Consider the following 484,813-nt stretch of genomic DNA (forward strand, 5'->3'; position numbering starts at 1 on the left):
CGACATTCTGTCGATTGCCTGCTACTTTTTTGACACCGCAACAATGAGAATACATGCTGTTTTTACGTTCGAAACGTTTCAATGTTTCACCACCTCTTTTGTTGTGTACCTTATTTCACGGGAAAAGACATAAGTTTGTCAGGCTCTCGCGAATGTCCTTGGTTATACAACTACCAATTCTTTTACCATTCCTTTTTGTATAATCTTCTGAAGCGTTAAACGTTTCCTCTCTTGTCACACATGCGTCATACGTACGGTAGTCTTTCAACTTTACCAGGAAAATATGCATACAAATATAGAGGTCTGATATAACAGTAAGAAACGTGTTCAATAAATTGCAATATTCACACGAGAGGATTGTAGGTATATGTTCATTAACATTGAAAGCCTCATTAATCTCGAGCGTGCTCGTTCGCGCGTATCCTTCCTTCATTATTTAAACAACCCTGCGCGTTACACTTATATCAACGCTTGCTCCAGTGAAATTGAAGGTGTTACAAAGTCGTTGTGAAACCTTGACATTCCTCGTCACAATTCGCCTGATACGAATATGTTTCTCGAAAATGTTCCACGCTTAACACGCTGGTGCCCTCGATGATTAACTGAAAAGACATCAATTTCTTTTGAAAAGAAATATAAAATTGCAAGAACCGGTTGAAATATCTTCAATCTGCAACGTCCACAAACTTTCTCAATCCCGAGAAACAAAGAGAAAAGCATGGAATATTCGTTAAAGGAAAAAGAACGTCGCCCTTTGAAAGAAACTCTGCATCAGAAGTGGCTTCGTTTCGAAGTCGGTTTCGATGCGAAAGCGTTCGATGGAAAAACTTGCCGTCGGGTGTTTTTCACAAGCTCCGCGAGAATGAACGAGCAACGAGAGAAAAGGGAACGCAACGATTACATATTAATAAGCCGCAGGAACCTTGCCGATCTCCGTTCACCGAATGAATTCGATTCGCGCAGGTCCGCAAGCACCGGAAACCTCTTTTTCTCATGCAAACGAGCAATTAGTCGTACGTGCCTTCGCGATTGAGTCACGATCGTGAGGGGACGCCTGTGCGGCCGCTGGAACGAGGATGACGAGCGCGCTCGGCACAACGACAACTTGCGCTCCCGATTTGCCCACCTACGTGCACCTATCTCTATATGAACTTATGGAAGTTTGCGTGTATAGAGCCGCATATACGCACGGCGATTGCGCAACCGGCAGTGGCGCGCATAGCATCCGGTGAGTAATTTTAGATGCGTCGGTATGCGCGCGTGGTCAGCCGACGCACTGCGCCGCGTCGTTCCGAGCAGAACCAGGAAAATGGTAGCGGTGCTTTCCCGGAAAGGGAAAGCGATTCTTCGTTATCCTGCTGATACTGAAAGATCTCTGCAGATTTATTGTCACGATTTTGTGCGTGACGAAATGGAACGCTGACAATTCGCTTCCCGTTCGTTTGCTCGTCGCTCGAAAGACGCTTCCAACCCGTTTTTAGTCTGCTCCTTATCTACTTGCTGTCTGCTCGCCGTCCGGTCCGTCCGGTTACAAACCGTTCAATTCCCTTAAATTGTTCCATAATTCGCTTTGCTGTCCATCTGTATCCGCTCCTCATTTGCTCACAATTTCGTCAGGGTGCAGCTGAGAAAGTAACACCCACTGCAATTATGTTGAAAAATGTATAAACGTTGAATTCAATAATGCAAACAGGTAAAAATAATCGCGAACTGGCGAGACCGCTCCGTTTGATCGGTCGTAAATCGAGTAACGCCTTTCACGTCGACCTACTAACGAAACTTTTGGCGCAATTGTTTCAAGCCCGTTCGATAACAGAGCGGTGCTTCAATATTTACTCCAAAAGAGAAACCAATTAACGAATGAGCGGTGAGAAAGGGTGAAAAACAGAGAACGGCCGTACGTTCATTGCCAACGGACGGCACAAAAAGGAAACAGAGCACGCGGAATACGAGCCAATAGAGCGGAAGACGGAATTTCCACTTCACCGTGGAAAAAAGTGAAACTCGTTCCCACGCGAGCGACGATCAAATATTAATGCTGTCCGTACGAATCGACCAAAAAGCTTCCGTTTTTTTTCTTCTCTCTTCTGTCGACGAGTGTCGTACGCGATTCAAATTTATCATTGACTGTGATAAGGAACGAGGATGCGGTCTGGTGACGATTGCATTCAATGCACACACAATCACAAACACTGAAGGACCAAAAATAAATTTATGATTCACACGTTGCTAATTATTTCCTCTGCGCTCTTTTACTCTGACAGCTCGTATGTTCGAAAAAATGATTTCAAAGTACAGTTTCACGCTTTCCATGGTCAAGCGATCGATTAATTAATCGTTCGATTGTGGGAATCGAAGGAAATTGGAACGTATGCGAGAGGTTCTTATGCTTGTTTCAATGGAATTCACTCACGGTCAATATTCATTACTTTTTTACAACAATTTTATTTGATCAACGAAGGAATAGACGATGGAAATATACGTTTCTTCCGCTTGTTTTTTCTTTTTATAAACGTTATAATCGATGACAACCGATGTCATGCTCTCTTGTGAATCACGGCTTAACGGCTGAACGAATAACCGAGTCGACTGGAACGTATGTTTTGAAAGATAATCGCAGCGAGGAGGCATTGAAATTCCTAATACGTGCCATCGGGTAGCATCCGGTGCATACGAAGCTTCAATAAGTGGACGGCAAAACAGCGACCCTCGAAACTGCATAGAAAACTCCGTTCGCGTATCTAGGATGCTTGAACCTCGCTGAAATTTACGTTGCGAATGGTCGATCGCGAGTAAATGCTGGTAACATACTAAAATACACGTGTACGATTATAAATAAACCAACAGTGTACAAAACGATGTAAACTTGAAATACTTTTCTCGAATAATTTACTCTCGATTGGAAATTCTATATTTTGTTTGCATTGACCGCGTATGTGCCTTCGAGAAAGATAAACGAAACACGCGTACGAAGATTTAGCATCGATTACACGATAGATTTCGAATCTAGGTTAACATCGGCAACCAGTTCGAGGAAAACTGCATAATAAGGAGCTCGTATAATCTTGAGTGTTTTCGAGCTCGAGGTAACAACTTTTAGCGAGCAATTCAATCTTCACGGTACGTGACAACTACCGAGCGATAAGACACGAAACATTACGATAATCGAACGCACAATTGTTTCCACCGATATGTGCGCGAAAACATGATTACCAATTGCCGTTTCGCGTTAGTCAGTCGAGGTTACTTTAACGCTTTGAATGGCATTAGTACCATTTTCATGTATTTAATAATTAGTGTTTTGACGCGTTAAAGGACCTAACGTCGACGTAGAATAATCAGTGAATTCCATTTCCAAACAATCGGCTTCTCTTTTTCTCTACCCTGTACAAACTCGCGAAAAGAATGCGAAGGGTGTTGCGGCGCAACGCGCGACTCCGCGTCGCACCGCTCGTTCCAGAAACGATACAACGCGGCGTGCAACGAGCGAGAGAATGGAAAAACAGGTCGGAACTGTTACACGACGATTGTGTGCACGCGTTGTAAAGATAACGACGTCTCTCGTGGCAATACCTGGCCGGTTATCATTAACACCAGCTTCGGTTGAAAGCGTTCCTAGATCTGTGCCCGTTCGCAACTCGACAGAAAGGTAGTAGAAAAATAGAGGAGGAAGAATACGAAGGGCAAAAACGCCACAACGTTTGAATCTCGCGGAATTCGAGGATCGTAAACGGTTGACATTTGCCAAGATTTATGCGACTATGAATGGCTGACATTTGAATACTACGCAGATCTCTTCGACGAAACGTAGTCACGGTTTTGGTATGTTATTATGGTCAGGTATCCCGAGGAATTCCTTCGTTCTACCGTTACAAGGAATTCGTCTAATTTTTATAAATGAACGATAATAACAGAGCTGTCTAATTATTCTTATTACACGGAAACGGTCTACCCGAGTTTCGTGCTCGTTCTCCTCCAGACGCAGACAATTAATTCGAAAAATCGTGCTGTTAATTGCGTGCTTATTAAATCGCGATTTAAAAAAGAAACTGGAAAGGTTTCACGCTGTAGAACCGGTTGTGTAATGTTTACGCTATGTAGTAAAGATGATTCACGTTGAGGAGGCACGCATTTTCTGAATGACCTATAGAAACCTGTATCGTGCATGTAAGTGTGTGCTCAGAATTACTCAACCACGAATAGCCTTATATCACGGAGGATTTTATTTTTCTATGACTCGTTCGTATCCTGTTTTTATTGTAGATTCCACTGATGATGTCACGTTTTTTAAAATTGATTCTCCCAGATGTTGGCTTTCTTTTAAAATTCAACGACTTTGATGATCCTTCAAGGTGACTATCCTTTATCTAGAATCTTTATGAATGGATTTAACCCTATAACTCTTTCGTTACGAGCAATGCAGATATGCGTCATCGAAAACAAACTATTCATTGCAACATCTGTGTCTTAATTCACTTATTTGCGAAGGCTGTTTAAAAACGTTATTTTAAGAAACACTTGGTACTCATTCTCCAAAGACACTCTCAATCGCCCTACGCGATCGCTAATGACGACACACGAAATGATATCATCGATAACGAGTGTTGTTATTCAAACACACACACATGCACAATTATCGTTCGTCTCATTGACTGATTCATGCTCCGTGTCGAATAACATCACCGTACCTTTCTACGTCGAAGCAAGCTCGATCCTATCACAGTGATCAGAAGAAAAATTACGTTGAATGAATTGTTTTTTCCTGGACGACGTGGCGATTGCGATAATTGATGAGTCTCTAAGAGATGACTCACGATTCATGGAATATTGACACTGATATTTCCGTCCACGAACAGAGAACGCGACAGTCCGATCGCGTCTCGAAGCTAGAGTATTTTCATCCATCCATCGATGCAGGTCACGTTTCTGCGAGGACACTTTTTCCCACTGTCGAGATCCGCATTGTTGACCTTTTCTACTTAGATGATACATATATGTTATATTAATATAACATCGTTGTTATGTAATAACAGTAGATAATGAAAATAAAACAACCGTGGATCACGATATACTCAAAATATTACGGTGCGTTGTGGGTTCAAGGAATTACGAATGCAATAAGGGCATCGGACTTCCTTAGAACTTCCGACAACCTTGGAATTCTTGAGGGTTCCGTGAAGTCCCGTGATATTTTCAAGGGACTGTGAAATTTAAGGACGTCCAGACCCGAGGGATCCTTGGGGTCCGAAGGTACCAAAAGTTTAGACGATTCTTGGAAACCTAGGGAGTCTTGGAATTCTAGATGTCGTCCCGAGGAATTGAGGGATAGCATCGGGGAGGGATCTCTGCGATCTGACAGTCTCGACATTCTCGATAAGTTCAGATTATTGATGAGCAACATCGACATTGCAATTAGCATATTTCCTTCTGTGTAACCAACAATGGCATCATTATTTATTATCCTGTCCACTGTTTTCGTCATTCTTTCCGAACGCTCGTTCAAATCATGGATAGCACGCGGATGGAACATCACTCCACGATGAAAGTTGCCTTCAAATGCGATGCTGACGTCTCTGAAAGCATCGTCACGGTAGGAAATAATTCTCACGTTACTGGACGCCAGAGAGGGTGAGGAATCGCGCGACCTCGCTGGCCTTGCTCTTCCTGGTCCCGCGATCTCGCAGTTTCAATCAGGCAAACGCATCGCGTTTCTACCCCAAACGCGTCCACGTTTATCGGCGGGTCAACCGGTCGAGGGAAAAGCAATTTGCAAATAGATCCGACAGCGTAGGCACGTAGGGGTTGACCGGCGTCGTATCGGATTCACGTTTACCCTGACGCGCGGTCCATCGCGCAATACGCGAGATTCATTCCGCGTGTCCACGTCAAAATACTAATTAGTCGTCGGGCACCGGACTCCCGTCTGTGTCGGGGTTCTCGTCTGCTCGCGGTCGCGTTCAAGTATTCACCCCTTTCGCGATGACGCATCGATCATTGATTTCGGATCTGATTTTCCGACCGATTCGATCAGAAATTGGATTTTCTAGTTTCCTGGGGATCATTGTGTCTAGCTACCGGTTTACGAGGGTTCACGGCAAAGGGGTGCAACTGATATTTCCGTGAAATATTCACCACCGTCCTCGGAAACATCGCGGACGTACGGTTTCTGTAATCAACCACTGTAATTTCTGCTCGTGCAGCTGTAATTTTCCATCGAAATGTAACAATACCAAACAAAAGGATTCAAGTATAATTTTGTACTTTGTTTGCAACAATTTTTCCTCGAACAATCCGTACCCCGTGCACGAAGGTATCGAGGCAAACCATCCAGCCGCGTATTGCATAATCGCAAAGTATGCTGCAACAAAGAATCATTACCGAAATAAGTGCACGCGTCGGTGCGCTTACGTTAATCCAATAAGGTCGGAAGCGAATCCAACGGCATCGGTAGCCCCGTCCTTTACACAGATTTCCAGCAATAATACCTCGGTCTCTTAAGCGATCGCCTAGGAGATTATCCGTAATTGCTAATAGCCGGAATAGTCGGTCGTGATATTAGGTAAGTACCTACGTTTACATTGCCGTCGACAGTAATAGGATGGAAATTCGAGGTAACGATACCGGGACACGGTTTCGTTTCGAGTTTCATCGAATCCCCGCGAATACGATAAATTTCAACTAGCAACGATTACGTTTCACTATTCCTTTCTTCGATGAATTTTCAATTTGAACAATTTCATTCGCGCGTTATTCGAATGACACGGTTGAAGGATACGCTTTATCGCGATACCGTGACTGGGTAATTACACTCCGTAACAGTAATTATTCTTAACAAAATATTCACCGGAGGTAGATAACTTCGCAGCCGGAAGTTTACATGAAGCCCAGACACGATCTCGACGTAATTTGCACGAAAATTTCCGCCCTCCGAGCGTTAAGAAATTGCCAAAGATTAAGGCAACGTTGATCCTCGTGATTCTAGCCGCGAGAGATCTGGAAGACGAATCGCTTGTTCGAAAACTCGAATTGGGACGCGGGAGTTTCCGGTGGTACGTAATCCATGATCCACGGAAGTTACGCTCGCGAGTGTCCTTGTGAACGATAATCGCTCGAGAAAATGCTCGAACGCGATTATGCAACCGTAACTCGTGTACAAGATCGTTGTTTCCTAAGATCGTGATCGTTGGATCTCGTTTTCACTTTTTATTGCATTTCCAAGAACAATGTATAATTGTAATGAAAATCGACAACATTATGCTTCTGAGAATTAAATTTTTCCTTGAACGAAGCTTATTTTAATACCATCGTTATCAGGAAATTCATACAATCGTTGACTACCATTCATGTCTTACCTTTCAATCAATGAATGAAGCATTCGATATCAATTTTAAAACAAGGTTATTGTTCTCGTTCGGTTTTAAATTTTACTCCTCTTCTCAAGTATTTGCACACACGTCGAATGATTATTGCATAATTATTGTGTATGTTTGAAATAGTTAACAATTTTTATTCGGCAAAGGATTACTTTTAGGACAGTTTTCATCTCCATTCATCTTTCGTCGCTGTACCTACAAAAATAAACATTTATCCACATCATTAGTAGCATGTTTTCAAGAGAGTCGATAGCGAAGTGAATTAAAGCGCGTTTTTTATATCCCGTTTATCGTGGTTCTCATGCCCTCGCTGCCTTATCCGTCGCTTTCAGCTAGAGGTGATTTCTTTTAAAGTCAACCGACAAACGCGAGCTCTCCTCGCTAACTACTGCGGCGCCCCTTAATTGCACGGCTCGACACACTTTTTACGAGTTAATTGCACAACGTGCTATGTCACGGCCGCGTGGCTCGCGTTTACGTAACCACGCTTTCATTCATACTTCTCGAGCTGCCACCCTCTAAACAGACGCCACCCACCCACTCACGCTTCCCTTAAGAATGCACTTTTATTCCTCCCTCTACTCGAGCACCGATGCACTCCTCGTCAGGAATCACCATGAATCTCATCTCGCCTCTCTTTTCCTATGCAACAGCCGGGAAACGTGGTTTCCTTTTTTGCTAAAAATCATGTCACTCGAGAGGTTGATCGCTTACGTGTCGATAGTTACCTGACGATAGTTGGAATTAAATGATTTTCAAGTATAAACAATATCAAGGTTCCTCTTTTTTATCTGCGATCATTCAAGAAACGTGCAATTTTGCTCGGTAGTAAATTCGTGCGATTCGTTGTGTAAGAGGATTTAGAAGAGAGGCAAAGTCGAAGGATCGGGCGAGCAAGCGTGCAACCAGTTTCCTCATCGGCGTGATATAACCGTTGCGAATCAATTACGCTCTGGAAGCCCGTCGAAATCGCTTCTAGCATATTCCGCTTGAATCGACCGGCGACATACGCTGTTCTGACGCCGAAAGCCGATCACGAGCACACATTTACGCGGCTAGCTGGCCCGTGAACGTCTATACACGATATCCTTGAGCAGGCAAGCCTCGGTATGGTCACCAAATATTTACCGGCATATTTCGGTGATCGTTAATATTGGCTCTCGCCGATGCCCCTTGTATTGATCTCGCACGAGAACCAGCCTTATGCAATCCAAAGGCCGTATCACTTTGCGAGATTATCGCCGGTTCTCGCACTCCTCTGCACCTTCCAACGATCGCTTTACACCCATCCACGCGTTTCTCCATCCAGTTTGTTGTTTTCATTTGTAGCCGACGGAGACTTTTGATGATTAACTCTTTCGACACCTCGCACATCGTAGATTTCGCGCTCGGTTTGAGTATTTCGTCAATCAAATGTCTTATATGCTGGTTTGTTTCTTCATTTAATTAAAATTGAGCCCTGTACTTTCGCGATGGCAACTAGAAAAAACCATTGATAATCCTTCCTATGGAAAATATATAGTTATCAATGTTTTAACGTAACAATGCGTTTATATATCAAGAAGAGATCCGTAACTGTGGAAAACAGGTGAGTAAGCCGAGAGATTTTAATTAATTTAGAAGTTTGCACGTTCTGTTCGCGATACCGCGGTGCTAACATCCATTCTGTCCATTACGATTAATTAGCTTTCATGCAGACGTGCCCATTCACGTGTTCCGCTTAGATTCAAAGAATGCTCAGTGGGGGATCCTCGGCTTCGTTATGCCGCGCAGTGTGTACAACAATAATTCACCTTGCGAAACACACCCCCGCGGTGATCCCGGGATAATGTACCACGGAACGTAAGAGAGAAAAAAAAAAAACAAGGGATAACTGGTAAATACCCTGGGTCTCATTAAACATGGTTTCGTTCCTCTCTCGTTTAATACGTTTTAATAACCGCCGCCGCAGCCGCGGCGAAATATGCTAATCGACGCTAGAAATTTGCAATTACATTCCCTGCTAATTACCAGCACCGTTCAGCCTTTGCTCGAGAGTCCAGCCAAACTTGACGATATTAAAAGAGGAACTTTATGCTCGCTGGACCTGGAGCAGCTATAGTAAACTGTGTTTTTAAATGTTTCTAATATGTATAGTTGTCGAATCTCTCTGCGCTTTACTGCGATAAATGATCTAAGTTTATCATTGCACGCATCGGTGTACGTTGCGGAGAGTGTAAAAACAAATGGCGGAATGTTGCGTAGGCGGAGCAACCTATACCCTGGTTTCCGGAACCAGTCACGTGAAAAGGAATTTCGTTTGCCGGCATGTCACCTCTGTCAGTGACTACAGATACAGAAAGACTGGGACAGGTCTTTGTTCTCGTGGGGTCATGATTTTGGAGGTCCCAAACACCCCCAGGTGAGGTTAGATCTGCATGTGCAGAGCACAGCCAGTATGATAATCATGCCTGTTTTACCAATCCCTCTTCACAATTTTGATTCTATTTTTTTTTTAAATTAGTGTTGATTATACTTCGCAAAGTAACGGCATGTATTTTTATTAACGTGGGGAAAATCTTGCATAAGACCCCTCAGCAACCCTTGGAGAAGTGTCAGATTCCTACTAAAACAATACTGGCGCTAAAGAACTCCGGGACTCTTTACGATTTATACAGGTACCCATCTCGGGGGAGGTTCAAACTGAGAACTCCTCTTGGTTCCCACCCTGTGGTCGACACCGGGGGTCGCACCCGATGCCGGCCTCTCCTGCGGCCCTAACGGCCCTGTCAGTTTTGATGATAGAGTCGCCATATCTAGTGTTAAGGAGAGGGCTGGATTACCCTCCCCTAGCTGCTTCTCTTCGTTTTGTCCCGGTTGGAGGTGGAGGTTCTGGGATGTAACATTTTCACGGACCGCGATGATTACAGATCTAACAATAGCGTGAAGTGTTTCACATTTTTATACTGATCGTGAGATAAAGCACATGGTGTTCGTTCTCGAAGCATAAATTCGACACCCCTCGAAAACAAAGGCATGTTCAGTCTTGTTGGATCTGTAGTCACTGTCTCTGCGTAACGTGTCATTACTCGTTTCGTTCATGTCCGGGAATTATTATTATACACAGTTCCATTACCGTGCGTCGAATGTCGTACATTATGCTTTCCTGAATTCGAGTCCTTTGTTTCTGTAAATACAGAGTCCTTTGTTCGAACAACATGGTCAAAAGGAAGGAAAACGGAAGTATGCTATTATACTAGCTGCTCGTCGATTGTTCTCTGTTAAACTAATTATCTTTGGCTACCTTTCATCGAGAAGATTTTCAACATTTCCACCTGTACGCAATAATTTCTACCTTTCGTATAAAAAATAATTGCTTCCCTTTCAGCTTCGATCAAAAATTCTTGCAGTAATTTTGCTAGACTTGAAATTCACGGAATTCTCGAACGAGGGGATGGTATTCGTAGAGCGTAACGTGGCGCGAAATAAAATCTGAATTTAGCGTCGAGGAGGGTGGAAAAACGAAGATAATGGTTACAACGTTCAGTGATTTCTAATTGCCAGCAGGGACGACGTTTCCGTGGCGAGGCGCGGCGTGGCGCGGCGGTTAAGATAAAATGGTGGTCGCGTCGCTGGAAACGGCGGGTGCTCCATTTAAATTCAATTATACAGGTGTTGTGCCGGCCGGCTACGTAAAAATCCACATTAAACGCGGCATAAATTACGAAATGGAAGCGTGCGCGGAAATATAGAGAAAAAGATGAATAACGAGGAACGCTAAGTTCGCGGCACGTTGAACAACGAGTGCTCGCCACGCTTTACGGCCAGTAACTAACTCGTGACATTTATTTCAACGGACTGTACAGCGAGCTTTATCCCTCTTTTACGGGGCACTCGTTGCCCCTTTCTGTTTTTCCTATTCCCATGGGAGAACGATGTCCTGTTCCATACGACTACCGCATAAATATTGACAAAAATATATCTTCCTCCAGCTGTCCCGAAGAATGCGCGCCTATGATCGACTGACTTAGACACTTTGTCCATTATGTTGCTTCTTTGTTCGAAGTGTCATTTGAGGGCGGTGTAATTCGGTTGTCAGCGAGCGATTCCAAAAGTGAAACAGGTCAAAAGCAGTTGAAATGCTCGATCGAATTAGGATTCGTCACCACGGCATTCGACTTGGTGTTCGATAGCTGGCGCGTTGGAAAGCTTGGCCAGTCTTTGTTAATTTCACCAATCAAGATCGGACAATGGATCGACCGCGTGCGATGGTACAAATACGTACAATAGGTTGTCTCAACAGGCGGCCTGTTTGTCGACGAAAGTCCGTGTTACGTTGTTCGACTATCGGCCTTTTGAATAGCACGTGAGTGAGAGCAACGATTAACGCAATCGATGGTACGCGAATGGGAACGCGAGATTATCCATCGGCTGAGAAATCGGTGCGAACAGGAACAAACTACTTGTTTATTTTTACCTACATAGGGATTATAAATGGAATCTCTTTAAGTTTCTCTGGTTATCGACGGGCACTCAGCGGTGAACAAAACACGAAGTATCCCCATGGGATTCTTACGATGGGTGTCTCTTTATGATCGAAGAATGAAACAGGTGTATGAATCACCGTTCTCGTGACGAAGCGGCCTTCCCATGCTTCGAGTTCTTTATCCTGCCGCCCTTTCTTCGTCCTGATAATTTTACGTTACTGATATTAAAGCGTACAACCACTTCCCGACTTTCCCTTAAGGTCGATACATGTTCAAAATCTAACAGGATCTCTTTTATTTGAAAATTCCAAGCAATTAAGAAGGAATTATCTTTACTAGCATTGCGTGTCGTTAAAAAAATATGATGGTTGTTGCTCGTTAATCGCATTTACGATGGTTAGAGTTTGTTACTGTTATAAAACTGGAGCACCATCATCGCGAGAGAGGAAATTTCGATTGTTTCCCGGGAATTTATACTTATCCACGGTACGGTCGTCGCTTTGCTAAATAGACCAGCCCGCACGAAACCGTGTGCACGTAATTAATTACCGACTATAATGTGTAAGTGTCCTGTGTGTGCACGCGAACGTTTTGCAACTTGTCCTGCACAGAAATTTGTGTATCTGCTTCGTTTCCTCGACGAGTCCCGGCAACTTTACTCTTTCGAGCGATACGTATTTTGGAAAGCTCGGAAGCTGGACGATTCTGCTGGCTAGTTAGCAACGTAATGCATTGTTCCTTCGTGATGCTATCCCCCGTGGAAATCCTCTTCGTTGCTCCTGTGCCTATTATGTCGTTAATTAGTGCAGCGTGCGTTCTTTAAGATGCGTTTTGCAAGTAGGAAGTATGGTTGAAAGGAAGCTGGTTAAGTAGCCGGATTTACAAGGAATGTATTCGACTCGGGATTTCTAAGGAGCACGAGAACTTTGTGTATATTAACTAGCACCGCAACTGGATTTGTTTGAATACCATTCCGATGCATGAATTCTCCACAGCAAGTAATTATTTCTGCCAAAAAATTATTCGTATTCAATATTTAAATAAAATCCCATTATTCATTTCCTTTCCCTAATATATTAAACTCGTTGACAAATATCTTTTCCCTAGATTTTTCAGACATCAATAGCCTGTTACTACGCCAAAGTTATCTCTTATGAATCAAATGAAATTGTGTCATAAATCGTATGTTTGCAATAAAAGGGAAAAACGAGTCAGCGGTGAAAATAGCAAATCTTCCTGTACGAAGTGACGCATACATCAGCGGAACGCATACTAGCCGGTTAATGCAGTCCCCGAATAGAAGACGGTCTTGCGCGATCGATTATGCATAACGATGAAATGCCAGTTGCATTCTAATCGCGACTGAGTATCGACCGTCGCCGATTGTCGTCTGCAAACCGGTCCGGGTTGATTCTTCGAATCATCCCGTCGGATCGGGAGGAAAATTCATGGAAAGAACAGAAAATGGATTCAAAGAGTATCGCGTCCGAGCACGATGCACACCTTTGACCACGAAAATTTATAAATCTCTATTACGAAGCGTAGAGGACACGGTTTAAGCAGCTTCGTGGCTAATGCTACTCTACTGCCGGCGTTAGAGTTATAAATCCGTTGTCGGCCACAAAAGGCAGTGTAGTCTAAGTGGGATAATCCCGCAATCACGCGATACGAATGAATTTAAGGCTGAAATCTGAATAAGCGCTCATTATAATACCGTCTTTTCGCGATTCCGTGCTGAACACGAGCTCTGTAAAACGGAAGTCGTCGACTGTTGCGCGGTCGATGAGTTTTCCCGTTAGAAAATGAATTTTAAGTAACGCAAGTCGTTGATCTACGAAAGTACGGATTTACCTGCGAGGAGGTAAAGCACCCTTTCCTTTTACTGTTCTTCATCGAGGTTGCTCGGCGGCGCCTTTACGATCCGAGTCGAGCACGGTTCGTTACAGTGGCGCGGACCGATCCGGAATAATAATGTAAAAATGCAGAGCACGGATTCCTGTGGCGGTCGCTCGCGGCTCGTCGATGCTGCACAAGCCTCGGGTAAACGAGCAACGACGATAATTGCTTTGATTCATGCAACTATGCGGTCGTTTCCGATGCGTTTCCAACAGAACACGAGCGTACCGCGCTAAACTCCCTTAGACCACCTGTGATGAAATCATTTCGTAGCCATCTACAACGCGGTGAAAGGTATTCGCTGAAAGTTCGACGCGGCTAATTAAACGAGGAAATTCTAACACTGCGATACTCGTTTGCAAAAATTATTTATCAGATCGTATCGAATGGAATTTGATTAACATCAACATCTTCAATTACATTTTACGAGTTTCATCCTTACGGAAGAAAATTTCAAGTCCTGCGCGTACCGTAATGAAAGAACTCCCTCGTAAAACAGGTCTGAAACGTTTCCTTCGCAAAGGCACATTTAATTCAAGTTAAGCTCGAATCACCAAGCTGTTCCAAGACTTTTTTCACGGTACCACGGTAGCACGGTGCTGCGGAACAGACGGCGCTCACCCAGACGCGATATTAACTGCATTCCCTTCCGCTTATAATGTCGTCCTTCGCTCGACGTGGACATTTTTGCATCGAGGATTATAGCATACGTCGTGCGACGAGAATGCAGACTGAATTTTCCTATTCCCTTCTTCGTTCGTCTTTTCTCTTCGCCTACTCTTTGCTTGCCTTCTTCTCTCTCCAGCAATTCCACCGACCCTTCGCGAAACGAATCCATTCGAGCCTATGCGATCCGAGCCGATCGTTAACAGAAACGGCAGGATAATCGCTACAGATAACCATATTCCGGTTTTGCGGCTAATTGAACCGCTGATTGATGTATTATCTTCCGGACGAATCGTTGCCAGGCTCGATTACCACTGGATCGGTTTCGTTCGAGGGACGAACGAGCGTTCGGCAACTGGGTAAAAACATTTTCAACCATTCCACCGGTATCGGTTAACTTTTCCGGATCGTAATTCGGTAGCTGAAAGTAAAGTAACAGATAACTGCAAAAATGTTGCAAAATTCAATGGCAAACAAATCAACCTCTCGAATTATCATTCTATTCAAGAAACCGAAGGAATCGATTCCCTTCTCACCTACCTTACTACGAAAACCATTAAATTCAATCTCATGGAACAAGCTCTTCGTTAAACGAGAGCTCAGTGGGCTGAGGAACGAAGTCCATACAGATATTCCCCACGACCTTAGCCTTCTCTTCCGCGCGAGATTCCCAAGCGGGAAAAAAACTACGTGCAGCATTGTCGTTCCACTCGTGATGCTTATTTCGCAGCCACTCTCGCGAAGCGTCTCTCGAGCAGGCTCCTCGCGCGAGTGGAGCCACGCGTATTCAATCTGAACAGGGCTCGTCGTCTCACCCCCCACGGGAAGAAAAGGGTGTACACGAACGTCGACAACACGCGTGTCGAAGCGACACAGCTCGCGCGAGTGTCTTCCTACAGCTTCGAAGAGGGCTGGTACTTTGCATTTTTATTGGCACATTACGTTGCTCGCATCGTTCTGCTCGCAGTGCCACTGTAAGCAAGCGTCAAAACTGCCTTCCGCTGGCGCGAACAGCAGACTGTCGTACGTGATAGTGGAACCGAGGGGATGATTCCACAGCCACGGCAGCCCAGTGACTACAGATATACATAGAAGACTGGACGTGCCTTTGTTTTCGAGGGGTCATGATTTAAGGGGTCCCAGACACCCCCAGATGAGATTAGAGTCAGTACGATAATCGTGCCTGTTTTACCAGTCACTCTTTTACCGCATCTCAAACTGACATCTGAAAAGACCAAATTTTCACTCCCTTTGATTCTATTTCTTTTTGAAATCAGTCAAAAGCTGCACAAAACTGAACAATCATTATTGTAATTGTTTAACAACTGGCGCTAAAGGAGGGCTCTGGGACCTTATGTATGTACATCACTCCGGAGCCCTCCACGCCTGCCACATTGGTACCCATCTGGGGTGCCTAGCATGTGGCCGACATCGGGGGTCGCACCCTGTACCGGCTTTTACTTGAGCCGCGTGTTAAGGCTTCTGGAGCCCCCACTCCCGACACCAGGGGCCCACTTTTGGTGGTGAAGCCGTCATATCTAGTGTTGAGAGAAGGGCTGTATCAATCTCTTCTTGCTGCTGCTCTTGTTGCTGTAATACGGCAAGGCTGAGCTCGAGACACTGACTGGCAATGAGTAATGATTTTTATACTAGGATAAAGCAGATGGCGTTCGTTCTCAAGGCACAAATTCACTGGGCAGCCCGAGTTTTATTGGAAATTTAAGCGATAACCGGTGTTCCATTAAGGACCAGCCGCGCGGGTTCCTGCATTCGATTCACGAATTAATGGATCGACGTGCTTCCTCCAGTCTGATGGATCCTCTTACCTGTAGACCGTCGAATGCTCGTGATAAGACAGACAATGACTATCACCATTTCTATTCTAACCATTATTCCTTACATCGTTCCAGAAAGCGTGTCTGTGATTAGCGATCGGCACGATATCGGATAATGTAAGTACTAAATTGCCAAGGTAAAATGTAAACGTCAGATGTAATACAGAAATACTTATACGGAAAATATAATATACGGAGATACCATTTGATAGACAATCATCGAAATTGCTCATAGATTCGTTCTTTTGAAAGCGACCGCTCGAGAATATTACTTCCGACGACCGGCGGCAGGCTCCTATGATTAAAAGCTTGACCTGATTTAAATAACGAACGGTATCGGAGAGTGAAAAGACCTTCCCCTTTCCGCTAGTGTTTGCTTTGCTTATCCGTCATATCCCTGTGCTGTCCCTTTTTCCATTTCATAATTGAATACTGCAGCATGCAGCAAGGGTCACGGTAATCCACGTTAAACGTAGCAATCTTAACTACCGTCCGACAGGGTTGACATTTTATTAAACCGGGTATCGTTCGTTCGCCAAGAAAATACGATGCTCGAGTTCCGTTTCATAATGTCGCGGATACAAGTAATTTTGATTCGTCGGGAGAAAACGTTGGCTCCGCGGCACAAGAGAGAAATGTTTGCTCTTCCCGAGACCTGACGAGTAATTTACTGTCACAACTTACCGTGGCGCAACACAATAACGCGTGCTTTGTTCGCGAAAGGATTAATTATACCAGGATGGTAATCACGTCCAGATGGACGTCCGACGAGTCTGTAAACGACAGCCATCGTATTTTCATTTTGCGAACCTAACGACGCGACCGCAGGAACAACGCGGTTCACCCGTTGCAAATATACGGAATATCGTTCGCGTTTAATTCGAGCCCGCGATTATCAGGATTCGAGGATCGAACGATCGTTATTCTCTTTCTCCCGGCCTCGATGGCGCTCGTTGAAAATGCTTTCCGCGGTGGCGGGATTGGCCGGGACCAAATGAAAACTCGATTCGTCCATTAGAGTTCAACGAATAAATGGATTAAAGAAAAATTAAACAAAGTTTTAATTTTCCGGCCGAGTTATTCCGTGGAAACGAGAGAGATCGAAGTGTACCGCGGTATATGTAGCGTAATCGACAGCCTCCTGTACTTTAACCTCTTATCGCAAATCAAATTTTAATAAACACGCGATTTAAAAAGTACTTTTTTTAATTCCTGTCTGATAAAACGTGTATCCTTTTACAAAAATTAAAGAAAATGATGTAACAAGAGATTAAAACAGTAGATGGAAACAAGAATGGAAACGTTTCGCGACTTATTTACGACGGATTTCAACATGATCGCTGGAGGAGCCGCGAAGACAAGCAAAGATCCTCAGGAGTATATATTGTGCTGCAAATCTTACTGGCTTCAGAACTCTAAAGAGCTAAGAGACTCTACGTAGAATAGAGTCTCGCTATTCAAACCTCTTGTGTTTCCCCGAAACGTTAACAAATCATCGCTTCGAGTACACGACAATCACCGAGACGTTACTCAAGATTACGTTACAAGAACGAGAGGATAAAGAGAAGGCAATTGAAAACGACGAGCTCTTCGGTTGCTTGTCGAGGTTCGTTCAGTTCGAATAATCCACGCGACGCGTTCTGCTCGTCCAGCGACGCGTCCGCTCGTGGGATAAGCGGGTGCACGCGGGCGGAAAGACGTGTAACTGTCTATCGCGCGACATGTGCGTCAAAGGTAGCGAAGCGAGAAGTCGCGAGGGAGGAACGAGGGGATGAAGAAGAGCCAGGAACTTTCCGAATGCAATGCGATGCCTATCGATCGGTCGCCATGTGTGAAATAACTCAAATAACACACACGCCGATCTGCGTACACCCACGTACGATGCCACCCTACGGAAATGTTCTTTCTTTCTACCTCAAATACAGGCTGCCTCATGCAAACGGGACAAGCAGTATCTTCAAAACTAATAAACGTGAAAATAAAATTTATTGCATGCACTTTTGTGCATCGGTGCATAAGAAAATGCTATTGCATTTCCCTTTTTTAAAAGCAATTCTCCACTTTTGGTGTAGAAGACTGTTAAAGTGAGAAACTGCATCGAAGAGTATGGAGTTCCATTAGAGAAAGAAGGTGGTAGTGCACTATTCTGATTCACCGTTGCACAAAAATGCATAACTCTGTATTCCGGCGTGACAAAGGGGGACCAAGAGCCAGGGTTGGAAAGGAAGACGAGGGGTGAAGTTACACGTTCGATAACGGCACGCTCGACGTTCGATTTTTATCGAAGAAGCAACGATCATCTCATTGATGAATACGCAGTTTCCATGAATACCATATGAGATTTGTCAGGGCGTGTATCTTCAACGAGGAGACACTCGATACGATCTCGGGGATCTCTAACGTCGAGCCGTTTCGTCTTTCGCGAAGGGATTTGCAGTCGACCAGCCAACGGCCTCGATACCGCTTGTGCGGCGAAAACTTGATCGTCGCGTATTATTTATGACTTATGAGAACGAAACGAGAGAATAATGGTCGCCTTTAAGGGGAAGGCGACCCTGTTCGACTCGTTTCTCGCGATGTACGCCACGCCACGTTACAGCTGGTCCCTTTTGTTCGGTTATCGGCCCCTATCTCCTCTGCTTCGAAAGAGAAATTAATGTCTCTCGGTGCTGCGTAACGCTTTCTTGCTTCTCGTGGGCGATTTAAATGTCACCGAATGGAAATTGGGTCGTTCGTATCATTTTCATTTTGACAGGTGTTCTTTTGATTTTTCAACTTTTCATTCCTACCTTATAACTACCCTTAATTTTTCCTAGAAGGTAAACAAAACGCGATTTGGTCAAAGAACAGTTCGTACAAAGTCTCGTTGGAGAACATCGTAAACGATACGACTTCGCGTGGCTGGTAATCTGGCTGGACAAGCGAACGACTGCTGTCGTATTTCTCGCCAGATAAAAGATATCATAAATAACGAGGCTGATATCGAATGAGAGAAAAGTGGGAACCGGTTAGAATATTTTCAGTGGATCGGCAGGGCTGGGCTGGTTGGTGGCGCGAGTCGATCAGTCTGGTCCAGGGAAGGGCAGAGAGAGGTAAACGTCGAGCTACAACATTTCGAGTATAAGTTAGCTGGATATTGTTCGGTTCGGGCGAATGGTAAGGGGCTTAGCAGCTCTGGAGCAGCGACCAATATGGTGGTTACACGAGGATGAAACGATATAAATCCCGAAACGCTTACAGTTATTGCAGATCCAACGTAATATCCACTCGAACGCCGCTCGGCCGGTCGGTTTACGCGGTAATTCGCCGATGACAGGGTCCAGATAAAATGAAATCGGTTTCACCGCTTTTGCAACGGCTACCATGCGCCAAGCTCCCTCAAAAAGTTGACGCAATCAAAAATAAATACAAAGCTATGTGTTTTTTGGAAGCAACGAAGTTTAGTAAAAAAAAAAGGAGGGAGGAGGATGCTCTAGATGAAGTTGAAGTAATGGCTATGGTTTCCATTCTAAGGTTAACGTACCTGATTCAGAGACATTCTGAACTTATTTTCAGTAGTCTACCAAAGCGTTTCCCCGTTCGCTGCCTTCCTCTTCCCTTTCCTCGTTCACATTTTCCTACATCCATTCGTGCAACTCTCCCTCCTGTTCATCCTCCAACCGCGGCTTCATCCCTTTCGTCGCTTCTGTCCGCCTCCTCGCGAAACGATAAATTTTCCCGGCTTTAAATCCCCGGTCGCAGCACGACCACGACCGTGGCCACCGAACGCTTCTACGATACATCGCGTGTATATACGACACGAAAACGGACGAATCGTTTGTACAGACTTCGCGTGCCCTTGTTTACCGGTCTGACGATATATTTATGAGACTCGGCCAACATCACCCTCCCCGATCCAATCTCGATATTCGCGTCACCTCCCTGTATCACGTTCACCACCCACTTCTTCTGCGCCCCTCTAGTTTCCGGTTGTACGTACTTTTCTTCGTGGGATTTCTGGTTACTTTCTTCCTCGAGACTGACCTCGTTTCTGTGCTAGGATTCTTGCGTTTCCTGTTGGAAATGCGATGTTTTTAGTGAATATTGGCTGATCCAATTGCTATTGATTCTACAATTATTCGTGGAGGTTTCGGTGCTTGCGAATTGCTTTGAACGATGTCTGTGTTCTGGTTGTTGAAGAAAGGATAAGCAAATTAACACGTCACATCCTGCCTGGCACCACCTCGGGCTAAATTTATCGGACTCCGACTGGTAGCTCCTCCTCGGCGACGCTGGATCAGGATAGGGCGGATCTCCTCTGTACGTACTGCCGGTCGTGTCCCGTTTTCGATAAGAAGACAGGTAGTTTAATTAATTTGCATCGGTGCAATCGATGTGCAGTTATCTCGAACAAAGATCATTCGACGTTTGCAAAAGAATAATCGTGTCTCACAAAGAAAACACGGAAGGACGCGCGACATTTCATTCGCCCGGCGTTTCTGTTCACGGCTATCGATCATACACGCAGGGAAAACCGACGGAAAGTTTATTATGGGGCCATAAATGGGATAGACGGTATCGTTGCATCCCTTTGTGCCCGCCATTCCAACGACGGAGTAGCGAAACGATTCGAAATTCTGGTCACGAACGAATCGTCGCGGATGGGAATCGACGCGTCGCGTCGCGCGAAATTTACGAATCGCTCCGATCGATCTTTCCTATCGCCATTGTAATTGCTCGATGATCGAAACAACTAGAGAGAAATCGCGTCGGGGCTGTAGGATCGCTGAGAGTTGGCAAACGATACGAGAAGTCTCTCGGAAACCATCCAGATTACGTCTTTCCTGAAACGGAGACTCGTGTTCACGTTCTCTTGAGTTATGTCACGCTACAGTTTCACCTTAATACACGTTTTCCAAGGAAAAGCAAGCTTTGCTTCCAAGTTTCGTTCTCAACCAATAGAGATAAAACAAGAAAAAGAATTCATTAATATAAATTTGACACAGTTAACAATTTTTAAGCTTAAGCCGTCGATTTTTGCATCGTCACGAAGTACAAAGCACCGAGGGGCTCGTAAAGGTCACAGCCTCCGACTTCCAGTCTTTCGCGTCGGGAAAGTGGAACAAGAATCCATAAATCAATTTCTTTTCCACGTCATCAGTGTCGGTCGTCAATATTTCAGACAATTTTGAAAGCACAAGAACGCCATCATCGTAAAGGAAGAAAGACAACAGGGGGTACATTAACATTAACCCCGCTATAACATATTGTAGAAAATATCATCCGCTCGACAAAGAGTAACTTCCTCCGAATCACGCCTTGTACATTCAAGAACGTCTGCGTACTTTTATACATATAATCCTACAATTTAAGGTAGTCGTGCCTTTGATAGTAAAATATGGACACACTGAGCTTGAGACATTGATTGCGAGCGTAGTGATAGTATATAGTCGTTATTTGATATTGAAAAAAAATCTGCTTACCGCGAATCGTTTCAGAATTTTATACCAGGATAGAGGAGACAGCGCTCGATCTCGAGGCACAAATTCAAGAGCCTTCGAAAACAAAGGCATGTCCAGCCTTGTTGGATCTATAGTCAGTGATTGAATCCAGGAAGACAATAGACGAGACGCGAAGCGAAGCTACGCGACGATCGAAACAGTCGAGCCACAAGACTCGTTGTCTCCAGCTTTCCATCTCGGCTTTTCGAAATTTTTCTCAGGTCCACCATGGCGGCACCGGCAGTTGGCATCGACTTGGGCACAACTTACTCCTGTGTAGGTGTATTCAAGAGCGGAAAGGTTGAGATCATCGCGAACGACCAAGGAAACCGTACGACACCCAGTTACGTGGCGTTCACCGATACAGAGAGGTTAATCGGCGACGCAGCAAAGAATCAAGTAGCCATGAACCCGACGAATACAATTTTTGGTATGTGTCGAACTGATTAAGTGAAAATATGGACTTTAATTTCTGTAAACGAAGCATATTTTCACGATCTTCGAACATTTCCAACTACGAATGCCGTAATTCGAGGGGAATCGAGAAGATAACCCCGGCCGATTCGCTATCGTTAGGTGTATGTACGTGTACGAGCGCGAAGTAGAAACCGAGCGAGCGTTCCTCGAATTGAATTCTCGATAATCGTGCCGGCGAGTTGGCAGCGTAGCTAGGATTACAAGAATCACCGTCGTTTCCGGGCTTCTGGCCCGGCTTCCTGTGCAGTTGCCGGTCTGCGAAAAGAAACGCGACCGGAAGCCGCTGTAAAGTCGAGGATGCTCTCGTTTCGCTCGCTGCCAAATCGACTTACCGTTTCGTTTCGGAATCCGTAGTCCGTTCGTGGACGAGGCTAGAATTCGTTTCGTTGGCCAACGATAAGCTCGCTCTCGTTTTACGATGTTAAGAGCGTAGACGCGATCTTTCTTCCTGTCTACGTTCGATCAAGCTCGCGTTTCCGGCCAATTACGCGAACCGTGCCAGCTTTACGTACGCTTGCCTGCAACCGTAGGCTTACTTTAGCTAAAGGTAAGAATAAAGGGACGAGCCTTCCACCATTTCGATTTTGCGAGATTTTCGGAAAAATTTAGAGGGAAGCCTAGGTTGCACGCGATTGTACAGAAATCCGTATCGACAGTGAAAAGAAAGCGTAAAATGAAATCTTTTGATAGACGCTAAGAGGTTGATTGGCAGACGCTTTGACGATTCATCGGTCCAAGCTGACTTGAAACACTGGCCGTTCGCTGTTATTAACGACGGGGGAAAGCCGAAAATTAAAGTTCACTACAAGGTGAGTTCGAGCTGATTAACGCGGCTCGATGTTTGCACTCGCGTGAGAACATTGACGTTTTGACGGGAAATTTAATTAGAACTACTTCACCCGAGTCTCTACTGTTTCGTTCGACTTTCATCGTTTACAGTATCAGAGTTGTTGCTGATAGAAAGTACTGCTTTGTTTTGTAAATGTAATTTTGTTAACCCTTTGTGCACTAAACGCTTGAAAGTTCGATACTGTGTACTTATAGAATGTTCTTCGTTTAAGCTGAATTGAAATTTCGTTCGATACATGTATACCTCTGGCTTTTCGAAAGCTGATAGCTATAGATTGAACTTTGACGAGATGAAATTTAACCGAAAAGATGGATAAATGATTTGGGTAAGAGTCTTTTCGATCAATTCTCCGCGGTGTATTACTTCTAGAGCGAAACGAAAACCTTCTTTCCCGAGGAGATCTCGTCGATGGTTTTGACGAAAATGAAGGAAACTGCGGAAGCTTATTTGGGAAAGGCCATCACGAACGCCGTGATTACGGTACCAGCGTATTTCAACGATTCTCAGCGTCAGGCTACCAAGGACGCCGGCACTATCTCCGGCTTGAATGTCCTGAGGATCATTAACGAGCCGACTGCCGCCGCTATTGCTTACGGCCTCGACAAAAAGGGACGCAGTGAAAGGAACGTTCTGATCTTCGATCTCGGCGGCGGTACCTTCGACGTATCGATACTGACTATCAACGATGGCATATTCGAGGTGAGTCCGTGTAAGATCACCGGCCGACTGTTCGCCTGTCTACCTTCGTTCGTCGTTGGTATAGCTGGTGGAAACGATATAGCGTACTCGTGAAAGGAGAAGCTTGAACCTATATCGTTTCCACCAACTATACACTGGTCGTTTTTCTTCTTCAAGATGGAATTACGTACTTTTCTTCAAGAAACGTTGCTCTCCGCGAACAAGTCGAGTCGCGGAAAGTTTTTAAATAAAACCTTAATGTTAGGAGATAACGCGAAAGTTACACAGTACGGAATATTTCATTTATATATGCAGCGGCAGTGGCTGCCTTTGCATTCTTCGCCAGATAATTTCCTTCGCAAAGAAAACGGAAGATTTTTCGTTTTCTTTACACCTTCGTTTCGCTGATTCGCTTTATCTTTTCCATCGAATCGAAAGAATGTTGAAACTTACGCACACTGGTTGCGGTCTCAGGTTAAAGCAACAGCCGGCGACACACACCTGGGCGGAGAGGACTTCGACAACCGTATGGTGACACACTTCGCGCAAGAGTTCTCGAGGAAGTTCAAAAAGGACCTGACGAAGAACAAGCGAGCGATCCGTCGGCTGCAAACGGCTTGCGAACGCGCCAAAAGGACCCTGTCGTCGTCGACCCAAGCCAACATCGAGATCGACTCGTTGCTCGACGGAATCGACTTTTACACGTCGATCACGCGAGCCCGTTTCGAGGAGCTCAACCAAGATCTCTTCAGGGGTACATTACAACCCGTCGAGGAATCTCTGCGCGACGCGAAGATGGATAAATCGCAGATTCACGACATCGTTCTCGTCGGTGGATCAACCAGAATTCCACGGATCCAAAGACTCCTCCAGGTGACATTATTCGACCGGAAACGAGAAGGGCTCTCCCTTGCTCTTTCGGTTCGCGCGGATATTTGTCCAATTTTTTATCCGACTCTCTGATCGTGAGCTAACAAAAGTGGCACCGTGTGTCGCTTCGTTAAAACGAAGCTCGGGATGATATAGAGCAGGTTCGAGGATAAAACGCATTAAAATTCGATTACGTCTCTTAGCAGACCGCCACCCTAGCGTTTTAAGTGGGGTTCGAAAAGCTGGACGGGGGTACGGTCACGAACAACACCGAAGGGGGTTCCCCTTGCTGCGACACCGTTACAGAATTAATGAGCTCGATGACAAAGTCAACACTCGCGTTTTTCGACCCCACGCCCAGTCATCGTTGTACCGGTACCATTAAGTATCCTGTCCGCCCGGATATATTTATGGTTCTTAACGGGACCAAGGGTTTCGACTTTTATCGTCGGGATACCAATAATAGTAATTGAATTCGAGTCTGACGAATGGCGCGATCGACGCGATAAATTTTAATTAATTCCCTTGAAATTACTTACCCTGCAATTCTGTCTGCTTTTATGAAATTATACTTTAAAATTTCACAGAATGATTCATGTTCTTCGAGCAGATGTAATTGCATTTCTACCTCGTTCATTTTCTACAGGATTTCTTTAACGGAAAAGACTTAAACAAATCGATAAACGCGGACGAGGCCGTAGCTTACGGAGCTGCAGTGCAGGCGGCCATTTTGCAAGGCGACAAGTCCGAGACGGTTCAAGACCTACTGCTCCTGGATGTTACCCCTCTCTCCTTAGGGATAGAAACCGCTGGCGGTGTGATGACCGCCCTAATCAAACGCAATTCCACCATCCCGACCAAACAGACACAGACTTTCACTACTTATTCGGACAATCAGCCGAGCGTTCTCATCCAGGTTTACGAGGGCGAGAGGGCAATGACCAAGGACAACAATCTTCTGGGAAAATTTGAACTATCCGGGATACCGCCGGCACCACGTGGAATGCCTCAAATCGAAGTAAGACGTTTTGACAAACTGCTCCCTAATCTATTTAATCCTCATAAAAGACTAAAAAGGGTGAACCGTGGATATATTACGTTACATTAATATAATAAATTAAGAAAAGAAAGATCAGTCGCGTGTCCCGATAGCTACCGTTCACTAATAAACGTTCCCTGGAAGTCGAGCCAGAGATAAGAAAACAATTCCGTCGGGCAGAAGGCAGTTGTTGCGAGGAGAAAGGAAATCCTTGGCAAGGCTATACACAGACCCGTCGAAAGGGCGAGGGTAAGGGCTGCGAGTGGACAGGGGTGGAAAGATCCTTTCCAGACGATCCCGCGTTTCGTGATTTCTTTTCTGCCTGTTGCCGCCAGTGTGCACGGGTCAGACGGGCCTCTATTGGAATTGTCAGCTTGTCCGGATAAGCATCGGGACGGAAAGCAAACGCGGAAGCGAAACGGGCCGACGAAATGTCGTCTTGGCTGCGCACAGTCGTACGAACAAAGGAGAAAGTGCTTGCTTTCCTTTAATTTTCTACCCCTAGGTGACCTTCGACATCGACGCGAACGGCATCCTGAACGTATCCGCCGTGGAGAAATCGACGAACAAGGAGAATAAGATAACGATAACGAACGACAAGGGTCGGCTCAGCAAGGAGGACATCGACCGAATGATTCGCGAAGCGGAAAGATACCAAACCGAAGATCAATCGCAAAAGGACAAGGTCGCGGCGAAGAATAACCTCGAATCGTATTGTTTCAACATGAAAAATGCCGTCGAGGACGAAAAGATCAAGGATAAGATCGCGGAAGGTGACCGGAAACGCATTGCCGATAAATGCAACGAAATAATCAAGTGGTTGGACAGTAACGTTTCTGCTTCGAAGGAGGAGTTCGAGGGAAAACTAAAAGACGTCGAAAAGGTGTGTTTCCTTTTTCAAAGGGCTGTAACTTTCAAATTTCTTTAAAATATCTTTCTCCATCTATGAAATGAGATTATAATTTGATTGAACATTTTGTTATTACCTTTAAGAGGTTTCTTCTTTTCTTACCGATGGTAACACGATGGTACAGCTTTCTTTATCGACCGATGATACGGTCAACATTATCGTTCGATGGTAGTTAACTGTTGTATCAGCAAATGAAAATGAAGATTTTATGCTTTTTGTAGATATGTAAACCAATTATGACAAAATTCTACGAAGGTGGTGCATCTAATTATGGACAAGCCGGGGCGGACGGTCCAACGATAGAGGAAGTGGATTGAATATCCTTGGTCGATAATGTTACGTGCCGCCGGTGCCTGGACCTAAAATTTGGCGCAAAATTTTCAGTTTCCATCGCGAAATCTCAGTTTCCTCGGTTTAGCAAAATTTATGTAATTTAGGATCTTACCATGAAATAAACGGCACTTCGTAATTTCCAACGTGTTATTTATTGCAAGCGAGTTTGGGAAAGGTAGTTACTGTAATGATTTCGCAATACATTCGAAATATGCAATAATATTGTCAGACTAACACGATGACCTAGCGTCGTCGTTTACATGTGTGTGTGTGTGTTCCTGTGTGACGCGCGTATGAGTGTATATGCAGCTTGTAAACTGTTTAAACGGGTCCTTCTCGCATCACATTAACACTAAAATTGTATGCTTTTAAAGAGTATGTACACAGTGGGGGGACACTATTAAATATTTAATGACCTTAGCGTACAGTAAATATAGACTACGCGTTAATGGAACGTTTCTTCTCGTAAAAAATAGATTATGCAGAGCACCATGATTTCTTCTTTTCTTCTTTTCTTCTTCATCTTCTTCTTTTCTTCTTCTACTTCTATTTCGGATCAAGCTTTTTTCTTTTCTCTTTTTTTTTTATGTACATTTTTGCACTTTTCCTGGCGCGAGCCACCGCGATGACTCGCGACGCTGTAACGCTGCTTGCAAGCACATTACGAAATGTAGCTGGTTTCCGGTCAGGCAGGCGATGAGATTACAGTATCACCGCCCGTATCGGTACGATATCTTGCGAACAAATCGAGAAACAAACGAGGAACAGAAACTGACTATAATGTTGCTGCAAAATTTTATGCCCTGTACTCAGTCTTTCACAATACGCTACAATTTACATTTTTTACCCTCCTTCCTTGCGAAACGGTTCGAACTTGACAGATCTCTTTTCAAATTTACTTCGCTTCAAGATGTTTTCCCAGTAAGACATTCTACGGAGAATTCGAATTATTTCAATTTTCGCGTTCACGTTGCGAACCGTTCGCTCGAGCGAGCCAGAAAACGGATTCCGTCTCGGTATCTTTGAGTCTGCTAGTAAATATCTCATTACCGAGCTCAAAAAACCGGAGGATCCTCCACATCGAATTTCGTCTTCTTCGTAGCGTCCTCTCCGTCCTCGGGTTTCATCGTCGCGATCGACCGTCGAGCTCGTCGCGAGACGATCGTCAACGAAGAAGACAGGAAGTATTCGCGAGAAAATGTGTGATTAGAGAGAAACAAGAAGAAAACAGTTTGGACAACGAACGAGGCATAAAATTTTTCGTAGAACCACCATGGAGGCTCGAAATTTCTCCGATTTCCCTGGCTTGTTCGGCTTTCGAGAGTCCTTGGTAGGTTCGTACGGATGTAAGTAAGATCACAAGCGTCATAGAGGCTCACTGGAGCCTCTGGGGTTAGAACAAAAACGTAAAAAATAGTAATCGTTGTATAAGTGAGCATGTACGTGTAAATGATGGTTCTTGATGCGTGTCTCACGCGCTCGCGTCATGGTTGTTGGCGGGCGCGTATGTGTGTGTATGTATGAGTGTTTCCTACAACGTATCATCGCTTAAAGACTATCTTCTTCTTTTTTTATATTATATACATGTTACAACGTCGCTTGGTTGCCTGTATCGTTTCGGATATATATGTATATGTATAACTCACGACCACGTAACTCCTTACCCTTTATATCACATATCGTATATAAGAAGGCACCAGAAGTAATTCTAGGTCAAGAATCTTCGCTCGCGGCATGCGTCACCGCGTGCGAACATTATGCTAACCAGGTAATGGAAACATCCGTATGCTGTACGCGTGTTTGCTTTCAGCGGTGAACCGTCCACGCTCCGCCGCGAACAGAACACGCGCCACGCACGAGTGTTCCGCGATTTGTAGGCTGGAAAATTTCATTCCGGCGAATACATTAGAATTTTGATTCTTTCTATTCGTATCTATCAACCTACGAACAGTAACAGTTCAAGAGCTTCGACGAACGCCCTCTCTCTCGATGATATTTTAACGTACCACTCGTTGCGTTTCGCGATTTATCCGTTCGCGGATCGCGCGAAACACGGTACAGTCGATTCGAGCTCAGCAAGGACTAGGCACTTGAGGCTGTCTCGTGATCACGATAGGATCCAGAAGATCTCGAGGTGATTCTATTTTCCGCGGGAAAGCACGATGCCGTGTTGCGTACCAATATGAAATCTCGATAAAGACACATCGAAAGTTCGTCCGTCTAGGACACGAAGAATGTATATACAAAGACGCGTGTTCTAATACAATTTCAAGCTACCAGTACGCTTATTCGTTAAGGATATATCACGTTCCACTCACCGATTCCTGCAAAATCGTAATTATATGAAAGTCAACGAGTCGCAAATATCATTCGGACCCCTTCTTGTCGTCGAATCACGATCAAAAGGACTTGAACGACACGCGTGTCTGTCCGCGTGCAGTTCAGATATTCTATCAGCGTGGACACACGCTTTTCTTATGCGATCAGTTCGTTGTTACGACTAGTCGATCGCTTCTTTCAGAGCAGCCAGTTGCTCTTCTCCGAGCTTCACCTTGTCCTGAATCTCACGACCGTCCACGATTAGCTTTGCCTTCATGTTGATGAAGTGCTGATAGTCCGCGAACTCTTCTTCGTTCAGGTACTTCGACAGAATCGTGGACACGTTCACGCTACGTTTGTCGATGTTGCTTTTCAGAACCTTCGCTTCCTCCAGCTGATCCATCAACTTGTCCCTCTTGCTTTCTAAGATTTTCTGTAAACATCAAGCACAGTGGAAATTAACTTTTTATTAATTTCATTAATTTTCTACTCGTTTTTTGTTCTCTATTCAATTGTTTCGAGTTGAAGATGTACAAGTGTAAGATGTTAAGTTTTCTTCAAGGTTTCTATGACGATTACTGTTTAATCATTACGCAAGACTTTCTGTCAGCTAGGTGAATAATTGTCTTCCTGTTCAACGGCTATAGATCATTACGCCCGAAGGCGCGTCACCGGAGTACGAAGAACACCCAAGGACTCGCAATAAATTTTTAGCAAATCTCGAGTTTCGTTACTTACCCTTTCAGCGTGATCAGCCGGCATTCCGTAGAGGGCGTTTTCCGCTCGAGCCAGCCTGCCGCTCAGCCCGAGAAGAAGACTCGTGATCTTGCCGACTTCCTCCACGTGAAGACGGTACTTTGACGCTTCCGCGGGTCGAGCGACCGCAGATATCCGCGTAGAGACTCGCGCCCCTAGGGCTTCGTTCACCTCACCCTCTTCCCTCACCGCCTCTTGTTCGGCCCTGAGGACTACCAGTTTCTTGTCCAGCCTCATCATCAGCTCCTCCTGCGAAGAAAATCGATTTCAGTCCCGCTCGCACGAGGCTCGACTCGTTGAACCGTCATTTTAAGAAACTCCTGCTTCTTTTTTCATTCTTAGACCAGCCGCTTCCTAATGGAGGCTCGCGAAGCAGGAATTCGTGAAACCTTTACCTTTCATCGTTCAGAAGAACAATCGTACCTTTTTCTGTCTGAGATCAAGGCTGTCGGTCGGAATGACCGGCGGCTCATCCTCTTGACGAGTCAAACTTTCGACCGTCGAGTCACGCGAGTATCTCGCCAGGAACCTTGCTTTCCCTTCGGACGTGGTAAAGTACGCCGAGGTCGGAGACAAAGGACTGGTGGAGTCTGTCGACAACGGAGTCACCGGTGCGGATGGTATCGTCTCTGGCCTGCAACAAATCGTTTTCCATCTTTTAAATCGACTTCCTTCGAGTTTCATCTCGACGCAATCCCAAGGATCTTGGTAGAAAAATATTCGCGAGCATCTCGTGATCACGGAAGACAAGGATTACATCAGCGACATGACTCACGAGCGAATCGATCGACACGTTTTATAGAATGGTTAGGATGATTTACAGTTTGGATTAACTGTGTGGTGAACGCAACTTGTCTCTTGCAAATCGTGTGTCTGTGTTGACTGTGACCAGAGGAGATTAAGAAGTCGAATCTAAACGGGTACAAGTATTTAACGAAGAGATTAGAACGCATCTGTTCGAATAACACCATTTCGTTTATTGTATAACAGTTACAAATTACTTAAAAGTTTCCAAACTTCTCCAAGGCTACTAATTGTGACATCGGTTCGAGATTACGCTTATCGGCGAAGCGTGTACACGCGAGAGCCGTCGTCGACCAGGGGACTCTATAAAAGCGGAGAAAGTGATAAAGAAAGGAAAGCGGAGTAGAGCGAGCGCATAGGAGTTTGTTCGAAAAGCAACCATGCCGGTTGTCCGTTTATTATCCAGGGGCTTAGAACGCGTAATTAATGAAAAGCGGAAGTGGATGCCGGAGTAAATGCACGATTACCCAGCGTTTTATCACCGTTTAAGAGCACATCTGAAACACATCGGCTCGCCTAACAGAGGCTATCCGCTTTCGAAAGCGCGCGGTTCCTCCGCGGACGCGGTAAGGAAACCGTTTAACCGAGTTTCATTGCGATCAACGAAGAAACTTTATTAACTTCTATTACCGTTTCCAGTTACACGTTACGTGGTTTAAGCAAAACGAATCTGGAACGAGAAGTTAGATCTGGCTAAGTGCGAATTATCGTAACCGAAGGATCGTAAAGCGGCTGAATTACGAAGGAAACGGATCTCTTAATGTACTTGTTCGAACGCCTGTTCTCCATGTCCGGTTACTTTACTGGATGAGATTCGATGCAACGCGAATATCGAGGATCGAGGATCGATCGAGACGATAGTGGCGGTTGTTCGTCGTAGACTGGCGAACACGATGATGCGTAGACCACCGAGTTGCTGATCCGACAATATCATTTATGGTCGGTTATGCAACCATCTTGCGCCTCTGGTACTTTCTCTCGTCGCGTGCCGGTGGAAATATTGTCCTATGCATTAGAATAACTACACCCGTCGGACCGACGAATTTCAGATCTCTTATTTTATACGACAGAAATTATTTAGGCGCTTTCTTTGAAACGTAATCATTGCACAGGCAGATTTATTTTCTATTCGTTGCAACGAAAGATTCGTGTTTTCGCTCCTTCATTTTTTACTTTTTTCCAACTAGTTACCTCAGGGATAATTTATATTTCTTAGCTTTTTTAGTCAGAATTAACCGCTAACGGGTAATCATCCATTAGTCAGAAATAAGTGGAAAATTACGGATGTTACGTACAACTGGTCGAACCACAGCTACACCGTGTCATCGATTCATCACAGAGCTGATCGTCGCTCGAAAACGACAATTAAATCCCGTCGCTAATGGAGTCCCATCAAATGATGCCTGCTTAGGAATTCCGCGGTCACGCCTACGTGGATGTTACTCATTGGTCAATTAAGGATCTGCTCGTGCACTTTAGCCACGCGACGAGGATGTTCGTACCGTGGAAAAAGGGAAAATTCCTTGGCATAGTTTCAATGGCGATCGAGACTGGCAATTTTCTACGATCGCGGGGTAATTAATTGGAACCGGTTAACTAGATAATCGACGTCTAAGCGCGAACATCTACAGGCACGAGAAAATCGCGATCGACGATCGAGTGTCCTATGCTTATAGAGCTATGTTAGGTGAAAGTACCAGTCGTAGCAACCTGTATGAAATATCGACGCCCGCCTATCATCCGGCACGATCGGTTAACATTTATAACGACAGGACACGGTGCGGATAGGCAAAGTATGCCCGCAATCACTGTTGCAATCGTTTATTCAAAATAGCCTCTTCCTTCTTGCTGGAAAACGGTATCTAATTGCAAAATAAAATCATTTTCAATAAGTGTAACCAGTGTCAGAGATTCTTGATAAAAACTCCAGTCGGTTTACGATCGCAACGGTTTATAAATAAAAGATTGTTAAACCTTGGTGATAATTGTTACGGTATGTAATCATATCGATGCTTACTTTTTCTCCTCGTCAGACCCGTTTTCCGAACACGGGGTCGTCGGCTCCTCCAGAGAGAGTCGGCGCCTTGGTCTCGGCTGCAAGGTCGCCTCCAACCTGAACAGACCGGAAACGTAGTCGGTGGGCTTCTTGTGCTCCGGTGCTGGAACTGATAAGAACAAATGGTTACACACGTTGATTCCTCTCTGTCCATCGCTCTCCTGCGCTCCAGGAATCCTCGTGCCTCGGGGAAGCCGTAACGAGCGTGTTCAATATCGCGACAGAACGAGGAAGAGAAAGAGAGAAATAGAACGACGACGAGTAATTGAATAACGCGGTCGACTGGTCGATTGGGTTAACGCTTATTAAAATAAAAGGTCGTCGTCCGAGTTGCAGCAGCCTCCACCTCGTCGTATGGACTCGCGTTTGATACGCGTGCAACAAAATACAAATAGAGCTGTACCTTATCTTGATTCATGCGCGTAATAAAGATAAATTTACTCCGCAGGTAGATGACGACATTTCGCCACGGTAAATCTCTGGGATTACAATAAGCCGTCGAAGAACGAGCAGCAGGAGTCCGTTTAATACCGGTGTTTGCGTATCTTTTGTTAGACGTAATCGACGCAGACGCGAGTAATCCCGAGATTAGTCTACGTCGGGAATTAAAATCGGAACAGAGACAGCGCGGAACGTGAATGATTAACAGCGTGTACAGGACGCTTCCGAAAGGGGATGATTTCGCGTGAAGAGATAAATCAAAATTATAGAAAAGACTTACCTAGAAGAGGCACCAGCTTGTCATTAGGACTAAGTTGGCTCGCCAAATCCCGGCCAAGTTCCTCGCACTCGATTTCCTCGGGTAGTTTCTTCCTGCAGAGAGGAATCTCTTGGCCCTTGGCGATACTTTCAGGTTGTTCGACTGGCTCCAAGATGTCGGTCTGCGACGCGGCGTCGCTGGTGGTCGCGTTAACTCGAAGAACCACTTCGGTTCGTTGCACCAGGGTGAGTCCTTCTATTCCCGGCTGCGGCGACACGCATGGAGACGCTGCTGACGACTTGTCCTCTTCCACCGGTGAGTTCCTCGCTGACGACGAGGAGGAAGCTTTCGAAATGCTAGAGATCGATGACGACGAAGACCTGCCCCCAGCTCGGGACTTTTGAGTCGACGAGGATGACCTGTCGACTCTTAACTCGATCTCGTTCGAGGAACCGGTATTGTCCGTTTGAGTCGGACTACAGACCTTCCTGTTATTGGAGGAGCTTTCGATTTTCGACAAGCTGTTGGACAAATTTCGCGGTGAAACGCGAGGATCCGACGATCTACCGGACGAAGAGGAACTGGAACAACTTCCGGATCGTCTGGGAACCGCGCCCCTTGGACTGTCCGCTTCCACCTGATCTGACGGTGACCTGGGGGGTGAGCTGACAGGTGGTGGTGGTTTGTCCGAAAAGGGTAACGCCTCTTGTCCACGCGACCAACAATTATCCGTCGCGATCGTCATCGTCGTGGACGTGGACGATGTGGTGATACAAGTGGTGATCGTGGCGGTAGACGTCGAAGTAACGTTCGTTCTTTTCTCGTTACGACGGTTCAGAAGTTCAATATTCTGCGAGGTCATTTCGATGGTGGCGCTTCGTTCACGGAAAAAGTCCTCTTCGACGACCGACGATGGTGCATCCATGCTTCGGGACTGTTTCTAAACACAACAGGATATTAACGTTAACGTCTTCTTCAACTTGTTATTAAGGGTTCTTTATCTTCGAGAAGAAGACGAAGAAAATGAAGAAGAAAGGAAGAAATTACGCAATTTGTAGGTTCTTAGGCGAAAAATTGGTCTGTATGTTAGAACTAGGAAGGAACTTCTAATCATCCCTTGGAGTTACAAGAAAGACGAAAGAATCGGACAGATACGAATGATCGGGGCAAAAGATTAAACGCGTAGGTAGGCGAAGGTGTATCAAAAGAAATATTACCTCTCTGTTGTGAGGTAGGGGCTCGCAACTGGCCGCCAGCTTCCTGCGTTCACGCTCCAGCTGTCGGTTCCTGTCGTTAAGGACCTCGACGCTCTGGGGCGACAGCCGTTCCCTACGTTGCTCATAATCGTGCCTCTTCTCTTGATGTTGCTGATGATGATGATGATGGTGGTGATGCTGATGTCGATCCTCCAGGTTATCGTTATTATTATTCTCGCTGGTTCGCGATCTAGCCTCGCTAGCTTGAAGTTTCTTGTTCAAATCGTGCGACAACTTTCCGATCACCTCGGCCGTGTGTTGTTGCTGTTGTTGTTGCTGTTGTTGTTGGTTAGACCGTTCTTCCAGACGATGATGAAGAGCGTCCACGCTGTGCGACTTCGATAGCTCGGCCTGTTGCGAATGGTGATTGTTGTGATGGTGATGGTGATGGTGCTGCAACGGATGATGAGGCGTGACGCGTAAAAGAACCGGATCGTCGTGGTCCCGCGGCGGTGGCCAGTCCTCTAACCGAGACGTAGGTGACATCGTTCGCTTGTAACTACCCTCGCTGTCTGGAGCTCCTCGTTCCCGTCGGTAAGCCAAGTAAGAGGCTTTCGATTGGCTCCTGAAACGAGAAAATTGCGTGCTGTCGTTAGAAGACCTTTAGAAGACATCTTATCTTATAGAAGGTAAACGATCGCTAATGCCCTGTGACCTCTCTATTTTCCTATAGGTAATTTTTACCTCTGTAACATGGAATCATAAAAAATATAAAAGAAACTAAACGAGTAGAACGGATGTCCTTTGATTATCATCGTCTATTTCTCGCACATCGTCACACCCGAAACCGTGCGATGCTCGTCAGCTATCAAAAATAAGCGGATGAAAATAGAGCAGAAAACGCGCAGACATGCGGTAGGTTAACCATCTTCACGGTCCATGCATAAATAGTCACATCTGCCCGTTTCAAACACGCGATTTGACGCACGTCCACTAGCTGGCACTTGAATTTCCAGCCGGCGCCCGGTCGACAGGCAAGATCGTTCGAATTTTGATGAGATTCATTTGTATGGACACCGAACCTGGCTCCAGCGGTCGGCTTCTCTCTTATTTGATCGTTATCCAAAATGTCGCGGTAGTAATATTTCGTTTCATACACGATTCTAATGCCGGGCCATGTAACATTCCTACGTACACAGGATGTGCGACCATAAACCCGTGAACTATCCAAGATGCTTAGAAAAAGAACTGTCGGGAATACTGAATTCTCTGTTATTTTTTCAAACAACCTCCGTGTTTTCGTTCAACGAACCGCGTGAAAGTTAGTAGAGTACTATGTTCGTGTATGTACTCAGTTAGGTACATAACTGTAAATCATTTATACGAAAAGTTCGTATTCGAACGCGCTAACAGAATCACCTTATTAAATTATGCATATTGTATTGGTGCAAGCAATTGCTTTGCAGTGATCAACATCGTGACGCCCATACACAGAGAGTGCATAAATAAACGAGCACCAGTTGGTAGAATGGGAATTCTTAAGTTGACTGTTCCCCGCTCATACTTAATATAGTTTATTGCGATATTTACATTTCCGTGCATAATCGACATGCAATTATAGCGGCGGAATTCTAACAAAGTCAATGGAACAGAGTGTTTACGACGATCCCAGTCGCCTCGTTATCGTACCCCATGTCGTCCACCACAATTTATTTTCATAATTTTCAATCGTGTTTGGGATCGGTTTGTCGAACGCATCGCGATCTCTCGAACGGAATGAACTGATCTCTCGCGAGAATAATAAGCGAACCATTGTTTGGGACCTCTTGCGAAATTCAGCTCGACACATGGTGGATGATTAATCGTAAGATGCGATTGATTAATCGCTGGACGAATCAGTTATCATCTACCCGAACGAACATCCACGGTTCTCTTTCAATTTCTTTTTTAATAGCCCTCATTTATTTTCTAAATTTTTAATCACTCCTCCGGATATTAACGAACGATGATGATATCTCAGTTGAAATATCTCCAAGGTACGTTCTCTTAATTCGTCCAGAATTAGATTACGTAAACGCGTGTTTCGCGTTCCGTGCGAAAGTCATCGTGAATGAGCAAACCGGCAGGAAAGTGTAACGTCTCTTGCCTCGTCGAGCATGTGAAACGTTTGTTAGGAGTACTTTTTCTCTTATTAGAGGGAACAGAAGAAACGTTGCGGTAGTTGGGTGACTGATTTACGGCAGCTTCTTTGAATATTCAAGTAAACGAGCGGTTAAAAGTCAACGTTCTGTGTGAGAGACACCTAGCTCCATTTTAGGCACAATATTTAATTTATTCATCTTCAACTTCCCGTTACAATCGTTCGCGATAATTGGTATTTCGAACGACTTAATACTTTCAATTCAATTTGGGATGCGCGATTAACCTTGTTATACACATATCAGAATTTGTGTCAGATTTGCTCGTTCCAATCGAATCTGGGCTGATATTGTTATGCCGCGTCTGTCATCGATAGTCGGATTTACGAGTACACTTCGAAATGCACACGCGAATTCTACTTAAACGTACTTGTCGAATCACTTTCTTGAATTAATCGACGGGGAACACCTCGTCTGATGGATCACGATTTCGACCCGGTTTATAGGAAAACTTCTGTCACCTCTGTTCTTTTGTATATTTTTTTTTTGTCAGATGATTTCCTTCGCGTACGGCGTATAAATTTCTAAGCTAGGAAAACCGGTAGAAAATTGTTTAGAGAGCGAGTTGTTCGCGCGGAATCTCTTTGGTCGGAGTTCACACGGCTGCTTCGCACCGGAATTCTCCGCTCGAGCCGCGATTTCTGTCCCGTTCTGGTTAGGATTGTGCGTGCCTGCCGGCGGAAAAGAAAGTTTTTGCCGTAACGAGGTGGCCCGAGCGAAGGACGAAAGTAAAATTCGCGTCTCGATTCTAATCACGCGGACGACTCGGCACAATTTCGCGACCGCCGAACATCCTCTCGTCGACCTGTCATAATTTTGTCAACGCCAGCCATGAATATCTCTTCTCGTACTTTCGATTCGATTAAATTTTCTCTGAACTTTTTATTTCTTTAATCGTCGACGTCTACGTTAAATTCATATCGAGAACGCAAAACCCCAGTATGCGATTTCTGCTCGATATTCTATAAGAGGATGAAAATTCCGTAACACCAGGATCGAGAGTCGATCGAGGGAAAAAAAAGATCTCACGACGGCCACGAAGAGAGCATCGTGTTGGCGCAGCCTCGTTGCTCCATCGTTTCCGAAGGGAACGATGCTTCGGCGTGAGAAAGAGCAGAGAATAAAAATCAACCGTCCCGGATCTTCGAGCACGCGAATCACTTCCGCGAGCGTTGCGCGTGCTCGCCTATCTTCCGTGCGCATCTTCCACGTCGCTCTTTCACGCTTCACGATCCAAACCCGAAACTAATCGCAAGCCAATTTTCTATTAGACGTATCCTTAACGTTTCTATTTATCTATTTCATCGAACACCCTATAGTTGTCATTTTACCAGAATCGTGTACAATTATGTAAGCGAACACCAGATACAAGAGACCGCGATTTCCTGTTGCACTCGACCACGGGTCCTAACGGCCGCTACATCGAATTCTTCCGTAATTATTAACGCGAGCTAATTTCCAGCGTAATCTAGAGGCTGGGAGCTTGATTTCTGCTGGACGTTTTTCATCTGGAAAAGCTGGAACCCGGAAAGATGGATCCGAGGGAAAGTGCTTTACAAATTGCTTGCAGCTCGTGATATATGCTCGGACGGTGGTTTTAAACGAGCCCTGGTAATAAGGCTCGTTCGTAAAATAAGTAACGAGCGAGTAGCGAGGTTGGACCAACCGGTAGTAGCCTGTTGGCGAGCGTCACGCTTAAAAGTTACTTCGAATAACGACCATACGTAAAACTACGTACACGCACGATGCCCCTTTCACGACACGCGTGTTCTCCTCTTTCCTCCGTTGCCTCCCGCGAGGGCAGATAATTATCAGCCACGGGATAATGCACGCGCGAGGAAGAAGAGGCAAACACGCGTCGATTCGTTCGGTTTTTTGGAAGAAGGGATCGAGGGCTTAATTAAACGCGCGCAAAAGAAATTACCGAAGCGTTAAGCGTCCCTTCGGAAGAATTCTTGAATGTACGCAAAAGTAACGATTTATCGATTCTTACGTCGGGATTAATGGTACGATCAATTAGGAAGTCGCTTAGCGAACCCGGGGTAATTCTGAAACTTTTATTCGTCCAGCTCTGTTCGGTTAATACCGTGATATTACTGTCAATTATCTATTTCAAATTCCTCGCAGTAAATTCTTCGACTGCGTAATAAAAACCATAGGCGTTATCGAATTCCTCTGTTTCTTTTTCTCTCGAGTTCAATCACGTTCGATATTGTTCAATACGCGAGGTGGTTTTTAGCGAGCGAGGAAAATAGCGTGACCGATAAAAAGCCTAAAATGCCTTGTTACGTAAAATTGCGCGGTTTGCTGGAAACGTTTGGACCAGAAACGGCCGATAAATTTCCGTCACAGCCGCGGCGCAGCGATAGGGTTTCACCGCAAAAATTGCCCGAACAAACGAGAAAAGTGTAACGAATGTGGATACGTAAGAACACGGTGAGAGCCGACGAATCGAACGAATTATCGACAGGATGGACCTTCTTTCTACCGGTAGTCCTGGAAAGAAGCCAGTATATCACGGTAATCGATGCTTGCTGCGGTATTTCACGGTCGATCGCGTTCGCTTCGTGAGCTGGTTAAGTAGTCGATATTTATCTATATGGTCGTTATCAATTCCTGGGGGAAAGGTGATAACAGCCGTGCAAACATATCGAGCTGTCTTTTTTGTGGAATCGTTCTCGAGTGCACGATACACGATGAGATCAATAACACTTTGTACTTTGAACATTTTTACGTTCAAGGTGGATAAATATTTCAACATTCTCTAAGTTCCAGATAATTCCTATCGGCGAGTGCAATAAAAAAATCACATCTCGAAATTATATTAACAGATTGTTGACCTGGGTTTCGAAAATTAAAGTAGTCAATGCAAGTGCAAACATGAGTTAACTCGTGACCGGTCAACAATGTGTTAAGACTGAAATGTAAGATGTATTAGAGATTTCAGTTCCATTTGCTGGTAACTTGTTTTAAGATCAATAATATAATACGTGACATAATACGAAAGCTTTCCGTTGCTCGAACCAACTGGTACACCGCGATACGACATTTACAAGGCAGCGTAAATCATGCTTACTACGAAGGAATATATATTGTAAACGTTTCCCTGGTGAATCGACCGGTCGATGGATATTAAGGAATAATTTACGAACGCGATACACGCTGCTGTCGCGTTTTTACCCGCGATCGAACGATGTCGGAAGATAGGCGTGGTGCGAAGTGGCTGCTTTTTCCGCTGGCAAACATACCGATATGTAATCCGCTATCGATTACGTTCATTTTGTGTACAAGATTTTTCCTAAAAGATACGTTCTCCAGCCTAGTATCGGTTATCCTTCCTGCTCTTTCATTGCTTATCACATCGCTCCACCGCAATTAGCCGTGCTGATAATACTTTTTCATCGATGATAGATTTCTCACGAGAACGGAAATCGATTCCTTTTAACGTCCGCTTGGTTTACCCGACGATCGATTCTCGAGGAACATTAAATTCCAACGAAATGCAAACACGCTTGATCGAAGGCGGTTCGACTGTTCGAACGTAAATTGAACGCGCGTTCGGCCAATTAAACGCGCGCGGAATGAAGAAGGTTTTCGTATTTGGAAGGCTGCTTCTTCTTGACCTCGATATAGCATGGGTGTGGCTTATAGTACATAAATTTCTGGATAAGTAGCCGGTCGCTCGGAGAAATATGGTTATTGAGGATAGAATCGAAGATTGTCGGATATGCTCACCAAGACCTTGGTGACGTCTCTTTGAAAGCGGCAAGCAATAATGCGATTTAAACTGCAAATTGGAACTGACCCTTCCGAGCGATAAGAAATATTGTAGAATATAAATGAACCGAATATTTAACATTTCTGAATTGGTAAAATGAAGGATTTCATAAAATACAAATAGATACCTCGATTCGTTGTACAGCAGAAATAATCAATATTCCAAGGATATTAAAAATACGAGAAGAAAATTACTAATCATTCATTAGGAGAGTTCGCTAATTAACCGAAGGCAAGCTCGATCAGGCGTTACTTTGCGCTGCGTGGCAGACACGCAGGCTGGCAACACGCGAGAAAGGGACACGAGGGGACAACAAGACGGAAGTGCAATGATTTAATATTTATGAGAGCGTCAAACCAACAGATCGGTCGTTCGTGGCGATTCTCATATCCGGCGACACGAAAGGATAGCGATTCAAGCGAATCATCTGGAACGCGAGTTTACGTGTCATAAAGATCGACGCGTCCGTGGAATGATGAACTGATACTACTTAAAAGGTTTTCCAAAGCCGCGTCCAAGTGGAAACGTAACTGTATCGACAGCCTATTAATGTAACTGTTTATTTAACGAACCGCATTATGTCCTGGAAACAGACAATAGACAATTCTTTCTCTACATAAATTACACTCGGAATGGATTTACGACAGTATTCAAGGCAATCTATTCAAATTTTTATGCCTTCATTTTACTGTCATTAACCCCTTGCCTTATATGTAATACCGAGTTATATTCGCATTATGCATAATGGTCTACTGTTTTCATGCTACATTTTTTCGTTTCTTAATTTCTATTTTACATCTTGAATTCCTGTACGACACGCAAGGTGAAAGGATTTTTTGTATAAACATGACTTGGCCTAACACCTTGTCAGCGCTATAATCCATTCCTGGAAGCCTTTAATATGCGTTATTACGTCGAACCGGGCACAAATTCCCAGAGTTTAACTTTTCTAACAACTAAAGCTAGGAATTATCTTCGTACGAGGGCTTCGATAAAAACGTCCACCACGGAAACCTTAAAACTATCCAGGGAATTTAAACCGCGACGATAAAGCCCCATCAATTCGCTTTCAAAACATCGATCCCGACGTCGCGTCGGTTCACTTTCTATGTCGAAAAATTAATTCTAAAATTGTTTAGCTCTGTATAACGCAATCGAGAGCTAACCTCACCTTCGTATCACCTATTGTTTTCACGAGATCATTATTCGAACGCGAGCCTCAGGTGTTAACGAAAGGTAAACCGATGGCCCGTAATCGGTTCTTTCAAAATCGACACACCATAACTATTGTACGAATGTAAATCACGTAAATTTCTCGTATTGTCAACCGTGTACGCGTTTCCATGCTGATTTCGACCGCGCTGGGAACCAGGTGTTCGTTCGGATACACGAAAAGCTAATTAGAACCTGTCTCGAACTATTGTTCTTTGATTACCATGTACGGCCAACTAAATGGAAATCGTGGACCATAGAGAGCGAAAACGAAAGCTATGTTCTCTTTTCCGGACTACAACATCCTACGAAATGGTTTTTGATGTGTCCGGGAAACGAAATCCACCTTCAACACGTATAGTTTATCCTTTTACGTACTGTTATATAAAGAAAAGTTCGCTTTCGTCAGAAAATATTTCCTTTCGCACCAGACTCAGCGAGAACATCCTGCACGTGCATGTTTTTTAAATTAAGTAGTATAAGTCGATCAATCAGCCGTTCGAAGTAACGGACACCAATAATTTTGATCGTATCGCAACAATCTTCTCGAAATAATCTCAGACAGATTCGATCCTAGTCAAAAACGTGTTCCGAACGAAATTGGGCATCGCAGCTTCGATTTCGTGGCTTTGTATTCTTTCGGCGCAAACACGGGACCGAGTGAAATCTCGTGCGGTTCGCGCGGCTCGAAAAGTAGGGTAACCTTGCCATCTCGAAAAAATGCGTTTCGACTTGAGGACATCGAACGAAAGTGCACGGTGAAGCAAGAGCGACTACACCGCATCGTCGAGGCACAATGTCCTGTTTCCTGCGATTTTTTTTTTTTTTTCTCCCGAATCGTCGAACAGGAACGGGTGAAAATTTATTGCCGCTTCGTCCGACCGGGTATCGATTTTATTTTTTAAGAGAAACCTATAACGAACCACGTTTATATTTTATTCGCGTGTTCACCTCGTCGAGGGGGAACAATTCCGTCCGCCCACCGCGATGCATCACGGTGACAATTGAACAATTGCACGCGACACGTTTTAATTTCCATGGTTCGTCCTTGGTCTCGCGTCGCGAACCACGGTTTTCGACCTCGGCTTCGTGGAAGCGGTTTTCTGCGGGCAATGTACGTTGTCTTTTCACTCGCCTCCTACTCGGTTCGGAGCACCGAGGAGGAGTACTGTTATGAGTGGCAGTAGCTGAACAACGGGCCCACCATCGGCGAACAGGTATTTCACCATTTTCCCATGCCACTTGGCATGCAGCTATCGTAAATGAATCATAGCTAGCTACCATACGAATTCTCGCCGTATGGTTCCTCTTCGATGCGTCTCACGAACCCGTATTTTCATCGATCTAACGATCTCGTCGGCGAGACGAGACGGGGATGATTCGCGCTTCGTTTCGAATGCCAAATTGAAAGTCTTAACCGCAAGTTGAAAGGTCCGTGCCGTGCTGAAAACAGAAGCGAGAAGAAGAGGAAGCTTTGCAACAACAGAGTTCTCACTAGCTCGCTTTCCATCGCATCGCCACGCTTTCATCCTATTTCGTCTACTCTATCAGCAGCTGAGATCTCGCTAGAACATCTGAAATTAAATATAGGAAATGGAAATGTCTTACGTAAAAGCTTTCCTTTTTCCTCGTATGGGATCGAAATTTATTTCCAAACGGAAATCATTCTCTTCTTCGTCTCGGCTCGAAGAAAGTAGAACGTGAACAATGGATCTGTTTTATTACCATCTTTTTTTGTTTTTAATCCTCTCATTGAAATAAAGAAATGTTGAAAAACCAGAGTTCACTTGACAAATGGAACGTGAAACGCACCTCGGACCAATGATTTGCTTATCGCCAAACGCTCGAACGAAGGACAAAGCTGTTCGAATAAGTACCTGACACTTTGAACGATAAATTCGAAGGCCGAGAGAAGGCCAAAGTACACGGAATGAATTTTATAACCAAAGTAAAGAGACGAGGGGATCTTTACCGGTGAAACGGATGTCGGAAACGATCGATCCGAAGGTCGTGTCTGATCCAAACAATACAATACCGGTCTCTTAGGTAATCCAAAAGATTCTTTAAAAAAATTAAAACATTTCTCGATTCTGATCCATAAAACATCGATACTTAAAATTTTTCTCGATTCATTAACGCGTCGATAAATTGCGTCACTCCGTCTAATCGTTTGCTCGAAGCGAGTGAAATTCAACGATTCAATCGGTGTTTATCGCGATTGTTTCTGCTACTTTGAAATCTAATCCGGAATTCCTTGGCGCGTAATTTGAAAAGCCAACACAGCCGTTCTCCGGTTTATAAACACGGTAAGAAATAGAGGAGGATTCGCGTATCAGCTGTCGCTTATTTTCATCCAAGGTCGTCGTGATTCATAAGCGTTTATGAAACAGAATATGCATACTCGACCGATAAACGTTCAACGACGCGTTGCATTCATAATACATGACAAGCTGTACGATTGATCGTTCGAGACAGCAGAGGCGTTAGTATTCTTGTAACCAGGCGAAATTCCGATCGATCGATACGTTTGAAAAGTACAGTTGGTATTTCTAATAATTAGAGTTCCATTATGTTTCACTGTGCCATTCAACGTGTTAATATCTTTAATAATCCATATTATCACGAGGCACGCCACGCATGCCTGTTTCTACCGTGGTCATCGACGTGTTAAATTAGCGCTATTTCGTTTAATTATTTGAGTAATTATCGCGCGTTACAAGTAAAACAGTAAAAAGGCGAGGAAAATGGCATTGGAGGAACGTCGAGATTTCACCTTGGTAGTTGATAATTCGAAGATCAAGACAAACGTGTTTCAATGCACGATCGCCTTTGTTTCGGTGAAAAACATTAAAAAGATAAGCATCTTTTAAAGCAATCACTCGTGGGAAAAGAGGGTCTGTTATCACCTTGTCGGGCCCGCATGACAGCGTTAACCTGTATCGTTATCGCAGCTGCTCGTAACAAATGTACATGTATTAGCTTTGTATCAGTTGCGTACAGTTCCACTCCTCTTTCCTCGTGTAACCTTAGTAAAAATTGAAAACAGAGGTTGTGTACACTGGCCTCGATTAATTAACTCGCATCCTTGATGCCTTGATGCAGCACCTCCTCCACCACTTGCTCGCAGTTCCGGAAGAAACGAGAGACTTAGCGTACACGTATTTGGAATTTGATCTTGAAGCGACTTAAATGAAATACTTAAAATTCACCACAAAATCGAGCGATCAATCAAATTAGTTCGATGAAAGGACGATCGCTTTTTCAGCTAACGCATTTGAAACACCAATAACAATAAACACCATGCACTTGACACATATTCTAAAACCAGTCGTCGCAGCTTTTACGAACAATCAACATTTTCGCCATTACATCACGAAACGTAGCGTGACGTAGCCGGTGAACAAATTCGCGATGGTCTTTACGTAAGTCGACGATGGCCGCTGCAACAAGCGACGGGACACGTTTCTCTGGCGCAAAAATAAATGTGTTTACGAGCGAGAAAATGAGTACACGATGCTAGGAACACGTGGCTAAGACTTTCACGAGACTTGCAACCAACGTTCGCCGCGCCGGTTTAAAAGCGTACGAATCGAACCGATTAAATTCAAGCCGCTTCGATTTGCTCGCGGTTTATTCGGTTCAGCGATTCTTCGAGCCACTCGCTCCTGCGGTGCTAATTTCGCGGTCGACGTGCAATAATGCACACCCAGACGAAGTTTAAACCGACGATATTTCGAAATTCAAACAAGCTTCGAAGCACGTCAGGTTCGAAGTCGAATTTCGCGTAACAACAGTGTGAGCGTAATTTAAAACCTGACGGGGGCTAATGGATTCGTCGGAAACTGCAAATTTCTTAGCGTTTGTTCGAGCTGAGTAAACAGAATGGTCGATGATCGATTTCGTGTCCTTGGCAAAGATGCGAACAACCATGGAGAACCATGGCTCTTAGCCAGCTACCAACTCGTCTTACGTATTCCCTCCGTCGAACGACGTTCCGTGATTCATGCTTGACCCCGGGACTATCGTCCTTCCGCCATAACGGTCTCAACGTCGATTAATACGTAATGGATTTCTTAATTGGTGGACGACACGTAACGCGTGTCTAAGTTGCGGAAGTGGCGACAGAAAAAGAATTATACCTGTTTTTCTCACGCCACGAAATTGGTCGTTCGTCAATGGACACACGGTAAAGCTTTTCACCTCTTACAGTGTTGTTCATTCTGACACGTCTCGATTCTGCGTGCGGTCTCGACGCGTCGACAGGCGCGAGCACACGTCAACGATGTCGCGAATTGAGAAATGTTTGATCGCTCGAAATTCGAGCCGTGCTAAACTGGTTTCATCGATCCGGATCGATCGCGTGGTCATTCGAGTAATGCTCGAACGGGTTGATTACCGAAGCAAGTCCAACAGAATTTGAGCCGAGCCGTTTAATGTCAACGAACTCGAATTTCCTCCGACACGTCGCTCTGTTTGTTGTTAAACGAACGACTAGCCAGTTATAATATTAATTAGACGAATATCTAACAAGTGTCTTCAGTGTTTTTGTTACAATAATTCTCAATCGCGCGTTTAATTTCTCGCAAGTCGTTGTAAATGTATGGCGAAAACAGTGAAGAGAGACAGTATCGAGCGTCTCAGGCAGAATAATAAAGCCGAGTGACGCGTATCCGCCTGGAAGCGTGCTTGACGAATCACCCACGCTGCCAGAGGTGAAACAGCAGGAAGCCAAATGCAACGGAATGGTTGTCAAAACGGGACGTATTCTCTCGTTCAACGTCGACACCCACGCCGTACTCTGGTTAAACCTTCTGATCCGAGCGCGATTGCGACTCGAACGAGATCTCTTGAATGGGATAATTTTGGCAGTGCCCCCGTTTACCATCTGTCCGACTTAAATATCTCGCAACAATGACTACGCGTCTCGTCTCTTCGACGAGACTTTTGTTTACGGTGCTATTTCTCTTTAAAATTATTCAGGGACAAATTTTGAATAAACGAGTACCTTCTTAGGTGCTATAAACTTTGGACTTAAAAAAAAAGATTCAAGATAATCAGAAGAGTGTTGTTTCTTGCAAGAAACGACCTACTTAGCCTTTAATTTAAAACACTGTGGCAGTGAATTTCAGATGAAACGCTACCAGTATGAGATACGAAGAAACAGGGTCAGTAGCGCTAAGATCTTCTGTAATTTCACATATGATCGCTTGGCAAGATTTATCATCTTACATGACAGTGCTTGATTTTCATATGTTCTGAATCGTTTAAAACAAAAAATCAAAATTAGAATATAATATGTAAAATCGAAGGGTGTGACCCTTTCTAGCGTGACGTTGACGAGGAACGTATTAATAAATGTCATGAATTGTATTCGGAATTGTATTCATCTCGCATAAATAAACGAATAATAAGAATAAAAACGATCTGATCGAATCGAGTCAGTCGGTTAAACGACGTGCCTCGGCGTCGAGATCAGTGTCAGCAGATCAACCTCGTTTCCGAACCGAGGAAACAGCTAACGCGAAGGAACGAACCGTAAAGGAACACGTAGAAAGCATTTGTCACGAGGCACGGATCTGACGGTGGCATGTTAAAAAGCGGGGAAACAAACCGCCACGAGTGCTCGGCAAGAAGTACTCTCATTTTCCATGGTCCGCTGAACGGAGACAAGGTCTCCGAAAGGTTCGAGCCAGCCGAAGATGCATGCTAACGATACGGGACGAACGAAGATGAAGAGACAGTTCGTGATTCGGCTTACCAGAATGCGATACCTCGTAAATGGCTAATTGGCCAGAAGAATACTGCACAGGTTAACTCGACTGTGACTGACAAATTTGACTACCTGACGAAGAAAACGTTTAAACACACCTGGTAACTTGAATTCGAGGATATTTCATTTTTGAATTTATGAAACCTTTTACTTTCGAGTTGGTCAACGTCAAACATGTTTCAGTTGACTTTCTAGTTTTATATGTCCTTTCATAAATACAAGTAATTTCACGTTACACGTATATTAATTACATTTAACGCTACCAAATCCCAATTACATAATATCCTCTACGCGGTATTTTTATTCTCGTAATGACAATGTCTTGAAAAAAGGACACATCTTTCCTTAAAATTGTCGGAGGAACAAAGGCAAATGTCACAAGGATCAGCACTAAAAGCCTGCAAACACCATTACCCGGATTCGAGTGACGGAACGTTTATTTCTACAGCCATGGCGAGAGGAGAGAAGTTCACAGGTCGAGGTTGTCGCGCTTCTTTCGCGGTTTGAAAATCGACGTATCCAATGGCGGAATGGCAAGCAATCCTGAGACCTCGCGTGCCAAGCGTTCCAATTTTACTTTTCTCAAGACTCGCGTTCCGCACTTGCCGTCCAGAAACAACGCGACGGCTCAGGTGAGAGTGTACTCGTCGCTAAAATAATCGCGTAATCTTTCATGGTGCTCAAGGTATCTACCGAGCACAGCTGCGACGACAGATGTTCAAGATCTTGGCAGACAATAAGATCGATCAACTGCTAGACGTAGGCGTAACAATGTCATTCATTCTTCTTCGCGAATTCTTTCCAAATGACGTATTTCTCAGCTTTATTAAAGAGTGTAGCGTATTAAAGTGTGAATGCAGTTGTAACCGACCCGAATAAATACTGCAAAATATGAATGTGAAGCGAATAACTGAGTTAAAAGTAACGAACAAAACGATAATACTCTTGCTTCATAATATCATGTCACATTCGTGATGTAATTTACAATTTAAATTTAACAAAGCGTGGTCGTATTCTTGTGCTGATAAATGACATTTCATGAGAGCTAATTCCTGATTAATGGTACGTGCATCGCGAAATCCTTCGATTAATCGTGAGCCGTCAAATCAACACTTCGAAGCGTTAAATATAGAAACTTAAACACCTCGTCGGACACCTTCGTAGACGACTCAATTATCCCGATTAAAGAACGACCAAAAATTGAATCGATCGAACCGGCGGAACAACTTTTACCACCAACGCGAGCAATAACTTTCAATCTTAATCACGAGACTAGGGCTCGCGGGATTAATCGATCACGCGACATCGGGCACCGTGCGAACGCTCGGGCACCGCGAATTAATAATATAAAGAGGTAGCTGGATAACACGGAAATAATTCTCGAGATAAAAGGGCCGTGTTCTGGTGTCGAGGCGAGAAATTGTAGCGTGTCCGGGTCGCGGTGACAGGCATGAAATTCACGACGCGACGGAGCATCGTTCCGCGCACTCACGGAGTGAGAGCTAGAGCGGTGCTCGTTCCAGAAATTAATGCCGAACCGGATGACGAAGACTAATTGTAAATGGTGCTGCCAATCGTGGGAATCCGCGCTGATTAAATCGCAGCCCAGCTGCCATGCCGCCGCGCCGGGACGTAAATGATGAACTCGTGTCCCGACTGAGCTGGCCTCGCCGCATTAACCATTTCCTCGAAACGAATTAGGAAACGTCGATTTGATAGACCGTTCGAAGAACGTGACACGTTTCGCGCTTCGTCGTGTCGTGCCCTCCCGTGGAAAATCTTGGATAATTAACGATCTACCAGCCTAGCCGTGTCGATCCCAATATCAATAACGCTTTTGTGCTTTCATGAAATATCGTTCAATTTCCTTCGCACCGTTCCGTTCTAGTACTCCTCAGCGAGTGTGAATGACTATTTGCGTAATAATACAATAGCAAAGATTACGTGGTTTCGTTGGGTACTCGCTAATTTTGATAATTCACTGATAAAGAGCATTGTTCGCTTTGTTCTTATCAAGAGGTGTGTACCGAGTGTCGATCATTGTTGATACACCGCGTGTAATACATTCCGAGGTAAGTACTGTTAGCTCAATGTCTGCAATTCAACGCAATGCTTAGCTAAGATACCGTGCTGATATAATTAACGATACGCGAAGAATTCTTGAATCAGTTAGGTTACTGAACTGGTTAAACGATAAATTCACCGAGTATAATATTATTTCGCAATTCCGAGTACAAATGCAAAATTCATGGTGAACGAGATGATTAGATATATGGAAAAAACAGAGCGTAACAACAAGGAGGAGAGAAAAAGAGAAGGCCGAGGTGGGCGGAGTATAAGTGAACCATCCGAGATGAAAAAGTAATGAAGCAAAATGAAGAAAGACGAACGCTGGGAACTAAATAGTCATTTGAAGGCGTTGGAAGACAAAGGATAACGGAAAAGCAGGATTTTTAAGGCAGAGTTTAACGGAGGCGATGGAGCGGTTACGAAGAAGCGGACTCGAGAGAACAGCATCGGGCGTGAAAAAGAATCCGATGCAGTTAACGGTTGCAATACGAAAGGGCATACTGTTAAACGCCTTAAAAGTCGCGACTGACGGTGTTAAAGGTCTGTTTGGACTGGTCCTGCAGTGTGACGAAGAAAGCATACTACAGTGACTACAGTTCCAACAAAATTGGATTTGCTTTTGTTTTCTAGGGGTCTTGAATTTGTGTCTTGAAAACGGGCGCCATCTATTCTAATATGTTCTATTCTAGTATGAAAATGTGAAACACTTCGCACTGCGCAGAGAAGTAGAATAGGACAGTCACCCTTAGTGGTCAGGCAAGTAGAATAAGACAAGTCACCTCTGTGTGGTCGGACAAGTAGAATAGAGCTAGTAGCTACTCAGCTTCAGCGACTGACATGTAACCAAGAGTTAAATCGAACAATATCTAGAATCCAGAATAGAATAATCCCAAAATCCACCAAGGGAACGAGACAAACGGATTCGTTTTAGAGTTGTTTTCGACGAATAGTCGGGCACGAAGAACGAAATGCGAACGGGTTTAAAAGAAGCGTTGCTACTTGGCTGTCGGCGACTCGTCTTCGATTAATTCCGTCCCGCCGTCCGAGAACTCAATTTCGCCGGAGCAATTACCACGCCGTAAACAGTACCCAGCTGACATTCCATCGTAATGACAAAAGAAGCAAACGGGGGTAGCATGGTTGGCCGATTTCTCAGAAACCGTTGCAGAGGCGCCCAAACAAAGGGGCTCCTTGTTCTTCCGCCTACGAGTCCGGCTGCAGTGTGCACGCGGAGCTCGTTCAAGGTAAAATACCTTTGAATTCCGATAGATTCAGTAGCTGCGGTACAGATCGTGACGGGAATATTGATATCTATCTGATCGTGTGTCCTTCGCGTGGTATCCTTTATGATAAGTGACTTATGTTCGCATTCGAAGTGTCGTAGTTAAATCTTTGAGGTCCTTTCATTTTGCATATTAAGTCAAACCTATCTCGTTTCATATTCGACCTTGCGTTTAACAAGTCTAATTCTCAAAGAAAGTTCAACGTCGAAGAAAGATAAACTGCACGAAATTCTCTAATTAAAAGTTGTCGCAATTAATCATCGTATAGGGGAATTCGCTTGAAGCGTTAGTCGTTTCGCGAGGATTTCGCTTTCTCTTCGAAGGGCTTCGGCTTTTCCGGCACGATCTATCCGGCACTGAATCGATTACCTCTCTGGGGATCGAGGATCGCCGGCCCCTGGAGCTCCCATAAATCAAGCGGAAAGTCATAGGACGCTCCGGTGGGGCTCTGGGCCGTAAATCGCGAGACGTCTCTATTGCACGCTTCGCGTCCGCTCGCAGATACGCGCGTCACATTCTGCCCTCGGCTCTCGCGGTTTTATTTCGCGAATCAACATCCCTACGCAAACCGAACGAAATTTTTTAACCTCATTTTAATTTACTTCGATGAATTGCAGTTAAAATAAACGGCCATGAAATTGAAAAATAGTAAAGGGAATCGGTCCTGAATCGGTCCGCATGTGAACACGATGCAAGGGATACTTTATAAAGCTACATATGATGCTATAAATTCTAAACGATGTCTATAAATTACTGGATAAGCAAATATCAAGGCGGACAATCGAAGGAAATCAGATTAAGCGTATGCCGCTCTGGATTCCTGCTAGTCCAGAGGGAAGAGAAGCTTCGACGATCGAAGAACGATCGATAAAATAGTCGGAGGCATTTACATTGCCCATCGGCGACGATCTCGTTCCCGCGTGTCCGTGTCGGTGAACCCGTGTCACTGGCTGTCAATATTAGCCGAGGGTTCGAGACGCGCGATCGATTCCTCGGGACAGCCGTGACAGGATATCGGGCTCGATAAGATCGCGGCGCAGCGTTACTGCTCGCACGATCATCCGCTCGATTTTCTCGACGTAATTGGAGAAACGGTTGCCAAAGCTAGACAGAATTAAGAGGTCGAAAAAAAAGGGGTCTCGCGTTCGCGGGACTGAAGCCAATTAATTAGCTGGCGATCATTGAATGGCAATCGAGAGAAACGATTGCGAAATCGAGCAAAGTTTTGCGATGGAAAAACGAGCAGAGAGATTGAAACAAAAATCGCGACGAAGAAATCGACCAGATCGAATAGGGAAATAATTATTTAATCGACGCATTTATCGAACAGAAGAATACTAAACCAGGACGTTCGACTTACTGTCAGCTCGATTCCAGCGTGAAATGTAACGAGCCGGTGTAACTATTTCCCTAGAAAACGAGCGTCTGCCTGTTACATTGCTTCCTCGTCACATGCATTGTTTGCGATGTTAACGACGCCTCGTATCCGATTCGATACACTTAAAAAAACAAAGTTCCCTCGTTCCTTTTGTTCCATCTCGCTGAAAACTTAGTACACTGTTTTTCCTCGCATCAATTTCACGCATGGTTTTCAATCAACAGAAAATTCTCGCGAAATACACACGTTACGAAGAAGTGCATGACTATGTACTCTCGTCGAGGAGGCTGCTGAAGTCTATCGTTGAGAGGCAGTTAGCAACGCGCACACTGATGGATTTATTTTCCAAGAAGAGGATCGATTTAACTGGCCAGCCTATTAAGCTCCGGTTAATGCGAGGTTCTGAAGCATTTTGATTGAAAGCTGGCGAACGATGGGTGTAGTTCCACGGAGAAACGAACCGAGACAGGCAAGGCTTATCTGATGACATATTGGTCTGTACCGTTCAGAGGAAGCAGACCTGATAAATGCATAATTGTTTGCGTTTAATACTGATAGACGATATTACGGTGCTTCGAATCGTTGGAATTTAATGTTTTCCTTTCGCTTCCTGGAATCGACGCGTCATTATATTAACGAGCCTCTTAATATCAATGCTTGCCTCTGTAGCTCTATAAACGTTGGTAATCGCTTGTATCGAAACGCCAGAAACGTTTCTTCCTTTCCGTGATTTCGTTTGCCCGAGATAGTTTCGTGAAATTTACGCGTTTACGTAATGAAAATTAATTACACCACAAATCCTTGACGGGAATGCAATTTGTATGGAGTGAAAGAACGAACGTTACGGTATCTTACCGCTCCATAATGCTCACCCCCAATTTGAAACGTTTGCTTCCTTGGCAATATATCCAGATTATACAGTAAGTTTGATAAGTTTCTTACCGTTAGGTTATCTGGAATGTCATTAATAATGGCACAAAATGAGTTTTATGAAAGCAGGAAAGTATAATATTGAAATATTGGGAGCTCATGATAGAGCAACAAGGTAATAGAGTCGATTTATCTACGAAGGTTGGTGTTGGTACCAACAGGATCGTTCGCGAGAGAACAAGGGTCCATTATGTCAGGCACAACGGACCGTGTCGTAAGAAGAGGACCGGAAAAGCCGGCTGCCAAGCTTCGAGACGCTCCCAAGGGAGATAGAGAGGATACGTTTCCGGCCCTCTTTAATTGTTATTAATTGAACCGATCGAAGCCGCCTGTCGGTGAGTTTGATTGAGCTCGACCAGATCGAGAGGTGGATATACGTATCGAGCTTGAGTAAGGTGAGCGCAATTAGAGCTCCGGGACACGGTAATTGAGCTTCGATAATGTTGCCAGCTCGAGGAAAGCGATCGTTGATATCAACGTCGTAGAGACGACGAGAACTCTCTGATTGAGAGATACGGGAGACAGACTTGAATTCGAAAGGGCAGTCATTTTTATATGCTTTCGGTTCGTGCAAGTGGAACGTGCGAAAGAAGGATAACCGAGATTACGTAAAGTGTAGAGAATATTAACCCTTGTAAGTCACCAATTTTCATATACCTACTTATTACAAAATAAGTATTGTTTCGTTTAAATTTATCTCTTCTGCTTAACGCTACGGCAATTACATTAATTGCGGACGATTACTTGGAACAAAAAGACCGATTGTTCGTTATCGAGCGAGTTTGTTTAATATTCGCAGCTGCGCTTCCTTTCCAAACAGGGGGTGAACCCGCAGCTATTGCCACAGAAGGAGAAAGAGAGAAGGTGCAATTTGAACGATGGGACACGACATCGACGTTTCACCTCTACCGTAGTATCTCAGACTGTAACGCGAATCCCACGTCTCGATCAAACGAAAACGTGCTATAAAGTTTTCTTAATTGCCTCTTCCTCCCTTTCCCCGTGTACGAATCAAACGAGGAACGAGCGTAAAAACGAGGCAATGAAATTGAAAGAAAAATGAAGAGAGGAAGGTGAACCAGCGGCGTTTGAGTTACACGTTTAACGTACTGCAACACGTAAATACGCGAGCAGCGTGCCAACGCGGCGGCAAGAAGCGGAAATAAATACGGCTGTCTCGTCGTAACGTGTAAACGTTAAATTAACCGGTTAAATATCAGTTTGATCCGGCAGTTAAATAACAACCTACCACACCACCGTGTTCCTACAATGTGTAGTTGAGAGATTGGGAGAAAGAGTGCGCGCGTTCGCCGAGAGGAACAGGTGAACAGAGAAGCGACAAGTATGATAGAGAGGAAAGAAACGAAGAAAATATACAGGATGCATCATAATATGTGGGCGCAAGTTTAGTGGCGCGAAAGAGAGATCAGTGATCGTGCTTGCCATAGGTCAGACCGATCGACCAATGCAGCTACTAACTACTTACGATCTTGGACAATCGGGATTAACCATAAGTATTAGGTGCAATATAAAGCGATATACTTTTCTTTGTCACACTCTTAAATTATATACTTAAAATTTTGAAATTTAAATTTTTTAAAATAAAAATTTAATTCAAACGTTCCTTATAAAATATCTTAATTAATAAATACATAGACTTGTTCTCGAATATAAAATGGTCACTTGGAGCAATTTCTCTCGCTAATATGGTATACATTGAGTTGCGTTGATTCTGACGCGGCGTGTAACATTAACACATGCACACGCCGGAGAACCGATTGGCAAGGGACATGCGTAGGAGGAACTGCAGCCAATCAGTTTCCGGCGTGAATATGTGTTAAAGTCACACGTCGCGACAGAATCAACGCAACTAAATGTACTCAAAGGAAATGCCGCCACACCAGTATGTGTGGGTCCAAGCCCTTTTCTTGATATCTCGTCGGGGGTGCATACTGCAGCTGTGTGCGTAAAAATGTGTGCAACAAGAAGGAAGGTCCCATTAAAATTTTCACGCACACAGCTGCAGTATTCACCCCCGTCGAGGTATCGATGACAAAAAAGGGTTCTTTTTCTTTTGAGTACACTAGCGAGAGAATCAACCTGTAATTTCGAAACGAGGTGAGATAGACCAAACGTTGTGCCCACTTATTATGATACGTCCTGTATATGTACGTTCACGGATCGACCGCGAACCGTCAATAAACTCGGCGACGAATCTCGATGATCGAGCTCGATAAATAAAGCGGCCTTGCGACGCTACGAGGCTCACGAAGCACGACAAATAGAGGAACGAACGAAGGAACGGGAGAGCAAGCGAAGGGAGAGACACGCTGGTTCGCTTTGCTGTTCTTTCTGCTTCTTGCGGCCGTATCGAGCGGATAGTTCCCAGGCTTCGGTCGCTCGGTTACTTCTTAAGCTACGTAAGCCGATTCCCCCCCATGAAACTAGCCGACCTATACCTATCTACGAACCGTATCGAGTGTATGTCGCTCCGATGGATGGGTTAATTAAAACGAGCACACGCGGACACAGCCAGACACACCAGTTCTGCTCGCGTTTTTCCACGCGAACCGTCCTCGTTGCTGAAGCAGAATTCGAACGGCACGAAACTACACCGTCGTCGGGTGCCACTGCTCTTGGCTAATTTTCCTTGTCTCGCTAACTGATGGACGTTGTCCGGTTGAAAAAAAAAAAAATGGTTTTCGACGTTGCTCGAACCGCAACGTCGTACTTTTCAATTCTCGTGACCGAGAAATTGACGAACTCTTTGTTAATCTTTATATTAAATGTTTTTCAGTGGATGCAATCACGCCAATTACGGAAAGATGTTAAGAAAACGGATAATCGATTATTCGAATAGAAATATTTTCTCGATGACCACAACTTCGTTGATTACGGATCGTTAATAGCTTAACTGAGAAATAAAAAAAATCAAGTAACAGCAAGTTCGCAATTTCTTTCACGGTCGATTTGCCTTCACGGCGAATGCCAAGACACGTCGAAAATCAGGAATTAATTCGTACCGATTCGGTTTCTTAGCGAGCGCGCTTCTCTGGATCCGTATAACCTAGGTATACCTACGGGTTTGCGACAAGAAAACCATCCACGCACGTTCATCCATCACTGTCAAACGAAAAGCTGGCTCGTCGATAAACTTTCTACTTATCGTACAACGTATGTAGACAAAATAAACCGATGAAGTGTCCACTAGACGTGGTTTATCTCCTTATCTAGCAGGTGAAAACGGACAATACGAGTTTTCCTTAGGACAACGTGCACGACACGTTCGTGACATAATTCCTCGACGATTTAGCCACGCGAGGTCGCGTCCTCTTTCGATGATTCTTCAATAAGCGTTATGCTTTCGTAGAGAACGAAGACTAGCCGTCAATTGCGCTTCAATGAACCGGAAACTCACTTCCAACGCGTACCCTCGCGATCTTTTCCTCGCTCTTCGAACCGTATCGGCGAAATTTCGTTGCGCAACGCGCGCGCTTTTCGAAATCCCCGCGCGCAGGAAAGTGAGTGTAAAATCTTTGATTATCACGGTACGGCCCAACGTCACGGGCTGCTTTAACATTACCGATTAGCCCGTTCGATGCAGAGATACCCTGGCGAGGCTGAATAACCTGTCGACATACGGAGCCATGGAAAATCGTTAGATATAAAGAGCAACGAGTATCTCGGATACTTCGTATTTACTAGCTGTGTAATCCAAAGATTCTCGATCCCTGTTTACCGCTAATATTCCTGCGGTAAGGTTAAATTCAGTGTCCCGTGTCCGGATCACCAGGCAAGGAGATCGAATCGAAATTCAACGACCGGTAAATTTGTAACGAGAGAAAATCGAAAAAAAATCCGTTGCTTCGAGAAACGTCAGCACGTACCTTCGTATTCGAAATTTATTGCTGCCAAAGACCATGGTGCCAATGCTGCCCAGGACGTTGTATATATTCAAATTCAACATCTGTCCATCAGTCGTTCGGTCGATTAGGTCGCGTGCAAACACCTCAGGTCATCGTATCTCTCCGCGAAAATGTCACTTGCGCTTCTGCTTCGCGTGTCCCGGCACCATGCAATCGATCACACATTTGTCAACAAGCCTGTCTAATTCACTTCTATCTATCCCCGTCACAGTTGAACGAGCGAAAAAACCGGGTTCCCAAGGAACTGAACACTGTTCGCGAACAAACCAACCGACCGCGTTCAACGTTGAACGATCAATGTTGACAGCTGTCATCGACTCTCACGGCTAGATCCACGCGATCCGAACTCCACGAACGCTGTCAACGGAATGACTGGGGAGCACGGCTCGCGATCGTCGGTGCTCGTTCGAAGGTGGGGAGAAACGAGCGAGAGAGAGGTGAATAGAAAGGTGATAACGAGTGGGACAAGGACGGAACGGACGAAAACGGTCGAAGAGACACGAACGTCACCGACGGGCCCCGATCGAGGGATCGAGGGATCGATCGCGGCGACAGGTCAATGTGTCTCATTATCTTCCCTTGTGATCTGAACCGGCAAACAGTACGCATGTAAGTAGTGCGGGATACGCTGATGCTCGCACCCTTGAATCACATTAATGCTGTTGACAAGTCAGCCTGACACTACCATGCTACGATAAAAACACCGACAGATGTATCTACCCTGAAATCGGTTTAAGTTGCTAATAAACTTTGAAATATGTAAATCGCTCGTTTTTGTATCGCCTTTCATTTCGCGACAGCTGCGTTATCGGCTCGAATATCGGAGCTCTCTTGCAACACAGACAAGATGGATGTTTTCGAAATACGAAGAAAGATTACACAGATTAGTTATTTACAAAGCGACGACGTTTTTATCGATCAACTTACGACAGACATTACGAATTAATTCCTAAATTACGGGTTGTTGGTTCGCGCCAACTTGTGATTCGCAGACTGCAACGTCTGCAGTCGTAACTCGTTTCTCTAGGACAACGTCCGTAACTTACGACCACGGTGGGCAAAGCCATAGCCGCGAATACTGTAATTTATACGTTACAACTGCCGAAGTTACGAAGCGAGAGTTTATAGCTCAAAGGACGTTTGCCTCGTTTTGGCGCCGTCCTCCCAAGGGCCTCGAAGACGCTGTAAACGTCACACGCGTCGATCTCTACCGACTGCAACTGCGTGATTATCCTTTTCACGTAATAAACATGACCGAGGTATTCATTCGGGGTGCGATTAAATCTCCGTATAGGTGCACGCTCCTGTCGACACACGTCTCGTAATTTATATTATACGTGTATATACGCCCGTTCCCTTCCGTAATCTCCGATCTTCGACAATGCTTTCGTACGATAAAAGATCTCGAGCGATGACAAGAGTAGTCCAGGTGTCTTTTTCAACCGACAGAGCTAATATTTTCAACAGCTTTCGGTCAGTTAATTTCATAAGAATGTTTAGACGTTTGGTTTCCAGCCATTTTTGTTTGGTTTCATCCCGAGGATAAGAGGATTAAACGAACCCTTACACGTGCTTCCCCGATGTTCAGGGTGCTCCGTTCTTTTATACATACATACTTCTAGGAAATCATAGTGGCTCGTAAAATCGACTATTTCTGAACGGTTCGAATCTTTTCTATATACCCGGCACGTCTAGTCTTCCTCGGTACGTTAGCCACGTTTATTAGAGGCGAAGGGCGGTCAGGCGTGTTCAGCTACGGTCATACATTTTTAACAGTTTCCTCGATCCGCGAAGGTCCGGTCCTCCTTTTTCGCATTCCCGTGTAATAACAGGTCTGCGAGGCAGGATCGGAGCGGACCCGGTGCTCGTCCCAAGACAGAAAACCGGCACAGCCTGCGGCGATTGTCGTAGGTAAGTGAGTTTGACGCACAAGCGTGGCTGAATGCTCGACCAAGACCTGTCTCACCCCTCTACTCTTCCACGTCGTATCGATTCGTTCCTTTCCATCGATCGATCCGTCGATCGATTGAAATTACCGGCGTCCTTCTCGTCGCGCAATCTCAATCTCCATCTCGAGGTATGTATTTGGCTACTCGTACGACAACGAGCAGAAGATGACACGGTCCCTCGGAGTGTTTCCCGTTTGATTGATCGTATGAAATCGTTCGGAGTCGTACCAGTCAAAATAAGTACTTCGCTCGATGACGAATGGAATTCGCGTGGACGGTATGTTCGATAAAATCGTGGATCGAGGAGGAAGAAAATGAAAAAGAAAGGAGGAACAGGAAGAAGGAGGAACGGTAGAGAAAGAAGCGTGTCCAAGCGGCCCGGTTTCACCTGATTTTTATGGTCACTCTTGGGCAAAAGGTGCATATGTTGCTCAGGATGAGTAATACCGACGAGGCGCATGTACCGGCACCGTTACTTTTTTATCCCGGGCTCTTCCTTTCTCTCGGCAACGATTCGGGAACGAAACGATGAGATACGATTTCGATCGACGAACAAACGAAAACGCACCCTTTCTGCATACATCTCGAACCGCCCGCCTTTGGATTTCTATTCTGATGCCACGGCTCCGCGATTCAACGAATTCGTGACGGAAGAAGGTTTAACCGGGCAGCTTTCCAAAAGCCAGTTCCTCGTTTTTCACCTTCACCGTCTCTAACACTCCAGCTAACCAAAGAAGATGTCTCGCCGAGAGAAACGCGTTATTATACTGGCATTCAGCGCTTAAATATCGCACAACGGGTTGTTATAAATAGTTGTTACTACACGTATAATTCGACGAAGGGATTTGGTAGACAGGATTCTTGAACATCCGCCAAACATAAAATAAAAAAGAAAAGAAATACTTTCTGTTCGTTGGAATACTTTCCTAATAGCTGATTTTCATGTAAAGATTTTACACGAAAGGCATTTAATATTATTCACCGAGGTTGGAAGAATACAATGTAAAAACCGTGTCGTTCTTGAACTGCGTAACTTCACCGCAACAACCGCGACTGTTGTCCCCATTTATCAATGAAGCGGTTATCGGTGAACTTCCGTGGACAGTTGGAAAAACTCGGCGGTAGAAAGTGCGTTTACACTTCGCTCTCGTTCCGCCGCGCCGGGCGGAATGACAGATTGCGAAAACGAGGACGATGGGGCCACTTCTCTTATCGTAATAGTCGAAGGCGGAGGCACCACCGCGGCGAAAGTTTGCTTCTCGAATCGACCGCAAACTATTCTTACTCGAAAAATACGACTGCATCTATAGCTGAAGAAAATTGCACGGATACTAGATCCTAGTGCTAAGATAGAACTCGTAATTCCAACGATGACGATTTACGTCTGCTAGTTACACGTTTCTAAAATACATCCCTGACCGTCTTGTCCGAGAATACCTTAAGAATTATTTCACGCACGCCGAGTGTGTAACATCTCGCGAAACAAAACTGCACGAACATTGTAGATACGACGTTACTTTACGGAAAGATTTGAACGAAAAGGGTTAATGAGATCATCAAACGAGCAATCAACGACGTTGGTGCCCGCATAGGTGAACCATCCAACTTCTGCCGCGGTTGATGTCATTTGCTATTCCGGACGGTCGTAACGCTTTCGATGTATAAATGCCGCGTTATATAGCGGTCGCTATTCCGGTCGGCTCGCGACCCTGGATCGCCTACGAACGCGGTTTCAACGCGGCTCCAAACTCGCGTCGAGGAGGATAAAGAAAATCGTGAAACGCGAGCTGGCTGTCTCTCGTCCATTAATCAAATCCGCGTCCTTTTATTTGTCGGCGCGACTTAATAAATTCGCCGGCGACGATCGTGTAATTTCGCGCGACGCTGTCGATTAAATATCGAGAACCGTACCGATTTTTAACGAACGTTACGATTACACATCCACGTCGATTTGCTACGCCGCGATCCACGGAGGTTCTTGCTTTTACTGCCCCGAGCTGTGTCTCGTAAAACAGATCCCTCTTGATCTTCCTCTATTTTTCATTTCGAGTCGACTACGTGCTTTGAATTCTTTTAGAAAGTCTTTCTTCTCTTTTTTTCTTTTAGTCATCGTCCAGTGATCAGAAGTAGAAAATAGGAGATACCGTAGGTTTATGGCCTTAGCAGCAATTGCTCGCCAGATGACCAGTCCTTACCATCTGTTTCCCAAATTTTCAGCTTGGAAAATTCCTTCGAATTAGGCAGTGTCTTTTCTGCAAACTCTAACAGCTTTGCAGCAGATGAGCACGTCACGTTCGATTCTGTGGAATGCGCATTCACAGCTGATACTTACAATTAGTGTAACATTTCAAAATGATACACTACACGATTCTAGAACGCGTACGTATTGCTGTGGTGTATTATGAAAGTAAAATTGAAAGTGAAACTGCGCGGACAATTCAATGTTTAATTACGAAATTCAAAAGGAACAGACTCTTTGTGCGATGTGCCAACATTTATACGCGTATGAAAGACATCTTCTTTCTTTTTTCTTTATCGTTTCTCGAGCTGTTACAAATTCAAATCATTACTGCGCGCTGTTTCATTCAGAACTCTGAAATCATCGGCCACGCCAAACAGAAATCCTTATCTCGCGTTATCTTGACTGGCACCAATCGCGGTTATTCATCATCCGATTAGTCAATAACTACGCCGATACTCGCTGGATCACACGCTCCGAAGTGCTGGAAAGCCGTGACGACTAGTCGTCCTTGTTCCAAAGAGTCCGACACGCGTTCGTTTCTCGCTATTCTCTGGCAAAACATTATTCCCAGGAATGCGAGCGTCTGTGAGACGCGTTTTCATAGCACGCCTCCCTATTTATATCGCGTTGTCGCGGTCGCCCGAGCGTGCTCGTTCTCCGCGTTCTGTCTCGCACGGAAGACGAACGTCCACGCTCTCGAAAGATGGCCAACGTAGTCGCGATCTGCGGTTTAACGTCGCCTCTTCCTGCAGGTGCAACAGTAACCGTGGTTAGCACGCTGGATGTCACTGACCCCCGGCAATTTTCCCGAGAGCGGCGGTCAACGATTTCCTCGGCCGCGTCGTGACGGGGTCGTGAAACGGTCGTCCGCGTCCGTCGCGTTTCAACGCAACCTGTTTATGCGGTCGTTCGTCGTCGGATCGGTCGTTGCTTGCCGCTCGCGGCTCAAACTGCGAACACGCCGGAAACTTTACGAGCCGAGAGCCTTTATTGCACGCCAGTTGGGCCGCACGTGGCCCGGAACAATCGTCCCGCAAGCTTCAGAAGCACGCGTTTTTCCTTCTCCCAGTTCTCTACGACCACCCATCGTAATAATAAAGCCGTATCGTGCCACGTGGCATCGCGAGAATACTTTCGCTCCCTCGATCATCCATCCTGCCTTTCCTTCGCCTTGAAATTTTACAAAGAAATAAATAAATCGTGAATCCATGTTAGCGGGATCCAATTAAATGGAATGCGAATGAAACCAGGCTCCGGCTCGTCGAAACGAATCGTTCGAACGGAAAAGATATGCTTCGTCGATGAAAGGTGCGTAGGTGGCACACGTGTTTATCCAGGTGCAAGCAAGACGAGGCCCCGTTTTTCACGGCGGAGCCAGCCATCGATCGATGCTGTCTTACCGCAGGAAAAATCGATCGATCGATCGAAGTTATCGCGGTGTGCTCGATGATCGTTCTGTCAAACGATCTCTTGCCACGCGTACTAACGGTAAATTACTTTGTTAATAATGCCGAGCAATTTAATCATTTGTTCATAAGATAGAGAGTGTCGCCGCGGAGATCCCGTTCCTCGAGACGCTCCCGTGAGCCCGTGTCCGGTGTCCACTGGTCTCGACTCGTTGCCCATTGTCTTCGTGGTTGTTCATCGTATACTACATTGTCGTTTCGTTCTTACTCGTCTCTTCCGTGACGAGAAAATGGCGACGTTTCGTTTCGAGCCAAGTCAAACTCGAAGCATTGAAGCAAGTGTGTTAGACACGACCAGATTCCTTCGTAAAATGTGAAAGGTTTGCTGAGAAAATTCAGCTTCGACTAACGATAAGTCGCTGTGAAAGGGCATCTTATTGCTGCACTCTTTTCTTTTTTAATAAATTAGATAATTGTGGAAAATAAAGTTTATAAAACGAAACGAACTTAATAAACTTCAGTGATTATTACCGAGACGAAATAATTAAGATAAAATACAAATTTATAGAAGAAGAATCTTTGAAGATAACAGTGAAGAAGAGTTCGTTGCACGAATCCGTAGATATACGTAAATACGCGTCAAAGTAATTTATAAGATGGCGTGCAGGGGAAAGCTGTAATTATTGCGTTATAACGAGCGATTAATTAAGCGTGTATATCGGTCCCAGTAACGGGTTATCTAGAGAATACCGAGCAGACTCGCGGTAGGCGTTTCCGTCCATCGTAAAAATACATATATCGTTCGTTGGATAATATTAATTATCGATTTATTACCGTCGAAAGGATTTCGAGAAATATCTCGGCAGTATTATTACCTCATCTAAACCGCGCAAATAAACGAAACGAAACGAAACGGTGCAATATATACGTTAGCTCGAGCTGGTTGTTACGAAATTCGGAAACACTTTCTTCTCTAGTCGGATGTTAAGCGGCCGGTTAACGAAGGGGAATAAGCTACCAGCGTTACTACTATCGCTTCTAAACCCGCCTAGAATTAGTCAGGATTGCATGCAATTGACCTGGTTCCTTAGCGAGTCGTCAAACGAGTCTCTCGCCATGTTGCACGAAGGGAGGACGTTACCGTGTCGCGTGGAAGGTGCTGGCTTGAATTAGTACACCATACTCGAGTTTCCCAGCTACGATAATATACTTCTGCTGAGACGAATAACTCCGCGTTGTGTTCTCTTTTTAATTGCAATTTATAATTAGCAGACGCGCTAAGCCGCTACGCTCTGTTGCGCCATGCTTCTTGCTGCGAATACTCGAGCCTCGAACCGTGTGACGTGCATTTCGATTCGCTTGGAATATCGTTTGCAATTAGATTTCTTTCAAGTGTTTCATATCATTGAATCGTCATGGCAATCAACGGGTTAAAATTCTTGGATTACTTAGCGTCTTCGAACAATATCCGTCACGATTAGATGTTTTTTCTTCAGATTCCAAAGACGACCTAGGTGCGGATTAATTTTCAAAACGCACATCCGCAGAGATAAAGAATACGATTGCACTGGTCGGTGTGCCTTCGCGTTTCCTTTCACGAGATCGAACATCGATAAATATAACCACGTTCAATAAGTATATATATTTCTAAGATAATCTATCGATTCCGCGATCAAACAGCTGATTTTTTTTCTTCGGAGCGTGCCGTCTCGTGGAACGCAAATAAAATTCTCAGTTTCGAAAGCGATTATCAGCCACGCAACGACCGACAGAATCAACAAACGAGGATAAACAAGGAATAAATTTTTCTTTCCCTATCATCGATCGCGATGTTGAACTATTTCATCGATAGTGAAAATTATCAATAATCAAATACCGTTTGCTAACACCTGACATTCCCTTCGGATCCAAGGTACTCGGTCCCGAGTGTGCGCGATAACGAAATTCGAATAATACGATACTTGGTGATTATTTGAAATAGGTATCCTTTCAGCTGTTCGACGACAAAATCGGAATAATACGATACACCATAGCCCGGCTTTTTCTTCTTCAAGCTATACCTTTACGCGGTGTCATCCGACGTGGCGAAGGAGAGAAGGAACGACGACGGGTAACCGGTGTTAAGCGATACCTGACAACGTAGTCCCTGGCTACCCTGTCGAGGTCGCGGTCTTGCCTTCGTACAGCCGCAAGGTGTCAACATACAGCGAAACGAGTTTTACTGGCTCGTCCAGCAGCGAAAAGAAGGCAACGGATCGAGAAAAGGGCGAAACGTGAAACAAAAGGCAAGCGAAAGAAGACGAGACCTAGGCTGATCAATGCAATCACCATGACACTGTACAGAGATGATCCCTTTTTAGCTGCAGCTACGCGAGCATGCCGCTTGTTAAAACAACTTGAGCTTCAAACGAAACCAGTCGTGCACGTCAATCATGAAACTGATGAAATGTTTCGAAAAGGAACATCGTCTAATTTCAACAACTCAGTTTCTCAGAAACCCTTGTATAATTTCAATCTTTTGAGTAAACCGAGCCACGTGGATGTGGATTTTATAAGTTTTTCGTTTGTTTTTATTTTTCACAGTTTGTCTAGAGAGTATCTTTAACGATGAATCCACGAGGCAATTACAGCATCGTATTCGAAGCGAGGAAAAGCGAAAAACATTGGCGAGAGCAGCAAGAATCAGCGATAAAACCGCGGGTAGCCGCGTAATTCCTCGTTCCGAAGGCGGTTTCTGTACTTTTAAGCGCATTTTTGCGGATTATTTCGATTTATGGTAGATTATTCTCTTATCGAACCGATCGTTGGCTAGTTGAATCTCCTCGCGGGCTTTTTAATTGCACCGATCGAGCCGAGAGACACTTCCTGTGAAAACATATTTCTGCTCGAGGCCGAAGAGTAATCGTACGGCAATTGCGCGATTAGATTACCCCTGGTCTCGAATAGAATCTCTGATCTGAATCGTTGCACTTTTCTCGAGTGCTAAGCAGATGTTATCGAAGAAAAAGTAAATCGCGAGATTTCTCGCGCACGCTGTCGATCCAGCTCTCTAATTCATTATCCAAGAATTACGGGAGTCACGGACGGCTGATGCAAGGAATTGAATTTTATCATAAAACTAGAAATAACGCAAACACGATTAAGTAGCTTCAGTTGAATCATAGGAATTATGTTCTACTTTAGATAAGAGGGTTCAAAAGTTTCTGGCCTTAGGCTGATTTAGCAGAGAGAGATTAGAATACTCTTGTTGATTTTTCAATATATATATATATGTAGTCACTCTGACGATGAGTCAATAGGACAACAACGCATTCTAAAAAGCGATATTTTTAGTCTGAAAGATATATTTTGCTTCTACGTTCAACATAAGCATAGTTCTAGCTAGGTTCTCTAACCATAATATAGAAAGATCTTTTATTAGTCGAATAGTCGAGGAATTCTCACGCGTTCAACTGTTTCATCGCAGAGGAGAGCAGTGCCAGGTTGAGCATAATCGAGCACCGAAGAACAGGCAAACACGCCCGTGGTGGCACACGGTAACCTTTTTTCTGACATTTCTACCTCGCGGGGCTCGGTTTAGCCGAAAGGTTAAGAAGGCTGCGCTTAGGCTCGAATGCCCTGAACAAAGAAGAAACGCGAGCAAGAAAGAAAGGAAGATATGAGCCACCAGTGGTTCTGTTACTCCTCAGGAGATCTCTTGTCTCTTCCTGTCGAAGGTCGTAGCGAATCGAAACGTTTGCTCCGCGAACCGTGTCGCGAGGTCGGAACCTCGTCTACGAACACTTGAACGACCGCTCGACCGTCACAGAAGACCCAGCTGGTCACCCAATCAGAGCGAGAACGAAACAAAAGAAAGGTGAAAAGACTTATCGCCCCGTGAGATCGAGCCAACATCCTGTATCCACGTTGACCTGGCCGGGGAATCCTTGCAATTATTATTTATTTATCGATAATTTCCTCTTTCCTCTCTTTCCATTTGCTACCAAACTAACCGGACAATGTTTTTCGTGACCCAAAAAATCACGGACCGATAGACAAAGAATCACAGAGCGGATCTACGTTCTTCGAAGAAGGTGTCTCTCGTGTGTCTGACCGTCCTTGTCCGAGTTCTTGCTTTGCAATCATGAATCGTACCGTTTTCATTTTAATAATACTAATCTCGTCAACGAATAATTTCAAAGAAACCGTTTTAAATGCAGGGAACGCTGAATTTTGCAAGGAATTTAAAAGAAATTCATAAACTAAACGATTAAAACAGATCATACACGTTTTTCGAGAAGCAAGTTTGTATCTCGGCGAATAATGTCACGATTCAGGGAAAGTCACAGGCTCGTAAATCAACGCGGTAATGGGCACCGTTAGATTTGCAATGATAATCTCATGGTAATGCATGCGATTCGGTCGAACGACCAAACGAGAAAATAATTAACGATCTACCAAGTGAACCAAACCTCGCCGAACAATCGGCATCGACGTCCCGATCCCTCGAGAATTACGGATTTAAGCGGCTAAGACGAGTTAACTTGTCGTTCGACCGATCAACTTCCAGTAAGTAATTGTACATTTAATGAAAAATCTTTACCCTTAAATTGATTTCTATATTTCCTATTAACAGGGGCTGAAGATTAAAAATGTCATTAGCTAATCTAGTTCGACTGTTAAATTGTCTGGACTAGAATTGCACATCGGAGAGATGCTCGCGGATTTTCACGTCTGCTCGGTTTCCCAGAGTGATTTATCGATCTTCGCGGGTCGTTAATAAGCGGCCCGTTGACAACGCAGGGGAAGGTGTACTCGCGGTTACCTCTAATTCAACTGATCGATCGTAGGATAAGAAGAACTTACGATGGGTCCCGGTGTATGCGTATAATGAACGATACTGTGACCACCGCGGCAGCCATTTACCATTCAATTACGTCGCAATTACAGAAAACTGCTCGACGATCGCATATCGTTTGCCTCGCTGATAGACGTTTCGACCCTCGAGACCTCTAATTGACGACCGTAATGCGAACGGTCGACGAGATCCCAGCGATTATAAAACGCGGCTCGTAAAGGGTGCCGAAAAGCAGCAACATATTCGCGCCGATGCGGTGTCTTCCATGAGCAAGCGAAGGACGTTGAAATTTATTTGTACGAGCAGTCGTATCGCGCATTGACGCGAAACGCAATGAAATTAATTAAAAGCTTGTATAAGACTTACCCTTGAAGTGGGTGAGGAGGAGCCGGTCGAGGCGGGGGTGGCAACGATTTTCTTCCTGGCGTATTTTGTCGCGGCGCCAAAGGGGGAGGTGGAGAACTGGGCGATCCGGAACCACCGTATCTATCCGTAGGACACTGGGGTTGAGGCTTTTGTTTCGGTGCATCGATGTACTTCGGTGGCAACGCGTAATAATTCCTTTGTGTCGCGTCTCCGTGACGTTGGTGATGATTCGGCACGTACTTCGGTGGCTCGTGATACTTCTGCGGACTCGATTCGGCTGGGAACATCTTTGAATTGGCTTCGTAGCCGGTCTTCACCGGACTACCGATCGTGAATCCGTGATTTCCACCCTCCAAATATTTGGTGGCGCACTTTGAATTCTCTGTTACGGGCAGATAATTCGGTCTGGTCGACGGATTCGACTGATTATTCGTGGCACTCTTATCGATACTTTTAGGCACTTGTGGTTGCGGTCTTTGACCAGAGGACGATTCTAATCTCTGAGCAGAGTCGTTTCTAATCAAGCCAGAGACATCTATCCGCGTACCGTCCACTCTCATGGATTCCTGACGGATGATTCTTGGCTCGACAGGGACCTGAGGAGCGGGTCTCTGATTCCCCGAATCGCTGTATCGTTGCGAGATCAGATCAGGTAGCTGAGCGGGTGGTCTGTTCGGGAAATTTCGTTCTTCCGAGATTCTTCTCGCTGGCGTTACTCTACCGTTTACCATCAGCTTTTGCGTCGACGGGTATCTTAAACTAGATCGACCGGTAGCTACCATTCTATGAGTAGCGAATCCGGCAGATACACCGTTCTCCAGCACCATTTCAGAGTCTACGTGTTTCAGTGCTATGGCAGACCTTACGAACTGATGCTGTTCCTGTTCCTGGGACACGGTTTTCGTGGGTGAATTGGGCGACGATTTCCCAGAGGATTTCTCGTGCTCTCTCTTAGCACCGTGCTTCGATCTTCTCATAGAGTGTCGCTCCAGCTTGTGTCTGTCGCAGGATCGTTCACGGACCTTCGACTCGTCCGGCTGATGGTGCGCGTTACCAGGTTTGCGTTGGTTTTCCGCGAAGCAATCGTCGCTTAGTTCCGGTGGCGGAGGTGGCAGTGGGTCGTCGCAGTCGTGAACCTCGTTTTCCGTCACCGTTGGGGGAGAAGGTGGAGGCAGATCGGGGCTAGGTACGCGATCGTTGTAAACGTTTCTAAGGTGAGGTTTCTTGGGCGGTCTCTCGGGCACCCAATCGTCGATGGATATAGCTGGTCCGACTATCACTGGGCCCAATAAATCCGTGGACAAACTTCCGCAACTGTTGCTGTGCTGATGCTTGGGACTCGAAAGTTCGCCGTTGCCTTGATTCTGATTTCTGTTACCGTTTTCCCTCCAGGTACCACTGGCGTAATCGGAAGCAGAGCTGGCTCGTCTCGAAGACGGTGGTCTAGGTCGAGGGGGTGGCTGCGGGGGCGGGCTTTGAGGCGCGGGAGCTGCTCCTTGGGCCAACTGTGGCTCGGAACGCCAGGATGCTTGATGGTGTCTTTCGTAGAAAGAGAGCAACGCTTTCTTCTGTATGGCCTTTAGAGTAGGATCGGAAACTCTGTGACGCTTTTCTGGATCCAAATATGTGTAGCGCATTTGTTGCTGTTGTTGCTGCTGCTGCTGTTGCTTCTCTAGTTCGTTTATACGCTCTGCTACCGACATTTGTGGTTGCTGGGGCAATGCTGACGCCATTCTGAAAAGAAAAGATGCAAGTTTTATATAATATACGGTTGTTAATAAAACGGAGGGATGACAATAAAATTAAATAAATACCTTGAAGACTGCGTAGACTCCTGAGGTTGCGTCGTGCTGACCGGATACAACTTGCGTTGATTCCTTTCTCGATCCAAATAAAGCACACTTTCCGAATGATGTCTCTGCGGGGTCTGTACTCTGGCGCTATGGGCGATCAGCTGTTTGCTACACGGAAGTCCGTTCGCTTGGCTAACATCCGACATCGATCCATGAATCGGATTCCAATTCTCGGGACTCTGAGGCGTCGTTGGGCCAATCTGTTGACGTATCGGACTTTGCGGCATCGGCTGAGCCAGAGATCCATATTTATCAGCCTCGATCCTCGCCGAATTATCCCACTGAGAATTGCTCTGCGTTTTATCCACCAACGATTCCTCGTCGATACTCGACTCCTGCCATTTGCTTTCTCGTACCGACGACGAAACATCGGTCACGTTGGTCGATGCGTTGCAATGATTGATCACAGCCGGTAAGCTAGGTCTGCCCTGGCTTTGTTTATTGCGATCGTTCATCGAAACTTGCCACTTGTCCGGCCATTTCTCGTTGTGTCTGCCCTTAGTGGTTGGCGAAAGACCGTTGCTGCTGACGTCGCTCATGGAACCTTGCCATTTATCGTGACACCCGTTGTTCGCCTTCTGTGACAAAATTCCACCGTTCACGCTGCTAACGTCCGACATCGAACCGTGGTGCCATCGATCCGACGCCCCCTGTCTCGCTGGTAAACCGCTCGATACGCTGACGTCCGACATGGAACCGTGCCATTTCAGGGTCTCGCTGCTGGAGGCACTTCCGCTCGATGTGGTCACCACGCTGTCTCTTCCTTCCCTCGAGGTATCCTCCCAGGTTGAGGTTGGTCTCTGGGCCACAGCCTCGCTGTCTCTTCTCAATCTAAACAAACGATTTCGAGCGTAAATACTTTGAAATAAAATGGGTAGAAAATCTACGTACCTATCGAGGAACGGTGTGTTTGTCGTGGAGTCTACACTGGACACGTAGCTGTGATAACCTTCGGATTGTGCGTAGCTGGCCTGCTGAGAATGTTGCACCCTCGTGTACTCTTCGAGGCCTGCTTGCGTTAGGGTTCCTTCCCTGTAAATGTCCACCTGCCAAACCAAAATTCGATCGGTAAAACAATTTGTCTATTAAACGCGTCATCGAACCAATCGTTGAGAATTTACCTGGGACACTTGCGGATCTTGGTAACTCCTAACGTAGGCCTCCAGATCGGCATGGCTGAGGGTCTGAGCGGTTTGTTGCTCGCGTTCAGGAGGCGATGGTACCACGTATTCCGCGTCACCTAGAGCTTTACCCTCGCGATCCACGCGAGGCCACAATCTCGGTTCCTCTTCCACGTTGCTTCTGTTGCGCGACTCGAACGTCTCCGCCGGGATCTTCTCGCATCGCTCCATCACCGTCTTCAGCTGTAACGCGATAATCGTTGTTCTTTCTAAGTGCTTTACCATGCGTTTCCCCCATCTACATCCTTGCATCTACAAGGGAACTGGGTAACGAGTTGCATAATTGCAGTGCAAGTTTGTGTTACAAGTGCGAACGTAAATCGACTTGAATCGCATTCTTCCTTTCGCCGCACGAGCCTCTCCTGCTGGTGGTGTATCAGTTTAAGCCGCGTTTCGACGAGTTTCAATCGCGTTCCAAGGGGTAACGAGCTAATTAGACGGGTCTGTCGAAAGGCGAGGCCAGCTAATAAGGGAATTCTAAATCGAATCGCGGCGAAGTCGAATGAATTACGACGCGTTAACACGTTCGCTTAACGGTGGCGTTCTTCTGGATGGAAAGGCTGGAATTCGTTGGCATACACGCGTCAGGATTAAAAGGCGGAGACACGGGTCGGCCGGGTGAAACAACTCGTCTCGAAATTGCTGGCCTACTTTTCAGGAAGTCGGCGCGGCGCAACAACGCGATTATGTCACCGAGAGAAAGGAGAGTGCGGGTGTGGGAGATTAATTATAGTGGCCGTTTTAGGGCGCAGCACGACTTTAGCCAAGGTTCTGACCTACCCGTCGTTCCCCGTGTTTAACGCGACACGTTCGACCAATTAAACTTCCTTTGCTCGTTGGACGTCGCCGTCGACACCGTGAAACTGAACACCGAGATGCCAGAGTGCTGGCTGAAAATGGTACGATAAGCTCTCTCGTGACTCGTTAACACGCTCGAAAGCGACGTTTCGCCCGGTTGCAAATGACTTTTCCGTTTCGTAACCGTCCCCGGACGCGAGGGAATGTTCGCCAAGATGGTTTCGTTGACACGATGACGCATCGTTTCCGTGCAGCACGGGGAAAAACTGGAATTCTCGTCGACTGGCGAGCGTGAACGAACATCAAGAGGTTACAACAAAGACCGCGACGGGATACGAAGATACATCACCTGCTGCGTGAACGTGGGATTGGGCCTCTTCGTGTGCGGTCTGGTGTATTGAGCAGGCTTTTCCTTCGGGTAATTGGTGTGATCGGTCCAGGACTTGGAACGATGGGATCCGCTGTGCCCGGAACCGTGAACGTCCTCGTCGGGGTGTCTCTCCGGCGCGCTCGGCCACGACGGATACTTCTCGTGTCCGGGTCCATAGCAGACCCCTTTGAGGCTGGACGCGTCTCTGACCGGTGGCGTTGGTGGTGGCGACGCTTCGTCTCTTTCATTGAGAGGAAGCGTGTAGCTGTCGAATCCGAGGCTCTCGCTGTACCTGTCCCGACAAACAAGGAAACGTATCCTTTAACGGCACGCTTCAACCGGCCAGCCTGGTCGTTGCAACCGATCGTTTATGGAAAGCCCTGCTCTCGTCCCGACCCATCCCTAACCGTCCCTGCTCGCGTACCAGCAATTATACGCCAGGCGAATCGCCTTGGTTATTAGCACTCGACGCGCGATGAATCACTCGCAGGACTATTCCCTGGTAATCCCGGTATCCGCTCGCGAGTTATCATTGAACCACTTTATTAGCAGGATGCGAGAACGTGCTGATGCGGTAGCCGTAATTTATGGAATGGCGAACAAGTTCAACGTAACTGGAAACGCGTATAATCAGGCCATAATTGCGACGTCGTTCTCGGACGTGGTCCCCATGGCGACGGAACGCCATCGTGGAACGCTACGTTCCATCTATCGTGAAATCTAAGTGTGTCGGGACTAATACAGCGAACCTCTAATTGGCTGCCGAACGGTATCTCTTATCTCGCGTGTAAAAAGCCGCTCGATAAACAGCAACACGCCAACAACTCGAGAAAACTCGTCTCTCCCTTTTCCTCAACGAACTGGAGGCAACAATTAATTTCCACGATAACGTTGATGAGTTCTTGAATGAATCATTTTTTTCCTTCTAACCGGCTAAACTGGGATGTACTCGTGTTGCGTAATTAGTAGAGCGGAATAATTAGAATCGCTTTACTTTCAACTTTAATGACCGTTCGAGATCAGTGCTTTAAACGCAGTCACTTTTCAAACTGCACATAAATTGCAAGGAAGAGTGAGTGCGGTAAGTGATAAGCCAAGGGATAGATCCTCGATGGAATTTCACTTTTTATCACGAGATAAATTGCTTTCAAAAGAAAGAAATTCAAGATCAACGCTTCGAGCTCGCGGTTAGTCACCTTTGAAGCTATGAACCTATACAGAACTTTCTTCTTAATCTTCCTACTAAAATACATTGTATTCGAAAGAAAATGAAAAAGGAAAAAAAAAATGTCGTACCCGCTGTCGTTCTTATAACCCGCAGTATTCTTCTTGTGACTTTCGTTGTAACCGGCAACCGTGGCTTTCTTGGCCGCGTTGCCAGCCTCGTGCTCGTTCTCCGCGGACCTCCTGCCGTCGTTTCTGCGCCGATAGTACTCGTTAGAAGGCACCGTCCGAGACGGACTCTGCTTAAGGCCATAGCCTTCCTGAGGATACGACGAGGCACTCTTGAAATTGGCAGGCTCGCTGCCGTGGCCGTGACTCGCGTACTTGTAAGGGCCCGGAGGACAGGAAGGTGGGCCCGGGGCCTCATCCTGGACTCGATATCCCGGCGGCGACGGTTGCAGTTCCGTCATCGTGTAACCAACGTCCCCGCCATCCGGGATACACCTGCGGAATCGAGCAAAAACGGATCGGTTAGCTTTCATCTTGCCTCTACACAACTTCCAACGAATACTGCTAAGCATCTGGCTCCGAGTTCCACCACTTCACTGACTACAATAGTCTTAGTACGAGGATTAAAGGTGTCGAACACCACAGGGGATAAGCTCTTAGCTCGTATACTCCGTAGAGATTTAGAAAGGCCTCGCCCGTACCAAAGAGGATTCCTGGAGTACGGATTCCCGGGTCGATTTCGAAGTTCCGATCGAGCGTATCTCAATCTCGTGTCTCCGAAGCACTCGAGGCAGGTACGAGCAGGTACGTAAATTCTCCATCGCAATATCCCCCGTACTATTCTCGCAACGTTCATCAAGATGTAAAGCTTGAAGTGTCTTACGCCAGTCTCGTTATCTGACACCGTCTCCGTATGGAAACTAGGCATCATTCATTCACGGACGTTCGATATCTCAGCATCGATCGGTGAATCGAACGATCGCGACTAACGTTTTCCCTTTTTTCCCGAGCGTGGAAATCAATCGCGTCGCTACCTCTAATCGATCCTGGTGAAAGGTTAATTAAGATAACCATTGAACGGCTCTGAATACCGGGATATCGAGGAGCGGTACCGTGTAAATTAAAATCACCAATCGAGAACGTATTTACGAGCGTTTCGCTATTAGTCTCGGCTGCGGTTCCGCCGGTATCGCGGCTGATCGACGACGGTCGTGCGTAAATTACGACCGCTGTTGCTTTCACCCGAAGCACGTGTTCTCGGGAATCTAGATCCCCGGAGATCTTTGTTGAATCTCCGCGCACACGCCCGTACGAGCTGCGACCTACTGATCAATTTGTTCTCGCGAGGAAGTACATTGTTCAGCAGTAGGTGCGAGTCGAATCGAACGCTAGGCGTGTCAGAGCCGCGATAAAATCCCCGACGGCCTCTCGCTTAACCTTTCGCTCGCGTTCGATGAGTCGCGCAAACAGCGCGTCCCTTATCGTTGAAATCGATGGATCTGATAAATCCCATGGTCAAATTACCACCTAACAAAGTCCACGAAAGAAGGCGTGTCCTACTAACGCTGATGAAACAAACGCGTTGCTAATGAAGAAAGCTGAGGGAACAAGGGCTGGCAAGATTTCGGCTTGATAGTGTCCATTTTAATCAACAGCCACATTGTGCATTCGTGAAATGGGTGTGTAAGAGATGAGAAAGGAATATTGTTTAAATGCGTTCCGGAAACATGGAGGCCGTACCTTTTCACGATGAAAAGCTATCGCATCGAAGCACAAAGAAAACATCTGCCACTCCCTAACCATATAAAAAATTACCTTCATTTGTCCTCGAAGAAAAATTGCTTCCCACGCGTAACCTCTCCGAATGATTTTCGTCGAAACGAGAACGGTAACGCGTGTCACAGTTGACCAACGCGCCATCGTCATCGTCATCTCGTGACCGAGATGTGGGTCAACCAAATGATTCGCAGTCGAACGAACAATCGGCTATACATCATCGGTTATCGCGACTTGTCCCGCGATCGCCAGAGATACGGATAGTCCGTCCCAGATTCTTCCGCGTTTGTTCAGAGGCATCGCGCGTACGCCAGCACAATCGGCGCATCGCGTCGTTACGCTCGGAACGATCAAGATCGATGACGCTACCACCAACAGGTAGAAGCGAACATCCGTTGCGATTCTTCTGCCCTGTCCTCTCGCCACGCCGCGCCGTGAACGTTTCTATGGACACCGTTGTCTCGAACGGCGAGACGTCCAACGAAAACCCGAGAGGAATAAGGGATTCGCGTGAAATCGAGAAGGGGACAGGCTCGGTGCTGTCTCGCGTCCGGTACGAACATCCTCGTGACGATGTATATTTATGTGCACGCGCCTCTGCAACCGGCGCATCTGCAAGTTTACCAGCTAGAATAAAAAGGAAGAAACTCAACTGGACTGCCATTTTTACATCCTCGGCTTGATGTAGAACCGCACACGATCGTAGCTTCCCCGCGGACTGTACGCTGCGTTCCGCCGTTTCAACGATTGCAAAACGCGGCTGAAAACGATTTTGTAATAAGCGAAAGTATGCGCCCGATCCGTATGCAAGTCGGAATTGAAACGCGAAAAACGATTGATCGACCGTCTTACAAGGTATCGTGGCCCGATCTCCGTCGATCGGCTAATGAAATGAATGCCCCGTGTAAGCTAATAAATGCTTCGGCGTACATTGACAAGTGGCAATAAGCTAACGGATATTTAATAACTCCTCGCGAATGGATGGAAGGAGGATTGGAAACGTAAGCACTTCGAAACATGACCCTCGAATTTCACAGAGTGCACCGACGACGATCGTAAACACGGTCGGAGCTAGGTAGTCGTTTTCACGACTAATAAATTGAATATAAAAGCACGCTATCATGCCTCGTATACACTAGGAACTCACGATCTTTAGCGTGCGTTAAATTGGATTCGTTATGGTGGGCGTGTCGGCGCCCGTAGTTTCGCATAATAAGAACGAGGCCTGAATAGACGAGCCGGGACAGACTTACGATCCTCTGGCGATTGAAATACGCGACGCTTAATAACTCCACGGAGAAATTCCGACGATTCTTCGTTTCCTAAACGCACCTCTCTATTCTCCTGTCGCGATCAATTGTGGATTAGTACAGTATTGCCTCGTAATAAGCAAGTGGTCTCGACTTCGAAATAAGCAAGTCGCTATCCCCTCTTCTTTGTTTGAAGTCGCCCGCAAAGTGAGAGGTACGAGAAATGAGTGAGAGGTCCATGAAAGCGCGAAGCCGATGTTTAGGGTAATAAATTTCACGCTTGACTGAGCAGTGACATCGGTTAGTAGAAGAAGGATGGAATATATGTATATAATGCTTTCTATCCTTGTTCAAAAAATAACATCGCTGCTCGGCCGATCACTTTATGATTTGCCGCTACCTCGCGTTCTCTATCGTCCCGTTTCGAGAACAAAGTCAAGCCGAATAGCTACCTCCCTCGAAATAAGCAACGGTTCGGTCCCGAGCCACTTGCTTATTTCGAGGCAATACTGTAGGTCGGTGCGATGCGTGAACGCGCTTTTCTCATGTAAATTCACTCGCACGAGATACCTGCCACCGATTATCCTGGTTCCTTTCGCGCAAGGAATCACTTGCATCGATGCTGACAACAAAATTTCCGCTTCGCTGGGTGCCGCTCCTTCGGGTAATTGTTTAACAATGATCCTGGTAATCGCGCCCGACGAACACGCGAAGCCCCGATGAAACGTATAATTTTCTCTGTCGGAACTGTCAAAATTTTAAACGAGAGAATCATGCGAACGGCGGACATTAGAAATAGCATGCTGTCCTGCAATTCGAGTGAAACAACCGAACTATTGTGCCAAGAAGTTACGCAGTCTTTGGCAGCATTTCTTTGTGAGCTATTGAAGGTTGTTTAAATTGCGAAGGAACGTGTGAATGGGTGTTTGGGTCCTTTCAACGATGAATCACTGGAGAGTGAAAGAATTTCGAATGAAAAGGGGAATCGTCTTTGATAGCTCGACGTGCAGGATCATAAGAATCTCTGCAAGTAGCTGCTGCGTGTTTGTTGAAATGGAAATGAAGTACTCGAACATTTTCATTTCGCGAATTTCGCGAAGGCAAATGGAACGCGGAACAAAATTTGCGCGAGACAAGACTAAATTATCAGATCGTTACCAGGCGAGCAGCGAGCCGCGTCTGAATGGAATGGAATCGCGCGTACGACAGAACGAATCTGAATGGAACGTAACGAGACGTAACGAAGCGGGAAAGAACGGAATGCAGTCGAACGGAAGAAAATACGAGACACGGGCGAATTAAGCGTACGTGGATTAAAGAATTTCAGGCGTATGAGAAGCGGAATCATCGAACCGGAACGAAACTTCGGTGCTCGAAATGAAGACGAACGAAAGAGGCGAGGTGAATCGCGGATGGCCGCGAGAATACACGCGTGTGAAAGAGAGTCAAAGAAGGGAAAGACGTTGAAAGGTGGCCCGTATACGCTTAAATCACCGGCGTTAATTGCCGAGCGAGGCCGGATGGCGGGATCGTCGCCTCGAGTTTCGCCGTGATAAATTCCCGCCGATTCATTCGCGACCAGCACGCGCGTTTCTCTAAGAGGGTTGTTTCCCCTGTTCGCCAGCCTTTCCTCGCCTTCTTTCCAGCGGGTTTATCGCGCCGCTCGGATTGCAAGGTCGCGAACCAAGCGACAGAGGAATGACTGTCAGCGAATTTGTTAGGAAGACGTGTAATAAGTTCGTGGAATCGGTGGCAGCGCGAGAAGTATCGCGTTTCGCAAGCGTAAAGGTAGAAGAGGAGTTTGTGAACTCGTGTACCTACGTGACGAGAAAATTGCTGAAATTTGTCGCGAGCGAAGATGTGCGATGCTTCGATCTATTTTCAATGAAATTCTACGTCTTCTCTTCGTCTAGATTAACTAGACTCCTTCGACTTTCGCACGGAAGAAGAATCGACTGATTGCGAGCAGACTAGACATCGGAGAGAAAAAAAGGATAGTATGAAAGAACGGCTGGAGAACGTGATTCGCGTTACATCACGTAATTAATGCGCTCCGTGTCTCGTCGGCTGGTTACCACCACCGGCACACGTGCAATTCATAGGAACGATCGAGAGCGAGCGTTCCAGCCGGATTTTAATTCGACCGTAATCCGCGCGCTATTTTCATCGAGCGCCGCGTGGAATTAACGGCGGCGAGGTAGCATCTATCAAGCTGCCGCGAGATAAAGACGTTTCGATGATGCCGAGACTGCGATATAAATTTCGCTATTAAACCGGTGAAAGTATCCACGGAAGAGAATTGCTATTCTCTATGGATTACTTCGTGATCCAGCAATGAAACTATCGAAGAGAATTTTTTACGAACTTTTCTTCCCATAGTACAATTCTATTAGTTATTTTTGTAAAAAGAAAAACACTGTGCGTTGCCGCAATTCCCGTCAGTATTCATCGATGCATCATGAAAGGAGGCAAAAGATCCTCCCCATGGAAAAACAAAGAAGGTCAATGCGCAAGGGGTCGCGTTCCTCGCGTCGAACGCGGGCCTGGAAGAAAAGAAATTGACAAGGAATGCGGGAGGAGGTTAAACGGGCCGGCCGTATAGAATGCCATACAGACGTACGGGAGTGCTTATCGTCTATTTCTCGATCACTTCGAGCGGTAAATTCAACGCGAGCCCACTGTCCTCGGCCTCGAGCGAGCAAAACGACAGGATGGAAGGCAATTACCGCGGCAAGAACAGCGGAAAAGGTAGATCGATTGACGATAACGGGCTTTCGTTATGAAGAACGTAACAGGCATAACGAACGCGCAACCACTCGAAAGCGAGTTAGAGAATCTCGAGACAGCTGCCGATTGATCGATAATTAAGCACTCTATTACGGAAGCTTCGAGTTAACAGGGGGTAAGTAACGTTCTCGGGTTCACCGGCATCCTAGATAACCCATTAAAGTATCAAACGTTTTATTTCATTCTATTTTAAAATATAGGTATCAATGTCATTGAACGTAATCTTGATCGAACCGAATAGACATACTTTCCCAAGTACTTAAATTCTTAAGTAGGTCTTGTGGTAAAAAAAATTAGTTGAATTATCGACCTTATTAAGGTTTCATGTGTCGTGCCGATCTGTGCTAGTAGTGGCGTGGTTAGAATGCCGAGTCGAGTACTTAAGAGCGCATAAATCCCACTTGGAAAACGTTACAACGCCTGCAGTCCAGCGTCGTTAATTCTTTTTGAGTTGAAGAAGCGGCAATCGCGGCCATTCGTTACCGTAAATCGAGATTAGACGGCATATTAACGTTTGACGCGATATAGTAGGAGAGATCGGCAATGCCAGAAATTACAAGGAATAAACGCTCGCCATTTGCTCTGCACTCGCGGAGAGCGGTCATTAAGCTGGAGATAAGGTGTCTCTTAAAAGGGCTATTAATTCAGCGAGCATTAACGCTCGGCATTCGTCATGGGTGTCGTTCGAGGCTCGAATTATAAATATTCAGGCCAACGAGCCAGCTAATGGAACAGGACCTGGATGGAAGCGTTTCACGGGAATCCGTGGGCCGCGGAATGGAAATCCGGCCGCGATTCGATTTTTTTTTTTCTCTTCTTCCCCGGCCAGAATTACGATCCAGCCTGTGGATCGAGCGTTGGCGTCAGGGCTGTGCCACGAAACTGCGTGGGCCCTCGCCAAGATTGCTGTCACCACGGTAGCCGTGACCGTACAGGGTGTCTCTCTTAGAAAATGCACCAGTCGCTTAAGTTTTGCCTGTATCCCTCGAAAGCCTTTAGAAATTGGGCACACCCATCAGCGTAGGAAGCTTCGACGATCAATCGATCGGCACTCGTTTCCTTCGATCGAAACGCTTTGTATCGGTATCGGTTTATGAGTCTATTATTAGGTCAGGCCACGAATAATGTACGATAACGTGGGTGAGGTTATCGGAGGTTGTAAATAACATTCAATTCGAAACTTCAATGGCAACAACAATTTTAAAACGTCATCCTGCAGGAATTCAGAGTGTTTCCACGTAACGTGATACGCGACTTTTCTCGCGATTATCATCGAATCGTTGATCGAGTGTATTTAACTCATTGCGTGTGTTAGACGACAGGCTAACAGGTGCTCGTAAGACAAGTAGGTACTGCACTGTACGAGGATGATGTTACGACGACAGAGTATCTATAATTAATTCTACACACCTTGCTACAACTGTAATCGCTCGAGGAAGAGTTATCAAGTTTCTGCTTCTTCTCAAATTTAAAGGGATGCCAGGTGAAGTCTATTGATCAGGGTATCGTAATTCTTCGGTTAATAGACGCGATAACGATTAATTAAGGAACTCTGTGTGTGTTCGCCGCGCGTCGATAACATAAGAATTCGAGAACTCGTGAGAGCAGGATAACTGTGCTCTCTCCCACACTGTTCTCTACGGCGAGAAGATAAAACGAATTTTTCAGCAGTCGAACACGCATATTTGCACGTGAGAACGACGGGCTTGTCGAACGCGTTGAAACGCTCAAAGATTTTTGCGCTAGACCGCTGATCGACAAGCTATGTCGATTTTTATCGCGTTGATCCGTATCGGTAAACCCGTGAACGTCATACGATAAACACTTGTCGGTCGTGGAAACGCGGCCGATGATGCAAGCCGGTATTTTCAAGTATGATTTTACTTTCCTATCGAAAGATACGATAACTATTCTATTTTAATCGTTTCGTTGCGGGTGACGCATACGCTCGTTCTCAAGAATTGACTGTTGATTTAATGCCAAGCTAAATAGGATACAAATTTTTCTTCGCTTATGATTATTTCTCAAGTTTTGCCGCAGGAGGAAATGCATAAATAGAAGAAACAAACATAAAAATCATGGAAAGTAGCTCAAAGGTCGCTACAACCAGAAGAGATACTTCAACATCCTTCCAAGTGTTTTCTCTTCGAAAATCCCGTTCGAAAAATTGTGTCGAGCCTCCCGAGGTCTTCATAAAACTCCCTCAGGGACGCGTGAAACATCTAGAATTTATCAGAGGCCGATTTTACGGGCCGAAAAAGTGTTACAAGCGGCCGGGAATTATCATTCGTACAGCGCGTAAATACTCTTTTATTCTTGATCACGGTACCGGCGAAACTTATTGTCCTTATTAACGCGATCGTCCGCGGAGAGGGCGAGGACGAACGATCGCGGAAGTCGGGACACGGCTACCAGTGAAATACGACGAAACGCGGAAAGAGAAACGGATCGTAATTTTCTCCGTTTTGGTCACCGAGCTGGCGATCGAGGGCTCGTGTTCCCTTTCGAAAGTCAGGACCATAACTCGACCGTTCTGCTGGACCCCCGGTTCGTTGGTTATTCGCATTAAGCCCGTATTGCATCGGCTGATTAACGCGTACTTTCACGCGCTCGAACGGATCAACGATGACACGGTTCGCCAATTCGAAATAATAAATAAATAATTTGTATTTCGACGCGTTTCGAGGGTTTCCGTTGCAAATATCGAAACTAGGTAAACACGAAGCTCGGCTTTCAGAAGCGATCGTTGTCACCAGGATCGTGCAAGGGGCCGATCTTATCGATCGGCTTCGCCGCGAGGAGGAACAACGTGAATTGCGAGCGACGTCGATCGCGATCGATCCCGCGAGTATTCTTAACCATTCGATAACCGAGCATCGAGAACAAGTGGAGAGAGCAAACGAGAGCCAGGCAGATGGTTAGATAGACGGTCGATGGTGGAATGAGAAAAATCGAGCCCTCGCAATTTGTTATTTACCATTCTCCGTGTTCGGTAGCAATTATTCCGTGGCGATGCGGCTCGATAACACCACGGGAGGAGGATGTACTTTCATACGACTGTTCTCAGCTTTACGACGCGTCGAATCGCGCGTCCATTTGTTGTCGCGCAGATTATCTATCTGCATATTTCTTCGTCCCGCGAGATCCAGCTGATACTTCAAACGATCGCTGGGATCATATATCTCCGATGCGAGAAAAAAATTAGACACACTCGCTCCTTCGATCGATCTATCGATCGACCGTTTTGATAGACCATTGTGTTTCTCTAATTTGCTCCTTAGAGCGATGGTCGGGTTCGATCGCGATCTCCTTGCCACGAAGGTGAATTGTAACGGTCCTGATTCGATTTTTCTGCACGCTCTCTAAATTTGTTGAATTTTATAGTTCTTAGAGATTTTATAATATGCAGATTTTCTCGAAGCAAAGCGTGCATCCGGAAGAAGGAACGCGATCGAGGCATCGTGGGGCGATCGAATAAATTCGTCGCGCGGAATAGGCCACGGTTGGAAACGAGGAAAGGCTCTCAAAGCCGAGGAGGAATCCGATCGGTTCGTTCCTCCCACGGTCGCATCGCGGCCCTTATCTGCCGTGTACGTGCAAATGCGTCGAAAAGAAGCTGCGCTGGTACGCACGCAACAAGTTGCTCGCGCTCGTGTTGCAAATGCGTACACGCCGCGCGCGATTTCCTGGAGTAACGGCCCGAGAGCTGTTCCATCCTAGCAACGTTCGACTTCTTCCTGCTCTTGTAGCCTGATAATCGCGAAGAGGAACGAGATGATTATCGAGCCGACGAATCGGTATCAAAGCGATATCTGACCATCTTAAACGAGCGTAAACGCGCGTTTGAAATAGCCAAGAAGGATGGATGGTACCTGGAACTTTATCGATCGTCTTAGCATAAGCGAAACGATAATTAACCGGCTGGACAAATCGATCCAGCTTTCGAATAGGCGTGAACCGATGCAATAGTTTTATGCTTCGACTAGTATCGTGCTTCGCGAACGCGTGTACCTCGAATTACACCGTTGGCGGCCATCGCGGAGTACCAGCGAGCTGAACTGATTAATTAACGCGGAAAGAGGTGGTGTCAGGAAAGTCGTACGCTAATAGCTACTCGACCTTGCCGTCATTTTCTCCGACAAGAACGCATGCTTAGAATGATATTACGCCTAGGGGACAGGGCAGTGTTCAAAGGATTTTTCATCCCCATCTCTCGAGACACAGGGATATGAATATACTGTTTTATATATGTGCATCCGTACCTGCTATATTAACATTCCATGCAACGTTATTAATCGTTTGGGCAAACACGGGATGCGGTGCTCGAGAAACGAACTTAATCGAGTTTATCAGCGTGAGACTTCCGTGCACGGGAGCAGAAGGGCCAAGAATGAGAAGAAGAAAAAGGGTGAAGGGAGATGAAGGAGGAGAAGAAGACGTGAAATTACGCAGTGACGCGTGTCTACAGTAATATTGCTATTACCGCGTGTCCGGCGTTGCGGTGCAACTTAAATTACGCGGCGCACAGAGAGAAATAAATTGAACGGGAACGTGAACGCGGGGTGAATTTATTAATTGCTGGAACGCGGCGAGTTCGCCTCGAGCATGGCCTGGCCTTGCCGTGCCGGTGCTTCCTTATCGAGGGAAGGAGTTATCAGGAATGACGTATCGACCGATCGGTATCGTCCCGCTGCGTAACTATGGAGCCGCGAGTTATCGAGCCACTTGCGTGCTTCATCGCGTCAAGTCTAAAGCAACGGAAAGACCACGAGATCTTACCTCCTACGGCGGCCGCGTTTCTATACACGGCCACAATCGAAGAAAGTTGATTCGCTCGTTCATCCAGCTGCAACGAGACGTTCGTTACTTCGCCAAACTTACACACCTGGATGGACCGAGATACAAACGCCTTCCGAAAAGAAAAAAGAAGCATATGAAAAAAAAGCTGAGTTACATTCCGTATACGACGAGCGTTACGATCACAGTCCAAAGTAAGGATGCTCTCATTCGTATGAATCAGCAGATCATGCAAGCCCTGATGATTCGCATGATTTCTCTATGATGAAACCTACCTATAGAAATTCAAAAAATGAGCGTCCAAATACTCGTTGGGCAACGATATGTGCGTAATTTGTAACTGTACAAAAGTCGATTCTCGCTCGAGGTCAGCTTTTCAGTAGTTAAACATCGAGTTGCGAATTTCGTGAGGACCAACTGTGACATAGCTGGTCACGTTCCCTATTCAAAATTCGAGAAATCTTATTTAGACATAATTCAAGTGTAAAAATATGTGAGACGAAGGACGTACAATACATTGTAGTATAAGGGAAAAAATGAGCCTGTTTTTGCTTCCATTTACTATTTGCTAATAGAGTTTGCGAAGAAACAACTTAGCAAATTGTGTTTTCGACACTGGAGCATTCAATAGACAATTCTTTGTTCAACCTGATTGATTGCTTGACGCACTTTTTAGAAAAGAAAGGCTTCAAGAAATGTCGCATCTCGATTTTCGCAATAGCATCTGTATATACTTTGCGCCATATTTGGTAATTCTCATTACTATTATTATCAATAACTTCGAAATTCGTCCGGAATAAATTCTTGGAAAGCGACGGAATGAAATGTATCGATCGTAGAAAGAGACAGAGCGAGCGCTAGACTGGGGATAGCGCGTTCCACGCGTTGAAATCACCGGCTCGGCGCGGCGAGTTGGCTCGCTGCTGAGCCAAGCGTTGAAGTCTCCGGAGACACGAACGCGCGGCAGGCGAGTTATTTCAGCTTCGGAGTTGAGCGGTCCGGCTCGCGAGGGACGCGGTAATGAGCGGGCCGCAGCGGTTATTCGCAGAGAAGCTGTTCCGAGTCCAAAGTTAGTGCGCTGGCTGGAGAGGACCGGCCGAACAAGACGATGCAACGTGGGGTCCAGAGGGCCAGCTAAGGCCCCGCGGACTGTGCCTACGGGCTAGCAGAAGGAACCTCGCACGACCGGAGAAAGAACCGGTCCTTCCTCGGCCCCGACTCCTCGCTCCACTCGGGCTTCGAGCATTGGCGTAGGACTGCGAGCGTGGGTGCTAACCCAAGTCGCGTACTTTTTCCCATGATCGCGAGGATCTTCTAATGCGACCTACGTTCCTCGTTAGCGCCTGTTCACTGTAGATGACCATAGAGAAAAAAATTAAGTTTCACTAGACTCGTCGTTTCTTGTTTGAATTTTCGTGGGTGTACGAATAGAACAAGCAATAGTTAGAACATTCTTTCAACATGATTTTCGTTTATCTTCATCTTTCGAGCGGATAAGCGAAACGATGCAGAAAGTTCGAGTCGGTGTTCGTTCGATTAACATTCGCGAAGATGGTATCCTGGAAACGTAGGTATATTACACGAGTGCACGAAACCTTTTTTCGACGATGACCTCCCTTCGTGCTCCTTCTCTCCATTTCGGTCATTAACCCGAAGCCCTTTCGCGTGATACGTACACCCACGAAAAGGCCCAAAGCGAGCGTATGCGATTACATAAGCGTATGATGAATGCACAAGTAACTGTAATGCCCGTGGCCCTGCCTCTCCGATACTATCTCCGTGACCAGGTAAAAAAACGAAACACTTGGCAATCGGTGAACAACTATAAGATTCATCGTATTCAATTACGTAACAGAAAGCTATTGGGTTCTCGCTTGAAACGCAACGATCAGACGAATTCGCAAGGAAAACGGATTCTTGGATCATCGTACAAACCTGGACGAATCGTCAGCGAGATCAAAGTTTCATTCGAACCGTTGGTCACGGTAATTGAAGCCACCTACGCGAGACGATCGTCGAGAAGAGATCGGTGCTTCCGAAGCGGACGAACGTCCGTATACCGTGTGCCGTTAGACCACCACCCTCTTGTCAATGGCTGTCAAGCAAAGGAGGACTGCCTTCGCTCGTATATAGCCGCTTAGTCCTGCGCGACTGACAAGTAACCCGCGTAAGAGGCCGTTTACGTACACCCACCTGCAGCATACGACGACAGAGAGGTGAATCACGCGTTGCGAGCATATAATTCACACGAAGTGGGGGCCAGATACTGTTAACCGCTGTCACTCGTTGACAGTTGAGACACTATGAGGTCCCGATCTCTGTTTCTCCCTCTTTCTCTCTCGTCTAACTTTTTATCACGATCGCCTAGATTTCAGATCAAACGACAACGATCGCCTAGGTCAACGAAGAGTAATCTCGTGCTGATCGATCGGCATTTGCATCTCTTGGAAGTGCTTTTCATTGCTCCTCTTTCTTCCGAGAAGATCCATTACGCGCGCGCGACCAACGCGTTGCCTCGGGCCTTTACAGAGGAATCTGTTTTCTATGCCTGTCGTACAGTCATGGGTGAGCACCTTCGCAAAGAACTACTACTGACCTCGAGCATCGCTATCAATGGAAATTTCAAGATATCATCGGAACAACAGAGTAAACGCGTTTCGTATGATCTATTCGCGATTTTAGGTCACTTTCAAAGTGGCTATACCATTTGCTAGACAGACTTAACCCTGTCCCCGTGGCACAATCGAATACTCTCGGCGACCGGTACGTTGTTCACCGGTTCGCCGCGTTTTACTCGCCTCTCGGCTACCTCCTATTTACAGTAAAACGGATAAACAGCGGCTCCTTTCGCGCCTGTTTACGGTACTCGCGGTACAGATTAAAATCAGCCAAAGAAGTACGTGTCCGCAAGCTCCGCGAAGGGAAGAAACGTGTCCGTTCCTCTTCAAGATATTCTGCTTGCGCCACAATGCGAGTACGTGAAGCAGGATCAAGTTTCCACTGGTTGGAACAGTGATCGCTGTCGAGCTGGCCGAAAATCAAGCCGGCCCACCCGGTCGATACGGTGTCGAGCAAGAGCTGGATGCGAGCGTGTACGCTCGACGACACATGGGACACAATAAATATCGACGACAAATTAGCGTGCCGAGGGAGGAGCGAGGAGAAGACGAGCGTTGGCGAACGAGCAGTCGTCGGGTAAACGTGCAATTACTAATTACAGATAGCCAGTGATCCCAAGTAACGGGAACGCGAGACGGGCTGCCTACCGTGCGCGGGTTAATTTAATTAACGGCAATTACATCGCCAACGGGCTGATTTATGCGTCCCGATGGGATCTCGCGACGTCCGTAACGCGACACGGATCCTTCTTCTTCTTCCTCGTCGTCTTCCTTGTTCGCTCGACGCCTGCGTACCAACACTTTCACCATCTCCGTAACGCACCATTATGCACCGCTTTAAATCTCCACACACGGAACGTGGCCGTTAATTGGCGTTATCCGCGCGAAACGTGCCACGAAAAAACGTGAACAGAAATGCGAACCCCGTTCCCGCGATCCAACCCTTTCCTTTCGTTCCTCTTCGAACGGACAGATAAACGACGTTCGACCAGACACTTCCTTCGTACTTGGAACCACGGTACCGATACCGTACCCTGCACTGCCAATCAAAATGTCAACGTTATCTGGAGTACGTTTCGAGGTAGTTCTCGCCTGGTTCGAGGCAGCCACGGCGTCGACAGGAGTCATCGGTAAAACGGTATTACCGGTGGACAGCGTCGGACGTTAATTGAATAATTTGCATCCCACCTCTTTCTGAAAATTGCCACGGACACAGGTGTGACGGTAGGAGGTCACTAGGAAGCTAGTTTTTCATCTTTCCCATCTTATGACCTGAAATGGTTTCGTGCTCCTCCTACAGCGAACTCGACGAGCAGGGAATCAGGAAGCATTAGGGCGAGGAAATTGTACGGTTTTAAATTTCCTGCGGTAAGCTGCGCGTTTTGTTGGGCAAAGACGTTTAATTGTAGGAAACGATACCCGGACGAGTCGGGTGAAACGCGTTGCTTTAAAAACGAGTAAAATATTAAAGGAATAAAAAATGTTGTTATTAACCGTTACAGAGAAGAATGAGCGAGTTCCGAGCGATCGTTCCAGGGTTCAAGTTACGATAAATTGCAGCTTACCAACGGTACGATAAGACTCATTCGTCTCTGCGCACAACCACGACCCCGTCATTGTTATTTAAATGCACGTTAAGCGCGTTGCGACCCGCGTTCGGACCCACGCCACGTTCTCGTACGTTTCGAGGCTACCGAAGGCGAGTCGAAGTTTGCACGAGTTTTGCTGCAAGCTCCCGCTCGCACGAGCGCACTCGTTGTTCAGGAATTTCACCTAGGCAGAAATACACCCTGCGAGTATCGAGAGACCGGTTATTGCTCGGCATTCCTGACCGTCGGCCAGATGTCATCGGCCAAGGCAACCTCGCGGAAAAAGGCAACCGGAGGACATCGACTTTAATGCGACGGTATCGGTTTCAGTCTCCGAATACCACGACGACCAGCCACCTGCCTCTGACAGACCTCGTGGACGTTTACAGGAACGTTCTTCGTGCTATTCATTCAGCAACAGGACAAGCAACATGTTCTCTTGTACGATTTGCAATTAAAGTCACTGGATCAGTTCGAACAGTTCTTACTTGCGTTTTATTAACACCCTCGATGCTATGATATGTCCATAAAAATGTTGACGAACAATTGAAAGAATAGAAATCTTGATCCGGACGTTTTGTTCTATTCTGTTACGAGTAGAATGGTCGCAACCCGTTAACCCATAGGTCAAGTGGGTTAGGGGGTTATGGGCAGGCGCGATTTCAAAAACTGGCCGACACGTCGCAAGGCTAAGAATGCAATCGGTGCGGCGGCGTATGTCTCTTTCTCGATTCGTTTCCAGGCCTTTCGGCCCTTGTACGGCCGCTAACCGAACAAGAAGCGGTCTTTCGAGCAACGAGCACGCCAACTTGAGCCGTATCAGGCGGCGACGCCACCTCCATCGTCGGCTTAGTGCCTCGACACGTGCTGCTGCTCCAGAAATCAAGAGCATCGCGGGAAAAACGGCGGTCCGCGTTTGTCGATTAAAATAAAAACGCGTACCGAGTCCGCTGATCCTCCGGCACCGGCCCGACGACCGATCTTCGTGAGTTTGCAAAAACCTCGCGCGACAAGCCGCGTACGGGGGGGAAAAAAACAAGTAATTGCAACGTATCGCGATTTCGATCAAAATTCCTCGCTGCCACTTCGCGAGCTATTCTTGAAGAGCTGTCAGCCTGGAGATCTAACGCGGCTACGTGGCCGATTTCGGTGTTCGACTCCGGTGATCGATGCCCGATCGCTCGGTTTCGTTATCCGCTACCTGTTCGACAGCTCGGGAAAACAAAAAAAAAAGAGAAGGTCGAAAAAAAGAGAGGGAAGTCGATGCACCGATCGCAAGCAGAACGGGTTCAACACGCCAAACTAGGCACTCTGTACGCGAGTTTTTTCGCCCTTGTCGCGAATGAAAGATCGACAGCAGGGAGGAACGATCGAGCGGTGAACTCGATAAGCCGGGCATAATTGATAGCGGGAGGAATCGATGCCCGACTCGAGCGACGTCGGTTCGATTAATCGCTTCGCTTCGACGTCTCTCCGCGTACGGTCGATCGGCTTTTTCGAAGGATCTTGTTCAGAAAACGATGATTTCGAACGCGGTAACGTTGAACAAATTTTCAACGCAAGTTTTTGATTCGAAGAAATAAATTGGCAATTTAGCGATGGTTCATCATGTTTGGAATGTAGTGTATGCACTCGATCTAGTTCTTATTTGCACCACTCGATCCAATTAATCTGATCGCATTGCAACACGATCCACCCTTGAGATCACGTTCAGAGCGTGCGAAAAGCAATCTTGTTGGTGGAAAAAAATGCAAGATAATCGAAAGCAATGAAACAACGATTAATATCAATAATAAGCAGGGTGTTATCAAAGCACGGCTCCAAAGCACGGTTCTATTAAGAATCGCCGCAAAGACTCTGTTGCCGTAATTTCACGTCGTTTCCCGCGGCTATCGTCGGATCTGCCGAGCGGTACGCGCCGCTACTTCAAGGTCCGCGCCGCGTAAACCTGGCTCCTCAGCTCCTTTACGACGCTCGCAAGCGCCATACGCTAATAACTCACGCTCCAACTATCAGATAGGTGTATAACAGAAGGGTTCGTTCAGAGCGGTTGTTTCATTGTTGTTGCTGGAGGTGCGCGCGCGCGCGAGAATGAACGTCGATTTATCGCCAGGTTGCAACCGAGCCCGCAGGACCTTCTTTTTCACGGCAGGACGCCGCGATCCAAAGGGAGAGCCCGAAGCAAGGAAGGGATACCTTTGCCCACAGATAAATACTTGCTCCGGCGACTTTATCACTGACTCGTACCCTATAGGCCGCCGCGCCGGTGCATGGTTCGGCGAGCGAGCGCCGGATACTTGGACTATCACGGTGTCAGCCAACAGGTGATTTAATACAAGAGCTTCGATGATGAGTAGCGAGAAGAAGAACAGATTTAGTTTGACGAATGACTACCTCGGGTAATTGAGATATCAACGATGTCGGATGCCTGTTTTCACGGATGTAATATATAGCTTTCGAGCGCTTACAAATGTTCGCAACAAGGCAATATGTATTTGTTATCATAAGAATAAATACTGATTCTTTAGAAGAAATATAAAATTGTTAAGTATATGTGGGTAGAGTCCGGCGAAGAATTTTATTTTTGTTCGAACCGAGATTCTAGAGATCTATAAATAATTGCACTTTTTTATTTATTTATTATAAACGGGCGGGTACCCTTTACAATTTACTAAGGTGTGACAAAGACCTCGAGAGACCTCACAATTTTTACAAAATGAGCTTTTTTAGTTTTGCGTCAACATTTACATACCAACAGCATTGTCGTTTTCTTTTTGCACGCCTACTTCTGATCCGTTCCAATTTGTTTCGCTTTAATTCCCCGCAACGCGATACGCCAGTCACGTTACTAATGATGTTATGAGCATTCTGTCATTGCGCGGATTCCCGCGATCGATTCGATACGCGTTCGAACAGGTCGTTTTAGGGCAGCTACCGGTGGCGTCCTCGCATGCCACGAATCCGCGCGCGCATGCCAGCGCCGAGTTTTTCAAGCGTCTCTTGCGCTCTCCGCTTTCGTCCTCGACGAAAGAAACTCCGCTTCGTCGTTTAATTTCGACGAGGAGTCGACGACGTACAGGTACGTCGAGGACGAGCGAGGTATCGATCGTAATTACCGGCGGCGAGAAGCGAGCCACGGACAAAACGACCCGAGACGAGACGAGACGAACGAAGCCGAGCCGTCCGTAGGTTCCTTCACGGCGAGAACGCGGAACAGTCGAGAACAGATGTCGTTCCATGGAATGCCAACCGTGCTGATCCTACGGGCTTCGTTCTTCCTCGTTTCTTCCCGTTCTGGAACCGACGACGAGACTCGCGACGTTCTTGGAACGGAGTCGACTGATATCCTGTCGACGGATGACCATATTTTTCCCTTCGCTCGAACGGTAGCCAGGGCCCTTTTTTCACCCGATTCCTCGAACCCGTGCCTGTCAAAAGCTACCTGCATCTTTCCAACGATCAACGGATCCAACTTGTATCAAAGCGATTTGAAAGAATCGCGACGATAACGAAGAATACCTATCGCCGCGGATTGATCCTTGGAATTAATAGAATTAATGATTATCGAAGTAGTTAAAGATAGTATTCATAGGTATTTAGATACAAACTTCGTTCTATCCATTTCAATATCATTTTTAAATGATAATTTATCGAGCAGACTTAACAAGCTTTCATAAAATCTAACGATCGAAATGGCTGACTGCATACCTAGAAATACCAGCAGAGTTTCTCTTGATAAGAGCACATTGGCATCCCGAAGAAACAACTCGAAACCCGTCTACTCGAACACGCCCCATCACTTTCGATACATTCAACATTTTCAAGTGAATTAATTAACAGGCGTAAAAAGAAAGAGAAGAAGGTAGGAATCGAGGCGAGCCAGCGAGACGAACACCCCAATAAACGTGCCATCCAATTACACCCGAATTTATTCGCCACGACGTCGATTAGCCATACCGGGATGGACCGTGTGTCCCGTGTTTCCGTGCACATCGTAATTTCTGACGAACTTCACGGCGATACATCAGCGATGGTAATGGAGAGAAAGCGCGACGTTCTCTCGCACCTTATTGCCAAGCCCGGTTACGGGGCGTACGTGGGTGGAGGAGTTCAAACGATCGATCCACGGCTACAACGAGCGGGCCACGCGAATAAATTCGAACTCGATCGTCCAACCTTTTGTCGACGATCCCTCGATAATCCACGGACGCGAGAAGCGTGAAGCGTCTCGACACGAGAGAAAGAAAAAGAAGGTGTCCTCGTGGCGTAACGCTTAAACGACTTGGACAAGTCAATGTACAAATTGTCGTAAATCGGCAAGCAAGCGAAATTGTCGGGCTGCTTCATTTGTCATTCGGTCGTGGAAAGCTGTTTCGATCGAGAGAAACGGTTTCACAGATAATCCGTGCACTTAAGGTGGCTCGCTTTCGGCTCGAAACACGGGCGCGATACCGCAAGCCGATGGTTAAATGGAACGGCGTATTTATTAAATGGAATAGTGTCGCCTGGCGGTAGAACGTTTCTCGTGAAGAGCGTGAAGTTCAACGAAGGAATGCCTGTCTCGTGAAAACGTTTCGCATGACAGACGTCCGTTGGACGACGATAAATCTCGCGGTGTACCCGGGTCTGCTAGTCCGCTTAGACGGCTCGTTCTTCCTTAATCACCTTTTTCAATTTATTCGCTTGCAAAACAACCACACCGCCACGCTCAGGTCCCTACTGGACGCGCTTTTTACGCTTTCGCGCGAATATACCGCTCGAATACCGTTCTCCCCGATTCTTTCAAAGAAAAAAGTATCTCCTATGGGTTCGCGGAAACACTTGCGGATGGAACAATGAATCTTGATTGAAAATGATTGTTTATCGACTCGACAAATATTTGAAAAAATCTACGCGCTGACGTTAAATAATTAAATAAATAAATCTCATCCATGGAGTAAAGCTAAGATGAAAATAAATCCCAGAGACCCCGCTGCGCGGCTACCAATTACTATACTGGAAATAATTCCGTCACGCAGTACTCTTTAATCGACGATAAATGAAAAAAGAAAACGAAGAAAGAAAGGAAAAGAGACGGAAATTCTTCCCACACAAAGTTAAGGGGCTTGCCGCGGAACTACCGCGGCATTGACCCTTGACACCGCGCCTCGCGTTAATCCTACTCCCCCACCTTTTCACCTGGACGGCTGATGCAGCGATGAATGAAACGATCCCGGCCATTAATCGTCGCGCCGCGCCGTTTCCACGAAGGAACGCTGGCCGCGGCGCCGAGCTATGCTGATTTCAATTAATTCCACGACATTCCGGCTTTTTCTCACGAGCGCCGAGTGCCGAGAATCAGCCGGGACGATTGTAAGCAGCGCAAATTCTCCGAGGGTTGCGGAAAGAAAAGTCCTCCGGTGTCCGCCGCGTCCACGGACAGGGGAAAGAAACGCATTACCAGAGGTTCGAGGGCACCCGGCTCGTCCGATTCCAGACTCTCACCCTCGAACGAGCAACTCGAGTTCCTACGTTATAAAACACTTTATAATTGCGTTTCCTCAGGGACTCTGGAATAACGATAATTTTCGAAAAGAAATCGTCACGCCAGATTGCAGGAAACTGTAATTTCATTTTTTCCTTTACTTTCATTCGTAATTAAAGAATTTTTCCTCGCTTAATGAAAATCGCAATAAAGACTGTGAGCTCTCGGGTGGGCCGCAGAACGTTATACGAAAGAAAGGAACGATCGTTTCACGCGAAAGGGGCTGCTAGCCTTGACTCGTCACACTTTTATCAAAAATCACGTTTCGTCAACTCGTCTACGCCCGTTTGATGATCAAACGACTCATTTTACGAGTGACTCGCGAAGATCTCCGTGACAGAGATTACGAGGGGAATAAAATAGCCGAGTCGATGGTGGTCATGAAATCCCTCGTTCGCGCACTGCCCTTTAATTAACGAAATGTTCCTCGTTTTAGCGGTGGTCCGTTCGTTTACGGCTCGTTGAATATTACATGCTCAAAGTACGAATTAACCGAAAGAAAAAACAAAAAACTCTCGTCGATAGGACGCAATGAATGAAAATGGATTATCACTGTCCTCTTTGATGATCATTTACACATCCGTCCACGTAGGTTGGTACTTGCAAGTCGACATACTTCTTCGAAGATTATCCATAGAAATTACCTCGCCGACTTCGAGCGACAATGAAGTGCGTCCGACACTCTCTCGAGTAGTTGAATCGATCGACCCGTGTACACAATGCGTTGCCACGGGGTATTATTAGACTTGCGGGGGAGCTTTAATCTTAGTACTCGAGTACTGTTCTCAACAGATTCTAGGTTATTCTATTTTTGCCCTTTCGAGCCAACCGAACCTCTATTGGATACAAAAACTATGGTTGTAGCCTCAATTAACCCCTTTACCTAATTTTTGCAGCAAGAAAACATCATAAGAAGGTTCATCATTTTTTAATGGCATTGGTCGATCAATACGTTTTGTATCCACGGTCGATGTATGTATGTACTTGGAATTTCCCTTTTGTTCCGGTTGCTCGCTTAAACCAGTTCGACCCCACAAAGTGTAGGCGGACACGCGTTTACGCGTCTCCATAATAAAGCACAATGTACCGAGAGGTTTATTCGTTGGCCTACGTCCAGATCCGCCATTCAAGGTTCCCACTGGAACGTTCGTGCAATCGTAAAGCAACGACAAAGGAAGCGTGACTCTTGAAACGTTTATGTCCGAGTTTCTGGTCGACGGGCAACCACAAAATCCTGTGGTGCAATAACGGCGCAAGGACGACTTCTGACCGCTTGCCGAATAAAAAGTTCAGCGACTAGTGTTTCTCTCGCAGTGGCACAAGAAAAGAAGGTGCTGGTAAACACCCTTTGTCTAAGGAACACGGCTTCCTACCCGATTTTCATTTTCGATTTTAATTAATTCGACTACGGAACAATTGTTGAGCAGTGCTCGAAAGGAAGAATTTATTTCTCTGAAGCTAACACGAGCAAGATAACAAGAAACAACGCTTGATTCATGAAGTCATGCATTAGAGAGCACCATAAACCCTGATATTCTATCACCGCGACAGGGTACAACTTCCATAAGAGATATCGAAAATATATTTTTACAATTACACCTACAATGCACGAGGTATTTCTGATTACTTAACAAGGAAAAGCCCAGTCGATCGTTAATAACACCGTGAATATAATTACGCAATCAATTTCCCAGTAGTATTTTAGCGTTAGACTGGCCCGACAGCAGTCACGGAAATCGTTGAGACTGTATCTACCGTGGTTAATAAGACGATCGAAGCTGATCGACGTAACAAACCTATTGCCGTATTTCCAAGTTTGCTCGTAAGTGTCAGCAAAACTGAGTTTATCAATTCGTTTCATCCTAGAATCGATTCCTTTACGTGGCACACGGCAGTGACATGCGCTAACCGAACGCTTGAAATCGATAAGCAGGATCGTAAGCCACACCTGCAATCGATATGCAGCAGAAAACCGCACGCGTTGCATTTCCTGACAATGAAGTGCTCCTTTTACGAGGACGTAAGAAAGGAGCAGAAAGGAAGGTTAACGATGTCGGAATCGCGATGAAAGTTGAAAGTAAAATAATTGAATAAAATCAATCGGTCTGAAATGTAATGTAACTGCTCGCACAGGTGTGAAAACTGATAAATTATTAATATTTTAATTTTTTCTGCATTATTCAACCCCTGTTGCAAAAAATCTTATCGGTTCAACAGCTTTTTAAACGTTGCACATGGTGCATATTCGATAGTTACACGATGCATACGCGTGTCTCGAATATCTTAATCTATGCAGGAACCATATGGTGATTTTCTCAGTCTGATGCTTGCATTGAAATGATCCCGCCTACGTAAAAGCGAACAGATTGACGTTTAGGATTACTTGCGCAAGAAGTATGCAAATAGAACCTGATAGCTGCTCAGAGATATAGGTACAAGCCGAATAGTTGTTATTGCAATGGCACATTTGTCGCGAACAAGAGGAACATGGTGCGATGAAAAATAAACGTTCACGGAAATACAGACCGAAGGATAACTTCATTCCTTTAGATAGAATTCCATACTTTTCGCTTAAAATGGACCTGCGGAATTCTGTGTCAAACATGAATCGAATCAAAGAGAAGCAGTTCCGATAAAGAAAACAGAATCTGAAATTCTATGGTACGCTACTATTCTGAATTCAATTTGAAAATCGTCGAATTTTACATGTTTCACCTTTACAATGAGAAGAGAAGGTGAAATATAGCAAGTTGAGCCAGGATAAATGAGCTTCGTGGCTAGTTCCATAGAGATAACGTTCACGGTGACGTTCTTCCGTTTCGGACGGTAATGACGTTGAAATATTAAAACGGTCCAGCCTCGACCTTGCCGAGCATCCTTTTCACTGCCGGTTCATCTCGAGCTTCGTGCTCGAGGCTCAACCGAACACAATGAGAGGCTACCTTTGTTACCCAATGACACAGACACAGTGCTTCTGAATTCGAACGTACATCATTAATTTAAGAGCTCCTCAATTAAGCTAAATAATTTGCACCATAAAATAAATCTTTTTACTCGTCCAGAGATGTTGAAATTGATAAGAAGATCCTTGGATCCGTGTAGAATCGCAAGGTTTAAAATCAGGAGGAAAGGATTCGATAACTTTCTTGTTAGTACAAGAATATCCTCTGGAAGGAAGATTCTTCTGACTGGTATCTTTTACACTTCGAAACAAGAGGATTTCGCGTCACGAGTTATTCCGTCGAGTCGTCGATAAACAACAAAGCCGCAATCGAGATGGCTGGCCATACGTTCAGGACCCGTATGCCCGTCAGAAGACAACGTATCCCGTACGTCTGACCGTTTAGCGAATTCCTTCGGGTCCGAGGAACGACGCGGCCATCCTTCTCTCACACGGAAGCGGGGAATGTGGAACGTGGCCGGTAAATCGACACGTACAGCCGAGGACGAGCCGTTGTCTCTTCTTTCCGCGAGGTCAGCAAAGAAGCCGGAAATGCGGGTCTCCGACCGAGTATCACACGGACGTGTACTTATGCCCCCTCCCGACGGTTAAGCCGTGTCTCGAAGGTCAGATCGTCCGCGAGATCGGCAACCGCGATCGATCGCGAGCCCGAGTCGAGACGTTCGATCGATTAAGGGACTAAGCATTGGCGCGTACGAGTACTCGCCACACGGCTGACGTTCATTGCTCCTCGAGATCGTTCTTCGCGTCTAGTCTTCCTCGCGCTGCTCCACCGAATAAGAGCAGCTTATCCACCTTGAAGACACACACAGAGCGAGACGTCAGCCGCATTCCAACCCTCTATTCGCTGTCTTACGTGGGCAGTTAACGACACCGCGTTCGAAGCGTTGCTGTTTAGCTTTACGACCGCGTTGTTTCGATTAGATCTAGCTACGTTTGCGAACCAACCGGCGGCGATGATGGGTGCGCCGATTTTTAGTAGCCCAGACGTGACGAGATCGAACAGGAAACGAGTTTCATACTGATAACACCCGAAAGACGGTTCCCGAATTGCAACAGCCTCGCAAACCGTTTTCCTCATCACTCAAGAATATAAATTCTTTGCTTCGCCGTGTTTCATTCCTTTAGTTAGAAAATCCTTCGGAGACTGGTCGTTGGATGCTGCAGGCAATCGGAATCGAGCGTATCGAATCCGTATTCAAATGAAGATCGTTGCCCGTGAAACGAGGAATCCGCGAAGACGTCGGCAGCCGTAGGAATCCGCGAGTACACGTACTGGCTTCGTAATTGCCATAAACAACCGCGTGCTGTCGGGCGTCTTTTACGTTTCAGGAATGCCGTGTGCCCGGCGCGAGCAGATAACTGAATAGCGCAGGCGAGTAAATTAGCTCCCCTATAATAGACTCAACAGAGGAATCGGTAAATAATGTCGCCGCGGATCGTCTTCCTATTTGGCGCTCCGCCTTTCACGGTAAACGCATCCCGCGAGACCGGCCAGGAAATCTCTCTCGCTAATTGGTCCGGCGTTAATTTCACGGAGATTGCACCGGCACGATAACCATTCTTACCGAAGACTAACCACGTTGCGTTTCCGTCGCCACTGCAGCGGAACCTTTCGTTTCTCACGCACCATCAGACAATGTTCTATCCCGTGCATCGCCGACTTTCCGGACGGATTCTTGGTATCTATAGAGGTACATGCTTCGAGAAGTACCTTGAAATAGAGCGAATAATTCCTAAGCTCCAGACTTCTTACCTCGAAGACGGAAGGAAAAATTTCTGCAAGTATCTTTATTTCATCAGCTCATTGAGACAAAGCATTAGGAACCTAAGTAGAATCGCGGGTCTAAAAGCGAGGCGAAAAACTTCCAACCTAAGTACCGTGCGTTATGGACTTTCTGAATGAATTCTTGGTATCCACAAGAAAACCTGGTATGAGGAACAAATCAGTAGCGAAACAAGAAGCTCCAGGTTCCCGTCATGTTAAATAATACAGTTCGACTTGTTACATGGTTGCACGGTAGAAGGTAGTTGTTTACCGCGCGCAAAACAATTACCCGGTCGTACCGCAAGGATGACACAAGTAGCGCTAATTTCACGCTAACGTGTTCACCAATTAAGCAGGCAAGAGCGGGTAGAAAAAGGCGTCCGCTCGCACGTGAAAAATGTATCGCAATCCACAAAGGCCTGGGAAATCTTGGAAATCATTACGACACAGTGTCTCGTTGGGGCGTAGAACAAGGAAACATTAGATGCGGCTGTGAATAACCGAGCCAGTCTCGTGTCTAAATGTTCCCACGTGTTACTGGGTCAGTATACTTTTTAAAAGCGAGTACCGTACGGTCACCTTAACCCGTAGATAATCTACAAACCTTCAGCTCTTCGACGCTATAAGGACATCCAAGTTACGCAACGAACTGGATAAACACGAAATCTGACGGACACCTATAAAAATGTAATACGTCCTGTCTCGCAACTTAATTAGGTACCGAGCTACGTTCAACTCCGTTACACGACCAATTAACGTTCGCTTCTATCGACGTATTATTACCAAGTTTGCTGGCTAAAACAGCTCGATACTTGACGTTCCCGCGATTTCCACGAAACGCATCGCGCTGAAGTTGCCACGGTGGATTAACGCTCGTAAATCCAACCGCTTACAATTACCGTTACCACGGCTCCGAGGATACGAGAAAAGGAAAAGAACGGTAAGGAAACGGAAGAAAGAGGATGTCGAACGATCATTCGTTTCGCCCTTGAAGCAAACAACTAATGTTGCTCTGCATCCGTGTGAACCTGGCGCCCAACGCGATCCAGAACAACCGATGCTCTTCGTCCATTACGACGAAACAGAGATTCAAGAGCGTCAAGTTGTTGGGTTTGGTTCGATTTAAACGATACACGAGTTCGCCGGAGCTCTCGACCACGAAAACACCCACGAACCAGTCGAAGAGCTGACCTCGACGTCACCTTTGTGGCGCCACGGACACCTAGTCGGACACAAGTTATTTTCGCAATCGTCTGGGCTAACGTTGGAAACGAACGACAAGATAGCAAAGCGGCAAGCTTCTCTATTGTGGGACAGATTTAATCCTAAGAGGTTGAAAGCGTGGGTGGTGGCTACACGGAACGTTGAATCTAAGAAGAAGGGAATCCACGATGATCTCTATAGATCAGCATGTTGTTGTAGCAGTCAGACCGATCCGGCACACGATGGATCCGGGTTTAAACGCTAGAAGAGTGCTTCCTAGTAAAAAGTTAGTATTGTTGGTGATATGCGGTAACAAGGAACGCTATTATAAGCCTTTGCATCCTGGCAGTTGAAACGAAACGGTAGTGTACGATGTGGTAAGTTGGATTACTTACGAGAACGATACAAAGACGAGATACAGTTATATAAACGGTCATAAATGGAAGATAGGGATAGAAACGGAGGTAAAGCGGTAATAAAGTCAAATGATATCGCGGTGAGTTTAGAAGAAATGGGATGGGTTTAATGCGAGAACAATAACGATAAGGAACGTCTTCGTTTCGTGCCAACTAACTGCTCATAATACAAACCGAGGATTAATTTGTTTTATTAGGAAAAATTGCAGATAGTACATGACTGAGCTGTTCCGGTTCAATAGGATACGTGTGTTTAATTATCTGGACGTTTATCAAAAAGGCGTGCCGGTACGAAATTTGATCGATCACATTTCTAATAACTGGAACGATAATGGGGAACGGAAATTAGATTGGCGTGGCACGAATCGGCGGAAACAATGTTTCCAGAGGATCGTGCCGGCGATTCGAAGGAAGTTATGACTGGAAATAGTAAACACGGGTTTGCTTCCTTCCACAATTTGCCGGTCGGCCCTGGCCCGTGCAAGGTACGAGCGAATCGATTCGCAGATACGCTCCGACACGATCCTGCTCTTCGTGAATTACGAGCTCGAGGCTCGCAAGGTTGCATTTAACTTTCCTCCCGCGGAATTTCCTCGATCGTAATCAAGAATATTAAAACTCGCAGCTGGGTAGCGTTCGATAAACGCTTTCAATTGAAGGATCTTATCTCTTTCTATGCTCAAAGTTTCGAAGCAACCGTTTCGCAATTTTCCTCTGTGTTTCTCTTTCAGGGGGGCACGGTTGTTCCAGCACGGCTAATTTAAAAGCGGTAGCCGTGTCACGGACGGATAAAAGTTGTACCCGTCAATTGAGATGCCAAGAAGATCGATCGGAGCGCAACTATGCATTAATTATATTATTCTAGAGACTGGCTGCGTGTTGTGCAAACCTGTCCCACCGTCTTATTGTCCTCCGGACACTACGTCTATCGAATCAGACACTTTTGCTTCTGAAACGTCATCGACCAGATTATATTCAGGGATCATAATCATTGTATAATCCAAACGATGTTGCGCAAGTGGCAAAGGTTATCGTTCTAGGTACTGTGGGCGTTTAGTGGAGGAGGAGAGGATCTCGTCTCCCCGAACACCTTTGGTTCGGGTCGGGGACCGCTAGGTGGCGACGAGATGATCGGTGACAGCGTTCTCGCTGGCGGTCGCTCGGCATGCAGTTCGAATGTATAGGAGTTCCGAATTGCGGTATGATAGGTGTCTGTTGTCAACCCCACTGACAAGTCTGACAGACGATCCCGAGACAAAACGCCTTTTTCTCCCCTCTCCTACAGTACTGAGACGATCGATACCGTTTCCTTCTACACTTTTACTACCGTTTGGTCGATACTTAGAGCTTCCTGAATGCAAGAAACCTTCCAAGGAATAAATAAAGTCTTGCATCGAGTTCCTAAAGCTTAAGAGCTAAGATGTTCGAAAGTAAGCTGAAGAATCGACTAGTCAGCATCAGCTATCGCGAACAAGGATATACCAAATAATAGGCTCGCATTATCAGATAAATCTACACGCGGCTATCCTGACTACGCTGGCCCAGTACGGGGTATGTACCGTGACCTCATCGAGACGATAACGCTCGATCACAATGATGGCCACTTCACGAACCCGTTCACGGTAGATGCTTCCAACCGCTTGAACCCTCGATCGAGGTTCAAGGTGAACGATGGAAGCTTCATCGTGGAACGATGCGGATGCCGAACCTCTCGACAGACGATCCTCGCTTCTATCGAACGAAAAAGACGCGTGCGTGGCCGGAGACGAACCGAACGTCCCGATGCTGGAGGTTAGGTAACGGTGCAGCAGCCAAGTAGCAAACACGAAGCCGACCCAACTCCGGAGAAAGAGGAAGAAAGTCGAGGTAGAGTTCGTGCACGACTTTGCACAGAAACTTAGCGTGACTATGCGTGCGCAGGATAGATAGAAAAAGTCGTGGAATGAAAATTTCGCTCCCCCGGCTGCATCGTCTCTAGCCCAGATCTCGTATCCTTTTCCGGTCAGGTCGACTACGACACTGTTCGTGACCGACCTCTTCGAGTCAGAGCTCTGCTTTGTATCAAGCTACGATTATCGGCGACAGAAGAATTCTTGAACGAGAAACTAGGAGAAACCCTACGAGTATGATGCTTGCCAGAGGTTGGGACTCGAACAGAGAGAAAGCGAAAGCTCGTGATGAATCCGGAAGTTTCTCTTCAAGGGAGAATTCCAGAGTGGCAGATGGAACCGTGGCGATAACCTGGTGAGAAGATTTCCTCTCGAAATGAACAGATTTCTTCTCGCAAGAAAATCGATGGTCTCTCGGATCGAAAAAACTGTTTCTTTTTTTCATAATACTTGAGGAAGAGCGCAGAGACCACCTGTACAAAATTTTGTCGAAATTCGACACCCCGTTTTACACATGACTTAACGAGCTCCGACAGTCAGCCATGTCAGACATCGAGGTCTTTTTTTGAACTTCCACATTTTTCGATCAAACATCGCGGAGCCTGTGCAGAGAGGTAGCCAGATGTATAGGTGGTAAGCTGAGACGCGGTAAGGTCGGACCTGGCTGGATCCTTCGAACGTAAGGCCAACACATCAGTCCTGGGACCACCTAGTAACCAAGAATTATATACATATATTTCTTCTCCTCGAAATTCCTATGACCTGAAGCAGAACGATCCATTGTATCGTTGAAAGAAAAACGAACGGTTAACCCCTTACCCTGTGCAGATTGTTTTTCTTTTTCGTTTTGGGACTGACCGTGTCCGATATGAAAAAATCTTAAGACAAAAATTTCTCCTTGACAATATCGCAGTGTCCATCATTCACAAACTCAAACACACTTCAGCTTTGGAGAAGCTCATCGAAGGAAGATACAGTTGCAGCAACGGTGAACGATGAATAAATTTACTTAACTAATGCGCCAAGTTACGTACCCTGGCCGGGAGCGCTTAATGATCGAATGATTGCGATTAAAAACGTGCGGATCCAAAATTAGCGTCGAATCGAGAGTCTGGAAGCCGGTCTGTCGATCCTTGGCTCGCAGAAGGATCGCGTTTTCGCGTCGATCGGCGGCCGCGTTGCCACACCGCCACGGCGACCGGCAATAAATTACGAAGATTGATGTTTCGCAAATCAAAGGCGATCTCCTGGAGCCGCAGCTCAGTGAAGAAGCAGAAGAAGAAGAAGAAGAAGAAGAAGAAGGAACGCCGCTTGGCGGAGGAAGAAGGCTTAAACGGCCACGAAGCGGTCGGAAGAGCTCACAAAGAAATCGTCTCGCCACCTACGACGACCTCACGGCTCTCTTCTTCTTCTTCTCTTTCTTCTTCATCTCCTTCTGTCTTTTTCTACCTCTCTCCGAGTATTAGGATTTACGGTCTGCGCGGGATTGGAGCCGCTCTCGTGGTCGGCACAGCGTTCACGCTGCTTGAACGAGTTTTACGAGTCGTGTCGATTTGCAGATCGGAAAGGTTGACCCGCTCGCTCGTTTCTTCGTCAGTCGGCCAGGCACGACGTCTTTAAGCTGCTCGAAAAGCAGTTTTACTTTACGTCCGTATCAGAGTTTACGGTTCGCACGACCCCGATGCCGCGGATCTTAGAGGCCATCACGACGATTTGCATGGTTCGAATGCCGTTTTCAAGGCGTGCCGCCCCCTTCGTTCGCTTTTCAACACAGACTCTCTGTTGTTTGTCCTTTCGAAGACGAAGAAACGCCGTGTAATAAGACCGACAGCGAAGGGACGTTAACGATCCTCTTAACAATACGATTTTACTTCGATCGTGCGCGAAACGCGAGCGTTTCGTTGCACCTTGAAATCCTGCGCCTTTTTGCGATCGACTTAACATTATTATCCGAAGAAGTCCTTGTTTTTTGCAATGTTACGCATGGATTTATAGACATCTAAATAAGATAACTTCTTCGAACTAAAATATTCTTCGATATTATCCTAGCCGTCTCGTAAATCAAATTAATAAAATTATCGACGTCAATTACTTGCAATTATCGCTCCGAGATACACGAGTCTTTTGCCCCGTCAGCTTCTTTATCGAGCTGGCAAAAACGGCGTGGCACGTTTTTACGGTCTAATTACAATCAAGCCTTCTTCTAATCATCTTCTTTGATGGTCGCGATCGGGGAGAGTAATCGATGAGTCGCGACGAGCATTGCGATTCCCCGAGGAAGCGTGCGGGCGCGAGCAAAAATAACGGTCAGCGAAATCGTTAACGGGAAAGAAAAGGCAAAGGATGAAACGGCATAAAGCGAGTCGATCACGAGCGCGATTATCCTGGTAACGGCATTTCTTACGATAATTGAGGGATCGTGCTGCGTTTCGGCTGGCAAAGAAAAGAAACTGCCAGCTGTAATGGGCTATCGCGAGTTACACCCCACCCGTGGATCGCGCAAGGATTCATCGTTTCTTAATCTCGCAACCGTACGCGTCTTAATTTGGATCAAGGACAGACAGAAGACAGACAGACAGACAGATAGACAGCAGTGCTGTTGTTGTTGCGGATCCCTTTTCGTTTCTGTCGTGTACCGACACGGCTGGCAATAAACTACACCGATAGACCGTAACCACGAAACAATAAGAGGCGAACAACGATTTCGCAATTGAACAGAAATGTCAGCCGACGAACGCGCGCCGATACAATTGTCCTCTGACAAAGTATTCGAATTGTACGCTCCAATCGAATCGCGTGTACACAGCCAAATATGGAGGCTAAGTCATCGATTCGTTCGTCCTTTTATCCTGTTACTATCAAAGAGAATGTATCGAAAGCATCAAGCTCTCGTATACCCTGATCCTTCTTAATCTGAATCTATAAATTGCCTCCAAGATATCGTCGCTGGCAACCCGACGAAATTACTATCAGCCAATAAAAAGGCAATATTCCAATATTCTTAATCCAATATTCTTAATAATGAGCAGACCGTCGTTAAATTATCGTCTGATCGATAAAGGAATAACGATCCGTAATAAACGATGCTTCGAGGCATCGATTGGCCGGAGCCGCCAAGGATTACGCAACGATCCAAGTGGAAAAGTAAAAGAAACATCATTCGTCGCTTTCTCCGTTGAATTCCATTACGATAGGGAAGGAACGTCTCAGAAGTGATCTGAATTTGAAATGTCGCCAGGATTTTTCGTCGAAGGCCGGTAAAACGAGCCGACCCGGAGTAGTAAACGAAAGTGACTCGAGTCAACGACGGTCGAGCCAGCTCCGTATTTGGAGTTGACACGACGCGACGACGCCGCGCCGGGCCGGGCGTAGCTCACGATCGCGTCCTTAAAACGTGATGCCGCCAGGATATCGTGCGCTTCGGTTTTCCCACAAAAATCCACCGCCTAACTGTAAAACGGTTGCCTCTCTAGGCGAACACGCGTGCGATAGCTCGCGGCCACAGCCGCAAACACACCCACTGCCGCGCTCCGCTAATGGAATTACCTGTTCGAGTTTACAGAAACCCATAACTGGGGTTTGTTCTAGGAACGCGGGCCGTGCGAACGCACACCGTTCTGTGTGCGTGCCCGCCAGTGCGTGTGAGCTGCACGCGGATGGAAATTATCCCCGAAGGCAAACGACGACCTTCGATCCACGATCCTCGATCCTCCTCGATGCTTTCCATCCTTTCGAGTTGAAATCGCGCTCGATACGCCATCGCAATCAATTGCAAATTTTTCAACTCGCTCTATTATTCGTCACTCCTTCGTTCAGATAAAAAATTGTCCGCGTCGTGAGACACGGTATTTGCATATTTCAGATGAACTAGGTAAAGCAGGTAATTAACCGGCTGACCTGGAAATTTATGAATGTTGGTCCATGACCAACTACTTCGTAGGTAATTTTACAGACGAAAGCATAGAAAAGTAGTTCAATGGCATTTTTGTAATATGATGTATCATTCTTTCTTGTGGAACGACAAATTTTGAGAGAAACTGGAAAACAGACGTGGGACGATTGACCTACTATGCACATTTCCAGTTCTAATCTCCGCCCCTTTCGTCCAAATAATGTTAATTTATTATCTGAATATTACATGTCTCTATGACAAAGCTAGTGACAAGGTCGGCAAAGATACCGTAAGTCATTCTTGGATTAATTACGAGTCTAAAATTCAATCACCAGCACAGAATGAATTCAATAAACATCGAAAAGATCAATTTCTAAAGATCACCTAGAACTATTCTTCGAACGTTGCGACACGTGTATCTGAAATAATTAAACAACCTACTGCCTGGGTCGTTGGCTTCTGCTTTAAATGGCAAATAGCAGGTAGCTCGCGGCTACGTCCGTACAGATACAACGAAATGAACCGTGAACACTCGACGAAGTCTAATCCTTCGGATACAAACGATTAGCTAAACGCGAACGTTTAATAAATTTCTTATGCCTCAGCCAGTTTCCTAATTAGCTCACGTGCATGAAGAAACGATATTGAAAGCTCGGATGTTTCGGGAACGTACCGGATCAATTATTAATTTCTTAATCATTTCCGCGTTAATTGAACGAAAGGATAACGATGACGTGGAATCGATGAAATAATTAACGACATCCGCGCACACGCTCTTCCTGCGTTATCCACCACGGGCAGAGATCTTCCAAGCTTTATTCATCCGACGTAGCGGTACATTGAGCGGAAATAACCAAGGCACAGTAGCCAAGAACGTTGTTATACGACTTTCAGAATACGATTAGATATTTCCTTTCTACGTTTTAATTTCTCGAGCCACCTTGTAATCGTGCTTTATTAGAGATCCATAGTGAAAACAATTTCCCGCGGATGTTTTAGCAAAAACTTCCACGCGATTGAAAATAACAAACAGCGAGGGTAGAAAGATTACCGCATTCGCTTGCTGTACACGTTACGTTAAAAATGTTCTTTCAAGCAAGAAACGAATTCAGCGTGGAACGTGTTAAGCAAACAACGGGAACTCGTTTCCTCGCAACTGCAACGGTGCGCTTCCACGCCCACGCGGACTCCTCGTCATTCGTGCAAGGTAAGTTACACGCGTTCGATACGAAAGATTCGAGCGGGTCGAACGCGTGCAACAATCAGCCTCTGGTTGCTTTCCGTGTACACACCCCGGCCGGGCCGTTGCATCGCTTCTAACTGTTCACTGTTCGGCCGACGAGGTAGAAAATCGAAGAGAAGGAAAACGAGTAAGGGAACCACCACGTAACACCGTGGGAGCCAACGACCTCGTTTCACGGTTTCTTCTCCGAGAAAGTGATCCGGCATTACGGGAGAGACCGTGGCGCCATTAACCCTCCGACAACGGAATGCACGCTCGAAATCCGCTCGATGGGATCGCGGCCTTATAGATCGCGGTCATTTGTACGGAACGACTGCTCGAGTTGCAGTGCCAGCTCGTAGCTAAAATTAGTGGGAGTGTTGGTCCAGAAAATTTTTAGCCTTTGTTTTAAAAAACCGGCACAATCAAACATCACGCCGCTGGAACTGCGAAGCGCACAGTTCCATACAAAGATTTTTGGTATTTATTTCATAAACTGGGGGATGGCTACTGAGATTAAGCTTAAGGATTATTTATTGGACAAGTATAAAGAAAGAATTAAAGAAAAAAGGACTCATTATATTAAATGTTATCGATAATATCAAGTGGAAATAGGGGATGCTGCAGTTCCATAGTGCCTATACGCCAGCCGCCACTGTCGAGTTGTCTCAACTTTTCTCGATCGTTCCTCAATCCCTTCGTTACTGACCCGCTGGCCATCCCTCCTCCTAATTCATATTTCACAAAATTCCATTTACACCCAGCGATCTACTTGTACGAATTCGATTGCACAAGTTACTTTTGTACAAATTGCACGAGCATGTAAAGTCAGCTTTAGGCCCGTTACGTAAGGATAAACCTCGTGGACGGGCTTGTAACGCGTGCTCTAACCTACGTATAGGCAATAGATTATCCTACGCCTAACGTAATAGCGTTATCCTTTCCGCTGGCGCGATCGTAAGAGGAAAATCGAACACGATGTTTCGCCCGGGGCGAGTGAAAAAGACGAATCAACGTTCGATCGTACATCGAATAGCCGGTCGCAGCGTGCATTTACCGTTAAATCGCCCAAGCGGTTTCCACAATTTCGCTGTAATAATCCGATCGTTCCGCCCGCGAAACGCTTCGACGGATAACGTTAAACCGGCGATCGTACCGAATGACCGAGCCAACGAACGAACTTGTAGAGGCAACGATCGCCTGCAGCCGATCTCTGCTTCGTGGCAATGAATCATCCGGTTAACGCAGCTTGTCTCGTCATTACTTTCCACGCCGACCGTTCCAGGACCAGTCTCCGACGAGCTGGTATGCGCGAACGCGAGTGAGCATCGCGTTCCTCCGCGACTTTTCACAGCATCGAAGCGTCGATGGAAAATCTATCCGTTGAACGCGATGCGCGGCTCAACTGGCGAAGAATTTCAAAAGCTGTCGTTCTTCCGCTCCACGCTCGTCGCGTCTCCTTTCCTACCGCTCGAGACGTCGATCGAACCGTGTGTTCGCGAACCAACGGACACGGTGCGTGTCGTGCACGCTGAGCGACAACCGAACGGATATTTCGCTCGCGACCACACACGTACTCTCCCTTTCCATCGAACGAACGAAACGCGGAATTCCTCCGGCTGTCTAGCCAGCTAGCGCGATCAGGTAACAAGCGTCACGATGCTCATCGACGAGATTCCAACGAGTTCTCGAGAACGAGCCACGCTTGCCAGGCATGCACCGATGCGTGTGCTACGCGTCGGGTTTTATTAAACTCGACGAGAAGTTAGCGAACCGGGCGAAGCTTCTGCCATTTTCGGCCATGCCTGCCGGCCCCTGCAATTAGGATGCCTCGAATAGCGAGGAAACATTGAACCAACTTCTAGGCCAGTTTGTGCCTTTCTCCCTCCCGGTTCGCTTAATTATCTACGATCTTATGGAATTCTCGTGGGAAGGAATTCAGAACTGTTTTGAGTTTCAGCGGATTCCTTCGCGAGTCCGCCATCATCTTGTTGCTTCTGATGCTCTAAATACCTCGAGATCCATGCACGAGAATAAATTTCTCGTACGTTTCGCGATGAAAGAAAGAATGATCGTAGAGTCCTTTTTACTAGATTCTTTGACATGCAGATCGTTCAAGGTTCGGACAAAGGAGACGATCGCGTTTCTAAAGCTTGTCACCGGTAGTAAAACGATACCTATTTTGCAACTGAACGTTCAAATGGTAGAATAGCAGCGGAAAGCCTTGAAAACAAGACTCGCTGGCAAAAGTACCGACTTTACCTTCTTACAGAACATTTAAAAGCGAACAAGGACTTAGGTCCCATTCGTTCGATTGCACGGCAACGGATGAAGGTAGAAAATTTCTGCAATTCCACGGTAAATTCAGAAGTCTTCGAGTTCGAGTTACACGGTGATTAGCCTCGGAGAAGTTCCCATCGGATAGAGAAAATGGACGGAAAGAAAAGTAAAAGAAGTTTCGCAACGCTCCCCGTAAATACTCGGATGGACGTTCGTTTCGCCCAGCGAGGGGTCGAATAAAATCTCTCGCATCTTCGCCGGAGGGAAATTTAATACCGTGTAGAGGCTGTTCGTTTTGGTCGTAACGCTCTGTCGCGGTTAATGATGTCACAGCTCCGGGCAACACGTAGGGCACGCGACTTGCGCGGGCATTCGAAGGATCCCTGCCAAGGTCGGCTACCGGCCAGGATTATCCCGTGCAATCCTTGCTACTCTTCGAGCACACGCTCTCTGTCGAGCGAAACATCTCCTCTACCTCTTTCTTTCTCTTTAGCTGCAGCTGCATCGAGGTCGACCAGACGAGGGAGCGAATGACTTCGGGGGAATTTACGGTGGTTAATCCGTATCTAGACTCGTACACTGTCCTCGAGTGGTAAGCCTCTGCTGCATATGCATAATTCACGTTTGCATAAAACGCGAGACTCCACGAGCGACCACCATACTACCTACGTACTCTACGTTTTCATTTAGCCGGACCTTGCTTTTGAACGCTCCTAGCGTTCTGGACGACGCTATTCCAACCATCAATCTCACTCGGCATTCTCGCCGTTCTTTTGCCCGGCGATTAATGCCGATACGTGAACGCCTTTTAGCGTCCGAGAATATGGATTTATAGAAGAAAATGACGGTGATCGATATTGCCTTACAGATTTCGTTTGGAAAACATATATCTTTGAAATTCCTTGTTTTCTTCTTTTGTTGCATTGATACCAAGAGACGGCTAGACTGACCCGACACCTTTGATCATTTCTCAAAATTCTCCATCAGAATAATTTTTTCGAACTATTCGAAAGGAGGTCGAAATTCAGGCGTGCAATTTCAAGGCGAACGTCGATCGATGCATTGAAATCCGAGCCTCGACTGGAAACCCCACAAACATTTCCGGTCTATCGCGTCCGTCTCTTCCACGACATGGTTCGAGCTGTTCGGAGGAGGACACACGGAGGCCAAGAGGTTCGCAAGATTTTCAAGATACTCTCGAGTATCATCGCGATGACTCATAATTCGCGATCCTTGGGTCGGAAGTCGCGAATGTGCCTCAGGAATAACAAACAGCAAGCAATGTACACGGTCCAACGAGAGAAACACCGAGAATAGAGCGTGTATGGCTTTCCGTGGAAACAAAAGAAAACGATGAGGAGGGCAATGTTAGCTGTTAACAGTAACCTCACGTACGAAACCTCAGGCTCAACGTTATGTACTTCTGTTAATCCCTCTTTTCTTATTCCCTATTCTCGTTTGTTCCTTACTCAGACGAAACCAACTCTTGCCCTGTCGTGTCTCGAATATATCTTTATAACGATTTTTTAATTTATTATCTAACGTTCTGAGTGCTATTCAGAGTATCTTCCTTTCATTAATTCTGATGTCATCCCGTCACCGGTGACCCCTATACCGTGACTAGCAAGTCGAGCGTCAGCTACCAATGATTCCCACGGCATGTCAACCTGTTAATTGTGTCAAAATTCTATCTAATGTTTCTAAAGAAATAATAATTAGTTCCCAGATTATTCGTCTTCCCGGTTCCTCATTAAAGATAAGCTAAAACCGTATTATTCAAAAGCAAACGAGCGCAATGGACACGCTCCTCTCGTTAGCTCCTTGCTTTTCTCGATCGCAACGAGCTTCTCGTTTCCTTATTTAGTTTTATGACTCGTTCACGGTTTATCGTCACGTACGAAGGAACGACACCGACCGTTTTGGTCGATCGTATTCAATGCCAATAGTTGATCGAGCCAAAGGAAGCGTCGCGTTGCTATTGAAATTCATCGTTGGCGTCGCGTCGCTTCGGAACGCGCTCGCGACTCCTACGTGGGAACGCGTTTCGCTAATAACCAAATAGTAAAAAGCGATAATTGTAAGTCGGTGGATGCAACAAAAAAGAAGGAAAAAATACAGTCGCGGATACTAACGAGCAAGCTTTGTGCAAACGTTTTCCTCGACAAGGTAATAGGGCCCGATCGATTGGTGGGCAAGAACGCGAGTGCGATTTCAATGAACACTAAAGATCGAGACTTCGTTTTCTTACCGCTCGCGATACGAACGAGGAAAACTCGCGTCTATCGAGGGCGGTCTGTCATTACGTCGTTGCTCTAATGGAGCTTTCGCTTTGAAATGATAGACCTTAATGCCAGCATTCACCAACGCGGCTAACTAGTTTGGACAGCTTGTTAAAGCGGCGGGAAAAACACGCGGAAGAAACACAAATCAAATGGAATCGAATCGGCCGATGACGTTAATTCTTTGCCTAGTGATTCCTTGGCAAAATGGACGAATAAAAACTGATTTACACCGGGTATTACATTCATATAATGACATTTACTGTTTATATCATCAATTTGTGTTAGAACGATGCGGTAGTGAATAGTTTCGAGTTTATCTCCTGAAAATTTATTACGCTTCGATCATCGCGCTAAATTCGCTGTAAATTCCTTCGAATAGTTATTTTATTTTCTATAAATTTTTATCATTTTTATGATACTTGTTTCTCTTTATTACACATTGATAGCGGTATAAATACTAAAAAATTGTTTCTAATTGCATTATAATTATAAGACTCCATAATTCTGTACTATTTTGAATTTCGAAGTTCAATTACCCCAGTTGAAACTTCATTGATTCGGACCGTGGGAGCCGGAGGCGAAAAAATGTCCCATTAGCGATCGCGATCTCGGATGATGAACAAAAACCTTCACGGATGCTTCGCGTTTCTACCGTCATTACATTCGCCAGTGGGCTAATGATCGACCGTGTGATGAAATCGTTACGGTCGAAAAGACCGATTCGTAAACGATATCTCTCGTAATCCATCGCGGTATCGTCCCCGTTGTTACCATCTCATGCTTCGTTTCGGCCGTCGAAACGAACGGTAGCCATTTAATCCGCCGCTATCAAACGAGACAATGGAGCCGTTCTAAATACCGGTTGCCGATCCCGTTGACCAATCCAACGACTTCGATTCGTCGTTGCACTCGAGGATCTCGCTGCCCGTGCACGGTTGAGAATGATTTGCTCTCGGTAGACACGTCACCAGACACAAAATGTTGCTTGTGCAACGTTCTAACCCAGATACCTAACCAGGTACGTTGCACGCGTATCTTTAGAGAGCTCCTACCGTGGAATGCCATTCAAATCTCTAATTCGAGATAATTATCTACCTCGATGATTTCGAGTGACACTAGAAGGTGAAAATAAAAGTCGTTGGAATATTTTCTCCGACTGGTGTGAAGGGTATATAGTAAATTCTTGAATCAAAAGAGGAAAGTAGGAAACCAGTGGGTAATTTCAAGCGAGTTAAAAGGAAGAAACTTTCGACAGCCTAATTTCAGCAATAATGATCATCAAAAAGCAGTAAGCAATTTTGGAAAATGAAATCTTTATACGGAATATACCTATAAATATAAAAATTCTTTCGGGAGAGTCGTTGAAAATCCGGGACAAGCTGTGTCGATGTCACAATTTCTCGAGAACAACTCAAGAGGCAAGTTTACGAAATCGAAACGGAGGGAGAAAATGTGTCCACCTTGTAAAGCGACAATTAACCGAGAGAACTGTGCACGGTAATCTCGGATCCGAGGAATAAAAGTGGTTCGTGGAACGAGGTTCCGGAGGTTAAGGTCACCGTGTGACATCCTCGAGGTAGCAAAAGGGGATCGAGGAGAGTAGATCTGATTTTGAGGGAACTGGTTTCCGTTCTCAAAGTCACAAAACACGTCCACCTTTCTGTGCATCTCTTTCTCTTTCGAAGCAAACTGTAGTTACACGCTCCGAGGCACGCGAGGATAATTAAAGTCCAGCTCGTCGCGCACCTTATGATGAACGTAAACGCGTACTTTCACCGATCTCGAAGCACGTGGCTCGTATTTGACCGACACCACGTAGGTAGCTATCGAAGCGATCGCGAGTTGCACAACCGATTCCAATCGCCATGAAATCAGGGCCACCAGCATGCACCAGGTGCAATACCGCCGGAGCCATTAGGCTACGGTTACAGTAGAAGCGTTCCGACTTGTATAACGCTTCGTTTATCTTCCTAAAAATGCCATTTTTGGGAATCAAAGGTTGCGAAATCCTGCGTTTATCTCGAAGGGAGGACCAAGGTAACGATGACGCTGATGCAAGAACGAGTTTCGCATAAGAGCGATAATAACGATAGGGGACGATCGGAGCACTCGAGTCGTTTCGGAGCGAAGAACCTAATGTACGTATATGCATACACGTGTGGCACTCTGCGGACCGATAAGGGCCCTGAACCTTCGCCACGACGAAGGGAACGATCCGAGGACACGAATCGAAACGGTGAACGATGACATTCCGGGTACAATAAAGTTCGAAGGAACACGAGCGTACGCTATCGGTACCGGGTAATCTCCTCTGACCGCAAACCGTAGCCGATCGAACGCATTGCCTTCGGGTCGAACGATTTCCAAGGACCTTCGACTCGGTTCGCCGTTAAATATTCTCGAGCGGTGGACGGTGGCTCGAAACGACGTACTTGCACGCGACTCTCCTCGGCAAATGTCCGCGAAAAGTGTGCGGAAAAAGGAAACGAACGATCGGTCGCGTCGGTTGGTGAACGATACGGTATCTAGATAGGCCTGTTCCTTGGAAGCGAGACGAGTCTCTCACGCACGTGACGACACCGAGCGTGGCTTAGAAAGCGAGAGGGAGCGAGTTCTTTTTCCTGGCGGAACGTGGACAACCGAAGAATCTGCCGTTACAGATTATGGCTGATGAAGTACGCCTTCGTTTCCCCTTCGAATGCAACGTGCCGGCCAGTTTCCTTCTAGTTTCTCTAGGTGAAACCAATCTACGCGTGACGTTCGTCTCGTTCTTTGAATGGAAGAAAGACGAGGAATTTGTCTTAATTTTCGGTTGAATTTACAAATTACCAGGTGTGAAATATGAAGAGAACAAACTTAGTTCTGTACAAACAGAACCCAAACTCGAAGTTTCTCACGTTAGCAAGTTCTTCCTCGCTAATGACTCTAACTAATTTACAAAAGGAAACGACACTATATCGAATGGTAATAGAAACAAAAGCTACGTGAGAAATTCTGTTGGTATCGTTGCATTTGTCACTACCTAAAGTCGAAAAGAATTGATCGGTAGTAAAGAGCAATCGGAAAAGAGGCATAAAATCGCGATTTTCTCGTTCTCACGAAGCTTCTCGGCAAGAATCGCACCGACGGAATTCAGATACGAATCGAACGGCATTTCTTCATCGCATAAATTCCATTTCCATTAATTGCATTATTCATAACCGCGGAACGAGCGGAGAGGCAACGAACTGACAATAATTACGTTTCGACCGGCTCGATTAAATGCAACTCGAATCTGCATGCATTCGCACGAAAGCGTAAAACGCGATGCTGCTGCTGGCTTCTGGAACGTCGATAGAAAAGGGAAAAACTAAATCGATGGGAAGTTGAAGCAAACGATGAACGAGAGAAAAAGAAAGGAGTCAGCGGTGGCTGCGATCGTGCGTGGAGAGACCACTGCTCGCTCGCGTGTCTGCGGGTTTCACGCGAGGAGGTGACAGTGAAAGTCCTGAATCGCATTCCAATTCCAATAGACAACTATTAATAGCTGTGCCCGACCGATCGGAGTGATCTCGATAAGGATAATCGATTGTTTCTACCGGGAAACTTTTAATTATCTATCTACTTTTTTCTATTTCCATGGATATGGAGGTAGTTTACGCATCCATGCTACGTTACCTGCTCGATCAACCTGTTAATCTAAACGCATAGCCGTCCGGAACGAGCTCTCAACATACCTGAAACAGAAATAGAATAATCGAGGTTAATCTCCATTCCATCGAGAATTTTAAGGCTATCAAATGGAGCCCGTTTATGTTATGATTACCATTCTATTCATACGTACAGTCTGTTTCACAAGAGAGTGCTAGAACAAAGGATGTTAAAATATTATTATTATTATTATTATTATTATTATATGGGATCAGCATGCCCATATGAATATTAAGTTTGCTTTTTAAATTGGATACCATATTAATTGGAACATTCTGTGCAAAAAAGTATACAAGTAAATTTTACGAAAATATCACGGATGCATCTTAGTAAGACAGTCTCGACTCGAAGAGGAAAAGAAAGAAAAACCGTTTCGCGCCATAAAAGATGCCATAAACACGCGTGCGTCAATTACTTCATCCAATCAAAGCACGAACGCGATCCATCCCGCTGGAAAGAGGATATAAAACGAGGCACACGAACGACCAGGAATGAGATCAAACTCTTTCACGCGATCGGTAACGATCCTGGCCGTTCGAAACGAAACGAAACAGGGCAAAAAGGCGGCGAAGAGGAAAGTTAAGGTGGTAAAATAATTTCCGATTCCGAGAAGAAGCATGACGCTTTTTACATGACTCGGCCTTCGTGCGAGCGTTACAATAGCGTCACTCGAAGGAAATAAAAAGAAACTGTAACGCTTCTTCGAACCTGGATCAACGAACTCGAACGGTGGCGAGACTAGGTTGCTCCTCGAGGACGCGGCCAAGAATGTCAAGAAACGACCTTCGCCACCTCCTCGACCAGTTGTATCACATCAGCTTCTACTCGTCTCTGCTCTGACCGTGAGATCTCGATGCTTATCGAGGAGCTGTCAACCTAAGCGTGAACGTACGACGAACGCACTTGCAATCAATCCTCGTAAGAGCGTGAATCATTTTGACTTTGTTGCGTAATAATTGCCAGCACGCATTTTCTACAGGGACAATTATTATTGCATATTCTTGCACACACGACACGACGAGCTTAATCAAGCGACCGTTCGGTAATGACAAAGCGCGTTCGCGAAATGTCTGATCGTGGACTCGCATGGAAGGAGACGCGGTGTAAATGTTGCGCTTCGCCGATACTCGAGGAACGTCGAAAAACTAGCGTGCCAAACTGGCCAGGCAAATTTGGTGAAATTATACGTGTTGCACACCTGACAAGAATCTCTGTACATGCAAATTTTCTCGTAATGTATATTTAATGCGCCCTCGTGGACGAAAATGTTGCAGTTTCGATAAAAAGTTGCACGTTAGGTGATTGCATACGAAATTTTGGATCCTGTATGATGACATAAACTTTATAAAGGGTACAGTAGAAATCGTGGTACAAATGAAAAGGAGGTTATTCTTTGTGTAAAAGTAAGCCGAAAATGTAGAGAGAAAGTTTCTTTGTTTCCAAGGAAAGCGACGAGTTTTTAGTGTTCCCTTTTAGATCTTCTGTAGTAGCAACTCTTTGAAATAATAAAAATCACGTTCAATTGATCTTTGTATTTTGCACTTGGCGCAATAAGAGTTCGATGAAAATATGTGTTGGAAAAACGAAGACACGAGGGCGGTATAAACAAACGTACGTATGAATTACGGGCGATAAAACGGCCATCGATAGGTTGACGACTAGGACGTGACGTTGCTCTGTCGTTGACATTCAACGGCGGTAGCGGTGCACGGTAAACGCGTTCGTGACATCGTGAAAAGCGCGCATCCTCGTGAGAACAATGAAGGTTCCGCGCGACGCGGAACACGCGGTATGCGTCTGTTGATCGGGACAATAAATGCAGCTGCAAGGTCAGCACGGGGGATCGGAGGATGACTAAAACACTCCTACCATCTTAAATCACCGGGCTCGAAGAGCGGCAAATGATTCAGCACGCAAGCATCCCAATGAACCGGAAGCTTCGGTTCGTAAGGCCATAGAACCGGGCCAGAGCGACCCTTTCTCGTCTTGGATTCAATTTATAAAAGATCGAGCTACGTGACTCAGAATCTTGGATTTCGAATCGGTCGCGTTAGGTCAGTTTTGAGTCATCATTGGGAACTCGTGTCGAACAGACACACTATCGAATGGATGATACATCGGTGTAATTGCGTTGTAAGACGCGAACGGTCGTTCGTTTCGCGAGATTAGAATGCTAATTATACGTCCCGGCTGTGAGATCGAGAGTGAAGACTTAGATATGCAGACGGCGAGGTGGTCGCTTTTAGTGACACGAATATTCGTCGAAGGATTCTCGATGATCTAGATTAGAATGGTCGGAACGACGGCTTACCGCAACATGCTCATTCTAGCACCCGTTTGTTATCCGCCTGCTATAATCCGTTTACTCTTCAACACGTTTTAACCCATTTCGTGGCAATTTAGCGTCGCGAGGACGCAGGAAGGTAAGGCTTCTCGTCGAAGTGATCTCGGTGCCGGTCACAAGCCTTACAATCGACTAACTTCGAAACCATTTATTCGATTGATCGTGCCTCCTTCCTAAATCGTGCCTTTCCCTTACAAGAGCTGAGCAACTCTGTAATTCTCGTCGAAACGCTTACGTAACCCAGGAGAACGCCAAAACAGAGTCGACCCTGTTCGATTCGGTGTTGGTGTTCGACTGGAAAGCGAGTGGATCGCACTAGCGTGGGTCGTGAAGCGAGTTCAGTGTCAGATCCGAGACGAGTACTCTCATCTGGCATGCATAAAATACTTCGGTGGCGCCAACGTGTCGGCCAGCTCTTATACTCGATACCCGCAAGCCTGTACATACTTTGTTCCCTTCGTTCACTTCTCTTTTCATCCCGTTTCTTGCCTATTCTCCGTCCCTCTTCCACGATCTTTCTCACCGATCCGAAGGCAGGCGAACGAGCTGCCAGGTATGTGCATTTTTATGCGCTCATTTATGCCCACGCGTTCACTAAAAATAATCCCGTATCGAAGACCATGCATAATGAACGAACGTTCAGCCACACGAATTCTTCCCTGATTGATCCCTTTTCACGCACCGAAACTTCGCTCCTTCCTTTTTCACGTACGGATTATTTCGTTTTGCTCTTAATCTGGTTATTGAAAACATCGACGATCAAAGGGGTCACTTATTATTGACCTGAATCACTTATCATTCTTTGCTGTCTACCCGGAACTTTGAATAAAAATGTTAAATCGCAGATCACTCGTGTTTTCATAAACTGCGCCAACTCGTATGCCTTTCATTTTAGAAGCAAATAGTCTGACTGAACCTGTTTGAACATTCAAACCATAAATTCACGAAACCGAAACCTTGAACCGTCAATATATTCCTTATTTGCATTCTGAACTTCTTTTCAGTCTCCAGTGACTTCATCGTTTAAATCGTTCCATCCCGTCTCTTCTTATATTGCATCTTGCAAACGGTTGTAAAATCCAACTTCTTTCGAGGGATTGTATCATCTGTTCGCTGTTACAATAGCATAATAATAGTAGTGATTAATAAGAGCATTCTTGGAAACACCTTCGCAACGCCGACGCATATTTCCGACATAAGACGCGGATTGCTCGATTCTAATGACGGTATGAAACACTTGAATTGATGTCAATTACTCGTCCGCGGTTTAATTAATAGCTGTAAATAATTCGGAATAGATTTCTGCTCTCTGTTGCATTGACTCGAAATCCGTGGGTCGAAACGCGTACAGGCTCGCGAGGTTCGCGGTAATGATCGACGCGCGATACCAGGTCCGAGACTTACTCGCTCGCGTGTACATGCACACAGTCGTAAATAAATGGCGCATCGTGCCCTCCCGACTCTCCTCTCTCCATATATGAAGAGGATCTCTGGAGGATCGCCCACGCATCGTGGTAAATTCATCGTGGTCGATCCGGCGCGGCGTTCGTCGAGCCTCGACGTCCTTCGTAGACGCTGCCTCACAGGCTACGAAAAGGTTCAAGGGTCGTCGCGACCCGACCTCCTCGTCGGTTACATAATAATCGCTCGTGAAAGTAAATTACTTGTCGGGATTGCTCGGTGAAAAATTTCCTACGTTTGCGACAAGTCGTCGAAACATCATCGGTGGAAGAAGGAACGCGAATGATTCTTATTGTTAGATGTTTTGTTTTGTGAAACTTTGACCAATGATTTTGCTGTGTGAATGAAAGTCAGCGATATTGTTTAGAACGTTTGCAAAGATATATGTAACGCGAACGTTTAACCTCCCGGGTCTGCGATTATGTGGAACTGGTCCGTCGTTTTGTTCTTAGCTCGGAAGGTAAATTATTCTGAGAATGATTTTACAAATCGTTCCACTTAATGCCAACTTGTACACGTGGTACACGTCGATCGTTCAAGATGAAAGGAAACCCTTGCGCTGCACCGATTACCCTTTCGCAATCTGAATTTACGTAGCAAGGAATCCGACGTCGTTTTGATTTCGATTTAAATTGAACACGAGGTCATTGTCTTGACTTCGAATCGAAGATTGGACAAGCCGCCACTCGCTCCGCTGCTAAATGCTTGACGAAACCACTCGATACAGCGAAACTGGTTGCTATGCACGGCTTACCATTTGCACAAAGTACCTACGCGGACACGTGTCTCGTTGCGTACCTGTTTCAACGATGCTTAGGGTGTTTCATACAAACTCTTCACGCGTGGCGAGAAACTTGAAGCCATGGTTCATACTTCAATCAGCTTATTACAAATCAAATGACGAACTTCAAAAGTAACGTCTAACGAACTCAGAAATTTAATAATCTTTTATTTGTTTAAAGAGAGAGAAAAAGAAAAATGAACAACAATCTCCATCGAAATGTCTTCTTTGTTCGTTTATCAGTCTTCGATTTCGATCAAGGATCATGAGAAATAGCGTTCGCCTTTTAAGGAACGCAGTAATTTATGAATTATAATGACGTGTTTCATTTAAAACGCTATAATCATGGGAATAATCCGTGGCTTTTTTCTCGCGTTGTAATAAAGTCTGTGTAACAGGCCACCCTGTAGAAGCATTATTAAGCTTCGATCGCATCGAATTGTCCGGTTGTGCCTGCGCGATCACGTGTCCTGACTGTTTCGTCGTGGAGCATTGTCTTCGCTGGACGATGTACAATTTATAGTAATCGTTCGGAACGCGTACAACGTTTGTCCGTCGTATTTCAATGAACGGAACACGGTTCGCGTGCGATTACGGGCACGCGAAATGAACACTTGATAATCGACCGTCCGCCGCTGCCAGTCCCTCCGTTTCTCCAATTACGATGCAATTTTCGTTAAAAACGCGTCGCAGCCAAACAAAGTCATCTAATGATGATTGTCTTTCGAAGTCAGCTGCGCCTCGGGCGCTCACCTCGCGTCTTTCATACGATTGAGCAAATCTCATATCTCGTCTTCTGTGCACGTATTACGTATAAATCATCGGCACCTCGGTCTGAAATAAGCTGACCAATTAACTACTTTAAAGCCCACAAATGAGTCTATGAATGTTACACGGTGTAAACGCGCATTTCTGACCTTCTGCTTTCTCTTTTCAATAATACGCACGCGATCTCCATCTTAACGAGAAACCTTTCCCTCTCTTCGCGAAGAAACTTGAAACACGGTACGCGAGATTATCAGCTTTGCGAAATTCCTAACGAGGCTCGGAAAGGAGGGGAAGCAAGAATTGCAGCGATGACCAAAAGCACCGCGTCGTCGTCAGCGATGAGATAACTCTGTCGCAAGATTAGAGATCCTCCTTTGCTCGGCGAATTTATCGTCCTCGTCGGTACGTGGAAAAATGTGCTCTTGGTCGGCGCTACGAGCGAAGCATCGTTCGCGAAACCGCGAGCCAACGAGAAGTGGTCGATTTATCGATCGTTAATCAATTCAACCAAAAAGGCGGGCTAACGAAAACCGGTGGGTTTCTTGCGAGTCACGAATAGCTGAGAAATTCGGCCGAAAGAATTCGTCAAAAGGGAGCCGCTCTTGTTCGTTTCGAAAATTATCGATTCGTTAATGGGCAGAGATTGGCAAGAAATCGTGAGAAATCGAATGAACCGGTCTATGCTTCTTGCATTTCTTACAGTTATTTCTTTCGGCACCATGATTCATGACGTTTGAAGGAATCAGAAGAATTTCTGACCGGAAGAGTTCGTGCAAGAATGAAAATTGAATGCGCTCATTCATCGAGCATTCTCACGACGATAGCCGAGAGCTTGGTCGCGTATTAACTTTCGTTCGAAGCACCGCAGGATCAGAGGCCAGCTGAACGGGCTGCCACACAAAATACCACCTTCGAAGGTTTAACGATCGTGTTTCTCCTGTTCTCGGCCTTGGAAGCTGTTTCATTCGTATTCGCGATTCTTACGTAATCGTCTAACGATCGCAACGCCTTTTCGTTCTTAGAAAAAAAGAACCTAAGGTGCTTGGAATCAAGGCAATCTTGAAATGTCACTAACCCATTAAAGAATTAATGCTTCTTCCTCGCTCAAGTTCCGACTTTGACATCAATTAGTGGTCGTTTTAAACACCAATTTGCTAAAAGCTTGTTTCGGCCGTAAGGTAAACAGTGAGACCACAAGGAACTCAAACCTTCTACGATTTTTCTCGAAATACCTTAAATTCGAAACGATTAAAAAGTTACAAAAATCAAGGGATGGCTGGGTCACCATGTCGAACCGAAGGATCTCCCAGCGGGAGAACGTCGCAACGTGACATCGTTATTCGAAAAAGGTTATCCGCGAAGTCCAGCGGTTCATCGTACCGGAACCGTGCTGCTTCAACGGCGCATTCCTTGCTGCCATATTTATTTACGCCACTGTGTCACACAGTCGTCAGCTGTAAGCGTGTGTCGGCCGAGAAACGGGGGTGACATCGTGAGATCGATCCAACTCGTGACCCAAGGGGACCAATAATCGATCCTTCAGCGTTTCGAGCGTGTGGCCCGAACTAAACGGGGCGAGAAGCGACACGAGAAGCTCGTGTTCTACAATCCAGATGGATAGGACCGATACACATACTACCGTAGCCTTCTGACAAGCGTTCGTAGCTGCCGGTGATTCTGCTCGATGTATCGTCGCTTCGAGACGCTTTCAGGATCGTTCCGTATAATGTTAAATAACGGTACGAACACCGATTGTGCCGGAGGAGCAGCGACGAGCGTGTACAAATGACGATGATACGCTGATACGAGGATCGTCGAGAAACTCGTGTCCCTTCTGTCTGCATACGATTTGCATGAACAGCTGTCTTCGAAACCATTTTCTAAGCGACATGGACATGATATAGAACAGGTTCGATGGTTGTTGGTTCTTTAGGAATCGAGATATTGTTACGAAAGTAGCCCATTTGTTCGCACATTTGCGAGGATCGCAGCGATTTCTGCGTAGATTCTAAACAGTTCAAATACGAAGCAAACAAACGTTGGAAAAGATTAACGGAACTTCTCGAAGAGAGAGAAAGATTGAACAGAAACGTGTTCCGTGTCCTGTGTATGTACACGGAAGAAATTCCACGGTACAGAAGGTGCGAAGAAGCAGATTTAATCCTTCAATTATGAGTCAGATTCGTCGAAAAGCGTGGATCTTGGGGCAATTTGCATTAATTTAAATCCCTGTCGAACGTGAGCCGGTACGGCCGCGACGGGATGGAGCAAGCGTGCTCGTAGTGTTAATGTCACATTCGCACCTTTATCTTAAGCACACCGGTATCGTCGTTTTTTTTCGTCACGAGTTTACGAACGTAGCAGGGGGACATTGACCCGTTGCCGATTTACTCTCGACAAGACGAGGCTTTCGCACCGGTCGACGTTACGAGGACTCACGTAATTGCTGACGGCTGCTAATACGTCCTGCTGCGAGAGAAGAAAAACCAGATTCGCAACTTTCAAAGCGCGTCCGGCCGTCCATCCGGATCCTTGGCTACCTGCCATCCGGGGGACATCGGCTAATTTCAAGAAAAATCGAATTTCCGATCCGCCACGATCGACCACCATCTTTCCACCTTCTCCCTTTCTTCCTTTCTTCCTTCATCAATGAATGGAAAGGGTTGTTATATATATACATATATGTCGAGGGAAACGTGTTATCGAATTCAACGTGGGTGTCCGTGAACTCGCAACACAGCCGACTATTAATCGAACGTAAACGATCGACGCGAATATATCTTCCCGCGGGATGACGTCAGGCAAGCACCGATCGGTCGAGACGGCAGCCGATACTCGGCAGTCGATCGGCAAGAAACATTTGTTTTTGCAAAGATCGAGAGAGGGATAATTTTAGCGGCGCTCGACCGACCATTACGACACGATACAGGTTTTAACGCGTATAATTTATTCCGCGCTGGCTCGAGAGCGCGTGTCTCGTGCACGCTCGGATTGCCGTGGCAACGATTGAAAAAAAGAAAAAATTTTAAAAATTAAAAAAAAATACGCACACCGCCCGTCTGTGATCGAGTCGCGTAATTTATTCATCGTGCCTCTATTATGGCTACGGGATTGGGTTAGGTGTCGCGCCCTTTTCGCGGGCCGAGCTTGTCGCGTTCCAGAACGGCTAAGCCCCTCCAAAGACTCGCTAACTAGATCCAAAGAGTGGTGAACGGTGTTCTGCATGGCTTCGTTCGACCGGTCCCCCGTCTAAGGGGGTTGCAAGTGCGCTGATACCGTACTAGTTGCAGGAATGCGTCGACCGACCATGTGTTTTATTTGCCATCGATACTCGACACGCGTCTACCCTCGTCCGATCCAAACAACGAGGTCACTGTCAGCAACAAGACGAGCCAAAGATTTCCATTTAAAATTTTTATCATTGATCATAGATTAGTCTCGCTGTTACGCGACTCTATTCGTCGTGTGATAAAGCGACGCGATATGAACCGACCCGAGGTCGATGCGTTCGGAAGCTGATAACACGCGACGACGTTTTGTCTAACTAAGATAGTACAACATTAGTAACGTCTCTGGAATGCGATAAGAATTTGTTCCTTTATAACGAACAAGTTCTCTTCGCGAGATCGAAGCTAGGCGTTTCGAATTTCGAACGATATCCATCATTTAATCGGAGATATTCGAAAGATTTCGTTAAGAATCAGTGATGTGTAGATGGCACGGTACACTGTGTTCGATGAAAACGATCGACAGAAGCAAAAGGTAGAAGAAGCAGATACAAAGAATCGGATGAATGTATTCTTTCAAGCCTGACCGGTCGATAACACTAAACCTGTGTCACTCTTGATTTAACGCAACCTTGATGAGATCTAGATTAAGACGAGCAATTTAATTGTGGCGATGACAACGGAAGACCTTCGGACACGTACATCATCTAGAGTACTTATCGAAGTTATCTCTTTCTTTTTTTTCGCTCGCAAACGAGAGAGCTTCTTAAGAATCGAAGCGTATGAATAAACACGCGAGTCATTGAACCTTCAAACAACTGCACGCCCGTAGCATCGAGTTTCCCATCGACAGGCAACCAGCATCGTGGCTCATTTCCAACCACAAATTCCTCGATATTTCCCTCTATTGGCGTGTCCAAGCCGGCGTGAAATATCGACGCAATAACACACTAGCCGTCCGATAAGACTCGCTAACGGTGCAAAATCTTTCCGGCCGTGTAGCGACGGGTCGCGGAAGAAGCGCGAAATGATCAGTGGCCACAAAACGGTGATGCACGATCAACGAGGGGAACTATCTCGCGAGCATTTCTCACGTTACCACACCGCAACACCGTATTTTCCGTGGCGGCCCGATGTGTTCTCGTTTCCTTGACCGCTCGACGACGCCAACGATGCATCTCGCTCGATCCTACCGCCGAGTAAGGATCTTTTATGGCGATTTATCGCTACATAAGTAGCAGAGAAGAGAAGAAGCAGGAGGGATAAAAGGTGTGCAGGAAACGATTGCGTTTACGAGCGGAGCCCGGCGTAATCTCGCGTCCGCGTAAACACGCGTAAGCGTACTTACACCAGCGTTTTCATCCGTATAACCCGGTAACCTGTCCGATAGTTCCGTTCCATCGACGTGTTACCCGCGAGTATACTCGCGCGTTTGCACATCCGTAAGCCTCGACTACACGCGAGCATTCTAACGCGATACGCGCGTGTCTTCCTGCGATCGAGCATCGGTTCCCGTTGCTGTGAACATTTGCAGCTGCATACGTACGAGAGTCGCCGAAAGGTTCCTTGAACTTTGTTGCCAGGGATAAGATTATTCTGTCGTTTTCTTCTTGAAATCGTCAACTATTAAAAAACCTTTCTCCTTTTCCGTACCGGCAATGAGAAATACAAGCGCGAAATGAAAGAGAATTTCAAGGTATTCCTTTGTGCAGCAGAAAGAGTATCATCAGAAAGCGAACAGCCCGTAATAACTGTCCACCGCGTTGCTTACAATTTTACGACAACGTTCACCGAGCGTATCCCTTTTCTTTCCTTTCGATTTTCTCTACCCGGAGCAACAACAACGGATTCAACTGTTACATTCGAAATAACATCAAGGACGTTCGAGTTTTCGCATAATGCTAAAATACGATTACAACCCTGTGCGCCTCTGGGGTGCATTAAGAAATGACATACGAGAAAGACCTTGATAACCAGTTTTAACTCGAGCCTGCTCACTAATTTTCCCACTTATCGATTCGTATCGCAACGCTGCCTCCCTAATAAACTGTCTCGCGTGGTAATAATACGATCAATCAGAGCAGTTCGGACAAACGGTGCTGGTCGATGGAGAAACAAAATAAAAAAGAAAAAAAATGATCGTTTCAATTAGTTCTCTAACGAGACGCCCGAAGGTTCCGAATAAATGTTACCCTCTCTAGAACAATGCCCCATTATATCAGATCGGGACGCAATATATTAGTTACGGGCTGGCATAAAGAGTGGATTAGAATCGCACTCCCTCTCGTATTATTACAACATTACAAAACTATGTTTGTATGTGCACGTTTGTGTAGAACCCTCGGGGCCCAGGTATCAAACGTGCCTACGTTTTCCGGTTACAAATTAATTTCGTGGCTGGCTCGGCGTCAAGGCCCTCCAGTGTTATGACACCAAAGGCGGGAAACGTAAATCCCATTAACACACGTAACGTGTAGGTGTTGTACAATATTAACCCTCCGCGGTCGTACGTCTATTCTCAGTTGCCGCGAGTTAGTTATTATATTTTCGTCGGCTCCTTTCGAAAGATCGGATAATTTTAGCAGATACTATACGTGCGAAAATTGATGACAGGATTTTGTGAAACGTTCGAAGATTAACCTTCCATTGAGAATGAAATAACGAAACACTCGGGATGATTAACAAGAATCAAATGATATTTTCCAATCGAACCGGCCGATTTATCATCCGAGTAACCATTTCAGAATGATTTTATTCGAATAACTCAACAGGTCTGCAATCAAGTGCGTGGGTACTCGAGAGGCATAGAAGTCGTACCCCCGCCGCACGAGGCCCTCGATGCTTATCGATTCCGCTAATCGACATTAGCATTCCAAATGTCGGAGTCTTGGTATAAACGAAGTAAGTAAGTATATATGTATACGCTGGCGGTAGCGCACACACATGCGTAAGGAGTGCGGTTGATCGAGGGTAAATCGCGATCGGGAGAAAGTTACGATTGAGCGTCGTACAGGCGAATAGGAATAAGGTACTACTCTCGAGCCACCGGCATGACAGTGCTAAATGGTTCTAACCGCGTTAACGACACACCGGCTCGATTTTACCACTCACCGCTCGCCGATCGCCGATCGAGAGCACACTACTCTCCGGAGAGACAGATCGGCTCGAAGCCGCACGGGGGAGCGTATTACATCGATTACGATATGAACTGGAAACTTCAAAGCAACGGCGAAATTTATCGCTGCACAATGAGACATTAATTCGAACGTTTGCGATCATTTGCATAACACAACTGACAATGAGTGACGGACCACCACCGCGCGATCCATTTGCTAATTAAAACCGCTATGGACATCGATCACCATCCTTTTTTTCCTGTTTTTAACGCAGCGTATTATTAAAAGTACAACAAATACCAGGACTGAAAGTTACGCGTTCAGTTTCGACTGCGACTGTACAATTTAAAGACTTCGTCTACCAGTATTCAAGTAGCTAATTCAAAGCCAATTGAAAGACTCCGTCTACCAGTATCCGCGCAGCTAATTTATCGCTTGAAACAAGAGAAAAAAGTTCGAAACTGGCTCGAAACAGGCTGATCGACTTTCAATCGGTACCATCAGCGAGCCGCTCGAACGCGTCCAGTTGACGTACGGAAAGCTCTCTATAGCTTCGGCATACTCGATGAGAACACGTAAAATATTACGGGAAGAACGATCCAGGTGGTCGTATTTCTAAATGTATCCGGCAACTTGGCCCATTACATCCGTCCGCGTCTATACGAATTTCCCGTTTACGACGGCGTAAAATAAAACCGAAAAGTCGCATCGCGTCGGTTCGCCTCTCTCGCCTGGTTGCATACGTATGCAGCGAGGAATGCAGTCGTATCTCCGCGGTCGGGGTCTCCGGAGCACGATGCGTGTACCGCGAACTCGGATAAAGCGTTTCTCGTCTCGCGTATCGACCAGCTCGAGCGTGTTTTGCTCGCGTAACGCGACCTGACGGCGCGATACCATTTCACGCGAAGGCGAAAAAATGGCGAGTCGCGACGAGCAGGACACGCTCGCGATATCTCGTCTTCGAACACGTGATATCCGGGAATCGTTCCTCGGCTAGACGACCCGATTGTGTCAACTTGGGACGAGCACGCTTCTAAGCGAACCGTTAAGTAACACCGCTGAAATAATGAGATCGCGAGCGAATCTGTTCGAGGCCGACATCAACACTCTGTGGAATTTGCTCTACTTGCACGCGTTTCTGTTGACAACAGGAGGCTGATGCTTACAAAAACCATGGAATAATCGCGGCCTCGCGTCGATCTTGATTATACCGTGACGTTGGATAGAAATATTATTGTACGTGTTATAAGACAATGGAAACTAATATTGTTAACAAGAGCCTGTATAAGCAAAGGAGGAAAAGCACAGAGAGCCTCGTCATCGTTCTAGAAATCTTCGCGCAACTGTCCGAGACTCTTTAGCAATCGCGACACGTTCGATTGCCAAATTTGTAGCGACCGCTGGATTCTCTTCCTTTCCGGTCGTTCTTCCCCTCTCTTTCGCACTGTTCGAATATTCCTCGCTCTTCTGTAAGATTCACGGTGTACACGGTATGTATATCGTGTGATTTCCATCGATGTGGCCTGGTTCACGCACGAAAAAGTATCGACAACCGCCTCCTCGTAAACGTCGCGAATTATTGCAACGATAAATCCCGTTTTGAACCGTGCAAACTCGCTGTAACGACCGAGCCTCGTATCGAAATCACGCACAAGAGAGGAGAGAGCAACCGGCTCTCGATTTTACCACTGCTTTTATTTACACTGCCTCGAGTCCTAAGTCAACAATCGGTCCGAGTATGTACCTGCGAGGTTGCAACAATGCGTGTCCTACCTAGGTACCCGGACCTCGTGATTCATTGAAACATTTCTCATAGACGTTTCGTCACTTCCCGGCCCATAGAAAATTCGGCTAAGCCGGCATCGTCGTACGCTTTCTTTTATAACCAGCACAATGAGGGACGAGATCTAACGCAAACAAGCGTGACCGAAAATTAGTGCCGTCCTTCGCTGGTCTGTCCTAATCCGTTATTGTGGATTCGAGACAGGGCTAACTCGTGTCTAGTTTAATTGGGATCGAACATCGGACGTGAACTGGTAACTTTCGAAGAAAATAATTAGGAAGAAATGTTAATAACCGGATAACGATTCGTTAAGCGCGCTTATAAACTTTCTAGATAACGTAACAATTGAATCAAAAAAACGAGTGAATTGCGGTTAACGAGATAGACTTTTTGCATGAAAATCAAACGTGAAAATTGCGGTTTTTAATTCGAGAACAGCTAACCTAAGAGAAGTGGTATCCTGATGGCGTTGCAATAAACCGGCTAACAAAGCAGTTAAATTTGTCGCGGATTTCTTATCCCGTGGTGTTCTCAGATTATTACACGAGCTATTCCAATCGTGCGGCGTTTAACCTGACATTCAAGGAATTGTCTGTCGCAAGTGAGCTTGGCTTGCACAATTCCTCGGGATACAGACAGGAAATATTATCCTTGGATTTTCAGAACATTACCGATCGCTCCTTAAATGAAGTAAACGTGTACTATTCCGTTAATTTAATCTACGCTATAAAAATAAAGATTAAAAAGGATAATTTGTAGAATCAAATAGTAGTTCTTACTCAGTCTCATTACATTTAATATTTCAATTAAATTGTAAATGCATCATTTAATATTAGAACTGCATTAACCGGTTCTTCACTCGATAAAATCTAGCATCAAAAACTCTGAAATATTAGCTTTGGTGGCTTAAGAAGCCTCGCGATCCGACAAGTATATCGGAAAAACAGCGAAATTAGATGTTTCTGTAACGATTCTTGTTAAAATCGTATCGAAGATCTCGGAATTGCTGTCAGCTCGAAAGAAATTGATATCGGAACAAACTCGTACCTCTCGCTTCGATGGCTGCAACGAATTCCAATCGCGCGTAAACGATCATCGAAGTGCGATAGAGCGTGACAAAGATTTTCACGAAGAAACCATCGAACGGGTTTCATACGTTTCGTCTAATGAATTTCTACAAGCTTTCTCGCGAATTCCAACGTTCTTTTGCCGATAAAACGAGACGAACCTCGGGCGTGCCAATGTAACGAAGTCTCTTTTGTGATTCTTCGAATCTTTTGTAAAAATTCATGTACCATAAGCTGGCCAAGCATTATCGTTAGATTGCGAATATCAGTTATTGCTAACGTCCAGCTGCATCCTCTCTGCTCGCATAGCCGTTAATCATTAATTAGCGTAATAATGTCATTGTATTCGCGCATGGGGATCAACATAGCGGCATCCACGCATCGTTGCTCACCTATCGAAACTACGAACCGATGGAAAACGAGGGAAACGAGAGGAAAACGAGTATAATCCAGCGTGCTACGTAAAAATTGCAACAAACTGCAATCTACCATCTAAAATGATCGCGTATCGATTGACGTGATTTCGTTTGATAGCAGCAGAAAGTACAGGTATCGCTCGATAATGGGCTGCGTCGCGAATAAATAATGATTTTCGATCGTCAGACTGGCCGACCGTTATCTCGATGAGAAGGAGAGAATTCTCTCGTTACGCAAGAGGCGGTGTAACAGGGTGACGATGAATAAAGCGACGCGTTCGATGCAGTCACCCGTCAAGCATCCCGATGCTCCGGTACTTGAGAAAAATTCGACGACACGAGAAAACAAAGTTGCAACGCTAACGGTACAACATTAGCGCGTCCTAGGAACGTCTCACTGGCAAACGATGCACGCTTCAAGAATGCCGAAGAATGGATGAAGACACGACGCGTTATTATCATTCGACGCTCGACTATCTGGAATTTCCACACACAACTTACCATATCTCTGGCTGAATTATTAGCCGATTAAGTATTATGGTACAACCGAACTGGCCTGGAAATTACTCCATATCAATATCGTATTTCTTATTCTTTGTCGGCACATTAGGGTTGGGAAGTGCATTAAATTAATAGGCGTGCGAGATATTCGGAATATCGCGTTCGTTTCGATACAAAATAAAGAAGAGTATCCAAAGAATGAAAGAACATGACGATATTGCGTTAGATCGACATCGGTATTTCGTAAGAGGCCACACATGACCCTATTTCAACTTCAAGGACTGCGCTGACTTTTCGAGATCATCGGCTTCGATAAAGTTTGATTTTCTGCCGAGCGACATACACTAGGGTCGGGTTTGCTCGAGCGCGAAACAAACGCGAGAAGAAAGGAACCGGACCCGATCTCTGCTCGGGTTCCATAGTGAACGTTCTGAAACGTTATCATTGACCTATCATATGGAAATGAGCAGATAACATATTGACTATGGAAAGGACAATATTTAACATGGCCGAGGGAAAAAATCTTGCCATTGTTACCACGAATGAACTCCTTTGTCCGCGTTCTGTTCGAGATAAGTTATCTTCCTTGCATTTGCACGAGTCTGTGTACCTTTCTAGCCCTCCCTCTGTCTCTTTGGACACTTGACTCGTGTCGTTCGGGTTTAATCGATATTTCAGCTTGTCGTGGACGGAATGACAGAAAGGTGGACCAATGTAACAGAGGATAGTTGCGCTGCTACGTATTACTCGAGGCTCGTCCATGGTACGAGGAGAAACATTTGTCGCAATTGACTCGAGCAAAGAAGCAATATTGTGTATAACCACGAATATGTAAACCGTGGGATTTGAGCGAGCGCAAGTGAATTTACATAAGCCGATAGCGCGTGTATCCGATCGATTAACATTATGTTCAAATTGCAAGACAAATCGATCGCGAATACCAGTCCATTTAGTTCGGAGAACGATTTCAAATTAGCCGGTTTGCTTGGTAAGCCCTAAGTGGGTTACGATGTCTCGACGAAGGTACGAAAGAATGTCTTGCCACTTAAATTGGCAATAGCAGTGAAACATTAACGCATTCCCAACATTTATCGAACCGTTTATCATGAATCCTGTTGACTCGCTACGCGATCGAGTCTGTAATACCGAAAGAGACGAGCAATTTATTCGAAAGGAGACTTCCTTTCCTCTTTATCCACCAATTTCGTCGAGATTACGATTCAATCGTCGATTATACGTACTGGTACCCTGAAAAGTCGCTACTTCAACGGCTATTGCCTGCCAACAAGAATATTAATGCGAAAGTTATTGCTCGAGTCGCTTCTTTTCCTTCGTTCGCAAGGGTGTATTCACTGCTCGACCCTCTTCCTACGTTATCCTACATTATTTCTCGTTTAATCTCTCTTTTTCTCAAAGCGAAGGACATCCGGTTTTCGTCGTCCGGCGAACATCCGCTGAGCTGGCATACAACAACCGGGCGAGAGGCGCGCGAAACGGTAGGAGGGCTGACCGGATAGAGAAACGAGCAGAGAAATGCTCAAGATGCTTCGAGATACGCAGGCTAGACCGTCGTCGACCGGGTAAATCGCAAGATCGCCGGTACAGATATCATCATTCAACGGTTTCGCATCGTGGAATCTTCAAGCGTGCCTCGCAAACGATACTTTTCGACTCGAGGGAAACTCACTTTGCAAATCGTTCGAATTAAGTTTGGCGCGGCAACGGGGGGAGCGGTGTATGTACAGGATACAAAATTCGTGGTAGCATTTACTATACTCGATGCGTCTTTCGTGAGAAACATTAAGGACGAAAGTTCATTCTCCTACGAGCGTCTAAAACATAGAATCCAAGCCTCGGAGCAGGCTGGTCCAATTTGTACGAGATCTGTTCGAAAGGCCTAAGGGCAAATGAAGTCCAATTACTATAAGAGCGTGTATAAGCAATTTGCCGCGTAACTGTAACACAGAAAATGCAGATCTACTTAGAGGTAAAGCGTGCGTGGTAACTCTTAACCGTCGTGTTTTGTTCGAATCACAAAACTTCGTGCCCTCGTATGGTAGTTCCTAGATTAGCAAGTCACTAATGACCCAGTCATTCGTCATGCCGTGTATAATAATTCTCCTGTTGCGTTTGATACTAACGCGTATACCGAGCAGATTGTTTGCTCCTCCACGAATCCCTTGATCACCCATAACACGTATAACGTGTTCGAGTCGATTTAAAGCTAACGTTCAAAATATTGCTCAATTTCGTGCGAGTAACCCAGATAGCGTTAACCTAACCTCGCGAGAAAACTAGAACGCGTTCCAGTCAAACTGGATACTCCGTTTCAGCGGTTATCGACGAGAAAAGGTGCTAGAAAACGGAGCCAGGAGCGTGTATTTGCCGCAATAAAACTACCGTGGGTTCGCATGATCCACGAGAAATACCTCCCGCGCAACTCTCTTGAGCAACGTGTGCTCTTTTCGAGCATACGCTAATGGCGTTTCCACCTATCCACCATGTGAACACCTTTCTTCTTAACAGACTACGTTACGTTATCTTTAAACATTTTATTAAAAGAAAATTAACAGGATAGATTTGTACGTAGAAGGCTATTACAATAATATTTAGAAATTCCACCGCTAGGTATCAAAGTCACAAATACGTCACACCCGTCATTAAAGTGTTGAAATGGTACTTTAATTCGTCTAAATAAGGTATCAATGAAAGGTTCGCGGGAACGTCCTTGCACTGGTTGAATGATGGCGTACGACAGCATTTCCCAGAAAACCAGACTCTGCTCGCTTCATTGAAGAATCTCGAGCGACTGAAACCCGATATCCCGAAAAAAAAGCTACTCTCGCTCGTTACACAAACATTTCTACGATAAGGTCTTCATTCGGAAGTACGAACTGAATGCCCTTGTCTTGTTTACATTCTAGCACGCTTCTTCTTTCATAAACAAAACATCCAGCCTTTCATGGTGCGTTTACAAACGAATTAGAATTCGCGCAACATAATGAATAGTACACGTTGTACGATACGACGTGCCTGGACGTATAATATCAAACAAATTATTTACCAAGCAGCGCGAGGTAAACGAGATGATTCGCGTGAAAACGCGTGTTTGAATTACTAATTATCGACGTACGCTCGTCAAAAGGCCAATTGAAGCGTTTCACGAGTATTTAACATTCCGATTTTATCCGAACGCTTGTGTAAACCATGGCGGGGAGATTGGTTTCGTTAGCCTACTTTCGTTGCTTTTCACCGTTTTCGTAATTGCCGCAACAGCCCGCATCGATACTTCGATCGAACTAAACCTGGCGCGTCAATCTATTAACGCTAAAGATGCGATAACGAGCAGTTTTTTTCAAAAGGGATAGTGGTGATTTTTCTTGTATCCTACGGTTGCCAAGCTAATAATTAATGGTATTTTATAACAAGTATGGTTGTCGAAGCCGCGGCCACCTAACGCAAGGTACGCGGCATGGAAGTTGCTTCCGAGCACCGTAATTAACAAGTGCAGGTAGCTGTATCGATGGCCAATGGTGGCACGTGAGGTTCTTCATACGGCAGAGGATCCTCTCTGTGTTTCTTAAAGGTGGTCATGATTCATTCATGAGCATGTAAGGGAACGACGGAGGGAAACGAGCACAATCGTAGGCAAGTTTTACGATCTTCGATACCTGCGGGCTTGCGGTAGCAATTTTGCATTCTGTTCTCAGACATGGAGCAACACAGGCTTCAAGGTCGACGGAACTACGCGACATTTGCCATTCAGACCCACCGACCGATCCTTTTCTATTTCTGTCATTAGCTCACAATGCCGTATTGAATCGACTTAATTATTCGACCCTTGGATCGGAAGAAAAACAGCGGCAACTCTGTTCGGTTCGGTTCTAAACGAAACAGCTTGCTGTTATTTCGATTCGTCGGTTCGTTCTTGTTGCTCCGGGCGATTCGTTCGAAAAATCATCGCAATGAAAGGATTGTGAAGGAAGCAACGACGACCTTCGACGACGCGAAGAAGAAGCTACCCACGGATTTATCGGCAAAAGGTCAAGGCACTCGAGGCAATATATCGAGTCGGTGTCAAGGTCGACACTGAAGTCGACAAATCGATTTCGACTCCAAAAAGAAGAATAATTAAAATTTATTCCAAAAGACAATATAACTCATAGGTTCGTTAACCTTTTCATAATTTTCATATTTTTCCTCGACACACGTTATCTAACCATTTCAACTAGCTCGTTTACAAGCAAAGTAAATTCTTCGAACGTTTCACCGAGTGCCTTAAAAGCGTTAATAACAACAGGCGAAACGAGGTATAGTCAAGGAGCGTGCATTCCTTCTCGAAGGAAAACAAACGCGGAGAAATAATGTACCGGTCGGAAAATGGTCGAGGTCCGTGTGTGAGAAAAATTTTCTTGAGAATGTTTAGCGTGCTGTTAATGGCGAAGTACATACAATCGGGGTTGCGCGCACCTCGTGCCACGATATCCCGTTGTGAGCTCGTTCTTGGTATTTCTACGGCTTGGTGAATCGTGTTTGCACAGAACGCACACGATCCGGTATGGATCTTTATCTTGGTCCTGTTCGCGCGAACGAAACTCGCGACCCGTTAAAATTCACCGGAACACGTTTCTACGCGTGCGTATAAACATTGCGTCGACGTTAGGACGATTCTTCAGCGACAGGACGCACCTGCTATACGAATATCCATGGAATTCTAGAGAGTCTCGTAACACGGCGCATTTAATTTGTGTAAAAGTAAGCGATCGAGGCGAGGATTACGCTAGCGTTATATAACGGGTCGTATAATTTTCATTCGCACGTGGGGCGAGTTCGGTTTGACGCTTTCGAAAGGAAGGAGAAGTCGGCACACATGTGGAACGAGGGCCAGCCAGGTGCAAGAATAATGCGTAACGCAGGCCACTGTTCTCGTCGCAAGAAACAACTACGGCAATGGAGTAACCTCGAACGTTTACGATTCGCGAACTCGAGGAATACCGAAGGATTCGGAGCGTCCTACGCCAGCTGGCACCGAGCTGACAGCTGGTGGAGACCGGTGGAAAATAAAAATAGAAACAAATAAATACCTGTAAGTTCGCAGATTCCCACCTGTTGACGCAGCGTCGAGCAGCACCGGCTTCTCTTGCGGTTGCTACGCGAACCTCCGATCCAAGCGGACGATCTTTATCCAGAATAATTTTCGAACCGGTGAACGAGTGGTTCGTAAAAGGCACATGCAGCAACGATATTGACGATCCGACAAGACGGAGCACATCCACTGTTACACGGCACAGCACGTTAACGCGCCGGCTGAATTCTAACCCCGCTTTTAACCACGTGTAACTTTGTTGATCGATAACGAGCGGGTTCACGATGACATCGAGACGGAGGTAAACGAAACGTCAGTACGCGGACAAGCGTCTTTTTCAGCGTCTCGTCACGACGACAGAAAGAAGAACACCGTCATTCCATCGTCGAGTTTAGAACGAGGCGCGATCCGCGATCCACTCCGCGCGAACGCTGATACACGACTGTAGCCGAAGTTGCACGACGGCATGGCCGAGCAGCAGTGCCGAGCGGGAGCGAACGTTGCCGATTAGACTCGAGGCTCGCCGAACCCTACTGAACGTACAAGTTGGAATGCACGCGGCGGAAATCAGGCGGGATCGGAATCGGGATCGGGCTTGGGTTCGCGCTCGGCCTCTCGGGATTGGGCTCGGGCTCTGCTTCGAAGGCGATCCAAGGCAAACGACCGCTCTACCCCGCTTCTTTCCTTCCTCCACACTCTGCATCCCCCACCGCACCGCTCGCTATAATCTACGTCTATTATCCTCCTCTCTTGTCTTTCTTTATTCCTTATATATTCCTCGCTCTTTGTTTCTCTTCTTCCTTTCTTGTTCGACACGTTGCTTTTACTCGTTTGTTTGCGATAGCTTCGACGCGAAATTTGCAGACGCGATACAAGATATGCAATTAACGCTTTGCTACGTCTAAACGACGCTCCGTTTTACACTCGGCGCGGCAAAACATCGATCCTCTTCAAATCGAGATGTCAACTTTTCTCGATCGTAATATCGATGCCGTTTCGATTAATCGAAACCAAAGTCGACCCGAGAGCGAAAGCAATTTATCGTCGACGGAGCGGCGTTTCGAATCGCGATGTAGGTGTTCGTTAAAAGCGCGTACGAGAAGACGGCGGAGAATTTCTTTTCGTGTAGCGTTTGTTTCAACGCGTGACCCGTGTCTCATTTGCATATCCCGGAATGTGAAATTGAAGATGATAAATAAGAGCAAAAACCAGCTTAATGGCAAAATCCGGTACCTACGGACATCGAGAGAAACGTATAAAAATTCCTCGCGTATCGCGCACCGCTTCACCGATACATTTCTTCTTCCGTCAAATCGAATGTTATCGTTAATCACATCGGATTCACCGGGATGAAGATAAAGTGGCACCATGCCGAATTTACGTTAGCACCAACTTCTCCGAGAGATTCTACCTTGCAATTAGAACGTTCAATCTTAAAACCTACACCACGATATTCGAATTAACTTTGCGATAAAAGTATTGCTATCTCGAGAATTAAACGCATCGTTGGTCTCGTTCCAACGAATGCAGCAGTGGAAGATGACGTTTCTGTTTCAAAATTATCCCACGCAAACAACGTTTCTCAAGTGTTCATTAACGAGATTTATTTACATCTAATCGTACCATCGAATCGTAAAAAGCGTCCCTCTGAGATTTCAGCTTTTTCGACGGTATTCGAGGTGGACGATGATCATAAAACGGAACTCAATGATAACGGATTACCATGGCAGCAGATACACACGAATGTTTATCACGGACATCGGTGCCACGCCACAAAACAGATGTACATTCTCGATACCATAAAAATTGTAGAGAGTTCTCTCTGCTTCCTTCACCCACGCGCGACTTCTTGTCCCATAAAATGTGACTAAAACGCGGCATTCCCTCTCGTTTATTACACATTTACGACTATACTTACATAATGTCAGCCGTGTATCCTACGTTTCGGTATATCGTTGTAATTTTACGCCTGGCCACGTGTCGCTCAGACAGAGTGTAACGCGAAAATTCCTTCCGAAACGCGATTCGGAACTTTCGAAAATACATATGGATTGAAATATCTTCTCGCTCGGTAATGGATTTTCGATATCCCTCGGCTTAAAAGCGATTCCTGATGTTTCCTTTCAACCGAACCTAGGCTCGAACAATGATCGATTCATTTTCGATTAACTTTTTATAGAAAGTTTCTTTCGAACGTTTCGCCTTCTACTCCCCCGCGTTCCGTCTTCTTCTCGTTTCTGGATCAGTTCACGAGGAACAACGAGTTGTATCGTGAAACGTTCTACATCGTCGTTTTGCCGGCCATCTGTCGTGCCTTTTGTCAAGGCCATCTCTGCCGCCGGTTCGAGGACGATTCAATGATCGATGCCATTAAACCGTTTCTAAATACTTAAGAGCGGCGAATTACTCGCGGTTTCTCGACGATCGGATCGTCCGGCTGAACGTGTCACGCTTTTGCTAGTTATGAAACAAGGTACTCTCGACGCGTGCGAATGCGTGTCGACGCGGGTAATTGTATTTAAATCGTTGCCCTGCATATCGATCCGCGCACATTGTCCGTTTGTCACAATACCAGGCATGCACGTGGCTGCTGGTCTCCGATCGTCTACGTGCTGCTCCGACTCACCGGAGACATAGTTTTCTCGTTAATCACCGTGATTACGCTATTTTTGTGTGGCGCAACCGGCACGAAAAGGCGCCTTTGTGTTCCGGTGACCGCATCGAGACCCCCGGGACCGACGCTACGGACGAGCTATTGCTAAATTCCAGATCTCCCTAACTCGATTGTACAATAGGATTCATTTTAAATTGATCTCCAAGTTTCGTCATTCAGGAGGTCGAAATTCCGTGCAATTCTTAATTTCAATACAATAGCTTGAGTATAGGAATTTTCTCATACTAGACGTCATAGAAATTTGAAATATTGATAGTCCATTTACATGTTTATGGATGTTATATATTAGAATAACGGTTTTCGACTAGTATAATGTTATTGTGGGCGATTTCGTAGAATATTGGACGATTTCCGTGAACCGGTACCATTTAGATAGCACTAAAAGCAAAGAGAAACTGTAATTCGTATCGGGCACGCGAAGAGACTACGTATTCGTATCGTTTTGACTAATAGCCTCACGATGAAATAGTCAAAAATAGAAGCGCTGTATCGATATGATTTATCGTTCGTTTCATATGACCCGGATTATCGTTTCCTCGCGTCAAGTCCTCGTTCGCTAGACGCGCGCTGTCTAATCTCGACGTGGCGCGTATTGTTATTTTGACACCCATTACACGTCAATCTTGTTCGCGCAATTTGCCAACCGCGACAGCCAGCTATGATCCGTAATTTTTCGCAAACCCCGACGCGACATTCGATCGAACCTACCCTTGCAACATCGATCGTTCGATAGGTAATCTCTGTAAATGAAATCGCATAAGCGTAGCACGGTGTAATTTAAATGATCGTAAATCTCAAACACTCGCCTTTACCCGATATTTCTTCATGGAACCTACTATTTCGCTACCACTTTTCTCTAACGATCACCGGTATCCAGCGAGCGATTTAATGCTAGACCACTTCGGAAATCGAAGTTTCGAAAACCGAGGGCGGTAGGGCGGACAAAGCGAAAGGCGATGGAGAAAAGAGGAGAAAGAGAAAGCACGCGCGCTGCTTGTGGCGCTGATTGCGAGGGACACGCAACAATCGCTGCAATTGACCGCGTAATAGAAACGCGTTATGCAGTGTACGGTAAGCAGCTGGGTAGGATACCGGTCGACCTTGAGAATGGACATGATTCCTTAACGTGCGTTTTCCCTTTTACGGAAGGGTTCCGCGTTCGCGTAATTGTCGCGTTCGATCGATCGATTTGTAAAATTTAAGTAAACCTTCTTCTTCGACCCTTTCTTGCATCAAAAATTCCTACACTCTGCAAGCGACGTAAACTAGGCTTTAACAGCGGAAACTCGTACGACACAGGGGTGAAATGGCGTGAGATAGATCGACGAGACGTACGAAATGAAGGGCGAGGTGGCGTGAGACCGTCAACGGGATCCATCGGGATCCGATACCGTTGACGTTTTTATGGTAAATAGATGAAAGTCCATAGCACGGTGCCGAGTGTGCAACGAGTCTCGTGTATGCTAACTAAATGCAAATACGTCAGATCTGCATAATTCGCCGGTGGATTTCTCTCTGTTTTCGCATACACGGTTGTCTTTGACCAACCAGCAGCTTTTACGCGCTCTTTCGATCCGACGATGTCGCTGTTTATTATCGAACTACGACCTCGACACTTGCACGAGCCAAGTTTCTGTACCGTCGCGGAAACAACCGCGAAAAAATCACAGCAGATCGCAGAGATACCGGCGTGAAACGGAAAGAAAGTTCCACCAGGGAACCTGGCTGCTGTTGTCGTTGAACGTGCTTCGAGGAAAAATGGAAGAGTTTCTGGGAAGATACGAGCGGTTCCCGGCAGTCAGGTATACGAAAGGACCCGAAAGAAAGACGGAGACACGGGAAGGAATTTCCTTGGCGTATCGTAGGATCGCGACAGGTCGACAGGTAGCAAGAGGACACTGAATACGAATTCTTCTAACGGTCCGCAGGGTAAAGTCAGCCTTTTCACGCGTAAAATTAAGAAACGCGTCATGAAAGTTGACGCTAGCTTCGACACCTAGGTGGTCGGTTGCGATCGCTGTCGAATAAAACGAGCGTAAATCTGTAGAAGAGTTATCCGTTGGCAGATAACGGCACAAGACGCGTCGATTCGTGAATGACGGATATGAATAATTGTACGGATCGAGCAGGATCGAAGAAAGATTCAGCGTGATTTATCTTTCCACGTATCATGGTCCCTCGCGTATAATCTTCCGGCGGATTGTAGGGTAGCTTAATTGACACGTCATCTCTTTTCGTGTTACACGAGGAACCATTCGTCTTACCCTCGGTCCACGCGTCGCTCTTAAATCAATTCCGGCCACGAACAAATTACCAAAAAGAATTAATGGCTTCGACGCCGCTCCTAATTGGCCCGAAATCATGCGAACAGGCCCAGGGAGGGGAAGCGGTCCGTCGATCGATGCCGTGCCCTTTGCGATACGAACAGCGGGAGATCCACCCTTGGCTGATTTTATCTGCCCCGGTCAAAGCACGTTCAAACTCCCACGTGAAATTAATAGACAATTCTTTTCCGGGATTTACGCTGCTGAACGGGCTGGTGTTTGCGAGTTTGCTGCCCGATCGAACGCGTGAGCGTGCGGATAACCTTTGAAATCTTTTAAATAACGCCGTTCCCACGTGGGTGGACGAATGAATGAAACTACCCACGTGGCTGACAATGAAGCGCTTTTGCTAATCGAACGCTAACTCATCGTCCGGCTCTGATGGCGATTATGAAACATCGGGGAAGTTGTTTCGCGAACTTAGACGCTCGAAGAAATATGGCCGGTGATGTCGTGGAAATCCGAGAGCTTCGAGAATTACTGGCTGAGGATGTTTCAAGATGAACAACAACTTACTTGGCGAAGGCGGAATTTACATTATATTTTTCTTCTGAACGCGAAAGATACACGCGAGACGTCAAGGCGGCGAACACGCGCTACGATTCGAGGATTATCGTTTAATTAACGAAGCGAACTGAATCGCTTACAAGCAGCGAATTAATATTCCTACGCGCAATCCAATTTATAACGCATTTCCTACCTTCGTTCCGTATGCGTGGAAAGGGAAGTATGAATTTTAAAATCGCTTACGCCATGTACGATGTTGCTCGTTTTTGAACCACGATATGACCGAGTTAACAGATGAACGACAGTCGCTGATCACGACCAAGTTCATGGAACAGATTTCGTTTCTTCCGATTCGATCTCGTAATTAATTCATCGACAGAGAAGCTTGTTACATCGTTGATTAAAAGCACAAAAGAAAAAATTGTTAACGATGCGCCAAGATATCCGCCGGTCGATTCGATTAATATGTACCCCTCGGTCGTGTCGACGGATCGGTCTTGAAACACCAGTGGGCGGCCTGACACGACCAATCAAATTAATACCATTTCAGAGAGAACTGCGAATCACAACGAGCTGCACGGTGAGCTTGATAAATTGCTTGCCAGTTAAGCGAGACAGTTACACGGGCATACATTGTAACAAATTACACGACCGGATTGAATTTTATAATAAATATCGTGACTTTTCCCCCGGCGCGGATAGTCCGCGTTCACATCAATTTGTTCAACCCGTTGCTTCGCAATATCGTGTCACAGGATCCTCACGGCATAGATTTCATCAGTGCTGCCGCGATGCCCCGATTTCTTCCTGCAGTTTATGCCTGGCCACCTCGTATCGTTGAACTTCTCTGTGCAACTCGTTGATTTTTTCCTTCAATAAGCCTCTCAGTTTCATCATTTTCTCCATCTCGAGCAGTTCTTGCCTGACGAAAAATTCAATGACATTAAACGAGCAACGATCTGTTATCGAATATTTGCAAGCCTTACTTAGCAACTAGCAAGCCCGCTTCGAGTTTCTTCTCGTTTAAAGTGGATCGTACATCGTTTAACGCCAATCGAGCTCCGTTCACTCGTTCTCGAATATTGGTGCTAGCTTCGCGACACATATTCAGATTTTGTTCGCCGTATTCAATGTCTTCGACGATGCATATCTCCTTTTCTTTGTACTGAGCCACTCCGTTCACCGTCTCGGCGATTCTGTCAACGATCAAGCACCGGATAATCACCGGAGAGGTAAGGAAAACACATGGACGTACTTGATACGTAGTTTTTCTAATTCGTGATCTCGTTCGTCCAGCCTGTTCTTGTAGCCCATATTGGCCACGTGAAGCGCCTCGTAGTCCATCGTGGTCATTCCTTCTCCGAGAGTTTCCGCCACTCTAAGCCGTACCTTCAGATCTTCCAGACGATGCTGAAGAAACACATACCTCATACGATCCCGTGCCAATACTATACGACGCGCTGTCTGGCATGAAAATCGAAAAGTTCGAAGTGAAATTTAGTGATAACATCGAAGTGAAACGAAATTTTCCAAATAACCGGATAATTGATACGATAAACACCTGACGACGCATCAGACCGTTCATCATCTTCTCCGTGATCTTCTTGCCTGTTTTCTCGAAAACCAAATCGATCGCCACCTCCTTTTCACGGTTCAAAAACGCGTCGAAGGCTTGCTGTTCCTCCCACCTGATTGTTTGCATCCTCTTCACGTAATCCTCGAACTCTGACTTGAGCTCAGCCTGCTGCGTTGATATTTCGTCGATTTGCATTTTGTACGCTCGCAATGCTTCCTTGTACACTTCTTCCATCTGCTCGATGGTTTTATTCAGATCCGACGGTGTTATTCTTTCTTGGGCCTACTTGAAGGAAATGCAAATTGGAGAACGAAAGAAAGAAACGAAGGATCGAACATTTTTTTTTTCCTTTTATCTGACCTTCTTCATCTGTCGAAAGATCCATAGCTCCAGCATCTTGTTTTTCCTTCGCAATTCACTCAGCTCGTCTTGTAACTCTTTCAACCTGTTGATAATCGCTTCGCGATCAGCCGAAACCTTGCGGGGAAAAGGAGGACGATGAAACGTTACACCAGAAACCTCTTTATTATTTACATCTTCTCCATTTAGAATAAGAAGTTATCGGACTGGCATTATGTGCAAATACACGGATCAAAGTACAGATAGGGGGTGGGGATAAAAGAAGAGAGATCAGAAAGCATAGTGGCTTAGAATCTTAATGTATCACGAAGGTCGTGAGGAATAGCAACACCACGAAGAGAACGAGACCGAATGACAGGTTTATGCGCACCTCTGCGGGTATCACCGAGTCCTCTATTGGCCTTTCCCCTTCCAACTTTTCCGAGCTAGAAATCGTCGAGGAAAATAACTCTTCTGCTTCACCTACTTCCTCCCCCTCGTGGTAACTCTCACCCTCGTCGCTCCATTTTGCGACCACATTCCACTCGGTAGAATCTTCGTCCGTAGATTTTCCTCTTTCCTCTCTTTCTTCTCCATCTTCCTCTTCTTCCTCTCCTTCCGCCCAATTCACCAATTCGTACTTACTGAAATTCTGATAGGCAGGGGAAAGTAATCGGTCATCTAAGGAACACCGTTGTGTTCGTGTTACGAGGATCACTTTCACAGTTAATAACGCTTCTGGTAGGAAGAAATGTTAAAAGTTATTTACCTCGAAATCAATCGGTTCCTGTTCATCTACCGCGTCGAAGGGGAAACTACGGCCGGTCGACATGTCTTGGAAATCGGCGATTCAACGCGTCGTACGAACGAAGAGGATTGGAAGAGGTGTAGTTTGAAGGTAGGAGAATACGAAAGGGGAACAGCTGCAGGACGAAGAAAACAGTCGAACGAATTCGCCGCCACGGTTGGATCGACGCCTGCTCGAGAAGGTCTCGAGCCGCATGCAGTCGACCTTGAAGATCGAAGATGATCTTCCCTTCCCGAGCGAGTGTATACAACGCGTTGCGCTCGTTTAACCACTCGCCGGAGATGCAAGGAGGAAAAGTTCCTCGCGGAACGTCGATTAAACCGCTGCGAGCTACCGGACACCGTCGGTGCGGATGCCCGGTGTATCCTGCGGCGCGCAGCCTATGATTTCATCTCTCTATGTGCTTTATCCCGCGCCCGTCCGGTCTCCAAGCTGATGTATGAAAAGTTTATTTATGGGGGACGTGGCTCGTTCGATCACGCGAGAGCCGCATGACGGCGGAACACGGCGAGCTGAAACTCGAGTACCTTTCTTTCGCCGGACGTTAAACGGCGAGGAATTAATAACCAGACGCGGCCGTGTGCCGCGAAAAATTGTTGCTTCGCTTTTGTCGTTATTTCATTTTTTTTTCCTTTCGCCTTTACACTTCCCTGTGTAAACCCTTGAACCGAAAGGAAAACGGAGAAGAAACGTCGGTGGTGTAGGAGGAAGCTTCGAGAGTGGAAAGACGCGCCACCCAGTGCAATCTCGGATTTGGTTTCCCTTGATTTACCGGAGCCCGCTTGGATTTCTGCGCAACGTACGATTTATCGTATAGGATCTTTTTCCCATTTTAATCGAGGAATCTGTGACCGACCGGCTGATAAATTGCCGCGTTTGATTTCCCAAGTTCAGATTTCACGATACCGGGGATAACGGTGGTAACGACAATTTGTCTTGGTCATCGTCGACCGAGCCACCACCGATTACCATCTTCTTTCCACCCTTTTGTGCTGGAAAGTTTTACCGGACCCGCAACAGAGGCGAGTGTGTAAGTTTTTCTTCGCCTCTAGTTTCGTCCATTGGTTATGAAACGAAAGGAAACGAAAGGAAACGAGACGGAACAACGTCGAGGCACGTGCATTGGAACGGTGCCACTCTTTGCTTTACGAAGTCGGCCCTACGGGGATTAGATCCGGTGAAAACGAAGAAAGAAAGAGGAACGAGACGACTGGAAAAGGGAACGACGAAGAGAGACGCAGAGCGAGGTACTTGAAGCCGCGTGGGCCGCCAAGACTGCATTCCTGTAGGATCAAGGATCCCTGCTCGAGTCGCGCGTGTGTACCTTCTGTACATGTCTTCTCGCGGTGTCTGTGCCCGTGTAACCGTGTACTCGTGGTTCGTTGCCAACCTGTATAAGCGAGCATACGTTTACGCGCGTGCACTCCCCCTCAGGAACGCGCACGCATACGTAGACGCGTGTCTATGTGCTGGTACCACGAGTGCTCGAAGAGTGGCCGAGGTTGGATTGTCAGTATCGAATCCCCGCGGCTCTTTTCCCCGATATGCGTGCCACGACGCGGCGCGGCGCGGCCTGCAGTAGGCAAGAAACAAGTTTTTACATCCCGATGACACTGACGTACCAATTTCCTGAGTTCCAGTTCCCGAATCTTTACGGTCGGCGAGACGACAGCCAACGACAAAATTTATTGCCCGCTCGGACGAAACGTTCCGTGTCGTTGGTGGTACGCGTGCACGCGAGACCGGCAGCTGTCCTATGCACGATAGAGAATCGACATCGAAAGAAAAATGGATCGATCTCGTTCTAATAAGAAAATCGTACGATCGCTAGTAAAAATACCACGAAAGCTATGAATAGCCTCGTCGTCGAGCGTTGGAATTCAGAAAATGTTACGGAGAGTACGGTGGTTCGAATTAGAGGCTACGTCTACGAAAGGAATCGGTGATGGCCGAGGGGAAAAAAGTGGCTCGGAACGGCGAACAGGGTCGTTGACGAGCCAACGAGTAGTTCACGGGAACCCTCTGGGAAGCCATCGAGGACGAAGCTTGCTTTTCCATTTGGCGTCATCGAAATGGAGCGTAGGTAGTCAGTCGGTCGTGGAAAAGAGTAGCAGAGGTCGCGGAGCGCATCCCAGGCCGTTCGTTGGCCTTTCCTCGGATTTGATTTCCTTTCGAATCCACCTCGTGTATTCCCGGCTCGTCCCGTGCAGGCTGCCGCGATGGAAACTGGACTGACTGGCTTTAACGGCTTGTTTTAAGCTCGTGTCGGTGCCGGTGCCGGTGCCGGTGCCGGTGGTACCCGGGTAGTGCGTGCACGCGTGGAATCGAGTCGAGAATGCAAGCGCGTCGAATCGTTGTGCGTCAAATAGAACGCGACGAGACAGAGACGCTGCCTGCAGATACCATTGTGGCCGGTTGCATAAACCCGCCATCTTGGTATCCTCAAGGACGCGCGTCGAATCCTAAGGTCAACGCACTTGACTCGCATCGGGTGCCCTCCACCTCCACCGCTTCGTCGTCGACTTCTTCTTCTTCTTCTTCTTCTTCTTCTACTTCTTCCTCCACCCTTTCTCCGCTTCTCTTCGACTTCGTCTCCCTACGTTGCCGCTTTCCTTCTCGTTTCTCTCCTTTCTCTTCTACTCTCGCGATCGAGCCGGAGAATCTCATCTGGCCACGAGCGGGATGTCATTGCCATTAATCCCGCCGATACGGCCCTGGCAAGGTTCGAATGGAGTTTCGAGCCTCCTTCCTCATTTTCTTCTTCTTCTTCTTCTCCTCCTTCCTACGACCTCCGCCTCTCGTATAGAATGATAAACGCATGATATATTCCACGAGCCGCGTCTCCGTATAAAGCGCTAGATCGTTTCAGAGGAGGCATTTAATCTGGGCCGATTAGAGTGAAACGGTCTTCGAGACGACCGCGACATCGTGGCTCCTCGAGCGTAAACGTTGAAGAGAACGTTGGTCTAGTCGAGTTTAAAAAAAGCGAAAACAGAGTAACCGATCCTCTCGCTTTCCTTTCAGCGTTCCATTCCGTTTCGTCATCGTCCTACGCCTCGTTCGCTATGAAATGTTCTCCAAACATTTGTATTTTCAATAAAAATCTATATTTCTACGATTTCGAAGTCAGGGATACTGGCAAAAGTTGCGGGCACTTATTTTACGTAAGACGGTGAAGCGGTAAAACGCAGCAGTAACATGCGAACGACCGAAAGAGGTTCCTTCGAGGGCAGCACACCGAGACGAGGCGAGGGCCAGAGTCGGTGACCTCTTATCGAGGGAACCGACCTCACCGGCGTAAGGTCGGCCCGTGGAATTGGCCGGGGTGGGCAAGAAGGTGTTAAAGCCGTGCGAACGCGTGGGGACAGGTAAATCCTGGTACCCAGGGAGCCAAGGTGTGCAAAAGAAAGGAGGAGAGAAATCAGAAGCCAAGATGGAGAGGAAGAAGAAGAGGGAGAAGAAGGACGTGAAATCGACGAGGCAAGAGCTGACCCCGGCCATCTTGGCCCGCGGGGTTATTCTATTTATAACCGGGCCCTAGCTATATTTAGCTCTCAAGAGCCTTCAGGAAAGCGAACGACGGAGAGAGTTTAAGGGCGAGGTGAGGAGAAAGAGAGTAGAGAGAAAGGCCCAGAGTTAGTTGGAGCAGAGGGAAGGGAAAGCTGGCCCCAAGAGGATCCGAAGAGCAGCAAAGAGGAGCAAGTCGTCCGCCGCGAATGTATCGGTAGCCCGCCGGACGAATACATTAACGCTTCGAATCCGGCTATCTCGCGACCGGTACACGCTTTTATCCGCGTCTTGTATACTTGTGCTCGCACCTGTGCGCATAAGTAGGCACACTAGGCTCGTATCCACGAGCGTAGATCGTGGCTAGAGAATAAACGCGTGAGAATACGTCGTTACTTGAATGATTTTTTCAGATCGCCGAGCAGGATAGACGGACAGCGAGCGAGAACGACTACGACAGGTATAACACCTTCCAGTGTCGTAGGTTGTATTTGACGCGGATACATACCGAGACGTCCGCCTTCGATCGCGCGATATTCATTCTAGATATTGCTTTGTGGAGCAGCGCACGCGAGACTTTTCTCTCGAGTCAGCTGCAACGGCTCCAGTCATTGTTTATGCATCGACCATTAGTAAACCACTGTACGGAGATACGAAGGAGCGCGATATATTGCAAGTTGAATGACGCTCTCGGAGCGACAGAGCGAGCCATTAATTGTCGTCCTCCTCCTGGCATCCACTCGAAAGAGAAACGTCCCCGAAATTCCAGGATGCACGAGCGAAAAGTGAGCGGAGCAGCAAACGGGGAACGGCGATAGACAGCTGACCGTCTTCAGGGCGGCAATATACCCGTGTCGGGCTATCGAGGTTATCGCGGTCTTCGTCGTAAATTCAGAGCCCAACAAGCCTACTGCTCGCCTCTCTCCCTTTCTTCCTCTGTTTCGCGCTTTCTCTGACACGTTCGCGCTCGCTGACGAACTCCGAGTACATCGGTATTTCGCGGACCGCGAACTCCGATTCTACCTACAACACGAGCAGGCTTTTATACGAAGGGCCAGCAGGAGGACAAGCATACATCCCGGACGTACATACTGGTCGCATACCAGTCATGGACACGTACAACCGGCGTCTTACTATACTCGCGATGACCGGACGTTCGAGAGGGCAACGTCGAACTACCCACGTTAAATCATCCTAGTCGAGAGTGCTTTCATCTCGGACGCGCGTCGAAGGCAGAGACCGAAAAATCGGGGTTACACCCCGCGGTGTCTAAGAAAATTGTACAATGCACCGCGATCGCAAGCACTTCCATCGGAGGAATAAAATCGAGTCGGCGCGGCGCGGCGTTCGCCACGTGTTTCATAATTTCATCGAATGAATTGGCATCAAACTCTGTCGTAACGCGTGCGCGCTTGCATCGGCATTTGCGCGCCCAATGACTCGGCGCAAAGTCTCGCGCCGACGAGAAACAATCTGTCTGACCGATGTTCAACGTAAGTACCTCGGTTTGTAATACAACGAGGCTTCATCCTTTCTTTCTTCAAACATGGTGTCTTTCACAACGTGGAAAACGTTGTACAACAAAATCTCGCCTATGTCGTCCATTCGATTAACCAGACGGAACGTTGTCTTCGTTCAGAGCTTAGCACGCTTCCGCTACGATGCATTGTACCGTAATTTTCTGTTTGACGATTCAATGTGTACGAGGACAAGCGGCCAACGACACTGTCCGTTTTTACCAATGGCGTATTACGAGGAAGAGTGCTAAGCGTGCCGCGGGGCTAGTCTTAGCAATTCCCTTTTTAGATTCCCTCTTCGTAGCCGGGAAGCGACTTCCGCGAACTTCTCGCGACATCGTGGATGTATGCTGGACAAAAAGGACCGATCGTCTAACCGTGCCTCGGGCGTCGATTTCCTGGCGCAGGAAAACCTGCAGGAAAGCAGAGACTGCTTCGGGTAGAAATTGTTCCGTGAAATTAGTTGTCCGTGGACGAGTCGCGTGTTACACGGAGTAGATGACACGAAAATGAAGGATCGTTGAATGACTAGGTATTTACTTTGTATCAGCCGGTTTTTCACAAGATTTTCCATCTTATACAAATAATTGTATACCCTTAGTCATCCGAAGAAGACGTCAGTGTGACACGTCGTTAGCGTCGCGTCTTCCTTTCTTTATTATATACGCGCATACCAGAGAGACATTACGGTGTCCCCATCGTATTGACTTATTTAATTATAGAATTTATTTTCACTCACCTTCTGCGTCGTTGGCGGCTGTGCTCGTGAGTCTCGTTCAAGGAATGCCTTCGTCGATCGCGATTTCGTTTCTTCGGTGTCTTCCCCTCGCTGCCGTAGATCGGCCCGCCTCTCGTCAGGGTACCAAGGTCGCTCAAGGTGGTCTTCTCGTGATGGTTCACGCTGGCGCATCGTTGTCGATCGTAACCTTGAGGCTTCACAGAATTCTCGTGGCCGGTCTTCCGAGCGGCATTGTAAGCATGATGGCGGCCGTGTTCCCTCGGCAGGCTGCAGTAAAGGTTTTGCGACGTGTACACGGTCCTGCCGCAGGGTTTCTCGTTTCCAGAATTGCCAACGATGCTGCCGGTGTTCGTTTTCAGCGGAGAGGACGCATCCTGGCCTTGGCCCTTCGAGCCACCGCCCAAATGTTCGCGGAGCCATTTGCCCAATCCTCCGCCGCTGTTACCGTTCCCAGCCTCCTGGACCATCGGGTTGTCGCCGTTTTTACTTCTGAAACGAGAAAAAAAGAAAACCAAGTTCAAAACATCGGAAATGATATAATTATTGGAACCAGCTGGGGGTCGCTTTCTTTGGTAAGAATCTTGGTGTCGTTTTGATGCATCAGAGCGAAAACAACTATTCAAAATGGTTGAAAAGAGGGCGGAAAAAAGGGAAATTGAGCTTGTAGAATCGCGAGCACGCAGCTTGAAATAGAGAGACGCACAATAGGGACGCAATAATGGCCTCGGTCCAGCGGTTTCGATTTCAGCGTCGAAGCCGACGAAGAATGGTCGTGTGCATGTAACGAGACAAAAAAGCAAGGCGAGGAAAAAGGAGCGAGGAGGGCCAGAAAAGACGAACGAGAGGCGAATGAATGGCACACGGCCTCGGGGGAATCAGGGCAACTGCTTTATAATAATAAGGACCATGCAGCAATAAAGAGGGACGGAGAAAGAACGAGGGAAGGGTCTCTCTGTAGTTAGGACGCTGTGACCTTGGCAAGGTCATCATTACCTCTGGCCATCGCCGCTAGGAGTCGCCACCGCTTGGCTTCCTCTCCTCTTACCATTGTCCGACCACTCTTCCTTATCGATCATCCTCTTTGTCTTCCATACTCTATTATTCTACCGCACAATAACTAATTTTTTAAACGTTCTACCTTGACTAATACAACACGCTTTCAGTAAAACACAATGGAAGTAAATTTTTAGAAAAACATGTTTACCTGCCGCTTCGCGATTACAATTACCTGTACGCAGAAGGCAAGGATTGGCAAGGTTTTCTTGTAAAAAATGGACAACGATTCAAGACTCTCGGAGTCTCGCGTATGTATATTCGTGTAATTAAAGGTTAATTACCACAGAAATTAATTAACCGTGCGTATCGGGGGTTATTTAATTGACCAGCAGCGAACGAATCTTAGGCATTCGTGATAAGAGGACAGTCCAGCTCGTCGAAAGACTAATCGAACCACGAAATCTCGAGTCCAGCCAGATGGTAGAAAAGAAAGGAAAGGGGAAGGTAGAGATTCAGCGTTCGAAAGAGAGAGAAACAGGAAGAAAAAAAGAAGAAAACGAAAGAAGACAGAGTGTAAGAGGTAAGAGTGGTAGCATCGACCAGGAGTTTCGTGATTCTCCGCGTATTATCCAGTGTGTTACGCCACTGTATAAAATTCCGGTTCTGCAGCCCCCTTCTGCACCACGATCATGTATATTCCTTCACCCCCCACGCCGTTATCTCTTCGAGTTTTTTCCTATCTCTCGTTTTTGTCGTGGGCCCAACGCGAGTCGTTCCTCGGTCCCAAAAGCGAGCACATTATCAGACAGCGGCCCCGAAATTTCGCCTCGGCCAATCAGCGAGCTCGTCAGGTGTACGGGCATTCGGTCGTTGTATCGACAACGAACAACCGAAACTCCCTATCTGACCCGCCTAACGAGGAGGAAAGTGATAACGCGTTGAGCAATATCGTGACAGCCAATGAGAGAAAAGTGTCGAAGCGGAAGTGGAATGTTTTTATATCGACCGAGAGTTTTCAGGAACAAACAACGCTTCGATACTCCATTTATTCTGCGCTAATGTACAATTTTTTGCTATTTTTCAATTTCAACTTACACAATCCGATTGCATTAAATTTATGGTATCGAGCACCAGTGATCTTTGCAACGTTAAGCTTTCCACTTGATGTCTGGTGTAAATAATATAATATTAACATGTTACACAGATAATTGGAGTTTTCGAATCGACGACGCTAATGCAGACTGCAACCCGAAAACGACTTGCTTACTCCGAAGAGTTCGTTTCTCTTTTTGTTGCGTTTCGTTCCGTATATTTCGTTCTAGTTTATTTGGAGATACGCTGAACCCTCTCGCGGACCAAACTGGTCGAATCCTGCGATGAGAATCATTGTTCTAAAGTAGCACCCCCAATTCTCAATATTATTCTTCAGTCTAGCATTTAGTATTTCGAAGCAACAGTTCAATTAATTCTAAAACAAGGTGCAACGAGGGAAGCAAAGATAAATTGGAGTAGGAGTATTTTACGGTACACCTTGTATATGTTTGCCCTACACCTTTTCGTGGCTGGATGGCCTGGACTTGGGCTGGTTCTCGTCCCTCTTCGTCTCGCTCGCCAGCTCTTCGGGTTTTGTGTGGCTCGCTTCGCGAGATCCTCCGTTTCTTCTTGTTTTCTTCGTCCACCGTACTCGCTCTTCTTCGTCTCTCCCGTGTCTCGTTGCCGTTTCTTTCTCCTTTGTACGTGCCATCTCCTCTTCCCTCTTTCCACGAGTCGAAGCGAACGCTTACCTTTCCTCGACCGTGTTCCTGTCCCAACTGTCGCTTTGCATCCTTCTCCGCGTCGCATCGATTCGCGTTCATCCCGATTCCCAGATCGGGCTTCGAATCTCCGGAAAGAATCGGATCCGCTCGATTCTCTTTATTAGTATACGGCAGGCGTAAAACGTTAGTTAGCGGATCGGTTCGGGACGTACAATCGGCATAGGACTACGTTCCGCACGATTCGACCGATCGAACTGACCAGAAGAACTGAAAAATCAATAGCGTGAAATCATCGACGGCACGAAGATAAGGAAATTCCGATTCACCGGGGTTATTTTTGTCACCACGGTGATTGTCACGGTTTATCGATGGAGAAGCTCTTTATTAATATCCGCCTCAGGCTTCTGGAATAACGAAGATTTATGAGCAATTATTGAAGAAAATTGAAAGACTTCTGTAGCTTTATGATTTTCTTCAAATTTTTCAAATTTCCAAGCGATCACCTTAATTTTAAGAAAGATGACGAATTCGGAACAAACACTGTCCCTCTCGCGTTTCGGCTGGTACCGGACGCAAACGAATAAGTGAAAGTTCCTCGAACCGATACCGTCCGAAAGACAAAAGATCGAGCGTGAGCAAGCGGGGGTGGAATGGAGGCACGGTTTGTTGGCGTTCCGTCCGAGGAAGAAAGGCAAAGACACGCGAGACCGTGTTCAAACACGAGCCGATTCTCAACTGCTGAATATAATGCGCACATTATATGTGACCGCGTACCTATTTGGCGAAATTCAGCATCGCCGTGACGGTGGTCGGCGCCTTTGAACCCCGCGCCTTCTCCAGGGTACTACCACGGAAGGGCAGAAACCAGGACAATGCACCCGCTGTCTCTCCGTTTCTGAGTACAGACTCCAGCATGCCACTCGGTGTCCTCTCTTGTCGGCTTATCGATCGTGATCGACGAGAACGTTCATGGACAGTGCGCTTTCGCGCAACGGGCATTGCTGCGTGCCACGAATTCATGCTACGTGTAGTTCGTCGTACACTTACATCGGTCCACGAGATGCTCTGATAGTTTAAGATGCCACGGTTGGGCCATAATGATGTTTTGCTTAAAAATTAATAATGTCGCGACATAGAATCCAATGCCACGATACCGCAACGTGAAAAGATTCGATACCGTGACATTGAAGTCTGGAGGAATAGGGAAGGGTCGAGGCCGGAGGTTGGAACGCCGCCAGATCCTTTATCTCCGGAGGGACGATTCTCCGTTCCACGTTACTAATGTCGTGGCTGTTGTGACAGCCACCGATCGCAAGGATTTTAGGCGCGCCGGAATGTCGGACGGCAATAAACCGCTCTGGAGGTTCGTAATTACGGTCAGAACAGGTCACGATCTGTCACCGGTGTCGTGAACGATTCCGATGTTTCGCTCGGTTGGGTTATCTAGCGAGCCAGCGGGAAACCGTCCCATCCTGGCCATGATATTGTTTATCCCGGTTTCACGGAAGCGTTCGATTCAGCGTTCAGCCGACGTTAACTTGAACGCGTCTGCCTAATGGGAGAGCTCACACGCGGAAAGAGCGAGGGTTATTAACCCATTACCGTCCGCCGGTCTTCGCGTCAGGATACGTAATTCACCGGGTCTAGGACACGTTGCAGTGGATTCAGGTACGCTAATAGGTTTAAATCGTCGCGCACGACAAACTGTTATTAGCTGGTCGAGCGATTAATCAAGTTGCAATATTTTTCAGGTAAATTCAACAGATTTCTACGCTTCTTTTGGGCACACGAGGTTTCTTTCAAAGAGTTACGACGCGTTCATCGGGACGATGATTAACGATACGCGAGCGTATATCGTACGTGGACAACGCAACGGTTCGTTGCGTTTTTCAGATCGAAGATAGCAATTAAGTATCCGATGACCGTCATTTTTGCCTGTCGACGAAACGAACGTTATCGGTTCTATCTATGCTGGTGGACGCTTTTGCGATCCATGAATTATTTTTCAGCTTTGAATAAAGGCAGATGTCGCGATCTATATTACTCTTTTTACTCGCAGCCATTCTATTGATCGTCGAAAACAGGGAAAAACAGGGCGATTCCATTCGATAAGATCGTCCTCGTTATCGGTAAAGTCCACGGCGACCCTGTAGGCCAAGGGTCACCGGGTAAGGTTTTGTTTAACGGTATCGTCCGGCCGTCCACCATGCTAATACCTCTCGGTACACGATCATTACTCGGACGGTTCGGACACTGATTGGCTGGTTACGTCACACGATCTCAAGCTAATGATCCCAACAAGGCACCGGATATCTCCGATCGGCTGGATTGTTTCGGAGGAATGTGAACGGGTTGCGCTTCACGTTCGCGAGAGAATAGATCTAATTTCCTTGAATCTAGGTTACCCTTTGAGGGGGATATCAAACTGCAAGTTTGTTTCCAATTATTAGGACTGTGGTTTTCAGTACATTTCTTTTCTATACGTAATATTAACATAAATCAGATCCACTCCGTGTAATGTAGCTTTTAACTGGGAATTTAACGTGGAGGAGCACGTGGCACGTTAAGTAGGCGCATACGTACGTACGTATTACGAGAAGGGTTCGTGTAATGAATCAAGGGAAAGAGTAAGGGGAGGCGAACAGAAGTCGAAGAAACAGAATCAAAGGGATAAGTAAAAGAAGAAGAAGAAGGAAGGCAGACAATACTTGCCAAGGACAGGCGGTATTCAAATGCATTCGTCGTTGTTGCTTCTGCCATTGCTGCTGTTGCTGCTGTTGTTGCCTGTACGGCGAAACATTTTTACAGACTACCATAGCTGCAGGACAACCGTGATTTCTTTTTCTTTGCTGGTAGGCTAGCTTCTTCTCTTTTTGCTCTCATCGTTGCTCTCCTCCTCTCTTCTTTCTACCTCGGAGATCGCTTCCTCCATCTCTGGTCTCTCTTCTAACGTATCCGTGCGCCGCCAGAAAGAACCGCCACTCTCGTCCCTTTTCGCGTATATCACTGAGCTTTACTACTCATTGTCGGGAAATATAGCGACACGGTGACGCGAGGCGAATTCCTCGAGCGGCAAGCCGCAATTCTGAAACGGTCGGCAAGTTTCCAAGCTCCCTGCCGCCGACCCGCAAGAACACCGACCGCGTCGTTAGCGAAACATAATTTCCGTTCGCGTGATTATCGGCGAATACTTCGCACCGTGACGGCCACCGCGAGTTCCCGACACTTTCTGGAACTCGTGAACACCGTGACACCTGGTAATGGATCGTAGGAAGGCAAACTTACGTACGATCATTATCACCTTTGTTGATTGTCCCTTCCTTTTTCGGTATTTGTTACGCTGCGACGCGCGAATTCCATCGCGTGTCATTTTAACGGATACCCCCGTCCGTGAATGTAAAGAACGATCTCGTTTAAAACTACGTATATGAACATCCTAGCTCGGTGTTAAACGAAAATGTAAGCAACTGGTCGTATCGAGGAGTACGTTTATCTAGAAGCGTTTAACTGCCAGTCCTAATTGGTCAGCGATTCTGCAGATACTCCGAGGCACAATTAAATAACAATTTTGCGACGGTGAACACCTGATCAGTATACTGGCGCAAAAACGAGCAGTCCCGGTTTCGATTTGTAAAAGAGTCCAGCACCGTAGGAGACAAAGTCGCGCGCGAACGCGTTTAGTGTCGGAGCAACGTGCAATTAACGGGAATGTAAATAAGGAAATTATAATTTAGAAGCGGATGATCATGGATACGATCGGCATAGGCGCTGCTCCACCTCCTTAACGAGTTGCCGTGTGCGACCTTTTTGCACCGCTCCGAACGGATCGCGTTTTCATCTAACGCGGCTGCCCGCCTTCGGGAAGGAGGAGCACCAGTGGGCGTGCATATATTTACTGTCAAACTATGAATCTGAGAGTTCTTTTATCGATGTGGAACGTCTTATAATTACGCGGACCAGGTCAAGCTGCGTTCTCGCTGTTTATAGATCTCACAATTTAAAGCACCTTCCTTTACCACTCTTTTTATTTCTGAAGTAAAACACCCTGGATCCATTAATCCTAACTAACTGCAGCAATTCCGAACATACTTTGCGTACTATCCTATCACGATCAAGGTCGTACATTGAACGCACCCCAGCGTCCTAGCAGGAGAAAGTCAGGATTCGATTTCATGCAGTTTAATCCTGCGCCGATGCAGCCGTCCGTGCCTAGCTGGATGACTCTTAAACTGTACGGTTCAGTGTTTTCCTAGACGGCAGAAAGCAAAGTTAAGGCTCCTGTATTACGAACACCCGCTATCTCGTAGCTGGTAGCCCGAGACAGGTCCGAGAGCAAAAGAGCGAGAGGGAGATCGCTAAGTCGACGGGCGGTCGTGAAAGCGTCAGACGACCGATAAAGCCGCGATAATCGTCTCTGCGAGCGGTCGTAAGCCTCGGGCGTTCTTATAGAACTCTCGTTGGTACAGAGCCGCGAAATGGAAGCATAATCGTGGAACAATATGCACGAGCGAAGCGTGTATTCGCCGATCGGGAAGGGGAGCCCCTAGCCACCGGCTCAAGTAGGCAGTTACAACGATACTCTATGTAACTACGAACACGTAGCTGATGTACATACGTTTCCGCGAACGTTACACGCGCCATGGGTGCACAACCGTGAGCGGCACGATATAAACATACGTGTCTTATGGTCCCGCGGTTCACCGGCGGCCCATGACGTCGTACACGTGTGTACACGTACGTGCACACGCGTCCACGATCCTCGTTGCTGGCCTACTCGGCCCCAGGCTGATCGTATGCAACTCGCTACGTGGGCTCGTTTCGGTTTCTCCCGCTCGATAATGTCCGATTGCGAATGATCCTGCCGTGAAATACGTAGCAATCACGTCGCGCGCGACTGCTCCTAACCGGCGCGGCGACACCGTGCGACATCCGGGGATTGAGACTTCAGAAGGGAGAGAATTATTTAGGATCAGTGAAATTTATTCGATAAGTTGATCAGTATACTAGGAAGCCGCGCGTGATCCAAGAAGGTTGACTCTCTAGTCTAATAAAATATTCATTACTCTCTCGTACTTTCAGGTCATCGGGGCTACACCTGGAATCGCGGCTCTCTCACGGAATTCGATCTGACGCTACGTCGATTAAGTAAATGACAAGTGGCTGCAGGAGTGACTCTCGCTTCGAGCTGTATTTCTGGAATAACTCTAATCCGTTCGTGATCGAGGAACACCAGGAACAAGCACGATTTCAAGAAACTCTAGTAAAACTTCTCTTCGGGGATTCAGCGAATTTCTGCGTCGTGTTCCTCGCTGTTGGAAATACCTGGCGAAGGTGAAAATACCTGATACTTTCCTTTCGTGTACCGAAAGCGACGGACGAGTATGGTAAGATTGATCAGGAAACTGAATTTTCCCGCAGCATCTTACTTCGACATAGTTTAACTTGGAATTCACGCAGATCGTGACGAATGCTAATCCATAAATTACGCAGCCGTGGAAGAAGCTCGCATCGAAGGGCATCGTAACGATTCAAAACGATCGTTTATCGCAGGCGAAGTTGGTTCTTGCGTCAAGTTCGAACGAGGAAGTGGAAGTCGATGATCGAGCGCGCCGACTGGACCGATCGTTCGGCTTAATGCATCGTGTAAATAGCGCGTGCACGAACCGTCCGTGAACGGTTGTGTTCGTGAAAATGATACGTGAGCTACGAAAAAGGGAGGAGCACGAAACGATGAAGGGCTGATCCTCGACCGCGAAACAGCGATTTGTTTAGGTAGAATTACGCGATGACCCCGACCCTGGGTCGAACCGGAAACACGTTGCTATAGTTTCCTCGTGTCCGCCAACGAACGATCGAAGCAAAGACTAATGACGCTTATTCGCCTCTGCGTACCTTATCCGTTTCACTGGATTACACAATGTTACATCGACGGTGTATCGTTACATACTCGTGCTCCACGATTACTCGGCTAAAAGGATATATTAATAAACGAACGATCTAACTAACGCCCGGTTAGCCGATCAACGATGGATAATCGACGTCGAACAAGCCGGTTGAATCGCTTAATAGCGACAAGAAACGGCGGAACACGGTAATTCAAACGATTTCCCCGTAATACGTCCTAAATTGCCGCAACGTTGTACTCTTGTGTATCGCGTTCATCCGACTGGTCGAATAATCGCAGCCGGTTATAATTTTTAATTGAATTCAGGTACACGGGCATCGCAGCCGCTTCCAGGTTGGATAACAGTGGCCGCAAAAGGCGTACCGTGACGCAACACCGCTCGAGGATCGCTCGAGTTAAGCCTCGACCTCGCTGCAATATAATCGACCGGTGTGCTCCATTTCCCGCGAGAGATCGCGCCGATGGGACCGTACGGGAAGGGCAACTCTCCGCTGGAGAGTAGCTGGTATCCTTTTACACGAGTCGACTTGCACGAGTTCTAGCGGAGCTATGGGTGGAGCGAGGTTCACGAGGTCGGGTCAAACAGGCGACTCTAATGCAACCATTGTCGGACGGGTCTTTGAAACGCTCGCTAAGAGAACGAGAAGATCGAATGGAAGGGGGGTCAGAAATTCTTCAGAGATTCGAAAGATTTGGAAAATTTTTCTGAAAAGTTCCGAAGACTAATTGAGCGCACTTGCTTAGGTGATTGTTCGTGACTCATGAATGTCTAATCGTGTATCGGATACAGCATCGGGATTCGTCTGTCAAAGCATTAACGCATGAAAAATCCTATTAACCATCGTAATGGGGTTCTCGTTAAGCCGATTGCAGCGGTGATTAGACGCCGGTATAAAATGACACAGTGGAGTAATTAGGACTGGTATAAAGTGACGTATCGCGAGTTTTTCCCCTTGGAAGAGATCTTAGGTTCTTCGTTACCCAATTGTAGATACGATTTCGCCTCGTAAGAGCGTCGTAACGAGGGACATCTGGTGTATCATTAACGGCTGAACGCTGCAAATGCGTCTTTTCAACCAGGCTTTTGTTAACTTACACACCAGTTAAGTATTTTATGTTGAAAATTTTACTATACACACAATCGTATGCTATCAACGTGATAAGAAAAAGAAAGAAGAAATACATTTCTCAACGAAGCCTCGGAGTTTCGCTCGCATACATCACTCGAAGCAACCCGAGTATAAATAATTCAGCCGCAATTACCGTAGGAAACGAAGAGTACCGAAGAACCATCGGCAATTATGAAGTCGAAGGGTAATTCGAAGTTAGTCGAGCGTCGACCAGGAAATTAATAGAACGGTCAACGAGCCAGGATACAGAGCCTCGGAGCAGTCCCCTCGGAAATTGGCGTTGCCAGAGTTCGCCAGATTTATAACATCCACTTAGCTTTTCCAAGAGCACGAGATCAAGACGAATCGCGCGCGATCTTTACGCTCGACGCGGCTCGCAGGGTCCCCGGAGCCGCGGTTAATAGTTTCCAGTTCGAGGGAGCCTTTGACCCGCGGCTAGGCAATAAATCGCATCGCGGGACTTATCAGAGTGGAATATTCGTGTTCGAAGTGGCGAGTCGACAAACGGTGGCGCGGGGAAAGGGAAAAGGAAGGAAAGTAAAGGAAGGGAAAGGAACTGAAAGGGAGGAAGAAGAGGTAAAGCTTTGGATCGAGAGAATTCAGAGCCGGGTTTGCCGACCGGAGCGCTCACTGACCCCTGACGGCTCCAGCCAAAGCGGACGTCACGAGAAACCTTTACCTTCGTTACCTTGCCAGTATTTAAGGATCTTCCTTGGCGTGCCATGCCGTACGTACAGCTATGCAGGCATTTAGATCTTTATCCGATCCTCCCCGTCAGCAGCGAGTACTCTAGTGAACCTGAAACCTCCTCGGGAACCATTATCGGTTCCCGTGATACTCGCCGCCCGCTGAATCGCCTGTGAATTTCTCTGATCCTTCCAAGTGTGCCGTAATAGGGAAAGAAACTAGCAGGATAGAAGAGGCCGTTAAAATATTCAACCATGGCAGATGTTGCCCTTCCTCGCTTCGTTGCCCTTCGAACCTCTCTTTCAAACGATCCCCACCGTATTGCTACACGGTGGGTCGTTAACGTTCAAAAGGTTTCCCGCGAAAACTACTCGCTGTAATTACTCGAACCGGCGTGGCGCAGCGCGTAATTCTTGACTCGGCGAACGTCAACGTGCTGGAACGCCGCGCCGCACCGCGCCGAGTGGACACGCTGTTCGAACACGCGTCGCTCGTTCACCGAGCGTTTGTTGCACCTTTAATCGAACCAGCTCGCTGGTTCCGAGCCAGTTTCTCCGTTATCTCGACTCATCACTTTCCTTTGAAGACCACCGAAACGACGCGACTCGGTTGAACGGGAACGAGGAGGAGACTCTTACACGTTCTTATTTATCAACGCTCTCCACGATGTTTCTCGCGATCGGAGCATCCTTGATAACGGTACACAGTCGCGTTATTTCACGTGAAATAATACGCGTATCCTTGCTTCAGTTACGTCCTGAACTCGATCGTTCGATAGACGTTGATCGGGCTGTTACACATTCGATTTTTTTCTTCTCTCTCGACTCTCGAGGGATAAGCGTTACTTGACGCAACGAGTAATGACAGTAAATTACAGGAACGAGAGTGTAACGTTTCCAGCTGAAATGTCAAGGATATACTTTTGAATTTGTTACTGCACGGGCTCGTGTCACGGCATTGGAAAAATCAGTCCTTTTAAAGCTCTCGCGGTCGGCTACGATTGCGACAGCCTGTCTTTCGCCATTCGAAGCGGACTTTCTGACTGCTCGATTTCGCATTGTCGAGGAAACAGCGTGCGGTAACGCGAAGCGTGGGCGTTCGATATAGTAAATAATCCGTTCTTAGTTAATAGACCGCTTGATCTCGAGCGGTTCTCCAAGAATATCCCGTGAATACCTGGCAACTTTGTATAATATTATCGGCATGACAAAACCTGTACGACAATCTCGTTTTCGCTCCCAGTAAATCCGATTATACGACGCGAATTGCTGTCCGAGGACGCAGCAGACAGCGATAATCCCTCAACGCGAAACCGTGTAAACGACCATCGATTGTATCGTTCGTTCCCTCACATTTTCATCGCAGATCAAGTGTAACTAGTTTCCGCGACATCTCTCGAGATACGGTTAATGTTGAACGATAAATAACGAGCAACATTGTGCATCGCTTATTCAAAGAACGAAGAGAAGTTGACATTGCAAGTAGCTACATGTTACTCTGAAGGACTAATCCTTGGAATCAAGAATTCACTATCACCCTTCTTCCTCAGAAACAAGAAACAACCGCGCGAATTTAATTTATAACGCGATGAAACAGCCTGTCCCTTCGAATTAGATGATAATGTATCAAGAACTGGAGCACGCTTCCGGATGAACGATCCGAACGCTCGATCAACGTCGGAATCGAATCCATGCAGATCTGTAACTCGATTATATAAACTAATGATAGACAGCACTGTAACATTTATGGATTATTTCGAAGGGAACGGCTGGCCGGAAGATTCTAGCCACGGATAGCGAGGTGGCAAGTTTCATAACCACGTCCTTGCTTATCGGTTATCAGGATCGGTCTGTAACCATGCGCGTCCTTCTATACGCCGTGTACACAGAGTGTATAGGAGTCCAGAGGGATCGTTGGTCTAGTAGAGAGTACAATGAAGCACGGAACGGCACGCTGGAAAGCGTCTAAACGGCTTATCAGGCTTCATCGGATAATATCGGTGCCCGAACCCGAACGTAATGGTTATGAGTAATAGCCGGAGATCGTGGTGGCGAGGTCGGATCCGGTGAACCGTACACGGAATACGAGATTCAGACACAGGTACCGAACTTGCCGCAACTTGCCGTTACGCATTATTCAGCTCGGAGGCCCGTTTTCTGCCACCTATTTGTCTATTGTGCCCGGTGACACCAGACGCGACTCCTTTCCAATTTGTTCCGGACTAAATGCAAAATCACGGAACAATGGCTTGTAAATATATAATAGTTGGACACCGGTTTACGTAAGGAAGCATCGGTTCGTTTGGCATGGGTTCTTTTATAAATATATGTATTAGATCGTACCGAAAGTTCGTCTATTCACGATTTTTGCATTACCATTTCTACGCTACATTCGAATCAACCATGGACGACTCGAGTGTGCGAAACGGAATAAGAGTAGACTTCTCTAGGCAATCTGCACGGAGTACTTTCGCATTTCACGGTTTCGTTTCTCCAGAAATTACAGGTTAGTCGAGCAACGTTTCAAGCATTCTTTTTTTCAGTCCTGATCAAGTGAACGCTGAGATCGAGCCGACTACTCGTCTTTATCGATCCTCTAATTCAATGCTCGTTAACATGATTTACATGGACGGAAGTTCCATTAACGATCGATCGGAGCAATCTTACTTTTCCCTAATCGCGGCTCGTCAGAGCCGATCGAGCGCCATTCTCAAGCTGCGTGTCCGATTTCTCACGTTCACGTCGATAAGGCCACGATAAAATACGTACATACTCGCACGGCTTGGAACAAGTGTACTCGTTGACTCGTGTGACCTCATGTTCGATAAATAAAATTCTCGTGGCTGTGCGAAAGAAAGGGCGAAGGAAAATTCATCCAGTGTAAAACTGCGCTTATCGTCGCTGTGCGAGCATTCGGCGCGTCTTAAATCCCGTGTTTTGAGTTCAACCGGGTTGTAGCGAGTTTCTATCGAGCTCAGGAATATCTATTCGAACGGACAACTGAATTAAGTCGGAATTAACTGGAAGCGCAAGTGAAACTGTGGGATGATCGGTACGCGATGGATTTAATCCTCGAAGCTCGTTTGCGATAATTCTGATTTTTGTCCTATTTCTGGTATAGCTCAGAATTTATCGACGATAATACGTATAACACAGTAATTCTCGTGAGTTTTCGCAAGGTTTAGAAAAATACGAAATTATAATGACAATTTATTCCCATGAACGTGTCGTTGCTGAGCAAACATCGAGGAGGTCAAGCGTTCGAAGCATTGTCGAAAATTCTCTGGCGAGATGCAGATAATGTCGGACTTTATCGGGCGGGCATCGGTACGACCAATAAATATGCTCGTATGAGGTTGATTGGAGGAAGCACGATCACGATCGTCCAAAGCGATGACCAGACGAACGCGAGCGAAGGGGAAAAGAGGCCGTGAGGAGGGTGGAAGGGTTTCGAGAGAGAAGGCGATTCATTAGTCGTACAACACGGAAGTGTTCGAACCGAGCACGGTTTCGCTACGTGTATCGAGTCCCGGCCAGCCTGTGTGAGGCCGTTTCTGTGTACGTACCACGAACAGGCTGCAGGGCCAAAGTTGGCTGTTGGTGGACCTCGCGGAGGGTCTTATTATGCGCGACGGGGGCCCAGCAACCAGCCAACCCGACGTTTCGGTCGATCCGGCTCAACATTAAAACACGGAATATATTGCGGTAATTCTTTCTGTTCGATTATCCGGCCTGAACCACCTTGCCACGCCGCCATTTTCTTCCTCTTTCTTTAAGAGAGTCAGGAAGTTTTGAGATTTTTCAAGAGAAAAAAATATAGAAATAGTAGATATTGATCTATATTGAAATTTCAAAGAAAGACTCGAGATTAATTATAATAAATGATTTATATTTCGAGAAGTCAGGTCCTTTTTTCTTCAATCCCGTAGCTTCTCGAATACAATGTTTAAAGATTATTCCCGAAGAGCCACCCACGCGTTACCATGAACAGAGAGCTTGAAATTTCTAAATGATTTAGAAGAGATATTTTTTTTTGGTCGCGCCAATCGAATTAAAAGGTGTAGCTCAGTGATTTACGGCGACACTAAGGGGAGACTATTCCAGCGAATTAATGAATACACCAAAGAAGAGAGTGAAATAGGAACATCGTAAATTGGTACAACACGATAACGAGCCAGATCGAAGAACAACAAAGATCCTTCCACGGAACGGTGAGAATTAATAACGCAAGCCGGCTTCGAAATAAATTCAGTGCTCGTGTTCGGGAAGGTGTTTCTAATGTTCTTATTAATCTTGACTTGGCAATCGCTGTTGCGACCGAAAATTCTGCTTCGTAATAAAACGCGTCTCGATAAATTATAGATGGCATAGATTCAATCCGGATACCACGGGGGGTAAACCAACGAGAGTCTTGATTCATAGCTTGATTATAATCCACCCCATCCTTTTTTGTAATCGCTTAAATTCTTAAATAATAAGACGAAACCATATTCTGTATTTTCTGTATTTTTCGAGATACCATGAATGTTTTGTTTTTAAATTGTTGTTACGATGTTGCCTCGATACGGAATTTTACATGATGCGATATCACGCCCGGAGCGAAGAGATACGCTGCTAAAACGTGTATTCTCACGTGTGTTATGAAGCGTTCAATTACAACAGATAGAATCTGGAATGGGGCCGCACAAGCACAACCGGATCACGGTACCTAATATTGGCCGCCTCTAACGAGGAGAACAGAAACACGCGATTACAAATTTATTGCCACCGCTACTGGCTTATTTTCTTACGTGAAAGGACAGTAAAGTGTCGGGTATTTTATGCAATACCGAATGAAACACAGTCTTTATTGTTAAATGTCTCGGAAGTTATTGGTTATACAAGGTGTTTCATAATAACCGAAGTGATTGATGAAGGATACAAGAATAATGAGATTGATTTCTGATATAACGGTGATTGATTAGGGAAATGATTAGCGTATAAAATTCTACCTTCCACCGAATGAGATTTGGAACAGTTTTTATCAGAAACGAAAGACCGCCTACGCACTCGGGAATCGAGTTAATATCGCTCGGTCGTTTCTCGAATTACAAACGATAATTACTTTTCCAGCGTTATCGCCCGGAGGGATCACGAAGTCGTAAGACAACCGACTGTCTCGGATTCCACGGTCGGCTATTAGTAATCCTGGCTCTTCTCACGCACCGCAAGGACCGCGAATTCTGCAGATTGCTTCTGCTTCCTGCTTCGTCGCGGCTCATTCTCCGGCTGCCGATCAACCGGTATCCCGTTGCTCTAATCCAAGGAATCTTGTGACCCGATGGACGCGCAGCCAACAGATTAGGCGAGCAAGCTGTGCAATGCTCGGTTACGATCCTACGGATGGGTGACATTTACCGATTTACAGATGAGCGCGAGCAACAGTTCCAGAGAACGGAGATCGGATCGCGGACCTAGACATTGACCCTGTACCGTTGCTTTCGACTGTTTCGTCGACTCGCGAATACTTCCACCAGCTACTTGACGTTTCAATTTGCGAATTGAGATATACTGTTATTTAATCGTTCGATTTGTTGCGATACTGAGCTCGCGAAAAAAAAAAAATATCAACCCATCGTGGTCGAAAACGAGTAAAGTAGAGCAAATTGCGTTTTGTTAACGAATGATCCAACCGTACCCATCGTGTTAATTAATTTGTGTACCATGAGCTCGTAAAGATTCGTCGAAGCATCGAGCGTGACTGTTTCTAACATAGTTTCCTTAAAACCGAGCGTGATCCATCCGCGCTGTCACCCATCCCGGATTCGTGCTAACGTTTCCGTCACGGCTCGCGGAACTTTTAATAAGCCACATAACGGTCTTTCGATTTTAATTTCATACGTTTAGCCTGTTTCACGCATTCCACGCGTTTCTTACCCGGTGTACTTTAGAAACTGCGATTCATCGAGCGTGCATATGTCTCAGTGCACATTTAACAAATATCATAATTAATAAATAGACTGTGAAATAAAACTACATTCTAGTTTTAGGAGGTAAATAAAAAAGAAAAAGTACAGAGATACTTTTCAACGAGATAAATCTTAATTACGATTGATTTTACGTATCTTGGTCAACATTTACGGAGACTAATCCGTGAAAGCCATAATTTTACGGGCGGTGGATCATTCGGACGATATAGTCTGCTTTCTTACCTGTTGCACTGCCTCTTCAGTTCCCGCCGGATACTACTACGCGTGCGGATGAACCTGAACGCTCCGCTGCCCAGCGTGTTCGCTCTCTTTTCTCCCTTCTCGAACATTGGGCGCCACTGGTCGGCCTGCAGGCCGTTCCTCGGGTTGTCATCCATATCTGTCTCACCCCCTCGGCCTGGAAATCGTCGGCCGAGATTGTCCTGTCGTTGTCTGCCGCGTTCCTCCGGAGTCACTTCACCGCACCCTCGTTCGGCGCGCGTACAACGATCGGAAAGGAACCATGATCGGTCGTGGTCCCATGGCAGTGTGCAGCAGCCTTTAACTTCTAACGGATCGGTCAAGTTTCTCTCGACACGGTTGATCTTCTCTCTTGATTAAGCGAGTATCGAAATAAGGAAAGCTTCTTTGATCCTTTGGATCTATTTCTTCCTGCGTTTTTTTTTTTCTTTTTTATTTGGCAGCGATAGAGAAGGAGTTATTTTTCATCGATCCGCTCGAAGATGCTTAGATGTTTTCATCTTACGTAAACGAAAAAATTGGTGCGGCCGTTAAATCGGTGCCGATCGCTATTCGCGTGGATCACTTATGCGGCTGGCGTAGGCCGAAGCGGATTACATAACGGCCATCCTCGTACACACGCATGGATGCCCGCGTGCACGCACGAGTCCGGCTCGTGACGGTGTGCTCGGCCGTTCCGGCGACCGGTCTTCTTGTCCTACCGGTCGACTTTGTCCAAACGATCGGTCGATGCCACCCTGCGCCTTACCTCCAGCCCGTTGCCTCGATCCTCTTCCAGGAAATGAATTTGTTCCTGGCTAACGGTGCGTCTCGTTGCTCCTTCTCGTCCATCCAGCACACTCGAAAGCTGCACGATTTTATCCGCGCACCGGCGGCCGACGATTTTCGTTCGTTTGCCAACGTGCTCAGTCTCTCTTTCTCTTTTTCCTATTAGCTAAACTGTTACTACTGTACCCAGGACGTGTACAACCGAGAAACACGATCCACCGAGATATCCAAGCTCGTTGCCGGTAACTCGCGATCTCGTATTTCGTGGGCCGACCCGGAAGCTTTCGCGCGGACAGTCACGAACGGACGCCATCACGACGCCGAATACCGGTGATTTTCGTACCTCGCCAGATACATGAGTATCTTGTTGTTTGTTGCTCACGATCTCCAGCTGAGAGCTTTTCGGTCGACCGGCCGGCAACCGATTGCAACACCACTTGGCATACTGACTTGGCTTTCTGACAATTCGATTTCCCGCGCGTTCACCGGCCTACCGACGCTTTCGACCAGCTGAAACTAAGCTTTCCCGCGTCCGCGACGTGTTCGCCGCGTGACGACGCTCGATCGTTGCTCGCCGACGCGACGATACGAAGTGGAGGTTGAACGCACGCTCGACGTGGAGTACCGGCGTCGGTACATCGGTTCACCGTTCGTTCGCGTTCACGGTACCAGCAGCAAATGTGGCCTCGAGTGGTAGCGCTCTGAAGCGACACCTGTGAGGAGGACGCTACCCTCTTCCTCTTCTTCTTCTTCAGCCTTCTTCCACGCCGCTCTGTTCGGCCTCTCTTCGTTCCATCGGTCCCCCTTCTTCCTTCGCGTTTATCTCGATAACGACGGGACCCTCCGTGAACACCCTCGCCGACTGCTTCCAGATCGTTAAGAGGAGGCCATCGTGAAACGTCAGTGAAAGGAAGATGCGATCGCTCGAGAAATTGGCACCGCTCTTCGAGATGAATTTTATACTCTTCGTACGTAACCGTACATGCAAAATAATTTCTCTAATAATTTTCCAATTTTCTCGTTCTATCTCTCCATCTTTCGATTGTTCGAAAACATATTTATTAGTTTGTTCGATCGCTCTCAGTTTTTCAGATACGCTCGTCAATTAACCGGGCAAAAAGGCCTCGCCGTCTCTATCAAAGACGATTATTAACGTTTATTACGAAGGAATAAAAGTATACGCGGCGATCGACGTGATCGAGCAACATCCTCCGCAATAAAAGCACCGTATAGGCTGGCCGGTGTACCAACAGCAACTGTCCAGAGATTCCCTTTTCTCTGCCTAACCCTTCGCCCGTTCGACTTCTTCGACTCTTCGAGTTCCTTCGCGTTGGCTTTCTTGCGCTCCGATCCTTCTGACCGTCGTCGAGCTTGTCGAATGCTTGCTCTACCGCTTTCTGTGTACGTGTACGTGTGTTACCCGTGTGGCCAAGTTGCCTCCACAATAACAGCGACGACAGTAACGAGCTGAGATCGCCAGCGATGCTCGCCAATAAGGCTCGAACTTAATTGCTCCCTGCTCGACTTCCGTTCTTTTTCTCAAACTTCGAACCTTTTCGGCTAACAAGGGATGTACTCTCCACCTTGGAAATCCCGATCAGGTCCAAATTTCGAGAAAATATAAATAGAGACAAAAATTTGAACAACTGATTACCACGAAAATTGTCGCAATCGTCGTGTTCACCGTTGCCTTCGAGTGGGATCGGCTTCGCAGGTGCATCGGCAACGAAGAAAAAAAGCGAGCGAGCCGAGTGGAATGAACTGTATCAGCTTATCCGGCCGACGAATTATTGTTTCCGCTTTCTCAGTTGATATTATCGTGACGCAACTCGATTATAATGCAGCCGTGCCTCGCCTCCTTCGTTCCTTCTTCGTTTCTTAACCGTAGTATCAAGTAATGTCTGCTTATAGCGGTGGAATAATAATGCAGTGTCGCTTCCATGTTGCAACACTCGCGGCTACCATAAATTCGCGGTAACCGTGCCAAAAATGGTACGGATCGTTCTTTCTGCGTTCTCACGATCAATTTTCTCATCTCCCTCTAGTCCAATCGATTTCTATCGCTTTCCCTCTTTGTTGCTAAATTTTTGCAAATTTCGCATAATTTGTAATATCTACCCAATTATGTCTTTAAATAGTTAAACGTAAACGCATCAGTGGTAAAAGATACCTAATTACAAAGAAAATTTGACGAACGTAATTACTTCTCTTAGGAGAAACGGTTGAGCAAGTTGTTGCTAAACGGTGAGTTCATTCCACGCACAATGAAACCAAAACGTGGAAACAGATTTCTGCGAAGGTTTTTATGTTTTCTTCATATTTTACACGCGGAATAACGAAGGAGGTCGTTAAAAACAGAGGGGACTGGGTAGCAGGCATCGCATCGCTGCATTCGATGAAAGAATCGTATCGTACAAAGATAGTCCTCGTTAAACCGTGCAATTTCGCTCAAAGAGGATTCATAGCCCCTTCCAATTTCTGTATCCTCTATCCTCCGTGTGTAATAATAATAATAACAACACGTCTTTATTGCATACGAAAGCGAGCAAGGAAAGGAGAGGTTAAACGTAGCTCGTACCTAGCAAATACTTCAACCTTGAACATCGACCATCCACGAGCAAATCGAATCCAAAGTGTGTTTGTAATTCGAAAGAAAAAAAGATTGCAATATCGTGAATATATACATCGATAAACCTATTAACGGCTAGCGATTGTCCGTGCAGAGAACGAAAATTTCAATCGAGCTGCTAGTATTAAAAGTCACGATTCGCCATCAGGTGAAAAGGTACGTTTAACGTTGGTCGTTGTATCGGGGCAGTGTGCACGATGCTTAATAGCTTCTTGGCAGCGTAGGAAAATCGAGAAGCAAGAAGCAAGAAGCGACCGAAGGGAGAGCAAGCAAAGCGCGTTCGACGGTGAAAACAGGTGAGTAACGGCCGACAGCCCCCGAGACTTGGAGCACGTTGCAAGTCGATCTCAGGGCCGTCGAGTGTGGCGAAGCACGGCTTGCACGGATGCTTCTCTCGTACGAGGAGAGGGTCACGGTCACGAGCAAGGTCGTAGCCGCGATTGTGTGCACGGTGCTTAATGCACGCTGCCTGTGAAAGAGGATAATGGCCCTACGAATTTCACGATATAGCTTCGCGCGACCATTTGCCACGACCAGCATCTATACACGCGAATCGTACAGGCTCTCGCAATTACGGCTGCACAACGAAACCCCGGCCGATCGACGTGGATAAATGGGAAGGAAACATCGTTATCTAGCGTTATTTTCAACCACCCTTCTGCTTTTCCCTTCGGTCCGTCGGATGTTTCTCTGAAAAAATCTTATTCTCAGCTGCGTTTGCTTTGCCGTTGCCGAAAGCTTCGAACAACGCGAGCTAAATGCTTCTGAAACGACGCGGATCGTACGCGTTTTAGGCAAAAGGAGTCCTTGAAACGTTGCATTCCACCACGACACCCGCGCGTTCCCCGCAAATCCTGACGATCCGAAGAGCAAGGGTGAAGCACGATGAAACAACCGAGAGGCAAATTTTCTTACGAAGCCCACGCGATACGAAGACGATAATTACCGCGTGGTTCGCTGTCAACGTGCATCGCAGTCGGCTGGATTTTCTTTTGCTTTCATTGGCAGCGCACGACAAGTGCGCTTTCTCGGGAACGCGCGCGGGTTAAAAAGGGTCGAGCCGATGCTTTTGTCCGGACCGGAGTGAATCGTTGGTGTAGAAGCGAGCCGAGCCAGCTTCGGTTCTAGACCCGACGTTCCATTCGATCGCAGGGTGTAATTATACGGAGTCGAGCGGGGCCGGGCATCGATCTACTCGAGAGGCGTCGCTGACAATGGACCTGGTTCGCTGGTTCGTTAACCGGTCGATTAAAATAGAATGGACGCTGTCCACGTATCCATCGAACGGACGAGCGGACGTCATCGCGAGCCTCGCTTCATCCGGACCACATCCAGCCACTTACCTTCGCCCTTAACAAGCAACCATTATTTTCCTATTGTTGACTTTACACTCGTGATACGGCTGCGTGAAAAATGTCGAAACGAAATGGGGAGGAATGTCGTAATAGCCGGTGATAGTTCTATCCTTGAGAGGAATCATCGAAGAAAGTTTCATTCTTTTCCATGTTGCTGCGTGTTGCTCTTTTAATATCGCCGGGGTTGCTCTTCAGTAATCAGGCTTAATTTTCTCGTTGATATCTTTTACAACTCTCCAGAAATTATCAGATGTAAGCTCACTTTCAGTTTAATTATACGTCTCACCTTATCGTCTTCTATTATATTATCTTATCTTATATTGCATTAGTTTCACGCTAAACTGTAATGGCGTATCGCATAGTTCGTTATAGGCTACGTGTTATGTAAAGTGATCGAACAGCCAGACTCTATCATGTATCCTCTGATATAAAAGGCTATGCTCATTCATACTAATATATACATAAATAAATAAATATCTGAGAGTAAATTTTCAAGTGGCATTGAAAAACATAGCTGTTGTGACCAAAAATGATATGATATTAATAAAATCTTGCTTCACGGAGGTGGACTCTAACATAACAGCATATATAATTATGCGAGCTGCTTACCAGCAGAAAAATACCCATTGTGAAACGTGCACAAGATATAACCTCGGACCAACTGGTATAATTGAAACACCAGGTTCGTTCACGAGCAGCGAACGCTTAAAAAATATCGTTCCGTTGGTAATAAAACAATATTCGAACGTGCTCGAGTATACTTTCACAAACATTTCGTTTCGCCTTCCCATCGTATATTTCATACGAAATGCACCGGTCGCGAAACACGTTTGAAACAAAAGCGTAGAATAGACCACTTAGTTTCCCGCGAATCTTATCTCGCGTTGTCTCGGTATTACCTCGAGCGTTTTGTCCCTTGTAACGCGACCGAGCTTAAGAGGCCGTGACACTGCCGTGATTTACACGCATATCTCGTGCTCTTGCAACAAATATCCTCGATTCGATCGTCAGATGAGAACTCAATCGATACTCATCGATAGTATTCGATGATAATTTTCATGGATTTAAGATGAGACTTGAATATTTCAAATGTACTTTCATTTTCGTGTGGCAACCAGCGAAGTTCCGAGCAAAGGGGAAAAGGGACTTTCTGACTTTTCATAGCGTATCCGGGTTGGTAAAACGGTACAAATCATTGCTTTATTACACCATAACCCGACGGCTCGAACGCCCAAAAAATCCTCATGGCCTTTTGCATCATTCGCATCTGCTGACTTTCAGTTTCGTTGAAAATCAACTTGAAACACGCTAACACGCCTGACGGCTCTTCGACGCGTCGGTTGTGCGTAAAAATTTAGGTCAGCTTAGGTCAAAGAGGCATCTTTGCGCGGTAATTGCACGCTTTCCGCCTCTTTAGACGTCTACCATCCACCGAGATCACTTTTCATGGGAAACGATGCGAAAGTGTTAGAAACGTGTGAAAAAGAATGAAAGTTGCCCGAGAAGAAGAAAGAGCACGACAAAACTACGGTGTTTACGATACGGTCTGACGCGCGCCGATCCGCGGTAGCTTCCTCTGGAACTGTTTTCGCGATATCCGGTTTCTTCGCTCGACCATGCGCGAAGCGGTACCCGCATCTGGGTTAGAAGGTTCCCTTTGAAACGGGCAATTGGTATCTATTAAAATTCACCGCGTGGGTGTAGCGTAATTTCCAACGATGCCGGCAATTTGTTCATCGTGGTATAGTAACCGCGGAAGAATCGAATCGCGTGCAGGATCCGGCTTAGAAGCGATAAATAACCGATAATAGAGCCAGCGACGTTGAATTAAGCGTTTCTGTGACACACTCTCACCGGTCCCAGCCTCCTCCGGTCGCGAGATCATATTTGCAAACCCGTTCAGTTACTCTATTTGCATCCACCAGCAGAGCACGTTGCGAACTGGCAACGGGTCTTGCGGAAAAAAGGTCATCCAGGAACTTGATATCGGACACGACACCGGATAGTCCATTAATGCCACCGCTTAACCCTTGCCCAGCCAATATCCGATCAATTTTGACCCAACAGATCGTTCAAGGTTCTCTCTAATTACGTATCCTGCTTGTTCCGCCTTGGCCAGGATCTTCCCACATAAATAGCGGGACCACGGAACGTGTCCGAACGCGAGCACATCGCGACGCGACGCGACGCTGCAGACGAACACACGAGACACCATCAGAGGGACATTTTATTCGAAAACCCACGATCTCGAGAAATTATTAACATCTGTCCGAGGGAACTGACGTGAGCGACCATGAAAAATGATTAATGGCAAGCCGCGACGAATCGGTTGTTCGTATGCTAATCTATGTGAAAGTCATTACGGCGAAGTCTTAATTAGTTCCATCACAATGACGCGGCGACATTTCGAGCTACTTTCACCGGACAAAGAGCAATTCGAGCAACGATAGTAGGCGTTCGACTTCCTATCCGCGTCCTTATCGAGAACGATCGATTTTCCGTCGTCGATTTTAGACACCGATCTTCCGTGGGACGAGAACATCGTCCACCATCATCGACGCGCTTCTTATTCGGCTAAATATCAAGCTGCTACCAAGCGGAATACGTCTTAATGTATCCACTGTTGGTTTATTTTTAATTACGCTCGCCGCCCTCGTTCCTCCTTCACGTCCGTCGGTCGGTGCAGATTTATCGTCGACATTGAATTATTGCTAGCCGTATATTTTTAGAAAGTCCCTGAAGCTCCTTTCCCGTGAAACGATAGATCATCGAGACCGATTTCTTGCCGCGAGATCGTAACGCGAAATCGTACACTGTGCTTGCTTATTTTGCGCGGATATTCGTCTGAAGCCTCGATTCGCTGAGAAATTACTGTGACTCGCTTCGATACGAGGTATCTCCGTTTTTTACGTATCGATCCCTCTGTCGTCGCTGCGCCCGCGATTAATCCGTTACAAGTATTGTTCCCCGGTTTTTACACCTTCTTCTCTCGAATCGAGATGACCGGCGCATTATCGAGCCGCGTTACAGTTATACCTAGCTCGCGGACAGTCAAAACGGTGAAGCTTCCTTCTTCGACGATCGAACAGTGATTTATCTCGGGTCCGAATAATCTTGAGAATCGGAGCAAACGTGACCGGACGATTCGAGCAGCGTGTTGGTCGTGCAGGATCGAGGTCCATGTACGTGCGATGGAAACCGCTCGGCATCGTGGAATCGGTGGGTTCGTTCGAAAAGCCTCGCCTATTTGGTCCCAGATAAACCATGCATTATGCAGCCTGTCGATGCTGGATGAAACGGAAACATTACATACATTTCGGTGCCTTAATTTTCGAATCCTTGCACACCGAGGAGGTATCCTCATCCTAAATACCAGAGATTCTCTTCACTCGTGAGTTCCTCAATGGAGCCCCGTTATCAAACGATATTTCTTCTCGCTCGTATTAATTCGACGACGAGGTTCATCGTGTCAGATGGTCGACAGACTTAAGAGAACCGTGAAACGGACGCGGAGGTGTCGAGAGACAAAACAACGTCAAACGCTTGGCACGGGGGAATAACTCGACGTGTCGTAATCGTTGAATCGAGACAATGCCAGAGGATTAAAGAACTCGACCATCACGAACGGATGATATAATTACGTTTGAAAGGGATCTTGATCCTCTCGAGAGGTTAACGGATTACTGTGCATGATCTCGAGGATGACAGGCGAGTGACATCCGACGTGGCTTCGTTTCGAAAGCAACGTTAACAGAGACCAGTCACCGTCAGAATAGCAGCCTGACGATGTCTTTCAGGCCCCGGATCTGTACTTACCAACCGTCCGTCTCACTATTTACGCGCGTATCGTCTTCTCTTGGTGCTCTCGCTTTTGAAGATGACACGACGACGTACACCGTCGTTATGCTAATTAAATGTCTAATCAATTGGTCGTTTGTTCGTGCCGTTAAAAACTAGCTGGTACCATTCGTAATTGGCTCGTAGCGTCTGGATAGCGAAATTGAAATGGAACGGTGGTCAAGGTTCCTGGAAAACGAGCGGGATGATAATTTCTTAACAAGATCCGTACGGTAGCTGTTACGGGCAGCTTTCGCGAGCCTCGCTTCACTGGTCACCGAGGCAATAATATTCGTAATCTGTTGCGCGCTCGTTCGCTCGTTTAGACGCGTTTAAATTATTCCCGAGCAAATCTAATCACGGCCTCTGTCACGGATCGTTCACTCGGCCGACGTGAATCATCGGCGAGTCGAATCGTGGCACGTAACAAACCGACCAGCCTGCGTTCTTCAGTGCCGTTCACGCGGACGTGTGCGATCTCGAGCTGATTTTCTCGCGACCACCGAGCTTATCGAGAGCGTTGCGCGAGATTTCTTTCCTTTTTCCTGCCTAACAACGCCTGACCGCTGATGACTTTTACCCGGAATGCATCCGCCAGGATATGGAATTTCTACGAAAACCGATTCCACCGGTTAAGCTAAATGGTTAAATAAAAAGAATTTTCTTATTTAATTTGGAGGTTCAAGAAGACAAGATGGCTCCCGTTGAAAATTTGATGATACAAAATGGCGTTGGGTAGAAAAATGCGAACAGAGCTTCCTGTCGCAACAGGTCTCCGGTTTGTCCGCGTACGCAAAAGCTGTCGTTTGCGAGGCAGGCCGAAGGTACGTGCAATCGCAAAAGGTTCCATGCAGGTTCGCCCTCGCGTGTGCACGATACGTTCGTGTATGTGCCGTGCTGGTAAGGTTAGGTTAATAAACGTAATGCGACGCCAGCAGAGTGCAGCGTTGCCGATGCAACCACCCCCAACGTTGCATCGTGCCGCAACGGCGGGGGCGGAAGGATGGGAGAGAAATATACGGGGTGTACCGAGAGTTTTTACTCCAACAATTTGTTATTTTAAAAACACTCGAACACTTGAAATAATGTAATTGTAATTCATGCAGCGTCGGGCTGCTTGAATTGCTCTATAAGTTGGGGTACGTCATCTTAAAGTCCAACTTAATCCTTAAATTCCTGTCATGATCCTCTTCCCCAGGAGTTCTGCAATGTTCTTCGAGACGTCTAAGAACACCAGGGCGTAATCCAAATTACTGCGGAATAACAATTAAAACTGCAATAAACTTGAAGAGTCTTTAGAACGTCTTACCTATAGTTAGTGTGGGCAGCGGTTTCCCACTGCGATTCTCTCGCACATGGAAAGCTTTTAATCGGTGCATCGCGCTAGGACCATTAACCAAACCGTAGGTGAAAGAAGGTGAGAAAATCTCGCTTGGTCTCGGTGGCTGCTCCCGGATAATAATATTCGCGATGTGGCCCTTTCGTAGCCGCAGGTGGTGGAATGTACGAAAGGGCCGGCCCTGCCGACATGCCTGGTCTCTTGCTCGCTCTGCCGGCCGGTTCTGTTGAACACCTTGAAAAGAAAAGCTCGGCGCACCTCGGTTGCATAATGCAAGGCGGGTCCGTGGCTTCGTCAGCCAGTTTATCGGCCTGTCAGGTATATATAGCCGGTTGACAGATGTTGCCACAGGGACCAAAGAGATTCTGGTACTCGGCGACACACGTTCATGGTCCCTTCCTCTTCCTTTCCTCATTTTTCCATCCACCTTCCCATCCTTCGTCTCGTTAGCCCAACCTCGCCTCTTCCTGACCGTGCATATCCGTACGTACTCGAATATACGCGATGATCTTTACGAACGCGAATTCTAACGACATTCGCATTCGCAAAACGCATCGATATCTCTGAAGTAAATCTGAAACGTGCGTAAGTTTCAATTTTTCGAATACATAATCGAGACTGTTACCGAGCGGCCAATGGGCAGCCAAGTCGACCGCGAAGATTCTTGTGCAAAGTGTACGATTATTGTAGTTCTGTGAATGGAGGCGATAAGGAGCGCGTAGTTTCTTGGCCTGATAGCCAGCCTCCCCGTCGATATCGCCAACCGTTCTGTGCGGTTGTTTGGCGCAACGATTTCCGGTCTGCAGTTTGCGTGGACGATTTCGTCGATGTGTATCTGTTCCGCTTTAAAGGCAGCCGTAAATTGGAGGCGTTATCTGCACAGTAATACAGATTACGCGATTATCCGGGTGGAAAGTAGAGTTTTAAATACAGGGCAGCTGCGCGCTTTGTATCGCAACGTTAACCGTATGATTGCGGTTTTTGCGTCGAGCCATAGATACAGCGAGGATGATGCATCGTTCGTTGGAAACTAGCAAACTCTCTCGCGTACAACGCATTAGCGAGAAACGCCGCGGGTGTAAATTACGCGCCAATCTTACCCCGCTTTGCTGGTAACAATTTCAAATTATCACGTTACGGGTTTTTCTCGTCGCGCGCGAAAATTGCGCGAAATTGCGGCGACGTTTTTTCCCATCTCGCAACCGCTTGACACGAATCGCGCGGCGATCAGAAGCTCCACGATGCTGGAAAGGTTTCCGCTCCGACCAAATACGATCGGATCGTTTCGCCACGCCAGCACCGCGCTGCGCCGCATCGAGATTGCTGCAGCGCAGCGTCGCGAAAGGCGAAGGTTGAAGGTTCGCGACGAGACGGTATGATCCTTGACACGCGGAACGATATTCCGGGAGGACAACGTGGCGGAAAAGTGGCGAGGGTAGCCTTTAATGCTCGAACAGTCGCTTTGTTGTCAGTGATTTATGGGGTCTTATAGGAGGCACCGAGATGCCGACTGTCTAGCGTCATGGCATTTCGTATCGCAGTCACCTCGCTTCCGGGGTGTCGTGAATCAAGCGAACACGTCGCGAACACCGCGATTATACGAGCTCGCACGCAGGACACGTAGGGCCGTAGGTACTCTGTCCGGGCTTTATAGTAGGTCTATACATCTGTAAAAGATCGGTACATTCGTCCAGTCCATTTATTGTTCATAGCCCGCGATCTCTGAACGGCACAAGATTTACGAAGCGACTCCTCGCCAGATCAAATATCCACCGCGAAGATTTTTCCTCTTCGAGCAACCCTTTCTTTCCTTTTCCGACACGTTTTATGCAATCGTTTTAGCATTTAGCATTAATTCGTATGCAAGTTGAAATACTGAAAATCGTATTGTTACATGATACACCGCAAAGGGTAACCGCCAAGATGTAATCTTCAAAGAGAAGAATCGTATAAAGAGCTTTCAATCTTGACGAGTACCGACCAAAAGATATTCGAAGCGCTTTTGGTAGTTTTAAACGGTACAGGATACTTAAAACTGCGCGTGTAATGAAACGAATACAAAGAGTCCGGCTGCAATTTTCACCGCTCCATTCCGGTCATAATTGCGGCAATAACTTTTCGGGGAAACATCTTAAGTTGGCGAACCGCGTGCGTGGCGGAGATACGTGTCTGCCGACCGAAAGAATCGGCCAGACGATGCATATGTCTCCAACCGGGCATCCGGATACTTTATGGGCAACCATAAATGCGCGTTAAACGCCCAAACGTGTTCATTGTTCGCGGTTACGAAACGAATTCATTCTGGTTGCCCACCTGCCAGACTCGCGATGATTTCTACCGTCTGTTAATAGCATCGCGTCGAGACGTCCCCTAAAATGGCAGCGAACGAAATCGCGTGAATTCTGAATATATACATTTAAATTTGAACAAAGTCTGGTGCTAATTTTCAGATTTAATCGTCGTCTTCCAAATTGTTCGAAGCTGAATGGAAGATGGTTAAATCGCATCGCTTAGATGGTACCGCAACGAGGTTGAACGATCGCTCGAATGGCTGCTAACGATCCATGACTCGTCGAAGCTAGTCAGTGTAGGCGTCAATCGTAGGCCAGCCGATCTTCGGATTAAACTATAGGACGGCGAGGAAAAAATCAGCTTGAACATGAGAAACTATCAGCACGGAGCCTCCAAGAGAACGGTGCTGCTCGGATGCTGCGTTTCTAAGATACGCTTTTATGGTTCGAGTCTCCAATTTCGAGTGTGCTTAGTTACCTGTGTACCGTAAACGTTTGGACGAGGATGGTCAAACGGAGAATCAGCTTGGCGAAATGGGTGCCATCGCTCGTTCAAAGATTTCTAGATCACGATGAATCGTCAAATAGAATCGAAAGAGGAGGTGGAATACGGTGAAGCGTGCCCTGGCTGTTTCTACGATTCCCACGCCCACCACCGACAGCCACGAGACCGCAAAAGAGCACTCCAACCTCTAACCACTGATATTACGAAGGAAAAAGCTGGCCATGGGCCGATTTTATCGTCATCGTGGTCGTGGAATCGTTTTGCCAGCAATGGACCCTTTCATTTTCCTACTCACCCCCTTAAACGATCCATCCGATTCTCTTTTCATCGCACGCATTTCTTCTCGCCACGTATAAGCGGATAAACAGAAACTATGTACATCTTTTCAAGTGTTAAATCATTTCCGGATTGTACAAGATGTCCACAGAAGTTTGCTTAATGGTTTCCAGTCCAATACATTTGTAGGTGTATCTCCGAGGATCTTTATTTCATTTCTGGACTTCGCGCAAACATGAAACTGTACAGTAAAGTGCGATATAAGCGGCGTTGCATAAATGTCACTGTTACAAGCGCGAGATTGTCTTTATCGTCTAGTAGCTTAATCGCGTAGCTCGTCCATTCGCTTCGGCGACTACGTCGTCGAAAATTTGCCGGATTTACGAGACGATCCGTAGGGTGGTTAAAGTCGCGTTATTCCGCTTTCTACGTTCCACCCACTCGCGGCTGCGAGTCGCGACGTCCGTGAAATCCTTGCTGCACTCTCCGCCAGTTCGTAGCTCGTTGCTCGTTGCTGGAAATCGTTAAGTCGCGGGACCAACGACTTGCAATCGTCGACCCACGCATCGTGGACGTGGCGACACGTCGCTGCCACGGAGAGACCACCGTTTCGAGCCTGGACATCCCGCCAATTGCAAGCTTGTACCGATATTTTTCCACAATGAACCAGTTGAACGTGAAACATTGATGGACCTCGAGTGGTTTTCACTGTTTACGAGGAATTGAAAGATCAATGTAATTGTGGATATTCGCGTTACTTTCAACATTGATCAAAGTACACTTTCATCATAGGTGGTTACGAACTGAAAGAACGAAAAGAAAGGAACACTTTTCATTTGTATTTCTTTAAGAAACTCAACTTTCATCACCCGCCAGACCTCTCTATAAAACGGAAAGACAATTTGAATAATAAATCATAATCTTTATGATGTTCGAGCTATAAAGCGCGGTCATGTGATAACGACGCGCCCAGCTAAATGTCATAACGCGTTTCGCAACAGATCCGTTTTTATCTCGAAACGAATAGCAATAAACATATCTGTCCAATTTGTTCCCGTTATCAGCCTTGTTCTCGATCACACTTTACTGCGTCGACTTTTTCCTCCTGTCAGTTTAACGTCGAATCTGTTCAATTTTATGTTTAATTTATATAACAACAAGAAAGGTAACAGCGATAAAATCCTTAAAAACGGAAAGATATATATTTGAAAGCGCATGCATGTATTTTCGTGTAAAATTAAAGGATATAACGATAGAAACAGCATCGATTAAACTTTCTTTTGTAGATGGTGATATTTATGTATCATTCGTTCCAAGTGGTCGTATATTTACAAAACGGTAGTGCAGGTCATTATCGAAGGATACTGCGATCCGGCAGCATCATCCTTGTCCTCGTTACCGTTATCAGCAGCGTCGATCTTCATTAACGTTCTCCAATATCACGCGTTCGACAAAAGAAACCGGATTTCGCATTCGCGTTGCTGACTCGGCGCGGACGTTTCTCGGCCAGAAAACGCGAGCCGACGTTCTCGTGTGATCTGTGCTAGAGGTGTCAGCAGGGAAACAGAAGCAATCGAGCCCGGTAGGAGTGGAGAAAAGGAGGAGTAGCGAGGATATATGAAGGAAGGATGACGGTTCCATAAAAGAAAATACTTGCCAGCATAGCTGAGTGCAAACACATGCTGTCGCTGATAAGGAGCCGTCCGCCACCCATCACGCCACCCATCACTGACCGCGCTCCGATAATCCGCGAGACGGTTAATGATTTATTATTACTCCGTACGACGACGGGAATCGCGAAGATACGAACGCCATGATCCTTCCAGTTCCGAAAGCAATTTTGTGAGATAAACAGGGCGGCACTCGCTTGTTTCTGAGGAATAAACGATTCCTCGAGTGATTGAGATTAAGTTATGGTGCAATTGCCACCCGAGGGACGTGTGGCAACACCTACGCTTATTTTCTCGCAAGTCATTAATTAAATATTCATTCAGATTCGTAAAATTTATAAATTTCGAAAGGATGCGCGCTGCGATTTGACGAAAGTTGATATCGCGTGATACCGAGTTAGCTCGAGATCAGCTAACAGTGGCAGTGCCTAATAAATATTTAACGCGTGCATTTGAAGATATCGCGTGGATAACTATTCGAGGAGAAGGCAAATTATGAACGTTCACCTTCTTGCAGGACAGTGTTTTCTTGCTGGAAGCGATTCAAGAAATTGCCTGACGACGAATATCTGTCGTCGAGGCGAACAACCTGGGCGTGGTCTTCAAACAGGCAAATATAATTCCAGTGGCATAGTTTGCTCGGTTGAATTCAGCCCTTTCAAGGAAATATCATCTTCTTTGTAAATGTAAGAACAGTTTAACACCTTTGAGAACGTTTATTTTTATTGCAGAATATAGATAATAAGAATAATGTACTACTATTCTTACACGTGATCCTCTTATATCACGCTGACGCGAATCGAACACTGAAACGATTCTTCTTCTACGATCGAAAGAGAAGTTTCAGGTCGTACGCATTGTTATAAGAGCGAGAATGTAATTTATATACAAATACTGTGTGTTAAGTATCTACAAACTCGATACGTCTTTTCAATTTGAGATTCATCAACGTATCGTTTGAGTGATAACAAATAATCGTCGACTCCTTGAAAAAATGTCTTTGCGAAATCAATGACATTAGGTGATATATTTAACAGAATAAACGTCGATTGCCTGCGAACACGTGGTGCAATCGTTGTTCGAAATTTCAGCAAGAACAAATTGCACTACCATTCATCCACGAAACTCAGCGCGTTTTCCATTAAGTTAATATATATATATATGTATACTTTTTTTGTCGCGGGTGGCTTGCATCGAATAAAGCCAGGAACCGATCCTTTCGCTTAAACTAATAGCGTCGCGAGAAGAGCGAGTTAAGAAATCGATTGAAAACAAAAAATACGTCCGTATTTACACGTTTCGCAATTCAGACTACAGTCCTTAACGACTAAGGGAGAATGTCCTTAAGTTAATTACTCATCGATTCAACGAGGAACTTGCTCATCCGCGACGCGGGCAAATTCGGACGCGTATCGCGCGTTACTCGTCGTCCATTGGCATTGAGCATATTCCATAATCTCATACACCAAGTACTCCTTAAATTAATTGCTCTACTATGTACACGTGCGTCGGATAACAATGGTCGATTTAATAGAAAAGACTTGAGCTGCTGCGCGTTTCAACAAATTGCACAGTTTCAATACTCGAGTTTAGTTTACCTTAAGAAAACAAAAGAGAAAACAAACAAAAGGAAATATAATTAGTTTTTCTCGTTCAGTCGAATTTGTTCGTCGAACACCACTTGCTCTTCATGCTCACAGACTCGTGTATGTACGTCTCTCGTATCGATAACAAAGAACAAAAAAAGAAAAGAAGAAACTATGTAACAATTGCGAGTAATTATGAAATAACATGGTAAAGATCGCGTGTTGGATCGTTGCACATCTTCTCGCTCGTTCTCCGACGAGGAATCGCAATTCCAGTTGGCCGCAATTTGACGCAAAGTGTATCATCGAGTATGGCAAATATGGCAAACGTTGCGTACAGCATTCCAATGCGAGCGACGAAGGCTGACACGACGCGTTTCGTGTAATTCGCGAGCAGGCTTGAAAACGTTGAGTCTACGGACTTGTGTCGCATCGAATAAATATACAGTTGACGCTGGCAAGCGAGAAAATCTTCCACCCGGACCGCAAGAAGCGCGAAAACGACGAGTCATGTCGCGTCTCGCGACGATCAGATTTATTTACAAACGTAGCTCATCCATTCGATTTTCTCCTACTTCTAAAACGTTCGATGCACTCGATAACTCGGCGGAGAAGAAAAGATACAGGAAACGCCTCGGAATTCAATATCACAATATCACATGATACGCGAAAGCGAAGCACACGCAACGAGAACACATCCCTGTTCCCTTTCGATCTGTCATCAGAACGGTACAATTTCTAATAACGTAATCATCGTTTCGCGACGCTTTTCGTAACGTCGCTTACAAACCTCTCTTGCTACCGCGTTATTGCACGATGAGATAACGAGCGTCTTCGACGATTTCGATCCTCTGTCCCTAGTAATTACACCACGAACGTTTCTAACCCAGGTCATGGAGCGACTAACGAGCAAACTTCTTTGATCGAAATTCTCGTACGCATAATTTACGGATCGTATTTACAGCACAATCGTTCGAAGGTCCGCGAGAGAACGCATCAGGACGAGCCGGAACTGATCGATGAAAGAGTCCCATTATCGTTTCACGGGATTTCGCGTGAAAATTACTTCCTACTCTCACCGTGCGCGGGAACGCACCAAGTCATCACAGCAATGGACGGAGTCGGATTTCAGGCAAGCGCGACGATCGAGTCGTGCGCACGACAGCAAGTTTACGACATCGTTCCCTTGGAAAATAGTTTCTTCGGTCAAACGTACACCTCGCCGCGTTTGCTTCCGGCGACAGGTGCCTGTGCCGGTGCGACGGTGGTCGCCGCGGTGGGCGTCGTACCCAGACCGCCTGCTAGCGTCGCGTTCGTACACGACACGCTGCTGATCTTCCTCGAGGTGTCCTGTATTCGATTAATGGGTCTACAAAGGTCGTGGCCGATGCTGTTAGTCCTTGGTCGAACGTCCTGATTCGCGTGCACTAGCAGCCTGTCTATGTTGGGAGGTTCGTGACCGTTCGATACCGAAGCTGCACGATTCTCCCTCGGTTGAAGACCCGGCGAGTGCGGGAGAGACATGCTTCTGTCCTCCCTCGATGGTAAAAGCGGTGGACCAGGCAAAGAAGCGGATCGTCTGCCTCGTGGGTCGTTCACCGTTTTGGTGTCTTGCGCGATGGGTACCGTGGTGACCATGTAACTTAATTTTTCAGGACTCATCAGGATCGGAGAACGATCGCTATAGCTGTCGAAAGTAGGCGAGCTACCACTGCTGCCTAGACGACTGGCTGTCTCTCCGATCAATGGAGTGCTCCTATCTTGGTTTATCAATGGCGTGGAACGTTCTTCCTGGCCGGTGATGCTTCCGCTCCTGCTACTAGAACTACCAGAACCCTCCTCTTCGCTGCTGTTCACCTCGGTCAATGTGGCTTGAACGTTGCTGGCTGTGTTGCTCGGCTTGATCATCGGCGCGGAGGTCGTCGTCACTAGACCCAGCTGCGTCAACTGACTCATCGTGACTGGGGTCAATGTGACTGGACCTACTAAACCAGCGCTGGTCAATGTCGGCGAGAGAACAGCCTGCGCCAAAGCGGCTGCACCCGATTTTCCTGTCGCCGGTGTGCCCTCGGCTTCTTGAATCGTCGACAGCATCACCTGCACCACTGGTAGGTCCGTCTGATAATGTCCATTAGCTGGTATCACTCCGACGACACCGGCGCCTATGTTAACCGCGTTGGTCGCCGACAAAGCCAATCTCTGTTCACGGTCGACCACCTCTTTCGTCACATCCGGAGTTGGTATACGGGGTCTGTTCTTCAGGGATACCGGTACCGAGTTCAGCTTAGTCATGGTACCTGCAAACGAAGGAGACGAATTAGCCTGGCTCGTTAAGAGGATTAAGATTATTCTCGTCATCGACAGGAAATAACTTTAGCTTCGAGGCTGAAGATGGTTACCCATAACGTGATGGAACGAGGAAACGAATCTTTCTATTATCATCCATGGATCAAAGGACAGGTCGAATGAAACTCGCGACTCAATCGTAAAATTGCTCGATGATTTTCTTAAATCGGTTTCTTTTTTATTCGATAGCTAGTGAGAGGAACGGGTGGAGAAAGAAGCACAAGGTCTTTGGAAAAGGTTTTTTCTATTTTTTCTCGAGACGCGCGGTTCGCAATCGCGGAAATTGTTCAGGTTACACAAGGTTACGCGTTGCATAATACTGATGCGTCTGCGAACGAAGGTGGGGAAAGCGTTCGAACGTTCGCGAGACTTTCATTGAAAGTTCTTCTCCTGTCGCGTTGGAATGCGTGACAGTGAAGATCGCGGAGAAGCGTTCGGACATGTGCAGTGAAGAATACTTGGCATAGCGTGTTTTTCTTCGCTCCTTTTTCCACTGTCCCGATCTTGTACCACTATTGATGGAACATACTTCGTTTGCTAGGAATGATTTCGCGAAAAATTGCCTGCATCAATTTATGTACTGAAGAAATACGGTTACTCGCGTGGGGGTATTACGTAAGATTGCATAATTATCGTTCAAAAGACTTCGGAATTAACGTCATTTCCCTGAACGCGTTTTGAGAACCTCCATCGTTCACGCCTAGACGGTCGCGCATTTCATGGAATTTATGACTCTTGCGATTTTTATTTCTTGTTACGAGTAACAGAAGATTATTAATAGAATTTGAATAAAGAATTCTGATTAAAGTAAGGAAATGAATAATGGCGTGAAAAATTAACGTTATCGCGTTTACATTTCTTAAATGCATTTTCAAAAGAATTTGAAAAGAATATAGTCAGGCTTAGTCGTATCGAGGTACTTGCCTTGCCTACCCATTCTTTGACTGCGAATGCTTTTCCGCCCGACTAATCGGTCGTACAAAGACATTTTAAGGTTCGGATTGTTCGTCTGTGGGAGACCTCCAGTCTCAGGGCTGCTGTAAACGCTGTTGTGACGATTTCTCGAGAAAAAACCACCACCGCTGCTGTAAGTGGTCGAAGAACTTCGGACAGAGCCCATTCTGGTGATCTGTCGTTGTAGCCAATTTTTCCTTCGTTCCACTAACGGAGTGTCGACGCTTTCCTATAATAAATATCGGGAAATAACGTGAAGTTTTTGTCGAGAATCGATGTGAATAATAATTGAATAGAGTAGCGAAATCTAAATGGTCATTTGAATATCGAATTATTCAAGTTCATCTCGTGACGTGCAGATACTTACGTAATCGGCGTACATGTCATCCTGGTGAGTCTTGCGATGCTGAACGTGATTGTGAATCTGCGTACCAAGCATCACGTTCGCATAAAGAGCATCGCTTTCTTTCACCTTATAATGCTCCGCCGATCCCTTCGGTTCCTCGCGTCGATATTGTTCGCTGGCTACCGTGTAAGGTAAATCCTTCGGCACCACCTCGTCCCAGTATTGATCCTTCAACAATTCTGGGTGCTCTTCGTGCATTTCGTCGACGATCATGTATCCTGCCTGTTAAACGCATCAGTAACGATTATATCGATTATTCGAATTGCTTTGTAATTTTTACGTTAGATTGCTGCACAAACAAGCAGTTAATTTTCCGGGAAATTTTACTTGGAATATTGAATTACCTGTTTCTTATCGTCACCTATAACGTAGCTTTCTAGTTAAGCAAAATTTTTCAATTTTTCCTTCGAATAAATTATATGCTGTGGGTGTTTAAATGGAAGATAAGGAAGCAATTTCCAGTGTTGTTTTTTCCTACCTTTATGTGTCGATCGATCAGCCAATTCAACTCGATATCGTCGTCGTCTTCGCCGAATGGATTGATCAACACCTCGGCGACTTTCAGCCAGCCGACGTAAAAGCAGAACTGTAACGAACGCGTCGAATTGATCGATATGCCGCAAATTGAACGGTTTTACAAGATAATTTATGGTACAGTCCTTTGCTCACCTGTAGCGCGGTGAAAAATGGGAAATACATGTCTGGCTCCTCGTATTTCCCGCCTCCGGCGTCGGTCCGCTCGATGAATTGCCTGCCGAGCAAAGCCGAGAAGAAGTACGCGTACAAAGACAGCGTGACAACCTGTGAAACACGAGTAAACAAACGTTGAAACCCGTGATGAGAAACGTGCACGCGTTAATTTTACGATAGTCGTCGTTAATTTCACGAAGCGCCGTAAAAAAGAAGCAAAACAAACATCGCGATTACGCGATTGTTAATCAAAGAGCTGTCGGTAACTGTCGGCGGGGAACGGGCGGATAAATTAAACGACAGAAATTCGCAGATACACGTCGATTGCATCGTCTTACTCGATTCTCGGAATAATCGTTCCGAATAATTTTTGCGTATGAAGAAACGCTTCTGCGTTTGTATTTAAACGCATCAAAGGGTTACAATGCAATCGAGGGTTAACGAGAGGACACGTGTTCACGTAACAGCGTGACGTTCACCGAAAAATTGAGGACACGATGAAACTGTACACGCAGGTAAAAAGGGTGTGCAGTTTCAAACGGGATCGCTAACTTGGAGGATGCTTTTTCTCCTGGTTTCACCCTTTCGTCACACTTTACGCGAGCGAACGAACAGGTTTGAATGAAATAATATCAAGGTTATCGAGAGCAGCGCCTTTCCTCGTCGAAGGCCATCAGGAAACGATATTTTATGCAAAATCTTGTCGAGAATAATGCAACGAGTCATCGATGTTTTGCCTTTCGACTTTGATCGTCGCCTCCGCGGATATTTGAGGAACGCGCTCCGCCGAGTGGCTGCGAAATTATTTCCGCTGCAATTCGCGCGACGCAGGATTGCAGCTCCGCTCGTTTACCGTCCTTGACCATGCAGTTTGCATCGCGTTTGCGATTTCTGCACTATCAGCAACATATTACTAGACGATAAAAGTTAAACAGGCACCTTAAAAAGATTGAAGAGTTCTTGCCGATACCACTGACGTTTAGAAGATATCGTCTAAAAATTATTGACTACTTGCGGTTTCAGAATGATCGGGTTTACAACGAGGAACTCATTCATCGACAAACATTGAGTCATCGATTACGAGTTAATAACCACAGAACGGAAAATTCAAAGACGCTGAACAGTTAGAAGAGAAAAATCGTTCGAAGGATCTATTGATTTTCCTCTGACACGAAGCAATACGTCTGTCGTCGAGAATCTGATTATCGCTTATATTTAGATTGATCGTGAACGATGGGGGAAACCGTGCTCTTAGTTAGTCAGCGCATAAAACGAGGCTGATTTTCATTCGCTCGTGCGGTGAACATAAATTAAGCGAGTAACAGAATCGCGTTTGCTTATCAATCTACGCGGAAATGCTTGGAATTCTTCGCTTGGAAATAGAGCAAATTCGAAAGGCGGGAAAACGCGTTGCTTTAGATAAGCGAGATTCACGCTGAAAGTGTTCATCGCGAGATTTCGACAGATAAATTAACCAAGTGAATTAAGGGGGAAAATAGAAGGTGTTTAGTAATTTTCACTGTGGTACTTTCGTGTTGAAACAGCAACGCGACGAGGCTTACTAACTTCTTCCATCATATAAATCGTAACACCTTTCTGGATTTCTCAAAATTAGAAAATTTTGTTAAGGTGCTTTTGTTTCTACCCTTTATTTAACTATTTTTCAACCCGTCCGACCACGCGTATCCATTTTCCCAGCGGCGGTGGAAATGTTAATCTCGCGAAAATGATGGCGTCTATGGTCGACAATTAGGAAACGTAGGTTGATGAGCAATTAACGTTGCACAAGGGATACGTGCCAGTTAATTGCGAATGCGAAACGTCTTTCCGAGAAGAGGTCCGTTTCACTGCAACGAATCGAGTCCTTCGAACAAGATAAAGAAGTTGGATCGCGGATTTGCGTTAACACCGATCATGGACGTTGGTTAGAGCGTTTCTCCGGGATTAAACGAATGATTTGTTGTCGAAGAACGGCCTCCACAATTGCTCGTCCAGTCTTTTAACCACAATATTATGTTGCAACCAGGTGACGTACTTTCTAACGATCCTTAATTACTTTGAAGCTCGTCAATCCGTTGAAATGATTTAATCGAGCTAATAAAACCGGATCGTTTAAAAGAACGTTCGTTCTTCTGACGCGTCCTTCCGATCGTTGAAAGTTTCGCAAAGTTTCAGGTGAAATACGGTTGGAAAGCGAAGGCCTTTGGTTATTTTTACTTTTTCGAGAATCTATATGGACTAGTAAAGAGTGAGGAGAAATAAGGATTACGTATCAGTACGGTAGACGGTTCTCAACGATAACAAAAGCGACGATGTGGCATTGATGAGAATCAGCTCAGGATGAAGATGTTCTTTCAAAGAACTCGGTATTTCTCAATGACCGTAAACGTCCTCGCAATTATCCGACTTGTCGGTGATTTCTGAATGAGATTGAAAAGAGAACGATGCGTGTCGTTGTTCCCTGACTGAATCTCTTAATCGTTTGAAACGCTTGCCGGGATAAAGAAATCAAATGTCTCGAGATGGTATCTTCAAACCATCTATTTTAACAACGTTTCAACGCTAAATTACCCGTCATTCCACAAACAGCAACCTGTAATCTCACTCTAGATTCGCCTTTTAATTTATTTTCCAGCCAACCCGTCCGTTCGGACTGTTTAATTTCGTCGCAATTCCTCTAATTATCGTAAAGAAAATTAACGCGTTTTCTCGATTAAACGAATAAATTGCGAGATCACAATTAAACTATCTTGCATAATTAATATAATTTCGATGCTAGTTTTTATTCAAAATTCCTATTTACTATCTTGCAGAATATCTTCTAAACGAAATAAGGGTCATGGTTCGATAAAAATGAAGGACCCACCTGGGTATAAACGAGAGGAACACAAACGGTGTCGTAACCAATGAGTGCGCCAAGCCTCTTCCGGATGTCGCTCAACTCGACAAGGAGGGTTTGCACTACTTGGTCGCTGGTGATCAAAGCTTCCCTCCTGGCTCTGTTGATGATGTTCGTCGCCCAAACCAACGGCATCCAGTACTTGGACATGGCCGCTTTCTTGTTCATCATCTCGAAGATTTTCTTCTCCGACTCCATCATCAGACCTGCAAAACAGCAACGATACGGATCACTCGTTATTTTCGCTCGATCGAAACTTTCGATCGGGAAGATGAAACGATAACCGAGAACTTTCTCCGAACCAAAGTATTACCATTAAAGACAAACCGATGTTCGATTGAAAGATTCAATAGAATTGATTGGCAGATGTTTATCGATACGAAGAAAGAAAGAATTGTTTATTAGTCGATGATGCGATGATTATGCAATTGCCTGCAGCTACTCACGTGACACTCTCGTAAACAGAAAACACGTGGATAACGATGCACATTGCACGTAGAGAAGAGGACAAACGAGATTACGCTATTAGTCAATCGACGATCGTCCTCTTTTTTAAATCACCGCGCGAGAATCGTTTGCGAGCCATAACTTTGCAAAATTTTTTCGAAATAAAATCGAACGTTCGCGGAACGAATGCTAAGTTGTCGGTTTCCGCACGGAATTCTCGTTACGTGTCTATTATATAACATTTTAACCGATACCTCCAACAGTGAACTAGCGTTGCACATACAATTAACTACATCACAGAAAGTGCAGCAAACTTCAGTGAAACTCTGCGAATAATTGAGGGTCCGTGTTCTATAATGAGGTACGCGTGAATTTCGGCGCATAAGTATTGTCCAACGTCGAAATTTTAGAAATGTCTCCGATTTTTATTTTGAAAGTTCGTATTTGTAGAGAATTTCATTGCGCGTCTTTCTCTACTTGCACTAAATTTGTAGCCTTTTTACATTTTTGAGTTATTGACATGAAACATAATTTATGAAACGATAAAATTTTATTAACTTTTTATCTTCGTGTCGCCATAAATTGGTCAGATATTGATATTTTTTGTTGAAACTTGAATACAACATTCTTTAACATATTTTACGAAATATGGAGCATCTATAAAAGTTTCAAAACGTTCCAAAATTAATTACGGAATTTTTAAAAATATTGTTTTTAAAACCTTGAATGTCGTTCAATTGTAAAAGTTGTGTTACGGACTTTCAAATCTTGATGGGTTGCTGTTACAAATATTATATCTTTAGTATGAGTCAAGAAAGTTTTTTGAAAAGCTTCAATGTATAAGCGAGTTGAATACTGGGATATTTCCCAGTTCGGCCCTCAATTTCGTTCGAGAAAGTTTGGCAAACATTGTGAAACCTAGTCCACAAAATCTATACACTCAATTTTCCAACATATCCTTATCGATATCAATTTTTCTTCCTTCCCAGCAATTCCATCAGCCAATTAACTCTGTTATCTATCTCGAGTTTGTATCCTATCGCAGCTGGGACACCTTCTTGCTCGTCTCGTGATACGAGATCGAAGCGTTACGCGACGTTTCGTGTTTTATGGATGCAACAGGTACGCTGTATCGTGTAGGGACAGTTTAACGATCCTCGCGATGGCAAAAACGACGTTAAAAGTCGCTTCGAACCACGATCGATTGGTATCCGATCGAGTAACGGGAACTCGGTAATTTCTCTCCAGAGGGGTATTCTTTTTATTGTTAGAACAGAAACGGGCGCGTATCCGTAACGAAGCTAGAACACGACGGCGCGGCGGCCGAAAAAATGGCGACGCCTTCCTCGGTACGGCCTATCGAAATAACTCGTGGCGTCGCGTCGCTCGGACAAGTAGCCGCCACGAAGAAACCGTCTGCACGATCAAAGAAACGCAAGTGACGACGTCCAGTTATTAATGGTGGCACACATGTTACCTGGTGTAACGTTCGAGCAGGTTCAGGTAATGACCTTAATAGCAAAAACCAACGCGCTTAAACTGCCGTTGAAACCAATATGGTTCGCGGTATGAGTTCCCATAGTAGCGTACACGTTTCGGTGATGATCGATTTTTTCTTCATTTACCTTCGTTACAGCCAAGAAACTCGGAAATTTACGTCTTCTCCTACTTAACTGATAACTTGCATCGAATTAAAAACAAATTACTATAATTGCAATCAGTTGGAATAGAATTGTTTTACTTAGAATTCCCATCGCAGTAATTTTTATTATTACCCTCTTAGCGCGAAACGATTGTTTCTTAACGAGTTATTCGATGGAAGAACGGAGGTAAACGGTAGTCGTCAGCCGAGCATTTTATGCCGATGGATCGGTTCGCCATGATATCGATTCAATCGATATGCAATCGGCTCTTTATTCGGCGTGCACGGCCTTGATGCAATCGCATGGTCACATGGTTTTTATACAATGAGTTCGAGAATTTGCAACGATAACTCATCGCATGACTCACGTCAGAGTCGCGAATGCAACACGCGAACGTACCGAAAGTATGGCGAGTCAATGTTACGCTTAACGTTCAGTCGATTACACGGACGAAAGAAGCGAATGATTAGGCACGAACACTTGTTGAACTAATGTTTAATGAGAATTTTTTTATGTGCCATGAAGCATGTTTATCACCCCCTGTTGCGTAGATCCGCGTCACGCTGGTTGATGTCACGAGGACGAAAATATCTTTTCGAGAAGAATAAATGTGTCTCGGGAACAGCAGCCGGTTAATTTCAGGTTTTCCCCGGTTAGAGGAAATATTTGACTCTCCTGAAACGTAATCACTTTCACGGCTTTCGTACGAACAAGATATTCGGGACGAAAGAACGCGGAGATGGTCGTTCGAAATTAATTTATATCCACTTTTACGACAGATTCGAATTAACAACAATATCCATTTCGTTCGAAAAATGGTGTTTTGAATCGACGCGATTCTCGAGAGGAGTTAGTCGACGGATTTCGAAAGAGGTGGCAGTGATTTCTTGGCGATAAACAGTCGCTAACGAAACCGAATCAACGTTAATTATGAAAGCACTCGCGTGTATGCGGATTGGTCCTTGACGCAAGTCATTTGCACCTAACGTATGTAAGTCGGCAACATGAGTCGTATGCAGTTATTGCGAGTTGAATGTACACTGGATCGAGCAGTACGCTAATCGTTATTAATGACACGATCGGACGGCAACAAAGGCGGTAAAATCCTACAATGACGCGAGACTCCATTATCATTTTAATTGGCCAGCAAGCACGCGTGTGATGGATAACAGTCTCGTGCATGATGAAAACAAAAGCCGTTTGATTACCAGTTCACTGGGGTAGATACAAGCGTACATTTAATAACAACACTCCTATCTATTCATATTCTCATTCAATTTATTTGTTTTTTATTAATTTCCATGTTCGTAATGGTAGAAAATTGCATCGGTGTGCAACATGTATCGGCGAGTTGAGCGAGTGTAACGACTCGAACGGCGAAGAAAAGATTGTACTCGTTTATGGAGGATGTTTACCTCTCGAAAGAGCATCAGCTGAAGACGAAGATAAGCGCGAGAGCAAGCGGGAGCAAGGTACGGAGCAGTTGGATGCACAAGTTGGGCTCAAAGAGGAGAATGCTTGCCGGGGTCAATAAACGCGAGGATCCTTGCTTGGCTGGCAAGGTCGCGACGAAGGTAAAAAATCAACCGTCTTCCCTCCTTCCTCTCATCCTTGCCTGCTCGATCGGACCGGCGCTGAAAAGCATCCTTCGGAGAAAACCAGTCCCTCGTCCAGTTCGTACGTATGCCTTTAAGCGTGCTCCACAACGCGAGCGCCATTCGACCATCGTGTTCCGTATATTCGTTTTAACTCGACGATTTGTCGAGACTGTAAATGTTCGTTACGCAGGTGAAACCAACGTCGTCGATCGATCGATCGTCGAACTCTGAGAGACTCGTCCGAACGATCAGAATCGCGATCGGACACGTAGCCAAGCACGTTGCCGATCGATCGGACGCTTGGCGCCGGGTGAAACTGGACTGATTAGGAAATATCCGCGCGTAATTAGAAGCGGGCAAGTTTAAATAATTGCGGGCACACGCGACCATGAATGCGCGTTGGGTGTCAAATAGATCAGCTGGCAAAGAGAAAATCGTAGCTTGTCCACGCCCGAACCCGAAGGCGTGTACGCTCGACTATTCGCGCACGTGTACCGACGATAGTCACGACAAGCGACGCGTCATTAACGATTTCACTATCAACCCGATCGACGAAAGAAGGTTCGGCCTGGAGAAATTCGTTGGAACCTTTCACGGTCCGACGACGCCCTGAGAAAACATCATAGAGAATAATCTAAATCTGCAAGCATCGATTTAGATAAATCGCATCTATCGAAACGACCTATTAACCGTTTCATCTGAAAATTTTCAGATTATATTAAATATCATTGTTGTATTTGAGAACGAAACAGATGTTGCGAGTTGCAACACTTGAAATACATTACTTCCAATTGCTCCAACACGAAAGACGTCGGGTTTCATCCGGAACCTCGCCTCCTCTCTGACGCACGCGAGGTTCGCGAAACAATAAACGGGGAATAATGAAAGTAATAAAGAAAAAAGTACGATTGATTTACACAGATGCGAGAGGTATGTGTTGTTCGTCATCGACGTGTTAATCAATAACGTTTGCATCCCGTGATCACGTGAAACGAGGACTTTGGATACAGGTAGTAAAGTAACGTACAAAGGGAAGAAAGTTTCCTTTCGTTTCTTCATTCTTCTTCGCGTTCAGTTGCATACAGACAGAATCTAACCTTCCTCAAGGCCGACCTCGATCGCGTGAACCTTGAAACGAACGCGTTTTCCAGGTGTTTCGAAAGCTCAAGAGCACCTATAACTGTTCGCGTAAAGGTCAAGGAAGCAGAACCGGTGGGCTAGGGTGTTCCGTTAATTTCAGCCTCGATCGTTTCACGCTGTCGAACAGACGCTTTTTCTCTCTTCTTGTTTCGAAGAAGAAGAAGAAGAAGAAAACTTTACAGCGGGTTTGATCGTGTGTTCAATCAGCGTTGAATTTACGCGTTACCACCTTGTAATTCAACGGCAGCTTCCGTTCCCAGCTGTAACCTCGGTTTCGCGGTATTGTGCTCGTCGATTTACCACGCGCGTCGACACCTCTTAAGTCCGACGATCGTAATCCGCTCGAACATACTGCGGCGTAATTATTTTCTTGCTGGTCGATCGCTCGATATACTAATAGCGGTGAAACTCTGCTCGGAACAATAATTTTCAGCTAAATATAGGCAGCGCGTGCGACGTATTACGGTCGACCGAGGGACGATGGATGACCAGGACCTGCGTGTACACGAAGACGGTGCTAAGAAGAAGTGGAAGAAGAGGAAACGGGTTCTCGAGTTTCTTGCTGTTGGTCGTGGTGCCCGTTCAGGAGGACAATGACGACCACGGCGACGACGACGATCTTGAGGATAATGATGATGATGGCTCGTTCCAGCAGCGGCCACTCTCGCGAGCCGGAGCAGTATCTATCGCGAGCGTGATACCCGCTAGTCTAGCCAATTACTACCTGTAGCCAGAGATAGATTATAGCTTTCATTATGTCTGGCTATATTTAACGTCGTCTACATTCGTGTCCTATAACCTGGCGACCGATAGAGTCGGGCAAGTTACAAGCAAAACAACATCGGAACGGTATTTTAATCACGTAGCAAAGGGTATAGCCGGATAAGATGGTCAAAAGTGTCCCCAAACGAAATTCGACTTGCAATGGCTCATTCGATAGCTTATCAAGAAAAAAGAGTCCGTGCCAAGTTTCAGCCCTGTATCTCATCTGGGAAGCATGGGGGTAGTAATGGGCAAAAATGTAAAACACACGTTTTGGTCAATTTCTCCTATATATTTGTGTATGGAAAATTCTAAAAAAAATCAAAGATATTTCTATTCACGCGGCACATAGGTCGATTCTTCAGAGAACTTCAGAGAACTCGAAGAGTCTCCGAAAACGAACTGATAGCGGATTCACAGCGAACCAATACACCCTTCTCCCCTTTTCTAATTGATCGGTTGTCCAATTAAAATTCCTCGACCGATCGATGAACAGGATGCATACCAGTTTCGGTATGTCCTCAAACCCTTGATGAACATAGTTGCGATGTCGACGAAACGTTAGAAGCGCATTCCTGCCGGACCTGGAAACCTCGAACTGTAAGTATCACAGTGAGTATCATAATAACTTGTATCGTGAAAGGCTGAGAACTCTTATTCGGTACAGTCGCATGGCACCGTGTGTAGATGACTACGGAATCGTTTGCTCTTGAAACCTTAATCCGTTCGTTTTCGATGAAATGAACCAGATCAAAGGAACGAAGAGTTCGCTTAATTATCACGAGTTACACGACGATCATGGGAAAGGCAAGGTCGTTAAGTGGTAGGATCAACGTGGTACAGTATACTTAGCGAGCAAATGTCTGCGACTAATAACGTACGGACCGATAAATCGAGAAACATTCGAGAAGATTGTAGCCGAGCAGATGTAACGGTGAAAATCAATGGCAACGAGGAGAGGTCGTGACGTTTGATGAAATCGGCGTGGCGCCTGAACGAAACGGAATCGAGACAAACGAAACTCGTCGAGGAAATCAAAGTCGGTGATTATCTTATCAAATGGCACAGTATCGGTGCACCGTTGATGTTCCGTAATTACCCCGGGCTATTTCTCTACTCGCACGAACAGGAAGAAAATAGAAAGAAAGAGATCGGCTCGGCGAGGAAAGAAAAAGCAACGAGCACAAGGAGCAAGCCAGTCAGAAGAAGCTTGTAACGTCCACTCGCTTCGGCTCCAGGAATAAATGGTAAACTACATGGCGCTGATCCGGCCAGCGAGTACACCGAGCAAAACGAGCAACACGCAAAGAAGGAAAAGGAAAAGGATGAGGAACTGGCGCCGGCGCTCCGCGTTTCTAAGCGGTCTCGGCTCGCTTCTTGAAAATTACCCGGACGCACGTGAAAATTGCCTGGCGGCGCGAGTCGAGTCGTTCGATTTACGCGCGCCGTAGCGACCCAGCTCTCGAGATTCCTTCGAGCCTCTTCGTAATTTCCAGCTCGCGATCCTCGCGAAATTGGTACACTTCGTTCATTCTAATTACTTCGGAAATCTCTCCCGGTGCCTGTCGCGTCCTGACATTCGAAAGCTTGCCAATGATATTCCCGAAGGTGTATTTTAATAATCATCTACCCCTATTTGTTCGTTTACCTGCAATTACCTATATCCACCTTCGTTTGCATACGCTTTCATTCGTCACGCGTAACGTAACGTTCTAAAATTAAAATCGATGAAACGACTACCTCCGTTATCAAATGATTAACACGTTACGTGTTTCGGGAGCTTACGAGGCCGCTAACAAGGATCCGCGGTTCTTTGAACGTATTTTTCAACTAGCCAATACAAGGTTTCGCGTCAGCAACGATTTGCATCCGCGTGTTTCGCAAGGTCTCGCGAAAGTCAACGACCATAACGGTTACGTCGCAATGCGACCCGTAAATAGAATCGTTTGCAATTTGAACGTTCTAAAATTTACTCTACGCGCGTTGTAAAATTTACTGTCAACCGTAAGTTGACTTTGATTCGAAATACTTTAGCGAACGTGACGAAGAAAGAGTTATAAATAGAGTGGTCGGTTTGCGTAGATCCTATCAAATTTTTCGCGTATTCATATTCTTGGACCGACGGTCAATCTACCAAAAAATAGAAACTTTTTCAAAACACATTATTTATCTCGGCAGCTTGATAAAAAGAGCGACTCGGGCGTCTCGACGTCACAGAGACATTACCATTTTATTAAAGAAACAATAAACAGTGCTCCTTGGAACGCCTGTCCTCCAGTTTCCTTGTTTCTCAAGATCATGGCTAGTTATCTTGTGTCTCGTTTAACGCTAATCATAAATATCGGTATAATCCATAGAAAAAACGTAACCGCAAAAATTTAATTACGTCTGGGTGTTAGCGACCGACATGATCGATGTCGCGCACCTTCGGCGACTTCCTTTGCCATTCCAAATGCTGTTTCCCGCTTTTTTTCTTCGCCTTCCATTCCTATTGCATGAATTATTGATGAAGATCTCACGCAGAAACTCACGGTTTTGTCGGGGTTCGTTTCAAGAGTGGTCGCAGAACGGATTTGAATTGTCTTCGTTGGCTTTTCTTTCACCGTTGCCAACGACGACCGACCGTGTCTCTTTCGCGATTCTTGTGCGTGATGCTAACGTGTTCGTGGAGATAATTCCACGGAAAGACCGTTTCTTGCCGTCGTTCTCTTCACTTATTTCCTTGGCCACTGGACAGCCGATGGAACGCTCATGTTCATGGAAGATTCGCGGAACTGGTGTTTGAAAAATGCGTGCTATTTCTAGTCGACATCTAGCGCATCCTCGGCGCCGTCGATTCGACAAAAAACCTAGAGATTCGTATGTTTTCTTTTACACCCCGAGAAACGGTTTCTTTCTATTCCATCAAAAGTACCGTAAGAATGAATGGTATTCAACTTTTCAGTGAAATTCTTCATTAAAATTAGAGTATATTTACTTAATAGTCTTAGTAATTAACAACAAACAAACTAGACGTTCAAATACTCGCTTTAAATACGAATTTAAAAATGCTGCTCCTGCGCATATTATTCCAGCTGCGCGCGCATACAGTTCGCGCAGTAAACAAACATGGCGGCCGGGAGGTTGTTACGAATACCGCTTCCGATTGTTTTTTGCATTCTGTCACGATTTCTGTTGTTCGTAGAACTCGTGTCTGTTGTGATTTCATTGTTAAACGCGTGCGCTTACCGAGGAATGTATTATTTTCTGGTGTGTCATAGTTTATCGGTGAAATTGGTGAGAATCGTGATACACGTAAATAAATTGGCGGGAAGATATCACATCGTTTATTGCTTGTAACGTGTGTCCCGTTAGTCGGTATACGTTTATTTTACATAAAATTGACGTTAAAATATACGACTCGATAATCGTGGCGATGTCAGTATTAATTCGTAACGTATCACGGTGACGCGTAGTGTCACTGTAGCGAAGGTTCTGCCCGAAACATGAACAGGTGTCCATTTTGACACGCGTAGTGGCTCGGAGCATAAGTGTCTCATTTAGTTGCAAGTACATAGCTCCGACGTTTGGTTTAGCATGAGGAATATCATTCTCTCGTACCTTTTATCTTTCATACCACATCTAAGCTTGGACAGTGAATGAGAGAAATCGTGACAAAGTAGCAAATGTGCAAAAGGTTGCTACGATGTACGTGTAGTGTTCGTAGTGTGATTGAACTTTCTGTTCTACTTCGTGGGATGGCCACGAGCAGCCGAACTTCGCATAGAGGGACCTCTACAGAAGTTGGTGAAAATCAACGTAAGTACCTTATGAAATTTTTAAACAAATTGCATGGGTAGATTTGAATGCATGTCTCTGATTACTCTGTCAATGTTTTCAAGAAATGTACATTGAAGTACCACGTAACGACATTAACGATTGAAGACCAGATGTATAAATAATGTTTCTATCAGAAACATATTACAAATCTTCGTGAAACGTTTCAAGGTTACATGACGCACCGTTCAATTTCGATTAAATAACGAATCCGTCGTGCAAACCCCCATGCCTATTTACCACACAATACATTCATACAAATTACTTATTAAGGACTAATTGTAATTCCACGGTGAATGCCAAAAATCTCTCCGCGTGTCTCGTTTTGGATGGAATTCACTCACCTCTGGGTCGTTAAAACGTCCTTGCTACCGTAAGAGGAGGTTAATTGTATAGGAACTACCGTGTTAATTGGCGGTACATCCTTGAGGTAGCAATAATCGATGAGGAAGCACATCGAACAAATTGAATCATACATCCCCTTCCAAATTATAGTTTTTGTCCGAATTTTAATTGCACGGATGTACCATAAGAGTATACTAATGACTTGACGTAACACTTAATAGGATTAAAGTAAGATCTAATAAAGTCTAGGTAGGAATTCATTTCGACGAGCTAAAAAAAAATACAGTTATAGTCCTCTGTGGCTTTTAACACGTCCGCAATTTGGCTCCGTAGATAGCTCGAAGAACCGAACGGCAAACGAGAGTGTGGTCGCGAGACAACGTTAACCATTCTCTTTGTTAGTCGTACAAGAAAGTAAATCGTTTGGGATAAAATAAATATAACTCACTAACCAACGTCTACGATGTGCTGAAGCGTCGGAAATCGTCTCTTCACGCGTAATGAAATCCTCTGCAAAGTGATGACGTACGCGAGCACCGCGTACCTCACGATGTTCCTCCTCATCAGTCTGCCTCTCTCATCCTGCAAATGTGAAAACATTTCAAAATTATTACCATCGAACACTTGCTTCGGCCAATCAACATTCGCAGACAAAATAACGATGAACGTTTCTTTGCTAATGAGCATAGAACAATAATTTGACGCGTGATTCCATAAATCATCGTAATGTTTTCTTGCTGAAAGTCAAAATCGTTTCGATACGCTTCGTGAATACTTAAGAGAGTCTATACGTCCCAAGGATTTCTTTGTTTATGGAATAAAAATTAACAAATTTTCAGACTGAATAAATATGTTGCCTTTATTCTTAAATAAATGAGTGAAGGATCCGTACGAAATTGAGATCGACGAGGCTCGTTTGCTTGAAAATTCGTTTCCGAGGCCGCACAAATGCGGAACACGTTTCCCGTGTCTTCTACACACTTTCCCTTGTTTCTGTTGGCCCGTGATCGCAAATCGTCGCCGGTTTCGAGTCGATTTCAATATTAATCGTAGAAGAACTCACGGTGGCGCCTGCCGGCTATTTTTCCTTTCGTTTCTGGCCAACGACGCGCATTTTGTAACCGTGTGAACGTTTTGTAACCAACGCTCACACTCGCACCACGGAATGTCAATTTGGTCGGAAATCATTTCGATTGTTGGATCGAAGGAACGAGAGTTTTCGCAGGTGTACATCATCGTTTTTCCGCGTGATAATTGATTAATTGTTAACATGTTTGATGTTGGTTCAAATGATACCACGTTCCGTTTGTTTGGTTTCATTATCAATGTAACATTCTAAGCTATTGTCATGTTTATTAATGTATTATGTAGCTGAAACGCTCAATGTTGTGTACACGAACAAAAGGTTTATGCAGTCGTTTTTATCAAACTCCAAGCTTCATACTGATATAAGTTCTATTTTTCAATACTTTTCTGTTATGAAATCGTATTAGACTTTTCACGTTTCGAAATCAGTCACTTGATATGCAACAGGCTAATAAATATCGTTATCGATTGTGAGGTACTAATATGAATAAGTGAAATTCATGAAAAAAATGGTTTGAAATAGTATTTGAAATCTAATATTTGATACATATCTCGTTACATAATCCTAAGTAGACGGTGTAGTCCGCGAATGTGTTAATTGAACAGCGGCTCGCGTCGAATCGTTACGTATGTGGATCACGATAGATCTAGATGAAGTATTTTGTGGATCGAGGCACGTCTCGTCAGCTCGATACAATGCATGCGATTCGAGCGAAGAAAGTTTTGTCGAAACTAACATTTTTCGTCCAGCTAATAACACGTCGCCGTTGCGCCACGTACCGATTTCAGAACGGTCCGTTTGGATCTAAAGAAGAAAGTCAGTTGGCGCGAAACGAGCGGAGGAAACACGATTATTCCTAATTAATTACACCTATTTGCGCCGGTATGTTCCGTGAGCATTTCTACATCGTTGCTCGTTTACGCTTCTAACGATTGAATTACGCTTTCTACAGCTTTACGTTAATTACGAAATATGAATGACTCGTACGAGTTATGAACAGGTTGATTGACTTATATATATATATTTACAATAAATTAAGAATATTTCTTGCTCGAAATATCTTTCTTTAGTTTCGTTAGAAAAACAAAATGGGGTTATCTGGATTCCATAAGGAGGCTTTTTTAAACGTTTCACGATCATCAACTAATTAGTTTCACCTTGGCGTAGGTTCTTCGCATTCATCGCCCCAAGCAATGCCAAGCTATTGATCTCTTCGGGTATTCGAAGCTCGCATAGCAATTTGTTTCAAAGGTTACTCCGAGCATAGGTGGGATCTAATATTCGAATACAGCATAACTCTTCGGTTTCGTACTGGCAAAAGAGAGACTTGGATTCTGACTATACTTCCTACAGATACTAAGAATCCGTCCGGAAGGTCGGCGACGCACGGTACTTAACATGGTATTCCTCACGTTCGTATTTCTTTCGCGATCAATCAAGCCTCTTTTCCTACCGTTTCGTCCGTTCTAAAGACAGACGTTCCTTCTTCCTTGGAACACGCCGCGACTTAACGTGGCGCGTGTAAAAATGCACGGCTTGGCAGCTTGAAAAGGATCCTGCTCACGGTGGGGACGGTGGGAGTCAGTCCTTCTCACCTCGGGGCCTGAATTCCAATTAGATTTCAATGAAAGGCACAGCCCCAGAAGAAGCTCGTGCTGCCCACTCGACGTTCCCTGCTCATTCACAAATCGGACACTTTGCGTTGCATGACCACACGAGCACCGCTCTTCCACGTACGCGTAACATCACAGTACCGTTTCGTGGTCCGAGAGACCTTGTTCCTCGACTCGCAGAAATTCCTCGAGGTTGCAATTCCGAGAGGACGCTTAGCTGGTATTCTTCGCGTTCGAGCGACAAGTGCAACTTTCTCGAGAGGGTTCGAATAACGCGCGCCTATGTAACCGTTTCACCGTCGAAACTGCTAACGTGGCGAGCGTGTAACGAGCTCGAGCGTTTTACGAGAGTATTGTTAAGAGAATGGCTGTAAAACATGTTACACAAGGAAACGATTAAATTTTCCAGCGTTCACTTCGTCTAAAGTTTCAAAGAATGTCGATGAACCGTGATTATCCACGAAGTGTGTAAGAGAAGTAGCAGAAACTCTAATACCGTATAAAATGAAGGATTTATCGAAATAGTTCCGCCGCATTGTATCCAAGTGTGTACTTGACTTTATGCATTTATCAGCTTCTATTTTACGGTTAGATGTGGTAATCCGATGGAACAACGTAGACGGATCGGACGTTCTTCGTCGTGCACAAAGCGTGTAGAACGCGTAGGTTCATCCTTGTTTCTCGCCACGATACACGTTGCACTTTCACTTCGACATTGTGTCGTTGACCAGGTAGTCGAAGATCGTTCTTTCAGTCGAATTCGACGATGTCCTAAACAGGTGGCACGATTCACTTACGCCGTGAGAGATTCTTCTGTTTTACTTCTTCGAGTAATTTGCCCTCGTAATCGCGGCGTGTAAGGGGATCGTTAGATAACGATTAAGTAATTCAAAGTTCGCGAATAGCTTTTGAAGCGTTTTAAGATTCACAGCCAGCCACCGAGGAAGAAGGTAGGGAACGAACTTTCGTTATCGGCTGATTCGTCGCGATCAGAGAAAGTAACGACAAAGTGCGACAATTTCTCGTTGCCGATCGTGCTGGAGGTGTCGCGTGAACACGCGTGCGAGCGTGTCTCGAATCGCGTGCCAAGGGTCGCGGCGAATACCGCACCGTTCCTCTCTATCGTTCGACTTATCCGTTAGCTCGTTCTCCAAGAGGAACAAGAAGATTTGTTCCCTTGCCAATTATAGGATGATCGTTCCGCGTATTTCTTCTTTCTTCTTCTTTTCTCGTCGATGTTGGGCGTGGCGTGACTTCGAGCTGGCACCTAACTTAGGTTAACGACACCGAAACGTGTCACGGCAATTCATTAGCGTAATGAGACAAACGCGCCGCGTACGAGCAAGGCTAAGTTCGACGTTTCACGCCCCATTCGGACTCGATAAACTCTATTCTTTTTCTTCGACGATTTGTTTTTCTTACAATGAAAAATGAATTTTTTATTTCATATGGTACTTACGTTGCCTGGAATAGCCGCGCTGATGAACAGGGCTAAATTGTCCGGCCATGGTAATAGTTTGTACTGTTCCCACCATCGCTTCACGACCAGACTCACGTAAAATCCCAGAACGAACGACATCGGTATCGATTCGCTCGAATTGCCGAAGTAGTACCTGATTTTTTCGAATATCCTGCAACAAACAATCGTTTAATTAATAAAAAATTTTGGAATGGTAGTTATAGCATTGCAAACTTAAATTGAAATGTTTGCGCAAAATGGTGTACAATTAAATATTTGTGTTAGATGTTGGTATATCACACATAGTAGAATTCTTGTAATACAAGTGGAGCAAGGTTGAGGTGATACCGCCATTTAATGAGACCGCTACCGATCTTACGTGCCGATAACTATTGCTAAATGGGAATTTCCATTAAGATTTCGCGGTTGCACGCGAAAATTTCCTGATACCGTTTCTTATTTGTTGTGGTATAATATAATGTACTAATAGACATACAGCTGGATCGATATCGTTGAATACATGTGCTTAAAATTCTTAGCACTGATTAGTAACGTTTCATGCTTTTCATCTACTGTTTGTACAGTTGTATTTGTCTTACAACGATCTTATATCTTTTCTGATACTAAATACAAAATTATCCCACAAAAGTCGTACCCATAAAGAAACCGATAATCTTTTCGCTTGGAATAGAGTATCAAAAGTATAATAATACAGTATCGAATGATTTTACGATCGAAAAAATCTTGTTAGAAGAATGAAATTTACCGCTCGAAATCTTTTAAATATACGATCGAGAGAGGGTTTGTATGGCGAATCCCATATATGATTGTTCAGTTTGTTCGGGCCCTAAACCAACCTCGAACCGGCCCTTTGGTTCTAAATTTAAACCAAGCGAATCGAAGCTGCTCAAAGGAGATACCTTTCTGCATCCACGGTCTTTGGCTCGCGCTTCTTCGTCCCTCTGCACTTTTTTTTTTATTTTTGCATAAATAACAGGTTGCGTTTTTATGCGTTTTTTAATACCGTTCCCAGACGAGCCCGAGGCACATTCCAGCCCTGTATTGTGTAAAACGGTCCAGCTTTTGTATACCGTCAGAAGTAATAATTTTATTTACGATATCCGCAATTTAAGTAGCTACGATATATCTGAGATGCAAGCGTGAAATATCATATTGTTGGCATTTCCTAGTACATGTAACCCTTTTGCAACACGAAAATCCGTATCGTAAAAATTTTTACACGAAGTTTCACTCGTACGAGGGTTTCAGTAATTTTTAATATATTACTTTAACTTCATTAATTACAAGTTGCACATTCGTACATTCATTGCTTCCTGTAAACCGTGGCTCTTTCTTTCTCTACTTCTGAAATTTAATCGGTCGCACGAGTCGTAATTACGTAAATTGACATATATTTCACTCGTTAACGGCCGGTTCGAATCGCGAGCAAGTTATCACGAGCATCGTAAAGAGTCGGGTGCCGCGTGGAAACGCGGTAGTAAAGAAGAAAAGGTCCAATCTCAGCGGGTTGTACGTTCACGTGCAACGGTATTCATGCTAATAAAACGTTATTCGATGAAATGTAATCTCGATCAAAAGTACCGGAGGCTTTGGCTTCGTTGCTCGATCAAGGTTGGTGTCGCGTGGATTTATCTGCGCTCGTAAAACTCGCGGTTACGACAACTTGTAATTCACGTATCAACTTTGCGTTTTACCCGTATGAGAAACGAGGGTGGCTAATGTTTATGTCTCGTTGACAAAAGTACTTTGTCGTTGTCGCAAGGATGGAACCGAAGGCTACGAAAGGATGTTTCGTTTATTGGTACGTCTTAATTTCAAGGAGATGAGCCACGTTTTTGTTCGACGCGTTATTCCTGACCGGTTAAGGCTTCAGCCTTCGGGTCGCCGAAGGAAACTTGGCGCGGGAAAGGTATTCAAATGAACGTATTCATGTACTCACACCCGCTGGTGCTCGTTGAGCGCATATCTGTACGTAAGATTGATGAGGTAGTAGACGAAAAGGTAGACCAGTAATTCTCGCCAGATTAACTTGTAAACAGAGCCTCGCCATCTGCAAAATAAGAAGAAAAGAATATTATTTATTATTTATATTAGGATCGCGTGCTAATTAGAGTGGTTCTCAAGAAACATCCGTCATGAAATACAAAAACAAAAGCTCGAAATTGTTTTCCCTTTCAGTGATCGGCAATTATGACGAAACTCCTAACGACCGACGCCTGTTGCCTACACGTTTAGAAATTAGGCAGTAGAATGCTAGTTGCGCAATCACCTTTTAGCGATAACGATAGGATTGATTAAAGATAGACGGAGTATTTAAGGAACTTAAATCCCAAATCAATTTGTGTCAGGGTTGAACCGATTTTACGAGCTTCGAGTACACTGAATTCGCAATAATTTCGTGACGAAACGTTTCCTTACATTCGCCAAGTTACACGTGTCCGGATTCATTGTTATTCCTGTATTTTATAGCATCATTAAACATCGTTTGCCGATATAATTGCGGCGTGTATCTACGTTCAATATCATCGAAGGACGATAATACCAGCCGAAGGTTTCGTCAATACCAATCACGAAACGGCAATGACTTTACATTCAAATCCCGCAGCCTGTAGATAGCACCGACGAAACGTAGTGCAAACGAGGTCAAAGTGAAAAGCCGTATTGCTATACATATCTATATTATTTGACCATAGGTCTGTGACACTCGAGTAAACAGCTTGTGAAAAACAAAAAGTCTAAATAAACTTTCATAATTTATCAGGAAAATAAGTGAAAAAATTACACCGTTCAATACAGGAATACACCTGTATATTTCGACAGCATTGAAATTCCCATGGAAATAGAGAGGTATGAAAAGCGCGTCGGATATCCGGTTGTATTCAGCTCTCTTCACCCTAATGTATTCACAAGACCGTAACGATACATGTTGAAGATTCTCGGTTCGGTGAAATTGTTATTAATGGAACGTTCGATCATTGATCGTGCTAAAAAGTTATGTAAATGATACCCTGAAATATCATCTGCGGGTTTGATACACAGATTCCTCGAAGACGTTTCTAACGATGACGGAAATTCCGAAGAACCGAGCCCCCAGTTGGTCATTTTTTGACGTCGTCGCCGAAAAAAATATCTCCTGGAAATGAGTGAAAGTATAGCGGTACATTTTTACCATCCTTCCAAGTACGAATACGGTGAATTCCGTTTCTCAAAACACGTTTCGAAACTTCGTAAACAACGCGAGATTGTTTATCGAACGGCCGCGTATTTTTGACGATTTTCGCGTTTCAAAATCGACCCCAAATGTTACACAATCCCGTGTGAACAATTCCTCGGTGTTAGATGAGAAAAGAAAAGTCTGCTATGAGCTACACGAATATCAAGTTATTCCTTTGTTTGTGTGTCAGTGGGTCATGGTAGGAAGTATTGTCCCACACCATTCATACGACGCGTGATCCGCGACCACACGCTCGTAAAACCCCCGCGTGTTGCACGCGTTACGCGACATTTCTGCGTACACTAACCATTACGTTGCCACTTTAGATAGAGACGCGTCATAATTAACCTCTCCGCACTCTCCTCGTACAAACTTACGATAATTATGTCTCGGGTTGTAATGAAACTCGGTAATGAAAGCTACTTGCACGTGGACATCTCGGTGGATTTAATCAATTTTCGATTTATGTGCAAATATTTTAACCGAGAATGTGAAATATTCGCACGCTCATTGGAATTTGCATATGACGTTAACGATGCATAAAACTTACGAATGACATGTTCATTAAAGTCCTCCTCAATCGATCGGTTCGACGAATACGCGTCAGGACGATAAATCTGCTCGTTCGCGTGGCTAGGCTCGATTAATTTGCCTCGTAATCACTTGAAAAACTTTCCATTGTTGCGATTTAATGGACGAGTTATCCGCATTGTTACAAAATCCATTCGTAATCCTCATCATTGAATAATCTACCGTCGAAAATCCTAACATACGCGATCTATCTATAAATCCTGTCCACCCTCGTTGAATTGGTAAACCGAGGTTCGTGTAAACCGAGAAAACTTGCCGGTTGATTTATGAAGTATTTAGTACGTAATAATGCAGGAGGATGAGCGTAATTAAACGGACGACCCGATGGCGCTGCATACTTAATCACGCCGCTAAAGATGTTTCGTTTATTGCGTCATTGTCGAGCTAGCATTTACATGAATTTGTACATCGAATCGCGAGGATCTCGTTGTTCATTCGTCCAGGAACGAGATGTTAACGCGATGAATTGCCAGAAGATGTTTTCTCACTCACCGGGATTCGCACGATTCTTTGCAAACTAAACAATGACATCACGTGATCGCGAAACACACCGGCGCGGCGCTACGGGGAATCATCCGTTAAAATAACTTCACGTTGCACAATTTTACACGAAACTCGAAAATTGATCTATGACTAATTCGGAATAATGTTAGTGGAAATAAATTTCAACCGTAACAAATTCGTATTCTCCGGAGAACTTGGATCGTTCCTTTATAATCGTCCAGAGGATACGTTGACGCAGATCGTAAAGATCGACGTGCATACATTGTGAACGAGTAATGACGTATACGAGTGAATGGGCGAGACGCGAGGAGACCGTATATAAAGAGACCAGGTGTCGAGCATTTATGCAAGATCGTTATAACATAATACTAGAGCGGTCGTGTTGCTTGGCGCAGAAGCGTTTCCTTTTTAGTCCTTTCTCTACTTTCTGGCTCGTGGTTTCCTCACGAAGTCACACCTTACTATCAAGCACTCGTAACAGTTCCACGCTTTAGATTTTGATATCAATTATTTCTAATATTAATGAGAGTACGAACTACCAAGTCGGAAAGCATTTTTCAGGGTGTTTAATATTAAGTTTCTTTAAGACGGGCAGAGACGCGTAGGAAGTGACTGGAAACGGTATAACTGCATTGGTATCACTACGGAATGCTAAATATTGTTGAAACGTGAGTCACAAGTCGCGTTGCTCTGGCTAACTGGCCAACAATGCTCTCTACCTTTGCTAAGTCGATTATTTATCGTCGTTTCGCCACGTTCCTAGTCTTTGCCGCGACAATGTTTCAGCAAACGATCTGAGATCGAGATCTCCCTGGCCTGCGTGCCGCGCGATACCTTTATCTCTGTTCGACACACCGACGTAATAAACTTTCGATAATTTACATGAACCACGCAACAGTGACATTTACCTAGCGCCGACTTAAACGTTGCAAAATATGTAATTACGGACGATAGGAGAAATGTCCTCTTCGCGCAGAAATACGAATAAAGAAACACGCTTTTCCTCGAAAAATGATCAATTTTTACGTCGCTCGATTTGTTTACTAATCGTAGTTCAATGTTTGCCGTGTTTAATCGCAACGACCCTCGAGCGATACCGTGATTTTTATCGCGCGACTCGAAGACCATCGACGGCGTTCGTGCGTAGAAATGGCCGCCCGGAAAACGTTCGATTCGAGGAAAGGCGCGACAATAAGAGCAACATTCCGCCCTGTGGTAACAGGGAAATAAGGAGCTTGATCCACGTTGGACAGCGTAAAGTAACGGTCCACCGGTCAAGGCTCGTCAAGGCCTTTTATCGCTCTTGTCGACCACCTTTATATCTTGCTGTGTTACACAATTTCCTTCTTTCAATTGTTTCTCCTCCTTAATCCCATGTTTGTACGCTAGTTTTAACTCTTTCTCTACGACCCGTGCGTTCTCATTTATATATCGACGCAAAAATGAATAATTATCAAGCTCCCAACGAGCAAGTATATTTCTTCAGGGTATAAAAACGAACAATGGCTAAATCATTTATCAAACTTGAACCATTGCCTCGATCGCCGATACACCATAGACTACTTTCAGTTGAAACGTTCCATAGCTAAAAGGTTACATCACGCTGTTTTACCGAGACAGTCTGTTCGCTCGATACGAAAGCGGAAGTGAAATTATAATCACGACGCGGATGTTTGAACCCAGTCGAATCTGCCGTTCCATCGGTTACCTGTGTGCGCTTTAAGACCGAACGGACACCGGTGAATTATTTATGAAAGCTGGAAGGAACCAGTCTTCTATCCTTTCTTAGAAGAGGTCTAGAAAAGGAAGCTATTAGATTCCCTCCTAACTTTTCGCGTGACATAATCGATCCTCTTCGACCTGTTCAACCAGACGAGAAGAAAATACTTCTCCGGACTAGACAATTCAGAGGAGTCCAGTTCGGGTGAAAGGTAGTCGCAAAAAGTGCTTTCAAAAATTTCACGCTGTTCCTCTGTCTCATTCAGATTTCACGTATCCTGTTTTACTTTTTCCAATTAATTTTTGTTATCGTCAAGTTAATCAAGGTAGCCACGATCGGATACCGTCGTAGCTGCTGGCGTAATTCCTCGAGTCATCGTCGAGAAGTATCCGTTTCCTCTTGCCTTCTTTTATGGTCACGGTCATTGAACCTGGATGTATTTTCGATAAACCTTTGTAATCCATACAAGTACTCAAATTTACTATAAAAATTTACGTGTAAAGAAAGAACACGTTTTATACTGAGCAACGCGAAATCAACGAGTCAAGGTTCCATCGAGTTAGATCCGATCAAAGTGTATTTACGACAGTTCCTTGCCTCACGTACCGACCATCTGACATTGAAGGATAGTTCCCAGTTGAATTATACTAACGTTCGTCCCGCTAAAACGACCACTGGGAACGGATCCTCTTTTCCTACACCGCGGTACTTTAAGTGTTCCTATAAACGCGTCGTTCGCAAGAAGCTCGAATCTTCTCAGTGAAACAAGAAAGAAGAGGACTCAGAAGAGGAAACGACCCTCTCGGGATGTAGAAGACGAGCCATCTACGGTTTCAAGAGGCGGAATGCGATAACTAGTCGTCCTCCTCGCCGTCTCTCTATGGCTTTTTATTTATTCGTCCGCCGAAGACAATAGACGTGAGAGGGTGGATTTCCAGGGGAGTAGATTAACTTTTTGACATCGATCTTAGACATAGTCGTGCGAAGCTAACTCGAAGAACAGCGAATGATTCAATACAGCGATCTCGAAGCAGGAAGAGAACTCATCCGCCTACGAACGTCGGCTGGTAACGAGAACGAATCCCGATAAGCATCGAGAGTTGCGAAAGCGAACTCTAAACAGGTGTTCGAAGAGATACCGATGCAACACGTTAAACTATAGGATAGGTCTCGCGGCGTGGGTGCTTTTCTTCGTGCAACCTTACGAGGAGTCCGCCTTTATACATAACGCTTGTCGGAAACGAGCTTACACCTAGGGACACGTGTGTTTGCCGATCGATCGGTGTTGTTTTTTCTCGAATATGTCGCGACAAACTCGGAAAAATAAATAGCGAGCGCGATTCTCAAACACGTCCCCCGGTTTCGTACGCGTTCAACCGTGTATCGTAACAGCTGATTCGACAAATTTTCGAATACTCTTCTTTTTTTTATTTCGATGATGAGGAAATTAAACAGGTTGGCGCGCAAACCTGTTTCCAACACAGACGATCTTTTTTGATACACTTTTTATGGACTGTCATTTTTTATGATCGGTTTACGATAAAAAAGAATCGGCCAATTTGTAAGAGATTATTAATGTTTGAATGCAAATACTTGATAGCTTGTTCTTGTTTGTTTGGCAATTTCGTTACAATTTATTCAGTTAAATCCTCTGCAATCGCAGTGATTCTGCTTCTGTGTTCTGTACTTCAATCAACAGCCACCGATTTACATTAATTTTCATGTTTTCCTAATTAAGAAGAACAAGGAGAAGAAAAAAAAACACATTTAATTACGAATCAAGTGTTTCTCGTTGCGCAGCTGCAAAACAAGCATCTTCGTGTTCGCATAGTACGCACGATATCTTGAAATCATTCTCGTGGATGTTATCATTACGTGTTACAGAGAGAGAGAGAGAGAAGGGAATTCTGAAGAAAGAAAAAAGATTCATCGATTCAACGTAATTTCCTTTAGAACCGCTGTGTTGAGTCCTATGAAAGCGATTACGGAAGTACGCGGTACAGAGTTGTTTACATAAGCCCGGCTGGATGATTAGCATCGACTGTTCGGTTGCCAACTAATTAATTGTATTGTTAAAAAGGAACGCCGATTCGACTGTTGAAAATTACTCTCGGCTCGGACTGCTACAATCGCGTGGAAAACTGAGTAACATCCGATCGGTTAAATTGCTAATGAACTTGTGCCACGTAATGAACGTTCCTCAATTAACGCCAGAAATGTAAATAACTATTGCTGCTGGTCGAAGGAAACGATAACGTCGTCGTACAGTAGAATTGCAAACTTCTGAAGCAACGGTATGAAAGTTTTTTTCAAAATTCATCGAATTTACTTGGAAATATTGGCTGATTACATATGGACGTTTTTACTGCGACAGTCTAGTCGGCGAGATAAAAATTCACAGAAAACCAGCTTAAAAGGTTCAAAGGATACTAAATAAGTTGATACAGGTAAAAAAAGATTCGCTTTTATCATGAAATATCATTGACTACCAGGTACACTCAAGTACCTTTTCGGAAGTAATTTATCGTGCACTCGAATCACTCGAGTGGCTGTCGAATTGAGCAAATAGTCACCGATCAAGTGCTATCTAAAAGGTTTATTAGTACATAGTTCCTAGTAACAGAGTCTTCAACATTTGACAGTTTTTTAGCTGAGTAAAATAAGGAATTACTAAATGAAGCAGTCGACGTCCACTATGGATCAGCGCACCAGTTCTTTCCCTACGTTCGCCAACGTGAATCTAACTACTCCCTTCTATGCTTCGGACCATGAAAATAATTAAACCGTCTGGCATATAGACTAGCGTTTAGATGAGCGTTATACATACCGATGAGTTCGATTGACAGTGACACAATTACGAGCAACCTTGTATCTCGAAGCGAGGTGCGAGAAGTACGTCTATTTATGCGTGCAAGGTACTCGAGAGAGTGTTCGCCGTCTCAATGTTCGGCCAGGTGCCAAAGATTCATCGATGATCGATCGGAAAGGGTCGATCATTCCATCGCGGCTATGATTTACGAAGTTTCTAGGCTCCGACGTGCAAGGAATTTTGAACATCGAGCAAAATTGCTTAACTCGTTTAGCAAAACACGGAGGAATTCGTGCCGGAGTTCGTCTCGGCTTGATATGCTTATTTTCCGTCGTTTTTCGAGGATCTTCCTGTTTATTTTTACGCAAGACGACGGAGGCAAGGTCGATCGAACAGTTCGTCGATATTCATAGAGTGACTCACGAATTGATCGCTTCCATTTGACTTTCTAATTCCAACGAGGTTCATCGACGCGGTGAGGTCGATCGGAAATCTTTCAGCGAGTTTGTTAGGTATTCTTAACTCTCGAGTGTCCGAGTAGTTTCTTTAAGAGTTAATCAACGCGAATTAAGAGAATATCAATGAAACTCCGCGGTACCATCCGCGCAGTCGTTGAACGGGCTGTTCTTTTTCGGGGAGCAACGAAACGCAACCAGCATACAAAAACACGCTCGACGGTGCGCGAGATTTATAATTCTCTATTACAGTATTATATCACAGCTCGATGCTGTTTCGCAAGGAATACATGTTTTGCAAGTGCTTTAGTTTCTTCAAAACCAAGCTGTCTCTTGGTCTTTACGAGGATGGACGGAGGTTTCTTACCAAGTGACTTGGCGATTTTTCTAACGACCTCGTTTTGCATCTGTCGATCACATGAAAATCGCTCAGGTCTTTTCGAAAAAAACTCAGCCAGCATATTGATCGATGACCGGCTAAAGTCTCCTTCAGCTTTCGACAAGATACCATCGTCAAGGCAACAAATTGTAATTGATTCCTCGCTCTAAGCAAGATAATACCAATGCGGGCAACAAGGACGCGAGGCAACAAAACGTTGCATAACTAACGCCGGTCACGCTTCACGGAGTGATGCTCCCCGTTCGTCCTCTCTTTGGCAAACTTCTCGGTCGCTTCCTTGATAACCGTCGCTTCCGCGGACGAGAAATTGGCAGCACGTCAAACGCCATTCGATTTTTCCTCCAATACCATGTATTTGAGAATCGTCCAGTTTCTTAGAAAGCACCAACAAATCCCTGTTTCTTAGCTTAACTTGTTTCTTTCATCGGTAATGAAAAATATCGAAAAAGGAAATTCTTGTGTTTGCGAAGATCCGGTAGATAAGCGGTTCCAGAAAGCGGTGGATGCAAGAGCGGATGCTGGCCGGTGGTTTTCAATGCCGAGGGAGGAGAAAAACCGCGGGAGAGCCCGGTCACGCTATCCGCGCGGCAATGACTCCACATTTTAATTAGTAAACGAGCAAAGCGGAATGCCTGTCACACGTTTGACGGCAATGCGATTATTTCGCCATAGCTTCTTGCGAAGGAGCACCGATCGTCCCTGTGCCGTGTCGTTTAACCCAGCATTCGATCAAGGACCAACGGAAACTTTTCAAACAGTGTCTTCGCGGAAGAGAAAACGAGTTTCCGTCCTCTTGCTACATCTAATTGAAAAAGTCACCTTTCTCCATTGATATGCAAATCCGAGATAAGGTCTCGAGAAGGAGAATATGGAATAATTTCTCAAGCAGTTTGACTATTCTTTTTTATCGAACGATGGGAAGGGGGTAAGAATTGCCTTTAGGTATACGCCTTTTAACACGTTGACCGTCACTGTAATTAGAGTCAAGTTCGAGCTAGTATTGTTAGGCAAACAACATCGGTAGTTCACGAACCGCTACTTTAAATTGCTGCTTACGATTTCTACGTAAGTTCCAGCGATACCTGACAGAACACGTACTGCGCGCACGGTGCTCATTAGAGAGCTCAAAGGAACGGCCACGAATAGCGGCATGTCAGAACAATTAAACGGTTTTTCACGAGTGAACCTTTAGAATACTTTTGCTTATTTTGCACGCTTTTTCCTCGAATACCGTTTATCGTACTTCTGGCAAACGATTGGCATTATTCAAGGACTTGAGGTGCAATCATTAGAACGAATACGATCGGCTTTTAATTGAAGCATTTTTTCTATATTAAAAATAAATATAATAGAGAAATTAATTACGATACATCTGGTATCGAAAGAAGGTATGTATCAATAGGGCAAGGGTTAAATTGATGAAGTTTCTAAGTTGAAAAGATCAGCCAGACGAAGAAGGCACTGGGTCAAACGAGGTTTCGAGGCGTTTCGATAGCGATATCGCGATATCGCATCGTGCGTTTGCACGGATACGCTCGAAACTGCTCGTACACGTACGCGAGCGTACAGCAACGCGCTTGATATACACCCGCGGAACACAAGAGAGGTGAACGAAATGTGTGTCATACGCTTTGCGGTGTGTGCAGCAGGCTGCGTCTCATTGTCATTCGTCGTGGTGTCGAACAGCAGCTACGTTCGTGCAGTCGTGCGTGCATGCAAGCTCGTAAAATAAACGGAGACGAAGGCAAATTCGCGATAGGCACGATGCCTCGTCGCGACACACGACTTCGAACGTGACCAATCGGTTAGCGTCGTCGTTTCGCCGCTTCGTTGCAATACGGACACGACCGATCCCCGGCTTTTTGCATTCTCATGAGACGCTCCTGATCGTTCAATTTCAGAGACAATGGCCTAGTTCTCGAAACGCTGCTCACGGTCACACATCGAAGAAAGTTGACGCGTTTGGCTCGCTTGCAGTCTTTTGCTTATTACTCGTTCGCTTCTGTAAATCATCGATGAATCGAAGCGCATACATTTCTAACAAGTTCGAGGATCGAACCTTAGCAAATTATGATTTGCCAACAAATTTATCCATGGTTCAAAAATGATCGTAACTTCGCAAGCGAGCATATGCGCGTTCCTCTGCCCGGTTCATTTTCCCGAAATGATTTCACTTCGATAGAAATTCAATGAACGAAGAGTCGAGAATCATCGAGAAACGTGTCGAGTCATTTGAAACCAGCCAGGATTCCTGGATTTCACTTTTTCGCGAGCTTGCAGACGAGGAACATCATCCTGACGCCTTTATCTTGGCCAGTCTTCCGTACACCGCGATGCAGTTCTTGCTTTCACGCGTGCGATTTGCTGCCATAGTTCTTCCGTTCACGCGCCGGTCCTATTTAGCGCGCGTGATCGGTGCAGCTCGCGCTCGCGCGTCCACAGCTACTCACGTTCGTTTCTATCGATGTTCGCTTCTAAAGCGGAAAACAGTGGAAAAAGAACGTTCAGAGAGGCATAGTGGCAACTGTGATGCTTTTTATCCGCTTCTTCGAGCATGTTTTACACGCGAGCAGCTTGTTTCCGACCGTCAATCAACGATCGACTTAATGATCAGGCTTACCGATAGATTTGTACCCCGCTCGCGAATGCATACGGTCGATAATTATCATCAGGTTGAAAAATTAACCGGGATTTTCTATTCCTGGATAACCGATAAGTATTTATAGATCGTTCTGGACTCTCCCGGCTATTTATAAACGGTCGATCGTGTTCTTCTCTTTGGCCATTGGCTCCGGTAGGCGAATAGGAAAGCTGGTATGGACCGCTCCGGAAGCCTTGCACGAGAAAAAGGAAAGGTCTTGCATGAATCGTGCTATCTCCAGGAGCACAACGCTTCTGTAACGAGGAACGCATAAGCAAACTGGAAAATCTTCTTCTGTATTCTTTTCGAACTTTTCATCGCGAACGAGCTTGCAAAGTTAGCAAACGGAACAAAAGGCAATATGGTGTAGCCTTGATGTTCCGATCATCGATTCGCCTTCAACACGCTCCGCGTGATCTATTGCGAAAATCATGTAGCCGTTTGCTATGTAAATTAGTAGCCGACCACGCTCGGGTGCATCCTCACGCGAATATCTTACGGCGACGACGATGAATGATCATTAAGAAGAAAAGAAGCAAGAAAAAAAACTTGCGATGCTACGGTGATTTTAAAGAAATTCTCAAGAAAATGCTTCCACTCGCGACAGTTGGAAAGTTACAATCGTGATATCATTAGGAATGCGACAAAATCGTTACGATAGTGGTATCGCGAATGATTTTCTATTTCTGGAGATTCCTCGGGTATTTATAGACAAGTCGAGTGTCCATTAGACCGCGCGCTGTAACGAGCAATAGGAAAGCGAGATCTTACGTGAAAGCCGTTAAGGCCGTTTTCAAGCTGGCGCCCGCAGATCGGAGAGAAAACTAAGTCTTACGACTAGGTTCCACCGACGCGTCTTGTTAAAGGTCGTGGAAATGTCAACAAACGAGCTTCGGCAAGGACGTCGCCAATTGCGAATTGAACGCCACGATCCTCGATGATTACGCATTTTCAGGAACAACCGAGCGGCCAGATAGGCCGATGTCTCGGTGATGCTATGTCAGACTTTTTATTAATGCCTTCAATTAATGTCAGGTTATTAATATTATCCGATGACGGGTGTACTTCTTTTTTTTTCCCTCTGAATTACTCGTATTTGTGGATATGAGTAATTCGAATTTTTCCTCTTATCGATGGATGAATTTTCCTCGCATGCAAAAATGCTTTTGAATAACACGAACGAACGTGGGTGAGATTCCCAAACGTGGAAAATGGAAATCTGGAGCTATTCTATATTTCTATGTTTTCGAAATGTGTTGTGCTGCTCGAGTGATCGGGAACATCGACGTACCGATACCGTTGAACGGATACTATTTAATCAAGTGATTCTGACCGTGTTCTGCCACGTTCTCGGAACTTCAACCTGCTCCGATCTTTAGACTCGCTAGGTTGGCAAACTCGTACTTAACTGTACAGATGATCCGTGCCTCGTCATCGAAGATTTACATAACAATCATTGTATAACGTTCGGTTTAACGCGTGCTCTACGCGGGCATTGATGTCACCCCGTTTCAGAGGAAAGTTGTGTAATAAATTCATGGTTTTTCCGTACGGGAAATCTGTTTGTTTACGATGAATACATGAAATTTCATACGTCCAAATAGTAACGGGAAAACGAGAACTTTGTTTAAATTATTCAAAAAAAAATATGGTCTTCCCCTTGTTCATGGTTTGTGGTTATTATGCAGGTAATGTTAGATCTTGGTTTTTCTTGCACTTATTTTAATCTTATACGATCGATATCATGTAAGATGTTTATAAAAAAAAAGAAAATTAACCGCTTAGTTTTATCTCAATTATACTGGATAAACAAGGTCGGAGGATCTTATTATTATTTCAAAGAGTACTGTTTCGTTTCGACATAAACGACAACTGGAACGAAAATCTCGTGGCGGTCGAGGACAGAACAGCATGGCGATGTTCCACGTAACGTGCTTGTCGTTACGGCTAAAATCAATGTATCGACGACCTTATTTCCTTAAAACGTACAGGCAAGCGTTGACCGAGCACCATTTCTGTGCTAGCGGGTTTTACGTGCTCCGCTACTGTGATTCATATAACCGTACGCACAAAGGAGAACAAAATCAGGACAATTTCTGTTTTTTGTCCAAATCGTGATCTAACGTATCACTGGTACAAAGATTACCAAAAAGGGTGCATTTGCATACTGTGCAAAAGAATTAAGCTGAAAATTTAGAATATCACAATTTATCATATTAATTTCAGCTCAATTGTGTTCGAAGAATCATCTTATTTCCGCTAGTACCATTTTTTATACTTGGCGTGCTCCAGAAAAGAAAGATCGATACCTTATCGGTTCACCTTTAGTTCTCTCACGTGCATTCACAGAATCCTTGCCCAAGGACTCGCGGCCTTCTCCTCCTTCTATGCAGCTGGGCTCTAAATCGAGAACACGGCACATCGAGTCGAAAGTTGAACGTTGCACAACGATCCACCGGTCGCAATATCGCAATATCTTCGTCTTACACGGCACGCCGACTATGTAAACTGTCTAGAAGCGTGCTCCAATATCTCAAAACGCTGAACTCGCTCGTACGCGTGTCGAAAGTCTATATTTTTCTTCTTTTTCTTTTCCTTTTCTACGTTCGACCATACTTTGACGTGATTCTCCTCGAAATCGTAAACACGAATGTTGTATGTTTCGCAAACGAATGATACACGAATGGAAGTCGAATTTTGACCAGCGACTAATCAAGAATACCTGTCTCTCCAACGAGCGTAGAATTAATTCAGCAGCAAGGAAAGTGAGAGCACCTCCTTTCCGATCTTTCGAGCATGGAGAACGCTTCGTATGTTCCCTACCGTTTCGAGCGACGAGACGATAATGTCGTGACAAAGAATGGCGATCCGATGAAGGGACAAAGTGCAGATAGCACGAGCAGTGGTGTTTTAACGAGCGAGTTAATGTGAAGAGAGTAGAAAGAAAATCGCTAAAGACAGCGCCCGTTGTAGTTGTTGCTAAGGCCACATAGCGCGAGCACTGAGATCGGTTTCGAGCTGTCGCTAATGTCACGAGGCGTCATTCACCGATCGAACGAATGGTTGGAATGATAGAGAAATAAATGTATCATGAACTCACTTGATCAGGATCCTCCAGAAGCAGCCGAAGCTGGAGCCGTTTGGCACTTCACTCGCGTACGATATAGTCATTTCCTACTTAACCATGCATACGTTGTCTCAATGAAATATTGTCTTGTTTCACGATTAGAATTAATCTTGTCACTTACTTATTCTCGGTTTCTTTAATTTTTCTTCGATTGTACGTGTTGGATAAGTGAGGACACTCGCGCACACGCGGCTCACTGGCCACCGATCTTTAAATTCTCTACTTCTTCCTCGATCGTTGATGATCGAGTCTCGATTACCGGCCACTATCAGATGGTCCGCGTTCGATTTACAGTCAGGAAGATCTCTTTCACGATTAGGCGGAACCAGCTGACCGGACGGACCGACTGTCTGCTAACTGAGCTCCACTGACAGACGACAGGGCTAACAGAGAACGGGGCCCGGCTGCCCCCTCTACCTGAGCCCCAGTGCCGTTCTCACCTGTACGATAACCCTGCTCTCTTTTACCTCTTCCTTACGTTCTCTGTACACCAGCTAACAGAGGCTGTTTTACGGATACTCCCCCTTCCGTTTGCTCGATCGTTCTTTCGATCGAAAGCGTTCAGTTTGCTCAATACTCTCATCGATGGTATTAGAAGATTTAGTGTTTGCTATCGCAACGTATGTTTAATTTTAGATCTTATAGTTATTTCAAAATGAGAGATGGGCAAGGTTTATGTGTTTAACTAGATTGATCCTGTTTCTACCGTTCAAGGATTAATTTGCTAGGTGCGCTAATTGTTCGTCGAGAGGTGTTTCCGTTTGATAATTACGATTCCCAAAGACACATCGATACCCCACGACATCAGTCCATTTCGAATGACAGAATTTACATTCATCGACGAAAGGATTCGAGCGCGTTACGACACGATCCACAAAGAATTCTTGAAAAATCAATGACACGCCTCGCCTTTCAAATGGATCTGCTTTCGAACCAAGTAAAAGGAGAGCGTTTCTGGCATAGTGTTTGCGTCTTCGCTCAATATCAACACTATTGGTACTTGTTAAACTACGCTCTTAAACTACCTGTTCCAATCTGTTTAATCACTCTTAGACACTGAGCTGTGGCCACCGATCTCTGCTGCTTTTATAGCGATCTTACCATCAAACTTTTCTATGACTATGAAATATTTATGAGGCTAAGGTGAAGATTTTATAACTGTACGTTTGATTTCCGAGAAGAGGACATCTCCGGAGGGCCGTTCTCGGAAACAGTGTTGTTCTTACGGCACTGTGGCTGTTCGAATGCCGTAACAATCGCGGGCTATCACATTACCTGAGCATTTGAACGCGACAACCTCGTGGTGCATTCCTACACTCTTCATTCACCTTGCGGTGGCCTAGCCTGAGGCGAAAATACGACCTTCTGGTACCATCCACCGGTCACCCAGTGCCTTTTTTTCCAAATACATAATTTGAGCGAATAGTGTTCTTGAGTACCGTCCTAAATATGAAAAACACATGGAAACACCAATTGAACCATTCGAACTTTCTACCAATGCCTGTAATTGGTCATTCCATTATGGCGTCCTCCTATTTCGACCAATCAGATTGATCGTTGAAGGGTGCGTTGCGCGGAGTGTGATGGAGTGCAACAATCCTCTTCGAAGCTTTCATTCCGTTTGGCACGTGTCTGCAACAGGTAATTTCCCTTTAGATTTTATATAGGCAGGTTGTAAGTTAATAATTAGGAAGGACAATCATATCTTAAGGATCCTAAAGTTAAGTAATGAATAAGTATATAATTAAGTTTGAACACTGCAGTGTTTAATTAGGAAATTTTAGATTTAAGCGAATTTTTTGTTGTTATACGAGCGCTCGTAGTCTTAGTACTTAGGTGTAAGACAAATATGCAATTGCATGCTACTAATTACAGATTTGTAATCAAAATGAAAAAATTGTAAGGTAGGATTAGAGAAAGAAAATATAAGTAGACAGGTAGTGAATAAAGATAATGCTCCTTTTGTTATTCGTTTGCACAACAGTCGAAACGTTTTGCAAATGTGCATCAAAAGGATGATGGTAGTTGAATTAAAAATAAAAATTTGCGTAAATGGAAGGTGCATGGGATGAGGTAGGGCGGGTCTTCACCCGCAGCAACCTCCTCGTGGTGAGACCTGGGCAATCGTTATTATTTGATGACTAATTAATAACTGTAGCATTATTTCTATGGTACATTTATTAATTATGCAGCAATAATACGAGTGAATTGGCTGCGAAAATGCTTTTTTTTTTCTATTTATTCGCTGTTATATTGTTTTCAAGAACTATGCCTTTGGAAATTCTGAAGTGTATCACATTGCAAATACCATTTTACAAGAGAAAGAAATTTACTACGGAAAGAAAATTGGCTAATAATGAATACATGGTCAGTATTGTTTAATTATGTACTATAATATACTATAGCTATCGTAGCATACATATATCATTTACTAGGTGTATTGAAAGGTGACGTAGTATAGCATGCCGTTAGTTGGATGCAATAACTGAGGTGGCGCTTGAATCAGTTTCTGTCCTGGGCTGTTTTACCGATGCGGAATTCGGACTTCGTCCCTAGAAAAATCCCTAGACGCGAGTTCTCAAATTACGTCGTCATTTTAAACGAATGCAAAAAAATTTGAAGACGTTTCCAGGAAGCCCTAAGAATGGTAGTCTGGTTCCTTATATTATCCAAATCGTTCAAAAAATATAAAATATTGAAATTTATGTGTATCAACCGTCAAGAAAATGGCGCGGATCGGACTCACCCTGCATCAATTTATTCGTAATATAAACATTTCTGTCAATAAATTTGTCCAAATCGGTACCAGACTACCATTCTTTGGGGTCGGATAGAATAAAACGAGCACCCAAGGGATGATGTATAAGTCTCCAGGAAGAAGTAATTTGAGAACTACGATTTCGTTGATTGTTCATTCGCGAAAGACGTCAAAAAAGTCAAAACAGACCGAAATTTAGTTCCTCGTTTTTTCTGTAGGGCGCAGTTCGTTCGTTGATTAATAACCAATTGTAAAATTAAAATAATAATTAAATAATTTTTTAATAGAAATAATTAAATAAATTTGCAATATACCCACGCGGAAATGTAAAGAAATAAACAATTAAATAGATATAACAATAATTTGATTAATAAACATTGTAAAATATAAAATAATAATTAAACAAATATAACAAATATCAGATAGAAATAATTAAATCTGCGGAACCGGTGAAGCGGAACGTCATGCTTGATTGCGCGCGCCGCGCGCCGGTACACACGCGACCCGTACGGAGGTCAAATCTAATCAGTCTTATCGCGGACCGCCGGAGGATACGGATCGAGCTCTCAAAGATATACCGGTACGGGTTGACACTATGGATATTCGTGCATGGATTTATCAGTGTGGTACCAACAAGTGTGCCTAGGTGTTTCTATAGTGTTTCCCATGTGTTTTGGAATATTTATTACTGATATATTAGTGGTTTTATGGTGTGGTCACCCATGTGGTTTGACATTTTTATACAAGTGCATTAGTGTGCGGTGTGGTGTGGTTACCCATGTACCTGCATGTGTCTTTATTGTGTTTTTATGGTGTGGTTTCCTATGTGCTTTGGCTATACTTACGGATTTATTAGTGGGTTTTATGGAGTGGTACCCCTATGTGTTTTGGCATATTTTGTACGGATTTATTAATGGGTTTACGGAGTAGTACCCTATGTGTTTTGGCATATTTAAACGGATTTATTAGTAGGTTTTTATGGAGTGGTACCCTAGTGTTTGTGCTATAATTTTGCAATATTTTATGGTGTTCTATGGTTTTGATCTCATGTATTTTGGGGATGTATTTGCATGTGTTTTTACCGTGTTTTATGGTGTAGTTATTCCTATATAGTTTTGCATGCATATTTTTGAATGCTCCTATGTATTAGCATATTAACTACAACAAATTGAGAGAAAACATATATCGTCAATAATCGTGATTTTTATGCTTTCAGATGAGTGCTTTGGCCAGTGGGGGTACCGTTACTTTGACGAGCCAACACGAGCTATGAGTCAATCAAACAATAAGATGCGTGGCGAGTGCAGTGGTGCAAGTTCAACGATCGGTGAGTCGCATGCTTTAAAGTTCCTCCGGTTCCCATCATGTCGGTAGGACGAATGGTCCGTAGCGACACGGGAATTGGTTGTAATTTTTATTTTTTGAGCGAGCATAGTGACCCCCGAATATCACTGTATTATTTTATACAATGATAATCGTGCAAATTGCTTTTTTCGTGTATTTTATGCCTTAGCTCAGGATAGGGTTTTCTTGTATATTACATATATAGATTTCGAGTTTAATAAAATGTAGAGAAGTCGGATGACCCTCCGGACTTCACAATACACTTTCTTTTTTTATATGTAACAAGAATTTATTTCGCGATGAGCGGATTTCAATATCAAAGTAATAAGCTATGAATAATACGTATTAATTATTATAACTACTTACTTTGATAACGAAATCGCTCTTGAAATTGAAACGTTTTCCCGATTTTACTCGTGAAATTGGCATCAGTTTAATATATGGGCTGGCCCCCAGAGGAGTCGGTATTTGCTCTTCAAGCATTGTATAAAGTTCCCCTTTCGAACTTGAAATTCATTCTGTCACGTTCACGGTTCTCGACCCTAAACACTCATCATTCGCACTTCAGCCTCACAAACTCTATCACATAATCATTTATCCACCTGCATACCTTTGTGTAGTGAAATATTACCCCGTTAGATGTTACTGTACCAGTCATGTTTCTAGATTAGGATTTTCTATTTTAATTAGTGTTGCGAAAAATTTCCAACGCGAGAGTAAATATGACTATACACTGACTAGTATTCGGTGGGAATCCTTTTGGTTTTAATTACCGATTATTTGATAAAATTAGTTACAAGGATTCCGCGGCATAAGACCGTGAAACACCATCTCATGGGAGATAAACCCATGCATTACTAGGCCTTTGCAGGCGCAGCTTTAGAATACGGAACATATGAAAATATGTTACCATATTCTAAACTGTAGTCCTTTTGTCTATACTATGGGCGTCCGTCAATCTGACACCGTTGGATGCAACGTGTTGGACGGGCGGGTAGCGCTCTTAGCGAAGGGGTGCATCCTGTCCTGGCGTTACGACGTCCAGGCGGGGTGGGTGGTATGTAGCGTCGAGCGCAAGTTCAGGGGGCCTAAGAACCTCCGTTGCCAGCTGATATTAGCAGTGGACGCATGTTTGAGTCATATTTGCTCAATTTTGCTTTTCAATATTTGCTCTTCAAGCATAATTTAAAGCTCCCCTTTAGTCATGTTGCTAGATCAGGATTTTCTATTTTAATTAGTGTTGCGAAAAATTTCCAGCGCGAGAGTAACTATGACGATGCACTTACTAGTATTCGGTGGGAATCCTTTTGCTTTTTAAACTCAATGTTTTATTTAATTAATCAAATTAGCTACAAGGATTCCGCGGCATAAGACCGTGAACACCATCTCATGGGAGATAAAACCATGCATTACTAGGCCTTTGCAGGCGCAGCTTTAGAATGTGGCGGAGTACCAAATCTTCCATTTGATAAACTGCTGCCTTTTGTCTATACTATGGGCGTCCGTCAATCTGACACCGTTGGATGCAACGTGTTGGACGGGCGGGTAGCGCTCTTAGCGAAGGGGTGCACCCTGTTCTAGGCGGGGTGGGTGGTATGTAGCGTCGAGCGTAAGTTCAGGGGGCCTAAGAACCTCCGTTGCCAGCTGATATTAGAAGTGCACCATTTTTGCGTCATAGTTGCTCTATTTTGCTTTTCAGTATTAGCTCTTTTTTCGTACTTGAAATTCATTCTGTCACGTTCACGGTTCTCGACCATAAACACTCATCATTCACACTTCAGCCTCACGTACACTATCACATAATCATTTATTCACCCGCATATCCTAGTGTAGTGAAATATTACCCCGTTAGATGTTTATGTACTAGTCATGTTTTTAGATCGGGATTTTCTATTTTAATTAGTGTTGCGAAAAATTTCCAACGCGAGAGTAAATATGACAATGCACTGACTAGTATTCGGTGGGAATCCTTTTGGTTTTTAAACTCAATCCAATATTTTATTTATTTAATCAAATTAGTTACAAGGATTCCGCGGCATAAGACCGTGAAACACCATCTCATGGGAGACAAACCCATGCATTACTAGGCCTTTGCAGGCGCAGCTTTAGAATACGGAACATATGAAAATATGTTACCATATTCTAAACTGTAGTCCTTTTGTCTATACTATGGGCGTCCGTCAATCTGACACCGTTGGATGCAACGTGTTGGACGGGCGGGTAGCGCTCTTAGCGAAGGGGTGCATCCTGTCCTGGCGTTACGACGTCCAGGCGGGGTGGGTGGTATGTAGCGTCGAGCGCAAGTTCAGGGGGCCTAAGAACCTCCGTTGCCAGCTGATATTAGCAGTGCACCATGTTTGTGTCATAGTTGCTCAATTTTGCTTTTCAGTATTTGCTCTTCAAGCATGTTAAAGTTCCCCTTCGAACTTGAAATTCATTCTGTCAGGTTCCGGTTCTCGACCTCACGAACTCCTATTACCATAATCCTTTATCGAACCTGCATACCTTTGTGTAGTGAATATTACCCCGTTAGATATTAATGTTCCAGACATGTTTCTAGATCAGGATTTTTTATTTTAATTAGTGTTGCGAAAAATTTCCAACGCGAGAGTAAATATGACTATACGCTGACTAGTATTCGGTGGGAATCCTTTTGGTTTTAGTGATAAAAGTAGTTACAAGGATTCCGCGGCATAGACCGTGAACACCACCTCATGGGAGATAAAAACCATGCATACTAGGCCTTTTGCAGGCACCGCCATAGAGTACGGGACATTTAAGTATGTCGCACTCCATACGCTAAGCTGTCTTAAAGTCCTTTTGCCTATACTATTAGCGTCCACCACTCGAACACGTTGGATGCAACGTGTTCGATGGGTGGGTAGCGCTATAGCCGAAGGGTTGCATCCTGCTTAATGGCCAGTGCCATTGCGGCCAGGTGCCTTAAACAGGCGGGATGGGTGGTATGTAGCGTCGGCGTATGAACTAGGGTGGCCTAAGAACCTTCGTTGCCAGCTGCTATTAGCAGTGGACGCATGTGGAGTCATATTTGCTTAATTTTTCTTTTCATATTGCTCTTCAAGCATAATTTAAGCTCCCTTTAGTCATGTTGCTAGATCAGTATTTTCTATTTTAAATTAGTGTTGCGAAAGATAACGCGAGAGGTAATATGACGAGGCACTTTCGAGTATAGGGTGGGAATCCTTTTGGTTTTGAAAGTCAATGCATAGTTAATCAAATTAGTTACAAGGATTCCGCGGCATAAGACCGTGAAACCATTTCATGGGAGATAAAACCATGCATTACTAGGCCTTTGCAGGCGCAGCTTTAGGAATGTGGCGCACGACCATATGTTACATATTGTAAACTGCAGCCTTTGTGTCTATACTTCGGGCGTCCGTCAATCTGACACGTTGGATGCAAACGTGTTGGACGGGCGGGTAGCGCTCCTTAGCGAAGGGGGTGCATCCTATCCTAGGCGGGGTGGATGGTGGTAGCGTCGAACGCAAGTTCAGGGGGCCTAAGAACCTCCCTTGCCAGCCCTATATTAGAAGTGCACCATGTAGCGTCATAACTGCTCTATTTTGCTTTCCAGTATTTGCTCTTCAAGCATTGTAGAAAGCTCTTCGTTCATACTTCAACTTTCATTCTGTCACGTTCACGATTCTCGACTCGAAACATTCATCATTCACACTTCAGCCTCACGAACTCTATCACATAATCATTTATCCACCCGCATACCCCAGTATAGTGAAATATTAGCCGTTCGATGTTTATGTACTAGTCATGTTTTTAGATCAGGATTTCTATTTAATTAGTGTTGCGAAAAATTTCCAACGCGTGAGTAAATATGACAATGCACTGACTAGTATTCGGTGGGAATCCTTTTGGTTTTTAAACTCAATCCAATATTTTATTTATTAATGAAATTAGTTACAAGGGATTCCGCGGCATAAGACCGTGAAACACCATCTCATGGGGAGATAACCCATGCATTACTAGGCCTTTGCAGGCGCAGCTTTAGAATACGGAACATATGAAAATATGTTACCATATTCTAAAACTGTAGTCCTTTTGTCTATACTAGGGGTGTCCGTCAATCTGACACCGTTGGATGCAACGTGTTGGACGGGCGGGTAGCGCTCTCTAGCGAAGGGGTGCATCCTGTCCTGGCGTTACGACGTCCAGGCGGGGTGGGTGGTATGTAGCGTCGAGCGCAAGTTCAGGGGGCCCTAAGAACCTCCGTTGCCAGCTGATATTAGCAGTGCACCGTGTTTTATGTCATAGTTGCTCAATTTTGCTTTTCTGTATTTGCTCTTCAAGCTTTATATTTGCAAAGTCGAGTCACTTTTATTAAAATAGTCTAGTAAAAACGTTTATTTCATCGCTATCTTCTCCATTCGCTCTCGTCTTCGACTGACCTCACACCGCGTTACGCATATCCTTTTACCCACAATGACTCTGTCTTTCTTTCGCGGTCATCCTCCAAGCAATCCGACTATATACTCCACCCCCCTGGGGGAGCCAGCCCATATACTAAATCAGAGCCGTGAAATTTCGCCGATATTCTTACTTTTAATAAAGTGAGAATATCATCTTTAGTTTTTGCTAATCATACGTTTTAGCTTAGGCATTTTCAGCACACATGAAGAAAACTGGTAGGTGAAAATACCTTTGGCCTTGTTCATTTTTATGCCCAAAGCTCATTCGGGTACTTAGATGTACTCGCGTGGGTGGAGGGCGGTGGACAAGGTTTAGTTTTAAGTGTAATACATTTTGGCGACTGACAAAAGTAGTGAACCAATAGTGAACCCACGATACAAGTTCCACATGTGTGTGTGTGGTTAGGATGTGGGATTTGTATCGTTTATTAACAATCTTAACTTACTATAACATTAGAAAATACTTATCAAGAATAAATTGAAAAAATTTTTACATTAAATAAATTCAATAGAATACGAAAATGAAATGTATTACTTTAGCATAATGTTCACTACTTTCGTCAGTCGATTTCAGCAAAAAGGTATGATTTTATTAGAGTGTGAAAGTTGAATTGAACTCGGGTGTCGGAGGCGTCCCGGGACGTTCTCCCTAGGTGTAGGCATTTTTGCACCCGGGTGGTTGTATGAGAACCGTGGAGTGAATTTTTGTGAGAATGATTTTTGCCCTTTTTTAAATATAGCGATAGGCAGGCAGGTAGTTTACTTCTGGTGTGATTGAGTTTAGTTTATAAGTAGGCAGGGCCAGAGCAAGCTTTCATGTTTCTCTTCGTATTCTCCTCTAATACGTGAGAAGCTTGTATCTGGGGTTGGGAAACCAAAAATCAAGAGAAAAGATGAAAATGCAATTTAATTAATTTATCAATTAATTAATTTAGCATTCTCTCTTGATTTTTTCAAGGCCAAGCCTTATTAGTTTGTAAGTCGTAGTCGTGGTACTAGACCCGATTACAAAATGAAGTATCAAAGTGAAAGTGCAGTGAAGTGAAGTGAAGTGAAGTGAAATTAAAAAGTGTTTTGTGCTTGGACATTTGCAAAAATTGTGCAGGTATGCGGATAGCGATTCAAGGGATCGTTGCTCGTTTACGTGTTACGTTTTTACAAATGTCTGAGCAAACGTAAAATTTTCGCGAGTGATTTTTGTGAGGCTATTGCCGAAGAAGAAGAGGCTATACGCTGAAGAGCCCCGGCAAATTTGCCCAGAAGAGGGGAACTACTAATGGCTCTCCATCTTCGGATGGGCAGTCATTCTGTCACTATGCTCGCTAATTTGTTTTTTTCATTTTTAGTTTTTTTTTGTATGATCCTTTTGCACATATCGTCGAGAACATATTAAATTCGAAATTTACGAGTTCAACAGCCAGCTCGTTGAATGGTCAACTCGCGTTTTATTTCCCCTATTTCCTTTTTCTTTATTACTTTATTGAAATAAATTATTCTTTTCTTATTGATTTGCCCATCTATTATATTTCATGTTCTCATTTTAAATAGGTTCAATTTATTTAAAACATAGCCTGGGTGAGTTCTCATTTTATTAAATACCTCTGAGATTGTAATGGTAATTATATTTCTGTTCTCTGCATTTTTCATTTCAATTGTAATCGAAATATGATGTTAATTATATTTTCTATTTCAGCATTTTGTTGTTCAATTGTTATTTTGTTAATTGTTACTGAAATTATGATGTTAATTATATTTTCTATTTCAGCATTTTATTGTTGAATGTTATTTTTGTTGTTTTGGGGGGTTTTGTGATTTTAGGGGAGGTCACTATTTTATTTCAGGAAATTATTCTCCTCGTGTATATAATATCATCTTTTCTATTACAGCATTTTGTTGTTCAAATGTTATTTTGTTAATTGTTACTGAAATTATGATGTTAATTATATTTTCTATTTCATTGTTGAAAGTTTTATGTTGTTTGTTTTGAGGGGTTTTGTGATTTTAGGGAGGTCACTATTTTATTTCAGGAAATTATTCTCCTCATGTATATATATATCATCTTTTCTATTACAGCATTTTGTTGTTCAATGTTATTTTGTTAATTGTTACTGAAATTATGATGTGAATTATATTTTCTATTTCAGCATTTTATTGTTGAAAGTTTTATGTTGTTTGTTTTGAGGGGTTTGTAATTTTAGGGAGGTCACTATTTTATTTCAGGAAATTATTCTCCTCATGTATATAATAATCATCTTTTCTATTACAGCATTTGTTGTTCAATTGTTATTTTGTTAATTGTTACTGAAATTATGATGTGAATTATATTTTCTATTTCAGCATTTTATTGTTGAAAGTTTTATGTTGGTTTGGTTTGAGGGGTTTTGTGATTTTAGGGAGGTCACTATTTATTTCAGGAAATTATTAATCATCTTTTCTATTACAGCATTTTGTTTTTCATTTGTTATTTTGTTAATTGTTACTGAAATTATGATGTTAATTATATTTTCTATTTCAGCATTTTATTGTTAAATTATTATTATTTTCTCAATAGTTTCTGATATTAGGATGTTAATTTTATTTGCTATTTCAAAATTGTATTGTTTAAATTTTATTTTATGTTGTATGTTTTGAATGGTTTTCACGTTTCTTATGATTTTAGGGTGGGTTCACTAAAGTAGCCACCTCCATGTGGTGTGACCTGGTAATTGATATCGTTTTCTAAAGATAACATTAGAAAGCGATATCAAGCTAAGAGCTACGATAAAAAAGATTTATATATTTTTTAATTGGGAATAATAGTTTAAATTCAGGAACAGTATTTTCGTGATTGCAATATTACCATATAGAACGTATAACTATAGTAATTTTATAGTTCCTGAAAAAGGAACTTGTATGATTTTTGACTAATTACAAATAACTAATTACCTCCTTCTTTTCGAAGTCGGTTAAAAATAAAATAAAAAGAAAATCACAAAATATGGAATTTAGAAAGAACGAAGTTGTTTGATACTCAATGGTAGAAAGAAATCAACCCTGGCGAAGATATTTCAAGTAGAGGACTTGTACATTGGAAAGGCCATGACTTATCCATGACTGGTCAGACGCCAGATCTCGCTCTTGTCCACAGAACATATTATTTCTGCTTTTCATTTGATAGAAATTCGCTACGCAATAATTGAAGTGGCGCTTAAATCAGTTTCTGTTCGGTCTAATTTTCGATGAAACGTTGACTGTTTTATCGACGCGGAATTCGAAGTTCGGCCTCGACGCTCGCATCACCTTAAACTATGCTGGTATTTCAAAACGTGCGACACGAAGTCTCATATGATGATAAATCTGTTCACAATTTGGAATTGAAATGCTCCTTTATTCTTACAGAGACCTCTGTAGGAAAAGTATTGTATCAGAGGTGGTAAACGATGAGGATCATCCGGTACTTAGCTTATCCATGTGGCGTGTAGTTCCAGTGTTTATTGTTTATAAAAACATAACTTTCCAAATGATATCAATTATTTACTGTTCAGTCATAAATAATAATTGATAAGTTTTGTGATTGTTATACAGATTATCTACGTTGAAACACCATTATTAAGAACACAGCTGTTAAAAAAATATGGTGGAAATATAACCCTTCACAAATCAACGATGGTACTTACTTTTTTATTTTTACTACAAATATTAAATAACTATAGGTATAATATTACTCACTTGTAATAGGTTTTATTAGAATTAATTTCTCTCATCCTTAATTTGTAAATTTTACTTATTTCTTGTCTTTGGTCGTATAATATGTATTTTACAAAACTATACAATAATAATAAACTGCAAATTAGGATTAAATTTTTAAATTAATGTATGTACCGTTTCATTGCAATATGTTTATTAATTATAATAAAAAATCGAACATTTCTAATTATGTATGCATTATATATATTTTGGGTAAAACATATGCTGTGCCATTTATCAAGTGGCATTTTTAGTATTTAACAATGGATGGTAACTAAGTAATGGGGGAAAAAACGATAAAACTGGTTATAAATATATTCTTATAGTGAATGTCAAATTGAGACATTACCTTATAAACTTTTGTCACATGAAATCTAAGAACGTTATCTTTAAACTTTTATATAAATAAATGTATCTATCAAGGATTATATCTAACTGTTATACCTACATTCTTATACAGAAATGTATTACATTATCTCATATTATACATAATACAAATATTTTTCGTTTTTTGCAATATTCAGGTAATTGTAATTAATAACTTATGTTAATCTATATTGATGCTGTTTTTAATAATAGTTCTATGTCTCTATCTTTTTCTTTTAATATTGTAAAACATAAAATATAAAAATAATACATAGTATAGTATTTATATTTGTCCCAAGTTGTTACTGATACATATAACTGTTTTCTACTTAATTATTCATTTTTTCAAAGGAGCATAAGTTTAATCTTCGTGAAACAAATCAAAAAGATAAAATACCATGAAGAATTTAACAACAAAACAATTACAAAGAATAGAGAAAAAGAAAAAAAAGATGGCTGCACTTTTAGAAATTACCAAATTAAATGATAAAGACAGAGAAGCAAAAATACTTGCTCTTAAAACAGCAGTTAGTATAATTAATAAAATCGTAGTATTTATGATAAACTTTATCTGACAAATGTTATTTCAGTCTACAGAGACAGATCTCTCTAATGATATAGATAACAATGAAATTTCTATGGAAGAAAGCTGCAATCGTAAACGACCTTGTGATGAAGATTTAAAAGGGACTTGTTCCGGAGATTCTACTGAAAAAGAAGACGGAGAAATTACGGAAGAATTAGATCCACTTGCCAATAAAAAACCTAGGTTTATATATAATAGGTTCTTTTTATTTTTTAAGAATATATACTAATTTTTTATATTGCAGATTAAGTGGAGAAGAGTACCTAAAACTGAAACAAGAATTAAGAGAACGTAAAAGAGACTTAAATCAATTCCTAGGTTTCATCTGAAGGCAGTTGGCGAGAACGCTAGTATAAGTATTAATGTTAAAAGTGAAGATAGGATTCCTATTTTCCTTAGCGTATACAACATTTATTATTGTATTCGTTACATGGTCATCATTCACCTTATTTACCGACAAGATGGTGTCACCTCGAAAAATATAATAGGGTAATTAAAAAGACTGAAAATGCATATAGCTAAAAACAGTGGAAATTCTATTGCTTATTGATAATTTTTTTTGGGGGGGGTGAAGGTTTCACATACGGTGGCTCTAGTTATAGAAGGTCTTTCTATATACCATTTTATGGCTTACGAAAGTATGTTTCCATCTATCACATCAAATTTGGAACACCGTGTCGAAGTGGTAACACCTATGATATATGGGGGATCAGTAGTAGAAGATCTTGCAGCAGTTCCTATAACTGGGGTTCATTGCGATAAATTAATTGAACGTGCGCATATTTTGTAATTGTACATTATTTATTAGTATACTGCAGTGCTTAAAAAAGTAACTATAGACATTCTTTCCAGAGTATGGGTCATTACAGAGTGCATTAAATAGTACTGGAGATGTAATAAAATTGTTAAAAACTGTCTTTCCGATGTATCAAACAGAACCAACAGATATCAAAAGAATACTTGAACTACCTTATACTGATAAATTTCCTAGAACACAATTACTTTTATCTTTATGTCAAATGGTGGAAGAAAATTATCCTATTCCTCTAAGTGGTGAACTAGCAAAGAAGTTAGTATTAACGATAAAAGCACTTTTAATTATATTGTTATTAGATTAATAAATGTTTGCTTGTTAGATACGGAAATTACATAATGACAAAAGATGTATATCTAGAAGCTACTGCAAGATCTCCGATGATCGGTTTAGATTGTGAAATGTGTAAAACAACTATGGGAGAGTTGGAATTAACAAGAATAACGTTGGTTGATGAAAAAATGAATGTAAGTTTAAACTTAAATTTATTTCGATAAAAAGCATATAAATTTTACCTAATTCTTATCACAGGTTATTTATGATAGTCTAGTGAAACCGGATAATCCTATTACGGATTACCTCACTCGATTCAGTGGTATAACAAAAGAAATGTTGGAAGATGTTACTACTACATTATCTGATATTCAACAAGTTTTACGAAAGTTACTTCCTCCGGATGCTATTCTTGTCGGACAGAGCTTGAACTCTGATCTTCACACATTAAAAATGATGCACCCATACATTATTGATACATCTGTGATTTTTAATATTACCGGTGACAGGTAATTGTATTAGTTATGTATCTTATAATATTGAAATTTTTATGTTAAATAAATTATAATAAATATATTTGGTATAGATATAGAAAAACAAAATTACAAACACTAGTAAGGGAATTTCTTGGCGAAAAAATACAAAATAGCACCGATGGTCATTGTTCGGCCGAAGATTCAAGAGCTTGTATGAAATTAGTCCAATTAAAATTAGCAAACAGCGTGGATTATGGGACGCTGTGTTACTTGGTAGATGTGATATCGAAATATTAAAGATGGAAACAGCAAAACGTAGTCCTACTGAACGATCGCTCAAAACTGAAATACGGAAATATGCTACTTCAATTTTTAATCATGTAACTAAAGATCAAAAAACTGCTGCTGTTGTGGGAGATGAGGAAGTTATGAATGAATATTCCACATTTTTAACACCGTCCATTAAGATTATGGATGACGAAAATTTTAATAAAAACGATCAAGTACGTGGTTTATAGTTAAAGTATAGTTTCAACTCGTAATTTGTATCTTTTAATTTTGATTGCAGGTTAGACTTGTAGTAGCAGATAATAATAAGCAAGCCGTAACTCGAGCTTCCCAAATAGCAATGGAACATGCTTTTACTTTGTGTCACATTAGAATAAAGAAGGAAAAATTAGAGGATGATCGAATAGAGAAAACGTTCAATATTGTAAATAAATGGGTATATAAATTATGGCAACATATGGCTATAAACGGACTAGCCTGTGTTATATTCGCGGGTGAAAATAATGCAGGAAATGGCGTGTGTTTCTTGAATATAAAAAGAGAAGTACCTGAAAACTGCGTAATACGCGCTTGAACAGAAAAGAATTTATCATTTTGTACATTAATTTCAAAGCAAATTATAAGAATCATAATTCTGATAACGTTAAAACAAATTGTAGAATAAAATACGGAAAACTAAGAAAACAATCATGTCACGATTAATTTTTATTTCGATGTTTACTAGAAATGTATAGATATTGTGTTATTAATAAACTTTTGTAATCTGTGAATTTCAATTTAATAGGATTGTTTGCAGTAGCTCTGTAGCAGAGGGCAGATAAAAATCGAATTGAAAAGAATATTATTCTTAATTAGACTGACTTTACTCATTTTTAACTATTTTTAATATGTTTTTATTACAAGGAGAAAAGTTACACATTACTGGTACAGATAAAATAATGTAAGAATTTGTCGTGTGAACGACAACATAAAAAGTAGTGATACATATTCTGTTATATTTTAACATCCCGGTTTTTAATGAAGATTTGGTAACATATCGCTAAAATATAGTAACTATTTATATTTAAAAATTGATATTACTTTACAATTATTATCACAGTGATTACAATTAAGTTAAAATACTAACTTATAATTTATTCTTCAAATTTAAAAATAAAAATAAATGCGTTAACGATAAAATAAAGATTAGTAATTTAATAAAAAGCACACAATTACATTAAACAGGAAACTGGACCAGAAAAGGAGGGTGACGGATACTTAGAGCATTTATACTTATTTCATAATACAAACAATATTCGTTTTCACATATAATATTTAAAGTTATGTTTTTTAAACCTGCAGATTATATTACAAAAAAGAAGTACATAAATTGATACTTCAGTATGGCTTATTACAAAATGTGTCTTTACCTGCTATCTTTTGTTTCTCTAAATACATTAAATAAGCAGATACAGGTTGCCTTGAATTTCTAGCGATCATTTTTTGCTTAAACGAAACTACGCCTGGAATTTTCTTTTTTTTCTTCATTTTTTGAATGTTTTCAACAGCAAACTGAGTTGTACCTCCATAGGAACTTACCGTATCGAAATCTTCTTCCACATATACATTTTCTACTTTGTTAGCCCTTGAATCAAACATTGAACGAGATGGTAATGTTTGATTTTTTATCTCTGATAACTTCTTCTTTTTCAGTGGTTTCGATGGAACGTCAGAAAGGTTTTCAAGAAATTCATCAGACAGTCGTTTAATACCCTTTGTGCTTGTTGTTTTGTTATCTATAATCTTTTGCTTTTTGGATTTTGGTTTTTCATTTTCAAGTTCTACTTCTTGCATTCTTTCCTTTTGTTTTTTGTTTTTCTTTTCCTTAGTAACTTTTATACCATCAGTAATACGTTTTACCGCTTTTAATGCTTCCTCCCGTACTTCAGAAAATTTAACGATTGTTGGTCCTTCATTTGAATCCGACACCGATTGTTGTAATTTAATAGATTTTTTAACAGGTTTTACTTCACTATTTGCAACTTTTTCCACTAATTTATTCTGTTTCTTTGATAATTTTTCAGCTGAAATATTTTTATTTTGTGAAGTATCATTAGATGATAAATTTTGTTTCTTATCTAACGTTTTAGCTAGAACTTTTTCTTGTGAAGAAGCATCTTTCGACAATAATTTTTTCTTTTTTTTAGGCAATTGTTCAACTGCTGTTTCATCATCCTGCAGTACAATGTCTTTTGATAATTTTGGTGTTTTCTTAGATATCCTAGTAGTTGTAATTTCTTCATTTAGCAAAGGTTCCGAAATTTTCTTCTTCTTCTTCCCTAATACTTGATTTCCTGAACAAATATCTGGAACATTTTCAGTTATTTCTTTTTCTTGTTTCTTCTTTATTTTTTTAGGCTTTTTAGTAATTTTTGTCTTCGTATCAGTGATTTCTTCATGTAATACTTCTTCTTCAACATCTTTATTAATATCAGTATGTGTTATTTTCTGTCTCTTCTTCTTTTCATTTAAAAATACCTTTTCAACCTTTTTATTTTTATCAGCATCAATGGTAGAAACAACATTTTTATCTTTACTTACGATTTGCGAATCTATATCTTCAAGAAAACTGTCTTCAATTAATATAGTAGTATTATTTTTCTCCGCTGATTGTTTTCTTTTTTTACGCTTTTTCTGACGGTCGACCTCTAAAATATTGTCAGCTACACTGAGTACTTTCTGTTTTAACGACAAATCAGATAAGTTGTTCTCTTTTTCACTTTTTTCACTTTGAGATGTATCTACTTTTTTAAGCTTTTTCTTCCTATTAGTTTGAGACCTGCTTAAACGGTCAGATATCTCTAATTTGCTTTTTTGTTTGCTAGAGGTATTTATTAATTTATCTACATCTTCAATATTTTCTTGTTCGTTCTCATTTTGTAATTCTTCTTCAGTTATACCTTCTTTTATCTTGTCCTCAATAACATCTGGTTCTTGCACTTGCATTGCTTCGTCTTGTTCTTTTATTTCTTTTTCCTGATTTTCTCGAGTGTTTTCATCAGTATGTAATTCTTCAATTTCAATTTTCTCGTTGGCTTTCTCTCCTTCTTCTTCACTTTCTTCATCTTCTTCAACATCATCAACAATAAAATCTTCAAGATCTGATCCATTATCTTCTGGATCCGATGATTCTGTTTCTGATGCTCTGCATTCATCTCCTCGGACATCATCATCAGAAAACTTCGAAGTATCTTTACCACCAAGATTGTATTCTTTTTCAATATCAGAGTCCATACTTTTATCAGATTCGTTACTGCCAGTATTAGATGCTTCATCTAACATAAATTTAGGTAACTCTATATTTGCAGAATCACCAGATTCACTGTTATTATCATCAGAATTAGATTGAATGGTCCTTATTGTCGAACGCTTTCTACTGAATTTCTTTTTAGCATTACTTTTCTTTTCAGAAATGCTGGAGTCTTTAGCTTCAGTATCAGATTCTTCTATACAGCTTCTTTGTTTTTTTGAAGAAATATTTAAGGATTGTTTCTCTTTACTTTTTTTAGCTGATGTACTTTCACTTTCCATTTCTTTTTGAATAGATTTATTCAAAGATTTTCTGCTTACATCTGCTTTAGAGGTTGACTTGTTAAGCGGTTTTTGTTTTTTTGTAATACTTTCGGACAAATTCTCCTCCGCTTCCGTTATTTTATGAGATTCGTTTGAACGTTTTCTCTCACGTAATTTCCGACTCGAAGCAGAATGTTCAGTTCGTTGTTCTGTTATTGATGTATCCTGATTTTTATTTTCTATTTCATCCAAATCTTTTGTATTTGTCGTTTCATTGTCTATGTCATTTTCATTTGAAGTTGCGTCTTTACTATCATTCATTTTGTCTACTGATTTATTCATTTTCGTTTTTTCATTCTTCTGTGCTATTACAGAATCCAATCGTAATTTTAACACAACACTCTCATCCGAGTCATAATCAGAGGCTTCTTTCTCCCTTGCTGCTTTCATATTTTCAGATGCTTCTTTGTCAATTAAAACGAGATCGCATTCAGCTTCCATTTCATTTTCAAGTTGCTCTGTTGACACTAAATGTATCGAATTCTTATCAACATCAGTATTCTTTTCGTTCCATTCAGCAGCTGGAATATCTTGAAATAAATCTGTTGCAGTTGTATCAGAATCATTGCTTTCAACAGCTTCACTACCTTTATTCTTGTTACATGTTTCTTGAATGGACTCGGATTTTTGTTCATCTGATCCTGATTTTTCTGTAGGTTTATTTTTTAACGTTGATGAATCATTTGCAAATTCTTTTTCTTTTAGTTCTTCTTTTTTTGTTACTTCTTCATCAAGCTCAGTTGGCGTCTCTGTAACAGTGAAAGGTGCACTACTTTTAACCACATCAGTTACGCTATCCCCATCTGTGTTAGTAGATTTAGCACTATTCTTTTCTTTCCATTCAACATCTGGAATATCTTGAAATAAATTTGTTGCAATTTTGTCAGAATCATTACTTTCAACAGCTTCACTTTCTTGATTCTTGTTACATGTTTCTTGAATGGACTCGGATTTTTGTTCATCTGATCCAGATTTTTCTGTAAGTTTTTTTTTTAACGTTGATAAATCATTTGTAGATTCTTCTTCTTTCAGTCCTTTTTTTGGTACTTTTTCATCATGCTCAGTTGGCGTAACAGCCGGCTCTGTAACAGTGACGGGTGGACTACTTTTAACTACGTCGGTTACGCTATCTTGATCTGCGTTAGAAGATTTACCACTATTCGTATTAGGGAACGATGTATTTGTTTTATTTATACTTTTAAGTTCAGATGTCTCTTTATTCTTTAAAATAGGAGAGCATTCAGGATTTGCGGTCGACGATTTATCCGGCGAAGTTAATGGCACTGTATTTGTTGAATTAGGAGACGAACAAGTGTTTGTACAACTCATTCCATAATCATTCTGCACATTTCCTAAAGTATCCGGTTTATGAACTTCTTTCTTGATATCATCCTTATCATTCATACTTGTATTTGATTTGATATTATCTTTTCCAGATTCTTCATTTGCACTAATAGTTTTCTCTATATTTGAAATAGTAGAATCATTTACAATTTCATTAGATTCTTCATTATGTACTTTTGTGGTTTCCTTATTCAATGTAAGACTAGTTTCTGTAAGTTTCTCATCATCTGTTGTCATTACATCATCCATACATTGTACAAGTTCAATACTCTCACAAGAACTTAAATCTGAAGATATTTTTAAAGGAACATTCTTATCTGAACTTGCATTAAGCATAGGTTCACTTAATGAATGTATTTCTACAGCTAATTCTGACGTGTAATCAAAAGCATCCTTCTTCTGTATTTTCATATCTTCTGTATTTCGTATTTCAAACACTGAATCATTAGCTACATTCTTTTCTTTCCATTCAGTAGCTGGAATATCTTGTAATGAATTTGTTGCAGTTATGTCAGAATCATTGCCTTCAATAACTTCACTTCTTTGATTCTTGTTACATGTTTCTTGAATGGACTCGAAGTTTTGTTCATCTGATCCTGATTTTTCTGTAGGTTTGCTTTTTAACGTTGATGAATCATTCGCTGATTCTTCTTCTTTTATTGGTACTTCTTTAAGCTCAGTTGGCGTCTCTGTAACAGTGAAAGGTGGACTACTTTTAACCACGTCAGTTACGCTATCTCCATTTGCGTTAGTAGATTTAGCACTATTTTTTTCTTTCCATTCCAAATCTAGAATATCTTGAAATAAATTTGTTGCAGTTATGTCAGAATCATTACCTTCAACAGGTTCACTTCCTTGATCCTTGTTACATGTTTCTTGAATGGACTCGGATTTTTGTTCATTTGATTCTGATTCTTTTGTAGGTTTGTTTTTTAATGTTGATGAATCATTTGCTGATTCTTCTTCTTTTAGTTTTTCCGCGATATTATTAGGTAGTTCCTTAACTGTTGTGAAGTTATGTAGATATATACAAGTTATTATGACTTCCGGTTTGGATGCGAAAGCATGTGCACGTGAATTTGAGGGAAGGAGAGGAAGGATAAGGAAGTGAGTAGAGAGTGGAGTGATAATAGTGAGATGGATTAGTAAAAATTGGTGGTGAGAAAAAGGTGAAAGTGGAGATGTTGAAGTTACTTGTAAGGTCGGAAAAATTAGAAGGGGCAAGACGAGGAATGAGAAGGAAACAAAAACCAAAGAGAAAAGAACAATACTATTAAAATAGATAGATATAAGTGTTTAGAATGTATGACTATATATAATAAATAAATAAAAAAATATACAAGTTATAACGAATAAATCAAACTTACCACTACTATTTTCTATGCTTTTTTCATTTAGAGACTGGCAACTTGAATTAAGATTATCTTCTGCACTTGACATTGGATCATGTTTCTGGGCTGATTTAAGGGGATCATTTAAATCTGAAATTGAATAAATACATGAATGGCAAATAAAATTTTTTTCAAATATATACATCAAATCATTAGCAACATTAAATGAAAAAGAAGAAGTAATGTACCCATTTCTTTAACTTCGCTAACATTAGGTAATGTACGATCTAATTTCACCACTACAACTTTCATATTCTCTTCTTTCTCCTCTACAACAGTAGCTTCTGAAGGTACTACTAATGTTCGTCTTCTCATCCTACTGGATGTATGTACACATTCACTTTCATTTTTGTCCATATACTTATTTACTGCAACGCTTTCAGGTTCCATGGAAGTGGATCTGGTATTACGTGTAACTCTTATTGGTGATGTTTTTGACTCTGAACCAGCTCTTGTAAATTGTGTACTATAAAAATAAAGTAATACAAAATTATTTCAATGGTAAGAATTATGTTATGATGATAAATAAATACTAGTCATACCTTCTTCGATTATTAGTTTTGTTAAGCACATCACCCGTAATACTATTTCTATTTCTTTTAGTTGGTGTCATAGTATTAGTGCCATTTTCTGTGACTTCACTAACATCTAAAGATCCAGAATTCATTCTAGAACGTAAGGACCTTTGTTTTTCAGTTGTAGTAGTATTATCCATTATACCCGTTCGTCTCCTTGTTACTTTCGTCTGGGTATTACTAACGTTACTAGTATCACTTGAAAGTGATTCGGGTGAGGATTCATTTTGCTTAACTGATTTAATTCGAGAACTGCGACGAAGCGGTGAATCGACTGATACTACATCAGTTAAACGAGTTTTGCGACCTAATATTTTAAAATAAATAGAAAAAAATAAAAACAAACATCGTATAAAATGTAAGATATTTACTTCATAGCAGTATAAAAGAAAAATTGTTATTGTTTATCAAATTGAAAGAACTTTAAGGGTGAGACCGAATTGACCGTTACAATCAATGATCTAGTGAGCCGCATGGGTGTAAAACTAAAAAACGAAAGATACGAACCGGGCTTTGGATCTACTTCTTCTTCTGAATCTCTTGTAGAACGTGGCATTTTCTTTATGAATTAAATCAAGTATCAGACAGTAATAAATATAAAAAATAAATAGTACTTGATATGAAACGAATTACAAACACGTGCTATGCCTGAATTTAAACTACTAGTAACAACTACTAGATAATCTTCTCAATACACTGTGTGCAGAACATTTTTCGTTGAAAAAGCATGCAGAGACCTCAAGTGACGGGATATTAAAATATTTCGATTTCTGTGATAAAATTCGTTACAAAGTTTTATTTAAAAATGACTTAAATAACGAAACATCAATTAAAAACATTATCTACATGAAAAATCGCAAAAATCATGATGTATTATAAAAGTAGTAGGTCTTATAATTTTATAACAGTTACAAAATGAGAACTGTAACGGTTATATTAACCATTTGAATCACATGCCACACAATCGCGCTGTTTTGATTTCATGTTGGAAAGATCCACTACATTTCCCCTTGATGTGTAAATATTAATACATTTGGATTTTGTCCAAGTCAGCGCACTTAACTTCTGGTATTTGTTCGTAATATCAGTATCTTTCTTTATGGGCGCAAACAATCACCTACTCAACAAAAAATATACCCTGAATAAGGGATGTTGTATATATTCATTTAATTTCTACTATTATTAACTTAGAATCATAAATAATTAAAACTGTATATATTTATTAAGTACGAATATTAATAATGTGAGTAACATGTTTACCAAATTGAAAAATTAGTATTTAACATTAGAACTACCAGAGGGATCGAAATGATTGGTTTCCAGTTTCTTATTTTAAATTATAAATTTTATCGAGGTATAACGTATATTGGCTGTTATCGAGCTAAATAATGAATGTATTTATATATCAAATCATGTTTCACCCTTTATCCATTCAGTAATCTAACGATAAGTACATTATTTACAACTTAAAAATAACTGTGCATCCATATAAATACTTCGAGTCTGAGACAGCGTACACCATGCCCGGCTAGCTCAGTCGGTAGAGCATGAGACTCTTAATCTCAGGGTCGTGGGTTCGAGCCCCACGTTGGGCGATTAATTTTTATCTACATTTACCCTTTTTTTATTTATTAATATGATTTTATTTATACTATTTAGTTATATTAACTTTCATAATAAAATTAAAGTTATAGGGGATTGTTTATACGCATCAGCCAACTTCGTCAATTTTTAATATTTTTAAAATCCGTCTTTTCCGTGTGATTCAGAATGGTTTGTACTTGTTTGTAGTGATTTCTCTTTCATTTGTAGTTGAATAGTTTAAAAGTTATAGGCGATTGTTTATACTCCTAAGAGGCAACTTCGTCAAATTTTAATATTTTTAAAATACGTCTTTTCCATGTGAGAGGGAATCGTTTGTAGTTGATTGTAGTGATTTCCGATTCGTTTGTAGTTGAATAGTTTAATATGAAATACCGGCTATAGTTATTAGACACGTACCTCCAAAGATCATTAAAACTTACACAATTTTGTTCAGGATGGTAAAAATGAGCTATCTAGGTAGCTATAGATTTCTGAGGTATAAATTTACTTATTGTTTCGTGGAGAGCAGTATTGATCGCTTGGAATTGCTTATTGGTCCAGGATACATCTCAACATTTTATTCCTGTATACATACAAAAAACGTAATTTCCACGCAACTTTCTTACTCTATAACACTCTATTCTTTTGCCATGTTTCTTAAACTTATTATTTATTCCATTCAACAATTTAAAAAGGTTTAAAATTAAATTTCAATTATGGATGCTACAGTTGCCAGTCGAAGATTAACGTAAGCTAAAATAATATTGAAATAGATTTCTAGGTACTTAATTGATTTCGCTTATTCCGAATGTCGCATTTAGGTCAAAGGTTCAAGAGTTCAAGGAAGAGTCCTTCGTTTTGTATACAGAATAGCACAGAAAAGCAGGTTGAAGGATATTTACGTTAGAGCATTTATACTTTTATACTTTTGTTTCTCGCTGGTACCTTTTGTTTCGCTAAATACATTAAATATACAGAACAGGTTGCCTTGAATTTCTAGCGATCATTTTTTTTTTAAACGAAACTATCCCTGGAATTTTCTTTTTCTTCTTTATTTTGTGAATGTTTATAACAGCGAACTGAGTTGTACTTCCACAGGAACTTACCGTATCGAATTCCTTTTCCACATATATATTATCTACTTCATAAGTATTTAAATCAAACGGTGAACAGGATGGTAATATTTGTTCTTTTATCTCTAAAAATTTCCGCTTTTTCAATGGTTTTGATGGAACATCAGAAAGATTTTCAAGAAATTCATCGCTTCGTCGTTTAATACCTTTTGTGCCTTCTGTTTTATTATCTTTAATCTTTTGCTTTTTGAATTTTGGTTTTTCATTCTCAAGTTCTACTTCTTGCATTCTTCCCTTTTGTTTTTTCTTTTCCCTTTCTTTACTATCTTTTATACTATCAGTAATACTTTTTACCGCTTTTAATGCTTCCTCTTGTGCTTCAGAAAATTTAACGACTGTTGGTCCTTCATTTGAATCCGACACTATGTCCGCCGATTGTTGTAATTTATTAGATTTTTTAACGGGTTTTACTCCACTTCTTGTGTCTTTTTCCACTAATTTAATTTGTTTCTTTGACAATTTTTCAGTTGAAATATTTTTATCTTGTGTAGTATCATTAGATGATAAATTTTGTTTCTTGGGTAACTTTTTAGCTAGAACTTTTTCTTGTGAAGAAGCATCTTTCGACACTAATCTTTTCTTTTTCTTGGGCAGTTTTTCAACTGCTGTTTCGATATACTGTACAACAATGTTTTTTGATAATTTTGGCGTTTTCTTAGATATCCTAGTAGTTGTAATTTCTTCATTTAACAAGGCTTCGGAAATTTTCTTCTTTTTCTTCCCTGATACTTGATTTTCTGAACAAATATCTGGAAGATTTTCAGTTATTTCTTTTTCTTGTTTCTTCTTTATTTTTTTAGGCTTTTTAGTAATTTCTGTTTTCGTATCAGTGATTTCTTCATGTAATACTTCTTCAACATCTTTATTAATATTAATATGTGTTATTTTCTGTTTCTTCTTCTTTTCATTTAAAAATACCTCTTCAACCTTTTTATTTTTATCAGCATCAATGGTAGAAATAACATTTTTATCTTTACTTACGATTTGCGAATCTATATCTTCAAGAAAACTGTCTTCAATTAATATAGTAGTATTATTTTTCTCCGCTGATTGTTTTCTTTTTTTACGCTTTTTCTGACGGTCGACCTCTAAGATATTGTCAGCTATACTGAGTACTTTCTGTTTTAATAACAAATCAGATAAGCTGTTCTCTTTTTTACTTTTTTCACTTTGAGATGTATCTACTTTTTCAAGCTTTTTCTTCCTATTAGTTTGAGACCTGCTTAAACGGTCAGATATCTCTAATCTGCTTTTTTGTTTGCTAGAGGTATCTATTAATTTATCTACATTTTCAATATTTTCTTGTTCATTTTCATTTTGTGATTCCTCTTCAGTCGTACCTTCTTTTATTTTGTCCTCAATTACATCTGGTTCCTGCACTTGCATTGCTTCGTCTTGTTCTTTTATTTCTCTTTCCTGATTTTCTTGAGTGTTTTCATCAGTATGTAATTCTTCAATTTCAATTTTCTCATTGGCTTTCTCTCCTTCATCTTCACTTTCTTCATCTTCTTCAACATCATTAACAATAAAATCTTGAAGATCTGGTCCATTATCTTCTAGATCCGATGATTCTGTTTCTGATGCTCTGCATTCATCTCCTCGTACATCATCATCGGAAAACTTCGAAGTATCTTTACCACCAAGATTGTATTCTCTTTCAATAGCAGAGTCTATACGTTTATGAGATTCTGATTTTTCTGTAGGTTTGTTTTTTAACGTTGATGATTTATTCGCAGATTCTTCTTTTTTTGATACTTTTTCAGCAAGCTTACTTGGCGTCTCAGTAACAGTGGAAGGTGGACTACTTTTAACCACGTCAGTTACGCTATCTTGATTCGCGTTAGTAGATTTAGCACTCGTATTCGTTTTAACTATACTTGTAAGTCCAGATGTCTCTTTATTCTTTAAAATAGGAGCGCATTCAGGATTTGCGGTCGATGATTTATCCGGTGAAGTTAATGGCACTGTATTTATTAAATTCGGAGACGAATAAATGTTTGTACAACTCATTCCATAATCATTCTGCACATTTCCTAAAGTATCCGGTTTATGAACTTCTTCCTTAATATCATCCTTATCATTCATACTTGTATTTGATTTGATATTATCTTTTCCAGATTCTTCATTTGCACTAATAGTTTTCTCTATATTTGAAATAGTAGAATCATTTACAATTTCATTAGATTCTTCATTATGTACTTCTATGGGTTCCTTATTCAATGTAATTCTAGTTTCCATAAGTTTCTCATCATCTGTTGTCATTACATCATCCATACATTGTACAAGTTCAAGGCTCTCACAAGAACTTAAATCTGAAGATATTTTTAAAGAAATATTCTTATTTGAACTTATATTAAGTATAGGTTCACTTAATGAGTCTGTTTCTACAACCAATTTTGACTTGTTATCAGAATTCAGTATTTCAAACATTGAGTCATTAGCTACATCACGGTCGACGTTAACAATAGTATCATCCATTAATTCTGTTGATCTTGATAATAAGTTACAAGAAGATATACATTTCTCTTTCACTAATTTGTTTGAATTACGTATAGATGAAGACTTTGAACTTTGTACTAGTGCATTGGAATGTGTATTTTTGATATTTGGTTCATCCCTAATAACATTCGCCGCTAGATTCTCTTTATTACTAAAATTTTCATGTTTTTCCATTGAGTTGTTTAATAAATTTTCGATTTTCAGTCCTAATTCCTTGGATGTATCTTGGCCAGCCTTTTGTGAAAATGATTGAGATATATTATGTACCAATGGCTCCATTTTGGTTACAACATGCGCAGGTAAGCTTCCTGTTTCTTCTGATTTGTTTTTATTGTCTGACATTATGTTATTATCATTAGTAGATGTATCCTTGTCAACATCCTCAGAAAATTTTGAAGGAGATTTTTCTGCGAGATTATTGGGCAGTTTCTTAACTGTTGTAAAGTTGTATACATATTTGTGTATATATACAAATTATCATAACAAATAAATCAAACTTACCTCTAATATTTTCTGTGCTTTTCTCATTTACAGCTTGGCAACCGTAATCAGAATTATCTTCTGTATTCAACATTGAATCATGTTTCTGGGCTGATCCAAGGGAATTGTTTAAATCTAAAATTGAATAAATACATGAATTACAAATAAAATTTTTCTGAAATATAACAAAAGATACGAACTGGGCTTTGGATTTACTTCTTTTTCTGAATCTCTTGTATAACGTGGTATATTCTTTATGAATAAAATCATGTATCAGACAGTAATTAATATAAAAAATAAACAACACCTGATATGAAATGACATGAAATGAACTTCAAACACGTGCTATGCCTGAATTTAAACTACTAGATTCTAATCTTCTCAATACACGGTGCGCAGAACATTTTCTGTTGAAAATGCATGCAGAGACCTCAAGTGACGAGATATTAAAATATTTCGATTTCTGTGACAAAATTCGTTACAAAGTTTTATTTAAAAATAACTTAAATAATGGAACGTCAATTAAAAACATTATTCACATGAAAAATCGCAAAAATCATTATGTATTATAAAAGTAGTAAGTTATAATTTTGAATGTTAATGTATGCATCCATTAAAGAATTTCAAAAACTGATAGGTACTATTAAAATTTCATTTCATTTTTTCTAATATAAAATTTCATTTTTCAGGTTCTGGAAGTACATCTTTCGCTTCTGTATACATGTCTAGTACTGTTCATACAAATACTGGAGAGCCTGCAACCCTTTAACTAGGACTGATACAGTTGACAAGTAGTAAAGCATCTAAAATAGTCAGACACCGGTCTGGATATATTACAAGTAAAAGGTATTAGAAAGAGTAATTGAAATACTTTTATTTAAACAAAATAGTAGTTGAAGATTTATTTGCTCAGAAGATTCGGTAAGTTTTTACGGAAACACTATAGCAGTATGTAATATGGTTGATATACATATGTATATAGCTATATAATTCTGAGATATAATTTCGCTTATTTTTTCGTGGAGAGCAGTATTGATCGTTTGGAATTGCTTATTGGTCCAGGATACACCTCAACGTTTTATTTCTGTACATATAAAAGACGTCATTTCCACGCATCTTTCTTACTCTATAACACTCAATTTTTTTGCCATGTTTCTTTAGCTTATTATTTATTCTGTTCAACAATTATTAAAAAGGTTTAAAATTAAATTTCAGTTATCGATGCCACAGCTACCAGTCGAAGGTTAACATAAGCTAGAATAAAAATATTGAAATAGATTTCTATTTTCTTAATTGATTTCGGTCATTTCAAATGTCGCATTTAGGTCAAGGGTTGAAGAGTTCAAGGGAGATCCCTTCGTTCTGTTGACCTATTTTTCCCCTTCGTTTCGGTGCGGCTACTGTCGACCCTAGACAACTTCTAAGCCGGGGACTCTATAACTTGCCCTAATTCCTCTAGGTCGTAACATATGCCTGAGTGTCCTTGAATCAGTACACATTTCACACTTTGACATTAGATATCTTACGTGGTTTCGACACTAATGGTCCCGCCACTAATCATAGATATATTAGCGCAAGATTTAAGGCCAGTAACCCTAGGAGTCGATTGAATGTAAATTTTTGTTCCATTTTTGGCGAAACAATTGATTTGTATCTATATGAGAATCAATGTAATCGTCGACCTGCCGTATTAGAAATCAAGACGCATGAAACTTCTTTGTTGTGTCGTTTGAAAAATATTAGACAGGTCAGTCAGAAGGCAATGCAAGGAATTCTATTTCTACGTGTTCTTGGTCTTCCTGAAATCGCTGGAATTTATATGGGTCATTGACACGTCGAGGAGGAAACGAAGAACTTCCTTTACTTTATTCTGTTAAGTCTCATGTTTGCCAGAAAAATGGAGTCTGCTGGTACTCCTGTGGAACTTAATGAATGTTCTTCTGTTACTTTTTAGATCATAAATCAAGGGCGAGGGGAAGGTGAAATTGTTTATCGGACTGTAGCAAAAGGGCAGAGATGGCCGGCGTCTGCGCGTCGCGACGCGTGCTATGTATAGCCAATGATACCGCTGGTGCCCGGAGCACCGGTTCCTTCTTGCGAATTATATGTTCATTGCAAGCCTGGTCATCGGCCAAGGCGCACCGTGTTATGTTTGCACATCGAGGGGTGAAGTATTGTACGATAAAACGACATTTTCAAAAAAGTTTAAAAGTGGATGAATGTCCTTTATTTCCATCGTCTTGTCAAGTAATTTACACGAGGGGGCCGGTTCCTTGAAACGCGTAAAAGTGAATGAATAATCATCTATTTATTATTGTAAATAATTAAAAACGAGTTGATTAAAGGGGCATATTGATGATTGGGCCATGTAGTTCAGTGTAGAATCAGTGATGTAATGGAATGATGCGAATTTCGAAGGTGTAAAGTTTGAAGTGGATGTTTCTTATTGTGTCTTCAAGAAGCATTTTTTGAGATTCGATAAGGGTGTGCACGTCATAGCTGTTTATAAGAGAAGGTAATTAATCGTGGAATATATTTGGTGTGTATCTTTATAATGTTAAAATATTTGAAGAAGGTTGGTTACGTCATTTGAGCATCGATGTAACTCGGACCTTCTTCTGGGGTGATCTAGGTACCTTAAAAATTTCGAAACTTTGAAGATTTGTAATTTTGGAAATTTGAAATATAGGACATTTTAAATTTTAGTACTCTGAAGTTTGGAAATTCTGGAATCTTCACATTTTATCCCTCCTCGAGTTCCACATTGTTGAGGAAGATCCAGTCCAATCCAAATTAATTCTGTACTTATTCTTTTTTTTTTAATTAAAGGTATATTGTTAAAAAGTGGTAGTAATTATTACGCCACTTTTCAAATAGAAACAGAAGCGCGGGAAATTTTCTCTTTCAGAAAGTTAAAGCTTACACCTAAGAAGAAATAATTCTTGAATGTAAGTCGATCATAAATTTCGGTTCACATGAAAGAAAAATCGTAAGTTGAAAAAATAATGGATTGCATGAATAAATATTTGATTTCCACACGATTATCTTTGTCTCGCGATTAACAATTGCGAAACACTAATTGTGTTTAATCACCAATAATTACTTCTCCGGTTATTTTAATCACGGTAATGTGTTTTGTTTTTGGCTAGACGTCATCTCCCGAGATTACCACAGTAAGAAGTAGCTGCTTCTATATGTTTGCTAGTCGCACTTGGTGTGTTTGATCGTCAAACAACTTCTTAAAGGTATAATTTCATTGCAAAATCTTTTAAACTCTAACTGCAAGAAGATATTTATATAAATCATTAGAGAATTCAAATAGCATTTTGAATATGCAAAAAATATTTGTTTATTGTTGACAAATTAAAAATAAAATCATACAACTATACATACTATCATCGACATGTTTAATATTTTTTAACACTTGCTATTTTTATCTACTTCAATTTTGCTAGTTTGCTTAGAACAATTTCTTAGAAAGTGTTTCATGAAGTCATCGCAAGGATTGATAACGCAAAAGGAACGTGATATAGCGAATAAGAATACCTGCAATGACGAGAATAATCGATACATGTTTCCAAATACTGAGAAAATGTCTGGAAATGGACACTGATTTCTTGTCTAAAATTTCATTCATGAAATTGTCTTATACGGATCACATTTCTTATACAGTAAAAGTGCTTATACATAAAATATCGTATATACAAAAATCATAAATTAAAAAAATATTCTCCCAATTTTTAGAATATAATTGTTTTTTGTGTATATGGTAACATGATTGTAGATGCTCGTCTGATCATTATGGGTATATACTACTTAACGCTGTGAATGTTCCACTCATCTACGAAATAAATACACGAATTGAATGAAATCATTGTAAATAAATTGTCATTACAAATAAAGATGACAAATGAATTTGAAGAAATAAATTTGTCATTAATTATTATAATGGTGATGATGAGTTTTAATAAGAGTATAAGTATACTACTCTATTATAACCATAACTATAATTAATTATTTTTGCATCAACCTAATATAATAAAATATTATTTTACAATGAAAGAACCAACTAGTATCTGAACTATACTTATACCAATCTTCAAGTGTATGGAGTTTATTGTTAGTAGTTGGACCGCTATTGAATAACATACAGATCTATGTTTCATTGTTGCATATCAATAAGATAAAAAAGCCAGTTTCGCTGAAAAAAACGAAGGAACGCCGAAAGTGATAAAATCGTTACTAGTTTAGTATCAACGGTGGATTTTGCGCACCGGAGCAGCCACCCTCTTCCCTCCTCTATCTGAGGGTGAGGGATTGGCAGGGAATGTAGATCTTGGTGGCGAACTGTACACCAAGCAGACAGTATTGATCACACACGTTGGTAGCAACGGTGAACTTTAAAAGGGTTATTTCAAAGATTTTAATTTCCTTTCGACTTTCATTCGTTGCAAAATTATGACAAATATTTATATAATTAAAGTTATCATAAGAAATTAAAAATCAGTTTTTAATTAAAAAAGAAAAGATGATAATGGTGATTTCATTAATATAAATTTGAGGCTCAGATCACTGCTGACCACCATACTTATAAATTACATTTAAATGCCCAAACATTACTCAGCTAGAGGCAAAACAAAAGAAAATGAGCCAATGTTCTGACTACACTCGAATTTCATTCATGTTCGAGTTTGTTTTGGCTCTGTATTTTCCTCGAAGCAAAACAACATACAATCACCGTATATTGTCGCGTGCAGTTCGACAGGTGTACCGCGAATAATAAAACGATCATGTTGTTTTACCTATAAACGCAATGTATTCAGGCATCAGTGTGAAATTACCGGCATTGTATGTAAAAGCCTCGTTTTAATGTTCGATTTTCAATAAATTTCTCATTGCGGAAACGATCTGTCCATCGTGAAACACTCTGCTTTCATATCGGCGAAACAGGATATTTTAAAAGAGTTGCATATTAATATCAAGGCTGTTTGAAATATCTCATAGTCGTCCGAACACTTGTGTAATCTTACCCTCAGTCATCTTGCTCTAAACATGGTTTTATTCGATATCTAACAAGGATAAGCGTCGATGCGCGTTGACATGGCTCGTGCTTAATGTGACGATTTAATTTTCTCAAGTTCATTACCACGTAATATTTTCAGCAATGTTGTGCAACTCTTCTGCGTAACATTTCCTTCGGCACGTTTAACAATATACATATAGCCGCGTGTTACTCATATCATTCAATCATGATAGTAATTCAAACTGAAGGTATCGTGTGTACCCCAACATTAAAACAATGACTGTTCGGGATTGTATCAATTAGGTAACGTTACAAAATCTGCTTTTGATGTAACATGGAAATATTAGTCGTTTGAATGATAATTATGGCGGACTGTCGTGTAGTTTTTGGGAAAAGGTTTTTCGGTCCTTTATGTTTTGAAGGGCTATATATCGTGTGCGACCGAATAAAAGGCTGGCAATAAAAGTGACGATTGCCAGAACCTGGGTTCGGTCGGAGGAATAGCTAAATGCCAGGGTTAACGAAGCTAGTCCTTGAAGGCAGAGGGTTATTTCCCCCCTTTCAATTTTCCTTTGGACAACGGTTTGATTTCGACAGAAAAACGGCAGACAAACGTTTTTAGAAATTTATGAAAATATTTTGAAGGATTTTTAACTTCTTAATAGAAGGGTCAGCTGACCCTTCGGATCTCCCCTTGTTGCGCTACTTTTCAAATTTGAAATCTTTTAAGCTCTGACACTATCAATGCCAAGCAAAGATGTGTTGTGGAAGTAAAAACAAAAAATATAAAAAATATTTCCATAAAGACAAAATTTTCCATTTCATTCAATAGTATCTTCAGGAAGTAAGAATTTCCCTTCGATTGTGGGTATATTCCATTTTCCGTCTCTCTTCAGTTCCTGTTCACTCTCTCTTCCTTCCTCTTCTCTATCTGTTTCACTTCCTCTCTCTCTCCCTCTCTATGGCACTTTTTCCAGGATTCTCGCAAGTGTGTATGTATCGTCTTTCGATGATCAAGCAGCAGGAAAAACGAAGTCGATCGGAAAACGAGGTTTATTCCATTCTCGCCTCATTCAATGGTATGACACACCACACCTCACGCCTGTGCGTACACGTATGCATATATGTGTGTATGTGCGCGCGTGTGTGTACAAAAGATTAATCACGTGATTTCATGTAGACAGGATGCTGGCGGTCGCTTTTGAAACCACAAAAGCGCATCGACTTACTGCCAGTCGATTCATTCTTCGACTGTCTTTCATGCGACACGTGTTTTGGAAGTCATAGAAGCATCAGTTTTATTGTTGCAAAAATCATCTTCCTTTTGTTAAATAGAATTTTTCTAGAAGTGAAAGTAAAAACGATCAAGTGATTGCCTTCAGTTGAGGCGCGAATTTTTGTTCTCACTTTTTATTATAAATACGTGATAAAGGGGTTGAATATTTGTTAATAATAATATTTGACATATAAGAATTAATTATCGATTTAATCATTTGTCAAATGCGTAGTTTTCATAGAGACATATAGAACTCTGTTGTAACTTTGACGGAAGTGATCCATTTTCGCTCCAGCTGATGAGTTAATTTTCATATTTATAATGCTTTCTTAGTTGGGATGAAACTTAAACAAATATTGTGAGTTAATGATATCTGAACTGTTTTCTTACCGGGACTTGATGACATCGGAACTTCTTGACTGTTTCGCGTGCAGTGTGTTGTGGGTTGCCAGCGAATGGATCGTTTCCCTTGCGTTCGCGTTCTGCAGTCACTTGGTGAACATGCGTTTGCTTGCTTTCGCTGATAAACGATCGGCTGGAGAAGTTGGAATGAGAGGTGAGAACGAAAGTTTATTTAAAAAAAGAAAAAGATTAATTCTTAGCACCATGAGTGCTATGATAAAATTGTCAAAAATGTAATTCTAAGCGAATATTATTTTCTTTTCACCCTTTTTAACCCTTAATCTTCATTTTTTATTTATCTTTACAAATATTCACATTGCAATTATTGCAAGCTGTTTATTGTTGTCTTTGAATGTTAGAGACCTTTTCCGCAGGCAATTAGGACTTCTAAAAATGCCCAATTATTGTTCTTTTTTGTAACACCAGTTTCATTTTAAAATAAATTCTCTAATTACCCATCAATTTTCGTACCCTCGTCGAAAAGAAGTTCTTCAGTGCTTGGTACGAAACGAAAGACCGAAATAACTGTCTGTTTTTTAAGAGAAGTACAATTATATGCTTGTTAGTATAATAAGTAACTCTTCCGTGATTCAGAAAACAAAAACGACGTTGTTCCAGCAGGAACTGAATATATCGGTATATGTGTTTAATTCGATATCGGAAACCTTGAAGAAAAGCACGGCCTCTTCAAGGTTTCACCGATACTCTGCAATCCCATTAACGACTAATTTTCGCACATTTTGCATTGTAAGTCGACAGACACCACATGTGGCAACTTAATTCTCACGTACTTCATTATTCTTTCCAGCATTCAGCATTTATCATTTACAGGATGTGTCGATATTTTTATCGAAGGCTCTCCACTGTCATTGAGATGAATTTTTTATCAATGGCATTAAAATAGTCTGCGCTCTAAAAATAGTTTGTATCCAATTTAAAAATTTAAGAAAGTTTCCATTTTACCCCAGCAGGCCCCTAATTCTGTTTTTATTTTTTATTTGAAATTCTATTTTATCTAACACTGTGCCATTGTTTTAATTCACTATCTTTTTCTTAGACTTTTTGTTGGTCATTTCGTTGAACTTTTACTGTCAGCTCTACTAGAGCATGACCAATAAACAGGAACAAAAAAAGGAGTCCGAAAGCTAAATGGCATGTCAGGATTATAGAGCATAATCTGTTGTACTGTTTTACTTTTTCATATTCAAACGATCGTAACTAATGAATAACCTGGAATTTTTATTGTTCTGGACTTGTTCTCATAACGAGTGTCTTGTGTTTAAAATTAAATGCCTGTCGTTAATCTCTTGGAACTTGTACTGTTATTATTTTTATGTGTTTCTGGATGCAATTTTAAATTGAAAGTGGTAGTCAGTACTTTGTACGAATACTTTGCATTCGATTCTAAAATGTGTAATCAATTAATAATGGTAATTAACATAGGTTAAAATATATTTGCAATCATTAATTCTTGCAAGATGAAGATTATTACCCTAACTGTAGACCGCGTTAAGTGCAAAGCACAGACATATGCGGGCGAAAGTAAATTGAATTCTAGCCCTTCGACTACTTTCCATTCAATTGGTTCAATTGATGGTAAAAAAAACTCTAAGTTCTTATATCTAAACAAATGCACATTAAAGCATTCCCACGATCGCTTCAATAAGAAAAAGACATCATATTTTTATTTTATTTTTCTAAACAAAATGAAATTTAAAAAATATCCATCTTTCATTAAGAATATGAGAAAATATCTTGAATCTTGAATGATATATAAATTCCCATAAAGTATTGAAATTATTGAGTTACCTAGATATAATAAAGACTTCAAATAAAATGCACAATAGTCTAGCAAACACTGACAAGTTTGCGTAGAAAACTTGCAAGAATGTACGATATATTCAACGCCAACTAGTTGGAGTAATAGTCTATTTACTTATGTAACATCGTACTTAAGTATAACAAGATTGTAACAGATCATTGATGTAATAGTTTAAACAAGATTCTTACATGATTATCATTCACTGATAAACAAAGATTTCCAAGTTATAAATTAGAATGTTAATAACCACAATTATTTTTGTTTTGACTATAAACGAAGACTAAATGTACAAAAAATTCGTATCAATTTTCACTGCATAGCGATTGTATGAAACGACAGCTGCTTTTTCTTTCGGATACAATGGTCACCGAACCATTTGAGATATGACAGAGTAAACATATGACAGAGCTTCGAAGACGGTAAAGAAGAAAGTCCAACCGTAAGTTCCATTTCCTTTGTTAAATGTATCTGGTGATAGTAGAAAATTCCATGATTTATATGAGGTAATTAGAACCAAAGTAATGCAGGGGACATTTTTTTGAAATTTTTGAAATGCAAAATTCCAACCACCATATTCTTCATTATATAAAAAGAATGAAAAAATTGTAAGATATTAAAATAAATCTACTTGCTTTTAATTGCAATAGCGCAATTAAGGGAGGTCTGAAGGGTCAGTTGATCCACCATCACCCTGTCGGGTAATTATGGTTGCACCACTGTCTTATTGCTAGATCTATCCGGTTCTGTATTATTGTTAGAATAACTGAAGATTATTCGTAAAATATAGAAGAACAGTATTCTGTAGTTTAACTGGAATTATTTAGGCTGGACTTTTTCTTGCACTTTTTCTCTTCCAATCATTTACATATTTCACGCTATTCTTCTCCTGGTACGTTCAATTATTCCACTAACTTTTTACAATTGTTCTTCCACTCGATCCACTATGTAGCATGTTGTAATACTCGTTTCTTTTTTATCATACAAATCCACACGACGCTTTTTGTCGTTTTCTGTGATAGGCTGCTCGACGAGAACGCAAAACACGTAATAATATGAAACAATATATATTGTACACCGCCACAGACTCCAAGGACACGTTCGTTGCATACACCCACGAAGAAAAATGTCGAAATACTTGTTACAAGAAAGGCACGGTTACATTTACCAAACCGCTTTTTGCCTTTTCGAGTTTATTCAAAATTGAAAGTCAAATAGTTCGGTTTCTTTCGTTCCGTCCATTTAGAAAAACAGTGTATGATAATTTAAAAAAAAGAAATGAAAGATATGAAATCAATTAAAAATTAGAAATAGATGATTGACTTGAACAGAGAAAATAATACAAAAAATGATTATATGAATTTAATTTAAAAAAAGAATTATTTTAATTAGGGGATGATTATACGTTTTTACATGGAGAACAAATTTGATACTCAACTGCAATAAATTCAAAAGAAATTTTTTTAAATTTTAACTTTCGTTTTCAAAATCAACTTGATTTTCTCCTCGATTGAAATTGCAACAAATTCTCCGCATAATATCGCAGATAATTGCATACGTTGCTGGCGTGTTTGATAGTTGTAGAAAGTGATACGATCAGTGCAAAAATCAATCACGTCTTAGGAAACATAAGTAGTAGTCATTATTATTCGTAATACGTACATTGTACACTAACCGAGGTAAGAAATGCAACCGTGAGAAATTAACACTTATCTGGTCTATCTATCACACGAAACAAAAATCCGAATTTTGACTATGTTAGAACAATTATTATAGATATTTTAATTTTGTGCACTGTTTATGATTCAATGTTATCAACGCAAATGCGTTTATCTTATGAAAACGCGGCTACGTCAGAAACCGAGGTGCGAGTCTGAATTGAATTAAAAGACCTCACTGAACTCGTTTAACTTAATTATCAATTGCACAGCCGCATCGTGTTAAAGTCGACATCGTCAGTGTGTCAAATTTTGTTAAATGAATTGACCCTGTGGATATAATATTACATGGTTACATTTTTTGTATAAATATTTAATAACTAAAGAAACTTAGATACTTCATATTTTTTAAGAGCAATCGTACGAGCGACGTTATAAAATTTCAACAGATAACTCTGGTATGCGTTTAAAATCTGTTGCTCATCCACTTCGTCGTGTTTTAAGATTAAAATTAGCACAGATAATTTAAGGGTTCATTGGCGCCCAGAATCTCAAGGTTAGAATTGCCCTCGTGTGAACGATATTTTTGAGAGAAGAGAAATTTTTGCTATAATTATTTGACCCTGGTGCTGAACCACTCCTCTAATTCCTTGTCTTTGATGATTCTAATTTTAACAAAGCCGTGATTCACAAGCAGCGACGAATTCTAACAAGCGTTCCGCTTTACTGGAATTATTTGTGAATTTCACAAACTTCTGTTCCTCGGTTTATCTTGCAACAATTTAAACAGAACCTACGATGACTAATATTTACATACAAGAAAAGAAATCTGTTAAAGCGAGACGTTTAGAGAAGCTGTTCCGCAGGCCACCTGATTAGCTGTACAAATAAAACGAAAGCATTTTGTCGTTGTTTCTATTCGTCAGAGCTTCAGATCCGCTCTATTCATAATAGAGCTTCAAGATTTCTACATTTTAATACTACCTTTTTAAACTACTTTTTTTTCTTTTTTAATTTTATGTAAGTGACTGTGCGTAACCTTGGTCACGGCCTCTAAAATGAACTCATTTACCCGCCTCTTGGAAATTGCATTCGATTAACATGTGCTAATTATTCGCTCGAAATGCAAAACCGTGTTAACACCATTCAACGTTTTTTGTCGATTACTTCCGTATTTAATGCGTAGGAAAGAAATAGAATCAAAAAGAGCGTAATCGTCGAACGAAAGAAAAAAAAAAAACAGACACTTGAATGAAGACGTTGAAATGAAACAGATGGCCACATTGTATTTTCGAATACGGTTCGTTGGTATCTTAAAAAAAAGTAATTAGTGATAAAAATTGATAAAAAGGAGAGTAAATTTGTCTAGTGTGGAAAGAAGTATTGTTTAAAGATTCTAGTACAAATTAATATCTTTATTTATTTTCTTATTAAAACATTTTTCTTCTTGAAGATCATTTTTTGGGATTAATGTGAGGGTTAATAAAAATACTCATACGTAGCGCGTCTTGGTAATAATGAATAGATTTATTCGTAAAAATATTAATGAACGAGGTGATGTGTACTAGGTGATGGTCACACCGAATCTATCGTTTTTCGGCACTTCCCCAGACTGCCCAGGAAAACACATGTGCACCTCTTCGCTTTCTAAAAAATGTGCAGAGAAAGTTTTCCTTTATACATTTTTCACTGCAGCCTTCTAAGAAAAGAAAATAAATATTTTGTTCACCCCCAAGCCTGGCCTCTCAAGAATCCAAGAGTGGTGGTACTCATTCGTTACAATTTAATTCCTCGAAAATATGTTTAACAAATATGTATATCAATCATTGATTCTAAGAATTTGATATGATATCAGAGTATTTAGTAGTTAGCATCAGTAATTATGCACGAAATGTTACAATGAAACCAGATACGCAATGTCAGACCACGTACGTGTAAATAATCTTAAATATCGTTGTCCTATTTTGTAACTGAACATTAAATATTTAAGCGTATTGTATTAAACGATAACAAGATTGCTATTTGAAGCAGTTTTAAATGCTCTTGATCATAAATATCAATAGTGTCGTTTAACAAATTATAACAAATGATTCCAAGTACTATTTTAATTATTCTTTATCATCTTTGTTTTAACAAAATTCATTCAAAAACAGAATAAAAGTTTTTGAATTTAAAATAAGGAATAGATTAATTAGATCAAATCTATCTAAAATCAAATCTTCAAATTGTTTAAGTCCAAAGTCTGAAAACTGATCTGATCTACATAATAAAATCAATCACGACTTTGAAGGATTAATATTTAATCACCTGAAATCTGATCTACTTAATAAAATTAATCACGACGTTGGAGGATTAATATTTGGTTTGTAAATATTAGTCAGATTAAAAATTTTGATCGATTAATGTCCAACGTCGCGATAACTAAAATCCTATTACCCTTGAATTAATTCTTTGAGTTCGCCTCGAGTTTCAAGTAAATCCCTGAAACAAACGATCTTGCGCGTAGATATATAAACTTGCCTAAACAAACGACTTCCTTTTTCCCATGTTGCCCTTCTGAAACGTCCCGGGACAGTTCGAAGTATCGATAACGAAGCACTTCTCTCATAGTCCATACATTCCATGGTGCCTTGTCCCATGAATCTTTACTCAGTGTTTACAAATAATTGTCGTCGCAGTCGATAAAATACGGCTGCATACATTTACATTAGGACGAATCCCTCGGAGACTGAGTCATTCAGTGCAGTCGACACGAGTTCCATCGATCTGCCAGTCGAGCGAGACTGCTCGCATTGAGAGGGTTGCTGCTTCTATTGCGTTCCATTTCGAGCGATTCGTTGGTACCGGTTTGAAAATAAAAAAAGATATTCTTTTTATTGGTAATGTGTTTTAAATATAACGTAATTAACAATAAGTGAGAACAGTGATAATTTTTTTTTTAATTTTGTGAAAAATACCTGTCAGAGGTTCTTTAATTTATTTTTGTGATGAAATGAGAATTGAAAGATTGAAAATTGTTTAAGTGAAAAAAGTGAAAATTTTATTACTTGTGACTGGAGGATTCTTTCTTTTTGGATGTTCTTGACGGGTTGACAGATCTTGAGAAACCTGTTGCTTCTAATTTTGATACGCGATAAATTTAACATAAAGAATATGTATTTTGTATGAACATTGTTTAACAGATGTTTTGAGTGTTAAAATTGATGATTTTTGTCTAGTATTATAAACGAAAAATAAAAATTTAAGTGTTGCATGTGATCTGGAGTGTCAAAATGACAGTTGCTTATAACGACGGTAAGATGTGCTTATATTGCAAATTATAAATGATAATTTTCTCTTCGTGGTATTATCAAATACCAACGTCTTCATTAGAATACTTTCTGCGATATTTACGGTTTGAGGTTTCCGGGCGTAAACCGGATGTTTCCTGAGGAAACACATTCCTCCTGGATATAGTTTACATTTGCATTCCTGTTAGTATCATAGAAAGTATTATAACATACTTTGGTTTGTTAAAAATTGCGTCTTCATAAAAAGAATGGTGTTCTTTCTGCTTCAAAACGACATATTCCAAGCAGCAAAATAATTTCACGTAATATGTCGAGGATAATATGCATAAAGAAACAATATTTTAACCGACCTTCACCTTCTTATGTTACTCACCTCTTGAAACAATTTTGTCGCTTTATGAATATTTATATATTAGTAGTTTTTCTTCCGTTTAACATAAACGATGCGCCATCAACCATCAATTAGTTTAATGGATCGATAACACAGATATAGATATTATTATTCCTTCAGTACATGATTTCTGTTTTAATTTTGGAAAGATATACAGTGTTAAACAATAAAAATTATTTTATTATTTGCAACATTGTATAAAATAAATAATTTTTACCTGTATTTATTATAAAATGCGTACTACAATGAGTAATGATTTTCATCGTATTAATTAACTATAATATTTAGTTACGGTTGAATAAAAGTTAGTGTTCTAATAAAAGAGAATCAACAAGTAATCAAAAGCAAAATGCTATCAGTGGTAAACACCGCCAAACCCTTGTATGGTTTAGATATTGCAGTTCTTCTGGTGTTTACATAGCAGAACACCATCAGGCTCCTCGATAAAAATTATAAAAATAATCGAGCTCATTGATTCCCGTCGTTCGACATGAAATACTTGTTTGAAGAAATGATTCATGGAAGAGGATACAATAAAAACACGCGTAGTTACATACCTTTTTTCCTGTTAGATACGATTGAAACTTAAATAAGTTTACAGATATTTTAAGTTCTTTCTTTTGTTACAGGTAACAGCTCACGATGCGCTCGCATCGAATCTGAAAAATTGCGGCAGAGGACTCGGCAGGGTGCGCGGAATCGAGTTTACTCGAAAACCATAATCTTTCCTATGTTCCTGCGACACCGTTCGAAGGAAATTGGAATACTTGAAAATTCATCACAAGACATGTCTCAAGTTCCTCTTATCACAAACACGGAAACCGGTACAACAGAATCCTCATCCTCCAATATGGTGATACTCGAGGTACGAGAAATAATAGAACAGATAGGCACAGTATCGAGCATGTCGAAAATCATAAGACTTTTCAGCGAAGGTTGTAAATTCGAAAAAATTTTATTAACCCTGGATGATTATAGGCCGGTCCACCTGGTGATACCTGGAGGTACTGCGTAGAAAGGGAACGACTTGCCGAAAAGTCCGAATTGTTCCGTGCGATGCTCGTTGGCCCCCTTGCACCTGCCCCAAGTGATCCTCCGCCTCTCCTTCAGCTGCAACACGTGGAAAAACGTGCTTTCGATCATGTGCTCAGGTAACTCGCATAATTGATCGATTGATCGTGTAACGCAGTCACGTGTTTATTGAACATCAGATCAAACATGATCGTCGAATTTCATTCATTAACGTTAGCATGAACAGAATAGGTCACACTAACATAGATTCAAAGTTTGTAGTCCGATAAAACTTATAGAATTAAATGAAATTTCTTACAATGAAAGCTTTGTAATTCAAAATTTTTGAATGTTTTATTTTTATAGAAAGATGAGCCACTTTTTTTATAATTACAAATATTCAAATTGATTTGAATTAAACTATTACTTAAACCATTATTTAAACAATTAAAAGGATCGTTTTCGAAGTGTTTTGAAACTAATTCAATGTCATTATGGCAACCGTGTCTTTATACACACTAGCATTAATTGGAATCATCGCATATTTTTGGATTATTCTTTTAATCACCTTACCGTTGGTAGTTGCTTGCAAGCGGAAATTAAACGAAGCTCGGTACTCTAGAAGAAGATCTTGTAAATGTAGATCACGAAGAAACGTGCCTTAAGAACGAATTCAAATTCGAAGCGATTGAAATGAATTAAACTGGAAGTAATTATTAAAAAAAAAAATGTTCCCTTTGTAACATTCAATTTTGATAAGCATCAATTTAATCAAGAATAAAGGTATCGAAATAATTATAATCTGTGATTAATTTTTGTTTCTTAGAATAAAAAAATGTCCATCAAAAGTGTGGTTAAAAATTCGAGTTCAACGATACAGATTATCAGGCAATTGTCTTCAGCCGTGTCGTTTCCTGTGCAGATATCTTCTCGACAAACCGATAAACTTTCAATCCGTGTCGACGGCTAGAGCTACCCTCGACGCGGCTCATCAGTACCTTAATCCGGACTTGGCACGCCTTGCCGTTGAGTATCTCGAAAGTAATTTGAACTCGAACACCGTGCTCGAAATCTATCAGGGTATCAGCCTCTACGCGAACCATGTAACTTCCGGTCTCAATCAGACGTCCACGTTTGGCTCACCGACCGCACCTCCCACTCCTGGTGACGACGCTGGTGAAATAGGTATTGTATTCAATTTATTTTCCGCTTAGTTATAATTATTTTTGAAAATTCTTTAAAACCTTAGCTGCAGTGTGTACGCGACTTCTTCTAACTTGCCTGGAGGTAATCGACTCGGACCCAGAGGCGGTTTTCAATCAAGAACGTTTCGAAGAGTTGACCGCCGTTGAAGTTGAGCAATTAGCATGCCGAGACACCCTGAGGTTGACAAACGAATCGACCCTTTTCTACGCATTGGACAGATGGGCTGCGTCCGAGTGCAGAAAACAGGGGGTGGAATTATCATCCAACAATAAAAGAACCGCACTGTCCGATGAAGTCTGGTACAGTGTTCGGTACCCTCTTATGAGCGACAGGGAGTTCATCGAGGGTCCAATGGCAAGCGGTATTCTGACCAGCGAAGAATGCGCCTTCATTGTCACCAAAATTTTGGGACATACTGAAAATCCAGAGGAAGAGGTACGTCTGCTCGTGAGTGTTCCATTTTTCTATTATTTAATGTTAATTAGTTTCAATGGTAAGATAAAAAATGAAATTAGTTTATCGTATCGTCAGCAGTTAATCAGGTAGAAATTTTTTAAAATCCTTTCTTTTGATAAAAATTGAAAAATTATAAAAGATTTATCTTCCTTTTTCATATTACTGTAAAAGTTAGGTATAGATAAATTTCTTATCAGTTGTTAGTGTTCAGCTTATTGCTGTGAACAGTGTCCATGATGATTATCAGCCAGTACTATTTTATCTGTCTCCTGGTGTATTGGTTTAACAGTATGCCCAAATTCCATTTATACCAAAGCCATTTATCGGTTTACCTATTTTAGTCTTTTGAACTATCTTGTGTGTAACGCACCAACCTTCGAATAGATTTCGTGCGAACAATATCTAATCTATTGTTTTAATATCGAGCAAAAAAGTAATCAAAAGTGAACAATCGAACGTGAAGTGTTGTATTTCAATAACAAGTTAATGTGTACAATATCAACAAAAGTCATGGCATGTCAAAAATACAAATTAAATTACGAATCGAATGATATGACTAACGTGAGATCAAGCAGACGTAGAAGAATGGTACTATCACTAACTTGCGCAATAAGTTGTTGCTTCGCGGTAGAAACACATAAAAATTAATTTCTATGCTTAAGGTGAAATGTAGCATTAAAATAAAATGTTAGCTACCACAAGAAGATATACATTCTTTGTTCACAGCTTCGAAATTCGGTCAGCGGTCCACTGTCCAGGCTATCGAGCACCCCAAGGATCGGTGTTAGAACTTACAAGGATCAAAGTTGCAAAATGTCAAAACCTGGAAAAAAGGAGTGCCAGGATAATCGAAAGAATAGAAGAAAGGAGTGCGCAAACCAGGGACAAAGGACTTGTGCCAGAATAGGTAACTGTCTGGTACGAGTTCTTGCCTGTATTTTCGATTGAACGACTTTCAAAGAAACGAAGAAACATCGAAGAAATTTACAGATTGTTGAATCTCCCACTGAGAATGAACATTTTTCTAATACTTTCCTGAGTCTCTGCAGTTACTATTGTACGTAAAAGTTTTATGCTTATTTGAATTTTTCAAAGTCCACCGTGGGTTCCTGAAACCACAAAATTCCTATATCTAACAGAGTAGATCTACGTAGAAGCTATGGTTCGTCTCACAGAGCATAGATCTACGACTTTCGGTACCATCGTTTTAAATACTAAAATTCGTACACATCGCTGGTATATCATTGAGAATTCTTTTTAGACAGGTTTCTTTTATTTATTTTTTTGCGAATAATCGACGAACGAAAGAGCTGAAAGAGGCTGAAATTTTAATCTTTATAATGATTTTTTTTCTCTACCTCAATGAGTTTTCAGAAATAATGTTCCTCCTCGTTGTTGGCGTAACTTGGACCTTCTTCTGGGGCGAGCCAGGTTTTTTAGAAATTTAGAAATTTGAAAATTTTGGTATTCTGAAGTTTTGAAATTTTGGGATCCTAAGTTTTAGAATTGTGAAGGTCCAGATTTTTAGGGGGGCCAAGCCCACCCTGGCCCCTGCCTCGTTACCCCAATGCCCCTCGCGTAATAATTTCTTAAGAGAGAAGAAAGGCTTTTAAACGATTCAAAGGTGTTTACGTTCTACGAAAATAATTCTATTACTTTTCTTTTATGTCAGACTTTTCCTATATGTAAAAATATTTTCAATATTTTGCGACAAAGCCAAAGAAGAGATTTACTTAGAACCACTGAACACGATAGAAATATTTTTATAACTGCGTTTTTAAAATCGAGAATCATTAATTTTGAAAGAATCTATGGAATATATTTTAAAATATGTATATATCATTTATAGGATCAAATGATACAATCACGTATTTGAATATGATTGTCTTTATAATTAGACTTCCTTCGTTATTCTAAATTCTAAATTTTAATGCTTTTTGCGTATAAGTCTCCAGAAACTGTTCATAGTTTTTATATCTTATGTAACGATCGAAGACTGAAAATTCTAAATGAAATGAAGCTACGAATTATTCGCAGAGGCGAGTTTAAGTTTTTACCCTCCAAGTTATCATAATCTTTAATTAAAAAAGAGAGAGGGGAATAGGGAATAATGAGTAATTAAAATATTAAATTTTGGAGTAATTTCTAGACGTATTTTTAAAAATTTATTCATGCCAATTTTAAAAAATTAAATACTTAAATTCGCCTCTCATTATTCGTGAGGATATCAGTGAATATATTTAGAATTTTCAGTTTTTTAGTGCCACTATTATCGTTAATTGAGGCATAGTCGCTACGTTTGTTGTGTTCATAATTGCTGTTCAGAGTATATAGCGTTTAAATGATGAGTTATAGAGTGAAACCATGGCTGGTCCGTGTGAATGTGTGATGTACAACACAGACATGATTTTTTACAAAACTTTTCTACTGCTACTTCATACTATATGCGAATCACTAATGTCTGCCTATGTGATTCAAATACTTTCATGCTTCTTTGATGGTTATCATTGGCATAAATATGATCTTTTTGAGATGTTAACATCGAATTATATCAACACAAATATTTTACGAAAAATCATGTTATAGGAGCGAAGCCTATCGTTTTTGCGTTGATATTCCTAATCTTTTAACTTGTACCTCTCGCCATATTTTGAATGGTTGTGTAGGGATGTGCTGTCGTTATCATTTATGTGTTAGACATTAAATATCGTGTTGCTATTTGATCGATTAAATTTTATTCGTTGCAACGTTGTGCTCTAATTTCGTTCAGATTGAATGTTACCTTAATATGAGCGTCACTGAGTCTATTATGTGTTACTGATTATTTATAAATTGATAGATTATTGCAACATAATTATGTATTCAAATTGATTATTATGAGACGATTAAAAGTAAGAAAGTTCATTTTAAAACGAAACAGTTTCTTTGTACATGCGTGTCGTAAATCTGTTAATTCGTTTTATATTTTTCATAACAGAATAATCTTTCTGTATTAAGCCAAAAAATATTGAAAAATAAATGCTACGTTTTATGTATGTCGCTATTTTACCTTGAACGTAATTGTCGAAAATGAAGGTGAAAATGGATTTAATTAATTAGTTTTGAATGCATAGAAGTTTTATTAATATAATATATAGCTCTCAATATAGCTTTTTCTTGTAAAATAATTATTTGACAAACTTGTGTTCACAAACTTGCATTTTAAAAAGACCGCCATAAACGAAATTTTTAAAATTTGGCCCTATCGCCATCTATACAGAAAAGGCTGAAACTACTCGACAATTTACCGATTGATTTTCCGAAACATGTGGCGGTCATCGAGGTCGATAAAGAAGAAATTGTCACTAACTAGGGGAATACTAGTCCCCTCTGTCGAAAAGTAGCGGAAGTTATTAAACGAAAAGTAGCGGCACCGACGATCGGTGGTAGCGGACACATTAAAAAAAGTTAAATTTTTGAAAACCTGTCAATTTAGCTGAAATTTTATAAATAGCATCATTTTACATAAGAACAATATTTGCGAGAAGGATTTTTGGCAATTCGGAAGTTAAGACTAAAAATGTTATCAGCCTCCTTCCGCATAACAAATGGATCCAACATTTTTTTGTAATCTATTATTTTAAAAATGAATTGAAGATATTTTATTTTTGTGTAGGATTCGACGAAAGATATGAAAAAACACATGATTCATAAAACCTAAAAGATGGTTTGTATTGACATGTGAGGATCTTAAACGATATCCTCAACCTCGGTCGATTTGTAAATGGGACGAGATGTATTATTTTAGTTTCAGGTTTACACAAAAGGCCCTTCGTACTGTTTATTTAACTTGGCGTTCTTTATCCTTCTCTCCTTACCACGTCCTTTCCGGAAGCAGCACGAATTTTTTCTAATAACACTCCGCCGCGCTTAGATCATTTCCGAATAATTAATATTTTTAGAATTAAATACAATGAAATTTTTTCAGATTTTCGATTATATAAAATTTTCTATACGTGGAATAATTTTTATGTTGTAGGTATTAATTTTAAAGAACAAAGGAAGCATTATTTCAATATAGAATTATAGAAATACTTTATTAGACTAGTTTTTACGCTTTGGTTACAATAATAGTTATTATAATGTAGCAATTCTTAAATCATTAATTAATATATCAATAAATAGTAGAATAATAAGGCACTCTGAAATAAATATAGATGATAAAGTTGCTTATGAATAGAATGTTTTTCTTCGAGCTTCGATAATAGACTCAAATCCTTTCGTTTGAAAGTGGCATTAGAAATAGGAGAGCTGTGGCTCATGATTGTGACGCATTGACATACTTTGATGACCAGGGTGATGGAAATTTGGAATCTCATGGGTTCCCTGCTGACCACGGTACTGATTAGAACTCGAAGACGTTGAAGATGATACGTTGCAACTGTTGTTCATCAACATCGAAGCGTTGCTTCCTTGAAGAGCAAACGGCCATGACTGTTAAAAGAAATGAAGAAAATTAGATTTAATAATTATCACGATTCTAATTTTCAAACATTTTCAAATTTCATCCTTATTACATCTTTATAGCTCACGATTTTAGTATAGGCTTTGAAACAATACATTTTCTATAAATGATGTTTTATATTAGTCATTTCTTTTTAATACTTTAATTATTATCAAAGCTAACTTTAGTAGATCTTGAAGAAGACAAAAGATATATATGGGAGATGAATAAGGCGCCGTTCTTCAAATAACGGAACTAACTTAGAATTAATGGTGGAAAGGGTGGGTGGAAAGTTTAAAAGTGATTTGATCCACCTGGAGAGACGTAAACAGAGAAGGCGACGGCAAAGACGAGGCTGCGCCGCCGATTGAATCCACCTGGATTCTCAGTTATTTTACAAAGTAGGGGAAATTGCAATCGTACAAGACAAAATAATTTTTATTTAGTTACTCTCAAAGTTTTTTAATAAACTGATTCAGCGATATTGAAAGAAGATTTAGCAAAAATGAAAGGTTTAAAAACTTTATAATGTTCCCATTATTTTGTCAATCCTCTGATTAAAACTCACCAGCGCAAGAGATAATGATCTAGTCGTCTCCGAATGTGCATCCCCATCATCCCTGAGAACTGCGCGAAGATGAGCGATGTAAGTAGCGGCAAGACGAAGGGTGTCCAGTTTGCTGAGTTTCGTATCAGCTGGTACCCAAGGCAAAGTGGTTTTTAATCTGCAAAATGCCTTGCTGAGAACTCTCATCCGAGCGCGTTCTCTCGCATTTGCTGCGTTTCTCGGTGCACGGTTGTCTAATTCGTCCTTGCTGTACTTTTCTTCCGAACCGAACTCCTCCTCGTCAGCTTCCAACATCGGTGTCGAAGCACGTCTCTTCCTTGGCATTTTCTGCAATTATTTAATCCCACTTCATTGTTACACCTGCCAATATACACTAATTTTCCTTAACTCTTCTACGTGTAGTGTCACAAAATATTTCTAAAGAAAAAGTTGAAAGAAAACCATATTTCTTAAAAGGAAATACTTGTCACAGTTTTCCTTCTTCTTCACTTGCGAATAATAGAAAATAGGGTTGAGGGAATGGTTAAAGCGTAAGGTCTTTTTTAAGGGTTGAAGACAAAGTTGGTGCACCTGACCTTGTTACTTTCTGAATGATTCTTTTTTTTTTTAAACTCGTATTGTTGAAATGCAACGATGGGTCACGATGTTCACGCGAAACTAATTGTACGTCAAAAGTGTGGACCAAGAAGAGAATGACGAGGAGAGGCAGGAAAAAGAGCATTGGCAGAGAAGAGGGAGTTTTGAGACGCCCTGAAAATTCGGGCGGAGCTTTCTGAACAGCAAAAGCATCTTCCTTCGGCTTGGCCACGTCCTCCTCTTTCGTTTTTCCGAGAGCTTCTCGTCCAATCGTTTGGTTCTGCGTCATCTGCAGCCACCTGGTCCATCCTTGCCAGTGCTATCTTCCTTCGGGATGTAACTCCACGAATAATGCTTTTTTGGGACGGAATCGACCTTTGCTCTAGATGTTTTTCTTCCGGATATCCGCCACGTTCTTCCAACTTTTTATTGCCTGAGATTGTGTTTTGATTAAAAGGAATACTATTCTAGATTTAGATCTGACAAAGAGCCTTCTTTCATTTTTAATTCTGACAAGAAAAATTAATTTCTTAATTAAGAGAAAATTCTTCTGGAATATTTAATAATATGAAATAATCTACATATGTATGTCTAATTATAAACAATATAGATAAAGTAATTTAGCAAATTAATTATACTATTTTCCATTCTTATCTTCTACTCTCTTTCACTTTCTTCATTCAGACAATTTGTGTAAAAAAAGGAAAGGTTTGATCTATTAATCCGGTTAAAATCCTTGTGAATGGGCTGTCATCCGTTTCGTTGAAAGGAGGATTCGAAATTGATCCTGTAACATAAGTCCTTGCGGTGACCCCGGTGATCCTACTTAACATCCTGAAGAACGAGCTGATGACTTATTGCTCGACAAATTCGTGAAAGTTCCTCCGTAATTCGATCCCTTTCCGTGTAATTGGTCATGTTCCATTCTCAAGATAGTTACAAATGAGTTGTTATATGGGGTGAAATTCTCAAAAACAGAAAAGTTAATATATTACCCAATTTTGAGAAAATATATTGATTTACACTTTACACTATCCACTTTTTTTAGTATCCATTTTATTCTTTTTTTTTTACAGTTGAAAGAAAATATAAGGCTTAAAATATTGGGACATTTTTAAAAGATATTAGAAATATAATAGAACTAATTAATTTTGATATGATATATAGTTAATAGTGATGATTAGTTTACTTTTTAGTTTAACTTAAATTGAGATGGTTTGATTTTAAAATAATTCTTAATGGTTTCTATAAAAAGAGACTATAAAAATTCTACTAAATGATAAATATAATAAATTATTTCTGATATAAAATTTATGCATTTCAATGTGCTATTTCACAAATATTCAATATAGTTTATTGTTCTTCTGAAGATGGCGCTCAAGGCACAACGAAAATGGCTGATGATGTAGGTCGAAAGTATTTGCGAATCGCAATCCGATTCATATCCTTCGCTCGTTAATATTTCTGCGAATTCCTTCCATTTAGTGGTGTTTGTTTCAGTATACCTTTAAAGTATTAGTGATTTCTATTCGAACTTTATTATTAGTACATAACGAATAAGTGGCGAACGATAAAAGTAAAAGGACGTTTCAAATATTCTGACGAAAGTTCCGGAAAGCAGTTGATCGTACCACTGAATTTTTCGTACGGAAGGTCGTGTTTTCGGAGAAAATACATAGGTATTAAAATAGCAGATTATTTATTCTGTTAGCTTATAATTATTCGTAGAATTGTGTTCTTTAAAGAGGTTAGGTGAAATATTTGTATACTGAACTTCTAGTTAGTTTGGGTGTAATCTAAAATACAGTCTGGTTTGTTTAATGCAAACTTGAGAAATAATTTGAAACAAATAAGTTTGTTAAATTTTCATTTAAAATGTCAATATAAGGAAATAATAAATATAATCAATGTTATAATAGAATCATAAGCAATAGATTTGAAAGAAATGCGTTACCTAGTAATAATTTTTTAATTACATTCAATTGATTTATGACTAAAGTATTATATTATGTTCCAGGTATTTCATCAACTTTAACTGAATATGACTGATGAACATCAGTTGCCTTCTGATTCTGATGAAGACGACGAAGATTATGTTCCTGATGGTGCAGACAGTGAACCTGTATCAGAAGTAGAATCTGAAGGTGATGTTGAAAGTGGTCCTGAAGATGAGAATGATGAAAATAAAAGAGAAACCACAAAGAAGAAAGGGAAGAAGAGAGGCAAGGTGACAAAGTCTAAGACTAAAAGACGTAGAACAGCAGGAAAGAACTTGAAGAATGAAGATGATGAGAAGGATGAAGAGGAAGATAATAAAGAATCTAAAGAGAAAAAGGAACGTACCGAAGAGGAAGAAAAGAAAAGAGCTGATTCACTGTGGGCTGATTTCATGAAAGATACAGGTATGCAATTTTAATTAAAAATATATATTAATAGTTAATTATATTCTTATAGTGCTTTATGTATCTATATTTTCTTTTTTGTTACAGCAGTTGGATCTAAATCCAAGCCACAAGACACAATAAATAAACCAAAAGAGAAATCCCCTCCCTTAGAAAAACCAAAAGTGGAAGAAAAAGTTAAAATAACTAAGGTTTTTGAATTTGCTGGTGAAGAAGTGAAGGTTGAAAAGGAAGTGCCAATAGATTCAGCAGAAGCTAGACTAACTCTTTCTTCTGCAGAAAATTCGGAGAAAAGTGGGAACACTGCTTCTCCTACAGGAAAAGGGTCTGGCAGAGGGAAAGGTTTTAAAAGGGCTGGTTTAGGAGGTATTTCTTCAGTTCTTACTCAAATCGGGAAAAAGGCAAAGATTAGTACCCTAGAAAAATCCAAGTTAGATTGGGATAATTATAAGAAAGAAGAAAATCTGGAGGAAGAGATTACTACCCATAATAAAGGCAAAGATGGGTATTTAGAACGCCAGGACTTCTTACAAAGAGCCGATCTACGACAGTTCGAAATTGAAAAACAGTTGCGTAATACGAACAGACGTAGTTCACGGTGAATTTTCACTTTAACGCTGTGTGTGTGTGTATCTTCCTTAGCAATGAGACTCAGAGATGGTACTAAGAGAAATACTTTATTAGACTTAGCTCTGGACGCTTATACCACATACTTAATCTAATTCCTGGAACTTTCGTCGATATCTCATACCATACACGAAAATGTGATTGCCTCGCTTGGCTTGACAATTGGCCGGATTTATTTACGAAGTGGTCGAAAGCCAATTCTGTGAGAAGAGACTGATCATTCCAATGTATTGAGAATAATACAGTATGTTATGTAATAGTTTAATTTACCATCCACGAGCTTTGTCTCGAATCATTATATCACAGAACTTCGCATCGAAGCAGGATGTTTGAAGCTTGATGCTTCAGAAACCAATATATGTATTTTAATCAAGCTCCAGAATGATTTTATTTCGTTTCAGTGGGAAAAAGGACGATTTATCCAGTATAAATAGTGTAGGTATTTAATAAAAGTCCGTTTGAATGATGACTGAATATACTTATGAGTATGTGTCTTAGAAACAATCATGACATTTGTTTCGTTTACGATCACTGCCTTGGGCGAGTCATTTGAAATATAAGTAAGATACGAAGTAAACATGTAGGTTGTTGTCGCAGATGAAGGTTTATCATAGCCATTTTTTATTTTTTCAGCAGTACGTGAAAGTTATTAATAATTCTCACCTTCAGTTTATACCACAGTTCACCAGAGTCCATAACTGCGAAAAGACCAGTTTTCGTTCTTCGCGCATCTCCAGTGCGCATCTTCGCCCTGATTGGCGATGCTCCCAGGCGAAGTGGAAAGCGATTAGTGGAGAGCTCGCTGCGTTCCCCCACCATCTTCCAACCTGCGCGTCGCAGTTATGGACTTTGGTGAACTGCGTAGCATACATTCAAATCTTGGAGATTCTGGTTACAATTTTTAAAATACATGTAAAATATGTTTCTTACACATGTAAGAGATTTCTTCACGTTTATCCAATATCATAACGTTTAACAACTATCTCATGTTCAACTTGATGTATTGTATTTTGGCTTTATAACATTGTATAATCGTGACAAGGTCAACAAATACGTGGCCAAAAGCAACGACTAAAATTTTTATTATTCTCGTCGTTTTATGTTGTGTCCTTTGCTTGATGATATACTTTTTTTTTTACCACGAAACAAGTCTTTAGTTCGCTAAGTGTTCTGTAATAAATAATTCTTTGCATTGAACACTTATCTTTATGATGTAGCATTTTATAATTTATGTTGATATTACTTAATTATTAAGTATCGTTAGCTCGTAAATCAAAAATATCTTTTAAAATAATTATCACTGATTTTGTAAGCAAATACATAAAGAACACTAGAAACATCGGTCAATTCATCGTTGTTACCTTTATTTGCAGAACATTACTTTCCTTCTCTCCTGAAGTACAAAAAAGGAATATTAATTTCTTTTATATTTATTTTTTTGGAAATATGTACTTACTGGAAAGTTATCATTTCTTCTCTTCAAAGCGCTTCTAGAGCAACATTTATTAATAGGACACGATCTACATACACGTAGTCGATTTGGTCTTGGACTAAAACAAAAGGTAATTTATAAATATCTCTAAAAATATGTTTTTAATCATAATTATAATATTACTGACTTGTTAGAAAATGGGTGTCTTAATTTCTGTATCTTTCTACCAAAGAAAGATAATCCCCTTAGGAATACATTTTGCTGGGTCCTAAGCGTCATTCATAAAAATATTATTTTCTTTACAGTATTAAAAGACCGTTCGCTGCCGTGTTTCAGAAGAGGTTCGATCGCTTTGTGCCGCAACGTTTGAAGATTAACTATGTAGCCCGCGATATCGCGTAATCGGATATTTAGTGCTGACGATCGAGCACGCGATATTGAGTGATTGGCAGCGAACGAGTTAAATAATTCTAATTTTTACTTTAACGAAGTTGGATTGTACTGGCATTTGCAAGATTTTCTATGTTCTGACACTCTTCGAGGTGCAACTGGCGTTTCTTTACAACTTCGCTTTCTCTAAAATAAATATCTCATTTTATACTTTCTCATCGTGATGTTTGTAATATCTGTTTTGTTTGTAATTATTATTTATTTATTACGTACTCTATGTCTTATGCAGCAACATTCTCCGTATTTAGAAAAAACTGGACAAGGGGAACTCTGTATGCTTCTGAAATTCTCTGAACTGGATGTTCTGACACAAATACAAAGTGGCATCAGTTGCCTTGTTTGCCGTCTGCATTTTTTGAACTGGCAACATTTATTTTCTTTCTTCCTTTCTAAAGGTATACTTCGACGCGGATGACAAGTGCAAGTTATTCTTCTAGGACGTCGCGCATCCTGGCAGGATCTACATGATCTACATGATCTCATCGACTCCGTACTCCTCACGCTGCGATTAAAAAGTAGAATATTTATGATCGTATTTTAAATGGTAAGAAAATTAAATATTTGAAAAATTCTATTTTTTTTTCTCTATTATGTAAAATCATTTCCATATTTATAAGGCTTATGACTATACAAAAAACTTAATATTCTTTCCATGGTTGAAATCTGTCACGAATACATAAATAGCAATAATTAATGTATTTAAATTTTATTACAAAATTATTCATTGAGATAGGCTTATAATAATAAATTCTAAAATGCTAAAGATCAAGTTTTACTTTCATGATTGCCATATAAAGTTTGAAAACCTAAATTGATTCTAGCAGTAAAAAAGTCAAAAATATTTTGCAAATAAATTCTTTTACGTACCATATGGATTGCGTATTTTTCTGCAAGCTTTAGTATGCTATAAATGCCTAAACATCCGCAGTCTATTAAAAACATTGTTTGAACAATTATGAGCTATACTGTACACTTTATTGCCTTGTTTATGCATAGTGAATGATATACCAAATGTTTCTTAGGTAGCTATTTGCTGATTCATTGAAATGGCATGGGAACGAGGGTTTAAAGAATGCAAGGTTGAAAAGGATCTGTGACTTCGAATGATGATACTTCTCACAAAGTATGTAAGTGGCTGTACTAAAGACTATAATTTATTTATCACTCTCTCACCATATTTTCTCTGGCACATGTATCGACGTTGAACTTTCCACGTTCCATTTTGCAGCTCGACATTTTTTGCTGAAAATTAGGTTTATTGCATCTAGCTCCCAAGATATAAGCGCGTAGAGATTGTATAAAATACTTTTTGCAAATTTTAACTTTCTGTTCCTTCGATCTCTTCTTCGACTTTGCACATCTTTTCCGTGGCTTCGTTGAAGTTCTTGAAGTAGTCGGACAAGCTTCGTAACATGCTAGTTTTCGTTTCTTCGATCTACTCTTTGATCTGCTAGTGCTAAGTAGTTATATATACATGATGAAAATCTTTTATTAATATTTACAATATATGTAGAATTTGTTGCAAGTACCATGCAAATTGTCTATTTGCTGGACATACTGGATCGCAACATTTCTTACGCATTTTCTGTTACTTCACGTGGAATATTGATTTCACCTATATGAACGAAAAGAATAGCCAATAATATTTTCAATCTTTAGGAATTAATGAAATAATTAGACTATTACTTGCTTATATTGATTTTTCATTAACCTCCTGCTATCGGAGGACATATAGATTTCAACATTTTCTTCTTTTTCTGGTTTTAGACACATATTCCTCTGGCAATTTATTCATTGTACTAATTACTGTGGTTCATTATTGATGCTGATTAATCAATTACAATTTATCATTTTTGTAGTTTTTAGTTTGAAATATAGTTTCCGAGTAACCTATTGATTTTATGAAAGCGTGTTGCTTTGACAGGTGATCATGTCGAAATTATTTTTGAACAGTTCGAGATCAATTATCGCGAAAACGCTTAGTCGTATCAGTTTCATGTGATTTGATCACGCCTGTTCGTGTCAATACAATTATCTACATACATATTTCAACATAAACCAATCGTTTGATTAGATATCTGGTTTGCTGTATCGAATATTATTCAAAATATAAATGATTGAAAAATTATTGCGATATTTGTAATTGATTTTTATAATGAAGACAGGACTGGATTAAGGTTTCTGGGGGGCTATCAAATTTTCGAAGCCCCTTTTGGTTGATAATCTTGACTCAAATATGAAATTGCATTTAATCGTAAGGAAAAGGGGCAACAGGATACTTTTCTACCGAGCGGAATCGCGATGCTGGAGGTGTGAAGGGCGTCGTAAAGCAAAGTCGCGAGGCATCTTGGAATTAGCCGCGATGATGATAAAAAAGAGGGCGAAGAAGGAAGACGCGTGAACCGGAGGAACGGTGCGTGCATCGTATTCGTGTTTCGACGTGTGTGCAAAACGGCAGCAGGAATATCGACGCCAGACTGGCGGCCGTTAGTTGTGGCCTTGCCATCGGCAATTTATTCACGAACCGGAATATCTCTGCAGCCGTTCGTTCGGCAACCTCCATTCGTTCAAGAGCACCTCGAGCCAACTTGGACCTCTCTTCTCGTACAGAGAGAGTGCATTCGTTACTTTCCCGACTGCTCGACACACGACATGATCATGTACATACATACGTACAGGCAGCAAGATTAGCTCGATGATTGGACTAACCACTTATTCCATGACATCCAATTACTTTGTCTGTTCAATTCCTCGTGTGTTTATAGCTTTGTCGATTTGCAATGCTTCGAAGTTTCAGACTTCTAAAATTTTGAAAGCCCCAAAGCTTCCACTTTTCCAAGCATTGTTGAAGCATCTTTACATCGCTTTTCTGCACCTCTTTCATTAAATTTCTTGTAAAAACGAAACGTTCGAAGCACGGACGTTTAAATTTAAACCTGTTTTGTGCTCGTACCAATTACCGCGGGACGTTTTACGCAAATTAAGCCGGCAGGCACGCGTACACGAATGCATTTGATCGCTGCTATTGTTATAGAGTGTTAATAATTAAGAGGCATGCAAGCTTTACGCGAAAGCCATTACCATCTGTTTCTAAAACGTCGAGGAACGAGCCTTCAATTGCTTCGTGCGGAATAATGGAGTCGTTTGAAACGATATCTTTTGTCTCGTCTATTGGATAAACTGTAACGCAGACTTTATCACGCATTGTTAGCAGCTTTTACGTTTCTTCGACAAGTAGAAACAGAGCTTTGTGCTCGCCAAAAGATAATTACGACGAAAAGAACTTTTCATCGGGTAACAGTATCTATAGAGCAAAAAGAAGTTTCTCTTGTTTCGTGTTTTATTGAATGAATTATGAAAGGAAGTCAATAAAAGCGTATACGACTGAAGGAAATTACATATATGGCTGATTATGTGAATAATCTAACAAGCAAGAGCAAATTTATGGGAACGAATTGCGAAAGGACTATTATTTTCAACGTAAAGAAGCCGTGCAATTCAGCAAGAAATTATAATAAATATATGCTGGAAATGACGGTTATTTGTTACTTGTTTTATTAGTGCCATTTATGGACGTACGTTCTTTTTAGACGGTGGACTATATTTTGTATTTTTCTCTCGAAGAAGTGCTAGTATATTATATACAATTATAAGTTTATAATTATAAAATTATAAATACAGAACATTGGCGACAAACGGTAGATAATCAATTCTATGTACATCCATCAGAGACACTTCTCTCAGTAAACGTAATTTCGGTTGCACCTCAAGGAATTTGCAAGGCAAAACTGGAAGATCTATTTTTACCCTCTTCCCTTGAAGAAGAATTCACTCAAGAATTCACTCCAGTTTCTAAGATTTTTTTCCATGGGGTTGAGAATAAAATACAATGACGTAGATTGAAATTTTTTCAGACGATACCTACAAAATTGTATTCTATATTTTCAATTTATTTTCTCAGGAGAAATGAACTCTCTTTTCAATTGGACCAAGATTGTTGAAACACCCTGTATTTCACATTTCATTTTCTTGTCTCTATATCAATTAACACGAGCGTGGTAAACGTTTCCGTATGGATATAAGTATATTCTGTTATTGCGAATTATATATGGAGCTATTTCATGAAAGTACACCCCTTGAACACGCCACTGATAAAATTTCAAGAATTCCTTTTACCAGAAGCAGACTAGACGAAACTAGCAACAAGATTGATTCGCACTACCAGGATTCCACCGTCTGGTTTTACCTTGCGTGCCAACCGAGCAGCCCTGAATTAAAACTTATCTCTATTTTCTTTTTTTCGCTACCTATATGTATGTATGTATGTAATTACAGCATATAACAAGTATTTTATGTTCCATAAAATTGAATGAAATTTTACGAGAATCCAATTAATCTTTGGTGGACAAATTTATAAGACATCTCGTTCAAAATTTTTTAAAAATTATTTATACCAAATTCAAAAATATCAAATCACTAAACAGATTTATGGATTACATTGACAGCCTTTTAGATATCGTACAACACGCGTCGACAGTAGTTGTCGAAAGGAAACATTTCAACGTCAGTACATGAAATCAGAACCAGCTCGACTGTCTAGTTCATTTATCAAAGCGTTACATTTCAATTCGATGAAAATCATAATGTTAAAAGCGTCTCCGAACAGTGCTCCCGTTTATGTCATAAGAGAGTGTAGAATCGAAGTATGGGCAGGGCTGGTTTATTCAAAGGGCCAAGTAAAAAGAAGACGTCCACTCGAAAATCCGACGAACACTCGTCTGTCTAAAAGCACTTGCATCGGTATGTGGATCAATTATGTGAAAGAAACGTGGCACGAATTAATGCGAAGCAAAGCATAGTAAGAAAATGAAAAGAAGATTCGAAGTGGAACCAACCATTCGATTCTTTTTTGCTATATTCTTCTCTACTCTTGATATATGGCTACAAAATGAATACATACTGCATTCATTGGCGTAACTAGATAGGAGGTAGCGTAGAGCTTCCTCACTATTCGTATGATTTTAAGGTTGAAAAATTTCAGATTCCAAAATGTTTAGATTCTAAGTGCTAATTTCTACAATTTTACAAATAAAATTGTATAATCATTCTATCATGGGACTTGGTCCACCCCAGAAAAAAGTCTTATTATTAGTTACGCCATTGACTGCACTTGCTATGTTTATTTTACTCGATTCCTCGAGTCATTGAAACAAAATAATTGCATCGATTAACGACCTCTGACACTGGCCGATTGAAGTTGTATTTCACGCTTCCAACTTTCAATTACCCAAGAAGATTCGCAAGATGTTTTTTCAATATCCTCTCAGCTTCTCCTATGTTTCCTTTCTGCTTTACGATAAAATTAATCTCCTGCCTTGGCTTTCTCGATTTCCGTGTAAAACGAATGCCTTGAAGATTCTACATCCCTCTTTCTCTTATCACGAAACCCGTATATCTCCTTTTCGTGCTTTTCTTTTCGATGTTCTGCCCGCGACTTTTTCTCGTTCCACTGTCACCGGTGCTTGCCCTTCGTTAACGCTTAAGCAGTTATGTTTTATAGACGTTCGAGAAAACGAAGATCGCTACTCTGTGAATCTATTTCCCGGCACGATACATCCGCAAAAAGCCGTGGATTGGCATTGGCTTTAAAGGAAACAAGTTTAAATTGCCGTACATCGTGTTGCATCGTATTTCTATTTGGATCTTCACGTGCGTAATCTTCCTCCTTTTGACGTCTGCTTGATTTTCTTCGTTAATGAAGCGGCTGTTCATTTGCTTTCTCCTTTCTTTTGAAATCACTGCCTTTTTACATTATTTTCTTTTGATCTAAAAAAGCCACCTTTCAGAGGAATAATTATACTGGTAATTAATTTTTCAGGTTGATCTTTTATTTATTTGTTTTATGATTTTCTCAAAACTTGTTAGTTTGGAAAATAATCTGCATTAGAGAAGATTATACTTTGAAATATTAAAATTTGTCTACTTGAGAAATCGATCATTGCCAATTGAAAGATGTTCCAACACGATCGATCAATCTTGTGAATTAGTCGTCACTCTTCAATTTCTTTACCCATCTTCCTTTCTTCTTCGTGTCCCTCTGTTACACCCTTCGTGTAAAGGCGCTCCCTTTAGTTAAACGTTTCTTGGTGGCTAGAAGGACGGAAGACAAGTGGCGGGAAGACGTTCGGTCTCGTTTCTCTCATCAGAGTCACCCTTTCCATCTTGCTTCCTCATCTCATCCTTTTTCCTTTTTTCTCATTCGAACGAGCATGTTTTATGGATAGCCTTCCAGAGTCTTCGTGGCGCCAGTTCTTCCGTGGATGCCGTCCACCACTTACTGTATCTGCTATTACGAAGCATGTAAACGTAAATGAGGTATTGGAATTAAAGAGGAACCCCTTCGTGGAATTCGATGCTGAATTATTCCAGAAGTCGTTGGCTCGATGATGCGGATAAAACGGTTCTCTATCGGGGATAAAATGTAGGTCGTAGAAAGTCGCGGAAGTAGAGTCGGTTCTGATTCTGCAATTAATTGATCTTTTGTATCGATTATGTTTAATGTATTACATGAAAGTATTGTTTGCTCGTGTGAAAGGAAATGTGGAAAACAGGTTCTTAGATTAGACAAAATAATAACAATAATATTCTTTATTTTTTTCTGAATATATTACAGTAAAAGAAGAATATAATGGTTCACGGTCTTCAGAAGGTCTGGTTGACGTAACCGATATTTTTAACTAAGCCCTTTTGTTTCACCGATTTCAGGTACTGGTTCTTCCATTTTGTTCAATTCATCGCTTTCACATGGACCCCTCGTAATGTCAGCAAGAGTGTTTGATCTTACCACAAGGTTTCTGTGAATTTCAAAGGTCCGTCTCGCGGAGGTGGCGTTTAAATTCCAAGTACGGTAGAATCGGTCAGAGAAAGGAATTTGTCGTTTGCAAAGCGACTCGTTACGTCCGACTATTATGCGTCTTGCGAGGCAACCATTACACAGTGAATACAAATGAGCTCCTGATGGCAGTCTCCCACAGAAATGAAGTCGTATTTCGTCGAATAAAATGTTCACGCACAATTGTGACCGTATATTGAAATATAGAACACATTTTCATTTGCAAATTTAGTATATTTACGTGGAAAGATAGCAGTTTATAAATTTTAGTTTAAATATAAATTAAATATAAAAAATATATTAAATAATAAAGCTCATTGTCAGATAATGTTGAAAATTTGTGTATAATAATAATATAAAATTTTGAATTTAGTTTATTGAGGGGTTTATATTACCAGCATAATAAATTTAAAAAAAAAATGGTGTAACAACCAATAAATTATGTAAATTTAATCGGATAATTCATATAGTAATTATTCATCGATAGTCAATAGTGATTAAATTTTAGAAATGCCATGGTGTGCGCGCGTTCGGTGAATGATAGGTATTCGGCCATCTTCGTCGCCGCTCGGTTACGTTCGGTCTCAGCTATACCGCCCGGTTCCGTCAGTCTCGCGCATAACATCAAGGGGAGAAGGTGTGTTATTTCGTTTCACCGTTTCGCCTTCGATGCGGGAAAAAATCGATTGTATTTTTATTTTTATAAACAACAGTCGATAAAACGATCGATTATTGCGTTATTGAAAAGTCGGACAGACTGTCGGGTAACAAGGAAGTAGTGTGTCAAGACGATTTGTCAGTGATAAACAGTTGGTGCGGAGTCCTTCGTGATCGATTCCTGTGTGCATATTGTCAAGGTGTTTTCCACTGTTCTCTCGTCAGGATATTATGCTACCGATCGTGTGTGCGGCAAGATCGTTTTGATTCGAGGGGCACTCGACTACAGATCACCGGTAAAATGTTACCACAGACCCCTGACATCATTCCTACAACTTTGAATCAGGTAAGTGACACAATTTGTACGACTCATTATTTTACTCTCGCGTTGTGACCTTCAACTAGAAAGTTCGCTTCTTTCGATACGGTCAGCGATTTAACCACGGTATGACAGCAAAAAGCGGACAGTTCCGTTTGTGTCACACGCGAGCGTTTTGTTTATGCTCTCCACGAATTTCTTACCAGTTATGTGCTCTGACGAATTGGAGCTTCTTTATCTTTTCGTAACCGAAACTCGTTTAGTCAGCAAAAAAAATTTTCGACCGTCTTGACGTGACTCGCCAAGTCTTTTAACCGAGGCTTTCGCGTGGTTGTGCATGAACACCGTGAAAGCGACGTGACCGTTCGATTTTAATGATTCGCTAAAGTGTTCAGAGCGGTAATCGTCGGATACCGATTGCGAGATTTCACGTTTGCATAACCTTGTATTTTATGTGAAATCCGAACGTGATAATTGTAGTACTAGGATTGTTTGAAATATACGATTTGCTTAGGAACACTTGAGACAAAACCGCTGAAATTCATTAGCATTACCGATGCTCATTATAACAGTACTATAGGGGTGTCGAAGCAGCGCGCCACTCCTGTCAAGATGGCGTGGAAAAGACAAATATTTGCGGTCCGTAGTTGTCGATTCAAGAACATCGTCTTGTGGGAACAGAAAGTTCTTTGTGTCGCATCACACTGTGTCAATATCACACACTCGTATTCTTCTCAATTTCATAATCATTAACGATAATTAGCGTCGAATGACAGGTTGGGTTATTGATAATGTTAACCGGGTCAATTAATCAAATTCTATTGGATGATTTTGAATATACAAGCCCGCCAAATTGTTTGCATATTCTGATATGACGTCAGTAGGTATCCAGCTTCTAATTGATAAATTATACATTTTATATTCAATAAAATATGCTTAGCATTTAATTTATTACAATTACATAGTCACAATTTAGGTGAAGGTTAAGGTTAAGTAAGAATAAGGTTAGTAGAGCGCTTGAAATTATAACGCAATCAAAATGAAAAAATATTTAAGTTATTGTTTTATGAGAAACGAAAAACATTAATTATGAAATTCATGACTTTATGTTTATTGAGGTGTACAAATTAATTCGGTGAATTTCTTTTTTAATAAAAAATTTATTTTTAAAAAATTATAATACCTTTAATTATTCACATTCATGGAAGCACGGGAAAATATTTAAATTCAAAATTATAATTAAGAAACTATAATATTAAAGGCACTGAATTAATTTATATACTTAATATTATCAATATAATCAATACGCTTGATCTTAAGATATATTTCTCATCTCTTTAATAATTTTCTTCTCTACAAAAAAATACCATGTAATGTTTATTGTGTTATGATCGTTAATCATCTCTGTACTCAATTACTGGATAGCTTCAATCAGTCTTGAAACTATTGATTTCATTCTTATTATTTTACAATATATTGCATCAGTTACGTTATATTATCTCCCATCATTCTTTGTCTGGCGCCTATTCTGTAAGATAATTGATTACACTCGACTATGTTAACAGGAATAGACGTAAACATATTTCAGTCATAACGTAATCATCTGTATTAGTGATTCCATCAACAGTATTACCTGCAATAAACGTTTATCTCTCCGTAATTTCCTTTCCTTACAAAAACACGATTGTAGTCGGCAATCACAGTGGTTTACAATCATCTGCTTAACCCTTTCGCTGCTACGGGAGACTATAGTTGTAAAACGCAAAGCAGACAAAAATAACATCTCATTGTCTGTGATTTTGCTGTAACAAATGATAAGAAAAAGATTATGTTCTTAATTTAATTAACCTAAATACACATATTAAAGTAAGAATTATAATTTGTTTGAAGACGACCTACAGCTTCAGTGACGTACACGGTTCTTTCCTCAATGTTGTTTACTCTCTTCTTTCATTTTTCATCTTCTTAGAATCTTATTCAAAACCATCTCCATATTCAGGTATTTCATATTCATACCTGGAAGTAGATTCATACTTCGTCGTATTCATTCTTCTAATTAGCATAGTCATTGCTAATTACGTTCATTTTTAAATGTCTAAATGTGAAACTACCTCGTCATTTTCTTGATAAAAATCTACCATGTTCGGTACCATAACATCGTTTCCAAAAATTACGCAGAAGCTATTCATTTTCGTGGCGTCATCCCGGTATTTTCGTTGACTCAACGAACGTCTACTTCACTTAGACGTACCAGGTCCATTCATTCGCGGATTTCGTCGAACTTCCGAAATTACTTGGTTCCGATTTACCGTTCTCGGAAGGTGCGTGACGTACTTGGTTAGAGAATTCTTAAGGCGCGTCTTATCGATTGTTTCGAAAGCCTACGGCAAACGGGACACACGCTCTGTGTCCATAAACAGTTTGTTTTCAAAATAAAGGAACGGTTTACCCTCTAGCCGATTTAATCCTTAATATATCAAGTATTAATTCGTGGAAGTGTAACACCATCGAATACATCGTTCTCATAAATTGAAAACGCTTATGAAAGTAAAATATTTAGTTCTATCGGCCGGTCACTGAAAAGCGTTGCAATCGTAAACTGCATACATCGCACAAAGGCAATTTGCATAACTGATAAGCACTTACACAGGAAAATGAATTGGATTAATACCGTAATCGTAGCGCATTTATGTAAAGCTACATGTGAAATTCATGCAATTCTTAGAGCTTGCTATAAATTCACATAAATCATCGATTTAAAGTTGGAAAGTATCGAACCACTTAGAAGTTTGTCCTAGTTTCGAAGAATTGGCTGAAAGTTACAATCCCAGCTGGTTTTCATTTGATTTGAAGATGTTTCTCCGTTTAATCTTAGTCAGATGTATTCGTCATAACTTTGTTGGAAGTAGGTTGGAAGTTTTCTTGAAATGCAAATATAATGTCCATAAGAATGCATCTTATGAACTTCAAGCTTGTATGTTCTTGATTGAGTCATTTCAGAAAGATCTTGCCTTTCCAACATCGTTGTACTATTATAATACATTTCTTTTATCTCGGATCACTTTCAAGATCTTCTTTTTATTAGTTAAAATTCCGATCAATTGTTAATTAATCTTGTAAAAGAGCCAACTGGTAGCATCATAGAAATGGTAAGATGATACTTAAGTGGAATAATGGCCTTAGGAAATCGTCTTTTCAAATATTGGATAATCATAGTTATCTGTTCATTTTAAATGAAATTGGTTTGATATGTGTGATTGTAGTAATAAGTAGATAGTATCTTCCTCTGTAAAACTGAAAAGACTTATTAAAGAATTCTATGGAGAAGGTAATTCCACGGTATTGGAGCAAAACGTGGGTGGATTTCTAATCTAACGTGACATTGACCAGGGTAGAAAGGACTCAGTAGGTTGGGGTAGCTGGAAAAGCCTGGAATCGATCGGTCTCGGGGCAAGCAACCCGTACATACCACCACCGTAGACGTCTTTCAAACGCACCCTTGGTTCTCCATTTTTTTATTCCCTATAGTGCTTTATATTTTCCGAGAAATGCACAGACAAACGTTTACTCATCGATCAATAAATTCTACAGAAAAAACATCAAAGAAATGAGGCATGTTGCAATTTATATTCACTTCTATCTTAAACGTGTATCTTGCAAAATTCGCAAAAGCAAGGATCTTTTTTCAATTTACTAATGAATATTTTTCTTTTAATTAATCAACTTTTATTATATCGTCGCTAGACACAATAGCAATTAAGGAATGAAAGAAGAACCGTGCTCTAAGAGCGATCATTTTGGAGTTCACGATTAATTGATCATGGAGTAGTACCGAAAGCTAGGGTACAATTAAAATCAAGGAGTTCTCGGCGTAGATACGATTTAAGCCAGTTTTATTTATTGCCGGCATGCATTACCGTGTCACGACGATAAGAGAACAAAGGTAACGTTACTATCGTGCGTGCACCTTGAACAGAAGAGAAGCTTGTTGCGCCATTGTTAGCGAGATATATTTACAGGGTGTCCAATGCAAATGGGCCAAGTTCTAATGGGTGTAGTTCTAAAATGGCGTGAAATAGAATAAAGTGCCATTAAAGAAAATTAAGTGATATCGAATGGAGTATCATTTACCACACGTGTCGCTTCCGGAAGTGGAGGCGTTTCAAAGATATCTCAGGGAGAGACGGGAAGAGATTGCCGGTCTCTCCCTAAGGTTACATCCCAATATATCCCAGTCGCACGGGACACCCTGTGCAGCATTGCGATTGTTCTCGCGAACGTTTCGCCGTTTAGTTAGCAACAAGTAGTCGGACAGCCTTGCTTCGTTGCGATTATACGTGAGCGTGCACGACAATAGAAGGTTCGTGAAAGTGAGCGAGCACGAAATCGATTTTCCCCACGAAATTAGCGAACTTTCAGCCCCGTTCATCCGACTTTTCTGCCACGATTTCTTCGGAAAGGTCTCAGTCGACTTCTTTTCTCCAGCATCCCCTTGCAAAGTTAGGAAACGCACTCGCGCGGAACTTATATTTTTGCCAGGGTTCGCGGACCGCGAAACGCAGGGAGAAGTTTTAATAAAATTCTTTTTCAAGATTCTTCCTCTCCAACAGAAAGCTCCTTCTATTCGAAGGTATTCGAAGGAACCGCGTTTTTCCAAACTTTCGACAACCTAAAGGCTCCATTTATGCTTCCATGCCCATTCGTTAAGTGTTAACAGGTCATTTATATGTTCTATTTAATATTTCACTTTCACTGGAAAACTAATATTATCAGTTTGAAAAAATGCAACTTTGTGTTTCCAGAAACTGATACGTTAGTGGTAGGTGTTAGCACGCAAGAGAGAGTTTAGAAAGTATGTTTGATTTACGATTGATCTATATTAGTCTATCGATATACGCAGGCTGAAATTAATTTCTCGTTTATATCGGGCAAATTTATAATACGGGCCAACAGGAAATTCGAGATCCTTGTGAATTAAAGCAATTCTGCGGGTGCCCACTCGAAATTGAAATAAAAGTAGCACGTGTCTCGATTAAAACATGCTCGAATTTTAACAAAGGATTTTCATTCAAATTGAAATACCTTTGGAATGTATGTATGTACGTCAATGCGATACAAAGAGTGTAATTTTATCTGTACTGCATAACTGAAATTATTCGAGGTCTCATGCTTGAGTACAGGTTTATACTCCGAAACGTAATACGAGCAATGATACTCTAAAGACGATTGATTGAACAGGTAACTCTATACTTCAGCAGGTAGTAACACTCTGTCCCAACAGATCATACGATCCTCTTCTTTGAAAGCGTAATCGTAATTGATTGGTCTCGAATAACATGATCATTCGAATGCCTACGCTCTGAAAGAAGTAGTGGGTTTCTGAAGAAAATTCTGTTTTCTTTTATTAGCATGCTGTAAAAGAATAATGTTGCAATAGAAATTCTGCAATAGGATGAAATGTTATCAAACGTTTGTCGCTTCAATTGATTTCGGCATCTAGAAAGACAAATGCTATCAAGAAGAATAGAACGTAAAGTTTAGCCTGATTGCCTCGTGACGAGTCGTTTTATTTATTGACACTTAACCCCTGCGACAATTTCCTGCGTGCTTCTCAACGTTACGATCTATACTTATACAAGCGTGTACCGTCTTCTTGATGCGAGCATTGGCGTAGCTTGCGGGTCGTAAATTTCGCGAAACCGTCAAAGTTTGTCCATTAATTTTCCAGCTGAAACATTAACATGATTTTAGTGTCAGCTGCTCGTAATACAGAAATATTTTATTCTGTCATTCTTCTGCAGTAATAACATTTATTTTAACCCTTTCACTGTTAAGAGTAATATCCAAAGAGCGTACTAATTCATCATATGTACTTCTACAAGTGGGAATTATAAGTTACGGTCACGTTAAGAAGACACGTGTATCGATAAACTTAAATTATGAGCCATAATCACGAATCAATTCGTACGTGTGAAGAGTGGCAAAATATTTTTCGTTTCGGTGCCGAAGGAATTGCTTATCGGCTGCGTCCACGTACGACCGTGCTCAGAATATTACACCTGTAATAAGAGGAAACCAGGCGAATTATCGGAATCGTGAAGCGTACGTGACTTTGTTCGGCTCTCATTCATGATCATGATTACACGTAAAATTCCGCGGTACCACTTTTATTCTTTCCTTGTGTCCACACTGCTGTCCGTTCGTGCATCATTCATTCATTCACCCACACACGGCATTACGCTTGATGAATGACAAAGGGCAATGGTGATTACAATGATGATATACGAGGAGTAATAGGCAACGTGTAACTTTTTCGAATTCCTTGTTGATTACAGTAATATCCATTTTTTAACCACGTGCAATCTATGTTTGATTGATTTTGTGAGCAAAAAATTATTTTGCCATTGACGTGGATCTCATTCTATTTTAGAATTTGAATGATTTCGGAATTATATATAATGCAAAATTAAATAATCATTGCATTGTACAAATTCATTTCCTGTATTATGAAAGGAATGTTAGAAAGCAATTTCGAGTGGAAGTGAGTAACGACAGATGAGATTCTTAGAAAATAGATATCGTGTTTATGACTTTTGAAATGAGTAACAAAGTACGAGGTTCTTCGAAAGATAATGAGATATCACAATTATCTTCTCTTTTTTTTATTTTTTCTTTAGTTTTATATTTCCTCTATCTTGTTATGATTATACGGTTAACTTACGTTTATAGTATATTGAGCTCTTTTAATTACATATAATTTATAACTCTACATTTAATTAAAAGAATAATGTTTTCGATGAAAATATTAAATGTAATATCTTCTTTTTTCTCTTATATTTTATTTATTTATTTATGTCTATAACTTCTTAATAATTCAAGATAATATGAATGATTCAAATTTTTCGATTAATTAATTAACGTCAACACAATCTTTTTGATCATAATTCTGAAGCACCCTATAGATACGAGGTACGAGGAATAAAATGTAGCTGAAAGGGTCAAGGAGAAAGTAAACAGCTATATTTTATCAGACACACCCTGTACAAACGAAACACCGACAAGAAAGTCGTATCGTAAAGTTGTGCAATGAAAGGAAGATGGCTCGAACTATTAAGTCGTGGACATAAAATATTGAAAAATAATGTGTATTACGTTGGCTCAGCCACTAAAGCAGGAAAACGATATTTCTTCCTTCGTAGAAGGATATCAGGGCAAGGTATAAAAGATGTGGCAAACGGAAAGAGGTCTATAGGTGCATCTATCAATTTTATTGCACCATTATCGATAAGAACCCCTTGTTCACTTGTATCCGGTGGAAACTTTAAGCCGTGTCACATGAAACGCGTGAAACGAACGATTAGCAGTATTGAAAGATACATTATCTGTCATCGTTGAAGGATATATTGATAGTGATCGTTGTTGACGGACATGAGTTTTACAACGTAGATAGAAATTGTTATTTTATAGTCATTTTATAGATTTATCGCTTCTTAGAAACTGTTCAGGCGTGACTGTGTGTGCCCCTTTTCATAAGTGATTCTGTACAAAGAATGGCAAAACGAATTAACTCTCATTCAGAAGAGAAAATTGAAAATGAGTAAGAAAATGGTAAATTAAATTCAATTTTTGACCCTTTTCTATAGGATATTTTTGCTTTCTTTGACACTTCTTTGTGTCGTTTCTCAGCAACCTTTATTTTCTGGTCGACTTATTTATTGGTCAATCTACTTTTTTCTTCCGGGCCAATTATTATATCTATCGTTTTACAAGTCTCGAGCATAGGGTAATAACCTTTATTGACCCTCCAAGGGACAACCACTAAACAGTATCGGGAATGGTTGGTATAGGGTCAATTTCGACCCAAGAATTTCAGACACTAATCCAAGAAAATCGACGCGAATCCGTAAAGAAAATCATCCATGTATCTCCGTCCTGTTCTTGGTTGACAAAAGGAGGTTGTTTCCTTTGTGGGAGGATCCTGCGACAGAGTCTCTTTAAAGCGAGGCCACTGACCTGTCCATTGTACCATCCCTGCCACCCTCATATAAAATATTTGGACAGAACTTCCGGCCCACGATACGCTGTTGCCAGAACGATCTTTCGATCTCGACATGCTTTCTTGCCCTCCTTGATCCCAACTCCTGTATCTTCTCCGAAAGTTTCTCGGGGTTGAGAAAAGTTTCTTTGCTCTCTCGATAGTCGTCAATCGTCATGGAACAAGCTCGATTTCAAAGTTTCAATTGAGAAACGAGAACGTGTATGTACTTTGTGCAACACGTTTCGGAAAAGCAGCCGTATAGTCGTGAACGTTCCTGATAACAAAACCTGGCTTATTGTCGAGGATATTGACGTACATAAGATTATTCTCCGTGGGAAGATTTTGGAAGAGAAGCATCCGATAGCTTTGGCTCCGTTGCCAAGAACTGTTGAAACGCCATGAAAATTCAGGAAGATTTGGAGATTTGTTGTTGAAGAAATATTTCTTGTCTGAGAAAAATTGTAGGCGACGTAGCAGTTGAGGTATTACAGTCAATGTAGCACAATTTTCGTGGTGTAGGAACGAAAGATGGAGGATATCGTAATTTAGAAGATCGAGGACATAGGATAGGATGTAATCCCTGGCGATGTTCCCACGGTCTTCAAGATTCCTTGTGCACGCGAGCATTTCTGTGTACCTTTGGCTGACACGCTACGATTTCAAGGTGTTCAGGACTTGTCAGAGAATACAGGGTGCGTCAGCGATCCTTAAAAAGGATCTCGAAGGACGACGATACCAGACCTACACCATCACAAAACAACAAATACTTTATCTACCTATACACGGCGAAATCAAATTCTCCGATTTTTATGATCCTTTTCTCACATTATGCAAATTTCACTCGAAAATTCTCTCTGGTTAAAGGTACAAAAATTGGAATTCTGATAAAATATTCAACCATTCGAATGATGTTTCGATAAAAGCTGACAGCTGTCGGCGCAGGCAGTGGTACAATTGGATTATTTGATGAGCTGCGTTGACACGAAGAAAAAAGTTATTTTATATCGTGAATACTGTTTGCAAGCTGATAAGAAATCGCGATTTCGTCGTATGAAATTTTTACGCAATCAAAATTAATACCCAACATTAGCAAAATATCTAAAATAAATTAAGATAACGATGTACCATTTAAGCGATTAGCGAATCTCTGTGTATCGGAGTTTGCTCAATGAAACGTTCACTCAGTTCCGATGAAACGAACGGTCGTTTCACCCATTTAAGATCCGCTAGATGCAATCTGGTTCGCACGGTCAGGCTCGAAAAGTAGGGGATTTCATTTCGAAGCTGATGCACCCTGCGTATATGGAGCAGGTGCACCTTTACTTGCCGTAGGCGGTCCTACTTTTTCATTCCTCTTCGCTTTGCTACCTCGATGCTCTGCCATCGTCTTATCTCTCCTCTTCTTTCGTTTACTCTTACCTCTCCTCGTGAATCCTTCGCCGACATACGCCGCGAATTAGTGGCGCATATAAATAGAACGTTTACACGCAATGTCGTGAAGTTTCACGATTATTATACACGGGTGTTGTTGCATCGGGTAACCCAGATGGGTTGTGCTTTTTCTGCTATCTTTAATTTATCGGAGGGAATAATTGAATTTCAAGATGCTGTTACTGATACGAAGTACTGGTCCTTCTTTCAACGAGGTGTGTATAATTTTCAATATTTGAATCCAGGTATACTAAAGTTCGATTAAATGGTCACAGACTTCAAATTTTGTTGAGTCTTTTATCCGGACAGGTAGATGTTTTAGGAATTGCCGGAGCTTCTCTTTTTTACACTCACTCTGGGCACTGAGAACGGTGTGAACTTTGGTGCAACAAAAATGCATCTCATGTTTTTAGCGGCATTGCATCCTGTTGGTACTGGTAGATAAAACCGTACCGGAATCGCATTTATTTTTCGATTCTATACCAACAGCAACAGCGCATTACTCTTGTGGACTATGTTAGGGTGAAATAAATTATGGACGTTCGTATACGTAAGTCATATCTCTATCTTAGCCGCGGGTAGTCCTTTCTGTTGTTCTTAGGTCGATGATCCAGACTTTGAAAAACCGATCCAATTTTTTTTCCAAGCTTGACACGTTTATACTGCGTGATTCAACAAACGTCCTCCGCCGGATGCAGATTTCTCCCGCATACACTTTGTTTTTCTCCTACTGTAGATTCTTGCTAATAAAAGGCGGTAAAAAACGAGGGAAACGGCTGGAAATATTAAAATGAAATATTACAAGAATAATTTTCATTTGCAAATGTTAGACGCGGTTTCAAAAATCAATAATTCTCATTCAACTAATTGAGTTCGTAGAAAAGAGGTCTCTGATAAACGCTTTCAATAATACCGTGTTTTCGATGGTGAGATAAACCGTCGAGTTCCATGATCACTAGCTTTCCAGGGACTTCAAAGGACACTCTCGACCATGAACTTTGAAACGAGTTAAAACCAGTTTATCGGCCGAAGGATGAAAACGATCAGAAAGTTCGCCTTCCCAAAAAAGTCACAGGAGAGGCACATATGGAAGGTTCGGTCGAACTTTAATGAGAGCAGCCTCTTTGTAGCCTCAACAGAGTCGAATTCTTTTTGTTTTCCTTTCTTTTTTCTTTTCTACAAACGATCACCCGGTTTCACGTAGTGGCTCTATCTCACAGAGACATTTCAATTTCTCGTCCCTTTAGGTTGCCCCGCAATTCGATACGCTGTGCTGTCCAAGCAGGTCAGGCAACTAGCCAGGATCTCTTTTTGCCTCCTTTTTATCCACTTGCTGGAGTATTTGACCGAAAATGTGACGAGAAAATTTGTCTCCTTTTCTTGTATGTTTCTCTGAACCTTTTTTTATCATTTTTATGTCGGTATAAAATGAAAGAATCAAAATATGTGTATCTGAAAAGAAAAGCATTGATCATTCAGGATTTTATTTTAGAATAATTTATCAGTTAGTAATATTAGTTAATTTGCGAATTATCAGTTGTAATTTGTAGACTTTTGCTGCATAAATATCTTTATAACGTAACAATGTTAAATTCTTGCAAAAAGGGTCAATGATCTATCATTTTTTTTACCTCGGTTTCTTTTTTTATAATGTACATAGCAAAGTCAACGATAAAGCTGTTACAATAGATTTGATACTGTCGCGGGATACGCACATCGACGATAAGATTAGATAATCGGAAAAAAAACATTTATTCAGCCTCGAATCGATACTACGAAAGGTTTATAAGCTTGATATAGATACGAACAGGGATCTCAAGTGTGTTCGATATCAGTCTGACGTGGAACCGTCTCCGTTTGATGTAACGTGTATTTTTAATAAGAGTAAGCAAATTTCTTTCAACGATAAGCGATTCGAAGTACTGTTATCGATCTTATTCCTATCCTTTTACCATTTCGAGTACCGTTGAAAGATTATAAGAACCAAAATGTGCGACCATCAAAGTATTAAAATTCAATTATGAAAGTGTTAATTAGAGCTGATCCTAAACCGCAATTATACCTCCCCGTCTTCAACCGCGAGGGTAAGGGAGGTCAATCGTTGGAGTTTCAGTACCAGACTCTGTAACTATTTAACCCCGCAGCGTGTCCGCGCATAGCTCCCCGTATCCTCATGTATTTTTTTCTCTCACTGCCTCTGTGCCCCATGTTTTCGTTCTTTTGATGTTTACCACCGTCCCGCTCCGACAACCGTCACCCCTTTTCGGCGCGCGTACACAGTGTAAAGAACAAACAGACAGACAGGGGTAGACGAGAGGGACGATAATGCGGTGTATCCACAAAAGTTATCCGCACGTGGAAAAGTCGGGTCGAGGGAAAAACGATGCTACCGTGAAGAAGGTCTGTGACGGTGACGCACAGGGCCGTGATAAACTGGCTTCCTCGACAGTCCTCTGTGACACGGAAAGCGGTAACAAAAGGGCACACCGAGAGATAGAGAGAAACGTGAAACGAAGGGAAGAATTCGCGAGTAAAGGTCGTAGAAGGAACGAGGCCGCAAACACTCGGTGCTCGAAACACGTCACTTCAAGTCCTCGTGGTAAAGTGCAGTTAGCCTCGATGGACTTGCCGGATCGCTGGAATACTTGGACCACCTTCGGGGGCGAGTGGTGTGCTTGAAAATGTTCCTGGTGTCCTCGTTTTGAAATTAGCTACACAGCCAGGGTCAGCAGGTAGAAAGAAAATTAAACCAACTCAGAATTCCACCCTTCAAGGTGGCCCTTGAATGAACGAAGGAGAGTTTGCCGTAGCTTTGACCAATTTACATTTGCTAATTTAATTCTGTGGATACCTACTTTTTAAAATGTATGAAGGTAAACGTAAAAATAAACCCCATGGAATTCGATGAGAGAAGCAACCATACGAATGGGCACTGTTTACACGTGAATTCCTTGAGCTTCTGCTTTCCCTTTTACGATGTTTCAAAATCTGCAGGGTGGTTGTGACCCTCCGCCCCTTTGGCGTGACTGTCCCTCGTCTGCGAAAGATTAGGTTCTTTCGAGGGTGAGGCGCACAGTTCGCTGATGGGTTCCATGTTGGCCCCTTCTGCCGGTATACGAACCGGGAAATATTGCCTCCCTTACCGGATCCCCCATCGACTCCACGGGAAAATATCATTTCCCTTCGCTGCAATCTTGTCTGCCTTCAAAATATCCGACGTGCTGTCATCATTTAGTTTCCATTCACATTAACGAAACGAATATTTCAAGGAAAATGTGGCTTTAGCCTTTATACGGCGGTTCGATATTGACTACCTGGTTTTATTTATGTGACATCTCGTTAAGTGTTATTTTTTGGAATTAGAATAGCTACTTTTTCCTTTAAAAGACTATGTATTGTGTGAGATGCTTTAATAGGAAAAAAACCATTGATACCATTGATAAATTGAAGTGACTCGTTGAAAAATTCAATGATTATTTAATTCTAGTTAAATAAAAAATAATAGATGGCTGTAATCTTACAATTAATTGTAATCCTATAAGAAGAAAAATGTAATCAAAAAATCATGCTGTATCATTTATTCTATGAAGTTATACTTCATATTTTATCAATTATAAGATTGCATTACAAGTGAAAAGTAATCGTCTATCAATATTAGATAATTAATTAATAACGATAAAGAAATCAGACAACTACAGAAAGAGAAAAAACAAAATATGTACGATAAGAGGTAAAACAGAACAAAGAAAATGGAAGGGGTGGATTAACTGGCGCGTATTCGTCCCGACCGTTCGTGTCTGTTGACTCGAAGTGTACCGAACAGCCGTTTCATGCCGTAGAAAAAGCGAACACGAAATGACTGCTATCGATTTTACGACTGACGGATTAGTTCCTCTACTTTTCCTCCTTTTTTTTCGTCCCTGTGTCGTTAGCTTGTTCTATTGTGACGGTGGTTAAAGAGGTAGCAAGAATCGGGGAAGAAGCGTATCGTTCCTAAGCAGGGATTACCAACGGGAAGAGGAGGAGGTGGAGGCGGTGTGGAAAGAGAAAAGAGGGCTGTTTTAAACACCGTCGTTAGGAACAAACTTATCGATCCCTACGCTTGAACCACGAATCTGCGTGTATCCAGTTCGCTTCGGAAAAAGCTTTTTTCGCGTCTACGGCGAAAGATATTTTTACCGCGTGCATCGAATTTCTCGCGTGAAAAGGAAAGTTTCACGGACAGGGTTGAGGGAAACTGGCAGAGGTGAACGACACCTGGTATTCTGAATGGCGAACGGTTCCAAGTTACACGTGTTCTCGTATCAATTCTAATGTTCAATCGACTAAGAGAAGAAGGATCTAGAGAAATTATGAGCTTGAATGCGATAACCATAGGTCTTACAAGATGCTCTCAAAGTTCGAGCAGCTAGTTTGAACAAGTCGTAAAATCTTAAAAAGTCTTTCACCGAGTTACGAGTTACCTCGGCTGCTGGACGTTAAACCAGCAATCCCTTTTCCTCTACCGATGCACGAAAGTATTTATTGCCTTTCGCATAAGCAGTGTGCTTGCTACTTTTCAAGGTGTAACCTGGATACTGGATCTTGCTCTCACCAGAGCAGTTAGTTATTCTTGTTTATGAGCGAAGGAAATCTCGGGGAACGCGAAATCCTTTACGATGATTATATTTCGGATGATAAACGTTTATGTTATTGTTTCTTTGATTTATCCTTTTCTTTTCGAAGAATTCTTTTACTATTGAAGTGGAATGTAGAAGGTACTTCACAGAGAGAGGGTGTGTTAGTGCAAAAAAAGTCAAGCCCTCGATTATTCTCCCTTACGGGGGAAACGGATTCTATCGAATTACCCACTGGTACCCTTCGATTTCACGAGTCATCGGTCTCCTCGCCGGAAGCAAGAGGGTTCGGTTAACCGGAAGTCCTATCCAGGGAGATCCGGTTCGTCGCGCGGCAGGTACCTGTTTCTCTGTTAGCAGAAATGCCTGTGGTTCACTTCATTTTAGCACCGGTGACACCGCGAAATTCCCAATAATGGTATTAATTCCATATCGGCCGCAATCAAAAACCACTAGGTTTCTCATGTGAACGGGGCTTGTTTACGCTTTGTTACACCATCGAGGATGTAATTATGCAATACCGTTACCCGTTCCACCGAACCAAGTGTGAACTGTGTAATAAACGATTAATAATACTGTTCAATAACTAATTTATGTTTCAATACCTTCTATGTACAATTTCGTACGCTAATTACAAATCTGCAAATTTTATCACTATCAAGTTTTAAGAAACTTCAATTCAAACATTCAACCACCTAATTGTAAATCCTATAAATGAAAAGAAGTGTCTCGTCTTTCTTGCTCACTTATCTGTAACACCCTATCTTAAATTAAGAAGAAGAAAAAAGTACAACCCCCTGGTTCGATTCCCACGAACATTTGGTTGTAAAAAAGGAAAAGAAAAAAGAGAAAGGGGAGTCACAGCAAGTGCATGAATGAAACCCAATGGTAGCCCCTTGTGTCTACAAACGATTATGGTCCTTCTTGAAAATCAGAAGGAAATAGTGAGAAATGAAATTCTGGTCGGTAACTTTGCTTTGAAATCGGAGATGTCTAGACCAAAGACACATTAGCCCGATTGTAAAGTTACCTACTGAAAACCATGGTGCTCCACTTTACGCAGCTACTGTATATAAGAAAAGGGCCGAAGTACCGTGACAGAAATCCGAACAAACTGCTCGTTTGTTTTCAGTTTCGAGTGTGTAGGTCCGAGAGATCCTATGGAAAAAACTATTTTTCGTGGTTCGTTGAGCAACCACGAGACAGGTTCAAGGAAAGCTCGTATACAACCTGTGTGTTCCTCGGGAAGTGTTCAAGGGTCCACTTCTGAGTATTCTTTCATCTCTCTGTGCATTCTACGTCTTTATTACGGACACTCGTGTTTGACGTAAGATAAATAAATGACTGAAGGGCAATGAAAGCCACTTTTGCTTTGGATTTGAGGCTAGGGTACCAACAAATTATATGATAATCCTCCTCGACGTTAATGCTTCGTGATTATGACTTCATTTAAAATTTCTCTTTGGACGGAGATCCTCGGTTATAATATTCTGTTGGTGCAATAGGGATTTCTAAATAAGTTTCTTCCAGTTTATATCCTTCATTTTATAATGGTGTATCATGAAATATTGATTCCAAGCAGTTACCATTGGCCTTCTATTTTTCTGCACATCTTCTTTCCTTTCATCGTTGTTTTTCTCTTGTTCCCTTCTGATGCATTCCTCGTTGTAACATAATACGTTGGTACGTGTATCAAGTATGCTGTCAGAATGCAACCTTTTAACGTTAAGTAAGTGCTCGGCTCTAGCGAGGATCTTTTGAAAATAGAAAAATTCCAATGCATACACTTGTTTCATTTAGACGTCTTGACCCGCAATGTATCTAGTTTCAGTGTGATTAATCCTTTAAATGCATATAAAGTGGAATACCGAGCACTTTTCAACGATGATTTATTATTTCAACAATAAACGTAGACTTAAACGTACAATTCTCTTCGCGAGCAAATAAAGGGGTGCAACCCTCGACGGCGATTAGATTTATAAATCACTATCCAGGATCGATCGTAGAGCTCCGCTAACGCTTTGCAAATTGATATTATTCAAATCACGCGCAGACCATTGATATTTGATAATGGTCTGTGATTTTCACGGCGAAATGACGGTGTCCCTACAGGGTGGCCATTGTTGCAGTTCGTTGCAGTCTCCATCCTACCCGTGCATTACTGCACTCGAGAAGGATTCATATGCATTTTAACGGCTGACGCAATGTTTATGCAGACGAATGTTTGCCCGAATAATTCGAGGGAGCACGAAGGTTGCATAATGCGAATAAATAAAACCAGGAACACTATATTGAACGTTGGTTCGACGATCTTGTTCTGATTTATTGATAAGAAAAATTATCTCGATAAAATAGAAAGGAGGGCAAAAAATTGCATAGTTAAATTAAATATTGTAATAGCAAAAGGGTTCATGGCATAAAACTGATCTTGATTTCTGGACCATCGTTTGACTTGAATACAAATACTTAAATTTCCATGAAGTTAACCGCGTGACAATTACCACCCACTCATGAACCAGTGATTCTTGAGGAATCGTAGGTGCGCGACTCGTCGTTGACGAAAGTGTCCAGTTTCATCGCGTGACTAAGGCGAGGCCTTAGAAAAATTCGCAGGCCCATTGTCCTTGGTCCTCTCGGGTATTATATCTTGGCATTCTTTTTCCTTTCCTCCGAGTCATCGTCTTCTCACGCCCAGTGTAGTCCAGCATGGGTCACTGAAGAGAATCGTCTTCGTCGTACACAACAATGCACGTAACACGAGACGGACGTAGGTGGTCTTAGACGTGGTCTCGCAGAAGTCTTCAGGGTGGTTCTTTAAACATACGGAAACCGTCTGCAAAGAATAAGAACGAATCGAACAGAATCACTGGGAGATTACTTTCTCCCAAAAGATTGATGTAACTAGGAAGGAGTTAGGGTGGGCCTGCCCTCCTCAAAAGGGTAGGCTGGCTCTTCCACCATTTTAAAATTCTACAACTTCAAAATTTCAGAAATTAAGTAGCAAGCAATACTATTATTTTATTAATAATATTACAAATTTCACACTTGCTCATATTAAGTTTCTGATATTAAATATGCAAAAATCAAAAACACCTGTCTGCTGAGTACATCCAGCAATAACAGGACCCTAGTACCTAAATGTTGTCCTAAACTCAAGGACAGAAATGGCGGCAGATTGAAAGTGAAGCGTAGCCATCGAGTGAACGCAACATTTGGGCTGCACGTGGCACTGGTTGCAAAAACCCCAGGGAACTTTATCCATTCACGTTGGCCACTGTACCACGATGCTGTATATTAAATGCAGCAGGAGTAGCTTTCTCCGCATTATTCTTCGTCTACCTCTTCGAAATTCCTTGCAACACGTGACACGACTGTCCCCAGAATTTTCCTGCAATTCCCATTTTCTTTTTCCCAGTCTCCTAGGATGCAGCAACATCTGGGATCAATTTAGAGGAAAGCTTGTTACAAGATGAGCTTGAAGAGGAAGGAGGATGACGTCATGATTTTAGCATTCTAGAAATGTTTATTTTTAATCTTCGCTTGTTTTAGTTAGGACAAATTATATGAGCATATAAAGGCAAGTTTAACTGTTGCACAGAGAAGAAAACGTAGATTGAGATGACGGATGAAAATAATTTCAGTGAAGTGTCATTTGTTGGTGTTTGTCGGCGGATGCGTGTTCAGTGTCTCTTTCTGGTGTTGATCGGTCGTGAGGAAAAGGACCGAGACTTCTGCAAATTGATTCGGGCCAGAGAAACTGGTCTCGTAAACTGGAGTCAACGTTTCAGCGACCGGATGCTCTTAATGATCGGCAATTTCAGTATGCGTTACTTGAGAGCAAGTTTCATGGGACGCGTGTGCCTTCTCTCCTCTCGTCGGTGTCTTAAAGCCTCACGAGATCGTGCTGAATATTTTTCTTCCCTCGATTAAATCCCTCGAATTTGTATGGTAATTAGGTGATACGGTTCGTAATTAAGAGGAAAAATTAATGGTCCGCTGGATTGAATAAGAGGGGGCCGAAAACGTTCCGCTTGACGTTAATTAATAGTTCTGTAAGAGGTCTTAATGACTGTGCAGGAGAGCGTCATTTTTTTTCTGTATGATTTAAAAAATTTTCATAATTATGCACTTTCTCTCTGCACCTATATCCTTCCCTCCATGCTGCTCTCTGGTAAGCCATTTTATTCAAACTTATTATTGGAAAAATCTGTACTTTGAATTAAGATATTTTTTAATATTTTAGAATATTCTTTTTTATATTTAAAACAAGATTATTCATGGAGATTATTCGCGTAAAGTAGAGTATTGTAAAACATATTGATAATCAGAATTCCCGAAAACTGTACAAAGGGTCCAAATCTTCCCCTAAACGTTTGTCATGGTAAACCTTGGAAATATACATATTTGTCAGCTATTGAATCTATTAAACATTTCATTGAACGGTGGTGAAAGATCAGCGTTTTTCCTTTTCTTGTTCCTTGTTCTGGTGCACCCTCGTTTAAAAAGTGAGCACGAAATGGTACTCTTGGCCGTGAGGATCTCGGGGTCTTTTATTATACTCGGGAACGAGGGGACAGGACGCGAAAGGACTCCCGATTATCCATTCGTCCTGAAAGCCTTCACGTTCTCGACAACCCCTTTCCATTTCACAAGGGTCCTTACAAGATGCGCGTATGAGCCTGCACCTCGATGCATCTTTATAGGATATCATTGGTCAATTCATGCAAAGCCGTGGAAATCGATTAATTGAATTGTGCTCGAAATGGCTTTTTCTTTTTTTATTTCATTTTAAATAATACAAGTCATTAACAACTAACGGGTCTTTTCGTTTTTACATACATTCAAAGACTGATACCTTCATTCTTACAAATTTCTTTCTTTGGGATTAAAAAATTAAGATTTTAATTTTTAATTCCTTTTCATTCACATACACGAATAATACAATGAATTACATCTTCACGCAGAATAATTCTCAGCTTACAAAAGAGTCGTTATTATGTTGTTGCACAAGCTTCGAGTTCATTCACTCAATGGACTTAATAAAGTACTCTTTAAATCCGACTTTGTATTGTAGTACGATGCGTTCGCAATGAAAGTGGAACATTATTGTCTGCGTAAAAGGAACTGCTGCCACCTATTCTCGTTCTCTAGCATATAAATTCTCGTTTATAACGTCGACGAGATAGTACGACGGTATAATTACGGTTAATGACAGTGCATTAACACCCGGTGCACTGCGATCATACGAAGATACTTTGTAAAAAGTGGAATATTCCAAATTGAACCACTTATGGAGTCAATTCAGAACTGGGTTGCTCGTAACGGCGACGAACCTGCATAAATTGGCCTCTTTCAGCCGACACTCTCCTATCTCTATCAAAGACCTCTTTGTAGGTAGGAGTTTTCGATCAGAAATAGTTAAGGGGTTGACTTTATTGGTTTATTCGACATTTGCAATTCCGTCATTTGATTATCTCTATTTTTTTTTTATGTGATGATATTTGCAGGATACATTCATAATTTGCATCCGTTTATTTTAACATTCTGTGCTTGCTAAAATAAATGATTAAGTATTTTCCGAGATACTTGTACTTCCAATTCACAATGATTGGTTAAAATGCGATACTACTGTGGTATGTTTCCAGATCGAAAATTTAAATTCAATGGGAGATTTTTAGGAGTAAGTATTTATAAACATAGCTCTTTCACAGAAAACAATATGATTTAAAATTCAGGTTACTTCATTGTGGAATATCATTAGAATATCATTAGATTAACATTAGATATTTAAGTAGCACTTTGAAACAGAATTTCAATCGAAAGGCTCAGCTTTGACAGAAATGTTTTAACAGAAAATTTACAGTTTCCAATTTAATTTATCAATTTCCACGATAATTATATGCAAACGATGATTAATTATAATTCCGATAAATTTGTCACGCGTTCGTGCGTTATTACCCGCGAATGTTAGTGGATGATCGTAAAATAACCGTAATTATTGTAGTAACGATCAATGAAAGCGTGAAGTCATTCGTAGCAAGCAATTCCGACACGGGTCTGGTAGAAGCAATAATTTAATGTCATGATATCGTCGCGTTCGTGTGACCAGGGTGATAATTTCAATATCGATGCACCCTGAACTCTGTAAACCGTGTTTAGGAAACGTAACGCCTCGATCTAATCGCAGCATATTCAATTACACAGCTTGACTTGCTTCGTTCTCACCACCTTGATATATCAACTTAATCAATTTATCTTGAGAAATTCAGAGATCCGAATATATACGTTGCTTCTTTGATGTGCAATTGAAGCTCGAAGGAAATTGAAGCGAAAGGTCGCTATAATTAAAGTGTCCATCAAATATTAATAAAATAAATTCGATTGTAATACAAAAGTAATTCTCTATGTTTACATATATGAGCTTTCCATAAAAACATATTCTCACCAGCTTCATGATCGCATCAAGAAGAAAATGTATTTTCTTAATAAGCTCGTTCAGAGAAGTTGCTGATGCATCCACGAGCATAAGGCGTGAAGGTATTATTACAGGGTCGATGGTTCACCCTCACGATGTCATAAATTCAAATTAAGCGACGATTTATGCGTACCGTAGTCAGCCATAAGGGTATTGATTCGAGCTTTGACGTCTCGTTCGAACAGACTATAGCGAGGCTTTAATTATTCTCTGTTATTGGGGATAATGGAACCATTCTCCCATTATTAGTCGAAATTGATCGAATATTCCTTTCTTTTATTTTAAACACGAAATTCATTGATTTAATCATTGATTTTGTTAAACACGTATTGATTTTTGATAAATGGAGAATTGTTTACAAGTTTTATTCTGATTAATTAATAATAAAAAGGATTTTTTTTAAAGTAAAGAACAGAAAGGAATGTCACGTTGCACAATGTGCATTCGAAGATTGAATCGATGAACTAAGAATAACAGGAAAGAGCTATCGAAATCGTTCTTTATTTATGAGTGCACACGAAAAAGTGGTAATGCTATAAAATATACCCTTTTAAGATAAGAAGGTACCATCGTATAAATCACATATTTCAAGAATTTTCTAGGGTGAATGAACGATTAACAAAGGGCGTGTCTAATATAACTCCTGTCAGAAATGGGTATGTGGGTTAAAGGGTAAAACAGTGATAAATGCATCGAATTGATAAATACAGATATTTTATTATTCATTGCAGTAATAATGATAATATCATGAGTTAGAATGCCAAAACGAGTATAATCCTTCAAATTTTTCTTCAAACTTTTCGTCTCCAAAAGTATTTACAATGGAGCTCGACGATAACAAAGCACAAATCACAGTGCTGTAATCGATTAATTGGCTTTATGTGTCATCGACACGTTCGATTGGCGTTCGTTTCGCCCACGATACGGGTTTACAGCGTGCTCAATCACTAAAAAAAAATAAAAAAACAGAAAAATTCGCTAAATCCTCTTTCGGAGACTTTGCGAGTGATTAGTTAAATCCTATTATTCGTGGCTCTCTGTGCCGACACGTTAACCCCGATATTACCTACATACGAAATAACATTTACACGGTAGACGGAGTGTAAAGAGTGACTTACAAGCCCACTTATAATTGGATTACCGACTTACTGACACTCGTTCGTACTCTTCTGCAGAAGTTCATGAGAGAGTCCACTTGAAGCTATCACGGTAACGGGACTCCGCTCGACGATGAGGAAACGGAGAAGAAAACGTACGAAGGGTATCTATATAGTACGAACATAAAAGTAACAATTACTTAAAGTAATTACGATTGTAACAGTATTCAAATCTCTCAAGAGATTTGAGATTCATGAATGAGAATTGAAAAAAAAAAGATCTACAACTATTTTTAAAAAGTGCCCCAAGGGGATAATTAGGGAAACCTCTCCGGGCTTAATTTCTAATCAGACTCCTATCCGAGCCTCTCATCGGCGGAAGAGTGTAATTAGAAGGGGATCGTTAATTACGGGGGAGGTTGATCGTTCGGGAGACTCGCGATGACAACGAAAGCGGCGTCAGGAGAGACGAAGATGAAGGGTACTTTAACTTCTAAAAGGCACGTGTCGCAAAGCGATTTTAACCCTCCGCATTTAAACACGCCTCGACGAACCTGTATCGATATAAGGCTACTTATTACGACACGGTTACGTAGGTTTTGTGGTTACACGACACAACGTGGACTGCTTTGTCCTCTCTTCAGCATTCAGTTCACCTTTGTCGACGCGTGCGTGATCCAGAAGAAGATTAAAAGCGAAGACTTTTACGAGCTCACGCTTGGCTACCATCGAAACCGCGTATCGCTTCCCCATGGATTCTCTGGGATGAGAAATCGTTTCAGAATCCCCTCAATCATATGTATACATGTGGGGTTCAATCCAAAGGGATTCTGAAGTTCGTTCTTTCCATACTAATACGTTATTTCTAAGGTGATCGCATTATGATCTAGAAAATAAGAATCTTTTTATTTATTTAAGACACGTAAATTCAGAATCTACTCTTTTTATCTTTAATTCAAAAATTTCAAAAAATGTCACTTGCATTCCTTTAGTTCTAATATATTTTACACTTAATAGTTGATAAACTTTACTAGGAGCATAATATTGTTAGTAGATGATCAATTTTATTATTATAGCTCGTTTACGCCTTTTAATTTGACTAGAAAGATAAAAATAGTACGTGGTCCTAATTCAATGTCCAGGGGGGGTTATAGTGTCGCACGTGGGCAGGAAGGGTGTGTACTTTGTAGGCTGAGGCCGTGTACAGGAGGAAATTGTGCCTATTATGGCGAGAGGGAGAGGGTGAAAATAACGCATGTTCGACTCGTTGAACGAGTTTCTTCGTCAACATGCTGAACGACACGGCATTGTGCATCGAATAGCAACCCTAAATCCGGCACGTGTGCCCTCTCGATCAAACACGATGGCTTCGAAAACTGACTCACAGCGTTTGCTATAGAAGAGCCAGCTCGAGCAGCGGGGGGCAAGAAGCGTTTTGCATACGAAATAAACCGAGCTGAGGCGCGCACGGTAAAATATTCGTCGCGTAATATCCAACGTGTAATCCGTTTGCTTATCGCACACCACCCTCGTGCTGGCTGCCTTATCGCAAGCGGACCGCGCCGACGATGCGCTTTTAGGCGAGCGCGTGAAATAATTGGCTTAAAGCCTGTGGTACTTGCTCCAAGCCTGTTGTTCGCTTAACGTCTGACGGTTTTTACCATCCTCCTTGGTTTATTACAATGTGGTATTAAGATAATATTGTAACATAATACAGATACTGTTTATACAATATTATAACAATTTCCCTCTTAAACTAAAATCTTTTAAAGTCATTCAAGAAATGAAGAATGACCCATATAGGAAAGAACATGAAGCAGAGTATCCTATGATTTACCATATAAAGCTCACCGAACAAATAACTCGAGGTAGGCTTGTTTGGTCTGCTTTTAGCCCAGTTTCCGTCTCTTATTTATAGTTCACGATTCTTGTGAAGTCTCAGAATTTATTTATCCGCGGAAAAGAAATCATAACTGCTCGTGAGGCGTTTGCATACAGGAAGTACCGCTAAATAACTTTGAATTTACTTTATTTTTTGAGAAAAATAGAATCTCTCGAATCGAAGCCTCTGGATTAAATTTTAAGGCACAGGGGGTGAAAGAATAAGGAGACTATGACAATTTAGTGCGGATCACCCTGTATATTACAGGTCGCTTGGAGACTTAGCGAACCACCTTCTGCTTCGCGCATATCCAGCTCACATAAATATTTGTTTAGAACGCGATCAGAATGTAGATCGATTCGAAAATATAGTCCCTTTGGTCGGGTTGGAATTTCAGTGGGTGCCTCTTGGCAGATATTAAATTCCACTAGCATTGGGATATGTATAGGTATAGTTTGCGCCACCTCGATCGGATGCCTGATAGGTTATATAGCGCGTCTCGTTATTGGAATCATTCATTTTATTGCTGGCTGTAGGATACTTAGGAATGATTAAAAATATTTAAGAGGCAGAGGTATTTTTCAGCCAGAGTACCATATGATCTTTTATTTGAATAGTTCATACAGTTTATAATATTCGTATTTTAATAATTATTAAGAATCATTTTAGTAAAATCAGTTCTACTATTTGTGTAGTACGAAACTCTATTATTTATTTTAGAAAAAAAATGGTAATTTATAAAGTGTTTCTTATCAATAGTGGAACACTGTATACGTAACCACCTGGTTGTTACAGTACATTACAAATATTAGCGTCTACTTATCTGTACCTAGTTGTCTCATTTATTCCTGTAACTAATGTACTGACTCGCATTTATCAGTTACATATTAACATAGAAGTTCTGCAACTTCACTGCCATTCTACTATTTTATATCTGTTATAAGTGTGTAACAAAACGATACGATAATTGATAATAATTTTTAAAAATGATTAAAAGCAATCTAGCAGTTTCTCCATATTTCTCTTCTAAAATGAAACTAAAATTTGCTAGCTTTTTATTTCGTTCTTTCAATTTCATTTCAGCGTTTAATTAAATTCCCTCGGGCTACGCTCGCAATTTAAACATTCTTCGATACAAGCAAATACAGTTAAAATACAGTCCATATTTAAATTCAAACGAATGATAGAGGAATAAAAATTTCTCCTTCTGACAAAAAAAAAGAACATACTTTCAACCCACCAATTTTGGCAATAAAGAAATGTATTTCCTTCAAAGCTCCAAAATAGCTTTCAACTTTGACTACAAGTATTTCCACAAGAACTGACAAAGTGTATTCGGTATTATTCACCAATTTATTTCCCTTGACACGGCACCACCCGCGTAGCAGTAGGAAATAATTTCATTCTCGGCCGTGTACAATGCTGAATGCCCATGGGCCCTCTAATGGGAATGTTGGAGAAAACGGTCTCGTGTTTGGAATAACACGCCGCGACGCATAAGCTTGTAGATAATAATACAAGGAAACGGTGTGGTGTATGCGCTGTACAATGAGATACGAGGGCCACGAATGGATTCTGCCGCGGACTGGTATCAAAATGTTTGTGCAGGTGCATCCGCGCTTGCACAGGTATGCAGTCGGCCCTGCAACCCTCGCGTACACGCAACAAAGGATACATTATGAAGACACAATGATGCTGCATAGAAGTATGCTCAGTGTGCAACCGTGGCCAGCAATGCGAATTTTAATCGAATTACGCCGACCGATCACCGCCGCTTCATGAGTTGCCAAAATTATTTTGGGGGTAATGTTCAACCAACGTTGAAACACGCGTTGCTAATGGAACCCGCTAACTATGCCTCCTGCGGCTTCGCGAGTATTTTGAAGTTAATTCGCTTATACTCCCATGAAATGATCTTCATTATTGTTCAAATAAACATTTACAGTATAAATTCTTAATACTTTATTTATTGTTCAGATGAAATGGATGGATAATATTGCTTTAAAGCTGAATTTCATTTTAAACTGTAGTAGTTAATTATTCGCTTGCCATTTGCGCTAGAAAGATTACATCAAACGATTACCGCCTTCATGCAAGTTATCAACCGCATCACCACCTTTCTTCCCATATTTCCATTCTAAGGTAACAGAACCAGAGGTGATCTCAATTAACCTTCATCTTTATTTCATTTTTATAGTAGAATTTATTCACCGGTGTGCTTATTAAAAGCTCGCGTGCCATTAATTAGCATAATTTAATCCGTGCCGGTGCAATTTCGTACTCGAGCAGCAATGTAGGTCGTCGCAGCGTCTAATTGAGAAGGCTAGTCGCATAATTACTCGTATAGCAGAGGTACGTAAGGTGCGAGCGCCACGACGACGCCATAAGATGACCTGCTTCGAATCGCTTTAGCCATAGAACCGTAGCTTCGAAACCTGTCAGTTCGAAAGGTCGTCAGTACCTGTTCGACTGGCCTGACGTTTGTACCTTTTATGGAGCTAAACTGCATTCTTCAACGACTTACCATCCGATTCACCGGTTCAATCCTTCTCAAAATATTACGGGTTCGATGAATCTTCGCGTGATCCATATTTATAATCATTTAGGTACAATTGTAGACTCTTTATTTATTGTATTCTACTCATTGCATATGCTTGGAAATTGGTACATATTGCAAGTAGAGCTCTTGGCTTTCTTGCGAAAGATTTTTGGGAGATTTCAACTGGTTGGAATTATTTTGTAGAAACATGAGAGTAAGATCATCCAGTCGCCATACTTCTTCGGCGACGTTTGTCAAAATCACAAGATGACATCATTGTTTGCCCCGAAAAATATATGGCGAGGAAACTGTTGTCATCTTGGCAAGGCACTTTAATTGAAATCACTTGAAAGCGAGTGAAACAAAACGCGGTTTCTTGGTAAACGAGTCACGTTCATTGTGACCTACGCTTCGTCTGAAACGTCGTCATATCTCTTAAGAACGTTTTGCTTCCCAAAATAGCAACGCGAGCTGCAGAAGCGGTTAGGATTTGATGGGATTTAATTGATTGGAAGGACACGTTCATTTATCCATTGTGGGAAGAAAAGAAACTTGATGGATTTTAATTCTGACAATTCAATTACGATTACGTACTTTTGAAACATTAATCCGTTTTTACAGCGAAGGTCGCAGGCTTTAATTAACTTTTAGCATGAAATATTAAATTTCATGTTAATTACTGCCGTGATGTATTATAATTGTAATTATTCAGATTACGGTCGTTTCACTTTCCAATTTAAATTTTCCACTTAATATTTTACGAAATTAATGTGATTAATTACTGCTACTTATTGTAAGAACTTCAAAAAAATTTTCTGAAATTTAAAATATGGGTATGCATAAATCAAACAATTTTAGCATACTTGTTTGGTTTCTTTTATTCGCCTGCATTTTTACACGAAACGATAAAATACATGGTCGCTGATTAAACGAAATACGTTAACAAGAAGATTAATGCATTAATTGTTTCCTTTTATTCTGTTCCAGCAAAAATGTGTAAAAGCACGTGCCCTTTACGATAACATCGCAGAAGCACCGGACGAGCTAGCTTTTCGAAAGGGTGATGTTCTTACGGTACTGGAACAAAATACCGCCGGACTCGAGGGTTGGTGGTTGTGTGCTTTGCGAGGTAGACAGGTAATTAACCCCTTCAATGAAACTTCCTAACACATTTTTCCACAAGTAGTTAATTGTTTTATTCAACCGAAATATGTATCTTAACTGAAAAACTTATTTTAGTTATTAAAACTAATTATAAAGTAGCTTGGTGTCTCACCATTAAATTACCATGGAATACTTTCTTCCTTCTAATTAATTAAAAAGTTCGGAATTTTTTTCATAATGAGTTTAAACTGTCGCTTGAAAATGTACCTTAAGGACATGACACGGTATCATCAGAGAAATCGGACATACGGCTGCACCGTTACTGTCATTGATCTAAGATCTTCATCTATAGGGTCTCTAACATGGTACAGAGTTAGAACGAGTTTGAAAGTGCAACCTAACTGGGGTCGTTTCCGCGTTCGACATCTGTTGGAAAGATTTCTGTCTGGGTCCACGACCTACGGCAATCTCATTACAAGCTTATCTATGATTTTCGTGAACGGTTTCTACCGAAGGAATTCTTTATAGAGGAATGCAAGCTCGGTTTTAGATGTGTCGATGCGTTTGGAATGCGACGAAAGTGCTGGTTAAGTGGGGTCAGTTGTTACTGGTCGTAACTCGGTTATTACTCGGTTTATCGGTGTGCTGGTATCTCGAATGGATGGAGATACTACTCCTGAATTTTAAAAATTTAAGTATCACGTATCTAAAAAATGCATAAATTAATTTTTTTATATCCGCAACACAATATAGCGAAGGGTTAAAGACTGATTTTATGATGAAAAATGTTATCCTTCTTATTTTCAAAATTCAATTTCACGATCCTCTATGTTAAAGCTGTCGTACACCATATCGATCCCTGTAACGTAGACAGAAGGCATGATATAACCCATATGGTGTTCGTTGAAAGGGAACCGTGGGGGAGGTTCAAATTGGAAATTGGAAAACAAGGGTACACGGGTGTAATACATCTTTACGAAGAAATTACTCGTAATGTTCTTGTTACGGGTTCCTACAGCTGAGCCAGATGCGTGTTGTCACATCTTTTATTTACACGATTACAGCGTCATACAGGAAAAATACATTAGAAGTAACTAGCTTTGTGTTGCAATTTATTTTGCAATTCTTTTCACGTCAATGATACTTTAGTTGTTCGTTATATCGCCGGTCCAGAAGAAATTAAGGCATAGAGTTCCGAGGGGTTATTTATTCCTCCGGATCGTATGCTGTTATTGCTATAATTTTTTCTTTTCTTTTTTGTCCAGGGCATCTGTCCAGGAAATCGATTGAGACTTCTGGTTGGCCAATACGATACAGGGGGTTGTTTAGTTGGCAGTAGGGCTGATCTAACCACTTCTGAAGACGGTATACAGAGGCATGGAAAACGACGTAGCTGGCACGTTCAACCGAACAGGGTGAGTTATTTGAAAAATGATCCTATTATTAAATTCATAGAGCACAGATCATTTCCGTAATATGTGTACCGAAAATATTAAATATAGGTATGTACATTAGTTTATTCTCTGCAAGGCAACTCGACAGACCCACAGAGGCTTACTTTTGACTCATCATTTTTTTTATGTTAATCGATAAATAAGAAATTCTTGTTCTAATCTGTCTCGTTATTTTTCCTCCGACGATATCACGACACGATCTATTGTCTTTGGATCACGTATTTTATTAGGCATCTGCCATCTCGTATTAATTTATTCAGGATTTGTAAAGACGTAGAAATTCATGAAGTCCACCCCTGTTTCGACGCTGTCCCATCGATCGACTTTATACGTGAAATGCGGTACAAACTCACAATGGCGTCGGCAGCCGGCTCCATTGTATTGGCCGCCAGACCCCCATTGCACCCCCTTATGTCGGCGCTGATTCTCATAGAGACAGGATCTGTCAAAATCAGCTGACTACCAATTCGTTTTCTCTGCTCTCCTAGCCACTGCTGCTACGTGTCTGCCATTGGCATCGCTTAGCATCTGTCATCCAGTACGATTTGGTGAAATGAATACCGTGTGGCGATCGATTAACCATGCTTCGTCTACAAGTCACTATCGAGCATAATTTCCATTTAGTCGAACAAAATTTCATGTATTTTCTTGCTAAATTCCAGCACGGTAAGAGGAGACTGTTTATACTGGCGAAAACCCTCCATTATTTCACGGTTCTCGAAATCACTGAATTTCATTCCCGTTAATCCCGCAACGGTCTCGAATAAAGCATTGTTAAAATTTCATCCGTTGAAGAGGACTTTTTACGGTGGTTACGTCATCCGCCAACATTTGTATGCGTTTTTCAACCAGCTGAATTTCCGATTGTAATCCTTGAAGGCTCTATCCGCGGGCCCGACAGCCATAACTCAGCCCCGTTCTTTTATGCGCCGTACGTTTCGGTAGGAAAAAAGTAAAGAGGAAGGAAAGAAGAACGAAACAAAAGAGACGCCTTCAAAAGCAAACATTTGTTATTCAAATACCGATACAAATAGCTACACGGCGAATGTCAAAAGTTGCACGCAACGCCGGTAAATAATAAAATGTTCTCGCGACACTTTATTATAGGATTTCATTTTAAGCACATAAATATGTGCCTAATTTAAAAAATATATTGACACGAAGAAAAGATACTCTTGAAATAGTGAAGACATCGAACGTCTTATGGATCATCAATGATCTAAGGTGTACAGTAATATATATATTAATCTTTAATCTTTAATTAAGGAGATATTTTCTTTAATTAAAGATTTGTGTTCGGTCATTAAAATTTCAAGTTCCAAGCTTATTTTAATTTTTAAATTATCAACAGCGTCCAATAAATCACAGACACCATCGCGCTGTACATGAAAATGCAAATAGCCTGGAAGTAACTTTCTTTCCTTCCTTTTCTTGGTTCGTTTTCCGGTACAAGAACCAGAGAACAAGATATAGATTCGTAAATTGGAGTTTCTTGCCAGAGTTGGTCTTTCTTCGAGTTCTTCTTGTTCATCCTCTTGTCGGTGTATGCTTTTTGCCCGACAGCAAAGATCCGGAGGAGAACGTCGCCATGCCCGCATGTGCGTCGCCGCTCGACAGAAATACGACCTAAAGGTCAACGTTACGCGGACGAGCTTCCTCAAAATTGCCTCGTCACGAGGGAATTACTCAGGTTCAGGTACTCGCAGGTGCCCAGGGTCATGCCGCGAAACGGACATAGCGGTATTTTTCTTATTTTTCTTCACTGATGCCCGCTTCACGATTTCTTACACGCTTCTTGAAACGCGTGCGGGTCATTCTTGTATCTGGCGCGAAGTCTACTCCTCCTTCCTGAGATTAAAACGTACAAAGAGCGACGAGTCAATAATTTCATGATTGTTTTAAACTATCTAATTTCTGCATTATTACAGCTTTTTCTTAAGTTAGATAACTTTCATCTGAAAGGTTTGAAATAACGCGTACCGAGAGGTTCCACGCGAGAATAGAATAAACGAATTTTTCTGATGGTTGTTTTTTTCTCAGTAACATACCGTTGCACCCTTCGGAACGATTTACGAGAAACCTATCCTACAGGATACCCTACATGGAGCTTCCCTTGTCTCGTTCACCGTGTAAAGATCACCGGTATCCTTATATGTCCGTAAGTCCAGACAATATCCACTCTCCGTCGCCACTTCTGCCTCCTCTTTCTTTCATTTCTCTTTCCCTCTCGTTTATGCTCCGTTCGAATACAAGGATACTGTGCCGATCGAACGTTCAATTAGAAGTAAAGAATTTAACACAGATAATTTTAATTTAACACGTTAAATACCGTGGGAATCAGTGGTCGGCACTAAGAATTAAATATAATAGAATAATTAGAAAATAATAACAAAATATTATTTTGAATAGTATTACTAATATTAAATTTAAACATTTACATCTGAATGATAAAGTTTTCTTCTTCTCTCTACATATATCGCCATTTTCCTTAGAGGAAACATCTATGCTCCGTACTATACTTGGAGCCATCAGTAAGAAATTAAATATACTCGCTATTTGTCCAGAGTATTTGCTTCAAATTTGTTTACCGTCCCCGCCACATTCTCTTCCGAGTTACTTTGGTGTTGCTTCATAATCGCGCGGCGAAACACCCGCACACGTTCCATCGCAAGAGAACACAAAGTGGGGTCCCTGGAGTCATCTCGATGGAATGTGTGCAGGGCGGTTTAGCTCAAAGAAGGGCGGACGCGTTTCATCACGTGTACACATCCACAGTCCAGACTCTCTCTGTCTCTATCTTATGCTTTTTCTAACCGTTCCCTATATCTGTCTTTATTGACTTCCTTCCTTCTAGGAAAATCTTGATGTCTCTTCTTTTATCGCCGTCTGAAAATCTTGCTCGCTTCTTACCCTTTCTACTTTGCGTTCTTACAGTCGAGGTTTCGTCGTTTTTCTCGTTTTCTATTGAACGCCTTCAAACACCCTTTCTTCATCTCTCTCAAGTGTACCTTCTTCTTTTTTCGAGGCTCTTCGAGTCGAACGCAAAGAATATTATTTATTTCGTAGAATTTGTTAAATTAACATATTTAAAATAATTTGGAAATCATCTACCCTATCAAATTATTGATAACTTATATCTTTCCTTAGAAGCAGAGATATCTTTGATTTCAATTTTTTTCTTCATTTTCCTTTTTCTCTGCAACTTCTTTTTCCACTTGTCCCTTCATATTCTTGTAAAAATAGAAACAGAGACTGTACATATATCTGTCTCGTAGTCTTCCGTATTCTTTTTCTCCTGTTTCGCGGTCCTTTCATCCCCGCGCTTTTCTCCCTTTTTTCTCCATTTTTTTCTCCTCCCTTATATTTCCCTCTTCACTTTTTTTCCTTCCTATTCTGCCTGTTGATTCTCTTGCGTTTCCTCTACGCTTCGTTTCATCTCCTTTCTTGTGCGACGAGGTAAAATAAAAGGACAATGTTTAGAGCTTAAAGAGCATTAATTAGACGGAATCAAGAGATGAATTAACTGTCTAATTAAGGGGGTTGTAATTTACGTGATGGTCAGAGGATGAATGCAATAATGTACCCACACTTTTTAAATAGTCTATTGTGTATTTTTTAAACATTTATAATTATAAATTTTGCTTCGTATAATATTTAAAAAATTCAATTTTACACAGTGTTTCATTAAATAAATTGGTCGAACTTTTAATGTTCATAAATCGGCCATTTAATATGCAACAACTTTCAATCTTGTACAAACTTTTGATTCTCATTAAAGTAACTTTAATAGCATAATCGTGAAAGCCAGGTGGAATGAAAGGTACAATAGAAAAGAAATATGTACACGGTAAAGCATGTTAACAAGTAGAAGTCAGAAAGAAGGAGGGTTTTGTTGTGTCGCACGGATATTGTGCTTGGTTGAGTATAAGCATGGGGAAGCAAGAGGAGAAACCAGGAGTATTCACGACGTAGGCGAAAGTGGCTTCGTGCTCCGGCGACGTTAAATAGAATAACCAGATCGTGGCTGGTTCGGCTCCCTCGGTCAGTAACGACCAGTAACGTACGCTAACTTCTCGTATTAAATTTACTTTCGAACAGCACAACCCGTTGACGTCCTTCCATTCGGCTTCCACTGCGAGCTGCAGCTTCTGTTGCCAGCAAACGTATTGCAGGAACTAAAGGTACAGGAAACTGTTCAATACGTTCTCTACCGTTTCGTTCATCTATGAAATCCCGTCATCCGTATTATAAAGAATCCTGTGAAAATTCAGAAAAAAATGTCAGCATAGAATTGGGAACCTCTGCTCTGTCTAATCTCTTGTATAACAATTCCTCCTTCCCCTCCTAAACATCAAGTCTTTAAGCGTGCGTGGGACACGTCTCGCCGGAAACCACCCTCGAAATCCTCACCCTTGACGCCGTAATTATTCCGTCACGCCCCCGATTCCATCCCGCGTGAATCGAGAAAAGAAATTCCCAGTGGAAAGGAAACTGTCCCGATCACCGGATGAACCGTCGTGTTCCGGACACATCCGACAATCGAGCAAGAGCTCTTCCGTTGGTTAACGAGAAGGATTCGTCGCCCGGGGTGACGGGATCTCGAAACCGTCACTGCGCGTCGGTCGAGCGTGCAAACTGCCGTTGCATCGGCTGAAAATGGCATAGGAAAAGGAACAGGGAGAGGAAAATCTGGAGAAAGAGAAATAAAGGGGTGGAGAGCGAGAGAGAGGAGGCTGGGCGTGGGCTGAGCTCTTTAACAGCCCGTATCAATGAACTGCGAAACTTGTTCGCGTGGGATTATCTACTCGCTTGGTAGTAGCGCGATATCCGAGCGTTGCTGGATTGATCGGAATGGATCGGTTCAGAGAGGTGGAAGATGGTTATCGCAGAGAAACGCAGTTTTACCGAGGGCCTCGAACGTGACGTGTAATTGGTATCGCTTCGTTTCTTGTTTTTCTTGTAATTAGGGAACAGACGTTGCTCCTTATTGGACTGACTAGTTGAGAAGAAGTTTCTTCGGCGAGGGAAAAATCTGTTTCTTTTTATATTTGTAACTTTGAAGTTAGATTATGTTGATGGAATGATATTTTTATTTATTTTTCATTTCTTTCCTTATTTTTTAAATAATTTCTATAATATGAAATAAGAAGTCTGAATGATTCTATCCTAGTATTAGAAGGGAGAGTGTTTTACATTTTCTCTGCTCCTTTACTGTCTCCGACACTTGCACACGTGTTCGCGTGAGTTCCAGAGATATTCGCACGTGGGTGACTTCATTATGGAAACGCGTAGGTTCAGTTGCAGGTAAAGTTCGTCGAACGTGCACCGATCGTGTGTCGTGTTATCTCCAGTCATTACGTCACTTGACACATAAAAAATGCGCACCAGACGTAGATTAACGGGGACGATTGTAACGTAACAGGTAGCTTTATGAGAGACACAACTTTCCCCTTCGTTATTGCGATACATCTCACTACAGATTCTCAATTGGAATAATCTTAATTTTTTGTTCTCTTATTTTTTTTTTAAATGGACTTACATCACTTTCGAAATAAAATTGTTGAATTATTAACCGTAGAATATCTGAATAATAATTAAGAAAAAATTAATTGTAATTATGATTAGAAAAATTAATGCTTATTGCTTAAACCAATGTCAATTTGGTCCAGAATAGTTCTAAAAATATTAATCTTCTATAATTGATTGTTTCTGTTTGTTTGAATATTTTTCCCACGATCAGAGTAAATGAAGTGTATTAATCAGACACACTTTCTCTACCCTAATTTTTCTTGTTTCCAATTTCCGGACTCTTGACACGACACGTGGCAATTTGAAACTAATGTCCCGTGCTTTCCGCTGAAAAAGGAGAACTAATGGGACTTGTAATGAGTTATGAAAGTGAATAAATAACACACCAGTCGCCTTGCTATAATTTAGAAACTGAACTGTATTGATAAAAAAATAAATTTGAAATTCTAATTACAATATTAGTATAATAGTAATGCTATTCAAGAAAATTTTTCCTTTTTTAATTACTTGATTATATTAAATCCGTGGTGCGTAATATCTACCACCATGAAAATATGGCGTTCCCTGTTTATAATGAACCACGCTTCCTTCCTATCGATCGCCAGGGAAAATGATTACATCTGGGGATGGAAAATTTTTCATATGGGCGAGACAGGGGATGGACGTGTAACGATGCAAAGAATCGCTTGCAAAGGTAGAGATATTTAACGAGTTTCATGTAATAATTAAAAGTGTCTTCTGCAAAAAAATTTGGCTTTCAATTTGAGAAATAAGAAATGCAATGATAATAAATTATAGTTTCTAAATTTAAAAAGAAATGATAAATATTAATGCAGCACATATTCCTCTCAAATATAACAAAAGTACATCTAATATTTTTTAAAATTATCTTTTAAAGTTCTTTTAGTGGATCTTCAACTTTGACCATCCCATAAAAACTATGACACTTCTTCAGGTACTATCCTTTCTCGTCTGCCCAAACTTTACCCTTATCGCGTCTTGTAACAAGTTTCTAAAACCAGGATTAATCCTCGAAAGTCTGTGTAATTCCTTTGTCGTCACTTGTAGAAAATCCTAGCTGATTTACATTTCACGAGAACTGAATTAGTAAAACGAGTAACAAGAAGAAAACTGTGTTTTAACGGATAGAAATGCTTAAGAAGTTTTCGAGTTCAAGTATCAAGTAGCATAAGTTCATGAGAGGCGGATTTAATATCACAATTTTCTTTGTGTTTAGATTTCAAAAGTTTATTGTATTCTTCTAAAATGAATTTATTTTCTTTCCAAACTAAAATTTTTTAAGAGATGTATATTTCTTATTTGAATTTTAAGTGTAGAATATAATATAAAATTAATATAAATACATTACTATTACATGAAATTCCCTTAAAAATAAAAATCCATAATCAAAAGTGCATACAAGCATCGGTATCTTGATTTAATAGAAAGGCAAGTGGCACTCAAACTCTAAACAATACTAGTGTCAAATTCACCATGTCATCGAGTCTAACCCTTGCAACCCTTAACCGCACGTTCGAATAGAAAAATCCTTATCACTCCCTGAGACAGCCTGAAGGTCCTGATACGAGGTAGGGAGACTCCTTTCACGTTTCCATGGTGACCGTCTTTCTATCTCCTCTGTTTCTCTTACCCTACCACCCTCTTCTTCCTTTGCATCCTCCATCTCCCTCCCAACAACCCCCTCTGTATTTCTCTCCACCTTCTCCATCTACATTTTCCTCGTCGCTCTTCTGCTTTTCCTCCGATTCCATCTTCCATCTCGCTTCCACCACCTCCATTTTCCCTCCCTCTTTCCCTCGCGAGCATCCATGGGGTAATACAGGCTTTCACAGTTAGCGCCGCGACGCTGGTATCGACCGACGCTCTCCCACCCCCCTCCCCCCTCGTACTCGTGCCAGGCCAAACGTCCACCCCCTTTTTCACGTCGAAACCTACCTCCTCCGACCATCCACCCCCTACTACGAGTCCACTACTATAGTACTATTCGATTCATGCCGTGAAAGAACGTAATAGTGGAATCGCGTGCTGCTTTAATTCACGAAACCAACCACAGCTGGTTGATTTCAGTTTCTTTGACAGTCTGCAATTGTCACCTTTCCTTGAAAGGGGTGTGCGTTTCGGCGGTCATCTTGTCTTGTCACTCTAGCGGTACCTCGTGCCCCGATTTGCTTGGTGTGGCGGGAACACAACATATGTATGTACAATGCAGCCTGAAAAGCCTCGTGTCTTTCGTGCCCCGTGGTTGTCGGCTCTTGCATACGTCACCAGGGAGTTACTAATCCAACGATGTCGTTGATCCTCCCCGATAAATGACGAGTTACGCCCAGGAGACACGGACCTACCCCAACCAGGGTTTATCATCTTTCTCTACGCGTGTGCGTACACGTGTTACATGTAAATCGCCAGTCCCTCTCTGACTGATATGCTACAAGTCCTGATTTACATAATTTTTTTTGTCCCAAAATAATGTCAGACTTTTGACATTTGAAATTTACCACTTAATATGCAGCAATTCTGATTATTAATTCATGAGATTTCAGAGTTGGTTCATGTTAATTATATTTGATCAGCGTTCGATTGATTCGTGATGTTAGTTTAGTCGCTATCGAGAATTCACTCTTGAAGCTGTGCCGACTAGGTGAACTATAATGTAGTGAGACAATGGGGTTTGAATCAGAGTTGAGACAGCAGTATCCGCTTAATTGTCGCAAGGTTATCTCTACTAATTCCTGAAACTGCATTCGTAAGAGGCGATCCGTCGATTAATTAACTCTTGGATGGTGGATCACAAGTATTAAATTTAATTTAATACTGTATATCATTTCCTGCTCTAAATTTCATTTACGATGGAAACAACATGGACACGATCATATTTTAACAATTTTAAATTAAATCATGTTTTACCACATGTTATCCTCGTGCGTACTGTAATCACCCCTTGCTGTATAATGACAATGTCGCACTCGTCACGCAGATTACACTTCAAATGCATGAAACACGTGCCGCATTTATGGTGAAATGAAACATTATTTTGAATTTCAATTATAACTGTGGAGTAGCGATGGGAAGTGGTGGAGAAAAGATTTTTTTAAATAAAACAATTTATTTTCAATCAAGTGCATAATAGATTATGTACATCAGTCATCCCGCAGAAATTAATTTACGATTAAACAATATTTTCGCGCCCAACTATACATTAAAGAAGTACTTGACAGAGTAGAGTACGATTGCAAATTCGATCATGTCTCTGCTCGATACGATGACTATGACTCAGAGTCTCGATCAATCTGATTACACAGGGCTCTAAAGCTAGTCTCGAGATGCAGTCAATCGGGGGCTTTCTACAGGGTGCGTGCGAATAAAGCGAATGTGAACTAAACGAGATTATCTTTGATTTCCGACTGCACCCAGTGACAGTAACAGTCGAGCTAATTTACGGAACGAAATTAGGTGACGGGAGCGAGGAATACAAGGCATCGTAGAGGAAAATCGATTTCAGGAGACGTGAAGCGGAGTATAAGGGTGGAAAGATCGTTCCTGTGAATGTGTGGAGTAAATTAAAATTTTCATTTCCTTCTATATTCCTTTTCAAAATTAAAAAATAAAAATCATGCAACAAAGAGTTAAATACCTACACAGACCCGAACATTACTTCAAACAAAATATTTCATTCAGAGAGAAAACCCTTTCCAATGGAAACTTTGCAAACATACCCATCACTGTTAGCAAACACAAAACATAAACTCCCCTATCTCGTCAGACTTTTTTCGGTCCGTTTCAAGAAGCATTTGAGCGTATCGTCATGGCAACCATCAGGCATGATCGTTGAATGAAATGGGGCCGAAATGATTTGCGGTCGGAGTTTGATCACGGTTTATCGATGACGAGTCCTTGCGCAGGGGATGCTTTCGGCAAAGGGGTGTGGCACTCCGTTATTTCGAGGGTTGGCACGCCGTTCGCCAACGATAAGGATTGACCCACATTCACCGGGCTACTTCTGCCAGGATATTGAACATCGTATGGATACTTCCTTATCTTTATTTTTGACTGATTTTAAGACGTTAATCCATCGAACGATGTTTGAGTCATAATAAGATGGGGATGAACCCTTTTTAGATGAAATTAGGGTTAAAGTGTGGAGTACGATACAGAAGGTGTCCTAGATTTCCCCAGTTATATAATATCGCTGTGTGCTTGACGACCAAAACTCATTACAAGTTCCATTACTCCATACGTCGACAAACTTCTTACCTATGTTAATTAACAACTCAAACTGAACAATTTTAAGCGGTTAATTCCTCTTCTTCACATTTCTTCCGAAGCAGTTCTTTATGTTGTATCGTATTCTGTTCGAGTATTTCATGAAGTATTACCGATCGATATCGTCATCGATGAAAAACCCAACTCTTTCCCTCGAAACTAATAACGAAACACGTCGTGTACAGGTATGGAAACGGCAATGAGAGGACCCCGGCTTCATGAATCGGGATAGAAGAAAGAATAAAAGTGTAGCACGCTTATGTATAACGCAAGGGTTGAAGAGCCTCTATTATTGTAAAGCAGTGGGCGATGAGCCCAGAGATTGCGTTCTAGAGGGATGCATTCCTCCTCTTTTCCTCTTCGTCACCCCCCGCAGACTCTACCTCTTCGTTCATCGCATTCCACCCTCTCTTTCACTCGCATTTTGTCGACGAAATTGCATTTTCCCTCGGTGCAGCCTCGCGGTTCACCGAAGGCAGACATGTGCTCGCGCATCCGACCACCGTCACCCTAATCCCGCGTGCAACTCCAGGTTCCTGGGTATTTCACTGGATAAGCCCTGTTTGAACGTGTGTTTTCTATAATGTATTTAATTATGGATCAAGTGGGTGTCGCATTGACGTAAGTATGTAGAAACGGAGGTGGTCCTACCCCTACCTCAAAAGAAAATCTGGACTGAGCCCTCCCCAAAAATATGCATCTTCATCATTTTAAAGTTTCAAGATAGCAAAATTATCAAATTTCAAAACTTCGTAATTCCAAAATTACGAAAATTTCAAAGAGACGTGGTACAAAAGGTCCAAGGTACACCAATGGTTAGGATATCTCTAATTAGTATTCCTCGCGCTTACGTTTGCCTTCATAATATTTGCATTAGCGTGTGAAATCAGCTATCAAAGCTCGTCTTCGGAGATCAAAGATTCGACTGATTTCTGATAGGATTTCGAGCAATCCTCGTGGAAACGTTTAACGAGCTTCAGTTTCTAGTTATTATTGATCGTGTAACGATGTTCGGTAATTGAGGACTAGATACAGTACCTATATTTTAATCAAACAAAAAACTATATTCTGCTTTAACGAAAACTATTTCGTTGTGAAATCGAATTTCGAACAAAAATCGAACCAGCGCTTAATTCTACACTACAGGCCGTTTCAATTAACGTTTTGTTCTGCCCCCGTTCATTTAAAAGGATTTCACGGTTCACGCGTTTATAGGCGGCACAGATTAATGTCGACAATTTTACGAGCCTGCCTTTATGGATTGCTGACCTGTGAAAATTCCGGCTTACGAATAAATTTTTTGTCCTACTATTTCTCTAGGAAATGTTGTCAAATTTTCAAAAAACTATTTCTGCAGTTATCCTGATGTAATCTTTGTTAATATATTCCTTCACCAATATTTGATGTATTTTAACTTTTTCGTTACAGTCTTCTTTTTATATCGTTGGAAAAAGTTCGAAATCTTGACCCAAGTTTTATTCGCATCGCGAAGAAACTCAATTAACAGAATATTGCAATTAAGCTCTTGACGTTGGAAAGAACTTGAAGAAGTTCTTCGAAAGGTACTTTGAAAATGGTGGAATGAGAACATCTGATTGGCACTTGCTGCGATAAATTCATTAATGGTACATTACATCGAACGATTCAATTATTTCTCTCATTTAAATAGAAAGAGGTAATCCAACCTGGCTGCGCACTCTTCGCAACAAATTTCAGTTTAAACTTCTCCGAGACAATTATCTCGGACAATATTCCACGATCCATCGAGAGTGTTCTTCAGAGACAATTTTCCTCGAACGATTATCGTTTTTCTTAAAATGATAGAAAGTTTTAGATTGATTATATTCGTTCCGATTCGATTCACTTTATCATTTTTATTGAAGCGATAAAATAAAAAAATGTTCAACTGGGAAATCAATTATGAATTTTCGACTTATCACGAGAGAGTAGATGGTATATGCGAATAATTTTTCGATAATTCAGCAATAATTAATCAGTCTTTGATCTTTTTTGCGCAGGTGGTAACTCCACAGAAGTGCGGCGACGTGTACCTATACGATCTTCCAGCGAGCCGGGCTAGTCCTGCACCACCCTCCAGGCACGACTCACCCCTGAACTCGAATAACGAGCATTTGCACAACTCAGGTATGTAGCAACCCTTCGTTCTACTCTCCTGCGATTCATTTGCAACGTTTTCATGAATGTTTCGAGGAGACTTCAGCAGAATTTTGAAATTTACACCGAACTGCAGATAAATATTGAAAATTGTGCTTTTCTTATTCTATCTTTACTTCATATTTTTATTAAATCTTCTTCATTTCTAAATGATAGAAATATAATAATTTATCAATTAACTTATCATTTGCATAAAAAGAAAAGCTTTTCATATAAACAGACAAGCGTTTGTTAAATTATAATACATTGTGAAACGAAATGAATTATCAAATACTTTTAACCTGATTGATGTTAACCTGCATCAGATCGTTTCTTTAAATCGTTTTTAATCGACTATTAAACTTTTGTTCATTGGCGTTCGATTGAAAACGAGCTTTTCATAGGAAGCGTTTATTGAGAATCGATAGGATGCTGATGCTCCTACCGGAATTCTTTTTTATGAAACGACCATTCTGCGAATACGATTTCCATTCCCATTCTACAACCATTAATGGTTGCTTCATGAATACACATGTTGTTTTGAAAAATAGTAGCCGTCCTGTATTATAAAAACCTATACATAATGCATATCTCAGGGTGTTATCGGTATAGGAAAAGGAGTACAAAAATATTTGAAAAACTTTTAAACTGTTAAGCTTTATAACAAATATGTATTTGCATAAAATAACCATTCAACGATATGTTCTATTAAAAAATCGAAGAAAAGTGTAATAGTAACTTTGAACCTACATATCCAAGCCATTTCTCAATCGCGAACATTAGCGGTGAAAATTACAAAGTTATCTCGCGCAGTCTTAAGCAATCTCCATGGTGAAAGATTGCTGATCCTGGTTTAGCTCTGCTATTGACCGACTAACTTCATTGCGAATTTAAAATTCGTATTCTTAAAGCGAGAACAATGGTATCCTGATCGCGTGACTATGATACCTACTTCGTAAATAAATTAACGATATCGTTATTTCTACTGGGTAATAAAATAGTGTCTGATATACGTTCTTCAGAAAATAATAATTATTACAAGTTATTATTTATAGCCTGTTGAATATTAGTATCTTTCTTCTCTACCTTTCTACTTTGATCTCCCACCTCCTATGAGAGACCATAGACGTACATATGGGACCCCGTTTCTTATTGTTAGTTATCCTATGGAGGGAGCTAGAAACCCTGGGAAAGAGAGGTCTATGGTAATAATCGGGAACTTGGAAACTTGGGAATCCGGAAAACTGGGGGAAACCTACGGGACGAGTCCATCTCCATTTTCCCTGAAGAAAAATCTTCGTTTTCCTTACCATTCTCGATATTGCACAAATTAACCTGATACCCGATAGTACCTAGTATCCACCATTGTTTACTAATACCAAAGTTTCGTACAACGATTTTCCCTTCAGATCAAGCCCTGCACCATGAATATTGCAATAAATCCTACAACCTGTCCGTTGGTTGTTTGCAAGTTTAACTCTGAAGCGTAAACGGAAGCTTCCTCTGCATCAGGTACTCTCGATCAGCTTACCCTGCTCAATGCCAAACAGTCTAACCAGTCCCAAATTTCTGTCCAGGACGATACACGACCAGCAGCAGAAGTTCGGTAGACAATGGCGGCGACGTGAGCGATTGTTACGACGTGCCACCACGTGCGGTACCGGTGATACCATCTCCGGCTAGCAGCCCGAGTCCTGCACCCTCGTGCTATGATATCCCAAGGCCACCTACCTCTTGCACGCCGAATTCAAACTGTTCTGGAGGCTCGGGGGTGACACCTTTGGACTGCTACGACGTGCCCAGGTCGTTGCAACCCCTCACACCCAGCAGCTCCGCGTCCAGTCTTACGAACGATGGATCTCTCAGTGGATCGAACCGGTAAGTGATCCTTCGAAATAATGAAACTTTATTTTTTGTTCTGTGACATAGAATGTATATATTTTTAGGATGGGGTAGTAGGAATAATTCTGGTATCTAGAATCATGAAATTCATAAGGTGCACGGAATTTTATATGAAAAATTTTGTATTCAATTTATATCATGGAATTTTAACTTCTTTAAATTGAAAGTTTAAGTTTTTTGATAAAGTGATGAAAAATAAAATACTTTTACTTCTAGTATTTTCAATAGCATCTAATTTTGTTTTATACGGATGATGATCCCATGAGGTCATTCGAAGCATTAACATCGAGAACGTTGAACTTCGTACATTTGCTAAGGTAACGAGGCATACAGCTGGTAGGAAGTGATTTATTTCTAGAAACTCGAGTTTAAATACCGGACCAGTGCCAACAGCGGTCATTCCTACTGTACTTTCGAGGGAATTGGTTCCATTTACGGTCGAAAAAACAAGAAGAGCAATAGGTTTCGTTCGCAATTTCAGGTCGAAATCCGACTTGCATTGAGAAAATTTTACGTTTCGAAAGCAATGGTAACGATTTCTAAAAATTAACCCTTTTTAATCTACTTAATTTCTTTTCGGGTCTAATGTTCTAAAATTTATATTTAGATATAATATCTTGGAATTTTATTCGGTGTATCGCAATTAAAAGCATGTATCGTGATATACTAACAGAAAAATATTCCTGTTTCAGATCGAGCCTGGCTGCCCCCGATTACGATGTACCTCGATCGCGTCTTCCAGCTTCCTCGTTACCGTCCCGGCACAACACACCCGTGCCAAAGACACCGACACCTCCACCACCACCGCAAACGCAGCAAATCTATGACGTTCCAGTTAGCAAGGAGCTTCCTCTGGAGCTGGACTCCGCTTTGGAAGGTCTACAAAGGCTGCAGAGCGAGGCATCGGCTGCGATAGCTAGGTTACTCGGCTTCGTTAGTCCCGGATGGAGAACGGCTCAACGATTAGACGCTACCTTAATGGATCTTAGGCTGGCTGCTCTTAGACTTAGAACCTCCTTGCACGACCTAGCTGAATTTGCTGAAGGTAATTTCACTTATTTACTTTAATTATTCATACAACTAAAACCTCTATTAATCCTTCAATCCTTGAAATTCAATTCTTAAATAATTTCATTATTCTGAAGTAATAAAAATAAAAAATCCTTCCATCGTTCCAAATTCTATCCTCGTTACCACCAACCGAGATGTACGCACCGGAACGAAAAGAACCTCTTCCACGAACACTCGAATTATTTTCGCGAGGGTGAAGCAGCCCACACGCAAAGTGCCTCTCGACGAAGAACAACCGGTCGGCTTCGAATTAACGAAGCAGCTCCTAGAAAGGATTCAATTGAAGGGGACTTCGATGATTTTTGCGCAGGAACGCTAGGAAACGCGGGTAAAGCACCGGACAAAGGGTTAGCTTCTAAATTGCGACCCTTGGTCAAGGCTCTTCGTGATTCCGACAAGCTCGTACAGGAAGCCGCCACCGAATTGGACGCGATGGAATGGGATGCCGAGAAACTTTGTCGCGGGGCTAGCGAAACTCTGACACCTACTAACGGCCCACCTTCCACCATTCTGTCAACGGTGCAACCGGATCCACTCGATCAGCTGATTGCGTGCGCTAGAGCACTCACGGAAGACGTTCGTCAGGTCGCCAGTTTCATTCAGGTGAGTATCCATTGAGAAGAAATATACGTCTTAGGAATATCTGTTTTGTTCTTTTATTTCTAATACAATTGTTTTAATGCCTTGATATCTATTCTTTCTAACTCTAATCTATAAAACTTCACCAACAGGGTAACTCGACGCTGCTCTTCAAACGATCGTCGATCATCTCGACCGGTAGCAGTAATAACAGCGGTGCCGGCGAGGATTACGATTACGTGAATCTAGACTCGAGAGAAGTAGTCGCGAAGCAAAGGGAAGAAGTAAGAGCATCGTTGCCACAGGAACTCCGTAGTAATTTCGATCGTGTTGTATCCGAGTCGGACCATGCGACCATTCAAATGCCACCCACGACACCGACACCCATGGATCCCAACGACAAACAATTGTTAGCTTTCTACGCCGCCCAGGTGATCACGCATGGCAACCACCTGACTCATGCCATTGACGCGTTCATGCAGACGGTCGAACACAACCAACCACCCAAGGTGAGTACCACAAACTTGGTACAAGTTGACAGGATAATGCAGTGAATTAACAAAAATATTTGTCGTTATCTTAACAGGTGTTTCTGGCTCATGGGAAATTCGTGGTGTTGAGCGCTCACAGGCTAGTGCATATCGGTGACACGGTGCATAGAAACGTGACCAGAAACGACGTGAGAACACGGGTGCTGCAGTGTGCGAACGCACTGAACGAAGCTTTAGCGCAGACCGTGTCGAAGACGAAACAGGCAGCACAATTCTTTCCAAGCGTATCAGCCGTTCAAGAGATGGTCGACAGCGTGGTGGACGTTTCCCATCTGGCCAAGGATCTAAAAGTCGCGATGATTCACGCCGCGCATCAACCATGAGCGCTGAAACAGCAGATCCTCATCTTAAATACGGAAGAAGCTCGGCGATGCGCTAGCTGAGAAGAATTTCTCATTATTCTTCGGAGAGACTATGTTAGGGCGCACGAAACCCGCCGCTCCTTCAAGTTCCTTGGATTGGTCGGCAATCCTAATGATCAAACAGTTTCTGCCTACAGAAACATTGCGAGAACAGAAAAATTATTAAAATTTAATTGCAACAATCTATATCGTAGACGTGTGTACACTGCCCATTTGATAGAAACGAGCAGCTAACCCTTAAGACTCGACATCAAAGTCGAGCTTAAGAATACGGGGAAGATTAATAAGAATTATTATTCAGATTACTCGGATAGAACTTAGAAATTAAACCTCTGATCATTTAATCGATGGAAAAGGGAAATTGAACCACGAGAATCGTTCTGACTTCCTTTTTCGTTCGACCAAAACTAGACCTTTCTCTCTTTACCACGATAGAGAGTTCTCGAGGCCTATCGTTACTTAGAGATACACAACTGCCAAAGCCACAGGTACGTAGAACGTAAGGGAACCTCTTTCGAGACAAGCATTTTTGTAATGTATACTCGAGAATATAGAGAACGTAGACTTTTATAGGGAATATGTAACCGTGTCGTTAGCCGAAGATGTGAAGCTAATTAAACAACGTAAAAGATAAGAGCATGTGTGAAACGCGTTCGAAATGACTCTCGAAGAATTATTGATTGCTTAAAAAACGAGACTCGTTTGAAACGCTATGAAAAACGTGTTAATTAATTGTCATAGATGTGTGCTGCGAAGATAACGTTTTCGTTTAGAAACTTGTTCACGCGTTACTGTGAAACGAGAATATAGGTTGATGATAAAAAATATTAGAGAAAAGAACACAATGCCAGGAAATAGGATCGAATTAAGATTTCTGGATCCTGGGCTGTAGCCTCCCTTAGACCCACCCTTACTCCGGCGCTGCCAGGAAAAGAGCCACGAATGCAATATGGAATTTTCTACAATTAAGAGCAACAGCGAGGTTTATACAAAAATTTCACTGCGAACAAAAACGTAAAATCTGTCCTTTCGAAGGCCAATTTTAAGAAAATTTTATACAACTTTATTGAAAGGAGCACGACTTTTTCGTGCCTCAAGCCTTTTTATGGCTCTTCCAGGATCATCCAAACGCACAGCGAAGACTTGCAAAAAAAGAACCATTCGATTTGTAGATGTATACAATCACTTCGATCAGACGATTCGACACAATCAAACTCCCCTTACAGGAGTAACGAAAACAATAACTTGGAAAACGATACGCCTTATACACGATCACTTAATCAATCATTGTCAAATCTCCTGCTGATTATAAAACTTTCATCATTCGTTCTTGACATTGGCATAAGCTTAAAGTACTTTTATAATCGGCAGGATTAGAAATGTTATTGAAAAGAAATGTAGGGAGATAAATGAAATTCTTTTTCTTTCATTGTATCCTCTCAACTTTAGACGACAAATTATCTTCTTTGATTGTTTGAGAAACTAATCTACCTTAATATTCAACAACCACACATTATGAATGCGCCTTTTAAGGTCGATGTATCTTTCAAAGGATTTACTTTTCGCCATCAGACGCAGTCTTTTCTCGTTTTCTTCTTTGAATTGGCGAAAACTGGAGGATCGTTGGAACGATAAGATACGTTTCAATAAATAATCCGCACTTTTAGAGTATCTGCTACGATATAGCTTATAGTTTATTTTTTAGATACCATATAACCGAGCATATCGCGTGAACACGGACTCGTTTATGGGACTTGTATTATAATTTATTGGCGGAGCGTATTTGTATGATAAAATGCATTTTTCAGGCATTTAGAGTTTACTGTATATTTAGAATTTATACATAGCCGATACCAATAGGTGCTTATCACATTCTCGTTGAATCTTATTCTGATAATCGTGACATGCTATTAGATGAACTATTTCTTTGAATATATATATATATTTAAAAATAAACACGCATAAATTATGCATCGTCTTTATTACTTTAAGTAATTTCAATTGATTGTACATGGTACCTGGAGTTTCTTCTAATTGAGCACCCACGGAATTCGTTGTCAGTGAAGACTTCCGGTTGGAATTTTATCATAATTCAACGATTTATCGTTAATTATTATTGCGTTAAATTTTGGATACCTATTAATGTAATTAGTAATCTTAAAGTGTATCAAGAAATCAGATGATTAATTAACGTTTAAGTCCTTCGAACTGAATCGATTGTGTTAATTTAAAGACATTTAATGTGTACATAAGTATATTTATATATATATATACATATATATGTATATTACAATTATTCCTATTATGATGTATACACAAATACAATAATGTACCAACGCAGCAGTTACACAAAAAGATGTTTGACATTGTGCAATTGTCGAGTTTTAATTTCTAAGCATCGAATTATACTCAAGGAAATACGCGAGGTATTTAGAATTAGAAAAGATAATTAGAATTGTTTTACGTGAAGTAGATGCGAGGTTTTTTTCAAAAAGTTGATATCCGTTCGTACTTGATTCGCTTGGTAAAACCCGAATGATAATTTTGTATACTGGCGCGTTACATGTATATTATAGTTATAATAGTTCAATAAAGATTAATTAAATATGTATACAGGTAGTGAAATGAAAAGATCGTATTTTTTTCCAGTTTAGTTTCTTTATTATATTAAGATTCATGGGTCTTAAATAACATGATATATCAATTAACTACACGCAAATACATTCATTAGAAACATTTTAACTCAATTTGTATTGAAGTACATACAATAGTTTAGACGTCTCTCTTTTCCCGTCATAATTATTAACAAATACACCCCTTTGTAGTAGTAGCATATAAAACATTTCATATGTCTTAAGTAAGGCTTGAACGAACACAAATACTTGGTACAGAGTGATCCAAATTTGATTCACTCAAGTTGAAAATTGGACTTTTTAAAATGCAATCACGTAATAAACACAATTATTTTTTTCTTCAATAAATAAATCTAAATAAGTGTACATGATTTCATGTACTTTGAAATTATTTTTATTACGTGACTATTTCTCAAAAAATGATGCTAATATTCTCGATTAATAGATCAAAATCTGCGTGCGGGGAATTGACACGAAGTGACCACAGTCAATTTTTGATCACACTGTTCAAGTATTTGTGAATTTCTTAGAATAGCAAAACATACACATCAAATATTCAAGCTATAATGCTTGATTTACAATATTTTCATGCTTTTTTTCTTCTTCATACAGTTTCATTTATGAAAAATACCCATGTGTAAGACAGATTTAGATCCAGAAGTATGGAACTAATAATGCAAAAAATCAATTGGAACCTAATTGTAGAAAAACGTTCAAAGCTGACTATGAACGATCGCAGCACCGGCCAGTATGTGTGTGCGTATTACCATCCTTGATAGCTTTTTCTTTAGCTGCATTTTTTTCCATATGGAAACTGCTAAGATCTCGTTTCATAGCATACGCATCTTCTCCATCCGCATAATATTTCGGCTCGACTTCTGACACTTCAAATTGTAAACTGCTTGTATATAAATTTAAAGCTGCCCGGTTACTTCGACGAACATGCAGGGAAACATATTTTGCTCCAAAACATTCGACCATTGCTCTAGAAGCCTGATTCATAAGCTTTTGTGCAATACCAAGTCTTCTATGAGATCTTTTCACTGCCAAACTGGTAATGTGACCATGTGGATTATCCTCGCAATCCTCTTCCATTTTAGCAAGGACATATCCTACTATCCTGCCTTTTTCATCTTCAGCCACATAACTCAATTGTGGCCAAGAAAGTGCATGATATAAATAATATTTCATCTGATAATTTTCAGGTAGGCATTGTAAGTTACAATGTTGTATATTTAACAGATCATCTGTTGTTGCACAGCGTATGTTTATAGACATTTTCACAAGTTAAAATATTGTAGATATATGAATGAAAGATAAATTCACTTTGGTCTGTTCTCTTTTTAGAAGCTTCCTTGGATATTGCCTAGTAATCTATCTCAAATTTGCAAATACAGCCTTAATCCCTGCGAATCTTTTTCATACGAGATCGACCGTTTTTCAAATCATTGACGGATGAAGATTCACTCATTCCACCCAATAGTTCTCGAACAAATCGGAAGCGTGAAAGGAAAAATTTCCAAACTAAATACCAACCTGTAAAAAAACAAATATGTCTATGAATATAAACGATTATATACTAAGTAAACAATTTAAATTACAAATACTACAGCAGATTTTAGATTATTTATTCTAGTTCTAATAAAAATACTCAACTGAAGTACACTATACGACATACTTAAAACAGTATAGATAAAAGACAGTGCAATACAATTATAGCAAATTTTTCCATTAACAATATAGAAATATTAAAATACTATGAAACAAGAAACGTCTTAAATATTTACAGTCGAGAATAGTCGTCGATAATGCGCATACACGTGATGATAGAGGTTAAGTATATAGTCAAGCTCTCCTACTATACCTTCGACTTCGAAACTATATGACTATTCGACAGCTCGGGTAACAAAGTTTCGAAACTCTCTGCATACCGCGCAGCAATAACGGAACGTTACTATCTGTCGTTCTTACCCAGCAGCACCAGGCCAAATACTATGAGCAGACTCGATATCACGGAGAAGGCTGCTAGGACGATTTCCTGCATTATTAAATCCGTACCTCGAGTATCAATATATAACAAACTTCCTAGAACGACACACACGAGAACAGTGTCATAACCTCTATCGGTTTCTTACTTTCCTGGCAAGACAATTAAATTCACCGAATATAGAAACGCAAACGACAAATTTAGCACAACGTCGAAACGTAAATTCGCCTACGTTTTTTCTTTCACCGATAACACGCCATTTTGAATTCGTAACAGAGTTGTATGCGTATAGGTTATAAAATTACCCCCTCCCATCGAATAAATAAATTTTTTGTCATCATTTAGCGAATTATATGATCTATTACGGATGTATCACGTAACTTACCAAAGTCCAATTGTTTCTGTTTCGCTCACTAAACTGCATTACTGACACTAAAACTGAAAAATTGTAAAAATAAGCTGAGAACTTTTGAATAGTATCAACTAAAGCCGACAGGAAGTAGTTACAACTTGCGTTGCATATGCGCAATCGCATGATCCCCGGAAAAACCTTCCACAGCGGTTTTATTTAAAATTTAAAGAATCAAGAACAATGTATAATAATTAACAGGTAAACTTTCTTTAAGTAGAAGATAAGATTATTTTCTGCTTAAACTAATACGCAATACTTTATTATTACTAGATTTAAAATACATTAATCAATAAAATATATCAAATATTTGAATTACACAACTGATAGGTACAATTATATCTGCTGCATTAATGTGAGGTGCATTATGTACATTTAATCCTCTTCTTCATCAGCTTCTTCTAAGTGATCCAATTTTAGTTGTTTTGATTGATCAATTTTTTTTGCAGGCTTTTCTTTCTTGCTTTTCTTTTTCTGTTTTTGACCAACAATATATTCTGGCATAATAACCTTGCTACTTTTAAATGTTGGCTTATCTTCATCATCAATTACAACTGCATCATTATCATCTGTATTTTCTATTTCATTTTCAGGTTTCTTGAATTGAATATTTGAAGTTGTTTTATTCTTTCTAGATTTAAATACTATCTTAGACTGATTCTTTTCAATCGAATTAGGGTCATCTACATCCATTTCTTCGTCATTTATTTCAATAGATCTTCTTGTTTTTAATTCTTTTAAAAAGGACAATGCAGCCCTTGTGTTGCTTTGTTCTGTCATGTCATCATTAGACACATCATCTAAACTATACTTTGTCCATTTATGAGGATTTTTATGATAATCTGGTACATTTCTGTTGCTGGCACGTGGTGCTGGGCCCTCTGGTCTCTTAAAAATACTTTCTTTACCACGAAACCTCTTTGTTTCACTTTTACGTTTTTGACCATGCCTTGGAACCAAAGATTTTTTGTGTTCATCAACATCTATGTCCATCTCTCTAGATTCAATAGTGCTCTTATTCTTGTTACACTCTTGTTCTGCATTTGACAGCTTGTCAAACAGTAATTTTTGCCTGTTTGCAAACGCGCTATTACCGCCGTGTATGACAAAATCTCCAGACGTATGCATGTTTTCGAATTATTATTCAGAGATTTTTAAAAATATTTTTTCAAGCAGAAATGTCAAAACAAAATATTAGTAGAATAAGCACAACATGTAACGCACCGAAGTATTATAGGTTAGATACCCTAACAATTATTTTCTGCAACAATTATTAGAAATTTCTCAAATTTCAAAGTGATTTATCGCCACTTTACGAACTTTTAACGTTTAAACATTTAGCAAATGTGAAAATGTTGTTAATGTTATACTATGTTTTATGTACGTCGCCATTTTATCTCGAACGAAATTATCGAAAATAAAGAAGTTGCAGTTGCAGTGACTACAAATGCAAAAGACTGGACATGCCGTTGTCTTCAAGGGGTAATGATTTAAAGGATATTACCCCCGGCTCGGATGTTTTGGAAATTTTTATGGGAGGTAATTTGGGGGTTTGTAAGAAGATCTCCAAATTGCTAGACAAGCTTGGCAGAATAATTTGATATCTTTTTTCAGCAAGTACTATGGATGGGAGGCCTCGCTTCTCACGTGACGGATATATAGGACTGGTGAGATTTGCCGCTCTTCTCTCTTTAGTCATAAATAGAAGCAAGAGTGGAAATGCTCTACATGCTCTGTTTTATTTGAATTTGTAATTTCGGTGTATGATGGAATGATTTTGGATTGAGTGATTCGAAAAAGTTGAGTCCTTCCGAACGCCATTTTGAGCTTCGCCCAAGTAAAGCCGATATGCAATGTAATGTAATGTAATTTAAAGGGGTTGCCCGGGTAAAGCCAATATGTAATGTAATGTAATGTAATTTAAGGGGTCCCTGATACCCCCAGATGAGAAAGCAGTCTCCATGCAGAAAGCACAGCCAGTATGATAATCGTGCCTGTTTTACCAGCCCATCTTTTGCCGCACTTCAGACTGACATCTGACAAAACCAATTTTCACTCCCTTTCATTCTTATTTTTGTTTTTTCGACATCAGTCAAACATAACTGTTTGATTAACTTGTATTCACTTCATGCAAATAAATAATTTAAAAAAAACAACTGACGATGAGTTATTATTTAATTTAACCAATTCCATTTCCGAGTTATTTATCTAATGCCCGGCATTCCTTATATTCCGGTATCAAACAGCAGCAAATCGTACCAAATTTAGTCTTCATCTTCAACGTCAGAGGGCGCTGACTCAACATCGAAAATTTAGTTCGCATTTTTGCCGCTAGAGGGCCAGAATTTTTGCAAAGTTTAGTTCCTTTTTCTCCCACCAGAGGGCGCTGACCCGACATCGAAATTTTAGTTCACATTTTTGCCGCTAGGGGGCCAGAATTTTTGCAAAGTTTAGTTCCTTTTTCTCCCACCAGAGGGCGCTGACTCGACGTCGAAAATTTAGTTCACATTTTTGCCGCTAGAGGACCAGAATTTTTGCAAAGTTTAGTTCCTTTTTCTCCCGCCAGAGGGCGCTGACCCGACATCGAAAATTTAGTTCACATTTTTGCCGCTAGAGGGCCAGAATTTTTGCAAAGTTTAGTTCCTTTTTCTCCCACCAGAGGGCGCTGACTCGACATCGAAAATTTAGTTCACATTTTTGCCGCTAGAGGGCCAGAATTTTTGCAAAGTTTAGTTCCTTTTTCTCCCACCAGAGGGCGCTGACTCGACGTCGAAAATTTAGTTCACATTTTTGCCGCTAGAGGGCCAGAATTTTTGCAAAGTTTAGTTCCTTTTTCTCCCACCAGAGGGCGCTGACTCGACATCGAAAATTTAGTTCACATTTTTGCCGCTAGAGGGCCAAATTTTTTGCAAAATTTAGTTCGTTTTTTACTGCCAGGGGGCGCAATGCAGTGATATCTGAGTTGCCGAGATGTAAGGGATGCAGAGATGTAAGGGTTGCAGAGATGTAAGGGATGCAGAGATGTAAGGGATGCAGAGATGTAAGGGATGCAGAGATGTAAGGGATGCAGAGATGTAAGGGATGCAGAGATGTAAGGGATGCAGAGATGTAAGGGATGCAGAGATCTAAGGGATGCGGAAATGTAAGGGATGCAGAGATGTTAGAGTTGCCAAGATATAAGGGAGAAATAGATATAAAGAAAGCTGGGATGTAATGAATGCAGTGACGTAAAGGATGAAGGGATGCAGGGATGTAAGGGTTGCATTGATGTAAGGAATGCATTGATGTAAGGAATGCAGGGGATGTAAGGGATGAAGTAATGTAAGGAATGCTGGGATGTAAATAATGCTAAGATGTAACGGGGTGCAGATGAGATATAAAGAACTCAAGGATGTAAAGGAGGCACACAGGAGTAATCAAATCAACACGTTTTTCCTTCTAATGAGTTTATTCAATAAACTAAGAGAAAATGAAATAAGGGTACATGTATGTTTAGCAACTAGATCTGCACCCCTCGGCGGTCGCTATAACAAATGGCAAGGCTGAGCTCGAGACACTGACTGATAATAAGTAATGGCACCGACGAAAGACTGTAACTGTAACAGTCTCTCGTCGGTGGGAATGGGGTATAGTTTTTGATGTCGATGCAATCTGCTATTACCATCAAAGTGCGTTAGACTTTTGCAGTGCGAAGTATTTCTCATTTTTATACTGTTGAGCAGAAGGCGCTCTTTCTCGATGCACAAATTCATGACCTCCCGAAAATAATAGCATGTCCAGTGTCCAGTCCAGTCCAGTCAGGTTAGTGTCGTTATACCGCAATTCACCACAGTCCCTAACTGCGAAAAGACCAGTTTTCGTTCTTCGCGCATCTCTAGTACGCAACTTCGCCCTGATTGGCGATACTCCCAAACGAAGTGGAAAGCGATTAGCAGAGAGCTCGCTGCGTTCCCCCACCATCTTCCAACCTGCGCGTCGCAGTCGCAGTTATGGACTCTGGTGAACTGCGGTATACATGGTGTTGGGTGTTTTGATGGTTATGTATTGATGCTATTTCTGAAAGAAGTACGTAATTATTAGTACGTTTTAATGTACTTTATCCCGTAAAAAATTATTCGTTTAGTGTAATATTAACAACACAAAAATGGAGCAATTGCAGACTGCATTAACAGCAATCAAAGTGTTACGTTCAAGTGTTGGTCAGGTGTTTGATTCTTTAGGAAATGGATTAAGAGCTGACCATGGAGAGGAGAATAAAGAAAATAAATATCTACTTGAATTGCAAGAACTTTTAACAACTGTCAATGTTAATTTAAGGTATTAATATTATTATAAGTGAGGTCTTGTATTACATTTTAATTAATATTTCTTTATGTTTAGAGATGTCGAACAAGCTGTAAGTAGTTTAAATCCACCACCAGGACCATTTAATTTAGGTAGTACAGCATATCTCAGTCAAGAAACAACACAAGAAAGACAAGCATTATATGGTACATTAGTCAATAGTTACAAATGGACTGATAAAGTCCATGAATACAGTAATGTTGCTCAAATGTTACTTAGTCAAAATTCCTTAAAACGCTCCTATAATACACCTAGCAGAGCTAAAAGAGGAAGAATACAAACAAGCAATCATAATGTTCCTCAACAGTAAGTCAAATTACATTGGTATTTCAAAGTATGAGATGCACTAATTTTATTGATATTGTTATTCTTACAGACAAGTTGATTCCTTAATAGCTACATTTGATAGATTATTTAATGATATGACAGTTTCTGTGTCTCGACCATTTGCATCAAATGCAGTATTACATGTTACATTAGGCCATGTTTTAAAAGGAGTAATAGCATTCAAGGGCTTAATGATTGAATGGGTAGTGGTAAAAGGTTATGGAGAGACTATGGATTTATGGACAGAATCAAGGCACAAAGTTTTCAGAAAAGTAACAGAAAATGCGCATGCTGCAATGTTACATTTTTATTCACCTGCGCTACCCGAATTAGCAGTTCGATCGTTTATGGTAAGTGTATATGTAGAAAAAAATTGTGAATAATAAATATATTAATGATACAAAATTTTACTATTTAAATGTTTTATTCTTGTTCCAGACTTGGTTTCATAGTCTGAATAATTTATTTAGTGATCCGTGTAAGCGTTGCGGCTTACACCTGCACAGTGCTTTACCACCGACATGGAGAGATTTTCGAACTTTAGAACCTTATCATCAAGAATGTAAACCATAATATTCTAGAATAAGAAAATAAATTTGTACATAATTGTTTTTTCTACTTGAAATATAATTTAATTGAATATTTAATAGGTGGTATTTTATTCCTATAGAGTAATTAAAAACACTTCGATTTTACTTAATAAATATTTTTATTTGTAGATTTTAAAAGATGTGTATGATTTTCCACTTAAATTTATCTGTTCAGCTTAAATACATTAATCATAAGTAATTAAAGTATTATAGACAATTGCTACGCATATATACAATTGCAAATGAAACGATATTTGTAATGTTACAGGTTCACAGTTGTTTGCACTAATACAATCTGAAATTATATTGCATAGATTGAAAATGTGTAATATGGTTCTGCAGGAAGTTTTTTTAGAGAAGAAAGAAATATTTAGCAAGAACAAAATAAACATTTGTTTCAATTAAGAAAAAGATAAATTAAGAACAAAGAATTTGTATAAATCATTGAAAACATTTAAACATATATGATGTTTTATCAAATGTTACTAAAGATCCAATTTAAATCGAAAGAAAAATAATAAATTTTGGATGAAATAATCATTATAAAAATAAAAAAATCAATTTATCATCTTTTTTGCCAGAGAAAAACTTATTTTCGTGCTAAGATTTACGTATAATATACAAATGAGCAGGCATACAGTATTTTCTTTTCATTTGGAATATAATAGCTCTGCAATGAATGGATTTCTTTATCTGTACCCTACATTATGTATACCATTCTTAATAATTATTACATGCTATTTAATTTTACATAATTCTAGTTAATAATTAGATTATAAATACTTTTCACATAACTGTACACATTCACATTTGGAATAATCGGTGCTCGTCAATGAGCACAAGTCGTTTGAGTGGCAGTGAACTTATTTTTACAAATCGTTATTGTGATCACTTTCCTGGACTGTACCAATTCTTCCTTTTAAGGCTCTATAAATGTTGCAAATACTCAGTGAATTTAATATATCATATCATTGACTCGAATCTATGTACGCGATCATTGCTTGATTCATTTATCAAAGTTCGTGGTGAGTGCGAAATAGGTTCTTCCATAATGTTTATCAGTTTTTATATATATGCATAATATTACAGTTTTAGAAACGAATTACTTAACATTATCATTTACGTGTGAATGAATTTTATAGTGAAAATTAATTTTCTGGTACATGAAAAAGTGTTTCTGAAAGCACTTCGAACACCTACATCTTTTGTATTTTAAACCTTCGCGGTACAAGAGAAACATCTCCTGTTTGTTACTCTTTTGTTTTTTCTTGCAAAATTCATACGCGTATGCGAGCGTAACTGCACTCGTCTAACGAGACTAATTAATTAGAATGTTAATCGTGACGAAGGTAGAAAATTTGTTCGTAGATTATTCATTCTTTTAGATACAGGTAATCTTGTTCTGGTTGCTTCAGTGAACGTATAATATATCACAGCATGCCTTTTCTCAATAGGATGATTGCCAACGAAGAAGAACAATGGAATTTTGCAAACATAAATCATAGTTGAAACATTCGTTTAACAGGTTGAACGTCGGGCCAAATGCCGTGATGGAATATTTGAAATCAACTTGAACCGATCGGATGATTAATTTTTAATCGAAATCGAAAATTGAATAATTGCAACTACGGTTATAATTATCATAGTTTAAGCCTTTCTTAATGACTCGAAAGAATGGATATGCTATCAGCACTCGGGTTCGCGATTATTTTTTACACCCCTAACACGAGTGAGAAAACGTACAGTTTCATCCTGTGTCATCGTACGTGTATGATAATTAATTAACGAAGTTTTGCGATCGTTCGCCAGTTACATTGTGCTACTAACAAACTAGTAGCTAATGTACGTATATTTTCTAGCCTAACTATCAATAATCAATAGTTGGAATTCTGATAACGCTATAATGCAAGGAGATCTACTTTAGCATATTTATTTATTTATTTATTTTTTCCTTCAGTTCAATAGCTTTATTGCCTTTCTCACTGATTCTGTATGATTCGGACAGCTTATAATTAAAAGTTTATACCTTCTTTTTTTTTTGTTCTTTTTTATTTCTTTCGTTAAGTTACAACACGCGATTCACTGCACATGATGTTATTTATTTATTTTATTTATTTCTTCTATTCTACAATATTATATCGCGATTATACCGCAAGTATCTCGATAGTGAACCGATTCGAAGTTGCATTTAGTTTTATCGAATATAAGCTAACGAGGGAGGTGGTTTTTTAAATCCACGGTGTTAATGTATTCTTCAGTGCTGATTATTCCATTTTTTTTTCTTTTTTTTTTTAATAATTATCAAACGAAAGATAGTCTATATTTACCAACTCATAAGCAGAAAAATAAGAAGTTGAAATCATTTTTTTCTTTCAATAACATTCTAATATTTCATTAATTAATCATGACTGTTGTTGCGCGTTTAATATAATCTATCGAACAGTGATTTTTATTAAAAATTTTTTCGTTATTTAACGTAAAATAGGGTGCTTTAAAAGGTAACTGTGTTTACCAGTCGATATTCGCTGTGACTCGAGTAAAACAATTTTTGTATACTTCTTATACGACATAGTTTTCGTGTTTGGTTAATAATAGGGAATTGAATATACTATATCAAATAGTATAGGATTATCATACATTTTTCTTGTCTCTTATGCGTCGACGTGTTAAGTACCATAGAAGTATACAGTATATACATGTATGTACATACGAGGGAAATTTTCTTCCCCTAAAAGAGTTTGCCTAACATCGAATTACGTGCATTTCGGTGTAAAACATTAACGACAAAAGGTAGTAAGAAAAGGCATGCCTCCGAATGTACAAGGTACTACCGATTAATTGTGGTTCAATCGAAGGGGTGATGAACTCTCGTGCGAAACTTTCGTGTATATAACATTTAAACTATTATTGGGTCATATTACAGTTTCCCGGATAATTGATCTCGACTATTTTATCGGATAAATCAAGGTCGGAGAAAACGATAGGAAGTGTCCCGAGGTCGATATCACGTGGCGTTACAAAGTTATGGCCATTTTAAAAAATCAACTATGTTAGCTGAAGAGAACTAAGCTAAGCTAAGTTAGAGACTAACTATTATAGCTGAGGAAAACTAAGCTAATCTAAATTAGAAACTAACTACTCTAGCTGAAGAGAACTAAGCTAAGCTAAGTTAAAGACTAGCTTTTCTAGCTGAGGAGAACTAAGCTAAGCTAATTCAAAGGGTAGCTATTCTAGCTGATAAGTTGGGTTGGGTTAGGTTAGGTTAGGTTATTTTTTAGATTCGAAATTATCGGAAAATTTGTGAAAAATTGTGATTTTTTAAAATGGCCATAACTTTGTAACACCACGTGATATCGACCTCGGGACACTTCCTATCGTCTTCTCCGACCTTGATTTATCCGATAAAATAGTCGAGATCAATTACCCGGGAAACTGCAATCCAACCTATTATTGCATTAAACCAATAAAAGAAGGTTTTAATACTTATTTCTTTTTTCTTTGCTTTTTCGTTTTAACCAAATAATTATTGTTTGAAAAGTGAAGTCACTTTTAACATGTTGACTGTCACGTTGTAATAAAGGAAACTAAGATTTTTTTAATAATTAAAAAAAAGCAAAGAAGACAAATTTTATAGGATTGGAAATTGAAAATTTAAATTCCAAAATTAGCTCTTTGCATCTTTTATAATTAAGATTTAATAAAATTTATGATTTTATCTAAGTGTAAAAGAAATGAAATTTAAGTCAACAAAAATATTGGCAGTCAACGGTTTGGTGTTATCGAACATAACTAAAGAAAATGAAAGTATTTTTATTGTGACACTCGACATGTTAAATAAAATTTTTGAAATAATTTGAAATGAAAAATTTGTTATCGTAATAAATGACACCCTCTCGTTTGTACCACTGCGTCCCTGTACTTTTACAAGATAAAACGATCGACGAATTTTGTAAAATGTTGTTTCTGTGAGGCACCGTATAAGAACAACGTTTCTATAGTTGTACGTCTATCATTTTCGAACTATTAAACACACATAGGCTTCGTTCTTTTTTTTTTTAACGATTTGGTCGATACCAGATTCGTAATCGTAACACTCATCGAATTCAATTGATCGATCAACACATACACCCCCGTTCATAAGTATCCGAACATCTTCTAAAACAGAATACTCTTTGTAAAATTGGACCAAATGACTTGAGATTTATTGAGGAGTTATAAAAATTAATATACTAGCTTTTGTCGTTTTAATAAAATTACAGTTTGTCGCAGTCGCGACAAAAATAATAAAAGGCAATTTTTTAACTTTTTTATCCGAGCCTGTAATGAAAATTTAAAATATGTCTCCCGTAGATTCAAATAAGTTATGTGTATGCTGAAAATTTCATCGAGATCGGTCAATTCACTTAGAAGTTACGAGTAATTAAAATTTTACAAAGAGTATTCTGTTTTAGAAGATGTTCGGATACTTATGAACGGGGGTGTAAGTTGTAGTACAGTGCAACGAGATATAAAGACGACAGTGATACAAAAAGACGTACAATTTTTAATAAATCGTATATGAAATGAACGTATATAAAAGTGAAGTATATATATGTATGTATATATAGATATACACCTTTCATTCTTCCTGTGGGGTTTCGTTAAACGATTCGTCGCAACTATCAATTATACGTTCTATTATTCTTCGATGTGTCGCACGAAGTCCAAATGCTTGTAGTGATCACGGTCCAATTTCTTAATCATTTTTTTCAAACATGTATCTAGGCACAATCACTTTCGCAACATTTATTTAGATTCTTTATTATTTTTTTTCGAGGATATTCGTTACCTCGTTTCTATCTAATTTTCTCAGCCTCGATCGTAATCGTATCGATTAATTCTCGTTATTAACGAATCATCCCGAGTCGAAATATCAATTTTAATTAGACTAAAGTTGCAATTACATTTTCTGTTACAAAAGTATTTTAATTATAATTACTGTACCTTGTTGCAAGCAAACAATTTTACTATTAATGAATGAATAAATTGTATCTTTTACTTGAAAGAATCACCGACTCTTATGATCGAAGGAAGAGTTGAATTTCGACTCGGTGTATCTATCATCCCCCAAACTGAACCGCCGCTCTAATTTATTTAGAAAATCGTAACGTCTTGCTGAAAGATCCGCGAAACAACGAGCATTTAGATCTTGTGACCAGCACCTATCGGTTAGGTGTTATCGAACATAATCTCTCGTTTAAACGAGTCATCGTTCATCGTCGAAACGTTCGTCTAATATAACACAAGACTCTCATCATTTTCGTAAACTCGTTCGTACCGTCGAACGTCTTTCGTCTCGTTTTCTTAGGCATGATTGCACGACACATTATTCTCGTAGTTGTCTGTGACGCTCCAGCTAATAATTGTCGCGTTAACCGCCCTTCGTAGACTGTTCCTCAAGAATGCCGCGCATGCCTTGCTCCTCTCCGTGATGATCTCGTACAATTGATTCTCCAATGTGAGGCTGTTTGTGGTGAGCAGTAACGGCAGTGGGATTGACGCGTTCATGATCACTAGATTACCAATATTAAGAGGAGCTGTTTCCCATTGTCAGACACCGCTGTTCGGAAAGCGTGGCGGGGGAAGCGGGGGCGGTGGTCTCTCCGGTTGAGCGGGTGCGCCGGAAGATCGCTCGGATCCAGCTGCAAACACAACTGTTCACACACGTTAATATCGATGCACTTTAGTTTCAGCCGATTTGCTTTAGTACTTGTTTAAGCTACAGTTTTATTATTTGCATTCATCTACCAAACCGTTTCGATTAGAGAGACAAATAGCAAGCTTCTACTATTATACTTGGTCTTTGTTGAATGAAATTGTTGAACAGGGATTCTTGGATATTGCTTGGGACATATAGGTAATGTCCTGTTTAAGGTATTCGTGTGTTTAGGAGTTAATATGCAGGGTGTTCTGTAACTGGTGACACAATTCGGATGGTGATGAATTTTAGGTAAGGGTGTGCGGGTACCCGAGCCTTGAGCCGGATCTCGAAATTGTGGATACCCGCATACCCCTAATTCTAGGTAAAAAGAGTAAGTCGAAAAGATGTAATGTAGACTGCTTTGGTTAAGAGCCTAAGTTTTCGACTTATTTTTTCACGTAGAATCACCCCATTTCCGGTTCTACCACTAGTTACTGTACAGCCAGTTATGTAGCAATTACTACTATTGTTAGATCGTTCTGTGATGGTGAGTAAAATATTTCATTCACTTCGATAAATGATTATATTATTATGTATGAGTTTCTTTTAACAAGATTAATATATTGTTAGTATTGTTATATAAAATATTTTATTTTTGTGTACGAAATGATAGTTTGTGCATTAAAAAAGATTAAAAATATACCTGTACCTTGATTTCGACTTTGAGACTGAACTTAGAGATCGAATTTTAATTGTTCTCATACATAAATATAAATGAATTTAATTGTTTGTGTCATCGGTATCCTAAGAAATGAATTCGTTATTAAAATATCAGCTAAAAAGTAATTTCGTTCTCTTCTCTTTTTCCGTGCAGTAAATTTTAATTCCCAAAAAATGTTTTATAAACACCTGGAAAATAGAACAATGATAATAACTCCTTAAGTTTTATACATGTGCAGTGTGTTTATGGTTATTAACCCTCGAATACGTCGAAGATGGGTCAATCTCTATAAGAACGTAAAAGTTCATCAGAAAAAACATTATCTAAATTTCTTGAAATTTATTACTACAAAACCCGTCTTCAGCTGTCCATCATTCAAGAGTTAATGATGGATACATTTGATATACCTTGAAATGTTGTGTTCAGCAAGTGAAATAATTGCTTTTGAAAAGCATTCAATTATCTTAAGCACGTGTACTATTTATTTAAAAATTTTTTTTTTTTTAAATCAATTGCCTAAATGTCTTTTAATGTTACTTCTCGTATAAATGATAAGCTTAAGGATAATAAAAAAAAAATTATTGAAATGAAAGTGCATGAGAATTAATATTAAACTATTCAGAATTCTTCTTTCATTTTTTAATCCAAATAAATGAAATTACATTCATGCTGACATGCCACATTACAACACCACTCATGCTCCAACTGCATTTAGTATTTTTCAAGTCGGTTTTACAGTTTCATATAAAAAAATAATATTAATGTGGATAACAATTTGTTCTTATAATCATTGCATGTTTTTCTCAACACTCCTTATTCCTTTATGTCTTATAGCATTTTATAAACTGATCTATGACGACCCATGTGTGTTATTGCATATCCTTAAATGGCCTACCTCCATTGAAACTACTACAAAGGCCAGTGTTAAATAGCGCATAAGTATATATATATATATATTTTTTTTTTTTCTTCGAAATGAAGACAATATATCTACCAATTTTATTTAGAATAATGATAAGAGTACTTAGAATTGACTAGAATTAGATATACATATGTATATAATCGGACAACAGATTACCATACATATTACACACACAGATGACAGAAGAGAGACATAGATGGAAATCATAGAGCTTATAATACTGATACTTTGTTAGACTATAATTAAAAAATAATAATTACAATGAAATTCATCTTATATCCTATATTTTCTATTCACAATAATTCTTTATTTACAATAACTATTATTCACATATTTTGCAACATCGTCAGAAATATAAGCTCTATATTGAAAGAAAATTACTTCAACTATATATTCAACTTTCAATCAAGTGTATGGTGTGAGTATTTGGCTGAAGCAGTGTGAGTTCATGAAAAGAAGAAGCTAAAAAATTTGGACTATGACCAATGAAATGCAAAGAGTTGCATAAAGTGACAGTGAATTTGATTCAATTACTTTTCTTCTTGACAAAAAAAAAATAATATGGTTTAAATAATAAATTGCATTCTTCGTAATTTAAGAGATTAATTTTTCCTGGGATTCCAAAGAAAATTTTTAGCAATGCTTATAAAAATATTGATACGATTAAATTTTGGATTTCTAAGGTATTAGTTATGATACATCAACGATTGGAAATGACATCGTGTCGTTCACTTGCACTCCTCTAATAATTTTCGAAATTTGTCAATACGAAAATATATTATAAGTACTAGTGTGATATTGTTTCTCTGCTAGGACCACTTGTTATGTCTTGTAGTAGCGAAGCAGCAATAGAATATTTTTGATTTTTATTTATTTTTTTTCATATAATCAGCACTTTTGATTCCTCTGCACTTTTGAATCATACTGAAAGCAGAAAGAAAATAATAGTCGCAAATAAATTCGAAACGAATGTATCACAATGAAACTACAAATAAATATAATTTTACAAACATACATAGATGGCAATAGATGACATGCACAATGAGAGGTAGATGAGAATAAAGCGACACGTAACAAACAATTTTTTTTTAATTATACCAGATTAATTTAAATTACGATAAATTTGTGAATTTATAAAAATAGCAGAAGTTTTCATATATGTACAGAGTGTTACAATGTTTTGAACAATTTCAAATTATCTATCAGGAAAAATTAATTAATTTTCAATTATCTATAAATTTCAATATCTAGGTTCTCAACAACTTTCCGTAATTAAAAGAGAAAAGAAATCAGTTATCGGTTTAATTGACTACCGGCTATTTTATATTAAGAAACTTTATGAGGGGTTAGTGTAATCATTTTTAATTAGCCTTAAGCTTTAATTTGATATACCATAAGTGTTATTTTGCAGAACTTTTATGTCATTAAAAATCGTCACTTTCCCAGGGATGCCTATGGGAAAGAACGGGAATCCAAGATATCACTACTTTTCTTGGAGAAACCTAATTTCATCGCGAGTGTTCATGGTTCAATTTATAAAAATTAAGATGACCCACCTTTTCAAGAAAAAATAAAAACTCTTTCTGACAAATCATTTGAAATGGTTCAAAAATCATACCCTGTACAGAAAAAATTGTTTGTTGTTTTAAAGATAGAAAATGACTATGTCGACAGATGATATTGTGGTCAGATGATTTTTGGTCAGGTTTTTAAGCCTTACATGAATCAGGATGTGGCTTCTCCTCGGCCACCATCAGGGCTGCACTCTCTGCTGGCGGTATGTGTCCCTCTAATGCATTCACACAGTTTAGCATGCTCCTGCAAAACATCACGCGACTTGTCCAAGTTTCCGCTTCTTCATACATGTCTATTGAATCTTTTTCCGCCACTTTATTACATTCCAGATCTTCGTCGAGGGCATCGATTCAACATGCACCGGCTTAGCTCGTACCACGAGAAAACGGTACGGTACCTCGCGGCTTATCGATACAATTCGTCAACGTAACTATACATATCCGTGTCTTTTTTCATAATTTTTATTTTATCCTAATAGACCTGGATTTGAATTTGAAAATTTCAATGTTTATGACGTACCCCGTTTAAAACATATAATTACGATAATTAAAAATGATCTTTGTCATTGCTCTGTGGTACGATATCATCACACCCTTGCAAAGCTACCATTAGTCGAATTTTTTCAATTTTACTTTTCCTTTTCTTGCCTATTCGTAACCTTTTTTTTTAAATTCATTTCACAGTTTCTAGCCTTGTTGGATTACAGTGATTCACTGGCCTGTGTAGTAGACTTTAGATACGTTCTTATCTACGCCTACGCGTGTTTATCGAATTTTAATATTATTCATTTTTTTAAATATAACAGAGTCCATAGAGTCCACTCGCGTTATTATATAGATAATAAAAATAAAAGAAAAAATGATAAAGATTGTTGCGAGATTATTCGATCTACAGCGTGACGAACATTCTTAATTGACTTTCCTGCAAGGTAAACGAAAATTGGGTCAAAAGCTTGACCAACGATGAAGAAAAAAAAAAATATACATATATATGACTCCACGTCGAGGTCGTATATACGAGTGGAAGAGAACTAAAACCGGTAATTAAATAAACAAACAGATTTATTTTACAACATAGAATATATATATGTATATTATATGTACGTATGTATACGATCTTATCGGTGATGCCGAAATATTCGTTCGTTAAATATAATATTGTAGTATTAGGGAATTATCCAAAAAGAAAGAGAAAAATTAAGAAACGTTGTTCTTTTTTTTTTTAGTCGTAAACGTGTGTGTAGTCAGTGATACAATGACATCTTTTTATAGCAGTTGTGTGCTATGAGTACGCTAAAAATCGTTGCCGATAACAATTATTCGATTAGATCGACTGAATCTATAATATAGTATTCCGTTTTTTTGTTTTTTTTTCTTTAGTGAATGATGTTCTTGACATAGATTTTATTTTTTATTTGTTTATTATTATTCTTATGGTTTGTCAGTAGCGTGGGTATGGTTGGCAGTGGTGGCGTCAGATAGGACGGTCTCCTTGCTAGAGTTAGTGGCGAGCTCCTCTTCCCTGCAATATAATAATGTTACATGGCGATCGAGCCTCGATTCGTTTTCGTTCAATTTTCAGAGAAACCCTAGTTACCACCGTTATTATAAAGATTTCGCTTCTACACGCATACGTTGATAACAATTGTAACTGGGGAACGTTTTCAAGATTTCGTGATCACACGTCTTCAACTAAGAACAACTTGTTTCAAAAAGCCTGATAACTAACGATTGATATATTCGATGTGATTTCTATATTGTAAACTATTTCTATCGTGTAAGTGTTGGGCATCAGTTAAAAGGAATCAATCACAAAAAAGCGTGAATATACAACTCTTCTTTTAAAATTAGCATCTGATAATTTATGCATTTGAAAAATATTTGAAAATGAAGTACCCATTTTTACAAAATAGTTTTACAAAATAAATTTAATAATTCCATCGAATTCTTAGTAATTGTTATAAAAGAAACTCATAATTGGTCCATTAAGAGTTGATTAACTCAATTACCGATTAATCAATTAATTTAATCATTGATACAATCGATGATTAAGTAACTAATTAAATCCTTAATTGCGGTTGTACTGATCGATCGCGAATTGCATTAAATATTGCCCAACACTGTGTCGCATGAATGATTAATAGTATTTTCCGTTAGAGATGATTTAATGAAGCAATGATGTAAATGATCTAGTGTAATTGACAGAAAGAATGTATGATAAAAAAAAACTGATTCCCAATGATTTTAACAAGTTGACTGCCGCAATAGAGATACTCTATTAAGGACCATTTTATCAAACTAATAAATGCAAACAAATTTCCTTTACAATATTTAAAAATCTAATGATTTCTTAATAATACGATTATAAATAAAATTTGAGATATTGGCCAAAGGCGTACAGTAGTCAACGTGTTAATAAATCCCTCATACAGCTTGCTCAAAATTGACAGATGTATCTTTTCGTACTAATTTACTAATTAATGATGGAGCAAGCTGTAAAAAATCAAGAGAATTACAAAACTCCTTAACGATATAGAAGTTTACCGCAATTTGCCCAAAGCGATTTTTAAATACATGTGTATTATATGTATGTATGTGTTGATGAGATCACACAAATGCGTTTACTGACATGTAAAAGTGAAACATACACAATCATAAAATTGATAAGTAGCACTCATTCGATCATAAAAGACAAGGAGAAAAAACGTGGCCTTTTATTGTCAACTAATTTCTATGTCGTTTAATCTCAACTAGCGTTTACTGCTGTTTTAGAAACGAACAAATTCAATGAAAAATTCCACTAAATCATAAGCAACGAATAAATACCGGCTATCGAATAAGAATTCATTCATAACGAGAAGCTGATTATTCATCGAATGTTTCGGCAAAACCTTGTTCCAGCGTAATTCATAATAAGGAAACAAAATAAATGGGATTGAAAAAAAGAGAAAGAGAGAGAGAGATGAAAAAAAGAATGAAATAAATGCGTAGCTTGCGAGTTTATCAAGAGCTGCACTGATCAAACGAGGGAACGTGAACGCAAAATTGATTTTTCATTAATGCTCCACGTTAACATTTCCCTTTCTCATCTACATATGTATATTATATTTTCTCCAAATAATTTTTGTTCTATTTGTTCTAGTTATCGGTCGAACGATGACGGAAGATATATATGCAAAGCGGCTCTTGCTGCGTTTGCCTAATCGAGTAATAAAACGTATAATATATATCTATTAATTCGTATAACAACTGAGAAATGATTTGTACGCCAAACAGTAAAATGTAAGCACTAACATGCAGTCGCACAGTACAGCGCCATAAACTCGTGCCAACTATCGACATGAAGAAATTATTCTCAAGGCTTGCTCTGTCGTCGAACATTGATCGGGTTTATCGGGTCAGACTAAGGAAAAAGAAACGGAAAAAAATCGAAGAAAAAGAAAAAAACGAAAGAGGAGCATGCTTTTGTTCAAAAGTACAAGGCTCCAAGGGATGGTATTCGAGTTAAATCTGGGCTGTTATGTTAGCAAACCTTGCCAAAAAAGGAAAAAGAAAAAAAAAATAGAAAAAGAAAAAAGAAACAAACAGGTCACAGGAATTGCTCTGTTTTCATTTCTTTATATTCACGAGAGATCGCTAAAAGCATTGAGGGAGGGTATCAATCACATAATAGCCCTGAAGAACTATTAGAAACTGTGAAATGTATCTTCGCAACAGAAAAACGTAAAAAAAAAAAAAACTGAAACAATTACAGTTTGTTCGAGAATTATAATTTCATGCAACTATAGTCTTCTCTTTTATCAACGATTAAAAAAGTTAGCCTGACTGGATAATAGCGCATGAAAATGGAGGCTCACGAGGAGCTGATAGTAAGTAAAGATGTTTCAACATGCCAGGCTGTTAGACCGAACTTTAATGGTAGTCACTTAAATAGGCAGGGACAGGATTATTTTTTACTTATTTATTTTTCTCTTAGAACATTCTAAATTCGACAAAAAATTTCACCTTAGGATTCGAATTTAATAAATACTTGTACAGTAGACTCTCGATAATCATCCCCACTGGGGGCTGTAAAGAAGGAAATTTCTGAGAAACGGATATTTAACAAATGTCCCTAACACAAATCTAACATATAATACTGAGCTGTAAATATAGTTAGGTGTGCTAAGTACATGTGAGGGTAATATTATAGGTTTCTGTGGATAGTTAGCGAACGGGTAGATATTAAGAGTCTACTGCAGATTATTTATGCGACGTTTGAAAGCAAAAGTAAAGAAAAAGGATCGCTAAAAAATAATCCTTTCTTTAAAGACGACTAGTGGTGTCTTTGGTAACTGATTTTTCATGCAATCAAGTAATCTTTCAGAAATTTGTATATATATATATATTATAGTATAGAGATCGTAACGAAGCCACCACAGTAACATGGGAACTTATTTTTCTGACTCACCCATAAAGTCTGCTGTCCCGCAAGCTGCTCCTGCTCCAAATAACATAGAAAGCACAATTACGACATGTAGAAATAGTTCATCGTATTAAATACGGAAGTTCAGCTTAAACAATTTTACCAGAACCATTAGAATAACGATTTATTGAAATAATACATGTACAGTATACTAAACAAATAAATATAATATCCATTTGGCCTTAGAGGGAGAAATACGTAACAATAAGACTATGAAGCTTCAAGCTCGACGTTAATGATGAGATCAAGTTCAATAATTACACACGTAATTAGAAATGTTTATTTATTTTATTACGCTTTCTTAATTACTATTTTAAATTTGAATATTTTCCTGCGCCTATTTGAAAAGTGGCGGAAAGATATGATTTTAATAATTGGTGGCAGCAGGATTTTTAAAAAATAATTTTTCAATTAAGAAAAAGAAGAAGCACAGAATTAACTTTTTAAAAATATTTTCTTACAAATTTGTCTTTAGATTTGGGTCTACTATTTCGAAATACTTATACGTGCGAAGTACTTGAGCCCATCACTACTCAGCACAGGTTTACAAATCAATATAATCGATAGTAACTTATGAAAATTTTAGATGAATCAAATACGAAGGTAAAACAAACGATCGCAGTTTCGATGACGATAATTTATCCAACGATGGTGTCGTTTGGTCGATTTGTTAATTGAACTCAGAAATCTACGAGAACAATGTTGTACCTTCTTCGAATTACAAAAAAGACTTTTGTTCGATGTAACATAATTACCAAGAAAGATTGTCAGCAATTCTACTATAAACAATAATTATTACTATACAATCATGCGACAATCACCATGAACACGTCTCATGGCGTCATATAAGTGTGTATGTAATCTCAGATATTGATCTACCGATACCTTTCTACTGATGTATCATTTACATGAATCTCAAAACTCTATACACTGTTACAATACCCTTAGATTTCAATTTCACGCTATTGTGAATGTTCCTACACATGATTTTTGGTGCAGACAATCAATAATTGTTAATGATTTGCATGTAGAGTATATTGAGGTAAATTTACAATTTATAATTGTTGTATTGGAAATGTAATTGCAAGAACGATTGTTTTGTACAATGTTCATGGTGGTAGTTTTGAGACCTTTACGACTTTTTTTTTATCAGAATCGCCACCTCTCTCAGTTTTATCAGAAATGTCAATTGAAACGGTAGAAAAAAAATGAGATGATAAATAATTTTTGTTACATAATAAGGTGGCAACTCTGTATAGTTAAGACGATGATTAACATCATTTTATTCAAATTTATATTTCTCATTCTTCTTTCGAAATGTCAATTGTATTAAATTTTAGATGCTGCTAATTATTGACCCCGATGACAATTAACACGTTAATACTCTTTGAGATGGAAGAGAAGTATTCACAACGTTTCATCAGCATTACATTCAGCTTCATCAGGTATCCGAGGATGTACACTCGCGATCAAGTCAGCCTTTCCTAGAGAAAATGGCGATATAAAGGAAATAGGTATTCCCTGGGGCATTGTCATTTTCTTTAGGGAAGCCTGATTTGATCGCGAGTGTACTGTAATATCGTTCTCAGATCTCTGACGAAGGAGAAAGAATAGACATTAAGTTTCTTTCTCCGTTGAGAAAATCGCGTCTTACATCTTGAAGCGTAGTCGGGCGGATGCCTGGACGGATACGATAACAAATATATCATGCATAAAATGACGATATTCACGAGAAAATGAATACAAAGTCTTTGTTCTTCTTTTTCAAACCGATTGTCTCAAACGGTTTCGTCGGCAAACGAAAATCAAACGTAAACGAACAAGCTGTCTTTGAGCGTAGCTACAGAATCAGATCGTTGCAAATAAAAAGATTTTCAACGATCTATTTGAATTTTTTACATCTGAATATTAGTCATTTGATGTGCAACGATCTGACGATAATACGTGTAAGAAGAAATAAAGAGGAAATAGAAGTAGAAAGAGTATAAAACAGAAGATTATCTATCTAATGATTTGCTGTAGGTATTAGGTATGGTATTAAGTGGTTTGTTTATTGCATACCTGTCGTTACCGTGCCTGAATAAAGCTAGAATTTCCTCGAACGTTTTATTCTTGGTCTCAGGAACCTTCTTGTACGTGAAGATCCAGAAGATGGCTAGGAATGCACTGAATGGTAGGAACGTGTAGTTTTCAAGGCTAGTCTGTAACAAACGAACACGAAGGGGTCAGCTTATAAATAGCGAAATGTCAATCGTCTTGCGCAGAGATCTTCATTTTTAACTACTTAAATATGCGAGAACCGTTTAAATTTAACTGCCTCGACCCTTTCTGGATGTATGTTGATGTATACCTTTTCTCGAAGATTTATTCAACGTTTAGTATAAAACACCACCATGTAGTAACCACTGTACATTACCATTTCGTTACGTTCGAATAAAGGTAATTAAAATCCCTTACCTTCATACTTGGAAAACCAATGCCAACCAAAAAATTAGCCATCCAATTGACAAGGACCGCGATAGACATGGCGGCAGGTCTAGGACCTTGCGAGAACAGCTCGGCCGTGATCATCCAAGGGATGGAGCCAGGCCCAACAGCAAAGAACACGACGAAACTGAGCGTCGACACGACCGACAGATAAGACATCCAATCAATCATTTCCTGCACATAACCGAAAAACTCCTATCAGGCAGTAGAATCGTGTTCGTCTTTCCTGAGCAGCCGGAGGAGTCTCGTCTCAGGTGAACAAAATCGTAAAACCTATGGAAACCTCAATAACACAAAGAACTAAACGTTACGGCATGCAATTTGTGCAGCTCAACCCTGTGTCAAGGCGATGATGCGATTGCAACAATGCGAACGTGCTCTGTTGTATATAGAATATTTACGCTCCCGTTCAAAAATCATAGGACACCTACTGAACTTTCATAACGACACAAAAAAATCATTGGAATTATTAAAATGTTTAAAGTAAAATAAAATAACGATTGATAATAAAAATTTGAGAATTATGAACTTATAAATTTTCGAATTGAAATTAGCATCTGATAGAATAATAAGGGAGACAATTAAAAATATAAAGAAATTAAATACAAATCCCAGTGATCATCAAAATGTTAATTTTAGTACCTGTTCTACTAACTAGTTCTCTGTGTTAACCCTCGAATGACGAACCCAGGGTCAATGGTGACCCAGATCTACGAGAAATACTAAACGCTTTGTTTTCTTATACAGTACAGCTATATAATTTAAATAACTTACACTATATAATGAAAAATTGTCAAAATGAGTAAGTGTCCTATGATTTTTGAACGGAAGTGTACATGTACATTAAACACATTTTTTCTTCAAGCGATCAAGCATATGACTGGCTAATTTCGACGCAAGGAGTACCAGGACACGTTGCTTGGAATTTCATCAACGTTTAAGCCAAAGAAAGGCAATCTTTATCCTGAAAATTGGCTCTTACGATTACTTATTAACATCTGTAATAATAGTGGGAGAAGCGAAAATGCTACACAATTCGGTATATACACGATATCAACAAATTTTTGTACGCAAAATTTTGAATATCTTTTATGTTGACAAAGGGTGACAGGTTTGAGCCAAAACGTAGACTAATAATAATAGGGAGTAAATGTCTCCTCCAGGCAGTCACGAAAGAGGCCGTTTTAGTAAAAAAGGGAAGGGAAGGGGTAGGGATGGGGCAAGGTTAATAAGAAGCACAATCATTAAGCCTAAGCAAATAAATGAAAATGCAGACATAATTAGTATCTGACACATAAGATTTCTCGAATAGTGGTTTGTCTTTTCGTAAGAAGTAATTAAATTCTTTTTCTTTAAATAAGAAATTGAAATCGAATAATCAACAAATGAATAATAAATAAAATTTGATTTGAATAACACTCAACACTGTAATTAATTAAATAGCTTATCAGTTAATGTGTCACATACCGGACCATTTTATAATTTCTATACAGCAAATAAGAAATAACATGCAGGAATTGGGAGAGACCTTACAAGTTACATGAATGATAGGGATAAAATTAAAATGACATTGTTCGAATGCATATTTATATACGTAAAAGTGGTGATAACTCTCACTGTCGGTGCAGTGCCGCACTCCAGCTGTGAACAAAGTGTTAGATACACCTTTTTCGCCAAGGTGCATGAAGTGACAAAGCACAAAGAGATAGCTATATACAGTCCACGTTTCTCTGTGGCTTAATTAATGTCCTGAGAGATCTTGATTTTTCGTCAACTTTCTACGTTAACAAAGTAATCTGACTCGATAAAATTCTTTGTTTCTTTTATCTCGAAAACTAATATCGTTATCTATACGATCGTTACATGACAAATTAATTTATTATGAACTTGTTTAAACAGCGATTATCATTTTTTCTTTTTTTTTTTTAAATATGATCACGTTTAATTAACAGCGAATACAGTTAGAAAGAGAATAATAAAAATGTCGACTCACCTTTATCAGAAAAGAAATTGTGATGAATATTGAAAAGATAAACATGCCACCAAGACCGTACAAGTGGAGCGTACGTCTTCCGGTTCTATCCATAAGCGGGATGGATACTAACGTCATACAAACCATAATGGCACCTATGCCAATGGTTGCAAACTTGGCACTCTCCTCTGTCAAACCAGAACTAGTGAACAAATTTGTCGAATAGTAAAACACCTGAAACACAAACGGTCATTTCCTCGAGCTATATTACACACATCTTTCTTCCTTTCCTTTACACGAATCGATGTTTCAGAACTTAAACGGCTAAAGTTTTCCGTGTACATATACTCGTCTAACTACCTACGAGTACGTTAACGTGTATAGAGTAAAATTTATAGCGCGCCACGCTACTTACAGCATTAATGCCTGAAAGCTGTTGGGAAAGTTGCATAACCACACCGATAACGAGGGGTGCTCTTAAAGTCGGGCTACATATGAGCTCTGTCATCGATATTCGAGACTCGGCTTGTTGAGCCCGCTCTTCCGCTCTCATTTCCTCGATGTCTTCCTCCACTTGGTTACTGGCTCTCAACCTTCTCAAAGCTTTACGGGCTTCTTCCTCCCACTGTTTGGTAATGAGCAAATATCTGAAGCAGGGAGGGGGTACGAAAACAATTCAATCGCGTGATCGTTCCTCAAACAAGACGTCAAAATTATCTTTTATATTTTCCTATGTAGTATCTACGAGTAAGGTAAAAAATAAAGTATTGTCCATAAAATGCAAGAGGAGTTTGTAAGGATTAGCAAGCTCAGCTGGATCTGAACTTTTTTACATGGAAGGAAGTTAAAGTTTTATTTACGATGGGATCGTAGAAGAGACGTATGCTTCTGAATCGGAAGGATATTATATCGATGGCTACATCGATACGTCGGCAAGTGGGAAAGTTCAGAGAAGGATTTAAAAGTTTTATACTGCAATAAAATTGGACAACTTTTACTACTAGCTGATGGTCTACCTTGGAGATTCAGGGCAAACTGGAAGCAGCAACAACTGTAGAATGGCAGGGCAGACAGCTAGCCCTAAGAGAACCGGCCAACCCTCGTTCGTTCCAAGGATTTGTTCGATGCCCAGCACCTGGGAGACCAGGAGGCCCACCGTAACAGCGAGCTGGTTCACCGTGCCTAGGCCGCCTCTCAGGTTCAATGGTGCTATCTCCGATATGTACATGGGAACCAGCGAGGTGTTTAAGCCACAATTGACACCGATGATGAACCGTCCGAAGAATAACATTTCGTACGAATGAGCAATCTTTGTACAACCCATCAGGCACGCCCCCACGATGCCCAGCACGTTGTTTAGCAGTAAGCCCCCCTTTCTGTCGACGAATGAAAACAGAGAGAAAAAAAATAGATATCGATGAAATTCACCGCGTACACAGCTCTAGCGGAATTAACGGTAATACAGAGGATAAAATGAGATCAGTATCGTACAAACCTGCCAAATCTGTTGGCAATTATTCCTCCGCTAAAACCACCTAGCATACCACCGATCGCGAATATGCTCACTGCCACCGAATACAATTTCTTCACCGAATCGTCTGAAATGTCTTCTCCATACCTATCCTTGTACACGTCTTTCATAAAATTTTCAATATTCTGAAACATTCCAAACAAAGATTAAATAACATTTCTCGTTATTTTTAACACGTTTCCTATTGCGCTATAAATATTAACCTTAGTTTATACTAAGGAAGAAGATATACTGAAAATTTTCAAAAAATTATATATTCTTGTTTAAGTTAAAACATACCACTTCCGGCGCATTAATGACTCCAGTGTTGTATCCAAACTGCAACATCCCTAAAACTGCTGCCAGTATTGCATACGACAGGAAAAGCGTTAGCCCCTGAAAATATCAGTATCGTGTTATTATTTGACAATCATAGAAAACAAGCAAAGGAAATAATGGCTACCTAAAATAAAACCAATAAGATACTCTACAAAAGATAAATTATACAACAAGCAAATGATATAAAAATCATAACGATGAAAGGGTGAAATAAAACCACGCTAAACAATGTCATAATGGTTTATTAAAAAACTGCCAATATGCTATAAAATCATAGTATTAACTACTGCAAAGTTTGATGAGATGCACAAAGAAAAATCGTCAAAACCAAACAGGTAAATAATAGGGGTGCGCGGACAAACTTCCAGGATCCCGATCGAATCCGAATTTTTCTTGTATCCGCACATCCCTAATAAATCACGATTAACACAACAATTACATTTTACAAGAAATCAAACACAATGACGATGATGATGATGATCGTATACAAATAAACAGCCATCAAAAGCAGACACCGTAACGCTCGGTAATGCAAAAATAAAATTGCCACACCAAGGGAAAAAAATAAAGAGAAAAAGAATCATTCTGATCGTAAAGACAAGCATCACCTGCTCCAAAAGTCTAAGTTTCCGTCGATGAGAATGTTCTTCGAGTCGATCCACGTATTCTCGTAATTCCTCTATCTCTTCTTTCACCTGTTGTACTGTATCTAGTTCATGCTGCGTGACATTAGGAAATACAATTTAGCAAAAAATTCATACAGATTCCGACAGTTCGCTGTACGCTATTGTAACGGGGCGTTCGAACAACTTGATATAGGAAGCTGGATTTCTTTTTCTTTTTCTTTTATTTTTTTTTTTTGTGGAGAGAAAGTCTTAAGGTACGCGGTGAAAATTTCGCGATTTGTACTGCCAGTCAAAATTTACGGGAAAACATCGACGGTCTACGATCTGATGAAATTCAACATTGTGTCTTTCAAAATTGGCAAGAAGACTCGAGGATTGGACGTAGACCGACAGTACCTTGATCGCGACCATGTCCCGTTTCACCTCGCTGACCTCGCTCTGGCAAGACTCTACGCTCTTGGTGAGTTCCTGCAGCTGGGTGCGGATCTCGCAGAGGGCGACGGTGGTCTCCAGCTGGCGGTCACCCCGCTGCAGCTCGTCCAGCTTGGCACTCAAGTTCATACTCATAACGCTGACCTGTTTCTGCAGACTGCCCACACACACATACCCTCACGTGAATCTCGCTGGCTCGCCCGGGAAAACAAATCGACATTGTCGAGCACATTGAACAACACTAGACGATCAAGGCTATCTCTATTTATGCCTAGTCCCCTAAACAGAAGTGTCCAACTACCTCCGCCCCGGAAAAGCTTAACTGCCGAGCCTTCGTTTAGCTTATGCTCTTTTTTAATATTATGAATTAGATACACTTTACGTGATAAAATAAAGAGAAAAAAAAGTTATTATTCTACAGATGTGATAATATGGTATAGTCGTCGCAGAAATATATATAGCGTTGAGTGCGCTATACGTATTCGAAAAATTTTAAAAATCGCTCAGATTTATAATATTTCCGCGACGATTATACCTTCTATTTTTTTTTTTTTTCAAATTTCAGCGAGCTAATGGTAGCTCGGCAGCTAAGGAGAAGTTGGGTATACGAGTATAGCGTTTAAACAGATATATACAGACACATATAGATATGTATTATATATGTATACATATATATATTATATTCTGTCTATGTAATAGGAATATAGAGATATATTGAATTGAAAAATAGCACAACGTACAAACGCCACTAAAAGCACGTCTAAATTGTGTGTAAGTGAGTGTCCAGGGTGAGAAACACTACTGTGATGTAGATATATATATATATGTTTAAATATATATACATAAATTGTTAGAGCTGTGCACATTAGATGGAAGTTTGTGAAGGTGAGAAATGGAAACTATAGTCCCCGGTTTCGAACACAGTTGTAAGTAACGTAACCCTCTCCCAACCCACGTTTAATCGCGGATACTTTCCAACTATCGATCGAATATCGGTTTCTTTGGATTCTCGGTTCGGTTTTCGAATCACGATCGTTTTCCCAGTGATAACGCGATTACAGCTTCGGCACACGCGAAGCGTGATATTCTACGGTACGCACGATGCGGGAATTGTGCAAGAGTGTGAATCGAAGAAAAACTTTGAATGACATCCGATGCTCGTTCAATTCGAAAACGTTGCAATGTAGACGTGATTGGAAATATAAAAATTATGCATTAGTAGATTATGATGAACGATCTCTCGACCTGAAGGAGATTTGGCAAACTTGTCGATCGATGTGCACAGCCAAAAGCAGAACAGAAAATAGGGTGAGAATAGGATAGAAGGAAAGGCTTGAAACGAAACAAGATACAAGAAATATATTACAGAAGTGAAAATAGAGAATAATTGACGCAAGGCAAGTCGAGTGACAGGTGAACAGTGAGAAATGAATGAACACATGACCCGTAGTAGAAGAGACAGAGATTGGTATGATAGACAGGGTGATCGAGAAAGAAAGTACAAGAAAGAAATATAAGAGGAGAATCAGGAGGTACACTAGGATTAAAGTACACTGGTGTTCCAAAATATTACACGCATCATTAATTTAGTGGAATTTCTTCATAAATTTCGTGGTATGTGTAATTTAAAATTAGAACAAGGCACTAGTCATGAGGGGTGACAAGTAGTGGCACAAAAGAAACTGTCAAATAAGGGGTTAAAAGAAATATACACTACGATAGTTGATTAAACAGACATCTGTTTTGAGGAATATTCCTACAAAAGATAATATATTTGTAAAAAGGATATATGTACATAAGAAAAATGGAAGTACACCAACTGGTCCAAACCACTCCACTTTGCCCTACACTTACTTTTGCCCTTTTAAACCCCCACACTAGAATGGGAGGTCAATTCGCAAATTCCCATTCATCGAAAATTATCATTGAACAGTAAAAGAACAAATAGCAAATTATTGAAAAGCTCACAAGATCAATAAATTGAAGATCCTTTAATTTTTGCACCCCCTGCATCGCTCAATGTATTTTGTAACAATCGTGCAACACTTTAGAACACCAGTGTAGATGGAATAAAATAAGGAATAATAATAATAAATAGATAAGTAAATTTGACAGATAGAGAAAGATAGAGAAAGAAAGAGCAGTGATGATGTTGCCATGTACCTGGGAGGTAGGGAGACCATGGCTGTGTTCCGAAACTACAGTAGCCTCTATGCCTCCCCACTCACTCCTCTTGATTCAGTATTTCGTCTTATTCTCACAGATCTATTTGTTCTTTGCTTTGTTCACGACATATGTACGTACGTTGGATTATCCACCAAATCCAATCAATTGACTCTGAACGATTGCACAGCTTGTTGTCAAGTAGGTCCACAACCAAAGGTGGAGGGGTAACGTGTGGCGGGGGGTTTAAAGGCCGACGACGCCCGCCCCTGCCTCTTATCTCACTCACTCTGTAAAACTTTACCTAGTTTGGAAACACAGTCGTGGTTCAGTCAAATACATGTCATACAAATGGTATAGTCGCTCGAATTAGTCACGTGACGTCCAATTTTTATCTAATAAGAAAATAAAAAAGAGAAGGACGGGTTCGTCACGTGTAAAGACTCGTATCTTCTTTTCTTTCTTTTTTTCTTTTTCTTTAAATTTTCCTGTTTTTTTTCTTTGTTTTTGTTTTAAATCTTTCTCTCGCGCGCGTACGCATCGCCATGCGACGCGCCGCCAGCTTACTCACCCCTGCCTAGTCGCCCGCGTCCACAAGCGAGCTTGCAATTTGAATGGGCCCATCACTTTCATTGCGAAACGACGATCGATCGGCAAAATAATTCACAAAAATCAGCATGATATCATGAGTGATAATAGTAACAGAGACACGCACACAAATAAGTCACAAGGATGGCACATCGAAGTAACGACGAGTGTATCGGAACAGTTAGGTTGGATTAGGAAACAATTGTATTTGTTTACCGGGAAATAAAACATAATAATACGTGTAATAGGTATAGTAGAATCTCAATTATATGAATATTAATCAATTGTACGAGATATTCTTGATATATACTACTGTTTCATGCAGCTTTTCAAATTACTTATATAATGAACTTGGAGTTCGTTTTTAAAATTAGGGCTCTCTTCATGGTCCGCCGTTCAAGTGTTACTTATAAGAATATAGGAGATTCTAACGTGGTCAGCCAATTTTCGATTCTACTCGACCCCATCGCTATTACTTGACCCTTTTTCTCAAATATCCCTGAAACTCTGTTCTTTTAACCATGATACAAATAAAATTCCATGACGGTGCTTCACACAGAGCTTGCGTACATAGAGACAAAGATCAGTGAAACGGTCATACACCGTGCCGAGGTATTACTAGTGCAAAAAACGATTAAACCGGTTAATTATTCTATCGTCCCGTTTCGATATTCTCGGTTATCGTTTGGCTATTGTTTGCGCACTTATTTGTGTACCTGACTTCGAGAAAAGTGACAACATGACATCGAATGGAATGAGCAATCAGTGGTAAGCCTGCGAGCGCCGCAGCCAAAATAATCGAATCTCATGTAAAAGAAATCGTAAGAAACGTATCCCGGGTGTCTCGACGTTAATTGTTTATGACCAAGGGTGTGTAATATGTACAAGAATAGGACTAGAGCGAGTGTGATTTATGTATAAATGATAAATGGCACGGCACAAAGCCTTGCATTGCATTCTCTGATACATAAAGAGTCTATATAAAATATGATAAGCAGGGAAAACGTCTGTTCTTTATCATTTGATATTTTTCTCTTATCATCGTGTGTTTTCTATTTTTTCTCTCTCTCTCTCTCTTCGTGGAATCGTTATTTAGTCATTAATCGAGTGAACGGGGCAGCCGCCACTTAGGCCGGGAATTACCTGGATGCGTTTAGAGAAACATCAGCAACACTGCCGGACATATAAATGAACAATGTTTGTGGAAAAGGTTCGTTGGATAGTAGTAATTCTTGTCTACAAGAGAGTTTTATGATCGATAAGTAAGTGCTATCGATTCGGGTACTTCAGGGCGAATAATAGAGAGCGAGAAGTGTTCTCTTAATTGGTATGCAAGCCTTTAAGAGCTTATACAACGCTGTTCTACTGAACTGCCGTTAGCACTAAAGCTAAGTTGCTTCGAAAAGACTTTGTAAAACAACAAAAAGTAAAGGATGATCAAATTCGAACGATCTCGATGTTCGGTAACTACGTCGGATCAGCTAAAATGAACGGCTACGATTAAAGATCGCTGAATCGAGAAGAAGAGGTAAGAACAGATTTACATGGTTAATTCTATGCAAAAGAATCTAGAAAAAATAGATCACTACGAAAATATTATGAATACAGGATTATCCTAATGAAAGATAGGCGCTAAGCTATTTGTTATTACGAAATCAGACATTATAAAAAAAAAAAAGAAAAAATATTCGAAGACATTCGTCGCTCGCAGCATTCGCCGAGGTTCGAAAGATTCGCGAACAACGAACGTTGAACCGTTGAACGTGTCTTTTTTTTCTTTCTTTGCATCGTGAAATGAAGTTACTTTCACCGAATCTACAGAAAGCACACGAGTTTGAGTAACGAAAAAGAGATCAATCGATCACATCCAAACAATCCAGATAATTCTCATAGACGTCGGTGGCGACGCCCGACACGATAACGTTCATCGGCAAATCAATTGTTATATCTGTGTATGTGTTATTTCTAGCAATAAGAAAGTAAAAACTCTCCCCTGGTTCGATGGTAAAAGGGGATAACGTCGCTCGTAATCCAAACTCTGACCGCGTGAAAGCTCGTTTATCGTAATAGAAAAAAAGGAACAAAAATTCGCGTGGAGGTGTTCTCAACAGAGAAACGATATAATTAAAAAATTCCATAGGTGTAAAAAAATTGAAATGGAGGGTACGTCGATGAAACGTACCTTACAAGCAACTCCCGTAGAGTGGCTTCATCGTCCTCCTGTATCTCTTCCTGCGTCTCATTACTGAACGAGCCGCGGCTTGGGTGATGATGCTGGTGATGCCTGCCGGTACTTCCGGCCGGATACTGTCCGTGCAACCCGTGATGATGATGATGGTAGTGACCGGTGTTGGTGGAGGCGGAATGTAAATAGCGGGCGACGGTGTTGGTTGCACGCCCCCTGGTCAGCTTGTGGCCGGTAGCAGGAGGCGGCAGTATGGCGCCTGTACCGGACTCCACGTAACTTCTTCGTGAGGCATACTGCTCCTCCTCCACCCTGATGATGTTACGACGTCCGCTCGATGGCCGATCGGCCGACCTGCTGCGCGATCCCGCGCTAGTCCCGACACTTTTGCTACTCTTACGTCCGCTCCCAGTACCCGCCGCGTTACCGACGTTCCTCTCGCTTCCTCCTTTATTGTGATGTCTCCACCAGCTGCTACCGCCGACCTGTGCACCAAAATCGAGTCGTCTCGCTCCTCGTTCTTCCTCCTCCTCTTCCTCTTCTTCTTCTTCTTCTTCTTCCTCTTCCTCTTCCTCCTCCTCCTCCTCCTCCTCCTCCTCCCCGACGGCGGCACCAGCCGGCCCTGGCTCCGTATCCTGGGACCCCGAAAGTCCCGAGATTTCTTCGTAGAGACACTCCGAATCCGGGTCCGTCGACACTGCCGCGCTCTGCCACAACTGGTTTATTGGCTTGAAGCCGCGTGAATCGGCCATCGTTTGAGCTGCACGCCAGGACACAGACACAGACAGAATTTATACAACATCATCATCATCAGCAGCAGCCTCATTCGTCCGCTTCTCAACGTCTTCCTCGGCCGTGCTGGCTAAACACCGCCCGATGCTGCTTTCCCGAGGTATACTAAGAGCAACGAGCAACGAGAAAATTTCTTTTTGTTTTTCCTTTCCTTTCTTTATTATTATTATTTTTTTTTTATTTTTTATTTTCGTTTCGTTTCGTTTTGTTCGTTTTGCGTTTCTCTAAATAATAGCAGAAGCGTCGTACTATGAATTGCACTTTCAGCGTGTTCTCAATGTAGGCAATCGTTAGGCGGTGATCACAATAATTGTATACGTGTTGTTATGCAATATATCGTGGAAATTTTATTATTGTTGTTGTTATTGTTGTTGTTGTTGTTGTTGTTGTTATTGTTGCCTTTGTGTGTGCGTATATGACACGCTGTGTTAAGCGTGACGATACGAGTGCGTGTCGAGTATAAAACGTCATTAAGCCGCCTAGGCAAGCGGATTCGAAATTGTGTAACGACAAAGGAACAGATGAAACGAATGAAACGTCTGGCACGAGGTTGGAAAAGCAACGATGAACGTGTAGGAGGATAATGTCTGATCGTGTTTCTCTGGCGATTCGACTTGACGTGCAGTCGGACCGTACAAGAATCGCTAATTGTTCATTGCGAATTAATCAGAACGATTCTCGTGTCAATTCGCCGAGAGAGTCTGACAGCAGCCAGCACGCCGAGGCACGCTGATTAATTCACGAAAAGTTGCACACGGTTCGCCACTCGCGAACACATGCAACTTCCTTTTAAACACTGACAGACGACTGTTACCGTGAAAATGGTAATTTAATCGTGGTAATTGTTACTTTCCAGTGATACCATAGCGGAACGATTCTGCTTGTGACGCCGCACAATGGGGCCGTTTCAAAGTACGTAGGGGTCGTATCAAAAGTAGGCAAAAATTATTTTCAACATTTTCATATGTTACTAAAGAAATTTTCTATGGATTTTATAGGATATTGTATATCATAGAAATTTTGTATTTCCACTTTTTGCCAACTTTCTTTTCGCTAAGACCCCTCTATGTATTTCTACAGAGCCGCCCCTAGCCTTTTGCTGTATTTCTATACAAAAATGATAAAAAATTTCCAAAATTCTCACGAAATAGATCTAGAGCTACGTTAGAAACGTATGTATATCGATGTTCACGAAATCGAAAGGATCAAATTGCTGCATGATCGTGACGCAGTAATTAACCGAGGTTCCTGCATGCATCGACGATTAAAGTCGCACGGTAACGAGCGTTATTAATATCGTTTGCTCTCATTAAGTAAACTCGAATCTCGGGTTGGACACCACCAGGCACCGCATCTGAAATAACAATGTTTGCCAAACGAGTCCTTCGTGATCGCGATCCGATGCTGTGAATATTTGAAATTCAAATTCCTTAACGATGTTAAGTTGATCAATTATCGAGAATCATTCTGTCTAATTCATCGTATTGACGTAACTAGGATTTTTGTCTAGCAGTTCCTCCAGTGTCTAGTGCTTAAGGACAGCGCCGGATTAAGGGAAAGTCTAAGGAGTGCGCCCCTTCATTTAATTTTATTTAGAACAAATTTCAATTTTTCAAATCTTAATCCGGTCCTGCGCCAATGGACACACATGATATTTGACCCAACGAGCGTTAGATGAGAAATCAGGAATTTTAAATTCGTATATCAAAACTTTTATTCATCTAACGCTCGATAGATTAAAAATGAATCTGAAGGATCGATGATGCTGGTGCATTGAGTCTCGAAGCGTTCGGTGTTCAGCGTTCTTATATTATACCCTAATAACGACAATTAGAAGATCATCGAGGTGTCTCGTCTTGATCAATTAACGCTGTAATCTCGAGAAAATCGTGCGTACACGTATCCGGCAATTACGAAACGATTTAGCTGGCTATTAAACGTTACCTCCTGGTAAACTGGCAAGCAGTAAACGTGTTCGAATGATCGGACTCACCTTAAGCGATTCGCAAGCCATCGTGCTTGACGATGATATTAAACACGCCACGACGTTTCCCTTGTCCCGATTCGGAGCCGCGAGAAGCACTCAGCAACTCGGGATATTCCTGCAATCTGCCGGCAGAGACAATCGGGTCAAGCTCGACCAGGTGACAGACGGTTAGAGAAGGTAACACGCGAACGATACGAGCGTAAAACTAAAGAAACGATGGAATTTCCACCACGTTTCGATCACTCCGCTGTGTCACGAGTTTCAACGAGCCACGTCCTTCCTCCGTTCGGTCTTGTTCTCTGACTCACTGCAACACGATCATGTACACTGCGTGAACCTGGAACACAAAGAACAACATGTTTGTGTTAGACGCGTACTCGATGATAAGCCTACCAGTTAATGAATATGCGGTGAGGTGTAAAATTGAACTCGTTATACTGTTTCCCTAGAACATCGTTACTCAAGTATTAATAAGAAAGAAACAGATAAATGATTCAAGTTGGAGGTAATTTTGTAACAATGTCAGCTTGAAATATAATAACATTATTTATGCGTGGTCGCCAGTAAAAAGGTTAATTTGAAAAGTAATATGATCGTATGATGAATAATTGTAATTATAACGTGTCTGATTACGTATGCATCTTGCTACTGTGATAGTCAACGTACGAGGAAACAATTAGGCCTAGTTTCTCCATGATTGTTTTAACTTAAATTTAAGTTCACACTTTGCTCAGATACGTTTCACTATCTTTTAATATAATTTTGAATAACATTAGCATTATTTTTTCTACTATATTATTTCAGTATAATAGAAAGATAAACAAGGTAATATTCATTTATTTTCCACGCTACATATGTTAATGCCACGTATTTTCCACTCAATTAAAATGTAATAATACAACGAAAGATAATAATCTTCCAGTAAATACATTGTTACGTTGGAACTGAATAACGAGCTTACTCTTCTTCCTCAATTAACAAGTCGAATAAGTTTATAATTCACGAGATATCCTATTTTAATAACCAATATTCATTATCCAATTAAAGTTGTAAAGTACAAGTAATTGAACCGTGAGGGCAAACTTAATTGAAGACTTATTTTTCTAAAATTATGATAACTTCAAGTATTGAAATAATTTGTATTATCATATTTCCACGTCACTTTTCAATTACACAGAACCGTGGGAAAATATTCAAATTTAAAATAGTAATTAGGAAAGTGTAATACTAGAGATACCGAATTAATTTGTACATGGTAGACTTCCCCAGGGAAAATGACGATGTGCTCGACACTGTACGCCTAATAAAATGATACCACTGATAATTCATAATCCGTTATCTCCGAAAACTTGCCAGAATTTTCAAACGAATCAGGTGTTCATCAAGATGGATCAATGTTATCTAAATCAGTATTTAAGTCGAAGCATGCGGTGAAACTATTATCTACCGATAACGTTGCACAATTCGTTTGCCTGATTAATCTCAATCATGCGGAAGAAAATTGTTCGTAGCAAGGGCAAAAAACGAGGGAGAGAGGATTGAAGAGAAAGTAGGGAAAGAGAGGAGGAGGAGGAAGTATTCAACCGATGATAATTATTCTCTTTTAATCGACACAGTTTTTGTCGTTCCCTGGTGAAATGAAAAGAATGCAGCGAGTGGTGAAATTGCCTGAACACCGAGGAACGATGGCACGCTTGGTAAAGAAATCATGAATGTGTCTTTGTATAAAAGGAGACGATCGTAAACACGGCCAAGCAATGTATAATTACGGATCACCGGTGTAATTTTCCGATATGACCTTGCTTTGTAATACGAAACGAAGCTCTCATAATTCATCTATTAAACGAGTACAAAAGTTCTATTCGGGTTAAATAATAAAAAAAAAAATGTAAGAATTATTTCGTGTAAACACTTGCAATCGTTAAAGACCTTATCAAACTATTTTAACCGACCTCGATAAAAAAGAGTGGGTCTTTCGAATTACCCGCATTTCCTATGATAACAAGGCGTCTGTCTGTCGCCATCCGAACAGAAGCAAGAAAATAATAAATCCTCTCGCTTTAATCCTTTGCTCTCGTTATAATTTCACTGTTGTACCATCTAATTTGAAGTTAATATTATATTAATTTTTAACCGACTTCGAAAAAGGAGGAGATTACTCAATTCAATCAGTATATTCATTTTTTATTGATAACTAATGATCTTCCACAAAAAGCACGATCAGTGTATTATACAATAAATTATCTGTGATATAAATAACACGGATGACATCGTGTAAACAAAAAAGTCATGGAATGTAATTAAATGATAAAGCATTGATGTAAGAGTATCGAAGCGAAGCGATAGTAAACGCATAGTAAAACCATTCTGAACGAAAGGTCACTGAAATCTTCAACTTTCGCTTTCCGTATGAACAATCACTGAATCGACAATCGATAAATGCCCCGCTCTCCAACTTGAAACCTTCAATCGTTTACTTTTTGCGTCGAAACTTAAATTTCAAGTTTATATCACATTTACTTGAATAATTAACAATGGGAGTATTAAACTAGGTCAAACGCGTGCTTCCTATGATAACAGCCAGAAGTTGCAAGAAAGAATTGCAATTCAACGTTATAATAATCAAATCAGTTTGTCAAATGTAAAATTCAATTTAAATTCTTGTCATTTCAGAGTGATAAAGACAGAAATATGATTGTTTATATCGTTTTTCGATCACTGAATCGAAATTTATATATTATTATAATAGTTATATTATAATTATTATATATATTTTATAATTATTATAATAATAACTATTATTATTATAATAGTCTCTGAAATTTGGAGCACCGATTGCTTACCATACGTTCAAAATTTTTATTCCAGATCGGTATCACGACGGAGAAATTCACTGGAGAAATATGTCGAACACAAGGCACTATGTATGATCGCTACATACCGGTTTACGTGGCACGAGAAAGAACAACATCACTGGTCGACGTGTACCGCACTACTAAACGCGCTTGTCGTTCCCTGTTTCTCTTGGAAGATTAAACAAAATCCAAAGACTTTCATCCCCTCTCCTGTTTGTCACTCGGTCTCTGATCACTTTCATTCGCTGTCTTTCTCTTATCTATTTACCGACAACGTCCATCATTGTTCCAACCATGTATTATGCATCTTTGTCCCACTGTTCGGTTTCCCAACGCGGCTTGCTAATTCCTCGCATTACTTCTTTCCTGCCTTACCGTGGCTGTCTGCATCTACTGTGAGAGGTTCAAACGCAGACGCCAACATGGGATGCGCGCACGCTCACGAGGAAAAAACTTCTCCCAATTAGCCTTTTTTCTTTTCATTTTCTGCCCTGATGAGATCATTAAAGCAGCTAATGAAATATTCAGATTAACGCATGAATATTGCGCAGAAGAAAAAACGTAGTTTCATTTGAAATGTTTGGATCCAAAGATCTAAGAAATTTGCGAAGTTTAGAAAGGAACTTAGAAACTGCGAACGTTTGTTATAGATACGTCACCGTTGCACCGCGAAAACTTTCGCGCAAAATGGAGAATGATATTACACGGGTGGAGTATTATTCAACGTTGAAAGAAACGCGAAATTTATCGACTGTAAAGGCAACATATCGCAAGCATGACAGCCAGTGTACGGAATTACGTAAATTTATTGCCGTCCGATAATAACGCGCCAGTTCGTTGTCATGTAACCAGGAAAATACAAGTTTTTGTAATAGAGTATTTTTCTACTTCATTTTCGTTTGTCACGCTTTTGCTTTCGAAGTATCATTCAGTAGCCTATAACGAATCAAAATCATAAGAAATAATTAATATCGCTACCGTATTACCAAATATTTAAAGGAATGTTTGATAAAAAGTTAGTTCGATTAAGAAAAATTTGTGAAACTCTTCGTCAGTTCGTTCAAGCGTATGATTTCTGTAATGCTAAATTAAAGTTTACACTTAACACGTTGTTTCAATAAATTAACTATGTTTCGGGCTGGTAGAGCTGAAAACTATAGAAGAACTAGAGATAGTAGAACGCGACGAGTGAAATTTTCACGCGCTATCGCCGTGTAATACCACGTTCTATAACTAAAAAGCATATAACTAGTTGAAAGTTGCGCTAATATTTTTAAATCAACGTCGTTGCTGAATACTTTCGACGAGTAACAGGTGTACAACCTAGATTCGCGACGTTTATGCTGTAATGGCCTTCAGAAATCTCTGCTGGAACTCATCGACGGTGAAAACGTCAGATAGCTCTTGATATTGATGGTTTCTTTGAAACGGTCAATCCTGTTCGAAGATCAATAGAAAACGATATTGAGGGATAATTCTAAAGTATTAGATCGATGCATATCAATCTAAAAACTCGTAAAGAAACTTTGGAGCAAAAATCTTTCGATACAAGGTAAAAATAATAACAAGGCTTCATATAGCGTGCCATTATTCAATCGCCAAAACAATATACTTAAAATATTCCCAACAATTTGAAACACCGATAGAAATCAGTGTTTCGTATGCACCCAACCTAATATTAGGTTGTTGAGTATCAAATAGGCAATTTCGAAACCTATCGAATCTAACACGATTTGATAACACAAAAGTATCAAAAAGTAATACTTATGCCACAACAATTTCAAGCTTATTGATAAAAATGACTACACAAACCCATCATTAGTGTTCTTCATAAAAAATAAATGGCTACAAATTATAACAAACGTAAACACTTTATCATGATTTGATGAGATAAAAGTATCATAGAACTAATTTAAAGCCTAAACTTTGATAAAAATGATTGCATAAACTGATCTCAATCAGAATATTCCTCACCGAAGGCTACTGTTAATTTCAAGAATGCTAATGAACACAGAACACGATAATAGTTATCTCATCGATTCGATCATTTGAAAGGTTCAAGTTCTACCTTCGTCGTTCCGTTAATGACGTTCCATGACGCATCCGCTTTAAAGTACACCACCTCTTCAAGATCCCGCAGAGTGGTTGAATAGAACGCACGGTATCTAAGGTTCACGGTGACACACATACATGATACATCTTGGAACGGCTGCGATTTAAACGGATCAATGAGGTGCGCCCTCGCGAACGGTGCACAGCCCAGGGCATTTCTCGTTTCTGCATCATAGAGCGTGGACATTGCGATGAAGACGACGGGAAGATACATTTGGGATTGGCACGCTGCCAACAGGTCCTTCGGGAAATATATATACATATAAGGGATGACCCAGGATGGCTGGTACAACCGATGGACGAGATATTTTATTCATAAATCTTAATGTATTTTTGGCAGATTGTATCAAAAATATAGTACGCCCTGTTATTTTTAGCAGAATCAAAATTATATACAATGTCCACTAAAATAATATTACTGATGAAAATTTGACTCGAGCCCAACCCTAATGCTACTTGTATATTTTACAAAATTTTAAACATCGTGTTAAGGATTTTAATCTTCCTCTATGAAGAAACTTAGTTCTACACTTTTAACTTACATGTAGAATCATCTCTAGCCCGATTATACCCCTCATCCTGAGCCACTCTGTATATATACATATTATCTGCTATACCTATATTCATATGTAATACCATCGTAGTATATAAGTAAATCCTGAAGCATTTTCGCTGCGTTCACTATAGCGATCCTTGTCGACAGGTATGCACCAGGTGTGTGAGCTGATTTATGGCGCACCGAAGCTCCATATCGATGAGAAAGAGCAAACAGCCCAGGTGTGGTGTATCGTGAGAACAGTAATTAGCGATAAGGATATAAAGTAACAGCGCGTGAAAAAAAGCAAACCAGATCCATTAACGTAACTTTAGATTTTTTCTTTTTAGAAGTCTTTACTTCTGTTCAAATTTTACAAACTGTCGAATTAATTTTCTACAAAAAAAGGACCAGGCTCACCCTCCTTATAGCGATAAACACTCGAAAAACACCATGACAATGCACGATTATTATAGTCAGGGGAGAGAAGAAGCTTAGTTTAAAAAGAAATATATACGCGTGTGATCGATCAAGTAAACACGAATGTAAAGTAGGTCATGAGCGTATACGCTCGTCAAGCCACGCTTCTTCCCCGCAGATCTTGAGGGGAACTTCTCGAATTTACTGGGAACTTTTCGCCCGCTCTTACGGAATCGCTTCGAGATGTATTAAAGAACATCCGACGATGATTGATGCCAGTTATGAAAAGTTATTACTGAACGCTCCCTTCGCAACGTTATTACATTGTCAAGTAGGGAATACAGGAAAAGTTTCATCCTGTTGTTTATTTCAGAAAGGATTTTCCTTCACGATCGAACTCGAAGATCGTTAACAGTAATGATTAATTATACCCCTTGAAATTAATTATCAATCATTATTCATGCTTTCCATCTTCGGTGATAAAGTTTCTTCGGTAACTCGTTCTAAGAGGAATCATAAACCTTGAACACTAATTTTCAAATTGCAATTAGCATCTGATAGAACAGGTAAAAATAGAGTAAAGAATAATAATGTAACAAGTGGAACATCACGAGTACGTGATAATGGCCATGAAAGTGTGAAATAAATTCTAAAATATGCGAAAGATCGAATTTTCAAATTTTTACACCTGTAAATGGTCAATAATAAATATTTCTTAAAAGCGTATACATGCAAGCTTTCGTCGAGGCGCTAAAATGAAAAGGAGAAAAATATTTCGTTGTCTTGTTGAAAATCGTTTTCGTATTCGACAATTTCGCGTAGCGCAGCGCGCAACTCCGAAAACGATGACGCACAAATGCATATTTCCGTCGCGGCATGATGTCGTCGAAACGAAGCGGTATAGGAAGGATACACCTATAGATAGATATTTTTCTTTTAATCGCAAGACGATTATCATTCGCGAATAGAGGATATTCCGATGACAGCGTTCGATTTCGATGAAAGATCTATAAACGTGTAAAACGGCGATTCGAAACGGGCACACGTCGAGGATTGTAGAGGTGCGGTGGCGAAAAGGAAGGCATGCTTTACAGTTGCGATCGTTATCTAATAATGAGAAAGAACTTAAGACCGGGTAGCCAAGGCGTTCTTTTCCACCGATTTCGTGCCGGCGCATGAAACGGCTTCCACGGAGGCCCCGCATTTCCAAGTAGCACAATTGCAAACATTGATTCGAGCCAGAAACTAGATAGGTACGATTATTCCCGTGCCACACGGACTATTATGGCTCGCGTGTAGATAACAATACGACAATAGGCGCAGTTTGCGTCGTATGCGGAAGGATCCGAGAAAAGATACATACGTTAGGTACATAGGTAACGTCGAAGTGGCGAACGTTCGATACGATACACGATTCGATTTAGCAATTGTTCGATAAGGTACACTCGATACGATAGCGTGTACCGAGATGACAGGTTCGGAAAGGAAGAGGAGAGAAGACGGTGATAACGAATCGTGTTCTTTCGCTACCTATGTACGATTTCTCCTTCTCGTTAACCTACTTACTTTTATTCACGGTATTCATTCATCCGCTTCGTATGCGGACAGCTCGCGGCTGCATTCTATGTGCAATTGGGAACGATTCTTTTTTATCACGTTCCTTCGGGCAAATGGCGCTGGAAAGGTGTAACAGCGCGTCGTGGAAACGCGAGATACCGTGGTGGCGGCTGATCCTCATTATCTACGCCCAGCCTCGCGATTACCTTGCCTCGACCGGTGAGCCAGCGCTAGCGAGTTTGCCGCGAGGATCCCGAAGCCGCGATCGAACGACCGTGAGACCACGGCCGTGTAATCGTTTCTAGGAAAATCGATCCTCACCAATTAACATGGGCGAGGTTGAGGCCGCGACGTAAACCGCCGGAGGAACAGGATATATCCTGAACCGTGCACCGTCAAACTTCCGGCCGGGTTGAGGCAGCGTACGCGTTCACCGCCCAACGAAAATGCCAAACGGTGACGTTCGATCGCGTCGGATGCACCCTGCACGAGATGTACTATTTTTCCTTCCGAACATCCGACTCCGTATACGATCGCGAGCTTCGTGACAAGAATATCGACGAGGTTTATCGATAGCTTGAGCTCGACCCAGGAACGCGGGACGTGTTCGTTCCTAGGCCGATCTTGCCGAGCGCCGCGGGTGCCGTCGTCTTGTATTATCGATTGACGGAGGTTATGTGGAGTCGAGTCGCCGGGGCACGACGATCGCGTACAACGAAACGAGAAATTCTATTCTAATCGTGTATAAGGGAACAGCAAGATGATGAATAAAATCTTTTGTTCCATTCGCGTTCACTTCCTTCTAGCCTTTTATTCTTGATCATCCCCCACCTCCCACCCTGTCATTCGTTCCATCTCTCTCTCCTCGGGGGTACAACAGCACTCGCGCTCACTCCCTCTTCCTGAATTTTCTATTTCTTCGCGTTCTAAACTAGCCTGCTCTTACCCGTTTACATAGGAGAGGCATAGCGAAGGAGATGGATAGGAAAAACTAATGATGGGCTGGGTCGGAGCTTCCTCAAAGATACATGGTTACTTCTATGTTACTTCTACTCACCGTTATAAGTTGGGGTCTAGGGTTAGACTGTCTGACGAGTCGCGCTGGAAGCCTGGTTGGCAGCAAGAGCAATAGTACTCGTAGCGTTGAAAACGGCAGTATTGGCAGTGGCGGGACTGGGGGTGAGAGTCACGGCAGCGTTGACGTTGACGGTAGCGGTGGTGACGGCAGCGATAGTAACGGCAGCGGCAGCAGCAGCAGTGGCGGTGGCGGTGACGGTGATGGTGACGGCTACGGCGGCAGTGGCGAAAGCTAGGGCAGCGGCTACCACGACGTCGACGTCGAGGAGGTTGTACGCGGACGCGGCACTGACAGCGGCAACAGCAGCGGCAGCAGCTTTAGCAACCAAGTCACTTTCCTCTGAACGATCCGGGGACACCATCTCCTTGCTCGTCCGATCGCGTGCACAACCGACGACGATGCCGACGCCCGCACTGGCCACGACGCACTGTGGTCGCCCTACCACGAGTACCATCGTCGTTGTCTCATCGTCGTCGTCGTGTCTGCGCTGACACACCGGTGGGGAATATAACGGGAGAAACAGGCGGGACGACGCGACGTTTCCGTTACAGTCGTTTAGACGTTTCAGTTCGGTACGGTCCGAGACTAACGGTGACTTCGAAGAAGGCGGTGGTCGTCCCCCGATCGACTGCACGACACACCGATGCTCGATGCCAGGAGACGCCCCAACGCGGGGCACCTAGTTCGACGTATGCCGAGCGACGGCTCACCCCGTGATCCGTCTGCGCTCGGCCCGACTCGCGCAGTACCGTAACCACCAAGGGTGCTCGCCTACCCAGGATCCCCGACACCCCTACTTTTATTTCCCTCCCTTCCTTCCTTTCACCGTTGTACCCTTTCGCGTTCCCCGTTTCCAGCCTCCGATGGCCACTTAGCCGCGAAATTTTGAAGAATCCTTTATATCGTTCATTCCTATCTCACCCTTATTATTATTTAACGGACGTTCGGCTATTCTGAACAGCGATTGGTCGTTTCTACTGATTCCGACTCCTATCCGAAGAACGATATTCCTCTTTCTGTTTCTCTTTCGGAAACGTTCAACCTGTGAAAAGCAATTTATTGAACAGTAAATGGAGAAAATGATAGGGTCGAGAGGAGAAGATTGGAAGAGGGTGGTGGTTTTACGTGTTCCATGCGGGTTACCGGGTCGTGAGGTGAAACTCGTAGGATAGGCGCAGCTGGTAGTGGGAGTAAACGTATGGAATTGTTTTAGTCGCGGGCACCAAGAGCCCTTTGGGGTGACCTGAAGCCGTCGGGCACTCAGCGGCAAAGCGGGGGGTTAAGGAAGCCCTTGAAATCAATAGCCAGTCGCTACTGCCGCCGCCACCCTGATCAGGCTGCTCTGCGCTGTATCCGTCGCTCCACTCTCTGCCGTCCACCTCCCTCTTTCACGATCCTGATTTATCTGCACGTTCTAGTCGTCGAGGTCCTGTCCGACCTTAGTTCGCAGTCGAACGTCTCGCAACATAAGTGTCGTTTGACGAGGTTGATCAAAGAGAGCCACGTGTCGAGTGATAGAACCGAATCTGATGTTCCTTTAGCTGTTAGCTGCTGGATCGCGTTACTCGAACAACCTACGGCAAATTATTTTTGTCAAGGTGTTTCTGGATATGCGATATGAACGCTTACTATTATAGCCTCTGCTGTAATCTTTATTGTTTTATATATGAACAGAGATATCTCGTATTAATAATATCCTCTAGCTGTGGGTATAAATATGACTCGGCGATATTGCGGTCGTATCTTTATGCCTTTCTGTCAGGCCATGTCGCAACTCCGCTTGCAATCCAGATGAAATGTCATAGAAATAGGATTTTCAAATAATTCCTATCCTCTGCTCCTCCCTTCTGCTATTTCCTTCCCTCGTTCGACGAACGCGAAGGGAGAAAGTACCGCGAGTGCATGTGCACGAGAGAAGGTAGTCTGATTATAAGTTGACCTACTCCACTTTGGTTCGCGTATCTATTTTTCGGGAATGAAGGGGGTTTTACATTCATCTATAAAATTATCTCACGTATCTGATCGATTTCCAACTATATTTACAACGGTCTAACATTATGCGATATCGAGTGACCTTCGTCGTAATTGATTGACGATATTTAAAGAACAAGCATCGTTACTCGAATGTTATTTAGCATAATTTTATTTCATGTAAGTACACGGTAAGAAAATCGAACGCTACACTCGTCTCGAGAAATGATTAATTATTTTAATGAATTTTACAAGCTCAGTCGTCATGGCGTTTCGATTGCAAAATAACAATCTTGATCGAACAACTAAGTAAGACTCTCCGTTTGTATGCTTTATCTTAAGTCCAAAAACTTGAAGAAATTTTTCCAGATTGCTCCTGTTAAAAAATAATAACAGTTGGTTTAATTAATAAAGTTGTTTTAAAAATAACAAATAAGTTAACAATTAACAAAAGTAATCTATATAGACCTACATTCGTCAGAAAGAGTAGTTCGAAACGCATATAATGATCCTTTGAGCATACCATTTGCCTTTAGTTTCAAGAGAATCTAGGGAAAGCTAAACCTAGAACTTCTGCTCCTTACACATAAAGAACTTGAATAAATAAAGCAAGTAATGGAACCCTATATTCCTTACATCTCCTTTTGACTAAAAGAAGCATAAATTGCACACAACTATACAAATCCAACTTTTTATCTAGCACTTCGCGGATAAATTGAAAAGGTTGATCGGCGCCATCTAGCAGATGGTTCAAGAGAACCATTCAAAAGAAGAGCAGAGGAGGTGGCTGACAGTACTGTGCGACAAGGATATACATACCGCAGTTCACCAGAGTCCATAACTGCGAAAAAACCAGTTTAGGTTCTTCGCGCATCTCTAGTACGCATCTTCGCCCTGATTGGCGATACTCCGAAACGAAGTGGAAAGCGATTAGCAGAGAGCTCGCTGCGTTCCCCCACCATCTTCCAACCTGCGCGTCGCAGTTATGGACTCTGGTAAACTGCGGTATACACTTCTTCACGACATATTTATTACTATATGTATATGTATAGCCCCCCTTCAGAGTTCCACGGTTCCGCAGACCCACGATTCCGGGGCCCGAGGCCCCGACCACCGCGGGAGATTTCCCCTTCCTGGCCTCCTATCCTGGGTCCCGAAGGGAGTGACAATGTATGGGTAGAAGGCCCAAATATATAAGCCTGTGACGGACCACTGCGAAACGTTCAAGCGCTAAAATTTGAATTAATATTTACTTTGTCATTCGCATTTTTAGTTATATACTAAATTTTATGATATTGAATGATTAAAAATTATGTTATTTTGTTTTTAAATCACTTTTAATGTTAATATTGTCAAAATTAAGGTTTTGAGAATTTCTACTGCCCCTGTAAAGCCATTTTCGTTGGGGAAGCCTACTATGCTCGCCACTCGCCACTTTACATGTTTGCTTTTTAATGAACCACCCTGTATATTAATATGGTACACACAACTGCGCGTGGTTTTAGTTTACGTTTAACATAATAATCAAAGTTCGAAGTTATTCTTAAGTATCTTTGAGCAAATTACTGCTTTATTCACTGCGTTTTTGTATTTGCAATTGTTAGATATATTAATATGTATTAACATCATTTTATACGAGCTTATGTTACACTGCAGATCAATTTTAACCTAGAATTTATCTATACTTATTGTTTACAAATACAATAATTCTCTTATGTGGATTTTCAAAAATGTTAAATATATATTTGTTTTAACTAAAAGGTTCTATTTAATAAAATTTATTATATTTCTGTATGCTTAAAGTTTTTTTTACTCGATTCATTCATTCACGAAACATGAGTATATTTACCCAATGCTTAAATCCTTTAACTGGCACTTTTACGTGGGAAGAAAAAGATGAGAATTATGATTACCACCAAGAAGTTGCCAGATCAGCATTTGCTGATATGTTACATGATCATGAAAGAGTTAGTAGGACTATTTTCTTTATAACTGTTTATTTATTCAATATTAAAACATGTATGATTTCTTTAGAATCAAAAGTATCATGAAGCTCTTAAAACTGCAATCGAGAAGAAGCATCAAATGGGAGAAGAGGCTAATGTGCTTGATATAGGAACAGGTACAGGTTTATTATCAATGATGGCTGCTAAGTGTGGAGCAGATACTATAACTGCCTGTGAGGTAAATAGTTTTTTTTTAGTAGAAATTATTACAATTATAGATGTAATTTAGAAAATTGCATGTTTACCAGTTGGAAACTTCAAGGTTATTCTTTAGGCTTTCACACCAATGGCTAAATGTGCAATAAAAATAATTGAAGAAAATGGTTTTGAAGATAAAATTAAGTTAGTACACAAACGTTCCACAAAAATGACTATTGGAAAGGATGGAGATATGGCTAAGAGAGCAAATATTTTAGTTACTGAAGTGTTTGATACTGAACTTATTGGAGAAGGAGCACTTTCTACATTTCGTCATGCACATGAAAATCTTCTTGAAGTATTGATATTATGGTTTTTGTATGTAACTTTATACAATAATTGTTTAATATACATTTTCTATGGTATTAGGAAAATAGTATAGTGATACCACATACTGCTACAATTTGGGCACAAGTTGTTGAGAGTTCTACTGTGTGTGCATGGAACACAGTACATTCAATTCAACATAACAATAAACGTTTGTTAAATATACCACATGCTGTCAAATGTTGTTCAGGAGCAGCAGCAGTACATGATATACAATTATCACAATTTCCACATAATGCATTTAAACCTTTATTGCCAACTCAACCAATATTTAGGTAAATATATGTTATAATTTAATTAAACAATCATTTAAGACATTTCTAAAGATCATCAAATATAAAATAAACGTTCCAGATTTGATTTCTCTAGTAAAGAACCTATACTTTTCCATGACAAAGTTTGCTTACATGTGAAACCAATTGCAAGCGGTACCGCACGTGCCATTTTTATGTGGTGGGATTTAAACATGGATATAGATAATAAGGTGATTATGAAATGTGAAATGGTGTAAGATTATTATTACACACAGTTCTTGCATAGGTTTTATTAAGTTGTGCACCAGTATGGAAGCATCCGGATGCAAAAATATTGCAAGAAAAAGGTCTCACTTTAGAAAAGGTAACAGATTTAATACCATGGAGAGATCATTGGATGCAAGCTATTTACTACTTACCCTTAGAAACCCCGGTTACTGTTAATAACGAAGTTAGTCTGATCGGCTATCATGACGAATATTCATTATGGTTTCAACTCATAAATGAATCAATGTACGTTAAGTTATACATTTACCGACTTCTACATTCTATTGTGGCGGCACTTCCTTTCGGGTAGCGTAGCGAGAGGATCACCCTGTAGTTTACTATGTCATTTTGTAACTGATATGATTATTTCTTTGCAGAAATGAAATTCCAGATTGTGAAAGACCTATGTGCACCTGTAGCATTCATGTTGCTTACTGTAGGACACGTATAGGACAATTAAATGATCAAAAACGAAATGATAAATATATTCAGGCTTTAGAAAAGAAAGTTACCTCGGATACAGTTTGTTTATGCCTTTCAGATGGTTGTCTATTAGGTCTTGCAGCTATTAAATTAGGCGCAAAAAAGATATTCATTTTAGAGACAAACTTTTTATCTAAAAAATGTATGGAGATGTTTATTAAAGCTAACGACCTCACGGAAAAAGTTCAAATTATCCCATCGGTAGATGAGTTACCTCCTGAAAATATGATAAATTTAATTTTTGGCGAACCATATTTCATTACCTCCATTGTACCGTGGGAAAATCTTTACTTCTGGTACCTCATTTCAAGATATTCATCTCAAATACAACGGATTCCAATAGGCATGACGATAATGGGTGTGGTAGTTGAATTTAAAGATTTGCATAAAATACGAGCAACACTTGGAATTTGTGAAGGCTTTGACTTATCTATTTTTGACAATCTCATACAGGTGAGTTAATGAATTATACTAAAAATGAGGAAAATATAAATATTACAATGTATTACAGACATCAAGTGATAAATGTGACAGTCCAATAGAAGCTCAACCGTTGTGGGAATATCCTGGCAAGGCATTAAGTTTACCTTTTGTTATTCAAAAATTTGATTTAACAAGCAATGTAACTGAACACGAAGATATAAATATTTTAAATGCTGTGCCTATTTTAGAGTAAGATTTGATTGAATTGTTGGTTATTAAAAATTGATACTTTGTCCTTGATAATATTTTTTTGCTAACATAGGAGCGGCACGTGTAATGGTGTCGCATTATGGGTTGATTGGGATTTGGATTCTGAGATTACAGTATCGTCTGGACCTACTGCGAAAATACAACCTGGTAAACGGATATCATGGGATCCGTTTACAAGACAAGGTGTACATTTATTTAGAGACATAACAAACGTTACACAACAAAATATGCTTTTATGGTCATTCAACTTTATACCACAACATGGCAATATTAAATTTGAGTTTCGTGTATTATCGAAAAATGTAAAATAATGTATTGTTTATAAAAATATGCTTCTAAATAAAATTTTTTAATTATTTACATGACTTAAGTTATTCCATAGAAAATGTTATGTAGATTCATCTGGTAACATACGTAATTGTTTAGCTAGTCTTCTTCCTATAAGCTTTGGATAAGCTTTTTGTTTAATAAGAAATTCTTTACTTTGATGAGTTACAGCACCATTTTCTAACTGAAATCTGAAAGTTCCATAATTGTTAATCAAATAATTTAATATTTTTATGTATTAAACTTGCCTGCATAAATAATGTAGAGGTCCAAGCATTTTATCCTTCAACTCTGGATCATTTTCTAAAATGGAAAGTGCAAATGCACCTGTTTCAAGGGTAGACAAACATCCTTCAGTTGGTTGTGTTCTGATAACATATTCACTTGTTGGAACTCCAACTAATTTACATGCTTGTAAAAAACATAATGCTGGACTTGAATGATATATTGCCTGATAAATACAACTCCTTATTAATTTTGAGCTGATAGTAATATAAAATACGATATATCACCTTTGCTTGTGGCCAAGTGCCATCTAATAAAACAAGATTATATGGTTTTTGTCCATTAACACCGACAGGATGTAATTCATCAAGCTGTATAGCACCTGGAGATGGGTATAATAATATAGTATTTCTGTCATTTAAAATTTCTGCTAAACCTTCATGCTTTGGTAATGGAAATTTCTTTCCTCTAAAATGATACGTTGTAAGATTGATTCCAATTTTTTTATGTTACATTATAATCTATTAAATCAATTACCTAAAGATTAAACATTTTCCAGATTCCAGCCCTAATGCAAGCATAGGTGCAGTTCGCAAGCACGTTTTACTTCAGCTGGGTGCTGTAAATTATTATCCTTGATGCAGGACACACAGGGTGCTTTGGTAACCCTGGACACCAGCATACAGCTACTGGTCTTCTACAAAAATATAATATCAATTAACTTACTTGTAAATTTCACTAATAATATTTATATTTATAACAGCATAAAGAATACTTATTTGTTTAAACTTTAAATAATTAGTAAAGTATAACCTAACAATATTTACATACTTGCATTGTGTGCATTTATTTCTCGTCTCAGGAGGATCAGCAAGAATTTCTGATAATTCTTGCAACACTGAGGTTTCATTCATGATTATTTTAAATTATGTTAAAGAAAAATATCAAGCATTACTATATACTGAACAGTGATATTTGTATAATATAACAAACAGTACATCTTGGCATCGAAACTGCATATTTATATACCGCATGATACCGCAGTTCACCAGAGTCCATAATAACTGCGACGCGCAGGTTGGAAGATGGTGGGGGAACGCAGCGAGCTCTCTGCTAATCGCTTTCCACTTCGTTTCGGAGTATCGCCAATCAGGGCGAAGATGCGTACTAGAGATGCGCGAAGAACGAAAACTGGTCTTTTCGCAGTTATGGACTTACAATTAGTTAATGCTACAATGCTACTAGTTAATGCAAAATTGTTAATGCTACAAAATAACTTTTCTAATGTCAATCATAATTAAAAATTTAATAAAACATATTTTGAAGTAATATTTTTACTCTACAAGATAATTTCATTTTATTTTGTTAATAGAGCGTCGAGCTTCGTCACTGGTAGAGAATAGAGTAGGTTTCCCTGGAGGGTAGTGGTGTTACAGGGGAAGCAGGATCTTCAAATTTTAATTTTATTAATATTAATATTAAAATGACGTAGAAACAAAATAATACCTATAATTTTCAATTATTAAATATGATAAAGTTTAACATATAACTGAAAAGCTCGAATAATAGTGAAAATGTTTCGATTGTTAATACAAAGCTTTGAAAATCAGATAAAATTTTAAATAAAATTATTCATATTATTAACTTTTTTAACTTAGAAAATTTGATAAAATATAAAAATATGTATTAACAGAATTTTTATAAAATTTCCAAAGTATTAGTTCAAAAAACTTAAAATGCTAAATATAAAAAAAATTCATATAGAAATTCTAATTGAATAATACATATAAGGTACAAATTTGTAAACACATGTACTTCAAAAACATAGTTCTTATCTTTCTCAGTACAAGTTTTGAAGCAATTTGAATATCAATTATTCCTTAGAAAAATTACAAATAAAATATAATTATAAGGAAATAAATGTATATAAAATCAATACTTAAGCAGAATAAGTATTACAGATACAAGTGGTTTTGCATTATGTTACACTTAAAAATATAAATGAATTCTGTAGACTGTTTCAACATGGAGAAACCGAACGAAGAACAGGATCTAAAAGTGTACCGAACTACGCTTTCATTTATTACAAAGTCACATTTATTAGTCTCAGCTCAGCTATCTCAGCATCATCAATAATACGAACCTGTTGTTCTATATACAATCTACCTTCTGCGCGTCTTCTTTAAAATAATAATTTTAATAAGTAATAATAGTAGTAATAACGTGTCTCAAATATTTTCGAAATATTTTTTTTTTTTAATATTTTTTGTTGCTTTCGCCTCGTTGATATTTTTATAAGTGTGCTGAAAAATTGGTATAAATGTAACTACTAAAGAAGTAATATTTACCGTAATAATCATCGCAGCTTAGAGAAAACTTGGAAGGACTGTAACACTGTTTTACGTTATCCTATATTACTATTGCAACGTTATTAAAGTTGGTTCGTTTAGATATACGATTTAGACAAACAAAATTAGCCAAACGATCTTTCTAAACAACTAATTACCAAATTATTAACATTTTTCTTCCTACAATTCGTTCAAGCACCATTGGCTGTTAATACATGAGCGATTGAACAAATTGGATTTGATTAAGGCTAAAATTATTACTTCGTTTCTTGATTCACTATCATTGATAGATACTACTTTGTAAATGTCGATAATGAACCTCGATCGACGCTAGCACGCTAATATTAAATTCTTACAACTAGATCGCTACCGTCGATACTATCAACGATAAGCATTTTTCGTTAGTCTTTTACCGTGTTTTGTGGTGTTGGTGGCTACGACACTTGATTCGTACTGATATACTATTTTCTTATATTTCTATTTTATTTCCTATCATCACGTCATATATTAACAACTAGTTTAATTCGAACAATGATTTTTTCGTTACATACCAATATATTCAATTGTCTCAGCAACCAACGGTAGAGTCAAAAACAGCATAAAATTTATATAAAGTATTACAGGTCTTCCAGGATTCTTCTAAGTTATAATTATTTTATTATATTTTTCTCTAGCCAGTAACCGCCATCTCCTGATTTTACTCGAACTGGAATCAAGAGACACAAGGCGGTGTAGTACTTCTTTTTTTTCCTTTTCTTTTGATTGGTATCAATCTAAATCTAGTATTTGGACGAAGTGCGAGGATGGGTCGTGCGTGCTTTTGCTTTCTAAATCGAGCGTGCGAATCTCATAAAATCGTTTTACTTCATTTAGCCACAGATAGCTTACTTTCGTGTTTTATTCGCAAGTTATAATTTATCTTCGTTAATTCATTTGATACGTGCCCTAGTCTTAAAAAAAAGGAGAAAGAAACTCAAAAGTATGAATGTCATAACTATGCAATACGCGTGTATCGGTATGTGTATGTGAAGGATGATTGGAATTTATAGAACAGCCCTGAGAAAGAGCGAACGACGCGCGTGGAAATAATGTGTAGATGAGTCTTAAGGCAGCTTTTGCCCGTGTGAATTTGATCTGCATGAGAATGAACGTGTCATTGAACATGTGAATTTGGGAATTACTTATTATTTACTTCTTTTTTTATGTTTACTTTTAACCTCAAGTCTTAAGAGCTGTATGACGCGAATCCGCACACCCGTGCCTCGTATTTGTATACAAATGACAACCTTCAACACTAAATATCGATACTTCTGTAAAAGAAAGAAAATAAAAATCGATCAATGATAAATTGTAGTTCGAATAAGAATATAGATTTTTAACTGATACACGTGAACTCACCATCAGGCAACTCGTATAGTTTTCTAGGAAGAGAGGCAAAATAAGGATGCCTTAATGCTTCTTCAGCTCCTATCCGTTGATCAGGATTTAACTGTAGAAGCGACGATGCCATACTATCGCCTTCAGCAATATCATAGAGTCTAGGAAATGAAAGACCCAATTTTCGTGGAGGATAGAATCCCAGTCTATGCGGTTTGTATCCTGGCAGGTGAGTGACACCAGGCCAAGTTTCTTCGGTAGGAGTACCCAATACTTTGAATATCTTATCGAGTTGGTCGTACGTACAGCGTACACCTGGGAATGTTGGTTCACCAGTCAACATCTCCATAAATATGCAACCTACTCCCCACATGTCAAGTGAGGTAGAATACTCTGTGGAACCCAAAAGAACATCAGGTGGCCTGTACCATAAAGTTACAACTTCATGAGAATACGTATGCGATGGTACAGATTTAGCTCTTGCTAAACCAAAATCTGCTAATTTGAGTTCTCCAATTTCACTGATTAACAAATTTTGCGGCTTCACATCTCTATGTAATACTCTCCTAAATTAATGTGGAATAATTAATTAGTTATTAACGTTAAACGAAACGTCTCAATTTTATATGTATCTTCTTACCTGCGGTGGCAATATGCCAATCCTCTTAATAGTTGAAATAAAAACAATTTAACATTTCGAGGATCCAAACCTCCGTTGCCACTTCCATACCTCTCCATGTATTGAGACAGATCGGTATGAACATATTCAAAAACAAAAGTAAGAGTTTCGCGTGTATGAATTATATCATGTAAGGTAACGATATTGCTATGCTTCAATTCTTTAAGAAGGCTTGCCTCGCGAATGGCAGTAAATGGAGCACCTTCTTCTTCTTGCAGTCTAATTTCTTTAAGTGCCACCACTTGATTTGTAAGGTGACTATAGCCTTTGAACACTGTGGCATATGACCCTTCTCCTAATTGTTCCAATTTTATATAAGCTTCGGATTTACCAAAAGGAGAATCTCCCTAGAAACATAAATGCGAATATTTTCTTATATGAAACTGTTGAAAATGTAAATATCGCACGTAAATAAAATTACCCCAAATGCTGAAAATCTTTTGGTTCTTCTAGGAGGTGGATCCGGCCCAAGGAAGACCTCTGACTTGGGTCGTGGTGGACGCCGAGGTCGTAAGATTACTCTAGCTTCTTCACGTATATCCTCATCAAGAAGCTTGGAATCACTAGAAACGGAAAGCTGCCGATGCACTCTCTCATGGTCGCCCACACCTGTCCATTCTATGACATCCAATTTCGTCCTTAAAACTTTCTTTAAAATAACAGCAATAGGAATCCACGTAGAATCATAATCTCTCAATATTTTATCAATACATAAAGTTTCAATTTAAGCAATGTACCTTTACTGTCAATGAAATCATATAACTGATTATTATTCATTATTAAAGTAATCAATATTCAGTTTGATAAATAAGATTATATCACATACTTTATATTTTTCTTTTATAAGTATAGGTTCTATTGTACATCTTACACTTACCATAACGGCGATCCTTATCTGCAGGTATGTTGCCGTTTGGTTCTAAACGGTCTAGGAACTCCTCAGAATAGCCATTATATGGCAGTTGACCCCTGTTTGCAGCATCATCAGCCTCTTCTTTTGATATTGCTAAAGTAGATAAAATAATATTAATAACATAGCATTAGGTAACACAGTAAGTTTTATTGTAAAATGTATACAAATACAGCAACCTTGAGAGTATTATAAATAATGAAAAATAGTATTACATAACTTAAAATTAATGCAAATAATATCATAAAACTTAAATAAAAATACTGCCATAGATATGAAACATAAAATATTCGTTTTCTTTTATTTAACATAAACTTATTAATAGTACAATTATTTTAAGTAACACATAACGTAAAATAACTTTAATTATACTTACAAAGTCTTCCAAAGCTATGGCTGAGCCGCTTTTTCAATTTTTGTACCCTGCTAAGAGCACCTCCCTTCTTCTCTCGCATTGTCACAGACCCTGTGCATAATAAGCGCAATCTTTAGCAACTGTAAATCAAAACAAAGATATATAAATTCAGATACTGACATGGAACGATATATAACCAAGAAACTCAGAATTTCAAACATTATGAACTATTACACGTGTGATGACATCATGTAGTATGCAATACCAGTGTTCCTCAATCTTATGATTAATGATAGTAGAGATATATAAGATACATATGCCTTGGATAAAGCACATTATATATAAAAATATTATTAATCAGCAGTTTTTTCAAATCAATGGGATAAAGATCTAACTTACTTATAGATAACAATATTTTTCTTTTAATTAAATGAAAGAAAAACTGTTGTGTAACATCTTCGCTTAAAGAAGGAATTATTAGAACAAAAAGCAGACAATTACCTATACAAATGCAAATAACATTCTTCCTCAATTTATGTAACATTTAAACATATATGGTTAATTAAAATAAGACGATAGAAACAATTGTTTGTTCTATTGATGAAATTAATATTTCAGAAGAAACAACAAACATTTAATTAAATAATAAATAATATTAAACTTTGTTAACAAGTTATACATATATATTGTAAGTTTTACTAAGTTACAGATAACAAGATTCTCACGATGGTATATATTCTATTATTAAGAAACAACAAGTAATTAATAAAACTGACAGATATATGTATTATATAAATACATAATACATGTATATACCACGTTTATATGTAATTTATAATTTATTTAATGAGCATGTACACGCATGTGTTGTTATTACAGGTCAATGAACTAAGAAATTTTAGTTTTACGTTAAAGAACGGCGGATAATTTACGTTGATAATTTCTAGAGTGGCTACTGACTCCACATCTTGTTTCAGGATGTTCCGCATGCTTCCCCGTACACAAAAGCACTTTTTTCCATTCACGCATCTGTCGCGTTCCGCGACGTTTACGCGGCAACGAAAAACCAATTCAATATTCACACTGCAAATGACGATGCACAACTTAGATACTATCTCACTTCTGATAAACTCGTTTATACGAACGAAGTTCGATAAAAAGGTTCGCCAAGAATGTACATGATCCGTTTCCCTCTTCGAAATACATACTGTTCGTCCCCCACCCCTTTCATTTGTAAACGACACACACTCTCCTTTGCCTCCCTCTTTACCGCACTTTCATGGCTTGTCACTTTGTCTCTCTTGGTCGGACTAATGCCCACCTCCACAATCACGGAAGTTTTGACACTGTCCACCAACAAGCTATTCGATCATGCTTTATCGAGCCCACATGTTTAAAGCGGAAAAGATGAAAATTCACAATGATAATACGAAGAAAGGGTAAAAATTAAAAGCGATACGCGTCGAGGACACAGTCAAAGGTTGTGGAAAAATGGGTAAGGAAGGGGTTAGAGCCGAGGAATTACTTCAAATAGTCGGATCTCGCGAGCGTCAACTTACCCTCTTTGCTTTTGGAGGCGGTCGAACTCTTGTCTTGACAGTACATGATTACTCATTCGCTCAAACGCATGAAATACATCACATATGGGCGGTGACGTACTATGTGTTGTGTGTGTATGTGAGAAGCTATGTTTCGTGGTGTTTCTCTCGGGCAGGTCAGGTCCGGCGAGCACCTCCTTCACCTTTCCCGTGTTTCATACATCGGTGGCAACGTACGATGCTTCTTTAACGAACTGATCGCCATGAAAAATGCATCACCGTCTTCCCATTTACTGCTTAAGATCGCGCACCGTGTGTTCTGATTGCAGTACGCGCGACCGATATTTCCCCGGTTAAACTTTAAGAAAGGTTTTTCACGCCTTAACAAGATTGAAAATATTTCTTTTCCACCCGGGGTTTCTCTGTCGCGACTTCCTGGATACACGGCGGGTGCTCGCGCACGCCACCACTACCTTGAACAACTCATCCGCGAGAATATACTTCTCCCAAGAAGTTCTCAATTCCCACAGCCCCACTGCTTCGCGCCGCAGACAAAAGTCTAAAACTGGCCGATCTACATTGGTCTGGGTGTATATAATGTATAACTAGAGTGGTAGTTTAATTACATTTTCATCTGTACTATTACCGCCATCTGAATTCCGTTTGCCGTACACACGTAAGAATATAAGGACGCACCATAAGCTTCTTTGAGGACTGCTAAAGCGGAGTCAAATGAGGGAAGAAGATTTATACGACTATGGTTTAATTGGTTGTTTTTCTGCGCATATTTTGTACCGCCAGTTATAAGAAACTGTTAACCATACACTAATTATTCTTTTACTTTGAATTTTAAATATAACAACAATTAAAAAGTCTTTATTCTGAAAACGAATTCTGCCCTTAAAACCTTTCCCTTAAAACCATAGGTAACGGAAATATTTATGTATTCCCGTTTAGTTTAAGCAAAGAACAAGTCTAGCTTGTAATATAAACTCATTTTAAAATTGAAAGTGGCGCCTTTATGTTCATAGTAACATCAGAGCATGTGATTTATCTTTTTTTCATAAAAGTAGCTCCATTTTCATTCGGATCTTTGTAGTTAGTATGCATGTTGCGCATGCGTCTACAATGATTTAAGACGTTCTGTGTTAGTGCATACTTTTGCGTTGTGAGTCGGCAAAAAGGGAAAACCGAAAACGGCTATCAAGATTTTTCGGTATTTAAGAATTTATCGGGTCGCGATTCAATACCGAGCGATGTCGAGCACAGAAAAGAAACCGTTTCGTCGATTGCCTACAGACGTCCAGCCTTACCATTATCATATTGTTTTGTCACCGAATCTTAAAACTTTTGTCTTCGATGGCAAGGAGGATGTGCACATTGACGTAAGCCCGATCAATCTGGAGAACCTATTAAAATATTATTTATTCTTGCTTTCTGTTGTAAATTTATAATTCGGGTAGTAAAACAGAAAGCGTTCACCATATGGCGAACATAACCACAAAATTCATGTTCTATATGTAGGACGAATTTCAATATAGCCTTCAGTGGCAATAAATTTACAGGCACTTTTCTTATCTTGTTTTATCTGTCCTGAAAACATTGAGAATATGTACAATTGCTAAAATTAAAACGTGATAAGATCATTATATAGAAATATTACTTTCTTTTAATAATCAGATGCTTATTATTCTTTTTTTTTCTTCATTTTTTAATACATTCTAAAGATTTTAAATATTTTCAGGTAAGCAGTCCACAGACACTATTGTTTTAAATTCATTGATATTGATATTAAAAATGCAGCTTTCAATGCTAATGATGGAAAAGTTATTGAAACATCAAAGATTGACTTATGTGCACCTGAAGAAACAGCTACTTTGGTATTTAATGAAAAGTTACCATCTGGTAAAAGTGGATACTTAAGTTTGGAATTTGTTGGAGAAATTAATGACAAGATGAAGGGTTTCTATAGAAGCAAATATATTGGGTACTATGACTTCTACAATATTACATAACACGAGTAACTGTTACAGAGAAGCATAAAAAGTATATCTCTTTAACTATGTAAAAGTTATTTCATTTGATATGAATGTAAAATTGAGTAGTTTGAATTACAAGATTTAATATTTTGTAGAGAAAATAAATTTGCTGCTGTCACTTTCTTATGTCCTACATCAGCGCGTAAATTGTTCCCTTGTTGGGATGAACCAATACTAAAAGCTACTTTTACAATACAGCTTGAACTTCCTTGTAATTCACAGCTTACTGGCTTATCAAACATGGTAAGCAAGAATTAATACTTTTAAAATAATTCAATAATTTAATGTTCACAGGACAAATGGGACTGTTGAGCATGCTGCAGTAACTCAATTTGAGGCAACAGATGCTAGACGTTGCTTCCCATGCTGGGACGAGCCAGCGCACAAAGCCACCTTTGATATTACCCTAAATGTACCATCAGGGCTTACAGCACTTTCCAATATGGTAAGCAGCGCCTAGCACTTGCGGTTATATTTTGTTTTATTCGATAAAAATTAATATAATTTAATGAATTAATAAAAAGCACTTATTTATTTCAGCCAATAAAAAGTAAAGTAACAAACGAATCAACTGAGACTTTGGTATTTGAGCGGACTCCAATTATGTCGACATATTTAGTAGCAGTCGTGGTTGGTGAATTCGATTACATAGAAGACAAATCTAGCGACGGTGTATTGGTACGAGTGTACACTCCAAAATTAAAAAAAGAACAAGGACAATTCGCACTAGAAGTAGCAACAAAAGTGTTACCATATTACAAAACTTACTTCGGGATTGCTTATCCGCTCCCAAAGATTGATCTTATCGCAATTGCTGACTTCTCATCCGGGGCTATGGAAAATTGGGGTCTAGTCACTTATCGGGAAACTTGTCTCTTGGTAGATCCACAGAATACGTCTGCCGTTCGAAAGCAATGGATAGCATTAGTTGTAGCGCACGAATTAGCGCATCAGTGGTTTGGAAATCTTGTAACCATGGAGTGGTGGACGCATCTGTGGTTGAACGAGGGCTACGCGTCATTCGTTGAATTCTTATGCGTTGCCCATTTGTTCCCAGAATACGATATCTGGACACAATTCGTAACCGACACCTATATCAGAGCATTAGAATTAGATGCTCTAAAAAATAGTCATCCGATTGAAGTGCCAGTCGGTCATCCTTCCGAGATCGATGAGATTTTCGATGACATTTCTTACAACAAAGGCGCATGTGTTATTCGAATGTTGCACTCTTATATTGGCGATGACGATTTCCGAAAGGGTATGAATTTATATTTGAAAAAGCACAGCTACGGCAATGCCGAAACAGGGGATCTTTGGGATGCTTTGGAAGAAGCTAGCAACAAAAATGTCCGTAGCGTAATGTCTACGTGGACTGAACAGCAAGGGTTCCCTGTTGTTAGGGTACAGCATCGTCAAGAAGGTACCGATCGAGTTCTGTCTTTGTCCCAAGAAAGATTTTTAGCTGATGGTTCTACAGACACTGGAACCAGCTTATGGATCATACCAATTAGTATAAGCACGGCAAAGGATCCTGAGGAGTGTGTACTTAAGGCGTTGTTGGACGAGAAAACTAAAGAACTCCGAGTTAAAGATGTTCCTGAAAATCATTGGGTAAAGATTAACCCTGGAACGATCGGTTTCTACAGAACTCATTACAGCCCAGAAGCTCTGTCTCTTTTGCTACCTGCAGTCAAAGATCACGCGTTACCTCCGCTAGACAGGTTGGGTTTATTAGACGATTTATTCGCCATGGTACAAGCCGGCCATGCTTCTACCGTTGAAGTACTTCAGCTGATGCAAGCATTTCAAAAGGAAGATAACTATACCGTTTGGTCTAGTATAGTCAATAGCTTAGGGAAAATCGGAGTTCTCGTTTCTCATTTAGACTTCGAGGACTCGTTCAAGGCGTATGGACGCAATTTAATGCGCGACATTACCAACAAATTAGGCTGGGATCCTAAACCCAACGAAAGTCATTTAGACACTCTTCTACGGTCTCTGCTATTGGGTCGTATGGCCGCTCTGAACGACGAAGACACTATAAAAGAAGCAAAGAAGAGATTCGAACTACACGTTTCTGGTACGACACTTCTCGCTGCTGATTTACGCAGTCCTGTTTACCGAGCTGTACTCTCTGTCGGCGATGCTGATACGTACGAAACAATGTTGAGGCTCTACCGAGAAGCAGATCTACACGAGGAGAAGGATAGAATATTGAGAGCTTTAGGCGCGATCAAGGATGAAACTTTGTTAGCAAAGGTTCTTAATTTCGCTATGAGCGACGAAGTAAGAGCTCAGGATACAGTATTTGCCATCATGTCGGTAGCAATGACGTACAAAGGCCGTGTTATGGCATGGGATTTCTTTAAAGAAAACTGGAAGACGTTGCTTGACCGTTACAGTGGCGGTTTCCTGATTTCAAGATTGGTTAAATTTACCACAGAGAACTTCGTCACCGAAGAACGGGCCAAAGACATCGAGGAATTCTTCAAGTCCCATCCAACACCTGGAACGGAAAGAACAGTTCAGCAAAGTATCGAGTCCATTAGATTGAACGCGTCATGGCTTGCTAGGGACAAAGATTCCATCAAGGAATATCTGACCACTCACGTTTAGTAGTAACATGAGTTACTTCTTGCATTGAGTTCTTGTCTCTACTTTGTTACAGTTTTTGATACAACATGAAATTGAGAGGGCAGCATCATGCCATTAAGCGAGCGTATTAATGAATTGCTTCGAGTCAGTTTAGAAAGAGGAAGACGGATTTTCTTGTAACACACGGCATCGTAGTATTTCCGTTCACATCTAATGATTACTTTAAGGATACACGATTATGTCACAGTTGTTTGTTAAAAATTCTCTAGAGTGAGTGTTCAAAAGATGATTTGTAATTTATTCAAAAGAGCAATTGTATCATTCGTATTATCTTTTCCGATAGCATTTCACATTGCAGCATTTATTTTCTTCACGATTCCACATTACACAAATGTGTACATTTTTCTTCCCGAATACGATGTCTGAATTCGTGCATTAGTGTATGTCACTTTTATAATAGTAAGTAAAACGAAAAACAAAAAAAAGAATACAAGCGTGTAGTTGCAGCATACATTTATATCACATACCATAATCGTGAAAATTCAAATAAATACTTTTACGCTTGTAACTGAACGAGCATTTAAAAAGCCTTGTCCACGTTTAATGAACCCAACGTACGAGCTAATTAGACGTCAATTTTATGAGGATGTACGGATAGGTAGATAAGTCGAGTGCCCGAGCTTCGGGTCGGAATAATTGGGTGCCTATAGTTTCGGGCACTCATCCGATTCTGCCCGATTCAACCTAATCCTCTAATTTTGGGTACCCGCATGTCTCTACAGCTCTGTATACTTTATTAAAAAAGATGCAATCAATCGACTGATCCGTAAATTCTAATTTGTCAAAGCTAAAGCTACCCTAGAATCACGCGATTAAAGTGCACGAAGGCAAGGAAAATAGACACTCGAGCATCGTTACACGTTTAGAAGGTAACGATTGCCGAGTGTACAAGGCATTTCTTCTGGCCAGCATCGATCAGTGCTTTTAGCTTGCGTAGGAGGGTGTGCTGCTGGCGCGCACACCGTGAGTCAGCCTCCACTTTCATTATTAGCGAACATCCAGCGAGCAGCGGTGGTTCGTGTCGAGTAGTTTGCCACCCTCTCTCCATTCTCTCTCCCCATCGTTCTACGCTATGAATACGAAGTGAGCTCGAGTGGTCGAAAGGGACGAAGAGCCGGGGACACACACAGTCAGTCGGATGGAATCAGTTCCCGTGGGTATCCTATGAAGCCGAGGTTCCCAGGACGCGCACGCGACCCAGGATAGGGAAAGCCGATCAATACGAACTTTACGAACTCCTACACCCTACAACGATACATCGTCCACGCGTACCTAGGCCCTCTTCCTCGACCAAGACAACCACCGTCGGGCTCCTCCCTCGCACGTGTGCGTGGATTATTATGTACACGTGTGCCTATTTAACCCCACCCCTAACTGTGTGCGTATATCACGGGACACTCGCGGATTTATCGCCTTCAACGATGCAGGAAGCGGGAAAACGACCTAACAAGAAACTGCCGATGGGGATCGTTATGGGCGAGCTTGATCGCAGGGAAACAGTCTTTTTCTCTCTTTTTTTTTTTTTTTCTTTCAAGAACGGTGGTCTATTGCTCGTCAATCTTGTTCGAACGAATCGCGTTTTATGAATGCATCTTCTGAGGAAAGTTTATTGCTGGCTGTTACTTTATGTAATTGGTATCTATGCTATTTGAAATAATTACAGAATCGCTAGCTGGAGTTATTACGCTAAACATTTTGCAACTTAAACTCATTTGGATTTAATAGACGGAATATTTTGAAGAGTTTACATGATGGTAAAGATACTTATTTCAGAACGTTAAGGTTTATACTTTTTTGTAAGGACAAAACCTAGCTACAAAACATTGTGTACAGCTGGCTGAGCTGCATTTTTTACTTTCACCTTTCTTTCATCGAAACGTTAAGAGTGTAAAATTTCTTAAGTTGCAGACCAACAACTGTCCGTTTTAAATTTGGATAGCCATGAATTTTGAAGGATGAGGCAATTTTTGATGAAGTAACTGTATACATAGGTAATATCTTATGGACACAGTTTGCATTTATTTCGCGTACGAGCGCACGTAACTCGCTCGTACGACAAATATACTTACACTTTACAGCCTTTCAGTCTTCGCGAATATACAATAGTTACGGAGAAATCTCTAAATTATAATATGAAAAGCAATAACAACGATAATAATCATGTAATAATAATAATATAGTATCGACATTGTGATTAATGTTATAATAAACATAATACAAATAATTCGCTTTATTATCTACAAGGGGAGTTCAAATAATATAAACTCTGTTCAACATGACGATAAAACGCTTCTTTTCTACGCGAAAACTATGAAAGAAAATAAAAAATGAAGGTGATCCATTTATGACTCGCTGATCAAGGTATGCCTATATAATTTTAATTCTGATTTGCATTCTGATAGCAGGGCATTTGTTGCTTTATACAAAAAATTCATCGTTTCAAATCGAACCAATATCACCCTCAACCGGTCGTAAGAGCTAGGTATTTGAAATCAATGTTGCAGAACGTAAAAAAAGGAAACTTTACTTTATGTTATTTTGCAATGGAAGTTGGAGCAGCGGCGTATGGTAGAATCGACGTAAAAAGAAATGGAGCGCAATCGTCGTTACGATACATGTGTAACGCAGCTCGGATTAGGAGAGGATTACAAGAATCGAGGGGAGGAAAGGATAAAAGGAAGTGAGCTGATTAAGATGAGAGAGATCGTGCGAGGAATGCGGTGAGTTTATGTACAAGTATTTACATTTCCTCGAAGAAAGAGGGGTTAAGATTAGCCGTTAAGGCCTTCGATCGTTCTTCTTCATCGTCGTCTTCATTCCTGCTTCTCTTCGATATTACCTCGATGTTGGATGCGTCTTCTCTCTGTCAGGTTGAAAATACTTAAAATCTATTTCCTCCATCCTGCCGATACCTGACAGAGGGGTGGTTTTCCGTCCGTACTCCGGATCGTCGAGAAATCTGTACATTCGAGGACGAGCACGAAACTTCGGCAAAAAACATTGCTATAAAGACCTGAGTTCTCGATTCAACTCCCCGAAAAAGACACGAGCAGTGCCGCGACGGTGAAACTCAAGAGGTCGACTCGTCGTTCTACGAGCACGGTGGACCTCACTGGAGTTGATTCGTCGAGACAGGTCACCGTTCCGCGACCATACCGGTCATCGTGCTCGTTGTCGTTGTCGTCGTCGTCGGGATGGTCGTCGTGGCGTTCAGTAATGGTTGAAGGGGTTGCCTCGGCGTCGTCTTCGTCACATTAGATTCGTGATGAACGTTCGTCTCCTCTAAAGTGGTCTGAAGATCACAGATGTATTCGATCACCCTCTGTATGACTTCGAGCTTCGACAACTTCCGTTTCCTCGGCATATCGGGAACCAAGGACCTCAGCTTCGTCAGATAAGCGGCTACCTCTTCTGCCTCCAAATCGCGGCGGGTACCGTTGATTCCGATGCTACTGTGGAGGATACCTCGGCTTGGCGGTACTCTGCCGCCCACTGGACTCACCACCATTGCCTTCATCTTTATGTATTTTTTTTTTTTTTTTTTACTCTGACACCAGAAGGTATGGGACAAAAAAATGTGGGTCGCCGATTAATTTTCCTCGGGCACACCTTTCCAAAACGTACTGGCTGCTTATCTGTCGGACGGACAGTGCACGTACACACACCCCGTATATTTATCGATCGAACCGACCCACCAAAGTGAGTGCACGAGATGGAAGAAGAGACTGTCTGAATAAAGTCTTTCGTTTTCTCTGCTCGTTGCTTTTGTTCACTTTACTTGATTTGTTCTTTATTTATTTTACTTTTTGTTCGAGCACGAACGTCACTCACAGTTTATAGAAGTTTGCGTATCACGAGCTGATTTCACTCGCGCAGAACATTTTCGAACTGATTATAAATCCTACGTGAATAGAGTTTGTAGATTTTCGAGCGCAATGAATGTGCAAGAAAACAGTGCGATGTACTTAACAAGTTACATGCGTTGCACTCGACAGATCGAAATCAACTGGCCTCCGCCCCTCACCTGCGCGCCTTTATAGCCTTCCCCCACCCCTCGCTGTTCTACCGCGACGCCTCCACTACCCGTACGGCGCAATCGCTGCCGGAATAGAATAGCGTTGGATTCGAATCGCTCACGAATCAGATTCTTATCTGACCTATTTATGCTTGCATTTTAGTAAATATTTATACACATGAATTTCTTTTTTTATTAAAAAAGAGCTCGATATTTACTGTCGAAGATAATATCATTGGAGATAATCTTGCTGAATTGTTTTTGAAGCATGCGAACAGAGAATTGATTCTTTTAATAAAAATTGTACTGTTGTAGTATGATTTTACATTAATTGGTATTTTAATTGTATTATTAGCCAAATATGTTATGTTTAATAATACAAATAAAGAATTTTTCAATTTTTAAAAATATTGCAATTTCTGATTTAATTATTAATTCAACTACTCAAATTATATAAATTCCTATATATTCCTATGAGAAACTCTTCGAAAGCATAAATCCTGGTGCTCAATGCCATTCGCAGAGCATCATCTTAAAAAAATCCCCTGACACGTATGCAGCGAGGAGTAATTCATGGAAATACGCGAGCAAGAATTCCGATCATCGTACCATCTCGAATAACTTGTTCCAACGAAATGGTTCGGATCGAAGCCGCTAGTAGTCGGGGGTGTTTGACGACCATGGGACCAGAGGCGTCGGCGGGACAAGCCGGGCGTGGAAGAGAAGGGCGACGTCGCACTAAAGCCTGCTAGGGGGACAGGGCAGTCCGCTGGCGGTGCGAGGGACGCGGTGTGCGTGAAGGGTTCTAGGCGCGGGTGGAGGAGAGAGAAGGGAGACACGACCATTGTTGAACGTCCGGCGGCGCCAGCCACTAGCCATCACGGCTACCACCACCAAGGCGTCGTCGCACTAACATCATGACCGGCAACAACCACCGTCTTCGTGCATGCTCACGGTTCACGAGCTCTCGGGCACTGTGCACCGCCAACCTGTACACCATGATTCCGGCTACGGTTTTCTCTATACATATATGCACGTACGCGGTGTCAGCGGCGAGACTCTTGCCTTCTTGACTTGCGTGCTCGCGTGTATACAACGTTGTTCTCTCTTTCTCTCTCTCTCTCTCTTTCTCTCTTTCCGTCGCTCGTTCGTTGTGTCTCTGGTTACTTGGAGTCTCGTTACCGGTCCGGACAAGAACCCACCCGATGTCCGGCGCTATGGACACAGAACAGAGGGAGTCCTTTATTATACTATGCCTCGGAACGAGTCCCTTGAGAGATCCCGACGAAATTGCGTCGGGACTGCAGAGAGGTGACGAGCGTTTTCTAATGCATACGGTCTATTGGAGCTGACATATGAACGAAAGGGTGCTGATGGAACAGGACTGGGGTTGATTAGCGATTTCTATTTCCTAATGCAACGTGCGTATATATAGTAATTGAGTAGTAAGAAATATATTTTTCGAAAAAAAGTTCAAGGCTCTCGAGTACAATTTAATCTTTGATGGACGTTAAGTACGCGTGCACTTAACTATTTTTTGCTGAAGATTATCTATACCTGGATTTGTGTTCGTAAACATTTCCAGTATTCCAAGTTTCTATTTTCTGATACGATGAAGTACCGATGCACTTCAGTTATTATGTTGGATCATTTGTAATTAGGAAGGTAATTGAGTACCGTGGTTTCAAAGTTGACTGTCTCAATATTCAAAAATGTCCAACTTCCAGAATTCAAAAATTTAAAAATTCCATGCTATTTTTTTTTTATGTTATCAATATCTACGAACCTGTCTAACGGCATTAGAGTTTTAGAGATGCGTATTACGTGAAGTAGGATCCTAGGCATAGATAGGAGATAAGCATGTTACCTGATATCGTAAAGAGATCGGATTTTCTACGGCAGCGTTATAATGGTGGTTTTTTACCACGATCGATGGTTAACGAGGCAAATGATTGAATACTGTCGGTGAGAATCGATCGTTCGCTAAACGAAGTACATACTCGAAATACAAGAAAATAGAAAGCGGAAGAGGGAGAATGTTACACTGGATAAAATAATAAGTGTATGCCTGGTCGGAATACGCTGCTGGCGTATAATGCAGAGGACATAGAGAGATGCGAGCGTGATAATCGGAAACGTAAAGCGTAACCGGGCGCGCCTCATTGCGCGCAAAATCCCGTCGTGATAAAGATTTTAGATAGGAGGAATAGCTAGCCGAGATGGAAGGTGCACTTTTTTCTTGCTGCTAAAAGCGAAGGCGTGAGCTGAACGATTGAAAGAACGGAGTGTAACGGGAAACGTGGCGGAAATGCATAATTTGCAGGGCGTTGCTAATTAAAAAATTCTGATGAATAATGAAACTCATATCGGATGTGTAGAGTTTAATTGGCTGTAAAACCAGATAAAAATAAAAATTTGAAAAAATGATTAAGTATCTTTTGGATACAAAAAGAAGAAACTATAATCTATAATTTCAAGACAGCAAATGCAATGTACCCCAACAATATAAAAAGCAAATACTCCATGTTAGCTGATTAAACGACAGAATAAATGTCACGATGAAGAGATCGTCGCGCGTCGTCGAGGTGTTTGTTGACGTAGACAGATAGGATTCCATGGAAAATTACAGTGAATAAAATCGAACGAAACGCCCGTGAGAGTCGGGCACTTGCACGGGTACATACCTGAGCAACCGGATCTCATTGACTTCTTGACCTTCCTGTTTAAGAAATAGAGTTCCCTTGACCCGGCGAATAAATAAACTGACGAAACCGGCGTACCGCGATATCACTGGCCCGATGGTTATTTATATTTTTCCGTATCGCAGTTCTATTACATGTGAGCAAGGTATTAAGTGGTACTCGGTAATTGAAACACGATATTGCGAGCTGGTCTTCTCTTTTATCTTTCATTACGGGATCGTGGTCGAATGCTACTTAGCTTTAACCTCCTCCTTAATTTCATTAATTAATTGTTTAATTGATCGCCTCCGGTGTTTCTGCTTCAACTCCAACGTCTTTCTTGTTAAAGCTTCATTTTCCACCCAACCGCGAGAGATAATTATTTTCGAGCTACTATTTTCAGCACTTAGCCTCGCCACTAGTTTTAGGCTTAGATTGTCGTCGTGAGGTCGTTTCACTTTTTCGTTTGAGAAAAAACTAATGTCCAGAGTTAGAAACCGGAATAGTAACACGTTACATGAAAATTCCAAAGAATACTAACGCGACGAGGAAATGGTTTGAACGCTGGACACGTAGAACCCTCACGATCACCGGATCTTCATTGACTCCTGGTGACTCGAGTATCATTCGAAATTAACCCTCGACAGACAGGGTGACATGCTTGTTACATAACCGGTTGGGTGAGCTCATTGAATACGGAGGTAAAATATATTTGTCTTGTTTAATCGAAGCTGAATCTAAAGTGCAAAATTTGCGTGTCTGTTTCTTAACTTTTTCATACACGCACGTCAGCAGCAGCTCAGAAAAATAGATTATAAATGACTTGAATTCACGCCAGAGGATACAAATGTGTTAACATCACGAAGAAAAGGATATACCTACCTATCATTGACATGCCAATACAAAAAATAATGAAACTTTTGAGCCTAAGTGTTTTTGTTTCAGATCAAGATCGGCCAAAGATACGATCTACCTCGCGGCTATAAATCAGATTATGTAAATCATTGATGAACGTTTCATTGACTGCGACACGATACAATTTGCAATCGAATCGGTTTTATACGTAACGAGAAACTGGATTGGAACTGGATCGAAAATAACTACGACATTCCTTCGGGCCGATATCAGTGAGATGTTTTTAACCGTGACCAGACGCAACAGAACGCAATGCACGGTTTTAAATAAACCGTAATCGAGCAGGCATTACATAAATCTTTTTCGAGCTTGGACAAGTTAATCGACTATTTCACTGCGAAGAGCCGCGCGAACAGGTCGCATAAATTATGCTGTAATTGCTCGATGACTTTTTGGAGGAAACGAGAATGTACCACGTTCAATGAGACTCTCTAGTACCAGGAAAAAGAGAGAAACGAATACTTGTTCGTGTATAATGATACTCGCAAATTCCGTAAAATATTGTCTGGTCAGTGAACCGATCGATGTACCATTGGATGACACCGGGTTATTGGCGTACCTAGATAATAAATTCTTATTTTAACACTTCAAGGATGGATCCAACTTATTTTCCAATCTTACGACTTGAGATAATGAATTTTTCAGTTTTAATTACTAGAGGAAGTGCAGCATATTTGGAATAATTAAAATCTCTGGGATTTGAGGCTGTCAAAATTCTGAGGACTCCCTTGGCTGATATATTTGGTGTAAAAATCCAAATTTATTCTAAATAAAATTAACAGTAAAAAATTGCATCCAATATTTTTTGGCATAATAAATATAAGTGGACAACTGACAGTAATATAATTTATTCAATAGAAACTTAGTCGGATTTTTCCCAAATAAATCACCAAATAAATCACTCGTTGTTTTCTTCACTAAACTTCGATTGAAAGAAAATTTTCCTAATCCACGTTAACAAGCGGCGTGCATTATTATGCACATTATCTCGAGTGACAAAAGACTCGGCCTAGCGAGGAAGAAAGAACCGTGTACCTGTTTCGCTGTACGAAAAGACACTTTTGTTCGTGAATCACCGATTTTACTACGAATTCATCCCTTTTGAACACGTCGAAGCGAGGCTTCTTCTATTCTTTGTCGGTCTTCGAAGCCTCGACGAAGAAACACATGACGGCTGGCGGACGCATTCGTCAACGGCTGACTTCAGTGCTCGTCGCTATTATCTCATGCTGTATGAATGATTCATGAACGATCGTGACGCTGACTACGTGGCCTGCTTTTGTAAAAATCATAGATTTTCTTCGGTACCGTTTCCGAGAATGACATTCTCGACACGTCGTTTCCAAGAGAACTGGCGAGAATTTCGAAACGCTACGACCACGAGTCTTCTTGTTACGCGCAATGTAGGCTTCATGATTTTCATTTCGATCTTGGAAAAATCTTGGAAAAACCAGTGAAAGGTTAATTTACAACCTCCTATCTTTGTAGATAAGAAATATCCATAAAACGACTGATCAGACATTTCTTCTTCTATAGCTCTCTCTCCTGGTAACCAAAGAAATGATTAATTTCACTTTTAGAAATTTCTAAAATTTTAGTACTTTGATTGCCACTTATCTTTGTATATTTTATCAATTTCTCTACTGTATCAGATTCTTCAGCTATTCGGGTATCTGAAATTAACAACTCTAATCTTGACCACTCGAAGGGGAATTATTTTCTGTGAGGAACACCTGAATCAATTACAGGAAAGTACGAGGGGTATCGTTTACGCAAACGATAAACGCTTTTTAGGCAAACAACGCGAACGTTTGGTACAATTACGTAAGTTTTATTACGTGTGACAAGGAATGGAATCGCGTTCGTGTACACGAAGATGCACTTTATCAACATAGGTTTCTTTAGATAACGAACGCGAGGAAAAAAGTTGTGATATCGCGACGAAGAGGAGGGCAAGAATTAAAAATAAAATGATAGAGGGTACCTGGCTTTAAACGATTCGACGCAGATTTTCTTGCGTTTATAAAAGTGTATTTCCACAAAAAGTAGACGATTTACTCTTAAATTATCTGACTCAATATTTAAACATAAATAAAATAACTATGTTCATAAAATTTTATTTGCAATTAAAAGTATGTATTATAGTATGAATAAATCCTAGTTATACCACTGCCTGTTACCAATGAAACAGTATTTAACTATTGAACGACGTATACATATGGAAATCATGCTTTGCTGTTTAAAATATGCAAATGAGGACTGATTCTTACAAAGCAAAATGTCAAACCTTGAAAGAACTCAATGCGAATTCTCTCGTCTTGAACAGGACCAATGAACGGATTGTATCTACGAATGAAGTGTTGCATGAATATTACAGTATTCTGAGAAACATGGCAAGTTCGTGTGATAGTAGGCTGATTGGTGACGCAGTATTTCTATACGAAATTATCAATAGTTGTACTTGTCACTAGCAGTCTTACTGTACTCAAACTCGTTACACGTAACGTGTACTCTATATTGCTGCGTAATATTTCTGTTTTCCATTTTGAATTTTAGAGCAGATTGTTATTCAATACCCTTATCATCGTAATGCATAAAACAATACGCGACAGTGTTACTCGTTTTTTTAAAAGAAATTTATATAACGCTTTGTTATGTTAATTAGGTGTAATCTAAACAATGCATCTTACTAGTAGAAGATTATTTCAATAAACTATTATGGATCCTCGAAATAGTATCTGCTTTCGAAACCCGCCACCGTCGAGGAACGTCTTCGCGAATGGCGAGGGCCGAGTTGTGCACGTGTCCAGTGAAACATAATCGTTGAAATTTACGTGGCGCGAAAACAAGCTTACGTGCCAGAATGCAAAGCGAACGAACGAATGGCTCGCAGGAGATGAGCATGAATCAAAACATGTCCGTGTCGTGATTCACCGAAAGGAATGATTTCGTGAAAACGAGCCAGGTGTTTCGGTCAGCTGTACCGAACGTGCACTCGAATCGATTGATCGTGATAACGCGATAAGGAATCGTGATTAAGTGAATTTCTTGGTGCAGACGAACCGAAAATCTATGAAGTTTATATGAATGACAGAGACCGTCAGATATCTTTATTCAGTTCGATGCTTAGCCTCGCGATAAGACACTCGACACGGTTTTTTACAAACTTGTGAATCTTTATGATACTATCGGGGATTCTTCGATACGTGCACAGAAACTGATTTGAAATTGCTTATGACGATAAAAAGTTAAGTGATTTTATTGTTAGCAATTAGTGGCGACTTGATCTTTATTCCTATTTTTCTTTTATAATAAATTTTAAAATATTTAGTGGACTGTTGTCGTTTTTATGTAGAAATAAAAATTACAATACGAGGGTTTTTACACTGGACAATTTCTAATTAACGATTGTCTGGTAAGAATAAAAGAATAGAACTTAGCTTGTGTAGTTATAAAAACTATATTTGCCAAACCACTGCTAAATACGTAATTCATTCTAAATTCAATAGGAACTTCTGTGATAATCAAGATTGCTCAACCTAATACAAATTTTGTATTTGATATCTATTCCAATAGATCTGACCAAACAGTTTCGATTAAACATGTAATTCAGTGCTGTCGATAAACAGGTGTGACTTGGTACGATTTTATCGTGCTGTCCACGCTTCTTTTCAATTAGGGAACAAGTATTGTACCTATCGCGATGAACGCGAGCCTACCTGTAAAAAATTGCCTTTTTGGTTATCATTGTTTGTTGCAACCCTTGCAATTGAAGTGTGACTCACGTAATGAGCCGAGAATTTGCCAGTCAGGGATGTTGTGAACGTTAAACCAGAAGACAAACAAATGAATGGCTGGACTTTGATAATGCACGAAGACGTAACGTAACCCGACGTGGATGAATAAAGCTCTTCTGTGTGTTTTTGATAAACTTCTGAATCATTGATATTCGGAGCCCGTAGGTCGAAAACAAACCTAAGTAAAATTTTGTTTTAAAAAGTAAATTAGAAATCATAAATTTTTGAATCATCGATATTTAGATACCCTAGGACCTAAGTCAAAAGCAGGGCTAGGTAAAATACCATAAACCTCTAAATCATAGAAATATTTCAATCCTCTAATTATAGTTATTGAACTGTCTTCCTTTATACGACCATTTTCCTTATGGAAGTTCACCATGCCCAGTGCTGTACATACTAACGTTGAAAGTTCGATATTAAGAAAGAAAAAAGGAGACCAGACAGTCGATCTTTGACGCAGATATGCGTTTCGCCTCGATACGAAGGTCGATTCCGCACAATAACATTTCGTAACGTTTTATGATAAACGAAAGGCTGAGAGGTCGATTACATAATAAACCGTGTACTTCCATTGCATTATCGAAATAAACGGGTTAATCGATGAAACTTCCATACGTAGCCAACTTTCCGCATACCGAAGTAATTAATTGTTGGCGCAGCTGGGAAGATCTGTCTGCATTTTTTTAATTACTCTATCGCGTGAAACAGAGCTTCCTTCAAGACACGTATGTATCGTCTGTGAACAATGAAAGTTAAATAGAATCGTCGATACCAATTTTGTAGGAAAAGATCAGAAAAATCTTGATGCATCATTAGTCGTGTTCAATTAGTGTATCGGGAGATATCTGGAAAGCCTTTCCACCGTCTGTAATGAACAATTTCAGTTATCTCGATCGAGTTCCAGCGACACGGTTCAATTAACCACTATAAAGGCAGGAGCCATGGCGGTAGAACGATGCGACCGCATATATTTCCTCCGGCTACGATTTGTCGTAAAGAAAGACTAGAGTATGCACCTATAATTAGCGCAGTTGCGTGCCCGGCTCCTTCGAAATCGGGCCGTCGAGATTGCGACCGGTGAAACTGCGCGCATCTTTGCAGCTGCCGCACATGCACCGGGTACGAACGACCCCAAAGCGAGCCCGTAATCGTGTGCTTCCTGCCGCATCGCGCGTCCGTCGCGTCGTCCGTCGCGATAGCTTGCGTAGGTACTCACCTCGTATACACTCGTACACTCGCGCGAATAAATTTGTGCCGCGTGGTGCGCAACACCGACGCAACATGCGTACAAGGCCGCCAGGCTTGCTCGATTCTTTCAGAAAAACGCAGGAAACATGGTGTTATCTTCGCTCATCCGACTGCACGCTTCAGAGAACCAGGATTTATTACCGTCAAAAGGGAGAACGGCTAGAAAAACTTACGTAATAATGGATTTTAGGAAGGAAATATTACTTACGTTTCACCTATTTCTTCTTATACCTTGGATATTAATAATTAAACACTTCAAAGGTAGACGTTGGGATAAATGTCGTGGAGGATACTCTGTTGGCTGGCACTAAAAGATATTTTAAAATTAATCTAAATTTCGAGCAAAATGTGATAACTGTATGACGTATACCGGTATTCAGTTAATTTTATGAATAAACGATCGAATAAATTTTAGCGAATAGCGATTTATTGCTGCTGACAGGAAATATTTGCAAACTTCAAACTTAGGTACAGCCTAGGACCAAAATTAATTTACTATGAATACCGATATCGAGTTTTAATTCTTGTATTATGTATCGGAGTAAAACACCCGGTATTGAATTGACAAATTACTATTTATAAATAAATCATTTTTAGAATTATGTACCTACTAGTTATTTATGAAGATTGATTAAATAATAAATGAAAAATTTTATACAATTCATGTGATAGACGAAATTTGAATATTTCCCATGATAAATGATGGATGCCGTTCGTTGGTACGCGTCCTTAAATCGACGAAACTCGTTCTCCTTCGTGGCTGATTTCTTTTTTCGCGAAACGAGAGTCGAAGGAGGAAGGCATGGGAGTGCCCCTCGAAAATTATTCCGTGGAGTGTATCTTGGCATCCGATGATTGTGCGCCAGAGGCTAGAGTGGTCTCTCGGAGTGCACGTGCGCCTTGCACGTGTTAGCTGTGGGGCGACCCTCCTGATTCCTGACTGCCTACAGACTGTAACATCGTATCAGGGCCACGGTGGCTATAACTATATACCCACACTTGCTCCATCGTACTTCATCTCTTTTCCTCTTCCTCTCGCCCCTCCATTCCTTTCTTTCCTCTTTTCGACTCTCCGTCTTCTTCTATTCTAACACGGTGCTAATTGTAAGCACAGCCTTTCTTAGCCGCCACGATCGCCGGAATATGTAGGGAGAAATCGTGAACAATTCCAACTTCTTAATTCGACGTAATGATCGTAAGCTTTGAAATTTTTCACGATAAAAAATTTTTCATTTATCTGTAAAATTAATAAAGCTTTAACGCGTTCAATCCAAGTTTGGTAAATCTACCCATTTCAAAATGATGCCGATCTTCAGAAGTAATCGTAAAATTTATAGCATACGTTACCGATTGTTTCGATATCAATCATGATGATTCTTAATAGTTTCATTTACGAGTTCGCCTTATCTTACAATCAGCCGGGCTGCACCTGTTACCCCGGGCACGAACATGTTAATCAGTGAACGTCGAGGTTGTGCGTCACTGCTCGAACCTGAACATTAAGGCTGGAATTATGGAGACAAATCTGGATAGTACCGCTGATAATCACCAATAATCGAACGGTGATTACTCGAATGATGTTGTATTAAGGAACTCGACCTGACAAATTAAATCGTCGAGCGACACTCGAATGAAAAAAACTTCGCTTCGATAACGGTACATACACTTTTTACGGGGAATCAAGGTACAGAAATAAGCGGTCCCTGTTAATTTATACGGTCGTTGATTGCGGAATGGCACGGAGCTCGTGATCGAGCCGTAATAAAAATACGCGCGAGCTGAAACAGGAGACAAAAATTGCGGAGCATCGTGCCGCGAGGATCCACTATTTGCGCAGCTGTTCAAACGGTCCGTACCGCGAAAATACAAGCTCGTCACCGGTTTTTAAAATACCCGAGCGGCGAGCGTATATGCGCGACGACGAACGCACCACCGGACCGTCATTAACGCTCGGTGACCTGTTTTCATGTCGCGTCGCGTCGTTTGTTTCTCGGTTTAACGGAAATCTAGAGCACTAGGTACGACACGATAGTCTCACCTAGCAAGGGCACCTCCTCGACAGCGCAGCCTGTTTATTCCGCTGCTAGACATTGAATTTTATATTTGCTGCAGCTGCGCTTCGTAAGCCCTAACCCGGACCAGTTAAATCCCATTAAGACAGAAGCAGTTGTTCGTATCCCCCCTCTATCTTTTGTTCGACAACGAACACTGAAGGCGTATTTGCTACCTGCCTTTGCGTATAAAGTCATTTTCACGGGCATTGTTTCGGTGTAAGATTCGTTTTCAACGACTGGTTTATATCCATCGTTTACCAGAGCTGTTTAAAATGAAATCTATACGGAACCTTGAACGGAATTCCAGAACTGTCGGGTCGTTCCCATCGTACCTGCAGCCAGGTATTAAATGCACCAGGTAACTCAGGTGTGCCGAAATGCTCTGTTGTCGGCCTTGGAACATTGTTGTTCAAAGAACACTCGTTTATATAGCTGCGCCCGACGATGCGGTCGACGCTTTTCGACTGTGTCGCACAATGCACAATGCGTGCGATTTTAACTCGAACGCCGGTTTTTCCAAGCGGTTTCCAGGCCCTGTAATTGCGAGAGTATATTAAAAACATAAGTAAAGGCTTGTAATTTACAGCTTGGTATGTACCTATTGAAAGAATAGTCATAGGAGCAAATTCTAATTTTCTAAAATAGTAACGGGATTGATAGGGTGGACATAAATGTTTGGAAAACGAACGAGATTAATCAGAAATGAAAAATAAACGCAATCGTTAGATCATGAATAACTTTGTTACTTCCTGTAACTCTACTATCTCGTGATTTCGGGTTAAAGGAAAACATTGATAAAAATATTATGAAAGGAAATAGAGATTTTCAGCGGCTGAGGAAAACCTTTGTAACCCCTGTCACCATATTTCTTGAAAACGAGCTACAAGACGCGTATCAAACTTCAAGATCGAGTCATGAACAGACTAAAAGTGTGCTGGCCACCCTCGTATCATTCAACGTTACTTCTCTTCGGGTCGATAACGGTGTATATCAAAGACCACCACTATTCCAACTTTAGTAGGTATTTCTTCCCAGCTGTGTCGAACCTTTTCATCTAAAACATAAATGTTGAGCAGTTAAAAACAAATAAAGTCAGTTTTTTTTATTATATACTAAAAGCATTATGTACAAAAATGCCGGTGATTATCAAGGTGGAATAAATAATATTTTCTTTATTTCGAGATATTTAAAATTTTGCGTTTGGGTTGATTAAAAACCATTTTGCCACTGTAAAAAATATTTGCTCTCGTAATATGAAATCATCCTATAGTATAGTCTGTACCGTAAGTTTTCGAGGCCGGTGGTACCCATCCAGAGAAAGAACAACGACAGTAAATTCATTTGAACGTCTTCACCATGGACACCGTATAAAGCCTCCCACGAGCACACCCGTGGCGATGAATTCTGCGAGAAGGTCTCGAAAACGACTCGACTGCGCGTGTATGCAACGCGTCTGTGCGTTAGCTGGCAGGTAAAAATAAAAGAAATAAAAAAGAAAAGTCGAGAGAGGTGGAGGAGAAAGGAAAAGGGGGATGAGTTCGGTAGGGAGAAAGGTAAGAAGTCAAGGAAGGCGATAAGAAATAAAGGAAAAAGAGCGTGGAAGGACCCCCGTGTTTGTTCCTTCGTACAGTTTCGTTTCACGAGCCGCAGGAATAGAGTTGCAGCGAAGCAAAGAGAAGCCATGCGTGCGGATATTTTTAATGAAACGCCAATCGTTCGTTCGTGTGTCTGGTGATTAGCGCATGCGGAACATTTTAATGATACGCGTGCCCGCTAAAGACATTACCGAGTTAAATTTAAAATGTATGACGTTCCGTTCAAACGACCGACTCGACTCGTTGAATAGTATGCTGCAACGTGTGAAGTATTTTAAACTTATCCTTTCATTTTTTTTTTTCTCATTCAACCACTACTTTTGTAATTTTGTTACAAAATATTGACCTCTCAATTAGACAATTATTACTGTATTACATTTCTCTCAAATATTTATTTCTATTCAAATAAAATTATACAAGATGCACTCTGCCCCCTACCTTGCGCTAATGACTATTCATTGTCCATTTACTTTTCAGTCGCGATCAATTATCATATAATTGTCATGTTCAAAGAAATAGAATCAGTCAGGTGATGTAACACTAACCAAAAGTATTATTCTAATCAACGACTATCTACATGGATGTTTAATTAATGATCCACGCGAAGAGGAGCTTCAGTTACTCTCGGCAGTCCATTAAATCCGCTCGCATGTATGCAAGGCTCGTTTGTAAGTAGCAATAAAATCCTAACGATCCTTTCATAAATCATCATCGGGCCAGCATTTCGAAAATGACTGTCTGAGTAATATAAAAGGGGGGAAAAAAAAGTCATGAAGAGTGTCTATCCGGTAGAACCGTTGGAATTACACGGCAAGTGCGGCAGGTAAAAACGTTGTTGCACCCGCGTGAGTAATCTTCACGAAACAACGTGGAAAGGTATGAAGTGGAGGTGAAAAGGGACAAAGGGAGATGGAAGGAATGGTATACCAGGTGAGAGAAAGCGAGATGGTGGAAGAAAGAGAAAGAGGTAAAAGGCGCGTTCGCAAAGGCGACCGAAGCTGGCCGGCCGGCCGGGTCGGTTTGGCCCCGTGGGAACGCGTTGGTGGCCAGCTGCACTGATTGCCATGAGAGGACGTGACGTAGTCGTCGTCGAAACCACACAGTCCCACATGCAACACGAACGTGTCTTTTACTCGCGTGTGTACCCGCAGCTTTAGCGATGGGACCGAGCCGGTGCTCTCCAGCCGTTCATTCAATGTGCTAACGTTACCACACGCAAACCGGGAGCAAGTCTGTAACAAAGGATAAATTGAATTCAGAGAGAATTGAAAGACTTGATCTCATCCTTTGTATGAACTAAATTGCTCATTATTCGATATCAAGAATCAAATATTTAACAGTAGAGTAAAGCTCGTATAGTACATTGACTTTGTTTCAAAAAATAAATCGTTGATAAAATAAACTCAGGTGTCTCCTTCTGATAAAATTAACACTTTCGGTTTACTCAATGCGGTAAATTACAATTTACATAAAACAGTTGACACAAGGAATTCTCAAATATGTCAGTTACATAGCTTTAAATCTTAACAAGGCCACTTCTGTGTATTCCAGCCACCTGTACACACATCAATGAGACTGTGAGAAATATCATGGTCGAAGAACGAAGGTTCGAAAGGTTCGTTCTCAGAATTTTATCCTCAAAATTCAGTCTTATGTAATTTGACGTATATTTTACATATATTAGAAGATTGAAAATGCATCGTTAAAAAATTTAATTTTTTTGTACTTTCACAGTTGTGTAAAGATTGACCAGCCATTTATGATTTTGAAGTGTACATTTTAAAACCGTGACTCAAAGCTGACTCATCTAAGGATTTTAGAAACCCAAAATTTCCTTTTACCGGAAGCAATTTCAGATAATACGTACTTGCTTCATACTGTTTAAATTTCTTAGAATTCTTCGAGTACATTTATCTACTTTGCAGTTTTAGTCATCAATAACCCTCAATATATTAACAACAAATGTTACTCAGGAGAAACATACCTTAGTTTCCACAAACCTGAAATTTCAATTTAAACATAACCACATAAGTGTTTCTAGCAGTACAAAGAATATTCTCGTTCTTTGTTCAAGTTCGCGCATCGCGAGATAATCGATCCCATTGCTAGCAATTCGCGGTCTCGATCCTGTGTCGCGACTGGTAGTGGTAAAGCGGTGTGTTGGACGAAGGAGGAGGAGGAGGAGGTGGAGGAGGAGGAGGGCGAGCCGCGGGGGCTGGCTGGTAGGAGGTGGAGGGAGCTGGGCCGAGCGGACTGGCGTGGGGGGTCGCGGAGAGGGGTCGCGCATTCCAGAGAGGCGCCGGCCAGTCTGCGGCACACCTGCGCGTTCGGTTGAATCACGGCGCCTCCGACATAATCCAATCTCTTTGTCCTTCTTCAACCGATCGCGTCTGTGCCGGTCGTTTGGTCCTCGTTTCTCTCGCGCCTCATCCTCCTGCCCCTTCTGTTCCGTCCCACGAAGCGCCCTTCTCCATCTTTACCGCGCCGACGTTCTCTATCTTTATCCGATTCGAAACCCGTTCGCTTCGTCTGCCTCCCAGAAATCTCTCTCCGTTCGTGCTGCTACGCCGATCTTTCTATCCTTCTGCCAACCACGACCGCCATATTCTATCTTTCCTCGTCTTCCTCTCTAGCCAAGTCTCGTTGACTCCACGAGCTTCGGCTTCGTCCCTCTCGGACTAGATTTTCCTACGATTTCTGTGCTTATTTTTTCCTCTCTTTCTTCCTCTTCTGGATAGAACAGCCACGGAAGGAGCGACCAGATCCTGAGGTGAGAGAGACGCAGGGGAAGAGACTCCGGTGGACCGATCTTACGTACAATCGGAGGCGTGCAGGTGTCCGTCGTTCGTCCAGCGGTCGGCACGTCTGTCAGTGCCGCAATCTAAGCTGTACCGCCGAGGACCAACGTAGCGACGGCTTAGAGTGGACACCTGTTTTTCTTGGAAGCACCTGTTTTGTGCTACGGCCCTGCGGAACCGTCGGCTTCGCTCAGCGCTAATTCCTTTTTTCATCGCGAACAACGTGTCCGGAATTTATGTTTTCTTTGCGACACGTTTTCATGATTTATGGTAATCAATAATGTTCGGAAGTATAGTCTTTGAATAAACTTAGACGCGAATAAGGTATTTACATTTGAAAAATGAAACAAAGTAAATTGAAATTAAACTGAAAAATTAAAATAAAATTGGGGCTTTCTCCATGGTCCGTCGTCCTAAGATTAATAACATAGAAATGAATATAATAAATGAATAATTAATAACGGCTTCTGAATTGTTGAAATTCAGCCTAGGAAGAAGAAAATTTGAAAAATGAGAATTTTATTTCTTTAGACATCTATTCTTCCAACTTTCCGGAAGCAATTGCATTGTCTAACCACGGAATGCGCCTCGTTACGCAACTCCTATATCCATCGAATGTAAGACAGAGGAGAGAGCAAGTTTTCTTTTTTTCGTTCGGGACGTTTTCGCAGCGTCGAAATCTTTTTTTTTCTCGCTACGAAGCAGAACTAGAGCACAGGGAATAGGGAGGAAACGTGAAAGGAGACTCGCACGGTTTACGCGAAGAACGCGACCAGGTACGATAATCCTGCCGGACGTGAGAGACCTGAGACTCATTCAGTGACGTGGGAACGTGTGCAGATACCATTCATAAGTCGGCCGTGCTATGTGTGAGACGGCCAACTAGTGTGTATGCGATCTAGAAGCCGTAGAAGCGCACACGTATATACAGAAGCTGTTTGTCTCAATTTGTGTCGCGAGTTTCATCGTGATAGGAAAGAAGAGATTTTTCTCCTGCCAGTATAATAAATTACGTTTTCTTCTTCACAGTTATGCTCATTTGTCGAGAGAAAAAAGAAACGGATGATTTATTTACCTGAATTTATATAGCAAATGAATCTTGATCGTACTCGATGTTGACTCGCGTCTGTTACTTCTCGACGGAGTTGGGAGAGCCACCAGGACACCCGCAGCCTTTCCTTCACGGCTCAAAACGAGTGTCGTGGGATTCGTGGGAGCCTGTTTTCCGTTCTTGCCTTGTTCCATCGCGACCACGGACCCCACGCCGTTGTTTTATTGTTGGACGACCGCGAGGGAGAGCTCGAATTTCTGCTAAGATTGGAGAACACGCCTTAGGCGACACCGTCTTTAGGTCCTTTTCAGGTATGCACCGCAGACTCGATAGACCTTTGGAAAATATCTCACGGCTCCATTTTTAGATGACGTTTATTTTTTATATTCAACTTTGACGTATCATAGACTTGTTTAGGGGGTTTGGATAAAAATTGCTGCGAAATACTTTTATCTCCTCCTATACTTATCAAGAGGTGATAACTAATGCCAATAAAAATTATGTGCAGATAAAAACAGCTATTTTTAACGCAAAAAGAACAAAATCGTCAGGAAGCAATCTAAATTGTTTTTAAATACATAGAACCTCAAGAGGTTATCGTTCGAGTTGACGTGTCCAGCTTTCTCTACTCGGAGGCACAGCTGCGTTAGTACATTCTGGGGAAAGAAAGACGTGTTCGTACACGTGACAAGTGATGATCGAACGTTTAGTGTGTGATTAATAAGGCGAACAGGTTTCTATTAGGTATACCAATGAGTAATGTACCATAAATTACAACTGTAATTTCAATTTAAAGTATCCTGTTATGTACTTGTTTCTTGAATTTTTGAATAATAATTTGCATTTGATAGAAAGGAAAAGGAAATGCAATTTTAGAATGATCCAAAAATCCAAATGGTATTGGCTAACGCTAAACAGTCTTAGAACCGTGTTTCCGTTTAAGAACCGTTTGAAAGTCAATCGTGTAACGCGGTTGCAGATGTTCTTGCAACATCGTTGTCCTTGCGCAAAAGCTAGGGGTACATTTTTGATCTACATCTGCACTCAGTGGGGTCCTGGAAACCTTGAACTTTCAGGAGGCAGGGGTCCCTGAGAAAATTCGAGTATTCGTCCAGGTGTTGGCTCTCGCAACACCTGGAGATTCTCGAGTTTACCGTTATAATTGTGTAGATGCTGTTCATTGTGTCACGTAAAACATTAACCAACAATAGATTAATAAACATAATTCCATGATGGAGCTGATATTAGAATACAAAAGCATCATTTCACTGTATAAGGAATTTTTCTTCATTTAATTCGTTGCCAATTTCTTTCTCTTTTTTCTCTTTTCTTCGAGTATTCCACAGCGATTTCGCTGGCTTGTCAACTGTAAACGTGTTCCCTCTTTCCGGCAACGGTCGTTTTATTGCAACCTTTCAATCGAGCTACCAGGAAACGAGCAGGTTTCGGAGACCGTCAGCAGAAAATCCGAGAGTTAGCCCAGGTGTCCCGCGAATTACCAGTTGTGCCGACACTGTTCAGGGACCGACGGTTTCCTATTTGTAATTAATGAAATGCTTTAAAAGACACCTGTGCGACCATCTCTGCTGCACAGGTGGCAGCTTGGTTATACGGCGATAAAGCCGGGCTTGTACAGGTGCACCGCACAGGTACGCCAGCACTCTGAATCGGGAACTCGCACCGATTGCGGTGAAACCCCGTCACAAACGACAACGATGACCGTTTTGGTGATTACACGACATACACGGCCGAGACTTATCGCTCGTTTAAGATTAAATCTGCTTTGCCTGAGTTTCAGAACTCTTGAAATCATGAATTCATTGGAATTAAACGAAGGATCGGATACTTCATTAGTTATAATGCTTTCAGTATTATTTTCATAAAATGTTAATATTTTATTCGGACTGTAGCCTCCTTAGAGTTTCCTCTGACTCTACAACAGTTGATTTTTGACCTGTGGCTCTCTGAAGAAACACCGAGTTATAACGTAACATAAATTATCCCAGTCGCGTTTGTTATTTAGACTTTCAAACGATATTCAATTGAATCAGTCGTTCAGGTAGTCGAAAATTCAAGGTGTCGTTGCACCTGTAGCATTGTGTCGACCTTTCCATAAACGACTATGCCGTGTTTTCACCGAACTTTCCTCGGCTCGTTTGTTTTTTCATGACCGTGCCATTATGCTTGTTCCAAGGATCAACCGCTGCGATCTTTCGTCGCGTTATGGATACCTACATTGCTTCTGACGCTGCATAAAAGTGAGGTAGAAGGTGTCTTTCTTGTTGGCTTGACCTCCTCGAAGGACGACCCGTTTCACCGACCGAAATGAGCAATCGGCTGTAAAAGTGGCGTTGAGTCACGTCTTCCAACGAGACAATCGTTCGCGTTTCACTGTTTTCAGAGGCACGAGGTACGTGTCGAAGGATTTTTCGAAAGAAAAGAAACGACAGCCAGCGTGATCTTCGACGACCGGCTGTAAAAAGAGTTGACAACCGACACCTGCCTTCTTTTGCCAGAAACTCGGAAAAAGAGAGTAAAGTTCGCGTCGAAAAGATCTTTCGTTGCGGATAAATTGCATGAAAATTGTTGATTCGATTCGTGAGTACAATACCGAGCATGGTAGATTTCCCTAAGAAAAATGGCGCTCTAGGGGAAAAAGCCTGTAAACTTGAAAATTTAAATTTCGAAAGTTACATCAATTTTTTCCAGATTAATCTTAATATGAATATTTTGAAAATTAAGATTTTCGTGGGACCTTAGCCTCTAGAAAAGCTCATATGACACTGAAATATTGAATTTTTGTTCTCTTTATCCAGAAGTCTGATCGTCGACGAGTAACAGGTAATATTAGGCAGCAGGTTAAGCCACCGAAGAATTTCAATGGCCGAAACTCGGACCGTTTTCGAGCGTAGGAGAATCCAGTATTTTCTTTGCATTCCTTTTCTTCTGCTCACGCACAGGTCATGACGAGTTCAAACGTGTCCTGCCTCGTATACTTTCTCACACAATCACCTGGCGTCTTACCTTCACGAGAAGTCCTCTCTATTTATCATCATCAGTACAAATGTCCGTGCCATTAATCTATTCGATTTAGTCGCAATTTTACCATCCACCTGTTGGAAACGGTACTATTTTTCTATAGGCCATAGTTTCGTTACAGGCTGGTAATAACATGTTACTAACTAAGTGGTTCGTTCACCCTAATATCCGGTGAAAGCATAAAGATAGCTTGTGCGACATTATACTAAAGGTGGTCTCCTTAGGCAATTTACCCGTACAATAAATGATGTCATTTTTCAAATATTCTGTACCTGATTTGAATCAAATCAACAATTGCAAATTAGCTTTAACAAAAGTAATGACTTGCCAATCAACTTTTCTACCGTATCCTAATTTGAATTTCAAGCGAAAGAATAATTCATCCCTCAATTTATAATTTCCAAATGTTCATTATTCATTATTAATTAGTCAACCGCGCTCGATTCTCTTCGAAGAGTCGAAATAAAAGCAAACACCCTGAAATTCTATCTTCAGGGCACATGCTATTCTTCAACCGTGTCGTTGTTCACCAAAATGAATTTTCATAAAAAAAAAAGGCAGGCGTGAGGCTGGCTTTCGTTTCACAGGCGGTCCTCGTGCTCACTACCTGTTGCAAACATCGAACGGAGGAAAGAGACAGAGGAAGAAAAACGCGAAAGGAAAAGAAAGAGATGTAAAATGAGAGAGAAAGAAGGAAAAGGTGCTACGGCGGCCCCTTCTTCCCTCGGTTGGAGAGCAGTGACGGGGGGGCAGTCAGAGGGGTCCGCGATCTCTGGGTCCTCCATGGGGCAAGGAGAGCAGTGGAGGAGAAGAAGGGTCCAAGGAGAGGTAGAGGGGTCTCTGGCGACAGACTGGCGGCCGCGCACCTGCACTCGCTTGCTGAGAGAGCCGACAGTCAGGGCCGCACCTACTAAGTTCCAGCTCCCCTTCCGCCATCAGACCCCGCAACACAAATCGACCGACTGCATACATTCCTCGTATCCTTATCTCCCACGAAGTCGGTACCAAAAAAGTCATGCATCCGATTCCAGCTGAGCTTCTTTTTTTCTTCAAGCTTTTTCTGCTCACCGGAGATCGTTCAGGTGGTTCTTTTAATGAAAATCTGGCGAAATGAACGCGATAGGGGTAGAAATGATATTATTGGTGTATTAAGCTACTGCGACAGAAAAAAGGGAATTTTAATTTCAAGTTACGAACCTTAAAATTCCATTTATGACGAATCAAAGTTTGAAGTTACAGAAAGTTTGAAGCAAATGGCGCTCGCATGATATTAGATAGAGCAGAGTACTAGCCGGTTCAATCGCAATTGAGAGTTAATATGAATGAGCGATTGGTATTTGAAACGCGATTGAACGCAATCGAACATCGATAGCTGGTTGAAAAAAACGTTATTGTTGAATGACTTGTTTTGAGGTCATTAGTTGTTCCACATGTTCGAGACGTGCTATCTTGAAAACATCCGGTATTATTCTTACTAATCATCGATAGTATCAGCTTCTAATTGCACATAAGTATTGCACTCTATTGAGAAATGAAATTTGCTTGCATTACTTCTGACGTTATTTACAAAATAATCTGTTTACTACGTTTATCGACAACCATGAAAGATCGACATAAAAATATATTATAGCAGACTTATTTTCCTGTTACTGATTCAGATTATACCGTTCAACAGTCATTTATAGCTGTTTCTTACAAACTTATCGTTGGATGCATTTAATACCTATGAATTCGAAACCTACTTTTTCACTAGGACTTTCAGTTTTTTTAAATTTAATTTTGAAAAAGGAAATAGAAATTTTCAACTTTGCGAAACGATTGTTCGCAAAGTGATCCATGGAAATTACAATTTAGAATAAATTTCACTGCGAGAACGCGGCCTAGAGTGCTCGGAATGAAACGCGATCAATGCGACACTGTCAAGAATCATCCGCGTTGGAAAGTAGCCCGACGATTCGTAATGAAGCAGTGTTAAATTACGACGGTTAATTAACGTAATCGAATCACGGTTTACGGAGTTATTAAAACGGCCACGAACTGAGGGGCTAGCTCGTGCCCGAGTGTAGGTAGGCCTCGTAGATAAGGCTTATCTAGCGCGCGCCACGCTGTAGCTGAGTTTGCATATCAATGAGACTTCTTAAAAATAGACACTCGCGTGTCACATTCAGTCGAGACTCGCGCGCGTTAATTCGTGCGATTACAAGCTCTTGTTGACTTTCAGTCTCGCGTTACTTTACGAGCTACCGTTGCAGCTCGTTAAGCAACCAGCAGAGAAATTTCTGAAATGTCGTCGAAAATTCGGTTGCCCAGCTTGATAATTCTACGATTTTTCAATTCCTTCATTCGCCAGAAATTACAAATTTTAAACTGAATTTGCCATTGAAATTATGCTGACGTATTATGATACATCTCGCGAAACAAAGACAAGTGTACACCTCTTATTCAGATTTTGTTACGCACGTTATTCCATATAGGAGCACTGAATTTTTCTCTGTTATCACCTTGAGAAAAAGCATGCCAGCCTGGAGCGTGGGATTATTGTTCGAGTATAGGTACGTATATGGTCTCGTGATTATTCTTAATATGACGTTGCATCTCGCACGCGATAAAAACAGCAAGTGTTCGCGCTAATAAACAATAATGACGCGTTGAACTAGTACATGCTGGCGAGTGCAAGGTAATTTGCATTTGCCGTAATTACAATTCAGCATCGGTGCGCTCGCTGTTTCTTAGTATATCGGCATCGATTCTTGACTTACGATCACGGAACCGTGTTTTCCGACGACATTTCAGTGCTTTCAAGCGTTACATTTTCGTGTTAAGTGGCGAAGCTATAACTTATCAACGAACCCTTGAAGAACGCTATCTCGCCATATTTTCCCATGTTACCTGCTGATTTCAGACTATTTTATGCCTGAAGGTAGTTCTACCGGAATATCGAGTAAAATGAAACTTTCATAAATTCTTTATAATACGGGATGTAGAGTCAAATGAATCAGTTAAAAGAACAATTGTTATAAATCTACACTTAATAGCGAGACACTGTTGAGACCAAGTACAGTTATGAAATTTAACGATTTCAACAATGCTACCCATTTTTTGGACCTTGAAGTACAATACACGGGTGTAAACTATAGTCGGTAGTTCATAAACAAGCATCTTGAAAGTGCAAGAAGCGAAATGAGTAATAGGTAGTATAATGAGAGACTGATTATGATGTAAGCGGTTTATCCAAGCATAATGATTCGAAGAGCAGATTGTGACCAATGAATACCTTCACTTTCTACCTTTACACCCATTGTCCAAGGCATTGTGGAGCAATGCTATAAAATTGTACTCGACTCTCTTAATGTTTGACCTTTTCCACATGATATTTATAAGATTTGCGCCACCACGACCGTGACTTTAAGTGAGGTCGTTATGCAAATCGCTCGTCCTTACATTTATTAGATTTGTTAACAAGTAAGTACCTGTGTCGGACAAGATTTTTAGAAAGTTCAAAAGATAGCTAAGAAATGATTCATTTCACAAACAACCATCGGTCATGCTGTTTTCGAGAAAATCAATCTTGTGTATTTACTGACAATGAGTACATGTGTACTGACCGAGTTCCGATATCAACTTATCGGTGAGTGATAATAGTTGAACGAAAATAATTAGTAGGTACTGATAATCGTACAGGTGTGTGATCGATAACAATCATTTAACTCACAAGGGAATTAATGAATCGACGACTGTACGCAAGCTACAATTAAACGGTTAACGTTGATCGGAACATATATTGTATGTACTCTTTTTGTGTATCTTTATCTGATACTTTTGAAAGTATAGTGTCATCTCCGAGATTATGCCCTGATTATATCATTGAATGTTATGCAATAATACTTTTGTAAATGATGTACATATACAGACTTACATAACATTTCAAATAACACTATGAAAATATTATTTTATTTTGTTATTTTAATAAGTCATATTTTGCTGATAACAAGATATTCTGTCTAATACTTGTGCTTAGAATAAAAAGTGAAGAATTATGCATATTGTTGCTCCACTTCATTTCACAATTAGTCAAATCTTTTTTTTTTTTCAAATAAATAAATAGATCGTGGAAGACTAATCCACCGGCTATTTCCATCACCAGACTTAAATTTATTGGATTTTCTTTTGTAGGGGTTTCTGAAGTCTTTGATTTACTATGTAGCAATAAATAACGACAGGGTATTAAAGAGGATTTCTAGTCATTTAAAACAACACCTGGCAGTTTTGAGTAAGCTAGAAGGTCATACGATAAGAAGTCTAGAATTTACACCTGAGTTATACGTAGTCACTTTGAGAAATTTTTATAAAAACAGATTAAAAACTGGTATATATTGGAGTACGTACATCAGATACCAAATATTGTTTATAAACCAGTGATAAGCAACCTTTGTGCTAAAATTGAAACCTTACATAATATTCCATGTGGGTCGTAACGGATTAAAAACTTTATTATATAAATAAAAAAATGTAATGCATGAGATAGGTAGAATTTGTTATTGAGCTATGAACCTCCTCAAACCCCTTCTTAATCTAGTGCTACTGATGACCCCTACAGAATTCAATCTGTTAAATCAAGAACTCTATTTTTCAAAAAATAATTTTTAACAAAAAATACAACCGACTTCGACGTGCGCGAAAAAGTGTAAAATAATTTATATTTCACTTATGCCAATACTCAACAGATATTAATAAAACTTATTTAATCGTTAAATAGTATACTAAATACATTTCAACCTTTTCGGAGGCGGCGTGAAATTAAAAATTTTCTTCTATTATACATAAAAAAAAAATACTGACCGAATTCAGTAATCTCCTCCTTTTCGAACTCGGTTAAAAATAGAAATATGTCCGCATATAATGACACACCCTGTATATTCGTATCCTATTATTTTTTTAAAAAACCTCGTATTCGTATTTGTTAATGTTATTTAGCCGCTTAATAGCTGTACAGATGGTTTAATATTGCGGCTGAACAAAGAAGAAATTAAAAGACCTGGGTCGCGATAATGGCTTGTAAGCTTGGTTGATAAGCTTGGTAATTAAGTATTAATATACTTGATCAGACAAGGTTCTCAGATTTTACGATGCAGGACTCGTATACACATTACACTTTCATTTCTGTTTTCTCTAATTTGAAATGCTACCTGAAGCAAATATTTAATTTCTTGTGCTATATCGCGGTATATCAACCACGTATGTACATACGCGTTTATAATTAAATCACTTCAGGTGGTCGTTTCACTGTTATTTATGGCCATTATTCGTGAAAGAAGAAAATTAATTTTGAGATTTTTTATGAACATAGTAATTTAATCTTAGTTAGTCAAAGATGAAATAGTAGAGTGAGCAGGTAAATTATTAGGTTGTTGCATATCAAGTGGCGGATTTGATATGATTTGATCATGGTGAAATTAAGGTAAGGGGTAGGGTAAACTATTCCCTTATTATTCTAAGCTTATAGAATTCCAGGATTCTATAGTTCTAAAATTCAAAAGTTTTGACATTCTATTATTCTAATATTCGAAGCGGTTAATGAAACTAAGGAAAAAGATCAATTCGAATCACAGATTGAAAAGGCACGCCCGATTTGTAATTTATAAATTTTTATATAGTTCGCGATTTTAGGTGCTTCTGCACTTACCGAGGCGACATTCCTCGAGTATGTATCGTTAATACGACTTGAGGGAGCGATCGTTTCGTCTTTTGAACACGTGTGTCGTTATCAGTGGTCATTTTTTTCTCAGGACACGATAACAGTACTTACAAAGCGTAATTTCCGTTCGTGGCTTTTCGAGGAAACTTTGTGGTATGAAACAACGTTATTTGCAATCATGTGTTTTCCTGATAAAATGCCTATTTTTGTAGCTTTATAATATTCAGCTTTCATTTCAAAATCCATTGTTCTTTTGCAAATGATACGATGATGAACAATAATGCATGCATTGTACCGCACGTAAATCTGAACATTCTCTATCGTAGTTACAATGCGTTAAAACGCTAATTTAGATAAAAGATAATAAATTTTTAGCGTATACAATTTCCTTTTTTTGTCAGTACTCAGATATTTTCTCGGCATTCGAACTTTTATCAAGACACTTTTGGAATGCAGCCTTTATATTCGAAAATTAAAAATATCATTGTAATATAAAAAAGCTTCGGAACATAGTTAGCGTAGCGGGGTCGGTGTGAAAAGGGCACGCATTTCTATGTTTTTACAGAAACCGCAAGCAAATTCGCTGCAACAATCTGGCGCACCTGCGTTTCGTTTCGCTTGATATCACAGCCATGCGATAAATTTTCATTGCCACGCGTGTAGGAATAAACTTTTATTGACCATCGCATCGGACGGTTTGAATTTAAACGTACCGCCTGTACCCGGGCCTTTTTCATAGCAACCATCTAAGGATAGTGAACTTATATACCCGTGTCTCAAGCGTGAAATACTATGAATATTTCACGTACTTCTTTAAAGAAAATGTCATTTAAATATTTTGTGAATAAATCTTTCTCTTTATGCATCTTCTACTATTTGTTCATATCTTCTGGGAATTATAATTTATGAATGGTGTAAATTATTAGGCCCATCCCGACCCCTACGTAATTACGCTAATGCAATGGCTCGACTATTCATGACTATTAATTAATTGAAGAAGATTTTTACTCTAATACACTATTTCTGAGAATCGATCAACAGGGACTTTTCGAGGCCTTGATCGCAATCAACCAAGATGCGTGCAAGCAGTTTTTTTTCCAATCATCAGCGGTAGGATTCGCATACGCATCGTGTTACAACATCGACGATTTACCTTGATGGTTCGAATTATAGTTTCCGTGCAACGGCACAAGGACGTAATATTTTATTGCTCTCCACATTTTTTACGTGAAGAAAAGACCGTTCAGGTAACAGGAGAATTTGCAACGATTGCAAGTCTATGAATTTACGAATGTAACATTCTGAGATCACAAAAATACTTAAAAGGCAGACAAGAAATTATAATTGTTCGAATTTAAAATATGAATTTCTCTTTCTATTTTATTTTATTTTATTTGCAAAACTATTTGAGAAACGATACTTTCTAATCAGAATTGAACAGAAGATTATCTTTCTATTATTTAGAAATCAGTCAAAATCAGTACAAGACCAACAAATTATTAAAATAATTGTTTGATAAACTTGAAATCCAAAAAAACCGCAATAATTCAAGTATTTTTATAATTCAACCATAGTGCCATCTGTACGGAAACGTCTGAAACTACTCCATAACTTACCAATCGATTTTCCGGAACAAGGGAACACTGGCGCTATCTATCCAGAAGCAGCAGAAACTACTTAACAATTTACCGACTATCGTATGATAAGTCGAGTAGTTTCAGCCGTTCTTGTATTGATGGCGATAAGATCGAATTGAAAAATATTTGATTTATGGCGGTCTTTCTAAAATACATGTTTGTGAAGCAATTATTTTAATAATTTTATGATGTTATGCTAATTTCGACTGATTTCTAACAAAATAGAATCAATGGGAATAAAAATTGTGGTCAACTTGGTTAATAAATCTATGCATAACTACTAATAATATAAAAGTGATATAAAAATGAATTAAAGGTAATGCAAAAATTAACGAGAAAATATAACAAAAAAGAAAAGCAACCTACAAACCTCGCAGCCTCGCAGAGTACTCTTCGATGTTTCTTTTTGTGTTTTGGAGGCTGAACTCCGAATTCCGCATCGGTAAAACAGGCCATGTTTGATCGAAAATTAAGCTCAAATACCTAAATGACACATGTATGCTATATGTATAAGTACATAATTAAACAATACTGACCATGAATTCATTATTATTCATTTTCTTTCCGTAAAATTGTATTTGCAATGTGGTATGTACACTTCAGAATCTAGACTTCTCTCCAGCTATTCTTTCTATTTTTTGTACTTTTAACACCCGAAAGACAATTTAATTTAATGTTTGAAGATAATTTAATCTTACCTGTTGCAGACACGTGCAATACGAACGAAGCTTCGAAGAGGAATGCTGTACTGCGTCACAAATCGACGCACTCGCTCACACAGCGACGTGTCTGATTGGTCGAAATGAAAGGATGCCGAATGAAACAACCAATCACAGCCATTGGTAGAAGTTTCGAAACTGTAATGCTAATCGTAATGGAATCGTTCATACAATAAATATCAGCGAAAAAATCGAATACTGTACTTTTTTTAGCAACACTCGTCTTGAATTATATTTTATATTATTGTAATTATGTAATAAATAAAGGGGAATATTGCTTTAATAACACTTTCCTATTTTGATACGAAATATTTAAGAACATATTATTTCAGATATAAATTTTGACACTTATGTGCAATGTATGCATAAGCAAAATATTAATATGTACAAAAATTATAATCAAAATACAGACCAGCGCGCCATTCTTTAGGGCCTCCTGAACACGTCCTTTAAATTTCTTTGTAATTTGTTCAGCAGGAACGAAAATAAACAGGTGAAAAATGGTTTCTGGAGATTTTTCTAGGGACTGTCGTAGTAATACCACCATCTTTTTATATCAAAATTTTTTTGTTCATTTATACATTATACATATAATTCAGAGGAAATCTTTCATTTTTACGAATCGGCGGACAGCATTGCTATAACCTTGTTTATATTTATACCATATAGGATACTTTTCCATTAGGATAGCGTTCGTCGTTTTTTGTTTATCTGGATTTACTTTAATGACTCTTCCAAAGAAATCCTTATATACCTACAATTTTATTAACATAAAACAGTATAAATGTTAAGCAGAATGACATAAAAAACAGATACTAACAATTACTTTTCGATACTTACGATTTCTTTTGTTTTCGTTTGTTCATCTATAGCGACTTTTGATCCTACAGGTTTTGTAGTAACATTCTGCTCTGAAATATTCTTGTTTTCATTTTGAGTAGAATTCGTTATAACTTTTATTGCATTTGCTGTTCGACGTAATCGTTCAGCATCCAACTCCTGTACAATTATCTGCTTGACTGAATATGCAAGTGAACGATGTTGTTTACATCCAGGAAAAATAGCAATTTCAAAAATATTGCTGAAAAAGATACATAGTTAAAATATGATTTTTCATTTGGTACTTCATAGCGTATTTGTAACGTACGGATCTAGCTTGTAGTTGTAAGTTCCATCAAGACTTCTTTCTTGTGTGAATGAAAGACCAAATTTAAGTAGAACATTTACTATTCGAGCAATATCATCTTTTTCTTTATTCGAATGTAAGTGTCCAGATATTGTTCGTAATCGTGGAGACAACAAATCGGGTAAAAAGGGGGCAATATCGACAGCTAACACTGTACTGTCGCAACCACTACTACGATGAACACTTGTTAGAATTCCTATACTTTTCTCCCTTTTTTGTTGCACCTATAAAATATACTATCTTTAATTTAAATTTATGGATTTTTATTGTGTTAATTTTTTTTCACTTTTATTCATTTGATACTTACTTCATAAACGATCGAAGGATAAGATAATCTAGCAGTCCTTGCTTTGGAAAAATATAAATGCCAAGTAACAAATGCATAATTTGTATAAGGCATAATAGACCAATTTTGAAGATGTCCAACGAATGAACAAATTTCATCATAAAATTGAAACCATTGTAAACATGTAGATATGTAATTCAACTTATCATTACAAACTTCTGGATAATTATGAAATATGCCTTGTGCTAGTTTTTCTGTTTCTCCTGAAACAAAGAAAAAAATATTATTAATATATTTGAAAGTTACATTATTAATTAAATCACAATTGTTTAAAAAATGTTACCTTGTTGTACAGTTTTTAATACAAGACGTACTCTTTCTGAAATCGGAAGTATTCCATTTTTGTTCACAGGTATTGTTAATATTTGTTTCCATGAATCAAACAGTCCCTTTCGACTGTCTTTTAATGCAAAAGATAAATTATCTCCTAAACGAATACCACCCATGTATTGTAGTGCTCCTAAACATGATCTAATGTCACAACCAGATATTTCCACTAATTTCATAAGAGCATGTGGATTTACTTTTAACTGTTCTCTTTGCGATATTTTCATTAATCTATCTGCTAGTCTTGCAAGACTTACTTCTGGTACAGGTATAATAAGAGCAATTGCTCTAAGAGCTCTATAACATGGAATTAATGTGAAGTAATTGTAATGTTTCTCTATAAAAATATACAAATTATGTATGTAAACCAAGCAAAAAATTTACCTTAATGAAGGTGTGTATGGTTCATTACAAATGCATATTACAGGACGATGACAAATATTTGATTTTTTATTACTTTTTGTTTTATCTTTTTTACTTTTTGTAGTTAATTTACCTTGTACAAACTTAATTAAAAGATCGATTGATGCGGCCGGCGCTCCATCAATCTCATCTAAAACTAGACAATTCGGCCGAGGATCATTTCCCATTACAGCTTTCATCTGTGTTGATGCAAGAAGAACTTGTCTAAATTTAATAATTTATATTTATAAAAATTAATAATATTAGCTGTATGCTTATCTTAATTCAAATTTTTTTCTGTCTACTTTTATTACCTAAAAGCATCTGGACTTCTTTCATCACTTGCATTAATTTCTACAACATTATAGCCGGCATGTTTAGCTGCTAAATGAGCTAAAGTAGTTTTCCCTAATCCAGGTGGTCCAGTAAGCAGTACTACTCTCCGAATAGGGAAACCATTACTATCTACTTCTTCAAAAACTTCATTTTTAATAAATTTTCTATTCCCAAATGTAGACTGTAATTTTTCCTTTTTGCTTGGAACATAATTTCGATTAAAAACCACTTTATCCCAAAGTTTTATCCAGTGTAACAAATGTCTGTTCACACTTTCATCTGAAAGTAATTCTATATAGCTTCTAGGTCTGTACTTATCAACCCACAATTCATCATTTTCATTAGTTTCAATGACAGAAATTTCGGAATTTTCACAACTGGCACGTTTAACATTTTCTATGATCTGAAAAATAATGTTAACGTTTTAGAAAAAGGAATTCAAAATAATCATATAGATTGATTGAAATATATGCAACCGAATTATTTACAATTTCTTCAGCTTCAGCTTTAAGTTGGCTGTATGGTACTGATAATAAATTGGAAATAGAAGTGTTATTTCTTTTAATTATGTTCTTTTCATCACTTTTTATTCTGACATATATACGCTGTGCATCATGTGGTCTAGTTACAGCTATGAAATTCCAGCGAGGAACTCTCAGAGATATAGATTCTCTTGTACTAAATAAAATCATTGAACATTAAATAAAAATGTTAAGCAAGTTTTAAATGCAATGTGTAATACCCTTTTCATTGACATACTCTTTAATATGATTTTTTTTCCCAGAAACTCCTCTACTAAATTCATGAAATTTTTCTCTAGCATCTAATACTGCTTTAATTACATCCTGAGGTTCATCCCATCGTGGTTTCTTTTCTTTTGGTTCTTCAAAGCCACCTGCAAATTATAATTATCAAAGTTATTTATGAGGTGAAAACATTTATATTTATATGAAATACGTACCAAACTCATTTGTTTCAAATATATCTGAAATGTCACCAAAAATTTCATCATAACACCGTTTTTTTGTATTGTCAATTTCAGCATTGCTATTGCATTCAATAATTTTACTGGTACTAGGTGTACACAAATTTCCTTGCGTATTATTAGGTATTGGAGTATTTAATTCTTTGGACACATTAGTTATGGAAGTATTTGATTCATTTTTCTGTGAAGATGTTTCCTGTACAGCTTTATTTCTTTTAGATTCTGCTAGTTTCTTTTCTTCAAGCTCTGAAACATATCAATTATTATTACATGGTATTGTCATTATACAAAGATATTAAGGTTAAGGCTTGTATACCTTCTATCTCTTTTAAAAGTTCATATTCATCCTCATGGACTAAATCAAATTCTTCATCAGGGTCAGGAAATTCAGAATCCATTCTTAATATTTAATTTTAAACATTCACAATTACCAAATATTTTAATATTCATCTAACGTTCTTTATACTCAATTCTTGTGAGTTTGTATCATGTTTATTATATGTTCCCGCCTAATTTTTTGCGGCAGTTTTAAAACGGTAATGCACTTAATAAATAAAAATCGCACATTGTCATATACTTCCAAATGATATATGTATATATATATTTCAACAAAGTCATTCATTAAGTACTGTAATAAAATCGCTAAAATGTTTTCTGCAGTTTCTTAGCCGTTTTGCATATTACCATCTTGTACTGCATGGTCTTTTCTCTTTTCTCATCGGGTATGCGTTTTGCATTCGAAATAACGTGTGCTTGTTTCAGAAACGGCGTTTGGAATAATAAACACCAGTTTAAGCATGCTTGATGTTTACAAAGAAACAGCTGCAACGAGGAATTTTTTATAAATTGTAACGTTAAAAGAATTTAATAGACGAATAAGTATAATATTTCAACAGAATCTGAAAAGTTTGTAAAGGAGCATGTGCTATTTTTGTCATACTTTAGATATAAAGTACATTTTTATTGGAGCGCGTACGTATATACCCATCTTCGCTGAATATATTTTCGGCGCGCGGAGGAACGCGTCAGTCTGTGCGTAACGTTGCACGAGTAAACTTGTGGGGGTAGGTTTTCTGTTTTGTTCGCAAATAATTATGTATGTTACTTGACAATCATTATTCGAACGTGTGTATTACTTTAATTAAACGGTGAAATATTATATTTGAAATTCCATGATATTAGATAATGTTTCAATTTCATTCTGAATTATTTACTCATGGTTACTTTCAGGGGTTAACTATCATTTTGGATTGCGCATGAATGATCAACCGACAAGTGCCGAAATAAAAAAGAATCGAACATTGTGGTTATAAAGAGTGTGTGGCTAACTCCTTTCCAAGAAGGTGTACGTTGCTTGTTCGCACGAGACGAGCCTCAGTCCGTTCGATTAAGGTAGTCAGTCACTGTGAATCCGGTTTCACAAAAGTTGCGATCAATAACTCATTGTTTCGGTCCTCTGAGCAATATGTCTTGATTGGGCATACGAATATACATAGTTCAAATGTCACGTGCGTTGACAAGCGAGAATTGAACCGATAACCAAATTTACAGCTCTTACTGCTCGATGTCTAAATGTTAATAATTGAAGTATTCGTACTAGAGCTGTTGATTTGAGATATCCGGTTGCCTGGATACCTATGAGATACCTGTGTAGACATAAACTATCCTGTTACCCAAATATCCATCAGGTACCCTAATAAATAAGATAGTCGAGATCTTGATTTGGAGGCCAATTATCTTCGACTAACATCGCTAATGAACTGAATGAACCGCAATTGAATATTGAACCATAAATATATTTATTATTTTCTTATCCATTAAAGAGACATTTTGTTAATTATATCTTTGGAGGAATTTACTCATCGAAAATATTAGCTACATAGGAGTGTCCACTGTTTACCGTTTCCTTTCTGATTTGTGGGAACTCCTTATGTACATACGATAACTTCGTCTGACGTCGGGTTAGATAATACTTCATAGATTAACCTCTGTTGCGGTAATAACTAAGAATATACATAAACCTATAATTTTACTTCGTTTACAGTATTTCAAAATCATTTTTGACACAAAGCTGCGTGTTCTCCACAGGCGGAATGAAGTATGCAGACCTCTTTATCGAAACAAGCAATCGGTTGCATCGGAAAGTGCACTTCCGGTCTGAATCCTGAAGAATTAGACCAGATCACGGATAATATAAATAAGACATTGGTGCATCCACAAGGAAGAGAAATTTTTAAGAAGTATTTAGTGCAACGAGACCTCAGGGATAATCTTGAGTGTTTAGAGCTGTACGAAACTTGCTGCGACTTTATCGACCAGGAAAAAAGTTGTTCGTGAGTAATCACCGTTGACTCAACTGATAAAATAACTAAAGTAAACAGTTCAAATTCAACCAATTTACAGACACTCGAAAAAGGAATCCTCCTTGGAGTCGTTAATTGAAAATGTCACACGAGTCAAGGAAATGGCGGAAGACTTGGATGGGGTGCCTCAGATAGATATGGCCCTTCTGGAGCGTTTCAACGAGGCTTTAAATAGTGACTCGAGAACAGCTTTACTTGGCGTTTTGGTGGATACCAGGGATCGTTCTCGGGATCATTTGAGACGCGCTCACGAAGGTTTCAAGAAATATGCGTCCGAGCCCTGTCCTATGACTAAATAAACGTCCCTTTTCTACGTTTCAACATTTTTTTACATAATCATTGTCGCAAGTACTATTATGACTTGTACAAATGTTAAACCATTTCTCTTGGTTTGTGTTGTTCATTTTTGAAATGCGACTTATAATGTTGCTTAAACCTGTAATAATTAACGTGCTGAGCACGTTGTACGTATCAGTGTATAAGTCCTGTGATGTTTAACAATCACCAATTTGTATTTATTTATATGATACACGTAATTTAATAAAAAAAAGAAGAATGTAAATCGAAGAGCGATTATTCACACTTCATATTTCACGTTTTCCTTAACGTTGCTCAATTAATTCAAAATGTATCAAACGAGCGTGGAAAATTCTTGCACGCGAAAAATTTCTATCTCAACGGAAGAATATGTGATGAAAATAAATGATATTCGCGATACCGTAAGTTCTTTAGAGGAAAGTTTAATGGTTTCACGAAGTTTGGAGGCGGAACGATGGCTTCTGTACTCGAACCTAAAGACAAAGAACAAAGTAGCGATTGATGATCTAAAGAAAGCGAATGACCACAATAAAAATATGTTAAGTACGAGTCACTATTCAAAATATAAACCAAAATAGAATTTTCCATTTATCAGAACGCAATCTGTAGATTTATTCAGGCAGAGCGTCACGGATATCCGTCTTGGAAGTCAAACTGTCTTACCAGAATCATTAAAGAGGGAGGTACAAAGAAATTGGCACCAAAAGTATGGTTCGAGTTAAAAATTAATCAATAACCGATTCAAAAAGAAAAATTCTATAAATAAGTTGCTTGTTAGGTACGACACGTTGTTAAAACAAAATGAACAATTAAAACAAGAAGTAATTACCAAGAATGCTGTAATTAAAGAAAAGGCACAAGAGGTATATTTGATATATCTATTGTGCCTTCAATGTTTCTTCAAAATCTACTAATTCCAGATTGATAATCTTCAACAGAAGCTATTGACTCTTGGTGACAGACTCGTCGAGCGTAACGAGGCCGTAGAAAACATTTGTAAAAAGTACTTGAACCTGAAGAAGCGAAAGGATGAGCAAGAAATCCTGCTACGAGGCTCTATTGAAACCCTGCAGGTTGAAATATTAAAGTACTTTAGGTGGTAGCATCTGTAAACAAGATAATAATCTTTAGGATGCACTAAAAGACAAGAATAGTGTAACTGGAAATAAAAGTGCTGAAATGTCTTTAATGCCCAGTAAAGATGCATTGTTGGCTCGAGAAAGACGACGCAGCGATCGTTTGGCTTACGAGAATTCTCTACTTAGAGTTCTTCTGCAGGAAGCAAAGCGTGGATATCAAGTCAGCGGAAGTAGCAGTGTCATTTCATTTGAAAAAACCACTTGAACCACCCTTACAGTTTTCGTGAGTTCCATCGAAGCGTTACCCTAAACATTAACAAGCAAAACATTCGCAAAGCCATACGATTGCAGATGTTCAGCGATGTTTAGCGACCTAAGGGGTCATGTCATCGAAAGTACATGCGTTGTTTAAAGATATTGTAATTATGCAACTAAAGTTAATAACCGGATAAAAGAGTCACGTTAAATTGGATTGGCATGGATCGATGCCAAGTGCTTCAGTATAAAAACCGCAACTCTGCTGAAAGTCGTCTTACTTGGTGCTGAACAGCACTGAGGCGAAGCCAGGGATGTGTCCGACTGCTATCAAACAATCATGTAAGTCGACTGCATTGACTTAATTTAACTCATAATTATAAAGATACACAGGGTGTTCGCAAGTTGATAAGAGGAAGTGAATTTAAGTAAAAGAGTAAGTTGAGAATGAAGAGTGACATTTTGCCGCACCACGGAGGCTTCGTTACGGATAAATCAATGTTGAAAGCTCATTGAAATTTCTATATGTTAAAAACACCGCCGCTTTAGAGGGAGGACGAGTGGCGTCATCTACGGTTTGGTGCTAAAAAGTGTGGCGCCTCTGGCGTTGACGAGGAGAACTAAACGTCTGCATAATTTTTGCGCACCCTATCGGCAGAATCAAAAAGTTCTTTTTTAGGTCCAAATAGTAGATGACGCCACGTGTATATCGAAATTTTTAAATATAAATGCGAGAAAATGTCACTACATTTTCAAATTACTTTTTTCATACAGACCATACTCTTTACGGTTGTGTTATTACTGAACTTGATCCCATCACTAATAATACTTAATTCTCTACTCTTTGCAGGTGCAACAATTCCGTACGATTGAAGACATAACGAAGATAGGAGTCGAGCGATCAGAGTAACTTCCCTCTAATCATTCAAGCGGTGTAAAATTAATTAAACATGTCGAAAATATATCAAGTACTTCTCACATTTTACACGATTCTTTTTTCTCCGTTAATTGTTTTACTGTTAGCGTGTTCGTATTTGTACCGTCGCATAGTTAATGTCATTTTAAGGATACAATTGAAGGAGAAATTCGCGGGTTTCCTCAATGGAACTGACTGCGTTTGGGCCATAGAGGAACCATCAGCTCTTTCTGTGAACAACATACTTCTAATCATAGAGAAGGATGCTCGACATTCGAATTTAAACTTCTTGGAAAGCTTTCGACAGATGGCTAAGACTCGCATACTGAGCTCCCCTTTGGAGAAGCTGTTCTGCAGAAGAAAACAGAAATACGGTTATTACTATTGGGAGAGGTGCGATGAAATCGATCTGAAGAAACGAGTCAGATGGTTGGAATATGAACGGACGAGCTGCGATGGATCCTGCGATAATATTTACAGCGGCCATCTGAAAAGAGTTCTGTGGAATGTCTGCAATCAACCTCTACCAGAGAACCATACTGCTTCATGGGAGATCTTGATCGGTAAATGTTGTCCCAGGTCCAGTTACCATTATCTCCGACGAATGGAGGAACGAATAACGAGCAAGATCAAAATTCCCGTATTATTCCGGGTCCATCACTCCTTGGGCGATGGAATGTCTCTGTTGAAATTGTTCCGGGAAGCCATCATCGACAAAGAACCGATTCAAGAAACCTATTTGCAATTAGAGAGCGCCAGTTTCATGCCAATGAGCGATGAAACGAAGAAGCCTAATATAACAACGATTCCTTTGAAAGCCTACTTGAACGGAGACAAAAGTTTGCAGTGTTCCTTTCAGAAAGATATCGTCTCCGCATCTATGCCGTTCATTCATTTCGGAGTAGCCTGGCAGTTTGTTAAATCTTCGAGGGAGCGAATGGACGTTGCAGTAAAACGTTTTCAAAACATCACTGTAGAGGATTTGAAACGAGAAACGAAGGCATTTGTGAAAAAACATGTTGATAATTTGAGAGTTCTTTTCCTGAAGGTTGTTTGCAAGAAGGTGAAGAAATGTTTAAGAATGACAAGGATCATTATTGATGCTCCTGCTTGTTTGATTCAACAAGCTTTCCGCAGCATGGACAAGAGGTTTGTTCATTCTTCCTCGTCGTTTCTATTTCTATTTTATATTTACCACCATTTTGATCTTAGCGCGCTTCATGGAGCACAATTGTCGGGTGAAAAATTGGTCTCCTACTGGCTGGAAGACGATTTCAAGAACACCGTCGATCAGAAATTGTTCACGAAGATTCAGAACATCAAAATTATAACAGGCGCCAGATTTGGAGACGTGATACTGGCAGCTTTATCCGTCAGCTTACACAAATACTTTCTTCGTGTAAGTGATTATGAATTTCGCAAAATGTTTTTTGTTAATTAATCTTGAATTACATAGATGAACGAACCGATGCCGAGTAAAATAAGCGTCGTTCTTCCGATGAAGATAGAAGAGTGGAGCGAAAATCTTCCGCTGCAAAATAATTTCTCGGTCGGTGTGTTGCCTCTCTGCGTTTCACAGATAAATGGCGAACAGCTTCCGGATCCGGCTGAAAATTCTCAGATCCTGGAACGTCTGGAGGATATTAAAAAGGCGAACGACGAGCTGAGAAACAGTCTCGATTACACGGTCAATTTTTTGGTGATGAAGTACCTTTCTGCTTTATTGCCAGATAAATTTTTGCGACCGATCCTGAAGAGCCACAGTACTATGGTGTTTAGCAATTTAGTTGGTCCAAGGGAAGTGAAGCTTTTAGGGCATTCTTTAAAGAATATCGTCTTCTGGATACCGAATAGGTAATTTTTTAATTTTCTGCAATATTTTTGTATCTCTCTGATATGGTGTCATTTTTAGGAGCTTTACAGGAATTGGATTTTCATTGTTAACTTATCGAGGCTATTTGCATCTGTCTTTGATCGCCGATAAGGTATTGATACAGAACGAGAAAGCACTTACGAGAATATTGGAAAATACTGTCAGCGAGATTGATAATCTTTATGATAGATTAACTTTGTCATTCTTCTCGAAGAAACTCCATAGAAGCATGTCAACACCCATGAAAAAGGGTGAGTTTCTGAAAAGACTGATGAATCTACTAAAAATGATATTTCAATTAATTTTGTATATTTTCAGGGGTCGGTGTGTTGTAAAATTGTGGAGGAATCATGTGTGAAATCATGTACATTTTCAAATTTAATTATTATTTTCTTTTGTAAAAAAGATTTGTCACTGAAAAATGTAATATTTTTTTGTAAATAGTTGCTTGATCGGTTTCATATTCTCATGTTTTATATTTTTACTATGTATAATTATAAATATATTTTCTTCAATACGTATATGTACATGTGTTCTAAGAATATATGGTATAATTTCCAGTAAAAGGAAATAACAAGTTATAAAACGTCGAACTGAATTTCTTCAACGATTTGTTTTCAAAAACAAATAAGGCCAAAAGACGATATCAAAAAGGGTGTTTAAAAAGGAGAAACTCGTTCGTCGAGTGGAAATTTTCGGTGATGTGTTTATTATCGAGCTAGTTTTAACCTGCTGGATCAAAGGAACCTTCGCTTTCAATCGATTCCTTTTCTTCTTTTTATCGTTTTCATCGTTGTCATCGGAGGAGGCGTCCACGTCTTCCGTACTCGTATCAAGATACTTCCGGTGTTTCAATGGCCTATCGTAAAATTATTTAATGAAAATCAAATAACGAGAAACATTTCAAGTTAAGCTCGTTCCAACCATCTTTTCTTCCTGCTTTCGTCCGGGGATGTACTCTTCAAGTCACTGTCGTCCTCTTGTCGACTGCTCGAAGGAAGTTGGTGATTACTGCACGATTTACATGGACAATTTAATTTCAGAGATCGTAAGATCGTCGCAACGCGTCGATCATTGATCTTGCTAATAGCTGGAGAATCATCCGTCGAGGTCAATCCACGATCGTCTTCAGTTTCTTCTTCCGCTTTTCTTGCCGAACTTTCTTCTTTGTTCCACATACTGGATAACAGAAAAGCCTTTTAAATAAATTAGAAGTGAGCGCACCCTTAAAATAAATTAATTTTTTCTTCAGTTCATGTGCTATCCCCATCACGAGTACTAACTTTGCAACATTTTGAAATTCTTCGAAGCGAACCACGTCATGTTCGCAGCTTCTTCCCTGAATTTTGTTAGCTATCCTTTCTACCTCTCTTTCTAATACTTCAACACTATAATAATTATAACATTAATGATTTTGCTGTGGGATTAATGAATTTCTTTTAACGCACTTGGGAGCACAATTGATCGATGTACAATTCAAGCACGTCGAATTCTTCACTTTGTTACCTGTCTTCTTTGTCTGCTGCGCAAACGGTTAATTATACTTTCATTTCTAACCGCAGTTTTAATTATTATCATTTTAAGTACCGAGTGAAGTTCTTGAACCGGGAAAGCTGTGGTCTTAGCGCGTGGAATTTTGCTGCTCTTGCCTTGAAGAACCGGAGACTTTGCTGTGACACTGTCGCAATCGTCTTGTATCTCGTGTTTTTCTTTCCTTCCCGTGATTTGGTTATCACCGATGCTCTCGATCGTCTCATTCCCGTCTTTGTAAACATTTTTCGCATCTTTCTGCGCAAAGAGTATTCCGTTTGTTATCTTTACAGTGTAGAAGAATCGTTTGCGATAGAATTCGAAGCGAAATAAAAATGAAATGTCAATGAAATTTGAAGATAAGTCGGAGGAACACACCTTCCGGTAAACCAACGAATCGTCAATATTTGTACCGTTATCGGTAACATTCTCTTTCTCAAGAACATCTGTTTCTTCTTCGGAAACGTCAGAAGAGGCAATCGGTTTTTTCGTATACCTTCGGTCAGGAACCTTTGCGTGCCTTTGGATAACCGACCTCGGCCTGAATGTCTGAGGTCTTTTCTGAAAATTCTTCCTTGACATAATTCGGCATCTTAGGCGAGTCTTTAGGGCTCTCTTTTTAAGCGGAACTCCACTAACCATCGCGCCACGGCCAGCTTTCTTAAAATTCAGGAAATCCGGTACGTCCGGCTGACTAACCGCAGCGTCATAATCGTAAGTTATCGCTGGCTTTGGCGCACGATTTGGCTGATTCACTCGCGGAGTTGGGAATCGTTTGATCGTCGCCTCGTGGACACCGCGTTGAGATCTTGCGCTCATCCTTTCGTCGACATGACTAACATTCCGTCTGAGAACAGTTTCTTTAGCACTATAATTACAAGTAATTAATATCGAGAATTATTTTTTTTTAACAACATAGAAACCTACACGGGTATCAGAGACTCGCTTGAGACAGGTTCCAGTTGTTTCTTCGAGTTTCTGCGAGGCTTCAGTTTCTTCCAGAACTTCAAGATCGCCTTCGTGGATTTGTGCTCGATCTTCTTCGAAGCGAAATTGTTCCGATCGACGGAGTTTACGCGTTCGGTTGGCTTATCGTTCCATGTTGAGTTCACTTTTCGCAGCTGCGGAACAGGCGATGCGGCGTCGTTGGACTTGAGGTTGTACTGAGACTGAAACCGGAGGCGCGTTTTCTTGAGATTCGCCAGTATTCCCGATGCTTTGGTTCACATTTTCCAACTATAAGCGAAACATATTTGTCTCCTTTGCAGTTTGACGCTTTTGGTTAAACAAATGAGATTCGCGAGATACTTCAACGCTAATTTGTCAACAATTCGAGAGGACGTAAATTATGAATAATTTAATTTAATTCCCACCTTTTTCATTTATTCACATCTGCAAGGTGTATTACATTAAATAAAATACTCGGTCGCGATATAAATTACACATCTTTATGTATTATTCTATCACAATAAATAGCACTTTGTTGAATAATACTGTTCAATGCGTAAGAGGTTACTATCTTAATATTGGTCTATGTAACAAAATGCGAAAAACGAATCTTGAAATTTTCTCGTACGCCAGAAACATCAACGCCGCTGTTAGAATAGTTTGTAATAGTTTCGCTTCCATTCCCTTGTACAATGCCCCTATTCCTTGTTTCCTATGGAAACAAATTTCTATTGTATCCTATAGCATTCTAAATATATCATAAAAGATAAAGATCATGCTTACTTTAATATATAAAATATAATTTCCAAAGTACCAGCGTCTGGGGGTAGATTAGGATACTTATAACCATGCTGAAAATAAATAAACAACGTTTAAATCATATCATACGATTAGCCTTAAAAAATCAGCCTAATCAGTTTATCTATTTACGTACTCTTAATTTTGTTTGGACTAACTGTATCGGATAAGTGAGCGCAGTCGAAATCGCCTTCGCTACAGCGCCGATAGCAAAGAACATCCATGCAGGCGGTTGTGAATTACGTAAAGAGGCGGTAACCTTCCTTTTAAGAGTCTCGTATGTCATAAATTGAATAGCTGGATTTGTGACTAACATCAGACTTGGTAATGTACCCGACCAAAGTTTACTGAGCCCCTCGTATTTCCATATATGCATAAGACCATCTGAAAGGAAGACACTCGCTTGAACTTTCAAAGATTTATCCATTAAATACAATATTGATTGGTGACATTAGAATCGAATTAATGAACATCAATACTGCTTATTGCTTGATCTGTGTGCAGAATCAATTTGAACAATTAGTGATAAGCTAACGAATATCACATTATAATTTCATACTTTGGACTTTGAGACGTACCGTATAATGTGTTATATTCGTTATTGTTTCTTTCTTGAACCTGTCCGACACCTCTCATCTTCAATCTTGTATTTACCACCCATAACGGTGTCGTCGATAGAACGTTAATTACACCTAAAAAATTCAGATTAAATCTTGATAATTCGTTTAATTATTAAACAATTTCCATAGCAAGAAGATGTACCGCTTAATTACCTGCGATCGATGCAAACAGCAAATCATTACCTGCTGTTTGATTTCTCCTAGCTCTGAGCATCTTCAAACCGTGGAATGTGTAAAAGTAAACGAAGTTACTGGCACATAGACTTTGAAGAACAGGCACCATTCCTCTGTACAAAGTACATCTAAAGGAAAGAGAAAAGTGTGTACTAAATTCTTCCATCATTTTCTTACAAGAATTTATATTCGTTTAGAAAATAAAACATACACTCCTTCCTTATCGATCAACTCACGGATTGTTGCAAGTGTACTTTTCGATTGACGATCTTCTTCCACTAAATAGGAAAAAAAGAGATTGTTGGTCATAAAATTAAACAAAAAGAGTAACCATGTAAATATTTATTAAACGTCCTTAAATTCTTGAAAAGTGTATAAGTATGTTTGTAAAATTTAATTTGCATTAACCCTCTATTACATTCCGTTCTTAATTGGGAACTTAAATTTCAAATGTTCTATAGTAAATTAAGTAGACAATACTGAAGACTCTGAGTTGGTTCCAAGTGGGAACATTGCGCAATTTTCTAATAAAACTTTATTATTTATTTGATGGCCACACTCATTTTTAAGTAGACTAACAGCCGTATATATTTTTTTCAACTCTGTTATATATTTTTTTACTAACATTGATTTAAAAAAAATAAAAAAACATGTATGCGCGCGCCTACGTAATACATTTTATCACACGATGGCGTGAAAGTTAATCTAATTTTTTGTTCATACACGCTTGTATGTATTCTAATCCGTCATCCTAAACGTGACGATTGATTATTGTTCAATTGAAACAGATCGATACACATATGTATATGTATACAACGCATTCTTCATTTTTATTGAATGTTTACTCACGTTGTAATCGACTTCGCACTGTATCCAAAGGAAAGAACGTTGCCATAGCAACGACGCTACCCTGTGAGATAGATATAATGAATGAAAACTAATTCGCGAATTACCAGTGATTTAATTTGTTTTTTTGAGGTTTCTGCGAGCTGTGATTACTTACCGCAGCTCCGGATATCGCATGCACCAGGGTTTCGTAGGTAAAGATACCTGTGTTCTGCGCTCCGCCGCCCATTTTGTCCGGGAAATTAGTATTCGAAACTTAAGAATTATTGCGCAATACTATTCGTTCAAGTCGCATTACTTGGATCACATTACCGATAACTGTCCTATAAACACGTATATCTGTTTATAAATCTTAGTTTTTAGAATGATTTCATTGCAACACAATTATCGTAATCATACGTTACGTATACAAGATAAACGACTTCAAATTCAAACTTCGACTCAGCGATATCGATGTATTGAAATGATCGATATATATTTTTGAAATTTATTTTTTTAAATCATTGAAATTGAACTAAATACAATTGCGTCGATAAAAATACTTCACTGTCGATAAATGTAACTCAAAGGTAATTGAACTACCGGAAGAATTGTGTTAATTGAGCAAGTTTCGAAATAGTAGCTACAAGGAATTACGGATGTTACTTACTCTCGTAAAACCCCGCGCTACGTACGAGTACCTCGTCGATTCGACCACGTCTTGATTCGACGAGCGACACTCTGTCACTGACGAGGAAAGATTAAAGACAGTCACTCATAAAAGTGAAACCCACGTGCTGACTGTTTAACTCCGTTACGCCAGAATGGCCTTCGCGCGCGATCGTTTCGTTCTACATCCTCCTTTTACCGCTCGCATACGAGTATTTTCGATCACGAGCCCGACGAATGACGCGACGCGATTCGTGGCTCCTGAACTAAGTTCGAGAGAAAATTTTAGGTCGATTCATCGTGCTCGAGACGCGCCCGATAAAATTACCTCTATCATGGCGGAGCGCCCAACGGATAATACGCTTGCGCGCTTTTCCAAGTTTGCGGTTACATCGATCACTCGAGAGGTCGATAGTGTAGCTCCACGTGCGCATCGCGAGCATGCGCCTCTACAAATTTTATACCTGAGAGTATTCCGTTTGAATTTACGATTTGTAATTGACAATTTATAAGCAAAATAAGCTAAAACAAAAGAAATATCTTACTCTGTTTTCAGTTGTACGTTGTAAATTTTTATGAAACTGTCGATAAAATGTAATCTAATCAGTCTCATAAATGAGAAAAGTGAAGAGATAAGAATATGATAAAAGAGTATTATGCGTATTTTACATCGTTTAAAATCCATTAGGAAATTTACAACTCATTAAATAAATATGATGAGAATGCTAAGACGTACATGTTACTGCCTGACAAAGTTATAAAATCGTCGATATGTTTATCGTATTCAAATTAAAATAAAATATTCCATTGTATTTTTAAAATATGGGGTTATTGTTATGCCAATTTGAAAATAGAAATGTAAATTTTATTCAGCAAAACATACGGGGTCCTGACAAACGATGCCTTAATATTAGCGATCAGCATGACCGCTAAACAAAAATTTCGGTTGTTACGAACCCAAAATTATAAATTGCTCCCGAGGAATCCATGCCTTGTTCCCAAAACGCGGCAACAAAACGATAATTCACCCGCTTCCCGGCGCATTACCGGTCTGTACAGAAGCGGAGGATTTTCATCCGGCGAACGTTCATCGGGCGAAATTTCGCAGCTCGTTCGCGGTTATCGTCGGCGTTGTACAAGATATCTCCTATTTTATATCACCGCTGGGAATTCTCAGGGCAAGGGTTCGTTAGAGCAACGGACTGATCTCGAATTACCATCCGTTAAAACGGAATTTTCCATTTCTGTTTCACCGTGTCGAACCCCCTGAGTCTTCACCCAACGATCGCATATAAAGTAATTTTCATCTTCTCATCCATTTTTTTTCGTATCTCTAATAATTCAAGAAACATCTTTATATAAACCACTGTATTTTGCAATTCATAACAAACGTGGGATGATGCTAGGAACATTATACGGTACAATGTGAATTCATTACCATCGTCGAGGGATTGCGTTCTGCACGCAAATCACGAATAATAAAGTTCAATTCCTCGATCTCGTTAATTTATAAACGTCTATTCTATGATGAATCATGCTGGCTAATAAATAAAAATACGAGGTGAATGTACGAGCATCGAGATTGCGAGGAACAATAGGTAGCGCGTTCTATTCAGAGGTGACTCGGTTCCTTTAATTCAGGGGTCACCAATCTTTTTGAGGAACGTCCCGGATTGGAATTTTTAAAAACATGGGGTCGGATGAAAAGTATTCTTATTAAAATCTTATTAAAGCATTAATTTATATTGCATGTGTAAACAAATATAGTTTATATTGGAATTTATAATGAAAAATATCTATTAAAATGTATGTCTTATACCAAATCACAATAGAACAATAGAAGAATCGTTTGTCGTGTATTTACAAGCAAATCATATAATTTTATAAAATTAATATTTCTTATATAAAATATTTATAAATAAAAGTCGGAGGCCGGATGAAAATCTTTGGAGGGCCGTAGTTGCTTTGGTGACCGTTGCTTTGATTAAAACAGAAAAATCAGAATGAATTATAAGATGGATTTGTGTAAAGAGCTTTTGTATATCCTCGATATTACGCTTCCGACGATAAAGGAGACACTCATATGATGTACGAGCTTTGTGACGCCTCGTCCGAAATTCTCAGAGTTCTTGACGGGGTTTAATTAAACATTCCGCGGTTCTGGAATTTTGTGGTCACCTCATCCTCTTTACTGAAACTCCTTCTAATGAGTTCTGCCTTCTCGAATCTCGATACTTGGCCCTTTAGTCTAGTCGCCGCGACTCTTCAAATGCTTTTTGTCGTTGAAAATTAGAATTTCTTATGTATGATAGTTCTTTCTTCAATTGGAACCTTTGGTAATCTTGCCGAAGTCACGTCGAAGAAGCTTAAATTCCTTGATGACTTCCTGGTGAAACGTTAGAGAGATCTTTGTTAGATAAGACGTCCTTAGAGGATTCGCCCAGTAAATACCTAAGTGAACTACCGTTAGAACTGTACGAAGGACTTCCAGGTAAGGAGGTGTTAGAGAAGATTTCTGAAATGAGAAAATGGTTAGATGATCCTTTTTTTTCATAGACTCTATTTTTAAACGTACCCTCCTATACAGGGTGTCCCATGTAATTGGCTAACTTATATTTTTAAAATGATAAGAAAAAGAAAAATCATTATCACTTTTTAAAATGGAATTTTGTGCTTTCCTATATGTCAATCGATGCGTATTTTTATTCCCTACAAAAAAGTGTTAAGGCACTTAGGTCGAAAATTCATTAATACAAAAGTTATCTTAGGGAGAGACGTGCGGTCTCTCCCCGTCTCTCCCTAAAATATCTTTCTAATTATTCAATTTTCAACCCAAGTACTTAATACTTTTATATAGAGAATTAAAATACGCTTCGATTGATATATAGCAAAGTACACAAATTTATTAAAAAAAAAAAGTAAAGATGATACGATGCTCCATTCATCACCATCTAATTTTTCCTAGTGACATTTCATTCTATCATTTTAGAGATACAACTTGGCCAAGTTACATAGAACACCTTGTATATTTTCATACATACATGTATTTAGTTTATAAGCTTGTTTTGTTCCCCTGAAACTTTAAGGCGCTGCTTAAACTTTCTCTTAATTAAGAGGGGTCCTCGTGAATTCGTAATGGCAGAAAGGTCAATTAACGAGCATCGCTTTGAATACATTAAACCGTGTCGCGGTAGAGACGAGACGGACCTTTCTTTCCCGGAAGTTGGCGTCGATTAAGTCTGTTAAATCGACTTCGTCATCTACCGTTTGCCGATGGTGTTATTTCATTCTATGCACGATTCTTCTAATTGCTCGAATCGAATCTAATTTCAATATGAAGATCGGGTCGTACCAGCTGCGAATCGTTTTATTGCAGCATCGAAGAAACCCTCGACAGAAGGTACGTCTTGTAGATTCGATTTAAATAAATTTCAATCGTAATTTCGTCGAGTGATTTCCTGTCAGGGTAAATCGGAACAATCGCTGTTCCCCGAGAAATATCGCGAGAGAAACGATAAATGGCAGCTCAAGTGTACAAGACAGCAGACCATCGATGGGATTCGATTCCGTTATCAATTAGACCTAAAAAGACCCGTGATGTAAGTATTGCGGATAAAGACTAAGGTGAGATAAAATGAACGAAGATAATGCGTTTCTCTCTGAACCATTTAGTTACAATCAATAGTAATAGTCTAGAAAGATGGAAGCACCATTCCAGAAATACAGCCGGGTTTAATTATGCTTCGAGAGTAATTTGCGAGGGAAGATGATTATATTACAGACAATTAAAATCCCTGAAATTTTGTAATTATTTCCACTAACGTATTAAGTCTACCTTTTGAACAATTCTCTCGAACTTTGTGCTGAATAGTTGAGAAAATTTCCGGTAAGCATGTGACCTTTTAGCCTTTAATTAGAAATGGATGTTTTAGCATTCGCAATTGAACTATCTGTAATTTGTCTAAAAAAAGAGAAGGAAGGTAGATAAGGGGGTAGAACGGAAGCATAGCAGGCAGGAAATTAATTAACGTATTAATCGAGTAATTGACCTCACCCTAGGACTCTCGGGAAACCTAGAGGCGAGTTCCTTTCATCTCTGCCAGCGGCGAGGGTTAATTAATCTACTGGGAGTTTTGTAAAAATGTCTTTTCATTACGTTGTCGGGGGCGTTGGCTCGAAAATGACCCGCTATTCTCTACAACCGCGTAAATATAATGCGGTGGTGCGAATTTCGCGGACGTTTTAAATTCTCGCCACGTTCGCAGGTACTTGACCAGTAATTACTTGTGTCCTGTGTTATACCTCGTTGAACTTGTTCAACGAATACTCCAGTTTTCAAGAATTTTCTTCTCGTCATTGCTATTCCAATTGTCGAGCGAGAGAAAAGAAGCGTTAATTTTGTTTTAACCAAATGGAAAACCAGATGATATTAACTTTCATTCGATAATGAAAGTTCTCTTTATACAGACTGTTTCAAGAAAGATTTACACACGTTATTTTTGGTATCATTTATGCGTTTATTACAAGAAAACGGAATGGTTCTTTGGTCCGAAAACTAGGGGTGAGTTTCACAAAATGATGCGTTTCTCTTATGCATTTTGATTTTTACAGTAATTATTTACTTCTGAAGAGCACATGTACTGTGAAATACTGTGAAATGAATAATAAATGAATGAACTGTAACTTTAGTGATTAGAAGCTTAGAGTTTATCCAGCTCTGAAAATTTCAGTATCGTGGGAGAATTCTAAAAACATAGGATAATGGAAAGAAACAGGGTGACTTTAATTTTAGTTTTCTAGCATGTTAGTAAAGTTTCAAATCAATACTCTAATTTGCACGAATGGAAAAAACGAATAATTCTTGAAACGTTTTAAATTCGATACCCAAAGTGATTCGAAACTTCACGAATAACGAACGCATCAAATGCTCGTACACTCGCGATCAAGTCAGGCTTCCCTGCTCATTATTTATATTTATATTTTATATATTAAATTTTGTAATACATAATAATTAAAAATTATATAATTTTCTCAAATTACTTTTAATATTAATATCAGTATCGTCAAAAGTAAAATGTAAAGAATTCCTGGTTCTTCTATTTTCCGTAGGGAAACCTGATTTGATTGCGAGTGTACATGGTTGAATGAATGGTGTGTTATTTCATTTCATACGAATAAAGTAACTATATACACGTATACGGTATTTGGTTCGCGTTCGCTTGACAATCATGCTTAAATAGAATCCAAGTTTCACGATCAGCCGACCATTTCAACAATCACAATCACAATACACCCAACTCGATAAATTATTCACTTGAAACAGTAAACCAAATTGTTCAATCAAATCTGAATAGTTCTTTCAATGTTGAAGTTTGATTACGAAAAACGAGGTACAGGACGTTTCAAATTAACACATTTATTGCAAGCTTATCTGGATAAAGTTAGATTTAATTTAGAACCATCCTGTATAACTTCAAATTATGAATGGTCGGTTATTCTGAAAAATATTCTCGAAAGCTCCGGAAATGATCAGGGAAACGGGTCATTCCCTCATTTCGATCATAATTACGACAAACTCTTCCGCTTCGATCGTCATCGGTTAATTAATCCGACAACCGATCCCCGATTACATCTTACTTTAATAATATATGTTACTTCCGTGACGCGATGCTACAGCTATTCCTTTAATTAATTAAGGCGAGCAGCGTGGTCGGTTTTTAAATGTTTCATTCTCTTTTTTTCTTGCGACGATCCTCGCTTACGACCCCTCGCGTCCTATGCCACTTCCGCAAAAACACGATATATACTTGTCCTTTAACGATCCTCTTCGTTTAACGTTCATTATCACTGTACAGTTCGCTGTTCCTTCATAATTAAATGCCGCATAGAAAAGGCGATATTTATATATATATATTTTTTTTTATATTTAAATACAAATTTCTTCTTTCTCCTTTGTTCAAACCAAACAAAAACACGTTCTTGTGCCTGATGGTGATTGATCCTCAGCCGCTTCAGAAAAGGTGATGTTTATGTACAGAGTGATTCAGATGTCGTGCAACAAATTTTGATGTATTATTAACTAAAAACAATGTCCATTTTCTGTACTTTATTATTCAGGAAATGAAATAAGATTTGATTTCTAATAATTCATCAAAGTTTCTCGCACCAATTCTGAACCATCCTGTACGTATACATGAGTTCTTTTTATTCAAATACAAATATCATTTTTTTCCTTTGTTTCATACCAACAAAAACGCAATGTTTTTGTGTTTGCAGCCGACGCGTAATCGCTGGGCGAAGATCGTCATCGAAGCCGATTTCCCATCGTTTCGAGTACGATTATAGAGAAAACTGGTGGTTATATCACTGAATCGAGCACGTCTTTCTGGCATCGGATGATCTCAGAGTGATCCTCGATCCTGGTGCATTGTTCTCATTCCCCGCAGCCAGGGAACACGTTTTCGTCCTCATGATCATCAGGTCCGTTCTTATGCTGGGTCGACGGACATTGGGCGCCACGACGCCGCAGGCGTCGCTCAACCGACGCTTTATACTAAGGGTCGCTTTGTGCCTTGGCTGGAAACAAATTGTCGCACTTTTCAGACTTTTCCACGGTTTTTCCCGTGGCGAAAATTCGAATCGTTTCGACGGTTTAACGCGTTCCTGAGCCGTGCTCACGAATTGTCCAATTACCGCGTTTCAACATTTTCAAGGGTTATTTACGTTCGCTATCTCCCCAGTTTCTCTCTCGCTCTGTTTCCCGCCACGACGGTAATTTATAAAGCGTTTTCTCGACGATGCTACGAATTTCTTGACCAAGAACCGTGAAATGAATTTTAACCCCGATCTCCCTTACTGATCCTTGAGTTTACAAAATATTTGTCCTTGGACATCGTGTATATAATAGATACGAGAATTTAATTTGTAGATTATTAAATAGTTTCATTTTGTAAAATAGTTTACCTGTGACGGCGGTAACATGGTGGGAGAACCAAAAGTGAGAGGGACCTTTCTATGATGATTCGGTGCCATTTCGAGAGGTAAGCCCGCAACTATGAAAAGTTGGTAAAAGAGCTCCTCCACGTGGTAGTTCCTTTTCGCGGAGGCCTCCACGAAAACGCAACAGTCATCCTGCCTATTGCAATATTCTTCCGCTTCTTCCACCGTAACTGTTCTGTGAAACACACGAATCGCATACTTGCCATTATTCCTACATATACATTTACGATACTTATCGATACGTACTTTACATCCTTATCACATTTATTCCCAACGATGACCATGGGAACCTTCAAATTGAAGTGACTCTTGCTTCTGCTCTTCGTGGCGCTCTGAGTTGCGCTAACTTTAGTCTCCAGGATCGATTCCCGCAGTCTGATGGCCTCTTCGAAGGATTCCCGACAGTCCAAACTGAACACCACCACGAACAGATCGCCTGCATCACAAAACGATTTTTTAACAACCGCGAAAACCGATGGAGGGCCATTTTCATTTTTCACGACTAATATGAATATCGATTTCTCATCGGGAAGGGAAAAGAATTCGTTGTAAGAAGAAAGTTGCGTGTTCGGTATTAATCATCGCACGATCTCGTAACTGTATAAAGTCTCCTTTGAAAAAAAACTCTCGCTACTTCTTTAACGATATATAACAGGCAAACAATTTGAATTTTAAAGCGTCATAACACCGAATGAAGAACGATCGTTAAGATATTTCCCTGTTGTTTTTTTCCTCATTCCGAGGATCATTTATCTTTACAAGTTTTTCGCTCCCATGCAAAATATGCGGAATCTCGTTAAGCACTTGTGCTGGTCAAAGTTTCGCGCGGTTCGCTTGAAATGTTGCAACCTGTTCCATAGGGAACAACTGCTCGGCACTATAAATTTTTACGACACGCGGTGAATTGTGTTGGAATAGATAAAGTTTCTACGGAATCGTCTCAGCGAATAGATTGTTTCCTGTTGCACCAGTGAAGGTACACTGTGATGGATCAATTTTTCCCTCGGCGGTGTTAGGTGTGTAGAAATGTTTTGTTTATTTTTATTTTTATCCCTCGGAACAGTAGAGCCTGGGGGAATTAAAACATGTACAAAGATGAGATACAAAATTAAACTAAAATTGGGACTCTCTCCATGGTCCGCTGCTCCGTCCGAGGGTTAAGAAAGAATACAACTTAAGCTTTTACTCCAAAGCACGTAAACTCTTATTACTTTTTCAACGTCGCAAGATTGGACTAAACGAATCGGTAAACATCGCGATAAATATTCCTGGAAAAGGAAGAGAAATCACGATGGATGCTTTTATTTCGCAAAGGGTACTTGTGAAAGTTTGACAGTTCCAACAGTCCTTTCGCGAAATCCTGAAATATTCCTCAGCTTTCAGGCACGTTTCCGTGAACTCAAAGACTTATTCCGCCACAGTTCGTTCTGAATTTTGTTTCACGTTCCGGACGTTCCTTCGCGGGACGTCAGTCGTCTTGTTTCCGGCGACGGAAACGCGCAGCCTACGGGAGAGGAAAAAAATTAGCGCAGCTTAGATGGATCGTTGCAAATGCGAGCTGAATACGTAAAAGCGGCAACAGGATTTCTGTCTTATATTTCGTTCAAATTCGCTATTCGAGCAATATCTTGCTTTCGTCTCCTCGCGGAATCCGGTTAACCGCTTCGTCTTCGTGGACAGAAAAGACAGGCGTCACTTGTGATATAATAATGCTAAGCAGTGCTTCAACATTTCTTCCTATTTTTCATCTTGTATAATGAAGTGAACGAGCAGCGACAGTAAATAACGAGGAAACGTCAACGCGATTCTGTTAAAAGACGAAAGAAAATCTTGTTCCTTTCTACGCGAACCACCTTAATTAACGTAACTTCGGGTTCGTTATTTTTGAAGAAAAGAGTTCTTTAACAATAAAAATTTTCCATTTGCTTTAACGTGACACGTCTACAGTTTCCATAGTGTACAATATTTCTGAATTATCCTGTATGAAAAGAATACCAAGATTTATCAGGGTATAATGGACTCATTTAAATATCAATGAAAAATTTGGGCTGATTCTTTTGCATATAAGGTGTCTCTGAAAGGATGGTTTATGGGATCAAGGCATGCTTTCATTCACTCTCACTATGCCGATGAATCTACTGTGTTGACAGTTTCGAGTCAAGGTCGTGATAATGTTAATCCATTGCTGTGGTCCATTCCGTCGAATATCGAACTCGTCATGGTATGATGAATTCGCGAACGATTGCGGCGATGTAAAAGTCAATGGACCACCGGTTGCGCTCAGGAGGAAATCGTTATCGTGTCGAACGGGTTTCGAGTTCACTGCGAAGTTAGCACGATTCAACGATGCAACGGAGATCGTTGGCGAACGATAAGTTCGCTCGAGAGCCCTTCGAATCGGGCCACGGGGTCTTTTCTTCTTATCTGTTTGCAAATAGTTGCGAAGGCACTGCAGACTGCCATTGGTATTTACATTCGGCCTTTTCATTCATTCTTCGCTACACTTTTTTCGAACAATGATTTTCGAATGTTTAATGTAGGTTTACGTCTATCAGGGCAGTCCAGTTTGCTTCCTCTTCTGTTTAGTACCAAAAGTGTTTACTCCTTAAGGATGATACTCAAAAATAGCGACCGAGTTCGCGAAAAATACTTTCTTTTCTTAGAAACGTTAGCAAAATTGTGAAGTGTAAAAAGATGTTTCGCGATTCCGAACTTTTCTCGAAGTTTATTTATCGACGAAAGTAACGTTTCACGTCAACGATTTTTCCTCCCTTGTTCCACTATATACGGATGTCTCGGACTTCTCCCGATTTCGTCCGGCAAATAACTGCAACGCAAACACTCGGGGGGTCTAAAGTGAATCCTTTCGGAAGGAATGGAATCTGTAATTCATTTACAGATAAAAGGGGACTAGAACACGAAAGGGTGGAAAAGAAATCCGTTTAACGAAACGCCTTGCTCTTAAGTTAATTAAAACGAAATCTTATCGCGAGTAATTACGACAAAAGACGGATAATTATGATCAATCGAGAACCGGGACGAAGCGAGAACGGTCGAAGGTACGGAAGAAACGTACAGGGGGGATGGTTAAAATAATCGAGACAGGCATTGGGGAACTGATTTCAACGGAGATTCCATTTCACTAGGAGTCCACATCCGCGCCCTTTCGAAAGGGATCCTTTGCTTTTTGCTCAGGTCTCTCTCGTTTTCTTCACGAAAAGGATCCTTTAATCCGGCCGCGCTTTCAACGTGTCGAATTTTCCCCTATGCAAGGGGTATTTTAGTATTTTGCTTTTGCGCTGCTAAAATACCTCGCGATCGATCAATGTTCCCTCCATGAAATGTATACTATTGTTTGATGCTATTAGGACACGTGAAGTGTAGGACCACACGAGGCAGCTGCAGCTTATCAAAGGACATAGTTCGACATCGAGAACACTTGATTTTAGCTTATTGAAACACAGGATGCTATGTCAGCCACATATCGATGGACACGGTCTAGTGGTTCTTAGATTATTATATTACATCTGTAAATCAAGATTCCGATGATTCTGTGACTGTGAAATGTCAGCTGTCCTCTTACAAGGGTCTCAAACTACTCCGATTGCGACGAAATTCAGCATGCTTGTTGAACAACTAGAACAATGGACACGTGTACTTTCTTAGCTACGATAATCTAGATCATTTTTCAAAGTGCTAACTTGAAAATGTACTCAAGATTATCACTGCTAAACTTTGTATCAGAGGGTTAATCCCGTTTAGTAATGAATAAATAAATAAATAAATAAATAAATAAATAATTCTGTCTCCTTGACCTAGATACAATGTTATCAGTGACGTTGTAACGATTGTATGTAGATCAAGTAAAATATTTATTTTCAACGTGTTTATGATAACATCTATATCAATAATTTTTAAATTACAAAAGACTTCCAGTGTTTATATTCAGAAAACAAAGTCACAGATATGAAAATGGTCAGGGACAGATAATTGAACCGATAAGTGAAGAATTAATTATTATCTGCTCATCGGGCGTTTAACATACTATTATAAATGGTGCTTCTCTGGTATCAATCGTAAGCTGAAAGCCGACTTTAATAACGGCTTTCCCAGCAACGTAATCTCGATGCCAGTCTATGTAAGGGACTCGACCGACTTAATAACTAACCTCCTTTTTTCCCCTATTTTGCATAGCAGCCGCGTTCGTGCGTCGTTCCACAAATATTCGCATCGGGAGCCTCGCTTGTACGAAGGCCCGCGAGGCATGTAGCGCTCGTATAACTCGTCGAAATCAAATTTTTCATGGGGAAAAGAAACCAGGTCCGGTACAAAGCGTTTTCCTCTAGTCTGTTTCATATTCTCGCGCCAACGATCGCTTTCTTACAGCTGGAACGCGGTAGCTCGTTGCTACTATTGATAACCAGTCATTTTATATTGAAAATATCAGCGAAGCGTTTATGTAGTAATATTCGTGAAGCTGTAAGCTTTAAATCGATGTACCAGAAGTGTTATTTTACGATACTTTTCTGTTATCAAATCGTGCCAGACTCAATATGTACCTGATGTCTTTGGGTTCGTTCAAACCTGATGTCTTTGGCTTTTCTTCCGCTTTCTTGATCCGGATAAGTTGATTTTCTTGTCGCTCCTTTGTCTTTAGAAAATCTTTGCGTACATCTTTCTACCTTTAGCTACTTTATGTTTCTTTCAAATTTGTTCAAGCGTTGAGTTTATTTTGCCCCAAAATGTTCCCCTCCGTCTTCGATAATTAAACATTAAAGTCTTGTTTTTCAGTCGCTTTCAGATAAATTTCGACATGCGGCAATAAATTTTTGTTCCTACCATCCGTGTCCTCGAAATTTATCGTAGGACGAGTTTATTCCAAACCGCTCCTTCGATGCATATTTCACGGGCGTCTCGAGCCTGCTAACTTATCGGTTCTCTTTCGCACGACTACATAGCTTCAAGTTCGACCTTCGTCCTGGCTCCGCCAGTTACCAAACTATCCGCCGGGATTGGCTTTTCAACGTTATTACCGTGCTTGTTTCAACGCCCGACAATGTGCTCCCTTATCGCGTTAATGTTCCCTTATGCAGAATACTGATGGTCGCGTGCGGCTTTTCATCGAGCGACTTACCATCACCTCTTGGCATCTTGGTCACCACGAGAACCATTTTAAGGAGGAAAACTGAATTGTGGTAACGGCATGCACGTACATGCATTAAATACAAAACACATTCAATGGTTGTACCTAAACTATTAGATAATAGCGTAAGTAGAGCAGCCAAAAAATAATAAATATTCTGAATATTATTTATCATAATTATTATGGATGCATAAATTTGATTTCGCGTAAAAATAACGCCATTAAATATCTTCAAGAATTTCCTAAGGAACTCGAGTGTTTTTCATCCCTTAATGTTTCTTAGGGGAAGATGGATAGCGTACAAGCGTAGACGTTAATGCGATATCCATGGAAAAGAAAGGAAGTCGATGTATCTTACTTACAATTAACGATTCGAAGCACAGAATACAAAGGAAGCGGAATTTTGTATTACAATGGAGAAGTATTTTTTCGAAATTCTTCGACTACCATTGTTGCAGGAAAAACTTTCGGTGGAATCCGTTCGAAAATCGAAAAACATTCGTCCTCGGGAACGGTATATAGGTAGGCGTTTAATCAGAGCGTGGATCGAGCTGGCGAATTACACAGTCGTTGGTAGCTTTGTTAAATGTCATTTATTACGAACGTGGAATCGTTGATGCGAGTAATTAGTTAGAACGCGATAATTACGCAAATTTATTAGGAAACAGGTAGCTACGGCGTCTTGGGTAGATATTTCAACGAGGAGATAAACGCGGGGTTGCAACGATTTCATTAATCACGATGGAGCGGAATGATTAAAAGGATAAATATCATCGTATTTGTGACCTGAAAATTTGTTCCACCGTGCTATTCAAATATATGATAACAGTGATAATTCAACCATTATTATTGTTCCAGTCTCTCTCTGCAACGATAGCGACTCCATAATTACAACAAACCATTTTATTATAAACTATTATTAATGTAATAAATTCAAGCTGAAGAACATTTTGATTTAATGAAATTATATTTACCTCAATCTGAAAATTTGTCCAACGTGAAAGGAACCATATACCGAGGTCAACCAGTTTCACCGAGCAATCGGCAATTTCTTTTTTTCAATTCGATAATTCTCAGGATCGACGGGTGCAGAGGTGTTCACGTGGTGACAGTACGTTGCACAGGAAAACACGTGACGTATACGTGTGTTTCGTAAACCGAATGATCAATACGAGTACGCACACAAGATCGTGTACATGTAGCTGCAGTCGTCACGTGCGTCACGCGTGATGCAAATGCATTTTTCCGGAAGAGAAAGTGGGAGGTAGATACTCTTCGATGCTTCCTCACAGTGTTCCCCTGATACGGGTACCCGTCCGACTCTAACCCGAAATCTCGGATACCCTCACACCCCTATTATTAATATAAAAAGGCGTCTCGTTCTCTTTCTTCATTCTTTCATAATTACTAAAATGAACCTTTTGCTCATTTATTCGAGCGTGTTAAATCGTTCCGCGTAAGAGCAAGTTTTATCGTATTTCTTGGAGCGTGATAATTCGAAACGGTGCCGTTCGAGTACCGTGTAAATCTACGGTCAGATGTAAATTTTTTAACGTCAACGTGGAAATGAGTACACGGCTATTAATGGATGACAAAATGAAATTGTTAATTTTTTGCAGTGGTTACTTTTCGAATGAATTTCGTGTTAATTTTAACGTCTATTTCCCACAATTTCACGGAGGGTCCCTCTTTTTCCCTCGAATTCAAGCATCCGAAGGACGCCGACAGCGGCCGCACACATTCTTCAACCACTTTTTCCTCGGCGCTTGGTCCGGTCGACTCGCATACTTTCCCGGCAAAACAGCTGAACTCCGGCGCAAATATTGACTGTGCGTGTTTCGCAAAATTGCGGAGAATCGCTAAAAGCGTAGCGCGCGCCGATGAATACCATTCGAGCGTACCCTCGAGGATAGGATGCCGATGTTACCGTTGGATTTTCATACGTGCCTGCCGCGTTGTATCGTGCTTTGCACTCACCAGCGGAATCCGGCCGACAAGTATTCTCTAGGATGTCGTCGAGTTTCGCTGTTCGACCGATATTTCGCTCGATATCGAGACTCTTCCTCTCTCTCGAACTTGGCTGAAACTCCGCCGAAACGAAGTTACCGGGCTAGATGGAAGAACGGCTGTTCAACAAGTTGCGGAAGCGGATCTTGACTCGCTGTGCACGGAGCCAAGACGCATCTCGTGTTTAGGAAACAGAAGGCTATTTTTATATTGCCAATATTTTTGCCAATATAGCAAAAGTATATTATATTACTAGGATACTAATAAAATATTTTAGGCGTTGCGTAGAGTCGAAAGGATCATCTACAGTAGTATCGTCCTTGGTTGATGGAAACAATCGCTAGTCGTATGAAGCATAACGACTTGTGTTTTTCCGTTTTTTAAATATATTTATCCTAATTCCATTAAATAAATCATACTATTAAACATACGCTGTTCTTTCGCACGAAATAAATATTCCTCCGTGATTTTGATCGCAGAGTACGGAGAAAAAATTCGATTCACTCATCTAAATATTCGACGTTTCTACAGATTCAATTTAGCAAACTTACCCGTTAGGAAGGATAATCGTCGCATGGCGGGAAACGGATGGTTTCCGCTCGTGTCCAGAAGATCAAGCTGATGGACCTCACCTCTAATCCTGTAGAGCTTTCGATGGAAGTCCTCGATCGTCGGTGTGTAACTTTCCTCGAATTTGTTGGACAGAAATCTGAACACAAAACGTTCTTATCTTTACACGCAGCTCTGAATTCCTCCAATCTTGAGATAACGTTATACAAGTTGAATTGAAATGGGATAATCGAAAAGTTTCAGGGTTCTCACTGTTATCTTTATTTTCACGTTCGGTCATGTATGTATGTACATAGATATATGTACGTAAAGTTCCTCCGTTCGGAACGGGTGCTTAGGTAGCCGAACGACGAATACGGCATTCAATCGGATCCCTTTCGCACTAATACCAGCATCGCAGATCGGATTTCGAATGGAATTAAATTGTTTGTCCCATTAGCAACGATCGAAGCGTGCAAGCTCAAAGTCGAGTTTGCTTCCACGACCGATCATGCAGAACCTTTTGACCACGAGTATCGGTTTTCACATGTATTTCGTTCAGCCGTGCGTTTTACCCGATATCAAGCTGAAAATTTTGAGAATTTTTTATTTTCTCTGAAAAAGTTCAGAGCGACCCACGTAAACACGTTTCCAGGCTATCGAATATTTCCCTGGAGATAATTGCACGCTTTCCACTCGAACTGTCCGCGTAACGATGGACGCGGGGCAGGTTGGCTCGAAAATAGCCCGGAAACGCAATTAGTATTCCATCGAACGATAATGACACAAGCCGGGGAACAGGTTTTTCGTCGAACACGCTGGCCAAGCGCTTCGGTGCTCGTCGAATAAAGTTTCCCGTGAAAATTGGCCGCGTTTGTAACATGCTAGAAGAACCGGGTGCTCGATGAAATCAGCGGCAAATTGAACGGGAAACTTCTAACCGAGTCCATTAGCAAGTTGCATCGCGAACGAGACGCGTCCACGCGCGCGTTAATGAAGCGCGAGACAATGCGAGTTGCATTATATCCATTCTAGTTATTCTTGGCGAATTCAGAACTCCAGTTTGAATCTGAAGCATGGATTGTCAGACAGAGGACTCGGGAGACGAGAACATATTGTCTATGAAAGGCGTTAACGAGCTCGACGTGTCGTGCGGCTGAATATCGCGGAATGTTTTCACTTTAATTGACGAGATTTTCGACGAACACTCGATAGAGAAATGGTACGGTCTAGCGAATCGGTGACAGATTTTCCGTCGATCCACGTTTTCCCGTTTTCTCCCTCCGGGTTAAAAATACCCTGGCCTGATAAAAGCTTTCTGGTTTTCGGGCGGAAGCGAGCCAATACGTTTAGAAGCAGTTCACAGTGGGTGTTTCGTCGTCGTTGGTCAACCGACCATCGTTGCTGCAATAAAGCGTTAAATTGTGTATCGGCAAGTTTTTCTACTTTCCTCTTTTTCATGGACTTCGAAACATTATTTCTTCTATTTATAGAGAAACTAATGAAACTACTTCTTGTATGCTTTCTACCATAGGAAAATCGTTCCTGAAAAGATTGCTTCATTTTAGAAACGATAGTTTCTCAAAGAAAATCAGAAATGTCATAGGATCGCGGTCGTCGATAAAAAATACAAGGTCGTGAAAAATAGTATCAGCGATACGATAAAAGCGCTCCAGTTTCTGAAACGGATCAGAAGTTCTCGTCGGTTTTACATCGAATCAATGCCGGTCAACCTTAAAATTGATGTCTGAAATCATTTCGAGCTACATCGTTTAATCCCACGGTGAACTCGCTTTTCGTTCGACGCAAACGAACACAGGGCAAAAACGTCCTCGAAAACCTTTTGCACACTGTCGTTCGCAAAATTATACCCTTTAAATGGATCAAAGAGTTCCGAGTATTTGATTCTTTTGAAAGGGTTTAATTTTAAAAATAAACGTTCGCGAAACAAATTTTCTAATTCATCGACGAAAACTACACAACAATTCTTTTTCTGTTATAACCTTCGAACACTAACTTCCAGGGAGAAAACATTTCCATACATCCGTAAGCGACGAAGGTATGTAGATGCTCCCATTTAAATTCTCCATCCTCCTCGTAGCCGTCCTATCTCTGAAGGGTTAATGCAGTACTAGTATACAGTAAAATCGTGGATGTCTATGCCCGAGGGAGAATCCTTATCTCTTCCTCTGCTCAAAACGAAAAAATATGTACCGTGCTATGTAAAGAGTTAGGGTTCTAACTAGAATGTATCGCCGGTCCGAGCAGCAACCCGTCATTTATACTACTTCTCTATTGTTGTATAAAGGAAGCAGCTCCTATTTCACTTTCATTTTACTACGTTCCAACAGTTGTATTTTAGGAACTGAAAGGCGACCCAGAAAGGTAACATTGCTCCTCTGTCTTGAACTCTAGTTTATAATTACCGTGCTACAATGGCAGTTTTGCCAACTCTCGCGCTACCAAGCATGACGAGGCGATAACAGTTCCTTGGAGGCGGTTTGCACGCATCCTCCTGCGAAGATGTGGATGCAGGACTCGGGCTGACTGGTATAGGGAGGATGCCATCCTCCGAGCCTGACGGCCCCTCCAGCTCGGGGCCCGCCTGTGCCCCTCTTCGACCTCGATTGACACGTTGCTCGGCCTCTTCCACTGCACTTCCGCTTCTGTACAGCCTCTGCACGCAGCACAGGAGTCGGCCGCACGCCTCCAGCTGTAACAAGTATTTTTGAGTATTACGTTAGCTCGAAATGGATCAATGTCTCTCTCTTTTTTTATTTCGAATCAAGTTGTAAATTAATTCACGCTACAACGATCGTTGTTTCGGTATTGAAATTTAATTTACTGAAGTTGTAATACGCTGAAACGCGTATAAAAACGGGGAAGGCAAATAACTGCAAACGATACGTTGAAGTTAACTGTAAAATGCATGAAATGATAACGAGAATGAGTACACAATGGTACATTCGTAATTATTCTAACTGTGCAAATACCTGAACCGTGCGTACGAGCTTCGTATCGCCAATGTTCCATGAAAATAGAACAGAGTTCTCCAAAGTTCCGCGTGTTTGCGTTGAGTTTCATAGAATAAGAGTGGTTCGATGAAGCAAAATATTGAAAAAGCGATTTTCGACATGAAAATAGAATAAAATCATTTCGTTTCGTTTTGGAAAAATACACTTTGAAATTCGTTTATCGTACTGATAAACGAAACAAAATACTATTATTAGCTGTTATTCAAAGTATTTGCATCGATACATTCAAGATGCACAAACGATTGCAATGATCCGTTTAGCGAAGAAATCTGAACGAAATATTAAAATGTTCAACACGTTTTAACCGCACCTAGTGAAATTTGATTAAATGTTTTTAAACGTTGCTGGTACCATTTTAAAACGCAGCGCATTCGTTTCACGACAAATCAGTCTGTACACATCGGAAAACATCGATGCACATGAATATTTAACTCGGTACATTCATTATTCGTGTGCCTTGATTCGAACAAGCGAACACGATACGCATAACAATGCGAAATCAAATATTTTTATATACACTCTTGCATGTTATGGATTTCTACAGCAACGTGTATTTCTACCTCTTTTCAAGTTGAAGATCTTTATTCCTCGCAGGGAGATATCATTGAAGTTTTGCTGCAATTCCGAAGGTAATTTAAGTAGTATAGTCAATGCTGTACCAGACTACCCTTCAAGAGGACCCAATAGGGTCCACCATTTTTCATGAATTCCTACTAGTCGCCTTACCATCATTTTAAAACTGAAAATTTTTTTATTTCACTATTCCAGAATTCTAAAATTTTTAAATTTCGAAGTAAAATTCCGGAATTTCAAAATAAAATTTCAGATTTCCAAAATTCCGAAATTTTAGGAATCTGGCCCACCTCCCAAAAATCTTAGTTACGTAAAAAAGTAAAATTCCATAAGATTTTGACTCCAGAATTCGAAAATTTAAAAATTTCGAAGTGAAATTCCGGAATTTCAAAATGAAATCTAAGATTTCCAAAATTCCGAAATTTCAAGGACCTGGCCCACCTTCCAAAAATCCTAGTTACCTATACGTCGAAAAGTAGAATTCCATAAGATTTCGGAGCCCACTTTTCAGTAGTACTGACACATGATTCCTCGGACAGTCGTTCTACTACGAGCCGATACGTATAATAAAAATGTGTCTTGTTGAATTCAACGAAATTGCACTCTATGAATTCACGGATATCCGATGATCCCGGCTCACGTTTCACCCAAGGAAATCGTATCATCTTTCGCATTAATATTTATTTGATTCACAATAGCTTCACCTTGCAAGAATTGGCCAGATTACGCCTCAAACCTGTCAGTCAAATAATTATTGCATTTCAAATTTATATAACAAGACCTGATAGTAGGTAATATTCATTAGGTGATGATTATCTATTAAGTATTACGAGCTTGGAGCAATCGCTTCGCTCCGGTTCTGTCGTCTCAATGGTTGACCTATACTACTGTCAAATGAATTATACTGTTAATGACACGTTAACGTTAAATGCTGAAATGAAAATGAATGTACCTAATTATTTAATATATTTGTACCTGTTTTTTGAAGTAAGATACAACAATTTCATTTCTCTTTTTTTATAAAATTTTACCGACAATAAATATCGTATACAACTACAGATTTGAATTACAAAATTGCAAACCAACATGCTTGTCCACAATTCTATCTAGCGTATCTCTATTATTTATCTAGAGACGAGGATAATTAACGTGCATCCGTCGACATATTGGAATAATTTCGTTTCGTTCCCTGCTCGGATAATCTGGAGACACAATTATCGATGCTACGCCGAAACATCGCTTCCGCTAATTTCAATAATTAACTGAGCTGCGGTTTCTGACGCAAAGTGATTCGAATAATTCATCGTCTGACCTCTCACGAACCATCAAGCCCTATCTTTTATTACTACTTTTAATTTGACAACAAACGACACTTCGATGACATGCAAAAAAAAAGAAGGGGAACAAATGATCGATGTTGAAATTTTGAACATCTCAATAGCCCCGAATCAAAGGGAAAATGTCAATTTCCTTTCCACAGTTTATTCAATTTATTTACATGACTTTTCACGTTTCATCGTTTTAACGATTGCAACGTGAAAAATCCAATTCCCTTCTGGTTGTCTCGGCGAGCAAACGCGGAATTTTCTTTAAAGGAGAACCCCGTGAAAAAGGGAAACGTTGTTCCATTGTCGAACCGAGATCCACTGGTTTTCATCGAAATGGGGTCGGTTTCCTTTGAAAGGGGATCGAAAATGTTATCAATCATTCGTTTAAATATCTCGGCGAGCTATTCGAAGTCAAAGCACCTTTAAAGGTGTTTCCCTTCTTGGTTCACGTATCTCGAGGTCGAAGAAGAACGGTCACCCCTTCGACTTTCTTTCGCACCCGTTTCTGTGTTCTCAGTCGTGCGGACAGGCAAAAAATTATAAGCCCGTATCGCTGTTCCTGACACGTCCCTTTAACACACTTTTTTGGGGCAATTTCATCAAACCCGCCCTTTTCCAGTCCTTTTCCTGTCGATCACTGGTCAAAGTTGGAAAGTTATCCGTTTTTGTGTAAAAATTTCGCTTCAAATAAAAACCACTTCCAGGCAAAATTGAATACAGCAAAATTATTAAAGTTATTTATGTTTTTAATGAAATTTATAAATTTAATTCAGTAAATGGAGAATCCACCCTCGAAATTTTCCCCCTTTCAAATTCCATGCTTAGCAATTAAAATAAACACAAATACCTTGATTTAAATCATCCCCTAAGGTAATTCTATACAAGTTGCTTGGCGTCAAGCTTGAATTCCCTGGAGTAGAAATATCCAAATCGTTCAAAGCAGACGTCGACAAAGAGTCGTACCTTTTCCGGCAGGGTGGTCCATTGTGTCGTAGAGAGGGGTGGCAATTATCCCGCATATAAAATTTTGTCTCGAACGTGAATTGGTTTGTCTCTGGCGGCGCGTAACAAGAGGACCCATCCCAACAGGGAACGTGGGGGAGGTTCGTACAATACGCATTATGACGGTAACGATCCTCTGTCCTTTTGTTCGAACCTGTCATTTTAAACACAGCCGGCCTTGTTACGAGGATGAAAGAGTTATTACGTAAAAATCGATCGGGCAAATGTTTGTCGGCGCACGTGTTTCGTTCGTGTAAATTACTCCTTTGTGCGTGCGATCATCGCGTAATCAGGGGAACGTTTATTAATGAACGCGTGCAACGATTTTCATTTAATCGGGCCGTTTACGTCACGATAAATCACTGAGCGAACGGTTGAATTTCAGATTAAGTTCGCATGTTGAATTACTTAAATAGAGTATAATATATTCAGGGTATCAGAAGCTTTGGAACTTCCTTCATCGCGCCATAGCCTTCGACTATTACAAATATATACCTAGCTTCGCAACATTTTCTTTTCCAACGTTTTACGATGACAAAGCGTTTGGCATAGATTCCTTCTATTTTTTATTTCAGGTTGAACTTTATTTTGGGACATACCAAATTATTACCTCTTTTTATATACTTTGATATTATTCGATGATAAAAATTCTTCGTGTCACCTAGATTTCGCGTAATCCGATATCGTAAAGTGTGCCATCGATCTGAATGGTTTCAATAAATTTGACTCTCTGTTCAAAGTTCAGACTTATAATTCTTGTAAGAACCGATCGACGAACACCTTTCGCGAAGCTCGCGTTGAAAGGCCGCAGGACAATCTCGACACGGTTCCAGTTTCCTGAAAGGTTCGCTTCATGGTCTTCGAGGTATTCGCGTGTAAGCGACCCACTTACGTTAACACGCAAATAATGGAACCGTTGAAAATTTCCAACGGCTTTACCCCACGTTCTCAACTTAATCGTATCGCGGAGACAGTTGGAACAAAGTTGAGCCGGTTGGTCGTGGATCGCAGCTCGTGTCATCGTATAATGGCAACTTTAAATTTACACTTTGCCGCGACGATATTACTCGCGTAGACGCGAGAATCGGACCACGGCTTTACGGGATACAATCGGGAACTTGGTCTTTGTCCCAGGTTATCCGACTAACATCGTAGCTAACGATAACCAACTGTATTACTGTTCCTTTTTTTTTTTATTCCTGTTTTATTCAAAGGCTAAAGAAAGGCGAAACGGTTGAGCGTGTAGCATGGAAACAAAGGAGAGAATTGGTCTGAAAAATGCATAGGTTGTAAAAGGACAGCCATCACGCGACTTGTTTACGAGAACAGAAAAATTTCACCTGTGAAATAACTTAACTCATTCGAGGGGATTTTATTACACCACTTTCAGACATTGGAATTTATATTCTCGCGTTTTACCGGGTATTAAAATATTTCGATTCTTTTTTCTCGATTTAATTTTTATACAATTTCCTTCAGAATTCGGTAATTCCTTTACAAGGCGCACACCGAGCTCTAAGGATCGCGAGCGCAATAAAACACCATCTAAATTCCGCATTCTTAAACGCAATGCATGCATAATGAAACAGGACACCTGATGCTGGTCAATGCGGTTGTATTGAAATTATTAAAAGGTCCATTAAGCTGCTTGTTGCATCGGTATGCAACAATGTTGTCCCTATAGTTTTATCGTCTTTCGAACAGGATTCGAGCCAGCCGGTACGGTTTCACGCTCTAAAGGCACTTTCACGCTTTAAATATTTAAACGCGAAGAGAATCTTGAAGTGGCAAATAAAAGCGCGCTTTATTACCATTTTCAACGTAATCACCAGTTATTGCGATTCTCGAACGATCACGTTGCACCTTTGCAATTTCTTTTGTCAGTTCAAACATTTTACGGTGCAACTACGACGAAATTATATTCCGTTTCACGGAACAGCTTTTCATTATTTCTCTTTGTTACGTAAATTTACTTTTTATGGATGGTACATACCATCAGTTTGAAAACGTTCTGTATATTCCATAAGAGGGCAAGAGATTTTCGTAGGAATTCGAGGGAAGAATCTCGTTGAATGCAGCACGGTGTTCGAGTCGGATTCGTCTCCTTTGGTCGATCTAGTTCTTCTTAGAAATTTAATCTAGAACGGTCGTCAACCGTCGTGGACCAACAAACGGTCGGTTTGTTGCCGTACACACGGTGGCGGAAAAAGAGGATATCTCTGAAACAGACGACTCTACGCGACGGAGGGATAGGTTTGCTTAAAAAGAACAGAACGAGAGTTTACCAAAGCACCAGGAGGGATTCCTAAATTTGCTCTTATCCCTTGCCAAGTCTTACGTATTGCTCCGGGCATTTCCCCTCTCGACCACTTTTACCTCCGTTCTTTTGTTAGGATACTTTCCACGCGTGCTGCGCCCGAATCCTTTTCGAGGATGCTTCTTCACCGAGCTGTCGCGATTCTTTCGTATTTCATTCGCTTTGCTAAGCCTTTTACCGGAGCAAAGGGAACACGGTTAATCTTCTCGTGGAAACAAATTGCGATACCTTGAGTCCGGGTAGCTATCTTTTCGGACGTTCACTAGTTTCGAGATCAACGATCAGACGGTGTTGAACAAATTTACAAGAGTAAGTAAATGAGCATCGCGTGATAAGTCTCGGCTGACAATGAAAACTTTCGTCCGTCGCGTCGGTTCGAGTATGCATTGTTCGTCTGAAAAGGTGCAATCAGAGGTGAATCGGTGGAGGATTCTTGTCGCGGCTGTTAAGCCGTGCTAGACGGATTCACCAGGGATTATCCGGTTGCAGGACGCCGGCAAGATAAGAGATAACGAGGCGAGCAGTTACCATTTGCATAGTCGCCACTCGGTCTACAGATTTTCTACCACGAAAGGCGAGACATTATCATTTGTAATGGGCATTCGTGGTCAAATCGTAACCACCCACTTGGACGATGCTCTCTTATCGACTTTGTGCTGACAATCTCATTTCTGGGGATACCGATAAAACGTATCCGCGTTATTTTCCGTACATTAAATCCTATCGCCGTAGGGTAATGTGTAAAATTCTTTGTATTGTTAATCGAATTAATATTGAATTGAAATTGCTCACGTTTCTTCTAGCGAGTGTCAGTTCAAAAAACTCCTTCGATTATTTATACATCCCTTTGCAAGAGCACGCGTTTCACGGTTCACTAGACGCGAGGTTAACCAACGTGCAAGTCTTTTACCGTTTAATAGCCGGTTCGCTACACCAAGGGTCTTTATCAGACGCGTTACAGGCTGCTTTATCAGCTATCAGGTGAACTTCAGCCGACACCTCATTAAGATTCCAGGTTGCGCACGTTTGGGACCAGTTGCTCGTTTTGTAATTAGCAGTATCTTAAAAGGACACGATAATTCTTCGCTGACGAGGAACAGAATCGAAACGAAGTTTCTCGTAGCATTCGAACATCTTTCCCATATAAATATCCGATAATGGTCCCCAACAAATATGATCGAATAAAGGATACACAGAGAACCTCCCTCGTTCTGAGGGAAAGAAAACGATATATTTACGAGATCTAACCCGTGCGTCACTTCTCAATTGAATTTCATATTTTCAAGATTATTGACCCGATAATGGCTAATGAGTTTCTTGAACACCAGTTGCGCGACATGGAACTTTCTCTATAAATAAAACATACGATCGATCGGTGTATATTTAACGAGAAATATGGTTTAATAGCCTGGAAAGCTGACAGGGAGGAAATCGTTTAATTCCACCCTCGATCGACCGGAATTTTCACGTTTTTCCACGTACAATTCTCAGCTTTCCTATTGTCGTGCGAAGAAATGGTAAATGGTTTACGGATTTATTTCGAAACGGAGAATCTTCAGTGGACAAACTTTATCGAAACACCGTATATTCGATATTCGGCTGGAGACGGCGAGAAACCGACTCGATGCAACTAACTTATCCATCTGGGTTATCAACGATGAATGAGCTCGTAAATTCAGCACGGGGAATTAACGATTATCCGTTTTGCATCTTGAACTCGACGAATTAGCCGATCGTCTTCGGGAAGCTGGAACAGCGAGACACGCGTATACGCGAATTTCCTTCCTCGATGACCGATGAATCCCGTGGGAACGTCTGCCTCGGGGCAAACGAAGTTGTCGCGACGAACGAATTACAGGAGAGTCTCGATAACTCGACCCTCTGCGCGATTCGTGTTCCACTTAACAGGATCACGTCCTATTAGAACCAGGTTGGCTTAACTTGTTCACACGGACAAACTTTATTTCTATTAGGAATTTCAAGGTGAACCTTTTTCTTTCGCTTAACCCACTCTTGAACCTTATCGATATAGAATGATTAGATTTATCGCTTATTGATTCTGCGCTAAGGAAAGATAAACCTTTGCGAAGATTTCCAGCACCAATTACTTTTTTGGTAATTATCTGCTGTTTCCTTCTTAGCTTCAATCTTTTTTCAAACTTGGGTAGATAATTATCTGTTTTTTTACTCAAAATAAGGTCACTCCCGGGATAATGTAATCTAAAGGTGCGCTTTTGTTTCGTGGATAATAATCATGATAGCAGCTAGTGTCTGTAGATTGTTTCGTGCACGAGGATAATAGTGCGTCATAGGTGTATTAATATTTCGTGACGATTCTAATCGCTCCGTAGCAGTCAATATATTTCATTCTCTCTAACCGACATACGACCGAGTGTCGCTTATCATCTCGTCGGAAGCACGATCCATTGTGTTCCAGTTCGTCATCGAAATCAACCACCGACGCGCACGTGGCCGTAAAAATTTGCTCGTCTCGTTAAATCGGGTTTAATTATCAGAATCGAATTGGCTGCGTTCGAGCGACGAAATGCGAGGCAACGTTTCATCGTCATTAGCGTCGATCACCGAACCGATCCACGACCGCGTCTACAGCATTTTCAACCGCTAATTATCGCATCGCTCATTGTCTTCGTCCAGCTTCGTCTAATCGATGCAGGATTCTATTGAAAGCGCGGGTATGATAAAACCGTGTTTCGTTCCTCGAGAGCAAACTATTTTATGATCGTTCCACGATTGCCAGGAAGAGGAACGGATGGAACGATCGAGCGAGGCGCACGGAACTGTTCAATCCAAGGCACTTCGATCGCTGCTGAACCTACCCGGTTATACCTCAAAGTTTCGAAACACGACCGTAGGATTAGGTTCTCGAAACATAACAGTATCTCAGGGTAACGTATGAGAAGGGAGGAAATAGGTCATTTTCATGAACACAAATATGTATAGAGATTTTTCAAGAGGAAGTGTCTGAGTATAGAACATAATCATAAACATAGAATGTTTATGATTAGCGGTGAATTAATTATTAACTAATATTAATTTTCGTCGCGTCCCCTTTATGCAACGCCATTTTCCCTAGAGAAGCCTGCTTCACACTGCAGTTGCAGTCGGTCTCAAAACGCGAGTGCACAGATGCATGAAAAGTGCATCAGCTCGTGAATCAGGTTCGGGATAGTCTTTGTCGTTCGCGAAAATAGAACGTACGGGCGTAAGAAAAAGAAAAGAAATAAACGGACCTACATGCTTGAAAAATGCTTGCGACGACGAAGGGTGCGTATAAGGTAGAAGATTTTCATAACGCAGAGAGTTTCGGTAGAGTGATGCAAACAATTCGCATTGAAAACGAGCCTCAAAAAGCACGAGCGCAAACAAACAGACAAACACGCGTACTTTTGCTTCGACATTCGAGCAGCGGCAGCTCGAAAGGCAGCCTTTTAATTAAGCCTGCCACTCGTCGAATTAACCGCGTCAGAAATTGTCGTCGACCAACTCTGGCTGGTAAGCCGGAAGTTTAACAGGGGAAAAAAACGCGTCATCCTGTTAATCAGGTGTTGATAAAGGGCGGAGAAATAAAATTGAACTCGAGGATCGCGTGAACATTACAAAACACGATCGTATTTAACCCGGTATGTGATTTAAACTCGGCATAAAGTTACTATTTGTGATTTCAGTTTTCAAAAGAAATCTCGAGAACTGTATAATTTGCAGAGCAAAGTAAACAGAGGATAGAAACGTCGATCAGATGATCATGGAAGTTTAATACAGTAAAGAAGAGAAAGAAAAAAAAAACTCCTTCTAAGAGAGAGGAGAGCTTCTATCTTCTAAGAAACAGGAAAAAATCTTGCCGAGGTAAATGCAACGTAATCTTCTTAAGGCAATTATTTTCAATCTACCAGCATGGAAAAGGAACGGTAATGTTAAAAGCTTGAATTGAAAAATTTAATAATCGTATCTTTAAACATTGTTATTAGAATGACCCGTGCTATACCTGGACATTATAATTATACCAATCACTGTACTTCCCTTAACACAATAACTGGCATACGATTTTTTTTATTCATCAAACTACTGGTTACGGTTAACAGTACAATATTAACTCTAGGAAGACCAAGAAGCAAACAAATGTTAAAAGATAAAAATACTTTTGACGAGTTAGAATTCGACCGAAAGGGGTTAATTCAAGATGGATGATCAACAAGGTGTACAAGGGGGTCGCGAACATGCAACGTGGCTCTGTTTGTTCGATGGTGCAACAAGTCGGGTTTAACAGCTGTGTCTAGTGCACATCTACGTGCAACAGCCATGGTGTTTCACGCTTTTTGGCCACCGTCCAACTTGGCGTTCGCCGAACATGCCCGTTGATACTGGTGAATGAGGGAAAATACGGACACGCCAGATAAGAAGCGCGACCGACAGAATAATCGAGCATTTAGATCGATGTCAAGTGGGCCTGAACGCGCGGTATTCAACGCTGTTCGAATAGACCAAGCGAAAATCTAGACACGAGTGCCCTACACTGCTAGGAATGACGCAACGAGGAATTCTAATAACGACTCTTAAAGTATAAAATGATCATCTCTTTTTCTGCTCGTTTTTTATTCGATGTTTTATTTGCTGTGTTTCCAGGGAAAAAAAGGCTTGCTTTTTGTAGAACATAATAAAACTACTCTTAGACGATAATTTTATTTTTACTGGAATACTTTCACCCTGCTGCTTTTATCTTCCCTCGAGTTGATTAACAAGAAATTGAGTATCCGATGTCGTGGCCGTTAAATGCATACGTATGGCGATAAATAAAACTATAAAATAATTGACGAAGAAAGGGAACGGAGGCTAACGTTTCTGTGCCGTAACGTGGATATTCGAGTCGTATCTTGATCCTGCGACTGAAAGCACACGCGATCGCGTTAGGGGCTGATTGCGACGGTAATGATCAGCGGAGGATCAGATTGCAATGGAACGTGCGATCAATGAACACTTTGGAAAGTCAAGTTACAATGGCAAAACTTTGCTTACGACGGGAAGTTTGTTCTGGAAATCTGTGTGTCTGTTTCTAACGAACACGCGTTCACTAACAGGAGGGTTAGTAAAACGTTTGTCGAGAAGGAATAATTAAAAGGAACGATCCGTCGGCCACGAAATACTTAACTTACAACGAAGCATTTCGGGAAAGGACGTACGGATCAACGAAAGACCATAATTGATCGTCCGGTTGGGTCGAGGAACCCTCGTTACACTCCAAGTGTCTCGTGGAGACGGGGTATGGTTAAATTAAAATTTGCACCCCTCGTTTTCGCCCGACCAGTTACCGAGAATATCTCCTGCTTTTAAATCACTTCCATACTACTATACATTCCAAAAGTGTCGACGGCGCGTTACCAACGAAATTTCTGAATAATGTATTATTCGATTAATCTTCGAAAGATCCACTTTATGTGGGGCCAACGTCCCACGAAGAATAAGATGGGAATACCATCGAAATAAATCGTCTAACCGTGAACCTTGGCGAAGGTCGTACAAACCATAAAATATCAGCTCGTCGAAGGGTATAGTCGAGGGGTTGACGATCGAAAATGCGTTCAATGGGAACCTGGTGCTTACCTCAGGGACGTAGGCAGAGCTTTGCAAGGTGAAAAGCTGAGAGGCAGGATCTGAGACATGCACGATCCTTGGCTTTAAGGACCCGTTCAGGTCCTCGTTGAATACACCTCGTTCCTTTCCTCTCGAATCCTCTGTTTCCTCTTCTCTCTTCTCTCGCGAGACACTTCGCGATTCACAAGGTTCATACACGTAACGGCATCGAACGTACAGCTATTGCGCCCGTTCGAAGCACCTTTTTTATATGGAACGAGCCAACAAAGGTATCGACGACTCGATCGCACCTGTGGCCTCGTCGATATTCTTCCCGCGGTACACACGTTCTCTCATTGATCTCGCGACGACATCCAGCAGCCACGCGATTATCTGCACGAGGCTGACCGAGACGAGTCACCCGAGCAGCAGAGATGCGACGCCGGTGCGAAGCGCTGACTGAACCACTGGCAAACCACCGAGGGGTGGTCCGTATCGTGGAGGTCCCTCTACCTCTTTCTCCCGCTCTGCCTTCTCTCCCCCCCACCCCACCCCTTGCTCCCTTCCACCCTATTTTCCTCGCTATTTCTCTTTTACACGTTTCTACCTCGTCCTCTTCGTACACCCTTCGCCACGACCGGTGTATTTCTGTTCCCGATATCTTGGCCCGTTCCACGTTCTCTTTGACTTCAGGCCACTTTTCTGCCTGTCTGCCTTCCCTTCGATACAACTTTATGGGGTAGCCTCGCTTTCTCTCCCTCTTCCTGCTACTGTCTATCCAGCTTCACTCTCTGCCTCCCTTCTTCCTGTTGCTCCTACTACCACATTTTACTCTAACAAGTCGGTGTAGTTGTAAGTAGATTTCTCCGTTGCTCCTGTCGGTTCCATCCTTGTTCACTGCCACCCTTCTCCTCCTCGCGTCGACCGCCCCATTCCAACGGGGTTCGTTTAACGCCGTTGGCACAACGATATACATGCACATGTTGTACCAGAAGGAAGGACAAGTCGCCACGATCTTACGATTCTGCGCGCTATCATCGAGATTTGTTTGTACGCTTCGAACGTTCAGACATTCCTCACGGGATAAACGATATTCGTTATCGTTCCGTGAGAGCAAACTTTCTACATGCAGAGAGGTCGGTAAATATAATACACGGAACATTTGTATAGCTGGTATCGGGTCAAATGTCACAGTGAAACGAAGACAATATTCGTTCGATAAACGTCACTCGGTTTCAGGTGTGTGTTTATTCGTTCAACGAAATGAACTTCCTTCTCGGAATGAATTTCTTTGCAACTTTGACATGTAACTTTCATGCATGAATACGGTCGTAGATTTTTCTTGAGAAACGTTCTACTCTAGATAGACATCGGATTGACCTTCTCGAATCTGTTTAATATGTATATCGATTTTAATGCATAAAGGTCTGGTAATGGTAATGTTGTGTACACTTACATAGGTACAACCATCTGAAATGGTTTCCTGTTACATTCAAGCTAATGCCTCTTCTTTTATAGATAAAGAGGCTAAATATAAACCTCTGAACTTGTTAATTTGCACTAACATACGTTGTCTCTTTTAATTACTTATGCAAGATTGGTTCATTGAATTTGTCCATATAGTAAGAAGATGCCATATAAAAGATGAACTATAATGTTATTATACATAAAGTGTTTTCATTATATTATAATTATATATGTAGAATTTTGCAAGTTTTAGAAATCATATTAAACTAGGATTAATCTCCTTTATTAATAATTTGTTTTATTTCTTCGAAGAATGATTAAAGAATCTTATGGACTATACATGAATAACACTGATTCACTTTGATATACTATTTAATTCTAGGGTTAAATTGTTTTTCTTAAGACATAGTGTGTTGCGGCTCTTCAATTGACAAATAATCATCTGTTCTAATTCTTGGAACCTTAGGATTGTTAGGTCTGAAAACTGAAATTAGATAAACATTAGTAATACTGTATTCCATGTTTTGAAAATCGAATTAAAAAACTGATGTTAACAAACAGTACTGTTTCAATACTTGCATAATAATGCGACCTAACCTAACTAGGAAAAAGTATCCAAAAACTTACCGGTATATTCATTATAATATCGTGGCAGTTTATCCTTCTCTTCTAATTGTTTACGAATAACGTGCACTGTTACGAATAGAGTCACTATAGTAGGAGATATAAGTACCATAAGTTCTGGCATTTCCTCCCATCCTTTACGCCAAAAATACTTTATTTGATTAGCTGTAATGAATATATATTTTTAATCAATTTTTTCTACCGTACATTCTTTTACCCAACATACCTAAAGATTCATTTTGAACCTTTCTGAGATCTGGTCTAAAGAGCAGATCCCTTAAAATTTTCACCATGTTTTCGGATTTATGTAACCTGTCAGTAACTTCGATACACGGAGCAGACGTTCAAGTTGGCGAGAGCGCGGTGGATTTAAATTGTATGAAGGTAAAAGCATATAATACTAACGATACAATTAAACAAATTAATTACATTCTATTAATTGCATTATCGTTAATACTATTTTGCTTGTTTCTTTTAATAATAAAAGAAAACATCGATTTCTTTTTTAAACAATGCATTTACTTCTCTTATTTCTTATTATGTATTAACGTAAGTAGGCATTATAGAAAATGAAGTACATACGATGTTCTTACAGTAAAAACTTATTTTTTATGCTATAATTTTGCTATAATTGAAAGTCATAATCTATAAAGTCACAGAAAATATAATAATTTTAGTTGAAAACTTATACTTGAAAACTTTAGTTCTACCGTTCTGCCACCTGGTGATCGGCGTGGCAAGGTAGAGATAGACGGCAGTTATGGCCGCCATCGGGAGGCCTTTAATTAGTGACAAGTGATTCGGAGCAGTGTTTTTTCGCATTTAGTGTTAAAGGAATCGAATATATTTTAGTGGGGTACATGGTGCAGGCCCTGCCGGGCCTTGATAATTAGGTGAGTACCGAAATCTTAGTAAATTAAAAATCTTACATGCGAAGAATCAATGGTTTGCGCGGCTACTTCACACCCTTGTTCCCACGCACGACTTTTTGCATTCGTCTTCTTAAATGATTCCGTTGTTTTTTAACGCTGTCATTCATACGTCTATTTTCCTTTCATTCGATATTATCGGATACCAACGATCACGAACAACTAATTTTAAACAGACGTGTCGAAACTATCCGGAACATGCGTTCGCTTGAATTATGTCATTGAATCTGTCTTACGACAACGAAGTTAGGATTTTTTGTATACGCGTCGACCATACTGTGTTTCCTATGAATCAAACAGTGTAATTGCAGGCTCTTGACTGCATTTTTTTAAATAAATGTTTACTCTATTTTGGGGTTAAGTCGGGCCTCCCACATCGTTAAAACGTTGCTTCTAGGCAGGCATCGATAAAACTGGACACTTTCATGGTTGGTCCGTATGTTGTCAGATGACTCTACGTGTAACGATTCGAAAACATATTGTGTATACTTTGCGATACGACGTCATTTTATTGTTATTAACACAGTTGTTGTTGAAAAAAAGTGCTTTGTTTTATCAGTAATCGAATCGTTTAAAGCAACACAACTTTTGTAACCTTCACGTTCGTCTTTCGATATGCATCGAGAGATAATATGCAGTCAACTTCACTCCATTCCGAACCACCGACGCACCCTATGCGTCAGGCACTATCTATCCTACATAACCGATGACTCACCATATGCGTCGTGGGACGAAATTGATATAATCAGTCAGTAGTCGAAAAGCAGTCAAAGAAATAAGCACGTAGCGACGGAAAGTGATTGAAAAGCTTGTGATAATCATTAAAATTGATATTGCTTTGAAGTTATAGCGAAGAAATGAACAATCCAGGACCGTCGTCGTCTACTGGCCATCTGCATGTACATCAAGACGAGGAGGCTGGTGATTTTCTGTCGAAAAGTAACCAGAAGAGGCGAAAAATAACCACGGAAGATAGTGATGACAGTGATATAGAATATCAAGACAGCGTGAACATGCATTACGACGAATTTGATCGTGATAACAGTGAAGTGACCTTCGATGAATCGGACAACGAAAGTGACATAGATTTAGAAAGCGAAGACTTAAACGAATTGTTCGAAGACGTCGACGACGCCGGCGAGTGGACGTGCGATGGTGACTTTAAGAGGTTTTCTTTCGACGGAAAGTCGGGTTTGCAAGGTTCACCAAGTGGAGCAGACCCGTACAATTTTTTCGAATTTTTATTCGATAATTATTTCTTCTCCACGATTGTCATGGAGACGAATCGATACGCGGAAGTTAAAACCAACAATCAATGGAAAGAGCTGACAGTTGCTGAATGCAGGACATTCTTGGGTCTGTTGCTACACATGGGTACTATTAAATGTCCCAAGCTACAAAACTATTGGAGCATTCATCGACTGTTTGGTTTCCATTGTTTTTCACAACATATGAGCAGAAACCGTTTTCACGATATTCTGCGCTCGTTACATTTCTCCTCGATGAACGGAAGCAATAATCGTTTGAATAAGATACAACCGTTCATTGATTATTTCAATGATAAAATGAAGCAAGTGTATTATCCATACAAAGAATTGGCCATTAACGAGATATTGATTCCTGGTAGAGACAGATCAGCATTTCGACGATACATTGCCGAGAAAAAATACCGACACGGCGTTAAGTTGTACGTCTTAACCGAGAGTTCCGGTATGGCTGTTCGCATTGAAGCGTCCACCGGAAGTGAAGACGATGCTCCTGCTAAAGGTCACGTAACGAGAGTGGCGCTACGTTTAATGGAGGATTTCTTGCAAAAAGGACACTCTCTGTACACCGATCATTTTTGTACGAGTTTCACGTTGAGTAAACAATTACTCGAAGCGAAAACTTATTTCACAGGAATTTTACGAGGATTGAGAAAAGCAAATGGCGAGGATGTAATCAAAACGAGGCTCGTCAAAGGCGAGGTGATATCTCGTCGTAAAGATAATATTATGATCGGTAAATTCAGGGACGAGAAAGAAGTTTTATTTCTCTCCAGTGAGTTTACAGCGGACATGATAGAATTTGAGAATAAAAGGAAGGAAAAATTTAAAAAACCTTTGGCTTTGCATAAGTATAACGAACTGATGAACAATATAGCGAAAAGAAATCAAATGTTATCCTGTTACACTTGTTCGAGAAGAACGTTTAAATGGTACATTCAATTATGGATCAACACGATTGAAATGTTATTGTTGAATTCGTTCTTTTTATATTACAAGTATTCGCCTTTAAGTACAAAATTGAATTTTCACGATTTTCGTTTGAACATCATCGATGCTTTGTTGTTTGAAAATCATAGGGAAAATGTGCATCTTCCTTTTCGTGAATCCGAACATTTACCTGAAATGTTGCCTAGAGGTATAAATAATAAAGTAAGAAGAAAGAGGTGCAGACAATGCTTTGCAAGTTGTGTTAGAAAGGAAACTAATTATTTCTGTAGCGGATGTAAAGATAATCCGGGTTTGTGTCTAGGAAAATGTTTTAGGGAATATCACAAACGTATATGATATTTTTTATTCCTTACCGTTTGCATTTTGCATTAATATGTACATACCAATGAGTTTTTCTCATGTATTTTTACGATATCTTGAATTAAATTGATTTCTAATGTTATTAGACAAATTTTTGTTGAAATTTTATTTCAGTAATTACCTGATTTTATATATTATGGAATTTTGTTTTCTATCGTTAGTCACTATATCTTTTTATTTAAAAGACAAGTTAGTTCTCCTTAGGACTAATAATAGAAAACAAAAGTTATTTATTCCAGTATGGAAAAGGATCTTTTTATACCGACTTTCTGTGTACTACGCAATCTTTTAACCTTTCTCATGTTTTTGAAATAAATTTGATTTCTTACGAAATACTAACAGAGTTGTATTTTATGCATATGAACATCTTTGATGCCTCGTATCAAGGAGCTTCTGTTATTTTTTCTTGTAATAAAGAATGATAGAAATATTAGTGTTAATATCTGAACAGAGTTCGAATACTTTTTTGACGATTTTATTTTTCTTTATAACAAGAAAACTGTTTCAATTCAGATCCATATTTCATTTTTGGACAGATAATATTTTGTAAATATATCCACTGTATCTCGTAATTTATATGTATTTTATCTATGTACATATTACCAGAGTCAAATGCTTTCAAAACGCACCTGTGTATATTTTGTCACTGTATCATTCCAAATAATAATCACGATTCAACTATATATCAATTAACGTTCGCCTTTATTTCGAACGTTTGACATCGAACAATAATCAACAAAGGAAAATTGCATGGCTTCAAAATGGTGTATTAACTCATCCGCGAAAGATAAACAATTTAATATAACAAACATTTTCACAACCGACTATGTAGATAATTTACCTCTGATATATTTGAAAATTCGCGTTTGTCCAAGCAAAGTTAGTACGAATTCTTTGATTATTTACCGTGAAACTTGCGAACTCGAAATGTCGCATGACACATAGACACGCGTGCACCCACAACAGGGGTATTTTTGTTTCGTTGGGATTCGCGTGTGCCAAAAACCGTTCATATTTATGAAATACTTTATCTTGGCCGTCTGTTTCGAAAACGATTCGCGGTTTTCCCAAAAAGTTTTTAAGTCTCCGGAACAAGGGTTGTGAATGCCGTGCGACGACACAGCGGTCGCCTTTAAATCGTAACGATCGTAAAAACCAAGTATTTTTAGATCAAATTTTCAGTCTACCGTGTTTTTGAACACGTAATCAGTTTCTGTAACACAGAGCTATTTAAATACCAAAGAATCTTATGATTTTGATTGCTTTTATATCGTATCGATTAGATTGTATAATTTACGAGTTCTCGACCGTTATACCGTAATTTGTTTGGTGATTTGATAAATTTAGAATTTTAGAACTTTTTTATTAGATAGGGAACCACGAGTGTGACGAAGTGTCGCTCGTCGCCGATTCTCTGGAAACATCCCTGGTATCTATAGGGGAGGATAGCGCGAGGCGATAGTAGAATATCTATCGATCTCTTAAAATTTTTCGTGTTTTCACTCTGTCTCCGTCTTACCGCCTCGTTTCACGAACCTCGGGATACTCAAGATGTTAACGCAGACCGATTAACTCGGCTACGCAGAAAAATAATTGAACGCCTACAAAATAAAAAGGAAATACAAGAATCCGCGTACCGCGATAAATCGTCTCTCGCTTAATTGGCCAGTTTTTTTCCCCGCCGTTCGATGCGAATAGTTCGACGAAAGAAAGGAGCAAGAATTGACAGTGATCGATTCGCTGGATCCGAGGGGTTGGGGAGGATGAGTCCAGGGGAAGCTTCGCGATAATTACAAGCGCGTTTCTTGCGTAGCAGAGTTGGACGAATTCTCGTGGACGTTGACCAAACGCGATCTTTCCGAGCCGATTCGCGAATCGCTTTTCGTCGCTGAACGCCGTGGAATTTTGGAATTCCTCGGGAAAAAGCCAGTGGTCGCGTCGGTGGTTGACAAAAAGTTACGCTTCTGAACATCGGCGACACGTGCACCGACCAGACCACACACGTGGTTTCGAGCAAACCTTCCGTTTTCATGCTTTCTTTATGTCTTCCTGATTTCTTCAAATTTTTGCACGAACCCGATTGCATATCCTTCCTCGAATCGAAGAACGAGCCCTTCTGTTCCTTCGGTTCAGTTTAGATCGATAGAGTATAGGTATACTCGCGATCAGATTAGGCTTCCCCAGGGAAAATTGCGATGTAGGGAAATGTCTGAATATTCTATTATCCCATTTTTCTTTGCTTCAAGGCTGTGTTTTGTAAATGCTTGTTCAGGTTTCGAGAACGCTCTTATATTAAATAAGTTATTAGATACGTCGCGTCTATATATTCCACACGAGAAGATATTTGTGAAACTGAAACACTTATTTTGCATTTCCACGGAGATCCGTAGGAACTGAACTCACCCGAGAGATTTCCGAACAGATATACCAACTTGCATACGTTTGCGCATCGTGTCGAACTGATATTTATTCATGACCCTGCTCACACGCTCGCCTTTCCACCTGCGCCAATATCTTCCTGTCAACGATAAAATCTACGCTTGCTGCTGTTCCTTCGATTTCCTCATTCGCCTTACCTCTTGATATTATCCTTCCACGTTGCTATCTATCTTCTTACCTTACCGAATTCTTTCATTCAATTTTATATACGGTGAAAAATAGCTTCGATAATTATTAAAAATTCTTGCTACGGTTAGAAGTTTCCAAGTTGACTTAAACTGTTGATGGTATCGGTATCGTTGGATCAGTTCGATGTAAGCGGAAGAAAGTGAAAGAATACAATGTAACCGGGTGATTGGCGTGCACCGTGTTAACTCGTTACCGAACTCTTCGTTAATTAGTCTGGATTTATGATGCAACAAGGGGAAACTCGAGACGGACAAATCGTCTTGGTGGTCTTTGTGGTTTGGCACAAACTCGGTCGAGAAGAGAGAGAATGGTCGAGGGACAGCGGGAGGACGACGTTAACCCGCGAACAGAGAGAATTGTTTCTAAAACGGCGACACGAAGGGATGGCCACGTCCCCCGTAATATTTAGGTCGTGCCGTACGGCTCGAGTGGAAATTTATTTTCTCATTCTAGTTAAACGTTACGCTGACAAATCTTGTCCGTCGCGCGGCATCCTGGCCTCTTGCTTATTACTTGCGCGTCGCAACTCTGAAACGTGTTCGCCGCCTGAATAATCATGTCTCGTTCCTCGCTATCCGACCGAACCAATTCTCTTGCCAATGGTAATTGTAACGGAGTTTGAATGAAGCACGAGGTGAATCGCTTTTTCATTGAACCATTCCTCTTATTGTCCGATTCCGTTAGCTAGAAGATCTTGGATCTATCGTTGCCCAATGTCGAATAAAAACCTTTCTCGGTAACTTATATTTTTTGATCATTTGTATAGAAATTCTGTAAATATCAATTATGTGGTAATTTCGCATTTTGATTGATTCTGTAGGCGGAGTTAAGGCAAAGTTCTCTTCTTGGTGTTACGTTTACGTATTTCGAATCTGGCAGTGGCCTGCTCTGGCACAGATTACGCTCGCATTATTATGCGAGAAGCATACAAGAAGCGTAGGCTGGTATAGCGGCGAGTATTATTGTCGTTTTGGCAGATCGCGCGATTTTCGTGATTTAATGCCGCGGATACCCTAAAGCGCTGTCGTTTGGTAAAGAGAGACTCCGTGGACTCATTGAATCGAAATTCATTAAACATTTTTCTGTCGTGTAAATGAGTCGAGTTCTTGAATGGCGAAAACTGCGATCTCATACCTAGCGAATGGAGTTAATGTACAGTAGCGAGCATGGTAGTTTTATGCAGGAAAAATGGCGATATTCATTCGGGAAAGCTTTCATCTTCGCGTAGGTTTCTCCGCCTTTCTCGGAAGCTTTCCTTTCATTTATTAATCACTTTTAATATTAATTTCAAAATTTGCATTTTGAAAATTCCTCCTGCCACCATTTTCTCCAGGGAAGCCTAATTTGTATTTCAAGTTAAAGTACTATAATATCGTGGCGCCTAAAGAAAACTAAAAAAAAATGGCTGTTTATTGGCCGTGTGTAATAAGCTATCGTCGCGGCGAGCCTCGAAAATGAAGTTGTACTTTGTGCCAAGTATTCAACCACTGCCAAATTGAAGTAGCCGTAATTGTATTCGTTGCTTCGCAACACGATGAGGTTTTGTATTAAAATTTAACGAGCGTAGGCGCCTAAGAATATCTCCCGTAAGACAAGAAAATCCTGAATAATGTTTTGAGTTGCGTATCACGTGAGTCACGTGTGGAAATGACGACGGAACGGTGAAAGGGTTGCCGGGCGGAAAATCAGTTCTCGTCAACGATAGGAGATTCATCGTTGAAGAATCTTCGAAGTAGCTTGTTTTCCATCGTTACGGTTCATTATAGAAGGGGAATCGCGCGAGAGACATTCCTCATTAACGCAACAGGTGTGACACGGCGTATATCATCTTCATTAGAACGATGCTGGTGGTTTGTTAGGTTTGCCGCGTTTCGCTCGAGAAATTCTTGTTTCGCGAGAGAAAAGCCTTTTGGCTTCGCAACAGCGAACGCTAGCTAAGCTGTTAACAAAATATCGTTCTAACGAGTTTCGGAGTGGGTGCGACGACGGTTCGCTCTCTCTTCTTCCTGCGTGCTTTGACGCAACCACTTGGTCCACTTTGTGCCATTTTCATCGTGATTTCGTCTCGGCCGTGCTAATTTAACCCTTTGCGGGCCCGAGTTATTACGCGATCGTCTAGCAGCCAACTCGCAGCTATTTTGTCCACTGTTTCGAGCGTGTATTTCTCGCGTTCAAAATAAACCTGCCGACAACTACTTTGTACGGTGTGTACGCTACGTTTCAATAACTCAACTATCGCGAGAACTTTATCTTTCTGGTTAACGAAAGCTAGGATATCACAGTGTCGCGATTAATTATCGCTAAAATCCATCAGTTTTAATGGAATAAAATTTGCATAGTACGCGATTGCCGTGTACCAACTAATTGATAGTAGCTCGCGCGGCACAGCGATTATCTACGCTAATCAAACATAGATCAGCGTAATTTGAAATCGTTTCGAGAGACATTTGTGGGTCCAATTGTTATTGGTCACAATTACAAGGCTGCCCGTCTGGTTTAGCATTATATAGCATTAACTGTAAGAACTGTCCGACGATGAAATTTATGGGGCGAAACAGGGTAACGGGGAATTTACGTTGAGCTTCAAGTCCGCATCGTTTCTAATTCAAGACTAGCCGAGCAGACTTCGCACCTGTCATCTGCTGCCAAATGTCTCGAATCATTAAAACAGAAAACATAAACGTTTATGTTAAAAGTATCCGTTGAACAGAGACAAGACTTCGCCACTTGGCTCGTTTCGCCAAATCCTTCTCGGTCTGTGCCGGTTTAAAGCCGCATCCCGTCCCGTCCGCTTAATGACTCGTCAAATCGGCCAACGAAACGTTTCTGTCGCTCAACGACCGAAAGCTACTCCCGATAAAAAGGAAGAGAAAAACAGCCTAATTTCGGTAATTGTCTGCTCGCCCTCCGAAAGGCGGAGTCAGCAGGCGGGTACCTAGCGACAGCTTGAAATAATTAGAAGCTCGACTGTTCTTTCCCCTCGTCTTTCTCGAGGGAAACATGGGTATCGAGTGAAATCCACTAAATTATGGTACATTTACCATGACGAGTCCTTTACATCGTTCCGTTTATTAGCCGGTTGTTTAGGGTAAATGTACCATGACTGTCAACTATTCGGAATGTCGAGGATTTGTAAAAGCCGCGCGACAATGGGTCGTACAGTTTTAACGCAGATTATTGATCATCATTTGGTGTAAGCAGGAATCTTGCAATTTAACGCTTTATGCCAAGTGACAAGAATTTCGCTTTGGTTCTGTACGCAAGCCGGCACTGCATAAGCGGGTTGTTTCGCTCAGCCGCTTTATATGAATTATTTTTGAGTGGTTGAAATATTGCATTCTAGCCGCGCTTGGGTCTCTCGAAATAAAGACGTTTCGGTCAGGGAGCAGGGAATCTCGGCTCGCGACAACGCATTTCCGAAAATTGAAGTCGCAACGCACGGGCCTATATTAGAGAGATTCCTACCCTCGCTGAGCACCTGTCCGACTTTGTCAGACTAGTCTGGATTATTAGCTTCCGACTGGCGGAGAGTACGCGATTTACACCCTGTATGTAGATAAATCGACCCGCCATCGCGCGCCAGGTGGAAATTGTGTCCTCTTCGAATCCCTCGAATTCCTACGTTTCTCGATCCCCGGCACGAGTTCAAAATGTTTCGCTTCTAACACGATGAATTTCCTCGCAGTAAATCTTCCTCCTTTTTTTTTCCTCTGACGCGATAAAAGGTGTTGCTTTTAAAAATCGGTCATGGGAGCGACGTAAACAGGCATCGCCGGCGCGATGAACCCGAAATAGTTAAGCCGAATTCTCAGACCAGCGTCGGCTTAAGCGTTCCTCGTTGCCATTTGACAACGCCTACGCATGCCACTCGTCTGGATTAGAATTCACTGGCAGATTTAAGGCCGCTTTCGCAATGTCGATTAAAGTCTTGAAACAATCGATGCGTTGCTAATTTTTGGCGGGAAGCGTGAGCATCCACCAGCACCTCTGATATCCACGGTCATCGTCCCGCGGCAAATACATTAAACCCGACGGGAGATCATTAATTATTCTTAATTAATCGTCGCTCGAACGGGAATCGTGTCGAGATCGAAGTGGTAGCGAGAAGTGGTTATTCGATTTCGAATAATTCAACCGACTCGAAAACGATCGGTCAGGCACGCGGTGGAAACCGGCTCGGAAATCGCGATCGAGTTCCCGATTCCTCGAGACCGGCGATCTTTCCCGTTTACGATCAGGATCGTCGTGTAAAACGCATCGCGCGGATCGAACCTAATGATTACCCTTTTGGAATTGCGACGCTCGAACGCCATTCACCGACCAGTTTGTCTCATCGGACAATAACGACGATCCTAGTGGCGGCATACTGGCGGGCAATGAATTCTAATTACCGCCATGATTCCTTTTGCTATTTTATGATAGGCTTCTTGAAATCCCGCTTTGTGCCGGATACCATTCTCATCTTTTTGCGGCTGCAACGACAGGTGGAATTGTAACGTGTGGTATTAGTTTCTTGCTCGAAGTCCGGTATATATTTTATTGTCTTTTATTTATTCTTTTCCATATTCATTTGAAAACGAGATTCAATTTTATTGCGCTTTACCGCGCCCTCTGTATTTTATCTATTTTCCTCATTTTATCACCTTTTAAGCACCCTATTATACAGTTCTTTCAATCTGTACATAGGATTATACCATAATTCATGTCATTAAAACGGTTCTAAATACCGTTTTTCTTTCATAAATGATAGTGGATGTTAAATCAAACCCATAGATTCGAGGTGATTCGTTATCTTAAAGATATCTCACAAAAGTTTGAAATGCTTAAAGGGAATTTCTTTCTCTGTAATCGCATGAATTTCCTTGTTCTTACCAATTTTCACTTTTTCTTCTTTTTTCTTCCTCGTTCCCTTTTTCTTCCGTGTCTAATTCATTGGTAGCCTGTTCTTTCTTTTTTTATCCTCTCATAGACTTCAAGTTCCCGCTTCGTTCGCCTCGCACCAGGAGGCAAACCAATTACATTATTTATAACTTCGAACTAATCTGATTACAGAACGGCGCCTCGCGTCGCCTGCCTCCATGCCATCGCTCGTTTCAATTTCAAATCGTAATCCATTCGTCCACAACTACGATAGAGACCTTCGCTATTGTCCCTAAATCAGACTTCAGTCTTTCCTTTTCTCTTTCTTAATCTTCCAAGCAGATTTATCTCGAAAAGCCTGGGACCCTTCTATCCCCGTGTCAACTATCGTTTTCGCTCGAACGAGTAAATCTAATTCCTTCTAATAAAACTTGGACGTTTCACGGGCAGCCTTCCTGTTTGGATTAAACCGGGCGAAGTGAAAAATTCCATTAGAGAACAGTTGATCGAAAGCTGTTTCATATCGACTCGGTGGTAAGTCGAAAAATAGTTTTTCTTCTCCCGATAATTCGTGTCGAATCAGTTCGATCAGCAAAAGATAACAAACTAATGGACGGTGAGTGGATTACGATTGTTTTCTAGGCACGTCAGGATTCCATCAAATGTAAAAATAATATTGAGGCCGTTTTTAAGTCTTAGGGGTGGGAGGTTGAAAGAAAAGAAATAAATCATTCGAGCTGCTAGTCTGTCCGCGCGATTACGTCAACGATACTGTGACTAGGTCAAGGTGTTAAACAGAGGATCCTAATTGTCCATGGGACCTTTCGTTCTGTCTACGTTCTGGCTCTGTGGTATATCCAGTTCGTTCTGGTGCAAAAGGAACGATCATTTGGCAATGAAATCCGACACAGTTACATCAGTTGCTGTAACGGTGCCGTTAAGTGATATTTGTATCCGAAATTTAGTGAAACGTCGTCCTCTTCGTTCTCGCGGTCCCGATAAACAACCGACGTTTAATTTTGCTCGACCAACTTGTGTTGGCTCGATACACTTTAATGAAACGTTATTCTATTTGCTGAGGAATCGTACTTGACAGGTGGAAATTAATTTCTTCCTCATATTTTGACAATTCGTTTAAAATCGTATCAAACTTCACCCTTTCGACTTAAATTTTTTCTATTTGAATTTTATTACCTAAATAAGGATTATTCTGTAAAATTATCTAAAATATAATGTAGGGACCCGTGTTATTGCTAGGGCGGAAAGGGACATTATTTTTTCAAATGATCTAATTCTCCCGTCTCGTTAATCTCTAAAACCTTCAACGAGTCCATCATAATCAGCCGCACGAGGATTTCTCTTTTACGATTGAAAGTTAGGGTACAATGTAACAGAGTTACGAGCGGTCATAAATGAATTTCGTGAACGGCATCTTTACAAGAGTAGTTGGCCGGTCGATCGAAATTCCTGAACTGTGTACCGTTACGCCCGATTCTCACGAAAGAAGCGGAGGCGAGAATTCATAGCTGGACACACGCTTTACCAGCGTGCGGATTCGAGCTGAGACATCGGGCTCTCCTTCCCGCTTGCGAGTGAAACTTGGTCCCAGGGATTCGTGTTGGTCCATACATAATTCTGTCTCGTCTTTCTTGTTCGACAGGAATCCCTTCTCGCCCCGTGGTTTCGGCGCACGCCGTAAACATATAAATCCGCCTGCGTATAAATGCATCTCCGGCTTTTACGATCGTTGGCTGTAAATTTCCGCTGGCGTTGAAACGGCCATATAAACACGAAACGCTTCGCGCTCGTTGTTTCGCGCCGCCATTGGGGGGTGGTGGTTACTTCCTTGGAAACTCGTTACTTCCATATGCATTGTCTAAAATTCTCCTCAGTTTCGCAGAAGAAAAATATTTATACACCTTCCACTTTTCTTTGCAATTAGTTCAATTTACGATATTGCATTGCATGTACCATAGAATATTACAATGATCACAATGGAACCATTGGCGTGCTGATACTTTTTGCTCGGTGCAAAAGCACCATCGTTATTCGCGGTTCTTGTTTTTTCGAGGCCGTGCTTGCGACTCCGACAAGGTCTGCACTATTTCGGTTGCTTCAAGGCGAACAGAACATTTGTAGAGAGAATAGACTCGTTGCAAGCTCGTGTAACAGTCGGAATAAAGGAAAAGTTATTTTTTTATTTTTTCGCTAGCTACAGCGGACGGTCTAGGCAGCGGAACATTTCTGTGCGAAACGAAGAATGCGAAGGTCGCCTATGTACGCCGAGTTGTTGGTAAAATTAGCCCCTCGAAGAACAACCCCCGAATCTTAACCGACTCTCTGATCGCGAGCAATTTCAATGAAAAGTTGAAAGTAATAAACGAACACGTTTGTAATATAGTAAATAATAATACGCGTCTTATGCTCGATGACGACATTAGCGGAAATATACTCGCATAACTGCTGCGAATACTTGCATTAATCGAACCGTGAACGAGGTCGTGTTACGTTCGATGGGTGCCGCGTGGGTGGCAATGTATGAAATCGCGTGTGTGCCCACATTACGTCGCGTTATACGACATAAGTGCATCGTAACGAACGAACGAGCAATTTATAACAGAACGATCTATGTGGATACAGGTGTATTCGCGAGCGAATGATCTTTGCGATTATCAATCAACAATTTCGCCGACATTCGTGTAAATGAACACGTTTCGTGTCACATCTGCTGGTCATAAAACTTGCCCAACTGTCTCTGAGGATTCTTGTATTCTCGTTTGATACGTGGCTGTGAACAATGACCCTAGTCATTGAATTT

The 484,813-nt window shown here is 41.1% G+C and overlaps 28 protein-coding genes, 2 long non-coding RNA genes and 1 other non-coding gene across 100 annotated transcripts; 13 read left to right on the forward strand and 18 right to left on the reverse strand.

Moving 5' to 3' along the window:
• Positions 1 to 8,909: 8,909 nt before the first annotated feature.
• On the forward strand, positions 8,910 to 27,350 carry LOC114879077 (heat shock 70 kDa protein cognate 4-like). Of its 3 annotated transcripts, none has more exons than XM_046285848.1 (8): positions 8,910 to 8,961; positions 21,938 to 22,146; positions 22,884 to 23,002; positions 23,413 to 23,742; positions 24,196 to 24,594; positions 25,238 to 25,609; positions 26,136 to 26,513; positions 26,762 to 27,350. In XM_046285848.1, exons 1-8 carry the CDS (start codon positions 8,918 to 8,920, stop codon positions 26,855 to 26,857), a joined length of 1,947 nt encoding a protein of 648 aa, XP_046141804.1. In that variant the 5' UTR covers positions 8,910 to 8,917; the 3' UTR covers positions 26,858 to 27,350. The 3 variants fall into 3 exon arrangements, with proteins under 3 accessions (XP_046141804.1, XP_029049436.1, XP_029049438.1); XM_029193603.2 differs by lacking the exon at positions 8,910 to 8,961 and adding an exon at positions 17,874 to 18,208 and having other exon boundaries at positions 21,714 to 22,146; XM_029193605.2 differs by lacking the exon at positions 8,910 to 8,961 and adding an exon at positions 17,874 to 18,208.
• On the reverse strand, positions 27,007 to 166,975 carry LOC114879076. 2 transcript variants are annotated; one of them, XM_029193599.2, is made up of 14 exons: positions 166,576 to 166,975; positions 149,911 to 150,399; positions 73,548 to 73,919; positions 72,231 to 72,543; positions 71,024 to 71,266; positions 70,794 to 70,948; positions 69,864 to 70,733; positions 68,050 to 69,783; positions 34,726 to 35,329; positions 33,530 to 34,448; positions 32,770 to 32,917; positions 30,372 to 30,582; positions 29,931 to 30,197; positions 27,007 to 29,625 (listed from the first exon to the last, which is right to left on the reverse strand). In XM_029193599.2, the coding sequence occupies exons 1-14, from the start codon at positions 166,728 to 166,730 to the stop codon at positions 29,374 to 29,376; spliced, it is 6,732 nt and encodes a 2,243-aa protein (XP_029049432.2). In that variant the 5' UTR covers positions 166,731 to 166,975; the 3' UTR covers positions 27,007 to 29,373. The 2 variants fall into 2 exon arrangements, with proteins under 2 accessions (XP_029049432.2, XP_029049433.2); XM_029193600.2 differs by lacking the exons at positions 149,911 to 150,399; positions 166,576 to 166,975 and adding an exon at positions 135,918 to 136,350.
• Positions 166,976 to 181,959: 14,984 nt separating this feature from the next.
• Positions 181,960 to 220,440, reverse strand: LOC114879074 (bestrophin-3). Of its 5 annotated transcripts, none has more exons than XM_029193597.2 (10): positions 219,510 to 220,440; positions 206,015 to 206,125; positions 204,055 to 204,226; positions 200,348 to 200,477; positions 190,112 to 190,350; positions 187,225 to 187,356; positions 187,034 to 187,141; positions 186,517 to 186,777; positions 186,129 to 186,378; positions 181,960 to 185,146 (listed from the first exon to the last, which is right to left on the reverse strand). In XM_029193597.2, exons 1-10 carry the CDS (start codon positions 219,578 to 219,580, stop codon positions 184,056 to 184,058), a joined length of 2,565 nt encoding a protein of 854 aa, XP_029049430.1. In that variant the 5' UTR covers positions 219,581 to 220,440; the 3' UTR covers positions 181,960 to 184,055. The 5 variants fall into 5 exon arrangements, with proteins under 5 accessions (XP_029049430.1, XP_029049429.1, XP_029049428.1 ...); XM_029193596.2 differs by having other exon boundaries at positions 186,120 to 186,378; positions 219,510 to 220,437; XM_029193595.2 differs by lacking the exon at positions 219,510 to 220,440 and adding an exon at positions 218,719 to 218,852.
• An 11,035-nt stretch (positions 220,441 to 231,475) lies between these two features.
• Positions 231,476 to 235,379, forward strand: LOC114877942. Its single transcript, XM_029191136.2, is given in 13 exon segments — positions 231,476 to 231,728; positions 232,524 to 232,699; positions 232,763 to 232,941; positions 233,003 to 233,061; positions 233,064 to 233,156; positions 233,159 to 233,247; positions 233,333 to 233,531; positions 233,611 to 233,827; positions 233,895 to 234,039; positions 234,104 to 234,354; positions 234,432 to 234,574; positions 234,577 to 234,824; positions 234,890 to 235,379. Coding segments are annotated over 12 exon segments (2,046 nt in total). The 5' UTR covers positions 231,476 to 231,728; positions 232,524 to 232,570; the 3' UTR covers positions 235,184 to 235,379.
• Positions 235,380 to 235,788: 409 nt separating this feature from the next.
• Positions 235,789 to 242,197, reverse strand: LOC114877940 (myb-like protein X). 3 transcript variants are annotated; one of them, XM_046285922.1, is made up of 7 exons: positions 242,039 to 242,196; positions 241,499 to 241,838; positions 241,145 to 241,422; positions 240,933 to 241,046; positions 240,402 to 240,569; positions 240,215 to 240,254; positions 235,789 to 239,254 (listed from the first exon to the last, which is right to left on the reverse strand). In XM_046285922.1, the coding sequence occupies exons 1-7, from the start codon at positions 242,085 to 242,087 to the stop codon at positions 235,987 to 235,989; spliced, it is 4,257 nt and encodes a 1,418-aa protein (XP_046141878.1). In that variant the 5' UTR covers positions 242,088 to 242,196; the 3' UTR covers positions 235,789 to 235,986. The 3 variants fall into 3 exon arrangements, with proteins under 3 accessions (XP_046141878.1, XP_029046962.2, XP_029046963.2); XM_029191129.2 differs by having other exon boundaries at positions 235,789 to 240,254; XM_029191130.2 differs by lacking the exon at positions 240,402 to 240,569 and having other exon boundaries at positions 235,789 to 240,254; positions 242,039 to 242,197.
• A 133-nt stretch (positions 242,198 to 242,330) lies between these two features.
• LOC123987818 lies at positions 242,331 to 247,369 on the forward strand. The gene is made up of 3 exons (XR_006829440.1): positions 242,331 to 242,774; positions 246,952 to 247,046; positions 247,282 to 247,369. It is a non-coding gene; the product is annotated as an uncharacterized LOC123987818 (long non-coding RNA).
• Positions 243,054 to 243,126, forward strand: Trnak-cuu. The gene has a single exon. It is a non-coding gene; the product is annotated as a tRNA-Lys (tRNA).
• On the reverse strand, positions 243,665 to 253,985 carry LOC114877941 (myb-like protein X). 5 transcript variants are annotated; one of them, XM_029191134.2, is made up of 3 exons: positions 253,917 to 253,985; positions 247,249 to 247,362; positions 243,665 to 247,181 (listed from the first exon to the last, which is right to left on the reverse strand). In XM_029191134.2, exons 1-3 carry the CDS (start codon positions 253,930 to 253,932, stop codon positions 244,081 to 244,083), a joined length of 3,231 nt encoding a protein of 1,076 aa, XP_029046967.2. In that variant the 5' UTR covers positions 253,933 to 253,985; the 3' UTR covers positions 243,665 to 244,080. The 5 variants fall into 5 exon arrangements, with proteins under 5 accessions (XP_029046967.2, XP_046141879.1, XP_029046964.2 ...); XM_046285923.1 differs by lacking the exon at positions 253,917 to 253,985 and adding an exon at positions 247,535 to 247,632; XM_029191131.2 differs by lacking the exon at positions 253,917 to 253,985 and adding an exon at positions 247,428 to 247,609.
• Positions 247,702 to 266,794, forward strand: LOC114877943 (BTB/POZ domain-containing protein 1). 13 transcript variants are annotated; one of them, XM_029191141.2, is made up of 10 exons: positions 247,702 to 247,804; positions 247,917 to 248,073; positions 249,182 to 249,742; positions 250,377 to 250,472; positions 253,961 to 254,082; positions 261,716 to 261,951; positions 262,065 to 262,237; positions 262,924 to 263,282; positions 263,347 to 263,750; positions 264,486 to 266,794. In XM_029191141.2, the coding sequence occupies exons 5-10, from the start codon at positions 254,028 to 254,030 to the stop codon at positions 264,705 to 264,707; spliced, it is 1,449 nt and encodes a 482-aa protein (XP_029046974.2). In that variant the 5' UTR covers positions 247,702 to 247,804; positions 247,917 to 248,073; positions 249,182 to 249,742; positions 250,377 to 250,472; positions 253,961 to 254,027; the 3' UTR covers positions 264,708 to 266,794. The 13 variants fall into 13 exon arrangements, with proteins under 13 accessions (XP_029046974.2, XP_046141883.1, XP_046141882.1 ...); XM_046285927.1 differs by having other exon boundaries at positions 263,347 to 263,738; XM_046285926.1 differs by having other exon boundaries at positions 263,353 to 263,750.
• A 1,066-nt stretch (positions 266,795 to 267,860) lies between these two features.
• LOC114877930 (transcription factor 21) lies at positions 267,861 to 269,475 on the reverse strand. Its single transcript, XM_029191108.2, has 3 exons — positions 269,386 to 269,475; positions 268,811 to 269,137; positions 267,861 to 268,232 (listed from the first exon to the last, which is right to left on the reverse strand). Exons 2-3 carry the CDS (start codon positions 269,132 to 269,134, stop codon positions 268,035 to 268,037), a joined length of 522 nt encoding a protein of 173 aa, XP_029046941.1. The 5' UTR covers positions 269,135 to 269,137; positions 269,386 to 269,475; the 3' UTR covers positions 267,861 to 268,034.
• A 1,292-nt stretch (positions 269,476 to 270,767) lies between these two features.
• LOC114877921 (craniofacial development protein 1) lies at positions 270,768 to 272,788 on the forward strand. Of its 2 annotated transcripts, none has more exons than XM_029191088.2 (3): positions 270,768 to 271,065; positions 271,404 to 271,788; positions 271,876 to 272,788. In XM_029191088.2, exons 2-3 carry the CDS (start codon positions 271,428 to 271,430, stop codon positions 272,388 to 272,390), a joined length of 876 nt encoding a protein of 291 aa, XP_029046921.1. In that variant the 5' UTR covers positions 270,768 to 271,065; positions 271,404 to 271,427; the 3' UTR covers positions 272,391 to 272,788. The 2 variants fall into 2 exon arrangements, with proteins under 2 accessions (XP_029046921.1, XP_046141947.1); XM_046285991.1 differs by having other exon boundaries at positions 271,879 to 272,788.
• A 9,022-nt stretch (positions 272,789 to 281,810) lies between these two features.
• LOC114877926 (breast cancer anti-estrogen resistance protein 1) lies at positions 281,811 to 329,841 on the forward strand. Its single transcript, XM_029191099.2, has 9 exons — positions 281,811 to 282,192; positions 309,231 to 309,380; positions 310,613 to 310,762; positions 322,630 to 322,756; positions 324,343 to 324,643; positions 325,360 to 325,712; positions 326,049 to 326,341; positions 326,470 to 326,826; positions 326,904 to 329,841. The coding sequence occupies exons 1-9, from the start codon at positions 282,148 to 282,150 to the stop codon at positions 327,189 to 327,191; spliced, it is 2,064 nt and encodes a 687-aa protein (XP_029046932.1). The 5' UTR covers positions 281,811 to 282,147; the 3' UTR covers positions 327,192 to 329,841.
• A 27-nt stretch (positions 329,842 to 329,868) lies between these two features.
• LOC114877928 (N-alpha-acetyltransferase 11) lies at positions 329,869 to 332,132 on the reverse strand. 3 transcript variants are annotated; one of them, XM_029191103.2, is made up of 2 exons: positions 331,835 to 332,132; positions 329,869 to 331,399 (listed from the first exon to the last, which is right to left on the reverse strand). In XM_029191103.2, exon 2 carries the CDS (start codon positions 331,139 to 331,141, stop codon positions 330,587 to 330,589), a length of 555 nt encoding a protein of 184 aa, XP_029046936.1. In that variant the 5' UTR covers positions 331,142 to 331,399; positions 331,835 to 332,132; the 3' UTR covers positions 329,869 to 330,586. The 3 variants fall into 3 exon arrangements, with proteins under 3 accessions (XP_029046936.1, XP_029046934.1, XP_029046935.1); XM_029191101.2 differs by having other exon boundaries at positions 331,728 to 332,132; XM_029191102.2 differs by having other exon boundaries at positions 331,651 to 332,132.
• A 367-nt stretch (positions 332,133 to 332,499) lies between these two features.
• LOC114877927 (protein TSSC4) lies at positions 332,500 to 333,736 on the reverse strand. The gene has a single exon (XM_029191100.2). The coding sequence runs from the start codon at positions 333,385 to 333,387 to the stop codon at positions 332,635 to 332,637; it is 753 nt and encodes a 250-aa protein (XP_029046933.1). The 5' UTR covers positions 333,388 to 333,736; the 3' UTR covers positions 332,500 to 332,634.
• A 2,053-nt stretch (positions 333,737 to 335,789) lies between these two features.
• On the forward strand, positions 335,790 to 337,577 carry LOC114877929 (mediator of RNA polymerase II transcription subunit 27). Of its 2 annotated transcripts, none has more exons than XM_029191107.2 (5): positions 335,790 to 336,060; positions 336,383 to 336,576; positions 336,640 to 336,909; positions 336,980 to 337,280; positions 337,369 to 337,577. In XM_029191107.2, exons 2-5 carry the CDS (start codon positions 336,404 to 336,406, stop codon positions 337,501 to 337,503), a joined length of 879 nt encoding a protein of 292 aa, XP_029046940.1. In that variant the 5' UTR covers positions 335,790 to 336,060; positions 336,383 to 336,403; the 3' UTR covers positions 337,504 to 337,577. The 2 variants fall into 2 exon arrangements, with proteins under 2 accessions (XP_029046940.1, XP_029046938.2); XM_029191105.2 differs by lacking the exon at positions 335,790 to 336,060 and adding an exon at positions 336,224 to 336,324.
• A 4,323-nt stretch (positions 337,578 to 341,900) lies between these two features.
• On the reverse strand, positions 341,901 to 375,022 carry LOC114877919 (glucose transporter type 1). 18 transcript variants are annotated; one of them, XR_006829366.1, is made up of 16 exons: positions 368,807 to 369,202; positions 365,970 to 366,300; positions 363,182 to 364,081; positions 358,213 to 358,405; positions 357,799 to 357,909; positions 357,152 to 357,247; positions 356,837 to 356,997; positions 356,358 to 356,717; positions 355,757 to 355,988; positions 355,363 to 355,575; positions 353,340 to 353,564; positions 352,944 to 353,083; positions 350,868 to 350,900; positions 346,564 to 346,661; positions 343,910 to 344,109; positions 343,127 to 343,213 (listed from the first exon to the last, which is right to left on the reverse strand). XR_006829366.1 is itself a non-coding variant. In XM_029191071.2 (15 exons), exons 3-15 carry the CDS (start codon positions 363,934 to 363,936, stop codon positions 343,110 to 343,112), a joined length of 2,721 nt encoding a protein of 906 aa, XP_029046904.1. In that variant the 5' UTR covers positions 363,937 to 364,081; positions 365,970 to 366,300; positions 374,500 to 375,022; the 3' UTR covers positions 341,901 to 343,109. The 18 variants fall into 18 exon arrangements, 16 of the variants coding, with proteins under 16 accessions (XP_029046904.1, XP_029046906.1, XP_029046905.1 ...); XR_006829367.1 differs by having other exon boundaries at positions 343,910 to 345,767; positions 368,807 to 369,201; XM_029191071.2 differs by lacking the exons at positions 343,910 to 344,109; positions 368,807 to 369,202 and adding an exon at positions 374,500 to 375,022 and having other exon boundaries at positions 341,901 to 343,213.
• LOC114877938 (antifreeze protein Maxi-like) lies at positions 374,522 to 374,974 on the reverse strand. The gene has a single exon (XM_029191128.1). It carries the CDS (start codon positions 374,972 to 374,974, stop codon positions 374,522 to 374,524), a length of 453 nt encoding a protein of 150 aa, XP_029046961.1.
• A 2,945-nt stretch (positions 375,023 to 377,967) lies between the features above and the next one.
• On the forward strand, positions 377,968 to 381,077 carry LOC114877936 (protein arginine N-methyltransferase 7). Of its 3 annotated transcripts, XM_029191124.2 has the most exons (9): positions 377,968 to 378,458; positions 378,526 to 378,675; positions 378,772 to 378,993; positions 379,065 to 379,297; positions 379,377 to 379,506; positions 379,563 to 379,789; positions 379,921 to 380,479; positions 380,538 to 380,698; positions 380,772 to 381,077. In XM_029191124.2, exons 1-9 carry the CDS (start codon positions 378,285 to 378,287, stop codon positions 381,028 to 381,030), a joined length of 2,115 nt encoding a protein of 704 aa, XP_029046957.1. In that variant the 5' UTR covers positions 377,968 to 378,284; the 3' UTR covers positions 381,031 to 381,077. The 3 variants fall into 3 exon arrangements, with proteins under 3 accessions (XP_029046957.1, XP_029046959.1, XP_029046958.1); XM_029191126.2 differs by lacking the exon at positions 377,968 to 378,458 and having other exon boundaries at positions 378,583 to 378,675; positions 378,760 to 378,993; XM_029191125.2 differs by lacking the exon at positions 377,968 to 378,458 and having other exon boundaries at positions 378,584 to 378,675; positions 378,746 to 378,993.
• Positions 380,992 to 382,346, reverse strand: LOC114877937 (tRNA-uridine aminocarboxypropyltransferase 2). Its single transcript, XM_029191127.2, is given in 7 exon segments — positions 380,992 to 381,237; positions 381,295 to 381,497; positions 381,559 to 381,739; positions 381,809 to 381,869; positions 381,872 to 381,898; positions 381,901 to 381,968; positions 382,103 to 382,346. Coding segments are annotated over 7 exon segments (753 nt in total). The 5' UTR covers positions 382,186 to 382,346; the 3' UTR covers positions 380,992 to 381,107.
• A 737-nt stretch (positions 382,347 to 383,083) lies between these two features.
• LOC114877935 (cyclin-dependent kinase 14) lies at positions 383,084 to 389,048 on the reverse strand. Of its 6 annotated transcripts, none has more exons than XM_046285782.1 (7): positions 388,500 to 389,048; positions 386,962 to 387,080; positions 386,553 to 386,681; positions 386,097 to 386,293; positions 385,637 to 386,022; positions 385,018 to 385,562; positions 383,084 to 384,929 (listed from the first exon to the last, which is right to left on the reverse strand). In XM_046285782.1, exons 2-7 carry the CDS (start codon positions 387,038 to 387,040, stop codon positions 384,838 to 384,840), a joined length of 1,428 nt encoding a protein of 475 aa, XP_046141738.1. In that variant the 5' UTR covers positions 387,041 to 387,080; positions 388,500 to 389,048; the 3' UTR covers positions 383,084 to 384,837. The 6 variants fall into 6 exon arrangements, with proteins under 6 accessions (XP_046141738.1, XP_029046949.1, XP_046141736.1 ...); XM_029191116.2 differs by having other exon boundaries at positions 386,962 to 387,051; positions 388,500 to 389,046; XM_046285780.1 differs by lacking the exon at positions 388,500 to 389,048 and adding an exon at positions 387,901 to 388,452 and having other exon boundaries at positions 386,962 to 387,051.
• A 523-nt stretch (positions 389,049 to 389,571) lies between these two features.
• Positions 389,572 to 393,702, forward strand: LOC114877932 (puromycin-sensitive aminopeptidase). Its single transcript, XM_046285718.1, is given in 5 exon segments — positions 389,572 to 389,867; positions 390,223 to 390,255; positions 390,258 to 390,465; positions 390,812 to 390,962; positions 391,058 to 393,702. Coding segments are annotated over 5 exon segments (2,604 nt in total). The 5' UTR covers positions 389,572 to 389,734; the 3' UTR covers positions 393,137 to 393,702.
• A 1,470-nt stretch (positions 393,703 to 395,172) lies between these two features.
• Positions 395,173 to 397,187, reverse strand: LOC114877933 (DNA-binding protein inhibitor ID-3). The gene has a single exon (XM_029191111.2). It carries the CDS (start codon positions 396,690 to 396,692, stop codon positions 396,312 to 396,314), a length of 381 nt encoding a protein of 126 aa, XP_029046944.1. The 5' UTR covers positions 396,693 to 397,187; the 3' UTR covers positions 395,173 to 396,311.
• Positions 397,188 to 403,262: 6,075 nt separating this feature from the next.
• Positions 403,263 to 424,436, reverse strand: LOC114877931. 6 transcript variants are annotated; one of them, XR_003789669.2, is made up of 5 exons: positions 424,402 to 424,436; positions 424,074 to 424,186; positions 409,171 to 410,715; positions 406,043 to 408,942; positions 403,263 to 405,951 (listed from the first exon to the last, which is right to left on the reverse strand). It is a non-coding gene; the product is annotated as an uncharacterized LOC114877931 (long non-coding RNA). The 6 variants fall into 6 exon arrangements; XR_003789668.2 differs by having other exon boundaries at positions 403,263 to 404,505; positions 404,572 to 408,942; XR_003789672.2 differs by lacking the exon at positions 403,263 to 405,951 and having other exon boundaries at positions 406,244 to 408,422; positions 408,487 to 408,942.
• A 414-nt stretch (positions 424,437 to 424,850) lies between these two features.
• On the reverse strand, positions 424,851 to 428,559 carry LOC114877912 (chromosome transmission fidelity protein 18 homolog). Its single transcript, XM_029191053.2, has 11 exons — positions 428,321 to 428,559; positions 427,981 to 428,250; positions 427,779 to 427,914; positions 427,508 to 427,697; positions 426,998 to 427,422; positions 426,666 to 426,908; positions 426,238 to 426,578; positions 425,916 to 426,157; positions 425,570 to 425,832; positions 425,263 to 425,503; positions 424,851 to 425,176 (listed from the first exon to the last, which is right to left on the reverse strand). Exons 1-11 carry the CDS (start codon positions 428,400 to 428,402, stop codon positions 425,018 to 425,020), a joined length of 2,592 nt encoding a protein of 863 aa, XP_029046886.1. The 5' UTR covers positions 428,403 to 428,559; the 3' UTR covers positions 424,851 to 425,017.
• Positions 428,560 to 428,980: 421 nt separating this feature from the next.
• LOC114877918 lies at positions 428,981 to 430,934 on the forward strand. Of its 4 annotated transcripts, none has more exons than XM_029191067.2 (4): positions 428,981 to 429,068; positions 429,235 to 430,000; positions 430,093 to 430,337; positions 430,408 to 430,934. In XM_029191067.2, exons 3-4 carry the CDS (start codon positions 430,105 to 430,107, stop codon positions 430,664 to 430,666), a joined length of 492 nt encoding a protein of 163 aa, XP_029046900.1. In that variant the 5' UTR covers positions 428,981 to 429,068; positions 429,235 to 430,000; positions 430,093 to 430,104; the 3' UTR covers positions 430,667 to 430,934. The 4 variants fall into 4 exon arrangements, with proteins under 4 accessions (XP_029046900.1, XP_029046901.1, XP_029046898.1 ...); XM_029191068.2 differs by having other exon boundaries at positions 429,047 to 429,129; XM_029191065.2 differs by having other exon boundaries at positions 429,050 to 429,152.
• A 1,234-nt stretch (positions 430,935 to 432,168) lies between these two features.
• On the forward strand, positions 432,169 to 435,249 carry LOC114877913. Its single transcript, XM_029191054.2, has 6 exons — positions 432,169 to 432,361; positions 432,870 to 434,084; positions 434,148 to 434,334; positions 434,392 to 434,789; positions 434,848 to 435,059; positions 435,127 to 435,249. The coding sequence occupies exons 2-6, from the start codon at positions 432,970 to 432,972 to the stop codon at positions 435,141 to 435,143; spliced, it is 1,929 nt and encodes a 642-aa protein (XP_029046887.2). The 5' UTR covers positions 432,169 to 432,361; positions 432,870 to 432,969; the 3' UTR covers positions 435,144 to 435,249.
• Positions 435,250 to 435,264: 15 nt separating this feature from the next.
• On the reverse strand, positions 435,265 to 437,797 carry LOC114877914. Of its 7 annotated transcripts, none has more exons than XM_029191058.2 (6): positions 437,712 to 437,797; positions 436,396 to 437,574; positions 436,257 to 436,330; positions 436,092 to 436,196; positions 435,733 to 435,987; positions 435,265 to 435,667 (listed from the first exon to the last, which is right to left on the reverse strand). In XM_029191058.2, the coding sequence occupies exons 2-6, from the start codon at positions 437,155 to 437,157 to the stop codon at positions 435,412 to 435,414; spliced, it is 1,452 nt and encodes a 483-aa protein (XP_029046891.2). In that variant the 5' UTR covers positions 437,158 to 437,574; positions 437,712 to 437,797; the 3' UTR covers positions 435,265 to 435,411. The 7 variants fall into 7 exon arrangements, with proteins under 7 accessions (XP_029046891.2, XP_029046888.2, XP_029046889.2 ...); XM_029191055.2 differs by lacking the exon at positions 437,712 to 437,797 and having other exon boundaries at positions 436,396 to 437,185; positions 437,266 to 437,685; XM_029191056.2 differs by lacking the exon at positions 437,712 to 437,797 and having other exon boundaries at positions 436,396 to 437,206; positions 437,266 to 437,685.
• LOC114877916 (peroxisomal membrane protein PMP34) lies at positions 437,773 to 440,694 on the reverse strand. 2 transcript variants are annotated; one of them, XM_046285672.1, is made up of 9 exons: positions 440,374 to 440,694; positions 439,882 to 440,042; positions 439,728 to 439,788; positions 439,090 to 439,156; positions 438,858 to 439,006; positions 438,663 to 438,776; positions 438,221 to 438,468; positions 438,070 to 438,137; positions 437,773 to 437,998 (listed from the first exon to the last, which is right to left on the reverse strand). In XM_046285672.1, the coding sequence occupies exons 2-9, from the start codon at positions 439,951 to 439,953 to the stop codon at positions 437,854 to 437,856; spliced, it is 924 nt and encodes a 307-aa protein (XP_046141628.1). In that variant the 5' UTR covers positions 439,954 to 440,042; positions 440,374 to 440,694; the 3' UTR covers positions 437,773 to 437,853. The 2 variants fall into 2 exon arrangements, with proteins under 2 accessions (XP_046141628.1, XP_029046896.2); XM_029191063.2 differs by having other exon boundaries at positions 439,882 to 440,047.
• A 4,061-nt stretch (positions 440,695 to 444,755) lies between these two features.
• Positions 444,756 to 469,134, reverse strand: LOC114877917 (dexamethasone-induced Ras-related protein 1). The gene is made up of 6 exons (XM_029191064.2): positions 468,942 to 469,134; positions 457,497 to 457,783; positions 455,073 to 455,230; positions 447,618 to 447,807; positions 447,336 to 447,546; positions 444,756 to 446,948 (listed from the first exon to the last, which is right to left on the reverse strand). The coding sequence occupies exons 2-6, from the start codon at positions 457,538 to 457,540 to the stop codon at positions 446,736 to 446,738; spliced, it is 816 nt and encodes a 271-aa protein (XP_029046897.1). The 5' UTR covers positions 457,541 to 457,783; positions 468,942 to 469,134; the 3' UTR covers positions 444,756 to 446,735.
• Positions 469,135 to 470,286: 1,152 nt separating this feature from the next.
• On the reverse strand, positions 470,287 to 471,386 carry LOC114877925. 2 transcript variants are annotated; one of them, XR_006829372.1, is made up of 4 exons: positions 471,229 to 471,386; positions 471,006 to 471,167; positions 470,368 to 470,862; positions 470,287 to 470,301 (listed from the first exon to the last, which is right to left on the reverse strand). XR_006829372.1 is itself a non-coding variant. In XM_029191097.2 (3 exons), exons 1-3 carry the CDS (start codon positions 471,293 to 471,295, stop codon positions 470,777 to 470,779), a joined length of 315 nt encoding a protein of 104 aa, XP_029046930.1. In that variant the 5' UTR covers positions 471,296 to 471,361; the 3' UTR covers positions 470,655 to 470,776. The 2 variants fall into 2 exon arrangements, 1 of the variants encoding a protein (XP_029046930.1); XM_029191097.2 differs by lacking the exon at positions 470,287 to 470,301 and having other exon boundaries at positions 470,655 to 470,862; positions 471,229 to 471,361.
• A 374-nt stretch (positions 471,387 to 471,760) lies between these two features.
• On the forward strand, positions 471,761 to 475,141 carry LOC114877924 (piggyBac transposable element-derived protein 4-like). The gene is made up of 2 exons (XM_029191096.2): positions 471,761 to 471,895; positions 472,776 to 475,141. Exon 2 carries the CDS (start codon positions 472,789 to 472,791, stop codon positions 474,481 to 474,483), a length of 1,695 nt encoding a protein of 564 aa, XP_029046929.2. The 5' UTR covers positions 471,761 to 471,895; positions 472,776 to 472,788; the 3' UTR covers positions 474,484 to 475,141.
• Positions 475,142 to 484,813: the final 9,672 nt, after the last annotated feature.

The sequence above is a fragment of the Osmia bicornis genome, chromosome 5, assembly GCF_907164935.1.
Source record: "Osmia bicornis bicornis chromosome 5, iOsmBic2.1, whole genome shotgun sequence".
Taxonomy (NCBI): Eukaryota; Metazoa; Arthropoda; class Insecta; order Hymenoptera; family Megachilidae; genus Osmia; species Osmia bicornis.

Coding starts and splice junctions, on each gene's coding strand:
- LOC114877913 (XM_029191054.2), top strand. CDS start 432,970: ATGTCGAAAATATATCAAGTACTTCTCACATTTTACACGATTCTTTTT. Junction 434,335..434,391: donor TACACAAATACTTTCTTCGT/GTAAGTGATTAT, acceptor TGAATTACATAG/ATGAACGAACCGATGCCGAG. Junction 434,790..434,847: donor GTCTTCTGGATACCGAATAG/GTAATTTTTTAA, acceptor TGTCATTTTTAG/GAGCTTTACAGGAATTGGAT.
- LOC114877926 (XM_029191099.2), top strand. CDS start 282,148: ATGTTACCACAGACCCCTGACATCATTCCTACAACTTTGAATCAG. Junction 282,193..309,230: donor TTCCTACAACTTTGAATCAG/GTAAGTGACACA, acceptor ATTCTGTTCCAG/CAAAAATGTGTAAAAGCACG. Junction 322,757..324,342: donor CGAGCATTTGCACAACTCAG/GTATGTAGCAAC, acceptor ATTTCTGTCCAG/GACGATACACGACCAGCAGC.
- LOC114877938 (XM_029191128.1), bottom strand. CDS start 374,974: ATGGTACTCGTGGTAGGGCGACCACAGTGCGTCGTGGCCAGTGCGGGC.
- LOC114877941 (XM_029191131.2), bottom strand. CDS start 247,497: ATGATTTTATTCATAAAGAATATACCACGTTATACAAGAGATTCAGAA. Junction 247,363..247,427: donor AGAAGTAAATCCAAAGCCCA/GTTCGTATCTTT, acceptor ATTCAATTTTAG/ATTTAAACAATTCCCTTGGA. Junction 247,182..247,248: donor AAGCACAGAAAATATTAGAG/GTAAGTTTGATT, acceptor ACTTTACAACAG/TTAAGAAACTGCCCAATAAT.
- LOC114879077 (XM_046285848.1), top strand. CDS start 8,918: ATGCGTTTATATATCAAGAAGAGATCCGTAACTGTGGAAAACAG. Junction 24,595..25,237: donor GGATCCAAAGACTCCTCCAG/GTGACATTATTC, acceptor CATTTTCTACAG/GATTTCTTTAACGGAAAAGA. Junction 25,610..26,135: donor GTGGAATGCCTCAAATCGAA/GTAAGACGTTTT, acceptor TTCTACCCCTAG/GTGACCTTCGACATCGACGC.
- LOC114877912 (XM_029191053.2), bottom strand. CDS start 428,402: ATGGATTCTGAATTTCCTGACCCTGATGAAGAATTTGATTTAGTCCAT. Junction 427,698..427,778: donor AAAAAAAATCATATTAAAGA/GTATGTCAATGA, acceptor GATTTTATTTAG/TACAAGAGAATCTATATCTC. Junction 425,833..425,915: donor ATCCTTCGATCGTTTATGAA/GTAAGTATCAAA, acceptor TATATTTTATAG/GTGCAACAAAAAAGGGAGAA.
- LOC114877936 (XM_029191124.2), top strand. CDS start 378,285: ATGCTTAAAGTTTTTTTTACTCGATTCATTCATTCACGAAACATGAGT. Junction 378,459..378,525: donor TGTTACATGATCATGAAAGA/GTTAGTAGGACT, acceptor TGATTTCTTTAG/AATCAAAAGTATCATGAAGC. Junction 378,676..378,771: donor ATACTATAACTGCCTGTGAG/GTAAATAGTTTT, acceptor GTTATTCTTTAG/GCTTTCACACCAATGGCTAA.
- LOC114877930 (XM_029191108.2), bottom strand. CDS start 269,134: ATGCCAAGGAAGAGACGTGCTTCGACACCGATGTTGGAAGCTGACGAG. Junction 268,233..268,810: donor GATCATTATCTCTTGCGCTG/GTGAGTTTTAAT, acceptor TTCTTTTAACAG/TCATGGCCGTTTGCTCTTCA.
- LOC114877918 (XM_029191067.2), top strand. CDS start 430,105: ATGCAGACCTCTTTATCGAAACAAGCAATCGGTTGCATCGGAAAGTGC. Junction 430,338..430,407: donor GACCAGGAAAAAAGTTGTTC/GTGAGTAATCAC, acceptor ACCAATTTACAG/ACACTCGAAAAAGGAATCCT.
- LOC114877924 (XM_029191096.2), top strand. CDS start 472,789: ATGAACAATCCAGGACCGTCGTCGTCTACTGGCCATCTGCATGTACAT.
- LOC114877933 (XM_029191111.2), bottom strand. CDS start 396,692: ATGAAGGCAATGGTGGTGAGTCCAGTGGGCGGCAGAGTACCGCCAAGC.
- LOC114877921 (XM_029191088.2), top strand. CDS start 271,428: ATGACTGATGAACATCAGTTGCCTTCTGATTCTGATGAAGACGACGAA. Junction 271,789..271,875: donor TGATTTCATGAAAGATACAG/GTATGCAATTTT, acceptor TTTTTGTTACAG/CAGTTGGATCTAAATCCAAG.
- LOC114877919 (XM_029191071.2), bottom strand. CDS start 363,936: ATGGCCGATTCACGCGGCTTCAAGCCAATAAACCAGTTGTGGCAGAGC. Junction 357,910..358,212: donor GGGACATGGTCGCGATCAAG/GTACTGTCGGTC, acceptor AATGTCACGCAG/CATGAACTAGATACAGTACA. Junction 346,662..350,867: donor CGGGACAGCAGACTTTATGG/GTGAGTCAGAAA, acceptor GATGTTTTGCAG/GAGCATGCTAAACTGTGTGA.
- LOC114877914 (XM_029191058.2), bottom strand. CDS start 437,157: ATGAGCGCAAGATCTCAACGCGGTGTCCACGAGGCGACGATCAAACGA. Junction 436,197..436,256: donor TCGATCAATTGTGCTCCCAA/GTGCGTTAAAAG, acceptor TAATTATTATAG/TGTTGAAGTATTAGAAAGAG. Junction 435,988..436,091: donor GAATTTCAAAATGTTGCAAA/GTTAGTACTCGT, acceptor TCTGTTATCCAG/TATGTGGAACAAAGAAGAAA.
- LOC114877917 (XM_029191064.2), bottom strand. CDS start 457,540: ATGCTTGGTAGCGCGAGAGTTGGCAAAACTGCCATTGTAGCACG. Junction 455,231..457,496: donor AAAACTGCCATTGTAGCACG/GTAATTATAAAC, acceptor TTTTGTGTTCAG/ATTTCTGTCCAACAAATTCG. Junction 447,808..455,072: donor ACGATTATCCTTCCTAACGG/GTAAGTTTGCTA, acceptor TTTGTGATGCAG/GCGATCTGTTCGTGGTGGTG.
- LOC114877928 (XM_029191103.2), bottom strand. CDS start 331,141: ATGTCTATAAACATACGCTGTGCAACAACAGATGATCTGTTAAATATA.
- LOC114877940 (XM_029191129.2), bottom strand. CDS start 242,087: ATGCCACGTTCTACAAGAGATTCAGAAGAAGAAGTAGATCCAAAGCCC. Junction 241,839..242,038: donor AGAAGTAGATCCAAAGCCCG/GTTCGTATCTTT, acceptor TTAAAATATTAG/GTCGCAAAACTCGTTTAACT. Junction 240,255..240,401: donor AGGAAGTGAACCTGTTGAAG/GTAATGATTCTG, acceptor TCACTGTTACAG/AGACGCCAACTGAGCTTAAA.
- LOC114879074 (XM_029193594.2), bottom strand. CDS start 218,831: ATGTGCCGTGTTCTCGATTTAGAGCCCAGCTGCATAGAAGGAGGAGAA. Junction 206,126..218,718: donor ACTAAAGGTGAACCGATAAG/GTATCGATCTTT, acceptor CTTATTTTGCAG/ATGGCGAGGCTCTGTTTACA. Junction 185,147..186,119: donor TCAAAGAATGGGTAGGCAAG/GCAAGTACCTCG, acceptor CTTCGTTTGCAG/GTACCATGACTAAGCTGAAC.
- LOC114877943 (XM_046285929.1), top strand. CDS start 253,926: ATGACATCGGAACTTCTTGACTGTTTCGCGTGCAGTGTGTTGTGGGTT. Junction 262,238..262,923: donor GCTTTCGATCATGTGCTCAG/GTAACTCGCATA, acceptor TTTGTTTCTTAG/AATAAAAAAATGTCCATCAA. Junction 263,283..263,346: donor TGACGACGCTGGTGAAATAG/GTATTGTATTCA, acceptor TTAAAACCTTAG/CTGCAGTGTGTACGCGACTT.
- LOC114877929 (XM_029191105.2), top strand. Junction 336,577..336,639: donor ACTGTCAATGTTAATTTAAG/GTATTAATATTA, acceptor CTTTATGTTTAG/AGATGTCGAACAAGCTGTAA. Junction 337,281..337,368: donor TAGCAGTTCGATCGTTTATG/GTAAGTGTATAT, acceptor TTCTTGTTCCAG/ACTTGGTTTCATAGTCTGAA.
- LOC114877935 (XM_029191114.2), bottom strand. CDS start 387,969: ATGCGTGAATGGAAAAAAGTGCTTTTGTGTACGGGGAAGCATGCGGAA. Junction 387,052..387,872: donor CCACTCTAGAAATTATCAAC/GTAAATTATCCG, acceptor TATTATGCACAG/GGTCTGTGACAATGCGAGAG. Junction 386,294..386,552: donor AGATAAGGATCGCCGTTATG/GTAAGTGTAAGA, acceptor TGGATGTCATAG/AATGGACAGGTGTGGGCGAC.
- LOC114877925 (XM_029191097.2), bottom strand. CDS start 471,295: ATGGTGAAAATTTTAAGGGATCTGCTCTTTAGACCAGATCTCAGAAAG. Junction 471,168..471,228: donor GGTTCAAAATGAATCTTTAG/GTATGTTGGGTA, acceptor TATTCATTACAG/CTAATCAAATAAAGTATTTT. Junction 470,863..471,005: donor ATATTATAATGAATATACCG/GTAAGTTTTTGG, acceptor ATCTAATTTCAG/TTTTCAGACCTAACAATCCT.
- LOC114877916 (XM_046285672.1), bottom strand. CDS start 439,953: ATGGGCGGCGGAGCGCAGAACACAGGTATCTTTACCTACGAAACCCTG. Junction 439,007..439,089: donor TTGATCGATAAGGAAGGAGT/GTATGTTTTATT, acceptor TCTTTCCTTTAG/ATGTACTTTGTACAGAGGAA. Junction 438,138..438,220: donor TAGTCCAAACAAAATTAAGA/GTACGTAAATAG, acceptor ATTTATTTTCAG/CATGGTTATAAGTATCCTAA.
- LOC114877927 (XM_029191100.2), bottom strand. CDS start 333,387: ATGCATACGTCTGGAGATTTTGTCATACACGGCGGTAATAGCGCGTTT.
- LOC114879076 (XM_029193599.2), bottom strand. CDS start 166,730: ATGGATGACAACCCGAGGAACGGCCTGCAGGCCGACCAGTGGCGCCCA. Junction 71,267..72,230: donor ATCCCACGTTCACGCAGCAG/GTGATGTATCTT, acceptor ATCGCGTTACAG/CTGAAGACGGTGATGGAGCG. Junction 30,198..30,371: donor TTGATCTCAGACAGAAAAAG/GTACGATTGTTC, acceptor TTTTCTTCGCAG/GAGGAGCTGATGATGAGGCT.